Source organism: Salarias fasciatus, chromosome 2 (genome assembly GCF_902148845.1).
Source record: "Salarias fasciatus chromosome 2, fSalaFa1.1, whole genome shotgun sequence".
Lineage (NCBI taxonomy): Eukaryota > Metazoa > Chordata > Actinopteri > Blenniiformes > Blenniidae > Salarias > Salarias fasciatus.
This window is the reverse complement of record NC_043746.1, coordinates 24,695,471-25,260,150: the sequence shown is the minus strand read 5'-3', so window position 1 is coordinate 25,260,150 and position 564,680 is coordinate 24,695,471. Positions and strand designations below refer to the sequence as shown.

At 45.4% G+C, this 564,680-nt stretch overlaps 28 protein-coding genes across 42 annotated transcripts; 15 read left to right on the top strand and 13 right to left on the bottom strand.

The window, feature by feature from the left end:
• Nucleotides 1-5,142: 5,142 nt before the first annotated feature.
• Nucleotides 5,143-11,547, top strand: rnf4 (ring finger protein 4). Of its 2 annotated transcripts, none has more exons than XM_030105006.1 (8): nucleotides 5,143-5,287; nucleotides 5,865-5,886; nucleotides 7,190-7,370; nucleotides 7,523-7,602; nucleotides 10,789-10,801; nucleotides 10,886-11,000; nucleotides 11,111-11,204; nucleotides 11,330-11,547. In XM_030105006.1, exons 2-8 carry the CDS (start codon nucleotides 5,875-5,877, stop codon nucleotides 11,477-11,479), a joined length of 645 nt encoding a protein of 214 aa, XP_029960866.1. In that variant the 5' UTR covers nucleotides 5,143-5,287; nucleotides 5,865-5,874; the 3' UTR covers nucleotides 11,480-11,547. The 2 variants fall into 2 exon arrangements, with proteins under 2 accessions (XP_029960866.1, XP_029960873.1); XM_030105013.1 differs by having other exon boundaries at nucleotides 5,144-5,287; nucleotides 11,153-11,204.
• Nucleotides 11,548-12,405: 858 nt separating this feature from the next.
• On the top strand, nucleotides 12,406-15,759 carry sqstm1 (sequestosome 1). 2 transcript variants are annotated; one of them, XM_030104960.1, is made up of 8 exons: nucleotides 12,406-12,788; nucleotides 13,009-13,104; nucleotides 13,195-13,493; nucleotides 13,582-13,720; nucleotides 13,797-13,865; nucleotides 13,946-14,049; nucleotides 14,160-14,478; nucleotides 15,421-15,759. In XM_030104960.1, the coding sequence occupies exons 1-8, from the start codon at nucleotides 12,620-12,622 to the stop codon at nucleotides 15,579-15,581; spliced, it is 1,356 nt and encodes a 451-aa protein (XP_029960820.1). In that variant the 5' UTR covers nucleotides 12,406-12,619; the 3' UTR covers nucleotides 15,582-15,759. The 2 variants fall into 2 exon arrangements, with proteins under 2 accessions (XP_029960820.1, XP_029960813.1); XM_030104953.1 differs by having other exon boundaries at nucleotides 12,407-12,788; nucleotides 13,946-14,067.
• A 3,122-nt stretch (nucleotides 15,760-18,881) lies between these two features.
• On the bottom strand, nucleotides 18,882-20,780 carry selenot2 (selenoprotein T, 2). Its single transcript, XM_030104994.1, has 6 exons — nucleotides 20,548-20,780; nucleotides 20,271-20,381; nucleotides 20,036-20,162; nucleotides 19,840-19,927; nucleotides 19,615-19,748; nucleotides 18,882-19,233 (listed from the first exon to the last, which is right to left on the bottom strand). The coding sequence occupies exons 1-5, from the start codon at nucleotides 20,739-20,741 to the stop codon at nucleotides 19,627-19,629; spliced, it is 642 nt and encodes a 213-aa protein (XP_029960854.1). The 5' UTR covers nucleotides 20,742-20,780; the 3' UTR covers nucleotides 18,882-19,233; nucleotides 19,615-19,626.
• A 532-nt stretch (nucleotides 20,781-21,312) lies between these two features.
• On the top strand, nucleotides 21,313-24,336 carry cox18 (cytochrome c oxidase assembly factor COX18). The gene is made up of 6 exons (XM_030104972.1): nucleotides 21,313-21,965; nucleotides 22,217-22,317; nucleotides 22,739-22,893; nucleotides 22,974-23,089; nucleotides 23,166-23,273; nucleotides 23,568-24,336. Exons 1-6 carry the CDS (start codon nucleotides 21,606-21,608, stop codon nucleotides 23,727-23,729), a joined length of 1,002 nt encoding a protein of 333 aa, XP_029960832.1. The 5' UTR covers nucleotides 21,313-21,605; the 3' UTR covers nucleotides 23,730-24,336.
• Nucleotides 24,322-26,799, top strand: igfbp7 (insulin-like growth factor binding protein 7). Its single transcript, XM_030104983.1, has 5 exons — nucleotides 24,322-24,788; nucleotides 25,296-25,405; nucleotides 25,970-26,077; nucleotides 26,169-26,295; nucleotides 26,404-26,799. The coding sequence occupies exons 1-5, from the start codon at nucleotides 24,368-24,370 to the stop codon at nucleotides 26,424-26,426; spliced, it is 789 nt and encodes a 262-aa protein (XP_029960843.1). The 5' UTR covers nucleotides 24,322-24,367; the 3' UTR covers nucleotides 26,427-26,799.
• Nucleotides 26,800-27,145: 346 nt separating this feature from the next.
• polr2b (RNA polymerase II subunit B) lies at nucleotides 27,146-33,985 on the bottom strand. Its single transcript, XM_030107959.1, has 24 exons — nucleotides 33,881-33,985; nucleotides 33,289-33,361; nucleotides 33,056-33,206; nucleotides 32,830-32,942; nucleotides 32,530-32,749; nucleotides 32,286-32,444; nucleotides 32,048-32,212; nucleotides 31,760-31,956; nucleotides 31,370-31,489; nucleotides 31,091-31,277; nucleotides 30,854-30,997; nucleotides 30,631-30,770; nucleotides 30,442-30,553; nucleotides 30,193-30,347; nucleotides 29,924-30,122; nucleotides 29,683-29,851; nucleotides 29,507-29,603; nucleotides 29,343-29,437; nucleotides 28,945-29,195; nucleotides 28,668-28,865; nucleotides 28,342-28,455; nucleotides 27,686-27,846; nucleotides 27,406-27,601; nucleotides 27,146-27,317 (listed from the first exon to the last, which is right to left on the bottom strand). Exons 1-24 carry the CDS (start codon nucleotides 33,897-33,899, stop codon nucleotides 27,228-27,230), a joined length of 3,525 nt encoding a protein of 1,174 aa, XP_029963819.1. The 5' UTR covers nucleotides 33,900-33,985; the 3' UTR covers nucleotides 27,146-27,227.
• Nucleotides 33,986-35,707: 1,722 nt separating this feature from the next.
• On the top strand, nucleotides 35,708-36,994 carry LOC115402012 (probable pancreatic secretory proteinase inhibitor). The gene is made up of 4 exons (XM_030110430.1): nucleotides 35,708-35,843; nucleotides 36,034-36,065; nucleotides 36,575-36,687; nucleotides 36,797-36,994. Exons 1-4 carry the CDS (start codon nucleotides 35,792-35,794, stop codon nucleotides 36,846-36,848), a joined length of 249 nt encoding a protein of 82 aa, XP_029966290.1. The 5' UTR covers nucleotides 35,708-35,791; the 3' UTR covers nucleotides 36,849-36,994.
• A 765-nt stretch (nucleotides 36,995-37,759) lies between these two features.
• arap3 (ArfGAP with RhoGAP domain, ankyrin repeat and PH domain 3) lies at nucleotides 37,760-66,134 on the bottom strand. Of its 2 annotated transcripts, XM_030102204.1 has the most exons (36): nucleotides 66,124-66,134; nucleotides 53,264-53,275; nucleotides 48,199-48,352; nucleotides 47,175-48,053; nucleotides 47,050-47,090; nucleotides 46,793-46,875; nucleotides 46,626-46,693; nucleotides 46,304-46,543; nucleotides 45,890-45,959; nucleotides 45,685-45,805; nucleotides 45,407-45,591; nucleotides 45,036-45,142; nucleotides 44,742-44,941; nucleotides 44,518-44,603; nucleotides 44,250-44,432; nucleotides 44,025-44,169; nucleotides 43,827-43,931; nucleotides 43,223-43,379; nucleotides 43,035-43,137; nucleotides 42,741-42,939; nucleotides 42,526-42,589; nucleotides 42,275-42,438; nucleotides 41,958-42,170; nucleotides 41,613-41,718; nucleotides 41,375-41,522; nucleotides 41,233-41,301; nucleotides 40,944-41,018; nucleotides 40,694-40,811; nucleotides 40,452-40,580; nucleotides 40,179-40,315; nucleotides 39,955-40,037; nucleotides 39,509-39,544; nucleotides 39,366-39,429; nucleotides 39,146-39,283; nucleotides 39,031-39,069; nucleotides 37,760-38,963 (listed from the first exon to the last, which is right to left on the bottom strand). In XM_030102204.1, the coding sequence occupies exons 3-36, from the start codon at nucleotides 48,270-48,272 to the stop codon at nucleotides 38,481-38,483; spliced, it is 5,112 nt and encodes a 1,703-aa protein (XP_029958064.1). In that variant the 5' UTR covers nucleotides 48,273-48,352; nucleotides 53,264-53,275; nucleotides 66,124-66,134; the 3' UTR covers nucleotides 37,760-38,480. The 2 variants fall into 2 exon arrangements, with proteins under 2 accessions (XP_029958064.1, XP_029958053.1); XM_030102193.1 differs by lacking the exon at nucleotides 66,124-66,134 and having other exon boundaries at nucleotides 53,264-53,385.
• On the bottom strand, nucleotides 54,881-60,460 carry LOC115396380 (protein NipSnap homolog 3A-like). Its single transcript, XM_030102251.1, has 6 exons — nucleotides 60,310-60,460; nucleotides 56,028-56,265; nucleotides 55,767-55,928; nucleotides 55,476-55,625; nucleotides 55,309-55,395; nucleotides 54,881-55,212 (listed from the first exon to the last, which is right to left on the bottom strand). Exons 1-6 carry the CDS (start codon nucleotides 60,376-60,378, stop codon nucleotides 55,136-55,138), a joined length of 783 nt encoding a protein of 260 aa, XP_029958111.1. The 5' UTR covers nucleotides 60,379-60,460; the 3' UTR covers nucleotides 54,881-55,135.
• Nucleotides 66,135-69,127: 2,993 nt separating the features above from the next.
• On the bottom strand, nucleotides 69,128-75,215 carry nipsnap3a (nipsnap homolog 3A (C. elegans)). Its single transcript, XM_030102238.1, has 6 exons — nucleotides 75,081-75,215; nucleotides 70,260-70,497; nucleotides 69,986-70,147; nucleotides 69,735-69,884; nucleotides 69,566-69,652; nucleotides 69,128-69,469 (listed from the first exon to the last, which is right to left on the bottom strand). Exons 1-6 carry the CDS (start codon nucleotides 75,147-75,149, stop codon nucleotides 69,393-69,395), a joined length of 783 nt encoding a protein of 260 aa, XP_029958098.1. The 5' UTR covers nucleotides 75,150-75,215; the 3' UTR covers nucleotides 69,128-69,392.
• A 1,553-nt stretch (nucleotides 75,216-76,768) lies between these two features.
• Nucleotides 76,769-80,847, top strand: noa1 (nitric oxide associated 1). Its single transcript, XM_030102225.1, has 9 exons — nucleotides 76,769-77,019; nucleotides 77,238-78,209; nucleotides 78,303-78,452; nucleotides 78,522-78,635; nucleotides 79,143-79,231; nucleotides 79,476-79,607; nucleotides 79,671-79,787; nucleotides 79,870-79,987; nucleotides 80,075-80,847. Exons 1-9 carry the CDS (start codon nucleotides 76,830-76,832, stop codon nucleotides 80,290-80,292), a joined length of 2,100 nt encoding a protein of 699 aa, XP_029958085.1. The 5' UTR covers nucleotides 76,769-76,829; the 3' UTR covers nucleotides 80,293-80,847.
• On the bottom strand, nucleotides 80,590-88,845 carry rest (RE1-silencing transcription factor). Its single transcript, XM_030102215.1, has 6 exons — nucleotides 88,723-88,845; nucleotides 85,631-85,892; nucleotides 85,018-85,545; nucleotides 84,668-84,828; nucleotides 84,378-84,461; nucleotides 80,590-83,444 (listed from the first exon to the last, which is right to left on the bottom strand). The coding sequence occupies exons 2-6, from the start codon at nucleotides 85,864-85,866 to the stop codon at nucleotides 81,634-81,636; spliced, it is 2,820 nt and encodes a 939-aa protein (XP_029958075.1). The 5' UTR covers nucleotides 85,867-85,892; nucleotides 88,723-88,845; the 3' UTR covers nucleotides 80,590-81,633.
• A 3,455-nt stretch (nucleotides 88,846-92,300) lies between these two features.
• Nucleotides 92,301-99,452, top strand: b4galt1l (DP-Gal:betaGlcNAc beta 1,4- galactosyltransferase, polypeptide 1, like). Its single transcript, XM_030105851.1, has 6 exons — nucleotides 92,301-93,014; nucleotides 93,763-93,998; nucleotides 97,530-97,717; nucleotides 98,209-98,331; nucleotides 98,409-98,513; nucleotides 98,641-99,452. The coding sequence occupies exons 1-6, from the start codon at nucleotides 92,729-92,731 to the stop codon at nucleotides 98,768-98,770; spliced, it is 1,068 nt and encodes a 355-aa protein (XP_029961711.1). The 5' UTR covers nucleotides 92,301-92,728; the 3' UTR covers nucleotides 98,771-99,452.
• Nucleotides 99,453-99,626: 174 nt separating this feature from the next.
• exosc3 (exosome component 3) lies at nucleotides 99,627-101,370 on the bottom strand. Its single transcript, XM_030105862.1, has 4 exons — nucleotides 101,117-101,370; nucleotides 100,887-101,036; nucleotides 100,106-100,257; nucleotides 99,627-100,006 (listed from the first exon to the last, which is right to left on the bottom strand). Exons 1-4 carry the CDS (start codon nucleotides 101,342-101,344, stop codon nucleotides 99,799-99,801), a joined length of 738 nt encoding a protein of 245 aa, XP_029961722.1. The 5' UTR covers nucleotides 101,345-101,370; the 3' UTR covers nucleotides 99,627-99,798.
• Nucleotides 101,371-103,977: 2,607 nt separating this feature from the next.
• On the bottom strand, nucleotides 103,978-119,084 carry tgfbi (transforming growth factor, beta-induced). The gene is made up of 17 exons (XM_030105839.1): nucleotides 118,885-119,084; nucleotides 117,452-117,550; nucleotides 109,771-109,835; nucleotides 109,493-109,650; nucleotides 109,248-109,412; nucleotides 108,876-109,022; nucleotides 108,649-108,790; nucleotides 108,351-108,563; nucleotides 108,107-108,244; nucleotides 107,878-108,020; nucleotides 106,563-106,699; nucleotides 106,234-106,358; nucleotides 105,850-105,974; nucleotides 104,782-104,884; nucleotides 104,629-104,696; nucleotides 104,423-104,447; nucleotides 103,978-104,273 (listed from the first exon to the last, which is right to left on the bottom strand). The coding sequence occupies exons 1-17, from the start codon at nucleotides 119,022-119,024 to the stop codon at nucleotides 104,218-104,220; spliced, it is 2,049 nt and encodes a 682-aa protein (XP_029961699.1). The 5' UTR covers nucleotides 119,025-119,084; the 3' UTR covers nucleotides 103,978-104,217.
• Nucleotides 119,085-126,367: 7,283 nt separating this feature from the next.
• stard15 (StAR-related lipid transfer (START) domain containing 15) lies at nucleotides 126,368-130,395 on the top strand. Of its 2 annotated transcripts, none has more exons than XM_030101340.1 (6): nucleotides 126,368-126,612; nucleotides 128,751-128,898; nucleotides 129,089-129,192; nucleotides 129,310-129,427; nucleotides 129,509-129,561; nucleotides 129,646-130,395. In XM_030101340.1, the coding sequence occupies exons 1-6, from the start codon at nucleotides 126,466-126,468 to the stop codon at nucleotides 129,862-129,864; spliced, it is 789 nt and encodes a 262-aa protein (XP_029957200.1). In that variant the 5' UTR covers nucleotides 126,368-126,465; the 3' UTR covers nucleotides 129,865-130,395. The 2 variants fall into 2 exon arrangements, with proteins under 2 accessions (XP_029957200.1, XP_029957207.1); XM_030101347.1 differs by having other exon boundaries at nucleotides 129,310-129,430; nucleotides 129,512-129,561.
• A 316-nt stretch (nucleotides 130,396-130,711) lies between these two features.
• abca1b (ATP-binding cassette, sub-family A (ABC1), member 1B) lies at nucleotides 130,712-160,319 on the bottom strand. 3 transcript variants are annotated; one of them, XM_030101298.1, is made up of 49 exons: nucleotides 160,166-160,319; nucleotides 157,153-157,248; nucleotides 156,562-156,655; nucleotides 150,645-150,786; nucleotides 150,406-150,524; nucleotides 147,545-147,663; nucleotides 147,196-147,399; nucleotides 145,612-145,701; nucleotides 144,430-144,670; nucleotides 144,155-144,294; nucleotides 143,850-143,966; nucleotides 143,573-143,767; nucleotides 143,158-143,363; nucleotides 142,765-142,941; nucleotides 142,193-142,415; nucleotides 141,027-141,248; nucleotides 140,738-140,942; nucleotides 140,130-140,243; nucleotides 139,863-140,037; nucleotides 139,585-139,716; nucleotides 139,218-139,495; nucleotides 138,918-139,138; nucleotides 138,611-138,698; nucleotides 138,284-138,534; nucleotides 138,149-138,200; nucleotides 137,868-137,990; nucleotides 137,452-137,600; nucleotides 137,225-137,349; nucleotides 136,968-137,066; nucleotides 136,685-136,874; nucleotides 136,439-136,533; nucleotides 136,319-136,351; nucleotides 136,125-136,230; nucleotides 135,488-135,562; nucleotides 135,174-135,343; nucleotides 134,672-134,849; nucleotides 134,474-134,589; nucleotides 134,180-134,324; nucleotides 133,967-134,090; nucleotides 133,735-133,864; nucleotides 133,464-133,590; nucleotides 133,269-133,331; nucleotides 132,967-133,073; nucleotides 132,649-132,790; nucleotides 132,421-132,555; nucleotides 131,866-131,969; nucleotides 131,593-131,685; nucleotides 131,242-131,485; nucleotides 130,712-131,151 (listed from the first exon to the last, which is right to left on the bottom strand). In XM_030101298.1, exons 2-49 carry the CDS (start codon nucleotides 157,216-157,218, stop codon nucleotides 130,999-131,001), a joined length of 6,897 nt encoding a protein of 2,298 aa, XP_029957158.1. In that variant the 5' UTR covers nucleotides 157,219-157,248; nucleotides 160,166-160,319; the 3' UTR covers nucleotides 130,712-130,998. The 3 variants fall into 3 exon arrangements, with proteins under 3 accessions (XP_029957158.1, XP_029957173.1, XP_029957165.1); XM_030101313.1 differs by lacking the exon at nucleotides 160,166-160,319 and having other exon boundaries at nucleotides 138,629-138,698; nucleotides 157,153-157,218; XM_030101305.1 differs by lacking the exon at nucleotides 160,166-160,319 and having other exon boundaries at nucleotides 138,611-138,695; nucleotides 157,153-157,218.
• Nucleotides 160,320-163,813: 3,494 nt separating this feature from the next.
• slc44a1b (solute carrier family 44 member 1b) lies at nucleotides 163,814-177,678 on the top strand. 2 transcript variants are annotated; one of them, XM_030101323.1, is made up of 16 exons: nucleotides 163,814-163,867; nucleotides 166,080-166,169; nucleotides 167,708-167,850; nucleotides 168,991-169,127; nucleotides 169,911-170,004; nucleotides 170,120-170,289; nucleotides 170,368-170,457; nucleotides 170,571-170,728; nucleotides 172,116-172,302; nucleotides 172,792-172,960; nucleotides 173,045-173,201; nucleotides 173,338-173,421; nucleotides 173,505-173,642; nucleotides 173,730-173,966; nucleotides 175,131-175,229; nucleotides 177,294-177,678. In XM_030101323.1, the coding sequence occupies exons 1-16, from the start codon at nucleotides 163,814-163,816 to the stop codon at nucleotides 177,315-177,317; spliced, it is 2,031 nt and encodes a 676-aa protein (XP_029957183.1). In that variant the 3' UTR covers nucleotides 177,318-177,678. The 2 variants fall into 2 exon arrangements, with proteins under 2 accessions (XP_029957183.1, XP_029957190.1); XM_030101330.1 differs by lacking the exon at nucleotides 163,814-163,867 and adding an exon at nucleotides 165,274-165,628 and having other exon boundaries at nucleotides 177,294-177,317.
• Nucleotides 177,679-183,224: 5,546 nt separating this feature from the next.
• tbc1d2 (TBC1 domain family, member 2) lies at nucleotides 183,225-194,804 on the bottom strand. Its single transcript, XM_030112223.1, has 17 exons — nucleotides 194,630-194,804; nucleotides 191,087-193,343; nucleotides 190,750-190,879; nucleotides 188,244-188,373; nucleotides 188,032-188,147; nucleotides 187,675-187,919; nucleotides 187,330-187,599; nucleotides 187,122-187,253; nucleotides 186,342-186,452; nucleotides 185,965-186,137; nucleotides 185,649-185,760; nucleotides 185,290-185,490; nucleotides 184,965-185,149; nucleotides 184,760-184,880; nucleotides 184,489-184,674; nucleotides 184,151-184,272; nucleotides 183,225-183,892 (listed from the first exon to the last, which is right to left on the bottom strand). The coding sequence occupies exons 1-17, from the start codon at nucleotides 194,770-194,772 to the stop codon at nucleotides 183,691-183,693; spliced, it is 4,836 nt and encodes a 1,611-aa protein (XP_029968083.1). The 5' UTR covers nucleotides 194,773-194,804; the 3' UTR covers nucleotides 183,225-183,690.
• Nucleotides 194,805-196,744: 1,940 nt separating this feature from the next.
• LOC115400504 (NLR family CARD domain-containing protein 3-like) lies at nucleotides 196,745-208,837 on the top strand. Of its 2 annotated transcripts, XM_030108434.1 has the most exons (12): nucleotides 196,745-196,932; nucleotides 200,743-200,852; nucleotides 200,944-201,093; nucleotides 201,234-201,318; nucleotides 201,413-201,611; nucleotides 201,732-203,523; nucleotides 203,648-203,821; nucleotides 204,201-204,374; nucleotides 204,934-205,107; nucleotides 205,645-205,818; nucleotides 206,629-206,675; nucleotides 206,755-208,837. In XM_030108434.1, the coding sequence occupies exons 1-12, from the start codon at nucleotides 196,900-196,902 to the stop codon at nucleotides 207,375-207,377; spliced, it is 3,735 nt and encodes a 1,244-aa protein (XP_029964294.1). In that variant the 5' UTR covers nucleotides 196,745-196,899; the 3' UTR covers nucleotides 207,378-208,837. The 2 variants fall into 2 exon arrangements, with proteins under 2 accessions (XP_029964294.1, XP_029964301.1); XM_030108441.1 differs by lacking the exons at nucleotides 204,201-204,374; nucleotides 204,934-205,107.
• A 17,435-nt stretch (nucleotides 208,838-226,272) lies between these two features.
• On the top strand, nucleotides 226,273-286,165 carry fat2 (FAT atypical cadherin 2). Its single transcript, XM_030101883.1, has 30 exons — nucleotides 226,273-226,584; nucleotides 235,423-237,728; nucleotides 238,181-239,131; nucleotides 241,671-241,982; nucleotides 246,830-246,888; nucleotides 247,254-247,568; nucleotides 247,694-247,901; nucleotides 250,977-251,116; nucleotides 251,301-251,363; nucleotides 251,480-251,692; nucleotides 252,698-252,908; nucleotides 253,488-257,155; nucleotides 257,563-257,956; nucleotides 259,426-259,625; nucleotides 259,703-259,853; nucleotides 260,393-260,626; nucleotides 263,433-263,828; nucleotides 268,530-268,741; nucleotides 269,616-269,753; nucleotides 269,832-269,975; nucleotides 271,688-271,885; nucleotides 271,998-272,598; nucleotides 272,677-272,877; nucleotides 275,389-275,546; nucleotides 278,464-278,899; nucleotides 280,878-281,031; nucleotides 282,746-282,845; nucleotides 282,965-283,113; nucleotides 283,384-283,655; nucleotides 285,072-286,165. Exons 2-30 carry the CDS (start codon nucleotides 235,442-235,444, stop codon nucleotides 285,572-285,574), a joined length of 13,068 nt encoding a protein of 4,355 aa, XP_029957743.1. The 5' UTR covers nucleotides 226,273-226,584; nucleotides 235,423-235,441; the 3' UTR covers nucleotides 285,575-286,165.
• Nucleotides 286,166-294,356: 8,191 nt separating this feature from the next.
• mtnr1al (melatonin receptor type 1A like) lies at nucleotides 294,357-304,112 on the top strand. The gene is made up of 2 exons (XM_030102001.1): nucleotides 294,357-294,654; nucleotides 303,339-304,112. The coding sequence occupies exons 1-2, from the start codon at nucleotides 294,357-294,359 to the stop codon at nucleotides 304,106-304,108; spliced, it is 1,068 nt and encodes a 355-aa protein (XP_029957861.1). The 3' UTR covers nucleotides 304,109-304,112.
• Nucleotides 304,113-322,975: 18,863 nt separating this feature from the next.
• LOC115396693 (proton-coupled amino acid transporter 1-like) lies at nucleotides 322,976-333,493 on the bottom strand. Its single transcript, XM_030102681.1, has 7 exons — nucleotides 333,482-333,493; nucleotides 332,497-332,559; nucleotides 329,766-329,993; nucleotides 328,988-329,086; nucleotides 328,530-328,696; nucleotides 328,240-328,409; nucleotides 322,976-323,250 (listed from the first exon to the last, which is right to left on the bottom strand). Exons 1-7 carry the CDS (start codon nucleotides 333,491-333,493, stop codon nucleotides 322,976-322,978), a joined length of 1,014 nt encoding a protein of 337 aa, XP_029958541.1.
• Nucleotides 333,494-338,367: 4,874 nt separating this feature from the next.
• sparc (secreted protein, acidic, cysteine-rich (osteonectin)) lies at nucleotides 338,368-352,895 on the top strand. The gene is made up of 10 exons (XM_030102038.1): nucleotides 338,368-338,518; nucleotides 346,706-346,771; nucleotides 347,441-347,542; nucleotides 349,158-349,245; nucleotides 350,204-350,325; nucleotides 350,404-350,524; nucleotides 351,541-351,674; nucleotides 351,777-351,925; nucleotides 352,037-352,185; nucleotides 352,333-352,895. The coding sequence occupies exons 2-10, from the start codon at nucleotides 346,715-346,717 to the stop codon at nucleotides 352,359-352,361; spliced, it is 951 nt and encodes a 316-aa protein (XP_029957898.1). The 5' UTR covers nucleotides 338,368-338,518; nucleotides 346,706-346,714; the 3' UTR covers nucleotides 352,362-352,895.
• Nucleotides 352,896-356,788: 3,893 nt separating this feature from the next.
• Nucleotides 356,789-376,602, bottom strand: LOC115396211 (proton-coupled amino acid transporter 1-like). The gene is made up of 12 exons (XM_030101943.1): nucleotides 376,123-376,602; nucleotides 371,998-372,126; nucleotides 369,088-369,202; nucleotides 368,872-368,962; nucleotides 368,163-368,251; nucleotides 365,794-365,883; nucleotides 365,571-365,655; nucleotides 364,479-364,706; nucleotides 363,815-363,913; nucleotides 360,650-360,816; nucleotides 360,360-360,529; nucleotides 356,789-358,765 (listed from the first exon to the last, which is right to left on the bottom strand). The coding sequence occupies exons 2-12, from the start codon at nucleotides 372,029-372,031 to the stop codon at nucleotides 358,491-358,493; spliced, it is 1,443 nt and encodes a 480-aa protein (XP_029957803.1). The 5' UTR covers nucleotides 372,032-372,126; nucleotides 376,123-376,602; the 3' UTR covers nucleotides 356,789-358,490.
• A 426-nt stretch (nucleotides 376,603-377,028) lies between these two features.
• Nucleotides 377,029-382,245, top strand: atox1 (antioxidant 1 copper chaperone). 2 transcript variants are annotated; one of them, XM_030102083.1, is made up of 4 exons: nucleotides 377,029-377,196; nucleotides 377,888-377,963; nucleotides 381,376-381,505; nucleotides 381,749-382,245. In XM_030102083.1, exons 1-3 carry the CDS (start codon nucleotides 377,191-377,193, stop codon nucleotides 381,498-381,500), a joined length of 207 nt encoding a protein of 68 aa, XP_029957943.1. In that variant the 5' UTR covers nucleotides 377,029-377,190; the 3' UTR covers nucleotides 381,501-381,505; nucleotides 381,749-382,245. The 2 variants fall into 2 exon arrangements, with proteins under 2 accessions (XP_029957943.1, XP_029957952.1); XM_030102092.1 differs by having other exon boundaries at nucleotides 381,376-381,510.
• A 4,535-nt stretch (nucleotides 382,246-386,780) lies between these two features.
• Nucleotides 386,781-393,983, top strand: g3bp1 (GTPase activating protein (SH3 domain) binding protein 1). 2 transcript variants are annotated; one of them, XM_030101930.1, is made up of 12 exons: nucleotides 386,781-386,893; nucleotides 390,625-390,741; nucleotides 390,845-390,926; nucleotides 391,128-391,301; nucleotides 391,401-391,491; nucleotides 391,592-391,685; nucleotides 391,770-392,007; nucleotides 392,085-392,189; nucleotides 392,286-392,403; nucleotides 392,503-392,628; nucleotides 392,720-392,829; nucleotides 392,955-393,937. In XM_030101930.1, the coding sequence occupies exons 2-12, from the start codon at nucleotides 390,647-390,649 to the stop codon at nucleotides 393,204-393,206; spliced, it is 1,485 nt and encodes a 494-aa protein (XP_029957790.1). In that variant the 5' UTR covers nucleotides 386,781-386,893; nucleotides 390,625-390,646; the 3' UTR covers nucleotides 393,207-393,937. The 2 variants fall into 2 exon arrangements, with proteins under 2 accessions (XP_029957790.1, XP_029957784.1); XM_030101924.1 differs by having other exon boundaries at nucleotides 392,286-392,628; nucleotides 392,955-393,983.
• A 5,567-nt stretch (nucleotides 393,984-399,550) lies between these two features.
• Nucleotides 399,551-495,864, bottom strand: glra1 (glycine receptor, alpha 1). Of its 5 annotated transcripts, none has more exons than XM_030101954.1 (11): nucleotides 495,617-495,864; nucleotides 470,704-470,828; nucleotides 470,420-470,431; nucleotides 453,452-453,490; nucleotides 430,151-430,218; nucleotides 423,326-423,549; nucleotides 420,659-420,741; nucleotides 420,038-420,175; nucleotides 416,670-416,884; nucleotides 413,621-413,767; nucleotides 399,551-399,924 (listed from the first exon to the last, which is right to left on the bottom strand). In XM_030101954.1, exons 1-11 carry the CDS (start codon nucleotides 495,685-495,687, stop codon nucleotides 399,616-399,618), a joined length of 1,431 nt encoding a protein of 476 aa, XP_029957814.1. In that variant the 5' UTR covers nucleotides 495,688-495,864; the 3' UTR covers nucleotides 399,551-399,615. The 5 variants fall into 5 exon arrangements, with proteins under 5 accessions (XP_029957814.1, XP_029957820.1, XP_029957830.1 ...); XM_030101960.1 differs by having other exon boundaries at nucleotides 399,551-399,900; nucleotides 495,617-495,862; XM_030101970.1 differs by lacking the exons at nucleotides 453,452-453,490; nucleotides 470,420-470,431.
• Nucleotides 495,865-564,680: the final 68,816 nt, after the last annotated feature.

Here is a 564,680-nt window from a genome sequence, read left to right as displayed (position 1 = left end):
AAGAAATTGCTGTACAAATATTAAAAAAATACACAAAACTTTGCAGCATATAGAAGAAATCATTTGGAATAAAAATGCCCATGTCAAAAAGCTCTTCAACCCTCTGCATTGTCTGAGCAGACCTGGCACTGCCGCTCCACCTCTTTCCTGTATTTGCCACACGTGTATCTGAAGCAGACCACAGAGCGCACAGTGGCGCGCTTATTCACCTGGCACATTGCCCTTTGACCCTGGCCAGGTGTGGGAGGTTGTTGTCGAAGACGTTTGTCCTTCATGGTTCCATAATGTGACTGAAAAAGCTCGAATGACGCCCCACCAGGAAGTCCAGCTGTCTCTCCTGCAGCCCAGTGCAGGCCTGATAAAGCACTTGACACCGCTCTGCTGACCAAAGCCGTTGGCTCTCCATTTGCGGCGTAGGGTTGTGGTGTGCTGTGAAGGAGATGCCTCCTGACCTCCTGACCTGTTCTTCACACCGCACTCTGCCATCTTCTGCCTTCTCCCTCGGCCCAGCGTTTATCCAGATGACTTCTCTTTTTTGCGGGGATGAAGTCTTCTCATCTGGAGGGTGGACGTATTTTGAGATGTGAGCCACGAGACTTCCAAATCCATTTTAATTATATCATCAAAACAACACCTTGTCTGTATTTATTTAGGATTAATCTGTTATTCGGGTTTTATTTTTTCTTAAAACATAACTGCCATAATAAGCAAAACAACAGGATGTTTGGGAACTCTTACCAGAAGAAACTTCAGAGTCTGAATCCGGCTGAAGGTCTCTGTCTTCTCCATCTGAGTCTCAGGATTAACTTGGTTCAGGATCAGGTCCAAAGCTGCTGAGTGCTGGAGATTCTCTGCATTTTAGCTTAGTTGACAATCGTACAACTTGAAATTCTTGAAGTCAGTGACTTTTATAAGCCGTGAGCTATTTATGCACTTTGGTTCCCTACTTTATTCATTGTTCATGTTCACATCCACCCATTCACCACACCACGCCACACCACACCCAGTAGGCCTGCTTTTACATTTTCCATCTATTGATATATCTAGTCTTTTTTAAAATATTTCTTTTCTCGTTTTCATCGGGATTTCTGTGTTTCTCAGCAATAAAAGCAAAAGCTGTGTGGATGAATGTTAACTTTATTGAGGCTGCTCAGTGCTCAGATCAGCCTGGGTCAACTGGCACACTGGAGATGTTCTGCTCAGCTCTCTGACATTCAGACCTTCAGAGGGTCAAACTCTGTAAGGTAAATAACAACACTGGACTTTTGTCATGTCATACAAACATGACTTTGTAAGACATGACAAGGTTCAGTTGTTAGGCTACAGGAATGCGACTGTGCACACTTGCACTATGTGAACTAACATCTATGAAAGCAGATGTATTGATTAAAAAAAAAAAATCATCCATGCAAACAGCTGGTCTGATGATAACTTGTGACAGAGGAAGTCAGTTCAGGTTTGTTTTGCACACTTACAACATCCACAGTGGTACAAAGTATCGCATGGTTATTTAAAAAAATGCATGTGCATATTACAGCCCCATACAACATGTGTACACACAAACATAGAAGCATCAAGAAGCATATGAAATGAGTACGGGATAAAACACTCAGTAATGAACATAAATCATATTTAAAAGCAAATAAAACACTTTCAAATAAAACCTTTAAATTCAATGGCAGTTTTGCATCAGGGCCTTTGACTGTGTAGAAATAGGATTTCTGATAGGTTCACAGATATTTGCTGTTGCAGTTGCCCTGCAGTACATGAGTGCCCCTAAGAGTTAAACATGAACCACTCAGCAAGAAGGTCTGGCTTCATTTACAAATGAAAAGGAGATGATAGTCGGCTGCTGAGTTACAAATTTAAAATCAGGTATATTCTGGCCGTGGATGGGGGTAAGAAAATCCCGGGCTTTTTCGTGTTAATGTCTTACTGTTACACTTTGTTCAAACTTGTGTTTGCAGCAATTTGTCACTTTATCTTCTGTCTTTGAGCAAAAATAAATACAATTTTGTATGAGAAGCTAATATCAGGTCAAATTAATTCAGTTTGTGAACAGTGAATTCACACAGTGTGTGTTTGCGTGTCTTCCCATCAAGTTTGATGTATCAAACTTCTAATCCTCTTTGCATTTTGAGACATTTTTATTCTTGAGTGAATCACCTGATGTCCAGGAGCAGACTGTCCAGCAGCTGGCGGGCCGGGCTCTGGGTCTCTGCGCAGACGGCTGGCTCAGAGCAGGCATGTCTCATGTTTGGGGTCAAAGGTCGGACCATCTGCTGGTTTTCAACAGCCTGTTTTAAAACAACAGTTATCTTCATCTTGCTGATAACAGTAAATCCAAACATGCTGGGTCTGCCGGTGTCTTGGCACTGAACGTCTCTGAGTGTGTCACGTTGTGTCTGATTGTTTCTCCTTGTGTCTGAAAGTTTCTGATTATGTCTCATTGTGTGTTTGGTCATGTGTGGCTGTGTCTCCATGAACGTATGCGTGTGTGGTGTCCTCAGTTTGTGTCCTCGGGCTCTTCAGCACACAGAGGAGCCCGTCTGAAGACAGAAACCCAACCTGGGGCACATTTTCACTGACAGAGACCACGTGTATATACACACACACACACACACACACACACACATGTAACTCCATCTGTTCTCTCTTAACAAAGTCCAGCAGCAGTTCACCCAGGAAATACAATAGAGTTCATTTAAAAGGATCTCACAAAAACGCACGTGGACCAAACAGGTGTCTATACTAATATGACCACAACAGCTCAGGTAAGAACTGTGAGTTTACAGAAACTACAGAACATGACAATCTATATCAGAACTCTTCTAGCATGTCTGAAATTTTGTATATAACTATTACTCATTAGTTTGAGTGACGCATCCTTTTAATTTTTACTTGTACAGGAGAATGGGGGGGGGGGGGTATTCTCTGTTTCTTTGAACTTTTTCTTACATTGATAAATTTGGAAACAAATAAAACATTCTTTAAAAATTGTGATCCAGCCACAATAAGTCATGTCTCTCCCTTTAAGAAATTATTTATTTAATTAAAGTTAAACCAGTTCATTTTTTTTCTTTTATCCTTGAAACTGCAGCAATTGGAATGCAAATTCATTTACGCAGCACCATTCAGACACACAAGGAAATAAATAAATACATTAAACATCTGAACCATAAATGATAAAGATTATGAAATTCAATCAATCAAAGCAATTAAGTAAGACAGAAAATGAAGAATAAATATAAAGAAAACTTTGGTAAGATAAAGACAATAAAATAAGCTAAATCTGTTGTTTAATAGACAACATGAACAAAAAAATACTGTTGTACGAAGTGATTGTTTTAAAGAAGCCTTCAGGTGCCCAAAAGTAATACTGCAACCAAATTTCACCTTCGTTGCAGCATTATTTACTGCCACTTCTACTACTGATAATAAAAATGCATATATTACCTTCTTTGGTTTGTTGAGCCATCTCCTGACTTTATCCATCTGTTCTGATCATCTGCTTGTTACCTCTGTGACTGTCTGAGGGTTTACCTGAACAGGTAGGCTCTGGGAGGGCAGGGCTTTGCTCACTTTCTTTGTATTCATGTTATGATGCCTGAGACATCGTTTTCCTTTCTACATTTCCTTCAAATACTCATACAACTGCTACAACAAGTTCACAAATAATATAAACAATTTTAATTTAAACTGAATGGTAAAAGAAATGATTAACTTTATAGGAATAATGGAATAGTGTATTTGTTTACATTTGGGGTGTAATTCTGGTACTTGATTATAGGTGTGTGCCGAAGACAGTAACTGAGAATTTATTTTTGGGTGGTGAATTTAGTAATTTTTTTTTTTTTTTTGGGTAGATTGGCAAAGCTGGTTGTAAACTTAAAAAACTGTATGACCTTGAAAAAGAACATCTTTTATGTGGTATACCTGTAAAAGAAAAATATACATTACATATAATATACATACTGAAAATTTTCTTCAACTGAACAGCAATAAAACCATAGCCATCCTGGTTGGTATACCACCAAACTCAGTCCCTCACCCTCAGCAGTCTTCTCATTTTTGGCCATAACATCTCCCTGTCATCCTCTGTTAAAAAACTTGGAGTCATTTTTAACCCTCAGCTCATGTTTCAAACCCACATTCGCCACCTCTGTAAAATCTCTTTCTTCCACCTCAAAAACATCGCCAAACTCCGCCCCTCCCTCTCCCAACCAGATGCTGAGAGGCTGATCCATGCCTTCATCTCCTCCAGGTTGGATTACTGCAATGCCCTCCTCGTCGGGATCCCTGGCAAGAGTCTGCAAAAGCTGCAGCACATTCAGAACTGTGCTGCCCGGATCCTGACAAGGAGGCGCTAATTTGATCATATTCATACTCAAAACTCTCCACTGGCTGCCAATCCAATACAGGATCCACTACAAAGTCTGCCTCCTCACTCACCAATGCCTACATGGAACCGCCCCTGCCTATCTCCGCGAACTACTGACCCTCCACACCGCCACACGAAGTCTCCGCTCCTCCTCCTCCTCCACCTACTGCCTCCATCAATCCTGGACTAAACTCTCCACCATGGGGGACAGGGCCTTCCAGGCAGTGCCCCCTCGGCTGTGGAATACCCTCACCGAGACCCTGAGGGCCCCACTAATGTGGATACCTTCAAAAAAGGCCTCAAGACATTTTTTATTTAAAAAGGCCTACTAGATTCATTATGTTTCTATTATAGTGACTTTGAAGTTTTAAAATGTTATTTTTGTTCTGTTTTGTCTTGTATTTTTGCCTTTGACAATTGTTTTTAATCTTGCTCTGTGGCGCTTTGAGATTTCTTTTGAAATGTAAAGCGCATGACAAATAAAATTTATTATTATTATTATTATTATTATTATTATTATTATTATTATTATTATTGTTATTATTATTATTATTATTTGGCCATTGACGTAATTTTAATTACAGGAGAACTGTTTCTACACAATAATAGATACCGGTATATTTTTTTTTTTTTTGTTTTAATCAAACGCTTTTCATGAGGAGCTGTTGTAGTTAGCGCAGTGGTGCTGCAGGGGGCGCTCACCAACTTAAACTTCGTTCACCACTTCCGTCAGCAAAGAAGAGGAAGAAAGAAATCTGTGGCTGTGCACTTTTTCCGCACTCCCGTTCACACCGACGGCGCACACAACTGACTTCGAAACGGTTAGTTACACTCCGTGTTGTTTAGCGCCGCGCTGACATGGTTAAAGTGGTGAACGGTTAATAAAACCAGGAGGAGACGCTGACGGTGAGTGGAGAAGCTAGCGGAGCTGTTAGCTCGTTTTGTTTGTTTATGTCCTGAACTTTTTAACCTGAACTCGCTGCATTTGAAACGGGTGCGTACCCCTGAAACGCTTTTACCTGAGTCCCTGTATACCCACGAAACGCTCGCTCTTTCACACAGCACATTGTTGAACATAAGGTATGTCGCGAGCTAACGAGCTTGCAGCTAACTGGATACTGTCGGGACGAGCTTACGTTAAAATGCGCGTGATGACGCCAAAGGTCGGTTGAATAGGTGCACTTATTAAACCTAGTGTTAATTAAGTCAGCCGCTCGGTATCGAACATGTGGCCCAGAGAATAGGCTGCTCTGAACTACCAACACTTCTAATTAAAACAGCATAATGATTAACTTTCTTTGTTTAGCACTTTTCTAAAACTAAATTACCCAGGAGCCCTTGTTGCAAAAGCTCGATACCTTTTGTCACTATGCGAGCTCTGTGTGTGCAGATCCCAGTGGACTGCAGGGATTAGATCTGAAACGTGAGGGGGAGCTGAGGCTGTGAAGTGTAAACTGACTGTGACTTGTTTGTGTCTCCTCAGATCATCTGATATGAACACTTCTGTAAGTAACGGAGTGAGTGTGAGAGTGCCTTCTCAAAGTCACGTGGAATGAACATTTGTTTAAGTTTCTGATTGTACGAGTGAGCGAGACTGCTTTCCAAAGTTATGTGATATTAACATTTCTGGAAGTTACTGTGCATGTGTGTGATCTCAGAGTTCTGTGATAGGAACACTTCTGCAGGTTTGATCATATCTGCATTACTGTGTATGTACTTCTCCATGCTAGTGTGTTTTTACTCGTTTCAGTGTGTGTGTTGTGATACTGCATGCTGCTGCCCGTGTTAATGATTCGCATGCAGGTCAGTCATTAACATGCCCTGAGGTGGTCTTCTTTGCAGTGTTATTTGAACCATAAGGATGAATTACTGCATCAGTCTGCGCAAAGCAGGACTTATGAGAGGACCTGGGAATGCTTAGCTAACCGACTCAGGGTGTGAATACAGAGCAGTTGCACTGAAACAGAATTAGGTGTTTAAATTCTGACTCGGGGGGTGTCACAGCATCAGACTAGCCACAGTGATGGAAATGGAGACAACTTCCTGCTGTCCATGGTCTGTGAAGTCCTAAGTTAATGAGAAACCAAATTCATCTGAAAGTGCAAAGCACTATCCTTATGCAGGTTAACTACAGTATATCTGAATTTCCATACATGCATGTTTGCAGGACAGTGACAACAGCTCCATTAGATACTCAGGTGAATGTACTGGGTGGACAACAAAGCTTAAGCTCCTGTTGTGTCCCCTCATGGATTCAAACATCTGTCTCCTATGATCAGTTTGTAGCTCCTCTGCTGCATGCAGTTCCTCCTCCACTCTGAGGTTTTAGTTGATGATTGTGGGCCTGAAGCTGATTTTTCTCAGATCAGCGTTTTGTCTGAAAGCTGCACCTAATGTGTGAGATGTCTGATGTCTTGACCTTAAAACAAGCAGCTTTTTTTTTTTTTTAATCTCCAAAAGTCCTCTTAAGCAGCCCACTGGTAGACTGACATTCAGCCCATGTGATTTTATTCCTTTTTGGTGAATTGTTCCTCATCTTTGTGCTTTTGTTATTTTACATTTGTCTTGTTCATCATCCCATATTTTGGTTTCTATACTTGTATTTGTTTTTCACCTAGTGGCCTTGAACATATGATCTGCCCTGTGAGGCAAAAAATAGCACAATCCATCTGAAATAATTTGAAGCTGAAGCGATACGAAGGTTCAATCTGAGTTCCCACGCACAGACTTAAACTTGGTCTTGTTTGTGTCTTCTGTTCTGAGATCAGGGCTGTGTGTTTGAGTGAACGTGTTATGATGTGTTTAAAGGCCCAAAGGAAGAGGAGGGCCAGACCAGCTGTACTTCCCAGACCAGCACCCAAAACCAGAAGAACGACAGCCAGGGCAGGGAGCAGGAGGGGGGGCAGAATAGCGAGGAGGAGATCCCCCATTGAGGAGGATCCCTCTAATACTGCGGAGACCATTGATGTGATGGACAGCACCGAGGACGGTCAGTACATCTGATCATTGATTCACATACTGGAGAACAAATCCAGATTCCAACAGAGAGGCTTCACAGCAAACATCTGCATGTCAGTGTGAGAGTTTGTGTGCGTGTTGGAGACATGAAGAGTTGACTCGATGATCTCTTTGGATGTGCAGGTGAGGAGGAGGTCGTGGATCTCACTTGCGAGTCTGCAGAAACGTCCGTGGTTGACTTGACGAGCAGTGACTCAGTGCTGGTAAGTACACACAGTAGTACATGCAGTTTTAGGTCCCGTTTCCACAACGTTTCAAGTGAAAACACATTTTGGTGTTTCCGCATCAGACATTTTCTGCATTTACATGGCAGCATTTTGAAAGTGGTGTGACTTGACATGAAAATGGAAGAGAAGCTGGAGTTACCATGTATGGCCAATAGTGGGTGATGTTTGTTGTTTTTGTTAATGAAACCACATGCATGTGCCGAACAGTACCCTGTACACCAGCGTTCCAACCCCATGTGGAGTCACCTGAAATGTCTAGTGATTAATAAAAAAAAATATACAGTATATTACAGATAAAAAAAAAAACAAAATTTTGACTAATAAATATAATTTAGGGCCCTTAGGCAAGGCCCTTTGCACTGAACCTCAACAATGAGCGTTACACAGACCGATAGAGTCATACTGGCTCAAGTTACCCGGGTTAACAATATTTGTGTCAGGTGTTGTGGAACCAGGGCACCCTGGTGAAAAGATGGCTACTGGAACAAAAAGAGATGTTGGACAGACAGAATCTGGAATGCTGGCCTTGTGGGGGTTGTGTCTCGTGAAGAGTCTGTCGACATCCTCCTGGATGGAGAGAGAGGTGTTGCAATTGACCCAGTTTACATAGGTGTTTTTCCAATCCGATTGAAAATTGTGTTAAATGCATGTATATACATGGACGGCAGACAAAGCGATCCACGATGAATCCTTGTTTACAAGGGCCCTGGGTGAAGCACATTATGCAGCGTTCTGTGACATGCGCACAAAGTCTCTCGCGGAACTTTCAGGTCTGTAGCTCTGCAGCAGCAGTCCTCAGCGCCTAGCAATGTGTTTTTATCTGCTGGAGATCTGCTCAAAAATGTTCTAACATCTCCATGATACGCTGCTCAAGGAGCGAGTGCCCTCCTGCCCGTAGTTCTGCCGCACAGCACGTCTGTGTCTCGGGGCTCCGCTCCGCCTGCGGATGTTTCAAATTAACTGGTGGCCATGTTAACTTGTTACCAACAGATGTTGAAATACCAACTGAAACTTGTAGTCATTCTAACAAATGTTGGATATTTACAGTTACAGTACATTTGTAAGTTTAGAGTCTTTTGTGAGTCTTACTTGAACATCTGCTGTTACCAGCATGTGTTTACACAGAAATATGTCACTCATTAACAAGGGAACCAGTTAATCCATAACACCGGCTGGGCAGTCCACTCGTGGTCTGCTACGAAGCTCTTTGAAGAAGTCGCTGTGGCCTGATTTGCGGCCATCTTGCCTCTCCAGTGTTTGTTCTGTGGGGATTTTTTTTTTTTAAAAGTGTTTCTCAACCATCTTCATGTTCTTTGGCTTGTTTTTTGCTTTCCTGCTTCCGTTTTGCTGCGCACGTCATCACGTTACTACATACGAGGGAACGCATGCGCGGAACAAATAATCCCCCGTTTATTCCGCTTCGCTGTCAGGCGGCGTTTGAGACACGGAGCGGATTATCGATCAGCGTGGACTACCTCGTACAATCGGATCCGAAATATAATCTGCTTCAAGTGAAGCGGATCCACTCAGGTGTTTATATCGCCTTACAATTCGATTATACGGGGCCCATGTGAGCGTGGCTGTTGATATGAACTGCTGTGGTGACGCTCCTGCTGTAATGGCGGAGAGGCAGACGGAGGGTTGTGGCTGGTCAGAGGAGTGGTGGGGGATGGAGTCAGGACTGTCCTTCTGTCTTTCAAATCTACAGTGAAACTTGTTCAGGCTGCTGAAGAAGAAGTCCAGCTCACTTGATTGTTGTGGACTGAAACCGGAAGTCCCACCCCAGCAGCCAGTGAACTGCTAACCACAAACGATCATGATTTATAGCCCTTTACCCATCTATCAATAAGCGCCTGCACTTCCTCACCACTCCATGTCTGCCCACAGAGCAGTTTGTAACTCTTTCTATGTGCGTCTGCCTCTTTTGACTTGCGCCGTTGGTTTTGTTTGTTCTGCTATTCAAATACATTGAGCTCCACATGACGTCGTCTTACTCCAGGGGTTGGATAGTAGGTCCGGATGGAGACATACCAGTCCCGGGGCTCCAGGGTTCGTCTTCCCGGAGAGCTCCATGCAGTGATCCTCTCTGAAGAGTTGGAATCCTGCCAGCTGCAGCGCAGAGTCCAGTGTCGTTGTGCATAGCCACGTCTCCATAAAGCACAAAACACAAGACGAACAGAATTCTGTTCTTCACCATCAATAGCTCATGTTCGTCCATTTAGTTTCCTAGAGAGTACATATTGGAGAGGAATATTCCAGGTCAAGGTGTGTGCCTTGCCCGCCTCCAAAGGCGCACCAATGCGCCGGTCCGTTTCCTTCTCCTCCGGCGCTTCAGAGCCAGAGCAACCGCACCTTTGGCTATAATGACCAATAAATCCACTAAAGATGCGATGATTGTGGGAAAAAGATTGTCAGGGATCGTGACTCTGATGTTCATGAGTGTGGTGTAAGAGGTGCCAGAATGCAAGCTGAAAACTGAATTAACAAAGAAAATAAGAGAAAAGCATGCACACCAGCACACCGAGGCAGCCACCCACACCGCCATCTTGGATCTCAAGTCAGAGTTAAAATGAGTTTTAAAATTATCTCAAAAGTAGAGCTCTGTGGAATCCCATAAGAGAGAGAAAGGTGAGGAAGACTCTGAGTGAGCAAGGCTCCACTGATGGGAGCTGTTTTAAAAAAAAAAAGTTGCATTTTCAGTGGCTCTGAGCTCTGTTGTCATGTAAACAGACACCCAAGACACAATGAGTTTTGCATTTTCACTCTAAATTGTCGCGTGAACGGGGCCTTGCACATGCAGTATTATTCACAAATGGTGACAGTCGCATGCGTGCTGTAGTCTTAACCTCATACATGCAGTGATACGAAGTTTTAATTTACTCTGTTGTACACACACGCAATGCTAGACAGTAATACTTATGCACATAGTTTTACACACATGTATGCAGTATTATACACTTCAATTACTACACACTAATACTGTACTAATAGTACAATAACAGTTCAGAACTACTGTGCTTGAAAAACCAATGTTATAGATGTTGATATTGATGTTCCCAAGGTTGCTCATGTTGATATTCACATTTTTAATGATATTCTTCTCATTTTTAATCATGTTGTTGTTCTGATTCTTATTTTCATGCCCATGCTGCTGTGGTCCAGGTGGTGGAAGAAGGTAAAACTTTTGGTTTCACTGTCAGATTTTTCTTCAGTTCCATTAAAGGGGCAGTCTTTCATTTCTGTGGTTGTCCTCCATCAGGTCCTCAGAGCAGGAGAGGCCCGCCAGCTCACAGCTATGTGGTCAGCAGCGATGAAGAAGAGGACACACCTCCCGTCCTGACGGCCACCACTGACACCCATGCACACACTTCCACGTAAGCATAAGTACCATGTGTCAGTCTGACCCCAGAATACAGTAAACATCCTGCTCCTGGTGTGTGTGACACCCAGATAATACTGTGACCCCGTTGTACATTACTTTCAGGTTGTTGTCTGACCCATGCAGTAATACTGGGGTGTGTTTCAGGAGACGTCCGGATACAATTAGCTGTCCCATCTGTCTAGACGTGCACTCGGAGGTGAGCCTCTTGTTGCCGATTTCTCTCAATCGGTGTAAAGATGTTTTGTGTTCTCAGCTCTGATTGTTTGGTTGGAACCCCTCACGGAACTCCTGAAGTCTGATTGGTTGTCGTTTTGTCTACAGATTCTGGAGAGCGGCAGATTGATTGTTTCAACACAGTGCGGCCACGTGTTCTGCAGCCAATGTCTGAGAGACTCTCTGAAAGCAGCACATACCTGTCCCACCTGTAGGAAGAGACTCACCCACCGCCAGTACCACCCCCTCTACATATGATGCCACTGTGACATCAGCAATGATGTTCTATTTTCATTGAATAATAAATGATGTGAATTTTTTTTTTTATCATATTTGATTTTCTTTTGTGTGTAAAATAAATAAGTTCTTGGTTCTGCAAATTTGCTGTTTTAGCTTTTTCTACTTCAATGAAAGAAAGAAGGCATACTTCATTGATTCATTCATTGGGGACAATACTTTAACACATATCAGGCTGTATGTTTATATTGTAATTGTGTGACTTTTCAAATGTATAGACAATTTCATATCTTAAAGGTTTTCGTGGCACTATTTTACCGGTCCAGCTCACAAGATGACATTACTCTGGATGTGACCCCTGAACTAAAATGAGTTTGATACCCCAGCTGTACACCGAATACCAGTTAAAAGGGAAAACACACAGTCATTCATCTGTTTTAAGTGAAAGTTCTAGAAGATAATACCCTTTTGTGATGGAATAGGGTCAGTGGTGAGATGATCACAAGGGTGCTGTCTTAATCTCATGACTGTGAGTCAGTCTTATATGATGATGACTCACTGTCACCTGAACAAAACATGGCTGGAAAAGGAATGTTCCAGAAACAAAAGACGGGAACATTTATTCTTGTGTAAGGTTAGTTTTATCCACCAAAATGAAAAAAAAAAAAACGAGCACTGACGGTATGCAGTTTGTAAGGAAATTATAAATTAAGTTGTTTTAATTTCTCACAAGTAGAAAATGCGTTCTGGAACTAATCACTGTGACTCGGCGATATTGTGGCTGAGAACAGGTTGAACCTGGTTGGTCAGTTGAGTCTGGGGAAAGTCCCTTCATTGGAGAAGTGCTTAGTCATCCTCGTTCAATAGGAGATCGAGTGGGCGGGACTCTCCGGGCGAACGGACCAAACAGAGGCCGAGTCTGTGTTTACGATGACGTTCACCGCGGAAGTAAACATTAAAACATTTAACGCTGCGTCACAAAGTTTGAGTTAGTTCCTGATATAAGAGCCAAGAGTCTGGATCATTCAGCGCGATCACCGTGAAGATTTTACACGGAGTCTGGTTCCCTCGGAGCGGTCTGCAGCGAAGATTTTTTTTCCCCGGAGTCTGGTTCACTGAAAGCAGTCGGCAGCGACAGTTTTACCCGGAGTCTGGTTCAGCATGTCGGTGACCATCAAGGCCTACCTGCTGGGGAAGGATGAGTCGGTGAAGGAGATCCGCAGGTTCACGGTGGACCAGGACGTCTCCAGCAGCTTCGAGTACCTGATCAAGAAAACCACTTCGGTGTTCAGCAACCTGAACAACTCCAACTTCTCCCTCTTCTACCGAGGTAAAAAAAAAAACAACAAAAACATACATATACATGACACATTTTGATCATGATAACTGACATATCAATGAACACTGACATCATTACGTAAACAAACAATGACATTATACAAGCAATCGAACATGAACATGCTTATCGGAGAATATCAAACTGGTGCAGGAACACATCAGAGCGGCTGTTCATGTTGTGAGCTGACATTGTACTGGGGATGATGTTTCAGATGAAGATGGGGACCTGGTGGCCTTCTCTTCGGATGATGAGCTGATGATGGGCCTGGCCTGCATGAAGGATGCCACGTTTCGTCTCTTCATAAAAGGTATGACTCCACTTGTTGCCCTCACTATGCCCCCCGGATGTGCCTCTATTGCCCCCCTGTGTGCTGAGAATGTTTTTCTTAACCTTTCAGAGAAGAAGGAGCATCGTCGGGACTTCCCCCTTCATGCCTTCCCCCCCTTCTCCTTCTGCCCTCCTCCACCTCCCCCTGGAGCTCACCACCCTCCTCCTGGAGCTCCTCATGCCCCGCCTCCTCACCTGACCCCGCCCCCGGCCATGCATCCTAATGTCACCTGCGATGGCTGCGAGGGTCCGGTTGTGGGGACTCGCTTCAAGTGCTCGGTGTGTCCCAACTTCGACCTGTGCTCTGCTTGTCAGGCTCGCGGGATGCACACTGAGCACGTTCTGCTCCCCATCTGGCACCCACTGCAGGTTTGATTCCCACTTTGCCCATGAGTTTGTGCCTAATATTCAGTTATTACAGAAAGACCCGATTCTTAAACTGTTTCTATGGCTGCAGTGGGCTCCTCGGGGAAAGTGGATGAAGAGGATGAGACACTGCATGTGGAACCAGGCCAGGAACCTGGCCCAGATGCAGGAAGAGAACCAGGAGCAGGCCGAGCCCTCCAGCTCTGCGGCCGATGGCGGCGCCCCCTCTGGTCAGTGCCGTGCACATCGATGTGTTTTATCTGATGAATGGCAAAACTCTTACTGACCTTTGACCTCTGTTTGTAGCCTCTCAGGCCAACGTGGACTTCCTGAAGAACATCGGAGAGGGTGTGGCAGCCATGTTGAGCCCACTGGGTGAGTGATGTCACTCTTCACTAAATACAGCACACTCTGATTGGCTGCTGAGACTGAGCGATGATGTCATTCGTGTTCAGGTATCGATGTGGATATCGATGTGGAGCACCAGGGTCAAAGGACCAAAGTGACCTCACCCACCCAGGGGGATGTAGAGATGGATGCCGCCAGTAATGATGGCGAGGTGAGCCAGGGGCCCAAGGTCAGTTTGTTACCTAAGTATAAAAACAGCCTTTAAATAGAAACCAGGCGAACCAGCATGAACCAGACTAACGAGTTCTCCTGGTTGTGCAGGCGGGTGGAGAATGTGATGAGGAGTGGACTCACCTGAGCTCCAAGGAGGTGGACCCCTCCACTGGTGAGCTGCAGTCCCTGCAGCCGGAGAACCAAGACCAGGGTCCATCAGGGGCCCAGCAGGGTCCATCAGGGGCCCAGCAGGGTCCATCGGGGGCCCAGCAGGGTCCTTCAGGGCCTCAGCAGAGTCCTCCAGGGGCAAAGCTGGGTTCTCTGGGGAGTCAGCAGGGTCCTCCGGGGCCACAGCCGAGTCCTTCAGGCACTCAGATGGGGTCCACAGGTCTGAGGGAGGCGGCTCTTTACCCCCACCTGCCTCAAGGTAAGCCACACTTGCCCTTGTGAGTCAGCATAAGTAGCTGCGCTGTTAGCTAAACTGGTGATATGTAGTTTTTCTAGATGACCCAAATGCTCCTTTAAGTTCAATTAAAGATCCCTGATAGCTTCTACACATTTAAAGTATCCCACCTCTGCATTTATGGAAAATTAATTTATAACCACAGATGTTTTAATGTAAGCTAAATTGTTAAGTCTTCCACAGTCAAACATGTTCTTGCAAATTTTACTTAACAGATAAATATTTGGAATTTGTGTTAGTGTTTTTTTTTTCTTGAATTGTATTTGTTTATCACAGCAGACTCATGGATTTTTAATTATTTCACTTTAAAGGTGCTGTAGGCAGGATTCAGCATCTCCGCCATCTTGCTTAGATGGCGATTTGACCCATCTAAGATGGCGATTTGAAACCCAGCACAGCCAATCCTGTCCTGTTTTCTCTGACATCACGCCCTTACGCAAGTTAAGCCCCTCCCACAAGAACGTGTGACGAATGCCCCTCGACCAATCATGGTTAGAGCCTCGGGCTCTTCTGATTGGTCAAAGATACCTGGAGCTGTCAAGATTCCTTTTCAGCTCAGAACAGAGACAGATAGAAACGCTGCGCCCTCGCGGTAGTGCAATTATGCTACACTCCTAAAGGATCATCAATGGATACTCTAACATTTAATCCAAAGAAAACACAGAAAAATTAGCATTGACGAGCAAAATCCTGCCTACAGCACCTTTAAGAGCAACTTCAGATGTAACTTGACACCAGAACATAGATATTTAATGGAAATCCCAGTTTTAGGAAATATAATGGTGAAAAGTAGCATTTGCTTCAGAGGATTCTTGGTTGCCATGGAGACGCATGACATAGTGTGACGTGCACAAACTTCTTGTAGTAGTGCTTAAGGTGATAATGACCTCTGACCTCTGCCCTCAGAGGCCGACCCCCGCCTGGTGGAGTCGCTGGCTCTCATGCTGTCGATGGGTTTCACCGATGAAGGCGGCTGGCTCACTCGACTCCTTCAGGCCAAGAACTTCGACATCGGAGCCGCTCTGGACGCCATCCAGTACGCCAAGCAGCCCCGCCCCCAAGCCTGATTACATCATCCTCATCCTCTACATTAAAGCTGGAGATGGTTTCTGATCTTTATTCCTGTATTCTTTTCACTGTTGATCAACACTGACATGTAACGTCACCTTTCTACTGTTTTCTCAACTTTATTAATCACTGGCATGTTTCATGTAATTGGAACAATAAATACAATTTAAAAAGAAATCGCGGAGTCCAAACAGTTATTGTTTACAAACAAAACAAACAAACATCATCTGCACAGGTAAACTCAATGCATCTAAGCCTTTGGATTGGTCAGGAAATCCTCATCGAAATTAAAATCTTCACCACAGTCAAACATAGAGTGGGCAGGAAGCAGGGGGCGGGGTCTGGAGGAGATGTCAGGACAGGTCGTAGCGCCTCCTGCAGGGTGACCCCACTCCTGCACTTGACGGTCAGTTTTGACAAAACAAGCCCACTTGGAAGCTGAGGCTCCGCCCACACGTGGAGGACTGCAGGTTCTGGTGGAGCTTGAAGGTCGCTGGGGCTTTAGACAAGGAGAGGGGTCAAAGGTCAGCACAAGTTCTGCAATGTGGACCCTAAAATCACCTACTTGAACTTTTTACAGCTTAAAGTTCAAAATTATGCATAAAAATGTCTACATATTTCTTACGACTTTTTTCATGAAGTCTCGGTATCTCTATATTGATCGTTTACAGATTTAATATTGGAAAATGAAGATAACTCTTTTGTCACCTCAAATCAGAAAGGAAATCAAAGCTGAATTATTGCTCTGGATGCCAAACTGCTTTGTCATGACCTGCCTGTGCAATGAACAGCTAATAATAGCAACACTACAATGGTAGTCACCCAGACCTGATGATCAGGTTGTGTGAAAAGGTGTGTAGAGAATGTGAAGACACCATTAGATAAAAACAAGGCTTACAGCTTTCATAATTAATGCAGTCTGCAGTCTGTTACCTGTTTGGGTGTGTCTTCCTCCTGTCTGTCAGGCTCCTCCTGTGATCTCCTCCTCTTCCTCACAGCAGGCGGTCACATGTTAATGTAATGGAGGTGGGCGTTGCTTCAGACATAAACATGCTCCGAGTCTGACATTACCTGTGAAATATGTTGTTGCTGCGGCGCTGCTGCCTTTCTGTCACAACATTTTCTTGCAGGTCCTCCTCTTCTGGCTCAGCATCCTCGGGTGTGTCCAGGTATTTGCTCCAGCGACTCTCATGAGCAGGTCTCACCTGGTCGTCTCTTTGCCCCTCCTCCTCCTCCTCCTCCTCCTCCTCCTCCTCCTCCTCCTCCTCCTTCCTGTAAACAACAAACATTGAAAACACCTGGATCAGTGGGTGGGACTGCAGATGCCGTATTGCATTCTGGGGCGGAATTTACCACAGTGACATGGCAGTATGCTCCTGCTCCTCCATCATGGATCCTCTCATGGCATTCAGCTTCTGAACATGACGGCGGCAGTCAGCCCCCGAGCCCCGGCCAAACTCCTGTGGAGCAACCAACCAGGTGGAGAGTCAGTGCATGGATGAGACCATTTAAATCAATCGAGATAACACTTTGGTGCGTGACCTTCAGCAGCGACTGTTTCTCTCCACATAGTTTACAGGTCCACCGAGTGGCCTTCTTCACCTGCAGGGTCAGAGGTTATCATTCAAATGTAAAAAAAAAACCCCAAACAAACAGCATGATGGATTACAATCTGTATCATACACACAAGAAACACTAAAAAAAACCAGAAAATGTGTTGGTATACTTATGTTATACTGATTCAGTCTGATTGACAGTTTGTTGACTTGTTGATTATCAGTCACAATGTCACCACAACAACCACACACATCCATCATACAGTGTAATCCATGGACTGTACTCTGGGGTGTCACCATGACGACGTGACAGTAGCTTTGTTAGCTTCCGTGTTAGCATTTTTTTTTCAAATGAACTTTATTGAACAACGACAAGCACACAACATACAAACAGATGAAGCGTGAGCACTGGTGGGAACATAACATTTAAATTTCAAGGGCCGTTACATATAAAACTATACAATAACATGGTCAGAGATTGTCATATCTTAATTATTTTTGAGATTCTGATAGTTTTTTGGCTTCATCTTTAACATCTTACTGGAAGATTTACAGCCGTGAGCTCCCGCGCTAGCTTGCTAGCCCTCATCTTAACCTGTTCTAACCCGCCCGTCATTCCCCGTGTCGGCTCCACGGTGTCATGAAGCTCACCTGTTGAACCTGGAAGCTCTCACAGGAGAAACACCTGACGACGTGAAACTCCTGAACCATGACTGGCAGAAAACTGACACAGTCACAGCCACAGACACTGCCGCTGCTGCCTGGCGGTGTTTCGCGGGTGTGTTTTGAAGCTTCCGTAAAACGTGATGACGTCAGTGCGCAGGAAAAACGATATTCAAATTCACAGTGTTTAGTGGTTTATGATCTAACATCTATATCTATGGATAAGAAAAAAGACCTACAAAAGTAGCTGTATTTTATATATTTAAACCCATACATACTTACAGGATAGCAGGTATCAAACCATGGTAGGAAGCCGAAATATCGCCAAACTGGTTTCATAAACATGACAATAAATTCACGGCAGTCCAGTCGCCTCCACATTCAACACCATGGATGTAGCACTGACACATCCATCTACAGCAGCTGTGTGATGCTGTCCAGTCAATATGGACCAATAATTGTGTATTTACTGGTTACATTGAAACAATATAGCTCACATAATATAGTACATCATACTGATAATTGTATTATTAAATCTTAATTATAGATTTTTTCCTATTTCTCCACAAAAAACAATGTTTGGAGCTAAAACCCCTTGAAAAACAATTGTGTAGTACAGCTTAAAGTAATTTAGGATGAAAGGCCATATTTTAGTAGCACAAAAGCATCCTGGATCATGAGTGCCACTTGTGAGAAACCAGGCTGCATGACAATCAGTTCAGAGGATTATGATTTTTCTTACATCCATGAGTGTGCGCATGGATACAATCCAATGTAATAGCAGTCACAAGGTGTCTACCTTTGGATTTATAGCATACCTTAAATCTGGCTCCAGATGTTGGTGTTAGAGAGAGAGATCAACTGAACTTCAGCACGTTAGATAGGTAGCAATGAGAACACAGACAGCACGAGATTTAGCACAGAAGAAAGGGTAGAAAATACACACAAAGTTTATGACATGGACAGTAAGACACTAAGAACACAGTCCAGTCTGTTGTGAAAGTTTCATAAAATAGAAATCTTAATTCTGACCTATAACCTTGTCGATCAGTGTAAATAAACAGAAATTAAGTAGAGTGATGACATGTTGTAATTACTTTAATGTTTCAGGTTCTGTTTGACATTAAAACAGTTTCACGACTTTCATCTTTTTGTAGCAGAAACTTTAATTAAATAAAACCAAAGGGTTCCAATCAGGGGTACTGAGCTTCACACCAGGCAGCCCCCGCTCCCCCCTCGTCAGCAGGGCACAGGTGCGTCGTAGGTATAGTGGTGCTGATGTGCTGATATCTGTGAGCCGGTGCAGAAGGAGCACTCGTTTCCTGGCGGGAAACATCCAGCCGGGCCCAGCAGAGTCTGCTTTGAGGCCGGACCTTCATGAACGCCAGTGGCTGAATGTCCCACTGAGCCGGGACACTTGAATGCAGCACAGCTAAGAAAAAGAGACAGACAAGTGGGATGCAGACAACCGCACTGTACCTGTATACAAACTGTGTGTACATTAGAGCTGGGTGATTTGGGAAAAATATCAATTCTGATTCTTCTCACCTAATGCAATTTAATAATTATATAAAACAAAAAAACTTTACAGATCAGATTTATATCTTTTCACCTTTATGCAATGTTGTTAAACAGTAATCATTCATGTGTTCAGTGAGCATTTATGTGTGTTGTCTCAGGTTAAACTAGTGTTCCTTTGAAATTGCCGACTTTGTGATCAACAAATCACAATTTCACTCTATATTCGACTGACTGTCCAGCCCTAGTGCACGGGGTATGGGTGCACTTGAGTGTATCTGGCATGTAAATATACCTGAGTGCAACTCTAAGGGGGCGAGAAGTTCATGTGGTCCACCTGGTTCATCTTAAGGTGGTTGTTGAGGATTTGAAACATCTCTTGGATATTTGGGACGTAGCCAGACTGCAACTTGGACCACACAGGAACATCTGAAAGAGAAGAAGCACAGCATTACATCTCCTCCAGTCGCAATGAACCTTGGGAGCGATGTCTTGACAGCTTGACTTGATCAACACTGACCATTAAGAGTAACCTCGAAGGCGCCTGTAGACAGGAAGTGAGTCTCCATCATGTTACAGAGGAAGAAGGCCATCAAACAGGAGAAGATCTACAAACAGGAAACACAGGGTTCAGACTGATGCCACAGCAACAAGAGCCAACTCTGATGTCACCGCAGCAACAACAACAGAATCTGTTACTGCAGGAACAGTGGTACCTTGTTGTCCTGACTCCAGGTCCAGGCTCGTGGAGTTTCCAGGCCGAGGAGGAGGAAGGGGTTCTGACCACTGATGATCAGCAGGATAGAGAGCAGCTTCAGGTATGAGATGAGATTACCAAGACACCTGAGGAGGCAGAGCTACACGTCAACTGCAGCAACAACAACAAATCACACCTGATCGCTGTCACCTGAACGCACATGGCTCAAGTCTGACAGGAATTCTGTTTCGCACCTGTTGAAGGCGGTGGGAGGATAGTTTCCCCCCTCGATGCGGATGTCCGGGTACACCTGGCTTATAGCCTGAGAGTAGTCCTGGAACACCTTGCTGTAGCCTCAGGAGATACTGAAACACAAGCAACAGGTAAACAAACCAGAAGAACTCAGGCACGTGAGCAAACTGGCTTTAATGCGCCTGTCATTTTCTAACAGATCACCTCTGAATCAAACGCATCAAACACACTGAACGCCGCGTTTGGCTGTTAGCTTCGTTAGCCTCGACGCTAACTCACCAGTACTGGAACCGGAGCACGGGTCCGCTGTACGTCGAGGCCTTGGCGGCTCTGGCGGGCTCCGGGTCCGGCGAGCTGCTCGGAGATAGGCCCGGCCGCTGCGAACTCGACCGGCCGAGGTAGACGTCCCGAACCGTGAGGGCAGTGAAGAGGAGCAGAGCCGCCAGGAGCCCGGCCTGGCTGTACTCCGCCATGTTTCCATCCACCGGACACGGCGACCGGTCCGGAAGTAGAATATAAGCTGCACTACTGTCCTTCACAATAAAATACCTACCGTCACAATTTGAAGAATCATCGTTCATCCATAATCCAACCCGAGTCACCGATTATTATTCTTACCCAACCCAAGTCAGCCAGCCTTCCTTTATGCAACCTGAGATTCATCATTCATTCAACCTAATGGTGATTTATTCCTCCACCCTCCTTTCTTCACCACATGGAGCAAATTGTTGTCAACAATTAACCTCACATGCACGTTTCTGAACATGGGAGGAAACTGGAGTACCTAGAGAAAACCACATGTGGAGAACATGCAAACTCTATGCAAAGGACCAGTATTTGACCTTCTAGCTGTGAGTCAAGACTACTAACCACTGCCCCACCGTTTTTGTTCAACCTGATTCATTCATCCATTCAGAAAAATCTCTGTCATCTTTCTTTATTCAACCCTGATTCATCCAGTCTCCCTCTTCATTGTTTGAGAATGCCTTTGTTGTTGAGGTTTTGTTTTATTGTGAAGAAGCACACTCATGAGGTCATTTCCGGTAGTTCTGAAAGTTGTTGTGAAACTCGAGGTGTTTTTAATTTATTCTCACTATACATGTTTATCGTTTGTCTGTTTATACACACGTGATTCGTTATCATCTGACTTCGCGGAGTATTATTTGTATTATTAGGTGGATGCGTCGCCATAAATACCGTGACGTCAAAACCGCGCGACATCGGACTGAGTGAAGATGAATGGATGAAGGTGAAGGAATGGGGATAGACACTGCGGGATTGTATTCTAGTTTCTACTCCTTACCCCGGTAACCCGCAGGTCCGCTCCTCGTGCCACCATGCTGAGAGTCACGCGCTCCGCCAGCCGCCACTTGCTGCAGCTTCCAGCGCGTGCACCTTGTTCAGCGGTGATTCACCGGGACTCACCTGCACCGGGGCTCACGTGCCGCTCCCCGCAGCCCGCCGCCGTCCGGTACCGGGCGGGTGTCCGGACGGTGTCCGGTGGTCCGGCGGCTGCGGGCGGATGGTACGGCGGGCTCGCGGACTCCGCGCCGGTTCACCTGTGTGAGCAGGTGCTGGTGAGTGTGCACGAGATGAGCGCGTGCCCGTGGTGGCTGAGCATCGCTGTGGCCACGCTGTCGGTCAGGACTGTGATCACTCTGCCGCTGGCAGCCTATCAGCTCATCATCATCTCCAAGGTCAGAGACGCCTGGTCGTTTACATCCACATTAATACACCTCTTTATCCAGATTAGGTTGTTATTGTTTATGTTTTTATTTACTGACGTGTTGACTTCTTAACAGGCTCACTTGTGCAAGCCTGACACCAGTTTGTCATCTTTATAGGCTCTTCTAAACTTTCATATATATTTTTAAAAACTGCTCAGACACAGTAACCCTTGCAGCTCCCACTGTAGCGGTCACCATGGTAACCTGTAGGATGTTTGCAGGTGGAGGCTCTGCAGGCGGAGATCTCCGAGCTGGCCAAGAGGCTCCGGTATGAAGTGTCAGTTCGAGCGAGCGAGAAAGGCTGGACGGAGAAACAGTGCAGGTAACGAGACAAACAAGACAACAGCACAAGCAAGAACAGCAGCAAACCCAGTGGCAACAGAGACCGTAATATCAGTGCAAGAGGCAATAACACCAGTGCAACGCTACAAGCCATAATAAACAAAAGCACAGACAAAACAAACAGCAGCATAAACACAAACAACACCAACAACGCAGACAAGACTGACAAAAACTCAGATCACAAACAATGCAAAAAAAACTATCACAACAATGTCAACAAGACAAACGATACAAATGAAAACATTTACAGCTGATAGTGTAAAGTGCTTTGAGAATGCTTAAGTGGTGAGAATGTGCTTTACGAGTGAAGTCGACCCAAAATCTAGAGAAAACAACACAAAAACATAAAAAAAAAAGACCAACAACCAGTCCTGGTGGAGTCGGGTCTCGTTCTGTTTCAGGTTCCAGTTCAAGAAGAATCTGCGTCGTCTCATCTCGGAGCTCTACATCAGGGACAACTGCCACCCCTTCAAGGCCAGTCTTCTGGTCTGGGTCCAGCTGCCGCTCTGGATCAGTTTCTCTCTGGCCCTCCGAAACCTGAGTCTGGATCCGTCTGGTGAGCGCACCTCCACCTCCGTCAGTGAGGCGGCTCTGCTTCGGTCCTGGCCCAGAGCTCTGACCTGTGTGTTCCTCCAGCGGTGCAGGACCAGCTTGCAGCAGGGGGCGCTCTGTGGTTCTCTGACCTCACCTTGCCCGACTCCACCTGGATCCTCCCGGTCTGCCTGGGACTCACCAACCTGATGGTGGTGGAGGTCAGTGAGTTCAGTGCGTCTGTGGCGCCGTCAGCCGGCACTGCCAGTGACCCATGGTGCTGCTGTCCCCCTGCAGGTGTTTTCTCTCCAAAGGGTCACGACATCCCGGTTCCAGCGGGTGGTCCTGAACGCCATCAGAGTCTTCTCGGTGGTCATGATCCCCATCGCCGCCTCCGTCCCCTCGGTGAGTCCCGTCCCGCCCCTGGGGAGGACACGCCACACAGCTGATCTCCTCGTGGGGTTGCCAGCAGCTTCGTGTTCGGATCTGTCGAGCTGATGGATGTCTGAGCGTGTCAAGTCGAGTCGCACATTCCTGTCAGATTATCTGATGGAACGGTTCCACCTGAGATGTGAACTATAACCTGATTCAGGGCATAAACCCAGAAAGACTTTGATTCAGTGGACACAGAACGGTCTGAATGTGATTTGTTTTGGAGATAAGCTATGTTGTGTTAATGTTGACTCTTGTCTCCCGCAGTCCATGGCTCTGTACTGGTTCACCTCCTCTCTGGTGGGATTCGGTCACAACATGCTCCTCCGCTCTCCCCGGATACACAGACTCCTCGGCGTGAGGACCGGAGGCTCCCAGACTCCGTACCGAGACCTGCTGTCAGCCTTCAAGTCTAAATACTGGAAATGAGCGCTGCCTCCATGCTGCATGAACACGCTCGGCTCATTCTTTGATTGCGGCGTGGCTGCATCCTGTTTTTGGAATGGGACAATAACAGGAAGGAGACTCGCGACCTCTGACTCCAATGTTTCCACAGCCATGGTCTCCCCAGAGGAGTGAGGAGAAACGGTCCGAGGAGCAGACTGCTCACATTACAGCCACCAGGGTCTACTGTAAGGAAACATAAGAACCAGGTTTAATAAGGGAGGGGCTGCATGGTGGGGGATTTATTAGTTTCAAAAGCTGAAGGTTTTCTTTGTGGAGTTTGCATGATCTCCCTGTGTTTGAGGTGTGAATGTGAGTGTGTGGTTTGTGTCTGTGTTTGCTTGTACCGGCTCCGGCGCCCGCTGACCCCTGAAAACAAGATAATATGGATGAGTCCCCAGGTTTAAAAAGCTTTACTTGATCGAGTTTTTCTGTATGAATTTTAAAAAAAAAAAAAAAATCACATTTTTTGTAAACAATAAAAAGTTGTAGAAGTTTTTATTGGTGAGTTTGTTTCCCCTCGGGCGCTGTTCTTTACTGTATGAGGCGGAGCCAGCCGCTCCACATCCTCGGCGCTCCCCGCGCTCCTCCATCACTGCTCCTCCTCAGCTCCACCAGGCACCATGCAGCCGCTCCTCCCGCTCCTCTGGGCCGTGGCGGTGCTCTCCGTCCGGGTGTCCTCCGCCCCGGGCTGCGGGCCGTGCGACGCCGCTCAGTGCGCCCCCCTCCCGGCGGACGGCTGCCCCGCCGGCTCCATGCCGGACGCCTGCGGCTGCTGCACGGTGTGCGCCGCCGCGGGGGGCGAGCTGTGCGGCGGGCGCCGGGCGGCCGCGCGCCGCTGCGGCGCCGGGCTGGAGTGCGTGAAGGGCGACGATGAAAAGAAGAGCAAGATGGGGATCTGCGTGTGCAAGAGCAACTACGAGGTGTGCGGCTCCGACGGGGTGACCTACCGCAACGGATGCGCGCTGAAGAGCGCCGGACTGGCAGCCGAGGCGCAGGGCAAAGAGCCCGTCACCCTGCTGAACAAGGGCCGCTGCGCGTCAGGTGAGGAGACGCACACCTGGGAACACCTGCACTGCCCGATCTGATGGAATAACACTGGCAAAATCGAAGGGAAAAACTGTGTCAACATTAGTGTTTCATCAATATTTCCGTGTTTACAGTGATTTTTCATAGATGATGGTTTTCTAAAGAGCATGAGTGGGTTTCTGGAAGTTTTTATTTAAATACAGCCTTCATTTCCACACAGTTGGCCCTGCCTGTCTGCACTGGCAGTACTGTGTTTTGTGGTGTCTGGCTTCAGGAGTTAAGCAGTCTGACAGTAACTCACTCTGACTGATGTTGAGGCTGATAATCCTCCTCCATCCCTCTGAAAACATGACATTCCTCTCTGCATGAAAACCCCCCCCTGAGTGCGCTCCGAGCAAATTGAATTCCTCTGAGATCAGCCGGGCTTTTATTTTTCCTCTGGGATTCCTCGACCTGTCTCGTCCTGTTTCATCCCTAAAGTTCAGCGTGTTCGGCTGATATGAACTTGAACTCCGTCTGCAGCTCCCATCATCGTCACGGCTCCGGGCCAGGTGTACAACGTGAGCGGCTCTCAGGTGTACCTGAGCTGCGAGGCGGTCGGGGTGCCCACGCCTGTCCTCACCTGGAAGAAGGTGAGTTTGATGAAGGGTCAAGGGTCAAAACATTGAAGCTGTCACACATCAGGACCGATCGGAGCACGGCAGCTCCTCCAGATGCCAATCGGATCAGTTCACCTGAAGGCAGGGGGAAAAAAAAAACAGACCTACATACAGTCTCAAGGTCGTCCAAAGGTACACACACCTCAGCTGTCTTCACTGTGCTCACGGTGATTTTCCAACCACAAGCTGCAGCCTGTTTGAAGAACACACACGGACATGTTGCTGCAGTGCGGGACCAGCCGCCCTGCAAGGTGCTCCGTCACGGTGCAGACAAACATTTAGAGTGTCTTGTTTCAGGACACTTTGATATGTGGGATTGCAAATTAAATCAAACTGTATGGTGCAAGGAACATGGTGTGCAGGGCCTTTCTGTCTGGCAGCTGGAAATGCATCACAGATGACAGGTTCCATAGAAATGGACGGAAATAAGCTGAGTGCACCAAGGAATCTTGAAATGCAAAGATGGTCCCAGTCTGGACTGGAAGAATTATCAATCAGGAAATCTAAAGTCTGATGATGATGATGATGATGTTTCAGGTCCTCAATGGGAAGAAGAGAATGGAGCTTCTTCCAGGAGATCGAGACAACCTGGCCATCCAGACCAGAGGAGGACCAGAGAAACATGAAGTGACCGGCTGGGTGCTGGTCTGTATTCACACACACACACAGACATACACAGATGAGTGATGGCGGTTGTGTGTCGGACCGATCACACAGCAGCTCGCGCTGCTTTCAGATCTCCCCTCTGACCAGCGAGGAAGCCGGGTCGTACGAGTGTCACGCCTCCAACTCTAAAGGAGAGGCTTCGGCTGTGGGCCAGATCCACCTGGTGGAGTCCATCCAGGACGTCAACGTCAAGACAGGTGAGAGAGAGAGGAGCATTCTGTACCCCGAGCGCGGTCTGCCAGGAGCTACCAAGCCATGCAAAAACATGAACCACACTAAATGTGATCCTGTCATTTTTCTTCCAGTGACCAAGGAGGGTGAGCTGTGATTGGCTGTCAGTGGACAGGACCACACACAAGATTTTTAAACCTTTTTTTTTTGGTGAACATCTGAAACATTTAACCTCATTTAGTTATTAGGATGACAATTTTAACCTCATTATACATGTTACAATGGCAGTAAAAGAGTTTAAACATCGGAATTCTTTCCTTTTAAGCATTTTACACTGTTTGTATTGTCATTTATTCTTTCATCTTCATTTATTAACTGAGTGAAAGTAGGGTTTTTATTATTATGGAGTCGCAGCTCGTCTCTTGTGGTTTGATGGTTTTCTTAGATGTATACAATTTTCTTTTTGACTGATCCTTTCAAAATTTATGACTGATTTTAAAAGTCAAAATAAAGTTTTTTTTTTTCCTGTTTCTGAGTCAAAGTGATCCCTAAAACTGATAACTTCCGACCTTGACCTTTTTGTGATTTCTAAAATCATTCACATGAACACTGTTTACAGAAAAGTTGGAATTCCTAAAAAGGAAAAGACGATGTGGCTCCCTGAAGGTCTCTGAGCCACATACTACACATTACTGAATCCTCCCTGGGAATAGAGCGTGTTTGGACTCTTGACGAGTGCCTGCTTGTTTCCCATCATGCCCTGGGACAGAGCGGTGGCTGACACGGGGAGGTTTTCTATTTTTAATGGTTTCTAATGAGGACTGACAATCAAAGCGACTCAACTTTAAGAAGAAAAAATATGTTTATTAAGACATAAAAAAAAAAAAAAAACTACAAACATCCAACCAAACGTCTACTTCCTGCTCCTCTGGGAGGCATCCGATTGGCCCGGGCCACTTCATGACGTCATCATTCGGGGAGCGATGCTCATCGACATCAACTCCTGGAACAGCAGCTTGCAGGCGTACGGCATCCGGACCAGAGAGATCTGCAGAGACGGGGAGGAGAGAAGAGCCACGTGGTGAAAACCAAAGAATAAACTCCTCGCTGTTGTTTGCCTGCGCGTCGCCGCCTACCTGCGTCTTGTTGCGGCAGCCGCGGCACTCGTACGTGTGCGTCCGCGTGTTGGCGATGGCCATCAGTCCGCACAGGTTGCAGACGTGCACCTGGTAGGGGTCGGACGCCTCGAACAGACGCTCTCTGAGGAACTGAGCCGCCCCGTGGGCGATCTGACAGTCACGCTCCATCTCGCCGAAACGCAGGCCGCCGTCTCTGCGGGGACGGGACACACACACACAGGTGAGACGCGCGGCTGAGTCACACGTGAATGGGCGAGACGGCGGGGGAGACACCCACCGGGAGCGACCCTCCATGGGCTGCCTGTTGAGGATCTGGACGGGGCCCCGGGCCCGCGAGTGGATCTTGTCGTCCACCATGTGCTTCAGACGCTGGTAGTAGGTCGGCCCGATGAAGATCTGAGACGTCAGCTTCCTCCCGGTGAAACCGTTATAAAGAACCTGAGCAGACACACACACACACACACGTTCAACTGCAGTCCAACATGAATCCTATCCCAGCATGCAATGGGAACAGGCAGAGCTTGCTTTGGAGTTGGTACTTCTATTGCGATTTCTTCAATCTCTGTGTCTGAAACGATACTTTCAAGTGAAAACCGAAAACTTTTGTTGCGTTTTGTGCGTCCGTTTACAAACACATTGCTCGGAGCAACTGAAAATGCAACTTTTTGAAAAACATGTTACCTGGTTGTTGAGGGGATGCCTTTTCCCAGCAGAATTTTTTTAATTTTAGATAATTTTTTCAAGGGTTAAACTATAATTTATGTAACTGAAATACACACAGTCATCACTAAATCTGTTAAAGTGTAACGGAGGGGAAAAAAACAATTGTTCCAGACTATACAGACCTAAGCATCAATCTCATCTCACTTTGAAAACCCCTGCATTAAATAGTGTGTGTTTGTTACACAGGTAATAATCCCTGTGACCTCTGACCTCATTGCCTCTCAGGTGGTATCCGTATTCCGACAGCAGGTTCGACACTTTCTGCACGTTGACGGCGTCATTGAACGGCGTGGCGTCGCCAATCTCACCTTTGTTCGCAGAGACCTGAAAGAAAAAAACAAACAAATAAAACACACCCCAGAATGTAAAGTCAGCCTGCAGTCAAAGCTCAGGGCAAAGATAAGTTATCACCACTGACTCTTGACTGCAGCTTTATTGAAGGATTAGATGATCTATTATTGGTTTTGGGCAGCGTTTGCTCGCTGACAGTGTTTCTGTCGTCGCTGTGAGGTGTGATGCATGCCGGGGACTCGAACCTTTCCCTGCAGACACTCGATCAAGTGACCGACTGTCATTCTGGACGGGATGGCGTGGGGGTTGATGATGATGTCCGGCGTGATTCCCTCGCAGGTGAAGGGCATGTCCTCCTGTCGGTACTGGATCCCGCAGGTTCCCTTCTGTCCGTGCCGGCTGGCGAATTTGTCTCCGATCTGAGGGATCCGGACCGAGCGAACCTGCGGGAGCACAGAGGCGGGTCAGTTCTGCCGGCCCGGGGCTTCGGGTCTCCCGTCGGCTGTGGTGCGGCGCTCTCACCCTGATCTTGCAGAACTTGTAGCCCTCCTGGTTCAGGGTGACCATGACCTGGTCCACGATGCCGGTCTCGCTGGTCCTCAGGAAGGTGCTGCAGTCTCTTTTGGTGTAGCGCCGGTTGGTGCTGTCCAGCTCGTCGTCGTTCTCCGGCAGCGTCACCGTCTTCCCGATGATCACGTCCTCGCCGGACACGCGGACGCCGGGCGCGATCAGCCCGTCGTCGTCCAGCTTGTCGTAGATGGCGTGTCTCATGCCTGAGAGAGATCACATTTTCCCCACATCGGTAATGAGGCTAGCCCCGCCTACCACGACACCTGAGACACTATTGTCACACCTGTCGGGCGTGCATGGCGTTCGAAACCCTGAGAAGTGTGCGAACGTGTGCTGCGTGTGATTCTCACCCTGACAGGTTTCACGTGTCGGCTTCTCGAAGATCTCCTCCTGGTCGAAGCCTTTCTTGGACTCCTGTTCTTTGTAGGACCGATAGAACACTGACCTGCGGGGCCAACACACACATTCAGACACTCGGCTCACTTCAGTGACTCACACAGAACACACAACTCACCTGAAGAACCCTCGATCCACCGCTGATCTGTTCATGATGACGGAGTCCTCCTGGTTGTATCCCGTGTACGACGCGATCGCCACGATGGAGTTGATTCCTGCAGGAGATCGGTTTCTGTTGAGCTCTCCGTCTCACTTCACCTGCTACTCCGCGACCCAAAAGCCCGGCGTGTTTACCTGCGGGCAGCTCTCTGAAGCGCAGGTACTCCATGGAGCGGGTGGTGACCAGCGGCTTCTGGGGGTAGTACAGGACGTGGGCCAGCGTGTCCATCCGAACGTGGAAGTTGGTGATGTAGACGCCCATGGCTTGTTTCCCCATAGCGGACTGGTACGTGTTCCTGGGAGACTGAAGGACAAGCAAGCATGATGTGTGTGCATCAAAGGACAGAGCTCTGTGTGCGAGTGTGTGTGTGTGTACCTGGTTGTGATCGGGGAAGGGGATGATGGAAGCGCAGACTCCCAGGATCATGGACGGGTGGATTTCACAGTGCGTGTAGGTGGAGCAGTAGGCCACGCCCTTCTCCTGCAGGTCGTCGGGGGTCATGGCGAGCATGACGGTCTCCTCCTCCAGAGTGTCGATGTACTCCACCACGCCGCTCGCCACCAGGTCCTGCCAGCTGGGGAGCAGCGCCACCGCGTCAGCACACCGCTCAGCCGTCCCCGTCTCCCCCCTGGCTCCGCCCTCACCTGTAGTTGTTGTACTCTCTCTCCTTCAGCTGGTCGATGTGTCGTCTCTTCAGCAGGAGCTTCTGTTTCTCCACGATGAGCAGCGGTCTGCAGATACGTCCGGCGTCTGTGTAGATCCTGATCTCACGTTCCCGGATGTCTCTGATCATCGACACCTGAAGTCATGAGAGACGTGGAAATTCAACATCCTCCACGCCCGTCTGCCTGTCGTTACCGGCTCAGCGGACCGAGCTGTGAAGCAGCCGTCACCTCAGACACGATGATGTCCATCTGTCGGCGCAGCTTTCTCAGCGTGTTCATCAGCTGCTCCGGGTCTTTGTGAATTCCCACCCAGCAGCCGTTCACAAAGATCTTGGTGGCGCTGAAACGGCGAACAGACTCACATCAGCCACAGAACCACCGGGTGGAACCCGCCGGCCGGTGCCTGCTGGGACTCACTCGGCGATGGCGGCAGGCGAGATCTCCTCCAGGTTCTCCATGCTCCACTCCTCAAGAAACTCCAGGATGGGCGACGGCTGCGACCCCACCGAGATGTAGGCCATCAGGGCCAAGTTCTTCACCAAACCCACAGCGTGACCCTGAAAACACAAACAAGGCCTCCATCTCAGCTGTGGATCACCTGAACTGACAGAACTTCCTCATTTCGGGGCTGCCGTCTCACCTCGGGCGTCTCGGCCGGACACACCATCCCCCACAGCGTGTTGTGCAGCTGTCTGGGTTTGGCCAGCTTGCCGTCTCTCCCGATGGGGGAGTTAACTCTCCGGAGGTGGGACAGAGTGGACGCGAAGGTCAGACGGTTCAACACCTGAAAGAGACGGTCCGGTGCCGACTGTGACTTCGCTGAGACGAAGAGTGAAGCTCCTGCTTTTCAGCAGCTGGACGGTCCGGAGGCTCTCACCTGCGACACCCCGGCTCGGGCCTGGTGAGCCTTCTTCACGTCGCCCCAGTTCCCCGTAGCCAGAGAGTACTTCAGCCCGTCCGAGATGATCCGAGTTTTGATGGCCAGCTCCAAGTTGAAGTCTTTTCCTCTGTCAATGAACTTCTGAGCGTAAATCCTGATCTCTTTCAGCAGGTTCTTAAACATTCTAAACAAAGAGAAAAAACAAGCTTCTCAACACTTTTTCCACAGAAAGACCTGCATGATTAGCTGGATGCATGTAGGGGAGTTAATCCCTACCCTCTGAACAGGAAGGCCAGCAGGGGGCCAGCGAGGTCCAGCCTCTTGTTGCCGTAGTGATCTCTGTCGTCCAGCTCCCGTCTGCCGAGAGCAGCGAGCAGCAACCTGTGAACCATGTACCTGAAACACACAGACACACACAGAATACTGGGACAACTGTAGCTAAAGAGTAGATCTGAGTGTATGTCAGATATAAGCACAGTTTTTGAACAGGTTTATAACAGGTATGAAGCAGATGTACTGCAGGTGTAGTTTAAAGTATGGAGTGTTTGTAGTCAAGATAAAAAGCAGGTGAAGTCTTCGAGCAGTTTAGGTGTAGCTGAGGAACAGTTTCAGGCATAAAGGAGGTGCAGTTTGGATGCCGTTCGGTGCGGCTCTGGTGAAACTCACCCTAAGAAATAAGCCTTCTTGGTCTCACAGAAGTCGCTGACTCCGACGTGAGGCAGCATCTCTTTCTGCAGAACTTCTTTGGCATACTTGATTCTTCGCTCCTTGGTCACGCCAGGTTTCGCTCCTCTGGAGCCGATGAAGTTCAGGGCCACATTCTGCTCCTGGATCACGAAGGCTTCATCCAGAGACGGCTTCACCTGCAGCGGCAGCGCCATCACAGTCTCGTGGGTGAAGCTCAGAAACACGGGCTGCGGATTTTCCCCAGCACAGACACTTCAGACGACTCACCATCTCCATCATTTCAGGGTCATCAAAGTCGTATATGATGTGCTCCAGGATGTCTCGGTCGGACACAAAGCCTAAAGCTCGGAACACGATGATGATGGGAACCTCCTGCCGAATGTACGGCAGCGTGGAAACGATCCTCTGACCAATCGCACTCTTTTTAACCCCCTGAAAGACAAACAGGCTGTCAGACTTGCCACCGAGACGCCTCGCCAGCCCTTCCATCTTCGCCTGGACTCACCTGTCCTCCTCGGGCCATCATGCTGACCCAGATGGTGCTGGTGGGGCGGGACGAGTTCTCCAGACACGAACGACACTCTGCTGTGTAGGCGTACTTTGAGTCCTTCTTGGCAAAAACGTACACGGTGTTTGTGGCCATCTTCTCCTGAGCGATCAATACCTGAAAGCACCACAATCTCAGAATCAGGGATTGATCCCGAACATATCACAGCATCAAAGCCAACATCTGGGATGCTGCAGGATACCTTCTCAGAGCCATTGATGATAAAATAGCCCCCAGGGTCGAGCGGACACTCGTTAAGCTCACACAGATCTCTGTCTGTCAGCCCGCTCAGCAGGCAGTAGGTGGAGCGAAGCATGATGGGAATTTTCCCTATGAAGGTTTTCTGGTGTTGTGTTTGCAGCTGGTCCTCGCCCTCCTTAATGATGGTCTTTGTGATGTCAACATACAAGGGAGCAGAATACCTGCAAAAGTGTTCAAAACTCGATGAAGACTAGTTGAAACAAAACGTTGAAAAGAAGAGGTGAAACCAGGTAAGACCTACGTGAGGTTACGCAGTCGTGCTTCGTTGGGCATCATGGGAGAAGGTGCACCATCTCTCTCCCAGTGGGTGGGCTTGGACAGGTAGATCTGCTCAAACTTCAGCAGGTAACGAGGCTGAAGAAGAGAAGAGATGAAGTCACAGAGAGCTTAGAGAAAAATGGAACGGGTCCATAAACTCCAAATGCTCCAAACAATTAACTCAACGTTTAGGGGTCCAGTTTGCTTACCGGCTCCTCCACCTCTCCAGATGTGTGTTGAGCTTCAGCCTGCAGGTCGATGGGCGGAGCATCTTCCACAATCCTCTGCACTGACATCTGGATGAACTCATCGAAAGAATCCAGCTGCTGTCGCACCAGACCCTTCTCATCAAAGTAAGAACTGGGAAAGAAGAACATGGCTCGTCACAATGAGAGCAAAGAGACAAAACCTGCAGATGAGAAGATAACTGCAGCAAGGTTACCTGATGACGATCCAGCAGGCTTCCTGCCACAGGTCTGGAGTGATCTCATCATCATCTTCATCATACTGGTTATCTGTCAGAAACAATGGCTGTCAGTCACACTCCCCTCTTCATTCTACATCTACTTCTCAACTGCATTACAATCAACTGATGGAATAATGGGCATAAAATACTATTGACTGCCACCGCGGTGTGCATATGCCAGCATTACATGTTTAATAAAGCTTATTTTAATGTTCAGATGGGGGAGTATAGATTACATTTCTGTCTGGAAGCCAACTAAAGTGCTGGCGAGAACAAATCTGTTAGCATAACATGTTAGCATGGCCGCGAATAAGGGCTGCTAGCCAAACAATCAAGCTACACAGGTCCATTTGTTGTTTTGACGCGTTCCAGATGTGAGCTCGTGTGTTATCAAACGCGCTCACGAGCCCCAGATGTGATTTTATTCGACCCCTCGTTGACACTTTCGGGACTTTCAGATCGGTGGTTAGCATTAGCAGCTGTGTCTGATGCAGTTGAATGAACCGAGGCGGACTGAGTGTGAACAGCCCGCACGGCCGCGATGGAGAGTGTTCAGCCTGCAGCTCACCTTCGTCCTGGTCGTACATCTTAAACGTGAACGTTTGAATAAACAAAAAGAAACGAACAAAACACGACGTGAAGACCGAGTGCGCGCCCCGGAAACCTGACGTCGTTTTCTTCTTCTGTCTTCGGCTGTTTGGGACGTTTTGTGTGGAAGAGATTCAGTGCTGCCACCACGTGTCAGAGTACGGAACTGCAGCAGCTCGACTGTAGGGTGACTGAAATAAACAAAGTATTGATACAGTCACTGTTCTGTTTTATGGTTTTCTCCACCTGGACGAAAACCTCTGAACTCTACTCTCACGTTTTAAGAGTTTCAGATCAGCAACATGGTTTCTTACAGTAAAGAAAAATAAACACCTCTGATGAACATAAATAATAGTGTGTTTACTATTACATTAAACTGTATGGTCTGTATTGTTACACAGTATTCTCTGCTCCTACTGTTACATGACTAAATTAACTACATTGCTACATGAGTGTCTATACTTCCACTTTTACAATATATTAAAGTATTATTGTAAGAGCCAGTGTACTAATTTTCCTTAGTATTTCCTCTTACATGCACACCTGTACTTTTGTTGTTGAGTTACACCAATTTTTTAACAAGATTTTATTATTCCTGTACTTTAATAACAGACTATGACAACTTGAATATTTTTCTAAAAGAAAAAAAAATGCAATGATGTGTCCTGACATTTTTACCCCAAACTGAAGAATCAGAAGTCCACCTCCTGCCTGTACTTTGTGCAAAGGGGAAAGACCCCAGAATGACAAGTACTGAGAGATTGAGGACTATTATGCGGTGTGTTCCACTATTCTTATTGTTCCATGAGTATTTGTTCTTCTACAGTCGAATAAGAATATCTACTTCTACTGTTACATGAGCATGTGCATGCATCTCAGTAGTTAAAAGAGTACAGAGCTTCTGCTATTATTAGTGTGCTAATCCTGTTGTCATCTGAGTATCTGTCTTTTTCTGTCACATGTGTGCATGCCTTCTACTGTTACATGGGCGCCTGTTGTGCTGCTACAGCACTCCTTTTATGATTTGTTTATGTATTCTCGTCTATTATTCCATGTGCATCAGTCCTTCTGGTAATACATGAGAACAGAACAGCACAATAGTCTAAAACAGTTGCTGAAAGTTTCAGCAGAGCAAAACAAACCATTTTTAGAGGGTAAAGACTCAAAATACATTTTCTCGGCTTGTTGTCATTGTGAGCAGTATTAAGATAATTAAAGGAAACCTGATAAGCCAGCCAAACAAGATCTTTAAAAAAATCACTGAAAGGCAGTTCCTGCTTTGTGAACACTTGTACAAGTGTGTGTGTGTCTTGTTGATCATCCCCTGCTGGCTGCGCAGTCTGACACATTCTGCTGTGTGGTGATCCTGAAATCAAACTGCAAAGAAAAACTTTTACAACGATTTGAACTGACTGAATCACTTGCTCTGTTGAAAGCTGTCGAGGTTTCTCTTACTGAGTGATATAACAGTTAAAGCTTCACCTGGGAGAGCTCATCAGACTTGTGTTGTTGTGCTGCTGTGTGTGTGTGTGTGAATGCCATGTTTGTGCAGACATATACTGGTCTTTGTGCTGCAGTTGATGTGTGTGAATGTGCTCCCGTGCTGACTCGTGACAGGCCGCCCTTGTTTTCACGCTGTGCAGCTCACTGGGTGTCATGGCGTTTTCGCCCCGTCAGACAGAACGTTAATCCTCAGATTAAAGTGTGGGGAAAACAAAGCTGCGGCCGTCACAACAACGCAAGTTCACATTGTTTCAGGCAACAACACCGCGGCGGCCCACTATATGACAACAGCACGCCGAGGAGGGCCATCACAAACACACTGCCGCTGCACGGAGACACACCAGGAGCCAATCAGACAGACTTACCTGACGCCAAGATCTCATTCTCAATGTTTGCGAGGAAGCTGATGCTCATGGGCGTGCTGGCTCTGTGCTGCACAGGTAGGTCCTGACCTCCAGGTGTGTGACCTTCGAGTATGTAGTCTTCTCACCAGTAACTGGCTGAGTCGACATATTAGAAAAATAGTTTAAAAGCTTGTATAAGATCTGAATCGCCGGAGTTGATTGATAACTAGTTGATTTGCATGAAAGGCCGGTGACACTGAGTTTGTAAGTTACTTTGGTTTTTCAGATGCTGAGGACAAGTCTGGACTCTACAGGAGGGTAAGAAACAACAACAACACACACACACACACACACACACACACACACACACACACACACACACACACACACACACACACACACACACACACGCGAGATGAGGGAACAGTCTTCAGGAGAGTCTGAGCTGAGCGTCCCTGATTGTGCGAGTCAGGATTTAAACACGTTGGTGTCTGTTGTGATGTGATGTGTCCAGATGTGATCAGTCATGTCCAGGTTTTTCCCAGGTGTGTTCAGAAGTGTCTCACTTGCGTCCGTTGTGTGTTCAAATGCGTCCTGGTGTGTGTGGCTTTCCTGTAGGTGTGCTCAGTTGTCTCCACTCTTGTTGTTCAGATGTATCAACATTTGTTTGGATTTCTCTTCGAGCATTTCTGTGAATGTCCCGGTGTGCTGATTTCTTTTACCGTTCTGCCAGGTGTCTTCTGGTGTGTCTTAAACATACACGTGCACACACACACACACACAGTTCTCACGTGTGCCTGGGTGTGTTTCCCGTCTCTCTGCCGCAGCCCTCCTGTGTGGGGATGAGTTTGACTCAGGCTTGTCCTCTGAATTACTCCCCGGTGTGCGGCAGCAACGGCGTCACCTACCCCAACGAGTGCTCCCTGTGCGTCTACAGACTGTGAGTAACGGGGCCGTGAGCCGGAGCTCCGTCCCTCAGCTGCTGCTAGAGTGAAGGACCAAAGTCCCTCGTGAAGGTCTAACGTCGATTTCTGGTGGTTCCTCTTCAGAGAGACGAGCGCGGACGTCCTGATCGTGAAGGATGGACCCTGCTCCGGATGACACCGTCAAGACGGACTGATGACCTCTGACCCCTCATGTCATCACATGCATCACATGACTGCTTTTTGAATGTAGCTTCCAGATGTGAACGTCTGTGCTGAGATTGCATTTATATTTTCATATTTCTGTCACATTTTTCAACAATAAAGAGCTAGTTTTTTCTGAGGAGGTGTTCTTGTGGCGTGTTTACTGGCCTCCTCTCGCTGAGACCGCTGCACAAGCCCAGACGGAAAAGATTTGTACCCTCCTGTTGGCATTGGAAGTGAAAATCATGATAATGAGAAGTGGTGGGAAATACTTTTTAAGGTTACATCATAATGGGCCTCACACGGTCGTGCCAATTAAAACCACAGCAAAAAGTCCTCAAAGTTAAAATCACACACACCGATTCCTCTGTGGGCCCGGTTCCTGTCAGCTATCAGTTCACAGAAATCTGAAGGAGACAACAAAAACAGCTGCGGTCACTTCCTTTCACTCAGAAAAGGCCCGGCTTTCTTTCCATGAAGCACATGAATGCACACTTCCTCAGCCACTGGAGGCTGAGCCCTGAATGGAGCCACCGAACACAGCCAGGATGTACACACACACACACACACACACAGCACTATTATAGTGTTTAATTCTAACTTCTGACTGGTTTTAACTCTTCCCAGGCCTGTTTATAGATCAATCAAAGACCAACGGACCTGTTAAAAACACTCAGACTGGAATTCTATTCTATTCCCATTGATTTTAAAAGGTCTTTGGATTATTTTAACTGCTTTACAAGGACTTTCTCATGGTTTTAACTAGTTATGAGCAGCCCTGACTGATTTGAAGTCGTTTCTGTTTTGAGTCTCTGAAAGGACTGGTTCTTGGTTCCTGATGGTCAGGTGTGGTATACGTATTGAAACAGCAGAAAAGCAGACTGTAAATAGCTTTTTAATGAGCTTGTTTAGTACATGGAGGAGAGTATGAGGTTACTGCACACCATCAAAAAATGTTTCAAACACAGAAACAGGATCCTGCAGTACAAAACCGATCCTCAAGCCCGACATGTGAAACACAGATGTGACTCCTGCCCACCCAGCGTTGGGGCTGATTCAGGGTGATTTTTGCACTGATGTAGGACTGATGTTTGGACTGATGTTTGGACTGGTTCTGGATCTGCGTTAAACTGATCTTTAGACTAGTTTTATAATAATGTTGGATTGATTTCAGGATGAGAATGACTTCATGTTCTTTGTGTTGTTTTTATTGGAGCGTGGCTGACGCCTTTCTGCAGTCTCACACAAATACAGTGAAGTTTATCAGCAGATCTGAGACATTTCTATACATAAACAGGATTTTATACTGATTCATCGCTCTCAGCCAATCACGTGACAGCACGTCTCTGAAAGCCAGTGTTTCTGATGAGATGGACGCCCGGTCTCCGTCCACTCGTTCACCTGCTCCATCCCTCCTACCAGCCGTCTGTGGAGGCGATGCTGCACACAGGATGGACGAACAGGTCACACGAAAAAACAGCAGAATGCTGAAGGTGAGTGAAACCCTCTCCTCAGTCACATATCCTCTCCTCCTCCAGCTCCTGCCCCGCTGCGCCGACGCCCTGCGGCTGCTGCCTTCTCCTCACGGCCGTAGAATCTACAGGGTTCAAGTCTCCTCCTCCTCCTCCTCCTGCTGCTCCTCTTCACCCTCCTCCTCCTCCTCTTCTTCCTCCTCGTCCTTTTTGGTGAAGGCTGATGACAGCTCCTGCAGAAGGAGCTCTTGCGACGGCGTGCAGACTCCCTGCATCTGTTGTCTCCTCCTCCTCACAACCTTCGAGTCTGCAGAGCTGCATGGATCTCCCCCTCCTCCTCCTCCTCCTCCTCCTGCCGCTGCTCCGCTGCTGGCCTGCTTCACTGTTTCCACGGAGACGTCCTCTGCGGTGGCGATGTGCTCCTGAGCTCCGGGTTCCAGGGGGATCCGGATGTGCTCCTGGACCTCCTGGGTCTCCGCGGCGCTGCTGGACAGGAAGCTGGTCTCCAGGGATTTGAGAACCTGCAGGCCGAAGTCTCCCACCTCCTCGTAGAGCGGCTCGGGGAGGTCCGGAGACTCCGAGCGCTCCTCGCACGAGTCCTGCTGGACCTTCATGGGCTGAAGAAACATGGAGAAGTGAGTCCTGCGTCGGTCCCACGGCGCTCTGAATCCTTCAGATACTCACAAAGTACATGGAGAGCGTCCTCCGGTCGTGGAGTTTCCTCTGCAAAGAAGGAGGACCGCAGTCAGAAAACACACTTCATCTCATTACACATCCAGGTAACCTCTGAGACCCGTACCAGCGTCTGATTGGCTGACAGCATGCTGCTGTTGCTCTCGTCTCCTCTGATGGGGACCAGCGGCATGGTCCCGAACTTCTGCTTGGAGATGTCGGACGAAGAGTGCCGTCTGAGCAGCGGGGGGGCGGGGTCGTCGTTCTGAAAGAGGAGAGGCGGCGGCGTTGCCGTGAGCCGGCGGCCGGATCGAACCGGTGGCCGGCCGGCCGGAGGGCAGACTGACCTGAGCCTTGAGGAAGCTGGTGATCCAGTCCCACAGTTCAGACTCACAGCTGCAGCACAGGAATCTGCAGGGGAAACACACACTATCAACCTGCTGGGCCCCACTGTCACGGCATCTCACACACACACGATGACAATACTTACAGCTGGTGTTTCTCTGACATGACGGTGAAGCCCCACCTGAAACACGACACAGAAGGGAAGTGAGCGTTCCTCACGTCGTCGTTCGCGGGTTTGATACTATTGTCTTGAGACGTTCAGTGAAAGCTCGCACCTCCTGGGTTTTGATTCTGACCCAAGATATTGACAGTAGGTTCTAAAGCAGGAAGCACCCAGACAGGAAGCTCTCAAACAGGAAGCTCCCAAACGGGAAGCTCTAAAAGAGGGAGTTCTCAGACAGGAAGTTGTGAATCTGAAGCAGATCAGATGTTTTACTACTTTACAAGCGGATGTTCCTTCGTGAATCTAAACAAAAATTCTCTGATGAGAACAAATCACTTGATTTCCTAACTTTCTGTCATTCGGTTACTGAACGACAGTGGCGAAGAAAAACTTTTGCGTGGAAGCAGGAGACGTTCAGGGACCTTTACCTGCTCGGAGCTTTCAGCTTCCTTCGGATACCGATGTAGATCTTCATGGACTTCAGGGACCATTCCTTCTCTGGGCGGATGCTCTGCGCACAAACACACACACACACACACACACACACACACACACACACACACACACACACACACACACACACACACACACACACAGGAGTCAGAACGGCCGTCGGGTCAGATCAGCTCCACCACGCAGGATCCGCCCCCACCTTCTTATCTTTGAGCAGCAGCAGCTTGTGATCCCGGATCTGGAACGTTCTCTCCTGGAATCTGGTCCCCTGCAGGAGCTTGGGAGGCTCCTCACGGCATCGCAGCAAGCCCACCTTCATGATCTCACTCCTGTAGGCTGGGAGAGGAGACGGGAGGACAGAGGAGGAAGAAGAGGAGGAGGAGGAGGAGGAGGAGGAGGAGGAGAGGTGGACGTCAGCACGGCGCCTCCTCCCAGGGTCTCTGGGTGGTCTTCTCAGCCGGTGTGGACTTACAGGTGAGGATGGTGAGACCCTCCCCTTTAGGAACTCTCTTCACCACCAGGTAGGCGGAACTGGGGTCGGCCATCTTGCACCACTGCAGTGCCTGCTCCAGGACTTTCTCTTTGGGATGTAACGGACGCTCTGAGACAACAACAGGCTGTCAGAGGGAGGCTGAGAGTGTGTGTGTGTGTGTGTGTGTGTGTGTGTGTGTGTGTGTGTGTGTGTGTGTGTGTGTGTGTGTGTTGCTCGCTCACCCAGCTGACCCTCCTCAATGGCCTCAAACGTCATCCACACCTCTCTGTCTGACGCAGGAACGTTCCTCATGTACAGAACCTGATTGGTCAGCTCCTCGGCGCACATGGTGGGAGACACCTGCAGGGGTCACAGGTCACGCTGGCGTCAAGCCCGCTGCCTCGGCAGACCAGCTGGACTCCACTTCCTCATTTGCAGGACAGTGGTTTAGCTTTAGAGGTGAGTCTGCCTCATCAAGACGGTCGGACCTACTTTGAGAGTGATGCAGCAGTCGGGAATCTTCATCTCCAGATAGACTTCAATGATCAGATCTCCGGCCTGAGAAAGCTACATAAACACACACACACACACACACACACACACACACACACACACACACACACACACACACACACACACACACACACACACACACACACACACACACACACACACACACACACACACACACACACACACACACACACACACACACTGGTTAATCATGCTAACTACACTGGAGCCATGCAGTTCTGCGGCGGGGGAGGGGAGGATGTTGTACCTGAGTGTCCTTCCAGGAGGTGATGAGGCTGATCTCCAGCTCGATCTGAGTCTGATGCTCCTCGTCGATCTGAAACGGCAACACAGCTCAGCTGCGCCGCGTGAGGGACGCGCAGAAGAAGACCCCCTGTGGAGTTACTCACGTCAAACACCTGCAGGTAGTTATCGATCAGATCCTCCACGATCTTCACCTCGTGCTCTCCCTTCCCGTCGGTCTGAAACAAGCTGGGAGCGAAGAGCAGCGAAAGGTTCTTGGTGCACATCTGGTTCAGGTCGGCACACTTCTGGACCCTGAGGGAGAGAGGAGGAGACCCCAGTGAAGAGGAGGAGGAGGAGATGAAGACTGATGCTGGTGGTGTTTGTGATGGGGAGTGAGTTCACCTGTACAGGTGGCTGATGAGAGCAGCCAGTGTGGTCCGGTTCACTCGTGGAAGGCTGCGGATGATTTCTTTGTAACGCTCCAGCCTCGAGTGCTTCGGGGAGATTTCTGAAGCCATGAAAAGAACAGAATGAGGACGCGGACATGGACTCATCCTCTTCATTACAAGTGTTACAGACCAGGTCTACCCGGTCTGTCACTGGACTGCTGATGTTATAATGAGCTGCTTCAGTACGTTTGAAGAAACAGATCTTAAGAGAATGAATACCTACACCTGAACCAAAAAATACAGACTGAAGACCTGAACCTGACCGTGGAGACGGCGGTCTGAACTGAAGTGGACTCACTCGCTGCCTCCTGCCACAATGGGTGGAGGTCTGCCATGAAAATGGGGTCTTCGATCTCTCTGAAGAACCTCTTGAGGACGTCGGTCACATCTTCAATGAAGTGATCACCGATCCGCAGTTTGACGTTTCGGGCGTCTTTTCGAAACTCCTCCATGAGCAGTTTGATCCTGGACTTGGCTCCGTTCTTCCTGTAGATGCCCTCATGACCCAGACCTGCAGGGACCAGAGGAAGCGTCAGCCAGCCGCCTGTCCGACTGGAAGCTGCTGTACGAGGACGTGAGGACTCCTGTGTCGGACACCGTCCTCTTCCTCCTCACCATACTGGGTGATGAAGGCGATGCAGCTGTCCACGATGATGGGGATGTCGTTCCTGCTCAGCTGCTGCTCTCTCAGCGTGTTGCCTTTCCCGCCGGCCGCCCGCTGGATGTCTGCGAGCCACAGAGAGAAGTCCGTCCGACAGACACCCTGCAGGTGCAGAGTCCTGAAAGACCAATCTACGATCAGAACCACAACCACAACCAGATCCAGAACCAGAACGGGGCGGTTCCCCCGGGACCTCTCCTCTTACCTTCCTTTCTCCACCAGAACCAGGACGTCCTTCTTATCCTGGTTCTCGGTTTCCGAGACGACACCTTCAACACAAACACAGACTTGTCAGCTGACGCAACCCACAGTCCCGCTGCATCAGTAGACCAGGCCTTGGACCTGGACTTGGAACCAGAACCAGGACCTGGAGCTAGACCTGGAACATAGAAGCAGGAACAGGAGCGTGGAGACACTGACTGAGCTCCTGCAGGCGGTTGAGGTTGATGATGTCCTCGGCCGCTCCCTCGTTGTGCGGGCAGATGAAGAGGTTGGATTTCTGCAGGACGAAGTGCGCCTCTTTCCACTGCTGAGGGTCCAGCATGGCCCGGTACCGCAGGAGGCCCACGCGCTCGAACTGACGCGTCAGCAGGCAGTGGCAGCTGAGCGGGGTGGCGGCCTGGAGAAGAGCCACAGAGATGAGCGAAGAGCTCGCCGCACGGGATCCGGATCGAAATACAACGTAGAACCAGAGCTGAGACTGAAGCGTCGGACCTTCCCGATGGCTCTGCTCCAGCTGTGCAGGTCGTCGGCTGTTTCCAAACCAAACTGATACACTTTATCTGACCTCAAGTACAACTCGAAAGTGTAACGAAACCTGCAACGGAAAAGAAACGCATCAGTTAGACGGAGAGATAATGAAAGACTCTTCAGGGTCCAAACATGGCTGAGCCGAGGAGAACCTGTCAATGAATCCGTGGTTGGAGGGAGAGGAGTCGGGTCTGTTGACACCCAAACACACAATATCTTTAACACTGATCTGCAGGTAGGGGTCAGACGACCGATCGGACTCGTAGAGGAGGAGGGACTGATCCACTGTACACCAGAACTTCTGGAAGTCTGCAACAACAGAGCATTATTGAAGTTTAACATGTGGCCCAAACTATGAACAGACAGTCATGCTGGATGGTTTCTGGTGTTAAAAGAATGGTCAGAGTGTTTTCTCTAAAGAGTACTCATCCTTTGACTAATCTATAGTCTGCAGGATGTCTTTCTTTCATCTGTGAGATCTTACTAACATGAGAAAGAACCATGTTGATTCAGAGATCAAAAACTGGACTAAAACCCTCTGTATCATGAGAGCGTTCACGTAACTGTGTCAACAGTCTGCACTGAGTCCTGATGACGTGTTACGAAGCTGAGAGCAACGTGTGGTTTTCAGGCTGCTGCCCCTTGGAGATTTCTGGAATTTCAACCAGTGTAATAATAGATGTTTCATCTATCCAGCTCCTCTCCTGTTTTACTCTCTCATCTCCACTCAATCAGGACTGAGCGGCCTCCTCCTACCTTCCCGGGTTCTTCTGGACAGCGTCCCTCTGCTGACCGAGCTGGATTTGTAGAGAAAGCCAGAGTGAAGAACCGGCTGCATGATCTCATCGTAAACACTGGGATCTGAGGACGGCAAAGCGACGTCACCCATTGTGGTTGTGGAGATGTCAGGTTACAGGTAGTTACTGCGGTGTACAGTAGATTTCAGTAAATTACCTGACATGTCGTGGAAATCCAGCTGGTGGCCCTGCTGCTGCTGGGAGCCGTTTGATTCGTCGGCGAGCCGCGCGGACTCGGCTTCCGAGAAAATCTGAGTCACGGTTTTCAGAAGGGTTTGCTCGGAGACCGCCGAACACAAGACCTGACAAGAGACGCCAACCAGCAACACGTGAAGCGCGGCGCGGCAAAAACTCGACGACATGTGAGGAGACGTTCTCGCACCTTGAGCAGCTCCTCCTGGCTGCCGAACATCGGGTGAGGGAGGCGGAATCGACCCTCCTTGTACTTCTGGGTGATGAAGTCTCTCCGCTGCTCGGGCGAGGCGTCGCAGTCCAGCTCGTCTGCCGGAGACACGCGAGCGGCCCAGAAGTCATTGGCCCGATCGTTTCCCACCATGATGAAGAGCTGAGCGGCGGACAGACAAGCATCAGTGGAGTCTGCGGGTGAGCTGAAGCTCGACACGATGGAGACGGGAAGCTCCTCAACTCACCTGGACGATCTCGTTACTCCAGACACTCGTGTCAAGTTTCAAACTCTGAACTTTGGAAACCATGGAGCCCAAACCTCTGTGCTGCCCTAAACACGCACACACACACCAAGAGTTACGCTGACCTGTTTTTAGAGATGCTGGCGTCTGGCGGCTAATATGTGGTTCATATCTGTTTGTTTCAGGTATCTGGTGTGAGATGAGCCTGTGCTTGGTTCTGGTTGTACCTGCACAGTTCTTGCAGAGGACCACACACAGGTTGATGGAGGCCCAGTCTGGGTTCGGGGCCTTGCAGTCGGCACACGTCCGGTTTGATCGGTTCGACCAGATTTTCTCCGCCACCTCGTAATCCGACAGCGTCTCCGCGATGGCCTCCTGCAGCGCTTCCATCCAGTCCCGCTTCTCACGGTCCGATTCTGCCGTGAAGCTGAAGAGGCAGGAGAACAGCGAGGTGGAAAACACAAAGTGAAGGAAGCTGAACGGGAACTGGCTGCAGAGTTGAGCAGCGTCCTTCTACCAACCTGAAGCTCTTGTACGGCGTGATGAGGTCAAAGCTGCGGTGCTTTCCGTCTCGAATCGTTGCTCCTCGCGCTTCAATCACCGTGATTCCGATTCCATTGCGGAAACACTGCGGACACACATAGATGTGATCATTTCCAACTCAAATCTAACCTGCTCTGCTGTTTTCAGGTTTTCTAGGCTGTTCCTACTTCTTTTCACCTGTTGTAGTTACACCCTGTTTTTTCACCAGGTCTCACCTGTTTCCACCTGTTCTCAGCTCTTCTGTTCCAAAGTATTTAGCTGTTCCCTTCTCAGTTTTTCCCAGCTCTTCCCACCTGTTCTATTTTACGCTGTTCCCCTCAGTTCTGCTTTTGTTCTCACCTCTTCTCACCTGTTCGTTCTTGTGCAGCCAGATCTGGTCGGTGTTGATCGCCGCGTACACTTTGGATTTGACTCCTTTCATTTCCAGGGATCCGTGCTTCTGGCAGTGCGATCCCGGTCCGAAACGCCGGCGTCCGAACACCAGCTGCTCCCTGACGTGCTCCTGCAGTATGGACACCCAGCGCCGCCGCAGCACTGCCACACGGGACACACACGACACCAGTACCGTCAGCATCCCTACGCTATGTCGTCATCGGCGTGTGCGAAACGATCTAACAGCCCAAATACCTTCATTATCCGTTCTGAACACAAAGATCCGCTGACAAGTCACCAGTTCGAACTTGTTGTCCTTAGCTGGACGAGCCATCTGGATCGCAGCCAATGGGACGACTCCTTTAGGGTAGACATCCTGGAACGCAGCAGACACAGGTGAGAGTGTGTAGCTCAGCATAGAGTAATGGCGGTGATGGTGACGGTGGTGGAGGCTGCCTACCTTCTCACTGCCGAAATACATCAGGTTCTTCCCATCAAACTTCACAAAACGCTTTTGGAAAACATAGTTCCTGAAAAATACAACCGCAGGATTAACATGACCACAGAGGACACGGCGGGTCGGTGAACACAGACAGACTGAGCTCAGACGCAGAGAGTTTGAAGAGCAGCCGTGAGAGGAAAACAGAAACACACCGAGAGAAAGAGGAGGAGTAGGAGGAGGAGAGGACGGTGATGAGGCAGCTCCTCAGGAGGGAAGAGATACAGGGAGGAGCAGAGAGGACGAGACGCAGCAGAGCAGCGTGCCCTGACCTCTGACCCCTGGCCAACACACAAGCACACATTAAACCTGTGGAAGTTAAACTGATCCAGGAGCTCCTGGCCAGGCCCCAGCAGGTCTATGAATCAAACGCACCCCTGCGGAGACAGCTTGTCCAGCCAGCCGCTGATGATCGGGGGGGCTCTCTCTGTCAGGGAGGTGTAGCTGGCGTACGGGGAAATGGTCAGGTCCTCCTCGGCCTCGGAGGAGGAGACGTGATGCGGCAGAAGGTGACTGCGGAGAGGGGGCGGAGCCTCCCCCAGCGTGCTGTAACCCAGAGAATCTCCGGAGAGCAGAGCATGGGACAGACGCTTTGTCCAGGACTGCTTCTGAGACCTGAAGGTCAACAACAGACCGGATCAGCCCCCCATGAGCACAACACCAGCTCTCAGGATTACCACTCAGTGTATTTATTTACCCATGATCCTCAGCGTGTTTGTCCTCGCACCCCCTCAGGTCCTGCCCATCTGATCTGAATCTCTCCGTCTGCAGATAAAGGATGTTGTTTGCGGTCTTGTGTTGAAGGATGAGCGGGGAGGAAGGAGTGTAGAGTGAAGAAAAGCGGCGGCAGGTTTTCACCCTCACCTCGTTGACATCCAGCTGTCGTCGGTTCTGAAAAACCGTTTCACAGTATGGACTGATCTCCTCCTCTGGATCCTCCGTCGACTCTGTTTAGCAGAATAAACCCACACTAAGACCGAGCCTCTTCATTCAGATGAAAACCATTTGAGGAAACTTGAGCTTTTAAACTAGCAGATCACAATTCTGTTGAATTTTTATTTGAAAAACAAAACCAAAAAACTTCACTATATCCTCAGATACGTCAGGGAGATTGGACTCACCTCTGGCTGATCCTGAAGAGGTGTTACTTAAAGTGCTGCCACTGAAAACACACACAGTGATCAGTAACGAACAGAGAGATAAGGTGGTGCTCTCTCATAGACCTTCGATGAAACAGCTGACCAACCTGTTTCTTTCAGGGTTCCGGTCCGGGGTCTGCCTCGGAGGAGTCGGAGGTGCTGATTTCTGACTGCAGTAGTTCCTATGAGCACTGGGGCCAGCGGCGGTGGGTAAGGTACCCCAGTAGATGTCGTTGGAGACCATCTCCATTGCCCCCGGCCCGGGGGAGTTGCCAGAGGAAGCAGGATGGGAGGCCAGGGGGGAAACAGCCGGGCTCTGCTCGGTGCGTACAGGTGGAGAAGAGGGCGGGGATCCCTGTGGCGCCGCCATCGCCCTGCTCCTCAGGCGCGGGGGAACGGGCGGTAACGACTCTCCGGCGTCATCCAGAGACGAGCTGCACACGGTCCTCGTCCTTCCGGCCTGACCTGGTGGTCTAGAGCCAGATAACTCGTCAGACCCGGACGCAGACATCTTCCCGGAGGTCAGGTCCTCCAGCACGGTGAAACAGATGGATTCCTGGGACAGTCTCCGGAGCGGGAGCGGGGCCGGCTCCGGCGTGGGGCAGAAGTGGACCGGCGCGGTCCGGCGGCGGTTGAAGACAGTTCTGGGTTTGGGGACGGGTTTCACCGGCGGCCGACTGGCGTCGGAGTTCGTCAGCATGGTGGCGAGGTTTGGCACCGAACTGTTCCTGAACGCCTCAAAGTCCACCGGTCCCGTTTGGACGCGCCCTTGATCCGAGGAACAGACCGACTGACAGCGGCCGCGGGGGCGATCTCCTTTCTGATTGGCCCGCTGACCGTCTGTCCTCTGGAGATGGCTGACCAGTCGTAGGATCCTCTTTCGATGTCCGGTGGCGGTTATTCCCAAACTGACCAAGGCGTCATGATCCAAGTGAGTGAAGTCTCGAGCCAAAACCAGACTGGCTCGACGGAACGTGTCACAGTACCTGCCGGGAACAGACGGGACACGTTGTCATTATGATGGCCTTACAAAGCGATGATCTAATAACTCAAAAGACATTCATCAGGTCTTCATGTCTTCGGCCTGATTGGTCCGGCTGTGGAAACTGAGAGTATTGATGCGAGTTTCACCTCTCCAGATGGATTGCTGCCAGAAACGTCTCAACCGGCGTGCTTCCATCCAGCGAGGCCATGACAACCAACATGGAGTCCGGTTCGGGATTCACTGCCTGTGGACACGTCGGCCATCACTGACCTAGAGCGGGGACGGAGGACAGACGTCCATCTGCCGGACAGAGAGGCAAACATGACGGTTACTGACCGACTGAGATGAAATCTCCATAAACGTTTGTAAAGCAGACTCCTGATTAGTCGTTTTATTTCAGCTGGACCTTTCATACTTATTCTGAATGACCAAAATAACACACAACAACCCAGAATACAACTGTATTAAACGTTACTGCACCACCGCACTGCTGCATCACACCACATACCTAAAACACACCACACGTCTCTCTCTCAGGTTTGGGTGTGTGCTAATTGCTGTCCAGCCGTGGTATTCAGACAGGCCATCACCACTGGCTGTCTCAGCCCGAAGCCAGTCCGTCAGCTTTTAGCTCCCTGAACAAAAGAGCGCTCCAGAAGTCCTGTTCTTTCGCTGTCTCGTGTTTCTTGGTTTTTGTGTATTAAAGAAAAGGCTTTTAGTAGGAGGTTTGCGGATTGTCTACATTTTGCATCCATGTAGGTTCCTGCCTGTCAGAAACACTGGGTTATTGGTTGGTGTTGTATTTTAGGAGTTTTTCGTAGATCTAAAGCTTCGTCATTTTGTACTTCTCAACAAGCGATGGTGACAATTACTATGACGCAATCCACAACTGTGGCACAGTGCACAAATATAACACACTTGTCAACAGCAACCCACTAAATCCACTTTAGCACACTCACTGCTGTGCTTTCCGTGCATCATTAAGACCCTTTTGTCCCGTTCAGCACTGCAGGAGGTTGCAGGAGTCGATCCCTGTTAACTGTGGGTGTGACGGTACACCCTGGACATCCTGCCGGTTCATCACAGGACAAACACAGGCAGACAAACAACCACACGCACTCGCATCCTCACTTAAGGGCCATTTTGGGTCAACAATTAATCTCACATGCATGTTTCTGTGACCTTCTCCTGACGAGGCAAAGAGCAGTAACCACAACATGTAATCTGTGCAATGATAAGACTTTATAGCTGTTAAAAACACTGAGTAACAAAAACACACTGCACTACTTTAATACACAAGACGTTGGACTATTTTAAAACACTGTCACTGACACTAAACCTGACAACATAAGATGTGCCACAGTAACAATGGGGCTCACACAGTGCAGTGCAGGCAGACACACGGTCACACACACTCGCACAGCGCAGTTACAGACACACAGTCACACACTCTCACACAGCGAAGTGCACACAGACACTCACACACACTGCAGCAGGAAAACAAAGCCTGAGGATGTGAGTCACAGCAGCTTCCTCCTCCACACAGAAACATCTGATTCCAGAGGAGCAGGAAGAACTTCTGCAACAGACGCTCCTAAAACTAACACTCTGCTGACTTTTCACAGAGCTCCCAGGATCACGGCACGGCAGAATGTGTGTGTGTTTGCATGAACACATGCACTGACACACACTTCTAAATGTAAAGCACTCCGAATCAAAACCTCTCAGGTCAAATTTAAACTCTTAATTAAAAAACAAGTAAAACAATAATAATAATGATGAGATTCCTTAATGAGAACTCAACACATGGAGGAGGAGGAGGAGGAGGAGGAGGAGGAGGAGGAGGAGGAGGAGGAGGAGGAGGAGGAGGTTCAGGGGAGGCAGGATGTGGGTGGAGGTGGAGCTGAGGAAGCAACTCCTCCCATCTGACTTCCACTAATAAACATCCAGAGACGATTCAGAAAAACACCTGACACACACTCACACACACACAACTGGTCATTATAAGTTTATTTTCATGAATTATTATTATTATTATTATTATTATTATTACTACAGTTCTTCATTAACCAAACATCTGCAGTGTGGATTAGATTATAATGGAGCTGCTTATCAGCTGGATAACCATCAAGGTCACAGTGTTGAGATAATTCATCATTTCAAGCGCAGAACATTTCATGAAGCACAGCTACAGAGCCACAGTCGGATTTTCAAGTCTGAAAGGAACAGAAGACGGTAGGAATACGACATGGAGAGTGGAGGCTCTGGCAGACAAGCTGCAGCTGAAGTGAAAAACATCTCGACCTCTAACAGAGCATGAATCTGTTATTGATTCTCTCAAATGAGCTTAAATCCTTTTCCCTGAACGCCAAACACACCCTTTCCTCTCCTTCCTCCCCCGTCTCCTCCCAGAGTCTCACATTCCTTCCATCCCGCCTTAATCCTCTTTCTTCTTCTTCTTCTTCTTCTTCTCCCAACACCGTCACATCCACCTGTTGGAGTCTCAGACAGATCATAGACACCCCCGACACAAAGCTGCACCTTCACCACCGTGGCTCACATCTAGAAGCCCCCCACAGTCTGAATGCTCACACCAGAGCGCAGATTTGACCCACATTCTGTAGACCCCCCCCCCACGGTGCAGACCAGCTCACACTGCAGACCCCCCACCCCCCCCGGTGGTCTTTGCCCTATGGGGGAGTCTCCAGGATGCAGGGGGAGGTCCTGGCCATCGTGGCTTTTGTGCAGTTCAACATGGAGACCTCCACCTTCCTTCACACAGCGTACACTCCCAATCTCTGTTAGCACACACACACACGAATATACACCCCGCTATACACACACACACACACACGCATGCACACACACAAAGAAAGGGGGTAGGGGGTGTCGAGGGGGGGGACACAGGACAACAACAGAGACGCTTTATGGAGGCATACAGAAGGCCGATTGTTCCTGTTCTGAGACTGTAACTGCAGAGAGGAGGAGAGAGGAGGAGAGAGGAGAGAGGAGGAGAGAGGAGGAGAGAGGAGAGACAAGAGAGGAGGAGAGAGGAGAAAGGAGGAGAAATTAGGTTTTCAAAATCTCTTTTTGATCCAAAAAAAATGGTTGAATGAATGAAAAAACTTTCACTCCATAGTCAAACTCAAAAAACTAAACTTCCCTAACTAAAACTTTAACACCAGACAACCTCCTCCTCCACAGAACACACTTCCCCAACAGCCCGGGTTTTTTTTTTTTTTTTTTTCTTGGCGGGGGCATGACGCTCCATCCTGAACTCAGCCTTCAAAGGTCCACTCGGTACAGACCCCACCTCCACACCTCCACACATCCAGAACTCCGACTCCTCTTCCAGCCTGTCAGCTGCAGATGAAAGAGCTCCCACTTTATTGTCCCCTTGAGGAAACGGTTCCTCCTCATGCAGGCCGCCCTGTTCATAGTCAGCCTACACACATAGGAGCCGCGGGCGGCCACAGGGCAGCGGCCATGGAGCTACTGGGGGGGGGGTCAAAGGTCTTGTTCAGGGATCCACTTTCAAAGAAATTCTTTCTTTGCACAATATTCTGGGTTAAATATAAACAAATTGGAAGATAACTCCTCCGAAAAGGCCCCAAACCACAACTTGTAAGACAAAACATGCAGCCAGTTGAGGATATTGAATAAACATGCGGACATGAGGAAGTGTGCCTTGAGTGGCCACTGCTCCGTGTATTATCCCTCACTGGAGGTCTGCTGTGTGCTTTTCCTGTGCAGCTTGCGTAAGGCCCGTGAGCATCCCTGCAGGGAAGCATCTTGCTCTCGGATAAACAATTCGCCCCACCTCAACACTTTTCACCCCACCCGGGAGCAAAAGTTCACAACCTCCATGCGACCTCGATGAAATGGTTTGTCTCAGGATGCGTTTTGGAATCCAGCCGAGGCCACAAACACCGAACGCTCGATGAACCCCTCCGTGTGGGCAGATACAGGGCAGCCAAATGGACCTAGGACTGATCAAACCACAAGACGTCAAGGATGACCCTCTGCATTCCTTGGGCCAGGCCCCTTGGTGGTGTGAGTCTGTGCCAAAGGCAGAGACGCTCCCAGAACCCATTCCCTATAGGACGGCTGGGGCAGCAACTACTTCCACCCTGACAGTGGAGTGCAAACTTCCTCCCTTGCCACAGAAAGAGGTGAACAGTAGAAAGAATGGGGACGTCTTTTTTCGGTTATTAAAAACCCTTTATTGCACCACAGCCAACAGAACCAGACACATTTTATCGTCTCAGAATCTTAAAAACACCTCTTCACCCCCCCCAACACACACATACAGACAAAGACCCATATCTCTAAAATGGTCAACCAATTCAGTGAGATCTTATGAATATGCATGTCTCTTTACAGCCCTGACCACTTCCACTCTGCTGTGTTCATGTCAGTCTGCCAGCATGTGAACCAAAAGGGCAGCTTGCAAAACAGACGGTTTCAAACTGTCTTTTTCACACGGAAAATAGGAAAATTGCCAAATAGCACGCAGACTCTCTTCAACACTGAACATCAGACTCATTTGCTGAGGAAGAACATGCAGCTTTGACTGTGGTGCTGAAATAGAGTTTGGCTCAGCATCATTAATAAAGAAAAAAGAAAAGAAAAAAAAAAAAGAAAAGCCCTGAGACGGGACTTCCTTTTCTCTGCTGCTCGCCGAGGTTACTGAGAAACTGACTCAGGGACATCTGTAAATATCTGCAATCCTGTAACTGAATCATCTGTAGCTCACTGTAACTGTCTGTGTACCAGTTTAACCGTGGAGAAGTGGCGCGCGCGCGCGCGCGCTCAGTCAGTCAGACTAATTCAAGTTTATAAAATAAAAATATAAAAGTTTAACAAACTCCCCCATCAACCGGCCGATGGGGGGAGCTGATCCGGACCGAGACTACAGCCCGGACCCGAATCGGGATCCGAGACCTCAGACCAGGACAGGAGAGGAGGGGAGAGGAGGGGTCCCTCTGAGGACTCCTGTCACTGACAGTCTCATTCAGCGGACACTTCGAACCCAACAACCGTCAGATCAAGATCCAAATCCAGATCCAGATCCAGATCCAGATCCCGGTCACGATCCCGGTCCGAGTTCGGACCCCCGGTGAGAGCCCGGCACGGAGACCCCAGACCGGGGACTCCCTGTCGGACTCCTGAACTCTCTCCAGCTCAGACAAACAGATGAACAAACCTCACCTCTGATCTCAACTGTCTGCTGGTCCTGGTCCTGATCCCGGTCCTGGTTCCGGTTCTGGTCCTGGTCCTACTCCAGGTAGAACTCCTGGTCCTGGTCTGCCCCGGTGTGAGGTCCTCGGCGCGGTGCGGACTGAGAGGACCGGGACTCTGGGAGGAGAAACTCAGACACTGAAGTCAAACAGGAGCCGAGCGGCCGCAGCTTCCGGGCTCTTTCACAATAAACCACAACAGAGAGGAAGCTGCTCATGTTTCGGGTTCGATTCCCTGCAGGATCCCACTTGACTCACGTGATTACAGTACTTTAACTAATTCGAAGAAAAAAAAGGTGGGTTTGAATATTTATTTATTTATTCATTCTATTTCATGCAAAGCACTTTTGGGTGATCTACTGACTGGACTGTGCAAAAAATGGATGCATTATTTTTTGCAAAGATCCATCGATAATTGATTTTATTAAAACAAATTTGCATGCTATGGTGGCATTTATTTATTTATTTATTTGGTATGATTGAACCAACAAGCTTTATTTGTCCATCATCCCCAAAGCACAGGACATATACACAAGAAGTCAAGATGTTTCTTTCTACTCTATGCGTGCATGACTGTCCCTGTGTGTAGAGTTTCTATCAGGTCTCTGTTCCCTGTAGGGAATTCGATGGCTGCTGATGAAGATGGTGAAAACTGTGATGAAGATGAAAGTGATGATTGATTTCCCTTTATGTCACAGTGGAGAAATTCATTGTTAGCAGCAGTGCTCACACATACACACAAAAATAAATTTACATATTTAAAATAAAACCCTGCAAAGAAGATTAAAATAAAAAGAATAATAAAATAAAATGCACATGAAAAACAGAGCAAGTCCAGACGTAAAAATAATGACGGCGATGATGAAGTTTGTGGTGATGAAGAGGGGAATGATGATGGCAATGGTGTTGAAAATTGTGATGAAGCTGCAGGTGGTGATGATGATGATGGACAATGACTGGGGTGGTGCTGCTGCTGATGATGATGATGATGAAGATGACAGTGATGATAATGGAGACTGTGGTAAAGATAAAGGTGGTGATGAAGATTGTGTGCTGATATTCCTGCTGCCAGAGTGATTGTCTCTCAGTCTGATGATTTCGGTTCGATTCCAGTTCCCCCGCTCTTCTGAAGTGTCTCTGAGCAAGACATTGAACCCTGAACCCTGACAGAGTGCTTTGCATGGCAGCCGTGACGTGTGTGAACAGCATTCCACCGCTAATGTGAGTAACAGTGAAAACGGTGAGAGCTGCAGGTCACGAGGACTGTCCCGCCGATGATAATGAAGATGGGGGGGTGATGAAGATGCTGTTCCTCTTCCTCTCCTCCCGTTGGGTGTTGGGCCGCTCAGGAGGACGTCCTGTAAGAAGCTGCAGTTTCCTTCTTCACAATAAGAGCGGAAACAGGAAGTCCCTGAAACAATAAGAGGCCAGAAGACCCGGAGAGGCAACGCATTCCTCACCCGCCCAATACGTCCACACACACACACACACACACACACACACACACACACACACACACACACACACACACACACACACACACACACACAGAGGTAAAACAACAGATTACACGTGAGCGGTGTTCAGAGTTACTGAGTTTATTCATTAGTTTGACATCATGAATGAATCGATCAGAAAAGCCCCGCCCACCCTGATATTGACGCCAGATGATTGAAAGCTGCTGTTGTCAATCAAAAAAATGGTTTGTTTGATTTTTCATTAAGTATAAAACCTACAACCTGAGCTTTGAGTGGTCTCGTCAGCAAAGTGGGCGGAGCCCTCAGATTTCAACTACAGAACCGTTTTGTGTGCCGTCATGGAAACAGGCGTGAGGACGGCGGGCTCACTTCATCGGGGAAAAGGGACATGCGTACATGAGGCGAGCCGTCTGCGAGTCCAGGTGGGCCACGCTCTCCCTCACTGGCACAGAAGGACAGAAACTGATATTTAGAGACACACGTTTAAACAGAAAATAAATTTAAAAAATCCTGTGCAGCTGTGTGAAGTCTGCCTCACCTGCAGCCACCACCCTGGCGTCGTTGTGAGCTTTCTGCCGGAGTTCGGCCCGCTTGTCGGCGTTCTCGAACCACCAGAGGGCGTGAACTGAAACACAGGAAGTGACATCGTCTGACGTGCAGTGACGTCATCTAAAGCCATGTAAAGGGGGGGGGCGTCATTCCTACCAGTGTTCAGCTGTCCGTACTCGTTGTGGAAAGCTCCCAGCAGCTTGCCGTACCCCGATGCATCATGGGAGGTGAGGGCGGCCTGGAACGAGTGGCCCCACACAGCCGGGCCTCCTGGGCGCATCCGGAAGGAGACGAGCTCAAAGACACCTGAAAAACACGCGCGCGCGCGCGCACACACACACACACACACACACACACACACACACACACACACACACACACACACACACACCTGAGGTCAGGGCCTGCTGATTTCACCGGGGCTGTCACCGTGGGGGCGGGGCTTACCGCCCTCCTGTGGCGGCCTCCTCAGAGTGCACCAGGGCACCAGGTACGCCACGGCGTTGTCCTGAGACGTCAGCATGGGGATCGCCTTGGAGAGGAAATCTGACACCCAGGACGGATCCTGAGCCACAGCAGCACGCACCCCCGCCCGCTGGGAGTAGCTGTCTGTGAGTGCGAGTGTGTTGGGGGTGGAGGGTTAAATGTTAATTCCAATAGCATGAAGAAGAAATGTCTCACTGTAGCACAGTAGAAGAAGCTCCTCACCGTACTTCCAGATGTGGAACACCTGGTTCATAGCGCCGTACTCCACGTTCCAAAAGCCCAGCAGCTCGGAGTGGGCGGTGCGCAGGTGGATCTTCTCATTGGTCAGTTTGAGGAAGGCGGCGGTCTGGTCTGGCCGGATGTTGTAGGTGCGGAGCTCGTAGAAAGTGGACTGTTTCTGCTGGGGCCCGATGGCCAGGCCTGCACAGGGCTGCAGCCCGGAGGACGGGAGGGCACCGCTCTGACCAGGAAATTCACAACAATGGGATGAGAAGAGTGAGCCATTGGTATCACACCCACTGATACTTCACACAGGGATTCCTGGATACTCCCTTGCATCTCATTTGTAAATTTCAGTGGTGGCCAGGAAGTTAGAGAAGCTGACTCGGGATCTGATATTGGCAGATGTGAATCCTCCCTGATGTAGAGTCTTGACCCCCAGAATCTCTCTACCCTCTATAAGATCGATCAATGAAGTGTACAAAATAGCTGCTGACTGGGGGAAATTAGAAAGCTGGGAGGAGAACAGCTCACTGCAGTTTACTAGAGAGTGAAGCAACAATATGAGCAACTTTTTGGCCATATGTTGAGCGGGAAAGTGGTTCTCTAAGGGCCTCCACACACTACAGGATAATCGGGCCGAATTTTGCCCCGATCCTCTCCTCCCGATCGAGGCCGACAGGGTCCGATTGTCGGGAGTATGCAAATGAGTTCGGGTCCGATCTTCGTGTAGTGTGCGGTGTGTTCCGAGAGATTTTTTCCGGTCGGAGCCTCTCGGGAGGCGTCGGAAGGGGAGATCGGAGATAATGAACATGTTCAATATTTCCGATCGCAAATCTTGTAGTGTGTGGTGCGCTCCGAGAGGCGCCGATCAGCTCTGAGTAGAGCTGTCCACACCCTCGAAATAAAGCTCTCTGATTGGATGAACAGCTCCGTCTCACCAAGGTGCCGCTGATTAAAAACATCCACTCACAGCTGTCAGAGCTGGATGATGAATATATGTCTGTGAAATATATTCACTATATGACAGTGAAACAGAAAAGCCAGAGCTCTAAACTCAGCCGTGCAGAAAGTGATGGTTAATCCTATCGCTCCTGGATGAACTGGATCCTCCATTCAGACCCAAACTCCGATCTAATATCTGCATCTCCGCCAGTCCTGCAATAATCCCAATGTTTTAATTAATCTCCGTTATTAACCATCACGGAAGAATGGGGAAGAAAAAAATAATAATAAAAGAAAAAAAAACTTTCCACTGATTCCGTGCCCTCAGAGACAGAGCGGACTATAATGAAACTTTCCTAATCAACGTATTTTTACTCTGATTTAAACTATCAAATCTGTGGACATAAAGAATGATTTAAGATATTTGATGATTTAAAAAAGATTTAAAAAAGTAGCTTTTATTTGACACGGTCTGCTAATAACTTTATTCTACTGCTGCACTCGGGACTCAAAAGTAAAAAAAAAACAAAACAAAAAAACACACAAACAGATTAGCTAATAAGCTGAATTATTATTAAATGTAAATTATAATAAAATGATCTGAAACTATGTTTCCCTCTTCTGTACTGGAACATTTAAATTTTCTAACAAGGTGCTGACAGTCCGTGCTCCGTGCGCACGGCGGGTGGGGGTCTGCACTGAAGGAGCGATACCGATGTGAATGAATGAACTGAGGGAACGAATGAGTTCTCCACTTATTATTGAAAGTGGAGATGAATGTAAAACAGCAATGAAGGGAAACAGCACAAAGTCACGTCGGACGACGTGAGATTTGGAGGAGTGAGGAGCCGATTCTCGGCTGAAGAATCTGCTAGTGTGTGGTCTGCTCCGGAGTGACACCACATACTAGACGATCAGGAGAGGAAGATTGGTTACGATCTGTCCTCTGCTGTCTTGTAGTGTGTGGTGTCTGAATCGGGGAAGATTGAAAAAATCCTGTAGTGTGTGGCCGGCTTAACGACAGGGGTCTGCAGCCTGCCGATGAGCCTCAACATTACCACAAAACATTCCAGAAATAAACATTTCATCTTATTTTTGTTTTGCGCACACATCAAGTCATTTTCAAAACAACTTTTAACTCTTCACTGCAGTGGCGGCGCCAGGATATTTTTTTGCAGGTGCTACAAGGTGCTGACCCAACTGCTGATGGTGCTTTTAAATTCACGATGAAATGCCATTAAATACAACATCAACAACCATGACGCACACAAATAAGTTTACAAACATATTCAACACCCATTCAGCACGATTTAAAGGTGATAAATTAAAATGCTTAATTCATCTAATCTTACCTTAATACAACACTGAAGAAATAAGCAACAGCCTGCAGCAGCGCCACCAAAGCGCTGCATTTTACGCATGCGCACTACAGCTTTGGGTACAAAATCCACCAAATTCTAAATAACATGCAGCTTAGAAATCAACAGACCTTCTCATATCACATCCAGAATACATAGCCCAGGTATAAACAAGAACTCAAAATAAATGCAACATCTTCATAATATATTTAATCAACACTACCGCCACAAAAACGCATTCTTACCTGTTGATGTCTTCATAACAAAACAACGATCCTGTTGTGGTTTAGGGCAAAGGCATCTATGATCTTTTCATGGTCCAAGGCTCGGGTTCTGTCTGAGTTTATTGCCAGCAGTGCCGGTTTGCTGCAGGGCAGCTGCCCCTCCTCATCTCTTTGGTCCTGCTCTGGTCCTGGCATCTCTAGATTATCATCAACAGAGCAAGCCTGACTTCTTTTCCCACCGTCAGAAGTTTTTTTGACCATCCGTGGACATTTTTAAAAAACAAAGCCATCCATCTCTGCACCGTTCATCTCGCAAACTACCAAGTTAACAAAACATGCCTCACTAGCCAAAACCGGAGGAGTTGGGTCAAAGGTTATGTGCGTAATCTCGTAAATATTTCGGCTTTTTTTTTAATTGGTAGTTTTTATATTTTCTTATTCAAAATTAATTTGAATGCGTATTGCACAGCTGCAAATAAAATTACATAAAACATTTAAATCATTGAAATTTTTTGGGGGTGCTACGGGGGTGCTTTGAAAATCCCAGGGGTAGCTGAAGCACCCCCAAGCCCCTCCCTGGCGCCGCCGATGCTTCACTAAAAAGGGATTGAAAAAAAAAAAGAAAGAAAATGTCAAAAATAGGAAAATAGCTAAAAGCTGCTAACAGGTTAAAAACCTAAAATGACAAGAATTTCTTTAAATACACAGTAAATATTGTATAAACACAAGCTGAAATTGGTTAGAAAAGATTGTTGACTACACTAAATTGTAAATGAAACTTCATAAATGCAAAATATGGGGAAATTTATACAAGTCAAAACTGTGCATGAAACTTTATGAGCTGCGTAAACCTCATTTGAAAGGTTAAACCACTGACTGTATATAAAATGTGAATAAAACATGCTTTGCAGCTCTAGTTAAATTTCATTTAATTTATGCGAATAAAGTGCTGTTAACAGTTCCACCTGGAGGTCAAACATGAACAAAACAGACAAGCTTCACTTTGCCCAATAATCAAACAAAGACACTGTAATTTACAGGATACAGCTGTAACACAGGAGTTTCCCCACATTTAACCTCAACTATTTCATCTAGACAAAGTTATATCCTCCGCTGCAGTTCTAAAACTAAGCAAAACAACTGCAAATAACTTTACATATGTCATGATAATATCATGATATACTCTCCACATGCACCCCTTCCTGAAAACTAAAGTCTGAGCTCAAAAATCATGAGGGAAACACTCAATATTTCACAAATCTGTGACATGTCTACTGTAGAGGCACACTGACAGTCCTCTGCTGCCCCCTGCTGGATCCTTCAAACAGCTACAGTTCTCTCTGGGTTCTGGAAGTGACAGAAAGGTTAAATGAGGACAGGACCTGTGGAGAGGAAGCTGGAGGTCTCAGGGAGAGAGTGAAGGCATGAAGTGCGTTCATGGTGAGTTCACGGTCCTCTCTTTGGGGCCCCTGGGCGCGTTAATGTTAAAATCGAAGTTCCAACCATTAACTGGAACCAGTCCAAAGATCAGAGACATATACACGTGACACAAGGACGACCCCACAATCAGAACCACATTCAGAACCAGAACCAGAACCTGGTGAGGATGAATGAGTGAATCAGAGAACGAGCTGCAGCCCTGGAGTTAGTGGCTGCAGCGTCAGGAGGCTGCAGGTCAACCCGGGGGGTTCTGGGAGTTCAGGCTCAGCCCAGTCCTGATCCGGTTCAGATCTGGGTCTGGTTCCGGTGTGGACTCACCTGAGCAGCAGCAGCAGCGGGAGCGCGCAGGAGCGCGGCGGATCTCAGTGCACAGCGCAAATTCAGCATGCTGCCCAGCGAGAAGCAACAACCTCAGAGCTGCAGAGAAGCACAGAAAAAACAGCTCGTGATGGGTGGCTCACTTCTCTGGGACAGGACGTCCCACTCCGCACAGGAAAAGACCTGCACAACCAAGCACCTGTTCTCACTGCGGCCCTGTTTGACTTCCCCCCATACCCTCCTCCCCCGGATCAAGACAAGCCAAGTCATCTTTCTTAATATAGCACGTTAAAAAACAACCAAGGCTGCCCGAAGTGCTTCACACGTAACAGTTCAACATAACCTGTGAATAAATACTGAAAGTTTGAAAACTGTTTTTTTGTTTTTTGTTTTTTGTTTTTACATTGGTATTTTATTAAATGGTCTACATGGCACTCTATCTGGAAAGTAAATCTAACAAGATCAAAAAGGAAATACTTCCTCTGTGTTTGATTTCCAGTCAAGAAACTCTGGTAACAAATCAGTCACTGCTGAAAGTTGCAACGTTAAAACTTCAACAATTACTTTCAACTTTATAGTTCACTGTTCAGACTGATGAATAATTTACATTATGGACTGAAAAAAATGCAACTCAAAGCATGATTAACGATGGACAGGCCAGCTCTGGTCCTCTACCAGAGGCCTGGGAGCTTCAGGGTTCTGCAGGATCTTAGCTGTTCCCAGCACTGCGCTCTTCTGGACAGAGAGCTTAGATGTTGTTTTTGGTATTTCCTGGAGCCATGCATCCAGCTTGGGGGTTACTGCCCCTCGTGCCCCATCTGGCACCACTGTTGCCTTCACATCCCACATCTTCTCCAGCTGCTCTTTCAGCCTTTGGCATTTCTCCAGCTGTTCCTGGTCCTTCTTTCTGATGTTCTGTCACTGGGGATTGCTACATCCATTCCTTGTCATGTTTATCCACCACCACTATGTCTGGCCAATTGCCTGTCACCAGTTTGTCAGTCTGAATCTGGAAGTCTTGGCTTGATTGTTCTCCACCACTTTCGGAGGTGTGCTCCATCTAGACTCTGGAGTCTTCAGCTGATACTCGAAACAGATATTTCTGTATACTATGCCTGATGTGGAATAATGCTTTGTTTTCAAAGTTCTCGGGAACACAGTGTGAAGGCCGCTCTGTTTTGTCTGAAGTCACTTGGAAACAGCGTCTGCTAGTCTCGTGAGATCTAGCTATATGAGTTGGCATGGCCGGAAGTGATGCCAGAGTCGGGTTGGATTCTCCCCTGAGCAACAGCCTTGCTCTCAATCAGCTGATTTGTGTGTGCTTCCTCTGCAATCCTCAATAAATCCTCCTTGTGCAGCGTCAACACCTTGACTCGTCATCTTTGGCTCTGATTCACCAAAAATTCCACAACAGTTTGGGGGCTCGTCCGGGATCTAAATACAACATAAACGAGGTGAGTGCAAATGTTTCCTCTGTTAAATATTTAACTCAGGAAGTAATGCCTTACCTGTGGGGATGTTTGACTAGATAAAAGAACTATTTCATAGTTGATTGGAATTGTAAAAGCAAATTTCTAAACATAAAGAGCCAAAGATGTCCCTAAATTTTTGATTGATTCTTATCAATCAATTGCTAATGATTAGTAACAATTGGGTTGTAATAATAATTTAATTCTAACTTGGAACTGTGGCTGAGAGAGCTTAGGAAGAGTTTCTAGACTTGGAGTCTGGACGGCCATGGGGGCCACTGGCGTGGAAGGGCTGAGTCCCTGAAGCGACTTTGTTTTCACTCGGATTGGATCCGATCCGAGATTGACGCACCGCAGAGCTTGGGGGGTATCTTAATATAGCCTCTTCACCAGGGCGGGCCTGGTGCATGTAACAGAAGGGTTGATGATTTCCCTAACGGGCTGACCTGCACTGTTGCAACTGTGGGTGGCGTCGCGTGTGGAAGTTTCTACTGGTGAAACTTTTTGAAAACTGGGTGAGTGTGATTCTGCAGGTCACCTCACGACTCTGACTCTCTCTTTCACGTTAAAAGAAAAGGGGGTAAATAAAGAAGAAGGTCATGATGCTGGGAGGTTGTTTAGGTTTGTAGAGGACATGTGTTGCTGTTTGTGTTTCTGTTTTGTGTGCAGTTATTGTTTGTGCTAACCGTTTGGTAAACACCAAAGTGTTAAACATAGGAACAGAAGAGACAGGGAGTAGAACAGCACAGCGTGGTCTGATCCCGTTGAAAGTTTTCAGCAACTATTCGATAAGTTCACACTGGTCGGGGTGGTCAGCAGGATCAAGATATTGGAATGTTTAGAAGAGTCACAATCTACGGCCCGAGCCATGATTTCTGGCTGGTTACGCAGACAACCGAGTGATCTGAGAACACCGAGAGAGTTAAAGTTTACTTTAATGCATGGTGGTTTTGATTTGCTGGTTCTGTTTAAAACACGGATTACGACTCCTCACTCGTGCCACAAAACCGGTTGTAGAAGAGAGAGAGAAAGAGAGAGACAGAACAGAGAGAGAGAGAGACAGAACAGAGAGAGAGAGAGAGCAGGGAGACAGAGAGAGAGAGACAGAAGAGAGAGAGAGAGAGAGAGAGACGGAACAGAGAGAGAGAGAGAGACAGACAGAAGAGAGAGAGTGAGAGAGAGACAGAGAGATAGAGAGAGCAGGGAGACAGAGAGAGAGAGAGAGACAGAGAGAGAGAGACAGAACAGAGAGAGAGAGACAGAAGAGAGAGAGAGAGAGAGACGGAACAGAGAGAGAGAGAGACAGACAGAAGAGAGAGAGTGAGAGAGAGACAGAGAGATAGAGAGAGCAGGGAGACAGAGAGAGAGAGAGAGAGCAGGGAGAGAGAGACAGAACAGAGAGAGAGAGACAGAGAGAGAGACAGAGAGAGAGAGAGAGAGAGAGAGGCGGAGTGAAGAGATGAAGGGTTTGATGAACAGGGAGGAAGAACAGGAAGTTAAGAAAAATAAGCAGGGATTTAACCAAAGGGAAGGTTTTCAACCTGTTTGTTTTGTTTCCTGTTTTTTACATGTTTAAAATAAGGAATCCATCAATGAGTCAACAAATTTGTTTGTTGAACATGTAATCTACTCCACTATTTTTAACCTCAAGTCTACTGAGGACACCCAAGATTTGAATTTATATTCAAATTTTTCAATCTAATAGCCTGTCTGATCACGACGGGGTTGATTAATCTATGATGTGATTGATGATTGGTTCTCTGAGAGAGATTCACTCTGCAATCTTAAAAATTGATTTATCTAAAAATCGAATTCAACTGCAGATTAAACCAAAATAAAGGAAAAACAGTAACCTTTTCCTAAAGAGAGGGAATACAATAGAAATAGATTCCTGCTTATATCTACATTTGGTCACAAGACAAGCTGTCTTGGCATAGTTTTTCATTATTCCTCTGAGGAACAAACTTTGAATGCAGCATTTTATCAGATGAATCAAATAGAATGTCTGCTACTGACAACACAAAACATCCACTGGTTAAAAGTAACAATACTTTGAGCAGTTTGTCTAGAGACATGCTTTGCACTCATAAGTATTTTCTGACACTGGTACTTTTACGGGTCATTGAGCATTAATCAGTGTAGCAGTATTTGTACTTCAGTACTAAATTTTCAGAAACCTCTGCCTCTGGAAATTTGTCAAAATGAATTTCTTTTTTTCCATCTTCAGTAGGTGGGCAGAGGCCAGGAGAGCCACCTGTGAACCGTTTCCTGGATAATGCTGTAAAGCAGTGATTCAGGCCTGCTCGAGAGAAAACTGATTTCTCCAAGACTGCCAGCTGCATGCAGGGTCAGAGGTCGCTGCTTGAGTCATTGACAGGTTTGAGGATGGTTCCCTGAGGACAAACTCTCAGGATGATTATTCATGATTTTCTATTGAATTCACTATTTTAAACCCTCCAAAGTGAACTGCAGAAAGCAGTTCTTTCAGTGGTTCCTCCTTATCAGACTGCTGAGGAGCCGAGGACCCTGAACAGAAAACAATCCAGAGAAAATATCAGCACTAGTGAGAGAATGGAGACGAAGGTCCACCAGTCACACTGTTTGATAGACAAATATGATAATATACTAATATGTTTTTCTCTCTTGAGTGTTTGTTTTGTTATAAAGTCCTGTACAGGCACTCGCCGCTCCGATCCACAGCCCCGATCCTCACGGCCAGCTGCACTGCACCAGCCAACCGGGAGGGAGAAGCTCTGTCAGTGGCGGGAAGTACAGACATACACACGCACACACACAGGAGTGATGAAACTCAGATTTTAGCGAGAAAATTGGTTTTTCTATGATGATGACATGTGTGGTGATTCTCTGTTCTTCTGTTCTGCTGAGACTTTCCATACAGGAGGGGAGATGTTGTGACTGCGAAAGCAGTGGACACATTCTTGGAGACGGCTGCTCCTGGTGGCTGGGTGGCTGGCTGGGAGGAGGCTGTGGAGGCGGTGGGTTTGATTACGATGTGAAAACATCGGACGTGATAACGGCGTCCCGCAACGTGATGAAAAATATGAGGCAGCATGACCGCGACAAGGTCAGGCCATGAACACACACACTGGGGGGAAGAGAGATTAGACTTTAAAGAGTTTTAAATTCCTTACTTTTTTAGCTTTTGAATGAATTATGTGTTTTGTTTGTTTTATAAGTCACTAGGAAGATATCAGTGGGTCGACGGGCTGAACCGTCCTGATCAGACTGAACCAGAGGCAGCAGGAAGCCTCCATGATGGTCACTTCTCCCCCACATTACTGTAACCTGAACACAGGGTGTGGGGCTTTAGTGAAATGGTTTTAATTATCGACCAATTGCTCAGATGGGTGAAGAATTAAAGTGAATTAATTAAATGAATTTGTTTCAATACAGTTTCAATGAAATAACTTGGAGGTCACATTCCGGGTTTTCAAACTGAGGGAAGGGGGAGACAGAAGCAACAGGTTTATCTCGACCTTCCCCTTCGACATAACAAAACTAGCATGACAATGTTTTTACATGACTGTGCTACAAGAATTTGTTACTGTCTATGAATCTACATTCCTAACTTTGAAATCTACTGAAATGAATTACATTTGCACCTTTATTTGATTTAGTTGGAGAATTTGTGGACTAACTATAAAGAGATTACTCAGATTTAGCATCGACTAAACCTCACAGAATCACACGGGAGCTAAATGTCTAACTGATACAGATAGACAATAGAATGTTTGTCCAGAAGTCATGGGAGGTATTGAATGTTTTATGAAGTCATTGAATGATTCAGTGATGTTTAGTACCGAGTCTTTTTACACCAAGATGAAGAGGACCTGATGGGTGGACATTTTTCCAAGATTTTATAGAAATCAACTGAACTGTACTATTTGCTACTTCAAAATCTACTGATTTTAAAATCATTTTGTCTTTTGGACCTCTGACTCATGCTACTATCCAGTCGTTGACCTGTCTGACCTGTCTGCTGCATTATTTTCACTCAGATTGGATCCTGAAAGGCAATATTTGCCTGCATTCACCTAAAAAGGTAAATAATGCTTCACATTTGGCCCAGGACTTTGTCTCTAGTCTGGGAGTTCGTGCATCGGCAGTGAGGGGATCTGGATCTGGACCTGTCAGGTGGAACTCTGATACAGTATGAGGTTGATGTTTTCGCACCAAAAGGTTGAAGGAAGCTTGAAGAGCCTGACACTGTTCTACTCCTGAACCGTCTTCCTGAGGGAGGCCACCGAGCATCCTGAGCCCAGCTGCAGCTGAAAGTGACGTTCCTTGGACACGTTCTGGAGGAGAGGATCTGGAGGGGAAGAACAGGTCCTGGTCTTCGGGAAGACCTGAACTGTGGTCTAATCTGCCGCTACAGACTAAAGGAAGAGACGTTGTCTTTTCTAGGTCTGGCAGAATGCTGTCGTCACTGGATTTTTGGCTTGCAGCTGTAGACTCTGTGTTTGAAACAACCACACAAGGATGTTTCTGCAGGACTGGAGTGAACAGAGACAATGTCACGTGAGGGTTAACATCTGGAAGAAGACTAAACATCAGCCTCTGGTCTGGGATTACCTGGCTACGGACCGCCCTGTCATCTCTATTCCAAGAGAAGGGACGGTTCTCTACAGGTATTCCGGTTCGGACACATGGATCACGGTTTCACCCTGATGCTAATTTCTCTTGCAGACTCCTGACTGTGATCCTGGGCTCCTAAATAGTCTGTGAGCAGCTGATGCTCCAGCAGAGATTATCACTGCAGCAGGTTTTGGTTCGGGGCGATGGATGCGTAGTACATGCGTCACATTCTGCTGCTGGTGAATAAAGCACAGAGTGCCTGTCAGCAGGGGGGTCGGGGTGTGAAGCCATGTTCTGTGGTTTTAATTTTACCTTGGAAATATCTGCTCAATTGAATATGTGTGAATGTGACTATGACTGTGTTACGGCTGACAAACTAACTTACTAACATACTAACATTGACATTGATGACTGACTTTGAGAACGACCAGATGTTCAGTGTTTTATTGTTGTTCAATGTGTTTGCTGATTTTAAGGGTTTTTCTTTCTTTTCTTAGTGTAGCTTGATTGGACACATCGCGGCCACTGATTGTCTTTTGCCTTCCTGGTTGATTGGCCTGGACCAGAATTGATTGTTTGGCATGAAGGTATTTGCAGCTGTCACTGTCCCATGGGTTGCTGGTTTGTTTAAATTGTGCATCCATGACTGAGAGCTGCTTGGTGTTTTTGTGACAGTGGATCAGTTGGAAATGGTCGTTGAAACATAGGTAACTTAGGACATATAAAATAAAAATGACAATGCACTTGGAGGAGCTGATCTTATTGATGTTTATGGAGAACATTAATATTGACATGTGATGCAAATGAAAAGTGGTTTTACTTTGTCTGGCTTTACTGTTTCCGATAGTGAGTTAGATTATTGTTAAAATTCGAATTTATTTTGTGTCTGGTTTTGTTTAAATTGAAATTTAACAACAGGAGGGATTGATGTGGAATAATGCTTTGTTTTCAAAGTTCTCGGGAACACAGTGTGAAGGCCGCTCTGTTTTGTCTGAAGTCACTTGGAAACAGCGTCTGCTAGTCTCGTGAGATCTAGCTATATGAGTTGGCATGGCCGGAAGTCATGCCAGAGTCGGGTTGGATTCTCCCCTGAGCAACAGCCTTGCTCTCAATCAGCTGATTTGTGTGTGCTTCCTCTGCAATCCTCAATAAATCCTCCTTGTGCAGCGTCAACACCTTGACTCGTCATCTTTGGCTCTGATTCACCAAAAATTCCACAACAATGCCCACAACCTGGTTATGGCGTTCCATGTCTGCCTTTCCTGCCAACATCCTGCACCCTGCTGTGATGAGCTGGACGGTTTCAGGGGCTTCCTTGCACAATATATTTTTTTTCTGTATAAATGTATAACAATGCAAGTTAGACTGCACTTCTGGGTGGAAAGCCCTAATAACTTCTCAGTACTCTGTGCTTGTACATGTGTAATGACAATAAATATGAATCCTAATCCTCCTGATTACTAAAGTCTCAATATTAGAAACATTTTATCTTTGGTGGAAAATACAGTGAGAAGTCCGCGGCTTTGAGGCTGCTTCATCTTTCACTGACATCTGTTGTGTTGTGTCCATTAATCTTAAGTAATTTGCTTCTCTGAGAACTTTAAAACTTGCTTGGTGGTTTGGCGGGCCTATTTGGAGCCTCTTGGGTGCCTGTTCTGGGCCACTGGCCCTCTGTTTGACGCCCCTGCTCTATTCTAGTCTTAGTTTTTTCGCTGCATTTCACGCGGAGTGAGACCTCCTGTCAGCCGTGAACTGTGACGTCACTATATCAAACCTCTTCGTGTCTGAGCGGATCAATATTTAACTGATCATTATTATTCACTGCCATGTTATCAGAAACCTCCGATGTGGTCATGCGCTGTAAGGTGGAGTTCTCTTAAAAATATATATTTAAGAAAAACTTTACCGGAAACGGAATAGAGTTACGAATGTATCGTCATATCCGGTGTCGAAGTTGTGATTTGAGAAGCGTGCGGGGCAGCTCGGGGTGGCTGGGGGTCACGTGCAGCGGTCATCATGTTGCAGGTGGTCCAGAAGTGTTTCCGCCGCCAGCTGTGCCGGAGCGTCGCCTCTGCCGCGGCTGGCGGCGCGGCGGCGGCTCGCGGCTTGACCCGCGGGGGAACCGGGAGCTGCACCGTGGACCCGAACCTGGAGGAGCAGTTCGTGTTCCTGGACTGTGTTGGTGAGCGGTACGGGTGGACAGGTCGATCTGTTGTGAATACAGCATACAAAGACACGTGACAGCCTTACTGTAGGTTACTTTGTATTAGTGGGTAGAACAAAGATTTCAGAATAAAGTTATTCAGCAACATATAAATAACATTGGACTACAGCCCGGACCGGGTCCAGGACCTGGGACCAGGAGGGGAGGGGTGAGGAGGGGTCCCTCTGAAGACTCCTGAGAGTCTCATTCAGCGCCGACGTCCAACCCAACAACCGTCAGATCCAGATCCAGATCCAGATCCCGCTCATGATCCCGGTCCCAGTTCGGATCCCCGGCGAGAGCCCGGCTCAGAGATCCCAGACCGGGGACTCCCTGTTGGACTCTCTCTGTCTCTGTGTGTAGAGTTTCTGTCAGGTCTCTGTTCCCTGTAGGGAATTCGATGGCTGCTGATGAAGATGGTTAAAACTGTGATGAAGATGAAAGTGATGATTGATTTCCCTTTATGTCACAGTGGAAATTCAGTGTTAGCGGCAGCACTCACACACACACACACACTCACAGTGAGGTAAAACAATAGATTACACGTGAGCGGTGTTCAGAGTTACTGAGTTTATTCATTAGTTTGACATCATGAATGAATCGATCAGAGAAGCCCCGCCCACCCTGATATTGACGGCAGATGATTGAAAGCTGCTGCTGTCAATCAAAAAAAGGTCTGTTTGATTTTTCGTAAAGTATAAAACCTACAACCTGAGCTTTGAGTGGTCTCGTCAGAAAAGTGGGCAGAGCCCTCAGATTCCAACTACAGAACCGTTTTGTGTGCCGTCATGGAAACAGGCGTGAGGACGGCGGGCTCACTTCATCGGGGAAAAGGGACATGCGTACATGAGGCGAGCCGTCTGCAAGTCCAGGTGGGCCACGCTCTCCCTCACTGGCACAGAAGGACAGAAACTGATATTTAGAGACAGACGTTTAAACAGAAAATAATAAAAAAAAATCCTGTGCAGCTGTGTGAAGTCTGCCTCACCTGCAGCCACCACCCTGGCGTCGTTGTGAGCTTTCTGCCGGAGTTCGGCCCGCTTGTCGGCGTTCTCGAACCACCAGAGGGCGTGAACTGAAACACAGGAAGTGACATTGTTTGACGTGCAGTGACGTCATCTCAAGCCATGTAAAGGTGGGGGGGGCGTCATTCCTACCAGTGTTCATCTGTCCGTACTCATTGTGGAAAGCTCCCAGCAGCTTGCCGTACCCCGATGCATCATGGGAGGTGAGGGCGGCCTGGAACGAGTGGCCCCACACAGCCGGGCCTCCTGGGCGCATCCGGAAGGAGACAAGCTCAAAGACACCTGAAACACACACACACACACACACACACACACACACACACACACCTGATGTCAGGGCCTGCTGATGTCACCAGGGCTGTCACTGTGGGGGCGGGGCTTACCGCCCTCCTGTGGCGGCCTCCTCAGAGTGCACCAGGGCACCAGGTACGCCACGGCGTTGTCCTGAGACGTCAGCATGGGGATCGCCTTGGAGAGGTAATCTGAGACCCAGGACGGATCCTGGGCCAAAGCAGCACGCACCCCCGCCCGCTGGGAGTAGCTGTCTGTGTGTGTGTGTGTGTGTGTGTGTGTGTTGGGGGTGGAGGGCTAAATGTTAATTCTGATAACATAAAGAAGAAATGTCTCAACTGTAGCACAGTAGAAGCAGCTCCTCACCGTACTTCCAGATGTGGAACACCTGGTTCAGGGCACCGTACTCCACGTTCCAATAGCCCAGCAGCTCGGAGTGGGCGGTGCGCAGGTGGATCTTCTCATTGGTCAGTTTGAGGAAGGCGGTGGTCTGGTCTGGCCTGATGTTGTAGGTGCGGAGCTCATAGAAGGTGGACTGTTTCTGCTGGGGCCCGGTGGCCAGGCCTGCATGGCGCTGCAGCCCGGAGGACGGGAGGGCACCGCTCTGACCAGGAAATTCACAACAACGGGATGAGAAGAGTGAGCCATTGGTATCACACCCACTGATACTTCACATCCCTTAGCACTGATTCCTGGATACTCTCTTGCATCTCATTTGTAAATTTCAGTGGTGGCCTAGAAGTCTGAGAAGTTGAATTCTCCCTGATAGACTCTTGACCCCCAGAATCTCTCTGTATTGTATTGGTTAAATGTGGGAAAATAATTCCCCTAAGATCGATCAATGAAGTGTACAAAATAGCCACTGACTGGAGGAAATTGGCAGCCAGCTGGGAGAACAGCTCACTGTAGTTTACTAGAGAGTGAAAATATTGAAATTAGGCACAAAAATTGTTGACCTCACTAAACTGTAAATGAAACTTCATAAATGCAAAATATTAAGTTTTTTACTAGTCAAAACTGTGCACGAAACTTTATTATCTGTATAAGCCTCATTTTAAAGGTTAAAACACTGTATATAAAATGTGAATAAAACATGATTTGCAGCTCCAGTTAAATTTAATTTAAAGCTAGGGTAGACGATGTTGAAGAGCCTGCAAGATTTGAAAGTCACACCTCAAGCCATCCCCCAAAGCTCCTCCTACTCCAATCAGTGTGTGGCCCAACGCCACACCCTCACGAACGTGACCGCGCATCTCAACGAACAGGTGCATTCGACGTAAGAAAGCCAGAGGCAGACTTTTAAGACTTTTGAGCCACCCCGCCCAGATTTGGCCCGGCGTCACTGATACGTAGGACCTACGTTGGGCATCGAAAACTCGTGAGACCCAAACGAGATCGGTCACAGAGGCAGCCGCTGTGAGCTGCTCGAGAGCAACTCACCGCGGCTACCTGGCCCACCTGGCCTACCTGGCAGGGGATTGGACCCGAGCCCACTCGTCATCAATGATAACACGCTTCATTTGCATAAATAAACACCCCCCACGGTGGGAGTCATGAGAAACACAAACATGGAGAATTAGTTACTGGATGTAACTCCAGTTCTACGAGTAAGTGTGTGCCCGCCCACGGGCTTTGCTAGTGGCACACCTCCAATCTCTGTCCAATCCACTGAGACTATACAAAGCTCGACGCACCAATCCCCCCCACGCGATGGCGCAGCGCCACGCCCCACACCGAGGGTACATAACCTCGGATGGCGCTAAAGCAAACCCTTCTTCTGACGTCAGCAAAAACAAGGGAAGCAGACAGCTGGGCCAGCAGGTAGGTGGGCACGCACTTACTCGTAGAACTGGAGTTACATCCAGTAACTACTAATTCTACTTTGTAAGTGCTTAGCCCGCCTACGGGCTTCGCTAGTGTTACTCACCAAGGCGAAGGCCGTAGGTCGATGAATGTACTCCCAGCTGGCCTGCTGATGGGATTGGTGCATAAGACGGAAGTAAACAAACCATACGTCCAGAACGGCCGTAGAACTCCCGAAGGACGAGGTGGGCACCTAGCAACGAAGCGCGGCCCACGATGTACAAAAGCATCGCCACAGCGACACACCCACACGCCGGCTGGGAAACCACAGCGGCAGGAGGTGAAGGGGGGACCCCTGGTCCGCGATCCACACACAGGGAGCGGCAGCGAACCCAAAAACGGTAAGCGGCAGAACTCCTGTTCCCGCAACACCATAAACAACATCCACAGACCGCGGCAGAGCCGAGCGGCAGGCGGGGAATCCCTGGTTCGCAACCCCACCCGGGACTCGGCAGCCGGGCAAGAAGACCATGCATGTTTGCTGGCAGGTGCGGGTTGAGCGGATGGGGCGATCCGTGTCTCGGGAGCGCGGGACCATCTGGGCTGATCGGCACCCAAGGAGGATCGGCGGGAAGACGGTCCGGTCTGTCCAGGTGCCGGGTGCTCCAGGGGGCTGGACGCCACTGGTCTGCGGAGCGGCGGCGGCGGGGCTGGAGGTGCGGGGTGAGCTGCTGCGAGCCTCGTGCTGCTGCCTCCAGGCGCTCGATGATCACCTGTATATTGGGCCCAAAAAGAGAAGAGTTGGACAGGGGGAGTCCCAGGACGCCCCGCTGGTCCCGCCCAGACAAGGAAGACAGACCAAGCCACAGGTGCCTCATGGCGAGCTGTGCGTTGGCCATGATGCGGCCTCCACTGACGGCGATGGCTCTGCACATGCGCATCAGGACTTTGGCCGCATTTTGGACTTCCACGATGTCTTTGGGGGAAAGCTGGGACTTCTCATGGCAGATCTTGACCACAGAGCGCAGGAGGAAGGTCATGTTAATGGCTAGGGCGAACGTCAGGTTGCTGCTCGCGTAGCCACGATCCAGGAAGCTCGCCATGCACCTGTCCCTTTCCGACGGCAGCATGTGCTTTCCGCCGGGCCAGGCGGAGGATCGGGGGAGGAGGCACAGCCGAACGGAGTCCTCAATGGCAGGCACTCCGGAGACCGGCGGCCAGCCCTCCACACAGGAATACTCTCGGTGGCGGCAAGTGGCGTACACAAGTCCCGCTGCACGTGAGCTTTAAACGACGGCACGGCGGGACATAGCACCGCAGTCTGGGACCGAGCCCGTGACTGGGTTGCCAGCCCGAGTGCAAAATCACTCTGCACCGGCTCTGGAGGCTGCGGCGGCAGCGCGAGGCCGGTGTGCTCGGCGGCTGAAGCGAAGAGCCCCGCGAGGTGCTCCACACGCTCGCGGGGGAGACGGGAGGCGGTGCAGGCGGAGTCGAACTCCGTGACACCGACACGCTGCTGCGACTGCTGCTGCTGCTGACGCTGCCGCTGCTGACGCTGCCGTGGATCTCGGCCCAGTTGTAGGTGGCGGCAGCGGGGGCAGCGGTCTCCTCGGCGTCGTCCTCACCAGCAGGAACCAGGGAGGTTGCGCCCATGAAGGCTGCTCGCCGCTGGCTCTCTTCGAGCGGCAGTGCGAGGCAGGCCGGGCAGGAGGTCCGCTGGCGGTGATGCTGCCAGCCAAGGCAGAGGAAGCAGAGCTCCTGGCAGTCCTGCACGATGAGCAGGATGCCGCAGGAGTGGCAGGAGAATGGCCCGACACCCGATGGGGACTAGTCCCGGGCCGGCGAATCCATTCTTAGTCGAATCTTGATCCGTAAAGAAGAGGCTTCTAAGTCTCATGGAGATGCTGAGAAAGAAGAAGGGTTTGCTTTAGCGCCATCCGAGGTTATGTACAGTCGGTTTGGGGCGTGGCGCTGCGCCATTGCGTACGGGGGATGGGTGCGTCGAGCTTTGTATAGTCTCAGTGGATTGGACAGAGATTGGAGGTGTGCCACTAGCGAAGCCCGTAGGCGGGCTAAGCACTTACGAAGTAGAACCATAGGGTTGTCCGAGTTGGAGGCAGACTTATGACTCCGCCCCACGGCTGCGCCGTCTACTTCGTCTAGCTCCGTCTACCTCTGGCTTTGCCATCGTGAACGCACCTAATGTTTTCAAGTGGGACCCCGCTCCAAGCCTAGGGTGACCATACATCCTCTTTTACCCGGAAGCTTTGCACACAATACTATGATACTTTGTTGCACGACATAATTACCAAGAGGCGGTCACACACACACACAGACGGAGCGGAGCAGACGGGGCTGTTCAGACAGCGGAGCACGGCATCTGATTGGTTCGTTACGATTGGTTGGAGTTTTTACTGTCCTTTGGCCGCTACAGTTGTCAGATTTTTTCTGCACCTTTTTCCGTCCACATAATGTATTGACTTCTCCCATGGGGAAAGGAGCATTTCACTCAGTATGACAAAAAGTGCTTTTGGACAACATCGCCTACCCTAGCTTTAAGTGAATAAAGTGCTGTTAACAATTTCAAGTGGAGGTCAAATATGAACAAAATGTACAAGCTTCACTTTGCCCAATAATCAAATTAAGACACTACCATTTACACAATACAATTGTAGCACAGAAGTTTCCCCACATTTAACCTAAACTATTTCATCTACACAAAGTTATTTTCCCACACTGTAGTTATAAAAGCAAGCAAAACAACTGCAAATAACTTTACATATCTCACAATATCATGCTCCCACATGCAGGGAGCATGCACCCATTCATGAAAACTAAAGTCTGAGTTCAAAAATCATGAGGGAAACATGTTTCTCAAATATGTGACATGTCTATTGTAGAGGCACACTGTCAGTCCTCTGCTGCCCCCTGCTGGATCCTTCCAACAGCTACAGTTCTCTCTGGGTTCTGGAAGTGACAGAAAGGTTAAATGAGGACAGGACCTGTGGAGAGGAAGCTGGAGTTCTCGGGGAGAGAGTGAAGGCTTGAAGTATACATGGTGCGTTCATGGTGAGTTCACGGTCCTCTCTTTGGGGCCCCTGGGCGGGTTAATGTTAAACTCGCGGTTCCAACCATTAACTGGAACCAGTCCAAAGATCAGAGACATATACACGTGACACAAGGACGACCCCACAATCAGAACCACATTCAGAACCAGAACCAGAACCAGAACCAGAACCTGGTGAGGGTGAATGAGTGAATCAGAGAACGAGCTGCAGCCCTGGAGTTAGTTGGCTGCAGGTCAACCCGGGGGGTTCTGGGAGTTTAGACTGAGCCCAGTCCTGATCCGGTTCAGATCTGGGTCTGGTTCCGGTGTGGACTCACCTGAGCAGCAGCAGCAGCGGGAGCGCGCAGGAGCGCGGCGGATCTCAGTGCACAGCGCAAATTCAGCATGCTGCCCAGCGAGAAGCAACAACCTCAGAGCTGCAGAGAAGCACAGAAAAAACAGCTCGTGATGGGTGGCTCACTTCTCTGGGACAGGACATCTCACTCCGCACAGGAAAAGACCTGCACAACCAGGCACCTGTTCTCTCTGCGGCCCTGTTTGACTCCCCCCATACCCTCCTCCCCCGGATCAAGACAAGCCAAGTCATCTTTCTTAATATAGCACGTTTAAAAACAACCAAGGCTGCCCGAAGTGGTTCACACTTAGCAGTTCAACATAACCCGTGAATAATCGTAAATATAGAAAGTTTGAAAACTGTTTTTTTTTTTTAACATTGATTTCAACTTTATAGTTGATTGTTTAGACTGATGACTACTTTACATTATACACTGAAAACTTCCTTGAAACAGAGTTTTTAAAAAAAGAGTTTAAAAAATGCAACTCAAAGCACGATTAACTATGGAAAGGTCAGCTTGGGTCCTCTGCCAGAGGCCTGGAACCCAGCACTGCACTCTTCTGGACAGAGGTCCCAGATGTTCTCGGTATTTCCTGGAGCCATGCATCCAGCTTGGGGGCTACTGCCCCTACTGCCCCTTCACTACTGGCACCACTGTTGCCTTCACACCCCACATCCTTTCTCCAGCTTTTCGTGTTCCTTCTTCCTGATGTTACTGTCACTAGGGATTGCTACATCGATCACTACTACTCTCCTCCGATGTTTAGCCACCACCTCTATGTCAGGTCGATTGCCCATCAACAGATTGTCAGTCTGAATCTTGATGTCCCATGAGATCTTGGCTTGGTCGTTCTCCACCACTTTCGGAGGTGTGCTCCATCTAGACTCTGGAGTCTCCAGCTGATACTCGAAACAGATATTTCTGTATACTATGCCCACAACCTGGTTATTGCGTTCCATGTCTGCCTTTCCTGCCAACATCCTGCACCCTGCTGTGATGAGCTGGACTGTTTCAGGGGCTTCCTTGCACAATTTTTTTTTCTGTAAAAATGTATAACAATGCGAGTTAGACTGCACTTCTGGGTGGAAAGCCCTAATAACTTTTCAGTACTCTGTGCTTGTACATGTGTAATGACAATAAATATGAATCCTAATCCTCCTGATTACTACAGTCTCAATATTAGAAACATTTTAACTTTGGTGGAAAATACAGTGAGAAGTCCGTGGCTTTGAGGCTGCTTTGAAACAGTTATTTTTCACTGACATCTGTTGTATTGTGTCCATTAATCTTAAGTACTTTGCTTCTCTGAGAACTTTAAAACTTGTTTGGTGGTTTTGCGGGCCTATTTGGAGCCTCTTGGGTGCCTGTTCTGGGCCACTGGCCCTCTGTTTGACGCCCCTGCTCTATTCTTGTCTTAGTTTTTTCGCTGCATTTCACGCGGAGTGAGACCTCCTGTCAGTCGTGAACTGTGACGTCACTATATTAAAGCCTCTTCGTGTCTGAGCGGATCAATATTTAACTGATCATTATTATTCACCGTCATGTTATATGAAACCTCCGATGTGGTCATGCGCTATAAGGTGGAGTTCTCTTAAAAATATATATTTAAGAAAAACTTTACCGGAAACGGAACAGAGTGAGGAATATGTCGTCACATCCGGTGTTGAAGTTGTGATTTGAGAAGCGTGCGGGGCAGCTCGGGGTGGCTGGGGGTCACGTGCAGCGGTCATCATGTTGCAGGTGGTCCAGATGTGTTTCCGCCGCCAGCTGTGCCGGAGCGTCGCCTCTGCCGCGGCCGGCGGCGCGGCGCCGACCCGCCGCTCCCGCGTGGCGGCGGCTCGCGGCTTGACCCGCGGAGGAGCCAGGAGCTGCACCGTGGACCCGAACCTGGAGGAGCAGTTCGTGTTCCTGGACTGTGTTGGTGAGCGGTACGGGTGGACAGGTCGATCTGTTGTGAATATAGCATACAAAGACACGTGACAGCCTTACATTAGGTTACTTTGTATTAGTGGGTAGAACAAAGATTTCAGAATAAAGTTATTCAGCAACATATAAATAACACAGGGTGTCCTGACGTTTATGGTTCTAGAGTTAAAGACAGAAATATACTGTAAATAACACCAGATGATCTTCTCTCAGATCTGGAGGAGCCCAACCGGGAGGAGAAAGACCTGGTCAATCACCTGAAGGCCGCCTGTGTTCCTGATCCTGGTCCTGATCCTGGTCTTGGTCTTGGTATTGGTTTTGGTCTGGCCCCCCCTCAGAATCATCCGAGGTCTTTGGAGCGTCAGTTGCAGGCGTTGAAGGTCGAAAATGTGCAGGAGGAGAAGCTGGACTCTCTGATCCAGTTCCATGATGCGGACTTCCCGCTGGATGAGAGCCTGGTGGCCTCAAAGAAGAAGAAAAAGAAGAAGAAGGGGAAAGGTGAGCACCGGGTCTTTGGCACTCCGGATGTGGACGAGCCGGTCAGCGACACGTGCTGCTCCGGCTGCGGCGCCATGTTGCACTGCACCTCCGTCAGCGTTCCCGGGTACCTGCCCAGCGAGAAGTACAAGAAGCTGCTTGCGGAGGACGGTCTGGGCGCCGCCACCTGCCAGCGCTGCCACCTGCTGACCCACCACCACCAGGCGCTGAGCCTGCAGGTGACCCGGGACCAGTACCGGGACGTGGTGCGGCGCATCCGGCCGCTCCGCGCTCTGGTGCTGCTCGTGGTGGACCTGGTGGACCTGCCGGACTCCATCGTCCCCGACCTCCCCGAGCTAGTGGGCGCCAACAAACACATCGTTGTCCTCGGCAACAAGGTGGACATGCTGCCCGCCGACGCCCCCAACTACCTGCAGCGCGTCAAGCGGCAGCTCACTCAGTACTGTCAGGACGCCGGCTTCGGCGAACAGGTGACCGACGTCCACCTGATCAGCGCCAAGACCGGCTACGGAGTGGAGAACCTGATCTCCAGGCTGCAGCGGTCCTGGAAGTACAGCGGAGACGTGTACCTGGTGGGCAGCGCCAACGCCGGGAAGTCCACGCTCTTCAACACGCTGCTGGAGTCCGACTACTGCAAGTCCCGAGCCTCCGACGTCATCCACAAGGCCACCATCAGCCCGTGGCCCGGTAAGCCCCGCCCCCAGAGCACGATGGGAGGCAGCGTTCGTCTCCCGCCTCCGCTGGTGGTCATGTGACCGTCTCCCGTCGTGTCGCGTTCAGGGACCACTCTGAACCTGCTGAAGTTCCCCATCATCAACCCCACGCCGCACAGGATGTTCCGGCGCCAGGAGCGGCTGCAGGCGGAGAGCGAGCCGTCGCAGGAGGAGCGGCGCCGACTGAAGCGCTTCAGTCAGCAGGGCTACCTCGTGGGTGAGTAGAGGGGGGGCGGGGCGTGTGGGGCTCGTCAAAGCCCATCTGACCTCTTCTTGGCCTGCTCAGGTCGAGTGGGCAGAACGTTCCGGCCGAGCGTACGCAGAAGCAGTGAGATCGAGTTCGATCCAGACAGCTTGGCGTTTGGAGAAGACGACGATGGAGACATGATTAAACCGACAGGTGATTGAACCGACTCCCGCAGCCACAGTACGTCACGTTTAGCATACGAGAACATGCAAACTCCACACTTGTCACTGTGAGGCAAGAGCACAAACCACTACACCACCGTGTGACCAGAAATCGTGACTGAACCAACTGAAGAGTCATAATGAGGATAACATTCATTTAATCTGAGCCTTGAAGCTGTGAGTCCATGAGGTTGGAGTGTAGTTCATCTCTATTCCTCCTACTGAACATCCGGCCTTTGATGATGTGTTTAATGCCATGTTTTTCACATTTTTCATGAGTTTTCTTCGCTTATTAATTCCACAGAATGGTCAAATCTTATTGTCATTGATTTCAAGAACACAGAAAACAGCGGGCGGTGAAGACTGCTCAGAAAAGAGCAGAGCTGTTGACACAAGATGTTTAATCACATCACAGCTCCGTGTGTTTCTGTTACTTTTTGTTGAGTGTGTTTGTGTACTTGGAGCTATCTCTGACCTGTGTGACCTTTGACCCCCACAGACAACAGCTGCAAGGAGGAGCTCAGCCATAATGAACTCAAAGACGCTCGCTGGCTGTACGACACCCCGGGAATCCTGAAGGAGCTCGATGTAGGACACACACACACACACACACACACACACACACACACACACACACACACACACACACACACACACTCACACACTTCAGTCGTTCTCATTTGTGAACCACAACTTGAAACACAATCGACACATTTCTTCTTCTTCTTCTCCGTGATCTGTTTCATCTGTCAGTAAAATTACAGAAAACCCAGTAAGACAATAGAATGTTGGGTTTGGTTTTGAGTCCTGTCTCCTCGTGTCTCCCTCCCAGGTGTTGAATGTGCTGAGCGATCAGGAGGTCCGGCTGGTGGTCCCGTCTGTGGCTCTCATCCCTCGGACGTTTGTGCTGAAGCCCAACATGAGCCTGTTTGTCGGAGCCCTGTTCAGGATCGACTTCCTCCAGGTGAGCGCGTGCGCAGCAGGGGGCGCTCCGGCAGGCCGGTTCTGACTCCGTGCGTCTCTCCAGGGAAACGCATCCTGCTGGTTTTCAGTTCTGACCTCTTCCCGGATCCCCATCCACGTCACAAGTGTGGAAAAAGCTGACGAGGTCTACGAGAAACACGCCGGGAACACGCTGCTGGGGGTGAGCCGCAGAGGCCACGCTCGCACCGAGGACGCAGTCCGTTGGGGTGTCTGTGGGTTTGACTCCTTTCTGTCGGTTTCAGGTTCCACTGGGAGGCCGGGATCGGATGAAGGAATTTCCTGCGCTGGTTCCTCAGGAGTTCAGGCTGGAGGGCCGAGGTTACCTGGAGGCAGCTGCTGATATCACGCTGTCGTCTGCAGGTACGCCAACCGGACGTCTAACAGGCTGCTCTGTTCCTGCTCTGCCGGCTTGTTTGACCATTTTTCCGGTTTCACCCCCCCCCCCAGGCTGGGTGGCGGTGACGGCGGTGGAGGGCGATCAGCTCCTCCTGAAGGTTCACGGCCCGCTGGCGGCAGGTTCACGGCTGAGGACGCCGCCGCTGCTTCCCCGCATCGTGTCTCTGAAAGGAGAGCGGATCCGAAAGACGCCCGCGTACAAACAACTCAAATGGCAACCGGACAAGCGACTGCTGGGTGGTGGGACAGCCACCAGCAAGAAGAAATGAACTGATCCGTTTCCCAGTGCAGTGTCTCTCACTTTGCAGTTTGGGCGGAGTCGTTTGTGGACCATCAGCTGGACCGACGTCACTACGGAGCAACCAGTTTCCATGGAGATGAGACTTTCAAGATCACCAGGATCAATTATTATGGATTGTTTTTCTATCAAGTATTCTGTTTCCCAGATCAGTTTATGGTTCATGTTACTTTATCCCTCATTATTTGTTTTGTTTTATATGGAGTTAAATCATTTGTGTGAGTGTGTGTGAATGCCTCAAACACCAGCTGAACGACACACATGGTTACACACTGACGGGTTTTATTTAAAAAAGAGCAGAATAAAGTGAAGCAGATTAAAGCTGGTGTTAGTACAATACAGTACCCCTCCACACACACATACACACACACACACAAAACAGTTCAGACAAACAGTCATTTGATCTAGGCCTCATCAACTGTTCATTACATCACCGTTAAACTGATCCATCAACAACCGATGCACAGAGCTCTGACCTGCCCATAGCATGAAACTCAGACTTGATAATGTCCTACAAGAAGATTAAAAGAAGCGTGAATTTGTCTGCAGAAGCTAAGTGGCGATGTGTTTACAGAATGACCAAGGAGGATGGCAATGTCAGTTTCACATTTGCGTGATTTGCTGTTTACATTTGTCTGCCGCTCCATCGCCATCCAGCCTGACACACATCGGCACAGAGAAGAGGTCCGCTGATTGTCGGGGCCACCGAGCGTGATGAAGAACTCCCAGGTCCGTGTCGTCAACTCGCTTGACGTCGTCTTGCCATCAAGGTCAGCCTGTTCAGGGTCTGAGCCTTTCTGGTTGCTCAACAGGCCTCAATTCGGCACGCTATCAGTTGATGTGTGAAATCAATCGGGCTCAAACACATAAAAACAGAATCTGATAGAGACGTTAGATAATCACAGTTAACAAAGATGGGTTCAAGGCTGGTTTCAGATCAGTCCTTTTCATCAAACCTTGATCACTTTCTCGTATTTCGTCAAAGGTTTTAGTTACAGAGGTGAAAGAAGCTGGAAGCTGATTGGTTCTGACAGTACAGTCATGTCATTACTTGCTAGTCTACCGTTAGCTTTTTGTTGCGTATAGGTTTATTCAGTTTCAGAATTCAAAGGCAGTGGTGTTCGGCTGTCTGGAACCTGGAGGATCACGAACCAGAGAGGATGTCTGGCTGGCTCTTGGAACCCGCAGGATGATGCATTCAGGGTAGCTTCCCAGCATTAAAGGCAACTGGACGTAAAACCGTAAAATTTGAACAGTTCAGATGTACAAACATGCAAATACAGCTGACGATGAAACGTGCGGACAGTGTTCCTCACTCTGAAGCCTTTGTGGCGTCCATGTAGTAGACATTGACGAGGTGGCGGTTCAGGTGGCGGCGGTACTCCACCTCCAGTGGGAATGTGCGGTCGCAGAAGATGCACATGTGGCTCTTGAGCTCTGTTGGCGTGGGGATCTCGTCGGTGGGCGTTTCGGGGTCGTTCGGCATCTTACCCGAGGAAGCGTCGTTGCTGTGGAGGCCAGAGTCGTCGCTGCCCTCGGAGGCGCTGTCGCTGATGTCGCTGCCGCCCTCGTGGCTGCTGTGGATCCCCTCGTCGTCCTCGTGAACCGCGGGTTTGTTCCGTATCACCAGAGGAGGCGGAGACGTGGGTTTCAGGAAGACCGGCACAGGGGGAGTGAGCTCGCCGGAGCTGCTGCTTGAAGAAACCTCCTCTTCCTGTGAGCGTTTCTTGCCAGACTTCTGAAACCCTGTGGGGGGAATTTCTTTTGTCTCTGCATTTGACACAGCAGGACTGGCTGCTGCCTTTCCAGGCCCGCTTCCAGCTGCGTTGGATCTGGTCCCTGTTGGGTTGGAATGGGTTTCCGCCATCTTGGGTCCTGCTCCAGTCTTGTCTGAGCAGGTTTCTGCAGAATAACTTTCTGGAGCTTCAGTGGACGGACTAATGGCCTTGTCTAGGGCTGCATCCACAGTTTGCAGAGGGCTGGCAGATTTCTTTGTTCTGGGCTTCTTCTGGTTTCCTGAGCCGGCCCCTGTGGATTTGCGCACCGCAGTGTTGAGCTCAGTCTTGACGGTGTCTTCTGGAGCAGGTTTGGCTTTCAGCTTTCTGGTCTTAGTGGGAGTACCAGACTTCTTTGACAGATCTAAAGCCTCTCCAGCCTTCCTCTTTTCAGCTTTTACCTTGAACCTCTGTTCTTTCGGAGTCTTATCAGGACCGTCAGGTTTCACAGCATCTTCTGCATGTTCTGTGTTTTTGTCAGACTTCTTGGATCCAGACTTTTGGGGTTTGTTCAGGTTTTTGTTCTCCTTCTGGTTAACCTTCTGATGCTCTTTCTTCGTCTTCTGTTTCCCTGACCTTGCTTCCTCTGACCTTTGCTGGTTATAATTCTCTGTCTCCGTTTGGTCTGCGAGGACTAGGGATCCTTCTTGTTGGTCCTGAACCGTTGCTTTCTCAGCTGAAACCTTCTTGATTCGTCTCTTGACCTTGTCGGAGTTCTCAACCGCTGCTTGAGTTTCTTTGACAGCTGTGCTATCCGCAGGACTCACAGGGACCTTCTCCACCTTCTTCTGCCTTTTGGCGACTTTTCTCTCTGGTTCCGGCTTCTCTTTTACCTTCACCACCTTCTCCTTCTCGGGGTTGATGGCAGGTTTCACTAGAGACCTGCTCTGCACCGTTTGAGTGGCCTGACTGCTCTTTCCGATAGACAGGTTGATGGGGCTCGAGTCCTCGTCTGCGTCGTCCACATCGAAGTCGTCCTCGACGCTGTAGGACGTTTCCGCCTTCTTGGCCTCTGGACTCTCCTCTGCTCCGTCCGCGGTGGGTTTCTTTTTCAGCTTGACCTTGGAAATGTCCACGGACACGTTGCAGCCAGAATGGCGGGACTTGATGTGGTACTGCAGGTTGCACTTCTTGGAGGCGGCGTACTTGCAGAGCGGGCAGAGGAACTGGCGAGGGTGAATGTGCAGCTCTACGTGCTTCTTGAAGTTGCTGCGGTCAGCTGTCTTGTACTCGCAGTACGGGCAGGACAGGGGCTTGGGACCGTTGTGGACCTGCCTGGCGTGCCGGGTCACCTCGTGCTGATTGGCTGCCAGGTAGCTGCAGCTCTCACACTTGAAAGGGCGCTCGCCTGTACACCAAGAGAAGACATGGAGTTATTACACTGGGGGGGGTGTCAGGTGACGAGTGGGCAAGCTGGAAACAGCCATGCAGCAGGTGAGTTTAACCATACTACAACTGTTACTAATTACGTCTCTAAGACGAATATTTTCAGATACTGACTTCAGAAGCGACAAGTTGATTCAACGTTGAAGTCATTACCGTCGTGTTTAACGTCAAACACAAATATTTCTGATGTTTCATGTCCTCATTAGACATTAAACCTTCACAGATGCAGGAAACTGGAAGTGAGCAGTTAGCCTGGTGATCAATCAGATTTTTCTCTTTGCCGTTGGTAACTTTTCCCTCGCTCTGCTCATTTCATAGTTTCCCACAGCTCTGAAGGTTTATTGATTCACAAAGAAATTCAGTTCAAGAACGGTTTGTGTTCTTCAGGTCAAAGTTCAACAGACTGTGCTGAGTTTTCACATCGATCTCTCCAGCAAATTCCACACAACACAACAACAACAACCACAAGGGGGTAGGGGTGTGGGGGTGGGTGTGGGGGTGGGGTTGGGGTTAGCGTTACCGTCGTCATCCAACATCGAAAGCTTCCGTGAGAGCAACACAAACAGAAATGTCCATAGTGAGTCAGGGCAACAAAAACAACAGACTGCTACAAAACAAACATCACAAAGCTATTAAAATCACTGCAGTTACTAAAACTACTGCTGGGTAACTCATACCTGACTGGTGTGCCACTCAGTTCTGACTGAGGTCTACAAAAACCAGGGGTGTTTTGTGCACTTCAATGAAGCCACTCATCGGTGGTTCTCGCTAACAAATTAGAGACTGAGTGTTTGTTGAGTCAGAAGTGAGACGTGTGCAGATCGAAAGTGGTGGATGTAGCTCAGGCTGGAGCTAAATCCTCTGCTGCTGTTTTCAGCTCTGTGGGGTCGCTGACCTGAATGCGTTCGCATGTGTCGGGTCAGGTGGGTCTTCTGGGAGCTGGAGTAGTCGCAGAACAGACACTGGAAAGGACGCACACCTGTGTGACACACAGACAACACCTGCTGATCTGCACCCATTAACCTCCATCCACCACACAAACGCACACAAAGCATGTAGTTCATCACCTGTGGGTGAGCTGACATGTTAATTGTATTTGTAATCATTTGGGTTTTGACGTAGCTTCTGTCACACACACACACACACGCTGTCAACTGCGTAAATGTGTGGGTTGTAGTGTCTCACCTGTGTGTGTTCTGATGTGCTGGATGTAGTTGCTCTTGCGGTCAGAGAAGTACGAACACTGGCTGCAGGTGTGCAGCTTGCTGGGGAAATGATTCCTCAGGTGTTTTCTCCAGTGGTACTGGCTGACCGTGGTGTATGGACACAGGGTGCACTTAAAAACCCTGGAGGGGGGAAAAAAACAAGAAAACACACACCAAGTGTCATCTAAGAAAATACAAAAAGAGGTTCAAATAATAAGACTTTCACATAAACGGTGGCGCGATAACTTTGAGAGCTAGGTGTAGATTGATGGGGACTCAAGGTATAAAAATCTGTTGCTGTCGATCTGACAGCAGCTGCTCGGGTGTTACCTGTGATCGTCGCCCTCTTTGCTGTGGTGCTTCAGGTGTGCGATGTAGTGGTCGTATCGGTTGGTGTTGTAGCCACAGCGCTCGCACCGGATCAGCCCTTTGCTGTCGCCCCCGTTGGCCTCCCCGCCATTCTCCGCCTGCTCGCTGGTGGCAGCCGGCGCGGCGTCGGCCTCCTTGGTCCTGGTCTTGCTGCGGCCCTCCACTTTGTTCACCACCATCATCTTGCTGACGCTGTGGCTGCTCAGGTGCTCCACGAACTGCTGCTCGTTCTGGGCCTGGAAGTGACACGGCTTGCAGTGGAATGGCTTCTTCTTCTTGGCGCTGTCCGGGGTGACGGCAGGGGCCTCTTTGCGTTTGGGGCCTTGCTGTGGCGTTTCGTCCGCGGCGGGGGGGGCGGGTGTTTGTGGCTGAGACAGGTCCTCGGCCTTGTCCCCCTCGTCCTCCTCCACAGGCATCGCGTTGGGCGCAGGAGAGTCGGGATATTCCACGATACACACCTCCAAGTGGTTCTGGTTGTCGTAGCTGTATCTGCTCTCACACAAACAAGAGTCGAGTCAGCAGATGTTCCTGTGGTGAAGCGTTTGTGTGAAGAAATGATGTTCTTTCCCCTCACCTGATGATGCCCTCATCCTCGCTGTCTGAGTAACTACACCCCACCGTCTTCAGCTCCATCATTTCTTTCTCATCCGCGGCGCTGCCGCCATCGCCACTGCCCTCCGCGGCCGTCACTGCCGCCACGTTGGCCAGCATGACGAGCTGCGGGGCGGGCAGCGTGTTCCTTGAAAGATCCTCCATGACCGGCACACCCACCGGAAACATCTCCACGGCGTACACGGCCTGGGTTGACATGTTGCCAGTCCTCCACACACCAACAGCTACACACAGGACAATGAACTGAAGGTTAGACAGAACAATCACAAGTTCCATTCCTGAAACCTGGTGTCCCTCTGAGATGCTGGGAACCACAGTATGTCACCTACACTCACAGCTTAAACCCAGAGTCAGATTTTTAACCTCAGAAGACCTCTTTTAACCTTCACCAGTACCCATCCAACCAAGTTATTGATCCAGTCTGGTGTTAGTATTGTCACATCATTCAACTGGTATCACCTGGTATCACCAACATCTCTTCATCAGCTAATTAGGAACTCAAATGGCTGCCGACGCTGCTGGACTTGATGACCAGAAAGTAAGAATATTAGTATACAACACTATCTACAGTAAAGGTCCACTGATGCTCCGGTTATGGATATGCCATTGTGTGTTTCCAATATTACCGTCATCCCTTATGTTGATGCGGTTGTTAAACAATGCACCTACTAAAGTGTAATACTGAATAATAACAGTGGGAGGAAGCAAGTCTTTATCCAGATAATTGGGGTAATGTTGGAAATATACTTCTATCAAAAGAGACCCAACGTTGCTGTTGTCTTCCAGGTCACGTTGCCTTCTTTTTTTCCTTTTGCTAGTTGCACATGAGCTACTCTGCACAGTGCTGCCCCCACAGGACATCAGTGACACAACTCTGTTGAATCTCCCTGGAAATGTAACAAATTAGTCACATTATGAAGTTAGGAGATGGACAGAAAGCCAAGTCCGTATCTGCATGTTTAGAGTTGAGCGCAAATGAAACACATGGAGCAAAACAGGGCAAAAACACAAGACAACTCTGAAAGAAATCAGAGAGTTCAATGCCAGTTGTGCTAGCTGATTCAGTCCTGATGATATTGAAAGTTTCCAAAATGTCACAGAGGAAACGTTAAGAGTGAAAGCACAGAGCTCTCTGGAAATATATGGATGGAATTAAAGACGAACTTCCAAACTTCTGAATGTTCCATAGAGCATTCTTTAGCGCATGCCTCCACGTTTTGGAGTGAAGTTGACAGCAGTGACACTTGGAGGTGGGAGTGTCACTGTGGAGCTATTTTTCAGCATGTGGCACTGATTAACTTCTGAAGGAACATTAATTTATGTTGGACGGTTCAATATCACACGCAGAATGAAAATAAAGTGACAGAATGAAAATAAAGCCACAACAGATGAAAATCTCTGGGAAGAACGAAAGATCAGCATGCAGCAGGTCACTTCAGACAGGTTGTATTATCATCAAAATTTTTCTTAATGTTGCTCTGCTAACTATCAAATACATTTAACTGTGTTCATTTTCTCCATGTTTCACTTCATGTTATCACAGCAGTTTATACACCTTTAGAAATACAGTCATATGCTCAAGTCTCAATTTTAATTGCTGCATTGTGCAGCCATATTTGAAACAATCTAACACTCAAACAATATTACACTATAAAACAACTACAAATGCTGTGATACTTTGCTACATTATGGGTATCTGTTGATAGAAATTTGTTCTCTCACATAATATTTTGTTATGGAAGTGTAACCACATTCAATGTTGTTCTGGAATTTACATTGTGTCTGCAGGGCTGAAAGATCATAACAGAAAGATTCCTGCCAGCTCATCAGACTGCAGCTTCATTAGCAATGACCGAGTCATTCTGAGCCACGAGGAGCTACAAAGTTGAGAAGCAAAAGGTGGAGCGGCACAAAATCAAATCCAGAAGAACGAGAGAAAAAAAAACACCCACAAAATGACACAGGCACACAATGATAACCACACACACAGTTACACAATGACACACGTATCACACGCAAAGCCTCTGTCACTCATGTACATACACACTCACACTCAGGATAAGTTAAAAGTGGCGTTACAGGACAATTAGAGTATGCAAATTTCCACAGAAACTTTAGGGAACAAGATATAAAATTGTGTTTGTTTTTTTTCCCAGATGTTTCACGAGCAGCAGCTGTGCTCGCGTTCCATCACAAAACAAGGAGGAGTCCCTCCTCCAGCTTTCAACACGGCGAGATCGCACTAAAAGTAGAAAAACAGGCTGAAGGAAGATGTTTAAAAACTACAAGTACCACCTGGCCGCGGAGTGAAACTCCTCAGAGAGAGAATAAAGAAGGTGAGGAGGTCTGTCGGCCATTTTGAAACAGCACCACGGTTCAGTCGACAGCGACAGAGAAACACGTTCAGACGTTCCTTCACAAACCGCTCCATTTAAGAGCCAGTCAGAGGAGACGCGAACCCCGCAATTAAAGGCTGGAACGGCAAGCTAATGTTTATATAACTCAGCCGAACTTTTATAAAAGGGCACATAAAAAGACCACAAACGCCTCGGACCCGTCTCAGAAACCTAAATCGAGTGTTGAAGACTTGTGAATCTGAAGTGAACAGAGGGAGGAAAAGTTGTTTCAAAACATCCGGAACAAAACAAAATAGTTTAGTTTCGAAACAAACTGGCGAAAGAAGTAAATATCGCATGGTTAGAAGGACGATTTGTATTATTTGACCTCGATCAACCAACTTTTTTGTTTAGAAAAAGAAAAACTTTTCTACTTAAAATGCCACTTTTTAACATTTTACATTATATTGCCTCACTTTAAACTGCAACTGTTTACGTCTGCGGGGTAAAAGACTGTGTTCGTTTGGAGCAGTGTTGATGGAGGAGGCCGCGAACAGAGTGTTAGCCATGGTCCTGATCAGCCCCGGACAGCGCCTTCTCCTCCGCCCAACTGCCTCCATTTTACCCCGATCGCCAACGGCCCCGCGTACCACAGACTGGCCCGGCTGCCCCAGCCGCGCGCCCCGGCAAACGCAGTCCCGTCGCCACGCACACTCACCGATTCCGCAGCGCCAAACTTTGCGCCACTTTCCGCAAGTTTTCACCGAGTTTTCGCCTCTTTGCAAGTTTCTGTCCGACACACGGAAAAGTTTCCGCACATTCCTCCACAGCCACGCACGGCCGTGACGTCAGCACGTAGCTGCTGATGTTGGAGGGAGTCAATAAAGTTTTTGCAAATCTGCCAAGTTTCAGGACAATAACATAGATTGTGCAAATCTGATTTTTTTTTTATAACAATGACAGTGTGTTTTTAGGAATCAGTAAACATCAAATAGCGGTTGATAAAGTTTCTTAGAAATATGTAAAGTTTTTTTTATATTTTAAAATGTTATGTTATTTTAGTTAAACATTGAGATAAACTAATAAATTACTAATAGTGTTTCTCAGTTATTTTTTTGAGTTCTTGAATTCAATTCAATTCAATTCAATTCAATTCAATTCAATTCAATTCAGTTCAGTTCAGTTCAATTCAATTCAATTTGATTTGATTAAATTCAGCTTTATTTATAAAGTGCCAATTACAATATAGTCATTTCTAGACCCTTTTACAGAGAAAACCCAACAGATCCACATGAGCAAGCATAAGCCACTGTGTAAAGAAAAAAACTCCTATTTAAAATTAAAGACACCTTTGCAGAACCAGGCTCAGAGGTGGCGGCTTTCTGCCATTCTGGTTGGAGTGAGGGGACAGAAGGAGAAAGAAATAGGACAGACACAGGTACATTCTTTATTTTTTGTATCAACATACATTGCATGTATAAACAGAGAGTACATAGACTACCAGAGAAACAATGGTCAATGACATATAGTTATGAAAAATTAGAGAAGTGAAGCAGAACTGGGAGCCGGCGGTTCCACATGGTAGGAGGCCGGGGTTAAGTAAACTGCCTACACCCAAACTGGGTCTGTCCTGTCTAATTCAATCAATGGATCAGCTGTTTTGATTGTTGCCCAGTTAGAAACTGTTTGCACCCACTGAGTCCAGGTTTTCTCATTAGATCAATGGATCAGCGGTGATTGATGTTCTGTTAGAGACCCTTCAATCACGGCTCGAGTCCTACCTAATGTTCTGCTTTTACAGAACCCAGATAACCTCCAGCAGACCATTTCTCTGAGAACAAAGCAGTTCTCCTGGGACAGTATGGGACTAACAGCTCTTTAAGATATGATGGGGCCTGGTTGTTCAGAGAGCTTTATAGGTTGAGAGAAGGATTTTATATTGTATTCTAGATTTAAAAGGAAGAAAAGCTAATATTGGGCTGATGTGATCTCTTCGGCTGGTTCTTGCCAGAACTCTTGCTGCAGCATTTTGAACCAGTGAAGACTTTTTAAGAATTTAATCTCTCAGGACCTGGAAGTTTGTGATCTGAGTCTTCTGCCCCACGAAATCTGCAGCGAGTGAATTTATGTCTCTTTGCTTGTTACTCTCTTTTTCTGTCCTCTCCCTTTCTCTCTTTCAGTCTGTCAGACACGCTTGAATTGATTCTAAACTGTATTTCAAAATAGCAAAGAAAGAAAACCAAAATTAAGGTCCAAAAGAATAGCGGAAAAAACTGAGAGTCGCTGGAAAGTTAAAAAACTGTAGAATACAGACAGCCGTGGGAGTGTTATAGAGATAAAACACAGACAGAAGACGGCCAATATGTTCCAATAGCCGCCAGGCAAAGACAGTCACACTCAGACACAGGTGGAAGACGTCGGGGTGGGGTTGGGGAGACTGAAACCAGAGACGTGTCAGAATTTCAAAAAGAAAGCGAGACGAAATATCAACCATCACAAAAGACAACCCTGTTTAAAAAGACGAGTTACAGTCTCTTCATCATGCCTTGAAACACCTCAGCATCATCTGTCACGGTGGTTTGACTTTCAGACCCCATATTAAAAACTATTCCAAAAAATAAACAAAAATGAGATTAGGCTTTGATTTTAATAATAAATCCTGTTTTTTGTTTGTTTCTGAGAAAAAAGACACTTGTTGCTGCTATAATTCCATTAGTGTCTTTGTCCACTCGCAGGCCTCTCCATTGGTACTCCTTTATTTATCAAGTAATTATTAGACTGCTCCCCTTATCATTCACTTTAAAATCAAATCCAGCATAAAGTTTGTGCTCTTTGGACTTCCTGTTTATGTCTGTTCCCAGAACACATATTGAGTTTAAGAAAAGAAGATTTATGTACTGTGTTCCTGCTGTCTGAAACACTCGTCAAAAGTCACTGAAATTACAGGAATTGATCAACATTAATTGTTTCAAAAATCATGTTACAGACCTTTTCTTACTGCTATTGTTTACTTCCTGCCTTTGCACGAGGCAGAGAACTTTTAAACATTTCTAGACAGAATCAATCTACCATATTGTGTATGATCTTGTTGGGTTTTGAAGTTGCTGTTTTGTTTTTATGTTGTTGTGTTTAATGCTCTTGTGTTGCTCTGTTTGTGTGCTTGAAATGGGGTCTGTGAGAAAGAGGGAAAATAAATTTCAGCATCCACACACTCCCCACTGGCTGCTCATTGTAGCTGTGACATCAGAACCGGAAACTGCTTTACTCACTTCCGTTCTGAGAGCTGAATCAGCTTGGGCAATACCCCTTCAAAACAAAAGTTTTTAGGTTAAAAAAAAACTAATGACGCGAAGGAAGGATGTGTGCTGAAAGTGTGTGAAAGGTTGTTTTCAGACAGCAGAAGAATAACAAGTTTTATATTATCTACGATGAAGCTTTCAAATCTTTGAAAAATATGTAATATTTTTATTTTCTGACTGAATATATATTCTGACAAATGAAAAAAAGGTGTTCCCATCACACATACACACACACAAACACACTTTAGTTAAACTGTCTTTTCATACATTTGCAAAGTAATGTCAGAAGGGAAGAAAATTTAAAACTTTACAGGAAACTCCACAGTCTCGCCCACAGTGAGAAAATCTTAGGCTCAAATACCAGCCAGACCTTTATGTGGATCTTGAAAGTTCTCTCTCTCTGTGTGTGTGTGTGTGTGTGTGTGTGTGTGTGTGTGTGTGTGTGTGTGTGTGTGTGTGTGTGTGTGTGTGTGTGTGTGTTACATGTTCTCACACTGGCCAAAAATATGCATGCAACGTTAGTTGGTAAACCCTGAGTTTTCCCCTAGGTGTGAATGTAAGTGTTGTCTCTGTGGATCGGGCAACCTGTCCTCATTAATAGTAAGCTCTTCTGTCATCTGTAACTTGAGTGGGATGAAACAGTAAATAAAAATTAAAAATTAAAAATTAAAAAAATTTAAAAATGCATGGATGGATCTAGAACAAAATTTCATTTATCCTTTATGGCAAATTGCTTTGTGTCAGCACCCTAACATCAATAACAAATAAAATATAATAAATATACACGCTCTAGCATAATGACAAAAACGAATATTTCTTACAGTGGGCAATATTCAAGGAAGGCTATCGCTTTTCTGGTCATTTATATGTGATTGTCAGTTGCAATAAATTAAACTGTGTGATGATAGGGGACTTTCTTTCTCTGTGTGAAATTTAAGGATCCCGGCGATCTTTCTGTTTCCGGTGTCTTATTGTGAAGGCGGTTCTCGGGGATGTAACGGATCGTTTGGTCTCCTTGACAGATTGGTGTCTCCGTGTTGGGTAGAAACTTTTATGGCTCTCCGCTCCGACCCCGGGGCGTCTCGTTTCAGCCGTTAGAAGCGAGCCGCTGGCCGGCGCGGGCCATCCCCTCCGAGCCGCGGGAAGCCTGCCGCCTTTTGGCCTGTTTTCTAGCCCAGTTAGCGGGCGGAGACACGGCGTTCCCGAGCCTCAGCTAAAGACGTAGCCATTAGCTTTCCCTTACTTTGAAGAGCCAGCAGCCGGAGCGGGGCGGAGCTCAGACCTCCGCGGACTCCTGGCCCGGTTTCTTGCACCGAGAAAGTTTTGGGAAGTTTCCAGCCGCAGATGGAGCCCAGCTAACGGTCCGTCCGCGGGGGAGAACTGTCACGAACCGCTCTGCTTTGGCGTCCCGCTGAGTCGGTCACCATGCCCGGGGAGACCGCCTTGAACTTCAACCTCCTGCACCGGACCTGTAAGCTGGTGGTGCTGCTGTGCTTCCTCCACATCTCTGTCACGGTCGTCTTCTACGTCCGCTCCCTGGACCTCCGCTTCGCTTTTGTCCAGAACCAGCAGTCGTCCCACAGCAACAGGAGCGCCTCCACAACCGCAAACAAGGACGCGAAGTCCGGCGAAGGCTCCCCGGAACGCAAAACCCCCGAGGTGAAGGCGGCGCCGGAGTTGAAGAAATGCCCCGAGACGTCCCCCCTGCTGGGTAAGACCCCGAGCCGAGCCGAGCCGGGCCAGACCCGAACCAGGACTGTATCAAATCCACGATCTGAACTGTAGTAAGACATAAACCAAGGCTTTGCTAAAACCTGAACCAGGAACGCATCAGGACAAAACCATGGCCTGAACAGGGGCTCAGAAATCACACTGTTCAGTCTTTAGGGGACGTTTAAGGAAACAACAAGAAACATTTTCAGTTTCAGTGAACCGATTTTTTCGCATTAGCACTACTCACAGTTTTGAGTTTCTGAGGGAATCTGCGCACTTTTCTTACTTTGCAGTCACTCTGTTGGGTGACGTGTTTGTACTTTGTCCTGCACGAGTTCGTTTTGTTTGTTTATTTTCTGCATTTTGTTTGTTTTACTATCCTCACACACACCCACCCACCCTGCTAGGTGGGTCTGACCTGTTCCTCCTGTCTATTCAGCTGCTTGGGTTACTGTGTTATCTAGCATTTTTTTCCCCACTCAGGGGCCAGAGGTTAGAATAACGAGCTGTAATCTATCACTACACAAAAGTAGAATATGTACACATAAAACCAGTGTGTGCAAATATCTCTGCCTTTTTATCTCCCTGCATCCAGTATGGTGGAATGACCTTTTGGCATGCAGCCCACCTTAAGTAGTGTTCTATCTATTTAACATTGCCCCCCCCCCCCCCCCCCCCCCCCCCCCCCCCCCCCCCCCCCCCCCCCCCCCCCACCCTTCTACACCCCTGCTGCCGTTTGTCCTCAGTTGGTCCTCTGCGGGTCGAGTTCAACATGCCCGTCAGTCTGGACAAGGTGAAGAAGGATAACCCGCGGGTGGAGGTGGGCGGGCGCTCCAGGCCGTCGGACTGCGTGGCGCTGCAGAAGGTCGCCATCATCATCCCGTTCAGGAAGAGAGAAGAGCACCTGAAGTACTGGCTGTACTACCTGCACCCCATCCTGCAGCGGCAGCAGCTGGATTACGGGGTCTACGTCATCAACCAGGTAGGCTGGGTTGGGGGTGGGAGGTGGTGCAGGAAGGCAGGCAGCTGATATGGCCTGCAGCAACAGGCTGCTCCCTCTGCAGACAGACTGATGAGATTAAACACACACAGTGTCCTCTGCAATTTGTGGCCATTGTCACATTTGTGATGGAACTCGTGACGGGATGGACGTTGATGTGGACAGGTGTTGGATCAATTACAGTTTCCCAGTGGATGTGTCATGGTCCCTTTATGTGTGCGTTCATGTGTTGGAAGTGATATAGTTTTATGGGTTGGGCATAATAAATCATTGTCATGGCAGTGACTGGAAACTGGTACCTGAGTCAACAAAGGTATGCGTGTCTCTTTTCAACACTGACATTGAAACATAGCATTTCCTTCCTTAGAAAAACGGTAACAGGAGACCTGCCCTAATCATACCTACAGATAGAATCAACAAGCAGACTTTCCTTGAGGAAAAGAATAGGCTAGAAGAAATGGACATCTTTATGAATAAACAACCTGCCAAGAACAATAAACATTGCCGGACAAGCTTATTTTCCTATAATAACACCTGTCATTACTACAATAGTGAACAATATAACAGCAAGGTTAAGTCAGAGAATTGATTATATTTATTGCTTTGTCTGAAACTTGGCTTCACTCAAAGACGGAAACAGACTTTCAGGTAAATGGTTAAACAGACAGACAAAGTAAAGAGGTGGATTAAACTGAAGCATAAAGCTCTGGAGGGTCCATCACCATGGTCCTGCCAGAGTTTACCAAGTAAAGCACATCTTGATTTAATTAAAAACACAAGTTTTATAGTTTAGTCTAGATCTAGAGCAACAACATGAATGGATTATGTAGGTTAATTACCAGCACCGTAGTATGAATGATAGAACAAATACAATAGGTGGTTTTATCAAGTAGTTGAGCTCTTTGGACCGTGACACTTTATTGAGACAAATAGAGTGAGTGATAAGCTGCACAATAAAGAAAGTGACCGCAGTTTCCAAAAACAGACACCTTTTTTCTTTCTTTTAATGTCTTATCTGAAATGTTTCCTTGGTGACGACACCAATGTTTTCTGCTTGGGAGAAAAATGTGACGCAACTTTGGGTTGACGTCATTATCGTTTTAATGATTAAAATCAGGTGTTTCTGAGTGAAAGCTGATGAACACAGAATGGGAAAATTATTTGTAGGATCTGTTACTGAAGTATTTGAATGATTTCCACCTTTTACAAGATCTTTCCAGCACCGGTTAAAGAGATCCTGAGGCCTTTGTTTCAACTTACGCATCATGCAAATGGAGATGCCAGTTTCAGATCCTGTGCGTCTGCACCAACCCGTAAGAGGGTGATCAGATCCGTCTGTGCGGCTTCTCCTCTCCTCTGCTCTGGTTACTTAAAACCTGCATGGACGTGGCAGCTGCTGTTCCCACTTCCTGATCTGAACTCTCAGATTCAGGATGAAGCAAATGAAGCCCTTCAGTAAAAACCACTCCGACTTGCGCGCACTAATCCCAACAAAGAGACATTTTCAAACAACAGATCTTTTTCGCACTTATCTGAGGACAAACTCATCCAGGTCAAAGTTATTTTGATTTTGTAGTAAAAAAAGAAAAACACAAACAGACACAAAAAGAACATGAAACAAAGGATATCATTCCCACAATAGTTTATCAAGCTCAGTAGCTGTAAAATAGGCTATAAGAGATGACTGAACTACATTAAAAACACCCAATTTAAGGCTTACTTGAAATTAATATCTTCTAGTTTCGGGTGTCTCATCGTATGCTGTATCGAAACTGAGTAAGTGACCGGTGCCATTTCTGTGCCAAGTTATCCTTCATGCCAACAGCGTCACAAATCATAACATGCTGGGTGTCTGGTAGTTCCTCAATCCAAATAAAGCAAGAAATACTTGTCAAACATGTCCAGCAGCTTCCTCAGTACAAAAAAAAGAAAAATGTCAAACAAATATACAAAAAACTGCAGCAGCACACACAGAAGACAATCCCCATAAAGGAAAACACAGGGACTTAATCAAACCAGCAAAGCAAGTGATATATAAATGCTGTACATAGTGTAGAGCATTATAGGTGCAGAGAAGCTTCAGTGTGGACCAGAGAAAAAAACTATTAAACCACTCTCAACCCCAACCAAGCCTGCAAAGAAAAGTAAAAGCTAAAATAGGGATTTGTCAACCCTGAGGTCACAAAAAATGAACAAACCATCACAAAACAAATGGCTGCCCACCTCTACAGCTCCTACTTAAGCTAAATGACAAGTTCTTTAAAAAAAAAAGATCTACTTCCACAATACTCAGCAAACTAAAAATCACCAGGAACAGGAACTGTGTGATGATAAGAGAGCAGATTGCTCTTACCCAATCACAAACTGATCAACTCACAACGAAATCTGATTTTAGCCACGGAGCAGGAGCCGAGTCGGGCTGAATGCAACCGCCGAAGTGATCGTAAAAATAAAAACAGTGGATGCCACAGGGTAAATGCACCTTGAATGATGCAGCAGACGGATCTGCCCAGATGAGGGACAGGGGTGTGTGCGTGCTCGGTGCATGCAGATAGATCCAGACAGACTGGTGATATGATCAGTGATGAAGAAAAGACAGTTCACTATGATAGAAAAGAAGTTATTTCTGTTTTAAATTTAACCAAGCTGAACTACGTTGGTTTGCTGTGGTTGACATAATGTGCCGGCGGTATGAACATGTTATTGTCACGTGTTTGATATGTTGCCGCCATGTGATCGATGGTGATGTTGTGGTCCTATAACTGTCCTGATGATTTGTTGGACATGTTGTTGTCCTTCAGTGACCATGTGAAGGACATATTGACGTCATGTGATGGTCAGGTTATGTGTGTTGTGTGAGTGTGTAGTATAACTGCATGCAGTGGTTTAACAAACTGAACTCTGTTTCTCACTTTTCTGCTCTTTGTTTACTCACAGCTGTTGTTCTTTCTCTTTGTCCGTATCATTTTCCTCCTCCTCTTCCTCCTCCTTCACTTCAGCGCCGCCTCTCTCTCTGCCTCCCTCCTCCTCCTCCTGCATGTCAGGCATTTCTGACCAATGGCTGTGGTCGCCGGAGACTAGGAGACCCGCCTCCTTCCAGATGTTGGCCAGTGGCAGCTGGTTCTGGCGGGTCACTCTGGTAATACGGGCTTCTTCTTTATCTTCTTCTCTTGTATCTGTCTGCTTCCTCTTTTCTTCCTCTGTGTAGAAAGTGCATCTGCATCATGTGGACTTTTTCTCTTTGTGCTAACTTTGTGCACATTAACCCTTTAAGATGTTTACAACTTAACTTACACTTATTTTTTTTTAATGAACCTGGTTTAGGCAGTCTGTGAAAAGAGTGTAATAGTACATACATGAGTCCAAAGAGTTTGGGACTGAGTGCAGTGCGAATTGAACTGGGAGGTGTTGTTGCAGAGCTAGCAGATCTCAGCGGAGCGGAGAATCCACCCCACAGCAGGAGGTCTGGCCGTGAGCGGCGGCTCAGTGGGTGAAACCGTGTCTGTGTTTCAGGACGGAGACGAGATATTTAACCGGGCGAAGCTGCTGAACGTGGGCTACACCGAGGCGCTGAAGGAGTACGACTACAACTGCTTCGTCTTCAGCGACGTGGACCTCATCCCCATGGACGACCGCAACACCTACCGCTGCTTCAACCAGCCCCGGCACCTGTCGGTGTCCATGGACAAGTTTGGCTTCAGGTCAGACGCCAGGGAGGGGCGGGCTTCTGCTGGAGAGAATAAACGTGAATAATCGGCGTGTAATGGAGGTGTCCCAAGAGATGAGCCGGAGCAGAGAGCAAACACACACATGCTGCAGGAGGAGATTCTTGCACGGAGATGTGATGAAATCTGCAGCTGCAGACACACACACGCTTCCTGCCTGTCCTCAAAGTGCTCACGCTGTCAGTTTTCTAGCCCTGAGTCCCAACAGGAAAAACCTGCAGCTGAACTACAAGGTTCCGAATCGCTGGAACTGCCACATGTCCACTTCCTGTTTCTGTGGAAACGTCCCACTCTGCCACAGGAGACCAGTTTATACACAGACACAGTTCGCTGTGAACTGGCTAACATGACAACTTACTACTTTGTGCAAATTGTCTTATGTTTGAGCATTGTGGCCTCCTGATATTTACTCTGTTATCTCAGAAGTAAAGCAACAAATGAGTTATGTTTGTTTGTGTGGCCTGCAGGTTACCGTATAACCAGTACTTTGGAGGGGTCTCATCAATGAGCAAAGAGCAGTACCTGAAGATTAATGGGTTTCCTAATAATTACTGGGGCTGGGGAGGAGAGGACGACGACATATACAACAGGTAACCCAGTGACACCCCCGTCAGTCAGACTGCCAGCCTCACAAACACACCTGACCGACGGACTCTTGTGTTTTCAGACTTGCATCGAAAGGAATGTCCATCTCCAGAGCCACTGGAGACATTGGGAAATGCAGAATGATCCGCCATAGCAGAGACAAGCAAAACGAACCCAACCCACAGAGGTAAGACACTGAGGTTAAAGCTGTGTTTTCTAATAGAACACAGACCTCCCAATATTTTAATCCGAGCTGAAGAAAGTGATCGATTCTGAAAGATTCTCAAATGGGTCTGCTGTGGTTCTGGCTCCAGGTTCGACCGGATAGCTCACACCAGAGAGACAATGATGAGAGACGGGATCAACTCTCTGTCGTATAAAGTGATAGAGAAGGAGAAACTGGACCTGTACACGATGATCACCGTGGATGTGGGGAAGCCCTGAGGGGGCGGAGCCACGCTCAGACCACACCTTCAACACTTGAAGCTTTAAGACGCTGTCCTGGACCTCTCTGCTGTTTCCTCTTCTTTCCTTGTTTTGCACACTCTTGGACTGACGACGGTCTGTTTTTATTTGTGGCCTTCGGGACTTGTCTCTGATTGGTCGGCTGGAACCAATCAGCTGCTCGACGATGCTGTTGAACAAGCTTTTTTTATTTTTTAAATCAGACAATCAGAGCTGAATGAGGGGGGGAGGAGGGGGCTGTGTTTCAGAGGCTGGGCCACAGACCTGGTCCTGGTTCTGACACTTTTAGTCAATCAGGTCATTTTATTCAAGAGTCTGTGGAGGAACCAGAACCAGATCTGACCTGAACCGGTTCGGGTGAGTTTGTGAATGTGAGAGATGTTTCTGATTGGTGTTTTGACTGCAGCTGTACGCCGTCTCTGATTGGCCGGGGAGTCTCAGTCAGAGCTGCTGGTACCAAAGATGTTTTTGATCCTGTGAATCAGCCAAGACCACATATAGAGTGAGTGTGTGTTAAGACTGTGTGTGAGTGTGTGTGTCTGCAGACCAAATCTCTCTTGCTCTGTGAAACAGTCACCAGTAATGTGCCTTCTATAAAGTCAACCAGTAAAACTGGTCAATGTGCTCTTAATGTGATTATCAATAAAAGAGCTCAAATATTTTAATTCAGCCTTGACTCAGAAGTTGTTGTTCATTCTCCAACCCCGACAAACTAAACTGACATTGTCATTGAGGCAATTAGAGTAATTATAACACGTTCCTCCTCACACACAAAGAGACGGTGAATTACCCATTAGTGTCAAACCTGTTAGACAACCAAAAACAAGACAGCTAGTCAAACAAACTGCTAATTTTATTTAAAAACAATATTTCATTAGTTCCAATGTCTCTGAAACCACAAACACATTGTGTTTGCCTCCAGTCATCATGGATCAGTGGCGTTTCTCTGGTAAACGTGGTGAAGTGTGTGTGTGTGTGTGTGTGTGTCACGCTTCACATCCTGAGCTCTACAGCGCCCCCTGCTGCACCTTCCTGAACAGCTCCTTCCTCTGCGGCGCCGTCATGGAGTCGCTGCTCTGCAGCAGGTTGGCGACGATGAGCGTCTGCTGCACGCTGCAGGACCGAACCCACAGCCGGCCGTTCATCCCCACCACCAGCTCGCAGGGGAAGAGCTGCTCCAGGTCGGACCGCAGCTCGCTGAGGGGGGACAGCAGCCTGCCGGGGGCGGGGGGACAGAGCAGATGCATTTCAGAAAACAATTTCAGTACACGGGACAAGACTACGGTGAAAACTCGGTGAGGAGAGGGTCAGTACCTCCTGACCAGGCCCAGAGACACGGTGAACAGCAGACCTCCTGATCCAAACACCCCCATCCCGTTAGCCCGGCCAGAACTGTCCATACACACCAGCTCCGGCTCCATGTCCTTATTGGCTACTACGAACTGAGCAAAGACCAGGTCCCCCACCTGAAACACACACACACACACAGTGAAGGTAGAACACCTGCAACACACACACACACACACAGAGGGTGGAACATCTGGAACACACACACTCATACAGAATGTGGAACAACTGAAATACACACACACACAGAGAAGGTGGAACATACACACACAGAAGGTAGAACACCTGGAACACACACATCCACACACACAAGAGGGAGGACATCTGGAACACACACACACACACACACACACACACACACACACACACACACAAAAAAGGCAGAACATCTGAACACACACACTGAAGGTGGAATATCTGAAACAGACACAGAAGGTGGAACATCTGGAACACACACAGAAGGTGGAACACACACATCCACACACACAAAAAGGAAAACATCTGGAACACACACATACAGAATGTGGAACAACTGAAATACACACACACACACACACACACACACACACACACACACACACACACACACACACACACACACACACAAGGCAGAACATCTGAACACACACACTGGAGGTGGAATATCTGGAACGTACACGCACATACAGAAGCTGGAACAACGTGGAACACGTGCACATTCCTCGGGCAACTCTCTCTCTCACACACTCCCGCCCCCTCCGGGTCTCACCTGGACGTTGGGCCGGTTCCTCTTGGTCGCCCCCTCGAAGGCCAGGTAGGACAGGGACGCCTGCTCGCTCCCTCCAACGTCCACCTTGAAGATGTCTCCGGCTTTCGCCGTCACGATACCGATGACCGTCTCTCCCTTGGCGGGGACGTACTGAGGACAGAGGGGACACGCGTCGCTCATCCTGGACGCACCGCAGAGACTCGAGGACCTGGCAAGGCAGACTGACTCACCCTCTTCTGCTGGGAATCGATCCAGAAGACGTTGGGCGCCTTGTGCCGCAGCACGCCGCTCTTACACACCAGCAGCCGGGCTCCGCTGCGCCTCAGGCCCGGGCCGCACACCGCGCGGCTCGGCCGGCTCACCTCCGTCAGAGAGATGTTGTCCTCCTGGTCCAGGCGGAACTCATCTCCCGGTAGCAGGACCTGACCGACCCGCTGCAGCAGCTCGGGAACCTGCATCCCGCTTGCCTCCGTGCTGTCACGTGTCGCCGTACACCCGGTAGAAAGCCACGTGACACGCAGGGAACGCCCACAGCGCCACCCGACGGACCGGAGGTATTACTGCCTCCACACGTGCACTTGTATTTACTGTACAGCAAATCTGTTATTGTTCAAACATGTTTGTATGAACAATTATGCTTTAATTTAGTCAGTTTACACAGAGATGTCTTGGACTGATTTTTGCATGAGTTCTGATTTTGATTTAATTTGTAATCTGTCAGTAAAAAGAGGATAATAATTGGAATGGTGCTTTAGGCACTGTGAAAGATTGCTCAATTACCGCTAGACTTCAACTTATCCAATTTAAAGTTATTCTCCACTTCTCTAAGACTAAGCTAAATAGCATATTTCCCACCGTATCTCCGACCTGTGATAGGTGCAAGTCTGCCGATGGGACGCTTGGTCATCTTTTCTGGGCCTGCCCTGCGCTTAGGATTTTTTGGGATAGTGTTTTCAATTTCTACAGTAATGTATTCAACAGAAAACTGCTCCCTGATGGTTTACTGGTGATTCTCGGTCATTCTAAGCATACCCTGTCTTTTCCAAGAGCATCACAAATGGCCCTTGCATTTGGTCTGGTTATTGCAAAACGTGTCATATTGCGAGAGTGGAAGTCGCCCTCACCCCCTTGTTTCAAAACGTGGTTAAATGATATGGTTTCCTGTATCTATCTTGAGGAAGTACGCTACTGTTGAGCTGGAGCCCAACCTGTGTTTTATAAGATCTGGGGTCCTTTCATTGCACAAATCAGAAATTGATTATCTTGTTTTGATTCTATGGTTTCGATTCTCCCACGCCGATCTTGCTCCTATAGTCACAGGGGTCTCCTGGTCTCCTGGTGTAGACTTCTGCTCTCTCTGAATATGGCTTGAACTGACTGGCTTTGGTATCTATTTTTTAATTTTCCACGTGTGGATATCTACATTTGCTCATGTGAATGTGTATGTATGTATGTATATGTGCGTATATGTGTATATATGTATACTATATGCATGTTTGTATGTATGCATGTATGTATGTCTATATATATGCGCGTGTATGTGTGTGTGTATGTATGTATGTATGTATGTGTATATATATATATATATAATTTATTTACTTGCTATCATTATCATTATTATTATTATTACTGTTATTGCTTTTTTCGTTTTTGTTTTGTTGAACTGGCATCTCATGTGTGTTCTGTTTGTGTGTGTTGTTTTGTGTGTATCTAAAATTGAAAAAGCTATAAATAAAATATTAAAAAAAATAATTGGAATCACAATCAGAATCAGCTATGGCCAAGTTTGTGTATGACAAGCAAGGAATGTGACTCCGACTTTTTTCACTCTCTATGTAAAGACAAAGAAAATAGAACAAACAACAACAGGATAGGAGAGAGAAGTAATGGAAATTATATCACAGAATGGTGAAATAAAAGAAAAGAAGGAAGTCACAATATTATGTAATGGTCTAAATATAACAGATCAGAAAAAAACCAGGTTGATAAAAAAAAAAATCCTTTTTAATTTGGGCATAGCTACATCATTTCGTCCCAATTATTGTGCAGTGGCAGAAACACTTACTTGTACTTTCTTAATCACTCAAGTTTAGGTTTAGATAACATTCTGGACTAACCAAAAGGACAACTTTAGTGGAAGTTGTTGTTTAGTGTAAATGTCTAGTTGGTTATACAGCTGTTAAATACAGCAATATGTCTTAAATGGTTGAACACAACCCAGATGGTTTAGTTATGTTTTGAACTAACAGGTCATTTTCTCATCTGTCACTTTCCCTCCAGGATGTGTCCTCTCTGCTCTTTTAATCATTTTAGGTACCCATTCTGCCTAATCTAACACAGTTTTGTCTTTTAAAGTTAGGTTAAGACGTTTCTCTTTAATAAAGATTACAGTTAAGGCTTGTTCAGGCCATCCTGGAGCATTTTCTCGTTAAGCTGCTTTAGGTTCAGACTCCTGGGAGCTGCCCTGAGCTTCTTACATGATTCTCTCCCTCCTGTCTTCTCTGTCTGTCTTTACCTTCCTGGAGTGCTGTAACAGTGGTACTAAAAGGTCATGGTCTGAGTCTCCTGCCCCCAAGACGACCGCAGTGACTTATGACTTTATTGACGATCTGTTTGTTGCTGTTTCCTTGTGCCCGCCACTACCCAAACATGGAGTTATATCTCTTGACAATGTGCGCTAGTCTCCTCCTCTGGTTCCACAGGTTTCCTCATCTTAAAAATGGAGTTCTTCCTCTCTAACGTCCCCTCTGCTTGCTTATGTGGAATTGTTGGGTTTGTGTTGCATTTGATCAAAATAAAATTTAACTGAAAATTGAATGGCATCTGCTTTCATTGGCAACCCTGTTATTACAGCCATAGACTGCAATAACCAGAGCTCCTTCCTCTGTGGACTCTCTGCTTCTCGGACTTTACTGCTACTTCATAAACTTCAGGGAAAAAAAAAAAACTTTGTAGAGTTTGATGATGCTGAACCTCATTTGGTGGCAGTAACTGTGGATAGAGGTCACGTGTACACACACAGAGGTCACATGCACAGAAGTGAGGTGTGCCTGTGTGGTGCATTCAGAGGCGACTCAGGTATTTTGTCACTTTCAGCTTTATTTTACAAACACAGGCTGAATGTTGCAGCTCGAGACGGGGCGAGGTCGCCCCCTGCTGGCTTTAAAAAACACTGCAGCAACTCCAAACTACGAGTTTTCTTCATTTTTTTTACAAAAAGTTTAAGTTTAAAAAACATTTTCTCCTTCTTCTGACATTTTGAGCTGACACTGAATGCATCATGTCACCTCCGTGACCCTCTTTCTTCTCCGCTGGTTCCTCCTCTGCAGGCTCACTGCTGCATCGTCCTGCTGGAGCGACTTCGGACCACCTGCCTGAACAGATTCTCTGGACACACAAACACAACAGCACAGACCGGGATCAGGAACAGATCACGACCAGATCAGGAGAGGGATCCAGACGAGGCGCTGCACCAGCCTGGAGCAGAGGCATGCCTCCTCAGCCCTGGGTCAGGCGTCAGCGGAAAATCGACTCACCATTCCTGAAGCTCTTGGCATCAGCCTGCAGGACAGAGAGGAGACGGATTGTGAGAGAACATCGCTACTCTGATGGACTGCTCAGCGAAAAAGGACAATGAACAGCCAGAGAACTGGTGTAGTGACGCCAGTCAGTCAGATAATTGGTCATTGGTTGGTTCAGTGTACTCCCACAAAATGTCCACAAGGTGTCGCTGAGTTCTCACCCGGAAAGAAGCGGCGGCTCTTAGCGGTGCCGCGGGGGCATCCGACTGCTCACGATCTACCTTCGGAGCTAAACAACAACAATGAAACAGCATAAACAAGATAGAAAAACAAGAACGCGACAGTGACGACAACATCGAGACCAGTGGACTCACGCAGAGGTTTGATGATGCTGTTGACGGCGTGCACGACGCCGTTGGTGGCCATGAGGTCGGCGTCTGCCACGGGGATCTTGTTGACATAGACAGTGTAGTTACGCTGAAACACAAATACAAACGGAGACTGGTTAACCATACCTGATCAGAAACGAGTTCATTCAGCATCGGTGTTCAACACATTTAGTTGAGGGGATTTCATACTGAGTGGGCTGGACAATGCCATAATAACCTTTAATTTAAACTTTAAAGTGGTGTAGTGTATGCGCAAGAAAACGTCTTTTTTTTTTGAAAAACCAAACAATTACGACAGAAAATTTCAACAATTTCAACAAAAAGCCAATTTTAATGAAAGCTTCTGGTGCAAAATGCAGTAAATGAAAAAGTTTCTCCCACAGCTGCTGCATTATGGATGTTTTTACAAACTCACCCTGACAGCATGGTTCTGAAGCCAGTTTGATAGCAATGGCATAGCTTTGGCAATGGCAGAACTTTCATTCACTGATAACTGATAACTCAGCTCGGATCTCAGTGTTGTGTTGTGTCTGCTACGCTTCAGAAATTTGTTTAAAAAATATTTGGTAACACTTACTTGAAGCCCCCCTGTATAACACATTATAAGTACATTCATAAATCATTATAATGCCATTATAACACGTGTAGCTATAGTTATAAACATTCATAGACGATCACAATGCCAGGACCTAACCCTAACCCTAATCCTATGCTGTATAGTGAGTTATAAAGCATTGTGATCATGTATGAGTGTTTATAACTACTTATAATGTGTTATACAGGGGGGCTTCAAGTAAAGTGTTACCAAATATTTTCTCTGAAAATTTAAAAATTTTCTTGGTGGTTTGGTGCCCATATTGGAGCCTCTTGGAGGCTGGTTTTGGCCCACCGGCCTTATGTTTGACACCCCTGCATTAGACTGTCTGTGAATCAATCGGTTTGGTTAACTGGGTCTTGTCACGTTGAGTCAGATCGTTACGTTTATGTATTATAATAAAATCTGTTGGAATGTATTTTGTTCACATGGGAATGCCAATTAAAGTTGGGACTGACCACGCCCATCTCCAGCTTGTCTCCCTGCAGAGGGGTGACACGGGTGTGGGAGCTGACTCCCCCGCTGACCAGCAGACCCTCTCCGAGGTGATACCTCAGCACCCCCGCCAGCGCCGCCGGATCACCTGACACACACAGAGACAGTTCCATCTGAGTGAACACGAGGAGCGGCGGCATGTTGTTATGAGGAGGCGACGGACGGGGAGCAGGCCGGCGGATGTCCGAGACGCCGAGACGTGTAAACAGGAGCTGGAGGCTTCCTGACGTTCAGACCAAAGAAGGAGCTGCAGGCTGCCGTGAGATCCTCCAGAAGCTCCTCTCCTGACTGCACGTCTGTCTGATTAATGACACCCGCTGCACCGCCTCACATGTTTCTGTACTCACTGAGCAGCCTGTTGAGGTCGGCGTGCGCGCTGAAGGCTTCGTTGGTGGGGGCGAAGAAGGTGAGCGCCCCCTCCTGGTTCAACAGCTCCGTCATGCCTGCTGTCTGGATGGCTCCAACCAGGGTACTGAGAACAGAGTCAGACCAGAGCGGCGATCGTGTGACAACAGTGATTAAATGGGTGATTAAAGGGTGACTGTAGAGTCAAGAAAGAGTGATAGCTGTGATAATAATAGGTAATAACAGGCAAAATGATTACACAGGTGTTTTAAGTTGTATTTGGAGATTTATCAATAAAACTGAATTGATACAACAGATTGGTCTTTGTCACCTGAAGCGGTCATCAGACTTCAGGATGTCCATCAGAGTCCCCATGGGGGGGGTCAGGACTTTGTCCACGGTGAACATGGTGCCGAAGCGTCCCGTCTTATCGTGGGCAGCAATGCAGGCATTCTCTATGCACAAGTTCTGTAACGGCACCGCGCACGGATGAAATATTATACACACCACGCAAACACACATATGCGTCACACATGTACCACACACACACACACACACACACACACACACACACACACACACACACACACACACACACATTACAGAAGAAGATTAAATATCAACCAGACACACATTTCAACCAACATTTATCTCACAAACAGTCAGTCATCTGATACAGTAAATGCACATACACACACGCACACACACAGTCTGGAAAGACTTAGATGTGGTGGGAGGCAGGAAGCTGGTTGTGGTCTGCAGAGTTCATTAGTGAGCAGAATGTGAACCACCCACGGGTCCGAGACCTGGAACATTTGGGGACCAGTAGAAACATCAGAAGGACACCGCCTCTCCTCTGATCAGATGAATAATGGGGTTCTGAAGGGTCCGGCCGGGTTCTCTCTGTCCCCGAAGGATTTTTAAGGGATTTCACAGGGTCTTGCCGGGTTCTAAAGGGTCCTTTAAGGACCTCATAGATTTGAAACGATTCCACGGGGTCCTACTGGTCTGTAAGTGGTCTCACAGGGTCACACAGGGTCTTATATAACCCTGAAGAATTTTACAGAGTTCTACATGGTCACGAGGAGTTCTACAGGGTTCAAAATAAACAGGAAACCTTTGTATAAGTTAAGGACGTATGCTCACATTAAAACCAGATGTGGCCTTCACGTCCACCGATCAGTACCGTCTCTCAACATCCGTGGGTTCATCATCAGATAGAACAGCTGTTTGTGTGGAGGGAGTCTCACAGTGGATGATGCTTGCTGCCGTTACGTTGTTTTATTTTTTAAATTAAGTGTGACTTGATGTATGTTGACAGAGAGGCTACATGTAAGTGACTGCAAAAGACCGTCCTGTGTGCAGACTCTGATGTTTTTTTTCCATCTCCACAGCAAAGAGGTCTGGACCGCCCGCGGTGCGGTAATGAGGTGCTGACGCGCACTTCCGTCTCCTCCATTAAAGAGCTTTTTAAACCGAGCATGAGTCACCTGGTCTATCCCAACGTCTGAATCCCAGGAGCAGACGATGGAAACCCACATTTCATGTCATTACATCTCATTAACTTGAAAAACCGATTGAAGGAATTACAGAATAAGTGAATAAATAAGGGAACGAATGACTAAATGAACAGACGCTGTTCTCACATTTCTGTAGACGAAGACGCGCAGTCGCAGGCCTCCGAGTGTCTCCAGCTCCTGGCCGTGGTACAGCGCTTTGGAGGACAGCTGCTCCTTCAGGATGTGATTGGTCATCAGCTTCCTGATTTCCGGAGTCATGGTCACGGTGCCTGCGGGCGTACCGGGACACGTCAAACACACACGGTCACGCTCTGAGCGCATATGCTGCACACAGCTGGCGAACGCCACGCGTTACCTTTGAAAGCATCGTTGAGAGGAGCCATCAGGGTGAGGGCCTCCGAGCCCGTCAGGTGGGAGCTGAGCCCCGCCTCCACAAACAACTTGGTCGCCGTGGAAATAGATGAACCGTCAGCCAACTCCAACAGAGTCTTTGCTGCAAGAGGTTTCAGTTATTGACAGTACTGGTACTGAAATACTGGGAACAGTAGTGACACAACAATTCGCAGTATCAGCAGGGAAAGTAGTGGTAGTACAGTCACCTGAGTCGGGGATGAGCAGCTCATTAATGTAGTGGATGACCCCGTTCGTGCCCAGCTGGTCCTTCTTGGTGACGATGGCCTTCCCGTTGAGCGTCATTGAGTCTCCGTCACAGCCGACCTCCAGCGTCGTGCCCTGCAGTGTCTCCATTGGCGTCCCTGCCACCACCGACTCGGCGCACTGCATGTGCTTCAGGATGTGGTAGTTCAGCATGTCTGAGACGATACGCAGTGGAGGATCGGGTTACGCCCGGTCCCGGTCAGTCAGCCGCAGCACAGACACTGAGACCCCTGTGCTTACCCGTCAGAGCCACGGGGTCTTTCAGGATCCGGTTCAGGGTGTCGGGGGGAATCTTCTCGAAGGCCTCGTTGGTGGGAGCAAAGATGGTGTACTGGCCCTCGTCCTCCAGGATGTTGGTCAGTCCGGCGGTAACGAAGGCCGCCTGGAACGCGGAGAGTGAAACGTCAGACCGCTCTGGGACTGATCTCTGGTTGGCTGATCGAGGAGTCACGAATGGCTGCACTGACCTGCAGCGTCTCCAGGTCGCCGTCCACGTCCATGATGGTCTGCATGCTGTTGCTGACAGCGGTGATGACGCGGTCTACCACGTGCACAATGCCGTTTGTGGCATGCTGGTCGGGCTTGATCAGGCGGGCACAGTTCACCGTCACCACCTGCAGGGGCGCCACATAAAGTTTATATTTGTGTGTGTGTGTGTGTGTGTCACAGTGGCTTCTATATTGTATGTTAGAGTGTGATGCTGGTTGTACTTAAGCGTAGCTGTGTGTTATAGCTTGTAGCTGAGCTACAGTTTGTGTAGCTATCGTGTGTTTATGTGTGTGTGGTTACGCACAGATGTGTTCCACCATGCATCGCTGTGTGGGAGTGTGTGCACTCACCCCGTTGCTGTAGTGATGGATGTGAACCTTGAAGTCCTGGTACATGGAGGAGAAGGAGGAGCCGTGCCTCAGGTCCTCCGAGGTCAGTCTGCGGTTCACCATGTGGTAATGGAGAGCGTTCAACAACTCGATGTTCACGTTGCTCACCAGAGCATCCAGGATTTCCTACAAAGCAAACACTCATCTTCATCATCATAACCACCATCATCATCATCATCATCATCATCACCACCACCAGTACTGACAGCAGGCAGAGCAGCCCAGGCATCGTTGCTTGGAGCAAAGAAGGTGAAGCTTCCTGGACCTTCCACCTCCTCCCTCAGCTGGGCTCGTTCTGTGTACATCTTTGTGGTTGTAGCTCCAACTACACCCAGAGTGTTGTAGATGTTCACGAGAGGAAGAGCTGCAAACACACACACGGTGTCAGAGTGTGTTCTCAGGCTCTAACAGGCATTATGACTCTTTGACATCATGACCGTTCATTTTCTGAGTGTGTGTTTATGCTGAGGTTCCAGATTGTTACCTGCAGGACAGCCTTTCTCTCCAGGGATCCTCTCGTAGCCCGGACAGCACTCATAGGTGATCACCCTGCAGACACAACACAACACATCTGAGGGAGAGGTACCTGAGTCTGAGCCAAGACCTGGTCCTGGACCTGGTCTGATGCAGGTCTTGATTTTGGGCATCAGCATAATCATTGGAAAAGGTCCTCTCAGTGGCCACTGAGGCAAATTCCTGTCAAATTTAGCATGTGGCTCCCTGACATCCATCGTGCATGGATCTCATTTGGACATGTCCACTTGGGCAGGGATTTGTTTTTTTTGGTGGCAAAAAGACACAATCAGGGAAAATGTGCTGTAAATGAGGAACTGAAAGGAAATTTATCAGATGCATGACCTGCATGCATGTTCTTTGTTGATTTCCATGTTTGAATCTCTTTAATGTGTTATTGTCCCAGCGACTAATCCAGAGATCCAGAGACTCATCTCCTCTGATCATATCCACAACAGACCTGTAGAGGTCTTTGAAGACCAGGTGGGTTCATGTTAAGGTGTCAGACTCATCCATGGTCCATTAGGTTCCAGGATTTATATTCCTGGTTCACTACAGGATGGGGATCAGCAGCATCCTCAGCACTGACTCAGCAGGTTGACTCTGAGAACGGAAGCCTCGGGAACCGGACAGAGTCCACACCAGTCCAACAAACCAAGTCCAAAACAGTGAATCACGTCATATTAAAACCAATGAAATTTGATCATGACAGCGCACCACACACAGTGTGTGTGTGTGTGAGTGTAGAAGTGCTGGTGGAGCTCAGCCGCCTGGCTTCTGTTCTGCTTGCATTTCGTCTTCGTTCAGACTGTCCCCACAAAGCTGAGGGGGGCGTTTGATTCATCCAGCAGGACGTCTGTTTCTACATGTGGACGGCCCACGGTGAGCGGGGACGTGAGCGGCCTCGGAGGAGCTGCTGTGGAGCAGATTTACACCACATGTGCGTGGCGGCGAAGCGGTAATGACGCGTGCAGGCTGGGAACAGGAGCCGCACAGATTTCCACCATAAAGCTGACTCCGCCGTCTAGCCTCGTAAAGCTCATTTCCTCTGAGAGAAGAAGAATCTGCAGCTGATGCCAGGAAAAACACTGCAGCGCCATCGTGCAGGGGCGGGGCGCACGGCTCCATCCCGAGCCCCACCGTGGCTGGAGGCTCCCTGCAGAAGCCGAGGTTCCAGAGGCAGAGTGAGACGTCTTGTTTCCCCCACTCTGACCTGACTCAGCTGTGCTGGTGTGAAAACTGAACGCAAGACTTAAGAGTCCTTTTTCTGACTCGTGACTCATGATTCATTGCCGTTATAAACTCGTTTAATGACTCTGCCCTGCTCCGGCTGCAGCGACCAGATCCCATTACTAACGTGGTGCATAGCTAATCAATCTATCTGCTGCCTGTTAATGCAAAACATTCCTACACCTTCTTTTAACAATGAACAAACACAAAAAAGTTAAATTTAATGAAGTAATTTAAATTTGTCTACACAACTGATTCCACCGAAAGAACACAAACTTGTCACGATATAAACAGAAAGAACAAACAGAAGCTTGAGGATGCCACAAAGACAAACTTTGAAGCAAAATAGTGTCACGTACCCAGTAAACCTTTTCAGCTGTGTTTGTCACCACAGATGCTTTCAGTTCACCTTGATGAGCCGTAAGAACTGCCAATGGCGTTGAAATTTATCATCACGAAAGGCTGCTTTCAACTTACATCAGAAGCTCTGCTTGAGTCTTCACATCTGTTTAGCCGCAAGAAATCCTTTTTACAATTCCCGCGTCAGGAAAAAGTGATTGGCGGGAGCTTACTCCCAGCGCCTGCCGACTTATTTCGACTCAGACTGTCGCACGGTGCAGTGAATGCTGCTGTTAACTGGTCTGTCTGGCATGTCTGGCAGTCGTCTTTGGGCCTCAGTTAGAAACACATCCACAGATTGACTTTTCTGTTCGAAAAATTAAAAAAATAATAATAATAATGTGAGGATCGCTTTTCACTGACCTCACCTTGTTGTAGCTTCATTATCTTTGAGGCAGATTGTTCTTGACAGGTGGCACAGCTCTGCAACGGCAGCGTCTCTGCTTTCTTTGCAGCCATCAGATGACAGCAAAATAATAGACAAAGCACCTCACCGGGAATTTCTTAATCTGAGTGTAAAAGCGAGGTGCTGTTTTATTGTGTGTGACACTGGGACAGGAGTGAAAAATGCAGTTCCACCAAAAAAAAAAAAAAAAATCAATGAATATCTGCAAAAATGAGGCCAGATCCCATTTCACTGATGTGGAAATAAATGGTTTCTTAATCTAAATGGGTTAATAAACTTAACCCTGTGAGAAAAGCAACAGCCTTGGCTTTCCTGTTGCTGATTGCAGAAGTTAGCGTTTTGAAAAAATGTATTTATTTTCATAGAGATAACTTGCTAATCATCCGGCAAAACAGAGTTTTGCAACATGATGAAAAAGTGTTCGTGGTTAAAAAAAAAAAAAAAAACTTGGTTTATCTTTTCTTCTGCCCATACTCTTTAAATTCAGGGTATTTATGTTTAAACTTCATGTTTGATGGATGGGATGAACTGATGTTCCGCTGTCTGTTAGTTTAAGCACTAAACAAAACTAAAATGCTCTCTGCGACATTAGGAGAGCGACTCACATCTAAGTTTTTATACTCATGTAGGTTTCATGTATATTATAAACAGTTTCTTTGAATGGATTTTACACTGTCACTTTGAACTTTGGCATTTTTCTGTGTACTTTTCTTGCATGTAAATTCAGTAATGTGTCATTTGAGGTGGAAAATAGTTGGTTTTTCTTTAAAAGAGGTTTCACTGATGAGAAATGGAGATGTGGGAGGAGTGGGTGGAGGTATTTCTGCAGTCCAGGGTGATTAGTTACTCACATGCACATACTTCAGAGACATTAGGATGAGAAGTTTTCTGCTGGTTAGGATGAACACACACATACAAACACACACCATAGGTAACTTCTGAAGCCAGCAGCTTGAGGTCCGGTATCTCCGTGAAGGGTTCTTCAATACATGGGTGAGACGGAGGACCGAGTCCACAACAGCCGCACATAATCAGGCAATATTATAGATCATGAATCATAAAACAGACCATCGAGCGCAGAGCATAGATCATGAGTGTACCCTTAGTGGTTCCTTCTCTGTCTGACAGACGTTCTGTGAACTCTGTGCGTATGTGTGTGTGTGTGTTTGAGCTGTTTGCACAGCTGCCTGCAGCTGGTCTTCGGTCCCAGCAGAGAACACAGCTCAGATTCAGTGAGCCGCTCCTCCTCGGCCTGCTTTGTTTCCTCTGCGACGCCCGGCAGGAGCCCCGCTGACGGCTGCAAGTCTCAACACGTGTACCAGCGCGCACCGAAGTCCGTTCCCCGAGTCCTCGGCGAGGAAATGTGTTTCTGACATGGAGGCGAACGGAGCTTTTCCTGCTGCCGTTTGGTACTGAGGATCCCCCTCCCTGTGGGGCTGCAGAGAGTTTCCACCATGACGTAGGTGTTACTGGTGTCTGTGGCGGTGGTGATGGTGGTGTTCCTGGATTTCCTGGAGTTCCTGGACACACAAAACGCCGCTCAGCTTGGGAGGAGGGAGGGAGGGAGGGCGGGTGGGGGGTTGTGAGTTATGAGTCTTCCTTCTGCTGACCTCCGACCTCATGAGCCTCCTCCACACAAACATAGAGACAAAGACGAGACTGTGTGCCCGAAAAACACCCCCAAAAGGTCTGCAGAGCCAATCAGGATCAGGAACCGTGTGTGTGTGTGTGTGTGTGTGTGTGTGTGTGTGTGTGTGTGTGTGTGTGTGTGTGTGTGTGTGTGTGCATTATCAGATTACAGACTAGTTTTTATGATAAACGTTGGTGGAATTTGTTGATCTGTGTGTGAGAGAGTTTCACTTCCTGATAAAGCTTTCAGTTCCTTTTTGTTTCCTGCCAGGCCAGAGTGTTTTCCTGGCGAGCTGGAGATCAGAGAGGTTCTCCTTTTGCTCCTCTTCAGCTTCTCCTTTACCTCCTCCTGCTGCACCTCCTCCACTCTTCTTCAGCTGCACCTACAGGTCCTCCTCCGCTTGCCTGCAGCTCGTCTTCAGCTCCTGTTCTCATGATAACAGACAGTCGGCGCCTCTTGTCAACTCAGGGTCCACCACATGACACCCCCATCCAGAACTTCAAAAGTTGTCATCCAGTTCCCCGGGGACTTTCACTGAGGAGCGAGCTTCTTGAAAGGTGGAGGAACATCCACACCAAAGATTGCATTTTAAATGTAAAGAAGCGACTGATGGAGATGTTGAATTTCTCCAGTGGTTTTCTATTGTGAGGGGCTCAGGGAGAACATGCAAACTACACCCATTCAGGTTATCACTGCAGCATTCGCACTCACGGTTATCGTCCATCCATGCATACGAACATACATCGATCATCATTCTATTATAGTCCAACTGTCCCCTGTCCGGCGTCATTCCATCATCTTTCAATTCATCCTCACCACTTCATTCCTCCATCCACCGTCAAGACATTCCGTCATCCCTGGATCCATCGAGGGATGACGGACTTTATTCCGGAACTTATTCTGCAATTCCCCTTGGTCTTTCAATACCGCCCACCATTATTCCACCCTTTGTTCCCTGTTGGTGGTAAAGCTTTCTGTCATGAAATTCACCAGAACACAACAGTAAAAATTCTTTGTAACTAATGTCATTACTGAAACCACACAGTTTCACTAGAAGAGTCCAAAACACACGGCGACAGCAAACACCAAACACAAGAACCAAGCAACCCATCAAGAGGTACTAGCAACACCAACCAACTCTCAAATCACTGGCCAAGAAGTAACCACTGTCACCATCCAACCACCCAAAGACCAACATCAACTAACCACCCAAAGACCAACACCATCCAGACACCAAAAACAACTTTCTACATCAACCAACCACCACCACCAACAACCAACAACCAACCACAGACCACCCCCGAACATGGTGTCCTGTCAGCAGAGATTTCCCACAGGTTCATTCTGTGTCATATTAATAATCACATGGCTCTGGTTCCCTCAGCTCGCGTGTGTGTGTGTGTGTGTGTGTGTGTGTGTGTGTGTGTGTGTGTCTGTGTGTGTGTGTGTCTGTGTGGCTCTCAGTGTGCAACCTGAGACCTGCGGCTGTGTAGGAGTCTGCGTGTGTGCGGCTTCATGAACTGTGCGGACTCTGAGTCTGGTAAAAGCCTCGATGATTCCAGCCTTCAGATCATTGCGCTCATCATCCCGCTGCGGTTTTGTTGTGGAGACGTGGGAAAACAGTCCGAGCTGCTGTCTTTCCTCCACCTCCAACCATCAACAATGACCTCATACCCTCAGTCTGGCAGCACTTTTCAATCCAAACACCAAACTTTCCACTGAACTTTACGCAGCGTTCCAGGCCCAGCGTGCGGCTGCGGCTTCGTGCCGGAGGAATGAAAATCTGCAGGATTTCAGGTGATTATCAGGTTTACTGGAGCTGCCTTTTCCTGCTGACTCACTGTTTTATAATGAGGAAGCTGAGGAGCAGCAGAGGAGCTGCTCTGTAGGATCACAGCAGCACATAAAGGAACCCTGTGTCTGTGAGGACACGACCACAGGGGACACACTGAGGACATGCAGAAGACACCCAAAAGAAATGCTGGAGACAAGTCAAGGGTTGCTGGATCATCACATCCAGAGGAGATGCCGAGGACAGAATGAGGATACCTCCCAGACACGATGGAAAGACTGAAGATACAATCATGTGAGATATGTTTCTTGGATGATGTTACATCAATACAAGAAGAAAATGCAGCTTTCCTGAAGTACAGTAACAGCACACAGTGCAGCGGCCATGTTGGAGTCAAGGACCGAGAAGCTGCATGAAAGGGGGGGAGCCCATGTCAGTTAGGTCCACCTCAGACCTCTTGGCACCACTTCTACCTAAAACATGAAGGCACCAGGTTCATCTCAGACATTCAGGCACAAGGTCCACCTCAGATCTGCAGGAAATAGTTTCAGCCAAAATATGAAGGCACTGGGTCCACCTCAAATTTGGAGGTACCAGGTCCGTCACACCAGGTTAGGGGTGGGCGCTATAAACCGTATGTGATATAAATTTGGCCAACGGTAGGGATTTTGGTCATACCGCCCAACCACGATAGCACATTACGTCCTCTGGGTGGCAGTAACGCAACTTTTTAGATGCCCGGTTCCCTGAAGAAGAAGTACACAACAACAGCGATGGCTGCTTCACTCAGGCAGTAGCACCGTTCATTAACCTGTCAGCATCCAGCTCCTCCTGAACCGCCTTCATTACCTGTGAAACACCTGAAAACCTCCGCGTCAGTGAACAACCTGAGCTGTGCAGCTCCTGCTTTGCCTCATAAACCAGACCCGCCCACTCCCCATCCGCGTTTGGATTTTGGAGTTGTGCTCAGTCTGGGTAGGAGCCCATAGAAGGGGATTTCACTTGGTCTGAAACGGCCGAGCCAATCAGTGCTGCCGCTTTTTGTTTTCAAATTTTTTTGGCGAATTCCGGTGGCTAAACCGGAAGTGACGCTTCGCTGCACATAGCGGAGACGACGGACTTTAACTTTAACCATCGTCTGAAAGCTGCAATCAGTAAAGTTACAGCCAAAATACCAAGATTTACAACAATCAAGCAAGAGCAAGAGTCTGCGCCTGGTGAGTTTCTAACAGGAAAAAACGTTTTCGCGTGTCTTTACGTGTAAGGAAGCTAGAGCTAATGAGCTAATGCTAACCCTTAGAGAAGCGAACGCATTTTGATGACGTATTGTTTTGAAGCGCTGATTGGCTGAAGTCTGCTGTCAGTCAAAGGAGTAACCGACGCCCCCTGCAAGACGTTTCCATGGGCTCCTATCCAGACTAAGCCCAAATCCAAATCCAAATGTGGATGAGGAGTGGGCGGGTCTGGTTTACGAGGCTAGCTCCTGCTGCCTTCAGGGACACTTCGTAAAAGTAGCTGCTGATAGCGGTGCCTCAGTCAGCTGTTAGCTTAGCTGTTAGCCACCGACGAACGGGGATCAGCAAAAACATTGGCACAACAGCAAATCAAGTTGCCGACCCCTGATCTGTAATCTGGACTTGGTTTGGATTCAAAGTAACTTGACTTCTGTTATTTAATAGTTTAAAAACTACTTCCTGCTTCCATGCTTTCACCATGGGCTATGGTAACCATTACAAGACTGTTATGCTGAAATTTATATATCAAATTATACTGTGACATATACCGTCTACAGTGTAAGTTTCAAATTATACCGTGATACAAATGTTAGGCCATATCGCCCACCCCTACACCAGGTCCACCTCAGACATGCAGGAATGAGGTCCACTTCATATATTAAGGCTCGAGGTGCCCCTCGGACCCATTACCAGGTAAAACCACAGACTGGCAGAAACCAGATTCTCCTCAAACACGCAGACACAAAGTGAGTTTCAGACCCGCAGGCCTAAAGTCCATGTCGGAGATTCAGGAGAGTCTTACAGAGACCAAGAAAGGGTCTTCGGGGTAGAAAAATTGTCAAGAAAGCAAGCAAACACATTTTTTAAAAAACACCAAAGTAAATACAAACCTTGTGATACAACCATTGTGTGTGTGTGTGTGTGTGTGTGTGTGTGTGTGTGTGTGTGTGTAGGACTCACGTGGGCTTGCCGCAGACCTTACGGTGATACCATTGCTTGCAGTTGGTGAAATATTTCTTGTCAGTTCCTTTGACCTGCTGCATGGCACAAACATTTGGTCTGAGGAAGAGGAGGAAAGATGAAGAGTGGACAGTCAGACTGACAGAGACAGTGAACGCATCGCGGCTCATCCTCCTCTGCACAGTGAAAATCCAGACTGACAGAGACAGTGAACGCATCGCGGCTCATCCTCCTCTGCACAGTGAAAATCCTGATTTCACCCTGTCAATTTGCTGTCATCCTACTTGCTAACCCTGCCACCTGTATGCACTCAGCACAGCACTCAAATATCCTGCAGACTCTGAATGCACCAATCCTCTCATCCTTTCAGTTCAGCTGGAAACCATGAGACACATCTGAGAACGATTCAGAAAAGGTGAGACAGCAGGATGGAACAATCCCCTTCTTAACCTGAGGCTTGTTCATGTTTGTTCAGTCATTCACCTTCTTTAACCCTTCAATTAACCTTGATGAACTTTTACTCACTTTCATTAAGCCATTCATTAACCATCAATAAACCAATTATTAGCATTTCCTCACAGTTCATTTATTAACCTGCTCACCAAAATCTGTAAATGTTAATCATTCATTACCCAAGCATTAACCTCCATTAATATTTAATAATCAAATTATTAACATTAATTCACCAGCTCATCATAACCCTCATAGGTTCAGAAATCAACCCATTACCCAGTTCATTCATTCACCTTCCTTAAACTGTTCATCAGCTTCCATTGTCTTTATTTAACCCAATCACTGATCTTCATTAACCATCCACAATTAATTAAGCAGCTCATTAATTTTCAATAGACTCCACTGACCCACGAGATAACCTTGTTTTTAATTTAGCTTTATTAAGGTTCATTAACCCCAATTAACCACAAATAACCTGCTCATCAACCCTCATTAGTGGCTGAAGTGCTATAAAAACTCATTCCTGCCAACATCCATCAAACTGCAGAACAACCAACAATAACAGTCAGTGTCATGGTGCAAAAAAAATCCCTATTTGTGAATTAAAATCCCTGCATTACTGTGTGTGTTTTATATATGCATATATTTTATGTGGAATAAAGTGTTGCTGTACTGTCCTGTTTGGTTATTTTTCCTGTTCTAGTTCATGCCTTTGTAAACTGAAGCTCAAAGCATGGCGACAATAAAGGTTTATCTTATTATCTATTAAGATGAACGGTAATTAGCCTTATCAATTAACCTTAATTAACCCTTTCATTAACGCACTCATTCCTCTACAGGTGGTTAAGCTGGAATAATGACTGAGTAAAATTAAACAAACAAAGCAGCTGTAGTCCTCAAACAAATAAAAGAAGCAGTCTGCATTGACTGCAGTCCTGGTACCGGACCGGACCGGACCGGACTGGACCGGGAGAACTCACCCCTGCAGGCGGCCTCGGATCCGGCTGTGCTGCAGGACCGCCTGGTAAGGAGAGCGGGCCACGCACGCGCTCAGGAACAGGGTCAGAACCGGGACCAGGACCAGCAGCAGGCCCGGGACGCGCGCGCACACCGTCATCATCTCTGTGTGATGGAAACGCCGACTTCTCCTCTTGCTCCACTTCCCTGCAGGGACCCCGGACCGGACCTCCGCTCTTTATCCCGGAGGGGAGGAGGGAGAGGAGGGGCCAGCGGAGGGGGGAGGCCGCCTCCCGCTCCGTGCTGCTGTAAAACGGCTTTAACTACCATGTCAAATGTCAGAGCATCACCTCAAGGTCCAGAAAGTCCTCAGAATTCTGGGAGATGTTATGATGGAAGAAGGCTTCACACCGCAGTACCAGGAAAGTTGAGAAACACCTGATCACGTGCACGTTTGAATCACTTCCAGTATAATTTTTTTTTTTTTATTATTAAAGCACAGAGAAAACAGATCTGACAAAGAAAAAGATCACTAATTGTTTATTTAAAAGTCTCAGAAAAGTTAGGACAGATTGACCATGATGGTCCATAATCTCATTCAACAATGCAGAAAAGATTCAAAGATTCAAAATGCTGAAAGCAGAAAGGCTCCACCCCTGAACCTGGTTCTGCAGAAAGGCTCCTCCTCCAGGCCTGGTTCTGCAGGTTTCTTCTTGTTAAAAAAGATATGGTTTTCTCAGTAGAAGTGCATCAGCATCACTGCGTTGCATTTGACACAACTGAAGTGAAACCACCGCACGGACGCTTCTGAAAAACATCTGCAAACACCTCTAAAAAACACTGTCCAAAAATATTCTTTACAGGCCATAAATATTCTGATAAATGTTGTCTCCAAACTCTCTTAAAACCATCACCTGTGAACACTTTCCTGGCAGAAGTCCATCGTCAGTGAGCGTTAAAGCTTGTGTGGCACTTTAGGCTCCTGTCGGGATGCGGCATCCCCATCATAACTCTCTAATCTCTGCATAACAACGAGCAGCTCACCATCAAACCCATTGTCCGTGGACACAATGAAAAACGTCTGCAAATCCAACCATTGTCAGTGAGCGCAGTGAGAGGAGATGCCGGGGCTGGTCCCAGCTCCGGTCAGGCCTGTTGTCTCACCGCGCCTTGACTCCATGAGAAACCCTCAGATCTTTGCATAATGGACCAGCGGCTCGCACACACAAACGTCTGGGTTACCATGGCGACGTCTGCGAGTAAACTGTCTCCAGCTCCAAACAATCGGAGGAGGACCACCAGTGTGAGAAAGTCCTGAGAACTCCAGCAAACTCCAGCAGGAACCCGGCGGCAGGTTCTGACTCGACCGCAGCCGAGAAGCTTTGGAGACAAAGTCTGACTTTAATTCACAAATAGCGTCTCGCTGAGCCGTAAGACAAAACAGCCATTCACTCATTCATCGCGCCTCATTCATTCATTCATTCATTCATCCAGCATCACTCATTCATCCGGGTTTCAGGTCTGGCGACACAGACGACACTTAACGTCACACACTGATCTTTTTGTTTGTTTGTTTCATTCAGTTCCTGGGAAGTAAAAACAGCTGAGTTTTTGTTGTTATTGTTGTTCTTCAGGGGCATTTTCAGACCGTCTGGGGGCCCAGGGCAGGAGGCAACACACACACACACACACACACACACACACACACACACACACACACACACACACACACACACACACACAGAGTCACGCATGCATGTGCATGAACACTCACACAAACATGCATTTTAGCTTAAAATAAATAAATAATAACACAAATGTAACATGCTTACTTTCCAAAATAAGAAGTGGGAACTTTGATTTAGGCTCTTTTTTTTATCATCTGGCTTGAATAAATTCCACAACTGCTTTTCAGACCCTTTACAAAATTGAAAACAAATGGATTTCTAATGCTCTTCTTGCAGGAGGTAACAAGTAATAGAACAGAACAGAATTAGTTAAATCGTTCCACAGGGAAATTCTTGAAAAAGATGAGTCAGATGCATAGATTAAATAGACACACACACTCTCTCTCTCTCTCGCTCTCTCTCTCTCTCTCTCTCTCTCTCTCTCTCTCTCTCTCTCTCTCTCTCTCTCTCTCGAGGAGTTGCAGCTGTCAATCGTGGAAAACTTTGGCCGAAACACCTGCTCAGGACTTATGTACGCCAACTGCGCACCGCTCTGTGACCTCCTGAGACCCGTGAAACTCGTAAAAGGTTTAAAAGGAGGGAAATATTTCAGAGATCGCAGCCAGCTGGGGAAAAAACCCGGAAATTAATGAGATGCTGGTCGGTTTGACATGTTGCTCAGTGAACGATCACAGAACCGTGAACTTTGCTGAGTAAATACATAAATGAAATTAATGAGCGGATGTGTAAAAGCTTTTTACAACTTAACTCATAAAAATAAAGGTTTTTGGCCTCAAAGAAGAAAGATTAAAAGTCTGACCTTGACTCCATGTCACTCAAGACAGAAAATCAAGGGTCCAATTATGGACTCAGACCTGAAATTCAGCAAGCACATAAAGACAATAGCAAAATCAGCTTAGTGCCATCTGGAAAATATTGTAAGAGTTGAAGGATTTAACAGGATTTAGAGAAACTTGTTCATGCATTTCTTCCGTAGGGTGGATTACTGTAACGGTGTGTTTGCAGGACTCAGTAAAAAAGGAGTTCGACAGCTGCAGCTCATCCAGAGTCCTGACCTGACGGAGAGGGTGGAGCACATCACACCTGGGCTTCAGTCCCTGGATGAGCTGCCTGTGTGTGAAGGGATTCACTCTAAAATCTTAATTCTTCTTTGTAAAGCTTTGAGTGATCTCAGATTTTCTTGTGCAATATGAAACCTGCACATGCAGAAGGTCCTCAGACAGAGTTCCCAGAGTCAGAAGCAAACAAGGTGAAGGAGCTTTTAGTTCCTAACTATTAATAGTTAACAGTTTCTTCGACTAGGAGAGCGAGAAATGCTCAAATGCTAAATGTATCAAAGACCAGAGCTCATCATGGCCAGAATTCCTTTCAATGTGTTTAGCTTTTATGTCTCAGTTCAGTCATTTGATCTCCATATTTATGGTGGCAAGCATGGGCCCGCTTGGTTAGAGCGCTCCTCCTTTTGCTGCACAGATCTACTAAATCTGTTGCACAGTTTTCTGCGCTGTTGGCAGAGAGATTAGACAGTCATCCACATACAAACTGTTTCTGTTGGCATCAGTGAGCTGTGGTCTGATGTGGAGGTTTGTCTTTGGCAGTCCTGCTCAGGCATAACCAACACATCATGGGAAGGATTCAGCTCCACACAAGTGTACCAGCATGTGACGACCTGACAGGGACTTGGTGAGATCAGGGAGTTCAGAGACGATGCCTGAAAGACTGTTCCACAGTCAAACACCACGACAAGAGAGGCGTTTTGGAGGGTGTTAAACAGCGTGTTGTGGGAGGAACCAGGTTTGTGCATCACTTTATTTCTCCTCTTCCAGAGTAACCGCCTCATCCTAAACATTAACAATGACACTGAGAAAGTCAATGTACTCATTTCGTAAGGCTTTTCTTTACGCACAAGCAGTGTTGCATGGATGTGTGGTGTTTCTTGTGGTTCTTGGGCAGTTTGCATGTCGTCATTCACATGGGACACAGATCATTGGTGTGAAGTTTCACTGTTACTTGATGACTTTGAGAACCATTTGTCCTTGATTGATATGCTCTTTCCCTCTGATCCATTCTACTGGCAAATCTAAAGATGTTCCAGTTTTGTTTCAGGAATTATGTTTACAGAGACAAACTGGGTTTCATCAGCTCTTACGCTTGTAAGTACGAGTGTCAGTTCCCCAGTCTTGCTATCTGTCTCTGGTACATCACCCTGCAGCAGGTACGATCATTTCATGAAGTCCTGATTTGTGACTATGTGTCCTTCTCCTTTCAGATGAGAACTTCTGGTAACTCAAAAAAAAAAAACACATGTTGGCACAGCTCACCGGTGATTTACTGCTTGCTGTGAGACGTGTGTTCTTCTGGTTCGGTTGGTCAACTGCCACATGAGGCGTTTAGCTGCGCTGCCTCGGTCAATGAAAACGTACTGTACATCTTTACGACCCTTGACCTTCGGAGGCATCGCTGAGAGGAATTTACAGGCCCCAGCTTGGGGATGCATCCCCTTCTGTACATCCTGTGCCTGAAACCAATCATTCAATATTGAGGACAGTGGGGCGTGGTGAAGAACACACTGTTCAGGGAGCCGGTGGCTGCAGCACAGCTCCTTCGAGTCGTCTGCTTTCACTGAAGACCATGACAATGCTTTCTTTGTGTACAATGAACACATTTCTTCAGTTTCCTGCATCAACGCATAGCGTTGAAGGAATACATCGCTTGCTTTCAAACAACCCATCCATGCGCCCTTCAGTACATATATATACAAATCTGTTTTAGTTTTGCTGTTGTTGTTCAGTTCGCTGAAGGAGCCTTTGCTGTTTTACAAACGTCTCTTTTCTGAACATCTTTTTATTCCAGGATCCAAATTACATACAACTTTTTCTATACATGGAAGCATTACGTTTTCAACATGTTTGACCTTTCCATGCAAAGTTGAGGAATTATTTGGAATATAACTGCAACAACTACAACAGCAACAAAAAATTACCGTTTAACATAGTTCAACATTTATCACTTAAACTAGATTGTGGCATCATCCACTCTCACAAATACAGGAGGCATTAAAGTAGTACGCCAGCGGGTTGCCGCTATTACAAATTGCAAACAGAAGTTGTGAAATACACCCTACACACTGCAATATTTATTTTTACACAGATTAAAACAATGAAAAAAAAAATCCTCCAACTTTCATCATGTCGATTTGAAATAATGAATGACGGGAGTCCACAAAGCCCTGAACACTCCCATTCTTAACTGAAGTTTTGCTGTTTTATTTTATTTTTTTTCCGTCAGACTTTCCTTAACCTTTCTCTCCAGTGGGGGAGGGTGGGAGGTAGGAAACAGTGATCGATTTCTTTGTCACTAATAGAAAGAACAAATGTCCTTGTTTTTTTGTCCAGCCCATTTATATCAGTGAACCCAGTTACATAATGCTGTGGATCAAGTGGTGAATCAACCCTTAGAACTGGTCTTATTTCTGCTCGACTCCCTGTTTTTAGCTTTGGACAATCCCATAACATGAGTGCGTGTACTCCAGTTTTGCCACCGTTCCTTCAACATATCTTCATACGTTGACACCACAGAAGGCATTTTAAAGTATCTTATTTTCAAATTTCAAATAAATTCCTTTCAGTTTGTGCTGCTTGTTCCTTTATGTCCTGCTTTGCACACCTCCCACCAGTCCTCGTCATCAATTTATTCGCAAGTTTGCCACTGACAAAACAGGAACAAGAGGAGTTATGAGGATATGAACTCAGACACCGTGTCGTCATGCTGTGGTCTCGCTCTCCAGGTCGAATCACTGACCTTTCTCCACTTCCAGGCACACACAGCTCCATACACCAGAACTGTTGATTCACTTCAGTGATTCATACCATTTATGTGACTGATTTAAACAAAGAATCACTAAAAGGTATGTCCTGACAGGCATGTTGAGGCTTTTTTACAACTGGAAAATGGAATCAAAATCTGGTGGATGGTTGCATAGACTTGATGGACCACCACTAAGAGATGCCATGGCTCCCCAGACCATCGCTGACTGGAAACCTTTCACTGGACCTCACAGGGATTCTCCAGTCTTCCTCCAGATGCTGGGACCTTGATGCCCTGGGACCTTGATCCTGGTTCATGATTGGCTCAAGACAAGGAGTGCTGCTTGAAAGGCCTTTCTTCACAGTCATCTGAAGGTTGCGGCCATCCCATCTGCTTGTGCTCATTTTTTGACCACACTTTTTCCTTCCTCTTAACTTTCCATTGATATGCTTGGAAACGGCACTCCGTGAACCACCAGCTTCTTTTGCAATAAAGTTTTGTGGCTTACCCTCCTAGTGGAGGGTGTCAGTGATGGTCTTCTGGACAACTGTTAAGTCAGCAGTCTTCCCCATAACCAGACAGAGAGAGCATTTAAACTCCTCCGTGCAGCTTTGCAGGTGTAGAGTCTACAACACTGGACTATTAAACCAACTTTCTGAGATACTGAATGTGGGATTTCCATCAGCTGTAAGCAATAATAGACAAGTTTAAAAATGATAATTTGATGATATTAAATAAATGCTTAAAATTCATCAGCCTGTGGAATGAACCTATTTGATGTATAAAGTTATATCACTGAAATAAATCAACCTTTCAGTGGTTTTCTAATCTCTTGTGAGGCACCTGGACATGAGCTGGTTCAAAAACTGTAAAATAATAATTCATCTCTGACAACATGATCAGTTTATGATATGAACACACAAATGCATGAAAAACAAAATTCTAAACGCTATGTATAAAGAAAAAAACACAGTCTGTGGTATTTAAGTGCCACTCTGCTTCCACAGACTTACAGGATGGAAAATAAAAGCTGTGGATGCCTGACCGGTTTGACGTCACCGTCGTGGCTCCACCCACAGCTCCACCTGTGTAACAGGTGTTAGTCCCTGGTGCATTTAAGTGCTGTGGTAAATCAAACAACAACATATTCACTTCAGACAATGGGAATCAGTTGCAGCTTTAAGGACAACATTGGTTGACATTGAAACAATCAATAAATCATTAGGAAGAAAAACAGCAGGAGACATTTTTGAACGGACTTTTAACTTTTGATATTGTGCATGATGCAATTCATTTTGTCTACAAGTTAAAATATGTTTATTCACAACAAAGGCAGTATCTGATATTAACTCTATTTTTTTTAAAAAAAAAAGATGCTGAAGTAACACAAACACAAAGTTTTCGTTCATAGCCTGATTTGTTTTCATTTGTTAACAGGACCCTGTAGGAAGACATTCATATTTACAGGAGTACATGAAGGCAGCACCAAAGATGCTCTCTGTGTCAAGATGAACGTTTAGTAGCAGAAAGTCATTATCATGAGTCACAGCTCGGACAAAACAGACAAACAAGAAAGTTTCAAGTTGTTCATCGTCCTGCGTGGGTACATAAACTTTTCCTGCTCTTACAGGTCAGGGAAAATTGAAGAACAGAATTCAAGGTGTGTATGTGCAAAAAAAGTGACAGATTTTATTTTTTTTTTCTTTAGTTACTTTTGATTTGTTTTTCGGTAAGTTCGCGGCTTATAGTAGTTCATTTATGAGTTTTTTTTTTGTAGTAGTTTTGTGTATGTGGCACATCAATCTATTTTTTTTATATATACTCGTATATTTTTTCTCAGACTGCGCCCTCTGACGGTCCTCTCCGCGCTGAGGCTCATGGGTAATGTAGTGCAGAGGCGTGTCAGAAAGGTGCGCTCACACCTGTCTGGTTCCTGAAAGCAGCAGCGGAGTGAGAGCTCTCTCCTCCGCCTTCTGTCTCTGCTCAGACGTGATAAAAGCTGCGGGGCCAGCTGGACCTGCGCACACCGTAGACCCGCCTCCGGTCCCGGACTCACCTGTCCTCACTCCGTGCAGTCCGGATGTGACGGCCTGACCCCGCATTGGAAGGATGCCGGTGCAGATCCCGGACGACTCGGACTTCGCTTCCTTCAAGGAGCAGTGTCTGAGCGAGGAGGGATGGACGGTCCGCTACAACAAGGGCAGCGTGACGGTGTGGTGCCGCGACGAGGAGAGCAGCACCGTGCAGAAGCTCAAGGTACGAGTCCGGACCGGTACAGGTCCAGAGGAGCTGGACCGGGACAGATCCAGAGGAGCTGGGCCTAGAGAGATGAGAGCATTTCAGTTCAGATCCAAAGTGCTCATCAGGCCAAACCACACAGAAGTTTGAACCAGTAAAAGAATCAGAATTCAAAGCTTCTCGAGGTGTGTTAGTACATCTTCTTGGTCGGTCCTTCAGGATCCGTCTGGACTCGGGCGGTTCTTTCCATCAATGAGCCGTAGAGTCGAGTCAGGAGTACAAATATTGACCCGGCTCTTCCTGAACCTGCTCAGCCTGTTTCAGCGCTGAAGGTCAATATTTGTGCAGTTTCCCTAAGTCTGCGGTCCACGTGTCAATCCAGCATTTATTGTCTCTCAGTTTATACTGTTAAAACAAAGGCCGGGTCATTGTGTGAATGATTCAGGTGTGAAAGCGGATTAAAGTGGTCAGAAGGGGGAGGTCAGCTGACTCCTGCTGCTCTCATGTTGCTATCTGTAATGCTAATTTCACATCCTGTTGGGTTGATGCATTCTGGGCATTGTGACTGGTTTAGACGCCAGTCAGTGAGAGAAAGACAAGACGTTTGACCTGGAACCAGATCCTGAGCGGTCTGGCTCAAGAAACAAGCCGATCGTCTTAACCACAGAATCCGTCCGTAGAGTCCAGGACCCTCAAAACCAAAACCAGACATCCTTCAAAGTCCAGGAACTCACTGGAACTAGTGGATCAGTGTCCAGATGTGAATATGTGATTTCTGGACAGAGAGGTATGAACCGGTTGATCTCATGACGTGAGGGGCATTTGGTCTGTTGATGGTCTGACTCCTCCGAGCTCTGGGGGGGCGTTCGATTCGTGTGGCAGGACATCTGTCTGGATCAGAATCCAAACGCCAAAACCACATAGATTGAGGAACTCGGGTCAACCCCTTTTGATCTTTACATGTTATAAAGGTCCTGCCTCAGCCGCAGGTCAAAGGTCAGGAAGCGATCCAGTTGCTTCAGGTGTCATTCGGAGCTGATCTTTGCTCTGGACGGTAACCTGGTCACTCTCGGACTACTTTACACGTGTCTCTCGGTGCGTTGTCGTGGAGCTGACCTCTGACCTCTGAGCTCCATCCTGTCTTTGTGGGATGGGATGAGTTGGTTTACGGGTGATTAATGTGAGACAGCGCCACCAGGAGGAGAGAAGAGGAACACTGCTGTTCTTCAGCCTGAAGCAGAGACGATGCGTTTACTGACAGACCATGACTCCATGCTGCATCCCAGAACGTACTTCACTTTTAGTGTTTTTGTTAATTTGTTGCAGTCTTGGCAGTGTTCAGGAATAATGCAGTCATAATTCAGAGTTGTTGTGTGTGCAGAGAGAAAACTGAAGCTCTGTGAGCATCACAGGTGAAGGGGGAATCAGGCGTGAGGGTGTGATGCCTCAGCCTTCATCAGGTGGGAAAGCGATCTCTCTAAAGCAGTGATTTCCAACCAGGCTAAAGAGGAAGATGAATTTATCAAAAAGAAAAGAGTGTAAGTTTCCAATAGTAAAAACGTGGTTCCCTGTGGAAAGATGTTGGGAAGCGCTGCTGTGGAGGGCGCCTGACGCTGGAGCCCAGAAGTTTTGAGCCTTTTATGGCTTGCTGGAGGCTGAGTGACGGGCGGACAAAGAGACGGAGCGGGAGCCTTCATGAATGATTCAGGCACGGCGGCGTGCTGCTGATTGAGTTACATGGAGCGTTTTCCAGCTCTGACCCTCGCCGGTATCTGATGACTGCGGCTCGGCCGAGCCCAACGCTCCTGTAAGATGACAGCAGTGGAAAAAAGTGACGTCCTACAGTACGAGGCCGGGCAGCGCTGAGAGGGAGGCGGAGGACAAAGACTGGTCTCATTTCCTCTCCGCTTTATTCTGCGGGGATGTAAAGACGCCCCTGGGAGCTGGTTACTGTTTCCAAACTCCAAAACATCTGAAAACATGAAGGGGAAAACTTTCCTGTAAGCCTCGAAGCAAGGCACCTGATCAGGAGTCATGACTCTCAGTTGAGACTGAGTCACGTCACTGCTGACACCTGGTGGACAGACCTGGAACTGGAATGGGTAAAGCCTGCACAGCATCACCGTTGTGTGTGTGTGTGTGTGTGTGTGTGTTAGATGAGGATCGTGTGTAAAGACGTGAAGGCGGAGACGCTTTACGACGTCCTCCATGACACCAGCTACCGCAAGAAGTGGGACACCAACATGATTGACACGTACGACATTGGCCGACTCACCGTCAACGCAGACGTGGGTTATTACTCCTGTGAGTGCACGCACACACACACACACACACACACACACACACACACACACACACACACACACACACACACACACACACACACACACACACACACACACACACTCACACAGGTGTTACTGCACACATACCTGACTCCACTACCTGTGTGTGTGTGTGTGTGTGTGTGTGTGTGTGTCTGTGTGTGTCGTAGGGAAGTGTCCGACTCCTCTGAAGAACAGGGATTTCGTTACCATGAGGTCATGGCTGCCGCTGGGTAACGACTTCCTCATCATCAACTACTCCGTCAAACACCCGGTCAGTGTCAGTGGCCTCAGAATCTGCCTGTTGGAGGTGAAACTGTCACATTTGCCTGTCGGGTTCCGTTTCCCCGAGATCGCCGGTCATGTCCCTCCGCCTTCTGTGTCTCCGTAGCAACATCCTCCGAAGAAGGACTATGTCAGGGCGGTGTCACTGCTGACCGGGTACCTGATCCAGTCCAATGGCGCCTCCAGCTCCACCCTCTACTACTTGACCCAGGTGGACCCCCGAGGTGAGGCACCCACCTTCACCCTTGCTGTGTGAGCTTGTGTGACCTCTGACCTTCACATCCGTCTGTGACCTTTGTCCACAGGCTCGTTACCGAAATGGGTGGTGAACAGAGTGTCTCAGTTTGTGGCTCCAAAGGTGAAAACGACAGCCCGTCCCCACCTGTCTACCTCCACCCCCACCTCCGTCTCACAGGCCTTCTGTTCGTCTCTGTCCTCTCAGGCCATGAAGAAGATCTACAAGGCGTCCCTCAAGTATCCGGAGTGGAAGCGGAAACACGAGCCGAGCCTGAAGCCGTGGATGTTCCCGGAGCAGAACACGCTGCCGTGCATCAGCGTGTCCGAGCTCGTGCTGCAGCGCGCCGACTCGCTGGAGAACATTGACGAGAGCACTGTGAAGGAGGAGAAGACGGCGCAGAACAGTGACGATGATGAGAACTGAACACACACACGCACACACTCTGGTTCTGACTCACTGTTTGTTGGTTGGTTTGATGAACTGAAACATGTGGGACTCACTCAACCTGAAGGACCTCAGCAGCTCCGTCTCGCCTCCTGATCAGGTTACAGCGACTGAAACTATACTTCCCTCAACTTTAATGACCAGAGTATTTTTTGCCTTCTCTTAGATGTTTTTCTTTCAGCAGTTTAAGATAATACAGCGTGACGACATGTAATTAAAAATAACTAAAAACCTTCCAAATTTCACTCTGTCTTCAGTGAAACTTTAACTTTGATGCGGTTTCAGGCTTGAACAGGTGATACAGGTGATGGGAGACACCTGAGGGGGGGCGGGGCTTGATGGTGAGAGAATCCCGCTGGAAGAGTGTTATTAGATGAACGTTCTTCCTCTCCGACCATCTTGATCCTCACTCTGCTTTGAGTTGACTCTTGTTGTTAATCTGTCTGTCGAACAATAAAGAGTCTGTTCAGGTCCTGTTCCCAGACCCTCAGATCCACCAGGTCCTGCTCTCAAATGGTAAATTCTTCATAAGCAACTGTGTTTTTGTGTGTGTTTATCAGAAAGAATCAGAAGAGTCAGGTCTCTGGTTTCCTGCTTTATTGTTCCTCAGTGAAACGATCAGAGGGAATCGAACCTGATTACAGTGCAAACACAAACCTGCCGATCAGCAGCTGAGGAGCTTTTTCACTCATTCACCAAAACTCGCATATAATTTTTTTTTCTTTATAAAACACTATAAAAACTATGTCCTCTTTGTATTGAACGTTCTGATTGGCTGTGAAACACTACAGCAAGGACCGCACCAACAATAAAACGACGAAATTACAGCTTCCTGTTCCAACTACATGTATAAATAAAAGTGGGACAGTAAAAAGGAATCAGGATTTTTTTTTTTTTTTTTTTAAGAATAATTCTTCATCGTTCTACAAACAGATGCATCAATCAGGAAGATGAGAGGAGGTCAGAAGTTCAAGTCTTTTTGGTGGCTTTGCCCCCACAGGAAGACCCTTGCATTGACTGGCATAAGGCAGCAGGTGACCCGGCCCACCGCGTGAGACGTCACGGTAGACCGGGTCGAGTCTGGGTGTGCGTCACAGGACGTGATGGGGTCGGTCACATGACACTCTCCCTCGGCCTGCCTCCCTCTCTGGCGGCGCCGTGGGCAGAGTTGAGCGTCGACAAGTCGATGGCGACGTCTTTTCGCCGCACCGAGTTGTCTTTGGAGTGATAGTCGTCGCTCTGGTCCTTGGCAAAGTTAACGAAAACCTGAAATGCAAATCAGTCAGCGTTAGCCGAACTAGCTGACCCATCACCCCCCCACCACCAGACCTTCTGGACTGGTGGTTGTGTGTGTACCTGGTCCAGGGTGGTCTGGGTGACGGAGTAATCTTCGATCCTCAGCATGTCCTTGTTCTTGGCGAGGATGGAGAAGATGTGGGCGAGCGAGGTGAGGGAAGACGGCAGCTGGTACTGCAGCATGTTGCGGTGCTTCTCTTTCAGCGTGCTGCCGCTCAGCTCGCTCTCAATGAACTTCATGACGGGCAGCAGGTCGGGGTCGGGTCCCGCTACCCGCAGGATGATGGTGTACCCGTCACCAAACCTGACACACAACATCAACAGTGAGAGGCCTGTCCAGTGGTGTCCTGTGTGTGTGTGTGTGTGTGTGTGTGTGTGTGTGTGTGTGTGTGTGTGTGTGTGTTTACGCACCTGTTCTTCAGATGCTGGACACTGCCGAGACATCTGAACCTGCCGTTGACCATGATGGCCATCCTAGTACACAGAGCCTCACACTCCTCCATACTGTAACACACAGAGCACACACACACTGTCTGTGAATACACAAATATCAACACACAAACAACTGGCAGCAAGTTGTTCTTTTAACCAGAAATATGAAGGCAGGTGGAGACCAGGATTTGAACCCCCAACGTCTATGGAGTCCCACCAGAGTGACCTGAAGAAAGATGGCGTGTGTGTCACCTGTGTGAGGTGAGGACGACGGAGCGCCCCTCCTTGATGACGCTGTGGATGCAGTTCCAGAGGGCGCGGCGGGCCTTGGGGTCCATGCCAGTGGTGGGTTCGTCCTGTAACGAGGAGCACGGCCAGGTTCAGGTTGGCCCACAGGTGCAGCAGGAAGCAGAGCGTGAAGGTGAGGAGCAGCGGGAGGAGCGGCATTGTCCCGACGCCTCCTCTTCTTCTGTGGTTCTGACCTGTCTGCCTCTCTTCTGTGCTCAGTTAGCAGCGGCAGCTCCTGCTAATCCCCTCATTACACAATATACCTCCATCCGCCCACCCACCCACCAAATCCTGCTTCATAACAACTCTTCTGCTCTCTGATTGGCTACTGCTCCTGTTGCGTAACTCACAGCTGTTACAAACTTTCACTCAAATCCTGCATTCAGTGCTCGGCTGCATCATGGACGCATGGCGGGGGATAAACTATCTCCATGGCAACAAAACCTGTGTGATATAATCCAGGTGTGTTGGGGTATGTCATGGTCACCCAATCAGACATAGAGAGAAGGTGTGATTTACCAGAAAGACGACAGGGGGCGCTCCGATCAGCGCCATGGCAGTGGAAAGTTTCCTCATGTTTCCTCCGCTGTAGCTCCCTGCTGCTTTATCAGCATACTTCAGCAGACTGAGTTTCCTGATGCCCCACTCTGCAACCTGCACCACAAAAGCACCGTCATCAAACACACTGCACTGGATCTTTTCACTGCTTGCTTTTGTGTCTTTCCGTGTGTGTGTGTGGACACTGACGTCGCAGACTTCTTTCTCGGGGACTCCTCTGAGGACGGCGTACAGCTCCAGATGCTCTCGTCCCGTCAGCAGCTCGTTGATGGCGTCAAACTGAGGACAGTATCCCATTCGCTTATGCACCTCATCGATCTCCCTCAGGATGCTGCACACAAACCAACACATTCAGACCACCTCCAATCACCTGGAGGCCAACGCAACAACGGCTGTTTCTCCTTTAGAAGGCTCACTGAAGAAGACCAGCACTCTCAAACCACAACAAAAGAATCCCATCCTGGTCTCATGGCCCAATCCTGAACTCAGCCTGACCTTTGACCTCACCTCTTCCCAGCCAGGAACGCCTCCCCGCTGGTTACCAAGGTGTCTCCAGTCAGCATCTTGAAGGTGGTGGTCTTACCGGCCCCGTTCACACCGAGCAGCCCGAAACACTGCACACCCACACACACACACACACACACACACACACACACACACACACACACACACACACACACACACACACACACACACACACACACACACACACACACACACACACACACACACACAAACACACAGAGGTTGTGGGTCACTGGGTTTCTTTCGTGCTCTGAAATGAGGGTATGACGCTGCACGACTCTCACCTCTCCAGGAGGAATCCCCACACAGAGGCGGTCCACTGCAGGCTTCTGCTTTCTCTTAAACACCTGCACGACCACACGCCAGAAATGATTAAAGAGTTGCAGTCCCTCTTTTGAAAAAGGGACAATAAGCCACAAGTTTAAAAGGAAATTAAAAACTACTTTGGCTGTGATGTTTAGTCTTCGGTGGGATCTTACCTTGGTGAGCTGCCGGAGCTCCAGGATGTCTCCCTGTCCGAGGCCGTGGACGATTCGTTGTCTCTCTCGGGCGACGTCCTCGTCCTCTTCACCCAGGGGGCCGAGTTTGGTGAGTTTACTGACCGGCCTGCACACACACACACACACACACACACACACACACACACACACACACACACACACACACACACAGGTTCACCCATGATGCTGAGTGATCAGTGTTTGACTGTGGCCAGCAGGTGAGCTGTGATTGGCTGTTTTCAGTTCTCACGTGGGTTTGATGCAGAATCTGTACTGGATGAGGACGGTGATGAAGAAGAAGACCACGCCCTCCACCGCCATGGCGAACAGGTTCTTACCCACCATGTCCCACTCCAGAGGAGAGCGGAACCGGTTCTCACCTGTAAGATCATCATCATCGTCATCGTCATCATCATCATCATCATCATCATCATCATCAATATTATCATCATCATGTTAGAATGAGGTTTTATGGGTGTTACCAAATCTCTCGAGGGCGTCAGCCATCGCCTGGTTCTTCACCATGTCAATGAGTCCTCGTCCGAGGCAGAAATGTGGGAATATGAGCAGCACGTTCTTCAGGATGTCGTTAATCCCTCCGATCTCCTGGGGAACAAAGACACATGCGGTCCAAGGTGAAGTCAGCTGATCGTTCTTGTCTGAGAGAACAGCGGGGAGCAGGAGGGGCGGCTCACGTTGTTTCCAAACAGCTCCATAACAAAAGTGGAGATGCTGCCGTTGATGCCGATGAGGATGTTGACGCTGGTGAGGACGACGTACGCCGTGCTCGGGATGGTGAAGAAGAAGGACGCTGGGTACATGAGAGGCGTGATCGACCAGCTGTGTTGTCACCCAGACACCAGAACACATAGTAGCTCAGTCAGAAGGCAGCGCAGAGCAGCACAGTGTAGAATTGTACAACAGTTTGGTACAGAGATGACACAGTGTACTGTAGTTTAGATAATGAGGACCATAAACTAGTGTAGTACCCGTAGAGTAGCAGCAGCAGAGCGAGAGCCGGCAGGTTGGTGGAAGACACGTAAGCGTTTTGTTGGAAACACACGAAGATGAGGATGACCAGCGTTGCCGGGACGATGTAGTTACACTGTGGAGACGCAGAAGCATTAACGTCTCCCATCACACACCGTGTGGCAGACGGAGAGTGGGTGCTGGTTTTTGCGTCTCACCATGTCCCAGATGAAGTTGGCAACCCAGTAGAGGAGCGGATGCACGCCGCTGATGAACTGCATGTGCTTGGCTTTGCTGACTCGCTCCTGGATGAGGAAGACCACAAAGCTGGCCGGGACGAAGGACATGGCGAAGATGACGCAGATGGACACCAGCACATCCACGGACGTCGTTACCCTGCAGATGAACAGGTGGAGGAGGAAGAGGAGGAGGGAGGGATGAACATTTTGATTTGTTGGTGAGGTCTGGACCAACATCTGTTTCGAGCAGCTTGTGTGGGACAAGTGTGTACAAGAATCTGTTGTGTATAAATGGTATAGATGGTGTGTGTGTGTACAGCACAAGTGTCGATACAGGTGCTTCTTCAGGTTAACACACATGCACAACAATATCCAGGTGTGTGTTCAAATGTTTGTATGATGTATCAATATGTGTAAATACTATGCAGAAGTGTGAGTACATGTGGTGTGTGTACAGGTGTGGTCCGTGTGGAGCACTCACAGGGCGACCTGGGACAGCTGTTCCTTGGTCAGGTTGAGAGGGTGGTTGAAGGCGCTGATGCCGTACTTGCTGGGGTCGCTGCCCGGGGGCAGGTTGGCTCTCAGGATGCCGTTATTCATCACATTGATGAAGGCTCCGATGCTGTGCCAGCCTTTGTTGTTAAACCAGATCTGTTTCGGAGACCAATCAGAGCACAGAGCAGGTGTGTTCTCATTTCATTCTTACCGCCTCAAAGAGATTTGGGGGTGCGTCACTGCTGTAGAGGTGTGAGAAAGCGTGCGACGTCTCGTTTGTTGTTGTGCATTGTTGCTCACCTTCACATTGTTCTTTGTGTCCAGCCCATTGATGAAACCGGATAGAGAGGCGAGGAATCGATCGGCAGCAGCTCCCTGCAAAAACATTTGACTTTTAACCTCTGACACTGTGCAGACAAAGAGCGCCCCCTACTGCCGATCCAGAGAAAATTCTCTCCTAAAATGCATCACTTGGAGCATTCTGCCACTGCTTCTTATGCTACCATATAAACAACGGAGATATCTGATACTGTTTCTGAGTTCCCCAAGTGACTGTTGGGTATTCTGGCTCATCCACTTACAAGAAAATGTTTTCACTTCTTCTCTATTTTCAATTTTTTTTTTTTATGTTTTCGATCATCTAAAAGGAAGTGCAGGAAGTATAATAAATACAGGAACTATGGGGAATCACTAATGGTAAGCAGTTGTTTATTCAAGCTCTGCTTAAGGACATGTTGGTTATTGAGATATTGGTTGATAAGGTGCTGGTTACCGAAGAGTGTTGGCTAGCAATCCTTTGATTAGCAGAGTATTTCTTAATGAGGTTTTGATTAACTAGAAGGTTAATAAGTACAAGCCATGTCACAGACTCCAGCATTTGAAGTCTTCTGACCATTTTAAGTGACTGTACTTTGAACTCCTACTTCCTCTGACTCACTTTCTGTAACTCAAAAATCTTGCGGACTCTCTCGATGGCGTCATCAACCTCATCGGCTGGTGGGAGAACCTGAGTGCTCCTGGCGCCCAATGAGAAGCCTCCGTACCTTCAAACAGGAGCAAAGAGAAGAGGTGACTATCTGAAGCAATCACAGACACAGAGCTTGTGATTTGGAAATAAAAGCAAACACTAACCTGAATTCATTCACCCAGACTTTGTTCTTCAGGCTGAGAAAACGTAAAATAGAAACTACATCACACATGTTGTAAACAAACAGACAGGCAGGCAGGCGGACAGAAAGGTGTGTGTCTCACCTCTTGCCTATGATCTGTGCATAGGTTTTCACCAAGTAGTCAGAGATGTTCCTTCCAGTCAGGTTTTGCAGGGTGTCGTTGGCGCTGAGGTTCATCTATATAACACAAACAGGTTTTGAGGTATTAGCTCCAGACCCAGGTCACAGATGGACCAGCTGGTGGTTCATTTTGTATCTTCGACCGCTGCATGGTCTGTTTCCCCGTGGTGGGTTTTAAGATCTCCCTCTTTCCTGGCTGCAGACTCACCTCGGGGGGCGGCAGACCTCCAGCCCCCGCTGGACAATCTGGCAGCATCTTCTTCTTGCCGTCACAGCTACAGAAACAGGCAGGGGACGGATCGTCCATTGTCCAGTTCCTGGAATTGAAGAGCTCGTAGACGCTCTCGGGAACCTCAGGGGTACTCCAGTCCTCGTCACCCATGGTACACGGAGCCTCACTGACCAAGAGGACGGCGAGTCACAAAGACATACAGTTGAGACCGAGACTGAGGACTTCTTTCAAACATCTGTGAAAAGGTGGCACTACTTACGGGATTGGGTGTCCATCCATACAGCGTGTCCCGAAGCCTGGAGGGTCCAGCAGAGCGTTCAACAGCTGCTGCATGGTGTGGTCTGCTGGTTCGTCGTTACTGTAAGCAGGAACAGAGTAAGAACCAGGACTACATTTAAACCAATGTAGAATGAGGACTGGGGCCACACCAAGGCTTAGCTGACAACAGGACTGCACCAAATCCAGGACTACATCAAAATCCTGAATACACTGAGATCAGGACAGGCAGTTGCATACCTGATAAAGGTGACCTGGTCCTCATACATCCAAGGCTGTAGCTCCAGACTGGGGTACTTTCCAAACGGGGGCACAATCAGACTGAAGACTAATGCTATGCAGACGAAGAGAGCGGGCAGGACGATCTGAAACATACACCAGAAATGTTTTCCAGACCAACTGAACAACGTCAGACGCGATGATAAACGTATAAGGTGACACGGGCGTCGGTCAGAAGAGGGGCATACCTGAGCGAAGAAACCCTTCCGGGATCGTCGTGCATACAGGAATCGCTTCCACATGAGAGCCACAAACTGCTGCCGCCTCAGACTCCAGCCGCTCACCTGAGAGGATCCTTTGCCATCCGTACAGTTCAGATAGTCTGTCTCTTTGCTCTCTGATTGGAAACACAATTCACACAATGACCCAAAGGTAGACAACTCATGTTCATACACACACCGCTGGAGAATTAAAGGTTGCTAGAAAACTGATCCAACTATTGAACATCCAGACTCTTTTCACAGTTTTACTCTATGCACACAGCCATCTAATCACGTCTGACCTTGCCTGTGGCACCATAGAGAAATGTTGCACATGACTGCATTTTGTTGTGTATTGGGTGTAGTGCACATTGTTGTTCTGTGTATTATTTTACATTGTGTACCTGGGTCTCCTTCAGAGTCATTGCAATCGTTATCATCCTCTGTTAAAGGTCTCAGGCAGCTCTGATGGTCTCCTCCACCGAAGGCGTGGGTCCTCCTCCTCCTTCTGACGGGCAGAGTGCCATCTGGCATGCACACAGGTATGCAGGCAGGTCAAACACACATCCATGCATTCACATAGGACACACACGCACACACACAAATATAGACAAACATGCACACACATAGTAAGCGGCTGATTTCAGAAAATAATTTTGAAGGTCAGGATTCAGAGTTAATTCACCTGAGGGTACTTCAGTGTCAACTCCATTATCTTCAGCCACTTTGAGGAAAATCTGAAAACAGAAACATTTGAACATTTCAGTCAAAGATTCTAATATTATGGTTGATTTAAATAAAGTCTCCAGTGCTGTCCCACCTCCTCCAGCGTGGTGTCAGACACCCCATAGCTGGAGATGCCGAGGTCGGTTAGCTTAAGGTCCAGGTCTTTGAAGAGCTCCACAAAGGCCCCATCCTTAGCAGCGCTGTAAGGCAAGACGTAGGTCAGCTCGTGCCCCAGATCTTCCACCAGACGGGCAGCTGGCACATGGCGCAGGATCAGGCTTGAGACGAGGGACACGTCCGGCGGGACGAAAGGAACCGTGCAGATGGAGGCAGCTGGGCCATTTTCTGAGGACGGACACAGACGGGTCAGAGCCACCCGAAGGTGTACGAATCAAGCGCTCTGCTAAAATAGAGAGCTCACCGATGGTGGTGGCCTCACTTTCATGTTCGCTGCCGAGTCCCGCATCACTGCTGCTGACGGAACCACACTCCTCCTCCTCCTCCTCCTCCTGAAACATACCAGAATACCGTCATCTGGGGCTACTGCTACTACACAGAGAACTGCACATGATACTGCAGCAACAACTTGTCAGAGCCTTTCAGAGTCCGTCAGAGTCTGTTAGAGTCCAACAAGGTTGTTCAGAAACCCAGAGTCCATTAAAGTCTCTCAGAATCTGTCGGACTTTGAAGACCTGACAGTATCAACAGCAGATTCGAGCATCTCAGACCTTCTTGGTGAAGGACACGGTGCTGGAGGAGTTCCTACAGGAACTGAGCGATGGTTCTGGGTCTTTCTTGACCAGTGTCAGGTAGTAGCCTGTTCCGAGTTGGTTCTTCAGATACAACGATGAGCCGACACAGCACAGCTTTCCGTGGGAGATGATGGCTATGCGGTCACCCAGGATGTCCGCCTCGTCCATGTGGTGTGTGGACAGGATGATCGTCCGACCTGAAGAGAAACCGAAATGTCAAAGTCTAACATCACAGAAATAAGACATCAATGATCTGTCTCACATAGCCAGTCCTACCCTGTCGGTATTTCAGCAGCAGGTCCCAGATTCCACGACGGGCGAAGGGGTCGACGCCCGCTGTAGGCTCATCCAGGATCACAACTTTTGACCCTCCGACGAAGGCCAGGGCCACAGACAGCTTCCTCTGCATACCTCCTGACAAAGTGCTGGTCCTGGACGTGCGCTTATGGGGCAACCCCGTGTCATGCAGGATCTGCTCAATTTCATTTTTCACCTGCTCCTCCGACAAGCCTTTTAGCCGCGCATAGAACCAGATGTGTTCCTCCACCGTCAGCCTGAAGGGGGCACCGTCACACAAACACTATCACAATTCAAACCTGTGGTGCAGCAGCAGAGATCTGAGACAGTGTGTGGGAATACTCACATGCTGAAGAGGACATTGTGCTGCGGACAGACTCCCAGACTCTGACGGATGGCGCTCAGCTCTGTCCGTATGTCTTTGCCCAGGATGTAGGCGGTGCCAGAGGTAGGTGGGAAGAGGCCGGTCAGGATGGACCTACAGACAGAAGATGGAACCAAGACTGTCAGATAGCTGAAACTTCTGTCATTCTGTACCAAGAGTAGGACCAGGATCCCAGCTTGTGCCAAAACTAGGATGTGGATTCATCTGCACAAGGACCAAGACCACAGTCAAGGACTCACATGGTGGTGGTTTTTCCAGCTCCGTTGTGTCCAAGGAAGGAGGTGATCTGTCCCTCATAGAAGCCGAGCGTCAGGCCATCTACTGCCAGCTTCTTACCATGTCGATAAACCTTCACCAGGTTCTGTATGTAAACTCCAGGCTCCAGATGGGCCGGCTCTTCTTCAATGCAAACAGCTGAAAGCAAAGACACACTCATCAGTCTGGATTAAAAGGCATCTGACTGGAATTCCATGTTGTGGCTCTGTGACCAGACGTAGCACTCTCACCTCCAGGGTTTCCTTTGCGGTTCAGAGGGATTTTGCTGGACGTTCCATCTTTTTTTCCAAACCAGTAAGACTTGGTGAAAGGGAAGTACCAGGGCCGTGGGATCCCATACTGACCTGGGGATGCAAACAGAAAACATCTGCCTTCAATCTTCTACTGCTGAATGAGAAAGGAAGTCTGCTGCCATTGGGTGTTCCACAGGAGGAACTGCTGCTCTGAGTGTTCTCGGCATGTTTAATTTTATTTACTTCACTTTACTTTAGATTAGATTGGCTTGTTCAGTAGTGGGTTGATTTAGCTTGGTCTGTCCAGCCTGTCCATCTCTCTCTACCAAGTGTCACTGAAAAATATAATGTCATGAAATCATCTCACTGACTCTTTGAGTGTGTCTGACTGAACATTACTGTTCACTGTCCTCAACTACTGTCAACTGGGACTAAAACCATTTCTCTAAGACCCTGAGACAGATGAGGAGGTGTAGAAGATAGATGAATGATTGTCATTACAGTACAATTATTTGTTTGAAGGAAAAATAAATACATCATGTGTATTGTTTGATAAAAGCCTAAAGATCTCTGCAGCTGCTCAGGGTTCTAAGAGCAGCTCTCACCTGGAAACACAGCCTCGAGGTACCAGGTAAGGACTCCGTACAGGAAAGAGTCAAAGTACATGAGGAGGATGGCGGTTCGGAGACTGAAGTCATCTTCCTCAAGAGGACTTGACACCAGGTTCTTCCACTGGATCCCGACTCCCTGCTCCTCAAACAGTGCGAAGTATTCACAGCCGAACCCGAATGCCACTGGGGATAGAAGGCTCTGTGGGGAGGGAGGACACCTAAGTGGCTTCATCCAATCAGCACAGCTTCACCACTATCAACAACAAAACATCAGCAAGCTTACCGCAAACACTTTGGCCCCGAAGCCGATATAGTCCTGCCAGGCCACACAGAGCACGTAGGGCAGGTAGAGCGTGAAGTAAATGATCCCCCCGCAGGCGGCTGCCAGGTTGGCCCGGGCAAATGCTGTGCTGATGAGGAAGCACTGCATGATGGTCACCACGGCAAAGGAGCCCAGGAACAGGAACACCACGCCAGGGTCACTGTACGGTAGCAGGTTCCCTTTCTGCTCAAAACAAGACGAGGACCATCAGAGAGTCTAGGACGGTAGGACCATCAGCCTCACAGACTTTTCAAGACCAGGACAGTGTGTCAGTGACTCTACAAGACCAGGACCATCAGAGAATCTGTTAGATCAGAAGCTTAAAGACTTTACAGAAGTAGGATCATCTGAGACAGGACAAGACTAGAACTATGAGTGTCAGACTCTACAAAAGGCCATTACAGATTCTACAAAACAAGCAACATCAGACACAATATAAGTCCAGGACCATCAATCAGCCAGAGGCTCTGCAAGACCAGGATCATCAAAGACCAGAATAATCAGAAGAGAAGAATCATTAGAATGTTCATAAGCAGGAACCTCACAGATTCCTGAAGACTGTGACTATCAGAGATTTTATGAAACCATGACAATCAGGCAGTGAGATTCTCTTCAAGACCAGGACCATCAAAGACTGAACAAGACCATGACCATCAGAGATTGGATAGAACCAAGACCATATTTCTGTCAGAGAGTAACAAACCAAGACCATAAGACATGTATCGGACCATCACTCTTTCAAGATCTCGCAGACCAGGACCAACAATCCAACAGAGACTCATCGTAATGAACCAATAAGCTGCTGGCCTCACTTAATTTTTCCACTGAATTCTTTTTTCTGAATGTGATCTGGAAAATACTACAAAGTGACATATCTACACATTAAAAAAAAAAAAAGTAACACGACCAGACTGGAAAGGAGGCCTGCTCTGAGAGCAGTCCAAAACCTGTCAAAAACAATTTCAGCACCGAGATATTCACCACAATAACCTGTTTTGATCTTGGAAATGTGAATCCACATATTAACCAAAAACATGCAAACCACAGGAGAAATGGATGCCTTAATCCTGATTTGAGGTGTCTTCTGTGGGACTGTGTGATGTGGTCTTAGGCCTGACGGTAGTCACCTTGAGTAGAAGTACCAGCAGTCCAGCACTGATCAACAGAGGAATCAAGCTACTGATGAACCAGCTGAACCACAAGATGCCATTATCCAGTCCCATGATCCTCATGGTCTCCTTCAGACGCGCCTCCTTTTCATACACCACACTCTTCAGGATGATGGCCACCGAATACATCCAAGCCAGAGTCATGAAGAGCGGCATGGAGCGGCTCATCACACGCAGGAATCTGAAACAGAAACACAGAATGTGTTAGACCAAATGACAAAACACGATCGGACAAAAGTCAGGAAGGAGCCACACAGAAGTACAGGAAGAAGTCATACCCAAGGAAAAGAAAGGTTCAGACTGGAGAACAGAGCAGACCAGAGGGTGAAATTGGGTCAGACTAAAGGGCAGAGAGATATGATGGGGTCAGACCTGAGGACAAAATAGGGCCAGACATGAGGACAGGAAAGGAAAGGATCAGGTAAGGTGACAGACGACAAGAAAAGGTCAGACAGGAGGACACTCGGACAGAATGGCGTGAGACCAACTGACAGGAAGAGAGAACAGGGTCAGACTGGAGGTTCTCTCACATATCATCCACATAGCAAGGGTACGGCATCTGCTGGATGTACACTCCAGTCTTCTCTTTGGTTCCTGTCACCGCTCTGACTATGGCATGCTCGATGACGTCCTGAAGGTACGAAAAGCCACCCCAGATGTAACGCATGTCCTCAAAGGGGTCAGCACGAGGACCTGGATCCCAGTACCTTGGGGGAAGAAGAATAGGAGGATCAGGGGGTGGTATGAAATAGATCAACTAAAAACTGTGAAATAAAAATCAGAAGGATATCTCTTCATTAACTGTAGGGAACTCATATTATATGCTAATTCTTCTGATCATACAGTATGCCATTTCTCGGAGGGTGGAGTTAGCTGTTCAGCGAATTGTCTTCCTCTAGTGTGTGTGTTCTTTGTATCCTCACGCGTCTTTGATCTTGTTGGTCCGCTCCACGTTGTCAATGTCCATGCGGATCTTGTAGTTGAGTTTGGGCGGCAGCTCGGTGGCGTTTGGCGGCACATCGGGGAACACAATGCCGGCCCAGAACTTTCTCTCCTCGAGCAGCCCCATGGACTCGTTCACCATGTGCTCCTCAGTCAACACCGGATGAAGTTTGTCCAGATTCACACACTAATGCAGAAAGAGTGCTGATTATTGCTCATTCAACAACTAACTGGCACATATATGACCAATCACTGAGATTTACAAGACTAGTCCCTAAAAGACACTTGAGTGGAATTTATCAGTTGACCATTTATCAGTTGATTTATCAGTTATCAGTAACACAAACTCTAGTTCTGAATTATCATTATCATCTGACAGCTGAGTGAAACACTCACCTCCATGAAGCGAGAGATGCTCATGATGGCCTCGTCGGTCTCATTGAACACTTCCCTCCAGGTGACGGGGCTGTCTTGGTGATGCCGATCAACTGGCTGCTTGGATAAAAACCTGGATATGTCTGCGACGGTCCAGCCGGTGCTGGATAGCTTAGCGTGGAAGAACCTAGCTGTGACGTTGTTTCTCAGCAGACTCTTCAGGGCGCATAGAGAGAACAGCACAGTTAGCACACTGTTTAAAATTCAGCAAACACCAGAGACCGTGGAGATTCCACACCCTGATCAGATCCATCTGTTCGCTGTTCTCAATGAAGTTCCACACTTTGGGCCTCATCTCTTCCCACATCCCGCCCAGGTCTCTGAACACACCGAGCTCCTGGAAGGTCCGGTTTACCTGGACACAGCACAGACACGGGCAGAGGAGACTATTGGATCTCTCTATTGCTGCAGTCATGTGTTACAGCTGTTTTGCAAATGAATCAAAGTCGGTCATCCTCAGTTCAGTTTGTTTGTGTCTCTGTCTGGCAAAGTATAAAACAAATGGAAATGGTGACTGAGAGGAAAGTAGATGTGTGGCTATACCTCGTGGATGACCCTCTGGGTGGCCGGTGTGTGTGGCGTGTAAAGGATCTTTCCCATGAGAAGAGGCTTCACTGCCTGCCAGATCATCCTTGACATTGGGTTTGAGTCCATGTTCCGGACCAGGCTGTTACAGTATGGAGCTACACACACCCACACAAACACACACATACACACTCACAGGTTATCCATGTTGATCTGTGGTGAATTGTGGTGATTTGTGGAGTTCTGTGGTCATTCATTTTTCGGTGAAGATTTGGTGGTGGTGCAGGACTCACTGGTGGAGTTGTCATACAGCGACATGGGCTCGTCCTCGCTGCTGTTGTGGTTCCCGAACAGAGCCTTGTAGTTGCTATCTTCGTACCAGTTGAGGGACTTTATTTGCAAGCCTCCGCCTTCGGGGTGACCGCACACGATCCTGGAGATGGCTTGGTACATGGCGCTGGGCGAGGAGGTGGCATTGTGTGTCAGGAAGACGATCTCATTCCTCAGGTTGATCCAGCTCTTCATACTGGCCAGCTGGGAGCGAAAAGACAAAGGCCAGAGGACAGAGGTCAGGGGACAGACAGTCAAGAGGGCAGAGGTTGGAGTGCAACAGTACTCTGTGCTCTCGCTTCTGTAGGTGGTGCTCTCTCCTGTTTTGTATGCAGCAGAAAACCTCCACCTCTGAGTCATGTCCTGTAGTTTTTTTTTCACTGTTTTGACTCTCTCCTGTCTTCTGCTGCTCAAGTGGAATTGTTGGATGTTTTTCTCTGTGAGAGTGCTATCACATGGGTGTGTTGTAATTGGCACTCTTTAAATGAAACTGACATTATAAAACCACAGAATACCCCCACTGCCACAGCTATTTTTAAAATTCAAACTGTTATTTTTCTTTAAGGCTTTACTTTTTTTCATGTGAACTCAAAATGGCTGAGTCAGCACGTTGTGTGTATGTGTGTGTGTGTGCTAAGTGGCTGCATTCGGAGTGGCCTCAGTGCCGCTGGGACTCTCTGTGACAGCTGCAGCTTCTCAGCCTCTCCGCGGCTCTGTGGGATGCAGATAAATGCAGACCGACGCAGATTGTTTGTTGTTGTTCGACTCAGTATTTTGTGTGAAGTGAAGTCCTGCTAAGATGTTCAGTCTTTGTACAGCTGGAGCTCACAGAGACTCTGACAAACGTCTGCCAAGTAAACCCCACGACCCCACAGTCGCCCACAGGGCTACGGCACAGGGGACACAATGCAAGGATACGACGCCGGGAACATGAGTCGGCACAGGCACACAGTTGTCTGGTATTGGCAGACTCTCTATGACTGGGTCTGATTTGAGGACAGGTGTCTGGCTGATGCTGACTGGAAGACAAATCTCACACTGACTGACAGGAAAACAGGTCTGTATTTGACTGCAGAGTACGTTTCTGAATGGAGAGCGTATGATGGATTGTGTTTGGGGACAAGATGTTCGGCTGTATCTCTTACCTCAACTGCCAGTGAACCCAAACTGTTCAGCAGGTTGTTGGTTGCCTTGGCGACGTGTTGGACGGCTTCGGGGTCTGCCCTGACGTCTCGCTGAGCCACAAAGACACAAGATTCACATTTCAGCATCAGAGGCACTTCACTTCTTTCTGTCAGTCTGTCTTTCAGTGCTACAACCACACCATCACATTATAGGATTCCGCAAAAACACGCAACTGAGGTTAATTGGTAATCCTAAATTGCCCCTTGGTGTGAATGTGAGTGTTTGTGGTTGTCTGTTTCTCTGTGTTTGACGTGTGATGGACTGGGGACTTGTCCAGGTGTCCCCTGCCCAAAACCTGTAGTCATCCAGGCTCAGCTCCAAGATGAAGGGGTGTAGAAGATGAACGAGTTGATTATTCCTGATGTTTTGTGTCATGAGTCTGAAGCTGCAGTACCGTCAGATTCTGACAGGGGATGCTGTCTGTTATCCCAGGTCTGATTTTGTGTGTTTGTGTATATGTGTGTGTTTTGTGTGCACATGTGGCCAAGTCACGGTTCTTCTCCCTCTTCTCTCAGATTTATTTACTCCACTAAATCTGCGAACTCAGTCACAAACAGAACTGTGTGTGTGAATTGTCTCTCAGACTGTGAACTGGACTCAGTTCTTCTCAGTGGTTTTCAGCCAGAGAGAAAGTAAAAATGAAGTCATGAAAGAAGAAATGTGTCTGCTGTTACGTTTTCATGCTTTCATGTCACCTGTGGTTTGTTCAGTTTGTGTTTTCTTGTTTTTAAACCCTCCGACAGATCAGATCGGAGACTCTCGGGGCAGATTTGCGACACTTGTGCGCTTCTGCACACAAAAGAGGCCCAGGCCCTAAAAACTGGTCTCCAGGCTACGAAAACTGAGACTGTAGAGAGTGCAGACAGGCCGAGACACGCCTCCTCCCACACACTCTTTCTCTCTGTCTCTCACACACGCATACACACACACAAACACACACCTTCAGAACGTCACCTGAGCTCAGCGATGAGGAAACACCCTCCGAACTCTGCACAGCAAATCTCATTGCAGCCTCAAATAAATCAACCCACAAATAGCAAGAAAGAGCCTGCCGGAAGAACTCGGGGCTAAACGGAGACTGAACTTCAACTTCAGACACAACTAAAGGCTGTATTTCTCCATCAAGCTTCACCTTTCAGACATGACTGAGGGATGAACTTCACCTTCCAGACAGAAATGAGAGCCGAACTTCACCTCGAACAAAAAAATGTGTGCTGGTTTTCCCTGTTCAGACTGAAATGAGGGATGAACTTCACCTTATATACATAATTGAGGGTTTGACCTCACATTTCAAAGAGACATAAGAACTGAACTTTAACCTACACACAGGATCAAGAGTTTAATTTTACCAAGTAAGTTCACCTTTCAAATACAAATGAGGGCTGATTTTCACAAGTCCACCGGGCTTAAATGCTAAACTTCAAATTTCAGACGAAAATGTATCTCATATTTAAAAGTGCTTCAAGACTTTATGCAGAACCAGAGCCTATCAGGACCAGCAGCATGACTAGTACCTGCTGAGGTCCCAGTTGGGGTTGTCCTACCTGGATGGGTTTCAGGAAGTCCAGGTTGTTCAAAAAGTGCTCTTCGGCGTGGTTCAGCCAGCTGACCGGCGCCTGACAGATGAATTCCTGCACCTGCAGCGACACCTGGGGGTCCGAGATGCTCACGAAGTCGTTCGGACTCCGGATGCCTCCCTTTCTGGGACACATATCCCTGAGGTGTACCCCAAACCCCTGCAGCAGGACCTGGGTTAGAGACAAAGAGAGACACTTCCTGTTATTTATCTGTTCTGTCACAGCTGGAGTCCATCTGAAATTCTCTCTGTTTTCCTCAAATTAACACAACAACACTTCCTCTTCCAGTGTCACACTGAGCATGTGCAGAGCTCACCTTCTCCAGGTTGACGTCCGCCTCTATGATGAGCTTGACGCTATTTTCAGGGAACGAAGCGTTTCTCAGGAAACTGGACAGAGTCTCATCGTCTCGCAGGAAATGTTTCAGCTTAAAGCCTGCAGACAAAAAACAGACAAGGTCACAATCCTTCTGCTCCTTTTTTGGTTTCTCCTTCAGCTCCTCCTCATTGTGCTTCTTTTCCTGCTCCTCCTCATCCTCATCCTCTTCCTCATTCATCACAACCTCATGAGATGTTTACATGCTCACTTGTTTACTCTACTTTTGATTGTAAACACGAACCTGTCCCATCAGCAGAGACCAGATGCTGACTATATTTGGTTGTTTGGGGCCATATCAGCGTACTGGAGAAGACGCTTTGTGCTGCAGTCTGTCCTGCATGTGGTTACATGCCAGCATGGTCACGGCAACCGTTTGCCCTGAATGACAGGTGAGGCCCCGCCCCCTTTGTTTTTCTTCTGCAGGTTCAAACAGGCCAAAGCCACTGTTTCCCTGACCTCCATAGAATTTTTGCTCTTTAGGTCTCAAGGCGGTGCAGCATCTAAGTCTGCACGCTCCCTCCCGACGCTCAACATGCCTGCAGACTCTCACTCCCTCATTCCTGATGGGAGGGCTCCTCATTAGTAAGTGGAGGGCTCAGGGGTCATCTGGGGTCACAGAGGCAGGGCAGGGACAAACAGTGGCAGCTCGCACTGATGTAATTGGTCAAATGAGCGTCCAATAACCTCCTGCAGAGAGACGTCTGTTCCAATGAGCACGCCGCAAAATGATAACTCTAAATGGATTTCGCTTATACAGTGTAGCAGTTTTCCTCCGCTTGACCAGTCCCCAAAGTGTTTTACACTGTTAACCGCATTCACCCAACAACAGAGGCCGCTGCCATGAACGGAGCTCAGTCCATCCACTGGGAACACTTTAGGGTTCAAGGACACTTCGACGTGTGGAGATGAGGAAGCAAACCTCCGACTGAGAGACAACCACTCTATCTGCCTGACACAACATCTACACAAGCAACATCTGCAAACATCTACCGTCTTAAAAATCAGAAACAATCTAACCACACACACACACACACACACACACATACACACACACACACACACACACACACACAGAAGCCTGTGTAGTTCAGTACAATGCTGAACAGTGAAGCGCTGATGAATTGGTTCTGACTGTGTCCTGGTTCAGGTCCAGATGTTATTCCTGGACAAGAACCAGATGTAGATCCTGATCCAGATTCAGGTCCTGGTCATGATCCAGATCCTGATCCGGATCCAGGTGCTGGGCCTGTTCCATGTCCCTGTCCTGGTTCTGTTCAGATATGAACTCGGCGGTTTGAAGCGTTTGTTCAGCTGCAGTTCGCCTGAACCCTCTGACGCTCAGCGTGGCTCCACATTAACTGCCATCTGCAGAGGCGGAGCCACTGGAGCGGCCAATCACAGTCCACCACCACAAGCCCCCCTCCCATGAATTAGTACATCCACCCCTCTCACCCCCTCAATGCCCCCCGACCCTCTGAAATACCCTCCAATACTCCTCTGAACCCCAGCTGAGTCACAAGTTGACAGAGACCTCAGTTCCTATACAGTATTACAATGACACACTACAAATACACCAGAGACACACAAATACACTTGAGAGGCACACAAATATATTCCAGGGGCACAAAAACACACAAAACAACCCAAAATAATCTCTAGATGTTATGGTTTAATTCAGAACTCAAAGAGTCCTGGTTTTATATGGTAGATTAGATTCCATAGGGTCCTGGATTGATGTGGATTATGTGGGGTCTTGGCTTGATTTGAACTCCACACTTTCCTGGTTTGATGTAGACTCTGACTCTATTGGGTCCTGGTATGATGTCGACTACATAGGGTCCTGGTTTGAACTGGACTATGTAGGATCCTAGTTTGATTTGGACTTCACAGAGTCTTGGTTCTATGTGGTAGACTTCATACTGTCCTAGGTTTAAGTGGACTATGTAGGGTCCTAGTTTGATTTGAACTCCATCGGGTCCTGGTTTGATGTGGACTCTGTGGGGTCCTGGTTTTGGGTCTGGAACAGCTCCATTGCAGTCTAATCCAGGATCATGTTAACCTGCCGCAGCTCGCCTCACGCCCCCTCATCATACCAGCTGCTTCAGACCAATCGGAGCGCTCGATGAAGAACACAGGCATATAGAGGCCAGCAGGTTGGTGCAGGTAGAGAAAAGAAACGCCCCCCCCCACAGAGATTAAAGTGCACATTAACACACAAAAGGAGCTAAATTCTCTGTGTTTAATGAGCCTGAAAGCCATCAGAGGAAGAACCCTGAAAACCTCCTAGGTCCTGAAACCCTTCAGAGATGGAGCTCTAAAAATCCTCTGAAGAGTGACCAGGAAAAGCTGGTGGACTGTATTGGTATTTTCAGGTGTAAGGCACTAAGCTGATCTCAGATCAGGGACAATCAATGATTCATCACTAAATCTCCAACTGATAAACCAGAAGAAGGCTCCGGGACAAAGTATCTCCACATTCACCTGGACTGACCTCGTCTGATCTGGACTCATATGGTTTTACCCGGGTTTGTTCAGTGTGTCTCACCTGGTCTGATCTGCACGCACCTGTTCTGACATAGTCTCATCTCACCTGGACTGACCTGGTCTCACCTTTTCTGACCTGTGTTCACCTGCTTTGACCTGCCCTGACCTGGTCTGCCTGTACTCACGCTGTCTGGACTCAACTGAACTCACCTGGTCTGACCTGGTCTTCATGTATTCTTATTTTGTAAGGATGCATAATTTGTTGCTGCGCACGTGCACACACACACACACACACATACACAATCACACACACACCTGAGCGGGACGCCTGCAGGCCCCTCAGAGCTTCGGCCAGGTCCTTGAACCCTTCCAGGTTTTTATCATTTTGACTGTAGAGAAGAATCTTCTTCACATCAGAAAACAGGTGAGAAATTCTGTGAAAACACAAAGAGGGAATCAGAGAGTGGTCTCATGCACACGTGCGCACGCACACACACACACACACACACACACACACACACACACACACACACACAAACAAACACAGGTCTCACATGGAGTCGTTGAAGTTGCCCACCACGCCTGGGGACTCGCCCGGCGTTGGGTTACGGAAGCAGGGGTTGTTGGCATTACACAGAATTCCCTGAATCCACGGCAGTGTGCCAGCTGATGGCATCGCCTTGTTGGGAAAATGACCTGTGAGAGGCGGAGGGAACAGGAAGTGACATGTCAGCACCCATCAGCAGAGCATTAACACCACCTCCCTCACACTGACTGCTTATACTACTATAGACGCTGACACGTCCTCCACATGCTGCATGGGATGCAGAACTAGGTGGAGTTGGTTGTTGTGTTTCTCAGATGTTCTCCTGCTGTTCATTAGAAGCCTTGATCCTGCTAGAAGAGTCCATCAAAGCCTCTTCATGCTCTCTAACAATGTTGATTGACGACCAGACTCCTGGGTGTTGTCCCAGGAGTACCAGCCTCTTTGGAAGAGGGTCACGGGGTCAGACTGGGCGTTTCTGTGTAAATCCTGCATGTTGTGACTGTGTATGCAGGCTCTTTCCACTCACAGTAAGTGAACTAATGACTTTAAATTAACTCATCTCAGTCTCTGTTTGTCCTGTAACCTGACTTCTCTCTAGGTCTTCATATATAGTCTGTATCTGTTGTGGCGCTTATGGTTTCTCCTTTTCTAAACTCTCTGGTGCCCCCCAGTGGAGCCCTGGGCCACACTTTGAGACCCACTAAACATTTTTATTTTAAATTATTCCCTTTAAAATAAATCTGATTAAATAAGGCATGCAGGGATTAGAAACAACACCCAGAACACACCTTCGCCTGCAGGGCAGTAGATAACCTGTGATTGGTCGGTTATCGCGCAGCTTCAGCCTATGGAGACCTTTAAACTCTCTGCAGCTCAACGTGGAGCAAAGACGCTACTATCAGAAACCTTTAAGACTCACAACACACTCCTAATCCCAATACAGATTAGATAAAAGCAGCATACCCAGGTCACCCTGGCTCCAACACACAACTATGCTTGCAAAACACAAATAACAGGACCGGCCCCTGAGGGTCCACACCTGACTGTGAACCCCCACCCCCTCTGACCCCTGCAGGAGAGCGAACCATGCAGAGGCACTCAGCTCTGATGCACACTGAGAGGTTACAGCTACACTTCCACCAGGGGCCACCGCAGGGACCATTCATGTCAAAGGGGAAAAAAAGCTGTTCTCCATGTTTGTAGTCCATTGTCTTCCATGAAAGTGGTTGTCTACGCAGAAATATGAGTCACTTTACACCAAACATCACAAGTAGCATCCATCAGATGTGCATCAGAGAAACCCTGCTTTCTTCAATATACAGGATATTTTGAAAAGCATGAAGCATGGTCTAACAGCATGAGTAAAATCAAGCATCCAGTAACTATCTGATCCCACTTCACTGGTGTGAATCTAGCAATGTTCATACCATGCTACACTTTGTCTTATATGTTAGGCTTGCTAGCTGCATTTGTCGAACCAGCTGCTCAGTTTTATCAGTGAATGTTGAGGAAAGGAGGCGGCGCATCCACACAGTAATAATACATACCAGTGTAAACGACTGTTATGTGGAAGTTTTGAAGTTTTCAAATATGTTGAAAAGAGATCTTTAACTTATCTGAAACTATCTACAGCCCCCCTAAAATACCAATTCCAACCTCTTTTTGATAAAATGTTGCCTGTTGTATATTGATTATTACTCTGTAGATATGTTGACAGATTTTAATTTTCCTTGAGAAAATCCAGGAGGGAACTTTTGAAAACCCCGGGATTGTTTGGGCCAAACAGGTAACAAATTCCTCACATAACAAGGGGCCTATTTTCGACACATTTACAGAGATCTAAACCTTTTGGAGCTTTACAGCGACCGACGTTTCCCTTTCTGATCAGAACTGTGTTTCATTCAAAGTCTCAATCTCAGCAGAACTAAAGCAGACTTGAAGTGAAAAAAAAGATGAAAACACATACATTCTTTGCCCAGATGTTCACTCACACGCTAGCTCTCAATAATCTTATTGATCATTTCAGCTCTAAAGTGATAACCATCACTGGTGCCTCAGCCACAGTCAGGGCCAAAGTTGCCGTGGTTGCAGAAAAATTCAATAGAGGAATACTACAGTGGCGAATATAGAGTGGAAATAGGCGCACACAGGTAGCAAAAAGCCAAGCTCCAAGGTCATTTTGACAATGATAAAGAAAAACTTTGAAAAAATATGTTTTTCTTTCTCTGATATTATCACCAAACACAGCAACAATGTGCGCTGACTAAATGTTTAAACATCAATCCCTCCTGAACTGTAACCATAAAACCATTACATTATGTTATATCCTATTTAACTGCAATAATAGAGAGTAGAGATGAGAGTGACATGATGAATCTACATCACATATCGTGACTGTAACACCTGTGATTCCACGCAAAAATATTTTTGGCTAATTGGGAACGTTTTCGCCTTTTACACTAGAAGCTATTAGATATTGTCCGCTCCCTGTAGGCCTCGACACTCCGTCCACAACCTGATGTAAATAATGTTTTTAACTGTGTCGCTCCAGATGTAATACAGACAGTCAAAGGCCGAGTTCAGATAGGCACCTTTCCAAAGGTTCTGAGAACAGCAGCAATTAAAAAAAGAGTAACCTGATTACGTCAGTAATTAACAATCACAGGCTCATATAACACCTGCCTTTCAGATTATTAAAAAAGGCAGGTTTTTGATACAACTTAATACTTGCTGCAAAACAATAACTTCATTGTCTTTGAGTCTGGATTTAGGTTACAACCACAAAACTGAGACTGCAACTTATTAAAGTGCTGAATGGCCTTTATGTGAGCAGTGTCACGTCTATAACTTCCGTTTCAGTGTGACTGGATCTGAGTGCCGCTTTCGACACAGTTGACCACAACATATATTTGACAGACTTGAAGAAAGATTGGAAATTTCCAGCACTGCATTAAATTGGTTTGAATGTTAATTGAAAAAAGGAACTATCCTTTGTTAATTGGTAATTATGTACGATGCGCATGAAAATCACTTGTGGGGTTCCTCAAGGCTCCATTCTTGGGTCTCTTTTATTGAACATCTGCATGTTCCCTCTGACTCAGACCATGGAGCATTACAACATCTCCTGTCATAATTATACAGATAACGCACAGCTCTAAACATCGGTGCCAGTGAATGATCACCGAAGAAATCAAATTAATCAGTAGATGCCTCAACACATCTCTGATACTTCCTACATTCCAGTGGAGCAAAATTCCTGAAGACCTGAAGACTGCTCACACACTCAGTTGTTATTTGCAGACTTTCCAAACGATAATAACGTTTTTAGCCATTTTTATGCATTTCTCCTTTGTATTGTTATAATGCATTTCTGTTCTTCACATTTTTCAATCATGCTTTGTAAATTGCCTATTTTCTGGGATGGTGCCATGTAAATAAACTTTCCTTGCTTTCCTCTACACTGTAAAAAAACGTCTGTAAAAAATACAGTAAAAACTGTCAAACAGCAACAGCAAAGCACCGTCAATTCAAAAATTGTGTGTCACCGTATTAAATAAACTGAATTTCTGTAAATCAAGAAACAGTGCACAACTATAATTTTACGGGTGCAATATGTTAAAAAAACACACAATTTTACTGTGATTTCTTCAAACAATTGTAAAATTTATGAGAAAATACCATAAAGACAAAAGTGGATTATAAGCCTAAAATCTGCAGTATTATTCAGTATAAATCACAGATTCCACTGATGTGTACAGGAGAAAACCATTAATCATTCCGCATGATATACACTGTCATTTCTACAGAAAAAACATGTTCAAAATATGGTCCACATATCGCTGATCTAAAGAAAACTGATATTTCACAATGACATAATATCAGTCATTGTTATTTAATGTTATCGATTGACTGTTTGGAGTGCAAGGGGAGCGTGTACAATGCATGAGCGTATCCTAAAACAGCTAGCTAAAATTGTGACAGGCCACACGGCAGCGCAGTGGTTAGCGCTCTTGCCTCACAGCAAGAAGATCCCAGGTTCAAATACTGGTTGGGGCTCGTGGCCTTCCTGTGTGGAGTTTGTATGATCTCCCTCTCCCTGTTGTGTGTGCCGGACATCTGGCTCCCATATCCAGAAACATTCATGCCAGGTTAATTGGTAATCCTAAATTGCCTCCAGTGAATGTCTGTCCCTATGTGTCAGCCTGCCTGAAGCTGGGATTGGCTTGTCCTGTGACCCTAAAAAGTGGCTTGGGAAATGAATAAATATTCATTCTCTAATTTTACTGTTGTGTTTATTACTGAGATAGACTGTAATTTTGACAGGAGATTATTATAAATTTTATAAACAGGTTTATATTTTCACTGATAATTTTACAGCAAACTACTGTAAACAAATAATAGTTCTGTACTGCAAAATTAACAGTTTTTTAATGTTAATTCAGCTGTGATTTCATTCCCTGTAAATCAATTTACATATTTTGTCTGTAAAGTTATCTACTGTGCTGCTGTATATTTTACAGGAATTCTCTGGTAACCACAGCTGCCAGCGTTTTCCTGTAAAAACAAAAGGTTTTTTTTTTACAGTGTACGTTTGTAGTGCTCCTTCCCAGCATTCCTATGAACCCAGCATTAACATGCCCCGAGGCTTCAAACTTCACTAAACGTGTGTTTAGATCTCTCTCTATGACAGTTTGGATGAAGTCCCAGTTTAAGTGGATGAAGTCTTTTTCTCTTTGTTTTGGGTGTGTTGAACTGAATGTTCCTGTTAAACTGATGTCACACTCAAATTTGGGATTCTCCAAAAAGTCTCAACAGGAAAAAAGCTTTCAATCAAGGCTTCAATTGTACCTCCAGAACCATAAAGTGTCCTTCCAAATGTGGACATTTGTCTCCTCTTTCCTCCAGTTTGAAAAACCCTGATGACTGTAGAGTGAGATCACCAAACCACGTCTGTTCACTCGGAGGTTTGAACCGAGGATTTATGCCCCACACGTCTGACTTTAAAGTTCTTGGATACAGTGTTTGTCTTTAGCTTGACACTTCCTGATTCATTTAATAAAAACACGAAATTACATCAGTGTTCAGGAAAAAAGGAATGGTCTCATATTATGAAATCATTTCCCACATCAGACTTGAATTCAGTCTGTTACTCTTCCTCCTCTTCTCTCAATGCAACCATCGTAAACAGCTCCTCATTTTCTAGTTACGTCTCTTAACATCATTAATCTTCAAGTTGTTTTGTAGCACGTCTGGAGGCTGTCATGAATTAAGCTTTTATTACCAATTATATTTCAATTTTCCCTAATTCTGCATGGTTGCAGGTCATTTTGTAATCTAAATTCTTTTCTTATGCGGGATTGAAAATGTAAAAACAGATAATTTAATAAAATGACAGGTCTCTGTTTGTGATGCAGTTCATTCCAGTGTGTTGTGCCTACATGACGAACGTGAGTTACATTCTCCTGAAGGCTTGGCTAATCCCGTTCCAACCTGAATGAACTTTAATTTACAACACTGCTTTCTAAAGCGGCGGATAAAAGCAGCATGGCGACTCCACCAGGATATGGAGGATCCTTTGTGGAAGCTGCAGCGGAGCGACGAGTCCCAACACGCCGCCGCTCACATGCTGCGTGAATCAGTGCAGAAAAATGAAGTGAAAACAGCTCCGTGTGACAGTTTCTGCTTTCTGACAGGAACTCCAAACCAGGAAGCTTCCTGAGAGAGGACCTGACTGAACCCCATCAGAGAGGCAGACACCCGGCCTGCAGGATCCAGGACCACATCCAGCTCCAGCAAGGCAGACACCGTGACCTGATGTTGCTTTGTGGTTTGTGAGCCGGAACCAAACCTCCACCTCACCTCCTCCACACACTCTGTTTAAATGAATGTTCCATATTCATACTGTAAATGAGGTTCACACTCACACTCATGCTGTTCGTATGGAGGGTAGTTGAGCCGCACAGCGATGAGGATGAAGAAGATGAAGAGTGGCCAGACGATTTCCACCAGGAGCTGCAACTAAGACACACAACATACGGAGAGTCACCGGCTGTAAACTCACTCACAAAAACAAACAGGAAACTTAAGAAGTGTGTGAGAGGAGTGATATGTTGAGGAGTGACGCAGTGAGAGGTGAAAAACTGAGATGATGAGGATGGAGAAGATGAAGCCTGATGTGTGATTAACAGTGAGAGGGTGAGGTATTATGGGGGTAAGATGTAAGCAAAGTGTTGGGGGCAGGAAGGAGGTAGTGCGGGGTGAAAAGAGTGAGATAGATGAGTGATGTGAGAAATCGAAGAGAGGGTGAGAAGTGAGAGGAGTGAACAACATGAGTGAGAAGGAACACAGACAACAGATAAAAGGTGAAAAGTTTAAAGACAGGATGTGGTGTCTGTCTACCGAGGTAAGGTTGGTGTGTGCGTGCGTGCGTGCGTGTGTGTGTGTGTGTGTGTGTGTGTGTGTGTGTGTGTGTGTGTGTGTGTGTGTGTGTGTGTGTGTGTGCGTGTGTCACTGACTGTTTGTCTTCTTCTGTAGGTGAAGTTTTTCCATAGCAGCAGACCCAGCTGAGTACAGACCGACATGTTGCAGTCTGTCACTCTGCCTCAGTAATTCTGTGGAGGACAAAACACACACACACATGCACACACACACACGCACGCGCGCGCGCACACACACACACGCAAAGTCAAAGGTGAGATCAGATATTCTAAGAACTGGACTGATAGTAAAGCTGCTGATCAGACTGACAGTTATCAGCTGGGACGTGTCAGCAGCGGGCCTTAGCAGTCCTCGCCTCTGTAACACGCACACGCACACACACACACACACACACACACACACACACAGACACACACACACACACACACACACACACACACACACACACACACACACACACACACACACACACACACACCTTAATCAAATTAATCCACACAGCTGAGGAAAATCCTTAGAACTTGAAAGTGTTGTTGAATCTCCTCAGAGAAACATCCTCATCACCGTCACGAGAGAGAACTGACAGAACAGTGTGTTAACCTGTTAACCTCTCAGGGTTTATTTTCAATATCTAAAAAAAAAAAGGTCAAAATATGTGAAAACAGTAATACTTTCAAGTTTAGAGCATTCGATAACTGAACCTTGGGTTCTTGCACCCTCCTCACACTCCTAAGTAGGAAAAATAAATTGGTGTTTTTCAAATAGTTTTAAACTATCTGAGCAGTAAATGTGCAGATGGGGCGTAATTTCTTTACAAGACAAAGTCATTTCACAGCGTGGGACAAACTTACACTTTGGTAAACAGGCCAACACAAAGGACTTTATGACACTCATTTATTTGCAGATGGCATCATTCCTTAAAACATCCTCGTCTCTGAAAGCGGGGATGTTACAAGCTTAAAACTTTAGACACCAGTTGTTGGATATTTTGACATTACTTCTAAATGAGCTGAACAGTTTACACACTGGTTAAGTGATTATGTTAACATCATTCATGAAAATATGTCTACGTCAAGATGTTTTGTTGAGAAATTGGGATAAAAAAATGTCCATTTCTCTAACATTTGAAAAAGCCATACAGCTGCGAGGACCATGTCTCACAGTATGGAACAATCGCTAACGTCAACATTTCAGCAGGAAGGAGTTTGAACACAGTGATCTCCTGTCCTGGTCCTGGAGGCCCAATGTGGCGCAGGCTTTAGATTTCACCACATTTCAACAAAACTGACTCTAAATACTGTCATTACCAAGTTCCAACAAGCTCCAGGACCAGGACTGAAGACCCCTGCTCCTCATGGTTTACAGGATTTGAAGCTTCAGATCTGAGAAACTCGAGCAAACTCAACGTGTCTCACTCTGACTGATGGAAACATCCAGAAAAAAACCTGCGTCAGCAATTCAAACCCTCACTGCTGAAACATTAACGACGGAGATGATAAAGCTGAGCCCACCGGGGTTCAGACTACAGGAAGGGCATCAACGCACGATTAGTCCGCGACAAAACTGAAGATGTGCCTGATTGTCTCCCACGTGTTGCCCGCGGTTCGCTCCACCGACCCAAGGCCCGGGTTTCAGATTGTTCACTTTATCTGAGGTGTGAAGTCACAAAGTGCGAGTCCACCGTTATTATGAGAACGAGTCTTATCAGCCGGGACGGTATCAGGACCGGAATCAGCCCGATAACCGCTGGACTCTCCAACAGGTCGCCATTAACTGTGTGATTACACACACTTAATCTCACACACACAAGCTGAAAAACCTTTAGGAAAACTCTCACTTTTACAAACAAAAAAACACTTGGTTTACTTGGAAAGCTGAACTTAGTATTTCTTAACAGAATTAGGGGAAGTCTCTGTCCAGTCATATTTCCTATATATTACATAGTAACGATGTACGCAGACATAACGTCAAGATTTCCAGCAACTTCTTCTCCAACACTTGTGATTTTTAGTAATCTGCATCCGTCTGCCTCATCCGGGTACTTTCTGACCAACGGGAGGGTTTTGGTTTTTGAACTCAACTACAGATATCTGTGACTTTCTCTCGTTTTTGAGTTTTCACCTCGTTTCAAACTCTTTCTGTGAGTCTGCCAGGTTTTCAGCCAGCACTCTCTCAGTCTGATATGAAACATGATCTTTATTGAAATTCTTTCATTTTTGACTGAAGCATCTCAGCAGTGCTGAGTCAGCTGTTTGCTGACCAGGCGCTTTTCTTTAAGTTTCCGCCGGTTTATCTCCACATTGAGGGGATTCAATCACAGACAATCCCCATCCAGAGCCCTGACGTGTCTCCACAACCCCACCACCTACACACACTCTGCACGCTCTCACTGTTAATGTTTCTCAGCCTGGATCAATCAGAAGACGTGACCTCTGACACGTCTGACCACTCAACGCACAACTTTAAATGTTCCTGTGTGTCTTTTGTTGTTTTGTCTTCTTGTTGTTGTCAAAGTCTACACAGAGTCTGACTGATAAATCAATGTTTATGATTTCCCTTTAAGAGTGACAAAACGTATATGATTCAAGAATGAGAAATGATGAGATTAATCTGCCTGGGTGTCTTTTTTTTCTGTCCACACTGCTAAAATCAAAGATTTAGATGTAGAGAAAGAAAATTCCAAGTGAAGAGGAACAAATGAAAGAGTGTTTTGAAAGAAGCGAGATTAAAGAGCACTTTAAATCACATTAAATCACAAATGAGTGGGAGCTCTCGGTGAGGCGCCCCCCAGCGGCCAAGACGCGCACTGCACATCTCTCTTCACAAACTCGCTCTAAATCCGTTTTTTTTCCTTTCATTTAACTTGGCTAAAGTGAGACAAATCCGCACAAACTCTCTTTGTAAAGGCGTGCGACGGTTCGGACCGAACTTTCAGCACTTGTAGAAACAAACCGGTGCAGGTTTCCTCCGTTTCTCCGGTGAAGATTCAGCCTGATTCCAGTATTTTTTTTTTGTGTCTGACTTTTTAAAGAAAACTTTCTTTGAAAAAAAAAATCATGTCGAGCATTCGAAGTGAAGTAAAGTGTTTACCTGTGCGTGTTGCGGTGAGGACACCGGGTCCGGGCTGTCCCCTCGGGGACCGGGATCAGGACGGGTCAGATGAGCAGGACCGGGCGGGAGCGCGCAGGAGGAGCGAAGCGGAGAGTGTGCACGAGACCGCAGCGCTCCCACAAATAAAGGTGGACTCTCACCGGAGAGGAGGCCGTGGCTCCGTGCGGGACTCCTCCTCCTCCTCCTCCTCATGCTTCATCCCAGAGCATCTGCTGCCTCCAACCCGGTACTCACCGGATAGAAACCCGCACAAAGAGCTCCGGTATACCGGGGAACAACTCCTCGGAAGCTACACACATTAACAATCCATCCTCCATATAATCTCAGTTACTTTCCGGAGCTGTTAATGTTACTTATTTATTAGTTTTAATTAGCTGATGAAAATGGAAGTATCAGACGATGTGTAAAACTAAACTTTTCACACCAGATGATGTGTAGTTTATGTCCCTGCAGCGCCCCCCTCCGTCTGTCTGGACAAACCTTTTCAACGACACCCGTTTGAGCCTCTTTTCCGCCACTTTGCTGCAAACTAGAGCAATTTTAATTAGACCAAATCTTAATTTGCATATCCACTCACTGAAATGCTTGTCTGGAGGTCACCGGAAGTCTGACCTTTATTAGTTTAATTGTGCTGAACAGTTAAAAAAAACTCCTTCCTCCTCCTCCTCCTCCTCTCAGCTGACAAACTGCTGACCTGTCTTTTATTTTCTTTAAGGACGGAGTTACTATCGGTCATCGCGCAGCTGGCTGCAGTTTTACAATAATAATAATAAAAAAACCCTTCCTCAGTGCTTCACATGGGAACATTTAAACTGAGACACGCGGAGGTTGTAAAAACGAAAAAAAAAAAGCTGTTTGTTGATGAGCGTGAGATAAACAAACGGTTCACAGAGGATGTGGCTGCTTGAAGTGGATGAAGGGATGAATAACTACAGGTTTCAGACTCTCTCTCTCTCCCCCTGTATGTGTGTGTGTGTGTGTGTGTGTGTGTGTGTGTGTGTGTGTGTGTGTGTGTGTGTGTGTGTCTGTGTCTGTGTCTGATCTTTGATGGCCGATCACATTTTCCCAGTATTTTGATGACTTGTGTCCTCCTTTTTGGAGAAATGCTGACTGCTGCTTTGCAGTAGCACTCTGTGATACCGGTGTGTGTGTGTGTGTGTGTGTGTGTGTGTGTGTGTGTGTGTGTGTGTGTGTGTGTGTGTGCGCGCGCGTGTGCGTTCTTGTATTTCTATCCTTGTCGGGGCCAAATGTCCCCACAAGGATAGCAAAACGTGGAACGACGTGCCTTGTGGGGACCTTTTTCCGGTCCTAAGTAGGAGAAACAGTGTTTTCTTGACCATGTTGTTGTTACTGAAAAAAGTAAAAGTGCAGAAACATTTCTTTAGGGTTAGGCTTTGTTGTGGTGTGGGTTAGGGTTAGGGTAAGGGTCAGGGTTAGGGGCTAGACATGAATGGGAGTCAATGGACGGTCCCCACAAGGATAGAAATACAAGACTGGGCGTGTGTGTGTGTGTGTGTGTGTGTGTGTGTGTATGTGTGCGTGCGTGCGTGTGTGTGTGTGTTTTATACTGTCACATGTCTGACAGGATGTTTTGAAACTATTGTTCTGTCTCTCAATGTGGCTGCTATGCTAGAGGACCGAGTGAGGAGCTCTGAGGGACTCCTGCTGCCCTGATAGAGGACTCAAAGACACTGATTAGATCACCAGCAATCACGGGAGAGGAAACCACCTCAGACTGTACCTGAAGACATAATTTTAATTAAATATACAACAGAGGGGCTCACCATCACAATAACGTCAAATAAAAAAGGACAAATAAAGAAAATAAAAACATGCTGGGCTACTAATAAAGATGAAATCAAATCAAAGATACTGAAGTGGGAGAAGAGTCTCAAAGTTTTGAAGGCTTTTTTGTTGTAAGCAGCAGATATCGAAATGAACAAAACTCTCAGTATGTGACACACATTCGAGAGCTTACATTAACTTTACAAAGACAGATTTGTCAGGGTAGCGTTGATAAATAACTCTAAATTGGTGTTTTTTTCACCTTGTTCACAATAAAACATTACTGGAAGAGAACCCAAGTTTTGTCCATCCTCCATTAACACAAATGTTCCAGTGAGATGTTCTGGGTGAAAGAGAAACAAACACAGACATGGCGAGGAGCTGTTTGTGAGTCACTTCTCATTTGCCTCAGTTTTTAAATCCGACAACAGGAAGTGATGAAACTTCATGAGGTCACCTTGCTCTCTCTTTCTCTCACTTCTGCTTCTCGTCGTCCTCGGTCGCTCTCTGTCCACTTCTTATTTCCTCTTGTTCCCTGTCTACTTCCTTCCTGTTTCCTCTCTTTTTCCTGCCTGTTTCCTTCAGTTTTATGTCCAATCCTTTGTCATTGTGTTTTCTACCAGTATTTCCCGACTGTCTCGTATATTTCTCTATTGATTTTGTGTTTTCTGTTTTCATGATTTCTGTTTTTCGCCTGTTGTTTTGTGATTGCTTGTTGTAGATCCTGTCAGTTCCCGCTTTATTTCCTCTGTTTCCTCATTGTCTTGTCTGAGGTTCTTCAGTTTCCTGCCTTATTTTCTTCTTCATGTTTTAGTATCAGTTTGAGACTTGTTTCCTGTATTTTTACTGCCCACCGCGTAGCGATTGTCCTCCTGTCATTTTTTTCTCCATGTTTTTTGCTTGTTCCTTGTCTTTTTTCTGTGGTTCCTATTGCTTTCCACTCCTTTGCTCTGCTCCATGTCTCCCTTTGTTAGGACCTAGACATGTTCACACGATGCATACTCTGAAAGCAATCAGTAAATAATCAAATAACTTCTATTGTTATACAGATGATACACACATTTATTCATCAGTGAAACCAGATGATATTGATCAACGTGTCAAACCAACATTTTTCCTTTTTCTGCTTGTTTCTTGTACTTATCTCCTGTTTTTTGTCACTGTCTTCTATTTTATTCTGCCCCCTTTTCCTTCTGATTTCTGTCTTTTCCTGCCTACTTCCTTCATCCCTTTTGAACTTTTTTCCTGTGCTCAGGGTGAGCATTTTGAACTGATATTATACATGTGAGCAGCGCCCCCTGCTGCCCAAATAAGGACCTCACAGAGGCTGGCTAAATAGAGTGAGGAGGTCACGTGACTGCTGCACTCAGCATCCATTCAGCAGCCTCCTCTTGTTAATGAACGCTCTCATACGACTCGACTCGTGCAATGTTATGGAAGTGAAGGGCAGCTGGCGTTAGAGCGCCACCTGAAGGTCTCCCACACACACACACACACACACACACACACACACACACACACACACACACACACACACACACACACAGTGTGTCAGCCTGGTACTACAGTAAACAATAAAACAAAAGCTCTCTGTCCTCTGCAGCCTGGTGAGACCCAGCAGCACCACGGCTACCAAGACCCGGTCAGACTGGAGTGGACACTGCAGGGCTCTGCAGGACTCTGTCTTTATGTGGAAGACCCAGCAGAAGTCCTGCTGAACTTTGATGAACTCTTTGGACTTTGTCAGATTCTGTCAGACTCTGACTGAGTGTAAAGGACTGTGCAGGACTCACCAGGCCTCTGTTGGACCCTCTGCAGGACTATCGAGGACTCTCCAGGAACATGGAGCAGAAGCGTCTGTCCTCAGGCTCCCAGTACCTCCGGTACAGGATCAAGGTGATTCCTATTTCTACTCCTTTAGTCTGAAGCTTTCACTCTTCGAAAAAACTTCAGTCTTTTCTCTCAATTTGTGTACTTTTAACATAATTTATGACATTTGTGTCTCAAGACAAGTTTAAAGTCTTTATTGCAGTGAGTTCACACAGAACATTGTGTACATTAGTGCATATTTCAGCGGATAGTCCAGTGTGTGGTTTGTTGTGTATTTCATTGTTTCTTTCAGAGTGTATACTTCAGTAATGTACTTTGGAACTTTTGTCTAAAGCTACATTCAGATGCTGTTTTACTTTGGTACATTGCCATTTACTGATATTTTCACTATTTTTAATTAAAAATTCAAATAACATTCCTGTTTACTTCCTAAATTTATCATCCACTTACATATTGTAATAACAACAATTCAAGTCTAAATATGGACTAAGCATGTGTTCATTACAAGTGTTTTATCACTGTACGGCTGTTGGTGATTGGTGTTGACTGTAAACAGAGAACTCTGTGTTCATGAAGAAGTGAAACAAAGACGTCACTTCTTTAAACGATGCAGCAAGTCTATGGAGGCCATAGGTCATTTCACAGGCCAAAATGCACTAAGATGTGAAAGTTCAACTTTCTGGTTTCACAAAATTTTGTTTTCAACATACAGTCCATAGCACTATACTGACAGGTTTCAATTGTTTGACAGTTTGAATTTTTAGATGATGTTTTTCACAGTTTGCTGTCTCTCAAAGTCTGATGTGCCCTTTCAGTGTTTGATTTCAAATGTTCTGTTTTTATGTATTGCTTCATAAAGTTTGCAATTTAGTGTTTGTAAACATTTTCACATCTTAGATGTCTCTCTTTATAATCACATTTCACAGTCAAGATGTAATGTTTCAATTTGACTGTAATTCTTCAGTTTGAATGTAGTTTTTCATTGCCCGAATGATATTTTTGACACTTTGGTGCATTTTGGCAGTTTACATGTCAGTTTTCCCAGTTTAAATGTGGTTTTTCATTGATGAAAGATATTTCTCACAGCTTCAGTATATTTCTCAGCAGTTCAAATGCAACTTTTCAAGGTTTGTATGTGATATTTTAAAGTTTGATGTGGTCGATCATTGTAATTTTTCAGGTTACATGTGATTTTTCATTGTTTTGATGTAAATATGCACAGTTCTGGTGAGAATGTGCACATTGTTGAAGGATGTCAGGAGTGTCAGGAGTGCCAGTGACTTGTCAGGGGGTCATTTTTGTCTGCGTTGTGTTGTTTTATGTCAGTATTCAGTATTGTTACAAGCTGACTCGCGCTCTACTCATACTCCGTGTTTTATGAAAGGACCGGTGTAAATGTGGAAACAGCGTCGTCCCACGTCGACTTCCATTCAGTGGTCAGAGCGGGTACTGCATGCTCCGGTTTGTTGTTCTGCTCGGCTCGGCGCGAGAGCCAATTGCGCATGCGCAATGAGATGAATGGCCGCTGCACCTGACGGCCCACCAGGAAGTGTGGCGGACAAATCCTCGCCCGTTAATCCGCGCTCGCTAACGGTAACCGGTGGAGGTCTGGTCAGTAGCATGCTCAGCTGGCCGGAGCGCTCAGCCTGACCGTCAGGACCGTCTGCGCTCCGGTCTCCGGGCCCGTCCATCTCCTCCCCCCGCCTGTCGGGCTGCAGACCACCGCTGCCGCTGAAGCTCCGTGAAGCTCCGTGAGGCTCCGTGAAGCTCCGTGAAGCTCCGGGCACGTCCACCCTGACTGCAATGGGATGCTGCGGTAGCACGGAGGTAAGCCCGGTCCGGTCCGGCCCGGCCCGGTACCCTCTCCGCTCCTCCGGGTGTCCTTCATCGGAGCACCGGTCTCTGTTGATTCCTTCACCGTGAAAGGGAAACCGGTCCCGGGGAGCACAGAGGGCCGAGCTCGGATTAGAGCCAGCAGCACCCATAATCCAATTAGCTCCTGCTGGGAGCAGGCTGGGTACTGGGCCTGCTGGTGGTAAACACCCGGTCCTCCACCTGCCGGCTGCCCGGCTTCGCTCTGGAGGCCGGGATGGAGGCTGTGTCCGCCGGCTCAGCCCGGCCCGGCCTGACCGAGTCCCGTCGCGAAGGCCGGGATGGAGGTGGAGTGTCCCGCCCCGGCTCGGCTCTGCTCGGTCCGGTCCCGGAGGCCGGGACAGAACCTGTGTGTGACCGTGTGTGTATGTATGACCATGTGTGCGCGCGTGTGTGTGTGTTGCAGAGGACAAAGAGAGAATGGAGACCACTGGAGGAACGGAGCTGCACCGACCTGCCCTGGTTCCTGCTCTTCACAGTCTTCTGCGTCGGCATGGTAACCACATCCAATAATACAGTAACACTGTAATAACACAGTGACAATACAATGATACAACAATACAGTCATGTGACAATAGCACCACAGTGATACAGCACTGTGATACTACTGCATTAATGCAATAACAGCAGAGATATTACAGTAAAACTACAATGATGTAACAACAATAACAAAATAACTACAGTAATAGTGTGATGTTTGAGTTCTGATACACTCAAAGCCCTGCATTACCTACATTGGCACTGCTACAGTACATCAACAGTACAGTAGTTCAATAACAACAGAAAATACCACAGACACTCTTCATCAACACCACCTTGGACTTCAGTAATATTACAATAATCCCAAATTATACTGCATCAACGCAATGAGAGGAACACACTGACAGCATAGCTACAGTTACTTCAGTAATACCACAAACTCAAAGTTACACAGTGCACAATGCGCAGAAACTGCTGACATTACTAAAAGATTGCCACAGTACTGCTGCCATCATTGCACATTAATGCTATAAGAATATTATAACTGAATACGGTGGCGGTGCTTAAGCAACACCTTTGTGTGTGTGTGACATGTTGATCACCCAACAGGAATTCGACAGTGAGAGAAATGCTGTACTGTGTGTGTGCTGTTTATATTCGTTGTCTGTGTATTTCAGCAAAAACAGAAGTAGATGTGACACAGAGTATTGCAAAGTAAATACTCCATATTTCAGGAGATAGCAGAAGATCTGTGACACTCCGTCAGATCCACAGATCAGCTCCACATCGACACACAGTGTGGAAAATGTAGAGTCAGGCGTTTCACTCAGTCACATTCAAACATGCTGATTTGACTAGAAGGTTTGTGAACACATCGTCCAACCCCCTCAAATCACTGAAAGTATATATCAGATGATCATGACAGGAGACATTTTAAAGGATCTATCTCAGTATGATATTTAAAGTCAACATCACGTGTGAATATTGTGACATGATACTGTTCGATGATTTATGGATGGCTGAACACTATTTCCTGGCTACCCCATCCACATATATTCATTTTAGGTTTAAAACTCAGAGATGAAACATTCAGGTGGCCTGATTTCCCGCAGACAGTGAACACAACAGAGGAGCAGGCCGCTGGTTGGCTGTGAGTCTCCAAACAGTGATGTGATTGGTCGGGAGCAGTTTAATTTTGCATTTGAGGACCAAAATAGAAACATGAAAGTTTAATAGAGAGTGAAAAGAAACCTGAAGAAACACGTTTAAATGTTTTTAGCAGAATGTTAGGCCTTGTCACGCTCCCTTTCTGCTGAGAGCAAGACTAATACTGATACCACCAATCTCAGTAGCAGTAATAACCACTCTACCGCTGATCCCAGTGTTGTTGCTATTTGTGCTAATGATAATGTTGTATCCCAGTACCAGCATTACATCTACTAACTGTTCTGTTTTATGAAGTCCAGTAGAGTTTAGTAAAGATGAGTAGATTGGAATAGACGCCAGTAGATCACAGCCTGCCCTCTGACAATGCCTTCGCTTCCCGTCCTGCAGGGCAGCATCTGCAGCTTCACCATCGTCACCGGCGGCGCAGCTCGCCTCGTCTTTGGCTACGACAGCTACGGGAACACTTGCGGCCGCCGCAACGAGCAGATCGAGGGCGTGCGGCTGAGCGGGCTCGACCACACAGACCGCAGGTACCACCGCCTTCGAACAGCTGCACCAATACACCGTAACACCAATGATATAACAAAACTGACCTCAAACAAACCATTCTATTCCACTAATAATCCAGAAATATACCATGACATACCAATGATCTAAACGAAATGACCAATAACAGACCAATAATGCACAATTTTTTGTGAAGGTTTCAGGTTTCATTGTGGATTGAAGGTTTTTACTCTGAAGCTTCTTTGTTTTTCAAGTCTGATTTGTTTCATGTAGGATCTTTGTTACATTCAGAGTAAAACACTCTTTATATTTAATGCATCAACCCTGTAGTATCGGTTTAGTGCTACCGTCGTATTATTGTCGTGTTGGTGTACTTTTACTGTGACATAACTGTGCTGCTGTCAGGTTGTGGTGTTATAAGTGTCGGCTTTTAGCTGACACCTGATCGAAGAAACTAGGTCACCTGAGTTCAGCGGACCTCAGGTGACCTCAGGTGACCTCTCCTGTGGGCTTCTCAGTGGAGATCTGTTGCTGTTCTCTAGTTGTTTCTTTGTCTTCTGCTTTGGCTGTAATCCTCCTTCATTTGCGCTCCGCTGCTGCTATCTTTACTCAAACTGTTGCCGGTGAGGATTAAAGGATGATGATGTGTGTGACTTCTGTCTGTGCGGGACAAACAGCTGTCACGGTGACCGTTAGCCTTTAACTCCTGATGGTGTTATCTCTGCTGTTGTTAGCGCTGACGGTGTTGACTTTGCTGTGATTAGCTCTGATGCTCACACAGGAGGCCAGCTGTCAGAGAAATGTTGGAGATTGAATCTTCACACAGGACCGACACATCTGATGGCAGAAATCACTTGTAAATAAAGTTCACAACATTCTGGAAGGTCCTTATCTCCTTTCATTTTCACAAGTTGACATTTTCACCCTTCTCTTCAGCCTTTCATCGCGAGCTCAGAGCAGCACCGCTCACCGATTCGTACACACCCACAGTGGCTCTTATTTAGTTTCCACAGACAATGGTTTTGACATGTTTTTCTCAGCAGCGTTTAGTCTCATTTCTATTTCACACAACCTTCCAACACTTCTGGAGTTGCGTGGGTGGTTTGCTGGGTGAAGCTGAAAAGGCTTGGATTAGCGAATCTGAAATCTCTGTTCTCCCACAGGTTCGTCTTCTTCCTGGATCCCTGTAACATTGACATTGTTCAGAGGAAAATCAAATCCATGGCCCTGTGCGTGACTCTGTGTCCCACCGAAGAGCTGAGCACCTACCAGGACCTGAAGAGGTTCGCCATGGTCAACGGTGAGTTCGTCACTGGACTGCAGCCTCACCTGAGCAGGCCTGTTGGTGGTGGGGTGTCTGTCAGAGGAGGGATGAATAAGGTCCAACATCGTGGGCATCATCTTAAAGGTGGCAGAAAAGATGTCGTGTTCACACTGTGTTTATACGGTCACGTTTTTGTCATTTTGATTGAATTTGTTTTGATTCCGGGATCAGATTGTTCCATTTTCACGAATGAAGTAATTTGAATGTTGTGACCACCCGATGTATCAGTCTATCAATCCCATAATGCTTTGCACTGTGGCATTTGCTGTTTGTGACATGCACACTGAATCCCACCATCCAGCGTGAGTAGCAAATGTTGATGTGGAAGGTGGTGGCAGGTGTCAGGGATGGGCGGTGGGAGGACTGAAGGTCCTCGCCAACGTGGCCGCTCAGATGTTTGTTGGTTACAGAGGAAGCAGTGATGTCAGCGCTGGGTTGGTTGTTCTCTGTCGTCATGGCGATGATTGAATGTCTGCGGACACACGCAGCCTGTAGTGAGTACACGCACACACCATACTGTAACAAAGGCAGCATTAATGTGGGTGGTATCGTTGGTGCCACTCTGCTCCGTTTGTCCCTCCGTCGTCGTCGTCGTTGGTGACTCACAGTGTTGAGAGGCGAGCCGGTTGAAACGTGACGTAGATATCTGATCAGGTGACCCAACGGGAACGTAGCTCCTGATGCTAACGTTTGATGATGATGATGATGATGATGAGGAGGAGGAGGGTGTGACGGTGTGTCTTTGTGTCTCTGTTCCAGGATCTGAGTTGTGTTCGTATGAGTTAGCAGGTCATAAATATCCTGGCCTCCCTGAGAGGTTTGACAAGTGTCCCAAGCTACCTGTTCCACCCAGGTGAGACGGTCTGTCCTCTCTTCTGACCTCTGCCCTCTGAGCCTCCGGCTCGCCCTCTGACACACTGACTCTCTGTCCTTTGAGACCGTGACCTCTGTGATCTGCCCTCTCTCAGTAAGCCCCTGCCGGTCTTCAACCGCTGCACGCCGGTGGACGTGTCGTGCTATGCGCGCTTCGCGGAGGCCGTGGTGACGTTCGTGGGAGATAACAGCGTGCTGCACCGGCTGATCGCGGGCGTGGCCGCCAGTAAGGAGATCATCATTGGGCTGTGTGTGCTGGCTCTGGGTAAGACACCAGATCCCAACCCCCGCCCTTCAGACAGAGACCCCCTCCCCTCTGACTGATCCTCTGTCTGTGTTTCAGTGCTGTCCATGCTCCTGATGGTGATCATCCGCTACATCTCGGCGGTGCTGGTGTGGATCCTCACCTCCCTGGTGGTGCTCGGCTCTCTGGGTGAGCCCCCCCCCCCCCCCCCCCCCCCCCCCCCCCCCCCCCCCCCCCCCCCCCCCCCGCACCCTGGTGAGGCGTTCTGACTCCCGCTGACATGGCGTGTGTCTCTGTTCCAGCTGGGACCAGCGTGCTGTGGTGGCTCTACATCGACCACCGGCTCTCCGCCAACCACACCTCCACCAGAGTCCTGAAGGAGGCCAAGGAAGAGGCGGGGCTCGGCAAGGACAATGGGCAGGCGCTGCTCGTGTACGCCGCCGCCGCCACCGTCTTCACCGTATGTACCACACACTTTGTGTATATCCAGTATGTATTTGTGTGTGTGTGTGTGCATCTGTCTCCTACTGGGGGCAAATCTGGCATAATGAAGCAGGTGGGATTTTGGCCCTGTGGCGATGTGGCACAGCGGCAGACTCAGGCCCAGAATGTGGGCGGGAGCGCCTCGTGGAGCCGTGCTCACAGGCGGCAGTGGAATGATGGCCGTCAGTAGATGCAATCAGCACAGCACCTCCCTTGCTTTTGAAAAACACAAAAAAAGCATTGTTTAGTTCAGCATCGTTTAGTGGAAGGCGCTCACTCCTCGATTTGACCGAAACACCTGAGATTCCCAGTCTGAGACCGGGCCAAGGCGTTGCATTGACAAAGCAGCATTAAGTGACACCAGGCTGCCTGGACGAGATTTCCCTGCAGATGTCGGTGCAGGAATCATTTTCTTTTTGACAGGCGTCCCGGAAGGCCCCGTCTGCCGTCACGGGGCCGGCTTCTCTGTGAAGACCCAACTGATGCAGCACATTCCAAAGTCACCCACCGGCATAAATGAAAGACTGATTTTATGAGGCATTCCGCTCACAAAGCGCGGCTTTTGCCCCCCCCACTCATTAGTGCTTATACACCAACCCTGGATGCAAAGCACAACATCAAAGAAGACTCCTACAGAGAGATATACTCCAAGATCCTGGAAACCCACTCCACGGACACAAGCTTTTTATCTTCACAGACTTAAAGATAGAACACTCAGCATAAAACTCACATTTTCAAAAGAATTAACAACATTGGCTTCTGATGCATTAATCCATGTGACGCTCTGAGAGCAACTCTGAGCTTGGAGTACCACACAAACCTCTCTGTTGAGACGGGATGCAAGTCAGAAGCAGTCAGACAAAATAAAGACATTTTAAAACTACAGGCTTCAGTATGCACATGTCTGTGTTGTCTTGGCACAGAGTCCAGAGTTTCTGCAACATGAACTCAACACAATTTCAAAATTCACTCAGAACCAAATGCTGCCACACTGTCCTCAAGACGAACCCTTGACATCAAACCACTTGTCAGCAAAGCCTTCGCTCTCTGCCTCTGACTGCCTTTAACTCTGAGTTTTGAAAATGAAACTTTAAGATGAGCATCAAAGGTTTCTGTTTTCAGTGCAGTTTATATCTCCGCTTTGCTGTACGAGTCTGGAACGTAGACTATAGACATAGACTTAGAAACCTTCCACATCCGCTGTGTGGAGAGGATTCTTAGTGTTTCTTTGGAAGATCGAGTCCAGAATTCAGAATTCTGTCCTGTGTGCAGTTCTGCGTCTCTCTGGGGTCGCATATTACTAGTTTTGGTGGTTATGTGCAGTTTTGTTTCACTATGTGTGTGTGTATGTGTATTGTGTGTAGGTGATCCTGCTGCTGCTGATGCTCTTCATGAGGAAGAGGGTCTCTCTGACCATCGCTCTCTTCCACGTCGCCGGCAAAGTCTTCATCCACCTGCCGCTGCTCAGCCTGCAGCCCTTCATCACTTTCATCGCCCTCCTCATCTTCTGGATCTACTGGATCCTGGTGCTGCTCTTCCTGGGGACCACTGGTCAGTGCACACACACGCACACACACACACACACACACACACACACACACACACACACACACACACACACACACACACACACACACACACACACACACAGTCTTGTATTTCTATCCTTGTGGGGACCGTCCATTGACTCCCATTCATGTCTAGCCCCTAACCCTGACCCTAACCCTAACCCTAACCCACAACACAAGAAAGCCTAACCCTAAAGAAATATTTTTGCACTTTTACTTTTTTCGGTAACAACAACATGGTCAAGAAAACACTGTTTCTCCTACTTAGGACCGGAAAAAGGTCCCCACAAGGCACGTCGTTCCACGTTTTGCTATCCTTGTGGGGACATTTGGCCCCGACAAGGATAGAAATACAAGAACACACACACACACACACACACACACACACACACACACACACACACACGCACACACAGATTTCAGTGCAGAATGTAAATGTCTTTGTTTCTGATGTTCTGCTGTGGTCCCACAGGGAACCCAACACAGAATGAGGAGACGGGTCTGACGGAGTTCAGGCTGACGGGTCCTCTCCAGTACCTGACCTGGTACCACGCAGTGGGCCTGGTGTGGATCAGCGAGTTCATCCTGGCCTGCCAGCAAATGACGGTGGCCGGCGCCGTGGTCACGTACTACTTCACGAGGCGAGTCCTTGAAAATGCATGTTGGCAGCAGACTGCGTCATCAATCGAGTGTCACATGATCATAACAAAGACTTTGTGTTTCAGGGACAAGAACCGGCTACCGGTGACCCCGATCCTGTCCTCGGTCCTGAGGCTGGTCCGGTACCACCTGGGTACTGTTGCCAAGGGATCCTTCATCATCACGCTGGTCAAGATCCCCCGACTCATTCTCATGTACATCCACAACCAGCTGAAAGGAAAGGTACACGGCGCTTCATTTACAGCGGGCTAATGTAGAGTATAGTAGAAGGATCACCTTTCGTGAGAAAGATGAGTCGGACAGAGTAAACCGAAGGTGAAGTTCTGACAGAGATGAAACTCTTTCCTCTGTTCTCCAGGAGAACGCCTGCGCTCGATGTCTGCTCAAGACGTGCATCTGCTGTCTGTGGTGTTTGGAGAAGTGCCTCAACTATCTCAATCAGGTGAGGATCCGACGCCTCCCGCTCGCCGCGCATCTTGGGCCGCGTCCCGCCGCGTCTCATCTGCGCCTCCTTCTATTTCCCAGAATGCATATGCAGCCACAGCCATCAACAGCACCAGTTTCTGCACGTCAGCGCGGGACGCCTTCGTCATCCTGGTGGAAAACGCTCTGCGCGTCGCCACAATCAACGCCGTGGGAGACTTCGTGCTCTTCCTGGGAAAGGTGAGAAAGTGGACATGCGTCTCCGGCCGATCACAAATCTCCCACCGCGCCGCCGTGGTCACCGTGTGTCTCAACGTGTCTCCCCAGATCCTGATCGTCACGTCGACGGCGTTCGCCGGCGTCCTGCTGCTGAACTACCAGCGGGACTACGCCGAGTGGCTGCTGCCGCTCATCATCGTGTGTCTCTTCTCCTTCCTGGTGGCGCACTGCTTCCTGTCCGTCTTCGAGATCGTGGTGGACGTCCTCTTCCTCTGCTTCGCCATCGACACCAAGTACAACGACGGCACGCCGGGGAAGGAGTTCTTCATGGACAAGGCTCTGATGGTGAGTCAGCAACACAAAGTAATGCTGAGGGGTCAAAGGTCAGGCTGGAAGTGAGAGACCCGCAGCAGCAAACTGATCCCAGCACTGACTTCAGAATGAACACACCTGTACAGAGATATTCTAAACATAGCTGGTTCAGCTACAACATTTTTCCATGTTTTCCTTCATTCACAAGTTTGAACTGTAGTTCGGTCACTTTCACTTTACTGTTAATCACGATTATTTCATGGAGGGCTGTCACTGATTATTTTTTTTAACTCACAGAATTAGGGTTAGCAATTGGCTCAGAGAAAACTAGAAATTGGCACTCAGAGAGCGCAGACCTCCGCCACAGCTCAAATCAGTCACCAACAACAATAAGAACACCATATATAATAAATCAACATTGTGATCGTGATCGGAGCGGAGCGCTACGGCGTGCGGTGCCTCTCTCTCTCGCCCTCTCGCCCTGTGTGTGTTCATCTGAAAAGGAAAACCGAAAAGCAACAATTTATGTTATTTTACTTCATTTTAATTTGAAAATTGAACGGATTGTCTCGTATTTTCCATTCCCGACTTCCTGTCTGGTGCGATCTACTCTGTCCAGCTTTACAACTGGCGGTCCACAGCGCGAGCCGCTACGCACGAGGCGGTCCCCCGCGTGTCCTGTATGAACCGTCAGATAGATTAACAGGGGCGCCGATCTGACAGTCGGTGCGCGGCGCTTCCCACTTCCGCGTCGGAAGGGACGTGTCCTGTGTGAACCAGGCGTTTGTTCCCCCCTGTCGGTGGGCCTGCCCAACCATGTGAAAGACTCCCTATCTGTCAATGATAAAGAATCCTTTAAAAAATTCCTGGATCCAGACAGTGATCCGGATCATCACCAAAATTTAATCAATTCTAAGTTAGCCCAAGACCCACCTTTCCACAAAGTTTCATTGCAATCCGTCAATTACTTTTTCCGGGATCTTGCTAACAAACCAACCAACCAACAAACCAACAAACCAACCAACAAACTGACATGATGACATTACCTCCTGGCGGAGGTAATGATAGTGGAAATATTAATGTATCCAAGATCTTAAGTTTATAACTTTACAGGGTCTTCCGGTGACATTCTAACCCTGGTTGCTCTTTGTCCCTGCTCTTGGCCCCGCCCACCACCACTTGCCCCGCCCCCTGCAGGAATTCGTGGAGAGCAGCCGCCGGTTAGAGCGTGCAGTGGAGCGCGGGCGGAGCCGAGTAAAGGAGGTAACGTCGGAGGGGGCGGAGATGAAGCCCATGGTGAGTGACAGCGGAGGGGGCGTGGCCGGGCAGGAGAGCTCACCGGAGGCGGTGGGGGTGGGCCTGGACGGCGGCGGCGGCGAGTGGGACGACCTCCAGGAGTTTCAGGTGTACTACCTGCTGGTGGGGGTGCTGGTGGACTGGGTGCTGACGGAGCAGAGCGACTTGGTGCTCTGCTTCAGCGAGGACGTCGTCCTCTTCCTCTGCGTCTACCTGCCCACCTCCACCCTCTTCCTCTTCGTCAGCCTGCTGCAGACACCAAGCCCCGCCCCCTCGGACAAACCAGCCGCCGTCACCGCCGTGTGCTAACACAAGCTAACGGATGCATGCTAACAGACACCTGATGAACACTGATGCATGCTCTGACCCTTCCCCTTCATCATCATCATCATCATCATCATCATCATCATCATCATCCTCAGGACTGAACTCACTCTTTATTTATTTTATTTTATACTTTTGTATCTTTTGTATGAAACTATTTTTGTATGTTTGGAGTTTTTATTGTGCGTCGGCCTTTTTGTTCTCACCGTTGTGCTTTGACCAAACAAAGGGTCGCAGTGTTTCACTCTGAAGCTGCTTTTCTGTCATACAGAAAACAAATCTGAGCTGGTTCAGCTGCTTCCTTTCACAAATGAAGTTTAATTCAACTCATCTCAGGTTTGTGTCGACTCATTGTGAGCTGACGGACCGGTGAAGCTCTCAGTCGCTTCAGGGTTCGACCCCTGGAGTGAGCCAGTGCGTTCAGGCAGCTCTTCACTGTGGGAATTGCCACATTAAGGAAGTAGAATCATTCATTTAGTTTGATGTAGAGCTGTGAGCAGTAGGGGCTCATCACTACATCTGCAGTGGTGACTTTCCAGCGGGTGGTGTTTCTGTGTTACTGTCATCCATTTCCACTGGATAGCATTGTAGTGCGAACTGACTGCCATCATGTATTTTCACATTTTAATGTTACACCTGCTAAATCTGGATTAACTCAGCTAACAAAGTTAATAATAATGCTTTCTTGTGTTTTGAGCAGTAAGCATCACATACCATCACACAGCTGCTGTTTGTTACTGTTACACAAAGACAGAAAAGTGTTCATTGCCAAAAAGCAAGTACAAAGAAACACAATACACACAGAAGGGCACACAACAAACACACGGTGTAGTTTTGTGTGTCTCTTTGTGTCTGTACCAAATAAAAGTGAAATGTGATCTTCCTTCAGCGACTTGTTTGAATTCATCTCATCCTCCCATGATGCTTTGCGCTTAGCCCCATCCATCCATTGTACTCATCTAAAATGGTGTGTTCTGTATTATGATGAATATTTTTGTATGCATGAATTTGTATATATATTGTATGTGTGTGGAAATTGAATATTCAATCTTTTATTCATATAGTGCAATATGATAGAAAATAGCGAAGATTTAGAGGCGGAGACTCTCTCACTCTCTCGCTGTTCTGGTTGGGGATAGAGGATAGAAAGACACATTTTTCTGGATGCCCCCGATAATAGGAAATTGAAAGAGTCTAGAAGTAAATCACACAGTCAGACCGTCACTCTGAATCAACATATTAACAATGAGTCCTGGTCAAAAGTAATTCCCAGGTTCATTCACAGTGATACGGAGGTTAAAGTAATAACATCCACTGTTGATGCCTCTCAGATGTTTTGCAACAAATATAATAACTCTTGTTTCATCTATTTCTTCAAGGCAAGCTTATAGTTTGACAAGTTGATCAGAATCTTCTGGTTTCACAAATGAATAGATTTGTGTATCATCTGCATATCAATGAAGTTAAAAGAGCGTTTCCTACTAGGAAGCATGTAACGTGAAAAGCAAGGTTCCTAACACGGAACCCTGTGGAACTCCGTTGTAGCCTGAGCTGATGAGTCTTCATTGACATGAACCAGTTTAGTGCAGTAATGATGGAATGATCATCTGTTCCAGTCTCTGTAGTCAAATGTTCTGATGAATGGTATCAAATGTAGCACTGAGATCTAACAAGACCCGAGCAGAGACGAGTCCCCGTGTATGTGTGTTACTGAGTGTGTGTGTTTGTGTGTGTTTTCAGGCTCCTGGGACGAGTTCAGCCTGATCTGGAGGATCTGCTGGGACGTGTTGATGTTGTTGAGACATTCCAGAGGTTTTACTTTCAGGTGTAACATGTTTACTGAGCTTCACTCCAGGAGAAGTTTTACTAAGAGCCTGCAGAGCTAACAATGTAACCCAGCACTTTATATGGATGCGCTGTTTCTAACCACCTGCGGACCACCTGCCCGGACTCAGCAGGGAGCGGGGCGTGGACCCATTTGTCAGGGGTCAGACTGCAGCCACCACTGTGGGCGGAGCCGACGTGCGATTGGCAGAAACCTCCACAGCATCCGCCCACGCTCTCCACTCAGAGCCAGAGGAGAAGAAGGAGTAGGTGCGGCGTGTGGGCGGGGCTTCCTGTCAGCTGATTTCAGCAATAAAAACTGCGTCATGTGACCACATCAGGAGAACACGTCTTCCTGTTTCGGTTCGGTCCTAAAGTCCACACACTCACACACCCAGCCGGGCAGAGTGAGACAGCTCCAGTCGGAAGTCAGATCCTCAACGGGACCGACCAGGAAACTGCTTCCTGTTTCACGTTTCCCTGCCGGTCGACATGTGTCTGAACCTGAGCGTCGTCCTCCAGGCTGAAACGCCGAGCCACCACGTGAGCTGTCCAATCACAGTGACGTTAAATCTGTACTAAGTTTATACAACTCAGATTAAAAAAAAAACCACAAAGGAAAAAAAAAAGTTTATCCTGCTGAAATTTTTCTAAAAATTATTTTTATTCCAAAATCATCCCATTGTGAAAATCTAACAAATACCAGAACAAATGTTGAGTAAATAACGAGTCTCCACAGCAGGACTTTCTTCTGACCTGCTGCACTTTGAACTTTAAGTTTCCTTCATGGTTTGTTCCTGTGGTAACCCGTTCTTCACCACGGCGTTCATTAAGCACAGCGCAAGAAGTTATTACACTGGTTAACTAGCTGAATGGTAAAAAAGGAAATTAACTATTTAACTGTCTGAAGAACAAAGTAGGGACTTGTCCTACATATTGGCTGGTTAGCCAGACGGTCAGTTAGCTGATAGCTTCACCAGTAAGTTAGCTGAATAATTCACTTCTTAACTGGGTTTTTTTTTAGGCGTGTAATTAGTTAGTTAATTAACTGGTTGGCTAGCTGAATAACTAGCTAGTTTTGAAAATAAATAATTAGCCGGTTGATTACCTGAATAACTCGCTGGTCATTTCGTTGACTAGCCAGTTGTTTAGCAGGTCACTTTGGGCCCTTTTGCACAACAACATTTCAAGTGAAAATGTATAATTTTTGTGTTTTTGTTTCCAAAAAAGTTTCAGGAGGACAAAACAGTGTTTAGAAAAAAATATGTCCATTTAGAAGAAATGCTGAAAGCAACATAGTTTTCCTGTATGGCTACTGGCCATGGCCCACACACACACACACACACACACACACACACACACACACACAAAGAAACTGTTAACATTATCAATGGCGAGTATACATGTATTTGTATTGATAGCTGTCGAAGTTAAATTATTACGGGTGACTCAACTCTAAAACTACCAAGTCCAGGAGAATCTGGACTGGGAGTCGTGACACTCCGGAGGCTGTCGTTGTAGTTTTTGTCCTTCCACTGACACATGTGCAGAGGAGCTATTTACTTCTGCTGTGGTGCGACTGCAGAGCAGACGCGTTTTGTAAAAGTTGTGTTTTCTCCATGAAACAGCTTTAGAGTTTTTGAAAAAGTTCTGTTTTAGAAATTTTCGGTTTCTGCGCACCTTTGTAAACGAACACCCAAAATACAACAAAAGTTTTCCGTTTTCATTTGAAAACGTCTCGTAAACGGGCCTCAGATGAAGAATTAACCGGCTAATTAGTTGGTAATTTTACTGAATAACCAGTTGTTGAATTTGCTGGACCAAGTTGATTAATAGACTATTATCTCAGCTAAAAAACTAGCTGGTTCTTTAGCTTGTTCAGTTAGCTTTATGTCAGTTGGTATTTTGGATAAAAAGCCTTAAAACTCATGAAGAGACATGAAGGTGCTGCAGGTTCCTGCTGTAGAAATGTCAGCGTCTTTATCGCAGCCGGGAGCTGGTCGCTTCGGTCTGGAGGTTCGACGACCTTCTCGGGTTCGATTAGTTCAGACCTGCCGACACCTTTCAGGCTGTGACTGCTCCCATCATGCACCTGTCCTCCACCCACTACACGTGCTCGGAACGTTTTGAACCACACAAGGTCGATCCCAAAGCTTCTGACGCAGACGCCGACAGAGACTGGGGCTCACGCCAAGGTTCAACTCCCCGCCGCAGCGTGTTCGCCATCACACAATCATCACGCCGAAAATCCCTGTTGCCATGTATTTGTCATCAACCTGTCGTCATGCCTTAGTTTAGCTGTTAGAGCGTTGCGACGCAGCAAGTTGAAGGAGTCGAGACTCCGAACACTTTGACTAACCGATTAAATTTCATTTAGTTTAACAGAACTGTAAGAAATACGTTGGAGGACAGCATTAGCAGCTGCCGTAGTATCAGATATAGCCACACACAAACATGCACAGCACACACGGACGCATATACACAAATACATACCGCAAACTCACCAAGATACAGAAACAGATCCACGCAGACATTCATATTCAGACGTCCTGAAAAGAATCAAATTCTTTTGGACCAATCAGAACTTAAGAGTTTCCTACATGTATAGTTTGGATTATGTGACCATGGTCACCGGGCAGATTAAGCTGAAAGCCTAATAGTGTTTTTTTAACCATCTGAAGTCAAACTGTTAAAAAAAAAAAAAAAAAAAAAAAAATCAGATGAAAAATCACAGGGTGATGCAGGACGTCAAGGGTTGGCTCAAAGTGAAGTAAAATGGTGCAGAAACAAGCTCATGTCTTTATCTGACTGTTAATGCTCTATCATGATGACCTGTGTGTGTGTGTGTGTGTGTGTGTTGGTTTGTATGTGTGTGTGCGTCTGCGAGGTGTCTCGCTGTGATGTCACAGACTATCAGTTTCAGTTTTATCACAATATGACACTGCAAAACTCTTTTTTAACCCCTTTGAGAGGAAGTGAAGGAAACCTTCAGCTTCTCTCAGATCCACTCAGCGGGCAGGGACGGCCTCTGCCTGCTGTGTGTGTGTGTGTGTGTGTGTGTGTGTGTGTGTGTGTGTGTGTGTGTGTGTGTGTGTGTGTGTGTGTGTGTGTGACCCACAGACGCTCCGATCAGAACGATCCCTCACAGAAAGGATCTGACCTGGAAGTGACATCGCAGCCAAAGTGACGCCTGTTTGTGCCGGGTTGTTTCTGCCATTAGTCCCGCAGACATGAGTTTCAGTCGGCAAGGTCGATGTTATTCTGATTGATTTGTCAGAAATCTGTTTGTGTACGACATTTCCACACATGCACAGACTCTTTGCTGATAGTTGAATTTACTCACGTCAAAGCATAACAACAAAAACAACAACAACAAAAATCTTGTGAAAATGGTTGATACCTTCAGAAAACAAGTAATGATCTCAATTCTGTGTCACTGAGATTCCAGAGAAAACACCTCTACAGATGGTGGATATGTTGAACGTTCACGTCTTTAAAGCCAAAACGAGTCTTATTACCAAGGTCACTGTCGTCACTGTAACAGTCCAGCTGGTCCCACATTGGATTCGGTTAAAACATCAGTGTGAACTTCCTTGTGCTTCCTGACATCTGAGCATCAGTGTGATGGGCCGTGTTCGGTCTGATGTTTCCTGACTGTCCATCTGCTCGGGGTCATTCTGGTGGGAGCGCCGCGGCCTTGCCGTGTGTTCATGCTAACATTACTCTGAGGTTTGAGAGGAGGCGTGAGGCCTGATCGGCGCCTATGAAGGCCGACGACGCGAAAGGAACTGCTCCAGAAAACAAGTTGCATGTGGGTGTTTTGCAGCTCTGAGAAAAATCTGCTGTTAGATTCACTTGACTCAAATCTCCGATAGACGTCTGCGTTGGTGTCTTCGCCGCCGGCGGTTACTTAGCAACAGGCCGACACCTGCGTTTAGGTGCCGCTGTAACACTAGTGTTTAGGTTTCCTCTGCAGTGAGAAGTGATTTGTAACATTCAAGAGCTTTCTCTTCTGTTCTGGGTTCAGTTTTTTATATTTATCATTTCTTATGTATATTTGTTTTTTAAGAAAAATAATAAAAAGGAAAATCTGACTCTGTGCTCGTCTTCTTTGCTCTGTTTCATGGAGGAAAAGCAGCTTTTTATTCATTTTTTTCCTCCACAACTCTTGGATTCTGTTGAATTCAAGTGCGCCTACTGGATAGTGGTTCAGGTATCTGTCTCCCTCTAGTGGTGGTTAGAATGATGACAGTAATGTAGGAAGACAGGAGACTTGTTCGATTCCCAAGTGAAACCAGGAGGAAAAGCAGCAAAAAACTCTAAACTAGACAAGCAAACAAACCATGTTTATTCTAACGATAACCAGGTTTTCCAAATAAGTTTAAATTAAAAAGTTTATCATTGGATATAAATAAGAAAATCTGAAATTTCTGTCAAAATGTTTGACATTTAAGTTTGAAGATGAAACTAAATCTTAATCACCATCACACATACCAACAACAACCGAGACTTTTTATTTTATACGAATGAAATGACGTCAGGCCGATAAAAACTGCTGAATGTTTGACACCACATCTCCTTTCTACTGAACACAGTTCCTCATTCAAACATGAACAGATTATTTGTTTTTATTCAAGCTCTGAAAAAGCAAATTGTGTCTTATTTTAGTTGTATCTGATGAAAAACAAATCAAATCTCAGAAAACTCATTTTACAGAAATATTTCTTCAATAAAACCTTCGTGCTTTCTTAACTTATATTGATGATCGGTCATACAAAAGTAGAATTTATTAGCAGACTGGAAGAATTCCAAACAAAATAAATGAGATATTTAACTCTCATTGACTTATTCCTTGTTAAAAGCTGACATTTACAATTACAAGCACAAGAATATTTGCCTTTTTTAAAGGTGCATTAAAGAGTTTTAAACTTTAAAAATGCTTATTTTTCACCATCAATATGTTACATACATTTAATGATGTGTAGAATGTACCCTGACATAGTCATTGCAAGTACCGCTAACAGCGGTAACTTGTCACTTGAAAGTTGCAGTGCCGGTCCTGCAATTTTTATTTCTTGGAGACAATTTGAGAGGATGTGACATAATGCATGCTCTGGCTGACCTGATTTGCTTAGCTTTCATTTTGTCCGCCATTACTCCGCCAGATTCTTAGCGAGCAACAACTGAGCAGTACTGAGGATGGATCTTCCAGAAAGTAAGAAAAGACCGGCTACTGTCACAACTCCAGCACAGACCCCACCCGGCAAAAGAAACTTAAAATTTACTGGAGCACTACTGAAAGAGCGAGGAAGGAGTTCCTCTCTTCCGTGCACGTTCATGGACGCAAGCCACAGCCACAAGCGTTTCACTAAGCTGCAGTTACGCCCAAGGCCTGCAGGGGCCGTTGTTTCGCATTAAACGTGCAAACTCCTCAATGCACCTTTAAAGTAACTACAGTGACTGTCCAGTAGATATCTGAATGTCTGCTCTAAGTTACTGGACTTTCTGTTTTTGGTTTAGTTCATGTTTTTTTGTTCTTTGGTGTGTTTTCCACTGGTTTATGTACCTGTGTGTGTTTTTTGTGTCCGCCTTTTCATTTTTGTGTGTTGGCTGTTGAACATGAAGCTGTTATAGTTTCAAGTGTATTTATTGTAGTGTTGAGTTTATTTATTTGTCCAGCAGGTTTCAAAAACATTCAAATAAAACATGACCGGACAAAAAAAGAACATTAAAAAAATAGAAATAAAATAAAAACAACAAAAAAAAAAAACAATCACCACAATATCCAAAGTTTAACATTATTTACATGTGAAAAACATCGATAACCTCTGAAGAACCTCGTCAAACTCCGTCGCCCAGAATGCACTTTGAGATTGAAATCAAGCCTGTTGTGCGAAACAGTCTGAGAAATTAACTCAAGCATGTCCATTTTTTTTTTTCCAGTTTCCACTAAGCTCTTGCTGCGTTCCATGAAACTCACCACTCTTCCTCTTCCTCAGAAGTGCCCGTAAAATTCACCGCTCTCCATGAAGCGACCCGCCGCTCTCGTCTCCAGCTCCCTCCCACAAAGATGTTCCAGATGTTTTGTGCTTTAACTGACCTCTTTTCTCCAACAGTGAGAGCCCAATGCATCATGGTCCACAGCCACAGTGACCCGACTTTAGATTTTCCAAACATAAAGTGACTTAGGTTTACAATTTATGAGTGTTCAAACAACTAACTCAGTTAGAGGTTGGAGGTCATGGCTTAGGGTCATGAGTCGGAAATGTAGTGTGGAGTTACAGTTGTTGGTGAAAAGTCAAGGTTTTGGGGGTCAGAGGTCGTCATCGTCCTCGCTGGCTGCCATGTCGACGTCCTTGTCTTTGTGCTCTGCGCTTTCTGTGAGGAAGGCCTTCTGCTGCTCCTCCAGCTCGTGCAGCTCCCCCTGCAGGCGGTCCAGGTGAAGCGCCCGGCGGTTCCTGAGCAGGCGCAGGGGGAACGGGTTCATGTCGTTGAAGGCGATGTTGGTCAGCTTCCTGTGGAGACAGATGGTGACAGGAGAAAAGCTGAGTCAGTGGAATTCATCTTCCTTCTTACAGATGAATCTCCACTCCCCATGATGGACTTTAAAAAAGAATGATGTTCACCAACATCTGCACAATGGAGGAGTTTGGCTGTTTACATGGATTCATTTAAAAAACTATCAAAAAAAAAACAAACAAACCCAAAAACTGTTACTTTAGTCATTTTAATGTGATTACTGTGATTGCTACTACCATCCGGTGGGTGTGTACCTGCTGTCGGAGATGGTCTTGGTGAAGAAGCGCAGATACTGATAGATCTCCACACTCTCACTGATCTTCAAGATGTCCTCCTCTTTGTATTTGAACAGAGCCAGAGCATACCTGAACATCACCTATGGGACACACGTGCGCACACACACACACACACACACACACACACACACACACACACACACACACACACACACACACACACACACACACACACACACACACACACACACACACACACACCCGTGATGCATTCAGGATGTTTCAGCAATGTTTCTCTGTAGTGTCTTTGAACATTGACTGTAATTCATGCCACGGTGCATTCAGGTGCGTGTTACCTTGGTGCCCTCGTACAGGAAGGCGTCCCACAGTGGCAGCAGGATATCACTGGGTAGACTCTCCACGAAAACCACCAGGAACCAGTTGAAGGTGACCAGTGAGACGTCAATGTTCTTCTCCTCAAAGTGAGCCGCCAGGCGGGGGAGTTTCTCTATCATGAAGTCCTTCAGAACCCTCTGGTCCGCCTGTGCACAGACACATGGATCAGAGACCAGAATAGGACACCAAGATCATTTAAGTGTCCAGGTCATACCGCGTGAGTCCACGCACCTGAGAGGCCACTAAGCTCTTGGTGTAGTAGTCCAGGGGCATGATGGACTCGACAACAGCCACAAGACACCAGAAGGCATCCTCTTCATTCTGGAGGACCAACAGAGCCATGGCCGCCAGTCTGAGACAAACACAACATGTCAACATGTCTGAAACCCACATGGGTCATGCTAGTCCATAAAAAGAGGATCAAGATGTGAAGAACCTGTTGAGTCCTTGACAGTAACCGATGGCTGGGTTGTGCCAGGAGAAGGCCAGTAAGATACGTCGGAGCTGCTGGAGGGCGGGGCTGGAAGGGGAGAAGTTCTGATTGGTTGTCAGTGTGCGGTGGAGGTCCAGCTGAATCTGCCTGGAGGCTGGATGGGGAGAAGTCCGACTCTTCTCGCACAGCTGGAAACACAGCAGCTGGATTACTCAGCATTCTCAAACGTGTATTAACAGAGCGTGACGAACCAGTGTGAACAGGTTTGGATTGAGTGTAGATCAGATGTGAATCAGGTCTGGATCAGTACGATTCGGTCTGCTCCTACCTGCTGGTAGTGCTGTGGATGGTGGTCTTGAATGGTTTTGGTTCTGGCTTGGACAATCCAGCGCCACACTCTGGGTCGGTACTCAGGGGGGATGCCCCCACGCACCAGAACTTTGAGCTCCAGGGAGGGACAGAGGTCCTGGTCCGACCTGCCGGCAAGATACTGAGCCCAGCGGCTCAACAGGGGTCGCTCCACAGCCTCCTGCAGGAGCACAGAGATCATCAGAGACCTTCAGAGACTGACAGGGACCAACAGACCAGATTCTACTGTCTGTGTGGAAACTACAACGTCAAATCTCTTCCGGATTGGTTAACTTTCATTTTCTTTGGTTTTTAGTGCCTCTACTTGAGGACTCAGACCTGGTGCAGCAGGTTGTGGGACCGGATCTCCAGTGCCTGGATCTTTGCCAGTAGCTTCATGTCCTCCACCTCATAGTCCGGGACAATCTTGAAGCCGTACTCATCGTAGTCCCTGAAGGACAACAACTCATAGTTTACATTCCCCACTCAACCAGGCCACAGGTTCAGAGAGTGAAACTACATCTGTTTTCCTCAAACAACTGCAGAGAAAACGGCGTCTGAAGCAGATCCGGGTGAATTTCATCCTGGCACCAGATTCAGTCTAGCTTCATGCTGAGCTAGTTTTCCAGCTGAGGTCATTGTCAGGTAAGCGCACCTGTTCGGGTTGAGTTTCAAGACGCTCGTCATTTGGCTTTTTAGAGCGTCCTCGATCATCTTCTGGACGGCCTCCCGCTGGACCGGATCCAGAGATTTGGTTTCCTGCAGTTGGCGCAGAACGCCCAGGTAACGGCTCTCCACCTGACAGTTTATCGCTTCCAGGTGGGCACACTGCAGCCAATCAGGGGCATGAGACAAAAATGAAAGACTGTCAATCAGATGGCAGGACAGAAAGAGCCCATCGGTAAAGAACCTACTTCTTTTTTTTTCTTCAGAAAAACAAATAACTGCATGATAGTGGCAGTAGACAGCATTCAGACTGAGACCAGACATTTCTGGACAACATACAGTGTTGAGATGGGGCCTGAGGCGTACCTTCACCATCAGGTTCTTCTCCTGCTGTGAGCTGGTCCTCCACAGTTTGGTCAACTGGTAGATCTCTGAGTTCAAGAACTTATTCTGGATCTTGTATGCTTCAATATCATCCTGAAGAAGACACACAAAGAGCTCAGTGGGTCAAGATCTGATGTTGACCTGATTGTGACCTGATCTACACCTGATACTTGAATCAAACCTGATTTAGACCCGGTTTAAACCTGATGACTTCAGAACCACATACTGGAAACTCTCACATGGACAATCAGCAGCTAAAGGCCCGGTCACACCTCCCGAACTTTGCTGGAGCGTTCCTTGAACGGTAGGGAGGGGGGCCGGACGCTCATCACCGCGCACAAAATGGGAAAAAAATCGAAAACACGGGCGTTGGCTTAGTGGTGCACCGCTGAAGCCTGCGTTGCTTTAGCATTGGTTTAGCGGTAGCTGGCCCCTTTAACAGGGGCCAACTTCTGTTAAACGGTGGTGAACGGTTACGAGCAGTGATTAATTTTTTTCACCGCTCCAGGAACGCTCCAGCAAAGTTGTGACCGGGCCTTAATGATGACCTGACAGAAACTCACTCAGATGAACATCAACTAACTATGTGTGATCAGTTCAAGTTTCAAGTTTCAAGACTGAAGTCAGGTGCATGTGGGAAGTCAAGTTGTGCTTGTAGAGATCTGTCATTTAGGTAAGCTTCAACGTCACGTCTGTAACCTCACTTCTTGAAAGGTTTCAGAATCAGAGGGAACATTAGATCTATGTTTGCAGTATCTCCACCTTGAGGTTCTCCACCTCCTGCTGCAGCTGTTTGAGGGGTACAGATTCCTGAGCGTCCCTGCAGCTGGGTGAGCAGGACCTCTGCGGCTTGGACAGGTAGGAGGTCATCTGGTCAGACAGCTTGATGATGACCTGATGGGATACGGTTACACGATGAAAAACGCTTCGTTCCTGTGTGGCGGTCTACATGTCGAGGCTCCGCCCTCACCTCCTGCTTGGCATTGTTCTTCTCTGTCAGCATCCGGATGTTCTTTTGCAGCTCCGACACCTGTGCTTCCCGACTCACTGCACTCTTCTTTGCCGCCTCTACCGTGGCCTCCGCCTCCTCCAGTTTGCCCCGCAGGTCAGCGGCCTGACGCTCGCGGTGACGGAGCAGCTCCAGACGCTCCTGCTCCCCGTCCACCGACAAGAACTCTGCACAGGTCCGCTTCTCCAGCTGAGACGCCTCCAGCGCCTTGTGGAGGATCCACACCAGCTCCTACAGGACAGAAAACAAGGTTTAGTTTCAAAGACGGCCGAATTCCGAGCTATATGTGTGCATGAGATGGATGACCTTCTGAGCTTTGACCTCCTCCATCAGCATCTGGTTTTCTTGCAGCAGACGAGTCGTGCGTTCCGAGTCTTTGCGTCGCATCGACATGGTGGGCATACTTGAAGTCTTCATCTTCCTGCGGTAGCTGTCGAAGAGCGATGATGACTCCCTGCCTTCAAGTGGAGATAACTGACCTGCCGGATCAGCTAGCGGAGCCACAGAGGTCGGAGTTGGAGGCTCTGAGGGGGCACTGGGCAGTGATGGCACTAAGATTTGATGAAAGAAATTAAACACTAAGCTCAAAGACATATTCAAGAACTTAGTATTGCTTTTAATTCCATGTGGTATTGTGTAGCACTGTAAAGTCATGAGCAGTACCAGCAGCATTGGCGGCCTCGGTGGTGCCCGGTTCGACTCTGGGTGGAGCATCGACATAAAACATGCTCTGACTTAACTCCTGAGATGACCTCTTCCTCAGAGAGTGCACTGAATTTCTGTTCAGAGAACCACAATCTGAAGATCAGCAACAGCAATGCCACTGGCAACAACAAGACTCCTGGTGTTTGAGAAGCTCACAGTCAGATTCTTACTGTAGCTCGATGAGCGGATGCTTGATGGACACGTTGGTGAGTGGCGTCCGCAGTGTGAGAGTGTTAGCCGCCTCCTCTCCGACCAAACCTATTGGGCTCTTCAACGCAGGCAGGAAGTCGTCTGCGCACACTGCGAAGGATATATGACTCAGGTTTAGGCTCAGCTGGACCACTTCATCTGTCTATTAACTCTGAGACCCCTGCTCCCTGTCTGATTACCCAGATGTTAATCCAACAATGCTTCTGATTGTAGATGGATGTTGCAGATGTAACAAATCCAGATCAAAAACTCTGAAATTAATAGGATTCTCTCTGTAATACGCAATCTGTGTGAAAATTCAAATTTTTCTCTGTTTTAAAGAACGCTGAAAACAAAAAAATCAGCGGTGTGATCACCTGTGTAGCAGATAGAGGGAGACAGAGTCCTGTTAGAGTTATTAATGGAAACAGATTTCAAAGATTTGCACAAGCTTGCTTGCTCTCTCTCTCTCACTCGCTCACTCGCTCACTCACACACACACACGCACACACGCACACACGCACACACGCACACACGCACACACACACACACACACACACACACACACACACACACACACACACACACACACACATTATATTTCTAAGCCTTAAAGTATCTCTCTCTCCCTCTCTGCCTTGGATGTGGACAATCCTGTATCAGTTCATTTCAATCTGAACACCAGTCACCCATCATTGCTGGGTGAACCTATGTGAGTCACCTGAAACCACCAGAGAATCTGAGCTCTATACTGAGCACAGTATGACAAAATCATATTACTGACTCATATGCCAATCTCTCTGACAGACACACCCTGGAGGATTATTCTGAAAGTAAAACCTCAGGTCAAACCAATTTGAAATATAATTTAAAAACCAACATTGACAAAAAATATTGGAGATTTGCAGTGGTGTGTTCAAAGATTTTAGCAGGAAATGCCTTCGTGTCAGTGATCAATCCCTCTGTTTCATATGGTTGTTCTTTCTGTTCAGTGAGAAAAAACAAAAGTTTTTCACTGCTTTGCCTACTGCTCCAGATTAACTCCACTATTCAGCATTTCACTGAAAAAATGTTCATTTTTGTTTTTTCCTATAGGAACAAGAGAAAGGGGAGGTTGCTGAATTTTACTTTTGGACAGGCAAAGATGGCAATGTGCCTGAGCAGGAAGGAAAAGATTAATCGAAGAGGAAGATGTTATGATTTTCTGTTGTTTAAGACTCTTGTGAGAGCTCACATACTCTCACAAGAGTACAGGTACAACACTAAAATGGAGGACTTGGACCCTTTAAAAAATGGATGGGATTATGATTGGGTTTTTTTTTTATTTGTTTTTCAGAGAGAACACAATCATTTTTGCAGATGTGTTGATGTAATTTATGGTTGAGGATGGTTGAATATCAATTTTATATTGTATATTATATTTTATTTATGTATTTAATCATTTTGATGTTGTGTTTTTCCCTGTGTGATAGCGATTATATGCATTCTTACCTTGTTTAAATAAATGAGTGTTGAAAAGTCAAAAGGTTTCTCTCTCTCCCTCTCTCTCCCTCTCTCTCTCTCTCTCTCTCTCTCTCTCTCTCTCTCTCTCTCTCACACACACACACACACACACACACACGGATGTGTTTGAACCAACAACAGGAAATTATGTCAGCCTCAAAGAGTGCCTGACTTCCTGTGGTCATTAAAGCAGCCTTCCTTACATTTGCACTGTGGTATCTTCATAACTAGTGTAAACAGTTATACCATGTGTTTATGAGTTCATGTGAACACTGAGGAAAGATGAACACAACTAAAAACGTCACAAGTAGAACTTTATTTTTTCAGACAAAAATTCCCTGGGGTGATTTCTCCTCAATCAAACATAGAAAATAATTTTTGTGTTCCCTCGGTGTTACAGAGGCAGTCAGTCCGGTTAGAACAGACATTGAAGCTCTGACTGTCAGATCATAACAGCTCACACCCACACCGCTGTCTTGGGAACAGTGTAATCAGCTCCAACCTGCTGTCACAAGCTCGGTTCAACTTTGTTTTCCTCTGACTTTAAGTCACGCTTCATCCCACATCCTCAACTCACCTACAGGACAAGCCACAAACACTTCTCACAGCTACAGAAAACAGAATGACCTGGACAGAACCATACTGCCACTAGAACCGGCTCTATCTACCATCAAGACCAGTAAGACCCGCATCAGAACCAGTTAGAATAACCTCAGACACAGATCCTCTATCAATACCAGTTAGACCCACGTTCAGAGTCAGTGAGATCGCCATCAGTCAGTTTGAATACAGTCAGTGAAAATCACAATCAGATCCATTGACACTACCCCAGGAACCAGGTAGACCACTATCAGCACCATGTAGGTCTCTATCAGAACCAACTAGATCCACCTTGGGAACCTGCTGGATCCACAGAAGAACCAGCTGGCACTCAATCAGAACCAGCTAGTTGTTGGTGTTATTTATGTTGTTTGTGCCTCTTACCAGCAGTGCTGTTGTTGTTTGTGCTGCTGCTGTTGCTCGTCGGGTCTGTGCAGGACTGGTTCTGTCTGTGATGCCACCGCTTGATCTGCAGCTGCTGCAGCCAGTAGAGCATCAGCTCCTGGCTCATGGCCTGTGAGAGAGCGAGGAAGAGGAGCAAGAGGTGGAGAAGGGGATGTAGGAGGACAGGGAAAAAGATGGAAGAGAAAGAGGAGATGGTGAAAGAAATGGAAAAAGTGGGGTAGGAGAAGATGGAGGAGGTGGAGAACATGTAATAGACAAAAATTAGTGACTATCATCACATACCTCCTCCAGCAGGGTTTTCTGAGTGGCCTCCTACCTTTAGTATGAAGGTGCGTTCAGGTGTCTTGATGTGAAAGGTGCCTTTCTCGGCTTTCAGGGGGTACGTGAAGGTGGCACCTTTGAGCTCCACCTGGCCTAGCGGCATCACATCCTGTGGTGTTCGGTAGTAGAACAACTGGTTCTTCTTCTCCTCATAGGTGAACCAGCGCTGCTTCCAGGCCTTCAGCGGTCCCCCCTGCTTCTGCAGGAAGCCACACAGTTTGGGCTCACTTGGTGAAGAAACTGCAGGGTGAGGCTCGACCTGGTCCCTGAAGAGCTCAATGTTGAGGGCTAGAGCTGGAACCACGTCTGAGTCCTTGGTTGGAGGAGCCAGGTTGCTCTGCTGGACTTTATCAGGAAGAGTCTGCTCAGTGTTCAAGTCAGGAAGAGGCGACTTCTCAACACTTTGTTCTTTGATTGGAGGTTTCTTTTGGTTTTGAATCTGAGAAAGTTCTGTTTGCTCTTCTGCTTGGTATTCTAGTTCTTCATGTGATTGCTGATCAAGCGTTTGGTCTGATTTTTTCCGTTCTAGTTCTGGTTTTGTGTCTGGATCTATTCCTTGTCCTGGTTGCTGACCTGGTTCCTGTTTTGGTTGATGAAATGCTTCGCGTTTGTTCAGGTCTGTAGAAAGAAGACTAGGTGTAAGTAGATTTGGTTGCCCTTTGGGTTGAGGTGTTTTGGTGGGAGAAGAACTTTCCAGTTTCTGTTGCTGTGAAGGACAAGGATCTAGTGGTGTTTTCTCTAGTTTAAATGGAGGGGGATCTTCTGGTCCTGGTTGTTCAGCTTTTGAGCAAGTCGAATCTTCTGTTAAAGCATTCTGGTACTTTCTATGTTCAGAAATACTTTGGCCATCCAGCTCGTTTTTCATCAGTCGAGTCTCTGCTGCACTTTGGTCCTTTTGGTCCTCTGTTGGTGACTGATGTTTGTAGTCCTTCTCTTCTGGGGTTTGGTGTTTGTGGTGCTTCTCAAATGAGTCATTAATTTCTTCTTCTGAATTCTTATCTTGTTCTGATGGTTTTTGCTGTTTCTCCACTGGTCTCTGGTCTTTCGTTGCTGGGCTGCGGTTCTTTTCTGATGGACTCCGGTCGTTCTCTGCTTGTTTATGATCTTTCTTAGCTGGATGGTGGTCTTTCACTTCGTTCTTAGCTGGACTGTGATATTTCGCTTCTTTCTCTGTTACACTGTGGTCTTTATCTGATGGATTATGGTCTTTCTCTTTTGGACTTCGGTCTTTCTTGTCTTTCTGTGGTGAACTGTGGTCATCCACTGGTGGACTGTGATGTTTGTCTTGTGGAGTGTAGTCTTTCTTGCCTTCGTCTGGTGGACTATAGTCTTTCTTGTCCTTCTCTGATGGACTGTGATCCTCGTCTGGTGGACTGTGATCTTTCTCTGGTGGACTGTGATCTTTGTCTTGTGGAGTGTAGTCTTTCTTGTCCTCTGGTGGACTGTGGTCTTTGTCTGGTGCACTGTGATCTTTCTCTGGTGGACTGTGATCTTTGTCTTGTGGAGTGTAGTCTTTCTTGCCTCCGTTGGGTGGACTGTGATCTTTCTCTGGTGGACTGTGGTCTTTCTTGTCCTTCACTGGTGGACTGTGGTCTTTCTTGTCCTTCTCTGGTGGACTGTGGTCTTCGTCTGGTGCACTGTGATCTTTCTCTTGCGGACTGTGGTCTTTCTTGTCTTTCTCTATTGTCTGATTCTTTTTCAGTGGGCTGTCGTCCACCTTTGCTGGAACCTGCTTTTTCTTGACTGGAATCTGGTCTTTTTTTGCTGGTCTCTGGTCTTTTTTTGTCTGGTCCGTTTCAGATGATCTGTGGTGTTTTTTCACTGATCTCTGGTCATTGTCTGCTGAACCTTGGTCTTTTCGTTGCTTTTTTGTTGGTTTCTGGTCTTTCCTTAATGGTCTGTGGTCCTTCTTTGCTGTAGTCTGGTCTTCAATTGATGTCCTTTGGTCCTTCTCTGCTAGATTCTGATTTTTCTGGTCTTTTCCCAATGGTATTCTGTCTTCTGCCGGACTTTGATCCTCCTCCAATGGTCTTTGGTCTTTTCCTGCTGGCCTCTGACCTTTTTGGTCCTTTTCTGCTGATCTCTGGTGAGTACAGAACTTGGACAGATGGACGTCCTGACTGCTCTGTTGGTCCACACTCTCAGACTGTGATATCTGGCCGACTGGTTGTGGCCTCTGTTGGTCAGGGCGGGCAGGATGTGACTGAGACAAAGCAGCGTTGGGATTTCCTGCTGGGCCTCTTCCATCTATCCTAAAAAAAGAGCAGAAAGGCAGAGAGAAGTTTAATAGATCTGTGAGGAGATGGTTCAGATTGTGGCTCCTCAGTCAGTCCCCGCTGAAAGAGATCTGGGACAGTTCTCATCTGAACTGATTTGGTCTTAATTCATGGAAATGACAGCACGAAACATTTTTAAAGGACAACTAAAATTAGTAATGGACTGAAGACACAAAGGGGGTTTACAGTTTACAGTTGCACCATTTTTGTCTTCACATTTTTCTTTTCCATGATAACTGAATTTGAGGAAAAGAAACTAACGCAACAGTGAAGAGGTGGTTAGTTCCGTTTGGCCTCAGGACATTTTTCTTTTCATGCTGTATAAAGGTTCTCATGAGGGAAATTTCTGAATGGTCAGGTGCAAACGTCCTCCTTAGGGAAATTACTGAATGGTCAGGTGCAAACAATATTTCCAGCTACAGACTGACGTTAGTAACTCGTAGGTATAGTGGAGGAAAGAGTGAGTCTGCAGAAAATTAATGAGTCAATTTTACAGCGAAATATGGAATTGAGACATTGCGTGTATATGTGTCTGTGTGGGTGTGTTGGGTGGGTGTGCGCACATTTCTATTTGTCTGTGGTCTTGTAAATGAGTAATGCTGCTTTCCGGCAAAAATGAATTGCAACATTCCAGCTCATCACAAGATTAAAGGCAATCAGTATGGCTACCACTTTCTGAATGGCTGAACATTTTCTGAGCATCAGTCCTGAATGTTTACCTGTCCAGGTGTATGCTTATAGAAAAAAAGGCTTTGCCTTGTGTGAGAGGTGGGAGACTCTGCCTTGGATGTGGACAGTCCTGTATCAGTTCACTTCAATCCAAACACCAGTCACCTATCACAGCTGGGTGAACCTGTGTGACTCACCTGAAACCACCAGAGAATCTGAGCTCTAGGGTGAAAGAGCAAGTAACCAAATACTGCAAATAATTTACAGTATGAGAAAATCATCAAGCTGACACATGCCAATCTCTCTCTCTCTCTCTCTCTCTCTCACACACACACACACACACACACACACACACACACACACACACTTATTAAAACACAATAAAGAAAACATGTAATTAAGAGTGAATGCCTGTAAGGTTCTTGAAGTAGTTTGGTAGTTTGACCATGTGATCAAACTAAAGTAATCCCATGAGGCTGACAGACCTTTCCTTCCCAACACCCTGACAGCAGTACCTTTAGCGTTTCCAAAGTACTTTTATTTAAAGTAAAAACACTCTCCGGTCTCCTAATGCAGCGCGGGCGCGCGGTTACCTGGAGGGGGCGTGGCCCGGTGGCACTCGGACGGGCGTGACGGGGTTTGACTGACAGCTGTCCAATTCTACAAATACAAAAGAAACTTCCCTCTTGTCCAACTTTTTATTTTCTTGTGGTGATAACTTCTGCTTTTCCTCCATCTTCTCCTTCTCTGTCGGTGCGTCCGCCCCCTCCCTCCTCTTCCTGATCCCTCCTTCAGCCGCTCGCATTCCTCCCTGCGGGACACACCGCAACAACAACACGCAACTTCCGCACCTGCCTTTCAAAATGAAACACACGCTCGATCGAAACTCTTCAAACCATCCAATTCACGAGAGAGGGAGACAGGGACAACACAATAAAGCAATTATTGAAATGCTTCTTCATCCATGAAAATGAAGTCTCTGTTTTTCTCTGTAAAGTTTTGTAAATAAAAGTTTATGAATAGAGTTTAGATCAGGGTGGGTAACATTTTGGAGGCAAAAGCTGCTTAACTTCATTTCTTCTGACTCTGGGAACACTCAGTCAACTTTTTCCTGAACGCTTCATATTCCAGAAGTAAAGCTGAGATGTATACCCAACACCTCTCAAAGTTTTGTAGAGCAGAGATTTTGAAGAGGATGCTTGCAGGACTCTGGAAGACCTCCAGCTGCCAAACAGATCAGTTACTGAGATCTGTACACATATAATAATGTGTCTCACTGGAAACAAATAAAGAATTGTACTCCATACATGGCAATAAGTCATTTAATCTGACTGATATATTGAACCCAATTAAAAAATAAGAAGACATGGAGGCAACAGTACCTCTGTCTCACTGTAGAAGGCAGTACTGAGCTAAAAAGTTTAAAGAATTTTCAAATAAAGATAACAGTATGTGCCCCCTCAAGTTGGTTCTAGTCTGTGCTGAGTAGGACAAGACAGGGGCCCCATGTAAAGCTTCAGTCGTGTCTCGGTTGTATTGTATAACGTTCAGACACTTGATGATTTCAGCCTTCTCATTATGCACGCGTCACGAGTGTTGCAACAACCATCTGTTGCATAAATGTTTCTCGGATTTCTTCAGCGGCTGACTCAATGCTCCAGCTCGAAGCAGAAATATACACTTCAAGACAGAACATGTTGGTGCAACTTTAGAGGGCAAAACCAGTCGTGCACGTCTGTCTCACTCGGTTCATTACCTTAACTGATTTACAGTAAAGACCAACAGTACTGCAGTTCTGTCATTGGGTTTAGGATGTTAGTAGAACACACTTAAAACTATTCAGTTGTCTTATCTGTGGACATTTCTGAGGATGATGTTGAAAAACTGTGACCGAAACTGACCGGATCTCATGTGAACTGACTTTGTAAGACAGCTCATCATTTGATGTATTTCCTGTGAAAGTATTGTGGTTTTCACATAGATTCCACTGTAATGAGGACTTTTGCACCTGTTTGCTGGATCAGAGTTTAATCTGGCTGGATTAATGACTGTTGGTACATTGCGAAACAATGCAGAAAGCTTGTCGATACAGTGCCTGACCACCTCATCAAATCAGCTGCTTCTGGGTATAGATACCTGTCGACGCTGCTCATGCAAGACTATAGAGAACAAAAAAAAAAAAAAACTCATTTGTCAAGGTCAATATCAGCTGGAGCTTTATTGTCATTTCTGCTGTACATACATGACACACAATAGAATCAACATTTCATCTCGCTTTCCCTCCTACAGTGTAAACATGTCACCCAAAATGAAAACAAAGGAGAATGTAAGCAAGAAAAACTGTGAAAAAAGCTTTAAAAGCAAAAATGCATATTCACCCTCGAAATGTCCAATCTGCAGTACAATATACCCAGAAATGTGCAACACACCCCGAAAACGTGCAATATGTTTCCCTGAAATATGGATTACATCCCCAAAATGTGCAGGAAATATATAATGTCCGATGATCAGTGGGACTGGAAGCAGTGTCAAGGTCTTTTAGGGTGTCAGTGTGGTGGGGAGAACTCTGTGCTCCCCCCGGGACTCGTCACTTATCTCGAAGCCGCTCAAAGAGTTACTTTATTTGCTGTCTCGTGTGTCGCCGTCTCGCGTGAGGACATACTTTGCACGCTAAGAGTCACACCCACCCACACTGTCACATGCTCTGCTTTCACTTCCACGCTGCAGCTTCAAGACGCAGCTGATCGGCGTCCTGCACACTGTAAAACATCTGCGCCACACGTGGAAAGTTACCGGTAACCGCAGCCGATCGGTCCCGTTAACGGATTCCCAGCAGGAGGAGGTCAGGAGAGGAGAGGAGGAGATGCCCCCGGACGACTCTCTGCCTCCGGCTCAGGTAAAAAAACACACGAAAACATTCATTTGACAAGTTCGGGTCAAGATAAATGTTTTTTTTTTCGTCTGTTGGTAAATGAAGATAAAACCTAATTTTACAGTTTGGAGAGGAAAAAAAACCTTTCTGTGAAAAAGACAAAACAAAACAAAAAGTTTGTTATTAATTTGCTGTGAGTTGCGTCATTGACCATATAAGTGGGGCGGGACCTCCACCCTGTTCTGGCTTCTGATTGGCTGATATACATGTTCCGTTTTCTTTTCTTTTCTTTTTAAATAGCTTTATTATCAAAATACAACATACAGAGTTAGTGCGATGGACAGTAGAAAGAGTACATTAACAACTGAAAGACAAATGGAGGAAACAGAACATAAGCACATAAATAATTAAAAAAAGAAAGAAAATAGATAATAACAATATTTGATAAAGTATGCCAGGGGAAGCAAAGATGTTGGATTAAAGATATTGAAGTGGGAGTACAGATCCATAGTTTTGATAGCTTTTATGTTCTGTTTTCAGTGGAAGCTCAACAACAGGAAAAACTACTTTTTACTACCTGCATAAAAACATACAGAATCAGGGACTAAACATTTCACCTTCCTCCTGATAAGATCTGCAAACTAAGATGAGCCTGAAATATGTTCAAACATATTCTGTTTCACTGTGTAAAGCAGTGTGCCTGTTAGTCATTGTTGTAAATGAATTTGTTAATTGATGGTACAACTTATGTAAATAAGGATTAATTACAGTTTTTGTTCATTTTTATTTCAAGTAAACAATACTTCTTTAGCAGTTTTCCTTCATTGAATACCAAAAAGGAAACCAGTTATAAAGCCTTTATTGTGCCACAGGGAGACTGTTATTATCCCATAATTGATTCATTATATATTCATTATATATTCATTATATATACTCGTATCAGTGTCAAACATAAGGTGTGTTAAAATCAGCCAGCAAGAGGCTCCGATCCGGCCCGCCAAACCACTGAGAAAACTGCAAAACATTTCAGAAGAAAACATTGATTTTTAAACAAATTTTTGATTTACAAATGGATTTAAAGATTATTATGGCATTATTTTTACCAGTGCAGCCCACTCTTGACACCTCTGATACAAACAGGATAACAGTCAAACCGGTTCATGGTGGGGTGATGACTGAAGGAATGGAACTCCTGCTGAGACAAACCCGCTTATACCTCAAAATGATTCCCCGGAAGGCAGCGGGACAACGTGTTGGTTGAAGCGTGTAATCGAAGTTGACATGTATTGTCTGTGCAAGGTGTGCATTTGAGTTTTCCGAGAGGTCTTCATCGGTGTGTTGTGTGAGTTGTGGACGAGGTGCGTTCAGTGATGAATTAATGTTCTACAGCTCCCCGGTCAACAACATTCAGTGGTCCAACCAGTGTCAGAACTGGTGACTCATCATCAGTTCATGCACATGACATTCCTGACATGTCAGGTTCCTGCATGCCTCAGGACACTTTAGTGGTGAAAAATCCAAAATAATGTCAAATCATCTTCACACATATGAACAAAGCTTTGCACAGTGAGGTGTATTTATCCACAAAGTGACCGTCACAACAGAGATCTTTAAAAGATTAAAGTGTGAACGTATTGGATAATAAACATATAATAATCACATAAGATGCAGGTTGTTATTGAGTATTTGTGAATTAAAAGCATCCAAATTTAAGTTAGAAAAAACCTTGTTACAGTTTCTTAACTCAACATAAACCTCATTTATACAGTACTTGATCTCTTGCTTTGAATTTATATTAACGATTGCACAAAATTTTGTGACTTACTACCTTTTTTGATGGAAGAACAACACAAACCACTCTTTCTTAGTACCTCTTTTTCCAGTGGATTGCTCAGCTCAGTGGCCTTCATATTTCTATAAATACAGGAAGTCAGTGCAGTGGGGTGGTTTTGATTTATGATAACTGAGTCATCATAATACGAGTTGTGTTTAGATGCGGAGGTATATGTATGTTGTATCTGTCTGTTGGAGTTGCTGTAGAAGGTGTGGAGGATAGGGACCAGTTTCCTGCTGCACAACTTAAAGGTGCTGTAGGCAGGATTTTGCTAGTCAATGCTAATTTTTCTGTGTTTACTTTGGATTAAATGTTAGAGTATCCATTGATAATCCTTTAGGAGTGTAGCATAATTGCACTACCGCAAGGACGCAGCGTTTCCATCTGTCTCTGTTCTGAGCTGAAAAGGAATCTCCACAGCTCCAGGTATCTTTGACCAATCAGGAGAGCCCATGAGGCTCTAACTGTGATTGGTCGAGGGGCGTTCGTCGCACGTTCTTGTGGGAGGGGCTTAACTTGCGTAAGGGAAAACAGGACAGAATTGGCTGTGCTGGGTTTCAAATCGCTATCTTAGATGGGTCAAATCGCCATCTTGCTTAGGTAAACCCAAGCAAGATGGCGGAGATGCGGAATCCTGCCTGCAGCACCTTTAAGCACTCTGGCATGAAAAGGCATGAAAGCTATCATTCCCAGCTACACCACCAGCTCTGCTCCTCGTCAGTGAATGGAGGTTGTGCTGGTTTATCTGGTGGGTGGGTGGGTGGTTATAAGACCTTAAAGCACTTAGGACTTTTTTTTTTTTGCACAACAGTGATACTTGTCTTTTTGAGTATAAAGCAGTTATAGAAAAACACTTCCCTCTATCTTTATGCAGTTGATCTGGGGGATTTTTGAATGTGTTATGGAAACAAAGTTTCCCAAAAAGGGGGGGGGGGGACTGGTGTCTCACCGCAAGGCTACTGAACGGAAGTAAGTGTAATCATGATAGCGATCTTCTCCGCGCCCCTCATCAGCCTCTTCCTGTCAGAGGCGCCAGGCTCGAGCTGGTGATCATGTGCCTCTGTTGAAGCGGAGGATGGCTTTAGAGCTCCCATGTCATAGTACCAGGTCAAAGCTATCTGTACCACACTGTTTGCTTTTCTGTAATATACTTTTGTGATTGAACACGACCTGTTGGCAAAACCAAATAAAAAAAGTAAAAAAAAAAAAAAAGTCATCTTTGCCCCAGAAATAAAAAACTTGGTTCTTCTGACTCTCCACTGCTGACTCGCTGCTCAGCAGTGGAGCATGACTGGGTCTCTTCCTACCTGATGTTTTTTTTCTTCTTGTTTTACCTTAGAGCATTTGCACAAAACCAAATAACTGCTCCTATAAATTACAACATATCAACATAAAGACGATTTTAATGAAACCTTCTGGTGCTTAAGAAAGTGAAATGACAAAAAAAAAAAAAAAACCTTCTGCTTGAAAAAGTGTAAAGTTAAAATGGCAGTCTTTTACAGATGACTTTGACACACTGAAGGCAGTTGGAGTGACGAGTCATGTGACTGATGCTGTAGTAGTTGCTTTGGAGCGGTTAACAGTACTGTGGTGCTTGTAGCCTCCAGTTGCTCGTCGCTCATCCAGTCGGCTGCAGACTGAACAGGAAACTCGGCTGAACACTACAGGAAGAGCATTACTGACATTTTAAGCAGCACACTGTATCTTTGATAAGTCTGAATCAGTCTGTTCTGCTTTCTGGCTGAAACATCTGATGTTATCTCTTAGTTACACAAGTTACACATCTTATATCTTGGTTTCCTTTTATTGATTATCATGTTTTCATATTTGATATGTTTTTGTTTCCACGCTTTATGAAAGGACAGGAGTGGAACAGAGTGCCAGAGGTTTATTTCCTATCTCTGCTCTTTATTTTACATTTTTTCTGAATAACCAAAGTGCACCGAGCAGAAGCAATGTACATACCGTTCCTGGCTCATGTGTGTGTTTTTCCCCTGCAGGACGAGGCGGTGAGTCAGAGCGCGGGTCAGTATAAGGACACGGAGGACAGAGCCGCTCCTTCTAAACCTGCTCAGAGTGGAGAAACTGAGAACCAGGAAGGACTCCCAAGGTCAGACCCTGATCTCTGGTTAACCAGAACCCACAGCGTCTCACACACACACACACTTACAGGTCCGCATGTGTGTCTGTGTGTGTTACAGCTCGAAGGAGCAGCAAACCCCGGACTCCGCTGGTTGTGGACCTGAACTCGTCCGTGACCGTGGATCTGTTCCTGCCCCCAGCATCATGTCACTAAAGAGCAGCTGGTCGATGGCGTCTCCGCTTCACTTCGGTGGATCTGCTGATGAAATGTAAACAAACCTGCAGACATTTTTTTCTTCAACGTGTTTCTAACTAGCCACAACATTATAACCACTGCCCCACCCATCTGAATGTACCTTGCTTGTTGTTTGTGAAAGAATCTGATCATCTCCTGACATTTCCCCCACAGACCCAAAATAGAAGAGCAGAGCTCCGAGGTCCCACACAGTCAGCCTGATCCAGACTACCAGACTCCTTCTGACATCTTGTATACGGTTTGTACAAATCAGTCTGATACTTTAATTGCATGCTGTGCTCAGAGGTCTACAGTGGGTCTGATATTTGGCTCCACAACTGTTTTTGTTCCAGCTGCTGGAGCAGAGCATCTTCACTTTCATGAAGAGTGAACTGAAGAAGCTCCTGAATCCAGATTACCCAGGATGCTCTGAGAATGAGGTGGAGGATGAGGATGAAGACCAGAGGAGCTGCAGAGACGCATTTCAGAAGATATTACTGCACTTCCTGAGGGGGATGAAGTGGAACGACCTTGCTAAACGCCTGCAGAGCAGTAAGCGGCCGGATTAACGAGACATCCGCTGACGTCTCCACAGACACTAACCTGCTCACACAGTCTCTCTGCGGAGAAACAGTGATTTATTTAATCGTCTTTTCCTTTTCCTTTTTTCAGGATCTTCAATTCCCCGCAAGCTGAAATCCACCCTGAAGAAGAGGTTCCAGTATGTGCTTGAGGGCATCTCTGAAGCTGGAAACTCGACGCTCCTGAATCAGATCTACACGGAGCTCCACGTCACAGAGGGAGGGACTGCAGAGGTCAGAGAGGAGCATGAGGTCCTGCAGATTGAAACAGCATCCAGGAGAGCAGACAGGGCAGAAACCAGCATCAGGCCTGAAGACATCTTCAAAGTCTCACCTGGAAGGTCTCAGCCGGCACGAACGGTGCTGACAAAGGGAGTGGCTGGCATCGGGAAGACGGTCCTCACACAGAAGTTCACTCTGGACTGGGCTGAAGACAAAGCCAACCCGGACATCCACTTCACATTTCCGTTCACCTTCAGAGAGCTGAATGTGCTGAAAGAGAAGAAGTTCAGCTTGCTGGGACTTGTTCATCACTTCTTTCCCGAAACCAGAGAGGCAGAAATCTGCAGCTTTGAAGATTCCCGGGTGGTCTTCATCTTTGACGGCCTGGACGAGTGTCGACTCCCTCTGGACTTCACCAACACCGAGATCCTGACTGATGTTACCGAGTCCGCCTCAGTGGGTGTGCTGCTGACGAACCTCATCAGGGGAGAGCTGCTTCCCTCTGCTCGCCTCTGGATCACCACCCGACCCGCAGCAGCCAATCAGATCCCTGCCGACCGTGTGGACATGGTGACAGAGGTCCGAGGGTTCACCGACCCGCAGAAGGAGGAGTACTTCAAGAGGAGGTGCAGGGAGGAGGAGCAGGCCAGGAGGATTGTCTCCCACGTCAAGACCTCGCGGAGCCTCCACATCATGTGCCACATCCCCGTCTTCTGCTGGATCACCGCTACGGTTCTGGAGGAGGTGCTGAGGAGCTCAGAGGGAGGAGAGCTGCCCAAGACCCTGACTCAGATGTACATCCACCACCTGACTGTCCAGGCCAGAGTCCAGAAGGTCAAGTATGCTGGAGGAGCCGTCGGAGATCCACTCTGGAGTCCAGAGAGCAGGCAGATGATCAGCTCTCTGGGGAAACTGGCCTTCGATCAGATGCAGAAAGGAAACCTGATCTTCTATGAATCTGACTTGACAGAATGTGGCGTCGATGTCCCAGCAGCCTCCATGTGCTCAGGACTCTTCACACAGATCTTTAGAGAGGAGAAAGGCCTGCACCAGGGCAGGGTGTTCTGCTTCATCCATCTCAGCCTTCAGGAGTTTCTGGCTGCTCTTCGTGTCCATCAGACCTTCATCGAGTCTGGAGTCAACCTGCTGGACGATCGCAAAACAAATTTCCGGTCAAAAATCTTCAAGATGAAACCCAAGCTCCACCTCCTCCATCAGAGAGCAGTGGACGAGGCCTTGAAGAGTTCCAGTGGACACCTGGACTTGTTCCTCCGCTTCCTCCTGGGCCTCTCACTCCCGGCCAATCAGGAGCTCTTGCGAGGTTTGCTGCTGCAGACAGGAAGTAGCCCACAGGCCAATCAGAAGACAGCCCAGTACATCAAGGAGAAGCTGAGCGAGAGTCTGTCTGCAGAGAGAAGCATCAACCTGTTCCACTGTCTGAATGAGCTGAACGACGGCTCTCTGGTGGAGGAGATCCAGCAGTCCCTCAGCTCAGGACGCCTCTCCAAGGAGAAAATGTCTCCCGCCCAGTGGTCGGCGCTGGTTTTCTGTTTACTGTCCTCTGAAGAGGAGCTGGAGGTCTTTGACCTGGAGAAATACGATGCTTCAGAGGAGGCTCTTCTGAAGCTGCTGCCTGTGGTCAAGGCTTCCAACAAAGCTCAGTAAGGCTTCACACACACACACATGCACACTACACACACACCACACATAGCTGCCTGGATTGTCTTCTGTATGTTGTTTGCGATAGTCTGACTGCACAGAATGTTTCTCCCTGTATTTCTCCAGGCTGGGTGGTTGTAACCTGTCAGAGAGAAGCTGTGCAGCTCTGTCCTCAGTCCTCAGCTCTCAGTCCTCCAGGCTGAAGCATCTGGACCTGAGTAACAACAGCCTGCTGGATTCAGGAGTGACGCTGCTGTCGGACGGACTGCAGAGTCCAAACTGTAAACTGGAAGCTCTCATGTAAGATGGTTTTATATGTTGCTTTAAATTAAACATGTCTGTGTTTTGTCTTCCATTCTGAGCTCTGGACTGTGAAGCAGAACTGACCCAGCATGACTTTGAACTGTCCTCAGTGAGCGTCATACAACAGAGCTGTCCTCTGACCTTAAGTCTGTCCTCTTGGCTTTTGGATTCTGAGTTTCGTTCCTGGTTTTTGTTGTTCCTCAAATCAGTTTTGACTTTGGTTTAGTTGAATCACCATGAAAAGGTTTTTTATTTGTATTTTATGACTGTTTTATCATTAACTGTGGCTTTTTGTTGTGAGTGCTGACGCTTGCTGTTGGAGAAAGCAGTGGCCTCAGACTGTTAACGTTTCGCTCCTCTGTGCTTGTTGTTTCAGACTGAGCGGCTGTAAGGTGTCAGAGGGAAGCTGTGCGGCTCTGTCCTCAGTCCTCAACTCTCAGTCCTCCAGTCTGAAACATCTGGACCTGAGTAACAACAACCTGCAGGATTCAGGAGTGACTCTGCTGTCCAACGGACTGCAGAGTCCAAACTGTAAACTGGAAGCTCTCAGGTCAGACCACAGTATTCCTGCTGTTTTTCACTGGTGCCTAAAACAAACCCTTTACCCGAGGCTGGATTCAGATCATTTACTTCTGAAGCACACATCATCAGACTGATGATTCAAATCAGACCTTTTCTTTTTGGAGCTCGTAAAACATTGTCATGCAAACAGGATCTGAGGTTGCCCTGATCCCAGGCTGCTCTCTATACCAACCAGTTTCCAGCATGTTCCTGCAGAAAACCCCTCAGACTGCCTTGAAAATAGCCCATGGACTCCCTTCCTTTGTATCGATTGGTGAAAACATTACAGTGAAGCCTTACGAGTGATTTAAAGTCCTATTTTACCAGCAGTGGAGTTCACACTTTAAAAGGTTCCTCAAATATTTGATTAAAAAAAACTAAAAAAGTGAAAAACAGTTTCAACACGTGATGTTGACACCATGTAAAGAAAGTGGCCATAGTTACTGCTGGGCAATCTGTTTGCAGTATTTACACAGCTTAATCAAATTTACTCACTGAACAATCGATTTAACTGCATCTGGCTGTGTTTTTGTACATTGTCTCCTCAGACTGAGCACCTGCAACCTGTCAGAGAGAAGCTGTGCAGCTCTGTCCTCACTCCTCAGCTCCCAGTCCTCCAGTCTGAAACTTCTGGACCTGAGTAACAACAGCCTGCAGGATTCAGGCGTGACGCTGCTGTCGGACGGACTGCAGAGTCCAAACTGTAAACTGGATAATCTGAGGTTAGAATATAATACCATCTTCACCTGGTAGACATTTAAAGGCATGTAGGAGTCGAAAGCAAATGAATCATTTTTGAGGAATGTTGCAGAAAAGCTAAAAACTAACAGCCTCGTAAGTTCTTTGATACCACTCTGGACTAGCAGAGAAGAAGAAGCAAGTTCTGAGCTGAAACCACTAAAGTTGTCAGCGACTCAGTGCTGCCACCTAGTGTCAGAAGTATTATTGGAACATTACATACAGCACATGTTTTTATAGAAATGAATTTCAGGAAACTCGTTCTGATTCTAAATCCTCCTCTTTGTATCTTGTTCCGTGTCTCTGTTTTCCTTACTATATATCTGTATCTCTATATATTTACCTTTTTTTTTTCAGAATTTCTTTCTTAGCACCTTTATGTTTCTGGATTAAAGCAAATGTACATTCAGCAAGATGAAAAAAAGGAATGAAAATCATGTTAAATGTCAGGTGTTCCCTGTCTGTGAGTGTATTAACCTGGTCAGATCATGCAGTGTGTGTGTTGTGCTTCATGTGTGCAGCCTGTCAGGGTGTCTGGTCTCCGAGGAGGGATGCGACTCTCTGGTCTCAGCTTTGACCTCCAGCGCCTCCCGTCTGACCGAGCTGGACCTGACTTACAACCATCCGGGAGATTCAGGACTGAAGCAGCTGCATGCTGCTGTGGAGGACCCGCACTGCGGACTGAACACTCTCAGGTATCTGCTGTCCTCTGCTGTTTCCACCTCTCTGCTTCATGAAACTCACCCACTGATACACTTCCATCGCCACTGAAATCAATCTACATGTAGTGAGATCAAAGATGAGCCTGTTTAAAGCAGATCTCATCAGTTTAAATTACTTTAAACAGACACAAGGTGGTCACAGCTAAAGCCTGTCCATCCTTTTGGTCTCATCATAACAGTTTCCTGCTGCAAATGGCTGGAATCATCTTTAAAATCATCTTTATCAGACTTTAAAACGTTCAACATTTGCATGAAGTTTCAGTGCACTTGAATGTTTGATTGTATTAATTTGTTTGTTCCTATGCTTCACTTTGAAAAACGAGTTAAGTGGAGCATCTGAAAACCTGTCAGAAATGAGTTAAAGCCAGTGAAAACCAGCTTCACCCAGTCAGAGACCAGTTCAACCAATAGAAATTAGTCAAAAATGAGCATTTAACAAGGAAGTGGACATTTTTTTTAACATCTAGTCAGATGATGAATGTGGATCTGATGGATGCATTTAGCGCGAAAATACAATAAAAGGTAGAAAATATGCAGCCAATTTTTCTAAAGTTCTTCTTCTAAAGTTCTCTTTCGGGTTATTCAGTTCTGTGATAGTGTTGCAAACCTTTCCCACAAATCCAGTAAGAAACTTTCACCCAGCTTTATTTTACATAGATAGGATTTATGATCATTTATTCAGAGCACAGTTGTGACCTTAAAGAGGTGTGTTGTTGTGCTGTGTGAAAGCGGTGTAACGTCTCTGTTGGTGCTGTTGCTGATCCGACCCCCTCCTGCTTTCAGGGTGCAGCCGGCTGGAGTTCAGTGGCTGAGAGCAGACCTCAGGAAGTGTGAGTTTTTATTCGCCTGCTTCATGGACAGAGAGCAGTGTCTGTTCTGTGTTGCATCTGTGTTTGTCGTCCCTTTCAGATTCCTGTGAGCTGACTGTGGACAGGGACACGGTCCACCGAGAAATCACGCTGTCGGAGAACGGCAGGAGGCTGCGGCAGGTGCAGGAGCCACAGGACTATCCCGATCACCCACACAGGTTCGAGGCCTCGCACCAGTTTCTGTGTGAAAATCCTCTGACTGGTCGCTGCTACTGGGAGGTGGAGTGGAGCGGAGGAGTCCACATCTCCGTCGCTCACAGCAGAGTCAGCAGGAAAGGGAAGTCCGACCAGTGCTGGTTCGGAGGAAACGACCACTCCTGGAGTCTGTTCTCCTCCGATGGAGGGTACTCTGTGTGGCACAACAAGAGGGGCACGTCCATCCCCTCCTCCTCCTCCTCCTCCTCCTCCTCCTCCTCGTCTTCCTCCTCCTCCTCCTCGTCTTCCTCCTCCTCCTCCTCTGGTAGAGTCGGAGTGTATGTGGACCATCCTGCTGGCACCCTGTCCTTCTACAGAGTCTCAGACTCTCTGATCCACCTCCACACCTTCAGGGCCACGTTCACTGAAGCTCTGTACGCCGGCTTTGGCTTCTGGTCCTGGTCTGTGGTGGCTCCGCCCTCCTCCGTGTTCCTGTGTCCTCTGGAGAGGGATGATCGCCGGCTCTAGACCCCCCCCCCCTATGTGTGGTTAACTTTAACTGATGATCAACAAAGTAGGCTTTCTTTGAAACAAGCCATTTAAATAGAAAGGTTTAAAAATAGTTAGAAGCTAGCTAGTTTTCAGTATTTACTCTCAAACTCAAAACGTCTAATGAGCGGATATAGTTTGCTCGTTTTTTAAGTTATGTGTAATATTGTTGGTCAGTAAGAGACTGTATATCTTGGCATTAATGTACTGTAAAGGCATTTTAAGGGTGGCTTAATGAGAAACGTTTCTACAACACAAACAAAATCTGACATATAGTATGTGATGTTGCTCTGTATTTGGTCACTTCAGGGTATTTGGCAGTATAATTACCACGTACTGGTGATTTATTGTGACTTCAACAAGATCTCGTTGTTACATTTTTCTATTTCCACGTTCCTTGTTAAAAGTCCAGCTGGGTTTTAAAGGGAACCACATTCAAGTCACTCAAACGGCTGTCCAAGCATAGCAGGGTATTTATTTCACCTTTATTTTACTGGGCACTTCAATTGCGAACTATAAATGTATAACTTATTTCTGGTTTAAGCTGGCATTTGACCACCTTTGATTGGGTTCAAACAGTGGATTTCAATGCTTTTACATCCTCTTAGCGAATTACTTATTTATGTATTTATTTTATTTTGTTATATTTCAGCTTTACTTTATCAGGAAGGTCAGTTGAGAAACAGTTCTCATTTTCAATGACTTGCTGGCCAAGAGGAGTTTATATTATAGACGTACATGAAATGATATAATCTCCCACAATCTTGAAAAAAGAAAGTAGCATTTACAGTGTTTACAGTGATCGATATGAAGAAACAAACGGATACCAGCGAAAAACAACTGCAGTGAACCTTCATCCCTGGTACTTATGGAATAAATATAGAAAATTTTAAGGTCTGTTGCAGATGATTCCAGTTATTTGCTGCAGAATATTGAAATGAGGAGCAACCAAATGACGTACAGGCTTTAAGTATGATGACTAACTGACCAGGGTACGACCAATCAGTCGTCTACAAAAATAGCCTGAATGTCTAGAAGGGAGTGTAGAGACAAACAGGAAAGAAATGTTACTATTTTACAAATAAATAAACTAATATTTCAGTTAAGAAAACCAGAAGTCCATCTGAATCATCATAGGATATGATGTTTTTTTTTTGTTTACCTTTTTTTAAAATGATTATCATAATTCACATTTGAAAAATAGTAATACATTTTTATGGTCACAAATTTGTCACTGGCCTTCTTGTTTGGTATTTAGATGCACTCAAATACTTTTACCTTGCACAATTCAAATGCACAATAATAAAAATGAATGAGATTAAAGATGGCAGAGAGAGAGGCGGGACGGAGTGTAGCTGGAGCTTCCTCCTAATAAGAACGGAATTCAGAGTACAGAAATTACATCAAGTGAAACTCGAGAGAGTAAAGTACTGCGGAGTCCAGAAGAAAAGATGAAAGAACAACAAACACATTTTCTCTGATAGTACCTTTTTAATGTTAATGTGACGATGACATTCCCTTCCTCTTGTCATCAGTCTGAACCGGAGCCCTCAACTGTAACGCTGTTATTATCATGTTCTATTAGAGCCTTTCCCCCTCTCTTTGTTTTGTCATTTTGGGATTTATATTGTAATTTGCACATATTCTAGATTTATATTCATGTGGAGTGTTACTCTGATCGTTACCTATAGGAAGTATTTTTATCCGTTTGCTTTATGCTGATGATTTCTGACTGAAATGTTTTGTTCTGAATCTTCTGTGGTTATTTTCAGCGGGTTTCTTGTCTCAGGGGTCATGTTGTACGAACTTTAAGCATCAATGAAATATTTTTTTGTCATGTTGGCTATATGCTCAGAAGATGGTCCTTTATCAATAAATCACTTTCTGTCTCCAAATACATTCTCTGCATTATTCATAAACTACACAAAATAAATTATGCTCACTATACACACTGCAATATTTAAAATATGTCTAAATGACACACTATACACCATACATTAAAAACTCAATTCTGTACACTAGATATCAAATGATTTTAGTGTGAGTGTAAGTACATTTCAACAATAACCACGTTAATAATGATAACCATGATCTGAGGTTCTCTTTCCCATCATGCTTTAACATATGTAGTGGAGTGACCTCTCTCTTGCTGCAAGGACATGTATCTTTTGGAGATCAAATTTCTGATGCCATTACCTTTTTGTGCCTTCATAAATATTTTAATCAGATTAAATCCTCTCTCTGTTGCCCATTTAATGTTTTTGTCGTGTCTCAGTAGAAGAGATCTGAAGAGATCATGAGTCCCGACATTAAAGGTGCTTTTAATTTGTCGGAAGGTCAGTGGCTACCCCTGTACTGTTTTCTCCAACACACCTGATTCAAATAATCAGCTCATCATGAAGGCCCTGAAGAAGCCTGTTTATGGCTTTATTGTGTTTTTTTGGGGGTTCACTAACAGTACTCAAGACGGACTCAGGCCACATTATTCAAGCAGTGATGTTTGCACCAAGTTTGCTAGCAGAGGTGGCTCGGGCACCTCTTTAGGATGCCTCCTGGACGCCTCCCAGGGGAGGTGTTCAGGACATGTCCCACCGGAAGGAGTCCCCGGGGAAGACCTAGGACACGCTGGAGAGACTATGTCTCTCGGCTGACCTGGGAATGCCTTGGGATCCTCTTGAAAGAGCTGGAGGAAGAGTCTGGGGACAGGGAAGTCTGGGCATCAGTGGTTAGCCTGCTACCCCCGCGACCCGGTCCCGGATAAGCGGTAGAAGATGGATGTCCGGGTACTCTGCACTGCAGTTGCCCGTAAGCTGAGACAACAGTGAGGCACCCATCCCTGACCCGAAGGCGCAGAGATGCAATCCTCTTGTTCACTGGGGTGAACTCCAACACATGGCGGCTGAGCTGTGGGGCTATAAGCAGACCCACACCAGCCCCCCGGCTCCCAATCCACACTGCACCCGGCCCCTAGGGTTCCCTCAGTGGGTGGTGAGCCCACCGGAGGTCAGGTCCACGTCGTCCCTTCGGGCTAAGCCTGGCCCGGCCACCAGCTGCTCTCGTGGCCAAACCCCTGGCCTGGCTCCAGGGTGGGGCCTCGGCTGCACCACACTTGGCAACGTATCGGCCTTTGATTCTGTATCTGTTATAGGGGGATTTTGACCTGCTCTCAGTCTGGCCCGTCATCCAGGACCTGTTTGCCATGGGAGAGCCTACCAGGGGCATAAAGCCCCCTACAACATAGCTCCTGGGATCTTGTAGGCACTCAATCTCCCCACCATGGCACTTCAGGGGGAGGGTCTTCTTTCTTCATCGTATTCAATTTCATTTCAGGCTTTTTATCTATGTAGCATGTGTGCCCTGATGTGGGTTTTTATGCCCGTAAAAGATCATATGTCAGCAATATATTCCATCAGGAGAGGCCTTTTACAGCCATTTTTTATTTTGAACATGAACAAAACGAGTGAAAAGGTTAACAGCAGTAAACCAAAAGCTATCCCACCAAACAAAATGTGAATAAATAACAGCAGAACTACTAAATCTGGCTGAATGTTTTAAATAGAGTGAGAAGAAGTAGAAATTATCAAATACCACCAACTCTCCATGGATAATTGGATGTCTGTTTTTTTTCCTAATGGATAAAAGTGGGTGATATCTACAGTATCTCAAAAATGTGATGACACTTCTCACATTTCTCTTGATACCAGCTGTTTAGACTTTAATAGCTGTTTTTTTTTTTTTTTTTGGGTTGAGTTATTTTGAGGGAACAGTAAATTTACATTGTCGTCCAAGCTGTCCACAGACGACTGTGCATTGCACCTCGCTTCTTCACTTCAGTTTTGTTTCTTCTGGATTTTGCATTTTCACAATCCCTGATATTTTTTATTTATTAACAATTTCGTCACAAATTGTCCACATGTCTGTGACACAGAAAAGATGCACTTGAATCTCTCTCTGACTCATCCAGAGCTCAGCAACAGTTCTGCAGAGCAGGCTCGGCCTGTTCTTCCTCTCCCATGTCCAGGACTGGGTAGCTCAACTCTTCCAGCCAAGAGCTGCTTGTTTGCCTGAACCCATTCTGCTGCATGTCTGCAGTCAGGAACAATTCAGGATTCAGTTGTGTCCTGTGGAAAGCACAGACAATTTTTCTTTTTAATACCATTTGGTAGAGACATCCAGTCTGAACGAAACGTTATTTTTCTGCTTCTTACTTAAAATGTACACACAGTACATACATAAATAAAATGAGCGATTTCAGTATTTAAACACAAACAAGATACCATCAGGGCCCAGTCTACACTGGCATCATGTAAGTCAGCTCAAGAAGACACTGTACAAACAAACCCCGTACACTGTACACTACTCTACAGACTATAAACTACACATTTTGCATTATACTCCGCACGCTAAAACCGATCCAGTAAGTGATAAAACACAGAAAGTTGACAGAAAAACAAACTGAGATCTGACACATAAGTGCACACACACAAAGTGAGTTGCTGACTGTTGTTTAGCACTAGATGGCGAAGTTACATCAGTTTTTGTCTTTTGTAAGCCAGTGTCCTCTGTGTGTGTGTGTCTGTGTGTGCATGTGCGTGCGTGTGTGCGTTCTCGTATTTCTATCCTTGTCGGGGCCAAATGTCCCCAGAAGGATAGCAAAACGTGGAACGACGTGCCTTGTGGGGACCTTTTTCCGGTCCTAAGTAGGAGAAACAGTGTTTTCTTGACCATGTTGTTGTTACTGAAAAAAGTAAAAGTGCAAAAACATTTCTTTAGGGTTAGGCTTTGTTGTGGTGTGGGTTAGGGTTAGGGTAAGGGTCAGGGTTAGGGGCTAGACATGAATGGGAGTCAATGGACGGTCCCCACAAGGATAGAAATACAAGACTGAGCGCGCGTGTGTGTGTGCGTGTGTGTGTGTGTGTGTGTGTGTGTGTGTGTGTGTGTGTGTGTGAAAAGACTGTTCACAATCCTGTGGCAGTTTCTTCTTTTGTTTTTTACCAGCACTGTCGAGGACGGTGACGAAACATATCAGATGTGAAGAGGCTCTCCAGGGAGATTTATTAATTGACAACAATTTGAAACAGCTCCTTAATAAACTTTCCTGGGAGGCTTGTGATGGCATTATCAATAAATGTAAGTAATCTGAAGCTTGAAGATCCCTAAATCATTCAGGACAGGGGTCCTTCAGGACCTGACTTGGACGCACTCTCACATTATTCAGCCATGTGCTTCATCCTGAGAGAATGAGCAGATTTAACAAAAAGTTCTACGATTTGTATAATAAGGACTGTTTAATCTGTGATTTCTGTAACTCTGCAGGTTGAATACATTATAGTTGTAGAACAGACATACAAAGTGATCAGTTCTGGTATGTAGGTGTTGAGTTTGGACTTTTTTCATGGTCTAAATTCAGTTAGTATGAATTAATAAGGATTAATAAGGATTCGCTTGATTTGATTCATCCAGCTTCTATAACTCAGGTTCTGGCAGGAGCTTGTGTCGCGTCGGCTGGCATTCCTGCAGCTGATGGTGTCCTTGGGTTTTCCTTGGGAGCTTATTGTGACTTCAGCCTCCTGGACCTTGAGGTTGAGTTCTGAATTTCCCACTCATGAGCACCAGAGGGCGACACACCTGAAGCTGTGTGTGTGAGCCAGAGGCAGAGATTAAGTCAGAATCAGATGGTTTATGGTTTTGACCTTTCAGCCCCTGAAAGGAAAATGGCTTTGTGTGCGGTATCTTTAAGAAGATGAAGTCGGAAACGAGATGAAACGTGTGCAGACGTGATGAGGTTTGTGTTTCCAGCAGCTGCCAATGGGGTCTCTCTGGTGAAGAAGCTGGAAGCTGCTGTCAGACAGAGCTGGAAGCTACCATGTGGCCCCTGGTTTGTAGTCAGAGGAGGATTCCTATGGAGTCTGATGCCGCTCCTGATAATGGCGCAAAAGCTTTTTTTGATGCTTTTGTTCAATTCCTACTGGATTTGTCATTGGACATTGACTCTCTCGTTGCTTTTTGTACTAAGACTGGTAATGTCTCAAAGAGAGAGAGAGAGAGAGACAGAGAGAGAGAGAGAGAGAGAGAGAGAGAGAGAGAGAGAGAGAGAGAGAGACCCATGAGGGAATCATAATTCCTGAAAGCAGGAATCATTCGCCGGCCATCCTTTCGTGCAAGTTTCTTCTTCCTGGTCTTTGTGACCCAGCATCAACTACCATGGACTTAAAGGAATACTCTGAAGATTTTGGACCCACGCCCTTTCCCTATCATTGACAAAGTTAGACAAGCTCATAAATACCTTTTTTGTGTCTCAGCATCCAGTGGCTTATTCCCAGCTGTTAGCATCGTAGTTAGCTTAGCTCAGTTGCTGGAGGTGAATAGGAGACAGAGCCGGACTGACGAAAGTGGACAAAATACTCCTTCCAGTGGTCCAGGGGACGGCGTATTAGCACGTGAAGTAAACCCGATTGGTTATAAAACATTTTAAAAAATGTTTTCTTTTCAATCCGTTAAAATAACGTTTTGATATACACAGACCTGCGCATGCGCAGTGCTTCGCGGAAGGATATACCGGAGCACAGCAGTAGAAGCCGTAAACTCAGCTGCTGTGCGTTGATATATCCTTCCGCGGAGCACTATGTTTGTGCAGATCCGTGTGTATCAAAACATTATTTTAACGGATTGAAAAGAAAACACGTCTTTTAAAATGTTTTATAACATTCGGATTTACATCACGTACTAACACGCCATCCCCTGGACCACTGGAAGGAGTATTTTGTCCACTTTTGTCAAAAGGTATTTATGAGCTCATCTCGCTTTTTCAATGATAGGGAAAGGGCGTGAGTTCAAAATCTTCGGAGTCTTCCTTTAACAATATGACCAAGAACAGATAAACCCCCACCACACGCCCATGTTCATGAAGTCAGGATAAGGAAAGAGGGGCTGAAATAGCTCTGGACACACTGACTGGACATTTGAGAACTTGGCATTTTTGGACTGTCAGATATTTCCTTCTGATTTCAAGTTTACTTTCAGCAAGTTCACCAGACTGATTCAACCCAGGCTCTGGAAGCTCAAATATGTCAAAGCCATTAACCCTCAATTTTATTTCCTTCGCTTTGTCTTCTCCAAGACCTTTTCCCAAGCTGTAGCTTCGTGGCCCGTTCTGTCTGATATAAAGCATCTACAGCGGTTTCCAGGAAACAGCAGATATGTCTGATGTTTTCTTTGAAATTACAGAAAGTTCACAGATCCTCTTCTCAAGCTGAAGTTCCCAAGGACCGAGCATTCAGGGAGAGAACCTTGATGGTCAGTGCATGGTGAAAAGGTTTGGAACTGAAGATGTGAAGAATATCCAGGGGTCAGTGCAGATGAGGCTCAAAAGATGAAAAGTATCAGTCAATGATGATATTTTTGCTGCAGTTACTAAATGATGCTCATGATTTTTACATCCAAATGCCATTTGGTGGATGAATGAATCCATGAAAACTCATGCAAGGCTGTGAAAGGAACTTCCTTTGGTGGACTGAGAAATGCTCAGTGTGGTAATGTAAAGATGAAATATCTTATTCTCCTGTCAATAATGTGGCAAATTAACTGAATAAAGGCCGTGTCATCATAATTACACATTTTTACAAAGCAGATCTTTGAGGTTTAATGGCTTCCTGACTGTTTGAAAATGAAGACAAACGCTGTTTGTTGGTGTGACCAAAATGCGTCAGCGTGCCGGAGAATAAGGTGAAACACTTCATGAGTGATTCTGAAGCCAGGATGTGTGAAGGTTGACTGACTATTCAGCCTCTGTCGCATGTGGAGGCTGAAGTGTTTGCTGACCCGTGGGGAGGCGCGGAGGAAGAGGAGCAGGGGAAGGAGGTGTTGGTGTGGAAAACAAAGGAGCGTCCTTCAGTGAACGGCGGAACAGAGCCTTCGCGGCAGTGTGAGAGTCGTGCTGATGACGCAAAGCCAAGCTTTCATACTTTACAGGAACCTGTGACCTGGTTACTGCAGACGGCTTCGATGTGAAGGCAGCTTAAGATTTCACTTGCTTCTTTCACGGTCTCATCTTATACTCACAAACACGCTTCAGATGATGGCAACTAAAACAACACACAGAGCTTAAATAAACTCTGATAACGCCAGTATTCTCCTGACTGCAGAATACAGAAGCCAGTTCCATTCATCATTGTGTACCACAGAGGCTGTAAAACTGTTTTCATGGTTTTTCCATAGCAGTTAGCATGAAGCTAGTGGTTTTTTTTAATTTCATAATGTGTTTTATTTACTGTGTTTTAATGTGTCATGTCTGTGCAGAAAGCATAATTCAGCCTTTACATGATTAATCTGTCAGTCACAAAACCACAAAGACACTCCACAATATCATTTGCAGATAAAAAAAAAAATCTTTTCAGAATTCATTTTCAAATCGTTTTCAGATCAATCAGGTTAATTTGGAAAAATTTCCACGGCACACACCTGACGATCTCTCACGGCACCCGACTGTGCCGCGACACTGTGGTTGAAAAACACTTATCTCTCTTTACATTCTCTAACCTCCGACCAGAACGGCAGAAACTTTCCACCACTGTGTCTGGTTCAGCTGCTTTATTCCTTCTGAAGGCATTTCCAGTTGTCACCACCTCCTTTGCTTGCTCACATGAGGTTGTTGAGTTTTTCTTTGTAAAACTGCCATGTCATACCAATGATATGTTCTAATTGGCACTTTATAAAGAAGTCTAAATTGATTTGAAGGCAGTTGTTGTTAAGACAGTGGATAAAAGCACTCAGTGATCAATGCTGAGGACATAAACATCGAAACACTGCCTGGACATTTCGCAGCTGTGATGCTATGAAAGGACCGTTTAAAAGTCAGATCTGTGAGTCTGTTATCAGTTGAGACAGAGAACATAACAGATTTATATGTCCGAGCCTTCTCACTGCATCGGCGAGGAGGATTTATCAGCTGAGGGTCAGTTTAACATCATGGAGGAGCATAATATGTGTGAGGGGTGATGGGGGGCGATGGGGGTCGCTCGTATATCAGGAAGGCAGATGGTGCTGAAGCAGGAGGTACAAGACTGCCCACAGTGTGTGTGTGTGTGTGTGTGTGTGTGTGTGTGTGTGTGTGCATGCGTGCATATGTGTGTAATAACACTGATATTTTCTTTCCAGTCACCTCAAAGCACAAAAACATGAAAATCTGCATAAAAAATAACATGAATTATGCTGTATGCACTGTCTGTAACCATGATTTTGTGTGTGTGTGTGTGTGTGTGTGTGTGTGTGTGTGTGTGTGTTCTCGTATTTCTATCCTTGTTGGGGCCAAATGTCCCCACAAGGATAGCAAAACGTGGAACGATGTGCCTTGTGGGGACCTTTTTCCGGTCCTAAGTAGGAGAAACAGTGTTTTCTTGACCATGTTGTTGTTACTGAAAAAAGTAAAAGTGCAAAAACATTTCTTTAGGGTTAGGCTTTGTTTTAGTGTGGGTTAGGGTTAGGGTAAGGGTCAGGGTTAGGGGCTAGACATGAATGGGAGTCAATGGACGGTCCCCACGAGGATAGAAATACGAAACTGTGTGTGTGTGTGTGTGTGTGTGTGTGTGTGTGTGTGTGTGTGTGTGTGTGTGTGTGTGTGTGTGTAAACCCAGCAGGTGTGATGAAAACAGGAGCTCCCTCTCAGCAGGCTTGTTGGTTCGTACTCAGTTTGTCTTCACTGGATTCATTCGTCCATCTGTTGTGTTTTTTTCTTCTCTCTCTGCACATTCAGCCTGAGTCTTCCTGTCAGATTAAACCTGCAGCTGGTCTCAGCTCTGAGTGTTGGAATAGATGTATCTCCTGCGTTGTACTGTACGTGTAACATGTAACAGGTTGGAGACGTGTTGCTGTGTGACTCCATCCACTCATTGAGGGACATACTTTCATGCTTCATTTGTACTTTTCTGACAATCATCAAGAATTATCTGAAGCAGTTCATTGGCTATGTAATGTGGCTGAGTCGGAAATCGAAGGGAGTTAGCCGTAAACTCACATTTCCTGCTTCATTCTGCAGAATGTGTTCGGAAGACAGAAGTTGGCCTCTTTTACACGACAACAAATTCAACTGAAAACACAAAACTTTGGGTGTAAATTTAAATGACAGTGGCACTTGGAGCCACTGAAAACACAACTTTATGAAAACTCCCAAGGTGAAACTTTTTGAAAATGCTCCGACTCCATCGCCGTGTGAATGAGTGAAAACAACACTTTATGGAGACAGTGGACAGTCGCTCTGCTGCACATGTGTGAACAGATCAGACAATGGCGGCCGCCAGAGTGGCATATAGTTGAGGGTCACTTGTAATAGTGATCCAGCTTGGTCGCAGCATGTCCACGTCATTGTTAATAATAACAGCATATTGTTCTTTGAGCTCCTGTGTGGTTTTATTACAAAAACAGTCAACAAGCCTTCCACAAGTAGCTAATCATGAAAATGGCATCATTTTCAGTGTTGCTGCCGTTTCTGTAAAGACAAGACATTGTTTTCACAATGTTGACATGTAAACGTGAAACTTTTCTGAAATGAAAACGTGAAAACGATGTGTTCTCACTTGAAACATCCATCCATCCATTTTCTACCGCTTATCTGGGGCCGGGGGCAGCAGTCTCAGCAGGGAACTTGAAACACTGCTGTGTAAACGGGGCCTTTGTCTTTCTCTGAATTAATGCAAATTAATTTTTAATTTTTTTTTTTTTTTGCAGTCAAGAACCAAAACAGAGCGCTCATTAACTTATGTACAGCAGTATTTATTTCCTCCTAATGAAGCAGAAAGCTCCTTCAACATGACTACAAGAGTTCCTGAATGAGTTCCTCTTTGTTTTTCTATGAGTAGAATACCGAGCTGAAATCTGACTCTGTGAGCTTTTAAAATGTCCCAGATGACAAAATTGATTAAAAATAACATATCTCACTCATTTGTAATGAGATATTTCAGAATAAGACACTTCACCCACCTTGCCTAGTATGAAAGTTGTGAGAGTGAATGGTTGGTGGTGGTCGGAGGGGCCGATGGCACAGATTGGCAGCCTCGCTTCCATCAGTCTGCCCCAGGGCAGCTGTGGCTACAGTAGTAGCTTACCACCACCCAGTATGGTGTGAATGAATAATGCAATGTAAAGCGTCTTTGAGTGTCCTGAAAAGCGCTATATAAAACCAATACATTATTATTATTATTATTATTATTATTATTATTATAAGCCTGACGGCCATTTTCACAGTTTGAAATAATCAGTTAAAAGTCACGTTTCTGCCTTTGTTTGTTGTAAAAGGTGAAGTGAAGACGGCGCACTCAGGTGTCTGAGGCGTGGGCCGCGGAGAAGACAAAGCCGTGTTTGTTGTGATGTGGAGGAGCTCCAAGGCCTCGATAAAACTGACAGAGCCTCTTTGTGTGAGGATGCTGTGGAGCCCCGACGGCCTTGAACACAGCACACGACAATGAGCTCTCAGACAGTTTGTGCTGTTCTGGTCTCAAACGCACTCCGATCGCTCCTCTTCATCCCTCCGTGCTCCTCTTCTTTGTTCCTCTGCGCTGTCAATTATCAGCAGAAACTCCGTGAGGCAGTGTGGGCAGTAATTTTCCACTGGAAGGTTTTCCTGAGTTCACTCGAGGTTTGAGACTTTGAGACTCTGAGCTGAAGTGAGGCTTCACGAGCGGCCGCTGGCTTCATGTTTCAGGGAGCTTCCTCTTCATGTTGGAGGAAAGACGAACATCTCATCCTGCTGCAGCCTGTCTGATCCTTATCAGCGCAGGCGTCAGGCGGGGGTGAGAGGGCTGTAAATCGGAGCTGGTGGGGGTTTGACTGACTGGGCCTCTGTGGTTATGGAGGTGTGAGGGGGACTCTCTCTGTGGAGGGTTTTAAATAAACACAGTGTGAGACGCAGTGGGCAGGATTTTATCTGAGTTTATGTGCAGGAGTGAACTCCTGTCGGGCATAAAGAGACGCTGATATGCTGCAGGAATCTGATGTTATCACAGCAGGTCACAGCTGAACTGTCACAGGAACTTAAATACAGTTAGAGAGGGTCCATCAACTGGAGCCCGGCTTCAGGGTTTCAGTCTGAGAGCATCAATACAGACACATTACAGAGGAAGCGCTTTATAATCACACAGTCAGAAATCACATGACTCGGCCAAAAATTTTATTACTGAATCACATCACTGTGCAGAAAAAAACAAGACTCAGCAGTAAACTGTTCCACTTGGCAGACATAAACTTATAAATGTGCTGTAAATCACTACTTAGTAGAAACATTTCATGACTGAGTTGAAAAATCAACTGACTCAGCACTAAACTGAACAACTGTACAGAAACAGTCATGTGAGTCAGCATTAAATCATATGACTCAGCAGAAAAATTACTAGACTTAGCAGTAAACTGCAACACTTGGCAGAAATGATCACATGACTGTGCTGTAAATCACATGACTCAGCAGAAACATTTGATGACTCAGCAGAAAAATCCTGACTCGGCAGTAAATTGAATGACTCAGCAGAAAATGCTTTGACTCACCGTTAAATCACCCAACAGGAAATCCCTGGTCACTTGACTCAACTGAAACATTTAATAACTCAACAGGAAATCACATGACCAGGCAGAAAAATGTCATGACTCAGCAAAGATTTCCAACGCAGCAATTTACTGAGACTCTATGTGTCGAACTCTCCTGAGTGATGCATTTGGTCCACTGTAACGCACATTCATAACTTGTGCCATGTGTGAACCTTTATTTACTAAGTACTGTTAACCAGGTCAAACTAAAGCTTTAAAAAGATTTGGCTTTGCCAACGTTTCATCTCCAGGTATTGATTAGGCTCCTGTCCATACAGAGACAGTTGTATCTTCAAGTTTTGATAAATTAGTTTTTCTACATGCGGCCAGTGTTTTAATTTTTCGAAACCTGCTTCCAGATTGGGTAAATCTGAAAGAGCTTGTTCAGTGTCTGAACCGCCGCCGTCATGGCCCCCACCTCTCACTTAACCTCGCTAACCAAACACAGTAGAGGCAGATTACAGCTTTGTGTTTGTGCTACAGAGGCTTTGACCTTGTTCTAGCTTTAAAACTACATTTCCTGTTCCTCCTGGATCATTGTGAGCGACGGGAGGAAATTGAGGACGGCAGACGCCGTATGCTCCGGGATCCACCGCGGAGAACGCCTTCTGGTTGTTCTCTGTTGTGGAGAACGCCATGTGTTCTGTGCTTCATGTTAGCTTCACGTCCTTTTCTCTGTTGCTGTATTTCTATGGAGGCGTTACAGCATCACCATAGGCTTCTCTACAGGTTCAGACAGAAATACAAAATAAAGCTAACTTGTATAGATATGCTCCCAAAAAATGATTTGATGCTTGTATAAATCTATAACCGTTGTACAAATGTGCTGCAAGTGAACCGTTTCTAAACATTTTTTTTTTTCTTTTAGGTGTCATGCCTGGTTTGGAAGAACAAAAAAATTGCACACGATGTTCCCCTATAGCCCGTAGTAATTCAATCCCATCGCAGTACTTCCATCAGTACATTCACAAACATTTAATTTGGGACTCATCCTTCTTCACCAGCCGGGGTACGGCACACCGTTCCGGCTTTAGCTTAAGAAAAACACCAGAAAAAAATCAAAACGTTCGCCGGAATGTCAGTGCACATGGTTTATCTAGGATATTCAAGAAACACAACGGGCTGCCTAAACAAGAACTCCAAATATTGCTGACTCCATGAAAAGTGAACATTTCTTAGAAGATCAGATCCTTGCTGAGAATGATCTGAAAAGCCCGAAGACGAAAGAAAAAACCTGTCTGTTGGTGCCAGATGGGCTGGTCTGACTATTTCAGAAACTGCTACTCTGGTCGTCTCTTGGGTTTCCAGACAATGGGAAATAAACATTTGACACCAGATGTCAGCGGAAAAACGGCCAGACTGATTTGAGATGATAAAAAGGCAACTGTACCCCGAGCACTTGTTGCAACCGAAATATGCAGAAGACCGTCTTTCTCTGCACACGGCGAGAAACCTTGAAGCAGCAGAAGAGCTCAGTGGGAAACTGAGGCCGAGTTCAAACACGCTCACCAAGTGGATTAGAAACAACATTGGCTGCTCTGATGAGTCTTGATTGGAGAAGCCACTACAGCCTGAGGCATCTCCAGCATTTTGCGAGGACAAACACACTTGTTGATGCAGAAAACTGTGCACTCAAGTATTCAAGTGAAAATTGCATTTTCACTTGAATATGTGAAATATATCATTACCAGGCTCTGGATTCTTTAAGCAGCAGCAAATTGGTATTCTTTTGCCGCCTGGTCTGCTTTGATTTCCAGATTTGAAGACATAATATGCAATATGAACGCCTCCTCGTCTCATCCTGACCTCGTCCTGAACTCCTCCTGCTGTCACGCCGTGAGGAATCCTGGTCGTCAGCCTGCTGACAGACACACTGACATCTTTTTAAAGGTCAGCCGAGGGCTCCTGCTAACCCCGAAGCCTCGCTCCAACACGGCTAAATAGTTTTTTTTATATGCTGTTCTGATGGCTTCGAACTGTATTTGTAGTGAGGGTGGTGTATCAGCACTGCAGCCTCACGGGCTGTAGTGCTGATACACCACCCTCACTACAAATACTGTGTTTCCGCTCTGTGTGTGCGTTCCCTTCTCTGACAGCTGACCCGTTCGGGGCTGTTTTGTGGTTTTGGTGTTTCTTTGAGCCCTCCGGGCCTCCATACCTTCCTGTATGGGTATGTGAGGACAGGCTCAGTGTGCTGTGGATTACGCGGTGTGGGAGTTGCAGGAGGAGGAGGGTCTGAGCCTCTCTGCTCACGTTCACCTGCTGCCCTCGGCTTGGTGCCCACCTTCTGTTGGGGTTTATTTCTGGATCGGCCCTCCTTCCTGCTTCTCTCCTCTTCATCCTTCTGTCCTACCCCGCCGGCTCTCAGGGAAAGCACATGATGGCTGCAGGTCAGAGTTTCACATGTCTGTCTATATTACCCGAGCAATAATATAGGAGCAACAGCAAAATGCGCCTCCGCTATTGAAGATCACTGCCGGGTCATGACCTCCTCTCATTATACTATCATTCTACGAAATTGAACAACAACTGGTCAATGCTGAGGGCGAGTGTGATTGGTAATAAGGTGAAAAGAAGGTCAATTGGATATGAAATTAATGCAGTGTTTTTCGCCTCTATGTGGCATAACGATTTCTTTTAGGCTGAGCCACGGTGGCTATGCCTTATCATTTTGTAGTGCAAGCACAAATGAATGTTGTGTGACGTAAGCATTAAAAAGTACATAGTATTGTGGTAATTTTGTGTTTTTATTACACCAGACGTATCGGAGGTCGTTGCTATGGAAACCATGCTAGCATGAGCACGCAGCCTCACAGTATACCCGGGAATGAGGACAGAAACTTAATTGAAATTGTCTTCAAAACAGATCAGTTTTATACAGGTTTATATACGTTTTCCAGACAGATGCGGAAGCCCGGATAATCTGGTACCTACACCTGCCATGCAGATGTGCATCTGAGCCGGTTAGTGTGCATGGGTCATGTTTTTTTGACTACAGTTCCCATAAAGCTTTCTGACTTCATCATATGAGCAAACAACCTCTGCTTGCTTGTAGCTAAGCTAGCCAGTTCAAACCAAGCGCCAACCTCCGCTCATAAAACATGAAAATAATGCGGAAGGAAAAAAAGCTGTAATTCTGGGGAAATTCCAGCAGGGGGCGATGATGCTGATTTCAAAAAGAGCCCAGGTCTCATTGGAACCCATTCCCAATCCGGAACCCGGCTTCAGAACTTTTTCTGGTCTCTGTCTCTAGTTTCTACAACATAGAGACAATAATATATGCATCTTTTACAGGGGAGTGGCCATATAGAATAAAATAGACTTTATTAATCTCACAGTGGAGAAATTTACAGGTACAAGAGGCTCATGGGGGGGGGGGGGGGGGGGGGGGGGGGGGCAAAATGTAATGGAAGGTGCAAATAAAGAACAATAGTGCAAATCGTAGTAAGGATGGTAATAGAAAAACTGAAACAAGGAAGATCTAACTGTATGTACAACAGAAATTTTTAAATATTACAGGAACTATAATATGTACAAATATGTAATATATTTTTAGTGCAGCAGAATGAATGGTTTATAAAGTCTCACTGATGTCTTATGGAGGTTAAAAGTGACCACAGCTGCGGGATAATATAATGTCCAGGGTTATTGCACAACAAAATTCTATACAGTGGAGTTGTAAGTGAGATGATTCCCATTGAAATGTAATAGTTTAAAAAAATGCAGTTTGACACACGAAAAAAGTGTGCAATATGTATTCCTGGACATGATTCGATAGATTATTTTACGTGAGTCATATCACAAATTCCCGTGAGACCGGGTTGTAAAACATTCTTCTCATCTTTCATCCAGTCTGACTCAGTGTGATAGGACGCAGTGTTGGCAAACCCTATCTTACACCATGTCGGGGGCCAGATTGGAACTTTTCCAAGACTGAAAAGCAAAATGAAACCAGGAAGAAAAAAAGTTTAAAAGCATGCTGTAAAGAAAATGGTCTTTACTTTTTATCCAAAACCTGTCTCAACCTTCCAGACATGGTTTGTGGTGAAATTTCCTCTGAGTTAATGGTGTTTCCACCAAAACAGCAAGCCTCAGGTCTCTTTAAGCTGCTACAGGACGGGAATAAGTAAATTCCTCTTTCGTGGCTGGTGTAGCGGAGATTAGACGTCCCCCCTCCTCCCTGGCCTCGCTGCCCTCGCTGCCCTCGCTGCCCTCTATCCTCACCTCTGTGGCCTGCAGGCTGTCGCACAGCTGTACACAGCGACTTTATTTACAGTGTTTACACAACATTAAAACAATGAGACTCCGCCGCAGCTAACGGCACGTCTGGATCAGGCGGAGACGACTTTCACAGGCAGTCCCTGCCGAAGTCCTCCGACAGGTGGCTCAGCTGCTGTCCTGAACAATGCTTCGTTATATTTATTGACCCTGGAGGGAACTCAAATGAACAACTCCGCTTACAGAATAGCAGACTGGAATCTAACACTGACTGATAAATAATAAACGGAGAAAAGCACAGATAAGGTGAACCCTCCCATTGCTCTCCTGATGCCGCTGGTTACATTCACTGAAACTCACAGACTGCTCCTCGTGTCTATATGACTCAAAATCATCAGAAAGCACAGAAATCGAGATCTGTATTCATACGAGTCATTGGAGTGACCCCCAGGTCTGCAGAAGCATTCTGCAAACACACATCAATATTAAAGAGCCGACCGATCTTTAACATTTAATTTATCCTAGGAAAATTAGCAGAACTGTCTGTCATTGTACATTTTTTTTCACTATTCTACAGACGTAAAATATAAATAAATGCAGATGGTGAGAATATAATTAGAGCCATGAGAGGGTTGAATATTCTGTTAAAGTCAGATATGCTAAGAGTGACTGGCAGATGTATACATTTTGCAAATGTTACAAAAGAAAACAAGGCTAAAAACTGATGGTGAGTGGGCCAAATCAACGATGAAAGATAGTTTAAGAGGCTTCAAATACTGTTATCTGTGTGCGTATTCTTATTATATAAAAACAGCAGCTACTAGTGGCTTTACAGGAAGACTACATCGTTTTCAGTGTTTCATGATTTGGTGTAAACAGACATCGTTTTCAAAATGTTTCCAATGAAACGTAAAAATTTTCTGAAACATATGCAGAAACAATGTGTTTTCTCTTGAAATGTCATTTAAACGGAGCATTTGAATGAAAATGGAGAAAGATCAGACACTGAGAAAAACTACCTTGAGAACACAGGACTTTCTAAAGAAAATTCTCATTAAAATTAAATAACATTAAAGTAAACAGCTTCCAAATGTAGTTCTTGGATCATTTTTACCTTCATTACATCCCTGCTCATGAGATTACAAACGTTCGGAACCTCATCTTGACTGGGTGACAGTTCACCATATCGGATTTCAACTCAACGTTTTTTTTTTTTTGCTGTTTTGGATTTGTCTTGCTACGAAGACTTGTCTCTATTCCAATGTTTTGCCCTTAAACCTGTTTACAATAAAGACCCATCAAAAAGCTCCTTTGTGTTTACTGTCCCAGAAGGTGCTGGCGCTGTGTGACTTTGGGCTTCTTTTCTAAAAGCTTCTCGATGCATTTGATTGAAATGCGACTCATTCGATGTCCTCTTAAACTTGTGAAATAGCTGTCTCATAGTTGATTTCTAACGGTGTTGTCAGAAAGAGTTGAATTAACACAATTAAAGCTCATCCACAGAGTTCTGATCGAAACTGTGTTAAAAACAGCATTTTTACAATATGACACATGGTTAGCTACTGTATGCTGTTACAAAGAACGGAGGAAAGTTTCACGTTCTCTGAGGATAGTTTCCACCTGTACAACACATTTAACAAACATCAAACAAACAGAATTCCATTTAGACTTTTTTTTCTTCAGACTTCAGTAGAAAACTGTTGAAGCTCAGTCTGACCTTAAAAACACGTCTTCACTGAAACGTTTATTTTCTCTTGAGTATCTGTTTTGGGTATAAATTGGATGAAGTCCCCATAATAACACATGTCCATAGTGACACACACACAAACACACACACACACACACACACGCACGAAACAGTCCTGGCCGAGGCCCAAAGGCTTGAGCCCGCAGGCAAGAAAAGGTGGGGGGCATGCTACAATCTGGTGTGCGTGTGTGTGTGTGTGTGTGTGTGTGTGTGTGTGTGTGTGTGTGTGTGTGTGTGTGTGTGTGTGTGTGTGAGTTGTGTTGTGTAGAAAGTGGGAGGAGATGGACTCTTGAGGGAGTGTTTGAGGTGTCTGAACAGCACTTTGCTTCAGACTGTTTGAAGCCACTCAGGTTGAAGTTAGCAGCAGCAGAGACACGTTGCTTCATCACGACATCGAACTGCTCATCACACGGGACGACATATTAATGCACCCTGCTCCTCAGCACTCCTCACACACCGTGTCACAGTCTGGTGTGTGTGTCCGCTTGCGCATTTTGGAGGATTTTCCCGTTTTTTCCTGCTGGATGTTGGAGCAGCGCAACATGGGAAGTGACTGGTCGTGGCCGTGCGGTCTGAGGACGCTCAGAGCCGCAGACGAGTGAGAGGAGGTCAAACGCAGAGACGGCGGAAGAGCTGCTGACAGGACGTCAGGTAGGTTCTCCCACCTGAGCTGCCGTCACCGCTGTTTACCGTGCAGAGCCACTGTTTGCCCTCAAAGCACCAACACACAGGAACTACAACCGCTTAGGAGGTGACTCACAGGAACCGACAGACAAGAATCTACTCTTAGGAACAGGAATCATCACACAGGAACAGTCAGAATGGAACCATGATAAAAGAAACATAAAGTGGTAAACATAATACAAGAATTATTTCAAAATAACTGTCACTTAAGAGCCAACACACAGCCGTCAACATCACACAGGAACCACCAGAGAAGGACCACAGCATGGGAAGCATTGCAAATGAACCATCACACTGAAGCCAACACAAGAGCAGTGACATGGGAACCATCGGCCAGGAACCGCCAGCATTGGCACCATTAGTCACCAGTCATCACAGAGGAACCATCGCATTAAAATGATCACAGGAACTGTCACCTGGTTCCACTAACCAGGGAACCAGACTGATGCCATGGATGATTTGGTTGAGCTGCTAATTGTTGCTTCATAATTCTTTCTTTTGTTTTATGAAGATAACTTTGAGAAAAAAAATTGAGAAATTGGCATTTTTTCCTGCTGTGTGACAGTTGCAGCTCAGAGCGCTTGGAAAGGGGAGGTGGAGGTGGAGGTGGGGGTGGAGGAGGGTGTCGAGGTGCATGTCGATGCTTGCAGCTCCTGACGTTCATGCAAACACTCCCTCCTTCCTCCTGGAGCCGATCCTAGAGTCAGTCACACTCCTGTCTTTGGACTTTCTTTACTCTGCTGCACGTGTGCAGATGTTCAGAACGGAGCGCTTTCAGGGCCGGAGCTGCTTTTTCTCTGGGTTTCTGGTGCTGAAAGCCAGTGTGGGCTCAGCGGACGGCGTCTGTGATGGACACATTCTGAGATGACTTCTGAGGAGGAACACGCTGCCCTCTTTACAACGTGAGTCCTGGGAGCAGAGGCTGAGCCGAAGGGGGCTGTTATGTAAACGGACTCCTCTGCGCCCCTCAAGCGGCTCTGACCCGAGAGCTGCCACCGCTCAGGTCAGACGGCCATGTCAGGAAGGCCAAGTCATTTGTTAAACAGGGATTCAGTCATTCGGCGGTTGAGGTGTGTGGCAGAGCGCGGTGTCCAGTCCGCCCTGATGCTCTTTTAAGATAAGACAGCGCTGTCAGTGCTCGCTGTGCAGCTCTCCGTTCAACTGGAAGCATCAGAAAGCCATGAACGTCTTAAGCAAATATAAACACCAAAACTGACTTTGTGCAGCATATTCAGCGGTGTTTGAGAAAAGTTGCGTTTCCCCCCATTTCCATGTTGGAGCATTTTCAAATTGTATGTGCAAACGGACACCTGAAACTCTGACATTTTTCTGTTTTTGCCTGAAAACATTTGTCAACAGAGTCCAAAGTCAAGTAACTTGTCAGCTGAGCTGTTAGGGAAAATAAAAAAAACAAACAAAAACACAGTTCCTACCATCTCCACACTGAAACTGAGCCATTAAGTTGATTTTTACAGTTGCAGTCTGATATTTGATAAGCTTCTCTTTAACCAGTGACAGATTGCAAAAGTTTCCTGGCCAGCGTTTAAACTGTCCTCAGAAGCCAGTGCTGGTCTATTTCCTCCTTGTTTGTGGTAGAAAGTTAATATCTGGGTGAGTAAAGATGCCTCGAAAAGACAAAAATGCTTCTTTAATGCTGTTAAAGCTTTTTTTTTTTTTTCATCAAACAAGTGAATGTTGTTTCATCGACTCTCTTTTCGTTACTGTAGATGAAAAGTAACTGCTCACTTTGTGATTTAGCTGCGTCTGTGTTGTGCTTGGCCTGAACGTGAATCTGTGAATCACCGTGTGGTTTAATGCAGGTGAGCTGAGGTTATGTTACCCAGTAAGAGGAAGTTGCTCTGTAATCTTTCAGCTATTTTTTTTTTCATTGAAGAGTCATATCGAATGTGGAGATCAGATCTTGAGACCTTCTGACCTCAGACTGGACCAACAGACCTCCCCAAAGTTTAACTGTTTGCCCCCTCCCACAAACTCACCTAAACAGGGCTTCAGGGTCACACCCTGTAATTACTGCATTAACTGTGAGAGTGGAGTGACCCAGCGGGCGGGAGTGCGAGTGTGTGTGTGTGTGTGTGTGTGTGTATGGCTGTTTAACATCAAGTGACCCCCCCAACACCCCTCCACCTTTCACATGACATGGGTGAACCCTGCAGAGCTGAGAAACCCCATGACAGCTGCTCACTGGCTGCTTCTGTTCAGCCCCTGCTCCCAGACAGGCATGGCGGCGGTGGAGGGGTTACAATGAGGTTCACACATGTCAGAAAAATCTAGAATAAGGTGCTTTTCAGAATCAAGAGCACAGCTTAGAATCTCCCCGATGCTTTTCGTGATAGTGGGCGTGTCCACCAGTGTTTGGCTTCACTGGAATATTTCAGAAAACCTGAACTCCCCAGGAGAGCCTTTATTAGGTTGCAAAAGGCAAAACGTGATCAGAAAAGTTCATTTTGACACCGACCACCTCATTCTGCTTCTCCGCCTACGTCAGGAGGCCGCTCTGTCCACCGACCCTCCCACGGTGAGTTTGATGCTCTGTTCCAGTTTCAGCTGTTCTGCAGCTCGTCCTGTTTGTGTTTGCAGGTTCAGTTAGAGTGCTCAGTCGTCCTGATGGCCATAAACATCCCTGCGACAGAGCGGCCATTACCTCTGCCCTGTTAAAAAGGGCAAGGGGGGGTCAGTGTTTGATGCTGTGGCCTCTGCACTCAGCAGTCAGCAGTTTTCCCGCTCTACCCAGAGACAGAGTCGGAGCGTCATGAAAAAGTTCCATTTTTCATGGCTTCAAACTGAATTTTCATGTATACAGACAGACCCCAAAACCAGCAGAAGAAAAGAAGTCTGGCTGGGATGGTTTACATGTTCTCCCTGAGCCAGTCTGGACTGAATTGTGAAACATTTCTGATGAAGAAGCAGCTTTAAGATATGCATGGTGAGAAACAGTGGTGTGGATCTTCTGCAGACACATGATGAAGATGATGGAGAAGATGAAGGGAGTCTCATGATGCTGTTGCCATGGTGACCAGTCAGACTGCGATTAAACTTTGTGGGCAAAGTTTCCTGTTTGAGTCCGTCCAGACCTCACAGCATGGTGCGTCCCTTAATGATGACATCACAGTCATGCCCGCAGAGAACAGGTCAAAGGTTACTGATAACAACCACTCAGGAAGAAGGCAGTAAAATGAGAGTCGAGCCTGAGAGGCACTTTCCATAAATCTGAAGTAGTCTGAGGACACAGATCCCCCCGGCCCACCTTTAATAGGCAAGCTGACAGCGGGAGGAACAATCGGGGGAGTGAAGCGCTCCGACTGAGATGGATATCAGATATCATCTGTGTGTGTGTGTGTGTGTGTGTGTGTGTGTGTGTGTGTGTGTGTGTGTGTGTGTGCGTGTGTGTGCGTGTGTGTGTGCGGCTCCAGCAGAGCTGCTCTCTGATGAACGGTGATGCTCGCAGAGCCTCCGGGACGAGACGGAGACGTGTGATTGGCTGATGAGCTGCAGGTGAACGAGGAATTTAGAAACAAGACGGCAGAGGGAAATTCTTCACAGTTAGAGCTGAATGTGGAGAAGTGAAAGCTGCTCATTTCACACCACGTTTCAAGTGAAAAAACACTTTCAGTGTTTTGTTTCAGAAAAAATATAACAAGTAGAAAATCCTGAAAATATTGAAATCAGAATGCCAGGCCACGAGCTGGCGCTGTTGGGGTTTCTGTAATAAAAGTTCCCCCTTAACGCTTTTTACAAAAATGTATCTTTCCTGTGGCTCCAAACACCATTGCTGGTTACACATTGTAACCAGTGTTTTTCCAGTCCAGTGCCTCAGGTTCCCTTGAACAACATGTTTTAGATGTTTCACTCATTCAGCAGAAGCTGGGTGTCCATTTTCCTATTCTTATTCGAATTTTCCAAAATAGGGAAAATCAACATAAATGGAAACGCTAGAAATTTGACAAAAGGCAAAAAATTCGCAAAAAAGTTTTTATGCTTGGAGGAGGTGGAGTTGTTCGTGCCTCGATAAAAGAAAATGTGAATTTTCACTATAGAAGTAGGTTATTTAAATGATGAGTGGACCGGACATCACACAGCAATTCCACCAATCACTGATTCACAATATAAATGAGCCACAGTGAAGGTCACCGGTAGAGGAACGCCAAAGAGCCATAACAATAAAATTGTGGAGGAATGCTTATTTTTCCTCACCATTACTTTTTAAAACCTTTTTACAACCCATTAGCAGGAAGTAATGAACTAAGTTCAAAAAGTGTTTAAACAGGCAACAGTGTGTGTGTGTGTGTGTGTGTGTGTGTGTGTGTGTGTGTGTGTGTGTGTGTGTGTGTGTGTGTGTGTGTGTGTGCATGTGTGTGTGTGTGTGAGAGAGAGAGAGAGAGAGAGAGGGACATGAGCAGTGCTCTGCTGAGATGGTTGAGTTGGAGGCAGTGACTCGGCCTCCTGTGAAGCAGATAGACGAGCAGCAGGCCAGAGAGCTGTAAGCGGTCTGCATTCAAGTGAGCAGCTCTCTGAGGACCACTGAAGCGGGGGGGGGGGGGGGGGGGGGGGGGGGGGGGCTCAGGGTTCTGCTGGCTTGATCTGTGCTGGGATCCCAGTTTGACCACAGTCTGACTCAGGAGAATATTTAAGCCACTGAGATCTTCACAGAGTGACTCAAAAGTATCTCAAACCCACCAAGATCCTCTTGGAGTGACTTGGCAGAATCTTTGACCTACTAAAATCTTCCGACAGTGACTCAGCACTAGTCTCTTTGAGATCAGTGTATCGTGTGTACGTGTGTGTGTGTGTGTGTTTGTGTGTGAGAGGGTTAAAGTCAGTTTCCATGTCGGTGGTTATTTCTCCTCTTTGATAAAAAGTGGGCTGTTGTTGAAGTGACGGCAGATGAAGCCTCCCCATTCATCACACAGTGAAACCACAGCAGACTCATTACAGAGAGTCTGTAAACACTAAATTACTAAAAACAGCACACACGCAACACACAATGACACAACACAAAAACACAGATTTAGGTCAGCACATCATTCTGAAAACAGGATGGATCCAATTATCCTGGGATGAAAATGTTTTGGCTCCATTATTCATGTTGATCTTCATTGTAGAATAGTTTTGTACCAATTTTAAAACAATCTTCAGTCTGGGGCTCTACACCACTTTCAGATGTTTGATACAATTATTGGTCTGTTTTTTAAACTTCAGTTTTGGGTTTGTTCAAAGCTGTTCCACATTATTCTAAGAAGTTCTGCAACAGTTCCGAACATGACTACTGCGTTACTCTTAACCCAGTTATAGACTATTTCTATATCCATATGAGTTTCAGACAGTTTTTACTTGCTCTACAGCTGAGTTTCAAATTGATCAAAGACTTAAATCAAGGACTTTTGGTGCAGTTTCTGTGTGATTGATTTTGAGCCTGTTTTAAACTTTGGTTTTGGATGACGTTAAATTAATGGTGAACAAGGTTGAAAGAGTGTGAAATAGTTCTCACCAGTTTGAGATGTGACACTGATCAGCTGTGATTTCATTGAAAAAGGCAAAAAGTACCAGAGATCATTCTACAGTGAGGGTCGAAGGCGGTGGTTGCTTCGTTCTGTCTCGTTACTGTAAATATTGACATATTACCATTATGCTTATTCACTGTTTTTACTTTTACCGACAAATGTAACATCTTGAAGCCCTCTGAGGCAACTGTTGTTGTGATACTGGGCTATACAAAAATAAATTGATTGATTGATTGATACAGTCTACTGCTGAGCTGGACGTCCGTGGGAGGTGATGTGAGGACTGTGTACTGGTGTACAGTGTACAGCCTGGGACGGAGTGTGTCTGAGATTGTGTGTGATGGATAAATGGTGTCATGTTTTATGTGTGGTTCTTTTGAAGCTGCCTGATGTGATTTGTGAATGGTCGGGTTTCAGGTAAACCTTTCAGGTAAAGGGGGCTAATCGCCCAACAAAACGCAGGAAACACAGGGTGTTGATGAATGCGAGTGCAGAGGCAGCTGGGTCGGGACGTTTCAAACAAAAGAAAAACTTTGCAGCCTTTTCACTGCGTCATCGCAGCCCTCCGGATCTCTCCGCTCTTCACCCCCAGCAGCTTTTGTCCAAACAGATGGAGATAATTAGCCACCACAGGCCCCGCCCACTCTTTACAAACCACTCCTGCCTTTCAGCTCCGCAGCTGCAGGATCCAACATGTCTGCCAAAAGGCATCAAGCAGAAGGTTCTAAAACACGCCTGACATTATTTAACAATACAGGCCAAGGAGCAATTCAGGAATCCAACCAGCAACTAACCATCCACACCTACAACTAACTAACAACATACTAGCAAGATCTGAAACTAATCAGCAACCAACAAGCAACACCTGAAGCTAGTCAGCAACCAACAACCAACCAGAACTTGGAATCATCCTGCAACCAACCAGAAACACCTACGACTAGCCATCAACCAACCAGCAACATCTCAAACTATCAGCAACCAAACAGCAACACTTACAATCAGCCTGCAACCAGCAGCGCTTAAACCAAGTTGCATCTGACATCCACAAATGCAACTGACCACCAGCTAACCAGTTTGTTCACTGGGAACCCCTCCAATGCACACACACACACAATTTTCTTGTCAAATGTGATCCGCCTACATGTGGTTGCAGGTTGGAACACACTGTGTGTGGGAGGAGAGGAGAGTGATTTTAGGTTTGAAGGGTTTGACTCTGCTGCATTTTTTGAACAAAAAGACACGTCGAAACTGTTTTGCATTTCTTCTAATCTGTTTCAGTCAGTTTTAGGACTCATGTTGTGCCTGGGGCTGTGTTTGGTGTCACAATATTCTGGTTCTGTGCTTAAACATGTACAGTATGTCTTTGATACCACTCAACATCCTGTTTGAGCCTTAAAAAAAAAGAAGAAATACCCTCACCGCTGCACACTGAACTGAAACAGATTAGTTGTGTCCACAAAGAAAAGCTGGTTATGATGAATAAAATCTACCTTAAAGGTAAAGTAACTCCAGAGGGGATTGCTTCATTCATCATCGTGACAATTTTGTGCATCAGACAGAGCCATCAGAGTGACTCTGGTGACTCAGCAGCTTTTATAAAACAGGATTCTGAGTGTAAATGTTGAGGGAGCGGCCAAATATTCAATATATTGCAGATAAGAATCCCTCATAAAACCCAGCCGAGAACTCCTGATGATGTGATGGTGAAAAAAATGACTCCGCACATATCTGAAGTCTGAGGAAACCCAAACAGGAGCCTGACACTGAAATCTGATCTTCTGTCACCTAACAAGAGGAGATAAAATCCCCACATACCCCCCAACCCCCTCCCCCTCCACTTGACCCACACACTCCCCTGCTGAGACCAGCAGCACCAGCAGACCTGCACACACTTAAAAGCCTGCGCACAGTCAGGCTGGAGCTAACACATGAATTCAAAGACAGCAGCTTTACAAAAATGCTCCAACTCTGTCTGTTCGGAAAGTGGGGAAATGCAACTTTTTGAAAATAGGACAGGTCTAACTGGAGTTGTGAACAAAACAAAATTTTCAATCAAGTATGTAAGTTAAAAACAAAACAACGCATTTATTTAAAAGCAGGAGACAGAACACCGGTGTCACATATCCTGAATGAGCTCCCAGTTGTTTTCTACAGGATTCCTCATGTGATGCCTAGAAAGAGTCCACGAATAATCAGACACTATCTTCAGAGCTTGGGGTGAAATGGTTTGCATTTGCGCCTCACAGTGAGAATATCAAGAATATGCAAGTTTGGACCGGTGTTACGAGCCCTGCCGTCCCTCGCTGATAGCCAGGATTGGCCCTGAGTTTGATAAAGTAGCGTAGAAGATGGACTGATGGATGTTTGTTTTCACGTTTGGCTTCACTCTCCTGCTCCTCTTTTCTATCACTGTGAGGCCGACAAACAGCCAGAGACACTGACTGTGATAACATCGACTCTGCCATTACAGCTTCAACCTGAAGCATGAAGACGAGACAGATACGGATCAGCTTCAAACGGCCGAGGGGGGAAAAAACTGCGGAAAGTGAAATCGCAACAGCTGCACGCTGGAGAAGTGGTTCACGCATTTGTCTCACAGTCTGATCAAATGTAATTGGTTTTAATGAGAAAATCTGACCCACACAGTGCAGACAGCTCAGCGAACGTGTCAAAGCGAGACCATGATAATACAACTATGTGTTTATAATTGAGGCAGGAGCCTTACCAGGTATCTTCTTACTTTTTATCTACAGTAAACCTTTTGTGGCACATCTAAAATAAATCTTGTTGTACTTGAAGCAGACATACACACACACACGCACACACATACACACAGAGCTGTAGTGTGAGGTGAGATCAGCACTGAACCACCCACCATTGTCTGCATAATGCAAACCATCATACGACAAATCCTCCTCATAGCTGCACGCTGACAAAGGCTCAGCAGTGATAATTTGGATAATACTCGTTGCGGAGATAATGAGGGGGATGCCACCTGTCTGGGAAGGCTTCAGGCAGTTCTCTGCCTCTGAAACAATGCGGAGTCCTAATTTTTTTCTTTACGGACGAGTCGGGACAGGCCTGGCTTCGGGCCTCTGACTCTGCTGTATGTTCACTTTGTTCTTTTTGGCAGAGTTATGTGGGAAGTGTTCACAGTATTTACACAACAGCCTGAATACCACTGCTATTAGTCTTTTTCTGAACATGTATTAGCTGAGTCACATTTCATGTGCTCCTGGTTCACTGCATGTCACGTTAATTGTCTCTGTTTGTGTCTTTTTCGCAGTTCTGTGGAATAACGGAAGATGGCTGCCTCAGGGAGGACGCTCCTTGCTCTAGCTGCAGTCCTCTTGCAAGTGCGAAGGTGTGATGGCATCATAGGAAAACCAAAGGGCAGCTCTCCACTGCGGTTCACACACCACCTGTACAATGCCACCATCAACGAGAACTCGGCCCCACGAGTGTACGTGGAGACACCAGTGAAGATGGGCATCCAGATGATCGACCCGTTCTGGAACATCAAGTATGAAGTAGTGTCTGGTGATGCTGACGGCCTCTTCCAGGCAGAGGCACTCAGTGTCGGAGACTTTTGCTTCCTGAGGATCAAAACTCGTAGCAGCAACTCTGCACACCTCAACAGGGAGGTGACAGACTCATACACTCTGACGGTGGAGGCCATCGAGAGCACCTTCAACTTCCAGGCAAAGGCCAAAGTCATCATCCAGGTGCTTGACACCAATGACCTGAAGCCCCTCTTCTACCCCGCCTCCTACAACGTGGCCATCAGGGAGGATACTCCACTCAAGTCCAGTGTGACTCGAGTCAGCGCCACAGACGCAGACGTCGGCAGCAATGCCGAGTTTTACTACTCCTTTACCAGCAGAGCTCATCCATTCATCGTGGATCCATTCACAGGCACAGTCAACCTCGCTAAGAAGCTCAATCACAGCCGCACGAACAGATACGACCTCACTGTGTTAGCAGAAGACCGCACCAAGAAGATCTCAGGAGTCCAGAAGTTTGGAAACGTAGCCAAAGTCACAGTTAATGTCCAGAAGATGCACATGAAGGCTCCAGTGATCAACCCGCCTTCTAAACCCATCTTCTCCTCAGATGGAGGAGTGACCATTAATGTCCATGTCGAGGCCGGAGTCAGGCCTGTGGAGTCCCTGCTGATCGTCGGAGGCGATCCCCACAAGTATTTTGAAGTCATCCCTTCTGGTGTACAGGGCTCTGACTTCCAAGTGATCTCAACAAAGAAGATTAACTGGGCTCTCGCTCCTCTGGGGATGAATCTGTCCCTCCAGGCTAAAGACTGGAGCGTTCCCAGTTTACTCTCTCCAGTTACAAAACTCTACATTCCTGCGTATCATTACAGCCCACTGGCCTTCATGGAGGACACCTATATTGTTACCCTGAGTGAGTTTTCACCTCCTCAAACGTTCGTGGTTAGAGTTTCCCTCACATCAAGTGGTCAGAATGTCACCTTTAGCATTAAGAACAATCCAGATACCTCAAAGTTCAAGATGAACCCACGGACAGGGATCATCGTAACTACAGAGAGGTTTGACTATGAAACTAAAGATCGGTATGAATTTGATGTGGTGGCCAATCATGGTGAAGCTGAGACTCATATTGTAGTTGAGATCACAGACGAAAATGACAACAGTCCTCAGTTCACCCGCTCGTCCTTCGAGGCCTCACTGGACGAAAACTCACCAATTGGAAGCAGCGTTTTGAAAGTTTCGGCTTCAGATAAAGACAACGGCAAAAATGGCCTTGTGACCTATGCCATTGCAAACTCAGGCCAGTCCCCTTTTACCATCGACCCCTTCACAGGAGTCATCTCCACCTCTGAACACTTAGACTACGAGCTGATGAAGCGCAGGTACCACCTGAGAATCTGGGCTTTGGACAGTGGTGCCCCCTTCAGTCAGGTCACTGAGTGTCCCGTCACCATAACGTTGAACAATATCAACGATAACGTGCCTCTGTTTGAGAGGGTGAACTGTAACCTCACTGTGCCCCCTGACCTGATGGTGGGGCATGCGGTGGTCCAGCTTTCTGCCATTGACTTGGATGAGCTGCAGCAGCTTCAGTACTTCATCGAGTCCGGGAACGAGATCCAGGCGTTCGCCATCAACTCTTCTTCAGGGGCCGTCACCCTCCAGAGGCCGATCCCCCCAAATCAGGGTTCATTCACACTTAGGGTCGTCGCTTCAGATGGGAAGCATCGGTCCGAGGCGTCGGTGGTGAGAATAACGGTCACAAACCGAGGAGACGAGTCAGTGACCCAGTGCAGAGAGACGGGAATCGTCAAACAGCTGACGGACAAACTCATCGAGACAATCAAACCTGATTTATTGAGTGTGGAGGAGGACACCTTCTCCGACATTCATATCACCAACCGACATTCTCCAAAGTTTGACCAGGGCGTTCCCAGCTCCATCGACCTCTCCGAAGATCACCCATTAAACTCCACCATCATCCAGGTCAAAGCCACAGACTTAGACTCAGGATTCAACAGTCAACTCGTCTACACCATATCGGGAGGGAACGAGGACAGCTGCTTCTCCATCCACACCTTCACAGGTGAGCTATACAGTGCAGGTTAACGAAAATCTCTGAAATGACTGCACTAGTTACTGCAGATACAATGGAATGAGTTGCTTGTTAAGCTTTTGTGTTTGCCTGTGTGCACATAGCTTTATTATTGTAGAGTTGTGGGACATTAGTTGAATTGTTAGCACGTCGGTCTAAGGACTGATTTGCTTATTGAGTTCAGCTATAGCTACAGGACTAAGTCGGAGGAAAAATGCTCTACACTCTGGATGTTAGCACATGCAGATACACAGACAGGGACACTATATTTAGTAGGGGTGTAACAAAATGCTAAACTCACAAAATGATACGAAATACGATACAGGGTTCACAATACGAAATACTCATGATACAAAATAGAAATAGAAGAATATCACCTGATGAAGATAATGAATTTCATGAAAATCAATTTGACAGCTCTATAAATTATTTTTCAACATCAGGTGACCTGCAGCTGGTTTGTCCTCTGGACCGGGAGGCGAAGGAGTTCTACATTTTGAACGTCACTGTGTTCGATCTGGGGTTCCCTCAAATGTCTGCGTGGAAACTGGTGGCCGTCAACGTGCTGGACGTTAACGACAGTCCTCCAGTATTTGAACAGCAGAGATACGTCATCCATGTTTCTGAGAACACGGAACCAGACTCGGTGGTGTTCACAGCCCGGACCGTGGACCCAGACGCCGACCTGAGTGGGAGCGTGGCGTACTCGCTGCTGACCCCCACCGATGCGTTCAGGCTGGACGAGGTGAGCGGAGAGCTCACCCTGACGGCTCAGCTGGACCGAGAGAACTCGCCCAGACATGACCTTTGGATTGAGGCACGAGACCAAGCTAAACTGGGCTCCCAGCTCTTCTCCGTCACCAGCCTGGTGCTGGTGGTTCAGGACGTCAATGACAACCCACCAAAGTTTCTACCCAAAGTCTACAAGGTCAAAATCCCAGAGGACGTCCCCGTGGGCACACTGCTGGTCTGGATGGAGAGCATGGACCCGGACCTGGGCAGCGGAGGCCTGGTCACCTACAACCTGAAGACCACAATGGGTGGGACCTTCCAGCTGGACCCCTCCACCGGCGCCCTGACCCTGGAGCGAGAGCTGGACTTTGAGAGGCGGCCGTCGTACAACCTGACGGTGCGAGCGGTGGACCACGGCCTGCCGCGCTCCCTCTCGTCCTCCTGCATCGTGGAGATCCAGGTCCTGGACGTCAACGAGAACCTTCACCGGCCCGTGTTCTCTGAGTTTGTGTACGAGGCGGCGGTCATGGAGGACGCGGCGGTGGGGACGTCCGTGGTCACGCTAACGGCCTCAGACAAGGACCTGGGCAGAGACGGGGTGGTCAGGTACTTCATCCAGGATGGGTCCGGACTCGGGGTGTTTGCCATCGACCAGGAAACAGGTAACACACACTTCAGCTGTCACTCTCAAAATGAAACCCTCCAACTCAAATCTGTTTGTTCAGTACAAGCAGAGATACGTTGTGATGTTAAGAGGAGTCAGGTAGGTGGAGGAGGGAAGATGTAAATCAAAATTTATAGCCAACAGTAAATCACACCGTGCGTGTCGCTTAGTCTGTTTGTGATGTGTTTTTCCTGTGTTATCATCAGTTTCACTTAAATATAAAGTCTCCAGTGCATAGAGATAACACTGCTGAGGTTCACTGAGCTCCGATCAGCCTGGGGGAGTTTACAGGAGCTGACAACGGTTTGGGTTAGATTCATACTTTACATAAATGATGTGGAAGTATCTAATCTCTGAACCCCAAACACGTTTAACAACTTATAAACAGGCTGAAACTTGTAGGAAAAGAATAAAAAAGAAGCCACCTGCTATTCTCTTTTGGAGCCGTGAATCATGGGAGTGATCAGAAATCAGACATACGGCCTGCGGCGCAAACCCCGCAGGCAAGACGCTCCAATTTGGCCCGTGTGTGAAATTTACAATAAAGGCATTAACTGCAATTTTTCAACCACATGACAGCTGATAGCAGCAAGATAAAGCATTGAAAAAAAATATACCCTTTATGCTGGGAAAGCTATGTCAGCCCAGCTCATGAACTGAAGGTGAGTTGATAAAACCTGCAGAAATATCAGTGTGTGTGTGTGTGTTTGTGTGTGTGTGTGTGTGTGTGTGGGGGGGGGCAGGGCTGGAGCTGGACTGGTGCCAGACAGGCTGACCAGTATGAAAACCAGCCAGTGCAGTGTAATGACTCATGGTAGCGACCTCTGCATCAGAAACATATTTTTAACTCGCTTTAAATCGCTTTATCGGTCCGACACAACTTGCTGCCCTGAATCAAACAGAGTTTGACCTCCTGCAGATGTGTATTGAATGCATATAATGATATATAATAATCAATACACAGACAGTCTGTACAGACTTTCAAGTGAAATGTCATAATCATTCATATTATTCTTCATTTTAGAAAACAAATATACCAAAAATGGCAAAATTCCCGCTTACATGCACACTGATAATCCATTCACGATCAGATAATCAGGTAACCTGCTCATGCATCAATCATGACTTTCAGCTTTGTTTGGTTGTAAATTAAACTTGTTTGCCTGAAGCAGCAGGAAATGGAAAAACTCTGGAAAAACTTCTTTCTGACGTTTAAAAAATGAATCATTTGGAGTTCAAAAGTCAGTCTCAGGCTCACTGAAGTAATAACAAAGGAACTCTTTTCATTTCCTGAACTTTTGTTTGTCTGTTTTCTCCTTAAGGTTTATTCTAACTGTGACGATGAGATCAGTTCAGCTGTTCAGCAGAAAAAAAACATAAAAAACACTTAGATATAAGTTAACAACAGTGAAACTTAGCTAGTTCACATCCAGAAATTGTGGTAATTTAAAGTTCATGTATTGGATTTATCTGTTAACATGATCTCAAATTAAAAATCTCAAACTATCCCAAATTCTCTAAATAAGACTTTGCTGCTTTAATCCAGATCTAGACTCCGGAGAGTCCGCTTTTTAATTAAAGTGGAATCAGATCAATCAATGCAGATTAATTAACTTTAATGTAACCACTTCAAGTGCCTTACTCAGCTTCATGAGAGAAGAATTGTGCTGAAGTGCAAACAGTCAATCGGTTTCTAATCAAATATTAATGCGTTAACACTTTAAACTGTTAAAGCTGGCTGCAGGTTTCAAAATTGAGGAGACAGGATTAGCAGAAATCAGTCCACCAGACTTTTGTAACTCATCCACATAACCTCCGGATGTGAACTCCTGCCCTGCACCTCAATCCCCCCCCCCGGATCAGATCCGGTCCACCTAAAGCTTGACAGGACCAGAGTGAGCGTTCCAGCGCTGTTTCACTTATATGTTCAGCTCATCGTGTCAGATCCTCCATCAGAACGGGGGCTCCTCTCCTCCCGGGGGGAATTTGGGTGAGTTTCCATCAGAGGGTGGGGATGATCGGGGGGATAGGGGGTCAGGTAAAGGCCTGCTGTCAGAGCTCAGATACAATCAGGAGGTCCTACCTCAGCTGCTCTCTGCCTGCTTCTTCCATCACCACGCAGTGTTTTGGCAACACAGACCTGTCAACGCAGATTTGAGGATCCAGGCGGGTCACATAAGTGACCCTCTAGGCTTCAGCCTAAAAACCGGCCGGCAGCAGGAAAGACGGAGACACTGATTAATCCTGCAGACTGTATGAGCAGATACCAGAGAGGAGGAATGCTCTGTACTTTTTTCTTGTTTTTTTCCTCTGTTTTCTGTTTTTTCCTGTTTCTCTTTGCAGTCTTTGTGTGAGATGTGTTTCTTTGATGTTTCCTATCTGCTCCTCAGTTGCAGATTATGTGTTTCTGTATGATGATTTCATCTTTTTCCCTCATAGTCCTTTACATTTTTACCGTTCTTTACATTTTTCTGCTGTCTGTTTTGTTAAAACGATGGATTCTGACCCTTGAACCCTTGCCCCCCCCCCCTTCTCAGGTGTGATCCAGACGAAGGAGAAGCTGGACCGGGAGCTGAAGCCTCATTACTGGCTCTCCGTCTCTGCCAGTGATCTGGGGACCGAACCTCTGGTCTCGTGGACTCACGTCTTCCTCGAGGTCTTGGACGTCAACGACAACGCTCCCGAACTCTCGCGCCCGGTGTATTTCGCCGCCGTGATGGAGAACGAGGGGAACGTCTCCTCCGTCATCAAGGTGTCGGCCTCCGACATGGACTCGTCCTCCGAGGGGAAACTCTCCTTCAGCATGCTGGAATCCCAACGGACGTTCTTCAGCGTGGATCCAAAGACAGGTCAGTACCACCGCCGCACTGCAGGGGGCGCTGTCCTCAACACACAGCACTACACAAGTTATTGCACAAAGCACAACTAAAAACTCTAAATGTGAGAGATTTCATGACTCAGACTGTGTTTACCTGACAACATTTCCAGTGAAAACGGAAAACTTCTGTTGTGTTTTGAGGGTTCGTTTACACATCGACGGTGCCTGGAGCCGCGGAAAACTCTACTTTTTGAAAACGGCTACCAATGGTAAACTTTTCGAAAGCATCTCTGACTCCGTCTCTGTGTAAACAGCTCAGTAGATCGACCAACAATATTTTCCTCCAGAGCACCACGACTCCCAGTCCATGGTTTCCGGGTCGAAATGCAAAGATGAAGAGTTTACACTTGAAACATTGTGTTGTTAACGTTGACGAAGCACTGATGTGTGACTTTCACAGTGTTTGAGTCCATTTTCGGTTTAAAAAGTCTTGACTTATCCTGTTATGGCATAATTTGTGTGGTTTCGTTCAAGCCTGCCTTGCATTTCCTCAAAGCTTTCAGGTGCGCTGACATGTCAGTGAGTTATGAAGGAGAATTTTACAGCCATAACCCATTCACGAACTCACACACCGACGGTGACAGCTGGCGTACAAGGTGCTCAATCATCCGTTTGGGAGCCATTTGGGGTTCAATGAATTTCTTAAGGGCACTTTGACGTTAGAATGGAGGCCGATGGGAATCAAACCTGCAACATTGTGATTGAAAGACGACCACCTGATCCACAGCCACCCAGCTCGTGTGTTTGCACTTTCTGCATGATACTGAAGGTCTTTGTTTAAAGTAAATGGCGCAACATAAATCAAAACCGAACAGTAAAAACTGTCCTGATGGAAACAGTTTTATTGCAGGCTGCAGGGGTGTTCCGACACGGCAGTGCAGCTTGTTTATTTAAAGCTCCCAGTTTGGACTGAAGTTTAATCAAAACCCGTGTGGTTACAAAGCTTACAAAGGTGTCGATGAGCCTTGTAAAAGTCCCTCAGATAAAACAGGAGCAGACAGTAGAAGAGGAAGTGCAGCTCTGTGAATGAATCAGTTTAGAGGGAAGCAGCAGCTCTCTGGTGACAGATGGTTTCACCATGAACTCTTCAGAGTGGCTTCACACCTCCGAATCCCATTTTTATGGAGTGTTTCAGCAGCAGTTTGAGCAGAAATACAGTCTTTGCGCTCCTTCCTGATTGATTTAGTTCTCCAGAGAGGCTTTATGAGACACGTGGAGGCAATAAACTGTTTCCACACATCCGCGCTGATGTCCCTGTGGCACATTTACCCGTGCAGCCCTGTGTGTTCCTGCTGCTGAAGGAGCTAACAGCATGTTATTTCCCTTAAGGACGAGCAGGAGGAGCAGGAGGAGGATATGTCTGACTGCAGCGCTGCAGGTCTGAGCAGAGCTGCAGAATGTGGGTGTGTGTGTGTGTGTGAGGGCGCTAAAAACCACAGATGAGAAAGTGGTTCAAAGGTCGCTGACAGAAACATTAAGCTGTGATCAGAGGACAGAGTTAAAGTGTGCGGAAGAACCCCTGTGTGTGTGTGTATGTGTGTGTGTGCATGCATTCATGTTTGTGTGTGTTTGTGCATGGTTGTGTGTGCATGCATCTATGTGAATGAGCATGTGTTTGCGCATGCATCAGTGAGTGTGTGTGTGTGTGTGTGTGTGTGTGTGGGTGCACGGTGTGTGCACATGCCTGTGTCAGTGAGTGTGTTCAGGGTTGACAGTTTTAACTGACTCACTTGAAGGAAACTTTGAAGTTACAGAAACGGAGTGCTGATGCTGCGAGTCTCTGCAGGTCCTCAGATCCACCGGTGTTTGTCCTCAGCCTGAAGCCACGACAGTTACACATTTGTCTGTACTCCGTGTGTGTGTGTGAGCGCAGCTGTATTATATATCCATTTACTTGTGTACACACTCCAGTGCTGATGTGCTTGACTGAAAATGTTTCTGAGTTTGTTTGTTTTTTTCTTCTACCCAGAGTATTTCTTCGGTCAGGGAATGTCAGTCATTGTCACACCTTCATTTGGTTTGCTTCACTTTTGATATTTCTCTAAATCGCTGCACAAAGGTCAGCAGATGCGGTTTTTGGGGCCTCTTGCCCCAAACAAACCAAAGCAGCTGAAGGAAAGAGAAAATCCAGCTTGTTGATTGACCAAGACAGAAAACAGAAATCCATCCTGTTCAGCCTGCTTCTCAAGGTGTGAAAAAAGACGTAATTGTTCTTGTGGTTGACCAGAAACAACCACAATCTACAGTCATGTGACCATGTGTGGGTTAATGCCTGCGAGTCATCATCCCTCCACGCCTGAGACGAGACATTTTTCTCACTTTTTCTTTGTTTTCCTCAAACGAGCACTGCTGAGGTTTGTTTCCATTCAAAATACAAATCAACATATAGTTCAGTTCTGATGTGGTCCATCATATGCTGTTACAGTCAGGTATATGAGGCTGAAACTAAATTTTTTAAGGAGTGAGGCGAGTAAAGACAGGGATTTATAAACATGCCACAACAAGATGGAACAAATAATGACTCAGCCCTTCAATTATAACTCATCCTCAGGACCTTTCAGGAGCTGCCACTGAAACTGTTAGCAGAGATACGAACAGCAGATTATGCAAGTGCGGCCCTCTCGAACCGCATCCTGATCCCTGGAGGAGCTGATGCTAATGTTGTTCAGAAAATGGTTTTGTACGAACAGGATGGAGGTGACTCACAGCTGCTCGATGGTTTCTTTTCATATAGCTTTGTTTTTTTTTTTGGACTTGCTGTATGTGACGGCTTTGTGTGATCAGATCAGGAACTCATCCAACATGCTTCAGGAAAAGAAAAATCTTTTAGCATGAACATAAATCATGTATACTGTTTGACTGCGTGTGTGTGTGTGTTCGTGAACAAGGCCGTACCTGTCAGGAATGCTCTGTTTGATTTCCATTTGAATGGCTACTCCTGATTACCACACAGCCTTTAACACACTGAGTTGATTACACAGGTGGTTTCAACCTTGACTCGTCACGTAGAGCCATATCTCAGTTTGACCAAAAGGGAACAAATGAACAAAACTCTTTGAACTGAGGCCTCATTTATGTCCACGACACCGTTTCAGGTGAAAACGCATCCTTTTTTGCGTTTACATGACAATGTTTTAAAAACAATGTCGTAGTTTAAAAACAGAGATGTAGTTTTAGTGTTGGGCCACTAGAGGGTGCTGTTTGTTCTGTTTGTAATGAAACTACACACAAATGACTTCAAATGCTAATGGTGTGAACTTTTGTGTGGATTGTGCTTACAGGCGACTGTCAACTGTAAAGCTTGCTGCATTTTAGAAAAGTTGCATTTTGCCCCGTTTAGGCGGAGACAGAGTACTTTCAAAAAGTCTCACCGTGGGAGCCATTTTCAAAAAGTTGTGCTTTCAATGACTGAAGTTCGATACATCTGTTGGGATTTTGTCCACTTGACACCGACTGGCTGAGGCCACCTCCAAGCTAAAGTGGGTTGTTGCTGATCTGTAGAGGTCAGAATCTATCAACGGTGGTCCCGTGAGGAGACGTTGAGCCTGTGGCAGGGTCGTGGACGTATTCAGTAACGTAGGCGCTCCCATGGACGCCACACCTCAGTATATCTGTGAATCCTGAGAGCAAACAGGAGGAAGTCTGAGCTCCATTTACCTCCTGACAGCCACAGCTGTGCTGAGTGAAAGCAGAATTCACCTCCGATTCTCAGCTCTGCGGCTAATGACACCGGCGTACTTTCTGACGTCCTCGTCACGTCTTCATTGGGTCCTTCCAGCCGAGTCTGTTTGCTCCGCGCTGAATAGAGGAAGTGACCCTGAGCGGCTCTTTCTCTCCCAGTTTGCCCTCTTTTCAGCGTGCAGACAGAAGCTGCCTCTGAGAGAATGGCTGAGATGTTCAGGCTGCGCTGCGTAAACACACTATTCAAATAAAACAGCTCTTACTTATGATTCAGTCGCTCTTGTTCGATGGTCGACAATCCTCCAGACACACGTTGACCGACATCACACACACACACACACACACACACACACACACACACAAACACACACAAACACACACACAAACCTTGTGTGTGCATGAAAAAGAAGTGAGTCTTCAGTTGGTAATTAATAATTAGTCAAGGCTCAATCCTGACATAGTATAGGAAAGAAAAACTATCTGTCAGGATAAAGTGTATAAAATGTAGATAATGTCAGAATATGAGTAAGGTTATTCGATTACCAAAATATGGACTTAATTACTGCACATTAGAAAAGGTGAAGCTGCAGAGAAATGAGAAGCAGCTTTAAAGACGTGAAGAAAAATCGTCGGTGATCTTTCATTACAGTCGAGGAGTTCTGCACGTCTTCATCGGCTTTGTTTTAAGACGGGTTTGCAAATATCAACGTGAGTCAGAATCGCGAGTTATAGTAAATGAATCATAGGTTAATCCATAAATATACCCTCAGTGTACCTTTGTTCGATTTGTTATTTCTGCACAGATTTTGCTCCAAGTGCAGGTTTCTATGACTCATTCAACACGAGCAGTTTCCAAATCCGGATACAGCACTACACACACACACACACACACACACACACACACACACACACACACACTAATAAATACAAGTCAACAGGTGGCAAAACGTCGAGAACCCACTTTGTATTTGTTCAGATGTCAGTTTTGTTACTACTGCTGCTGCAGCTGACGCACACACACATGCACACACACTCTTCAACAGCTGCACTTCAGTTTTTGTTTTCATCTTCTCTTCGGGTGCAACTAACACTTTCCCTTCTCACACTAAAAACCGTGTGTGTGTGTGTGTGTTACAGGTGTCATCAGCACTCTCTCTGCTCTGGACCGGGAGGATAAACCGGAGCACAGCATCGAGGTGAGCCTGAGAATCAGAGTCAGTAAACACACCACAGAGTCTGCTCCATCCATCTTCTGCCCCAGCTCAGGGCAGCAGGGGTCACCAGGGGTCACCGGGCTCAAACAGGGTAAACACACAGACAGATTCACTCACTCGTTACGCCCTCCGGGCAATTTCGGCTTCATCAATTAACCTCGCATGCATGTTTTTGAGGAACCCAGGGAGAACAAGCCCCTGCAGATCCACATCCAGGAGCCAGATTCAAACCCTTGAGGGGGGAAACACCAACCACTACACCATATAACCATCACACCTCCACAGAAATTATATATCCAGCTAGATTCACCTCCCACCTGTGCTCAGTCACGCTCTTGTCTCATCAGGTCATCGTGTCCGACAACGGTTCGCCGCCTCTTCGCTCCACCGCCACCGTCGTCGTGCGAGTCCTGGACGCCAACGACAACAAGCCCAAGTTCACCGACAAGCTCTTCCACATCCGGCTGCCGGAGCAGCGGCGCTCCCGAGGCGTGCTGGAGGTGTTCAGGATGGTGGCGCGGGACGACGACGAGGGCCCCAACGCCGTGGTGACCTACAAGCTCCACGACAGCGGCGGCGACGAGCGCTTCCACGTGGACCCGGCGAGCGGCGTGGTCACGGCGCACGGCGACTTCTGGCCCGGAAACTACAGCATCCTGTCGGTGAGTCGGAGTTTTACGTAAACACATGATGATCCGCCTCAAACGGCTCTGGACAGCTTGAAGTTTTATTTCACGGTGTGTTTATTTTCGGTGGAATCCTCTGAGTGTGTTCCTGCTGTTTCCAGATCAGAGCTTCGGATCAGGGCGGCAGGCCGCTCTCCTCCATGGCTCGCCTGGACATCGAGTGGATCGCCCTCCCGCCTCCCTCACCAGAGCCAATCACCTTCGAGGAGCCTCACTTCCCCTTTGCCGTCATGGAAACGGAGCCCGTCACTCACATGGTGGGGATCATCACGACGGGGACGTCGCGGCAGAAGTGGTTCGATATCATCGGTGAGTCCGTATCGGTGGTGATGGAGGGAATGGGAGGTTGGTGGTTTGATGTTGGAGGCGAACGGCTGGAACGCCACAAATTCATGTTGTAATATGATAAAGTCTGAAAATATTAAGCCAAAACGTGACTGGGAGGTCATACGTTTACAGGTCAGTAAGAATTTAAACTTTTATGATCAAAAGAAACAGGATTTAAGAGAATGAGAAGGATGAACAGTGGGTTCAGAAGCTGCCGGTTTTCCGTTTATGGGACTGACTTTGTTGTTGAAGCCACAGAAGACACACAGTCTGCAGCCGGTAAAAATAATTAAAAAGCGTCTGTCAAAGTTCCTCTGGGCCTGTGAGGGTCGGGGCGAGGTGGGATTATCTGCGTCACCTGTGCAGGTCGTAAAGATTGGTGATGAAACTGTAAATGTTGAGTCAGAGAAGATTTCCTGTGACCGCCGTGGAGAAAGAGAAGAGGGAAAAGGTCTCGGCGCCGGCGGGAGGCTCCTCTCGGAGATCGAACAGCAGCGCGAATCCTCTCATCTGCTGCCATCTCACTGAAGGAGGGACAGCTGTCCTCCCCTCACCTCCTCCTGCTCGCTGTTCCTCCTGACGGAGGGTTTCAGTGAGACATATTGAATGGAGGCGGAGCGCAGCCGCGTGACGGTGGTGCAGTGTTTGGGCCTGGCAGGCTGACTCGGTGTGCAGGTGGGAGCTCAGGGAGGACCGGTTCTCCTCCTGGTGGCTCCTCTGTGGTGAACTGGCCGCATGCCGGCATTACAACGGCCCTCACACCCAGACCGCACGGTAACACGGAAAATACACACAACACACACACTCAATACTTTCTCCACTTTTGGACGAAATAACGCACAATTTGATCCTTTCGTTTTTTTCTAAACTTTGTATTTTTATTTGTAATTAATGAATTGGAATCAACATGTTGGTTCCAGAGTTTTTCTCCTCATCGTTATGGTTTCCTGAACACATTGTCTTGCGTCACAGTGCTGATCTAGTGGGTGGATGGAGTAGATCAGATCTCATTTTGTTGTTTTGCTCTGCCTCCTCTCCGTACGTCGGTCTTGGCTCTCCGTTGGAACTACTCTCTATCCCTCAGAGTGAGTGAAACGGCCGCTGCGACTCCTCCTAAAACGCCGGTGTCGGAGCAAAAGCCATCAGAGAGCAGGCCAGGACGCCGGCTCGGCTGTTTATGGACGTACGCAGCATCCACACAGCTCATCTCCGCCCTGCGGGAGTCCAGGCTGGGCTTGATGAGGTCTCTCACCTGCAGGTCTGAGGCCACCGCCCCCTGCTGGGGAGGTCTGGCCCCTCTGCTCTGACTGGACGAGTTCTGAAGAAACCTCCAGAGAAAGCCTTGCTCTCGCTGTAAAGGGTTCTGGACATTCACAGACGAAGTAGCAGTGAATGAGCGTGACCTGTCAACGCCGGCTGATGGGATTAAAAAGCTCTGAAAGTTTCAGTCTCCCTCGGAAATGTTCTCGTTTTCCACTCAGTAAGAGACTCTCCACTGAGCCGATCAGCTGACACCAGAGTCGAGCGCAGGAAAACGAGTGTGTGTGAAACAGGCTGTTGATGTAAAAAAGAAACACTTTCCTCAGTGAACGACACAAATAACAACAGATTTCACTTTTTGTCACCTGAAAATAATCCAGTTCTTCTCAGAAACACGAGTCCAGATCAGGACCGTCAAACATGACGTCTTCTGATAAACCGAGACACAAAGTCATACATGTAAAGATGATTTTCACTGATGCGGCTCTGAAGAAAGCTTAACATTGAAGGCTGCTGTAACGCACGCACGTGCGTGTGTGTGTGTGTGTGTGTGTGTGTGTGTGTGTGTGTGTGTGTGTGTGTGTGTGTGTGTGTGTGTTCTCGTATTTCTATCCTTGTTGGGGCCAAATGTCCCCACAAGGATAGCAAAACGTGGAACGACGTGCCTTGTGGGGACCTTTTTCCGGTCCTAAGTAGGAGAAACAGTGTTTTCTTGACCATGTTGTTGTTACTGAAAAAAGTAAAAGTGCAAAAACATTTCTTTCGGGTTAGGCTTTGTTGTGGTGTGGGTTAGGGTTAGGGTAAGGGTCAGGGTTAGGGGCTACACATGAATGGGAGTCAATGGACGGTCGCCACAAGGATAGAAATACGAGACTGAGCGTGTGTGTGTGTGTGTGTGTGTGTGTGTGTGTGTGAGGTGGATGTCTTCATAAACACCATCTGGCTGAGCCAACATGGGTTTTACCTCCGTCACGTCCGAACATGAAGCCTGCTGAGAGAGAACGAGAGAGATGATAAGATGATAAAGACGAGAGGAAAAGGAGGACAGGTAGAAAGGAGGAGTGGAGGATAAATAAATGAAAGAGGACAGATGGTCGGACTGAAGTGACGTAAATCATTTTCTAACACACAATGTTTCATTTCATAAGATGCTTTACAGCTTTCTTAATTTCTGACCTGTGGATGTTTTATGGGGAGATAACATGCGGTTTCTCCTGCGGTGGATTTTTTTAACATGTACGGTAATCAGGAGACACATGATCAGTAACTCTTGTTTATTGTATTGTAATAAACTCATGTCACATTTGTCACCGTTGAATTTCCTCGAGCGATTTTCCCCATTTGGGAGGAGTTGTTGAGACATTAGCAGGCTGACTTTTCTTCCTCAGCTGTATATTTAACCTTCAGAGGAGAGGAAGTTGGAGAGTTTTTGTGGTCTTTTTGGACGTCTCAGCTGGTTTCGCTGCTTCGCCTGTAAACACGAAGCCGTCAGACTGTCCTGCAGTGATGGATGGTCTCAGATCTGCTTCTCTTCATCCTGCTGGTTTTTCCTCCAGCGTGCTGATGAGCATCACAATCGCCACGTTTCACCAGACTGAGTTCACAAACCTTACCGAAGTCCATCTTTATCCCAGAAACTTTTCCTTCTGTTAGACTGAACCTGGATCAGTTTGAACTCCTTAATGACGGGCGTCCATTACAGACACATGACCTTTAAGCCGTGTTTTGACCAGCGGAGACGACGCTGAGCGTACGCTGCCCATTCACCTCCTCCCTGCTCTATCTCGTCATCCTCAGGCGGCGATGAGGAGAAGGACTTCTACATCCATAGGACCTCGGGAACCATCTCCATCGCCCGCAAGCTGGACGCCGCCCGACGCTCCAACTACAGCCTGACAGTGCGAGTCAGCGACGGACACCACAACGCCACCACGCAGGTCAGAGACTGTCTGAAGCACAGACATGGCATTCGAATGATATCCTAGAAGCAAGATGAGCAACCGAACAAGAGACTCTTGAAAGAAAACAGAATATGTGGAAATAAATTACAGTCAAGCTTTGCTGAACCACATGAGGCTTTGCTGGGTCATGCTGGATATTTTGTCTCTTCCTCCTCTGCAGGCCTACATCAAAGTGTTGGACATGAATGAGCATCGCCCCGTCTTCCAGAAGCCGCTGTACAAGGTGATGTCAGGGTTTTTACCTGGTTCAAAGGCATGTCAAAGATGTAATATTCATGTTCTCTTGACCTTCAACTATTTCATATCCTGTCCTCTGTCCTGCTTCCTCTCTGTGCTCAGGTGAGGGTTCCTGAGGACACGGCGCCGTGGAAAGACATCCTGCAGATCAGTGCTCAGGACGCCGACGCCAACAGCCGGCTAGTGTACTCCATTCACAGCAGCCTTCACCCGGACAGCGCCAAGCTCTTCCACCTGGACCCCAAGAGCGGCGTGCTAGTGATGACCGAGGAGCTGGACTATGAAACCATGTCCAAGCACATGCTCGTCGTCATGGTAACTACTCACCAATCAGCATCCACCACTCACAGGCTTGATGTGGTTCACTTTAAAGGATTTGAGCTCCTCCAGGAGGAAAAAATAAGATTTTTTATACAGTTTCCAGCAGTAAGCACTCTGCTAATGTAACAATCGATCATTTATAGGCCTTGGTGTGTCAAGTCTCAATTTCCAGGATTCCAGGATTATGTTATATGTGGTTATTTTGGTAAATTCAATAAACAATTTCATCTGCATAAAGTGATTCATGTTTATCAGACATTACTCCCCTAAGTACTTTAAGCAGTCAGAACTTGGTAGATGTCCATATGTCTGGAATAAGCATGGAAATAATGTGCTCAGTTCAAAAGAATGAAAGTCAATGAAGCTTCAATGAAAAGAAATGCCTTCAGAAAAGAGAGGGAAAGTAAAGAAACATCAAAAGACAGAAGAAGCATATTTTCCATTTATTTCATTTTATTTATTGACTTTTGTTCACCTGTCATTATCTATAATTTCATGAAACTAAAAAAGATAAAAGGAAGTCAAATATTTACCTTCCTGCAGAGAGAGGAAGAAGCCCCTAATTGTTCTCACTCATTTATTTTATTTTATCCTTCTTTGTGCTCACTATGGCTGAGTCACAATGTGTAATTACCCGTTGTAAAACTCTTTCACTTTATATTCTACAGTCGTACTGAAGACTCTGAGTCTGATGATTTTACACACCAGAGCCAAATACGTGAAGAAGATAACAGCTTACTGTCAGAGAGATGAGCAGAACCAGAAAAAAACCTCATGTTAATCCCAGAACTGGATGCTGGACAGTCACTGAATCAACATCATCAACCATCAAATGTAAAATCGACACCAATATTTAACCATGATTAACAATGATAAGATATGAGATGAAACAGGGTTAATGATCCCCTCATTATACTTTTGGCCAGGGCTTTCTTGGAAATGAGACTTTCAACAATCCTTCCTGTAGATTCTCTGACTGGTGTCGTCTCTGCCGCTCAGGTGCGTGACCAGGAGATTCCCGTGAAGAGAAACTTTGCTAAGGTGGAGATTCAAGTGGAGGACTGTAACGACCACTCGCCCGCCTTTCTCAGCCCCCGTTACGAGGCCAGCATCTCCAATCGGGCCCCTGCAGGGTCCCTGGTGCTCCGAGTCACGGCTCTGGACAAGGACACGGGAAGTAATGCTGACATTGGCTACTCTCTGCTCTCAGGTGAGCCCATGACCTCCTCCCCATCTCCACTTCACCAACTTCAGTCAACTCTCACTACAAGAAAAGAACGATGCTCTCTTTGGACTAGTTTAAGATGAATTTCAATCAGTTTGTAGTGGTTTTTCTCTGGTTAGGTCAGTTTTAAACTGGTTTAAAATTAAAGACATTTCCATGTCAGTTTTAACCTTTTTTTTTTTGCCAGTTTTGCATAATTTTCAGACAATTTATATTCTGGTTTCAAAGTAATTTTCATTCCCATCCATTTTTAAATTAGTTATTTTCTGGTCTATGACTGCATTTAAGCTGGTTTATAGTTTGATATTAGATTGAATTTATTCTGGTCTCAGTTTTTTATTGTGTGATTCTTTTTTGCACAAAATGAATGGTTTGTTGGCTTAACTTCATGCATAGTACTACAGCATTAAAGTTCACTGACTTTCAATAGTGATAGACCTGTTAAGTAGAATAACACTCAGCCAAAACATTTTAGTCCTCAGATTTTGTTCATGATTGTGAAACCTGAATGGAGAAAGATAAAACCCTTCATATTGCAACCCCTCTTCTTTACTTCTCTTTCAGGTAACACCGACAGTGTCTTCTCCATAGACCCTGAGCTGGGCTCCATCACTGTCTCTAAACCTCTGGACCTTCAGCCTCAGGATCAGTTCCACCTGACCGTGAAGGCCACCGACCAGGGTTTCCCTCAGCGCAGCGACCTCTGCTCTGTCCAGATCCACATTCACGTCTCCGACCTCACCCCCCCGTCGTTCCCTCCTGATGAATACCTAACAGAGGTCAGCGAGTCCAGTGCCCCGGGTTCCCCGGTGGTCACAGTGTCGGCCTCCAGCCCAACTGCACTTCATTATGAAATAGAGGACGGAAACCCGGATGGCATATTTTCAATCAACCCCACAACCGGACTGATTTCCACCCTGAAGCACTTGGACTTTGAAGAGCGCGACTCCTACAAGCTGAAAGTCACAGCTTCCACTGCGAGCGGTGCCTCGTCCACGACACTCGTCTACATCTACGTGACAGACGAGAATGACAATGCTCCAGTGTTCCAGCAGAAGGCGTACGTGGGCCGGATCAGTGAGTCGGCTCCCGTTAACAGTATGGTGATGGGTGAGAGGAGTAGTCCTTTAGTCATTCAGGCCTCAGACGCAGATCGGGACTCAAACTCTCTGCTGGTGTATCAGATCCTCGAGGCAGACGCCCTCAAAGTCTTTAAGATCGACTCCAGTACAGGAACCATCTCTCTAATATCACCAGTGGACTTTGAAACCAGACCTCGGTATCACTTCTCAGTGCAGGTGAAGGACTCTGGAGAACCAGCGCTGTTTGCTGCAGAACCGGCTAAAGTCACCGTTCAGATACTAGACCAGAATGACTGCTCACCGAAGTTCACCGAGCCCCAGTACGAGCTCTTGGTCCTGCTCCCGGCTGTCAGACATGCAGAGGTGGGGCAAGTTGTGGCACATGACGCAGACTCAGCAGTGTTGTACAGCATTGCTGAGGGAAACCTTCACAACGCCTTCTCCATTCATCCGGACACCGGAGTCCTCACCGTCAGCAATGTGTCTGAATTCAGCCCATCCTACCAGCTGGTGGTCAAAGCTTCTGATGGCCTTTTTAAAGACTCAGCTACAGTCAGAATAAATACAACAAACCTAACGACAACCGATCTCAGGTTTGAGCAGCAGGTGTACTCAACTAGCATCCATGAAAATCTGAGAACAGTGAAAACCTTGTTAGCTCTCAGAGTCATTGGCAGCTTTTTAAATGAACCTGTTTTGTATTCAGTAATGAACCCAGTGGGCAAGTTTACAATCTCACAGACTTCAGGCGTTCTTGAAAATACTGGTATTCCTTTTGACCGAGAAGAACAGGACGCTTACGAAATTCTGGTGAAGGCGGAGGACATGAGGACTCCTCCCAGAACGGCTACAGCCCAAGTCAAAGTTTTCATCGACGATGTCAATGATAACCCTCCACAGTTTCTGAACTTACCTTTTTCGATGGTGATCTCTGAAGACACAGAACCGGGAGATGTTTTGTACCAGGCAACCGCCATCGATCAGGATATGGGAGAGAATGGATCTGTCATGTACGCACTGGAGGATGACTACAACCTCTTCAGGATCGATCCTGCTGTGGGTGATGTGTCTCTTCAAAGACCACTTGATTTTGAAGCGCTGAATAAATACGTGTTGACAGTCATAGCTGCAGATGAGGGTGAACCCAGTCTGAGCAACACTGCTCAGCTCAGCATCCAAGTGAGGAATCGAACCAACCCGGTTTTTCAGACTCTTCTTTACCCACTGAAAGTCCCTGAAAACGTGCCTCCATTCACCACAATCCTTCATGTCCAGGCTAGGAACCCTGAGGGCTATCGACTCATCTACAACCTGGAGGAGGAAAATGCTTCCAAGCACTTTCATGTTGATTTTAAAACAGGCGTATTGATTGTCACCAACCCACTGGACTATGAGACTGAGACAATGCATGTGCTAACGGTCCGAGCCAGTGACTCTGTGACTGGAGCATTCTCAGAGGCATCTATTGAAGTTGAAGTTGAGGATGTGAATGACAATGAACCAGTTTTCTCAAAGCCAACGTATAGCATGAACATTGCTGAGGGACTCCCGATCGGCACTTCTGTAATTCAAGTTTCTGCTTCTGACAGAGACTCTGGTAGAAACAAAGACTTGACCTTCCAGATCATTAAAGCAGAGGAGGATGAGACAGATTTCTTTGATATTGACCCAAAGACTGGATGGATTACAACCAAGCAAGTGCTGGATTATGAAAGCAGAAAGCAATTTATCTTGAAAGTCAAAGTGGTGGACAATGGGACCATACCTCTCAGTAGTGAGGCCTCTGTTTTTCTGAATGTGAGTGACGTCAATGACAACCCTCCGGACTTTGTGAGCTCCCAGTATGAAGCTACTGTTGATGAAATGGCAAAATGTGGTCACATCGTGATCAAAATCCAGGCGTCAGACCCAGACACCACTGACGTGAACAACCTCAAGTACAAAATTCTGTCAGGGAACGAAGGCCGTTACTTCAACATCAATGAATCCTCTGGGATCATTTCCTTCTCCAACGTCTGCAGGAGGAACTTAGACCCCCAGTACAACCTGACTGTGGCTGTGTCTGACGGGGTGTTTCAGAAAACTGCCCCCGTCAGCATAGACATGGTTCACAGCAACAGGCACAGTCCCTATTTCAAACAGAGTGTCTACGAGGCTGAACTGGCCGAGAACGCACAGGCAGGAACTCGTGTGATCCGACTGGCGGCCATTGACCCAGATGACGGGCCGTATGGTACCGTGGACTACACCATCATCAACAAGCTCGCCGATGACAAGTTTTCTATCCACAGAGATGGACAGATCGTTACCACTCAGCCGCTTGACAGAGAAAACCCCACGCAGAGAGTCATTGCAATCAAAGTGATGGCCAAGGACGGAGGCGGGAGAGTGGCCTTCTGCACAGTGAAGATCATCCTTACAGATCAGAACGACAATATGCCTCAGTTCAAAGCCTCAGAGTACCAGGTCTCCATCCAGTCCACTGTGAACAAAGGCTCACCTGTCATTCAGATCATGGCTTATGATGCTGACGATGGCAAAAACGCAGACGTCACTTACACGGTGGATGAAGCCGAGGAAGTCATAGAAGATGTCATCGAGATTAACCCTTTCACCGGAGTGGTCAGTGTCAAAGAGAGTCTGCTCGGCATGGAGAACAAGATCTTCAATTTTAAAGTGAAGGCTCGAGACGGCAGCCTCCCCTTTCATAACTCCACCGTCCCCGTTCAGCTCAAAGTGGTTCCCCCTGATGTTCCTCTCCCTAAGTTCTCCGAGCCACTCTACACCTTCTCAGCTGCAGAAGACATCCCCATGGGGTCCGAGATTGGCTCGGTGAGGGCGGACTCGGACATGCCGCTCATCTACAGCTTAGTCAACGGAAACACGGTGGAGAGCAACAAAGACAAAGTGTTTAGTCTGGACAAAGAAAGCGGGACTCTGCTACTGCAGAAAACCATTGACCACGAGAAGACCAAGTGGTACCAGATAGACGTGATTGCCCAGGGGAACCACAACGGGACGGACGTGGCCTCACTGGTGTCTGTCAGCATCCAGGTCCAGGATGTGAACGACAACCAGCCGATATTCGACGCCAGCCCGTACAGGGCTTTCCTGGCTGAAAACCTGCCTGCTGGAACCACGGTGATCCAGGTGAGAACCGTCAGCTTCTTTAGTGTTCGTTTTAGCCACTGAGGGGTACAGAGAGACTGACCCAGATGGCAGCTACAAGGCTTCTTATATAACAATTCGACTTTAATTTGCCCTAACATTCCTCTTGTACTAAAATTACACATTTGATCTCTAGGTGGTGCCATAACAGTACATGATGAAGTTGTCTACTGTTGTGTGTTTGTGAGAGTGGGTGTATCCATCTGTGTTTGTGTTCATTGTAATGTTCAAGCTAAAGTCAACGATCACAGAGGGGCTAAACAGTGTTTTTGAAAGGATATCGGTTCGACTCCAAGGAAAGCATAAACATGGAAAGCATTCAAATCGTTCTTATTGTAATGTGCGTGAGCTTTGTAAAACCCAGTGACCAATCAGGTGTCCACTGTCAGGTAACCGCCAATGACCCGGACACAGACACCAACGGACTGGTCACCTACAGCCTCCAGTCTCTTCCCGACGACTCCCTGGACATCAATGAGGTGTTCACCATCGATGGGGATAGTGGTTGGATCACCACGGTGAGAGAGACAGACTGCGAGGTGACCAGGCTCTACCGCTTCCACGTGCTCGCCACCGACCACGGCGGCGACGTACGGCTGTCGTCCAGCGTGCTGGTGGAGGTGATGGTGACGGACGAGAATGACAATGCACCCCGATTTTCGGAGGAGGTGTACCACGGCTCGGTGGAGGAGAACCACATGCCGTTCCAGCCCATCCTCACCATGACAACCACCGACGCCGACGTGTCTCTGGAGAACCGGCTGGTCACATGTTACATCACAGGTCTGTTTGTGTGTGTGGCTCAGTGGGTGTGCGTGTGTGTGTGTGTGGATTGCTGAGGTTTTACACGTTGGGCAGACTCGAGTTCAGACTTGCTGCTCTCTTGCTAACAGTTTACATGAAGCCTCAGATTAGCGCTGTGAAGGACTCGCTGTCACAACAGTGTGGCTGCACTCTTTATATTCCAATAATTCATTACAGACTCATATTTCTACACATTCGAAATGTGAATGTTTATGTTATACAATGCAGGTTTGATTGACAGGTCAGTACACTAGAAGACAGACATCTCCAAGGCTCTTTAAATGGAAATACTATCTGCATTCATTAACAGTGTAGACTTATGTAACTACTCACAATTTCACTGCTTCTTTTCATTTGATTTAACTTTCTTTGAAAACCGAAGACGTGTAGCAGAGTTTAACAAGCGGTCTAGAACAATCCTTGAGAGTTTATATGAACTAGCAGTTCAACAGGAAAGTTGAATTAAAATTTGAGGTTTTCAGAGTTTCAGATCTGAGAAACTCGCCTCACACTGATCGATAGAAACCTTGAATGGATTTGAATTAAAACATAAATCTAGAGTCAGTGTTTGATATCTATAATAATAATCACTTTATTGAAAGGGGAAGTGGGGTCATTGTCTGCAGTGATACCTGACACCACTTCCTTTAAATAAGCTTCTGTTAAGTTCCAAGTATCTCTGCCTTCTCTTCCTCATCATCTTCAAGCAGCTGAATGTGCTTCGGTCTTTTTTTTTCTGTTTTGTCTGAGCCAATGAAAAGCAGCCATTGGCTTAATTCACATGACCAGCACACTGCGTGCGTTCAGTAAGTCTGATGTAACCGACAGAAACACACAGCGAAAGACAAACACATGAAGGTGACTCCGTTATTCAGAGCAACATTTCTGTCAGCAGCCATGATCAAAGCAGCTGCTCCATCCAATCAGAAAGCAGGAGTCCAACGGAGGACACACACACTGTTAACCAAACCACGACACAAGATGAGACAAATGCACTACAATACACAACACAAAAACCCAACAAAAGAAATGTTACAGTCTGTAGAGAAAAGAACACAAACTAAATGCAACAATACAACACAACACTAGAAAACACCATCAACAAAAGACAATAAGGAGTGAGATCAAGGACGCACACACTCTTACACAAGACAACACAAACGGCAAGAAAGAAAGTCAGTTCACACAAACTACTGTGGAGGACCCTCAACGTTGCACAACAAATAGCACAAGCACAAACACGCAAACAAACCAAAAGGAAACTACTGAGAAAACCGAAGACACAAACACCACAGGGGAGAGTCCAAAAAAAGAAAAGTCTGTTTCTTCACAGTGCTTCAGAGGAAACGTACACATGCACACCCATAAGACCCTGTCGTCCATGATGTGGTCTTGGTAATGCCACTGAAGAGCAATGCGGCTGACTCTGGTCTGTGTTGCCCCTGCAGACGGAGACCCTCTGGGCCAGTTCGCCATCGTGCAGATGGACGAAGGGGAGTGGGGTTTGATCCTGAAGGAGACTTTGGACCGGGAGCTCAAAGACAGATACACTCTGAAAGTACGAGCCACCGACGGCAAGTTTGAGGCTCCCATCACCGTGGACGTCCACGTGTTGGACATCAACGACAACAGTCCTCAGTGTGAGCAGGTGAGAGACGGCCCGGAACGATTCACTCAGTCATTATTGAAGACAACAAGTCCGATACGTTGATGCATCTGTTGCAGGTGCTGTACACCGAGACCCTGATGGAGAACTCGCCTCCCGGCATGTTCGTCCTGAAGGTGTCGGCGTGGGATCCGGATGTAGGCGCCAACGGGCAGATCTCCTACACGCTGCACGGCCCGCACGCAGAGCGCCTTCACTTGGGGCACTCGGGTAAGCCACCGTCTCTTCCATTGAGGATCTGATACCGTCAGCTGCTCCGAGGGGCCCTGAAAGCACCGCAGACATAAACAGACCCATTGTTTCCTCTATCCTGACACATCCATCACACTTCACCTCTGTTAAAACAGCTGCATCGGGATGGCGTGCTGACATATTGATGATAATCAGCAAGAGGACTTAATTAACCACAGACTTGTAGTGTACCACCAACAGAGAATTAAATACAAGACTGTGATCAAAGCCCAGCCCAGAAATCCACTTCCAACTGTTAGAAAAACCAGCTTTAGTAAATAACCCAACCACAAAGTCCAAAACTGATTCAAAGCAACACAAAAGTATAAAAAACAGTTTCTAACCAGCAAACCAAACCTAAATGGTTTTAATCTGGTCTATAACCAGCGGCAGGTCAATGTTTCATGTTTGAAATGAAAACGCTTCGTGAATTCTGTATTTAAAGAAACCTTGATGGAACAAAGTGTCTGTAAACAGCAGTCAGTGCTTCTGTAAGCTGTTTCCTGCCGTGTCTGCAGGCGAGCTCTTCACTCTGGCCGTGTTGGACCGTGAGAAGGAGATGGAGCTCAGCCTGGTGGTGAAGGCGACGGACGGCGGCGGGCGGTCCTGCCAGGCCGACGTGCAGCTGCTCGTCCAGGACATGAACGACAACCCGCCCCTCTTCTCCTCCAGCCACTACCAGGTCACCGTGTTCGATAACACCACCGCACGCACGCCGGTCGCTGTCGTCTACGCCAGCGACCCCGACGCGGGTAAGGCGACTGCGTTTTGGGTTCACCCTTGAATTAAACAGCTTTTCTATAAAAAAAAAGTGTACAGTCACTAGATCATCATCTGGATTACATGTGGAGACATTTTTTTTCTTTCAAATAATTAGAACTGAGTGGACCAAAACAACAGAGAAATTCAGTTTACCAGAGCTTCAATGTTTACAGCGCATTGTTCTCTGCGTGCATACATGCATGGTTTTATTGCATAAAAACAGCACCCCTAATGGACAAACAGGAAAAACTATATCATTTTCAGTGTTTTTGCAGTTTCTGTATAAGCAGACATTATTTCCAAAATTTTTCTGAAACAAAAAAAAAGTAAAGCAATGAATTTTAGCTTTAGTGTTGTGTAATTGTAACAGAGCTGCTCAGAGAGAGACAGCAGCTCTACAAATGTTCCCAAGTGTAGAAACTTTACTGAAATGAGTAATTCAGTGAATCAATTTACAACATGTCAGCGCAGTAAGTGGTGGCATCACGTTAACATGTTACTGAATCAACTGTTCGCAGCTGTGGACCTCACAGTGAGTGCATTCAGATTTTAACCACACGGACCTGACAGCACTCTGGTTGATTTCTGCTGTCCTTCACACGGTCTGCTGTGTGTGTGTACGTGTGTGTGTGTGTGTGTGTGTGTGTGTGTGTGTGTGTGTGTGTGTGTGTGTGTGTGTGTGTTCTTGTATTTCTATCCTTGTCAGGGCCAAATGTCCCCACAAGGATAGCAAAACGTGGAACGACGTGCCTTGTGGGGACCTTTTTCCGGTCCTAAGTAGGAGAAACAGTGTTTTCTTGACCATGTTGTTGTTACTGAAAAAAGTAAAAGTGCAAAAACATTTCTTTAGGGTTAGGCTTTGTTGTGGTGTGGGTTAGGGTTAGGGTAAGGGTCAGGGTTAGGGGCTAGACATGAATGGGAGTCAATGGACGGTCCCCACAAGGATAGAAATACAAGACTGGGCGTGTGTGTGTGTGTGTGTGTGTGTGTGTGTGTGTGTGTGTGTGTGTGTGTGTGTGTGTGTGTGTGTGTGTGTGTGTGTGTGTCTGCTCTGCAGTTTCCACCATACACACGTTCACATGCATGTGTTCGTAATCTCAGATTGAACTCGGGGCCGAGTCTTCTCAGTGTGGAGCTCGTGTCCTCTGCAGCCTGTGAATAATTCATCCTTCTGTTGGCTTTGATAGCCGCTCACTTCTCAGGTGTGAATCAGATAAAAGTCAAACTCTTACATCATGTGAGCGTGGAGCTGAGAATTAATGTGAGACATGACTTTTGAGAGGAACGTCACCATGGCAGCTTAAGGAATGGTGACTTCAGCTCCTGTTAGATATGATATTAGGATATTCAACACAATATATTTTAGCTTTTGTTGCTTGAAGTTGAAGCGCCAACATGAGCCGCAACAGTCGCAGTCTGTGTGTGTGTGTTGAAACAGTCAGGAGCTGTCAGCACGAGGACGGACAGATTCAGACAGATCCGACACTCCTTCACATGTGCAGCAGCTTGTCGACTTTCTCACAGACAACAGTGACTCACGGCATTTCTCTTTAATCTGCAGGCTTTAGTTTGTCAAAATGAAAAACAAAACAGAAAAAGATTAAACTGTACAAAGTGAAGCCAGCAGAGTCAAAAACGTTTTAGAAAGTCTGTGTCTGTGCATGTATTCTGAAGGCGTAAGTTCTGTAAGTTGAGTGTAGCCGTGTCCACCAGTGTCCAGCTTTACTGGAATATTCTGGTGAATTAAAGAGTTTCCACTGATCTTGTTCTCACCATGTTTCTGACCTCAGGCTAAAAGAGTGAAGACTGGATGAAGATTCCCTTTTGTTTCTCTCAGTACTTCAGACAAAAACACCTGCAGTTCTGCTTCAAACGGACAAAAAACCCTCAATCTTGTTTGTGGCCGAGCTTTGGAAAAGCCTGGTTTTCAAAGTGCATGTTTAAGTTGTAAAAGTAACAGGCTCTAATGATCAGGTGTAATATCAGTGTTGTCGGAGTTCACTGCGGGACAGAAACAAGGAGAAGCCTTTGAAGATGTTCAGTGAAATGTGTGCATGTACAGAAACTTTCACTTCACTCACACTGTTTTGATGTTTTTGGTCACTTTTGCTCGATTATTTACCAGAAATCAGTTTTGTGTAATTCCACATGAGGTTTTTATTCTCAGGTATTAGCAGCTCATTTTACTGAAGCCAGAACATTCCTTGAAACCTGGACAACACTCAAACTGATGAAAAAAAAAAGGTCTGAAACCAGGACCAGACTGGATTGGCTTCTGTCTAATGGGCTTGTTTTGAATATGTGCTGTTAAAAAAAAAGAAGAAGAAAATGATCCGAATTCCAACATTAGGAACAACTTTTTTTCTTTCTTTTTTGTTTTATGGAAAATATTATTAACAAAACAACAGTTTTGACAAAACTTCTCTCTGTCATTACTGGTTGATTTATGTTAAAATGAGAGAATTTGCTCAACTTAATGCAATCAGTGAAAGTCATGGGTCAGTTAAGTGCTTAGTTACAGTGCTGAATTGTAGTCCATCTGTCGTCAGTTGATAAATCAGCGCTGTGTGTGAGGGAACGAGGCCATCACTAAGCTGGATAACCGTTACTGTCAGCCGCTTTGATCCTTTCACTGGAACTCTGAATCGTCCTCCTCGAGGTTAGAACAAGGAATCCCTTTGAAGATTGGAAAGAGAAGAAAGTACAAAGATTTGCCTTCACATGAATCCAGGGAAAAGGAAAACTACTCAAACATAAGAAAGGTTGACATGACTTCCTGTTTCCTGTCGGCTGCAGGTATAAACTCAGAGGTGAGGTACTCTCTGCTGTCGGGTGACGGCGGCTTCTTCTCTCTGGACGAGTTCTCGGGGATCCTGCGACTGGAGCAACCTCTGACCTCCGACGGCCCGTCCGCCTTCGAGCTGAAGGTGAAGGCCACCGACCGCGGCCTGCCGCGACAGCTCTACTCCGTCGCCACGGTAACGGTGGACGTCGTCTCCCTGGACGACTACCAGCCGGTCTTCTTGCGCTCGGAGTACACGGCCCAGCTCCCAGAGTCCTCGGCCGTGGGCTCGGAGGTGCTGAGCGTGTCGGCGCTGAGCGGAGACGGCGGCGGCGGCGGGTCGGACCCCATCACATACCGCATCATGGCCGGGAACGAAGACCGCCGCTTTCGGCTGGACCCTCAGACAGGTCGGTCCAAACTCACGCCTGATTAACAACTCAGTTCTTATTCAACGCCACTGATTGGAAAGCCTCCGTCTGAATGTCGGGTCTTCATTTTGAAGGTTTCCTTCTCGCCTTTGGCTCATGTCAGAGAGCAAACTTTCTTATTCTCCTTGAGACAGAAGCAAAAGTATAAAGGGGCTTTTCTAAAGTGTGCGCTGGTGCCGTTAATGAGGATGTCGGCCCTCTTCTGATTTTATTCCAATCGATGGAGAATGAGAGATGAAGCCGTGTGACTCGACTCGGGAAGTAAAGCGAAGAAAACGCAGCGGACAAACAGGACGTGCAGACTGAGGGTCTGTTAAACATCTGTGGCTGCGAGGACGCCCCCCGCTGTGCGAGTGTGATGGAGATCATGGAGACTGATGAAGAGTTCTCTTCTTTGATGTTTTCTCTTCTGAATCTCTGCTGGAAGATTTGAGGTTCTTTGTGAATCGCTGTATTGATTTTTGGTGGTTTGTTGAGTTTGTTAAGTTGTCTTTGACCTTGGTTTGAGACTGTATCAGTGAAACAGACTGATGTATGAGAGCAGAGCGGGGAGCGAGAGGCGTCAGGGGGTGGTTATGGATGTGAGGCGGTGAGCGGACAGGACGTAACCTCTGTGAGTTTTACTTCCGTCCTTCACCTCGGAGCCAGCGGGGAGTCCGACTCTCTTCAGACGATCCCTCTGCAAACAGGCAGCTGCTCCTGTTTGTGTTTAGAAAGTCTTTAAATTACTCTCCGATGTCTCCGTCCGCCGTCTGATGGATGGAGAGCGACTCTCTGAGACCACCAGGGATCATTTACAGTGTTTACCGTCTGAGGTCCAGTCAGTGATTCACAGGAAAATAAACCATGTTCACTCTGAGTCACCGCCGAAGATCTCCCATGATGCTCAGCTGTAAATAGTAAATCTCCTCTTTCAGCAGCACTTCTTCTTCTCATACTGTAACTCTCAGAAAGTCTCTGGATCCATCTGCCACAGCAGGACAAACTAACCTCTCAAACTAACCCATCTTACTATCCAGTTTAACTTGGGTATTGTGTTAACCAACCCATCAAATTAACCCGCTGAGCAAGTTCTAACATGTTAAAATGATCCCATCTTACTAATACACTCAGTACATTAACTAACTCATCTAATTAACCAACTAGTCCAGTGTGAGCAACCCATCTCATGGGTACAACCAACCAAGCAAGTCTGTCTACCACATATGATTCACCCATGGAATGTGTCTAACTAACCCATATTATGTCAACTAACAAATGTGTTCAGTTAAATTAGAAAACTAAAACGTCAAATACTTATAATCCATCTAACTAACCTGTTAAACTTGTTGAACTGACCCATTTGAAGAATTTTTCTTATGCATGTAACTAAACCAACTAACCAGCAAATACATCTGGCCCATCTCATTTACCCATTTTTAGAGTTGAACATGTCTTACTAACCCATTTATCCCATCTGAGGAACGTCTGTTGGTTAGTTGGTTGCTAGTTCAGAAGACAGTTATGCAGGTAGGAAGGTAGGTAGGTTAGGCAAATCCAGGGAAATAGTTGTGTGTCTTCCTGTGTGGGTTGGTAAACCAAGTTTACCTCTGAAAGCAAAAATAAAAGTTCATGAAGTGGACCAAGCGGTGAACAGTCAACAGCGGAACACGTGACTCTCCAAATATTTAATCTGAAAAGGTTAAACTTCACAAAGCCAGCGAATTAAACGATCGACTGGAGCCACACCTTCCATTTCCTGAGTAAATGACAGGTTTCATACCTGCAGTCAACACGAGAAGCTTCAGATCAAAGCTCAAACATGCTGAGATCAGAGTTTCGTAGAAGCAGTTTCACAGTAGTTACTTTGAAGTTTAAAGACTAAGGTTGGGGAAAATTAAGCCACTTATTTCAAATAATTAGCTTGTTGGGATCATAAAAAGATTCCACAACCACAATGATGTTTGGATTTATAAACTTTTCGTTTACCTTTTAAAAACAATTGCATTATGCACTCATTTCAGATTTTTTTTTAAAGAACAGATCTTGTCATGACCCACATCCTCTTCTTGTGTTTATTTATGTTTTCTTTTATGTCACGTTCTTTAATGTGTGTCTCCGTACGAGTGTGTTTTTTTTCCCCTTATCGGTTGAAATCAGAGCTGTTGTAACACTGTGTGCTTCCACGGCAATGACGTAAAATACCTGCTGTAACACACACACACACACACACACACACACACACACACACACACACACACACACACACACACACACACACACACACACACACACACACACACACACACACACAGATAGCTGAAGCAGAACAAATGGAGATCAGCCAACTTCCTGACAGCAGAAGCCTAAAGAGGTGATAACTTTTGAGCCTGACACCTGCAGGAGGTGAGGGAGGGAGTTGTTGGATCCTGTAGTTTTAATGAGGAGTGCTCCACAGACTGGCTGGCAGCCCAGGAGACGCTGACACACACTCATACGGCATCTAAAAGAAAAAAATTATTTCTGGTTAAAAAGGAAAAAAAAAATCCCATCTCATTTACATAGTCCAAGTTTGGTTCACAGATTCTGGATCAGTGTGAAGTAAAATAAAAAGATCAGACTAGGCCAGGGTTAGATTTTGCAACTCTTAGTGAGATTTAAAGAGTCTAGACCTGTTTTAAACGCTCCATTTGGTTTAAACAAATGGGGCGTTTGTTGAAGAGGCTACGTGTGGTTTCAAGTTTCCAGAGAGAGTGTGAGGAGCCCAGGTTTAATCTCAGGGATTTAGGTGTAGTTTGTGTCTAACATAAAGGTTCTGGGTGTTATATAAAGAGACAGGGTCATGTTTAAAGACTCTGTGCTTTTTTGTCTTGGTCAAGGACAAAGGGTTTGGTTTTGTTTTAATTGATCTGGGTCTTGATAACACTGATCTCGTTGAGAAAAGCTGAACAGAGGAACAGTTGTCTTCACTGACTTCTACCTGTGAGAATTAACGGGTTACATTCTGACGGTCAGTTGGTAAACTGACTGGGACTATTTTCAGAGGTGGAAGATTACAGATGGGATGTCTCGCTGCATCTCAGAGTAGCGGAGGAACTAACTTCACTTTATATCTGTGTTCATCTATGATGCACACAGAGTAGCAGACATCAGCCTCATCTGTGGAAGTGCTTCAGGATCGACGCTGGCCGCTCCAGTGTTGGGAAAGCAATAGATTAGATGCACTGGTCAGTGTCGCTCGACCACTGACTGCAACATATTACTTTCCCAACACTGGACCTTGATCTAATGGATCGCTTGTGAGTTTGAAGTGACTGGTCTCAGTTGGAAATGCCCACAGTTTAGCTCCTTATTCAAGCTGTCCCTTATTGAATGCAGTCAGCTTGAAGGTGACAGCCTGTGTGCCATTTATCACGGTCAGCGGCTGAGGTCTGAAGATTTTACAGAGCTGTCACACTGGAACGGCGTGTAAGTTGTCCTTGAACTGTCACTTCTCTCCACCTCGGTGCTGAGCTCACTGTGACATGAGAAAACGCTGTCAGACTGCGGAGTTACAGGAACAACCCACTTCCGTACAACTGCTGGTCTGGAGAATGTCAGTATGCGGGACATGATCCACACTGGGTCAAATATGTGTTGTAAACAGTGTTTACGGCGTGGCTCCGGTCTGTAAATATGAGACCTGTAGGGACTCCATGCTTCGTAACGCCGCCGAGTATCATCCAGAGATTACTTGGTGTGGCGTGATAAAATAAAGAGGAGCGAGAGCAGATGTAACCCTGTGAAAGTCGCCGTTAAACTTTATGATGTGTTCCTGTGAACTGTAAATTTCTTTTTTACGATACTATCAAATAAAGAAGAAAAAACACACACACTTCACATTTACACATAAAACAAGAATCATGTGGGTCATATCTTATGCAATGAGGGATCCATTAGACACTAAACCTTTAGGTGGTACTTGATTAAAGTTGAATTGATTAGGGGCTTTGTAATCAGTTAATTGTAATTATTCATATTTTGACAATTTGATGCAAAAAGAAAGATTTTCTCATGCAAATGAAGAAGTTTCTAAATAAATGAAAATATAAATAGTCTCACATATAACTGTAGGAAGAACTTTAATGTTTCTGTGCCCTCGGATACAAGCTTAACATCCACATGATACCAAACTCTTGAATCGCTTCGGTATGATATAAATTGTTTGTTGCATGGTTTCCACACAGCCGTGCTCTTATCCACGTCGCTGCATTGGTATGATCAGCTGAGAAATACACAGAACTGCTAATTCCTTATTTCTATATTTCTACACTGTTTACTCTGGAGAGTAAAGATAAAGGACCATGAAATGCCTCTGTCTTTTTAATACATGACATAAGGTTACTTAAAAAAGAATGTGCGCGTGTGTGTGTGTGTGTGTGTTATCAAGGCACTCAGGCGACTGCTCGCTGTGTGATCCTGTTCATCTCAGATGATGAATCAGTGATGAGTACAGCGATCAATACTTAAAATCTTTGGCTCGATGCAGGAGAGTGCTGCATGTTTCTGTGCTGCTCTGAGCTGCAACTGTTAAACTGCTGCCACAGGATCATCACAGGCGGTGTGTTGTTGAACAGCTTTGTTTGTTCTCGCACTGAAGCGGCGTGCGTGAGTGAGGCTATTCTGTATGTTTATTCTCTGGCTCCTCGTGGTTCTTCTCAGGTCTGCTGACCCTCATCAGCCCTCTGGACTACGAGGTCTCCCACCACTACTTCCTGTCTGTGGAGGGCAGCCGCGGGAGGACGTCCGTCACCGACGTCACCACGGTGATGATCAACGTGACCGACGTCAACGACAACACGCCCACGTTCGGCCGCGGCGACTACAGCGCCCAGATCCCCGAAGACCTGACGCCCGGCAGCCTGGTGCTGAAGGTATATCCCCCCCCCACCCCACCCCACCCAGTCAGTCTGACTCCTGAATGCTTCTCTGACTAAAATCACATGTGGTGTTGTTTCTGACTGAAGCTCTCAGACTCTGAAGGGATCATTCACAGCTGCTCCAATCAGCTTGTCCAGCTCCACACACACACACACACACACACACACACACACACACACACACACACACACACACACACACAGTTCTGAAAGTCAAGGTTGCAGTAATTAGATTACTTTGTGATAAATACCTGAGTACAGACATACGGACACATTCATATATCACAGACAGTAAAACACAAGGAATCTGTTCAAGTCTAAATTAAATGTATTTTCAAGGAGGAATTTTAATGAAGGGCAAACCGCTGCGTTACTGTTACATACAGGATACACACACACACACACACACACACACACACACACACACAGCCTGTCAGCAGAGATAAGTCAGCAGTGTTCCAGCCCAGCAGCTCCATGATGAGTCTCTAATCTAGCAGGTTCATATCTGACATTTTTCTCTGTAATCTGCTTGGTTTCCGTGTCTTCATCCTGTGAACTGAGACGTGATGCTGTTAAACTGTCTTTAAATGAGATGAGCCGTGTTTGTGTCAGCACATGAAATTGAAGACGGTGCCGTTATAGATGAAAGACTGTTTCCAGTAGTTAGAATAGGAAAAAGAATAAATACTTTGAATAATTGATTAAATTAAAATTATTGCTTCCTATTGTTTTATTGTATTGAAATATTATAAACACAGCTCCTCTCCTGGTTCATGATCTCCAGCAGTGGATGAGAAGCTGTCACCTTCTGTGTATTGGCTGGATTGATTCGTCACACGGTCTGATCATGACCTCTGACCTCCTCCAGGTAACGGCCACCGATCAGGACGGCCCGGTGAACAACCTGCTGCGGTACTCCATCGCGAGCGGAGACCTCCAGCAGCAGTTCTCCATCCACCCTCGCAGCGGCGAGATCAGCGTCCGCACCAGCCTGGACAGAGAGGAAGTCAGTCTTCTGCTCAGACGACCTCTGACCCGACCTCAGACCGACCCCGAAGCTAACGTGAGCCTCCCTCCTCTGCAGGTCCCTCACTACTCTCTGACGGTGCAGGCGGCCGACGAAGGCGACCCCCCTCTGTCCTCTGCGGTCCTCGTCACCATCACCGTCGCCGACGTCAACGACAACCCGCCCATCTTCTCCCAGGTGGACCACAGCCTGCTGCTGCAGGTGAGTCCAGACGCCGGAGCAGAACACAGGAACATTCATATTTACTCACTTTTACTTCAGGAGGATTTAAAACTTACTCTGTTCAAAGGAGAAATCGAGTGTGTTGGAGCGTCTCCTGTAGGAAACTTGTGTTTGACCTGTGAGAGAGTGACTGCTCGCTCTGCGCTCACTGTGCAGAGATGAAATGAATGGTCTATAAATGTGCATTATTCAACAGGAACCAGGCAGTTTCTCACTATAAAGGTCTTAATGTGCGCTGAATATGAATTGTTAGGCCCTCCCGAGGCGAAGACACAGTGCGCTAACAGCTTCTGGACGCTCAGTGTGTTTATCTCTGTCACTCACAGCCTCACTCTCTGGAGCTGGCTGCAGGAATCTGAACGTGTTTCACGTGATGCGCATTGAAGTCACACACAGGTGGTGTGTTGTGTGTGTCGCCTGAGCGGCTTTTCAAATTAAAAACCACACGGTGTTTCATCCGTGATGCAAAATGAAACACACACACACGCACACACGCACACACACGTGTGCCTGTTGGCCTGTGTTCGAGGAACATCCTCTTTAAAAGCACCGCATCAACAAAAGGGGCCTGGAGGAGCCGGAGAGAAACGGCCTGCTCATCATAAATCAGCCAAGACGGGTCCTGAGAGGACACACTGTGAGGAAATTAATGCCAGAAATGTTTTAAAATACTCAGCTGAGGATTTCAGTGAAGAGTGCAGAGCATGCAGTCTTCACAGGCAATCTGAAATAAGATCTGAATTGTGTGTACATGAGAAACATGGTTTCTCCTGAAAAAAAAAAAGCACCTAGTTATTTGGTAAAGTTTCTGTAATGTGCAGATAGCTGTGTTATCGTAGAGTTGCTGAGATGCTATAGCTGAGCTGTCTGCATGCTTCAAACTGATGACGGATTTACTCATTAAGTTCAGCTGAAGATACATCAGTCAGTGGGAGGAAGATGCTCTATAATCCAGACATATTTCATGTTGCTTTCAGGAGGACTGAATTAGTTTGTGATTGATGAATCTCTCATTTAGGAGTTTCGTCAAACGGAACGCAACAGCTCTGGATAATGTTAATGCTGAAGCTACCTATGCAGAGAGGAAGACTGAGAGACAGCACCTCTACAGCGATTTCCACCTGTGATAAAAGAATATCTGTGTTCAGTTTTTGCAGTTTGTTCTTCTCCTGCATTAGTTTCACGCCTCAGTTTGACTTACTGTCTCTCCGTTCTCCGTCCATAAAAACACCGTTTTTATGAAGAGAACATCTGCTGTGGAGACAAATCAGCTTCTTGTTCGGCAGTGGTGAATCAGAGCGCGATGAACAGAGGCAGAGGAAGGAGACTTATTGTGTTTGTGAAAGAAAAGCTGTCATGAATCATTCTGCTAAAGTGCTGATGGCCTTTCTGAGATGACAGAAGTGTATGATGGGTACATATAAACATGCCCGCAACACCTTCCTGGCAACTTCAAAATGTTTCCCTTCCTTCAGGATGATAAGGAGATCAGGACCTGAGCAGAGAGATGAGCTGCAGGCAGAGCTCCACAGTGGGTCCTTAAGCAGCATGACTCCGCAGTGGTGTGCCACAGAGTTCTGTACTGGGGCCCCTCTAGCTCTGAGTTGAATTCTTTCTGTGTAAAGACAGTTTGTTGGGATTCATGCGATCGTTCACATTGAATCTGGGTAACTCCTGCCTGTCTCCCGCAGGAGGGCGAGGCGGTGGGCAGCGGCGTGCTGCAGCTGGTGGTGACGGACAGGGACACGCCCGCCAACGGCCCGCCCTTCTCCTTCTTCATCGTCAGCGGCAACGAGGACCGCCGCTTCCACGTGGATCAGGGAGGTCTGCTCTCTCTGTCTGCGCCTCTCCGGAGGAAGGTCAGGCCGCAGCATCGGCTCAAGATACAGGTGGGGGGGGCGCCACAGCGCACACACACACACACACACAAACACACACTGCACCTGCTGTTTTCTGTGGATTTCTCTGGATTTCATGTGCAATTTGTGCGTCTTTACTCAGGTGACGGACAGCGGACACCCTCCCCTCTCCTCCATCTGTGTGGTGAGCATCAACGTCACCGAGCAGAGCCGCTACCCGCCGTCTGTGGTGCCCCTGGAAGTCTTCATCACCACCTCCGGGGGGCTGTTTTCCCACCGGGTGGTGGGCCGGCTGCACGCCTCAGACCAGGACCTGCACGACGTGCTGAGCTACCAGCTGCTGTCGGAGAGCCCCGCGGGGAGGAGGTTCTCCGTCGACCCGGCGGACGGGAGGATCTGGGCCAACGACAACCTGCAGGAGGGCTTCTACTCGCTCAACGTCAGCGTGAGCGACGGCAAGTTCAGCGTGTCTACGGGGGTCAGGGTTCACGTGTGGGCGGCCGAGCAGCGGGTGCTGGACTCGGGGCTGACGCTGCAGCTGGCCGGCCTGTCCGCGGAGGAGTTCCTGGGCGATCACTGGAGGGGCCTGCAGCGCAGCCTGGGTCAGGCTCTGGGGGTCCCGCGCCAGGAGCTGCACCTGGCCGGGCTGCAGCAGCACCCCGACACCTCCGCCCTGGACGCCCTGCTGGTGTGGAGACCTGGGAGTGGAGCCATCCAATCACTGCCCACTCAGCGGATTGCAGGTGAGCTGTGCCACATGTCTCAGTGTTGCCGGTGTGTCCGATTATCGGTCCTTGACAGCTGATTTCTGTGTGTTACAGGCGTCATATCAGATCTGGAGGACTCTCTAGGCCTCAGTATCCTCAGGGTGAACCACAACGGCTGCCTGGGGAGCGGCTGTCCTCCACGCAGATGCAGGAACGCCGTGCGACTGTCGGGAGACAGTCTGAATCATTTCACCACAGCCAGAGCGGGTTACATCACACCGCTGCACACCTGGGAGAGCGTCTGCCCCTGTAATGGTAGGAGGACCTGTCAGCCGGCAGCGTGTGCGTTTTATCAGATTCGTCCGTCTTATTGGAGTAAAACGAGGGTGAAATAGTGTGTGAGCCATCAGAGAGCTGCTCTGATACCATTCAGTTTTATCTCCTCTCACTTCACACCAGCTTTTCTCTGACCTTCACTTCGTAACTTCATTGTTTGTTCACAGCTGCTCTGCAGATTTCAGGAGCTGAAAACAGGAAGTTAGTAACTTGACTCCCACGTTGTGTGCTATGCTAGACATAGCTCGCGCTCTCTTGTCTACCTGTAGGCGACGTTGACGGCGCTCAACCAGTATCCTCTCGATATTGTCTCAACTATTAACTGTAATGTAAAGCAACAAAGTAACAAGTCACATTTCCACCTCTTGTAAAGAGATTGTCTGTAAATCTCCGACATTTCTTCTGGCTGTGAACCCATCAGGACTGAATCTGCCCTCATTTAGCATCTGCAGCCTGCAGGACGTCTGAGCTGCTGGGCGAGGGCGCCTGTTTGGTCTGTGCGACGGCTGTTATCATTCCTGTGAGGATTAGTTCTGAGTCTGTGAAGGTCTGTGTGGGACAGACTCTTCTCTACCCGTTTGGAGTGTTTTCCACCATCACAGAGACCCAAAGCCCGAGGGTTAGACTTTTATCACACTCGTCTGTCTGATGCTCAGAGGTCAGCAGCCACGGAATAATCCTTACGAACAGAAGTATCTAAAACAACAGAAGAGACGAACAGTTTGTTCCCAGATCTGCAGATTTCTCTCATCCTCGATTCAAATCTTAAAGATCATCATTTCAAACATCCACGCATTTCTCTGCAGCACACTTCAAACTGGGTAAAGACAAAGACAATTACCAACGGGATTACCATTGATTTTATCTTTGACATCACACAAACACTAGAAAAGATAATTTATCACAATGTTCACAAACATTTCTCACTTTATAGGTCATAAAAAGATGAAAGATGCATTTCTAACAGGTTTATAACAATAAATGCCCTAAAGATTGTCTTATTTACTTTACTTGTTGTGGCAAAGTTTTCTTGCAAATGGATACAATCGGAATACAGTCCAAATAAAGATGAGACAAGACAAAGTCCAAAGTTTATTGAAAAACACTCCCAATGACTGTAGTTTTTCACCAGTGTCATCGTCTGAACAATCTGCACAGCACCTGCTTTTACCCAAAAATCATTCTGACGAGAGCTGCTACTGAAATGAGCACACACACACACACACACACACACACACACACACACACACACACACACACACACACACACACACACACACACACACACACACACACGGTTTAATTAGTCCACGTTCTCCAGATCTTTATTTAAACTAACAAACAGCAAGAGCGTCTCCTCTGAGAAGCGCTGACTCAGCAGCTTGTTTTCATGTCCGAATTTGCAGATTGGAAAATCGTCGATGCAGCCCACAGCAGTGATTACAGTTACAGCATGTTAGTTTCTAAGCTGAATTATTTATTCCTCCTGCGTAAACAGTCTCTGTATTATCAGGAAAGCAGGAGCAAGAGGCTGAAATTTACTTCTGAAGAAAGCAGGGGAAGTTCCCTCATGAATTACTGCAGTTTAAAGTAACTAGTTACATTTTAAAGGAGGCATTCCTCTGTAAAGTTCAGTCTTAATAATATTCACATGGCTGTATGGTCCACAGAGAGACAGCAGCTGTGCAGCTTGTCCTACAACTTTCAGGTTGTTTCTACAGTGATTTTTTTTTTGTTTTTTTTGTTTTTTGTTTCTATCAGTGAGAAAGATCAAACAAATGTGTTTTTTTTCTGCTCTTTGGTCCGATGTGAGATCAGACATTGCGTCTAGTTTATGGTGTGTTTCATCTCCACGGGAGCTGTCACTACAGCTTCCACGCACAGGTGGAAAATCGGAGCGGATCAAATAAAAAGTGCATCTGTAACCCAGCCGAGTGACGCCAGTGTGAATGAAACGCTCTTTTATCCACACATGGTTGGACACGGTTTGCCAAGTACTGACCTAAACGTGCCTCCATGTAGCCTGTGCAGGTGAATACAGAGTGAATCCTCTGTTCAGGCATGTCCTGTGAAGTCTGAAGCTCTATTATTTTTATACCAAACCATCAATGCGGACAAATCCATGTTTTTCTGTGGTAATTAGCTGCACAGTTCAAAAAGGGCATCTTAGTTTCTCCCATTTTCCTTTAATTTCTTCTCACTTCTGACCTCAAGTGACTGAAAACTCGAACTTTACTGTTTCAGAGAAGTTTGCGTTCAGTCTGCAACATTTTGAGAATGATTGTTGTACGCAGACAAATGCAAGAAATGCTGAAATCTCTGTAGTTTGCAGGTCAGGCCACTAGTTGGTGCTGTTTTATGCATTACAAGCAGTCATACAGAGACATCTCCGCATATGCAGATGATGGTGTAGTAACACAGTGAGACGGTCATGAGTTGGAAGGATGCTGTTCCATAACGGTGCCTCTCTTCCTGCTGTCTGTGTTTCAGAGTCGGCCATCAGGTTGGAGGCCTCATCGTACCTCAGGTATCTTCACGGGATGGATGAGGACACCCAGAGCTTCAACCTCTCCCTGAGCTTCAAGACCTTCCAGCAGAACGGCCTCATCGTGTCCACCAACAGCAGCAAAGACTGGGGAGCCTTACAGGTACTCAAAAGTCCCAGCTGACCTCCAACGCAGCGTGTTTCTGACCGGGTCGGAGGTCAGAGTGGGATTCATCACTGCCATCACCGCCCGTCTGATCCTCTTACTGTCGTTTCACACACGTTTGGCAGCCGACTGATACAATCTGAGAACAGCTAATTCAATCGAACCGTGTCGTGGAGATAACGCCGACAGGCAGAGATGAGTCTCATCCCAAACACCGCGCCGACGGAAATGTCAGCGTTTCCTCGTGCGGTGTCATCAGAGCGGCTGTCAGGTTTCTGTCTGACAGCCTGTGTGTGCTGACACACATTCACACACTTTGTGAGTTCACGCCGCCCCTCCAGCCGCCGTCGAGCATTTCCTTTCTCTGGTAGGAATGGAATCTAAACACACAATTTTAGAAAGGAATTCTTTTGAGTTGTGATGGCAGATTGTTTCTGCTTTATTTTAAACAGCTCAGGGTCTTGGATCTCATTTACACAACTTTTCAAGTCAAAGCATCCTTTTAGCATTGTTGTTTCAGGAAATTTTCATTTCCTGAACATTTTGAAACGGTGTCCGTTTATGGTAACCACAGAAAAGACGATTTTAGATCACAAGTGGCTCTGTTTGTGTTTGTCATTAAAAAACACACAACAATAAGCTATACATAAGCAATGTTGTAGCAATGTCTACTGATCATGTAAAGAAGAACTGTTGACTACATTTGCAGTAGCAGCATTTCAGAAATGTGTTTACATGGAAACGGAGTCAGGGCGTTTTAAAAAACCTGCACTTTGGGAGTTGTCAAAAAAATTGCGTTTTTCAGTTCCAGTTGCGCCAAAAATTTTCACTTAAATGCCACTGCGGCATCTGATCCCTGAATCTTTCACTTTAAACTCTTTATCTCAATAAATAATATCAGTTTATTGATTGATGTAGACATGAGATCAGTAGATGGGAGTATTTCTCCTCAGCCTCTGATCTGATTAGCTCCTACTCATCACAGTTTGGTTCAGATTCCCAGACATTCCCGGTCAGCTCGTGGATGACCTTTCACCCCAGCACGTGCGTCGCACGTACGGGCCTTTTCCCACCGCGGCGCCGTCTGCAGGCTTTACTGACAGGTTTGTATCGGCAGGTTCCTGTAGGACCGTCGAGGGAGCCGCAGCCTCTTCTGTTCCACATTACTGAAAGAGAATAATGAATCGAAGTGACATGAATAATTCTAGGAACACGAAATGGAAAAAAAAAAAAAAAGAAGAAAATCGTCTTGATATGGACGTGAGCGGCTCCCCTCGCGGGCTCGTCTCGTTTGTGTGACACCCGAGCGTTCTCGGGCTGAATATACAATCAGAAGTGGCGTTCAAGTCTCTCGTCAGGCTTCCTCGCAGATCTGGGCTCGCGTCCCCACCTCGTTCATCGCGAGCTGAAGCTGCTTCAAAAGGAATTTCTGAACGTGGTCATCTGAGAGGACTTTCTGATGACTGCGGAGAAACTTCCCGGAGAGACATGGCGCCGTTTGTACGCTCCGTTCCCCCCCCCCCGAGACGCCTGTGGATTCCTGTAGCCGTCAAAGCTCATCAGCGTGTGGCGAACAGAGAAAACGGCCAGAGAAACGCCGGCTGAGATGGAGCAGAGGGTAAATCCGAACCCTGCAGCCACATGTTGTCCCGCTCCAACTCTCTGTCACACATCCACAGTTTATCAGTCTAAACCTAAACTTGCTTTTCCCACATGCAGCCGTTTCAATCAATTTTTTCTGCCTCTTTCTAAACTTTTTCACATCGTTTGCCAGCTTTGAGACGTCTCAGTCTTTTTTTCTTTTTCTTTTTCACAGTTCCAGGAAGTTTTGGACTTTACAACTTTTATAATTTTTTTTAAAGTTTTAATGTGTTCCCGACCGTTTTGGGCTGTTTCTAAACGTTTCCGGCCCGCTTCCCTCCTGCCCCGCAGCCTCTTTGTGTAGCTGCTGTGTGATTTATGGAGGCGGAGATGCCGTGCAGCGTCGGTCTCGGGGGGATTTGAACTCTGCTCGCGCTGCAGCGGCTCTGCTGATCCTGTAAAATCTTCAGAGCGCGTTTCATCTCTTCAAATATCCGACATTCATCATGCACAAGTCCCCCAGATTACAAAAAAACACAAGCTGCACCATCACTTCTGCTTCCTCCGCCGCCGTCGGCTGTATTTCTGTGAAGGTTTTTCGTGAACACAGGAATAAACAGGAGTCGATCGGAGCAGCCTGTTGTCAGCATTTACACATGAGTTAATCTGAAGGTGCCTTGCTGTTAGTGCAGCAACTCAGTGACTGAAAAATCTATCAGAGGAGGAAGAGGAAATATGAGGAGCGGTGAGGAGCTCTCACACACTATTAAAGTCCAAACAAAGAGAAAGTGACGGCTGAGCAGCGATTAAAGAAACACAAACACGTACCTCTCAATAATTCATGGAGGGGTCCAGCGCTCGGGAGTTTGTTTATCTCGCTTTTTATCAAACGAGGGAATAAAACACGGAGAAAACATGAAGTGGGCAAAGCTGCCGCCTCCTGAGAACGCTGAGCCAGCGCAACATAATCAGAGGTTCAGCAACGCGGCAACGCCGCGCTCAGTGACAACTACAGCAACTTCTGCAAAGCTGCAACATGTGTAACAGCAGCACGAACTCTGGGAGGCTCAGCAGCATCACAGGCAACACAGCAACAACACAGCATGGCAACAAGGGTGACATGGCATCCCGAGCAACACACAAATTCAGCAACAATGCAAAACCAGCACCATCTATAACAACGCTGTTTAGCAATATGGCAACACAACAACAACTCAGCATGGGAACAACAGCACCAGTTTTGTTGTTTTGTGTTTCTGTCTTGTGAAGCTTTTTGTTCCTGAGCTCCTGATTGGTCGGTTTGATCATGACTGGGCGTGTCTTCTTTCCTCAGCTGACCAATGGAGCGCTGAGCTTCTCCTTCACCTGCGGGGGCGGAGCCCCGGGCTCGCTGCTCGTCCCCTCCGCCCACCTGTCGGACGGCCGCTGGCACCGCGTCCTGCTGGAGGTCGGTGCCTCGTCACTCCGGCTGACGGCGGACGGCCTGCCTGCCGCCGCCGCCGCCCTCGCCGTGCCCTGCCGCATGCTGCGCTCCCATGGTGCTCTGCTGTTCGCCTCCCCCGACTCCGCCCACCATCCACACGGGTTCACCGGCTGTCTGGAGCACCTGGAGCTCAATGGGAGGCCAATCGCCGTGGGAGACAGCTCAGAGTGGGCGGGGCCAGGAAGCAGGAGGGTGTTCGGGGTGTACCAGTGCTGCGGAGGGGGCGGAGCCTGTGACAGCGCCCCCTGTCTGAATGGAGGGACCTGCGAGGAGGATGCAGCCGGAGGTGAGCCACTGGAAATCTATTTATTTATTGTTTTAAACAAATTCTAAAACAAAGAATTACTTTTGAATGAAATTAGCAAAATAAAAGTCCATGTTAATTTCGCTGTAAATGTAAAGTCAGAATTTAGAGAATGACCTTTGAGAATAAAGTTAGTAATTGTGGATTAAAGGTGCTGTAGGCAGGATTCCGCATCTCTGCCATCTTGCTTAGGGTTACCTAAGCAAGATGGCGATTTGAAACCCAGCACAGCCAATCCTGTCCTGTTTTCTCTGACATCATGCCCTTACGCAAGTTAAGCCCCTCCCACAAGAACGTGCGACGACTGCCCCTCGACCAATCACGGTTAGAGCCTCATGGGCTCTTCTGATTGGTCAAAGATACCTGGAGCTGTCGAGATTCCTTTTCAGCTCAGAACAGAGACAGATGGAAACACTGCGCCCTCGCAGTAGTGCAATTATGCTACACTTGTAAAGGATTATCAATGGATACTCTAACATTTAATCCAAAGAAAACACAGAAAAAATAGCAATGACTAGCAAAATCCTGCCAACAGCACCTTTAAATTTGAGATATTGACTGTAGTGGATGTACACAAATGTATCCATTCAGCTTCGACACTCCTCCATTCAGCTTTCTGATTTTAGAGCAGGTGATGGCAGGTCACTTGTCCTTTACAGATTATACATGAAAAATGTAGTTTTTGTATAATCTGAAGGGCAGGACACCCGCCTGGACGCGAGCGCCTGTCGCTCTCAGGCCGCTGCTTTCTGAACTCGTCCTCATGCTGTGGCCATGCCGACGAGCTTCAGGTTATCGGCCATGTGACGGACGTGCACGAGCGGACGGCAGATAACAGAGCGATGCTCCCGTTTCAGCTTTGTGTGGCGGTGTGACTCGTTTTCAACAGGCGATAAGCACGACTGCATGCACACCGATAACAGTGTGTGTGTGTGTGTGTGTGTGTGTGTGTGTGTGTGTGTGTGTGTGTGTGTGTGTGAGTGAGTTATCATAAATATTTCTTTTCCACCACTTATATTCATCGTGCTGTGCAAACATTTCACTGAAGTTGCAGAAAGCTGCAACAAACGTTATATTTTCCCTCAGATTAGAATAAATACTAAATGTTTACTGTGTCTGTTTCCGAGGAAAAACTGTACAACGGAATACAGAGGGACCAGAAAACAGACATGGAACAGTGGGGAAATTCAAAAATGGATGTCTTTATCTAAACATTGAAACGTTTTACTGTTTGTAGGGAGAAATCTGTTACCAAAGACACATTATATGGATGTTCTCAACACTGGAAAAAAATATGGGCTCAAGTGGGATAATAGCCGCTTTTCAATTAACTGTACACAACAATGGCATTTGGAGAAGCTGAAAACATTTTGACATAACAAGACTCCCAAGATGGAACTTTTTGAAAACAGTGTGTCTCCGTCTCTGTGCAAACTGGGAAAGAAATGTAATTTTTTAAAAACCCTGCCACATCGCGGCAACAATAATGATTTGTGTTAAGTTTTCATTTTTAGCCTTTTTTTAAAATGATTAAAATGATGAAATGATATCACTGATGGCTTTAGTTGGGGTTGGGGTTGGTGTGTACTTGATATCATTACTGCACATTTCCTCATTGAAGAGGAAGGAGGATCCCTCATGTGATCTCTGGCGACCTCGGAGGAGGTCCTGGACCTTAGGTTGGGAGCCCTAGGCCTGAACAAACAGAACATTGTGATTTCTTTTTGCGTTTCCGTGGACACTGTTGGTCCCTGGTGCTGTGATGATATCTGCTGGACACAGAGCTTCTGCTCACACTGTGACCGTCTGATAGCTGCAGGCCGCTGCCCTCTGCGGAATCAGACCGGTGTTCAGGAGAAGCTGCTGGCCGGGTCACCGTCCGTGTCGAACCCTCGCCGATTATCCCCCGCCCGCTGGGGAACCGGCTCTAATCTCTGGGTGTGTTTGTTTTACTGTGCAGTGCCGCACTGCAGCTGTGTGGGACTCCATCACGGCGCCCGCTGCGAACTCACCGACAACCCCTGCGCCTCCCAGCCCTGCCCTGACCACAGGGTGTGTGTCCCCAAAGCCCAGGGCTACCAGTGCAACTGCACCGAGGACCGGGCTGACGCAAGGTACACACACACACTCACACACACACATACACACACACACACACACTGCAAGTTCAGCTGCTCACACGTCACTTTCACTTTTTAGTTCATTCACACAAACATTTCAACAAATGAGCACAAACATGAGCAGATGTCACAAGTGCCGCAGTCAGACTGACTGATGAGTCTCTCGCTCACACACACACACACTGCCTTGTGTTTTTCATACTGCACTGACGGCCTTCAAACTAATCTACATTACACATGAGGTCCTCCCGGACTGTGACGAACGGCTCCCTGTCCGTTTCGGGCCCGCACTGAGAAATGAGTGCGTGGTAATAGTGCGGGTTCGCACACTGACTTGTAAAACATGCAGGCGTCTTGTAATCAGCACAGCGGACAGCTCCGCCTCGCAGCAGCAGCGTTTATAAGCCCTCCCGTCCACACGCCGCCGAATATAAATGATGGGTCCGGACTCCCGGCGTGTGTTAATGAAGGACTTCCTCCCTGCGTATGGCAGCGCGGGACTCGAACACTGGAGGAGTGAGTGGCTGAGCGGCATCGAGCCGTTCAGCTAAATGAGAGGCTTTTATCAGCGGGAGCGCTGCGCCAGCCAGTCCTCAGGGCTCCGTCTGGTGTCTGCGTCTGAGAGACGGAGGACCGCTGTCAAGCTTTTAGTGTGAACAGCCAAACGTAAACATCAGTCCCAGCCAACACACACACACACACACACACACACACACACACACACACACACACACACACACACACACGCACGCACGCACGCACGCACACACTTTAAACTTAAGTCTGCAGACAAACCAAGGTTTACGGCGTGGAAGCTGATGCTCACAATCTTGTCAATTTATTTATTGCAGTATGATGTGTATTGATGCTGCATGTGCAGCACAAATATCATGCAATGCGATCCACACAACATGCAGATCAATAAAATACAGTACTGGATGAGGTGATAATGTACAATACATGCAATATGATGTGTCTGATACATGTGATACATACAGCATGTTCTGCGGTGGTGCTGTAGCAGCATTCTGCTGCCATACAGTGACATCTAGTGGTGTCAGACGGTACACATTGTTTATTTACATTTTTGTGCTTGATCAGTGCCCAAATATGGTAAAAAAAAAAACAACTTATTGTCCAGAAAACATGATAATTTAACACATTCCAATGTGATAACCTGAAAGTAAACTTTCCATTCATGTGCTACGCAGTGTAATTCACTGCGGTGTAATTCAGTCTCATCCAATTCTTAAGCAGTGTTTTGTTGCGTATTAATGTGAAGCATTGCAAAGTCCAACGAAACACGGTTCAACAGAATCAAACCGTCACACAGAACAACACAAAGGTCTGTCAGGAAACAGTGATTCCAGACTGGTCTAGCGGTTGTTTGTTTGTGAGTGAGCCCGCTGTGTGTTCCATCGTCAGCTTGCTGATTTCGCCTCGCTCGTGCTCACGGCATCATAATAAGGCCATAAACGCAGAATCCCACACGTCTGCTGTTTTTAATGCGTGTCAGCGGCCGTGGGCGGCGGAGCATTAGCCGATTAGCATTAGTATTCTCTCTGAAACCCAGCGGAGGCTCGGAGCAGCGGAACTCCAAAAACAAACCAAGCGAAGCCGGAACAAATGAGGATTTACACACATACAAACACACAAACGACAAACAGCTGGAACGTGTCTGACTGACTGAACCTCTTTACTCTTTCAGCTGCCACAATGAGATCGAGCCGTGTTCCCCCGGCACGTGCCCCGCGGGGTTCAACTGTCGCGCCGCTGACGGCTCCATCCACTGCGACCCGCTGCCTCAGGTCAGTCCCACATGTGGAGCTTCCTGTCCTCACAGGAAGTCAAAACCCTTTGAACGTGAGTATGGTCAGTAATCACATTACTCACTCAAACCGTACCGTCGCGTGACGATGCGTTTCAGGTGTCTCAGACTTTCGGCCACGTGGAGGTGATGGAGATCGGCGCCGGCGTGCTCGGCCTGCTCTTCCTGGTTGGAATGTTTGTTTGCGTGAGGAAACGATATGTCCAGCAGAAGAAGAAGAAGCCCATCTGCGTCCAGGACTCCAACGGGTACGAGCCTCAGACGCGCCCGTGTTTTGTTTTTTTTTTCGTGTGTGTGTGTGTGTGTGTGCGTGTGAGGAAATGACACACTTTAATCTGCTGAACTGACTAATGTTAAACAAAGTGAGTCATGCTGTAAGAGTTGAGCGTTGCAGCGAGCCGTCAGGATCAGGGTGTGAAGACCTCCATGTTCTTCTCTTCCTCTTAAAGGACATTTCCAGACTTGAGGCTGTGGCGTGTGAGTAATCAGATTACTCTGACCCCGCTCTGCTCTCTCAGGTATTTCCCTCCCAGCCTGACGAAGAGCATGAAGGACGGCTCTCTGGAGGGAAGCCCCATCGAGATGAGCTCCCTGGCGGGCGTCAACGACCTGGACCACACCCCCTTCCGGTCGCTGCGGCCCCGGAGCTACGTGGGCTCCCCGGGGGGCCGCAGCCCCAAGACGCAGGGGCCCGTGGTGTGCAGCGTGGCCCCCAACCTCCCCGCCAGGCCGCCGTCCAGCTCAGACAACGACTCCATCAGGAAGGGCCACTGGGACAGGGAGTACGAAGGTGAGTGGAGCTGCGGTTCGATTCCCACAGAAACTTCCAGGAATCTGCTTTAATCTTTTAGAATAAAAGGTCGACTGGGTTTCCCAGCTGTGCAGAAAGTGTTGAAGTATCATTACAAAACACTGTGATATCTCATTTCTTATCCGAAAACATGAAGTGAGGTGAGGACGAAGCCTCCTCCCCCTCAGGTTCAGCACCTCTAAAGCTCCGTCATGCGGTGGGTTGATGAATGATGAGCAGCAGTTCACCCTGAAGGTCGTCTCTGCTCCGCCTCCGAACGCAGACGGAGCGGGATCAGCGCTTCAGTCGACGCTGAGCTCCCTCCTCAAACCCACACAGGCTTTACCTGAACACAGCTCCTCCGACTCCAAAACACACTTCAAAACAGCCCGTACACACACAAACACACACACACACACACACACACACACACACACACACACACACACACACACCCCGAGCCTTTAATCTGCCACACTGTACCCTCACTGAAACACACAGCGGGGAGATGATGCTCTGTCAGTCCAAATGAAACGTTCCTCCTTCAGTTCGTGGAGGAAATATCCAGAAGATACAGTCTCACGCACACGAAGAGGAGAGTGTGTTACCTCTGTTCTGTGTCAGTGGAACAATGTTCTGTACCGTTTATGACCAAAACAGACATTTTCATGATTTACCACCAGTCAGATTTGTCTGGAACAGAATATGTTAATCATCTGGAACAAAGAAGACGACATCTTATTATCCACAGAAACTGAGGCTAAAGTATCAGGCTACAGTTCAGATATTGACACTTTCAGCTTCTGTAGTATTTTTTATTATTATTATTCTTTTTGAGATTTTTCCTGTTCTTTTCATGAATATTCCAGCTTTGGATGTTTTTTACATCTGGGCTTTTTTTTAAGCCAGTATTTATATATTTCTATCAGCCGTGCTGCTAATGGAGCAGCAGTTTGAACTGTATTAGCAAAAGGAAAAAGAAAAAAAAGAGGCAGTTTTTCGTCTTTCCTATTTTTTTGTATATTTTCCTTCATTTCCTTTATGACTTTTTCTTGTTTTCTCCCCTTTTCCGCTTTTATGATTTTTCTCTTTTTTCTTCTTAGTTTTTTCTGTCATTTCATTTCCTTTTTTCTTCTTTTCCACCTTTTTCTTCGTATTTCTGGAGCAATTTTGACTATTTTTTCTTTTGTATTTTGTTTCTTTTAACTCTGGCAGTTTGAGATTGATTTTCTTTCTGACAGCCTTGTGGAGCTGCAGGTTCAAGACTCCTGAACTGAACCAAGTCCTTTACTTATCGCTAAGTTCGGATGCTAATGAGGGTTAGCCTCCGAGCTGGCAGAGTTTCCTGTTGCGTTTGCTAGCCGTTGCTAGCTGGTCTGGGTAACGGTGTGCGATGTGTGTGTTCTGTGTGTCCAGTCTACCCCGCCGATCCAGATTACTACGGCCGCCCCAGCGCGCAGGAGTTCCCTCAGTTCGACATCGTGGAGGACACCTACTCCACCGCCACCGTGGACTCCAGGAGGAGCTCCCGCTTCGGCGGCTTCCCCTTCCCGCTGGAGCGCTGCGACCGCCGCGCGCCGCTGCCGCCCTGCTACAGCAACCAGAACCTGGACGACTTCCTGGGCCCGGACGGGCTGCCCCTCCCCCGCTCGCAGTGCCCCAACGAGTACACGGCCATCAGCTACTACCCCAGCCAGCACGCCCGCAGCCTGGACAACGTGTCGGCCGGCTACAAGCGCCTCAGCATGCGCCTGAGCGTCGCCATGCCGTCCTACGCCGAGCAGGCGGAGCCGCGCCCGCCGCCGTCCGGCAACGTGGCGCAGCCGCAGACCCGCCCCGCCGGGCCCAACGCCCGCGGCTACGACGGCTCCAGCATGGTGGAGAGCGACTACGGCAGCTGCGAGGAGGTCATGTTCTGAACCGGGAGACCCGCCTCCTCCACGGCGCTCGCCGTTACGTCTTAATGGACCAATCGGACGCCGTCTGTCTGGACGGGCGACGCCCACCTGACGGAAAGATGGCTTCACCTGAAGGTATTAGAGTGACACGGATGGGTGGAGACGGAGTCGGACACTCACTGATACACATATTCACACTTCCAGGCCTCATCAGGACTGATGCGATGCGTTCAGGGACTGAAGGGAACCCGTGTTTCACTCAGTTTCAGACGACGCTCCTCCGATCTTTACGTCCAGTTTTCAGTCCGATTTCACTCCACTTGTTTTGCACTTGATTCTTTCTCTTTGTGGACATTTCAGAACTGATTTTTTTTTTTTTAAATTACTTTTGCACTAATTTCAAAGTCATTTTATCGCTTCACACCACTTTTGACTAGTTTCAGAGTGGAGTTGTTCTTTTTTTCACAGACTTTAGACCTGTTTGAGCCCTATTTTGTTTGGACTTTTTACGTCAGTCAGACCGTCTTTGACCTGTTTGGGACTGGTTTTAATTCATCCACAGCAAACAGGTTTAACAAGCTGCAGCTCTTTCATCAGAAAAACAGGACTGTTGTGTGTTTTTTTTTTTTTTTTTTTTTTTTTTTGTTTTTTTCTGACAGGCCCCGTTTACACGTTTTCAAGTTAAAACACAAAACTCGTAAACAAAAGTTTACATGAAAACAATGTTCGGAGCCACTGAAAGCTCAAGTTTTTGAAAAATGCTCCATTATTTTCAGCCTTTCTCCCGTTTCCATAAACGGACGTCATCTTCAAAATCTTGCAAGTGTGAAACTTTTCTGAAATAAAAACACAAAAATGACGCATCTCCATGTAAACGTCATGTAAACGGGGCCTAAAACAAGCCTGACTGAAGCCGGAGCTCCCGAACCGAGCGAATTCGAGAAAATCAGCTTTCAGCTCCTCGTGAAACTCAACGGTTCGGCCTTTGCGTCTGTAGATTTGATGACTATTTAATGTGTTGATTTGTGATAAATGTGGTTCATTGTCCGCAGCGTGTTGTAGATTGTTTTTTTTTCTCTCTAAAGAAATTAGCTTAAAAAAAAATTCTGTCATCATTTGAGAGCTCAGCTCTTGTTCCTCCTGTAAATGATGCCATCATTTCATTCATAAGAACGGAGCTTTTTACAGGTTACAAACCTGAAGATGACTGGTTAAAGGAAATCATTGATTTCCACAGTTTGAAGCGTTTATCAGCCAAATGACGGGATGTGAAAACTTCCTGTCACATACAGTGATGTTAATATGATATTATAATAGTTCTAAATACAAAAATGGAACTTTATATTGTATGAAAAAAATTGTTGAATAAATAAAAATAATTTTACATTTTTAAAGAATTTGGTTATGATTTTAAAATTTAACATTTGAGAATCTGTTTAAATAAATCATGACTAGGTTCAAAACTGTTAAAAACCCTGATTTCTTGTAAATAAAAACGAAATTAAATAAAAATGTTTAATAAGATCTAGAATTCCTGAGAAAATTCATAAATCTCAGCAGATTTTATTCAAACTCCCTGACGAGTTGTGACTGGGTTTGTTGTGTTCGTGCGCCCGTGTTGTGTTGTGTTGTGTTGTGTTGTGTTGTGTTGTGTTGTACATACGGATTGTGTCGATCCTGAGCGTGTTTATGTGGATAAAGTTTATTTTTGTACCGTGTGGCTCCGTGTTGTGTCTCGGCGAGAGACGTGACGACTGTGTTTCCTCTGAGAAGTTGAATAAAGGTCGGATCTGACGGCTGCGGCTCCTTCTTTTGGTGGTGGGGAAGTGGGGGGGTTGAAACTCCTCGGCGGGAGACGAGGATCAGTGGAACCATCGGAGCGTGCTCAGACTGTCACTGTCAGGCTGATTCCAGGGAATTTCTGCCGTCCAGCTGTGAGAAACAGATTACAGGAGACGCTCCGAGTATCATTTGCAGATTCAGACGGGATCATCATTTGGCTGTTTTTCCTCACAGATTCCTCGGATTAGACTCTAATAGTCACATTAAAGCCTCGCTGCTCACTAAAACAGACAGAATATTAGAGTTTTATCTCTGGACACAGCTATCAGCCAGTGCTCAAAGCGTGATAGTTGGACGTTCTTCCATGTTCAGAGAATCAAACACGATGAGAGAGAAATATTACTTTTGACTTCACAGTCTGGCGAGTTTTAACATGACGTGCAGAGTCTTGCTGGAGCATTTAGAGCACTGAGTCACCTTTAGCAGCAAGGATCGAGAGCAGTCGTCATCTGCCCAAATGAGTAGTTTTAGTTTAAAATGTCGAGAGATTAAAAAAATGTGAGGTAAGGACCTTAAACAGTATTGATCCTGTGGAGTTCTTCACAGGAGTGAGCAGACTGATGGGAGAAACTTTGATTTCTTTAATAAAAAAAAAAAAAAAAAAAAAAAAAAAGGAAAAGAAAAACACGCCGGGTGTGTGGGGCGTCTGCTGGAGAGCCTCTTCACCGCCACAGGCTTTTCGCCCTGCAGACAGCAGACGGGCAGACGGCTCCCGGCATCGGGGGGATGAGCCGCTTTACACCAGAGGAGGACAGTTATCCTCTCACTCCCAAAATAAGAAGATCTGCTAGAAATGAAGAAGTTCTTACTCTACAAGGTCATGTTGTAAATCCTTCACCAACATACGGAGCAGGGGTTTCCAGATGAAGCGTCTGTCGTTCATCAGACGTTGAACCTGGTTAGAATCAAGCCTTCAGGTTGATGTTGGGGATTCTACTTCAACGTAAATAAAATCTCGCTGTGGGATTGTTGGTTAATATAAGTACTGAATGAACAGAGGGATAAACAATCAGCAGATCTCCATCCTCCCCGGGGATCGTCTGCGTCTTCCCCGCACGATCAGCGTCTCCGCCGTCATTAACAGTAAACAAACAGACACACAGAGCGCGGCTTTCCTCACAGAGGCCACATGTGTGCCGTCGCGCTCGGTTTGCTGGAATCAGCTGTAACACGCTGAGTCATTCACGCCTCACAGCCTGAGACGGCGGCGAGAGAAGAAAAGGCAGAGTGATGCCAGAAAAGCCGGGACACCACGTCATGTAAATAAAACCAGAGAAGGAAGCGTCCACTGAGCTCAGCCTGCTCTAGATTTCCCCTCATACTGAAACCTCCTGTTGGAAACACATGACTTTACCTCCACATGGTTCATTTTCAGTCATGAGGAAACAAACAGAGCAGCAGCAGAACAGAGCGGGTTATTAGAGAACTTGGCTCCTGTGGTGTGTGTGTGTGTGTTTGTTTAAATGTGTGTACGACGGTGAGACAGAGACTGTTGGAATCATCTCAGACTTTAACGAACCACGCCTGAACCACCGAACTGCAGACTGGAGTACAAACTCAGGCCGGCAGCGGCGAGTCGGAGCCCTGCAGAGACTCTCTGACACCTTTATGCACTGAATGAATGGAGGTTTTCTCTAGTGAAAGACACACACACACACACACACACACACACACACACACACACACACACACACACACACGAGCTGTGCAGACAGAGGTCAGAGCTGATTCCTGCTCCGGGCTTGAGGCAGATTAATTTGTCCCTGCTGACAGCAGTGACGAACAGTGACAATACAAAGGAAATGAGTCACTGCTGTAATGATGTGGCCTCTCAGCATGTATGGATTGGGATGTGGTGTGTCCCCCCCCCCCCCCCGCCCCCCCCCCCCCCCCCCCCCCCCCCCCCCCCCCGCCCCGCCCCCACTCCTCCCAGGAACCATTAAATCATCACCGTACTTCACACGCTGGCATTTAAACCCTGACGGAGCTCTTTGAGGCAGCAGACATGAGGCTTGTCTGCTCGTCCATCAGTCTGTCCAGCATTCATCTGAATGTGAGCAGACGTTCTTCAAAACACGACTCCTCTTCCTCACAAAACCACCGGCTGGCGGCGGCCCGTGCATTCCACACCTTCAGTGGTCTCCTGCCAGTATTTATCAACCTCTTAATGCCGCCATTATGATGCCGCGGCTACAGAAACCACCAGGAACACAGGGAGACGTGGCATAATGCGGCGCTGCATTAGAGACACGTATGGAGAATGAATGCTCTGCTAAAGCAGGAAGGGATGTTAATGCATAGAAATAATTTTAAAAACATGATTAAAATACATTTTAATCATCAAATAGTTTTGATTATATTATCCAGCCTCCTGTCTTTTCTCATGGAAACTTGAGGACTTTTTCACACAGGTTATCAATGTGTTTACTTCTGCACCGAGGTGTCAGAGTTCACCTTTAGTCTTCTTCTATGTTTTATGTTTGGACCATCTGATGATGGTCAGTCTTCTTCTATGTTTTACGTTTGGACCATCTGATGAGTAGAGGGGACAGGAGCGTCATCCCCACGTAAAGTTACTGTAGTGTGCAGAAAAACAGAAACAGTGGAAACTGGGACAGTCACCACTTCATACAGCTGGATCATGCTTTCTGTTGATAGGTGAGCGTTCACTGGTTGATGAGGAAAGGGGGCGTTGCCCTTTCCCCGCCAGCACCATGTGTGTATTCAGCAACAAAATGACAAGAACACATCAGCCAAGTTCTTCGTTGTTTATTCACAGACAGAAAATGCAGTTCATCAAGGGAGAAACGCGGCAGAGTTGGCAGAGTTCCACCGCCGACATGTTCAATTAAATAAATGTATCATCGTTATGTTAAAAGTCGTTATTTCTGCTTCGCTCGGCCAGCTGAGGTCGTTTTAACAATAAACTCTCACAAATGGTCGTCTCGGACCCCCCGAGCAACGGCAGGGACACACACACACACACACACACACAGTGGGTTCTAAGTGGATAATGAGGACGACACCCGAGGTGATGAAATAATTGAAGCTGTTTGATGTCCCGTCAGATATTATTCACACACCTTTGACACACACTCACACACGTTAACCTTTCTCCAATTCTAAGATGAACACACAGACAAACACACACACACACACACACACACACACACACGCTCAGTCTTGTATTTCTATCCTTGTGGGGACCGTCCATTGACTCCCATTCATGTCTAGCCCCTAACCCTGACCCTTACCCTAACCCTAACCCACACCACAACACAGCCTAACCCTAGAGAAATGTTTTTGCACTTTTACTTTTTTCAGTAACAACAACATGGTCAAGAAAACACTGTTTCTCCTACTTAGGACCGGAAAAAGGTCCCCACAAGGCACGTCGTTCCACGTTTTGCTATCCTTGTGGGGACATTTGGGCCCGACAAGGATAGAAATACAAGAACACACACACACACACACACACACACACACACACACACACACACACACACACAAACTAAAGTGTGTGTAATAGATGTGAGGCTCTGGATGCTTTTCAGAGAAATCTAGAAGATGACTTTCTAATGAGGCCTGACAGGTGTGTGTGTGTGTTGGGGGGGGGGGGGGGGGGGGGGGGGGGGGGGCTCTTTGTAAAGAACAAAGTGGACGTTCTGCCTCTTTGTGCTGCTGGATTGATCACAGAGGCTTTCTGGCTTCTCGTCCCTCCACTGTGGAACTTTTTAAGTTCAAAATTCCAACAATTAATGAAAAACCTGCTCTGGATGCTTCACATCCAGGCAGACTTTGGCCCAATCCCATTTCTCTTTCTAGCCCTCCTCCTTAGCATTACCCCTTGCCCCTACCCCTTTGAAACAGAGTGCTAAGGGGTAGGGCCGAAAGTAAACCCCTCCGAATTGAGACACCCCTTCGACAATCGTGTACATCATCAGTAGTCGCCGCTGCCGATGACGTAGTCAGATGCAACAATTGTTTGCAGAAGAAGAATGTTTTTCTTACATTTTGAAACTTTACTCATTGAGAAAATACGTACATTTATGAACTTCTTTCGTTGCGGACGCCGCCATCTTGCCGATCTTGCAAGGCTTTCTGGGAAATCTGTCATGGTGGCGAGGGGCGGCGGCGGGAGCACTTGTTTTGTTCGCCTACACCGCGAGTGGCGGGCGGGGTTAGTTCACTTTCGTGCTTGTTTCCACACCGCATTCCAGGCGCATTCCAAACACAAGAGATAGACGATTATTTTCAATAAACTGGTTTCTTCAACACCGCCCGCCTGGAATGTGCGGGTGTGGAAACGGGCGCTCCCGCCAATGCGGAAGTGAACTAACCCCGCCCGCCACTCGCGGTGTAGGCGGACAAAACAAGCGCTCCCGCTGCCCCTACCCCTCCACGTGAGGGAGGGGGGCACTCCTACCACTCCACGTGAACGCGCAAAACAGAGGGGTAGGGCCAAGGGGGGGGGGGGGGGGGGGGGTGAAATGGGATTCAGCCTTTGTCATTGGTGGCATAAGCCCCGCCCCTTCCCCCCCTCACAATAACCAAAGCAGCCATCTCTCAGGTGGAATCGTGATTGACAGGCTGCACCTGCTCATTTACAGAAGTGGGAGAAACAGGAAGCGCCGGCATCACGTGGAGCATCACGAAAGCGTTTCTGAGAGAGAGATCAGCGAGTCGTCACCGGATCACCTTGAAGAAGTACATTTCATCTTGTATTGTTGTATTTTTGAACAAGTTTCTCGACTCCCTCTGACTCACCTGCTTCCCTCCGATTCCTGGAAATCAGTCAAATCGAACACGTGACGCTCCATGTGACGCCCGGAGCATTAATGCAGTCTGCAGTGGCTGCAGCAGCTGCACGTGTGTGTGTGTGTGTGTGTGTGTGTGTGTGTGTGTGTGTGTGTGTGTGTGTGTGTGTGTGTGTGTGTGTGTGCGCGTGTATTCATGAGGGGTCGGAGGTGGGAGCAGAGCCGTCTGGTGTTTTATTATCATACCGAGTGGAGACGAGCAGCGGTTTACTGCGGAGTCAGTCAGGAACCAGCTGAATTCACTGTCATCTGCTGTTTCCTCTTTCCTCCCATTTCTGACAATCATTCCTCCATTTGTTTTTCTGAGACTGCTGCTCTGAAACCCTCTGTTCATGCTCCCTCTAACAGCTTTGTGTTGCTCTTGTCACAACTTCTTTCAGATCAACTACTGTCACAAAAAAAAATAAAGAAAAAGTACATTTTGTCATTTAACATTTACAGTGTCACCATCTTTTATCTGCATTATTGTACCAATGTTTTCAAAAAGCTGCAGTTTTCCATGAGAACAAACATGAAAAGGCGAACAGTTCGATCAGTGACACCAAGAAAGAAAGAAAAAGTGAAGAGATTCTCAGTGAATCACTTGACTTCTTCAGACTGAAGCTTGTTTTGTTCTCAAAGAGAGAAAAGTTTGGAGGTTGATTAGAGTTCAGAGCGACTCTCCAGACTGACGGCGGTTTGAACGTGGCTGATGAGTGAAGATGGGCTGATTTCAGCCTCACTGTGTGTCCAGGAGAAAGACAGAGACGGAAATGTGTTTACAGACGGTGGCGGAGACAAAAACACTCACTTCACTCAGAAGAACTCTGGAAAGCAGCTTCTGTCTGTTTAGTGGACGTTCACACCTCGTCTGTGTGCAGCGAACGCCTCGGACCGACGACGAAGACAAAGCCTCTGATGGAGCCATTTGAGCTGGAGATATGTGACACACAGAGATCGAGAAATTCAGTAAAGTTATTGATTAGTTTCATCTCTGCAGTACAGTAGAACGTCATTCTACTGTCAAACAGAAGAAAGACGAACAATCTTACAGCTGAAGACAAAATGAGAAGCATCAGAGGTAAAACATCCTTGATCTTAGTCCTGTTGTTAGTTTCAATAATTTCTTTGTTTTCTAAGACAGAGACAGTCTGAAGGATAGAGCTCTGCCGTCCGTCTGCAGTCCTGCTGCTGTCGCTGCTTCAGGTTCACAGGTTCACTCTTCGTACTATTAAATATGTCTGGATCTCTTCTCCGGTTTGGATGAACTCCCAGTTTGAGTGCATGAAAGTTTTGGAGTAAGGAGTGTGTTGAACTGAATGTTCCTGATGCTACATGCTGACCTTGGACTAATTTCAGACCAGGACCTCACACACCGGCTTGATAAAGATTTCCTGCTCCAGGTCGGTGTCAGAAAACATGAGGCTGGAATCAAAAGGCTGGCCGTCAGCATCCTGTCGCGTCCTGAAGGGAGGCTGGGTTCAGCAGGTTTCTTCACCTTCTCATTGCTCATTAAGTCGTTCTGGAAAAAAACAGTTAGAGCGACTTTAACATAAGAGTCTGCCAATCTGCCATTAACTGCTGGATCCCATCCAGCTCACACACACACACACACACACCTAAACACAAACTGTATATAACTACCTGCGCACGCAGCACCCGCGCACATACGCACACACCTGCTCTTCTGTGTGATGACATGAACATCTGTGAGAGAGAGAGAGAGAGAGAGAGAGAGAGAGAGAGAGAGAGAGAGAGAGAGAGAGAGAGAGAGAGAGAGAGAGAGAGAGAGAGAGAGAGAGAGGCGGGGGGGGGGGGGGGGGGGGGGGGGACTATAAGCTGCTCCACGCGGACCCGCCGCTCACAGCTGAAGCCGGTTTTTCTCTGCACGTGAATCTGAATGAAGCGCGAGTTCAATCTCGGAGCGGATTTATGAATGAAGCGCCGCGCGTGAAAAGGCTCACCCGCGCGGCGCCCTCTCTCCCTTCTCCCGGTGTACTCCCGGTAACCCCCCCCCCCCCACTCTCTCTCTGACACGGAACCGTCCCGCAGCCATGCCGCCTCCGGGGAGCCGCGTGCGTAAAGGACGCATCGCTCCGGTGCCGCCGAGCGCAGCCGTGCGTCCTCGCGCCTAAAGTCCTTCTCTGCCTCTCCACGTGAGCGTGATGCTGCATGGAGCGACCCTCCGCCGCCACGACCCCATGCGCCTGGTCCTGCCGAGGCACCTCCCGCAACTGATGTCCCTGGAGGACCATGAGCCCGCCGCGCTGGAAGGGACACTGGGACCCCGCAACTCCACGGCGGCGGGGGAGCCGGACGGGCCCGCGGGCCCGCAGCAGCACTCCTTCCCCTGGGCGGTGACCCTGCTGGCCGGCGTGCTCATCACCACCATCGTGGTGGACGTGATCGGGAACCTGCTGGTCATCGTGTCCGTGTTCAGGAACCGCAAACTCAGGAAAGCAGGTGGGATCCGCGCGCGCTTCCAGCAGTGGTTTACAGCTTTAATCCATCCTGCCTCTAGAACACATTTATAGATCTTTATCACTGATAAATAACGAACTATTTATAAACAATATCGATAAAATACAGAATTGTTAGACTTTAATATCAAACTAAGCTATGCATTTATTCAGAACTATTTTCTTTAGGGAGCATGGAGGAAATTGAGACTAAAAAAAGAAGCTGCTTTTAGAAATAAGTTGTGGATTGACTCGGGAATCTAATTTTGTTCAGTTTGACTAAAAACATACAGAAAAAGTCTTAAATCTTAGTTGGAAGATGTTAGAAGACGTGTCTTTGTGTGAGATCCAGTCAGTGGTGGAATGTTTCCATACATTGACACTGCAGCAATCTAGAGAGGAAAAAAGAACAATCAGATTATTCATAGGGAAAGAAGCAGTTTTAATTAGATATTTTTTTTATCTAGTTTGCAGGTTTCTGCCACTTTTGTTGAAATTTGGCTTGTATATTGGAGTTAGTTTTAACTCATCAAATGTTGATCAAAGTTCATCTTCATTCTCAGCTGCTCTCAAGGCGACTTTCTTTTGTTCATTATAATCATTATTCTTGTCATAAAGTCACGGTTTCCCTTGTTTGTCAGAGCTTTGATGGTTTGTCTCATGAAAATAATTGCAGTTCATTGTTTAGTTACATTTTCTGTTTGCTTCCTCTTGGTCGATTCAGACTGTCACCACTCAGCTGGTATAAAGAGGATGTCAGTGCTGCAGGACGTCCTGTAAATTTCACCAGCTGGGATGGAAAGCAGGAGGTGCAGAAACTGTAAAACCCACCAACAGATCAGAACCCAGATCAAACCTGCACATGTTTAAAGGACATGCGATCTGCACCATGTTCTGCTTTTCGATGTTGTTCTCCTCCAGGGAGACGCGTCGTGTTGGGGTGTTCAGTCTTTGGTTCCTTCAGGTTGCTCAGTCTTTGTGGTTCTATAGCTGTGAAAGGTGCTGAGGGAGTGTGGATTTCCAGATGTGGGGGTCGGATCTGATACTCTGAATGTTGTCAGCTGTATGTTCATAGAGTTGTCTCCTGCTGATTTTACTGAGCTGACAGTGGAGAAGTTTTTTTAGTGACATGTTAAAGATGAATAAATAAATAATTAAATGAAGCTCAGGTATTCAGACTGAAAAGCAGAGAAGGAACAAAAGGAGTAATGTTATTGGGGCATGCAGGGGAGACAATGAGCGAGTTTTATAAGAAACAGAAATCAGATGAAGAAATCTACCAATCAATCCTTTGAGGAGGAAATCCAGGAAGATCTTTAATATTCTTTGAACTATAATATGTTTAAGATTTGATAACCGGAGGAATTTTATTCAATGTTCTTTTTTTTCATGATTTTTTAGCTGTTTAATGCACTTTGATTATCCTAATGGTTCAGTTTTAGTTATATTGGCAATTTGAACTGTTTGGGTTATTTTCAGTGATTCTCTCAGGGTTTTTTTTTTTGTTTTTTTGAGTACTTTTAACTATTTTAGCCGTTTTTCGCAGTTCTGACTGTTTTAGCTGGTTTGGGCCTGAAGATTGGGTGATTGGTATAAATGGTATGCACAAAAATGAAAAATTAAAGCCAAATGCTTATTTTCGTTGAATTTTCTGGAAGTTTCTGGGAGCAGCTACAGAGGGTTTTAAGAGCCACGTCGTCTCAACCTTCAGCTCTGTTCACAAATACAAGCTTCCTGTGTCTGTCGGTGATTGGGAGGATTGAAGTTCAGACATTCCGTCGAACTTTGTCCCTCGAGGACCATGAACCGCTGGACCTTCAGACTGGGCCTTCATACTGACTGATCTGGATCTCACAGCCTGCAGCGGAGGAGCTGAGGCTGTCTGAAGGCACGTGGCAAGATGACCTCTGTCTTCATGGGGGTGTCGGCCTCCGGTCGGCCCGTTGCTCACGGTGACACATTAACATCGGTCAGGAGCCACTAATCATCCTCGGCTCATCGTCCCCAGCGACCGCTCCCGAGTCTGTGATCGCAGGCTGAGCGGTAATCAAACCGCTGCAGATGGACACCTGGATGAAGTGTTCTCCTCCTCCATTAATTCCTCCTGCAGCCCCCCCCCCCCCCCCAACACCACCACTCACCTCTGCTCTCAATTCATCTGCTGCTTCTTTAATCTGACCTCTCTTCTCTTTGAGAGAAAGCCTCTCCCCTCTCCTCTGTGTCCTCTCCTTTGCATTACTCTCCCCCTCTCCTGCCCCATCAGACCTCTCATCACTCACCTCTCCTCTCCTCTTCGCTCGTCCCCTCTGCTCCTGTCTTCCCGGTGAGTTATTCTCCATTTTTCTGGCTGTCTTCCCCGGGCATCCATCTCCTCTCTCCATCTGTCGTGTCACACACACATTATGTGATGATCAGTGGTACTGGTCATCCATAATCTGCTGTCCGCTGTAAATACATACCTGCTGGTGTGTTTTGACACCTGAAAGCCTTCAGACTCTGATCCACTCAGATTGATCTGTGTTATAATTCTTCCTCCGCTGATCCAGGAGCACAAAAGCAGATCAGCAATAAACTAAACAAACAAACCAACAGCAGATTTAAACCATCAGAAACCAACTGAAGCGAGTCCCAACCAGTTCAAATGCATCCGGAGTGAGGTCAAATTGGTCAGAAATAAATTAAAATCTGTTCAAATCATTCTGAAATAAGCTTAAACCAACACAAAACCAGTTAAAACCTGTCAAAAAAAAACAATAAAAAAAAGCAGTTCATACCTGCATAAAACCATCCTGATACCAGTTTAAACTAGTCAGAAATCAGTTTCAACATTCAAAAAACCAGGACCTGCCAGAACCCAGTTTGAACTACCACTAAACCAAGTTAAACCTTCACTGACAAGTTATTACATCTGTTTGAACCTGCTGGAAACAAGTATAAACCATCTAGAAACCAGACGAGAACGTTCAGAAAACCCCGGCCAGGTAAAACCAGTTTAAACCAGAGAAACTGAATTTTAACTAGTCCGAACCTGTTTATGGAAACCTGACCAAATCCAGTTTAAACGAGCCGTAATCCATTTAAAACCAGCCAGAAACCAGTTTAGATCAGTGCAGCCGATCAGAAAATAGTTCAAACCCATTTGAATTTTGAGGATTTGGTTCTCTTCTCCTCACAGTGACATTTCCAGCTTGGGCTTTACTGCAGGTGGAGACTCGCCGGTGTCGCAGCAACACAGCTGGTTGTTTTCACATCAGTCACACACAGGAGGAAATCTCAAATTTTAGCAGCAGCTGGCAGGAAACACAAACTTGGCTGTTGGACACCAAGTCATGGCCTGGGTTTTGTGACCAGGTCGCCCTGATCGACCCCTCCTGCACCTGCTCAGGGCTCAGATGCTCCGGTGGCGTCCGGATTCACTCTCATGCTCCGTCTGTCTGGGCTGGTTTGGTGTGTGCTGGAGCTGCTGGAGGCCATTCAACACTCTACTAACATGTATAATTCAGTATTTCAACTCACACAATCATTGTGTCTAAAAGTCTAAAGTTCTTCCAGACTGTTGAAGTGATAAAAATGCACGATCTAAGTAGACTAAGTGCATCATTTGCATATATTTGGGCCGTGGGAGGAAAGCAGGACCTCCTTCTTGATGCCCAGCTGTGGTTTCATTTCATGCACGAATTGGATTATGATCACTAGCAGTTTTCTGTGTGTGTTTGTGTGTGTGTGTCTCCATATTTTCACCTCTCAGCTGTGGGAAAACTGTTTATATTTGCATTTGTTGGTGCAACAGCGTCATTCATTGTTCACACTTGAACACACACCTGCAGCCGTCAGGATCTGGGTCTGACAGTACCGATCGCCAGCCTTTTGGCGCCGCAGCGTGCCGTTACGCCGCACCTCAGCGCTGCATACATTTGCATCTAAAGTCAGAGAAAGAAACCTGGAAGTCTTTGAAACTGCTCGGACTTCAGGAGACAGAGCTGATAGTGATCTTTGCTAATTAAGTCGCCATTTGTCTCCACGAACAGGCTCATTAGCACATTAGCATAGTGAGCTGTTTCATTTATCATCAGGGAGCGAAAGTGAACCTCGCAGCTCTGCGATAAGGAGCGTCTCTATCTGATAGAACCACTGAAGCGGCATTGAGGAGGAAAACTGAAACAACCCCGTCCGAGGATCAGTTTCTAACCTCTCACAGCGTGAGGCAGCTGTTCCTGATCGGTTCTGTAAACTGACACTCAGTGCAGCTGAACTATTAGGTTGATTCAATTATGTCAGGCGGATCCCTCTGTGGGAGAGGTTCATCCGAGCCAGCAACAAAGAAAAGAACCCAGATCTCCTCATTCAACCCAGAACCAGTCCAACAAAACCAGTAACACACTAGTTAGTCTATCACGAAATGTAATGCTAACTTCTGTCATGATTGAGTCCAGAAGCAGTTTACTGGATCAATGAAATGATCTGAACCCACCCCAGGAAGCAGAGCCTCTCCAAGCAGATTAAACCTTAAACCAGCTCAGACTGAGTTCAATTAGCTGCACTCAGGAGGAGGACAGTGAGCTCTGTACTCGCTGTGCTACATGTGGCTATAGGAGGTTTAGTTGGGAGCTGTGAGGATTGAGTCTGACGGGCCAGATCAAATCGCCTAACGCCCGTCTCACATGACAACCTTCCAAATAAAATCACAGCCTTTTTGTGCTTTCTTTTCAGAAGGGTTTCACATTTACACTGTAATATTTTGAAAATGATGTCTGTTCACACGGAAACAGCATAAATCCTAAAAACAATGTAGTTACTATGTTGGGCCACTAGTGGGTGCTGATGGTTGTTTTTTTGAGAAGAGTAGAATTCGCTATAAGCATTGTATAGGAAACAGTACATTTTTTACACACAAACCAACTCATTCACACTGATCCAGGATTTTAAGTCCCCGTTTACATGTGAAGACGATAAACTTCTGTTGCGTTTTGGGTGTCTGTTTACACCACTCTGGTGCTCAGATCCACTGGAAATGCAGCTTTTTGAAATGGAAAAAACACAACATTTCTGTAAGTTTTACAGTTGTTGTGAATAGTTCTTCTGCACATGCATGAGTAGATGGACAATAACGACATTTGCCTCGAGAGTGTCTTGACTCCCAGTCTTTATTCTGCTGGGACTTGGTATTATGACAGCTGAGAGTCACCTATAAAGCAATACGACTTAGTCGTCTGTCCATCCGAATGTCTGCAGACTCATCATTTTCTGTTTATAGTGTATTGTTCTCTGCGTGCATGTTTATGTTGTTTCATCAAAAAAACAACCAACAGTGTCGACTCGTTTCCCAGCATACTAGCTGCTTCATTTTCAGAGTTTCTGCCGTTTTCGTGTAAACTGACATTGTTTTCAAAATGTTGATGTGTAAACCACTGACAGTATATAAAAGATGGGCGGAGCTAACGTCACGCAGCCCACAGTGTAAATGTGATTGGTTCAGCCTGTCACATGACCGCATCACATGGACAGAGGAGGCACTGTGATAGCGGGATTTATGCAAAACTTTAACTCATAATATAAAATCAACAGATGATTTGCATGAAAATCATAGTCTGGTGAATCCAACATGATTTTAGAAACTAGCGATGGAGATCAAAACATATATTGAAACCAGGCGCTTGATATGTTTATTCGCACTCTGAAATTCTAATTTTTGAATGGCTACCAATGGGACTCCAGCTCTTTTCTTTTTGAAAGCAACATTATTGCCCCCTGCTGGAATTACTCCAAAATTACATTTTTTCTGCACTTTTGCATTGGCTTCATTTTTCACCACCAGAGGTTTCCACCTCATGTACAGCTGAAACATTTCTGTAACAAAAATGCAAAAACAATGTGTTTTCAATTTAAACACTGTCATATAAGTAGTACCTTAGTTAATCAGATGCTATGAGATGAGAAAGTGTGTCAAAAAGCGTCCCAGCAAGTTCTGTGAACGTTGTGCTAACTGTTAGCATGTCAGTGGGGTTTCCCATAGAAGTTAGCATTAAGCTAATGAGTTTTAAGGCGTGACGTCCGTGTGGGTAGCATAATTCAGCCTTTACATGATTAATCTGCCAGTCACAAGAGGGCATAGACACTCCACTATATCATTTGCACATAAAAATCAATTCATTTTCAAAAAATGTTTCAAGATCAATCCGGTGAAATTGGATGATTTCCCATGGCACACCTGACAATCTCTCACGGCACACTAGAGAGCTGCGGCACAGCGGTTGAAAAACACTGGTGTAGAAGATGTATGGAGGGTTAAACGTGGGCCCACCCTCTCAGGTTATTGAGATGAAGACGGACTCTCCTCAAACGAGGAGTTGAACCGCTCCCCTCTGCGGTGTCTTTCTGCCTCCGGCTGAGAGCAGAGGGGTGGGTGGGGGTGGCTGGGGGTGCAGTTGCAAAGAACACGTGCAGTAATGAAGACATAGGCTGGGACTAACGCTCGCTGACTGGTGGTTAACAAGTGTCCTGCCTGTGTGCGGAGAGCCGCTCGCTGACGGCCCCTCAGTGACGCGCCGCGCTGATGAAGACAGAGTGCGGCGCTGATCGAGACTGAGGGGCCGTTACAGCTGCCACAGGTGACGGCCTCACACACGCTCCCGCACACACACTCTGATCAAAACCTGTCCATCACAGTCCAGACACACACACACACACACACACGCATAGCCATGAGGTTCACCTTCAGACTCGCTGCAGCCGCTCGCTCCTCATTTCAAATCCGTGAGAGCACTCAAAGGAAACATGGTGAAGGCAGTGAAGGTCAGACATGGCATCATCCAACACGATAACCAGACTTTATACAGCACCGCATTTGTGCAGTCAGAAGAAGAACATCCATAAGCGCTCACTACACCTGATTTATCCATGTTAAGGTGAGCCAACACACTGTGACTGCAAGAGGAAGGGAGGTTACACCTGCACTGTGACATACACACACACACACACACACACACACACACACACACTGAAAACCTTATATATGTAGGCACACATATACACAGAATATCTGCCTACAGACACGCACACACACACAAAATCAAACTTTGTCAAGAAAAAACAAGAGATCAGATCAATGACAACAGTCGATTGTTCAAGGACGTAAAAACACAATGATGATGTGAAACAGAAGGGTATGTGTGTGTGTGTGTGTAATAACAGTATTTATTTCTCTTCATGTTTCCAGTTTCCAGCGTGATCACAGGTCATAACGCCCCTGACAGATATTTGATTGTTCCTTGCAGACTTGGGTTAATTCATGTGGAGAAGTTTGTAGTCCTGCAAACACACACACACACACACACACACACACACACACACACACACACACACACACACACACACACGCAGTCTTGTATTTCTATCCTTGTGGGGACCGTCCATTGACTCCCATTCATGTCTAGCCCCTAACCCTGACCCTTACCCTAACCCTAACCCACACCACAACAAAGCCTAACCCTAAAGAAATGTTTTTGCACTTTTACTTTTTTCAGTAACAACAACATGGTCAAGAAAACACTGTTTCTCCTACTTAGGACCGGAAAAAGGTCCCCACAAGGCACGTCGTTCCACGTTTTGCTATCCTTGTGGGGACATTTGGCCCCGACAAGGATAGAAATACAAGAACGCACACACACACACACACACACACACACACACACACACACACACACACACACACACACACACGAGCCCAGTGATGAGAGGCTGCACGTAGATGTGAAACTCCTGAATCTGACTTCATTTCCTCATGCAGACTGAGACCTTTACATCAAATCCAGAGAACGCGGACCGACACACTGAGTGAAACAGAAAACTGAGTGCAAAGAAGCGAGAAATGGCAGTGAAATTGAATCTGTGAGTAAACTGTGTTATTGAGCTGATGTGTGAGCGGGTCACAGCTGGATGGAGCCCGGCAACAGCCGTAAACAACTGTATTTATCAGCCTGTGGTGATGTGAGGGTGTTAAAGATGTGTGTGCGCCTTCAGAGAGGTGCGTGTGTAGAGTCACGTGTGTGTGTGTGTGTGTGTGTGTGTAGCGAGAGAGAATTATGTGTGTATGTTGTGGTGCAGCAGCAGTACAAATATGAGGGTCATGAAGAGGACTTCTCCAAGCAAAATTTGCATTTATTTATTTATTTATTTTTTAAAGAATAATTAATAAAAAAGAATCAGGTGAACAATTTTGTAGGCTTGAAATTTTTGTGCAAACCAACCGACCAACCAGCTGAATGAACAAACAGTACACCCAGTCAACTAACCAAAAAGCAAACAAACCAAGCAATCAACCAAACAACCAAAAAAAAAAAACCAACCAAGCGAATAAATTAAACAAATAAAGAAACAAACAAACAGACAAATAACAAAAATCAACCAACTAACCAAACCAAAAAACAATCAGCTATAACCAACAATACCTCAACCAATCAACCAACCAAACAAACAAACAATAAGAACAACCAATTAAAACCTAATCAACTAACCAAAAAAAAAAAACAACCAACAAAACAAATGACAAACAAGAGGAGTCAAAGTTTTGTCTGAATTACAAAATATGTTATTCTGGTGGCTGTTGCCTAAACTGGGCTGAAGTTAAATGACAGTTATTCTCACAGCGGCTCTGAATCGAACTCTGTTTTTTCTCCCCTCGGATTTCAGGAAACGCCTTCGTGGTGAGCCTGGCCCTCGCCGACCTGGTGGTGGCCATCTATCCGTACCCGCTGGTGCTGACCGCCATCTTCCACGACGGCTGGATCGCCGGATACATCCACTGTCAGATCAGTGGCTTCCTCATGGGCCTCAGCGTGATCGGCTCCATCTTCAACATCACCGGCATCGCCATCAACCGCTACTGCTACATCTGCCACAGCCTCAAGTACGACAAGCTGTTCTCCAGCAGCAACACGCTGTGCTACGTGCTGCTGGTGTGGGCGCTCACCATCCTCGCCATCGTGCCCAACTGGTTCGTGGAGTCGCTGCAGTACGACCCTCGCGTCTACTCCTGCACCTTCGCCCAGTCGGTGAGCTCGCTCTACACCATCACGGTGGTGGTGGTGCACTTCATCCTGCCCATCGCCATCGTCACCTACTGCTACCTGCGCATCTGGATCCTGGTCATCCGGGTGAGGCGCCGGGTCAAGCCGGACTCGCGACCCAAGATCAAACCGCACGACCTCCGGAACTTCCTCACCATGTTCGTGGTGTTTGTGCTCTTCGCCGTGTGCTGGGCGCCGCTCAACCTGATCGGCCTGGCGGTGGCGCTGGACTCCAGGCTGAGCAGGGCCATCCCCGAGTGGCTCTTCACCGCCAGCTACTTCATGGCGTACTTCAACAGCTGCCTCAACGCCGTCGTCTACGGCGTCCTGAACCACAACTTCAGGAAGGAGTACAAGAGGATCGTCCTCATCATCTTCAAGTTCCACTGCTGAGACCACAACCAACAGAGGAAACAAGGGGCCGTTTGAGGAGTAGTGATCCAGGAGTTGGGGGCGTGGGGGGGGGGGGGGGGGGGGGGGGGGGGCTCTGGGGATCGGAGTTTGACGTCCTACTGACAGGTGCCTGTGATGCCTTCAGGCACCCTGAGGACCTTTTAAAAAAAACTGAAGGATTCAGAAACCAGGATGAAGCGCTTCTTAAGACCCAGATCACGTTCAGACACCACAGGGGCCAGGGCTCTGGAGAAAGGACGGGGAACCCTCATCATAAAGATTCTCATTATTCCCACAGATACAACCTCAGTTTACTTCACTATAATGCATTTATTTCTTTTGTAACATCACAGAAATTTATAACTAAAATGTACAAAAAAATGATCTTATTTTGATAATAATATACATATTTTATGTTATCATTGACCTTAATTAAGTTCTGTGGGAGTCGATTACCACTATCTGCAGAGGAGGCTCAACATGTGGGGCAGGTCTCCTCCGGTGGGCGCCAGAGAGCTCCAGCAGGAAACATCTTGGCATCAGGATCGATGCCTTTTCCCAGCATGCTTTTCCCCCTGTAGTCTATTAGAAACAAAAAAATTGAAGGGTACAAAACATTTTTATGACGGAGTTGACTGTGAGCGTCATTCAGAGGAATTAAAATGTATGAATAATCTTTACTGTAAAAAGAAAAAAAAGTGCGGCTGTTGTCATGGTTACAGACTATGTAAAAATATCTTCATATTTAAAAAAAAAGCATCGAACCACAAGTGCATATCTAAAACTGAAAATCAGAATGTCATTATGCGTGTTCATATATTTTATAATTATTTTTCCACTCAAAACCTCACAAAATAGATAATTTACACATTTTTATAAGAACTTTAAATTTTTTTTGGAGATACTTTATTTTAGATTTTCATGCCTTAAAAAGTTGTGAAATAATTCAGTTTATGGGTAAAATATCAGAAATACATCAGTTTCATGGCTTGAATTGATTTTTAAACCTTGTAGTAACATGAATTCATCGGCTTGAGCTCACTGACCTCAAAGACCTGAGTACCACCTGCAGTCCGTTCATGCACATGTGGGATTTTTTTAAGCTTCAATTTGATGTAAAAACTGTGTGAACCGAATCATTGTGATGATTCACTGTGAACTCGCCTCAAACAGAGAAAGTCTCAGTAACTGTGATTTTTGTTTAATAGAAGACTGAAATAACTAACTGGTGCTTTGAGATGAACCAAGAGACGATTTAGTTGAGTTTTACAGCTGAGGTTTTTTGATTTTACTTCTGTTTGGTTACAAGAAGTTATTTAGACAATTTGTATACAGTTAATGTGGGAAGAAGCCAAATTCTTACACTGGACTGGGAGGACTTTAGACTCGAAACGACTCGATAACATTCCAGAACCCAAAGATTTGAAAAAGCTCACAGAGTAATGATCCAAGAAGTTTCTGAACAGTTTAATACCTCTTCACCATCTCATGTTCAGTCCACAGGGTGGCGCTGTGAAGCAGCTCCAGAGCTAATCAAAGCTCTGCGCTCATCAAAAATACTTAAGCATCATGTTAAAAACTAAGGTTTGGTCAGAAAATCGGACAAATTAGGGCACCTTTGATATGTGCACGTATTTATCAGAGTTGTTTTTCTTATAATGGCGATCCTCTTCATATCAGTAGATTATTGAGTAAGTCACTCCACCTCTGTTCCTGCATTCAGTCCAACAGCGGGCGAAGTAGCAGATTCTGACATGAGAAATTCTGACAACCAGCAAGAAACTGCTGAAAGTTTGAGGAAAAGTCACTCATGTCTCGTTAAAGCTTCTGTGCACCTCATTGCTAAAGTCTTGAATTTCAAAACTTAACATTTTACATCCTCCTTGTATGTCAAATCAATAATGTCAACAGATTTGTGAACAAGTTTCTGAAATCGCACTTCAGCATCCTGAGAAATGGAGGCTTTTTTACATCTGCAAAATAAAATCCATGAAAATGTGAAATGTCAAAGTTGTGAGAACTGAACATGTCGTATTAACCGCATATCTTATTCAAATGATGTCAACATGTCTACCAATGAGAGTGCAGTGTTTAAATTGTTTTATTCTTCAGATTCTGAGATATGGAGACTGTAAAAGGTGGTGTCATCTGCAAAGAAAAGTGTGCTGCTGAAGGCCTGCAGTCCTTCAGAAATCTGTCCTATTGAAATGTTTGTTTACTGGAGTCACTTTTCAGGGATAACTTGTAAACTAGTTCAGTTCAATTCAATTCAATTCAATTCAATTCAATTCAATTCAGCTTTATTTATGAAGTGCCAATTACAATATGGTTGTTTCTAGACACTTTTGCAGAGAAAACCCAACAGATCCACATGAGCAAGCATAAGCGACTGTGGAAAGGAAAAACTCCCTTTTAACAGGAAGAAACCTTTGCAGAACCAGGCTCAGAGGTGGCGGCTTTCTGCTATTCCGGTTGGGGTGTGGGGACAGAAAGAGAAGGAGATAGGACAGACAGTTTCTTGTACCTACATACAGTTCATATATAAACACAGGGTACATAGGCTACAATGGCATGTAGCAATACAATGAAATTACAGTATTACAATGAAATTACATTGGAAGGAGAGAAAGGAGCAGAACTGGGAGCCGGTTCGACATGGTAGGAGCCCAGGGTTAAGTAAACTCTTACACCCACTGGGTCCGGGTTCCTCGATTAATCAGTGGAGCAGCTGTTTTGATTGATGCCCAATTAGAATTGCACCCATTGAATCCAGGCTGTCTCAATGGATCAGCCGTGATTGATGTTCTGTCTGTGATCCCTCAATCACAGCTGGAGTCCAGCTAAGAGACAGCCTCTTCGTCCAGGGTTTTGGTGTTCTGACTTTTTAGTCTCCCATAGTGGAAAAAGAGCGAGAGGGGGGGAAATCATTTTATTTCCATTGAAGTAGACACAGGTTCACAGATTTATACAATAAATCCACGACTCATTTTCCCAACATCACCTTACAGAACAGTTACATAATAGTTGAGAGAGAGAGAGAGAGAGAGAGAGAGAGAGAGAGAGAGAGAGAGAGAGAGAGAGAGAGAGAGAGCAGGCGTGACCCCTAACTGTAAGCTTGATTGAATAGAAAGGTCTTAAGCCTCGTCTTAAAAACCGAGGCTGTGTCAGCCTCCCTTACAGACACTGGGAGCTGGTTCCACATAACAGGAGCCTGATAGCTAAAGGCTCTACCTCCTGTTCTACTTTTAGAGAACCTAGGAACCTCCAGCAGACCAACACTCTGAGAACGAAGCGTTCTCCTGGAACAGTATGGGGCTAATAGCTGTTTAAGATATGATGGGGCCTGGTTGTTCAGGGCTTATAGGTTAAGAGGAGGATTTTGAATTCTGTTCTAGATTTAACAGGAAGCCAGTGAAGGGAAGCTAATATTGGGGTGATATGGTCTCTCCTACTGGTTCTTGTGAGAACTGTTGCTGCAGCATTCTGAAGGAGTTGGAGACTTTTTAGGCAAGTATTGGGGCCCCCTGATAACAAGAAATTCCAGTAGTCTACTCTGGAGGGAACAAATGCATGGATTAATTTCTCAGCATCACTTTGAGTCAGCATGTTCCTGATTTTAGAAATATTACGCAGGTGAAAGAAGGAGGTCCTACAGACCGGTTTAATGTGGGAGTTAAAGGATAAGTCTTGGTCAAAGGTCACTCCCAGGTTCCTCACAGTGTTACTGGGAGTTAAAGCAACACCATCTAGGGTCAGTATTTGATTAGATAATTTTTCTCTCAGGTGTTTTGGGCCAAATAAAATAAATTCTGTTTTAACTGAATTTAGGAGGAGAAAATTATGGCTCATTCAGGTTTTTATGTCATTAAGACAAGCTTCTAATTTAACAAGTTAATCTGTGTCAACTGGTTTCAGGGATAGGTAGACCTGTGTATCATCTGCATAACAGTGGAAGTTAATGGAGTGTTTCCTGATGATGTTCCCTACAGGAAGCATGTATAATGTGAAGTTCGCCAACAGCAGTAGTATTACCAGGTTTGATACGTGATGAAGGAACATATATGCAGATATTTCTCAACTAACCGACATTGGATTATCTTTACATTTTAACTAATTTAACATTTGCAACAACTACTCTGTGAAATTCTATTCTTGTAGTTTATGTGGTTTCTGGTTTTCTGAGGTATGGACATTTGAAAGAATGCGGCGTCATCTGCAAAGAAACGAGATCTGGGGGAAAGAATAAGAAAATTTTTAAAGTTCTAGCTTTTGGACTATTAACATTAGAAGGTTTCAAATTAAAACGAATTGTTGCATACTGCTGTGAACAGTCATGTTAGTTGGTATTATCGATATGAAATCAGAGATGAGTGCTGGTGTCCTGCACTCGGTGACTGATGAACTCTGAATGCGTCTTTCTAACTGAATATATCTCACATCCAGCTGAGTCTCTGTTGTCTCATCTGTATTATGACTGATGTAAAATATGTCAACACACTGAACCTCCCGTCAGACTGCCTGCAGCCACTCACTGTGAAACGCTTGGTGCATTCAGGGACTCTCCCCGGTTAAGACTTGACTTGTGTGACAGAAGAACTGAAATATCTGTCCGACTTCTGCAGCGCCTGATGTTCCGCTCCTCTGTGCTCCCGGACGTTTCCACCTCGTGGTGTCAGAGTCTCCTGGCTGGAGCGGGGAAGGAGTGGGGTCAAAGTGTTGTTGGACCGTTGGTTTTTCACACTCGCGAACCAGATGAGTGTAACAGCCTCAAAATGGACAAAAGGAAAGAGCGATCGGAACTTAAGAACTCGATGTCTCTGCCATTCAGAAGCAATACGGTGTCCACCCCCAAGTCTGAAACACAGGAATGTGCTCCTTTGCTCACACGACTGCATCCCAGTAGTGAATCTGTGGGCGGAAACATCCTGACAGAGAAGAAGGAGAAGAAGAAGAGAAGGTGACAGTGAACCAGGAAGGTTTCTGACCTCATCACTGTGTCTCATACCTGAAGGTGGAAAATGAATGTTGCATCTGTCAAAATCTACTTGTGATTCAGCCATTGTAATGAGCTCCCTCTGTGTGTTTGTGTGTGAGTGTGTGTGTCCTCGCTCTGCACTGATCTGTCAGAACATTATAACCACCGACTCTCTGTGTTTTGGCTCCTGTTTTGTACTCAAAGTTGACATTGGAAGCAGAAATACTGACAACTGTGAAGAATTTAACCGATGGAAGGGTGGCTGCAATGTCATGAACAAAAAGCTACGTCTGTATTGCACAAGTCACGCCCGCATTGCTCTGACGTTGTGCCTGCGTTGCACAATAATAGCACCAACATGTTCTAATTCATCCTGAAAACCTGCATGTAAACCAGTTCGGTGGCAAAAAGGCCAAAAATGGAAGTTATATAGTCAGCTGTTCCTGTTAAAGAGAAATGTGGGCTGTTGACATGTCAACAACAGAGGGAATTCACTCATTTACTTCAGTCTAAACACACACACACACACACACACACACACACACACACACGCACACACACACACACACACACACACACACGCGTGCGCGCGCGCGGTTGGTCTGAATTAAATGAGACTGCAGCAGCAGGCCCACCAGGATTTGAATCTCTTAACGTTCAATAGAAAATATGGGGACAGTTTTTTTTTTTTTCTTTTTAAAGGCTGAAAAGTATTAAATGAAGGTATACAGAGACAAAGAAAGCAAAGCTCTCCTCTTGGTGCACTCAGATATGGATTTACATGTTGTCCGTAAAAAAAAAAAAAAAAGCAAAAGGAGTCGATCAGGACAGGACAGAAATAATTGGTCCACTGAGGACTGATAGGAGATCAGATTCACCTGCAGCAAACCAACTTCCCTGTTTTTGTTTCTGAGGATCATCGCAATGAACTGAGTGTGTGTGTGTGTGTGTGTGTGTGTGCGCGCGCGCGCGTGCGTGTCAGCTGTCAGTAAAGCAGATTGTATTTGTTTTTCTCGCCGTTTTGCACATCGCCGTGGAGAATGTTTCCCGTGAATGTCGGCTTTGTTGATGAGACAGAAGTAAAGCTGCAGTTTCCTGGACAAATGTCTTAATAAAGGAACTTTCACTGTGAGAAGCAGACCTGCTCGTTTCACACCACAACAAACATGATCAGACACCGAGGGATCATCCCCTCTGACACCACAAGCACCTTCCTGCTCAATCCTAAATCACGCAATATTTCTCACACCATCCCGGAAAACCTTAAAGGTTTAAGAAGGTCAGAACACATATGAACACATTTTTTTTAAAGGCCAAAGCGGGGTCAGAAAAGCAGTCCAAGAAAATCACCAAATATCAAATATCCCACACAGACATTTTAACCAAGAAATGATGAAACCACTCAGTTCGACCTAACCGCTCTATTGCAACAACAGCTGAAACTTAAATTATGAGTTAATGGACAGCAGGTGAGACAGAGGTGAGAGGTCAGCCACTTTCTTCTGCACATGACCTGAAGGATAAGAGGATCTGCAATCTGAGTTTTCATGTATTTATCTATTTTTTTGCTAGATGGAATTTAACTGGGTTGATTTGTAATTTAATCTTAACCTGATTTTTGTTGACAGGCCGTCAACTTGTAATTTACTGTTTTCTCTGCAATCCAGCCGTTTCATTGCAGGAAACATGTCCTCCATCGTTCACAGGGGCCACTTCAGCATAGACTGATATAGCTTCAAAAAACTAAAATAAATTGTGAATAAAAACAAGTCACCAGTTTTGTTCTTGGTTAAAAGTGCCTTAAGGAGTTTGCACGTTTTATGCGAAACAGCGCCCCCTGCAGGCCTTGGACGTAATGCAGCTTAGTGAAAAACTCGTCCCTGTGGCTCGCTTGCATGGAAGAGGGGGACTCCGTCTTCGCTCGTTTAGAAGCGCTCAAGTAAGATTTAAGTTTCTTTTACCTGGTGGAGTCTGTGCTGGAGCTGTGGCAGTGCTAGAAGCCAGTCTTTTCTTACTTTCTGGAAGCTCCTGCTCAGTTGTTGCTCACTAAGCATCTGGCGGAGTAATGGCGGACAAAGCGAAACTGAACAAGCCTGAGCGTGCATTACGTCATTCCTTTCAAATTCTCCCCAAAAAAATGCTGGTGCCGGACCGGCACTGCAACTTTCAAGTGACAATTTAGCGCTGTTAGAGGTACTTGCAATGAATATGTCAGGGCACATTGTAAACATCATTAAAAATGTGTAACATATTTATGGTGGAAAATAAGTATTTTTAAGGTTGTAAAACTCCTTAATGCACCTTTAAAAGACAAGGAGCAAGCAAACAGTGAAGGTGTTTGTGTAATGTGCAGAGGTAAGAGGGTCTGAGCTCCTTTGCTTGACCTCCAGGAACGTCTGACCCGAAGTTGAAGATTGAAGCCACTCAGAGAGGTAAGACCACGAAAACAGTTGAAGACAGTTGAACTTTAAAGTGCACAGCCAGGAATTGGATGAAGCCTGGACCGAGCCTGGGGTGCTCCAGTTAAAAGACTGCCAAAAGAAAGTGTTTATATACAGCGACGAAGGGAACAGACTGACTCCATCCAATTTAAAGTCACTGTCCATCTTCAAACCAGAGTTTAAGAGAGTTGACTTCACATACAGTGCTGAAGGTCAAAAGGTCAAAGGTCAAATTTATTTATATAGCAAATTTAAAACACAGTAGCCACTGCTCAAAGTGTTGCACACATTTTAAACAAGCATTAAAATATAACATACAAGAAAGAAAGAAAGAAAAAGAAAACTATTTAAAAAAATATAAGGCACACTGTCTGGTTCAGGTTGTGTTGAAGGCCAATGTGAAAAGATGGGTTTTTAGCTGTGATTTAAAAATTTCAGTCGAGGAAGCAGATCTGATGTTCAGAGGGAGACAGTTCCAAAGCTGTGGTCCCACAACTGCAAAGGCTCTGTCGCCTCTGCTCTTACACCTGAAGGGGACAATTCATCTGATTGGGGATTTCACAAGAGCCTTTGGCATCAAACGCCATGATCAATTTGACTGAAAGCAGCAGTCTGATAGAGAAAGCATCTTTCTTTTTCAGTGGGATGTAAATCAAAGTCAGCATAACAATAACAGCAAATACCACACTTTCTAAAAATGGAAGCTAAAAGTAAATGTAGATCAAAAGCAGGGCCTGAAGATAAAGCCGTGTGGAACTCCAGGTGTCAGGAGTGGAGCTGGCAGACAGTGAATTCTTCCAGACAGCACCTGAAACACTCTTTAACGCTGCCATGATACTGCACTCCACTGTGCATTATGGCAGAACTGCTTTGCATGAAAAATACCTGCAATCAGACTGTGGAAACATCATTACACAAGCATCCATCACTGTAACACAGGAGTCCGTCAAGGCTGAGATGTACGGACGGATGCATTTTTCATGAACGCCTCCACACATCACTTATCCATTTTACAGCTGTCCGTCATCCATCAATATTCCACCTATCCATCCAGACTACAAGCAAAAACTGAAAAAAGCCCCGTCCAGTCAGAAAGAACGAACCAGAAAAATGTCAGCAAAACTGCCAGAAACCAATGAACCAAGAATGAACAAATAAAAAACAAAAACTAGAAAAAAATAACTGAGGACTGCAAATGATGACTTAACAAGGTTAAAAAAAAACAAACAGTCGGCCAGAAACCACACAAAATAAAAATCACTGCAAAAATAAATAAATAAATAAGTTTATTTAAAACATCAGGTTTCTACTAAAAACTCCATCATCACCAAACCTGAGCAGAAGAGGCGGTCGCCACGGTAACGGGAGGCTTGTGACAGGTGTCCTGTCTGTTCAGAGGTGTTGTCGCCGGGGGCAACACTACCAGTCAAAAAAGGAGATGTAGGGGAGTGATACGGGTGGGGGGGGGGGGGGGGGGGGGGGGGGGTGGGGGGGGGGTGACGGGTGAGGAGGAGATCAGTGAGGGGAGATTAAAGTGTCTCCACAGATCAGGAAAAAACACCTCGTGGGAAAGAAGTGAGAGAAGCTGCAGCCCGAAGGTTTCAGGGTGCACACACACGTGATGTGGTCTGAGTTTAACAGCACACACACACACATACAAGCGCACACACACACACACACATAGAGCAGATTAAAGTGTCTCCACAGATCAGGTAAAAACACTCTGTGAAGAAGAAGAAGTGAGAGCAGGAGCCGATGGAAGATTTCAGGTTCACGGGCCTCATCTGTCTGTGAGCAACACACACCACACCACACACAACACAACACACTGCAATATAACACAGGGGAGATTAAACTGCCTCCATGGATCAGGTAAACACACCTCGTGGGAACGAAGTGAGAGAAACTGCAAGTCTGAAGCTCCCAGATTTACACATGTGGTCTGTTTCAGGAGAACACAACAGAAGAGACACTGAACTCAACACTTGAAGGTTTTTGGTTACTGTGTGGTTCTGATGGTTGAATTTTCTGAGGTTTCAGTTCTGATCTGTCCTTCAGTGGCTGTAGACAACTCACAAGCACATACAAGAGCGATAGGTAGTTTCCTGGAAAACGAGAGTGACTTCTCAGGTCGTGTCTGTGCGACGACTCGTTCATAATAAACGTATGTTAAGTCTCTGAACACAAACCATTTTTAAGCCATCCAATGAAGGTTTGCTGGACCGGAAACAAAAGCTGACAAATGATGAGGTTCTGTGGACATTGTCGAGGCAGAGGGAGGAAAGGTAGGAAGAAATTGAGTCCATAAGTGGAGGAATGATCTAATAAATATGCAGGAGTGTATTTATGGATTCATCTGGAGATTGGAACCATCTCATCTTCCTCCAGCTCCTCTTTAATCTCCTGCTCCTCCTCCTCCTCCTCCGAGCTGTGTTTAAGGAGGCGTTTTCACCAAAGCACCTGAGGACATTAATACTGCGACCTTCACTCAGGAACCAGCAGCTCATTAACACACCGCAGAGGCTCTGGCTGCCCAGGGAGTGCCTGAAGGACCCCAGTATGTCTCCAACCAGCACTGAGCAGAGCGAGACGTCCTCACGTATCCAAGACATTCAGCTAGTCTGGATCAAAGTCAACGGGTCCATTCAGTTCTGATGCTTTACACAAAGAAACCGTTCAGACTTCCCCTGGAGGGCTTCCAAACACTGTGACAAACCAGTTTGAACTGGCCCAAACCAGTCCAAACATGTTAATTATGCCAAGACCAATCCAAGCCATGAACAAAACCAGTCTAAAGTGGCCCAAAGAAGTCTCTACCAGTTAACGATACTGCACAAACCACTCTGAATTCAGCTCAAATAGTAAAAAAAACATGCCTGCCCAAACCAGTCTCAATCAGTCCAAACTATGTAAACCCATCTAACCAAGCTTAGTAATGTTTAGACCAGTCCAACTCGGTCTAAAACCTGCCAAAATCACTTTGATTCTGTTGAAAAAAACTGCCTAAACTAGTCCAGAGGAGTATAAACCAATCCAAAACCAGTTAAACTCATCCTAAAACCATGGGAACCCCCGTAACAAACCTGACCATGCAAAGCCTAGAACAATTCTGATCCAGTGGAAACCAGTCCGAAACAGTCCAAAACCAGCTAATAACAGTCTAAACAGGTCCAAACAAGACCAAACTAGTCTCTATCAAATATTTACCGGTATAAACCACTCCAAATATAGTGCAAATAATAAAAAAAGTTTCCCTGTCCAAACCGGTCCAAACCAGTTGAAAACCATTAGGCCCATCAAGTTTGGTCACGTGTCAACCAATCTAACACAGTCCAGACCAGTTAAAACTGGTCCAAACCAGTCTAAAACTGTTTATTCCAATTAAGCAAGTCTGATCATTCAAAGATGAATCCAAACTCAGTCTAAACTTGGTCTAGTTTCTGAAAAAAGGAGTGTAAATTAGCAAAATGATCAAAAATTAGCAAGACAAAACCCGAAACCAGTCCAGTGTGTGTGTGTGTGTGTGTGTGTGTGTGTGTGTGTGTGTGTGAAGACTTCGGTGTGCTGCTCATGTGCTCAAACAGAAGTGAAGACAGAGACTCTGGCTTATTGTGACCTCTGGTTCAGAACTGACTGCTGTCAGGGACGTTTCTCCCTCCGAGGAGACGTCGATGAGGCGGATTATCTGCGTCCCCCGCGGGCCGTCACGTGCTCGTGGTTCAGATCTGATGCAGGAGAGGGTTTTACAGAGCAAAGCTGCCTTCTGTGCATCGGCGTCTGATCGCACTGTGACACGAGCGGGGCTGTTAGCCGGCCGTGAGCTGTGAGAACGGACGCAGTGAAACTGATTTCACTCCAACAGCAGGCAGCAGGGAAGTGTGTCGGAAAGGAAAGTCGATATTTAGCGTCAAGCTGTGATCTGCTACAAAAAGACAATCTCATAATCTCACATTCGTCTTCAATACTGTCTGTACAGCCGCTGACAAGCGTGAAAAAAGCCGAACCTTAACATTAAACTATACTGAAACTATCACAATACTAATCCAAAACAAGAAAAAAAAATAGTGAAAAACTAGATCAAACTACCATGAAACAAGTGGTTTATAGAACCAAACTTACAAAATCTTTTCTGATAACATCCAGAAACTTCCAGAAAAAGGAATAAAGAAAAACGCTAACTCAAACTCAGCCAAAACCTAACAAAAAACTAACCTGAAATCAGCTCAAAACCAGCACTGAACTGGAGCCAGTACTACTAAGGACTAGTCTGATACCAGCCCAAAACTAGCAAGGAACTGTTGATACCAGCCACAAAATAGCGTACAACTAGAATGACAACAGCCCAAAATGAACTGAATACAGTAAAACTGTCCGGATCCCATTCCAAAACCAAAAAATCTCATTTTAAATGAGCCCAAAAGTGTTTAAACTAAACTGAAAGCAACACCGACATAACGTAGAGACGATCTCACAAAAAAACCCAATCAATCCAAAGCTAACAAAACTGAACCAACAAGAAACTAACCCACAACTGGCAACGACCTCCCCATATTGAAGTCAGTCAAGTTTGAGTGTTCATGTGTTTCATTCTTTCAAAAATCTGCAGCTAATCTGAAGTTAAGCGTGGGCAGCCGCTCAGTATTCAGCAGCTGGTCTCCCAGAAGCCGTGTTGGACTGCGAATGCATCTCTGTGCATTAAAGGAACTCCCCCGCTCCCTTTCGGGTTAATGAAATTCCAACCGCATGTGCAAAATGAAGCCCAGCGGGCCTTTTTCTCTCCTTCCCGGTCCGATCGGCATCCCTCTCATTTGTATCAATTAGGCCGAGCGGAGGATTAGAGCCTGAGCCGTGTGCACTTCAGGGACGGGCAGCGGCGGCGGCGTGTGAAGCACAAAGGCAGCAGAAATGTCCTCCATCAGCTCCTCCGCCGGCCTGCCTGCATGCACACAGTGAGAAGCAGCAGCTGACCACAGGCGTCCTCCTGAAGCCCCCCGCAGCGTCTGCGACCGCCGAGTCTCGGCTGAGTACAGGTTCGAGAAAACCTGAAGGACTCGCTACGTCAAGGTCTGAGTGGAAATGTTACTTTATAGCGTTGCGTCAGTACTGGAGAGGCTGCAGACAGCTGGAGCAGAACAGGCATTATGTGTGTAGTTTGTGTGGGGTAACATACAGTTGGTGCAGAAAGTTAAATTTTATTAATCTATAGCTTGAGTTTAAAGTAGACGTAGCCACGATTTCCTGTCCAGGTTTATACTCAAGTCTTTCTCCCATTAAAGTCTGGATTTGGCCACATTGGGCCTCAGAGTTGATAGAAGAGCTCTATAGACCTTGGAGATAGTTGTAAGCAATGGCTGGGTACTAAGGCATGACAGGCAAATCCCTCTGACATTTCTGCCTATTTCTGATGAAATCTCCCAGTCGGACATAACGGAAGAAATCTTTATTCGTCAAACTGTATTTCTGTTTCAGTTGTTCGAGAGGCATAAATATTACTACCTTGTTATTGCAGTACTCCAATCGGTACCTTTCTCTGACCATGGCTTGTAGTTACTATTCTGAAAAAAGCAATGGTAGCAGTCTATTTTTCCATGAAGGAGTTTTGGGGGAGAGAAATCCATCCTGTCTGAACAACTGACAGAGTTTGTTCCAGACCTGGACTGAATGGATGATTAGGGGATTGTCTGTTGTAGTTGTAATAGTTTATTTATCCCATTTATACGGTAAATCTGTTGATGACACATCATTTATCTCCATCTTTTCAATGTTAAGCCATGAAGGGGGACGGTCATCATCAAACATCCGCGCCAGGAATCTGGACTGAGCAGCATAATAATACATTTTAAAGTTTGGAAGTTTCAGTCCTCCTTCATCATAGTTTGGGGTTAACCACAAATAAACTGTCAAATAAACACACACACACACACACAGACACACTCCTATTTTGTTTTGCAAAAAAGAGGAGACATGGCATGTCACTGAGCGTCATGGGAAACAACACCAGTGGAGCCGCCCACACCAGGAGAAGTCAAAGTTCATTGATAATGGGCCCCCAGCGCCCGACCCTCAACCCCGTCAGACCAAGGGAACCCGCACACCAAAGTGTGGAGCCCCCCGGGCCGGCCTGGACCACAGGACCCGAGCACAGTAACCTCCGCAGTGGACCAGACCACAAACATGAGGTTAGAGCTACATGACTACAAATACGGAGGATAACAATGGGTAAATGTTTTGACTAGTCTGATAATATTCCATTCATTGGAACCAGAAAGCTCAATTCAAATGAAACATTTTTGCAGGTTTTGTTAAAACTGTGAGATCAAAGATGAAAAGAAAACGAAAATATTCAAACTTTGTGTATAATCGTCATAGAAGCTAACACAGAGAGGAGAACGTGGTGTCTGTCATGAGTGCAGGATGGAAGGACCTACACGCAGCCAGCCAGGCGGAGTTCAAAACTCATTTATTGCGGGTAACAGGAACGCAGGGATACAGGAACACAGGATTCAGGAAGGCTGAGCTGAGCCGACATGCAGGCAGGGACACAAAAGCACGCAGACCCGCAAGGAACCAACAAGACACACCAGGAAAGCAGGGCTTATAAAGAGGGAGGGCAGGTGCAACCCATTAGAGTGGTAAAGAGGGAGGCAGGAGAACATGAGGGCAGACGAACACAAAACAGGGCCCGAGCGCCCCCACATGGCCACAGGGGCACAGGGCGTGACAGTGTCGTCCACATAAAACCACAGTCACACTCATGATGCTGCTTTCAAAAGTATTTTATTGTGAAACAGGAAGAAGGAAGTGAATGAGTGTTCAAGTCAAGATGGGACTGAAGTCATTTCAGATCTACAGAAGCATGGGGGGGGGGGGGGGGGGGGGGGGCATGAGGCGGGCGGGGGGGGGGGGGGGGGGGGGGGGGGTTTCAGTGTGAGGAGCTGGAAGGTTCTTAAACTCATCGTCACTTTCCAGATGGAGCAAACAGGAACATGTGGGTTTACTTACAAGTGACGGCCGGGATTCTCCTGAGAGACCAGACTCACGGACACAGAGAAACACTGTTAAGATTTAACCACACATTACAAGACTGTACACACCGAAGGTCTGGAGAATCAAGTCAAAGCTTCAATAGCCAGTTAAAAAAAAACAAAAACTTGTCAGATTAAGAACTGAATAGAATCAGAATCTACACTAACATTCACAGCCATCAGCAGGATCTTAGCTAAAATACTTTGTTTCAATTGGGTGCAACTACATTATATGAAATGTGATTTGTGCTGGTATGGATTCTAGAGTTAATGTGCCACCACCACCAAAGGAACTTGTCAAAGCTGGGATGCTTCAATCAGCAATTAGCAACATGCATACCTGCAGAGGTGTCAAGAAAGTACTTTCCCATGCCATGTTTTTGTTGTGCCCAGTCAGTTAACAAAGGGCTGGGCTGATTTGAATCACCTGCAACAAACAGTTCTGGGCCCAGGTGATCACAATCAGCCCAGCTCTTCGAGAACTGACTGGGTACATGGAAAACATGGCATGGGAAAGTACTTTCTTGACACCTCTGCAATACCTGCAACAAAATAAATAAAAATCATTTTATAAATTTGCAACTTAGGGTGGGCCATATAGCATAAGAAGATATACCATCTCAGACACAGTGCAGCAAATAGATATAAACAGAACTAAACAAGCACAACAAAATACAACAGTTTAATTAAAAAATTATTGTTGGATCCTGTTTTTGGTCAGCATTTTACAAAATTGAAAATTAAGGACCTGTTAAAACTTGTGAGGACCTGTTAAAATTTTCTGAGGACCTGCTGAAAAAATTTGGAGGGCCTGTTAAAATTTTGACGAATTTCATGCCCTGTGTAAGAAAATATAAATAAAGGGAAAAAAAGTTAAGTGAACAATCGAAGAAGGAAAAACAAATCACAATTTCATAGCCAATATGAAAAACGAAGAAAACTCATCACCATGTGTGCCTGCATCATTTTTACCTGCACGAAAAGGAGCAGGAAGGAGAAAAGCGTATTTAATCCTCCCCCTTCACATAACTGTCATTATCTTCATGTAGACACTAAATCTCTGTGATTATTATCACTTTCAATGCCTAGAATACTGCAGAATGCTCTAATGCAGGGGTCAGCAAGTTGATCTGGCCTCGGGCCAATTTGTGTTTGCCACTTGAATAGCAAACAATAGCAGCCTGGAGTTACTGTTTATGCTGTCTTCAATCACTAACTTGTTAAAGAAACTGTCTTTTAAGACAAGAATGTAGGAAGAAATGTGGAAAGTACATTATAATAATTCTGTATTGTCAACAATTTAGCACCATTTCATTGTTGTGAATGATTGCTTTGATCAATGATTGATCAAACCATAATTTATTTTTTTCTGCTCTGAGATGATTAATTCCAAAAATTACTGAACATCCTCACCAGTTCCTAAAATAATTGTGTCATCAGCAAATAATCAGCAAATCCCATTCTCCAAATAGCTTCTTGTTCAGTTCAATACCACTCCACTGACTCCATGTTTCTCCAGTTTATTGATTAATATGTCATGGTTTATCATGTCAAATGTGTTTTTTTTAAATCAATGAAAACTCCAGCTGTGAGTTTTTTATTGTCTACAGAATTTGTCGTTTCATCGATAACTTCAGTTAGAGCTAGTGAAGTTCACCAGTTAGTTCTGAAACCATATTGACTTTCTGAGAGTAGGTTGAATTTCTCAATACATTTATCTAATCTGCTATTAAATATTTTCTGGAGGACGTGGGCGTCTGCCTGGGGGGGCGGCTTGGATCCGGGCTCTGTGATGACCGCCGGCTGTCTGGGCTCTGAGGGCCTCTCTGGCCTGCTTCTGGCCTTCTCAGAGGTCAGAGGTCATATATGCATGATCACTATCACCATCATATTCACATGATCACGTTGATCTTTAATCACACTTCACATACTCGGTTACCTTGTCTTCTTGTGGTGGTTAGACTAATGGTGATCTGTAGTAGACCTCTCTTGATGCACGCCCCTAGTTTACTACTAGTTACGACTAGCTATATTCAAAAAAAAAAAAAAAGGGTTTGTGGTGTCCTTGCATTTCCTTCCTCCCCTACACCTTTTATTTTTGTGGCCTGGTCTGTTCACTAATATGGTTCGAAAAAAAAAAAAAATGTATGTATGGTTCTGTAATTTTCTGTGTTGGTTGTCGGCTCTGTTTTGGTGTTGTCTAGATTGGGGGTTTGGGATTGTTTTTGGTTGCGTGTGGTGCGTCGACAACACTGTTTTGTATTGTGACTTTGTACATAGGTTGTGCACCCCCCCCCCCCAGCTGCCGAACAGGACAAGGGGAAAAAAAAAAAAAAAATTCTGGAGGACTTTGAAGAGTTGTAGGAGAAAAGAAACAGGTCTGTAGTTTGTCTGTCGCTGTTCTTGTAGAACTTCTTGAGAAGAAGTTATTATCGGGATCAATATCATTTCCTCTGGTATGTGAATGGTGTTCAGAGTACTGAAATGTTTGAAGCTGCAGATCATTATGTCTTGTAAGGTTTTGTGCAGGATTACTTTGTCCAGTACTTGTAGCTATTGTCTCAGATGCCACTCGAGGTGGAGAGTGTTTTCATACCTGGTAGAGCTGTATGTATTATTTTGCCGTGCTGCTGTGAGGATGGATAATGAGCTTATCATGTCTGAGGCATGCAATGTCACCCTCTGCTCTGGTAGCTCTTTGTTCAGGCATCAGTTCTTTCCTCCTCCTCCTCACTGCATCCGTGAAATCCTCATTTATGAAGATTTTAGAGCCTTTTAGTTTTCTGGGGTTTTGTGCTTATATCTAAAGTATTTTTGCCACAGTGGGTCTGGGTCTGTTGCTCACAGTTTCCATGTGCAGTTCTCTCTTTCCTTCTCAATATCATGCTGTAGCTGAAGGTTTTCACATAAAACCTTTTTATTTTTTCTGCTGACTCTCTCCCCTGTAGTCACCATTATCCCATCAAATACCAGGTTGTTTCTTCTGGACTGTCCCTCCAGATAGTCCATTTTATTGGTTTGGGCCATTCGACTGTCGCAGACGATGCTAAAGTCTGATTGTACCGAGCTGTGTCGTTCAGAGTGTTCTGATTGATCTGACTTGAGCTCATCCTCTTTTGAGTAAACTCCAGGCTTGTTTTCAGTTCCTGTACATCTTTTGCGAGCCCCTCCAGTCTGCTGTAAGAGGAGTCCATGATCATTCTCACAAATTCCTTCAAGTTTTCTTGTGCGGTACACATCTCTTTTCGTTGCTGTAGTAATTCAGATGTCTGTGACAGTGACACATACTCCTCGTCGTTCTGAGCTTCTGCTTTAGATTTGGGAAGAATGTGGGCCTTGTACCCGACACGAGTGAACAAAGCACCTTTTAAACTTGTCTTACTGGTAGGGAACTTCAGCGTGGAGCGTAGCCTGCTGCGTGCTAGCTTCCGGCTAACTGTCTGCAGTCCTCGCTGTGGAGTGAAGTCGCTCCTGTCATTGGCAGTTGGTGCATTAGTTTGTTTGCTAGGCTAGCGGCGGCTCCAGGGGGGGCCAAGTGGCTCCTCTTGCTGATGGTATAAGGGTTGCTGCTGTCGTTGGCCCGCGCGTTAGCGGCTAGCCAGCGGAGGCTCTTCCGGCACATCCTCCACTGCCAGTTTAACCTGGAGCAACAACATGCATCAGCAGCATTCTACCCCACAATCGGCTCGCCAACTTCAGCTGCACGTGTTCAACTCACGATTATCCCGGCCGGGAGACAAACCACCAACCCAGGCTGGAGTACGGTGGCCAAAAGGTGAAGGCAGTTGGTCCTCAGGCTTCGGCTCCGCTCTCCAGTTTCTCCATTTTCAAAATCCTGGGCTGTATTTTATCTGATGGGTTGTTGCACAATTCATCAACAGGAGTGGATGTGTTGCTTCAAACTGATTAACTTCAGCCACTAATTACTTCCTTTTTTTTAGTAGAAGTAACACGTTACATTCAGTAACGGCTTCATCTCCAGAGCTTTTTCCAGATAAAAAGTAAAATCCTGCTGAGCGACAGTCGTCCGGTTTCTGATTGTTGTTCTGACTCCTCAGCCGTTTCCACGGTAACCTGAAATCTTTGAATAGGTCATGTGATGAGCTAGAAATGAGAACGAGATGCAGAAGAAATGCGTCGTCCTCAGGAACTTTGTGACGTTTGGAGGCAGATTTGCAAAGTGTGTTTTTGTGTGTGAATCAGAATAAGGCAAAAATTAAAGTGCAAAAATGAGGTTAGCTTGGAGGAGTCAGAGACGCGCCGATCTACTCAGAATGCGGTGACGATAAAACATGGCTTCAGCCAGACTCACTGAAGCGACATAAAACGGGACGCCACCAGTCCCACCGATCAGCGCCGTGAAGACGGCGTCCGACAGCGGCGAGGAACAGGAGGAAATAAAACCACATGTGCCCTAAAAACGGCATCACTGCACCATGAACGGCGAGAGCGTCTCTTCGTGTTTGAGGGCGTTCCGGGCTATGATCTGCTCGATGGCGATGTACGTCCCCGCCAGGAAGCCCACCAGCCCCACCACGCTGATGATGGCGTTCTTGACAGTGACCAGCGGCGACAGGTCCTCCGTGTGGAAGGTCAGGATCTGCAGCAGCGGCGGGAAGATGAGCGCCAGGAAACTGCTGCTGACCGAGCCCACCAGGGAGATGACCAGGTCCAGCTCCGGGATGAGGACGGCCAGGGCGCCTGCACGTGAGGAGAGAGGGGGGAGGAGGGAGCGTCAGAGAGTGTGTACTCGACAACACACTCCCACAGTGTGTGTGTGTGTGTGTGTGTTTCAGTCTCTGAATGAAGCTGGCTCTCATTAGCAGATCAAACAGTGTTTGAACATCAGCTGCGCTCTGCGCTGCGTTCATCACGTTAACCTGCCGACGAGGACGAGCCGCTTGCGCTCCGCCGGGGAATAAAGCCTCACTTACAAGGAGAGGACGATGAAGGGCGCGCTTTAAACCACATCTGAAGGCAGGAGGAGGAGGAGGAGGAGGAGGAGGAGGAGGAGGAGCAGGTCTGAATATTCATTGAACACAGAACTTTCAAAATCTGAGGAATGTGCTCCTAAAAGCAGCGGAAATGACAGAATGTCCACCGACAGACATCCTTCAACTGACGCTGCCAGCTGGTCAGACTCATCGCTTTTTTTTAACCCAGCAGAGTACGGACCAGGAGTCCTGTTCATCCACTTGTACAATGTTCGGTTGCATCGTTCAGAAAAAAGTTGCGTTTTCAGGGTCTTCGAGCGCCTCTGTCATGTAAACAGGGCTGGACTGGGGTTCGAACCGCTCTGACACACGTCCACTGATCCACAGGAGGGAACGCGGCGGAGGGTGTTCGAGGCCGGTGCGTCTGGGCGCCGCTCTCCAGCCTCTCTGCGTTGATCAGCAGTTATTGTGTGAAATGATTGCGGTAAACGGTCCGGCGGTGAGCGAGAGGAGGATAAACACACACCTCGGCCGCCTGTTCTTATGAATAAATGCATATCAATCCCTCGTTAAGCCATCATTTGAAATAAGGGACGGGCGTCTCCAACAGAACGGAAACCCGACACGCAGCCCGCAATCTGTTGTTCTCAGAGAGAAATGAGGCGGCCGCCTGAATACAAACAACTTATATTCATGAGTACCGGACATGAAAACATCCACGTTCACATCCACGAACACAAACGCAGCCCAAAGAGAACAATTTCACCCAAAATCCAGAAAAAAAAAAAAAAATTGAAATATCTGAATTTTCTTTACTGAAACACATCAAGTCCCTAAATTCTAATTAAATCTTACGATTAACATCAAACATTTGATGAAAAAAGAAAAAAAGTTTTTCTTTTACATACAATATAAAAAAAGAAATCATTTAAAGAAAATCTGAAATGATAAATTAAATGAAACAAGAAAAAAGTAACAAAATAATCATACTACATTAGGAAGTTGAATTAAACTAGTAAATTGAACATTTTTAATTACAATAATTATGATTGAAAAAAAATCTGAATGATATAAATAAATAATTCAATTTAATATATAATTTAAAAAAGCAAAGCAAAGAAGAAACAAATACGGAAGTGAAGAAAACTTGACGAGTGGAAATTTAAATGTTGATTTTCAAAATAATACATTTTATTAATTCTTTTTTTTAATTCTGCCTTTGCAATATAAAGTATCCAGCTCCCTACACTTGGAACAAGTTGCAAAACGACTATAAATGGAGTGAACTCATTCCCTTGAGCTCTTTTAAAACAAGGCTGAGAGCATTCGAGACAGCACCTTTTACATGTCATTGTTATTGATTTCAACTGTAATTTATTGAACTGTGCATTGTAACTTATTACTTTGTGACCCCCAGGACTCCCTTGAAAAAGAGGTTTTTAATCTCAATGGGACCTACCTGGTTAAATAAAGGTTAAAAATAAAAAAAAAAACAATTTCCCTGTGAGTATTGGAACAGTAAAGTATCAGGATCAACACTCAAAACTGAGAATCTGGGAGCAGAAAGTGAGATCGGGACATCCCTCATTGCTACACCCAAGTTGGCTGTAAACTCCAGCCAATTTTATTTCCTCATTTTAATATTTCCTGCAGTTTTAAAGGAATACTCCACCCAAAAAACGATTTGGCCTCATTTTCTACTCACCCTCATGCTGAGAAACACTCTGGAGCACTTTTTTGCTGTTTCAAATGCAGTTGGAGATGTTTGGGGATTTTCGTTGTCAACAAACAGGGACCGACAGAGCCCGACAGAAAAAATGGTCCATAAAATCCACAAAACGTTCCCATTTTCCTTCATACTGCTCGTCTGCTGTAATCCAAGTGTCCTGAGCGCGTAACGTCCATAATTAATTCTTAACGAGGTCATTTAGTACATTTTAAGAGCCCAAACAGGGCACTCTCATACAGCTCCATTGCATGTCTGCGCGCGCACCCTGAACTACGGAAGCCGCGGCAGACCAAGCAACACGCTTGTGCCCTTTCAGCAGGACACCGAATTCAAAGCTTTAAAACAGTAGCCAATCACTTTTGTGATTGGCCACAGCTCGGTCACTCACAGCAGAATATAAACAGCGGAACTTCTTCTTCTACGCTTGCAATTTAGAAAAGTAGTCGCTGAAAGCGCGCAAGCATCTGGCTTGGTCTGCCGCGGCTTCCGTAGTTCAGGGTGCGCGCGCAGACATGCAATGGAGCTGTGTGAGAGCGCCCTGTTTGGGCTCTTAAAATGTACTAAATGACCTCGTTAAGAATTAATTATGGACGTTACGCGCTCAGGACACTTGGATTACAGCGGACGAGCAGTATGAAGGAAAATGGGAACGTTTTGTGGATTTTATGGACCATTTTTTCTGTCGGGCTCTGTCGGTCCCTGTTTGTTGACAACGAAAATCCCCAAACATCTCCAACTGCATTTGAAACGTCAAAAAAGTGCTCCAGAGTGTTTCTCAGCATGAGGGTGAGTAGAAAATGAGGCCAAATCGTTTTTTTGGGTGGAGTATTCCTTTAAAGCTCTGTGGTCAAGAAAAATAGTGACAAAACAGAAACAACAAATAAAATCCAGCCCAAACGATAACGCTTGAGATCTGACAGAATGACAGGCATCACACAGGAAGTGGCCTTTCAGCAGAAAAGGCTGTGAGTGACTGTCGGGTAAAAAGGGCAGGAAAGCAGTGGAACATGGCGGCGAGACGCAGGGAGAAATGACAGCGTGATGAGCTGCCACTCGCCTCTCCGACGCCCATTGTGCTGCCACAAAATGCCAGGCGGGGACCTTTGGAGCTCGCCAGGAGCAAACAAACAAGGAGAGGAAGAGTCAGAGGAGGAGCAGCCTGACGGATTCACCCAGAACCCCCAGGAAGAAAAAAAAAAAAAAAACCAAACTTCATGGAGACTCTGGGTGGCGCTAACAGCTTTTTAGCAGTCACTTTCAAGACTGGCTGCAGATTTTCACTCACTGATTCTGAGCTTGTTGAGCACAAACCAGGTCAGAGCGGCGGCGTCTTGAACCGCCTGCTGGCCGTCTGTCCTCAAGTCAGGGTGAGAGTCCGGCTCCTCCGGGTGAGGCCGCTCCAGAGGTGTGTTTGGGATGTATGAAGTGATCGAACAGCAGTCCAAACACATTACGTCCGAGTGCTCTGTCTCGTGACACGCACACGGAGAGGAAATGTCGGCAGCCATGTCTGATCGCTGCTGCTGCCACTCACCGGCTCATCTCCCCGAACGGAGGAAATACAGTCAAACAGTTTGTAACTGGAGAGTTTCAGCCGCAGTAACAGCCAGCGTCACTCACAATTAAAGCGACAAACCGTCCTATGTTTTCTTGCCTGAGCACTGAGCTCAAGTTAGCCACAAGGCTAGTTTTAGCTAGCTAGCGTCTGTACTCTTACAGGCCACTTTAGTCTGCGCTGACGCTGCAATACGATCAATACGGCGGATATGTGGTCTATTTTGAAGAAAATGTTTGATCACTGGAAGTGAAATTCAAATAAGAAACTCAAGCAATGTTGTTTTCAACAAAACATGAGCTCCGGTAATATATTGCAATGAACTCAGACAAAATCCCTTCAAACTGAAGTGTGTTTTACACAGCATTTGCCTTAAAAGATATTTAAAAGAAACTTAAAAGAAATTAATTCTTTAAATGATTAAAAAAAAATCATTAATGTATGCTTGATTGCTTGATCCAGCAAATGTGGTGTGTGTGTGTGTGTGTGTGTGTGTGTGTGTGTGTGTGTGTGTGTGTGTGTGTGTGTGTGTGTGTGTAGTGTTTATTATTCCGTGCCGGTTCGGCCCTCACTGGGTGTTTCACTGAAGTATTACTGTGTGAGAGTGTGACTGCCTGCAGCTCCAATCCAAGCTCATGTGGAAACAATGAAAAGAGACGAAAGGAGACCAGAGACAGAACAAAGAGTTCTCCCCGCAGGAGGAAACACACACACTCACACACTCCGTCAGTGGAGCGTGTGGCAGCAGCAGCGGCGAGTTCCCGCAGGAAACACGTCTCATCTCGCCGGCGCGTGGTGAGAGCGAGCGGCGGCTGGAAGGTAACCTGAAGACATGAAGAGGCTCATGGACGCATTCATCCACTTTATGAGCTCATCAGCAAGCCTCCGCGTGCACACACACACACACCAATTGACAGAAACATACAGATGCAGAAAGTGAAACACACAAAATGACAAGTAAAGTCGCAATCCTATACACACAAACAGAAAAGTACACTGAAGTTTTTTGCAAACAAACACACACACACTTTCATTTAAGGCCCCAGACTGTCCCTGCCACTCATGTCATTCACATCAATAATGACTCAGATCTCTGAAACCGCTGTAAAGATGAAGGGTTTCATGGCGTTTCTGCTTCCATGTGTTGGAAAGTGTGCAGTTGTCTTGGGACTGTAGGAGTGAAGCAGCAGCAGGTTTCATGTCAGAGCTCCTCGGCTCACGCAGCAGAGCAGCAAACACGTATGTTCAGAGTGAAGTCAATGAAGAGGGCGGCAGCCTCCTTCCTCCTCGTTAGCTGCAGATTAACCATCGATCGGCAGCGGTTAACTCCTCTTCCAATGGAGGAAGCTGCTGTGATGGTTTCAGACGGTTTGGCGCTCACGCAGCTTTATCTGGATTTCATTTGGAGTTTTTATCGTTTCTCCTGTTTTTCACGTTTGATTCTGAAGTGTGAGCGGACGGTTGAGACTCACATGTGAAGATGACCAGCACGGTGCGCAGCGTCAGGTCCACGGCGGTCTCCCAGCGCGGCGGCACGCGGGCCACCGCGGGGGGGATGAGGATCTCTGCCGGCACGTAGAACTGCAGGGCGAAGGTGATGAAGATCCCGAAGCAGTAGAGGAGCTTCACGGTCTGGTAGGTCCTGCACAAAGAGAGGGGGGAGTGAAACTCACCATAACACCCTGCTGGTGGGCTGCATGGGTCTGTTTGCTAATAGCAGAGGAGTGTGTGTGTGTGTGTGTGTGTGTGAGTGTGTCCTCACCAGCAGTTGGGCAGGTTGAGTGTGATGCTTCCTCCGATGTCGTCTCCAAAGCACATGTATTCGATGGTGCCGAGGCTGATGTAGAGGAAGGTGACGATGCCCATGCCCAGGTACAGCACCAAGGTGAAGGTGTGAGGCCTCTGCATCTTGTTCTCCAGAGGAAGGACCTGCACAAACACACACACACACACATTTAATGTGGCCATTTCGCTTATGTGATGCTCTGCTCTGGGACGTCGCGTGAGGAGGATGTTGAAGACCACGGAGCAGAGCATGAGACATGTCACGAGGCGGAGCAGATCATGGAAAAACTGATAATGTGAGGAGTGAATGCAAAGAGCTGTGATCTGAAGTCCTAATCCAGAGAATCAATGCAGGCGCACACTTCCTGTTCACACAAGGTATCAAAAGGCTTCGGGCGCCGTCTGTACCGGGCGTGGTTCAAGCTGCTCACGTACCACTCCGATGCCTTCGAAGGCAAAGATGGCCGTCCCGAAGAAGAGTGGGTAGTCTTTGGCTCGGCCCACTTTGGGGAGGTTGATGGGATACGTGATGTTCTGCAGACAGAGATGAAGCATGGTGAGTTATTCTGGAATTGGATGGATTTACACCTGCAGGATCCACTGTGGGCCAGCAGGGGGCGCTCCACCACTGTTGTTCTGTGCGATTGGTTTCCTTTGAGTTTTTCATCACATTTTGCTGATTTTAGTTTTCCTCTCATATTTTAAGAGCCTTAATTAAGCCGTGTTTATTCAAAATTGTTGTTTTAATGTGCTTCATTTGTTATTTCATTGGTTTAATCTGTTTTTTAAATAATTTCAAGCAATTTTAATATCTTCTCAGTATTTTATATGCTTAAAACTAATCACTTTGTAATTATTATGATCAATACATTGGAAATTTGCATTCTAATACGATTCATTATTACATAATATGAATATAATAAAGTATATTATCCTAATATGTCATTATTTTATAGAACTTTATTCACTTTTAACAATTTTTAAACAATTTATTGAGATATTTTAACCTTTTCTGTCTCTCAGTGTTATTAATCAGTTTACTTCTTCATGTACATTCTTCTCTTGTATTTCCTGTTTTATTCTGTCTCTGTAATCACTGCATTTAATGTAATTGTCCCCTCCTGCAGGGGGAGAGCTTCATGACTGAGGTCTGAATCCCCGACTCTCTGACTCTGAGAGTCTATTGTGAAAGATGGAGGAGTCGGAGTCTCACGGTCAGAGAGTAGAAGTAGATCAGGACCAGGCTGGCCGTCATCATCAGGTTGGCCACCAGTGACAGCGGAGCCAGGAACTTCAGGTTGGGCGTGAAGACCAGCAGGATGAAGGCGGGCAGGAAGCAGAGCATGTAGAGGCGCGAGTCGAAGCTGGGCACCAGCACCTGGGTCTGGTTGGTGTAGTTGATGTGGCAGTTGAAGGTGGTGGCGTTGGCAGCTTCCACCACCTGCAGACGGGACGGAGAGAGAGAGAGAGAGAGAGAGAGAGAGAGAGAGAGAGAGAGAGAGAGAGAGAGAGAGAGAGAGAGAGAGAGAGAAGAGAGAGAGAGTAGAGAGGAGAGCCGAGAGAGAGAGAGACAGGAGAGAGAGACAGAGAGAGAGAGAGAGGAGAGGAGAGAGAGAGAGATGGAGAGAGAGAGGAGAGCGTCTTAACATCTGGACTCTGATTAAGATCAGGTTAAAGTCCATTCTGCTGAGAAATGTTCTCTCGTTCTGAAGCGAAAACAACTCATACTGAGAGCTGATAGTAAAACTGGTGTGATGTCTCCATCTGGTGGTCAAAAGCTGTATTACAGAACAAAATGACTTCGACAACTAACGGTGAATGGAGGAATTGTAGGAACAAGAGAACCAAGAGAAAATTCAGGAAACTCGGAGAAGTAAAACTTTGATGACAAACACTGAACCATCTATTACATTTGCCCAAGAGGCTAAATATTTCTCAGGAGACACTTCCAACTATAATATATCATTCTATATTTCAAAAACAACACACATGTCAAACATGAAATTACTGTCAAACAAATAATCAGAAAGTTAATGGAGAGAAATGAACAGATAAAGTTTTAGAAATGATGAACTGAATTTCCATGTTGTGATGATGCATCAGATCACTTTCTGTTACAACTTTGATGGAGGCCAACTAGAAACAAGTGTGTGTGCAGGATGAGTCAAACTTTATTTTTCAATTTAAATCCTGAAAAAACATTGAAATATTAAAAACAAAACCTGAGGGAGCAACATGAGCTGGTTGTGTGTGTGGGTGTGTTCTGGTACATACTCAATTGTGAGGACCAGAATGAGTTTTTAACCAACAGAGCAAGGACATTTTTGCAAAGTGAGGACAATTTTGGACAGACCTTTTGAAAGTTAAGACTTGAGTTTTGGGTTAGGTTTAGGGTGAGGGTTAGGGGCTAGACATGAATGGGAGTCAATGGACGGTCCCCACAAGAATAGAAATACAAGACTGTGTGTGTGTGTGTGTGTGTGTGTGTGTGTGTGTGTGTGTGTCTGTGTGTGTGTGTGTGTGTGTGAGAGAGAGAGAGAGAGAGAGAGAGAGAGAGAGAGAGAGAGAGAGAGAGAGAGAGAGAGAGAGAGAGAGAGAGTTCCTGGAGTGGATGTGTGACCAGCAGGAGGAGCTGTGCTGGTTCACTGAGTGTCAGAGAGACTTCTACTGTCAGTTTGGAGACTGGAGCTGCTTCAGCAGTGTGATGGGAGGGGAGTGTTCAGCTGTCAGTGATGAAGGAGAAACACTCTGTGACCATGAGACGTCTGAAACACACACTCCACATGTCTGCTGATGGACGGATGTCTTATTGTCACATGTATTCAGATGCTTCAGTAAAACTTAATTCCTCCCAACAGAAATGAGACACTTTGTGTGGTTTCCAGAGCTGCAGAAGCATTTTATAATGCAAAAAAAAAAAAAAGTCAACAAACACTGAAGATGGTCAACTCATGTTAAAGATCTTACACGTGTACACACGTACGCTGAAGATCCATTTAAGACGATAGTACAACATGTGTTCACTCCACGTGGCCTCGGCTAACCTCTGATAGGTGAGGACTCTGTGTGTGTGTGTGTGTGTGTGTGTGTGTGTGTGTGTGTGTGTGTGTGTGTGTGGCTCCTGCTAGAGGGGCCACAGCACATGGGGCCCTCAGCAGCAGGAGGTCACAGCCGGTGGTGAAAAGTGGAGACTCTCTGAGGAGAGCAAACACTCGCCGCCCTGCAGCTCCTCGTCTCTCCAGGAGACTCAGGCTTCGTCCGTCTGGAACCTTCTATGGAGAACGTGTTTCTAGTGAAAGTGCTTTGGGGGTAATTTACGTGACAGCAGCGCTCGGAGAAACTGAAAATGCATCATTTTGAAGCGCCGTGTGAATGGAGCTTCTATAACATCAACATCTCACCGGTTTGTGGCTCACACTGAAGGAAGTTTTCTATTTTACGTCATGAACCTGTTACACATTCTATGTCTGCTCCTCTGGGATCACCATATCAACCAGGATCTGCAGCTCATTGGTTGATTGGAGAGTTTAACGTCTGTCTGTGGGAACTCCTTGTCTGATTTCATCTTGGTGTGAAACACATCATATTCTCTGAGAGAGTAATCTGTACTCTGAGGTACAAGCAGCTCCTCTTCTTATTGCTGATATTAAACAAAATTACTGCTGCTTTTTAAGTTTGACATGATCTTGAGAGTTTTTTCCCTAGCCGGTGTCTGTCTGCCCGACTTTGACCTTATCTCCATCTGCTCCCTTTACCTGTACCTGCAGGAACATGTTCAGAAACAACAGCGACTCCGAGCCGAGCGCCGCTTGTTGCTTCTTTCATCGGACTGGTCCAAGCACGCCGCAGACTGAAAGCTGAAAGCTCCCCGATTTAATCTCAGACTGAAAGAGTCGACGGCTGTGGATCAGATGTCTGCAAATGAAAGTCAGAACTTATCTCACCTTCCTGCCGCTCGTCCCCTGTAGATGAAGCAGGCGGGCGGCGACGGAGCTGCAGATAACAGCCTGCGGGAACACAATCACAGAAGAGAGGGACGAGAGTTCTCACCAAAACATTCACATCGCGCTCTGATCCGGCTCATTTCCACTGGAAATGCTGCAGTTTTCTAAGCTACTTGAACAAACCAGACATCAGACTGTTTTCGGTATCGATGGGTCTGAAAGTCTCTTTGGACTCCTTCATTCTGACCACACAACCAAAGCTGTGGGGTAAACTCTACTTGCGGTGTTTGTGCTGCCTCTCGAGGTTTTTGACACCACAGCAGGAAAATAAAAGGATGTTTCTTCCTCTCAGGAGTCTGACTGAGCTTCATGATATCTGACTGACTGATGTACACTGAGAAGTCTGCCACGAGACACTGTCAGGAGAAGGTGCTTGGTCAGGGTCATAGCTCTGAAAAGTAGTGATGGAGAGATGAAGCTTCATGAACCACTGTCTTTGTTTTCTGAAGCCTCTAGATGACACTCTTGGTTGTAAGATTGAGGCTGAAGTACTGGCAATGAAGTGAGCTTTCAAACATTTCTTGAACAGATAGCACCATCTAGTGGCTTCAGAAAAAAAGACAGTGGTTAATGAAGCTTTATGAAGCTTCGTCTCTCCATCACTACTAAAAAGCTAATCTGCGGCCCCCTGCTGGTCATCACAGGTATTGCAAGTGGGCCATGGAGGTCATTTACATCTGGACAAAAACTTTTCAGTTTTGTCATTGAATTTGGTGTTTATACAAATATATATATAAAAAATACATATTTCTATCAAAACTTATAAAAAGTGATAACAGAGTGATTGAATTATATGATTCTTCATTCATGGGCTCAATATTGACAGGTTTTTTTCTTAAAGTTGGTTTGCCATCATTTTTCAAAACATTTTTTTTATTTATTTAATTTTTACGATCTCGAATGAACAACAACCACTAATGGTTACCATGGAAACCATTAGAGCAGAAACACCCGCCACAACATTATGACTCTGCACAACAAACTAATTAAAGATGCAGTCGACAACACTTTTACTACTTCTCATCACTGCTGGTTTTAATTCAAAACTGCCCATTGGTGTTTCTGAGAGGAAACCTGTGATTCAGCTACACTGGCTACTTTTACATGATTTAATTCCCCTTTAATTCAGAATAAAAATCAAATCTGTTTTAAAAAGATTAAAAATAATGTTTAAAACACCTAATTCCAAAAATGACCATTCCAAATTAAACTTAATTCTGAATAAAGTGACTGGTTCTGATTTTAAAGAGAAAAATTGTATAATTCATGTATGCGTTCATTTAGCTTTAAATTGATTCCATTTATTCCCTTGTCCTGTTACCCGTACAGAGAACATTACACTAGAAACCTTAACAGTGGCGAGTACACCGACATTCGTATCATCAGTAGCAGTGTTTCAGAAAAGTTGCGTTTTCACCCGTTTCCATGGAGACTGAACCAGAATATTTCCAAAAAATTGCATTTTCAGTGGCTCCAAGCATAACTGTCATGAAAACAAACACTCACAACTTGAAAATGTTGACGATTAAAAGTTTTAATGACTTGAGCGTCTCTGGGCCCGTGGAGGATCCGGTCCGGCCCCGACCGGACAAGCTGTCATCTGACTGGAACGAGTCATTCCTCATGGTTCAGGCCTCCTCGGAGGTTTGTGAACAGTCTGTTCTTCACAGATCTGTGAGAGACAGAAGCCTGCGGGTGTAATTACAGGTTGAGAACCTCTGTTCAGAGATTCAGAGCTGCCTGCAGGATCCACAAAATCACAGAGTTCCCTCGAACACACCGTCACTCTGAAACATTCAGATGGAGGAACAGTAAACAGCTCAGGTGGAAGAAACCACAGAGGATCACCAGCAGGACTCAGCTATCATCTTCATGATCAGTGTTCGTCTTTTTCCACGAAATCGCAGTTTCCTTAAATGCACTGTCAGTCGCCCACATTTCATTATCTCCTTCCTCATGTGTGGAGCAGCTTTAAATTAAAAACATTTTGAGCAAATTCCAGCTTTTAAAAAGTTATATAGATGTTTTGGTGTTTGGTTTAATTCTTGAGGTCTCTGTGAAGTTTCTATTTCTAATTCTAAGTTCTATAGTTCAGTTTTTAAGTGAGACAAACATGTGATTTACACTTCTAACTATGTGCCACTGTGCAGAAAAGCAAAAAAAAAAAAAAAAAAGATTAGGGCCAACAAATTCTGCTCTGAGTGCATTTATATTGAGTTTCTGCTGTTATGCATGAAGCAGAGGAGGAGGAGGAGGAGGAAAAGGAGGACGAGGAGGAGGAGCAGTCGGTCTGAAGCCAAAACATCCATCACAGTAAATGGTCCTCCTGTGTGCCGCCGAGCTGCCGGCTTCATTTTAAGAGCCGCTGCGACTTTATGGAGGAAACGCTGGTTAAAACTCAGCTTTGATGTTCAGATTTTCAGGTTCCTCCTCCCTCCATCCTGCAGCTGCTTGCTTCCAGGCTGTCTGGGAGTGTATTACACAACGTTTGCAGGTAAACAGGAAGTCTAAGAAGGTCTGCATTAAACCCGAACACAGCTTTAAAGCTAGCACGGTGCCTACAAAAGTTTGAAATAAATTATTTCAAGTCCCTATATATGAGAAATTGTTGATATCACTTAAAAGTATGAAGCCCATTCAAGATTTGTTGTACAGGATTGTAAATCCAAACAGCAACTTACAGCAGTGTGTCATCTGCATAAAGCTGTTCCTCAATTGTTCAGTGAGTTCATGTATTTTTTTTATTTTTTTATTTTTATTTTTTTATGGTGGAGAAATTCCAGAGTTTTCAGGCCATCACATTAAATTGCGGCTCTTAAGTAATCTGCAAATACAATACAGCTGTGGAAAACTATTTGAAAAATTGTTTAATCAGAGCTGTTTCCGGCCTCCTTATCTCAGGACGTGAGAAAGGCACATGCTTAAAACGTTGCACATTATTTGAGGGAAATGTTGACACTTTTAATCTAAAATATGAAGCTGAACCAAGATGTACAGTTTGATCATTTCAAGGAAGTCTGCAGGTCAAAAAGTAAAATGTAACTCAGGATTTACTGTGGTTTGTAGTGCTGACACACCACACATTTCCACATTTTGTCGTCTTACATCCACAAATGTAAATGTGTTTTATTTGGCTTTTGTGTGAAAGACCAACTTGTGTCACATAGTTGTGAATTTGGAGGAAAATGATACATAGATTTCTTTGTTTTTTAGTTTGCATATAAAAATGGAAAAATGTGGAATAAACCATATATTTATGGTTTATGTGTCAAAATGTAGAAAACATCAAGACGTATGGACACTTTTGCATGCAATTTTATATAAGTTCATGAGAGAAACTCTTCAGTTGCAGCTTGGAAACAATATAAGTCTGCCCCGAGTTTAAAAAGTAGTGCCGTACAAGTGAAATCCCTTCATTAAGTTTTTTTTTGTTTGTTTTTTTTTTGTTTTCTGTTGAAGTTCCAAAGTAATTTTAAAGCCAAACAGCAACACATGGCACTGTGTTTTCTTCATGAGAGTGTGCTTACATAACTTTATCAGTGGAACACATCAGCTGTAACTTGGCAGCAATACAACGGCGAGTCAATAATTATAGAAATAAAACCCATCAGTGCAATTTCTGAAAAAGTGTACCGGCGAATCAGAACGATTAAAGTTGACTTTGCTTTATTCTCAGATCTTTGCAGCTGCAGATTTGTTTTTTCCTTTTTCTGGTGGCTGTTTAAACTCAGATCCCTAGAAAATGCAAACTGAAGGCTTTTTGCACTCGGGTTCTTACATAACCCAAAACACATAAATGCAGCTCTTTAGGCGTTCCTTTAAACCTGCACACCTCAGCTGGGAGAGGTTTTGTAAATATGACGTTTTTTTTTTTTTTCCTGTATGTGGTAATCTTTGATCTGTGTGCAGTTTATACATACAGAAGCTGAAACATCAGCCGAAACACACAGGAAACAGTTTCATCAGCCTCAGACGTGTGTGTGTGTGTGTGTGTGTGTGTGTGTGTGTGTGTGTGTGTGTGTGTGTGTGTGTGTGTGTGTGTGTGCGCGTGTGTGTAAAACGTGGCACAGGCGTGTAGAAACATCACGGTCATCAGACCTGCAGCTTCATGTAACTGTACCAGAGAATAATTACAGCTCTGCAGCTCAAATCCACAGAGACCACTGCCACGTCTGCAGAGAGGGGGGAGAAATGGGGGAGGAAAACACAGGGGGGAGGGTGCGAGTGCAAAGAGAGCGAGGGGGGAGAAAAGGGCAAATAAAAGAAGAAAATGTCTGCAAAGTGAGGAGTGAAGGAGAGAATAAGTGACGTGGGAGGAGAGAGTCACGTTAATACAACACCTCCCCCTCTTCCCTCCCCCCGCTGTGTCTCTCCATCCTCGGCCTACGGTCAGAACGGAAAACGCCACGTAGCATGGCGGCGTCCCCTCCCTCCCCCCTCATCCAGCTGTTCTTCACATCAGCTCAGGTCTGCTCTGTGGGAACAGACTGCAGCCAGCCGCCCTCCACCCCCCCCCTTCCTCATTCCTCCTTCCCCTGAAAGCAGAGTGAGAGAGGGATAAGCAGTCGACTGCTTCTGCCTGTCGGCGGCCGGCAGGTGTCTGACCTCTGACTCACGGCAGGAGCAGAAAGTTTTATAGCGGGCTGAAGAGCAGAATCTCCACAGGAAGCCTCATGAGTCACATCAGCTACAGGAAAACTGACACGTGTGAAACAACATACCTCCACGCACCAACGTATGTGAATCAGGCAGAAAACCGAAGTCATCCGAAAGAGATTTGAAAACAACATACAGCAGTGGAATCAAATAAAGGCCCTGGAGGCACCATGAAGCTCAGGATGGGCTCCTCTATACTGTCTCGAATGCATGATAATCTTTTAGTCTCTGGGACTGCTTTCAACTTTGCTGTCTCCTTGTTTCTGGTGCTGAATTGTACATTTTGCAATCAAATTTTTATTAAAGTTGAACAAAAATTCAATTTCTGCAGAAGATATGCAGAGGAGTCTACACTGTGGTTTCTTAAAGGGGATCCAATTATATTGCCTCTGGGAGTAGATTCATATTTTTTGGATCTGGATTTGCACAGCGGCTCAATGATTAGCACTCTTGTCTTACAGCAAACAGGTCCTGGGTTCAAGTACCAGCTGGGACTTGGACCTTTCTGTGTGGAGTTTGCATGTTCTCCCCATGTGCGTGGGTTCCCTCCGGGTGCTCCAGCTTCCTCCCACGGTCCAAAACCAAGCGTATCAGGTTAATTGGTGACGCTAAATTGGCCTTAGGTGTGAATGTCAGTGATTGTCTGTCTTTATGTGACAGACTGGTGAACTGTCCAGGGTGGACCCCGCCCTCGCTCACAGCAGCTGGGATTGGCTCCAGCCCCAAGGGACCCAGAAGAGGATGGATGGATGCAGCTGGAGTCTACCATGTGACCTCTGGTAATGGATGCTAATTTGCTGCCTATGGTAATGGTTCTGTACTTCACCCCCTGTGGCTTTAGATTACTTTGTGTTCTCTGGTACTGGAGTTTGTTCTCTGGTAAAGGTTTTCTACTTTTTTGCTGGCCCTGTGTGAATGTTACCTTATTCATTACAGTGCATTCTTTTTTGTGCTGCTATTTCCACTTTCTCTATTTTGTTATATAAAAAGTGGTTTGGTGAAAGGACAAATAAGTGGAGGTTTGAGAACATTCTCCTCTTTTCTCTGCACACGTCAAGCCGCTGGCAAAAAACTTCCAGAAAGTTTCCTCTCCGGCTTTGGACCGAGACGTCTGTGGGAGTGCAGATTTCTCCTGAAGCCACACCCTGCAGGGCAGCAGAAGGAGGAGGAGGGGGCCGAGTCTGAGTCCTTACTGGGACGTCCCACTGGAGATGTGCTGCGTGTGAAGTGGAGAAGCTGTCAGATCGTCTCGGGCCGTGAACACAGCTGACTTCTCTCTGGGTGTCTCTGCTCTGAAAGGCTGAAGGTAAGCCGGAGCTCCGTCGACTGACCGGTCCGCTCATGAGACTCTGAGAGGCGTCCAGGAACAAACACTGCATCCCACACCAAGGCTCTGGGAGGGTTTAGTCAGTCTTCTGGTTTTCAAGTCGGAACTTTAAAGTGAAGGGGACCGTTTGAAAACTTCACCTGCAGAAAGTTTTGTTTTTAAAGATGTGAAATCAGTTTATTACTTGCTGGAAAATGTTCCACTTCAAATCAGACAGAAGTGAAGTTTTTAAATGCAGGTTTTCACCAGCTGTCCGTCTTCTGTAACTTTATGTAAAACTGAGTGTGAGACATCAAAGAGGCAGAGTGTGCGTGCTTGTTGTGTGTGTGCATGTGTGCGTGTGTGTACACGTACGTGCATGTGTGCGTGCGTGCATGTGTGCGTGCGTACAGTCAGTAAATCACAGCCTGCGGACAGGCAATCTCCAATAATGAGAGTTCATTGTGTGCCACATCGGCACTGGATGAAGAGGAGGAGGAGGAGGAGGAGGAGGAGGAGGAGGAGGAGGAGGAGCGATGCAGAATTGTACCCGTGCTTTATTTAAATTTTTAGAATGTTTACCTGTATAAATTTGCTTAGTCTAGCTTTTTGGTTGATTTTCACATCTGTTTGTGAAAGTTTCCCAAACAGAGAAAAGTAAAGAAAAAGAGGAAGAGGAGGAGGAGTAAGAGGAAGAGGAAGAGGAGGCATATAATTTAGTCTTTCAATGTTTATTTGACTTCATCTTTCCAATAATCATAATTTATTGAAGTCTTTTTTTGTTTGAGTGAAGTTTCCAAACTGAGAGAAAGAAGGGAGGAAAGAGGAGAAGAAGCAGAAGGAGGAGGAGGCGGAGGAGATTTGAACAAAGCCTGACAGAGTAATGGGAGCTTCCCCCTCCACCACCCCTCCCCTCTGCGACTCCCCCTCTCTCATTACTCCCATGTAAAGGAATGTGGGTTGCCATGGTGACCGGTTACCAGCTGTTTGTGCGAGTTTGATTTTTCACGACTGTCAGAGAGTAATCAGATTCCTGTTCCTTTATTCTGACAGTAACCAGATTCCTCCAGTTTTGACCACAGATGACGTTCAGGAGAAAAGCAGCGCTCACAGTTTGGTGTGAAGCGGCTGAGTCCAGACTAGTTCGACTGATTCTTTACCTCTTGAGTTGAGAAAAAAAGTATTTGAACTGTGTAAAAGGTTCAGAATTTACAATATTTGGCAACAAGTTCAAGTATTTGAGTGTTCACAGCTTTTCTGGAGGTATGTAGAGGAGAATGAGCGTGGCTCCGGTCTTGGGTGCACCTGAGTCAGTCTCACAAAGCTCAACCTGTAGAGTCCTGCAAAATGGAAAAAAAGTTCAATTTAAGTCCAAATGTTGAGATAAAATTTACATTTTCCAACTTTTTTTAAAAAATAGCAAATGAGACTGGTGTCAAATTACGTGCCCTACTTAATACTGTATCAGTACTTTCCCACTAATTAAGCAATACTGATTGATTAAAATGTGAATATCCTAATTAAATTGTTCAACTTGGACATACCATTCAGCCTGTAAATCTATGATGCTGGTGTCAAACTACAGTAGGCAACAGTTTAGAGATGTATGTGTTGAGAGGCGTTCTGCTGGAAGCAGAGGAAAGGAGGGAGGGGGACGTGGCTCCTGTGCTGTCAGGCTGATCATCCATGTGGATGAGAGGCTGTTGGGTCGTATAGAGAGCATCCAGGGATCAGTGCACCAAGGTGTGCTGGAAGAGATGTAGAGACTCAGTAAATGCTCACTTTTAACTTCAGTTCCTTGGAAATAAATACCGCAGCGACTCAGGTGAGGCGTCTCCAGACTGAAACAGGAACATTTTGCAAAAAGAAAGGTGTTTGATGAGTTATCTTTGAGGCTAACTGCCTTAGCTTGCTTTAACAGCTAAAAGAGCTAACTGTTAAGATATTTTACCCCCTCACGACACAAAGAAACGTTTTCAGCTGCAGTCACCTGCATCACCAAGCACAAAGAGGAAGAGGAGGGTGAGGAGGAAGAGTCAGGAGCTGTGTAATCTGAGTATCTGGCCTCTCAGTGGCTCCCTTCATGGGAATAAATCCCTCCGTGGTTGCGTCCTGTTTTTGCTGGATTCAGTCTGAGAAACACCGCGGAGGGTTTTTGTCTCTCTCTGGTACAACGCGGCTTTGTTCACAGACTGAAGAGTCACCCTCCCTCCGTCGCTTTCATCCAGTGGCGAGTGCACTTTGCCTTTATTGGCCTCTCTCTTCTTTATAAGAGTTTTCATGTGATGTTTTTTTAATGCCAACTTCACAGAGCTGTTTGTTCATGTTAATGCCGCTTTCATCTCCTCTGTTTGTTTGTTACCCGTCATGAGAGATTACTTTTGTCGTTTCCTTTGACCCGTCCCTCTTGTACACTTTCAGACTTCAGAAGGAAGAGACCTGTGCTACAATGTAACTGTGTGAAACGTTACATTGTCACCAGGTGAAAGCATGTTATATTGTAACAACAGTCACCTAATTAGTATGAAGATAATTTATCCGGACTGCAGTTCAAAGCAGTGAAAATGTTAAAAGGAAAAAACATGATGGGCAACTCCTCAGCTTTTACTTCATGAAACATGTCCCAAAAGCAAATTAGACGCTCTTTGAAAAAGCTGAAGAGCTTTTGACACCAGAGACGCTGCAGAAAGTCCTGGCAACTGGTGTCTGAAAGGCTCCGCACCCAATCTGCTGACCAACAAAGCCACGAAAACCCTAAAAATGACTTTCTACAAAGCCAGTCCCTGACGTAACCTCCTCGATTCTGCTCCTGATATCTGTAGAAGAGCTGTGAACAGCTCAGCGTAACACTGGAGCCACGTTTCTCCACGACCAGCTAGCCAGTAACTTAGCAGCGATGTTCCCACTTTGAGGAACCGCAAACAGCTGATCTCAGCACCTGTTTGACCTTTGACCCCCAGCAGCACACGGCCAGGAGCTTCCTCTGCTTCGGGGCAGCAGCTGATATCTCAGTTCAGACTCGGCGTCTTTTCGGCGCTGCGGATGCGAGGCGTGTCCGCCGGTGCGGGGATCAGGTGTGTCCATGTGTCCGAGGCTCGGAGCAGGTTCCACACAGAGGAAGTCACTGTTCATTCTCCCACTTTTCCCCCCAAATCTTGGCCTGTTTACCTGCCGCCTGTTTGTGCAGCCGATCGTTATGTCACCCAGGAGAAGGGGGAGGAATGTCTCTAAATCTGTCGCCCCCCCCCCCCCCCCCCCGTCTGAGCGGAAAAAGAGACAGAAAAAGAGAGAAAGTGAGGCGGGCCTCTGTGTTCCTGACAGTTTGGGTCCAGGTTGTTTTCCTCCGTCCCGAGTTTGCACTTGCTTACCTAACAAACCTCCCAAACGAAGCGGCACTGCGGGGGAAGAAGGGCGCCTTCATGAGCCTGAAGTGTTCCCTCTCTGCCCTGTTTGACCACGAGAGCCACTTTCCAAAAGAAATAGTTTGTTTTGCTGTGACGCGAGCGCGTGCGGCCGAATGGGACGTACGACGGGAACGCAGCGTCCCCTCCAAATCAAACAGCGGCCCGCCCCCCCCAGCCCCGGCTCTATTCTCCTCTTTTTACAATGTCGGACTCCTGTTTGCTCCCTCGCACTCTGCAATCAGAGTCGGAGGCGCTTGCAGGAAATTTCCCGTCAGCCCAGCTTTTTTTTCTTCATCGTTAAAGAGACGTTTCTCTGTCTGCAGAATGTGTGCAGACGTCACCGTCTCCACCTGCTGACCGGGTAGTTTTCCACCGCGAAAAGATGACAAACAGCGCAGACAGGGTGCAGTAGTGGAAACTCTCACTTGTCGTGGAGCACAGTCTCTTCGTTCTAATAGCAGCCCGAAACATGTTTTTTAAATACTTCTCTTTCAAAACAAGGACACGAAAACAATCAGTTTTCAAGGCAGGTAGCAAATAAAACCACCAACTGTGATTTTTCTAATGAAAGCAGATCTTTTTGGTAAATGTATGTAATTTCAAAGGTGCATCATGTTATATATTCACAATAAATAGATAAATGGCTGTTTATCATTCCTAGCTGCAGCTAGATGAGAGCTACAATACCACTCTGTGCCACTAGATGGTACACTGAGTAATAATAACGATAATAATAATGTAAAACATGAAAAAATACTGGAATTTTTCTTAAAATATGGGAAAATGTTTGCATCATATTGTCATTTTCTCAAACATACCAGTGATTTCATCATGTCTGAGCTTGTTAAAAGCCACTAGAGATGAAGTTTGAGTTTTCTTGGTGTTTCTGTGTTTGAATAACAAACTCCTGTCCGAGAGTCGTCACTTTTCCGTCGCTTTGACGGAAAGTTGAGGGATCGTCAGCGAAGCAGGTCGGCTGCAGGTGCAGTTTGAAGGTCAGCACTGAGATGTGAAGCGGCTGAAACCTGTGGGAACGTGTTTCCATTCGCGGGGGCTCATTAAAGACAAACAGCGACGTGTCTGAGGAGGAGAAACACGCAGCTCCTTTCACTCCGCGGGACTCAAGCATTCAGTCCTGACCCCGGGCTTTTTCCGGGCTGCATGCAAACTTCACCTCCTGGCTGCGTCTCGACACGCCGGCCGGCTCAGGCGGGACGAGCCGGGCCCACGTTGGGGGAAGTTTGATTGGTGTGTTGTTGGTTTGAACTGACTGAACACAGGAATCCAGAGTATGCGTGGCTCTGTTTGGTAAATCTGATTATCCCCGCTGATCTCTCAAAAACTGTGTCGACATCCCACCACGGCGGAAGAAAGTCACATGCAGTCGCTTTAATTCAGCAATGTGAAAGCAGATGGAAATGGAACCAGGAAAAGGTTTCATCTGTTTGACTGAAATAAACTGGTGTAACACATTTGTTGACCTTGATATGCTCTGATAATCCCACTCAGGAGCTAAACAAAGGGGCTTACGGCAGGAACTTGGCTCCAGTGCTGTGCGCATTAGCTTAACTGTGTCGCATCAGTGAGAGAACAAAGCAACGTTTACACAACATTTTGGAAACAATCTCTATTTCCATGAAAATAGCAGAAATTCTGAAAACGGTGCAGTTTTCATGTTGGGCCAATAGTGGATGTTGTTGTTTGTTTTTGCAATGAAACCACACACACACGTGGATAGATGGTGAAGCTGGATTGCTATTTTGGTGACTTTCAACCGTAAAACTACGAGAATCTGGGCAGACGTTGTCACTGTCCATGTACTCATGCATGTGCAGAAGAACCGCAGTGTGCATGCACGGTAGTAGCATTTCAGAAAAGTTGTGTTTTCCACTGTCAGAATGTTTTTGAAAAAGTTCACTTTGGGGGTCTTTTCAATGGCTCCGCTTATCGTTGTTGTGTAAACGGAAACTCAAACTCAACAAGTTTTGCGTTTTCACTTGAAAGCCTTGGGTAAATGGGGCCTCTGAAATCAGACTGAACAGAAAAAGAAAAACGTCTCTCCTAAAATTACTTTCATTAAACTTTTCTGAAACAAAAACATAAAAGCTGTGTTTTCACTTGAAGCGGCGTCACATGACGGGGGCCCCAGTCTCAGATGAGCTCACTGTGCCGATCTCTGATCCGAAGCTCTCCGTGCGCACCAGACATCCTGATGCCGATAAGATATTTCCTCGCTGACTAGAACTGCGAGGACTCAAAGAGGGAAACAGATAAGTGTTGGAGAAAAAGAGCAGCAGACCAAACAGTGCAAGCGCTCCATTTCCAAACAAAGCGGTCCTTATTGCATGGCTGAGAGGAAAGAGACAGAGACGCTGGGAGGGAGAGAGAAGTCTGCTCTCATATATCACAGGAAATGAAGTCTGCATCAGAAATATTTCAGGTTTTCCACCAAAGTGCTTCATGCAGCAGACTGCAGGATTTAGCAGGACCAGTGTTTACCTCTTTGATCAAACCCTTTCTACCATCTATGTGTACACCTGTAACCCGCTCCACCACCGCACCGCAGACCACACAGGCTGGAAAAAGCAACAGTTTAGAAAATTATTATGTTTTATGACCATTAGCACTGACTTTAATGATGACATACGGGTTGGTTTTTCCAGCTAACAGCGCTGTGATTATGTGTTAGCAGTTAATGGCATTAACACAGCAGCACAACCTGGTGGAACGTACGTCACATTCTAACACGCTGCGCCTCGTCCAGCACTGATCTCTGGATACTCTCCATCCATGCTACTTCAGACGCCCGCTCTGTTCTGCTTTTGATATCTGTAGAACAGCTGTGAGCACATTAACGTCTGATCGTGTTGCTTTACGACTGAAAAGCTCAGCTCAACAGTGTTAATCTCTCACAGCCTCACTCAGAAAAACATCTGAGCTCAGCTGAGTAACACAAAACAACCACAAACAGTCCAAACTGAGGCTGAAAATAAACAATAATCCTCTCAAAATTGCACCAAAGTCACATTAAAGCATCAAACTGAACATAAAGTGAACGTGAAACAGTCAAAAATGAGAATAAATTGACACAAAACTCTCTAAACCCCAGTTACTGTGCTTTATTCTTGCTATAAGTGCAAACAGATTCAGAGTGAAGCGCCTTGAATCGTTGTGACTGGATTTACTTTACTTCCTGTAAAACAGGGAATGTTTACATGTGTATGTAGTTCTGTCGACCATTACAAACCTGTCTGGAGTTTTCCAGGTGTGTGTGTGTGTTCCTCCATCCATCATGGTGTCACTGGTGTAAATATGAGCTCAGTGGAGCCCTGTGGACACTCCTTTCTATTTTCCATCCCTGGAGGAGTGAGAAAATGTGGCTTTAGGCTGGAAAAATGTTTAAACACACACAAACACACCACACACACACACACACGCACACAGCTGCTGGTCCTCGGCTGTGATTCTCGCTCCCGAAGGAGCCGCTGAGATCCCGTTCCCACAGAGGCTCGCCAACTAAACACCGCAGACGCAGCTTCATCGGCAGGTGTCAGTAAACACGACGTGGACGGAACACTTTTCCCCGAATGTGGAGACTTTCCATCACGTCTGTTTTCACTCTCACACTACCGAGCAGAGCTGAGAATAAAGGAAAGTTCTCACACGTTACATGGATTCATCCTACATTTCACAACGGTCACTGATATCAGTGTGAAATTACTTCTTTAGTTACAGTAACTGAAGCATGGGTGATGTGTTACTTTGCTGTGGGTGAAGAAAATCTACTAATGTGCTTACTGAGCCCACAGTTAGCATTAGCATTAGCCAATGCTGTTCAACAAAGATCACAGATAATACTGTTACTCAGTGAGTTTGACACTCGTTGCATTTGTTTTGTGATGATCTGCCTTCACTGAGTAATAGTTGTCTTCATGATAAATGATTAACTGCACTTTAGCGAAGTGTTTTAGAAATGCTAACGCAGCTGTTCAGTGAGTTTGCTTTTTGTTGTACTACATACTTTGATCATTTGTTCTCTCTGCGTGACGAATCACTTTAGCTTTGGTTGCTCTTTACTGAGGAGTTTCTAGATTTGCTCAGTGAAAATATTCCTATTGTAGCTAAAAACAGTTGAAGAGGCGTAAATCTGCAGCCTCTCTTCAGTCTACTCATCATCTTTACCCACTATATCATTCAGTTATCAGGAGTCCCATCATGTGGACTCCTTTTATTTTTCACAATTTCAGTAGCCCTCCCATTTTAGTTTCTACTTGTTCAGCTGTGAATTCAAGTCACTTCTTAAGTTGTAAATCTTGAATTTAACTTCCTGATGGCTACGGAATGGAAAGAGCTTCCCCTTGATACAATCTAGAGGTTCTCCTCTTCATATCTCTCAAACAACTGTGAACAGTAACTCTGTGACTTTGCGTTTATTTGCATTTTATTTTGGACTTTTTGCTCACCTTTTGTCACGTTCAGCTTTATTCTTTGCTCAACTCTGCCTTTTAGCGTCTCATTTTTTTCATCCAAAGTACGAAGTAATGTTTTCACTGTAATTTCATCTGGAGATTCGCTGCCCTCCAACAGCAGATATTTTATTCTGGGGTTTGTTTACAGACGACTCTCTGAGAAAACTCACCTCCTCCGGTTCCTGTTGTTTTTCTTCCATGTTAATCTTCCTCAGGGGAAAAATGTGGCCTTTTGAAATGAACCCAGCTGTGGCGTTTGGCTCACTTTTCAAGAGGAATAAAAGCCTTGTGTGTGCGTGTGTGTGTCTCCACAGACTTTGAAGATGAGGGTGTGGATCGTCTTCCTCCTGTGCCTGGCCGGCCACGCCATGGCAGCTCCTGTAAGTCACACCGCAGGGTTTATTTACTCCCTTATAAACCTGTTCCTTCCTTTGTGGGACACACTGTTCACACTGTTTCCATGTGTGTCACATAATCCGCAACCCGCTGCTTTGTGCACAGCTCCACAGCTCACAGATATTCAGGAATATAATATCCAGCACAAAGATGTGGCAGTAGTATACTTTAGTACTATAGACATTTTCTGTTTATTAGATATATATCTTTGTTGGACTTGTTTCTCGTGTGTAATTTTACAAATTAAGAGCTATTTATTTAAAGCTGAATATGTGTTTTACATGTATTTATTGTTTTAGTAGGGCATGAAATGTATTCTTTTCATCCTTAAAAAGTTCTTTTTAGATCTGGGGTGTCAAACACATTGAAGTCCAAAGCCCAATCTCATTTTAGTATCCCAGACTGGTAAAATAGTGCTGTAATAACCTTTAAATTAAAATTTTTCTTTGTTGTGGCGCAGAGTATAAGTGATAAAAATCTCTATAATTATTGCAAAACCAAACAGTTACTGCTGAAAATGACCACAATCTCGACATAAATCCAATTTTAATAGTACAAAATATAGTGAAATGTCCAAAAAACACAAGCCAAAGTCCAAAAATCAACGTTTTCTTTGAAATTTTGACGACTGGCTTGGTGGTTGTGTGTGACAGACTGAGGAGGAGGCCATTGTGGAGGATCCCATCGTGGAGGAGCCTGTGGTGGAGGAGGAGCTGGTGGCTGAGGAGACCTTTGAGGAGGAGCCAGTTGTTGAGGTCAGTCCAGATGTTCTGAAGTCGGCTCTGCTCCTCTTTCCTTTTCCATCAGGTTTTAGCTCCTCACTGAAATGTGTCCAACACATTTTTCCCCCCTGTTATTCACTTCAGTGAGCCTGTAAATGAGGTGAAAGTCGCTCTTTCTCGCATTCCATCGTATTTACATGTTTCAAATTACAGTTGCACCAGAAGCTTTTTGGGAGTCTATGAAAATAAAAAAAACATATTTCACAATAAGAGCTGCAGGGACTAATTCGGCGTGGACTCGGCAGATGTTCTCAATCTGAGCCAAAACCCTGCTATGTGGCCAACTTTCAGGAGCAGAACCTTCCTTGTGGCTACAGCTGTTGATTCGGTTGATACTTCTCTTCACAGCACAGATTTATAAACACAAAATGATCACTTAGATTCCCTTTACTAGTTACTGAAGATAAAAAGTAACTCCAAAAAAAAAAACAAAAAAAAAAAAAACCAATCTGATTTCCTGTGGCAGCTAAAACAAAAGAGTTTAAACATTAGTCTTTTTGGATTTCTAAAAGAAGTCTTTTTTTCGGTTACAAAATTACTGATTGTTTAGATTTAATCAGAGTGAAGGAAAGCAGGAAATCAGTTGATCTTTTTAGAGGCTGAAACGGTGACGTCCTCCCAGATGCTTCCCTCATCGTCAGGAGCAGCGATCCCACCGCCGCTAACTTTAGCCTCTCAGGAAGTGGTTTGGGTTTTTCTGCGTGAAGCCACATGTGCACCCAGATGTTTGGTATTGTAGGATATTCTGGTCCCAGACTCTGCCTGGGCCTTCAGGGAGGATCCCTGGAGATGTTTGGGCTAGAAGAGAGCGCCAATCTGACTATTAGACACCATCAAAGTCTGTAAAGACACCAACAGCGCCAGCTTGGGGCCTGGCATGGCAACTACATGGCCCTCAGTGTTTCTGCCATTTCCATGTTAATGGACGTCGTTTTCAACAACAATCTGAAATCTCGTCCAATAAACTGCTGCAAAGGCTTTTAAAAAAAGGAAAAAGAAAAAGTAATCAACTCTTTTAAAAAACAGTTTGGAACTTCTGGGGAAAAATAATTAAAAAACCTTTGGAAACCAGAAAGAAAGTTGTTTAAAATGATTGAAGCATCAGTTAGAAATTAGTTTTCAGTGAGTTAGAAAAAAAATTCTACTGTTATGAGCCACTTTGAAAAGCAGATAGAAATCAGTTTAAAAACTGTCTTCGAAGCAGTTGAAAACTCAGAAAAAAAATGCAACATTTGGAGGAAATCAGTTTTCAAACCAGTCAAAAACCAATTTGAATATAACTTAAACCAAAGACTTAAACAGTTTTATGAACTAGTTAAAAAAAACAACAACAACCTAGTGAAAAAAGGTCTTAAACTCACATCAGAAACATATTTAATAACCAGTTTAATCCAGTTTGAGGGCCAGCTGCTAACCAGCTAACCAGTTTATTCACCAGGTAGAAACCAGTTGACTAACCAGTTTATACTCACACTTCCATCTGTGGGTTTAAAAACTGATTCCACTTTGAAAACATTCAACCTGTACAGTTGAACAGTTTCGTCTTCGCCTCCACATGCTGACCTTTGACCTCTGACCTCGTCCACAGGAGCCTGAGGTGGGGGCCAACCCGGTGCAGGTGGAGATCGGAGAGTTTGACGAAGCCATCGAGGTCGTTGAGGATGTTGTTGCCGAGAGTGAGTGTTCCTCTGCACACACACACACACACACACACACACACACACACACACACACACACACACACACACACACACACACACACACAAACGTGCAGTCTTGTATTTCTATCCTTGTGGGGACCGTCCATTGACTCCCATTCATGTCTAGCCCCTAACCCTGACCCTTACCCTAACCCTAACCCACACCACAACAAAGCCTAACCCTAAAGAAATGTTTTTGCACTTTTACTTTTTTCAGTAACAACAACATGGTCAAGAAAACACTGTTTCTCCTACTTAGGACCGGAAAAAGGTCCCCACAAGGCACGTCGATCCACGTTTTGCTATCCTTGTGGGGACATTTGGCCCCAACAAGGATAGAAATACAAGAACACACACACACACACACACACACACACACACACACACAGCTCGGCGTCCGGCCTGCGGTTCTGCCATCCTACAGCTGCAGAGACGTCCGGCTTCACCCAAACCTCACGCTTCTAAATCAAACACCCATAATGACAGAGTGAGAGTCGGTAATGACGGGCTGTGAGCGCGCTGAGTCTTTACAGCGGGCGCATGCAGGAATGCACGGTCCAGTAGTTCACCATGTTCTACCTGAGCAGGAAACGCAGCCGATAAAGTAACCAAAAATTACACTGCAGGCAACAAAACTGGAGATGAGCATTTAGAATTAGTTACTTTTCACTCTGTATTCGATCAGAGATCAGAGGCTTTGTTCTGATGAATATGATGATGAATTCAAACATCAAACAGTGTTTCTGTTAAATGCTTGAAAGATACTTGTTTGCCTTTAACCCGTCAACATTTCCTTTTCACTGAAGAGTTAGCAGGCAATTAAACTCCAGACAGGGAGCGGTTTTCTCTCCATGACGCATCGTTTCATCCACCCTGTAATCCGCTCCTCCACCTGCCAGCAGCTCCAGACGGGCCTCGTGTTCTCTCCCCGCAGATCCCTGCCTGAACCACCACTGCAAGAAGGGCAAAGTGTGCGAGGTGGACGACAGCAACACCCCCATGTGTGTGTGCCAGGACCCCACCACCTGCCCCGCCGCCGACGGCGAGTTCGAGCACGTGAGTACCGGTCCGGCCCGGGGAGTCGCTGTGACTGAGCCCCACAGTTCAGACTGAGCCCGGCGGTCTTGCTTCCAGGTCTGCGGCACAGACAACAAGACCTACGACACCTCCTGCCACTTCTTTGCCACCAAGTGCACCTTGGAGGGAACCAAGAAGGGACACAAGCTGCACCTGGACTACATCGGACCCTGCAAATGTGAGCCACCCCTCCACGCTTGACCAGTCCACTGTCGTCAGTCATTTTCATTTCATTTTCTCTGGTTTATTGTACTGTGGGCCGCACGGCGGTGCAGCGGTTCACACTCCTGCACAGCATCATCCATACCCTCAGTTTGATGGCGCGTCTGATGCTTCTCTAAATGAGATGTCGGCTCCTCTGTGGTTCCTGGACTGTGTAATCACAGGGTGTGTAGGCCTGATTCCTGAGTGAGCAGCTGAGGATCCGTCGGGACTCGTCTTCTTTCTTGTCCTCAGACTGGAGTCACTCACAGTGTGAGGCGGGACTCTCAGGCTCAGATGGAGATTGGGTCAGGACTCAGGACTGTGGAGATTCCAGTATGAATGAGCTTCAACATCTGGATGATGACTATTGCATGTTTGTTGATGAAACAGCTGAAAGTTTATCTCCCGTTTTCGGTGCCATTTCAGCATGTTTGCCAGAGGAGGTCTGAACTGTGGTGAACACCATAATTCAATTACACCGTCACGGTGCTGCGATACAGCCTCCGCATGAGCATACATGTAGGAGGAATTATGAAATCAGCTTTTGGATTTAGAAGGTTGTGTTTATGACTTTCATCAGACAGCGATGGAACTGGGGCGTGATGAAGTCTGGGCTCGTGTCCAGGGAACATCAGTCTGCCCACAGATTTCCTCCCCTGCTCCACTGCTCCTGCTCCTCAGGGGTCTCTGCCGTGATTATTGACCCCTTGTTTCCTGTTTTTGTCAGAATATTGTGATTAAAGGAACCCCACAGAAGGGTGGTGCTGCTCTGGATAATCTCAAAGTGTCACTCTACGTTGATGACATGTTGTTGTGTTTGTGTATCAATATGTTTTCCGTCAGTATTTCAGTCAGCTCAGAAACTTCTCCAGTTTGAAATGAAGCCTCTCAGTAGTGATATGATACAACAGAAGAATGAGGAATCATGATGTGCTTAAGTTTTTGTGCAGTCACAGTTCAGTCTGGTTATACACCGAGTGTTTCTTTCAGACATCGAGCCCTGCATGGACAGCGAGCTGAACGAGTTCCCTCTGCGCATGAGGGACTGGCTGAAGAACGTCCTGGTCACCCTGTACGAGCGCGACGAGGAGAACAACCTGCTGACCGAGAAGCAGAAGCTCAGGGTGAGAAAAATAACTCCTAGACATCCAGGCAAGCTACTCTACTGCAAATGACTCCTTCAGACCACATGTTGCTGAGTGTTTCTCCCGATGTGTCACTTTCAGGTGAAGAAGATCTACGAGAACGAGAAGAGGCTGCAGGCTGGGGAACACTCTCTGGACCTGCTGGCTCACGACTTCCAGAAGAACTACAACATGTACATCTTCCCCGTGCACTGGCAGTTCGGCCAGCTGGACCAGCACCCCGTGGACGGGTACGGAGGGCGTAGAAGAATCTGCATTTACTGGCAACCCAAAGCTGATATCTACCAATTACTCAGATAGTGACGGCGCCGACGCTAACCCGCGGTGTCTCTGCGTTTCAGATATCTGACCCACACTGAGCTGGCCCCCCTGCGTGCCCCCCTCATCCCCATGGAGCACTGCACCACCCGCTTCTTCGAGGAGTGCGACTCCGACAGCGATAAGTACATCGCTCTGGAGGAGTGGGCCGCCTGTTTCGGCATCAAAGAGCGTGAGTATCTCAGAGGTTACTGCTTCACCATTCAGAAAATCCCAGATTGACCCTGAAGTTTCCTCGATAAGACAAAATCCCACTCCAACCTCAGCTTTGTTGTGTTGTTGTGTAACGATGTGTTGTTGCGTTGCTTTGTGTTTACAGAGGACATTGACAAAGACCTGGTGGTCTGAGCGGCTGCGGTCGGACCCCTGCCGGGACTCGCTGCTGCCCCCCACAGTTAAAAACAGAGAATTACAGTAAATTGGTGCTAAAGGCTAATTATTTTTGTTTGTTTGTTTTTTTTTAATTAAGACCTTTGCTTCTTATACCACTATGAAAGGATTCCAACCGAGACGTGCACAGTCTGTACTAACAAGATGGAGTAAAGAAACGCCGCGCGCTCTGATGTAAATGTTTTCTGGGTTCTGATTGGCCAACCATCTAAGGAGACACAAAGTGTAAAGTGAAAAAATAAAGTGTGGAAATAAACGCTCCCTCTGCTTGCTTCCTGCCCGTCAAACCTTTAGTCTTTGCGCTCCTTCAGTGGTGTGTGTATGTAAGTATGTGTGTGGGTGTCTGTTCTTAATACAAGCAAACGGGTAGAAAGCAGAAATGTTGGGACGTCGAAACGTTTTGGGGAAAATCTCGCAGGCTGAGAGTTTGTTACCATGTTTCTACTGAGAGATCGACTCGTCTGTCTCCTGAATAAAAGACTCTGAAAAGAAGCGAGTGTGTTTCATCAGCTCCACACAGGAGGTCTGTCTGCTGGGTTTACAATAAAGTCCCTTTTTAAAGTTCCAATAATGAGCTCAAATTCCCCCAAATATTTAACAAGCTCCCGTTTTAACCCCTGATCCTACTTTTGAATACTTGATTTGAAACAAGCTTAAAAAATGAATGCTCAGTTTTCAACAAAATGTGTCTGACTTTTTTTTCTGGGTCATAGATCAAGTTCCTTTGTTTCTCATTGTGTTTTTCCATTCATGGATTTTAAAGAATTTATGGTTTTAAACGGAACAGATAACAGTATGAGAGCAACATTTTTCTCAAAATGCAGATTTTTATATAAGGAATCACACCTTTAAAATAGGAACCTCTTCAAAAGCTTCATTAGAAGAGGTGCAACCATTACAAGCTATATATAGATGCTGGAGATGGTTCAAAAGATGTCTTTGTGATAAATTTTTGGTATTTGATGCAAGAAACGACAGTTTCAAATTCAGATTTACTTTCGTAGTGGAATCAATAAATAAATCTTTGCATTTTCATTCGACAAAATTGTGCTATTTGAATGGAGCAAATTGTAACGTTGGCTTGTGCTCGCGGCTACATGTTTAGCGTTGTGGAGGTAGGTGACGGTTCTCAAACACTTCATGAGGATCAGAGAGAACAGAGTTTGTCGACCGGCGGTTCTTCTGTCTGTTCCACCAGATTTGGTGACGTGAGGGTGGAAACATTTCTGCTTTCACACCAGCTGTTGCTCACGGTCTGATACACTCCTCCTCCTCTGGACTTAACGGATTTGTTTCTGAGATGAAGTGAGAAGTCTTCGTGGGAATCAGCCATGTCTCTGTGGAAGACGGCATCACGTGTCTCCTTCTAAAGCTGTCCTGGACCTGAGGTCATCCGGATTATTTTCCACCAGCTGGACATCGGCCAACAGGAAGCAGAACATGGTGGATCTATTTATTTTCTCTCGATCCTCGGATCAGGTTTTATGATGTATTGTGGCTCCTTCTCCATTTTTATGAGCTTTTCTCTATTGTATGTTGTGCGGTTATTTCCAGGTCAGAAAGCTGAAAAGAAAAAAAGAAGCCAAACTGAAAATTATGACTTTTAAACAGTACCATCACACTTTGTAGGGCTAGGGCTAGGGTTAGGGTTAGGATTAGCTAGGTTCCTCTACGCCCCCTGGTGTTATGGCGGTGAACTACTTCACGGCTCACACAACCTCAACGTCGAACTCTCTCAAGTGAATGGACTGCGGAGAGGCTACGCAATGCCTGATGGGTATTGTAGAAGCAGACGTAGATCTCCCTGTCACATGACCGAGTATGGCGCCGGATGAACACTTCTTTATTGCAGCACATGTGTAAATATGAAGTATAATATTTAATTGTATCTTCGAGTACTGTCACTATTGTCAAATGTGACATTTTTCAAATATATTGTATTTTTATTATGTATTTTGAACATTTACAGGTTTCTTTTATGATTATCATTTGGTTCTAGTAGGAAAAAACATAGAAAATGCAATGGTGTAATGGAAAAAACCTTCAGGAGACCAAGGCTTTATCTCTTTTTTTTAAAAAAAATCTATCATTAACAGTTATACATCCCAGCATTTAGCTCTGTTTAAGATATGTACTTTAAAACAATGAATAAAATGTAAAACTGCTTCAAACATGTTGAAAACAGTTTTCAGTGTGAAGGCCGCAGTGTGGACACGACACACAGTTTCCAGCAATGAAGAGATGAGACTGAGGAACAACATGTTCACGGTCTGAGGGCCCCCGGGACGCCGCAGAGAGCCAGAGAGGGCTGCGGCGCCCGGTTACCATCCACACCGGCTCCTCCAGAGTCAGGAATGTGGAACACAAAGCCTGTGAGAGCAGCTCCTCCCTCACTGTCTGACACCGTCCGTCCTCCACGCCGAGCTTTGTCCCAAACTGAGGAGCAGAAGGACTTTTTAAGACCGTTCACATCATCACCGGGACTTTTTCCACCTGGAAAGACTTGATAAAAGTTGTTAGAGGAAGAGTGTCAAGGCAAAACAAAGATGTTGTGAAGGAAAAAGTCAAAAACAAGACAAGAGAAAAGTTTCTCTTCCACCATTGTGGCTCCACTGCTGACTTATTTTCTGCAGAAAAGGATTTCTGCTATTTCTTGCAAACTTTGGTAAAAAAACAACTTAAAAATGTCACATTTGGTGGACATATTAGTTAAAAGTCCTGTAGGCAAATTCAAAAATATTATTGTTTTTTACTGTCAGAAGATTTAATAAAAGAACAGCTACACTTTATTCCTCATATATTTAACAATTGTAAAGCAAAATTCTCTGACCTTTACAAACTTTGAGGTCCTTTTTGTTTTTGAAGCAGTGAATTCATGTTCGATTCTTCACAGAGTTCATCGACCATTTAATTTGCAGTTCAATGCTTTATTTAGAGCTATGTGTTCTTGTTCAATTTTCCACGTTTGAAGGTTTGGCTGATTCAGATAGTCTGACTTTTCCTTAAAGAGTGTCGATCTCTTGAAATGATCCAGATGTGGGTTGATGATCCAGTTTAAACTGTCTGGGTCTGGCTAAAAGACTATAGCAGGCTAATTATACAGCACAGATTTTGAAAAAGTGTATATCCAAGACGTAAATACAGCTGATGAAACACTCATGGACATATTAATAAATCTGTATGGAAAAAACAAACAAACTGTAAATTGAAGAACGTTTGCTTGATATTAGCCTACCGTAGCAGTGTCCATGTTGGTACATTTTCACCTCATATCGGGTCTGTCTCGACAGGAATCTTACCTGTTGACATCATGTTAAATATAGACAGCCAACAGTCATTTGCTTCAGTGGATGAGTATGTGTCCAAGCTGAGGGACACGTTGTCCACTGTGACACTGTGATGGAGCCAGTTAAAAGACAGCAAGACAGGGTGTCAGAGCGACGAAGAACCTACGCCGTCTACGCAGCGCCCTACGTTGGCCCTACGCTAGGGCTTGACGCGCCCCTCCCAAAAATCCTAACCACGCGTTGTGGCGACGCGTGGTGACGTGGACGTCGAGGGCTGTGATTGGTCCGCTTTCGCGTTGTTTATAGAATGAAGCAGAACAATATACTCACCCCGAATGCTTTTCTGATCTGAACAGTGCTTCGGGAGAAATTTAGATCCAAAATCGAGCGGCGGACATCTCTATACTGTTAGCAGACGGGGCATCGGTAACGCCGCTCCTGAAACGGCTTTAATCGTCCAAGAACTCATTAGTTCCACCAATATTTCATCACGGTCCGCTCACACCACTCCTTCACGACAGCCCGGTGTCACGAGATATGTCATAAATGTTGAAATATGTTCGGTAAGTGCACACGTGTCTAGATATCTATGTCTATAGATCTATGTCTAGGTAAGCCGGAGCTAAGGAAGCCGAACACAGCCTCGCAACTTGGCGGTGAAATTGCGGAGGAGGGTGTTCCCTTGACGCAGAAGCAAGATATGTTCAGTGACGGCGTAGGGTTGCTGGTGTAGGTTCTACGTCGCTGCGACGGAGAGGCATACAAAGGCATTTAGCGGTATAGAACATGGAGAATGGATTGGTTCAAGGACACGGAGCACAGCATTCCGCTACTGACCTACAAACATGAGGCTCGAACAAAGCTACAGGACAACAAATACGGAGGATAACACACAATGTGTAAATGTTTCGACCATTCTGATTTTAACCGCTCATTGGAACAGAAATCTCGATTTATGTGAAACAGTTGTCAAGCTGTGAGATTAAAGATGAATAGAAAATAAAAAAGTTCAGACTTTTAGAAGTAGTCGTCATAGAAACCAGCACACAGAGAAGGTGGTGTCATCCACAAAACCACGCAGTCACGTTCTTGTTGCTGCTTTCAAAAAAGTATTTTATTGTGAAACAGGAAGAAGGAAGTGAAGGAGTGTTCAAGTCAAAATGGGACTGAAGTCATTTCAAATCCACAGAAGCATGAAGGAGGGGGTTCAGTGTGAGGAGCTGGAAGGTTCTTCACCTCATCGTCGCCTTCCAGAGGAAGCAAACATGAACATGTGTGTTTATTTACAAGTGATAGTTGGGATTCTCCTGAGAGACCAGACTCAGGGACACAGAGAAACACTTAAGATTTAACCACACGTTACAAGACTGTACACACCGAACGTCTGGAGAATGACGTCAAACTTTTGTTAGCCAGTTAAAAAAAAAAAAAAAAGTTCGGTCCTTCAAAGTAAAAACATTTCAACATAAAAGCACATGAAAAAATAAAAGTGATTTTAAAAAATAAACATTTTCTGAGACTAAAGCTAAGGTGTGTGTGTGTGTGTGTGTGTGTGTAGATTAGTGGTTGCAGATCAGTCAACAACGTCACAGCGAGAATTAAGAAATTCTGTGATTATTTTGAATCAAAATCATTTTTCAATTTCTGATTATTCTGGTTATGAAGTTTTACACAATAACTTCATACCTGATGAGAATTAAATGTTTTCAGAGAAATCCAGACCGGCAAGATTGAGTTTCAAGGCTTAAAAACTTCACAACTTTTAATGTTTAAAGCTCAAAAAGGTGCTAATGAAAAAAAACCAACCTGTTTAATTTTTTTCATTAGTTAAATTTTACCATCCAAAAAGTTAATGAATTAACTTTTGAAGTCATAAATTTACACGTAGCAAATGTACTTTTAGCATTTAAAAATGAAACGTGGGATAATAATGCATGATGAAACGTTAATAAGTGTTCGCTGGTGCAATATTAAAAAAGTTGAAATGTAAGTTTTTAACGCTAAAAACTGAAACATTGCCCTTTAGATTTTATTACGTTTTAATGTTAATTTACCAACTTTTTCCAACAGGAATCTTAGAAATTTTAATATTAAACATCATTAGCATTGTGAAGTTTTAGCTTTTAAGTAAAAATATCAGAGACTTGTGACGGTGAAAAAGCTAATCAAACTAAAGTTTCTAATTTCAAGTAAAAGCTGAAACTTAACATTTTTTGATATTTCTTTTCAGCTACAAACTAGCTTCTCTAAATTTTGGTTTCCTGAAAAGGTTTGAAAGTAAAATGTGAAGTCAGCATTTTGTTTGATGTTTGTCTGATTCACACACACATACACACATTAAGGTCGTAAAATCACATAAAAAGTAAAATCCTGCTGAGTGACAGTCGTCGGGTTTCTGATTGTTGTTCTGACTCCTCTTATCTGTTTCCATGGTAACCTGAAATCTTTAAACAAGTTGTGTGACGAGTTAGAAATGAGAACGAGATGCAGAAGAAATGCGTCGTCCTCAGGAACTTTGTGACGTTTGGAGGCAGATTTGCAAAGTGTGTTTTTGTGTGTGAATCAGAATAAGGCAAAAATTAAAGTGCAAAAATGAGGTTAGCTTGGAGGAGTCAGAGACGCGCCGATCTACTCAGAATGTGGTGACGATAAAAAGTGACTTCAGCCAGACTCACTGAAGCGACATAAAACGGGACGCCACGAGTCCCACCAATCAGCGCCGTGAGACGGCGTCCGACAGCGGCGAGGAACAGGGGGAAATAAAACCACATGTGCCCTAAAAACGGCGGCGGTGGCCGCGTCACTGCACCATGAACGGCGAGAGCGTCTCTTCGTGTTTGAGGGCGTTCCGAGCTATGATCTGCTCGATGGCGATGTACGTCCCCGCCAGGAAGCCCACCAGCCCCACCACGCTGATGACGGCGTTCTTGACGGTGACCAGCGGCGACAGGTCCTCCGTGTGGAAGGTCAGGATCTGCAGCAGCGGCGGGAAGATGAGCGCCAGGAAACTGCTGCTGACCGAGCCCACCAGGGAGATGACCAGGTCCAGCTCCGGGATGAGGATGGCCAGGGCGCCTGCACGTGGGGAGAGAGGGGGGAGGGGGGAGCATCAGGGAGTGTGGTTAGAGTGGCGATGTTTTTAATCGCAGTCTGTCGTCAGTCAGGGTGAGTCAGGCTCCTCCGGGTGAGGCCGCTCCAGAAGAGGCCGCTGCGTGTTTGAGACGTATGAAGGGATCGAACAGCAGTCCAAATACACTGCCTCCGAGGGCTCTCCGTCTCAACGTGCGGCTTCACGCCGTCGTGACACGCACACGGAGAGGAAGTGTCGGCAGCCATGTCTGATCGCTGCTGCTGCCACTCACCGGCTCATCTCCCCGAACGGACGAAATACAGTCAAACAGTTTGTATCTGGAGAGTTCCAGCTGCAGTAACAGCCAGCGTCACTCACTATTAAAGCTAGCCACAAGTTAGCCACGAGGCTAGTTTTAGCTAGATAGCTCGCTTCTGTATTTCAAACAGAAATTGTACGATTAATTTAATTCTGACAGACTGACAACTTCGCTGCTGATTCTTTTAACTGGTGAAAACATTCATTACAGTATGACTGATCCAGCAACTATGGAGTGTGTGTGTGTGTGTGTGTGTATGTGTGTGTGTGTGTGTGTGTGTGTGTGTGTGTGTGTGTGTGTGTGTGTGTGTGTGTGTGTGTGTGTGTGTGTGTGTGTCTAGTGTTTATTATTCCGTGCCGGTTCGGCCCTCACTGGGTGTTTCACTGAAGTATTACTGTGTGAGAGTGTGACTGCCTGCAGCTCCAATCCAAGCTCATGTGGAAACAATGAAAAGAGACGAAAGGAGACCAGAGACAGAACAAAGAGTTCTCCCCGCAGGAGGAAACACACACACTCACACACTCCGTCAGTGGAGCGTGTGGCAGCAGCAGCGGCGAGTTCCCGCAGGAAACACGTCTCTTCTCGCCGCCGCGTGGTGAGAGCGAGCGGCGGCTGGAAGGTAACCTGAAGACATGAAGAGGCTCATGGACGCATTCATCCACTTTATGAGCTCATCAGCAAGCCTCTGCACACACACACACACACACACACACCAATTGACAGAAACATACAGATGCAGAAAGTGAAACACACAAAATGACAAGTAAAGTCGCAATCCTATACACACAAACAGAAAAGTACACTGAAGTTTTTTGCAAACAAACACACACACACTTTCATTTAAGGCCCCAGACTGTCCCTGCCACTCATGTCATTCACATCAATAATGACTCAGATCTCTGAAACCGCTGTAAAGATGAAGGTTTTCATGGCGTTTCTGCTTCCATGTGTTGGAAAGTGTGCAGTTGTCTTGGGACTGTAGGAGTGAAGCAGCAGCAGGTTTCATGTCAGAGCTCCTCGGCTCACGCAGCAGAGCAGCAAACACGTATGTTCAGAGTGAAGTCAATGAAGAGGGCGGCAGCCTCCTTCCTCCTCGTTAGCTGCAGATTAACCATCGATCGGCGGCGGTTAACTCCTCTTCCGATGGAGGAAGCTGCTGTGATGGTTTCAGACGGTTTGGCGCTCACGCAGCTTTATCTGGATTTCATTTGGAGTTTTTATCGTTTCTCCTGTTTTTCACACGTTTGATTCTAAAGTGTGAGCGGACGGTTGAGACTCACATGTGAAGATGACCAGCACGGTGCGCAGCGACAGGTCCACGGCGGTCTCCCAGCGCGGCGGCACGCGGGCCACCGCGGGGGGGATGAGGATCTCTGCCGGCACGTAGAACTGCAGGGCGAAGGTGATGAAGATCCCGAAGCAGTAGAGGAGCTTCACGGTCTGGTAGGTCCTGCACAAAGAGAGGGGGGAGTGAAACTCACTGTAACACCCTGCTAGTGGGCTGCATGGGTCTGTCTGCTAATAGCAGAGGAGAGTGTGTGTGTGTGTGTGTGTGTGTGTGTGTCCTCACCAGCAGTTGGGCAGGTTGAGTGTGATGCTTCCTCCGATGTCGTCTCCAAAGCACATGTATCCGATGGTGCCGAGGCTGATGTAGAGGAAGGTGACGATGCCCATGCCCAGGTACAGCACCAAGGTGAAGGTGTGAGGCCTCTGCATCTTGTTCTCCAGAGGAAGGACCTGCACAAACACACACACACACACATATATATATTTAAATATGTAAAAAAATAGTCTTTTTGGGCAGTATCTCCTTCAAGCTCTGGTCCTCTGTCAGAGGCCTGAGAGCTTCAGGGTTCTGCAGGATCTTAGCTGTTTCTAGCAGAGATCTCAGATGTTGTTTTTGGTATTTCCTGGAGCCATGCATCCAGCTTGGGGGTTACTGCCCCTCGTGCCCTTATTACTACTGGCACCACTGTTGCCTTCTCCTTCTCTCTGCTCTTTCAGCCCTTGGCATTTCTTCAGCTTCTCGTGTTCCTTCTTTCTGATGTTCTGTCACTGGGGATCGCTACATCCATCACTACTGCTCTCTTCTGATGTTTATCCATCCCCTCTATGTCAGGTTGATTGGCCATCACCAGTTTGTCAGTCTGAATCTTGAAGTCCCACAGAATCTTGGTTTGTTCTCAGGGTTCTGCAGGATCTTAGTCGTTTCTAGCAGAGATCTCAGATGTTGTTTTTGGGGGCAACAGTAGCTCAGTTGGTAGAGCGGGTCGTCTTATAACCGGAAGCTTGGCGGTTCGAGCCCCGCTCCCGCAGGCGTAAAACTGTCGTCGTGTCCTGGGGCAAGACACTTCACCCACCTTGCCTAAGTATGAAAGTTGTGAGAGTGAATGGTTGGTGGTGGTCAGAGGGGCCGATGGCGCAGATTGGCAGCCTCGCTTCCGTCAGTCTGCCCCAGGGCAGCTGTGGCTACAGCAGTAGCTTACCACCACCCAGTATGGTGTGAAAGGGTTGATGTGATATTGCAGTGTGAAGCGCTTTGGGCTCTGTCATGCAGGGTAAAAAGCGCTATACAAGTGTAGTCCATTTACCATTTACCATCACTTTCGGGTGCTCCATCTACATTATGCCCGCAACCTTGTTATGGCGTTCCATCAATGCCTTTCCTGCCAGCATCTTTCCCCCTGCTGTGATGTGCTGGATTGTTTCAGGGGCTTCTTTGCACAGTCTGCACCTGGGGTCTTATTTGATGTGGTAGATCCCGGGATCTACTGATCTTGTGTTTAGGGCCTGTTCTTGTGCAGCCATGATCAGAGCCTCTGTGCTGTCTTTCAGCCCTGCCTTTTCCAGTCACTGGCATGTTCTCTCTCTGTCAGCTACTTCTTCAATTTGTCGGTGGTACACGCCGTGTAGAGGTTTGCATTTCCATGATCCCACCTCTGGCTCTTTCACTTGTCTGAGGCACTTACTGAGCAGGTTGTCATTGGGGAAATTTTCTGGATGTATTCTTGGAGGGATGGTGGCTTTGACACTCACCAGTCCTCAGCCTTCCTCACTTCACTTCTTGTACAGCTTCAGGGCGATGGACTTCGGGTGGAACCCTTCGTGCATTGTGAGGAGTTTCCTTGTCTTGATATCGGTACCTTGCATCTCTTCCAGTGGCCAGGATATTATACCAGCTGGGCATCTCATTATTGGATTTTATTCTTCCCATTCAGCTGACTGTTCAGGTCTCACTGTCTCACCCTCTGGAGGTGTTACGCTGTGGCCGACCTCCGGGCTGCTTCATTGTGGTTGCCATTTGCTTGTGGTATCCCCAGGTATTTGTAGCCGTCTTCCACATCTCTAATGTTGCCTTCATGTAGTTCAACCTCTTCAGTAGTGACCATCTTCCCTCTCCTGACACCATCCGCCAACATTTATCTAGTCTGAACGACATCCCAATGTCATTGCTGTATATCCCGATGAGGTGAATCAGAAGTCAATGCTCCGCTCACTCTTGACATACAGCTTGATGTCGTCCATGTCTAGGAGGTGGCTGACGATTGTTCCACTGCTGAATCGGCACCCGTATCCACTCCTGGTGTTGATCTGGCTGAGGAGGTTCAGGCCTATGCAGAACAGCAGGGGGACAGAGAGTCTCCTTTGTATATGCCACATTTGATGTTCACCTCAGCCACTGACTGTGGGTTACCCTCCAGAGTTGTCTTCCATCGCCTCATTGAGTTTCCCAGGAAGGTTCTCAGTTCGCTGTTGATCCTGTACAGTTTCAAGCACTCCAGTATCCACATGTGTGGCACTGAGTCATAGGCTTTCTTGTAATCAGTCCAGGCAGTGCACAGGTTGGCGTTTCTGGTCTTACAGCAATTGGCTTGTCGACCAGCAACTGCTCCTTGGCTCCTCTGCTATTATTGCCAATTCCCCTCTGGGCTCTGCTCATCTACTGCTCCATGTGACTGTTCATCTTAAGTCGCTATGATGCCAGACAGGAGCTTCCATGTGGTGCTGAGGCAGGTTATAGGCCAGTAGTTGGATGGTAATGTTCCCTTTAGGGTCCTTTATGATGAGGACTGATCGACCTTGGGTCAACCACTGTGGTGGTTCCCTTCTCTTAGCAGCTGGGTCATCGCTATCAGGTGTTCACGGAGTGTCGTTAGCTTCTTCAGCCAGTAGGTGTGAATCCCGTCAGGACCTGGAGCTGTCCAGTTCTTCATTTTTGCTGCTCTTTTCTGGATGTCTGCTGTTGTGACGACTACTGGGTCTTGTTCTGGGAGGCTGCAATACACACAGTCTTGAAGAAGATATTGCCCAGGAAGGGCGAGAACACAATTTTTTATACATATAAGAAATGCAGCAGCTTTCCCTCTGCTCTGCTCCCTCTGTCTATAGAACAGCTGTAAGTAGCTCAGCTGTAGCCTCTGAAGTGGAAAAGCCATACAACTCCACCTGCAGTTGAAACTGATGATCAAACCAAAGCTGCCATTTCGCTCATGTGATGCTCTGCTCTGGGATGTCATGTGAGGAGGATGTTGAAGACCACGGAGCAGAGCATGAGACATGTCACGAGGCAGAGCGGATCATGAAAAAACTGATAATGTGAGGAGTGAATGCAAAGAGCTGTGATCTGAAGTCCTAATCCAGAGAATCAATGCAGATGCACACTTCCTGTTCACACCGGGTATCAAAAGGCTTCGGGCGCCGTCTGTACCGGGCGTGGTTCAAGCTGCTCACGTACCACTCCGATGCCTTCGAAGGCAAAGATGGCCGTCCCGAAGAAGAGTGGGTAGTCTTTGGCTCGGCCCACTTTGGGGAGGTTGATGGGATACGTGATGTTCTGCAGACACAGAGACGAAGCATGATGAGTTATTCTGGAACTGGATGGATTTACACCTGCAGGACCCACTGTGGACCAGCAGCCTGTCATCTCACAGAATAAATCACTTGACGTGATCATTTTAACATTATATCTCATTCATTATTTTTACAACTTACTTCTTATTTAATCTTCTTTTTCAACATATATTGTCTCACTATTTCAGATGCTTTGAATTAATCATTATTATCAACTGATCGGTAATTTATTCTATTATGATCAATTATTACTTTATATGAATATAATGAAGTATATGATACCAATATAATAACACTTCATTATTTTATGACTTCAACCACTTTTAAACAGTTTATTTTTCAGTTGTATTGATCAGTTTACTTCTACGTGTACTTTTCAACATTCTTCTCTTGTATTTCCTGTTTTATTCTGCCTCTGAAATCTCTGCATTTTAATAAAGAAATCTAATTGTCCCCTCCTGCAGGAGGAGAGCTTCATGACTGAGGTCTGAATCCCCGACTCTCTGACTCTGAGTCTATTGTGAAAGATGGAGGAGTCGGAGTCTCACGGTCAGAGAGTAGAAGTAGATCAGGACCAGGCTGGCCGTCATCATCAGGTTGGCCACCAGTGACAGCGGAGCCAGGAACTTCAGGTTGGGCGTGAAGACCAGCAGGATGAAGGCGGGCAGGAAGCAGAGCATGTAGAGGCGCGAGTCGAAGCTGGGCACCAGCACCTGGGTCTGGTTGGTGTAGTTGATGTGGCAGTTGAAGGTGGTGGCGTTGGCAGCTTCCACCACCTGCAGACAGGATAGAGAGAGAGAGAGAGAGAGAGAGAGAGAGAGAGAGAGAGAGAGAGAGAGAGAGAGAGAGAGAGAGAGAGAGAGAGAGGAGAGAGAGAGAGAGAGAGAGAGAGAGAGAGAGAGAGAGAGAGAGAGAGAGAGAGAGAGAGAGAGAGAGAGAGAGAGAGAGAGAGAGAGAGAGAGAGAGAGAGAGAGAGAGCGTCTTAACATCTGGACTGATTCAGATCAGTTAAAGTCCATTCTGCTGAGAAATGTTTCTCTCATTCTGAAGCGAAAACAACTCATACTGAGAGCTGATAGTAAAACTGGTGTGATGTCTCCATCTGGTGGTCAAAAGCTCTATTACAGAACAAAATGACTTCGACAACCAACGGTGAATGGAGGAATTGTAGGAACAAGAGAACCAAGAGAAAATTCAGGAAACATGTAGAAGTTAAAGTTTGATGACAAACTGTCAAACATCTATGATATTTGTCAAGAGGCAAAATATTTCTCAGGAGACACTGAGTGTCAACTGTAATATATTATCCTATATTTTAAAAGCAACACACATGTCAAACATGAAATTACTCTCAAACAAATAATCAAAAGCTGACGTAGAGAAATGAACAGATAAACTTTTAGAAATGAACTGAATTTCCATGTTGTGATGATGCATCAGATCACTTTCTGTTCCAACTTTGATGGAGTCCAACTAGAAACAAGTGTGTGTGCAGGATGAGTAAAACTTTTCAATTTGAATCCTGAAAAAAATAAACAATGGAAATCCGCATAAAAAGATTAAAAACAAAACCTGAAGAGAGCAACGTGAGCTGGCTGTGTGTGTGTGTGTGTGTGTGTGTGTGCGTGTGTGTGTCTGACCTGCTTGATGTTGTCACTCAGAAAGACGAAGTAAACGCAGCAGAATCCGAGCTGAGTGATGATGAGGAACAAGTTCACCGTTCGCCTGAGACAGCAGAAGAGGACAAAGATCAGACACACGCACACACAGAGTCATCAAATCTCCCAGTGACACCTGAATGCAGCATTTTAACATGACTGATCTTCTGTGTGTGAAGCCGACTGTCAGCGCCGTGAGACTCACTTTCCCCACTGAGAGTGTCTGCGCAGCCACGTCACGTTCTCCATCCCGTACTGCACGGCCTCGCCGTACGTCAGAGACTGCCGGGACATCCTGCACACACACACACCTATCACTCAGACACATTCATTTTGTGTGACCATCAGGACAAACAGGTTCTGAATTTTTTTTTTTTATTAAAGTTTAATGCAGACCATCACCGTTGACAAAGCCAATCCAGCAAGTCATGAGCACTGCATTAAAACACTTCTCACTGAATAGATGGAGGTATAGTTGTTGCTTTAGGAGGAGCTCACTCTAAAGCCTTACAACACAGTGACCCGGAAGGGCAGGCGCATCAAACAAGAGGCATTAAGCTCAAATGGGCATGACACTGGACATGCAAATCCAAGAAAATGTAAAAATTCCATTTATGTTATCGATATTAGGCCAGTGAAAAAGCAACCCCAAGTCCCGTTTCCATAATAATAAAACCAACTTCATCATCTGTACTGACAAATGTCGGCGTTCTCGTTAATGTCTATTTTATTGCATATTATTCTCAGTGTGCCTGGTTGCACTGCGAAAACAAACAGCACCTACTAGTGGCTCAAGAGAAAAACTGCATTGTTTTCAGCATTTCTGCATTTACATGAAAACGTATGAAATGTAATGAGGGCCGTAAAAGACACGTCAGCGTGATCATGACTTCACTTGTGGTCAGATGCAGACACACGGCTCTAGAAGTGCTCGTTAGTGGTTAAAAGACGGCCGGCGGGTAAAATTAGCCGTGCTGGCGGTGACGGTGTGACAGACGTCACGTCGTCTGTGTTTGTGTGAGCAGGATCTATTTCTGACTGCGTCCTGTTTGAGAGACTCTCCATTCATGCTCCTCAACTCATCTAATCCTCTTTGGCGTGGAGTGGGCGGGGCCTGTGCAGATCCCTGTGTGAACTGGGCAAAGGGCGGAGGGGGCAGGTCGGCCAATTGATGACCCGCTGATACACACCTCACACACACAAACACACACACACACAGTCACACACACAGTGCTGTAATACTCTGGATCATACCACGGTTTATGGTTCAGTACACACACACGCACACACACGCACACACACATACAGCAGACCGAGGGTAAAAACCGAGGCTGACGAGGCAGAACAGTCAGAACATAAAACTCCGACAGATCAGCAACTAATGTGACGAAACTGACATAACAAGTGCACTTGAGCAAGACACTGAACTCCAAACTGCTCCCAGCGCATGGGTTGCATGGCAGACGCCTCCACTGCTGTGTGAATGTGTGTGAATGGGTGAATGTGATAAACAGTGTGAGGCGCTTTATCAGTGGAGTTCATTTCACTTTTCTTTAAACAACTGTCTTTAGTATCAGATCGATATTAAATATGAAGACACATTAAAGTTAGTCCAAATGTTAGATTCTGTTAAACTCTCAATAAATGCAGTTAATTTCTCCACCAAAATCTGCCTGAATTTAAAAGTATTCTTTAATTTATCAAATACTTAAATTTAATTACAGTGATTCATTAACTATAAAGCTTCCAATTCATTTGATTAACTTTAACACAATTTCAATATAAATTGAAATAAATAAATGTATTAAAAAGTCAAGGGTCATCCCACATTCAGGTATGAGGTTATTATAGAAGCTTCATATTGCACAAAAAAAAACATGAAAATAAAGATGAATACTAAAATATGATGAATACTAAAATGAAAATGTAAACATTAGGTACAATTTGCAATAAGCCTTATTAATAAGTATTCTATTGAAATGTATAGTTTCTTGGCAGCAGGCATGAACGACCTCTAAAAGGCACAACGGGTTAAAGAGGAAGAGGAGATCGAAAGCAAATCTGCATCTGGGATTAATGCGGCTCTCTGAGCTGAGACAAAGCGACTGATCTGCAGACGGTGTGTGTGGACTAAGAAGTGGGCGCGGTCTGTTTGGAGACGTGTTCATGAAGGACATCCTGTGTTTACTCTGAAAGCCTGTTGGGTTATTTACCTACTGCAATATTTATTTTATGTTTTGAACAACATGAACAATGTGTTCAGAAATAAAGAGAAATGTGTCAAATTTCTACAACCAGGATCTTTGAAAACTGTCCGTCAACAGAAAAACACCATGATTCGCGATAATAACGCTTTTTGATCTTCTCAACTGTTCTTTGTTCAAACTCTTCAACGTTTGTCGTTTTTTTTTTTTTTTTCCCAGCAGCAGCGTTTCAGGAGAAGTTGCACTTTCCCCGTTTCCACAGCGACGGAGCATTTTAGAAAGGTTTCAGTCATTTTCAGTCCGTTTCCATGGTGAAAGTTAGTGAACCTGATATGTGTAAGTGTGTGTGTGAGGGTGTGTGTGTGTTTACTTTGCACTGAGGTGGTGTGAACACTGGACCAGCAGCCTCATGCAGTGCACCGCGATGATCCCCATAACGAGGAGACTGATGGGACCCAGCTGCAGGGAAAACAGGGTCAAAGGTCAGAAAAAGCAGACAGATCATTACATAAAATCTCTTGATTGATTCGATTCTGAACATTTACAAAAAAAAAAATCTGATAAAAAAGGTTCAGAGTCGAGGAATTTAGATAACAAACGAAACACACAGCATTTATTTAACAAAAAAATCCATTAAAAATTAAAGGATCTAAATTAGAAACAATGAATAAAAGGAAAATAGTCATTAAATATTCTAACAAGAAACAAAACGTACAAATAAGCAAATATATAATTTTTTTTAAATGTCCTAAAAAATACAAAAAAAAAAAAAATTTAAAAATCCAAGTGTCAGTTCTACACAGGATATTTGCAATCTATAAACAAACAAACAAATTCAATAATTTAACAAAACCAAACACAGCCACTGAAAACTGTTTATTCACCCTAAAAAATAAAATGACCAAGGACAAATTTACAAATAACAGATTGAAAAAATATGATGAAATAAACAATAACAAGTAGAAAATTGTGAATCAACAATGCATTAAATTTAGTTTAATGAGATCAGCGCCGGACTCTCCCTGTGGAAATGTGTGTGTGCTGCAGTCACCAGATAAAGAAAGTGTGTGTTTGCTCACCACCAGGCCGGCGTTTTTCACAGCCAGAGGCAAACCGAGCAGCCCGGTGCCGATGTTCCCCTTCAACAGGTGGATCAGAGTCTGAAAGAACCTGCACAGGGGAACACACACACCCACACACACACACACACACACACACACACACACACACTCACTCATGAACATGAGGATTCATGTTACAGCTTCTATGTCTGCTGAATAATTGAAGTCGCTCACGAGGTTCCCGTCTGCCCTCCGATCCTCTCGTAGTTGCGTTGCGGCCTGGAAGGTCCTGGAGGAGACGGACACAGAGCGTCCATCTCTGAGGGGTTCTGGTCCGATAACAAAGGGCCTGGAGACACAGAGAGGCAGGGAGAGAGAGAGAGAGTGAGAGAGAGATCCGCCAGCCGGCAGGCAAATATCCGAGTGAGCACAGAGCACACAGCACAGGGTAATAACAGTCTGATTTCATTACGGCCCGCCCACTAAATCTAATGAGTCTGAAGCCACAAACCATATTTACCCAAACGCAAACAACACACAGCAAATGATTCAGCTATGCTGAAATCTTATCGAGTCTTTTCTGATTTATTTATAGTTCACTTACAAGGCTTGATCCTGAAAGCCTAATCATTTGTTTCTTGCACAAATGTTTAAATAAATGTTTAATTTAAGAAAATGCACCTCTGATTCTGCCACTCTGGAGGCGGCCATTGTTGTTAGTGTCCTTCTAGTGAGCATGTGCAGCAGATCTACTGACTGTAGCCGTAGTACATATGAGCGGTAGCAGTTTCTCCGCCTTTCACATGGACATGGAGTACGATCACTTTTAAAACATTGCGTTTTTCATTGTTTCCATGAAGACTGGGTTTGGGTGTATTTAAAAAGTTGCATTTTCAGGGGCTACGAGCACCGCCGTCATGTAAACTCAAGCCCTAAACACAACAAAAGTCCTGCATTTTCAACTAGCAAACATTGAGTAAATGTGCTGTGAAACACTTTCAGGGTGAGAGAAGGTGGAGGTGTAAAAGTGTGTAAATAAACTGTAATGTCTATGTGAGACAGTAATCCAAGTGTCAGTTCTGCACAGGATATTTGCACATTTCATTACTTCGAAATTCTGATTAAGAACACACAAAACAAATGCATGAGACTCAGAAGCCATTCTGCTCCAGACACCTGATGAAAAGCTGTGAACAGCTCAGTGTAGCACTGTACCCTGCTGCATTTTCTCAACTATTAACCAGTAAGTAAAAGAAAGGAACACAAGTGAGCGATATCTTAAAAACGACTTATTTGAACAGAGTTCTCAACTTTAACCTGCACTGATTTTAACTGTGACTACACAACAGCCTGCCTCAGTGAAAAGTGACATTTAGAGTTTTTCTCACCATAAGCAGCAGATTTCAGCCCTCTTTTATTGCTTGTGTCGGTGAAAATAGACAGTGAGTAGTTATCCCACATGGCAGAGGAGAAAGTAAGCTGGTTTTTCCACATCGGTGGGGAAACTGCAAAACTGCAGGCGGCTTTTTAAAGTCGCAGCGACCTTTCATGTGATCTCTCTGAGGCAGAGGTTGCTCTGAGTCCGGTTTGGGTTGTTTCCCTCTGTTTTTTCTTTGGTTTGTGTGGCTTCGATCAGCTTTGCTCGTGAGACAGGAGGAGATAAAGTCAGCTCTCGGCTCTCAGATCTGAAGTTATCTGAGAGGAAGACACAGATATTGTTCCCTCCGAGGGTGAAATGTCTGTCATGAGTGTGAAAAAGACGCCGCAGCTCCTTGTGTTTGATTTAGAGACGGTCAATATTGACATGGGTCATGTGTTTGAGGTTTAATGACCTTCAGTGAGTCAAACATTAAAATCTCCACAGCTTGATATCAGCTTAAAGAGGAACGGAGCTGTGACATAACCTGGCTGCACAGAAATTACATGATTTTCATGAAAACAGGAAATATATGAAGGCACTGAACTGAAATTTACAATGCAATAATACTCCTATTAGTCCACATAGTGATCAGTTTAAGTAAGACTTGGTGTGATTATGTGTTGCTGTATTCTTTTTGAGTTGTAGATTCAGGGTTTGTCTGATTGGGCATCTGATGAATAAGGTTCATTACAAATATATCATAACATGGGAGATCTTTTTCCACAGACTAAATCCAAATAAATGCTCAAAAAGTCTTAAAAAGACAAATTAGAGAAATTTTATTCCTGTGTGTGACACTCAGACTGAAGCATGTTGAAGCCTGATGGCCACAGGCAGGAATGACTTGACACTTTGTGGCAGCAGTTTCAGACAGGAAGTTGGCGTACAGACTCCGGCTCCACCCTCACTACATCACCCGCCCCTGAACTCCACTCATAACCTCAGAATAACGTCTTCATCACGGTCTGACTGACGTTAGACGAAAAGAGGAAGGTAGCGAGGACAGTTCCCTGTGGGACGTCACTGTTCATTCAGTGATCAATGTTTCACACAGTGTCATACACTGACTGAACTTCCTGAAAAGCTTCTCCTCTTTACTCACTTTCTATTTGTTGAATCCCTTTTGGATTTTTAAAGCTTTCTGAAACAGTTTAATAACTTTATCATAACTGTTTTAAATTATTAGTTTGAATGTATATTATTTTCATCTAATTTTTTTTATTGCATATTTAATTCTTAGATTTATTTAGCTTCTTTTTTGGATTTCTTACTAACATCAGGTCTAAAAAAGAAGTCTTCAACCTGACTTCATGTTCATGGAGGTGTATGCATATTTTTTGCCTGTAATTAATGAGCATTTACAGTGTTCTTTTTAAATAAAGGTTGTTCATGTGTAACTTCCTGTTCTCTGTGTTTTACTGATCCTAACATACATTAATTCCTCAGATTATTTTTTTGTTATTTCATTCAACTATGAATAGTTTAATATATTTTTTAGTTTCATATTTAAGTGTTTTTACTCCTAATTTTTTAATTGATTCACTCAAAGGGTGTACTTTGTTTAATTATCCTTCAACATGTAGAATTGCTGCAGCTCGTACTGTTTCCTGAGCCAGTGTTTTGTTTCCAGTTGAAGGCTGCGGCTGGTCGGAGCTGCTGGGAGCTGAATGGCTTAATCCGGTCTAGATTAGCTGTAATCTCTCTCCAGAATTCAAACGTCTCACCTTCACCCCTGTCCACGTCGCTGGACGCCATCATGGCGTCGGTGGTGCAGTGGACGGCTGGGCGCGGCCCGGCCCGGCCTCACAGGTTCTGGTGCGGAGAGCCGGGGGAGTCCGGCATGGACCACGTCACTGTAGAGACAAAGAAACCAGAATGAACCTCATGGAGGGAAACCAGTCCTGCTAGTGGATGAAGTGGAATGAAGGACTAGAAAGAAGATGTTACATTATACTGGAAACTCCAAAAAGCTCTGAATTCAAATCCATCAAATATACAGTAGATCAGATGAAAACAGCTCCTAATCTTAAATGAGAATATTTGAATCAATACAGGGATTTCAGTCAGTCCAAACATTCACATTAAAAACTCTTCAGAAATTATTTGCAATTTTCTTTCCACAGATCAAACTTTACTCCCATCGGGTCACGTGCTTTTAAACAATCGACCAGTTTGAAACAACATCTAAATGATAAGAATAAGTTGAACAAGAAGAAGAGTGTTTACGCTGCTGATTCACGTTGACTTGAAGCCCGGCTGTGAAATATCTCCCTTATATTTCACACACAGTTCATACATGTGGACACTGGCTGCTGCTCAGAATATGAACCGGCAGGAAGGTGACAGACTCCAGTTCCACCATCAGCGCTTCAGCAGAGTCCGTGTGCTTCACATGATCAGTCACACACTCCAACGCTGAAACGCCCTGCAGGGGTCTAGTAAAGAGTCCCTCCTTTCAGTTGGGTGTGCTGGAGCCGGTGCACATCAAAACATTCTGGACGACATGGTCGGTTTCACCCTGGCAGTGCCCGCGCTACCCACTCAAGCTGATGTGGCATCATCCCATCCTATTCTATTAGATTTCATTGTGTTTTTACTGGAACACACACTGCACGATTCCTCCTCTGATCACGAGATGTTTCAATCTGCAGACGTCATCAAACCAAAACCAGCAGTTTCCCCATCCAAGAGTCACCAAGGAGGGAGGAAACAGAAGAGAGCCAGCATTCGCTGCTGTTTACCGAAAAGCTTCACCACATCATTAAAGTTCTCTAAGAGAAACACTGACCAAGGTTTTTTTTTTTTAAAGTGGTTTAGAGAAAGACTAGCAGAAGCTACAAGAGAGAAGTAACAATTACTTAATCCAGAGGTGAACAATTTAGCCTTGAACTGGAGCAAAACCAAGCCAAGACTTTTATAAATAGACTCTTAAAGCTGCAGCTGGAGACTGAACATCTGTGAACCACAGAGTCTTGAAAGCAGAGAAGCTGAGGCTCCATTTACATGACAACATTCTGAAAACTGAAAGCTTTCGTTGCATTCTGGGTGTCAGTTTACACGACAATGGAGCTCAGGGCCAGTGACAACAAAACACTCCGATTCAGTCTCCATGGAAACGGGGGGGTGAGCACAACTTTTCTGAAACACTGCTACTGCACATGCACACCATGGCTTCTTCTGCACATTATCAGTACATGGACAGTAACAGCAATGGCGGCCTCCAGAGAGTCCTGACTCCCTGTGGGTCTCCTGGGACCTGGGAGTCTTACAGCAGAGAGTCACCGAAACAGCAATCCAACTTCATCATCTGTCAATGTTAATGTTAATGTTAATGTTTATAGTGCGCTGTTCGCATGAGTTTGTGGTTTCATGACAAAATAACCAACAGCGCACAATAGCGGGTTAACATCAAAACTACATTCAGTCTTTCTTCCCCTATTGCGTAAAAGGACATTTTCAAAGCACCGTGTCAATGCAAAAATGCAACCACGACTTGGTTCACTTGAAACATCAGTATATAAACAGGGCGTCAGATTCATTAAATACTATTCGAGACAGATCTGGACTATCAATATAAACCTCTTCTTTCTTTCTGCTGTATGTATCTCCACATGCAGTCCAGTTGGTGGTAAATGTGCATTCTGTTGAAGAAGTTACATAAATTTCAATAGCAGCACCTGGATTCCTCTCATTTTCCAAATCAGAAATATTCATTATGACCATGTGAACATGTGCATTTCTGCATCCTTCCAAATAGCTTTCCCTGCTTACACGGAGGCTGAAAGCCATTTCTCAAGTATTGAATCTGTAAAACAAAAACACAAACAAAAAAAACCTGGAATTACAGTCTCAAAATAATTGGTGACACCACCAAACCACGAACTGGTTGAACAACATTTCGCATCTTTAACTGATCTGACAGGAAGAGATGTGGAAGCCACCAAGCCTGCCATTATCATCTTTCCGGATCTTGATTTAAATGCAACATAAGGCAGTGTTTGATGTTTAAAGCAGAGGTGTTAAACACGGTCATCACTCAAACCACAGATTTCGTCCCCAATCTCAGCATTTCAAACGGATCATCTTGTTACCTTGGTAAAATAATGACGCTCGTGTTCAGTGAAGGACTCACATTTAGGGCCCTGTTTACAGGGAAATGTTTCTACACAAACCACATCATTGGTGACATTTACAACAGATTTTAAAACAATGTCCGTTTACACAGAAACTACGACGTCCCAGGAGAATACAGACTGGGAGTCATGACACTCTGGACACAAACATCAATCTATTAGCATGTGCAGTAGAACTATTCACAGCAGGTGTGGTGCATAGCAGTAGTATTTCAGAAAAGTGGAAGAGTTGAAAAGTTCCACCACTGTGGAAGCAGTTTTCAAAAAGCTCTGTTCTCACTGGCTCTGAGCGTCGTCGTCGTGTAAACGGACACCTAAGATGCAAAAGAAGTTTTATGCTTTCACTTGTAAACGTGACCTCAGTGCGGGAACAGGAGCCCTCTTTGCAAAACACAATAAAGAGCGGAAAACTTGTCACGCTGGTCAGAGTGGGGTGTGAAACATGAAGCCCGCAGGCTGAAAGTGGCCCATAAAGAAGGTTCAATCAGGCCAGTGGGCTGACACTGAGCAGAATACAAATACCCAAAGTTATGTCAGGGGATTTTTTGAAGATGAATAAATATGATTGTGGTTCTGTTGGAGATTATTGCACTATTTCAGTCAGAGAGGCGGAAACAAAAATAAACAGATTAGCATGGCTCTCGCAGCTGAGAGGGAAGCCCGCCGTCTTCGTATTATTATATTATTATTACTGTCATTATCAATGCAATATGATTCAGGTGAGCGTGTGAAAAAGGGACTTTGGTCCAGGTACTCTAGTTTCCTCCCACAGGCCAAAAACAGGCTTTTGAGGTCAATTAGTGACTATAAATGTCACCAAGCTGTGAAGGTAACCCTGAACTGTATGGACGACATACTTACAGCAAAGAGCATTGTGAACATTGTACTTTGTACTGTTAAAGCTGTTGGAATTTAAAGGTTATCGCGTTGTCCTTTTACTGGTTCAGCCCAAGCGAGACTGAGACTTAGAACATGAATGTGTCTCTATTACACTTGGAAAAAAAATCAGTGACGATTCTTCATGCTTTAATAGAATGATACACTCCACTGAAAGACACACAAGGCAGAAATAGGGGAGAAATTAGCTCCTCTGCTCAGGAGTGTGTGTGTGTGTGTGAGAGAGAGAGAGAGAGAGAGAGAGAGAAAAAGAGAGAGAGAGACACAGAGACAGAAAGTCAAGTGCGAATGATTCCTGTAAAAAGTCCAGACAGCTGTAATTTATCTCATTTAAAACAGCTGTGCAGATATCACTCTTTATGTTTACATGATTTGTTATTTTCTGATGATTTAATTTACGTGTGTAGCGGTAACTGCATGATCTGTGTGAGTTTGACTGTTGGTACAATACTACACACAGACACAGACAGACACAAACACAGACAGAGAGCTCTCCAGTCCATCATTTTCCGTCCTCCCAGTCCTTATATCGGCTCCCTCTCCAGCACACACACCAGAGCTTTGACCACCTGAAGTGACCCTTAAAATGAGCTTATGATTAATCGTGCCGTGCAGAATTAAAGCGAGTTAAAACGACGGTGAGACGAACAGGTGAGCCACTGTTTGTCTCACACAGCCGGGACTGAAATAGCAGGAAGAGCTGAGCCGGTAGCCGGGGGCTGTGAGCACCGAAACGAGCCCGGTTCACCACGTTCCACCCAATGAAATCCGTGTCAAAGTGATGTTAAAATGAGTTAACTCGGTTCAGCGGCAGCCTACCTCTGGTACTCCGAGCGGCCGCTCTCCTCCTCCGGCCAGCTTCCAGCTGGAGCCGCGGTGCTAGCGCCTGTCCAGGCTCCCTGTTAGCGGCTCTCTCTCGGGTCGGAGCCGCTCAAGTCTCCGCCTGTGAGCTTCGTGTCAGCGGGTGTCCTCTGCGGGCGATAGCCGCTTTCTCCTCCTGGCTGTAGTTTGCTGTTAGCACCTCCTCTTCTCTGGCTTAAGGCGCACGGTTAGCCGTTAGCTGCTCTTCTCGCCCCTGCTGAATGCTCACTGTTAGCGGCTCTCCTCTCACAGCCGTAGCCGCTCTGTCCCCCTCTGTAGGCGCCGTGTTCGGGGCTTTTCCCCTGCCTGTAGGCGCCCTGTCCTCGCCTGTAGGTCCGCTGTTCTCTCCACAGACCTCTATTATTTTGCTATCGGTGCGCGCGGTCACGCGTCACAGATTGAACACCAAACAGGACTGGAGCTCGGGCACGCGCTGCGTCACAGTGAAAATCAGGGGTGATGTCACGTGACATGACACACACCCGGAAGAGACGAGCTGTGCTATTGTCATGGTAACAAATTTAGCGTCCACCTTGTTGAATTGCACATATATGTCAATATATTAATCTGTATTAGTGTCTGGGCATATTATTTGTATGATTATGATTATTGTTGTTTCGATTATGATTTTATCCACTCATGGTATTTGTAATGCCAAACTCATAAGGCTTATGATACAATCTGATTAAACTCAAGGTAGAAATGTAATATGTTATGACCTTCTCAAGTATAGCAATAATTATTATTTTTTTCCACCGCAGTTTGTCTTTAACAACATGCTTAACGTGCATGATTTTGACTAAATTAAATATCTGAGATCTCCTTTAAAAAAAAAAGCTCGTCATCACTTCCGGTTGGGACTTCCGGTGCTGTGTAGCTAATGAGTGCTAGCTTGTCGTTTAGCCGCTCGGCGGGTTTCCGAGCGTTTCTGTGGCTTTTCACGGGACTTTAGAGCATCAGAAACAGGTCAGAGGTGAAAGTCCACCGCAGCTCTGAGTCCCAGCCTGAAAACACGCCACTGAAGTCATGACCGTGAGTCTCTATTTCGCTAATTTAGGCTTAAATGTTGCAGTTTAGCGCCTGACGTCCTGGCTAGCTTGCTGGATGGGAGTAGTTTCTCCACTTTTCAGAAAAATAACTTCTAATTTGTGTATATTCATGAACATTCAGATGCCACAGATACCACAGATTGTGTGAATGCGGCACTGGCAAGAGAAATGAGTTCAAAAAGTGGAAAATGTGTTGCAAGAGCAACATTACCCATCTTCAGTGCGTCATCGTAATAGCTCGTTTTAATCTTTTCTGAGGAAATCTGGTGCCTTCACATTCTGCTCATTTTAATCAATACCAATCTGCTCCCTGAAAGTTTACTGGTCTGTCGAATGTGGATATTTTGCGTTTCCTGCAGATGAACTGTGAACTAACAACTCCACTCACTGAAGTTGTATTAAACATTCATAAAATGGATCTAACAGGTCGTCTTAAATTTATTCAAGCCCATAAACACTTGCTACAGTACTGTAATTAAAATATATGAATAAAATATCGAGTTTATATTGCATTTTGAACATAAATAAATCGAGATATGAATTTTGGGCCGCGTTTTCCAGCCCTGTTTTCAGTGGTGCACTGTTTTACTTGCTGTCTATTCTGAACATAATAGATGATCGGTCTGTATCAGTTGGAAGCTCCACTCCTCATCATTTTCTCCTCTCTGTGACAGAAACACGAGTTTGAGGTGGAGATGACCTGTGAGGGATGTTCTGGAGCTGTAACCAGAGTCCTCAATAAACTGGGAGGTGAGAACATGGCTCCATCTCCTCCTCGTCTTCCTCATGATCGTGTGGAAGGATTTCAGACAGAACAGGGACGTTCCTACTGATGATGATTCGAAACACTGACCATGTCATGCCTGAATCAGTTACTGGTTTTGTACAAACTATCTTTCTCCTCCTCATGATATTTTGGCAGAACATAATTCATGGTCTCTCTTGCTTTGTCATCAGCATGAAAGAATCTCTAAACTCTGGCATCAGACTTGGTACCTGATACTGATTACATTGTTATTATTGACAGTTAAATAGAGTCATTATGAGATTCATTCAAACCTTAAACAGTCCACAACTATCAAATGTTAAATACCATTAATGATCACCACAATATCGCTATAGAGAGCTTGTAACTAGAAACATTTCCAACACACCTTAAAACTTGCAAAGAAATCTCAATATTTACTTTAATTACCCTGAAACCAAACGTCACAACATAATGTGGAAAAGTTGTGAAAGGAAGCTCAGTTTGTTCAGTGATGGACTCAGAATGGTCGTCTGCTTCCAAGAATGTTTGCAATTTAGTGCAGCGACTTTTCAGGAATCTTTTACTCATTTTTATAATAAAGCATTCTTGTTGACAACTGACCTCGACGTCCAAGTCTTAAAAGAAAACCTGACAGCTGCAGAGGCCACCAAATTAAGGCAGGATGGTCGTCTTTGTGCTGAAAAAAAATAAATAAAAAAAGAGTTACAGTGCGCTACAGCAGAAATCAAGAAAAGTATTTACACGCAATGATTTGTGTCTCATCTGTCAGCAGAAACACGGTTTAAAGCACAGTTTGAGTTTGTGTAATTTATTCACATCAACTGGAAAAACGAGCTGTGCAACTGACCGTAAAAATCCAGAGGAACTGATTCAAGTTTATGTTGTACGTTTGTATAAGAGCCTGAACGTGCCCCCTACAGGCCATCAGTGGGATTACTCTGCTTGCTCTGCATCGGTGAGCTTCCTGGAAATGAACGATTTGTCCGCGTATTTAACATTGGGAATATTTATTTGATTGTGCTTTCAGGGCTTGAGGTTATACATACAGTAATACAGAGAGAGAGAGAGAGAGAGTATTGTTCTTTGTGTATATGTGTGTGTGGTTCCATTTCAAAAACAACCATGGGTCTGAGTGTTGAGTCGGGCAGCGTCTCCTCAAGGTGAGAGGTTGTAGTTCCCGGATCGGCCGGGTGGCGTTTGATGCCAGTCCGTCTGGAGTCGCGGAGTGTGGCTGATCCAAACCGTCCACCGCTGCTGTGCTCCACTCTGGAAGGAATCTGTCTTTCTGCGTCTCACACACATGGTGCAGAATGCAACGAGCTGCTACAACATCTGGCATGACGGTGGCTTCCATGTCGTTCCGCCTCATCAGTCAGGTCCAGCGTCCTTCGCTAACTCCCGCGCTGAGCTCAGGCTGTGGCTGAAGCCGGCTCGCTCCAGTGATGGCGCCTCCTGCTTACTGTACGCTTCCATGAGCCACTTCCTCAGTGAGTCGGCAGTGTCTCCAATACACATGTACCTCTCTGGAGGACAGGAAGCCATCTGGGTGCACCTCTGCTGTTATGAACAGGTCGGAGTTTCAGAAAACTTAAACTTAAACTTAATCCACGTATCCTTCTTCAGGGTCGCAGGATGCTGGAGTCAATCCCAGCTTCTTATGGCCGAGTTGTTTTTTTTTTTAAACATATGTATTGAAATGGCAGATATTTTGCGAAAATAAAGACTAACTATAGAAAATGACTACAATTTCAACATAAAATCAATTTTAATGAAAACCTCAGGTGCAAATTAGATTAGATTAGAGCTTCCAATGGGCCAGTTTTGGCCCATGCGCCTTATGTTTGACACCCCTGGTTAAACGCATTGATTTTAAAACTCTGCTTTGAATACCGCCAGTGGTATGATGAGGAAAGTTGAAGTTTTCGGTTAAATAATATCAGACTTTAAATGCAACGACTTGAAATGTGCATAAATTGTGAGTATGTGAAGAGTATCTGATGAAAGTTATTTTTCATGCATTTCTGAAGGATAAAGACGTGAAGTGCAGCTTGTTAGCTGTAGTTAAGTGTTATAAAGCCACTGAAGCTCTTCTTATCAGGAGGAAACACAACTCCTTCATTATCAGGAAAACCTCCAGCTATATGCTCCTGGCAGTTATAGTGGTGTTCAGTAAAAGGGTTTGAGAACCTCAGCTTGAAATCCTTCTGATCTGAGTGGTCCCCTCTGTCCAGCAGGCAGTGTGAGATATGTTTATGTCCTGAAGCCTTCAAAAATGTGAGGAACTCAATAAGTTTATGGTTGTGATTTCACAGACGATTCTTGTATCCCGAACTAATAATGTCATCCCGTAGTTACATGAACTTAACACTATTGACACAGTTCTGTTTCTTCAAGTCAGGCCTGGAAATGCTCATTTCTCAACATTAATGCAGCGTCATATGAGGATGGCAATTTTGAGGCCATGTTAACACAACTTTGAAGTGAAAGCTCATGGTTTTTATTTTTCAATTTCAGAAAAGTTTGGAGATGGAGCTGGAGTTTTTTCAAAATGTTGGATTTTCCCCTGTTTTCAGGGCGTTTGAAAATTCCCACCTCCCCCAGTGGAGGATACGATAGGACAGAGATCACCATGACAACGTCATAAAGGCGTGACGTGTTCAGGAGACTCAGACCATGAAGTCAACTTTCAGTTTCGAGAGAATAGTGAAACCTTGAGCAGCTTCATATCCCACCAAAATTGTCAACCCACGCTTAAGTAACGTTCATATTTGTCCAAAGAAAAAAAGAAGTATTTGCACTAAAAAGGAAACTAACCACTGTTTACTCACATTAATGCTATTTACAGTGGGAACTCTGTCATGCTGGTGTCAGGAGAACAGCGTTAGTTCAATACTAATGAGGTGCGCCTTCTTATTCAGTAAACAGGAGTTTGTGTTATAGTGATTGTTATAGTGATTGCTTGGGCAGCGAAGTTACAGTTAGCCTGGAGAGACAGCAGCTGTGCATTTTTTTGTTTTTTTTTTTGTATAAAAACATTATGAGCTGCTTTGTTCAGAGTATTCAGTTACGATTGTTAAAACTAGCAGAGTTACTGTAACTTTCCTGCTTCCTGATGCTGGTTAATAGAACATGCTTCTTCTATGTATTCTGTCCATTTTCACATCAACTGCTGTTTTCAGTTCCTCCCAGACTCCCACAGATCTGCAGTTTGTGGTCCAAAACTCTTCGTACTTCCTCCAGACCTACTTCCTAAACCGTGTGTGTGTGTGTGTGTGTGTGTGTGTGTGTGTGTGTGTGTGTGTGTGTGTTGTGTGTTGTGTGTTGTGTGTTGTGTGTTGTGTGTTGTGTGTGTGTGTGTGTGTGTGTGTGTGTGTGTGTGGTTTTTGTGATCAGATGTGAAGTTTGAAATCGACCTGCCGAAGAAGCTGGTGTGGATCGAGTCGGACCGAGACGTTGACGTCCTCCTGGAGACGCTGAAGAAATGTGGGAAGGAGGTGAAATACAACGGCACCAAGTGAAGGAGGTCAGGTGACGATTTCGCAAACTCCTGTTTGCTTCTCTCGCTCACCTTTATTCACCTCAATCGCACAGAGACTAACCGGTGTCAAACATGTGGCATGCAGGCCCTAACTGGGCCACAGGATGACCTTAAAGACTGGAAACGCAGTTAATAACTTTTTCTGTGATTTTTTTTTTTGTGTGTTTTTTTTTATTGTTGATAAATTTCGGCAGAAATGTAACACAATATTGAACTTGTGTGTTTCAGATGGAGATTTTTCCTGGATTCTGTCCGAGCGGTACGGAGCAGCCCGACCGAGGTCACGTTAACAGAAAACCACCTCAACATGTTTTTATATGATGAAATGACACATAAACTAACTGGAAGTGAAATCAGAGGTGATCAGGTGTTTGTCTTTCTTTTCTCGTTCGACCCTGCGTCAGTATTACTTTCTGTAATGGTTGATTTCATGAAGCTGGAAAAGCAAAAGTAAAACTTCTCATACTTCAGACACAGAAACTCCTTCAAGTTTCAGTTTTGTTACGAGAATCAGAATCACACTGTAGAGATAGAAATGATCTTGATAGAATGTGAGAAGTACTTGAAATCTGCTCATCTCTATATTTCATCTTCAAACTTCACGAGACACTAAAAATCATTAAATTTCTTACTTTAAAGAATTTCACTCTTTTTTTATTTGTGTTGTAAACAGTCTTAGCGCTTAGTGAACATGCACCCAAAAATAAAGAGATCAATAAAGAACATCCCAGTGTTGTGTTTTTTCTTTGTTGTCATTTGTATGAGAACAGACAGGATGCACAATTCAAATGATCAGTTTATACAAGAAGAAAAAAACACCAATGGAAATATGTTTTAATGATAAATACATTTTTTAATATTGGAATTCCCTGCAAGCTTCTATTAAGGCTGGATTGTTCTGACATTGTTATTGACTGTACTACATTTTTGTTTGTTACAGATCTTCAGATGAAGTCTGATCCTATATTGATCACATGTTGTTGTAAACATTCAGCAAGAAATCAAAGTGAAAGTCAGAATGAAGGCAAAGGTCAGACTGGATGTCTGTGTGACAAAGAGAAACATATGGACAGTTTTTCTTAATTTCCTTTACAGAAAGCAACTAAATATTAATATTTACAAGAAGTTAGAAACATCACCAGTTTGTCGTCCATTTACGTGTAGTTTTAAAAGTGAAACCTGTGCTTTTTACTGAAATGAAAGCACAGAATGATGATTGATCGGTTCTCCTAGCAGCCGATCGGTGACTGATTACTCTCGTGATTCAGTTCAGTTCAGACAACTTTATTGATCCCACAGTGGTGAATTCATCTGTAGCTTCCCAGTCTACATTTACATTCATGTATGCATTCAGTAAATAACATAATGAATAAACAAATGATCCGTCTGTCAAGGAAATAATTTCACCATCGGACAGAGGGAGACGTCAGAGCAGATAAATAAATCCAGATAAGATAGGGATAAAGCACATAAGATAAACCCAAGGCAGCATAAAATAAACAGTATTATAAACAATAAATAGACAAGCAAAGTGATTCAAGTCATTTTAATAGGTGTGGTCTGTGTTTAGGAGCTGAACAGCAGAAGGAATGAAGGACTTTGAGCAACAACATTCCAAGATGTCGTTTCCACACACAAATGAGCAAAACACACACTAAAGAAGTCAAACAGGCCCTGGGGGCCTCAGCTCCATCCCACCGGAGCCTTTCAAACAATGTTACAACCAACAGGATCCCTGCAGTGAACTGGATAATGGAAGCATATTGAATTCACATGAGAAAAAAGAAGTTTGCTTTTCTGAATCAACTAGATATCTATTCCATAACATCAACATCTCACCGGTTTGTGGCTCACACTGAAGGAAGTTCTCTTTTTTACATCATGAACCTGTTTCTGTCTGCTCCTCTGGAATCACCATAGCAACCAGGATCTGCAGCTCATTGGTTGATTGGAGAGTTTAGTCTGTCTATGGGAACACTGTGATTGGTTGATTGGTTCCAGTTTACCCTCTGATTTCATCTTGGTGTGAAACACATCATCTTCTCTGAGAGACTAATCTGTACTCTGAGGTACAAGCAGCTCCTCTTCTTATTGCTGATATTAAACAAACTTACCGCTGCTTTTTAAGTAGTTTGATATGATCTTGAGAGTTTTTTCCCGCGCCGGTGTCTGTCTGCCCGACTTTGACCTTATCTCCATCTGCTCCCCTTACCTGTACCTGCAGGAACATGTTCAGAAACAACAGCGACTCCGAGCCGAGCGCCGCTTGTTGCTTCGTTCATCGGACTGGTTCAAGCACGCCGCAGACTGAAAGCTGAAAGCTCCCCGATTTGATCTCAGACTGAAAGAGTCGACGGCTGTGGATCAGATGTCTGCAAATGAAAGTCAGAACTTATCTCACCTTCCTGCCGCTCGTCCCCTGTAGATGAAGCAGGTGGTCGGCGACGGAGCTGCAGATAACGGCCTGCTGGAACACAACCACAGAAGAGAGGGACGAGAGTTCTCACCAAAACATTCACATCGCGCTCTGATCCGGCTCATTTACCTGTGATAAGAGGAATTGGCTCCTGTTTCCACTGGAAACGCTGCATTTTTCTAAGCCACTGAACAAACGGTATGGTGTAAACACAGCAGATCGTTTTCTGTGTCAATGGTTTTGTATGTTAAACTGTTTGGACTCCTCCATTCTAAACACAGCCAAAACACAACCAAAGCTGTGTTGTAAACGCTACTCGACCCACATTGCCAGCAAGCACCGGGTTAACGGGACTAGTTTTATGGTTGACCTTGGCTAAACGGAGTCCGCTAAGGTATCTAACGGGAGCTTCAACTCCAACAGAAAAAAACCTGAACTTTAAGCTGGTAAGCTAACTGGATGTCCATGAAACTCTCCACAGTGCCTGAATCAATCAAAGCGGAGACTGGACAAGACTGAGTACCGAAACAAAGAGTGCTGGTTTCCTTGAAGCTTTGAGGGGAGAAGGCGATGTCCCTCATCTACTGGGAGCCTGCTCTTTTGCTGACCGCTGGGAAAAGTTGGTGCTGTAAAGCCCCACACCACCGCAGTACAGGTAAGAGTTGGTAGCTTCTCTCCTGCGGGGCCAGTTGGGCCAAACCAATCTGCATGGGAACTGGGTCCAGGAGTGAAGACAGAGACTCTGCACCATGCAGCCAGCTATGGGTGAGGGCCCGAGTGAAGCCCAGTGGAGGGATTGCTCCTGCAGGTGCTCTCTGATTCAGTTGTCAATGCTACTGCTATGAGAGATGAGTGGTGCAGATCTGGTGGGCGCTCATGTTTCGCCAGCTCATCCTTCACATGGTCCTGGAGTCCTCGGTAGAAAACATTCTGTAGGCAGCTGTCGTTCCAACCACTTCCCACAGCCACTCCACGGCAAACTCGGCCACACTGCGACTCCCCCGGTGATTGATTGTGAGCTGATCTCCAGCGTCCCTGCCTCTCACTGGATGATCAACGTTCCTCTTCATGTCTTCAGTGACGGCTTGATAGGACTGGCAAACCGGCGACTGACTCTCTCACATAGCCATTCCTCAAGCCTTCTGCGGTCCACAAAGAAGCCCATTAAGGTTAAGATATCTGGGACCGATAGCTGACAGGGAGTCAGGAAGGCCTGGCAGGAACCTATTGGTCCCCAGCATATCACTCCAGTGTAGGTGCAGAAGGCTACCGGGGGCAAACCAGGTTATGGGGAATTGGGTTCATAGCAGCAGAGACAGAATCAGAACATCCAGGAGGGTGGGTTGGCAGGGCGGACATGTTGGAAATCTGTGCTGAGAGACGAGCAATCTGAAATATCAAAGTCTGTAGGACAGAATCATGCTGATCTCGCCTAGCTGCCAGTGAAGTGAAGAGTCTGGTTCCGCTCTGTGGTTGTGATCTGCTGAACTCATCCTGGCTGGATCGTACTGTTTACGTGGTAACAATGCAGAAGGAAGATGGAGACAAAAGTGTGTGTTTGAAACTCAGATTTATTGAAGACCACAGTCCTGAGTTGGGTGCCAGTGAATACAATTCCTTTAGGAAGGCAGAAAAAATCCTGGCAGAGCTGGGGCAAGTTCCAAGAGCCAAACATGCACGTTCAGAAAGATCCAAAAAAGCAGGCGGAGCAGGTTAGTGGCTGAGGCTGGCAGGTCGAGCAGGAAGGTTTGGTGACTGGGTTGACTCCAGATCCAGTGCTAGAGTGGAGTCGGTCTGCTGAAATAGACGCCCTCTTCATCAGGAAACTGATTTTCACTCCCAGTCGCACCTGAACACAACTGCAGTGACAGCCAGATCCAAAATTAAATACAGCCTCAGTGCCACCCACCTGAGTAGAGGAGAGAGACAAAAAACAAAAACCAGCAGCCCCTATGTGGCCGCAGCAGTGCAGTGTGCAACAAATCAATCACACTTCAGAGCTTATTTCCACCGTTCTTTGTTCATTCTTCACACTTTGACAGGATTTTCCATCTTTGTAAAACTGCTTCTGGTGCTGGGGGCTGGTCCTAGTCCTGATGCTGGTTCAGGTCCTGGTCCTGGTCCTTGTTCTGGTGCTGCCCCATTCTGCTGCACATGCAGACAGACCATTTTCTGTGGTGGGACTTGACAAGACCAGGATCAGCTTGGCCCTGGATGAAATCCTGTCATCAGTAATAACAATAAAGATGTCCGGTCTGGAGCTCTGCTTAATACTGATCTTCCCCATGCAGCAATCCTCAAGGCCTCACAGAAGGACTCAAAAGCAGGACAATAAGGCACACAGGTCTTGAACACTTTGACCAGAGCATCCTTGTCCTGAAACTGTTTTTTTTTTTTTTTTTTTTTTTTTTTTTTTGGGGGGGGGGAGTGAACGGGACAGAAGTAATGCTGTTTACATTTGTTTAAAATGATTATTTTTTTATTTAAATATTTTTTGCACTTTCGTTGCGTCCAGATGAGGCATTAGATCTTAATCTCATCAATTGGTTGGATTTGTAACTAAATTCCATCAGGAGTAAAACGACAGATCCGTGTGAAATGAATGGACTTTCCCTTGGATGCATTCCATTTTTAAACTGCACGATCCGGCGAGTTTTGGCGCCGCCAAGAGGGGGAAAGCCTTCAGTGCATTACGAGTGAACTATACACCGGCAGACGCCCGCTCTTGAAACCATCGCACCGCCAACAGTCACCGCGTCTTGATTGGCTGGCGCGACAAACTCGAGCAGTGATTGGCGGTTGAGTTACAAGGACTGACTCTGATTGGCTGGTGGTATTTGAGGGCGGGACGTGGCGCTCGGTACCGGAGCAGTACTCGTGCACGTTGTGGCGGAGCCGCTGATTCAAGGAGAAGAAACCGTCGTTTGTACCGCGTGTCTCTAACACCAGCTCCTCCGGTAAGTCCTGCTCCGGTCCCACCGATATGCTCAAAACCCCGAGCCGGTTAGCGAGCTCCTCCCGCCGCAGCTGTCCAGTAAATCAGGGCGCCGCTCCGGGATCCGTCTACTCCCCGGAGTGAAGCGCTTAGCTGCCGGGATCCGTCTACTCTCCGGATGGGCGATATTAGCGGTCGGTTGCTGTTACTAGCCCTCCCCAAAGTAGTGCATTTGATCCCATTTCAGTGGATATTTGGGATATCGTCGTTTGAAATATTCTTTCTGGCTTCAGTGGTTGATTTCTGCATTAAATAAAGCAGGTTTCAACGTAACCGTGTTCGTGTAGTTTCACTTTGGCTGGCCGGGAGTTAGACGCCTCCCGTGTGTAGCCTACTTTTAGCCCATTCAGTCGTGACCGGACGGATCTTGCGTTCCATTATTTAAGCATTCTCCACATTTCCCCACCCTTCTCGTAACTTTTCTCGTCGTGTGACTGGCGATCTGTTCTGATTCAAACCGCGGACCGGGTCTTTCTCGGCCGAGGAGAGCGGGCATCGTGGCCGGGGATCGGTCCGGGACACGTGCTGCAGGGCTGCCCCAGGGCCGGGAGCCGCTCCAGCTGACGCGGGGTTGTGTCCCCGCGGCCGGCGTGGCGTTTGGGCCCGGTTCCGATCTGGATGCAGATGTGAAGTTACAGCGGTGGTGCGGGTTGGTAGCGGCCGCCTTTCAGTGCGTGCAGGCCGGCCGGAGCCGCTGCTGCGGGCCCGGCCCCGGCTCCGGCCCGGCGTGGCCTTTTGTCTGAACGGTGTGTCCTCACCGTCACGTTATCCCGTTAGAACCGGACAGGGAAGCTGCTGGGCCTTTAGACGACCCGATAAACATACATTCAGCCTATATAGTGAGTTTTAGGACCAAATCTGACTAGTTTTAAATTAATTTGATGTCTCTGATGAATCAGGTTTCATATTTCTTTCTATCGGTGTCTGAAGCTCTTGTTCAAAGCTGGAAGAACTCATTTGAAATGATCGAATGCTCATGCTGTAACTAAAATTTATACAAGTGATGTTTGGATAGATCTTGATTGAGGTATTCTTTAATCATTGTGGGTTATTAAGTCGAACATGATGTGGAAACTAACCTAATCATCCTTTATGACATCCCTTAGGGGAATTCCTATTTCCACATTTACCCATCCTATTTCTAGGATCTAGTCGGCAGCCACACAAGGGTCCTCTGGGGAGGTGATGGAGGTCAAGGGTCATTTGCAGGGAGCCACAGTTGTGACCTGCCCACTGTGGCAATTGAACCTGCGATTTTCAATCCCCTGTCCCCTTCTGTAGCCTCCAGGCCTCAAAGGTCATTAACTCTGTGTCACAATACCAAAAAAGTAAAGAAAATCATGGCATTATAATTGGTATTAGCGTCAAAGACCTGTCTGTCACACCTCACAAGCTTTTATTAAAGCCATTAAGGTCATGTGTAATAAACTAAGTTAATCACAGTGCGATAACACTTTGAATGATGGCTGTGTAATCTGAAACAACACAGCAAAAGGCTGATATGGTGTTTTATAGTGTTGAAGTTTATTAAATAATAACATAGTGAGGTGTGAAACCTCTCAATATTAGTGTGAAAGCACAAAGCAGACTATCAATTGGGGAAAAATAGATTTTAAGTTTTTTAAACTGGTGACATGGTTGTCTGCAGCTTCCGTGATAAATAGAATATCTCCTGGTGTAGTAGCATGTGGTGTGAAATTCCTCTATCACAGCTTTCAGGTTGATTGACTGGTTGGTAGAAATAGTTTTGTGTTATTTCTGTGTGATAAAGCTGTTATGCAACCGTGTGTCTACTTGAAGCTACAGCTATTTCAGGTGAAAAACCACTATCCATACAGCAAATGAGCAATGGATAATCAGTTTTAACTCAAGCAGCCTGCATCCAGCTGCCTTTCAACTTTTTTCAGGCTATAGTGGGACAGTTGTTTCACAGATGATGTGTTCATATCACGAATCGGTACAGGACTCGAGGTTTTGTCTTATTTGTGTTGTGCTGACTCGACTTGAGTGTCCTCATCAGGCTGTGTGTGTGTGTGTGTGTGCCAGGACAGCAGATGGTGGGGGTTTGTGTGGACAGGTGTTTGAGACAGTCCGTTTAAGACGCGTCTTTATTTAACCTCGTCTTTGTCGCCTTTTTTTTTCTGCAGCTCTGTTAATCATGACGGAGGTTGTTACTTCAACCAGCCTCATGAGTTCACCTGAAACTAGCAGGGAGCAGATTCAAACGGTTCCCTCAGTGGTTCTAAATCAGACTGCTGGAAAGATGGTGGACTGTGGAAATGAGTTCAGTCTTCTACAGCGTGTTGGTAAAGTTAGCTCTCGATCAGGTGTTACAAGATATAAGTACGAAAATCAGATCATAAATCAGATTTCTCCAGTGGTTTGTCCGTTGGCTCAGTCGTGGTCACATAAGGTAGTTCTTCACAGAATGTATGGAACCTTGTTTCTGGGACTGCAGCCTCGAGGCGAAAGATTTCTATTTGGAATTCCCTTTTTTCAAGCTTTCAGGTTTTTCTTCATTTGTGTACTGGAACGTTCTTCTAACTGATCTGTTGAGCTCGTCGAACTCGACCGATCACCGCTGTCATGTTTTCGGTGCCGACGGCTCACACTCTGAAGAACTCCAAAAAATCAAACAGTAAAACCTAAGACATGCTTCAACAGACTCTCGCCCTTCTCTTCACCGTCAGCCCTGATGGGAGGCTGCCTGGGGGCAAAATGCTTCCAAATGCAGTCAAACATTTGAATATTTAGTAAAAGGATTCCTTGAAGGGTGTCCCAGGTTTTACTGGGCAGAGTAAGTCTTTAAAATTCTTTGTTAGACACCGTTCCTCAGATCAGACTCGTACCTCTCAGTGCAGGATTCCTCATATTTCAAGTCAGAAAACAAGTAAAGCTGTTCTGGTTCTCACGTGTTTTCAGATTTCCAATGTTATGTGACCCAGTGAACCTCCTGAATGTGTGTTGGGAATAGATGTGGCTTTAAATCAGGGATACCCAGACCCGATCCTGGAGGGTCACTGTCCTGCAGGTTGTAGATGCCTCCTGCTGGAAAGTGGAAACCTGTCATTGCATGTTGGGTAGGGATGGATGTCATTAAGAATTCATCAGGACAACTATTCATATCGATAGTATTATCAGTGTTACTGTTTTTCTTTCTTATTTAATAAAAATAAAACATATAAAGGAAAATTAATCATTGTTTTGAGTAAATCACCTTTGTGCAGCAACAACTATTTGTGAGCAGTACGAGGGGAGGCTTTTGGGTATTTAACTTTTTTTTCTGTCCAGATTTTTAAAAGATGTTGGTCCTCTGCAGTAATTCAAAAGGAGCATTTGTTTGTTGGTGGATGAACTGTGTGGAAGTCCAACATGTCGATCAATGCATCCAGTGAAAAGAGCTGGATGATGGAAATGCTGTGCTGTGCTTCAAAATGGCTTAATTCTCATTCATGAGCGCGCTGTGCTGAACAGACGAGTCAGCGCTTTTATGTACTCATTGATCTCTATTGGGGGTGAAATATCAGTTTCCTGTGACTGATTAGAACATTTAAAAGAAATCTGTCCAGCAGATGAATCCACTCGTCATTCATCCATTCGGTATTGATCGGCTGTTTTGAAGCCTCGCTGCAGGGCTTTCCGTCTTTTATATCCTCACTGAGCGTTTCGTCTTCCTACTCGTTGCTCCTACAGAGATTTCCAGGTGACCAAAGAAATGGTGATGGAGAAGCCAAGTGCCCAGCTGGTCGGGCGAGAGTTTGTCCGACAGTACTACACACTCCTGAACCAGGCTCCTGACTACCTGCACAGGTACGACTCTGTGACTGGCCGGTGCCCTCCTGCTGCTCACAAACACGACGTCTTGTCACCATACCTCTAGAGGAGCTGTGAACGCTGTTTTCTGCCTGCTCAGGTTCTACGGGAAGAACTCGTCCTACGTGCACGGAGGTCTGGATGGCAACGGCAAACCGGTGGAGGCTGTTTATGGACAGTCGGTGAGTCACGGTTCAAGGGGAGACATTGTTGAGCGGTACCTGGAACCCAGGAGACGAGTTCTCGTAGCGAGATTGAGCCTAAACAGTAGAAATGTTGAAGGAAACGGTGATGAAGTCAAATATGAGTCCACAAAGACTGAATCCAGTGGGGATCCTCCGACGGGCCCGTCTCTTTATTGATCCGCCTGTGTGTGTTTGCAGGAGATCCACAAGCGTGTGATGGCCCTGAGCTTCAGAGACTGTCACACCAAGATCCGACACGTGGACGCTCACGCCACGCTGAACGAGGGCGTGGTGGTGCAGGTGATGGGCGAGCTGTCCAACAACATGCAGCCCATGAGGAAGTTCATGCAGACCTTCGTGCTGGCGCCTGAGGTGGGTCCGCCATGGCGGTTCGGAGGGGTGGGGGTCTCTGGGGGTCTTTGTGTCTCCAGCAGCTCAGACTTTAACCCGCTTTGTTTCTTGTGCCTTCAGGGAACGGTCGCCAACAAGTTCTACGTCCACAACGACGTGTTTCGCTACCAGGACGAGGTGTTCGGGGACTCCGACTCCGAACCCCCCGAAGGTAAGGCGCGCGCTCGTTCAGTGTCTTCAGCGCCTTTCAGTTCCCAAGACTAAAACAAAAAAGGATAGAGTCTAAACTAGGCGGGTGTGTGTTGTTGTAGAGTCTGAGGATGAGGTGGAGGAGCTGGAGGACAGGGTCCCGTCTCCCGACGCCGCTGCAGAGGACTCGGCTCCTTTCTACGAGCCCGCAGCCAGGTGAGAGCGACACACACACGTGCACTCTCACACTCATGCACACACACTCGGCCCGTCTCACGCTCCTCCCCCCTCGTGCTGCAGCTCGGAGCCGGCGGTTCCCGGGGACGAGGAGGAGGTGGCGGTGAGCCCTGAGCCGGAGCCGGAGGCGGAGAAGGACGGCGAGGCGTCCGCCGAGCTGAAAGCAGAGGCCGTGGTGGACGCGCCCGCCGACACACAGACCGCCGAGGACCAGACAGAGAAAAGCCCCGCCTCCTCTGCAGCCCCGCCCACCACAGAGGCCACACCCACACCCTCCGAGCCCGCCCAGGAGGAGAACAGGGTGAGAGTGTGTCTGTGTGTAGAGGGGGAGGGGTTTAAACAGGAAGTGGGCTCTGACCGCTCCCTCCGTCCCTGCAGCCGTTCTCCTGGGCGTCGGTCACCTCCAAGAACCTCCCCCCCAGCGGCCCCGCCCCCGTCTCAGGACTCTCCCCACACGTCGTCAAAGCCACGCCCACGGCGCCGGTACGTCGCTTCCCGCTTCCTTCACTTGTTAAAGTCTGAGTGGGAGACGGCGCCGCCTGCTGGAGAGTCTGACAGCCTGTTGTGTTTCCTGGTCAGCCCCGGGTGGAGGTGAAGTCCGAGTCCCAGACGGCAGCGCAGAGGCCACAGAGAGACCCGAGACCCAGAGAACAGAGGCCAGGAGGCCCGCCGCTGGTGCACAGAGGACCCAGACCAGGTACACACACACACACACACACACACACACGCACACACACACACACCCCTGCAGGTCAGAGCTGTGTGTGTGTGCTCACTGCTTCGTTGCTGCCTCCAGGCCGGGAGGGCGAGCCGGGCGAGTCGGAGGGCCGCAGGGTGGTCCGCTACCCCGACGCCCACCAGCTGTTCGTGGGAAACGTCCCGCACGACGTGGACAAGAGCGAGCTGAAGGAGTTCTTTGAGCGTGAGTGGCCCTCGCCCAGCCGCAGCCCGAGTCCACATGTCGGCGTGCTCGGTGTCTGACCCCTGACCTCTGACCTCTGACCCTCCCTCAGAGTACGGCACCGTGCTGGAGCTCCGGATCAACAGCGGAGGGAAGCTGCCCAACTTCGGCTTCGTGGTGTTTGACGACTCGGAGCCCGTCCAGAAGATCCTCAGCAACAGGGTAGGAAGCTCTGCGGAGTGTCGGTGGGGGTGGGGGTCTCTGGGGGTCTCGGATCAGGTTCTATTCACCGTTCCATCGTCAATTTCACCGTTTCATTTGACGTCACTGCTCCTCTCTCCTTACAGCCAATCAAGTTCCGAGGCGACGTCCGCCTGAACGTGGAGGAGAAGAAGACCCGGTCGGCCCGCGAGGGCGACAGGCGGGACCCGAGGCCCCGCGGCGGCCCCAGCGGCCCCGGCGGACCCCGGGAGCGAGGGGTGGGCGGCGGCGGGCCCCGCGGTCCCCCCACCCGCGGAGGCATGGCACAGAAACCCAGCTTCGGATCCGGGCGGGGCGCCGGGCCCAACGAGGGCCGCTACTCGGCGCCGCGCCAGTGAGGGCCCGGGGGGCCCCGAAGCCCAAGTCGGTGCCCGTGTGAGCCGCAGCAGCTGATTGGACGAGGGTCGGCGAGGAGGAAGAGCCGGCGGGACGTCCGGGCGCCACCCCCAAACGATAAAGTCATAGTTAATATTAATGGTTTAACGACCCGCCTCCTCCTCCCGACCGTCTCCCAGCCGTTTCCATGGCAACTGTCCCAGGTTACAGCCGCTCCTCTTCGTCCTCTCCATCCTCCTCCTCTGTCACAGGTTTTATCTGGACTTTTGTCTTCTTTTTGTCGTTTTTCATGCCGAACTTGAATTTACTAGGAAAACGAGTGGAAACACGCCGACACAGCAGAGAAAAAGGGTGAAAACTACTTGAATCGGGGCTGAACACCCACCGTTGAGGTTGTTTCTTTTTTTTTTTTTTTTTTTTCTGTTTTTTTTTTTTTCGCGTTCTCTCTCCCTGTTTCTTAAAGGAACGTGTACTTTACTGCTTGGGCAATCCTGTGTATTGCTGCGCTCGATCAGTCTTCTGGTTTTTATGGGATCCGGTCCGGAGCCGAGCCGTAGTGGTTTTATTTGTGTGAATGGAGCATGTTTCCACAGCGTGTCTCAGACCTGACGAGTCATCATGTTTCAAAGTGAGAGAACTAAATTAAAGTGATTTACTGTTTTAACCCCTGTCTGCTTCCTTCCTCCGGAGCTGTTGTCATTTGTTTTTGAACAAATCTTGGAAAAAATACTCAACACTCAAAAACTGAAACACATTTGAAGTCTAATAAAACTAAACTACGAGATACAATTCAGAATACAAACCATAGTTTAAGATCATATTTAAATTTGACTGTACATCTGTAAATTTGCATTACAAGTGGATTTACTTATGTTTACTGTGTTCAATATAAATTTACTTATTCTATAAGGACAGCTTTTTTACTGCAAGTCTTTGTTTTTTTTTTTTTATCAAAAGAAATGTGTGTTAAAGAATATCTCATTCTAAGGTGTCAAATTTGTTGAAAATTAAAAAAAATAAGTAAATCAGATACTGAGACATTTTCTTTGCTGAAGTAAAATAAAAAGGTGAATGAATTAAGCTGTTATAATAAAACTAATCTGTTTGAAACAATAAAATTATGTAACAGATTTTGGATATGTACTTCATCATCAAATTGTATAAATACGGTAATTGCAGAGTAATTCAGTAATTTTCTAAAACTTGGTACTTCATGGAATTAAAGGAATAAATTAAGTGTTTGGAATCTGGTCAAAACTTTAAAAAAAAAATTGAATAATGGAGTAAAAAAAAAAATTCAATACTAACAGATATTTTAACTGGAGAAAAAAACTCACCTTGTTAATCCAGAATTTAAAAAAATGTGATGATTAACTCAGGAAGGAGGAAAACTTTCTCACACTCTCGCGCGCACACACACACACACACACAGCGTCAGTGAGGAGTGCCAGCTGCTGCTCTTTGCTCTTTTTAATGGTTTTTGGATGGTTACACAGAGTCGAGTGAGAAGATCGGACCGCCACCTCGACACAGTTCAAAAACAGGTAAAGAGAGTTTGTTCAGAAAAGCTTTCCTCGTTAATAGAATTAGTAGTAGACATATTTCAATAAATATTTCGATATATACAGATACAGCAGAAACGGTACATTCTTTTTTTTTTTAATAATTTCTCTTCAAATTGCTTCACTTTTTTTTGTACAAGCCAAAATATCTGCCATTTATTAATCTTCATGCAAAATATTGTTTCTCAGATTACTGAAAAATAAAAAGGATCTGCTGAACTTTTTTTTTTTTTTTTTTTTTGCCTTTTTCTGAGTTTTTTTTTTAAATGGTCCTGCTCTCTCGGGTCAAAGTGCCGCCAACCACACGGACGCACGAGAGAAGCAAGTAAAGCAAAAAGTAAGGCCATTCCACCGTGTGCAAAGGAAAGAAGGACAGAAACAGGAGGAAGAGGAGGAGCAGGACGGTCACCCCCCCCGCCTCCTCCCCCTCCCCCTCTTCCTCGGAGCATCGGCTTGTACAATACAGACAATAAAATACAAGAGAATCAAAGAAAACCCCCCACAGTCCAGCCAGTTTCAGCCTGGGACCCACACAGGATTAATACCATGAGTATGATACACAGCAGGGGGGGGGGGGGGGGGGGGGGGGGGGGCAGGAAGGCGGAGTCCAATGGGTGCATGATATGCTCACAGATGCTTTTTTTAAACCTCTTTTTTTTTGTTGCATATTCGACGTTATGGCACAAACTAGAATACAAACTTCCTGTTTCCTTTTTTTTTTTTTTTTTTACATTTGGCACTGATCGTTTCTTCCCGCTGAGAGCTGCAGTTCCGCAGGCCGCCTGCAGGAGTCGCCAACGTTTCAGTCTGCAGCGCAAACCCCTCGAAATAATAATAAGACGTGAGGATCTGCCGGGAAACATCCAGTTTAAAAAGACACACGTTTTTTTTTTTTTTTTTTTTTTTTTTACACAGCAAAATGAACACACACAAAAAAAACCCCCATCAAATCTTTTTCAACAGATCAAACCCGTTCTTCAGTCTGTTGGTTCAGATTTTAAACTCAGCTGCTCGCAGGTTTTAACCTGAACTCTGAACTCCAGAGTTTTAGTTACTGTGGGAAGATTCACTTCAAAATGTTTATACCAAGAAGTGAGAAGTGTTGGACGTTGTGTTGGTTTCCTGACTGACGGGGAGAGTTTCAAGAGGGGGGATGTGTAACAACCAGCCAGGAAAATAAAGAAAGAAATGAACGAATTTGATTCTAATTGTAGAATTTGAAATGAACTTCTTGAGCTGGTGATTTGAAATAAAATGTATAGACCCCCCCCCCACCCCCCACCCCTCACCCCTCACTTGACTTGAGGACAAAGACATTTCTTTAAAGTCTTCATCACTTTAACTAATTTAGAAAGTTTTCAATCATTTTGACACTTCAGAAAAAATATATTTTCTCACACTTTAAAGTGTTTAAAGAATAAGTTTGGGCGTGTTTTCATGTACATGCATGCATGTGTGTGCATCTCAGCAGTGTGTGTGTGTGTGTGTGTGTGTTTCTCTGTCTGCATTTCAGCACTGTGTGTGTGTGTTGATGTATGTGTGTTTATTTGTACGTACATACATTTTTGTGTGTGTGCAATGTATATGCTGTGTGTGTGTGCGTGTGTGTGTGTGCACACGTGCATGATGCATGCATGTTTATGTTTTTCTGTGTATACGTCGGTGCACGTGTGTGTGCTTGTGGGTGTTTGTGTGTATGTTTGTATATTTGCAGTGGCTCAGCCATTTGATCAGGAAGTCGTGAAGAAGACTTAAATGCGCGAGACGTTGACGTCGGTGGAATCTCCGGGGCTCAGGAATCGATCCTCTGACATCCTGATTCCTGCTACTTCTACAATCGGCACCTGGTCTCCCAGCGAGCTGAGAGCGTCTGGATTTCATCACATTTCCAGGGAAAACTCAAAAGTGCAGATTCTGTACTGTGGGAGCAAAACAGGAAGACTACAGTTACAGAGCCGCTCCTCGAAAAATAAAGACGTATTCACATCAGTCCTGCTGCTTCCTGCCAAAGCAGCACATAGAGTTTATATTTAAATAGAACGAGAATAAAATCTGTTTAAATTATTGTTCTAAAGAACACTCATATACAATCTGGGAGCATAAAATATGAGATATCTCGAATTCTTTCGTCGCATTTCTCAGTCCTGTGAACAGAACCGGGTGGACGCGGCGGCGTGAGCGCCGAGCTGAAGCTTCGGGTTTCAGACCCGAAAACGTGTGAGGAGGTGAAGGAGACGACGGCGCCCCGAAGCACAAACTGAAAATCTTCTTTGGCTTCACTCCCAGTTCGACTGCAGAACAACAAGCAAAAAAGCAACAACAAAAAAAACCCTGCAAAGTTGAACAAAATGCTACTTTTTGTTTTGTCTGTGACGTTTGGAGGCGACGAGGAGAAGATCCGGCCAATTAGACGATGGCGCTCCAATCATCAGTGTTGTGCAAGTTACTTGAGAACTTCAGTTCCTAAGTCATTTTCTTGTTTAAACACTAAATAATGTCCACGTAGATGTGTGATTACACAACAGCTGAGCTTTGAGCTCTCTGTGTGGAGGAAGATGTTCTAAAACAGGGGTGTCAAACTCATTTTGGTTCAGGTGAGTTGGAACGAATTGGTTAAAGTGTATTAAAATAACTTAATTTACCTCCAAAGTTTGTGGTTACTTATTAATTTTATTGAAACTTTCTGGTGCAAAATGCAATAAAATGTGAAAAAAAAAACCCCTCAAATTTTATATCAATGTTTTTACAAGCTCACAATGACGTGGCTTTGAGGCTAATGCTAATACGCTAGCCTGTATGGGAGCTTCTCATCTCTGGTCTCTGTGCTCGACACCCCTGCTCTAAAACCTAAAAGCCAGTTACTGTTTCACTTCAGTAAGTAACAGAGTAACTCGTTTTACTAACTGTTCACTACCAGAAGTGGGGGTAAAGATTAATGAGTTGTGAACAACACTGATGATCATGATCGCCACGTCGTCAAGAAATGATCGGTTCAGAGTTTTCTGGATCCTCTCATGAGCTGTAATCAGGAAACAAACAACCATTTAACCTCGTGAGTTTCATCAGAGCCAGTAAAGAAGTGAAAACTACAGATATGTGTGTGTGTGACACACTGACGATGTGTGTGTGTGTGTGACACACTGACGGTCCCTCATTCACACTCTGCTACGTCTCGTGTCCGATAAAGAAGCACTTTGGGAGTGAAGAACAGAACCGAGGGGGAAACGGGAGACGGTGGTGGGGAGTTCCTCCTCTGTCCGACTCCCCGTGGCTCAGTTTGTCTCCTCGCTCGGTGATCTGCATGCGTGAAGTGTGTGGCGCCCCCCCGTGGCTCGGTTTGGGAACAGCGGGATGAAGCAGCTGAGAGGAGACAGAAATCATAGTTGCATATACGGATCGTTGCATAGAGAAGCTCGGAGCAAAGAAGGAGAACGCAAAGGTTTGAACCACTGGAGCTGCAGCGGGGGGGTGGCGGAGAGGCAGGGCACGAGCAGGATCTACAGCCCCCCTGCCCTCGGGGCGGGAGGCGGGACGGGCCAGGAAGCACTGTGAGATGTAAACAAATCGGAGTCCAGGCGAGGAGCTGCGGCGTCGCTTCGTCTCGGAGCCGACGGAGGGGAACGAACCGTAAACGGTGGAGCCGCTGACATCAGACCGACCTTCATCCTCCGGTTCCTCCAGTTTCACACTGTCACTAGATGAGGGCCCCTCTGTGAGGGCCCCTCTGTGAGTCCAGGAGGAGGAGCTGAGCGTGAGGGCGGCTCGGGAGAGGATGGAGGAGGTCGGGCCCAGACCGGTGGCTGAAGCTACGAGCGCCGCCGCCTCCAGGGGGCTCCACGTGGCTCCTGTGCTGACCGACCGCTGGTGCCTGTGGCGGGAGATCGGTGCACCAATCCAGCACCAGGAGGAAGGTTGGCACGCTGCCCCCTCCGGGGGGCGCCACAGAGCTCCTGGCTGGTCGACTCCGGTCGAGGTGCACCGGTCCGACCCCCTCCCTGTGGGAGGCGGGGTCTCCACCATTCAGAGTCCCTTCAGTTCCTCTGGACCAGCGGATCGAGCCACACGAGGACCAGGTTCCTCCACTTCGAGTAGGAAGACAGAACCGAGAAAAGTAACCAAAGCAACACGAACTGAGAGGAACACGGTGACACACACACACGAGACCGTCTGTCCCACCGTCCTCGGCAACGAGGGGGTGTCTTTAGTCCGGTGGCATGAGATCGGCGGCGGCGGCGGCGAGTCCCGCGCGTCTCGGCGGGCTGGAGGAGAAGCTGAAATACACATCAGAAGCAAATGGAGGTAAATATAAGTCCTTTTGCATCGCTTTGTTCAGTGGAAGCACCGATCGTCCAGTTCACATTTTCTCCAGTTAAGATAAATATATGAATATATTACACCCCTTTATTTCCCCGCCCACCCCCACCCTGCCCCCACAGCACTGTCTCTTATAGCTCTACGTCTGTCCGCACACAAAAATAAACCCGAGCGAGGCGCCTTCGCCGGACGCCCGCCGCTGTCCGTCAGGCTCTTGTGCAGCTTCTCTTCGATATATTGCCACATTCATGTTTCATGCATTTGACTGCATTGCTATTGCACTGGTCCGGGTTACTGAGGAGGGGTGGGGGTGGGGGGCTCGGGGGCGGGACGGAGGAACAAAGCAAGAAAAACAGCGTCCGATCACATCGATTGAGGCTCAGGTTGGGTGTGACGGGGGGGGGCGTCGGCCTCCTGGAGCTCCTCCCCCTCCTCCACCTGAAGGAGCCGGAGCGATGGAGGAGGAGGCGGAGGCGGAGGAGGAGGTGATGACGTCTCCCTCCTGCTCCCCCCTGGTCCTCCCTGCTCCTCAGGACTACTGCTTGTGGATGTCCTCGCTGCGGATGATCTTGTAAATGATCCAGTAGAAAATGTTAAAAATGAGGAAGACGAGGGGGAAGGCCACGCGGGACACCGTGTCGATGCGCTTGGCGCGGCTGATGAACAGCTTCTTCATCTCCTCGATGCTCTTCTCGGGCGCCGCCGAGGCCGGGGCGTTGTTGTTGTTGCCTTTGATGGCCATGCCGTCCTTGGCCTGCAGGCAGGCGGGGCCCATGCCGTAACCCGGGAAGCTGAAGCGGCCCTCGCCCGTCTCATCCTCCTGCAACACAGGCCAAGACTCAGGCTGTTAGGAACCAGAGAGACCAGAGAGCAGTTACTGAGGGGGAGGAAGGGAGGGAGGGGGGCTGGGCAGGTGACATGAAGAGGAAATGGAGAAATAAACAGACGTGGATCATTTCACAGCATGCTGGTTCTTCTTCACATAACAGGATCAAACCAGTTTCAAACTGGACTGAACCAATACCTAGTCTCAAACTGTTTGGATCCATTTAAAAACCAGTGGTCTGAAGAAGATAATCTCAAATGAGTCTCAACTAGTCAGAACTCATTCAGAATCAAGTCAAAATTTAGACTGAAACTGGTCTGACACTGCTTTGAAACAAGTCACGAAGACTAGTGAACTGGTGTGTGTGTGTGTGTGTGTGTGTGTGCGTGCATTTCTGCCCCACTGCAGCATGAAGACAGGAGAAAACACAGTGAGAAATAAAAGGAGTGTGACTCCGGATTCAATCTGGCTGTTTATGAGTGGTAGCGTCCAGACAGTTAGAAGGTCCCATGAGACACATATTAGGACTTCCCACTTCCCATAACTACAGATGCACCATGTCCACAGTGAGGCATGGAGGTGGCAGCATCATGCTGTGAAGCTGCAACAGCATGTCCTGGAAAACTTGAGAATTCAACCATTTAACACCATATATTTTTTAATAAGCTTTAATAAATGTTGATATGAAACATGTTTTTTGAGGTTGCTTGTGCTTGCATGCGTGTGTCCAAGTTAAAAGTCGTATTCTTCTCCTCCCACTATGAGAGGATTCAACGTTTTTAGGGAGAATCCTCATCCACGGATGAAGAGCAGAGGACTCCCATCAGCAGAGCAGCAGGGTGGAGAGAGTGTGTGAAGCGTGCAGCCCGACTGAGGAGAAACTGCCGGCGGCAGCAGAACTGAAGGTGACGTCAAACCTCTGCAGCAGCAACAAATCAGCTGTCAGAGCGGCCGCAGGAAAAAAAAAAAATCTCTCACAGTTTGTCTCAGAGCTCTGAAATCTGTCAATGCAAACCGACCTCAGCACGAGTCTGCGTCTGCTGGCCACCGAAAACAAACTGCTCACACACACCTGCCAGGCGGTATCTGCTCGAACTCGTCCTCTCACACACGTCAGACCTGCAGGTGGCGCCATAACGGCACAGGCTGCAACGTTCCGCTGATCTGTCCGCAGCTGTTCCACAGATATCAGGAGCGGAACAGAGGAACTGACTGCAGGAGTTAGTGAGATTAGGGAACTCTGTAGTGAGTATTTCCAGTTGCTTTGTGTCACTTCATTGTCTGTTTTTGCCCATGTCAGATTGATTATCGTCACTTTTTGTGATTTTTGTGTTCATTTCCTGCTTATTTCCATTTTTGGTTTGGGTTAATTCAGTGTTGATTCTCTCAGAATCATCCACGTTTGTGTTCGTTTGGTGACTCTGAGAAGATTTATAGACTTATGAATCTTTGTGTTGATAAATTAGTCTGGTGATTGAGTGAAACTCAGGGATGCTGTGTGTGTTGTAGCATAGAGAGCATCGAGGGATCAGCGCAGATGAAAGTGTGCCATAAGAGATGTAAAGTGTCAGCTGTTCGGTTCAGCTGCAGTCACTGGAAAATAAATTCTGAAAAGCTTCAACTGAGTTCAGCTTCTACAAGGTAAATACTGTTTGAAGCAAACATGAGCTTCAGACCTGCTGACTCAGATAAAGTCTCCCCTCTTTTTTTTGTGGCTTTGTTAAAGATCCTTGTGAACTTCTTCTCCAGTAAGCTGCAGCTTACTCATCACTGCATGTTTCTGCCCTCTGCTGGACACAAACGAGAATACAAACAACAGCTGAACAAACTGAAAGAGCTGAAAGACTGTGGAGCAAAGATCAGGTCTAAACATAACACATGTTTATCGTGTAACAAAATGAATCGACGTGAAACTGAGTTTACTGACTGTAAACAGATTTGGTGGCACAATATGATGGACAGATAAATGATAAATGTACTGGACTGACTTCTTTGTTTTGTAAAATCTGTTAACCTGCAGGAATCACATCAGAAGTCACATGTTTGTGTTTTCGATCTGAACTCTTAACGATTCATTAAAACTTTACTTTAGCTGCAGAGTTCTGTTAATGTAAAGTGAGGAGATTTCATAATTTCAGTTTCATTTGAGGTTTGTGCTACAGATTCAGATTTATTTTTATCATTTAGTTTAAACTGAAATTTTACTTTAAAGGTTGTTTCTTTTCAATTTATCATTTTTTGTAGGAATTTATTGAAGGAAAAACTGCTGCATGAGGGAAAGTTCTCTCTCTCTCTCTCTCTCTCTCTCTCTGTGTGTGTGTGTGTGTGTGTGTGTGTGTGTGTGTGTGTGTGTGTGTGTGTGTGTGTGTGTGTGTGTGTATTGGACCACCAGGTAGCACTCCATTTTTAGCACCCCGTGTCCCCGTTCTGTCCTTGCATCCACACCAAGTCATCTATTATTGTTAATACATGTGCAGAAACACACACACACACACACACACACACACACACACACACACACACACCACACACACACACACACACACACACACACAGCACTCGACCTCTGGCTGTCCTTCAGTGACGCTGCTAAACTATTACAGATGCTCTCCTTTATTCTCCCTGCCATGTGATTAATGTGGAGGGTGGAGGGACGTGAGGAGGAGGTGCAATGAGGAGGAGCAGGAGGAGGAGGAGGAGGAGGAGGAAGAGCAAGAGGAGAATTAAGGAGAACAGTGAGGAAGGAGGGAGGAACCGTGCAGCCTGCAAACTGAGGACAAAGTGACACCAAAGTCCCGTAGGAGCGAAGGTGCCACCTAAAGCAATCCATTACAGACAGAAGCAAGGGGGAGGGACGGGGGTTGATGGGAGTGGGAGGAAGATGCTCTATGCATCTTAAAAGAAACAGATTTTTTAACTGATGATGAGAAACAGCAGCAACACAGTTGAGATAAATGACCAACATAGAATGTTTTCAGATTAATAAGGCAACCCTCCTCCAGTAAACAGGAGTTCAGTGAAACAGTGACTGTTAATACAATAGCATAATGCTAATGCTAAAGCTGAGGCCAATGAGCAGGATGGTTTTCAGCAGAAGTAACAGGTGCACCGAGATTTCAGGAGTAACTGGAGAGGAAACCAGGGGGGTGGGCTCCTCTGGGAAACAGGCTGGAAACCAATGAGTTCGATGTTTTCAAACCTTTCATCTTGTTATTGCGGATGAACAGAATCGAGGGGTCCCTTTCCAATGTTATATCTCCTGTTTACAATACAGAGTCACTAAATCATGTCAGAATCTTCATATCGCCACAGCACTCTTTCCCCAGTCTGCGTCAATCTGACTGAAGAGCGTCGCTCTCAGTCCAATATCCATTTATAGCGACAGGCGTCTCTACATTCCTGTTGAGGTTTGAATGATGCCGAAGAGAAGAAATCGAATTTTCTCGACAGGATGGAAACGCGAGGAATGAAGGACAAGACTTATGCAGAAGAGAAATGGAGGATATCCAGGCTGCAGGAGGGAGGAGGGTGCAGGACGGAGGAGAAGGAGGAGGACCTCCGAGCCGTCTCATCCATCATTCTTTCATCCGACCACAGAAGTATTTCTGACTCTGTCTGCGTTCGTGTGATTAATCCCGCTGATTAGCGGGAAGCAGGAAGCGGAGCGTGTCTCCTCTGTAAATATTACCCTTCGGATAGGAGTTTTAGAGCCCCGCATTTCCATAAAACACCATCTGAGAAGGTGTCAGCTCCAACTACAACCTGCATCCGTCTCTCCTGCAGCAGGAATTCCTCCTTCTGCTTCATGACTTCCTCCCAAAACTAATTCCAGCAGAGCTCCCGGGGAGGGAAGTATACGAGAAATCTGCCTTCGCTGATTCATTTTGCGGAAGATTCATTTTAAAACCCCATCTTCTCCCTTCACAACCTCCAGCCTCTCCCCTCACCGACCCCCATCCTTCAGTCACCCTTTTATTCCTACCCTGGCGCCGCTAAGAGGATTCAATATGCTTTTTCTCCGAACCAGAGGGGCTGTGATATCTACAGCATTCAAAAAACGAGCAGGAATCAAAGAAATGGAGCTTTGTGTCCACATCAGAGTCATTACTGTGGCCCGCAGGACTTCTGCAGCACAATCCGCCAAACACAGACACGATTCAGCAGTGGGTCTCAGGACATTTATGATGTGCAAAAGTACACATTATCTTTGAGGAAGGAGCAGAAGCTCTCCCAGAGAAGTATGAAACATTTTTGTCAATAATGTGAAAAAGGAAGCAGTAGAATGTAAGTAAATAAGCTAGCCAGCTAGCCTACCTAGCCTGATCAGTGCTGTAATACCACTTTGTACCAGCAGATGGAGCAGTCACACGCGCTACATCCTGTCATGCACTTAGTTAAAAAACAGAGTAAGAAATGAAAATGTTATATCTTAAGTCTTCATTGTTCATTATGACTTTACTTGTTGTGTTTCTGACGATTTAAAGCCATTTTTTGCAACCAATTCAAAACTGGAAAATGTATGGGTTTCCATTTACAGAAACCATCCTAAAATCCTCAAAAACAGGCCCAGGGTTGTAGACGCACTTCTTGAAAAGGTAAAATTGCATTAATAATATCAGGTACTACTGACTTGGTTTGTAAAATACCAACCTCTACCGAAGCTGGGAATGTTTCCAGTTGGGAAATTTCCATTTGTATGTTGTGTGTGTTCACCTGGCAAAAACAGCCAAAAATATATGATAAAAAAGTCTGAATGATGATCATTCACCGAGTGAGACAACATCTACATTTTCTTTACTCCCACACGTATCAAATAACACATGCTACACTACAAAGCCAAGGCTGCAAATAGGGTGGAATTTAAAGTTTAAATCTAAAAGTGGAGAGACGTTACTTTTTTTTCTTCTAAGCCTCAGAAATGTAGAGTTTTCACATTTCCCAGTTTTCACTGAATGCACCACGAAGTTACTTCGGCACACCTGTAGTTAATCAGCTTGAGTACACCTTCACAGCTACAGGCGGAAGAAGAAGTAGTTCCATCAAGCAAACGCAGAAAAAACTCTGGTAAGTTATGTAGTAAGTTTCTTTTTTAATAGAAAAAGAAAATAGAAAAATAGAAAAAGCACACCTCTTCAAAAACATTTATCTTGCCTGTAAACCTTGATTAAATCAGGAGAATTGATCCGATAACATTAGCGTTGGACTAGTTTCTTCGGATCAATCCGCACACGTCTCCAGCAACATAAACAAATATTACAGTGAAGAAGTGAAGAGCTTGATTGTGTGTTAAAATACATTATTCTGGAAGACTGTAACATTCATCAGATGTGATTGCTGTTTAAAGGGGACTTGATGTCTTGAACAGGTTTCTTGAACTATCAGGTGAGCTGATTGAAAAACGTGGAGAAAAATGCTGAAAATGTCACCAAAAGACAAATCTTTTACATTATTGTTCGATATATTCCACTAATGGCATCATTAATGCTGGTAGAGTGCAATATATTTGTCAGTTAAAGGTGCTGTCGGCAGGATTCGGCATCTCCGCCATCTTGCTTAGGTTTACCCCGCAAGTTAAGCCCCTCCCACAAGAACGTGCGACGAACGCCCCTCGACCAATCACGGTTAGAGCGTCAGGGGCTCTTCTGATTGGTCAAAGATACCTGGAGCTGTCGAGATTCCTTTTCAGCTCAGAACAGAGACAGATGGAAACGCTGCGCCTTCGCGGTAGTGCAATTATGCTACACTCCTAAAGGATTATCAATAGATACTCTAACATTTAATCCAAAGAAAACACAGAAAAATTAGCATTGACTAGCAAAATCCTGCCTACAGCACCTTTAAGTTTCCAATTTGGAGCATTAATTTGCCTCTTCTTATGCTCAAGGACTGGATCAGAGAACACTTTGGAGTCAGAAGGAGGAGAATTGGAAAGATGAAATATTCTGGAGATCTGCTTGGAAACATGAGTCCTGAGAACCTTTGGACAGCTGGAACACAAAGGACCAGCAAGAAACTCAGAGTTGCATTATGGCGTCAAAAAGTAGGACCCGCTATTTTATTCTTCTCATGTTTGGTTGCGTTAATGCACCCAGCCTTGAGGTGAATTTTATTTATTTATTTCTGCTGGTATTCTATAATGTCAGCACATACAAAGTGTAAGTGATTTCACACACGAGTGTGCACATCTTGGGTTTTCTATTTGGTGTTGAACCAGCAAGAAAGTAGCTCAGTGCTGCTGTGCGACTCCAAAAGGGAGGACTTTATTACTTTATTCCTCTCATGTTTGGTTGTGTTAATGCGACCAGCCTTGAGGTGCAGGTATTTTTGTTTCCCTATAATGTTTACATACAATTGTGCATACAATAGTATGTGCAAGTGATTTCATGCATGAGTGTGCACACCCCGGGTTATCTGAGTGATGTTGGAGAGAAATCTTTTGTCATCAGACTTGGGAAATATCTGTGGTCAAGCTGCTGTGGTTATGATAATTTACCAGTGTGAGAGGCTGCGCTGCAAGAATATGAATATGGGTAGATAATTACAATTTTTCAGCAAATTTAAAAAATGCTTGATATTGGTATTTCTTTTCTATATATATATATATATATATATATATATATATATATATATATATATATATACATACATACACACACACACACACACACACACACACACACATACACACATATATATATATATCTTCCTGTTGGATTATTTGTGATGGCTGTTGATGCATGTTTCTGTTATGTTCCATTTCTTGGATTAGCCATCACATATATCTTGGGATTCTGTAGCTGCATCTGTGTACGTGCTTGATACATTGTTGCATTCAAGGTTTGTAATTATGAGTTTCTGGCATGTAAAAAAAAAAAAAAAAAAAAAAGTTTATATTACCATTTTAGCCAAAAATATACTGAGATGAAGAGGGGCCGTATCATCCAGCCCAAGCTGTGAAGTCAGAACCTTGTCATTGAAGTTCGATTGTTGTGAATGATGTTCGAATGACTGTCAAAAACGATGGAATGTTGTGATGAACGTCACTGAGATAGAGATGTGAATGAAGACCCAAAAACCACAGTCACTACAATCAGAATGAAATCAGGACGTTGTGACTGAAGACATGCTGTAAATAAATTCATGTCACTCATCAAGTTGGGGGAGGGGTTTGATGGCGTTTGACGTCAGTTTGAGTAAATTTCAGCTTGACTTATAACTGCAGAGAGGAAAAAACACCCGACAGATTACTCGAATGGAAGGAAAAATGCTAATCAGTCTTAATGTCATGAGTGATTTTTGGCAGCAGAGCAACCTCCACCTTTTCTGATCAAGATCCTCAAACCCAGCAGCAGCCTGCGATCAGCCCGGAACTCTGTGTTCTGACCCTGTTTCCTCCCACGCGCTCCGCTGTGCGTACAGCGATCCATAGCGTCCGTCCCAGCTTTTCCCGCTCTCTGCCGCGTTTCCAGCGGAATCCCCGCTCGCTGTAGAGGGTGCCGCGTTCAAGTCTCTCGCTCATTAATCTGCTGACCTGGAATGATTATCCACATGATGTGCTGCTCTGCTCTTCCTCCCTGCACTCGCCCTGCTTCCTGCTCCACGGCATGAAGCCTCCACGCGCCGGGAACCTGACATTTAAACTTTAATGCCGGTCGGGGTTAAATTTGGCCTTCGGTGCAGGCCAGACATGTGCGAAGCGTGGACCGCCTAATGTGACACGGCGTCGGGACCGAAGCACAAAGGTACGAGTCCTCGTCGTCACTCCAGTTATCAGCGTCTGTCCCACAGGTCACCGCAGGACGGTGGTGTAGTTTGAAAAGTGGATTTTATATATTCTTGTCTGTGTCCAGCAGGAAGTCTTGTCCCAATAAAGCATCATTGTAAACGGGACAATCATCATGAATAATTATGTCACACTACACCACAGGGTGGCGCTGCAGCAAGCATCAATATTCAATAAAGCTGTATTTATTAACAGGAAGGTGATACTTGCTTCCCCGGTTCTAGATGTACTACGAGGTCTGAAACTGGGGCTGAAACCAGGTTTGAACTGTTGTCTGAACCCAGATCTCACACCAAGCCTGAAACTTAAAGTTTGAAACCCGGAGTTTAACCTCCAGTCCAGACTGTCTCTGTGTGTCCCAACAGAATCGGGGCGTCTCAACACTTCACAGAAGCTGTAAATAATTCAGCTGCGTCAAACTGCAGATGTGTGTGAGTCTGTCAGAGTGAATCAGAGCAGCACAGACGCGTCGGTGTCGCCTGTCGGCTGCTGGATCCTTCCAGAAGGATCGCAGTGGACACAGTTCAGGGGTGAGAAATAATCTCATTAATCCTCCTTTATTTGCTCGTCGGCCGGAGACCTGCAGGTGAAGAGCAGCCGAGGAGGATCCAGGTCGACCTTTGAGGCTGTTAAAGATCAGTGTTTTCACTAATCCAGCAGCTTCCCACGCTGCAACGGGAGCGGGAGGTCAGAGCGTCCATGCAGCCGACAGGGAGCCGCATAAATATGCATGTTGGCTTCAGATGTGAGCGCTAATGTGCTAATTTGTCTCCTGTGTGTTTGAATTAAAGAGAGGAGAGTCCTCCGTCTGAAAGCGGAGAGGTCGTTTGAATAAGAGCGGAGTCGCACCAGGACACGGCGAGAGGCCCTCGGATAAATCCCTGTCACTCCCCCCCCCCCCCTTAATGAAGTCCCCCATCGCCTCCTAATCGCCCTCCCATTCATTCATCTGCCCTCAGTCTGAGAGCTGATCCAGATCAAGGCTTTCAACAGGTAGGTACGCCACGGCTCCACAAAACATGACACCAGTCACGGCCCAGCAGCTGATTCCAGCTGATCGATCAGGGAATCCAGTCTTCCAGTCCAGAGGTTTCTGCAAAACATCTGGACTTCCCATAAAATATGAAGCTCAGTTCTTGTCCTGCCAGGTTGCTCGCATTCACACCCCATTTCTCTAACAACCTTTCAAGTGGAAACACATTGCGTTTGTCTTTTGGCTTCAAGCTTAAACAACAACGCGTTGAAAACGACGTCTGTTTACGCAGAAATGGAAAAAAAATGCTCAAAACAATGGAGTCAGCATGTCGGGCCACTAGTGGGCGCTGTTTTGACGTCAAAAATCACCAGAGAACAGCAGGCTGGAAACGTGGAAGCTTCTTTAAACTGCAGTTCTTCGTTGTTTTGGTCAGCTCGGTGTCTGGATGTCTCCACACATGATCCAGATCAGTGAATTCACACTTGGTGTGTAAACGTCACAGTCGTTATGGAGGAGTCCTCCTCATGATTTACTTCCACTGCAGTTCACATGTGCAGCATTAATGTTCAGTTTTCCCCAAGATGGAGTCGTAGTGTTTTCAAAAGTTCCAAATTGGAAGCTTCTTAAAAAAAAAAAAAAAAACTCCGACAACCTTTTTTTTGGGAGTGTGTGTGTGTGTGTGTGTGTGTGTGTGTGTGTGTGTGTGTGTGTGTGTGTGTGTGTGTGTGTGTGTGTGTGTGTGTCTCTCGGTGGGGTGAGGCTGGGTGAAGAACTCAATCCTTCAGGACACGTCTTTAAAAGTCCCTGTGTTTTCCCAAAAGGCCGAGCGAGGTGTGAGCAGCTGCGTCGCAGTGAAGGATCATGGGACTTTCTGCACGTTACCTCCACACACCTGAGAGGCGCTTCGCTTTCTGTGTTATTCACCTTCATACACTTTTACTTCACATTTTTTGTTTTGTCTGCAGAAGAGGTGGAATGAAAGCTTCTGCCCCGTTTTCCAGTCTAACTTTTAATATCTGTCAAGTTCTCACCAGATGATTTACTTGTGACTCATATATGCACAGAAAGCTCGATGCGTTTTCTGCTTCTTATTGGTTTTCTGAGATATAAAGACAGTTATAGTAAGACGTAAGCAAAGAAAAGAATAAAAGAAGTTGAAATCAGCCTGTAAAATAAGAAACATATTCAGGAAAAAAAGTCCCAATAGGTTTAACCATTAATTTAATATTTTAATTAAAATTTATGACATTAATACAATTAAAGTTTATTTAATGAATAATTCTACTTAAACTGAATTACTGGTACAAACTTAAAAAAAAAAAGAAATTACTTTGATAATAATGATAATAATGATAATAATTAATGGGGATATTTGGTGCTGCTGCAGTGGCGCAGTGCAGCCAGCAGGGGGAGATGCCTCTCTGTGCATTTTTACACCCAAAAAGCAGTTTCCTGGGGGTAATGGGGGCAAAGCCCCATATATCCCTCCTGTATCCACTGAGAAGGACACTCTCCCCATCCACTCTAAACTTGCACTGCATACCATTAAATGTAATCAGATTACAATAACATGCCAGGGTGACGAGATTACAAACAGGTTCACTTTGATTGAAGTCAGTTCTTTAAACCCATTGAGTGGATTCGGGAAACTGGATCAGTTTACAGTAAATGTTGAGAGGACTTTGGCGTCGGCATGAGCTTTTTTAAACGTTTCATTTTCTCCACCTGATGCTGACGTTTCCAGTCTCTCAGCAGGTTGTCAACCGTTCTGCTGTAAAACGTGGGCGCTGTGAAACGGTTAGCAGTGGAATTAGCATGTTTTTTCACGGTTAGCGGCTATGGGCCTGCGGTCTCCGAGCCGCGATGGAGGCCGGCGGCCCACGTTAGATGCTGGTTAGACGCGGCGGTCAGGGAGGTTAATTAAAGACGGGCTCTCCGCCTCTCAGACTTCACAGCAGAGCGGTCGGCTTTAATGGAGATCCTCTGCTTCTGCTAATGACTCATTACCCTCAGGCTGCTTTTTTTTTTTTTTTCCAACTATTGTACTGGAAATAAAAGGTAAAGACCCTAAGAGCTGAATTCTACTCTTTTCACCGACTCCGCCAAATTACGTGCTTGTAATGCAAATACCTGAAGTGGCGACCGCAGTCCTGGAGTGGAGAGCTCTCCTAATCTGGCTCGGAGCTCCACATCGACGCTGCAGCGCGCCACTCAGCCTGGCTCTCAGAGAAGTTCAACACGTGCTCCGTCTCATCCACATCCAGCGAGCAGGAAATGCAGATTAGAGCAAGTTCTGCTGAAATCTGCTTTTTGGCGACAAAGTCTGAGAGGAGTTTAACCACGACTAGAAGGAAAGACCAAGATACGATGGATTCATACCTGCGCAACGACGCCACCAAAAAGTCAAAACGTCGCTACGTGATTTACTCTCCACTGCTTCAAATAAAAAAATGAACCCAACATTAAATATTATAGAATGCAATATTTCCTTAAGTCATTTTTGTGAATGAAAACTGCAAGAGATTTTATTGTAGCATTTGTTTTGGGGAGTTTTTTTTTTGTTTGGGCGCAGTGTTTCATGATGTAGTCCGCTGTCTCGCTCAGTCCAACCCATTTCATCAATGAGATTAACACTAAGTACATGACACTGCTCTAGATGACTCTGGCGTAGTCTTTATCGCACTACACCACGAGTCAGCAGCAACATGTGGCGCTTTAGCTCCTCTATCGGCTCTCTAGAGCTTCCTGAAAACATTATGCAGAAACATTTTCATCCTGTTATAACCTTTGTTTTTAAATTTCATTTGCATACCAGCTGTATTTTCAAAAGGTTTCTCGAGACTAAATTAAATAAAATAGTGGAATAATAAAAAAAGAATGGAGCAAAAACAGATCAAATGTTCAAAATGGCTGAAACAACCATGCTAGCTGAATCAGCTGAAGTAGGACGAAAAGGCTAAAACCGCATAAAATGGCAACAGGAGCTGAAACAGCAAAACTAATTCTAAATCATAGTCCTGAAATCTCATGAATGTACAAAAAAGGCTTTTTAAACCGTGTGATCTTCTAAGATTAAACGTGTTTTGGAGGACAGTGACAAAAATGTCTTTAGATGGAGAAAAGGTTGCAGAACTTCTGCACCACAGTGAATTCAGCTCTCAGATGACAGACGGAGAATTCTGTGCTTTGATTGACATGACTGAGCTGAGCAGCTCCGTCATCCTCAGGATCCTACCGTGCGCGCGCAGACACACACACACACACACACACACACACACACACACACACACACACACACACAGATGTTTGTGTGGCGCCAGATGTGGGTCAGACCAGAGCCCGCGGTGCTCTAACCCCTGATGTGGGGGAGAAAGAAACCAGAGAGAGAGAGAGATGAGGTGAGGGGAGTTTGTGTCTGGTTGGACTGAAAGTGAACCTGCAGCCTCAGTTTTAATCCACCTTTCAACCTGCTGCAGGATTACAGCACCGAGATTATTTGGTTATTTATTCCAGAGGTTCCTTCACTGCTCTGTCTCTCTGGTTAAAGTGGAACAACATAATAAGCACAAACCAACATGTGATGTGATTAAACCGACTTCTGTTCTTCTAAATGTGAAACCACCTCCTCTGCGATCAGGAAGGCTGGAAAACTACTCAAAATCCACTGCTGTCTAATTATTAGATTTCAGAGGAAATGTCAGAATTCAGATTTTTTTTTTAAATTTACAAATCAGTGGAAGCACATCTGAATTCAGTGAAAAAACTGAGAATTCTGAAGTGTACAAGTCATAATTCACAAAAAATATATCAGAATTCAACAAAAAATGTCTGAATTTAAAGAAAAAAAAGTCAGATTACAATGTCAGAATGTGCTCTTGTTGTTTCAGAGAATTAAAAACATTTCCGTAGCTAATTGTACACCCTTTGAACTCAATTCCCTTCTTTCGATTGGCAATATCCAGTCAGCTCTGCAATCCTGCACAACGCCACCGTGCACTGAACATGGAAATGTTTTCATTTCTAACTGTGCCTCAGTTCACAGAAATACATTCAAATTAAATGTAGTCACCCTAAAAAAAACATGAGACGGACGAAACACACCGAGATCTGACTCATCAGGGAAGGAAAGAGCCTGCGATATGTCAAAGCCATCCTCTGAGGGAAAACTCAATCTGTCACTTTCACTAAACCCACTCAAAACAGAGAAATTAGATCCGTCAGCACTTTTTGGACGCGACGTCTTCAGGCCGTCGGCAGCAGACAGAAAACCGGCGCCGGGTGCATGGATGGGACTGACTAACGTGTCGGTAAATGTTCAGTTTCAGCTGCAGTTTGGAATCGTTCTCAAAGGGAGAGAATATCCTTTTCCACACGCTGCATGACTCAGTCACGCATACACACACACACCTTCACACACCGTCTCTGCTCCTTCTTTAATGATGAATATCCACAGGGAAACTTTAAGGAGAGGGGAGAAAGTTTCCGCTCTTGTTTGTTTTCTTCTCCGTGCTCCTCCGACACCGTGAATCCATTACGAGCCTTGTCTCTGTTTGCCCGCCGGCTCTGCCTTTAATCACGCTCAGCGCTACACCCATCAAACTTTGATACCTGCTGTTTGTGCCCGGCGATACAGAGCAACACACACCGCTAACATCACACGCAGATAACATCAAACACACAGCTAATATTTTGCTTGTCTCGTCTCATTTAGACAGACCTTCTACACTGTTTCTCCCAGTGTGTGTCTGTGTGTAGATATGCGAGTGTGTGTGTTTTTGTGTGTAAGACGTGATATTCTCTCAACGGGCAGATATGAACAGTTGAGGATCTGGTTGTCATTCGGACTTGTTTCACAGTGTATTGATCACTGAGCTCAGGCGGCAGACTTGATGGAGAAACAGGAAGTGAAACACGTGGATGAGTGTGATGCTGGTCGGTGTCGGGTGATGTCTGACCTTCATGTGTCGTCGCCTCCGTCTGAAGCGCAGCAGCTCCTTGTGCTGGCGGGCAATGAAGTTGACGGCAGCGTACTCCAGCAGGGCCGAGAAGACGAACAGCAGACACACGGCCATCCAGATATCGATAGCTTTTACGTAGGACACCTGCGGGGCGGCGATAGAGAGCAGGAAGGCATCAGATCACTGCTTACTGAAGACCAATCAGAATGTCAGTCTGGATCAAACCCCTTTCACACTGGCCAAAAAACCCGTTTAAACCCGATAATAATCGGCTCCTCATGGCAGTGTGAAAGGGTTCACTCGGCATTAGACCCGGGGTTTTTCAACCCTGCAATCGACGCGAGTTTTTAGTGGGTCGGCTACTATCGCCTTTTAGTGGGAGGGGCGAAAGGGAGTGTGAAAGGCAGACGCGAGTCGACGCGGTAATTTACGTGATGACGTCGACGCAGCGCGGCTACGTTAGCGCGCTAGTTGTTGTTTCTGGACACATCGTGACATTTCCTTCGTCAAGATGACCCAGCATTGGCAAGACAGCGAGACCAGAGAGCTCCTCTGGATCCGCGGGGAAGAGGAGATTCGTCTACAGGTAACAGAGACTGTGTTCCGCTGCATTGTTTACTTTCGCTTTGCTCCGTCGCGCTGATGATGTCATCAACGTGGGACACTATCAGCGCGGGAAAACGCAGCGACACGGCTCACCAGCAGGTGGTTTAGACTCGGGTCTGCAGACAGTGTGAAAGGACACAAAAGGCGATTATTAGCGGGTCGAAAACACGGGTCAATCCGTTAGTTGCAGTGTGAAAGGGGTATCAGAAACTTAATGTATGACCAGTCCTGTTAGACCACTGTCTTCCAGCAGGTGGTACAGTGAGTAACTTTGCCTTTTTACCAGCATTCAATTCAAGAGCAAAAGAAGATTCTGACACCATGGCGAAGCAGGAATTAAATCACTGTGACTCACTGCTGCCACCTTTCACATGATTGCAATCAAATTCACCACCTTCACTAAAGTTTTACTATTTGTTTAAGTTACCTGCTCAACACCAAACCCTTTTAGCCTGGAGCTGCAAATGGTGCTGAAACTAAATGTAAAAACAGCAGGTTCAGTTGGGCAAGTTGGTAAATGAGTCGGTCGGTTTGCTGGTTCAGTTAGATCAGTGTGTTTTGTGGGTTGATGGGTTAATTGGTTTGTTGGTTCAGTTGTTTTAGTTGGTTTGATGGGTCAGTTTGGTCAGTTGGTTTGATGGTTCAGTTGGTTTGGTGGTCATTCAGGCAGACAGAGGAACATGGACATGATTCTCCCATTTGAAGCCATCATTTGAAGAACCACTGGAGGAGAACAACCTTCCGCTGACCCTTTCAGGAATGACAGTAACGTCTCTTCACTGGAGAGAAAAAAACTCAGAAAACAGACAAACTGGGGACTGTAAAGGACGGAAATGCCAGAAAGTTTGATTTAAGCTAATTTAAAAAAAAAGAACAATAATTTATTGTCATGTTTGTGTTGATGATGAATAAAGAGACAAACTGATCTGCGTGTGAGCAGAACAGTGACTGGTAATTAACTTACCTGATACATCAAAGCAAAGAACTAAAATAAATGTTCAGTGTTGTGGTTGATTCCATTTGAATTCTACTGAATCACATCTGTCACAGTCAAATAAAACGGATCTCAATCCTGACTTCACATGACAGAGAGCAGCAGGGTGAGCATGTGAAGGTGTGTGTGTTATGTCACACACAGACACACACAGGTGTGTGTGTGCGCATGTGTCTAAGCTCAGCTGTACTGTGTGATCATCATAGTGACAGCTGAACTGCAGAGGAGTCACGGTTCACTTGTTCAATTTTTAGAGCGCATGAAGAACCTAGTGTGTGCGTGTGTGTGTGTGTGTGTGTGTGTGTGTGTGTGTGTGTGTGTGTGTGTGTGTGTTGGGGATTACAGCTTCCATGAACATGTTTATAAAATCCTTCCTGCTCACGCAAATGCAACCTTTTTTTCTTTGACTCTAATCTGAAAATCCAAACCAGGAAAATTTCCTTCTTAGAATGTAAAACTTGTTCTTTCACTTCTCCCGTCTCTTCTTGGTTAAAACCTCTCATCATCTTCAGTTTTTATAGAAAATTACATTTTCCATCACTTACTTTATCTGCTGTTTATCCTCATTCATTCCTCCTAATTAATCTGCAGGTTTTTAAGTGTAAAACAAAGTGACAGGAGGTCATTAGTTGTCGTCAGACTTCTCGTGTTCTTTCTCTCTTCGTGTTCGACCTCGCTGATTTCCTATGGGTGGCTAAACATGAGGCTCACTGGCCAAGAAAAGGCCTGCAAGAAGATTGCATTTAGTCTGCAGTAGCCTACGATGAGAAAAAAAATGTTTAAAAACGGCATTCATGCAGTTTCCATAAAATTGCAGTACATAAGGAAATGCTGAGACCTCAAACTAAATGTCAGATTGGAAAAAGATGCATTAGCATCAACGTCAAAACATGAAAAAAGTTGAGAACCGAAAGGGTTTGATCAATATTAACCTGAAAAGAAACATCCAACATTGTTGAAATGATCTGGCTGTTATTATTTTTCTTAACAAGTTTTTGTAAAACTACAGTAAACGTGATTAATTTTTGTTTTTCATTTTTTTAAATATATTTTTTGCATTGCAACAATAACTTTGAGTTGTTGGTTAAACCAGTCTTAAACCAATTGTAGTTTAATATTAAAAGGTCATTATTGAGAGTTAATCCCAACTCTTAACCATACTTTAACTTGCCCTATACAAGACTTTAAACCCATTTTAAACCAGAAAAACACCAGTGTTAATTCAGACAAAATCCGTTTTTGAACGATCTTCAAAAACTCTCTAATTAGCTGGAATCTGACGGTAACCCGTTAAACTGGTCACTGACCTTAAATTTCACGTTTGTTTTTGTATTAATAGAAATAAAAACAACTTCAAACAGGTTATTTGTTCGACGACACACATATTGTCGACACTTTGCTGGCCACAGAGGGCGCCGCTGAGCGGAGCGTCTGATTGGTCCTCACCTTGGGCAGTGAGGCTCTGGACCCGGAGCTCTGGGTGGTCATGGTGAGCACGGTGGTGATCCCCAGGCCCACGCGGGCGGGCGCGGCGTCCATGTTGATCCAGAAGGAGACCCAGGACAGGATGACGATGAGCAGCGAGGGGATGTACATCTGGATCAGGTAGTAGCCCATCTGGCGCTCCAGGTGGAAGCGGGCCTCGATGCAGGTGAATTTACCTGCGGGGGGCAGCAGAGAGTCACTTACAGAGAGGGGGGAGGGTTATGCTGTGCAGTGGACAAGTTACACTGCAGTGCAGCGGATGTTTATGTTGCATTGGCAGTGCAGTTGAGCTGTGTTTGTGTTGGTGTGCGGTGGATGTGCTCATGTTGCAGTGCTGTGTGTTAATGTCACAGAGCAGCGGACAGGTTCCCATTGCAGTGCAGTGGATGTGTTTGTTTGTGTGCTTTGAATCCATTTTTGTTGCAAAGTTGTTGACTTATTTACATTGTAGTGGGGTGGATGTGTTAGGTTTTCATGCAGTGGACATGGCTGCATTGCTACGCTGTGTTTGTGTTGCAGTGCAGTGGTTGTGTTCGGTTGCACGCTGAAGTGGATGTGTTTCCATTGCAGTGCGGTGGACTTGTTCAAGGAGCAGTGTCATAGAGTTGTTTACGTCACGGCGCTGTGCAGTGAACATGCTAATGTTGCAGCGCAGTGGATGCATTTGTGTTGCAGTGCAGTGGCAACAGGAAGAAAACTGTCCCTCCTTCTCCGTAATGTAATGAGAGCGCACACTGGGACTCATAATAAAGCAGCAGCGAGGAGGAGAGCACCAGGGACGTCCATTTAATCAGAGACGATCAATGCAGGGCAGCCTCATCAATTACAGCTAACCCGGACAGACTGGGGGGGGGAGAGGACAGGAGGAGGAGAGGTGGGGGGGGTGAGGTTGAACTTGATTTATCGCTGTGATACAGTTCAGAGCCTTTCCGTGCTGTCCGTATTTTCCATCTGATAAGAAGATTGAAATTATTTGGCCAGGATCACATCTCAGCGTGTGTGTTGGTGTTCCGCAGTCACACAGCTGGAAAGATGTACATTTACCATATGTTTTCACACAAAGTGCCGCTCATCAGTGTGCATGCATCTCACGTTCCTCATGTCTCCGGGTGTGTTGTGTGTTTCTGTGCAGGTTTTAGAATGTGATGTTTCAGGAGTTTTCTGCAGCGTTGCCTGTTAACTCCTCTGTGAGCTCCTTGACAAATAAGATAAGAATCACACAGTGCTGCAGAGCTGGGGGGTTTGAGGTCGACCCCGCAGCATCAAATGATGGTTTAAACCCTTAAATGTATTATTTCAAATGTGTTTTTATCAGATCCATTCATTCTCCTGTTTCAATTATCCTTTTTCTCTTGTTTTTGTTTTTTTGATTCCCTTTTTTGTTTCTATAGATGATGATTTTACCACGTGATCATACGATTTTACCAGCTGGTAAATTAAATCCAATAAAGAAGATAAAATGAGAGCTACAAATTTGAGAGCTGTTTGTGACAGAGTGTTGTAAAGCTGAACTGAGAAATTAAAAATGTAGCCATGGTTGAGTTTTTCAGACTTTCAGGAGAGATTTCTTTTACAGTTTGAACCAAACGGAATAATAACGACATTGAGTTAAACGGGGGAATAATTTTAAAGTGGATTACTGTCAGTCTGGCATGGAGGCACTGCTGCATGTTGGCACCCAGGTGTTTATTTGGGTCCAGGTGAGGGGGGGGCGGAGTTAGCACGATACCGTAAGTGTCTGTGTGTGTGTCTCTGTGTGTGTTGACTCATACATGCTCTGAACGTATCATCTGGATAACAGAAGCTCCTGCAATGCAGTAGAAACCGTGATTAGTATTGCAAACCAGGCAGTTTCCGTGCGCGCGCGCGCGTGTGTGTGTGTGTGTACGTGTGTGAGAGAGAGAATGGGGGGGGGGGGTGAAAAGAAAACAGTGACATTCAGGGTGATGGAGACAAAGCTGCCTCTCTCGGAGTCACAAAGGACCGCAGCTAATAAATCTGATGAAAGACGACACCTTAATCCACTGCTAATGCAGCCAGGCGTGCGCACGCCAACACACACGCTGGCACACACAACCCTGAGCCGTGTGCATGTTGTCACACACACACACGTGTGGCACAGAGGAGCAGCAGGGCAGGAAGAGGCAGAACATGGAGAATGATAATGAGTAGGGGGGCGTCGACCTTGATCCAAAGGAAAGACGAAGGTTCGGATCGCCGAGGTCAAAGGTTACTAACTTTTCACCACCGGAATGAATAAAAGATTGTATTTGAATGACTCAGTGACAAATAATGTATTTTTTCTGATTTTATGTGACAGCTGACTCCGTACTTTGAGTTTGAATTCAACAGGAAACTGACAGTGAAAAGAATTTAGCTGGAGGTGAATAAAGCAAACGGAGTGTCTGATGTTTCTCCGTCACTCAGAAACGTTTCATTTATTAAAGACTTTGACCGAGTCGCCGATCCGCCGTTTAAATCAGTGAAAAATGTGAAAAAGGTTTTAACTGTGTGTCACAATTCAACAAAGTTTTTTCATTTTTCAGACGGGAACGATATGAAGTTTGTGTGTGTGTGTGCATTTCCGTGTGTGTGTGTGTGGCAGAATTGTATATTTGTGTGTGGTTTGTGTGTTTGTGTGTGTCAAGGCTCTTCCTCTGGTGGATCGTTTGTCTCTCTGATGGTGACAGCAGATGTCGGGTTCAATGTGAGTGATGTCTCTGAGACGCGCGCGCGCACACACACACACACACACACACACACACACACACACACACACACACACACACACACACACACACACACACACACACACACACACACACACCACACTAATCTCTATTTTTTTAATTGTGCTTTGTTTATTCAGCTCTGCATGCTTCATCTTTATAATTTCTTTGTTGTTCATCTGTTAGCAGGCGACTAATGCAGCAGGGAAAAAGTTTAATTCATCTCCTGAAAGCTACAACTTTCTCTTCACTCAAACACGGGAAGAAAATGAAATGTGGGTTTACACACCGGCTGCAGATTTCCATATTTCGTGGAAGAAGTGAGTCAAACATTTTCCCGCCTCCTCCTCTCCAGTCTGAATTTAGATCCTCTCCCTCGCTTGTTTCAGAGATCTCTTCCTCCCACCTCACGCTCTCCCTCTCAAACCTCCAAAAACTTTTGAAAGTGGACAAAATCCTAAAACTGGGGAGCAACATTACTGACAGCTACTCAAACTTAGTAGTAAATTACTTGATGATGACGATGATGATGATGATGGTCGTGGAGATGACGGTGATGATGAAGATGGGGGTGGTGATGATGGTGATGAAGAGGTCCACCTGTGTTGTAGTGCTTGGTGCAGTAGCGCAGGTCCTTCTCCTCTTTGAGGATGAACTGAGGTAACGTCAGGCCGTCGGCCACCTGCACGGCTCCTTTCTCGTCCCACTCGAAGATCAGGTCGTTCATGGTGTATCCGACTGGAGAAGGGGGGGGGCAGGAGGAGAGCCATGTCATCACACTCACTCTTTGGTGTGACCTCTCACCCCCTGGTGGAATCTCTCATACACTGATTCAACGTCCGAACTTTGGCTCCTTGATTTGACTTCGGACTGCTGATGTGACCTTTGACCCCTCTACTCTGAACCTGATGTAACCTCTGAAGTCCTTGACATGTCTTCTGAACTCCACAGTGTCATCTCTGACCCCAAAACATCATGCTTGACATATTTCCTTCATGTGACCTCTGACCCCCCTGCTTTGACCTCTACCCTCTGAGCTGTCTGGGACTTCTGACCCCTCGCTTCGAATTCTAACCTTTGTCCTCTCAGTAGGACATTTAACCCTCTGACCTCTGAACGTGAACTCTGACCCATTGATGGAAACTCTGAAGTAACCACTAACTCTTCGCCCTGGGTGCGACCTCCGCCCTTTAACCCCCCCGCAGCGTGTGAGTGACTCACAGCTCTCCAGCTGCATGATGCAGGTCTGCACGTCCATCGGGAAGTTCTTCAGATCCATCGGACAAGCCAGGACGAGAGTGATTCTACACACACACACACACACACACACACACACACACACACACACACACACACACACAGATTAGATTTCTCGGCAGGTTTGCTGGCTGTGAAGCAGATGTGATGATCGGTGAGGTAAAACACCGCGTCTCATCGTGTTCTCCGGCTTTACGAAGCGCCGCTGCCGCTCTGCAGACGGCGAGCTGTCACCGCCGCCTCCTCCGCCAGGACGCCCGCTGCGGCCGGCCTGATGTAGCAGATAAACTGTGCTGCGTCGGCTCGCCGTCACGGAGCTCTGACAGGATGCTGAATGCGGATTACAGCCGCAGATGTCCCGCTCTCGCGGAGGAGAGTCTGACACCTCAAACGCTGACTGACTTCGGTGCGCGCAGCTTTTCCGTCTCGCGCACAAAACTCAACGTTTCAAACCGTGAGCGTGTGAGAGAGTCCGTCTGGATCCACTCAGAAATCCATTTATTTTAAATCCAGCTTCATGAAATCTCATTTAAAGCGGGATTTCAGTTTGTGTTGGGTCTATTTTCATGCATTATTACCAGTGTTTGGCATCCCTGATCCGAGAGGAGGAAGTAGAGATTTCTGCTTTTTCCCAGCATCCTGTTTATGGATACTTCAAGCTTCTGTAGTTCCTTAAAACCATTTTCTGCATGTGAAGCAAGAGTCCTGCTTTTTATTGATTTAACAGCTGCTTTCTAAGAAGTCTAGTCTGTTCCTTGTTGTGTTTCGGGATATTTAGTCTGTTAAGACCTCTTTTCAGGAGCACCAAGAGAACGTGGAAGAAATTCAAAGAGTGGCCGGTTTGATAGTAAAAACTGCTTTTACGATCTTTTTAAACACGTTCGAATACTTTTTCAAGAAGCTTTACTGGATTTGCCTTCATTTTTAGTTTCAGAAGGTTTGTAGACTCATCACTGGATGAAGCTGGATTGAAACCAGCTTAAACTGGATTAAAACTGTTTTTACAAACATGTGCATGCTGGATTTAACTGGGTTTAAAGTTAATCCTGCAAACAACTGCTGCGTTCACGCTGCTGTCTGCTTCCAGGTGTCCACGCAGTTAGTTTGAAGCAGACTGAGAGCTGCTTCCACACCTTCACTGACGGAGTCCGTGACACGGCACTCACAGCAGGGGGCAGTTTATTAAAAACACGCCTGACAAGAGCGGAACAAAGATCGCCATCTGAAATCCACTCTGGATGTTTTCCTGACTGACTTTTGCCTCCTCGGTGTGGAAGAGTGCAGAGTCATCATGTGTGGCAGGTGGAGGAGGTGTGCAGCAGCGGATCACAGGGCTTTTGAAAGTGGGAAATGATTTTCCATCCGTGTGGAGCAGAGCTGATTTGTCATGGAAAAAAAAAAAGTGCCGTTTCTGCAGAAGTCATGCTGGAGGCGTGCGGCTGACGGACGAGCCACTGAGGTCTGTGAGAGCTAAAGATCCATGGGATTTTCTCCCAGAATCTTTGTTACTGGTTTACAGCTTGGATAGATTGTGAAGATAGCACAGATAGCACGGAGAACATCAGAAGCATAAATTGCACAGAGGGCATAGATAATAGAAACCACATAATTGGCACAGATAGCACAGACAGTGTGTATGGTGCAGATACTGGAGATACCAAAAGAGCATAGCCAACACAGATCAGGTCTGATTATCAAGAAAAAAAAAAAAAAAAAAAAAACTCTACAAACATCATTTACCTGCAGAATGTGGAGAAATGGAACCTGCGCTACTTTTCAAGCTTTAAAGAAATCACCCAGTGGGCTGAATGGAAAAGCGACGGTATGCACATCTGACCACTCCCGTAAACACGACCGTGGGCTATTTATATACATGGAGAAAGTGTCACAGTGCTGATATAATCTGAGAAATACTGAGCTTCTCTCGCAGCACCCTCTTTTTGCTTGTGATCATTTCCCCTCTGTAATCTGTTCAAATAACAGAAAGAGGTGAGTTTTCTTCTAGAAAGCCTTCTTGTGTTTCCTAACCCTCCTCTCCCCTCCTCCTCCTTCTGGATGGTTTAATTTCCTGAAATGGAGTTGGTCGTCTGGGTGTCGTCGAGGTAAAAAATGAAAGCAGTGCAGGTTCATCCCCTCTCTGACCATATTTATCCTTCTCCACCTCTTCCTCCTCCTCCTCCTCCTCCTCCTCCTCCTATACACCAAGGTGAGAGCTGAGCTTGATAAGAGATCAGAGGCTGTGCAGGAATACGAACACTGAGAGTGGATTTCCATGGAGTCTTTTTCATCAGCCCCTGAGCCCAGGCAATAAAGGCGAGCGCGAGGAGGAAGAGGGCGAGGACGAGGAGGAGCCTCAAATAGCATGTGTACCCGACACAAAGGATGGAGAAAGGCGAAGAAGTGGAGAAAATAAAAACCTTCAGCTTAGATAGAATCACTTAACCGGCAGCGGTGGAGGATCTGTTTGTCCTCCATCAGCATCGCCGTCCAAACCTCCTGCTCCATCCTCTGATGCTGAACTTTAACACCATCACAGGGAAGACCTGTCTCCTGGTTTGGGCAGTTTAACAAATGAACCCCTACAGCTCCACACCATGAGATTCAACGATGAACCCGAACAGCTCCACCCACCGTATGCTGTAGAGCACGTTGCCGTTCTTGGAGATGCGCAGCAGCTTGTTGTCGGTGGTCACCTCGTGGAAGTTGGCGCCCTTCTCGTTGGCGAAGAACAAGTCAGGCTTCCAGATGGAGTCCAACATAGACGGGTCCAGATCCAAAGAGTCGTCGGGATACTCGCTGTAGGCCAACCGGGGGTCGTTCCACTGCTGCCTCAGGAAGATGTTCACTCTGTAGTCCTGCAGGATGAAGAGGAAGAGGAGGAAGAGTCAGACCAATGCCTTCAGGAAGGTTCCACAGTGTGTTACCACCAGGATTGGGATTCGTATCAAAATAGTCTGACACCAGTTTGGAGCTAGTTTTTAGGAATATTCAGTTTTAGACAACTTTTAGACCCACTGTGCCAGCTTTGGATTACTTTAAGACAGGTATTGTTGACTAGTGTGGGATTTGTTTTGGACTAGTTTTAGAACAGTATGAGACTAGTCTGAGACTAGTTTGAGTTGAGTTTTCAGATCAGTTGTGTGGGTTTTGGGTTAGTTTCATACTAGTTCTAGACCAATATGATAGTAGTTTGTGTGGGTCTCGACTGGTTTTACACCTGTTTAGGACAATTTTTAGAGCAATGTGGAACAAGTTTTAGACTGAACTTTGACCAGTATGGGACTAGATATGGACTACACCTCGAGAACTGTGTTTGAGTGACACGAGTCAGACCAGTTGGATCAGTTTGGGACTAGTTTCAGAGCCATCTGGGGTTATTTTTGGACTACTCTTAGACCAGTATTGAACTCATTGTGTTCTTGTAGTTCAGTTAATCTGAATCGTTGACTTAATTTTCATGTTCAAACAGGAGTGAGAAGTCTTGTGTGTTCAATGTGGTCCTGCTGCTGTTGATGTTGCAAGACTAACAAAATAAGACCTTACTGCAGGATGCAAATAGTAGCCCGAGTCTCTCTCTGTGCTGATTTCATCCCTTGCAGGCCATCACAATATTATCTGTGTATTTAGTGCTCCAAATAACTGTCTGTTGTCTCAAACCAGTATTGACTATTTGGGAAAAAAAAAAAAGACGGTGTGCAAAACATTTCCTGTTTGTTTCTTCCTCTTGTTTTTTGTTGGGAGTAGTGTGTGAGTGTGTGTGTGTGCGTGCGCTCATAGCTTCATGCCCACCATTAGATTACAGGCAGACTCTAAACTGCTTTGTGTGTATTTGATGTCTGTACCACAGTACATTCGTATTTCCTCTAATGTTATTTTCACAAGTCGTAGCCACTTCCTTCCTCCGTCTCGCCCTCATACATCTCTGTAAAAGCTCTCTGTGCCGTCCGATCGATGCCGGCTGATATTAACTGCAGCCTCTCGCAGCTTCCTGTTCCCCCTCCGCCACAGGAGGAGTCTTTATCCAGCGTGCGGTGACATTTCACTCCACCCTCCATCTCCCTAATTGTCAATTATCCTCGGAGTGGTGAGCTGTGTTTCTGCGGCCGTCATTAGGCAGTGGCGTGCGGCGGCAGCGTGTCTCGGCAGGTGGCATTTAAATAGGCGATCGGCCACGTTGGCGCACGTGCGTGCTGTGTCCGGCCGTCCAGCCGGCCGCCGTTTATCACGGTTTATCTTCGCAAATATCTCGCGGGAAACAAACAAAGCTGACCTTTCTCCTCTTGGGCTTTGCATCGTGACGGAGGAGCCGACAGCGGCTCACGCTGACATCATCAGTCAGGGACACGCCTGCGGTTTGATGCCGGCGGCACAGACCGAGCAGGAGATCCAGTCAGAACAAACACTGCTTCATTAGTGCTCCAGAGAGAGCTGCTCTCGCTGCTCTTCATCTTCGACCGGCGCAGGTCGTCGTTCATCTTTAAAGCTCCCAAGCAGGAGTTCTTATGAAATTTTCCCACTGAACTGAGCAGAGAATGACTTTCTGATTTAAATTCAATATACAATGTCAGCGAAAATTGCTTGAAATGCTTCAAGTGAATGAAGAAACATTTCTTAGAGGTAAAAACTCCTCCGTGTTTGTATTTCTGTTGCTCCGTGTTGCATTCAGGGTCTCCCATGATTCTTACTGTATACTCATAGTTTTGCATTAAAAATGTATGTGCTCAATATTTGGCAAAGTTGCTGGTCGTTTTTCATTCTGTCTTTTTGTCCCATTTCTGTCCTTCAGTCGACTTTGTGTTTGGTTTTTGTTTTGCATTGTTTTGCAGAAGTCTAAAAAAATCCAACTTCCTTCATTTTCTGCTCAAATACAACTTATAGAAACAATGGAGGAATAAATACAAGAGTGAGGGTAGAAAAAACATTCTGCAGAAATAAACTGGAACTGATCTCAATATGTGAGCTGTTCTTTTTGTTTTTAGCTGTGAATCTTTGACAGACCAGTATGGGACCAAGTGTAGACCAAATGAGGACACATTTTTTGATCAGATGTTTTAGTTTTCCACCAGTTTCATATTAGTTGAAGGCCAGCGTGGGAGTGGCTTTGGGCCAGTTTGTGACTTGTTCTGGACCAGTTTACACCTGTATGGAAATAGTTTGGGTGTGGGGCTCGTTTTGGATTAAACAGTATTGAACACAAGTAAGATGAGATTCAGACCATATTGGTACTAGTTTCATACCTGGATGGAATGACTTTTGCTTTATTGGCAAGATTTTGACCGCTATGGTACTAGTTTAGGACTGGATGTATTCTCCATTAGTGAGACCAGTATCAGTCCAGTTTGAACTTTATTACTATAGAATAGAAAATACGTTTTTAGTCCCAGAGGGACTAACAACTCACCGTGCAACTATTTCCACACATTTAATAATTTGTAACATGAAAACATGCATTATGACTTTTGATCTGTTAGATGGTATTTGAAACCAAAATATTAAGAAATCACATAACTTACCAACATAGATGATATAAGCTTTGAATATTGAAAGCACACTGACTACACCTCATTTCTGTCTGAACTTCCAAATAAGGTGTTTGTCTTTAAGTTGTTGTATTTCCTGCTAGACTCAGAGTAGAAACATGAAATCACATCAGTGTTTCAGAATAAGATTTTGTCATTTCATGAAAGAATATATAGAATATCCCTTCAACTTTTTGTTCACTCGCCACATTTTCCAGCTTCTTTTTGTCGTCTGTGTATGCCTGCGTGACTCTGCTGCCCCGCCTCCTCTTTGGAATCACCATAGCAACCAGTATCAGCAGCTGATTGGCTGATTGGATCAGTCCAATAACCCTTCATGCAGATGTTTCTGATTGACAGTGTTGGTGAAACCTGAGACTCTGCGTTTCCTGGTGGAGTTCAAGTCTCCTGTTGCGGCTCTATATTAAACTCTCCTCTCCCCACAATGGAGTGAGCAGGCAGCGTCTCCGAGCCGATATATGAAACCATTAGCAGGGGAGCCGCTGTACTTACACAACACGGCACTCATTTCGGCTTGTGTTAAACTCAGGCGGTAAACCACGCATGAAGGAGCGCGCCGCTCCTCCTCGCCCTCCCCTCCCTCCATCTACAGCAGCCATATTCTAATTCCAGGCCTGTCTCAACATCCGGCCGGCTGCCGGGACGCCGCTCAGGTAGGAGGAGGAGGAGGTTACGTTGGAGGCCCGGACGCCGCGGTGACACATGTGCTCACACAAATATACAGATGTTGCTTATACTCCTGAGGTTTAAAAACGAAAAATATTGCACGTCAACGCAGGTAGCTCTGCAGGATGTCCAGTCAATTCATGAAGAATCCACCAATCAGATGTGCCCTTGGATCAGAAAGATTTATTTATAAAGATTGTTTATATACTGAACTTTATCTTGAAGAAATGTTCTCAATAAGTGCTGAAACAGATTTAGATGGTTTTGCTGTAAATTAAATGACGCAGCTAAAACAAATATAGACAGCAAAGAACATTATTCTCTTCATATCTCTAGAACAGCTGTGAACATGGATCAGAACTCAGTCGACGTCCAGTTCAAAAACCATTTCAAAACCAGTCAAAAGCTCATCCTAAAATGGTTCAATAATCAGTCTAGAACTTGTTCAGAAAACCAGTTTTAAAACTAGCAAGAAGCCAGTGGAAAACCAGTCGTATATTAGTCCTAAACTCAGTGAAAAATCAATTAGAAATCAGGTCAGAATTTGTTCAGAAACCAGTCCAAAAGTATCCAATCAGTCAGAAACTGACCAACACCAAGTCCAGAGCTCAGACCAGCTTCTGTCTTGAACCAGTGAAGCTGTTTAGATTTCAGGTTTAAACTAGTTAAATGAGTCTGAACTCAGTAGTAAATCCGGTCGGAGACCTCTGGCATGTCTTAGACTCACTGTTGTATCTTCACCTACAATCAGACATGTATTAAACATACAGACTATTTTAGAGATTCAATGTGTTTTTGTATTATTTAAAAACTGAAAACCCGATTCTAACTAGTTATATTGCACTCCGGTGAGTATGAATCTTTTCGTACTTTCATCTTTGGATTTTTATTTCCTTTCTTTTGTGGTGTAATGATTTAAAAGAACATTTAACAGAGAACATTTGTCACCACTGTTCGTGATGTGATTCATCATCTAAAGACTCGTCTTAAACAAAAGAGGCTGAGCGTTCGATTCAGAGAGGACTGATCGATGTGTGTGTGTGTGTGTGTGTGTGTGTGTGTGTGTGTGTGTGTGTGTGTGCGCGTGTGCGTGTGTGTAGAGGAGAACACAGTGATGGAGCGAGAACTGAAAGAGGGATAAAGCCGTGCACCACAGGGACTTCAACAAGCACTGCGCCATTCCACCGACTCCATCTATCACTGAGGTGTGTGTGTGTGTGCGTGTATGAGCGTGCGTGTGTGTGTGTGTGTGTGACCCTCTTTGTAGGGTGGGGAGATGTGGGAACTGACTTCACGATTAGCCTTTTTGTTGGTTACGGGTAAACAATAGAAAATGCTAATTCTCACAAGTGTGTGTGTGTGTGTGTGTGTGTGTGTGTGTGTGTGTGTGTGTGTGTGTGTGTGTGTGTGTGTGTGTGTGTGTGTGTGTGGCTCACTGTGGTCCTCTGACTGTTTTTCTTATCCGGAGCTCTCAGATTTATTTTCTCTGATAGCATCTAATTAATCAAATTATTTCTGCATTTGGTTTTTTTTTTGTTTCATCTCCCTGCATGAACATCAGAATGTTACCATAAACAATATTCCTCCAAATACTACCAATCATGTCAAAGTGCTGCAAAAAAAAAAAAATAAAATAAATTGTAAATGCTTGCAAGATCCTCTGAAATGACTCGAATCCTTCCAATATACTGAAAATGAGCAATATTCACAAAATGTCCGCAGCAGAAACAATACTCACAGCTAAAATACTCAATTACTCAGTTAGTGTAAAATGGTGAGAATTAGTCAAAAACACTGAACGTTTATCCAAAATGTCCCAAACATGCTCAGAAAGAGGTCCACAGGGTAGACCTTAAGAAAAAAAAAGGTAATGACAATGTAATGAACTGATGCTGTTGGTTATAGTTTATTCCCATATTTCTTTTCACTGTGTTCTTCAGGCTCTGCCTCACATTTTGTCGCCGTTTACCCCACATTGTCACTTCCTGCTCTTTTCTTTTCCCCCCTCCTTCCCTCCATCTGCCCTTGCCTGGGACACAAACTGATTCAGCAGGTGGGAAATATTTATGGAACACCGAAGCTTCTCGTGATGAAGAATCGGTAAAAAAGTTGAGTTTAAAACCAACTACGCTACAATAATCTAACTTTTGGGTGTGGAGGTGTGTGTCAGTTAAAGTAACACTCAGCAAGATTTATGTTTGGTTTTGTTCAACACGGCTTTTTGGGAATTAGGGGTTTTTCAGTATTTCTAACTTTTAAAAATACCTGTTGAAAAAGTATAAATATGTATCAAAGGATACCTGTTTGCTAACTGTACTTAAATTCTCCAAGTTCACTTCAGTTGCTGCAAGCTGACTGGTCCTGTAATACCACTCTACACCACTAGATGGTGCGGTGAGTCACTCTGCAGCTGCTTCTGTATTCAGTCCAATAACAAAAGAGGAAGTAGTATGGAGTCGGACCCCCGATAAGAACCATACATTGACCACGGTGGCTCCCTGCTGCCCCTAGTGTCCAGACGTTTTACTTAATAAAACCGACACGCTGCATCTTTAAAGGAGCCGTGAGACTTGGCTGTCAGTTCGGAGCATTTTGTGTGTTTTAGTTTTTGTAAACTCACATTGACATTAAAGCTCAAACTGCTGACTTCCATGTCCTCTGCGGTGCCCGAGGCCCTCGGAGGCCCCCGCTGTGGCCCTGCAGAGGCTTCATGCTACTGACAGAAGCTCATATCTCATTGGTAGATGACACACACACACACACACACACACACACACGCACGCACACACTTGGAGTCCTGCTGCTGTGTGAAGGTTGGTGCTTCTGTTGTACTTCCTTTAATGGATTTTCTCTGTAATGAATGAGCGTGAATTTTCAGCCGTGTTGTTATGTAAATGTGGGCGACAGTGATGCGCTCCTTCAGATGAAGTGTTGCGAATGGGAACGAGCTCAATGAGGCGGAGAGATTTCCACACACTCACAGGCCAGAAGGCTTTTTAATTCGCAAAAAAAAAAAAAAAAAGCAAATAACATTCAAACTGAAGACGGACGGAATAGAAACGCAGCCGTCGCCTCCGTTAATTGCATTTTTTTTTTTTTAAAGAGAAAACTACGTGAGCTGAAAGACGTGACAGTTTCCATTAGTTGCTTAACCACCTGAGTCCACGCCGAGACGAGACGAGACGCCAGAGACAAGATCAGAAACGTTCATGAGAGCGACCGCGAGATGCGAAGGAAAGAGGAAGCTCACCATCGTCGTTTCAGCGATGGACCCAAAACTGTTGATGAAAATGTTGCAGGTTACGTTTACTGGCGGCCCTGCAGACAGGAAACAGGAGACGGAGAGGAAACGGAGAGGAAACAGGCAAGACGCAGACAGGAAATAGATAGAAAGCAGACAAGAAACCGACAGGAAACAGTCATGAGACAGGAAATGGACAGGGAACGGAAAGGAAGCCGATAAGAAACGGTCAAAAGCAGACACGAAACACAATGGAAACAGGCGACCGGCGTGGAAACGGGGACAAAACACAGAGGACACAAAGGAAGAAACAAACAAAAGAAAGGAAAAAGGAGAGAAAACATATAGCAAACGGGAGAAATGGATAGGAATTGGAAGAGAGAATCAGGCAGGAAAGAAAAGTACAGGAAAAAAACAGGATACAGACGGGAAGACGCACAAACGAGTTGGAAAGGAGAGACAGGAAATACACAAGAAATAAAAATTTACACAAAACAGACACCAAACATAAAGGGAAATAGAGAGAAGACATAAAAGGAGGAAGGTAATAGGGAGGATGTGAGGAAGGAAACGGATCAAACGCATAGGAAACAGAAGGAATAGAGGATATAGTATAGAGACAAAGAGAAAATAGACACCAAATATCAAGGACATAGACAAGAAACGGACAAAGGAGAAACAGGAAATGGAGGAAACGGGAGAAACAGGAAATGGGGAAGGTGTGGGGAGGAAACAGAGGAAACAAAGAGGGAAAAGGGAGAAAGCAAAGAGGAGAGGTTAGAGTTTGTCTCACAAGATTTACACAAAGAGAACAGAGCAGACAGTAAAAGTCGGTTTCAAAGAGCAGGCAGAACAAATCCTGTGAAAAACCAAACAGTGAGTTGAATGACAAGCAGTAAAGTCTAGTGTTCTGCCATCACAGCCACCAATGTTTCCATATATTTCTTTCACACCAGGCTTTAAAGACATCACACGTTAAGAGAAGTGAGTGCAGCTTTAAAGTTGTTTTCATAAACAGTGTATTTGTGTCTTCCTCGCTCTGACACGGTGAGACTTCGTTAAATCCATAAAAACCTGATTGATTCTCCAGTTCCTCAGATTGGACAACAAAAACTTGTTAATGAGAAAAAAGCTCCAGAGGAACAACGTCTGAATAGTTGATGTGATTGATTCAGAAGTCGTATTGATGTCTTCAAATCCCTCCTGGTCACAGAATCACGTCTCTTCAAATGACTTGAAAACTTTTTGTAATCTAAAACCACTTTGTTTTATTCCCCCCCCCCGTTAAGCATTAAAGCCCCGAGCTTCCTTTTGTCTTTTGAGTTCTAACAGAGTCAGACATGGTCACCAGTGCTGCGCAACTCATTCATTCTTTATATATCTACAGTTCCTTTTCCCAGTTATATCGATAAAAAGTTCCTTGTGATGTTCTTAGAGTGTGTCCTGTTTTAATAGTGTGCATAAATCTGAACTATTGTCAGATTTTTTTATTGTTGCTCAGTTGATGGGGAGTAGGAGGAAGATGCTCTAAAAATCAATTTTTAATGTAGTAAAAATGAAAGGAAGCACATCATATAAACTACCAACCGGTAGAGAGACAAAGAGAATTTAACTGCTGTTCGAACACACTAATGCTAACGCTAACATCAGCTCTGTGAAGACAAGTCATTGCTGATGGCAACTGTAGGCTCGATGCGCAGGACCGAGAGTTACAGCAGTGTTTGGGCCCACCATTAGCATTAGCATTACCAGAGAGAGAGAGAGAGAGACAGCAGCTCTGCAGCGGTTTTCACGTTATAATGAATCCATTCATGTCCTTTAGGGAGTCATTTTTAAAAAAGTCTTATGGAGAAGTCATTGTTTTTTTATGCTGTGAGCTGAAGTAACTTTTCAGGATATGAGTCGATGCGTTTGTGTGTGCCGATGTGTGCGCAGACGCCACAGAGATTAAAGCCGAGTGGAGGTGATGAGCGTAGCAGGAAGTAAACAAAGAGAGAGCGGGTGTCCGGTGGACTGAAGGAGGATCTAAACAGCAAGCTGGTAAATACTCAGACTGCCAGGAAGTTTAGTGCAGAGTCACCGGGAGGAGGTGAAAGCGCCTCATTACGACTTCAGAAAACTACAAACGGAAAAATCGATGTCCACGACCCTCCGAGGGCTGAAAAGCTCCGTCGATCAAACTCGAACAGCATCAATAAACCTGTGGAGTCATTTCTAAGGAGGACATGATGACCGCAGCTGTCCGCCTTCGCGAAGCGTTCAAGGGTGCTTTCAGACCGGTCAGTGAAGGTGAGAGTAAACAGCTCTCAGCCTGCCATTGATTCGCTGTATTATGAGGTAGTACAAACACAAATGTGATTAGACGGCGGCGGCGGCAGCAGCGGCGGCGGCGGGCAGCCCAGCCAAGCAGAGAGTCTGACTCTCATCTGTTTAAGGAGCAGAGGACACTGAGTTTTTCTTCCAGAGCCAAACCTCCCGGTTTCATCCTCCAGCTGCTCACCCAGCCTTTTATTCCTTCAAGTCAAACAACACAATGCTAATTTTAGACGTTACGCTACAAAGTGCTGTACAACCTTCAAGAAGATCTGAAACCGGCTGATAATATTGATATTTTTAGGCTTGTAACACGTCTTTCATCTGACTTTTATCTCATTTTATGGATTTATGTTTGCATCCTATCCCCTGCTATTAGTGTCTAATTCCCATTTTAGCTCTATTTCATTTTTATTCATTTTTATCCACAAGGTTATGAAAGGTGGCGTATAAAAAGTTTGATTGATTTTCACTGCAGTAAAACTACAAGCCTGTAAAACGGAAAGTGTCTGAAATCACACAGAAAGCGTTCTGGGTAATTGATCTTCCTCACAGTGTCCATCCAATCAGAAATGTTGCCGCAGACGGACATGAGACTGAGACGGAGGCCCTCCGATCAGCCAATCAGCCGCTGACTCTGGTTGCCATGGTGATTCCAGACGACAAACGTGAAGGACAGCACACAACTGTTGGACTACAAACATGGAGGATGGCACATAGCTACAAAAATGAAAACAGAAACTTTGAATTTATATGAGATGAAGAATCGGTGCAGAAAATAAAAAAGACAAGTAGACAAATATTGACCTCAGTGTTGTGTGGCTGTGACTGAATCAGACATTTCTTATTTCAGTCGTTCCAAAAGGTTGCAAACCACTGAATTCTTTCTCCTTTGTGAGGTAAAGAAGCTCAGACTCTTCAGGTGTCTGAGCCTCTTCATTTGCATTCAGTATTCAGCCTTTTCTCTTCGAGCTGCAGTGGAACAAACTCATTTCACCATCACTCAGCTTCATCTGTGCTCGCTTCTATCTCAAACTTTTATCCCCCCCTCCACATTTTAACATCCTCGTTCCCTCGTGTGGTTTCCTGTGAGTAATCTGTTGTTTGTTCTAATTAGATCCTCCACATGTACGTCACGTAGGATCCATCGCCTCCGGCTGGTTTTAATGATTCTTCCTCCCTCTTTACCCAACATCTATAACTCTATGATTCCACTGTGTGTGTGTGTGTGTGAGATGATATTCTCCCCAGTGGCCTCCAGCAGTCCTTAGACTGTGACAAGGAGAGTAATTGGCCATCAAAATAATCCAGACCCCTTCCTTCATTCCCAGCTCGCCTCGGGCAACTGGAATTAGATGTCCGTTTTAGCCGGGGACATTAAACACAAACCCTGTGTGCATGTTACATGTATATGTGTGTGTGTGTGATAGAGTGCATTCATCCTTGTCTGTGCATGCATAAGTGTGTGTGAGTATGGTTTCAACATGTGATTGAAATGCAGCTGTAATTGAGCTGTTTTAGCCTTTTTAAAATATGTTGTTTTAATCCCGTGCTGTTAAATAAACCCCCCTCCACCACAAACAGTGAACAGTTTAAATGTAATCTGATTACAGAGGAGGGAAATGGTCTGTTTCCACATGCAGCAGAGTCACAGTACAAGGGATGACAGTGCTTTGAGATTTATTAAGAGATGTTTCTTTTGAGTGTCAGCTTCAGAGTTAGTTGCATTCACAAATGAAGGCCAGCTCTGATTTGTCACACATGGACGAGGGACGGTAAATGGGTTTTGAAATGTTGATTTATTTTTCTGCCTCTCAGACCGTCATGTCCACAATAACGTTTTAATTAATTTTAACTTGACTGTCAAACATGAATAATTCAAAGAACTTCTGCGACAGTTTCCAGCCATCGGAAGTCTGGAAATGTGTAGCTGTAAAAGCAGCTATTTTACAAGCTGAAGACATCTGATGGTGTGGAACAATCTCTGAAATGATACGCCTCAATGTCTTGACATTTTTCAGGAACACATTTTTTTTTTTTTTTAAACATCCCATATCTGAGGAACCAAAGAAGACAGAGACCTACATTTTACACAGGAGCTGGCAGTTATGCTGGGGGTGGTGATAGAGGCTTTTTTAAGTCAACACTGATATACAACAGTGTTTCCATAACTTTAAACAGAGTATTTATCACCTACAACTTGGATATAAGAATATTACTTAAATAAATAATCTCTGAAAGTTTCAAAAACGTTTAAATTAAAGGACTTCAAAGCATGTTTTTTTCAGCAGCTTCTTCTTTCTGCAGATGACACCACTTTCTCTCTTTGTATCGGAATCATTTTCAGTTTTTCACTTTAAAAGTCACATACAGACCATTGAGTATATTGATATTAACCCAATGAAATAAGAGGCAAATCTCGGCTTTATAACGGTTCCCTAGATCAAATAAAGATATAAAGGTTTGAGTTTGCAGGTTCAATACTACACCTGCCCATATATACATGAGGAAGTGTCCATGACCAAGACACTGAACCCCAAATTGCTCCGGATGGACTGAATGCCTTGCATGGCAGCCGCCTCAATGTGTGTGTGAGTGTGTGAATGGGTTCATGTGAAGTGCTCTGGAGTGCTCAGGTGGTGGAAAGGCGCTATATAAGTGAAATCCAAATCCATCATGTCTCACAACTTTGAGAATATAGGAAAGTGGGTACTGTCTATTGGGAATATATGTTGGAGTTTCTGTTTTTTGTCTCCTTGTATTTTTCAGAAAATAATCCAATAATGTTTTCAATATCACATAGAAATGACTGAAATCTGTATTCGGTTGCATCTGTGTTGACTCTAGAGACCCGATCAGCTTTTGGAGAGTTAAGTGTTGTCATATTTTATTCATAATCATGAATTTTTGATTGCTGCGTGAAATGTGCCATGTCGAACCTCGTCGCTCCTCCGATGTGCTCAGACATCTGTTGTTTTATCAGATTCCGAGAAATGACTGAAACTAAGTTAAGGTGTTCTTACAATAAACCCCACCTCTGCAGTATGTCTCAAACTTCTTACAAGGTTCTGCCCACTGAAAATATATTGAGCCCTCCAATTTTAAACAATGCGATCAAACTGAACATACTGACAGTAGCTGAGTGGATTAGCTGTGGATGCTTGGAAAGGCAACATGTTTACTCCTGATCCCAGTGTCCAACTGTCGAACATCATAACAAACAGGTGCTACACCTCTTAACAACTCATAAATACAACAAGCCAGAGCGTAGCAGATGTTTTTTTAAATCAAACAAAGGTATCACAACAACATAATCCTGATATTAAATGAAACTTAATCGTAGATTGTAACAATTCTGCTGCTAAATGCAAAAACAATAAACCTTCAACTACCTCATGGATGTTTTGTTTGTACATATGTTCACTATTAGTATTTGTCAAGGTTATTTCAGACGTTCTATGGTCTGAACTACAACTGCTCCACTAAACTCTCTCCATCTTGCTACAGCCACTGCTAATTCTCTCCAGCTCTCAAGGCTCGCTTATCAATACGGGCTAAGTGGATCATTCTGTTCTGTTTAGAAGCTCGTGCACACCTGTTCACCGCCGTGTGATGGTGCAGAGCGCAACAGTGTTGCCTTCACCTTCAGACTTAACACAACCCTATTATAACGCAAAGTTTCACTGACAAAGCAGCTCACACGTGGAAAAAATATGAGTTTGATACATCATGAGTTTGATCCACACGCCTCTAAATGGAGCTCACGCACTGTTTCACTGCTGGAAATGACTGAGAAAAAAAAGTTAACTGGTTTTCACAGTAAACAGCTGTCATCTTCTGAAATACATATCAAATCATTTATCTGAGCGCACGAGCATTTACAGACTATGAATGGAGATAGTCTGACTTTGAGATAAATAGACTCCTAGTAAATAATCACGTCTTGTGGACAAACCGACCCTCTGAGTCTGATGTGTACAGACCGGGGTCTGCCGGCTCCAGCAGCTCTGACACGTCTGAGTGCATCACAGGGTTTATCCCTAAACCGGCTGGTATTACATTATCACCGTGTTTTCTCTCCGAGAGGCTTTTCAGGCCTAACCGGAGTCCTCTGACACGTTTCCTCTGCATCCCGGCTTTGTTCCAAATCCCTCCTTCAAAGAACTGCTGCCTCTCTGCACAGCGGCGCCGGGGCAGAGAGCCGGGGTATCGCAGTTTCTTTACCCGACGTCCCTCACAGCACAGGAGGCAGAAACGCACAGACACTCCGTAACCCTTCCTCCTCCTCCTCCTCCTCGGCAACAGTCCGGGGCAGCGCAGAGGCAGAAAGACACTTTGTTTTATGGCTTTCCAGTAAAGATGGAAGACGAGCACGCAGCAGAAACAGGCAGAGGAGAGGAAGAAGCAGCAGCTCATTAAGTGTCAGGGCGGACGGGACGAGGGTGAGTCACAGGCTGCTCGTCTACCCCGCCCTCCTCCCTCCTCCCTCCGCCTCGACATGGACGATCTCTCCAGTTTATGAGAGGATCCTTCATTACGTAACGCAGCGCTCAGTATCCTGATGAATGGAACCAAGATTTCTCCATTAAGGCCTTTTGTTGTGAGTCTCCGAGGGACGTTATCTCCGTCTGAAGCTGCTGGACGGCCATCATCACACACCCCAGCAACACTACAGCCATCAGGACATAATGAGTCCCTGATTTCAGATAAAAGCTTCTGCCTCCGATTCCGCTCAATTATAGTTTAACTACAGCGTGAACAATAACCCTATACCCTTAAGGTAGAAAAATACCACAGAAATGAGGTAAACAAGCCTCCTATGTGTCCGGTGTGTCAGTTATATCGTGTCACAGTCTTCATCTTCATGTCTGGCTTTTCATTTAATTCTTATAAAGTTTTCATTCGTGAAAAAGATTTGTTGACTGATATTTTTTTTCAGTAGTCTTCATCAACAAAATTACCAATGGAGTGATAGGCAGAGAATGGATTCGATCACGGAGCGCTCTTGGATGATGGGAGTGTATCCTGACTGTGTTGTGAAATAACAGATCCTAATAAGAGAACGTATTAAGATTAGGTTAAGGGACCACTATATGCGAATTTGCATTGAATAAATGTCGATGGATCGTTGTGCAAATCCATCATTTGTGCAAAGCAATCATGAGCCTTTTTAAACTACTACAGATTACATTTCATGAAAGTGAACTGCCTCCTTGGCTGAAACATTAGTGAAGCCAGACACTTCTGGAAACTTTTGCCAAAAGCAGGGACCTACAGAAAAAGAAAACATACAAGTCTGTGCTCTATATCTGTGTCTTATTTCATTGTTCAGAATAATAGAGCATGGATGAAAGCATTTCTAGCAGAATCGGAACAGTGAGTTCTTGATTCGGAATCGTCTCATTTGTTGAAGTTCAGCCTTTCAGACCGATATCAAGACGAAACATAATCTGTAGACAGGTTGAACTAGCCTAAATCCAGTCCACCACCCTATGGAGAAAATTCAATTTGCCCGCTTGTATCTGCAGCCTCGTTCTTTCAGTCATGATCATGGCCGGAGGTGGGGGTGGTGAGGAGGACCGACCGGTAAACAGAGAGCTCTGCTCCTCTTCACCTCCACAGTGCAGCGCAGCGACTGCATTACTGCAGCCGCCTGTCCCAATCTGTGGAGCGTCTCACCGTCCCTCCCCCCATCGCTCCTCATCCCAAGATACTGAAACAGCAGTTCTGTGGACTGGATTTATTGTGAGCGGCGCTTTGTTAAAGACAGTATTTCAGACAAAGAAACTGGAGACCTGAAATGTTACAGACCGGGCTGTCGGTACTTTGACATAATTAAAACCTTCAAACGGGATCCGCGGCTCCGAACAGGAGCTCTTTGGACAGTTTTCAGTTAAAATATCACAATGATGGCTCTGCAGAGAGCCTGTGTTGCCTTTAAAAACTCCGACACCTGCTGTGCGGAGCTTGTTTTCGGGCTGCTGAGTGTTGTGTTTGCCGCCGATGATCATGTTCTCATTTTTCACGGCCGAGTCGAGCTGACAGAGAGAGGAGAGCGCGGGCTGGTTATCCAGGAAGTGGATGGCTCTAAATAGAGATGCTATGAAGATGACAGGCTGATAAACCTGCCAGCAGAGTGCCTGTAATTGGTTTTTTAATGATTAATAGTCGGGCCTGTTTTCTTCTGGGAGCTTTAGTCCAGACTCATTGCAACATTTCATCTTTGAAAGTGAAAATACGATGTGTGGACTCTGAACGTGACCCCGTGGGACGCTTTCGCTGTCATCTCTGACTGAGGAACACAGTTACTGAACACATGGAAGGAACTTTGTCTCTTTAGTGTCACCAAAGGCAGAAAAATAAAGCAATTTCTGCTGCAAAAGAAGTCCAGAATATAGAGGCTTGCCTGCACTCCCATAAACATGGTGTAAAATAACTGAAAGAAAGTCATTTACTTCGTCCTACATCAGGTTTAATGACTGGTTTAATAACAGTTTATGCTGGTTCTTGACTTGGTTTTCACTGGGGTTGAGACGGGTTAGGACTCTATCTCGAAAGGTAGACTGGCTGAACTCCTTTTGGGCCAAAAAGGATAAAACAAGCATAAAATATTGACTTGTATATGAACTGGAGCCAGACAGTCTAGATTGTGGATTGGATTTAGACTAGATCTTCATCTTGGTTCAGAATAGTTTTGGGACTGCTTTAAGACTCAGTATTGGTCTGCATCTCGCCCTGTGTTAAGACTGATTTTCAGTGTGGATTTTCAAAAGATTTCTAAGCAGCTTTAGACTGGCTTAGTCCTGGTTTTCGATTTTATATGAAAACTGGTTTTAATTCTAAATCTAACACTGAAATGTAAGATGTTTTAAAGACTCGGTTGAAAACATGGCAGCTCATCACGTTTCTGTATCTGACCTTCCCACAATCCTTTGCAGCCCTGACTCCGGACTCTTGGAAGCAAGCGTCCACACACAGCAGGTCGGCGCATGTGCACTGAAGGCCATATGCTGGGGTGGCAGAGCAGGTGCAGGCGGACTGCAGGGAGCTCCGAGTGGCGACTCCTCGACGCAACGACACTGAAACCTGCAGCCTGAAGGATCTCTGAGCGGCTCCGATACCACTCCACATTTATTCAGAGTTCTGTGAGTGTACAAGAGGGGGAGATACTGCCTTCCTGCCTTCATCCCTGCAAACATTCAGTCACTCGCAGACTGGATTTGATGTTTGAATAAATCCTTTTCCTGACAAAGTGAACTTCCAACAATACAGTTTTTACACTATTGTGAGCTTAAAAACAAAACCTAAAACTGTAACCATCGTCTGAGTTTCCACTCAGATCCACCCTGACGAGCATGAAGCTCCCCCTGCTGCTTTCTGAATGGTTTTCACAGTGCCACAACAGGCCAAACCACTGCACGCCTTCAGCCACGGACATCTGTTGTTTGAATCCCATCTGCCAACACTGACTCACACAGAGAGGAAGAAACCCCAGTGTGACCCACAGTGCAGAGCTGAAGGCAGTAACACACTGATTCAGGCCGAGGACAAGCCGAGCCAAGCCAGACCGAGCCGAGTGAAGTGGAGTTGAGTCGAGACAAACCGAGCAGAGATGAATCCAGTCCAGGCAAACAAAGCTCTAACTAAACTGAGCCCGACTAAATGGAGCAAATCCCAGCTGAAAAGTTGAGCAAAGCCAAGCTGAACCAGAACAAGACAAGTCGAGGTGACCTTGAGATAAGATCAGAGCAAAACCCCACCGAGACGAGCAGTCGAGACAGACTGACCTGAGCTGAGCTGAGCCAGACAAAGCACTGTCAAGACAAAGTGAACCAGGCCAAATGAGCCAAACTGAGCCAAATGAACTCGGCGATCCTTCGGCCAAGTTGGGCTGAACAGAGCTGAAAACATCTGACTCAGAAACAATCGAGCCAAACTGAGCTGAGACCAGCTGCGTCGAGTAGAACAAAGTCAAACTGAGCTGAGTAAAGCCCTGCAAAGAGGAACCGATTCCAGCTGAGAGGTCTGTGAGAAGGACAGATGCAAGTAGAATTCTAAAATCTTTTCGTAAAACAAAGAAATGATTGTGTACTAGTTTATTTTCTGATGTCTTCGGATCAGAATTGAACACAAATACAGTGTACAGTTGGATTAGAGGCATTTTTCATCACATTTGTTTTAAAATTGACTAAACACAACCCGGACTGTTGGGATTACCAGCTCATAAACACATTTTCTTTTAGAAACAGTGTAAGACTGCTGTTTTTAGTGAAAATCTGCCAGTAGTGTTTGGTCACTGTCACGTAGTTCTGGTATAATTTATTGGTGAGCTGTATTTACCTCGTCACGAGCCGCTGGCCATGGCTTCATTACCCAAGGGGAAAACAATAGTCGATCTGGCTGGTAGATAGAGCTGAGTGGTGCATTTGGAGCAATGCTGACTGAATAATAATTGGGTAAATACCGTGTACCCACGTATACCCTGAATTGCACCAATGTATGGAACAATACTGACACCAAATTGGTTTTGTCTGATTGGTTGATGAAAGTTTCTCTGTCTAATATGAATCTAATATGTGAAGAGCGAGAATTGCTTCAAGCTATTAATGGGTGAAGGCAGTCAATTATCACACAGAAATCAGAACAGACAGTCACACGTGATTAATAACTGGGCCTCAAACACCAAAACGAAATAGTCCCAAAAAACACCCAAGCACTCAGGAACATCCTGGTTGTGGCGACAGAGCTGCCTGACCGAAAGGACAACCAATGAGACGCTGACAGCTGCACTCAAACAGGAGACGGAGCCTCTGAGTTGATTTGATAACTTCAGTAATAAACGTCTGATTCGTCCAGGTGGGAGGCTTCTCCGTCGAATCAGTATTAAATGCTTTTCTCCAGCCCTGCATGTTGGATGTATTCACAGTTCATCACATCTGAATTAGCCTCAGTGACTCAGATGACAGCTTCATCAAAACCAGCCCACCTTTCCTCATTAAAGATGATCTACTTCCCATCTAATCTGATTCAAAACACCTTGAATAAAGTCAGTAAATTAAGCGGTGAGTGGCAGATGAGAGCTTGTGGTTGAACTAAAGGCAGACAATAGAATTAAAGGGAAACGGCTCGTCCGTTTCTGCCTCTGCAGCCTCTCAGAGTAAAGTCATCCAAATCTTCATCATCATCATTATAGGAACCAATCAGTGGGTCCAAACCCATCAGTTCTCCTCGCTGACATCTCCGCATTTAAGCACCTCCCCACTGCGGCATCGCTGCACCCACTGCTGGGACTAATGAAGCCACATAAATCAAACGCACCCCGTGTTTCTACAAGCAGGAGGCAGTGTAGGTGGTGCGGCGGGGTGCGCTCCATTGTTGGACCTTCAGAGGGAGGTGAGCAGCAGCTTTCTGCTCTCCTGAGCTTCAATTAGCTCTCTCCTGTCTGGGTTTTCTGTCTGCTGTCCTGCGGCCGGCGCCTCCCCTGTCAGCAGGGGGGCTCATACCCATCGAGGGAAGGCGGAGGAGGAGCAGGAGGACAAACGCTGTACAGCTTTATCCAATATAGTACAATTTCATGGCTTCTTACGTCACGTGTCAAACTCCAGTCTTCGGGTGCCGGCACCCTGCATTTTTTAGGGCTCTCTAAATTGCAACACAGAACTTTTTTTTTCTTTTTTTTTTTTAAAACAAGCTTTAGGATGACAACATGAGATTCAAGTGTGCTGAAGCAGAGAAACATGCCGGATGCCGGCCCTTTGGGATTCAGTTTGACACTCCTGTACAGCATAGTGCTGTTTTTATCTTACTGTTGCATTATGGAATTATTAGGAAAATAGGTTGAGGTTGTTTCAGCTTACGTCTCTTTTAAAAACATGTAATTATGTTTTAATAACATGACAATTATTTATTCATTGTTGCATTTCATTTAATTCATTTGGTGTATAACCAACAAAACATTGCAACAATTTAATTTCATAATGATTTCAATTGAATTAATTTATTTAGCAAATTAATTGTTTGTTCTGTATATTTATTTATTTATTTTTTTTTCTTTATTTATTTGGTATGCATTTAGCCAACTTTTTTCTACAATTTTAACTATTTTTAACAAATGTTTCATGTTTTCGTAACATTTTTTAAATGATCTTTTCCTTTCGTTTTGTTTATTTCTTCTTTTTGTCATTATTATCCATTCATTCTTCCCTCCTTCCTTCATCCATGTGGTCAAGGTTTTAATCACTAAGTGTATCTGTTAACACACACACACACACACACACACACACACACACACACACACACACACACACACAGTCATTATACACTGTTTATATTTCATGGAAACAGACTCTGTTTCACTTTTACTCAAAAATAAAGTAAAGAAATAAAGAATTACCGAGAATCTCGGTTCCTTTGTAACTGTGCTGCTTTCAGATTAAAAAAGAAAAACACTGCAGATCATTAAATATGTAGTAATGGTCGTCCGGGAAAGCAGTTCCACTTTTATATTAAACTCGTATATATTCTCCACACATGCAGCAGGAAGCTGGGCAGAACGGAGGGACAGGCTGTTTTTCTTTCCTGATCCCTGTTTTCAGCCGAGGAGGCGATCACTTACTTCTTCTCCACCGTACATAAACATCGGAGCTGAGGAGGCGGCGTGAGCAGGAAACAGCGGGAACTTTAAAGCGTCATAAATCCCCCCGACTCCTCGCTGGAATAATGAACATTTCATCAAACACTGAGAGCTTTATATTCCTGGAAGTTCCTCCACTCCGCTATCGAGAAAGTTTGTGGAAAGTCGTAAAAATGTCGTTGCAGGAAAGAAAAAAAAAAACCCTCAAACGCAGAAGATACCCGAAGAAGGTGAACGCTGCAGTGGCGTTTCATTTATTTCTCACTGTCGGAGCATGTGGACGCTAAATAAATCTGCATGTGAAAGTTTAACAGGTCTGGACAACCTCCACCAGTTTATATCTGAACAGAAAGAGGCTACAGTGTCAGACTGAGCGGTTCACAGCTCTTCTAGAGATAGCAGGAGCAGAACGGAGAGGTTACTATGGCAACGTATGGCGAGTTGCCGTAATTCTGCTTCATAGCAGCAGATGTTGCGGCGAGTCACTCTCTTAAGAGGAAGCAGCAGATTCTGACACTTGAAACATCAGACATGAAGTTTTTATAAGAAACTGCGGAAACTCGCAGGAACTGGAAGGACTCGGCGCTGCCACGGAGGTGGCTGCACTTAAACCGCAGCTACAGTATCTCTGAAGACTTTCACACCTGGAGGCTCTTTACTGCGTTTTGTTTGAAAGTCGGAATGATGGAGTCTGAGCACAGCGGCTAATTAGGAGGAGTTGAAACGAGCTCCGTCTCCACACGGCGACACGAGGAGGCCGGAGGGGAGACGCCCAGGGAGAACACACAGACATGAAGGAGGCGTCCGTCTCCTCCGCCACCCACCGCCTACATCTTCTCCTCCTCCACAGCTTCAAGCCTCCCCCTCTCCCGGTTCCGCCTCCACCCGGATTCCCATGCAGACGCCTCTTCATCACTCTTCATCCTCACCGACAGCTTTCATCGCTCTCCGCAGCGACGCGGCGTACCTGCTCTCTACGCTCCGTGTGAAAGAGTCAACAGAGAAAATCTCATCCTGCCGGCTTTTAATTGGAGACCTGAGATGAGGAACGATGTCACATTCAGGCATCCATCATCAGCTCCTCCTCCTCCTCCTCCTCCTCCTCCTCCTCCTCCTCCTCCTCTTCTTCCTCTTCCTCTGAGAGAACTTCAGGAGAAACTTCATCCTCTCCCACCCCAACACTGTCATATTAGCGTACATAAAACTATTCTCTACTCTTCTTCCTCCTTTCCTTTCCCCAGTCTCATGTCACTCCTTTTCTTCCTCCTCCTCCTCCTCCTCCTTCTCCTCCGCCTCCTCCTCCTCTCATTCGTATTCTGTCTTTCAGCTGCAGGCCTTTTGAGTTTCATTATGAGATGAAATGTATTCAAAGTGGGAGGCAGAATGGATAGATGGCCAAAAAACACCTGAGGGTGTGTGTGTGTGTGTGTGTGTGTGTGTGTGTGTGTGTGTTTGTGTGTGTGTGGTGTGTGGTGTGTGGTGTGTGGTGTGTGTGTGTGTGTGTGTGTGTGTGTGTGTGTGTGTGTGTGTGTGCGCGCGCAAAATTGGCCTGGGTGCCTGCAAGCGTTTCCAGGTTCTAAGTGTGTGTGTTTGCAATGTCAGGATGTGTGTATGCGCGAGTGTGTGTTTGCACTGTGAGGATTTGTGTGTTTGCCAGCAGCATGTGTTTGCATGCGAGCGCCCGTCTCTCCCATCTTCTATCCGATTCCCCCTGTTTATACATATTATCCTCACACACACTCAAACACACACACACACACACACACACACACACACACACACACACACACACACACACACACACACACACACACACACACACACTTATGTAGGTATTACGGGCCACAGCATGAGGGCACATCTGTGTTTTCTGTGACTGATCTTTAGGAAAAGCTGCTCTTGTTTAAAGCTACTGCATCATCGTGTTTATGCTAACTTTACATGAAATCAGAAATGGTTCAGGCGGGTTTTATTCCAGATTTGGACCAGCTTTGAGCCAGTTTCACATTCATGTGATGCAAATTTTGGTCATTTTGAGTGTTTTGAGGTTAGTTTTATGCTATTTTTTGCTTACAGGCTACTGTTGTTCTCTTGCTTAGTTTCAAGTGGAATTTGGACTGTTTAGGGCTACGTTAAATGACTGGCTTGATGCTCACTTAATGTTGCATTGCAGCTTGTTTCGGGCTATGGTGGGGTTTTTTTTAGACTGGTTTGAAGCCATTTTCCATCGGTTGTGATGCTACTGAGTTAAGAGGTATAAAGGGAAGGACACGCTACAAACTGAGTAAACAGGAACATGACGGACGGTTTCTTGTGAGTATTCAGCGATGCTGAACGTCTCCATCATCCTGATGAAGAGCATTCACACAGGAAAAAGAAAAGCAGAGGACTGTTGCTTGAGGGATTAAAACCAGATCATTAGTCAGGATTTTAAGGTTCTCTGAGCAGAAACGGATTCATCCTTCAGCTCGGCGACGCTCAGATCCTTAAAGTCTCGCTCGCTGCAGCAGCTTCCTTCACACTGATCAGCCTCATTGGAATCGAGCATAAAGTCACTCGCACTCGTCGGCAGACAAGACGAGGCTTCAGGTTTCTGCAGCCCTCTTTCATGCTTATATTAAAAACTGATCGTATTAACACAACTCCATCGATTGAAGATATTTGTACTTTATTGCTTTTCCTCTGCTGAGCAGGAAGTGAACTCGTTCTGAGCCTCCGGGGCTTTTCTGAGCCCTGCTCTGACTGACAGGTGGACATGACAGGCTGATCACTGAATGCACAGAGACAGGAATCAATAACACCGTGTGTGTGTGTGTGTGTGTGTGTGTGTGTGTGTGTGTGTGTGTGTGTGTGTGTGTGTGAGACTGTCGGAGCGTCTGTGTGCGCGTGTTTGTTTGAATGTGTGTGAACACTACTGCCTGGGTTTGTCTGATCCTTCCTGTTTGCACGTTTTTTGTCTTGACGGTATGTTCGTGCAGATTGTGGACTGTTCACTGTCAACATGTTTGTACGTGGGTGTGTGTGTGTGTGTGTGTGTGTGTGTGTGTGTGTGTATTGGTCATCTCCTCCATAAATCAGTGTGTGATTCACGATGTGTCGTGACTTGCTGCCGTTAGCTCGATGCTTTTAATCATCTTGAGAGGAAGGTAGATAGTCATTCCAGATTACACACACACACACACACACACACACACACACTTACAGACATAGATATAAAAAAAGTTGCCTCTATACTATAAATTCACTTTTTCCTATTTTATCGAAGCCACTCTGAAAAACAACCTGTCCACGGACCTGTTTCCTTTTAATCTAAACTTCACATTTTTGTTTTGATAAATCACACATGATCAGTCCGTGTCGTGGTGAGAGGGCTTGTGAAATGTTTCTTTGCTGTTTTACTCCGCGGTTCATGGGTCTGTTCTACAGATATTGGAGCAGATTAGTGGAAGCCATGAGTTACACAATAATGCAAAAAAGATTCACAGGTTTTCTAGAGATATGAAGAGGAGAACCGATTTCTACCAGTATTTAGAGCAGAAGTAGCAGCTTAAAGTGGTATTAGTAGTAGTAAACACTGCTGTGGAAGTAGATTTAGTTGCAGTAAGAGTCAGAGAAGTAACACTACTAGTAGTCGCAGCACTAGTGACAATAGTAGCAGTTACAGTAGAGGTACTAGCAGTAGTAGCAATAGTGGTAACAATAGTAGTACTACACATACTAGTAGTCGTAAAGTTACCACTAGTACTAGTTTCAATGTACTGCCAGTAATAGTAGTACTAGTAGCTATATTACCAGTAGTACTGGAAGTACTACTGCTGATACTAATAATAGTACTTCTACTACTATTCCCACTATTACTACTACTACTTCTGCCAGTAGCAGTAGTAGAACTACTACTATTACTAGTAGTGGTAGTTTCAGTTATAGTATTAGAAGTACTACTAATAGTAAAATAATAATTCTCAAAGGAGAAGTACGAGCACATTTGACAGTAATGTGTGAGCAACATATTACTTGTAAAGAACTGGCTACGTTCAGGTTACAGTAACTGAAGTCCTTGTGGACTTGTCACTTTATTTTAGGTGAAAACAGTTGTAAGACGATCAGAGAGAGTTTCTCAAGTTATTAGCTACTCAGAAGTTACTTCATCCAACATGGAGCTTTGTTCTGCTCCAGCTATCTGGAGAAAAGCTGCGAGCAGCTCAGCATAGCCGTTACAGTAACACTTTATATATACGTGGTTACAAAGCACTGGTTGGATTTCTGCCCTGCAATTCTTCAGCTGAGCTTCATCCTGAGGAGGAAAAGCCCCACGGTCACATGACACAGTCCTCCGTCAGCCGTGTGCAGCCATATTCTTCTCTTTAAAATAGGCCAGTGGGCTGAGCATTAACGTGTGCAGGATACGGGGCTTTGCATTGAGTGGAAGCACTGCAGCCAGCAGGAGTCATTCTGCAGCGTTGGCTTTCTGCAGCACGCTGCAATTACATTAGGAAGGTGTTCTCCATGACACACGCCAAGTGGATAAGCATAAATCTGAATGGAAGCATTTTTTTTTTTTAGCTCTCAATAAAAGCGGTGAAATAGCTGCAATATGCTCCGACCTGCAGGTCACAATAAAGTGTCTCCTCGCTCCACAGCAGCATGCAATCACATTACAGAGCGTAAATCCTGCGGCCTCTCCGGGTGACGTCTGCGTCACGCTGTACAGCCCTGGGCTGTGGCACGGAAACTGCCATCAGCCAGAACATTAAGACCACCTCCTCTCAGGATCAGAACGTCCCGCACATGCTCCACTTCATGGATATGTTTGAGAGTTTACAATACACACAACGCTGGTCTCAAATATGCCAGGAAATAGTGAAAAGCGGATAAATAAAGTAAAAATTGATTTTGGGGAAGTTCGAGTGGTGTGACATATGTGCAAAATTTGTGTGTAATAAGTAGAAAATTATTCCAGAACTAGTCTAAAATATCAAAAAACTAGCATTCCCTCGATTCCCATCTAGTTTGATCTATTTCATGTTTTGATTTTAACTTCATTTCATTCATATCATGCTGTCTCATTTTGAATCATCTCATTCCATTCCTTTTTAATCTAATTTGTTCTTCATTCATCTTTATTCATCTTGCTTCAAACCGTCACATCTCATCTCATGTAATTACTTTATTTTCTCTTATACTGTGTTTCATTATTTCACTTCCCATTATATCTCATTGAATATCAAACCTTTATCTCATTCAATATCATGCCATCTCATTGAAAAAAAATTCATTTCACATCACCCTATCTCATCCCTGCTATCATCTCTCAGTTTATCTCACTTCAAGTCATGTCAGATCTCATGTTATTCCTATCGACTTCGCACTGCCTGTCATATATCATCATCTTGATTCACTTGAATATTGATAATGATGTTCACTTGATGGTTTTACTAAATTTCAAATTTAATCATATTTTATCAATTTTTTCTCTCATTCAACGTCATTCTCTCCAATCTCACATCTGTCCATCTCATTCCTTCTACTTTCATCTCGTTTGATCTGTTCATCACATTTCGAGTCCATTTTTAGTCATTTAATGTCATCTCATCTCATCTTCTATTATCATTTCATCCCATTCATGTAATTTCACCCCATTCCATCTCATCTCTTGTTGGATCTCATCCTATTTAATCTCATCTCGGCTCATGTATTGAAAGTCGCTGGAAGAGCTGAAGGCTTCGATCAACGGACTGGATTGTGCTGAGTCTCCCTCCCGTCCTCGTCTCCTCGTCTCCTCCTCCGTGTGGAGCTCAGCTGCAGCTCTCGGGCTGTTTTCTTTTTCCTCAGCCTTTCTTTTTTGTTTAGACTCATCCTTTCATCCCTTCAGCTTGTAAGCTGCACTTCTTTGTCCTTCCACTCCTTTTTCCTCCTTTCTTTGTGTCTGTTTACATTTTGCTGTTTTCTCCTCAGTGGCCTTTAATTTTGTCCTTTCTTTATTATTCTGCTTCATGGTTTTTAATGGCATCCTTTCTTCTCTTTGCTTTGTTATTTTTCTATTGTTTCCAACCCGGTGACCTTTAATTTAGTTTGTCCCTTCTCATTATTTTATTATGCTGCTGCTTCCCGTTTTTCTCCTTTTTAATGTATAATGCTATTTCTTTCAATTTCTTATTCAACACGTTGCGCCAGTCTTCTTTTTCCTGTACCATCACTCCTTCATTAGTCCTTCGTTTCGCTCCCATTTTGAATTCATTTCCCTGCGTTGCTCCTCAGCTTTTACCCTTTTCTCTTCGAAAATGATCATTTCCACCGAAATGACTTCAATTCGGCCAGCAAAATGAAGTGTGAAAACAGAGATGATACGAGGAAACTCATCAATAAACACCATCGGAGAATAAACACATCACCGTGCCATGTTCAGTGAGCAATCAGCAGACTTTAACCCTTCTATGACAGTAATTGCACTCACGTTGCTTCTGGTACGCCGGTATTTCTTTCTACACCACTCGGCTAAGTGACTGACGTGAAAATCTTCCACAAGTCAATATTTATGAAGAATGCAAGAGGAAAAACTGAAAATAATTCCATAGAAATCCTGCTATCCTCCATGTTTGTGTTAGTGCTTTGTGCTACACCTCCAGTTTTCCCATGATTCCGGCTCAATGTGTCAGTCTAAGTAATATGACCCACGTGCACATGCACGCGCGACCGACATTTCACTCGCATGTGCACGGCCAACTGCGTGGTCATAAAATACGGAACGCCTTGCTGCTTGTTCGGCAACCTCAGGAACTCACATATGATTGGCTGTGGAACCCGGAAGTGTGACCTCTAGCCCCGCCCACCGAAGTGATTCCGTTCCATAACAACTAACTTTGACAGAAAAAAAACTTAATATAAAGACATTGTTGATTGAGAAGACAGACAGGTTGTTTAAAGGGAGTGTTTCTGTAATACCAGGTGGAAGATGAGAATGATTTTAATGATTTTTTGAGTCAATTTGTTACTCGCACCTTCGTGAGACAGATGAAAAATTAAAACCTACATGTTTGAAGTCCTTTTCCTTAATACTGTGATTCCCAGTGTAAACGGGTAATTAAACACTAAACGTGTTTGGATCGCCTCTGTGCAGAGTGAGCCCGTCAAACCAATAAGATGTCATTTCACTCCACTGAGGAATGAGTGTGTTCAACAGAAATGGAAAATGGAGGACTTCTCTCTCATCACTGACATGATAGATACACTAAACGACATCAGGGCCTCACACACTAGCTTGTGTCGTTCGTCGTTCACACTGAAGGAAGTTTTTCTTTTACGGCATCTTTTCTTTCTCTGCGACTGTCTACCTTGCTCCAGAATCACCATAGCAACCGGTGCCAGCGGCTGATTGGGGAATCTCTTTCTCAGTTTAACATGTGCCATTTCTAATTGGCTGATGGTGTTATGGGGACCAATCAGAAACCAGTAGGACCTGTTGCGTTGAAATCTCAGTGTTTTTGAGGGAAAATTCTTTGCAAAAATTCATATAGCGAAATATTAACTTTTTCACTGAGTCCACATTTTTGGATCAGACCTTAATGCACGAACCGTTTTGTAGGGGGAAAAAAAAAAAAAGAAAAAAATTAACATCAGCTCGGATAAGTAACAAGCAGATGTTCAAGCCGATGTGTAAAATTTATAGACATAGAATTATGTTGAAGGTTCTGATCCCAGCTTGAGGAAACAACTACTTTTTTTTTTTGAGTGAAATGTAAAGTCTTTAAGGTGTGATTGTACAGTATCTGTGGACTAAACCAGACAGAGCAACACAGTGAAATATGAGTGAAGTCCTGATCAAACATCACGTGTGATTAAGGTGACAGAATCTGATGCCACTGTGTGATTTGTGACTTTGTCCTGAGTAACACTCTCGGCGGTAATAGAGGATCATGTATCTGAGGATGAACGACTGAGCTAAAGAGGAACTCATCTCGCCAACGTTAACATTTACACTGTCAGGGACTGATTGACAACCCCGTCCTCTCTCACATATCTCTAAAGCTCTGAAGCCACAACTCTCCGCCTGCTATTTGAACAGTAAAATGAGAAATTATTTCCTATTAGCGCTGCAGTGTCTTTTTTCCTGGCGGGTGGGTGGCTAGCTAAGTTATGCATGGCAGCAGCCCGGAGGCAGACAGACTGCTGCCTGCTAATATAAAACCTCGTCTCCTCAAAATGAGCTCCCGAGGTAATCGAGGTCTCCGGTCTGCAAACTGTCTCTCTCCATCGCGTCATTCACCCAAACTCATCAGACACAAAGGGATCCGATCTGCAGCGCTGCGGGCCAACACACCGGGGATGTGCAGACACCTTTATCTCGTGGCCTTCGATCCATCCCAGCACCTCCACCCACTGTTCAGCTAATAGGGTGGAGGGGTTGTTACTACAGGAGAGGATATTTTGGCGAAAGGGTTTGTTTTGTAAACCTGCTGTTCGCTCAGTCACAAGCTGCGTCGGTCCTGCAGTGAGGCAGCGCACGCTAGCGCGGCGTTGAGCTCGTTAACCAGGTACTGACTGCATAGGCAAAATATCGAACCTGATGGCTGAGTGTGTGTGGAGCTCGTTAGCCGGCTAGCAGAGTTTGGGGCACACTATCAAAATATTTAGCCTGACAGCTGAGTGTGACGAGTGTAACGGGGAGCCTGTTAGCTGAGTTTTAAGTACACTAGCGGACTACGATGAGATAAAAATGTTAAGCCTGCTGATTGTGTGGCACGTGGATGGAGTGTAAATATAGGTAGCCCAGTCTGAAACACATTACTAAAGTGTGGAGTGTGTTTGTATATTGTTGAATCTGTTAGCTGAGTGTAGCTTGGAAAACTTCCAAAGACTGTGGAACATATTAAACAAATGTGGAGTGAGTTATTAATATGTTAAGCCAATTACTCGACATTATGTTAATACTCTCCACAGTCTATGGAGGTCGTCCAAACCACTGTTCACTGTGGAGGATTTAAGTTGAATCTGGAGCTAACAACTTGATTGACCAAGTGTAGCTTGGAGCCAGTTAGTCGATCATTGTACACATGAGTGGAGTTTAGAGAAAGTTGCATTGAGTGTAGAAGCAAAGTGAGAAGTGTTAATGGAACATTAAGGTTGTGGAACACTGGAGCAAAATGTAAAATTTGTTAGTTTTCAGAGTATGGCGCGAGGTAGCAAAGTGTCAAGCCTCTTGGCCAAACTCTGGTGTTAGCTTAGTGTGAGCACATCATCTTAGTGCAGAGGACATTACAGTTGAAGTGAATGCTGAGCATGTCAGAGGAAGTGCTGGCAAAGTGTAGAGCTCGTAAGTGGTGTGTGGAGTGTATTGATGCTTCAATCACCTTAGCATAGAGTGAAGCATGTCAGCTTGGATTTGAGCCCGACTGTCAGCATGCTAGCAATGTATTGGGCATTAATAGAGTGACTTGCACATTAGCAACAAGTTGTTGGTCGGTATTTCTGTTGTTATTTTGTTACGAAGCATAACCATGTAATATAAGTACAGGAAAAAACAGTGCTGTTAACAGTAAGACTGAAATCTGAGTTTTTTCACTGTCCTGAATGAGGAGAAACTGTTAGCCTTAGCAACACATTACCAATCTACCATTATGACAGATTCAGAATGGAGTGACTGTTATGTGTTTGAAACAGACATTAAGTGAATCTGTGTGAGAATTCTGCCTCATATTTAGATTGATATCTAAAAAAACTGAGAATCCAACAATCCTTAAGCACATTTATCACATTTTCCTAAATTTGTTGTGCGTTTTCTTTAGGTAACTAAGATAAACCTCCCTGTCTGAATGTGCTTCAGCTTTAAGCGACAGTATTCCGTGGGAAATGTCAGCATTAACACATATTGTGGCACAGAAACACTGAGGAGTACTGGGATATTATTTATGGGTCTTAGCATCCACCCCCACCTACTGGCATAGTGTCTTCATGAGGAGACTAAAAAAACCGTGGATGTGGTATTTGGGCAGGATCAGCTGGGTGTTTTCTTAGTGAGGCCGACCATGGGATGATGAATGTGCGCTGCTCTGCCTGTCGTCGTGCTGAGCTCTCCTCTCTCCGTGTTCCCCTCTAATGAAACTCAATGTGCGGCTTTTATGGAGGAGAAGCTTCACATCCTGCTGATCTCTGCACATTTCACCTGATACAACACCGGGCAGTCTCACTCTATAGAGGAATGCATGTGGACAAATATATGAAGATAAGAGAACCAGAACAGGCATTTCCCCAGTGTTGGGAAATGAGGCATCATTGTGAGACACAGAGATGGTGAGGGAGGAACAGAAGAAGAAAGATAGATAGATAGACAGATAGAAGGGAGGGAAACAAAGAAAAAAGGAAAGTACCTTTCTTGTGAGTAGCTTCATTTTTGGAGCCTTTGGGGTCTAATAAAAAAAAGATCAGAATTAAACACAGCATATACTAACAACACGTTAGCAACTACACGTTGTTTGTCCTCGTTAAGGAAAACAACCGCTTCGTCTATCAAGGAGCGGACAAGACAGCAAGGCTCGGTTATCTAAGGTGTCGCACTGCTGCCAACACTCAGCCGGGGTGAGTGTGTGGCAGCGGGTGGGGGGTGGGGGAGAGGGGGGAGCGGGAGGGGAAGGGGGGCAACATACTGAGAGATAGAGGCAATAGCAGGAAGGAAGAAGGAGGGGGGGGGGGGGATGCACGAGTCTTGTGAGAAAAAAACAGTGCACTGCCATACTGCAGCGGGCAGGAGAGGAGAGGCGATGCACTGAGATGGAGAGGAGGAGGGTTGCAATGCACATCTGTCAGGAGGAGCTGAGTACGGCTAGCAAAATGCACTACAGGAGATGCAAGAGGCCAGAGAGAGAGAGGAGGAAGAGGAGGAGGGCGGGGAGAGTGCAAAAGACTACATGTCAAACTGGCTTCGTTTTGTTTCTTTGAGGCCTCGTTGGGCCTGAGATGACTTTACTCAGTTTGATTTTTGGGCAACAGGTTGGAGGTAAACTGCAAAATCCAACAACAGCTGAAATGATCAGAGTTGATTTGGTCTCGTTTGATAACATCGGGGGCCGAAGAGACCAGTCGGACGTTCTCCGAAAGACAAAGACCTGAATCAGCTGATTTCAGCCTGCAATCATCCATATATGAAACAGTACTCAGAACGACCTCAGTGGAGCCGGTCTATCATCGGATGCGAGCTCGATACTTCGTGCACACACACGTGGAAGCAGATCTGCTACGAAATGCACAGTAACACACAGAATCTGTTTAGCAAGTTTGTCTCCACTTGGTTATTGTTGCATAATCTTTTTTTATTTTGTTGTTGTTTCTGCCAAATTCTGTTTTTAATGTTTGCTACATCTTGACGAACACATCCAACCTCACAGTACCATATTTCATTTTGTGCTTGTGGGGCCTGAGTGCTCCACCCAATGGAGTCAAACAAACATGGAAACAAAACCATTTTATCAGATTGTTCTTGTTTAAACTGGAGCTAAAGCAAATTTAAAAAAAAACCCTCCTGTTTTCACATGCTGTCACTCATGGTTTTACTGTTATTACTGTTATCCAACACAGACCCTGAAATTTTACACTGTTTGTGCAGGTTCGGGGTATTTGTGTCAAGATAGTTATAAAGCACAAATTACAACATAACTTTATAATTAAATAAAATGCAAATCCACCCAAGCAGCAGGACACAGAAACTCAACCTCTCACTGGGGTCTAATAAGATCACTCTCCACAACATCCAGCAAGGGCCTTAAAGCACTGAGGAGTGTCCGAAGGAGGATTCTCCAGTCTTCTTTGGATGACCCCATACATTTAATTAAATTATGCTCAAGAAATACTTGAAACACATTTAGATTCGAAATTTTAATTAGAAATGAAAGGACCGGAACTGAGAAACACTGGTTGAAACCATTGTGAGACAGTTTCATGTTACGTTGCTGATCATGTGTTGTTGCAATAGTGCACTATGTGGAGTTCCACGAGGATCAATCCTGGTACCCTGTGAGTTTCTTTCATCGTGATAATAGATGCTCCAGATTCTACAAACTATTTTAAGGCTTCATTATGCTTCACAGAATGGAACCATTTGTTCCTTATGCCTGTATTTCTGTCTGTCTCCTGGAAAATTTCAATTGCGAACCACACTTTGCAGTGGACGAACAAGTCGTGAAGCGTGACTGTGCGACACTTCAGATTTATAATGGCCTCATAGTCCAGCACTCTCTCCAACAGTGCCTCCGATTGGGTCTCCTTCGTTAGTGCTACCTCCTACAGTGTCACCATGTTGGCTGTCATTAACTCATCTTCTTTGCAATGAAGCCATGGATTTATAAAGACTCTTTAAAGGAATACTCCAAAGATTTTTGACCCGCACCCTATCCCTGTCATTGACAAAGTTAGAAAAGCTCATAAACACCTTTTTTGTGTCTCTGTGTCCAGTGGCTGGTTCCCAGCTGTTAGCATCGTAGTTAGCTTAGCTCAATTGCTGGAAGTCAATAGGGAACAGAGCCGGACTGACAAAAGTGGTCAAAATACTCCTTCCAGTGGTCCAGGGGATGGCGTATTAGCACGTGAAGTAAATCCGAATGGTTATAAAACATTTTAAAAGATGTGTTTTCTTTTCAGTCCGTTAAAATAACGTTTTGATACACACAGACCTGCACATGTGCAGTGCTCCGCGGAAGGATATACCGGAGCACAGCAGTAGAAGCCATAGACTCAGCCGCTGTGCGACGGTATATCCTTCCGTGGTGCACTATGCTTGAGCAGATCTGTGTGTATCAAAACGTTATTTTAATGGATTTAAAAGATAACACGTCTTTTAAAATGTTTAATAACCATTCGGATTTACTTCACGTGCTAATACGCCATCCCCTGGAACACTGGAAGGAGTATTTTGTCCACTTTCGTCAGTCCGGCTCTGATTCCTATTGACTTCCAGCAATTGAGCTAAGCTAACTACGATGCTAACAGCTGGGAACCAGCCACTGGATGCAAATACACAAAAAAGGTATTTATGAGCTTGTCTAACTTTGTCAATGATAGGGATAGGGTGTGGGTCAAAAATCTTCACAGTATTCCTTTAAGGGCACATAACTGCATTTGTGTGTACATAGTGTAAATGAGTATTTTTCTGGTATCTTTGAAATATTTTAATCTAATTTTGCCCCCACAGCCCTTCTCGGTGGCATTTACAACTCGACTTCAGGAGAAGAAACTGATTATTTCTGAACCCAATTCCTCCCAGAAATAGGCACATAAACTGATTTCTTTAAAACTGCACTCATCAGACTGACAGAAGCTTCCACCTCTACCCTGAAAAATGTGACTGTCCCAGCTCTTTCAGATGAAGCACATAATTTCATCCTCCGAGATGCTTCCGGTCTCCAGCGACGCTGATTTACCACAGAGAAACACCCACATGCTGATGTCAGGCAGCAGGAAGTGAAGGTCGAATCTTTCATTGTTCCCGGCGGCTGGGTTGTCACCGGCGGCTGATTGGATTCACAAGGTTCAGATCATGACAAGAAGATAAAACTTTGACCTATATTCACTTCATTTGATTAACTGACACTGAATAAGACGAGCCGACCTGGCAGTGACGAGGAACAGAGCGTTTTAGAGTAAAAGAGGGCCAACTGAACCGTTTGTCGGTCAGATTTGGTCATAAATGTTTGAGTAAAGGAAATACAGCATAAACTGCAAAAATATTTGCTCTTATTCCCAGTTAGTACACCAGATTCAGGCCTTTGTCAGAAATAAAATGAAGAACAATAACTGCATAAAACAAACAATATGTCCAATAAGCCATATTGAGAGTAATACTTAAAGGTGCATTAAGGAGTTTCTCATCTTAAAAATACTTATGTTCCACCATGAATATGTTCCAAATGTTCAATGGTGTGTACAATGTACCCTGACATATTCACTGTAAGTACCGCTAACAGCGTTAAATTGTCACTTGAAAGTTGCAGTGCCGGTCCGGCACCAGAATTTTTTTGCTGAGAATTTGAGACGATGTGACGTAATGCGCGCTCCCGCTGGCCTGATATCCTTAAAGCTAGGGTTGGCGATCTTGGGAAACTAGCATGTAGCACAAATCTAGCATCTCCCCAAGGCTCCGCCTAGCTCCCACCCCATTGGAGGAGCTAGCGCACTGGACGCGGAAGCGCCGCACGTGTAAGCACCACGAGCACGGAGTTTGTGATCGCCTCCAATGTTATTAACCTTTCTGACTGCCCGCACACAACGCGCATAGGAGCGCAGCGCGCCCGCTCCGCTTCCTTCTATTTTTCACGCGAGCGAGCGCCGAGAGCGCCTTGGCAACGCGCGCGCGCTCTGAACCAGGGCCAGCGCACGCCATTGAAATGTACACGCAGGGGGCTGGTAGAACGGCGAAGGGATTTGATTGGTTTCTGAAGAGCGGTCCGCGCCTTCCGATTGGTCAGAGTTTTTACAGTCCTTTGGCTGCTACAGTGGTCAGATTTTTTCTGCACCTTTTTCCGTCCACATAATGTATTGACTTCTCCCAGGGGGCAAGGAGCATTTCACTCAGTATGACAAAAAGTGCTTTTGGACAACATCATCTACCCTAGCTTTAAGTTTCGTTTTGTCCGCCATTACTCCGCCAGATGCTTAACGAGCAGTATTGAGGATGGAGTTTCCAGAAATTAAGAAAGGACCGGCTTCTGGCACTGCCACAACTCCAGCACAGACCCCACCAGGCAAAAGAAACTTAAATTTTACTCGAATTCTACTGAAAGAGCGAGGAAGGAGTTCCCCTCTTCCTGGACGCAAGCCACAGGCACGAGTGTTTCATTAAGCTGCAGTTGCGCCCAAGACCTGCAGGGGGCGCTGTTTCGCATAAAACTTGCAAACTCCTTAATACACCTTTAAAAAAGAAAATGCTGGACTCAATGAGATATCTGAAATCTTTAAGGAACTAAACCATTTGAAAGTCACTGTAATATCGATAGCTTTTAAAAACATTTTTTAAAGAATATGATTGTACTAATTAATGTAATGTAATGGGTGATGTTTATTCTGATTTTAATGTCTGGAAGTCTAAAATTATTCTTTAGCAACACTTTGGGTTTCAAATGTTCCATTTAAAATTAAGGGTTAAATATAGTGTTTTAATTTCTTCATATTTTAATGCAGGGAAAATATAATATTTTGTCACACTTATTGAAAATAATATTTATTACCTTATCTGCAAAGAAGCTTATTTGTTTTTTTAACTCCTAAATGTGTTCAGCACTGCCCCCTACAGTGAGGTAGAGGTCTTTTCAGTTTACTGTGCAGAAAGTAAATTCAGTACAATTCAGTACAATTCGATACCATTGAAATCCAGTAACCTCTGAAGCTTATAGAGTAGCAGACATGCATTCAAAAAGCCACATAAAGCAGGAGCATCCTACCCTGTTGAATCAAATCAGCTACCTGATTCCTACTCACCAGTAGGACTGCAGGTTAATCAGTGAAAGAGTCTACAAACAACATAGTGGTGATGTTAAAAAAAACAAAACTAAAGCTAAAGACATACAGTTCAGTGGATTTGAGATCAATCTGAAGGCAGGCACAGCTCAGAGTAGCCTTACTTGTCATGTCTTCCTGTTTGCTCAGGAAATATTCAATCTTAAAGATTTTGATGTTGAAATCATGTTAAATTGTAAGTCTTGACCTTGAGTATTAGAAATCTGGGATAAAATCCCGGCTGAGACAAGAAGGGCATCTAAAACTGTCTACAGTGTGAGATTTTATTGACTTACAATCTCTGTTTTTAAAAAAAAAGGGAACCACCAAATATATAATTAATATCTTTATTTTGTTTTCTGCTTTCAGTGATTATCTGACCATACATCCCTACTGTCTGCCGGAAACAGACTATCAAAAATAAACTGCACAACACTGCAGAATCAGAATCATGAAGTGTCAAAAAAAAAAATCAGTGTTGTTTGAACTTAAAGAAATGAATTTGAGCTTAAAGAAAAATAAACGCCAAATACATGGCCAGCAATCATGAGGACCTGATTTCCATGAAACCCCCTCAATATTACAGTGAAGTCAAACAATGGTGGACACAATTACTTAGTTCTACACACAACAAAAGTCGAAGAAAAGTGTCTGAGTCTTGTATTCGTTGACATGTGTGAAATGACTTTAGATGATTACATCCTTTTGAATGAGTCATTTGTGTCAAAAATATTTCACTTTAACATTAATCACAAACAGCATCATGTTAATTATGTATTCTGTCAAAAAAAAAAACCCCAAAAACTAAAAAATTCTTCAGAATTAGAGCTGAGTTTAACACGTTTGAATCACTGACCAATATGCCAATTATTTTCTAGAAAATTTGTTTTTTAATCAGAAAATTGGGAATAATGTGAACTCAGTGTATCTCTGGTTTTATTATCAAATATCTTCACTCCATAGAGGATTTGTTCATTTAAAAAAAGAAAAAAAAACTGGCAAAAAGCGAATAAACAAAATTATTTAACTATGCAACACTCATTAGTTAATATGCTTTTAGCTGTTAGTGCAGTTATGCCACATTTGGCATTCCACAGGGATCAAGCCCGGGACCGTTTCTGTTCTTTATTTACATTGATTAATTATGCTGCAGACTAGAAAGTGCTTTAGAAATGCATTGTAATACAATCCTTTATTAGTCTCTTGAAAGTTCTGGAGCACACTTTGCAGGCTTACTCCGAGTCGTGAGCTGCTGCGATTAAAAACGTTCAGATCCTCAGACACCCTGTAAAACCAGGCGTCGGCCTTGAACAAGCTCAGCACAGTAAGAGTAACAAAAGGAATAGGTTTTTTTTTTGTTAATGTTTCACAGTGTACTCACAGAATATCACATATTCTCATTGTGTTCCTGCACACACACATTGTATAACATTTCCATCTGCGATCTGCAAGTGAATGTGGTAAGTAGAGCATATTTATCCTTGATATTTACTCCATCACTGCATTTCAGTCTTTTTGCACATATGTGCATTTGCTCTTTTTCATTTGATGTGTCAGGGTGAAGGAATGAACTCGCCATCAACTGTAGGTACTTTAAATATCTGTAAATGAAGCTTTTGTGCACAGCTCTTGAAAGTTCTTCCAAGTTCCCTCAAACAGGGTGATTTGACAGGAAATAGTTTGTAATGCCTTGTTATGAAGATTGCTTGTAAGAATTTTGCAACATTTATGAAAAAAAATGTCAAAAAAATTGCATTAGAAGTTACTGAGAACCCCCATCGAGCTCTGACTGACACAGAACTCTTTAAAACTCCAGATCTTAGTCATGCAGTCCAGGACAAACATCACTTGGAGTTCGAATTGATCACGACAGCTGCAAACGCATTAATTTAAATCAGTCTATTAAAGTCGCTGATGTTTTGACCAAAATCACAACATTTACGTTTATAATGGATGTTTTACACTCAAACTTCGTGACAACTTCAGGCTCAGTTGCAGGCCACGGATATTAATGCACAGCATGTAGGGTTAAAAATGAAGGTATTTCTGTCCTCTTTCAGCCAGTGTGACTCTCGTGTGGGTGGGATGAACGTCCTCCTCTCAAATGAGCTCTGAATGCAGCCCATGAACTCATGAAATCCAGCGTGTCGTTCTCAACTCATTGCTTCAAAATAAAACATCAAGAAGACGTGAAAACATATCAGAACCATGAGAACATGTGACCGAGTCAGTTCCGTTTCCATTTTAGTCTGTTGATTTTCGATCTTCCATAGCAGTTTGGGCTCTTCAGTCAAGACTCTGTGGACACTTCTGCCCCTCCCGAGTATTTTATCTTTCCATGGCAACGGGACCACACACCTGCAGGTCATGTTATCTCCATGGCAACCCGACAGCACACCTGCAGCCTTCCAACAGTGACTCAGCACTTTTTCCTCCTCGGGAGCTCTGGATCTGACTGCCGTGGTCGTGAGCGGATTTATTAGAACCGAGCAGAATTCTCTGTCCGCCACTCCTGGAGACAAACATGATGTCTGCTATCGTTGGAGGGAAGGATCAGCCTCTGCAGCCGCGCTGGAACATTAAATATTTCTTCAGAAATGTTGTACTTGTCTGGCTTGCTGGCGTGGGTTGTACCGATTGTTTCTCAGAGAAACTTTGATCATTGTGAAGCCTGTAAAAATTGATCCATACTGCCAGAGGATCAAATGGTGAGCAAGTTCATGGATTTATGGAAATTGGAGGAGCTGCTTTATTTAAAAGGACTTTTTTAAAAAAATTGTCAGGGTTAACCTGAACCCTAACCTCTATTGTTAGTTTTTATTTTAAAACATGATTTTCTCTTTTTATATACATTAATTTCAAACCCTGACTCCATAATCCCAGCAGTTAACTTTAACTCTACCCCCTACATCCCAAACCCTAATCCTACCCCTAACCCCTTCCCGTAGGTTCTGGGAAAAGGGCCTGCCTTTGCTCATATCTGCTAAATGCTTTTCAACCAGTGTTGAATTAGGTATTGACAAGTCAAATGAAATCTGAGTTGGAAATGTATCAAAAGTCCACCTTGAGTCTCGGCTACAGTCAGAGATCTAAAAATGGACCCCTGTGGGGGAGCTTTTCTTCCTTCTCAGCTCAGATTTGCTGATTGATGTCCTATTTTGCCTCCGGACTTCAGTGAACTGAAGAAACTGGGCCCGACCTGCTTTGCTGTACTTGACAGGTGTCAGCGTGAGGGATGGCGAGCACGCCGAGTGGAAGTCTGGGAGCCATATTGTAATCTGTCATTGTCAGACTGGAGGGAGGGGAAAAAAAACGGAGGGCTGCAGAGATAGATGGAGGGAGCACGACGTGACCATGAACTGTTGTAGACGGCTGACTTAAACTCTATAATCTGCCTGAATCCACCAAAGGCAGCTTCTGCTGCGTGGTCAGTGCTCTGGTGTGTGTGTGTGTGTGTGTATGTGTGTGTGTGTGTGTGTGTGTGTGTGTGTGTGTGTGTGTGTGTGTGTGTGTGTGTGTGTGTATGTGAGTCAGGGTTAAGCCCGGGCTTAGAGGAGCCTGTCCAACATCTGAGATCCTGATCCCACATTCACAGCACAGGTCTCCACTCTGCACGAGCATCCAGTAAGAACTGGATCGGCTCAAGACCGGCGAGCGACTGATAATTACCGCAGGATTACTTTTACTAGCCGCTCGTTCAAAAAGCAGAGCTTACAAAGGCTCCGTTTGTCATACGTAAATTTTCTGAAACACTGCTGCTGTGCACCATGGCTCTCCTGCACAATAACGGACTCCCGGTCCAGATTCTGCTGGACTCGGTAGGTTTAGACTTGAGTCACCCTTAATAACAGTCCAACTTTGACGAATGTCCGTTCACTCTCCATTGGTAATGTTTAGAGCGTATTGTGTTCTTCCCGCACCCATGTGTTGCTTCATGACAAAAAACAACCAAACGTTGCCAAGTGAAAGCAAAAACTTTTCTGAAACGAAAATGCTAAAATGATACATTTTCACTTGAAACATCGTCTTGTAAACGGGGCCTCAGTAATTTCTGAGGATAAAAAGCCAGTAGTTAGTGTGAAATCCCTTGTGATGCCCTGTCTGAATGATGGATGTGTCCATACATAACTGTAAATGTTACGAAGTTTCTCGTACCGACAATCAGCAAGTTTGGCAAAAGTTGCAAAAAAGTCTCAGAAACTGAATCTGAGTAACTTGTAATCAGTTACGAGTGTGTTACTGCAAAAAGTGGAAGAGTTACTGCATCGTTTCTTTGCAATCTGTTATTTCCAACACCAGTGATTGCAGTGATTTGAACGGTTCCTCCTTTGTTTTTTCTCCTGTGCAGGAGAAAACATCCTCCCTCCTTTAACTCCACGCCTCCTCCTCCTCCTCCTCCTCCTCCTCCTCCACCTCCTGCAGCCAGGCGTTGAGGTGCGATCAATATTTTTGTCATAACTCAGGGGAGAGTCACCTCTGCGGCGACATTAACATTCCTGCCTGAGAAAGGATGGGGCTATTACCTGGAATACTAAAAGAGCTGTGAGACCCTCCTGTGGGCTGCGGAGACCTGCACACTCCTCTGTCTGCATGCCCACTCACTCGGAGGAGGAGGAGCAGGAGGAGGAGGTGCTCCAGGAGGGAGGAGGAGGAGGAGGAGGAGGTGTGAGTGCTTATTCATGCTGCTGCTGCATGTGTTAGACAGAGCCGAGCAGCTCTCAGCTCCTCAGGGACCGCCGTTAGAAGCGTACTCCGTGTTTGCTGCACTTTTCGCCATCTGCACCTCCTCGCCGTCTCCTGTCGTAAGCAAAGTCTCCCCCGCTATTTGTAACGTCTCCCCCCCTCCCCCTCCTCTCCTCCTCCTCCTCCTCCTCCTCCTCCTTCCCGCTCCACTCCTCCATCCCACGCTCATTACCTTACGCCCATTAATCCCATTAAGTAGCCATTAAACAAGTGCTGATAACACCAAATGAACGTCAGGCTCCAGCAGCTAATAACTACAGGCCCAACTCCTCCACACACTCCACCAGGAGGAGGAGCAGCAGGGAGGAGCAGGGAGGAGCGCTGGACTTTACAGTGATGCTGAAAGGAGGAGGGGGAGGGAGGAGGGAGGAGGAGCAGGTGGGAAGAAAAACTGTCAACTTTCTGTAGTGGGAAGAAGTGGAAATAACGAAATTACAAACCCTCACATTACATGTGTGCAACATGTAAAGTACAATTAGAAATATGTACTCGACTTTATAAATGAAATGACACCCAATACTGTAATCAAGTAGTACTTCTGGTGTACTTTAACTGGAAGTAACTACTGAGGATGTCCATGACTGGATTCTAATCTGTGTATTTGTTAAAAGTAACGGAAAATGACTGTCCTGTGACTTATTTATTGCACCACAAACTTCATAACGTGCTGATTTTTAACACACACTCCGACCAGCATGTGGTTAAAAAGTAACTGATACACTGAAACATTTTGGGAGAAGTACTTGAACAACAAAATGTTTTCAACTGTAGAATTCAATTTGAGAAATCGAGGAGAATTTGTCCTTGGAATACTAATGTTCAGAAGTGGTTCTACCTCCAGTGAAGAGAGGGAGGTGAAGAAAGGGGGAGAAGGAGTGTTTATTTGCTCGCAGGCTCAGAAATGACTCAGCAGTTTTCCTCCTTTATTTTGTTCTTTCTGATTTTTTTGAATGATTGAGAAAGTTTTGCTCACACACACACACACACGTGCACACGAGTGGGATATACAGCTCATCTCGAGGGGATTTGCATATGAAGAGGTCATCGTTATGTTACTGACCTTCTCTTACACAACAGGAAATAAGTGGGAGGGAAAGATACAAAAGAAACCACAAGGACACAAACTGAGTGAGAAGAGAATGAATAAAGATGTAGATTAATGGGAAAGAAAAACTGGAACTAAATAAGAAGAATTGGGTGGTAAAACAAAAGGTGAAGGTAAAGTTTGAGAGAGGAAGAGATGGCGCTCTGAGAGGGTCAGTGAGGGAGTGAAGAAGAGAGGATGAAAGGATAAAAGAAGAGGAACAACACGAGAGCAGGAAGAGAAAGAGAAAAAGGATAAACTCATGGATTATAGATGTCTTGTCCTGAATGTGTCAGCTGTGTTAGCTCGCCACTCCGCCAAGGACAGACCAGCTAAATCACATCGGAAGCTTCTGCCCACTCAGTGGACGCCGCCTCGCCGCCCTCAGCTTCTCTCACACCACACAGTCTGGAAGCTCCGGGCAGATCTCGTCTCCTCTCCGCTCCGCTCGCACGCTTCCTCCGGCTGCTGGGCCACATTAGCCACGCCGCTAATCTGACGGCTGTGACTGCGTAAATGGAGGAGATGCAGAAAACTCCGGATGATGCTTCCACGACCTTCGTCAGGAACGTCCTGCACTCTGCAGAAAGTTCTCCAAGAGTTCCACACAGCAGGAACTCCAGTCCCTGAACGCATCGCTCTGCTGGCTCCAGCAGCCAAGCAGAAGTTCAACTAATGCTAAGCTGACAATGAATTTACCAGCAATCAGCTTTTCTCTCTTAATTTACATTAGTAAGTCTTTGTTCTGATGGTGAGCCTGAAAATACCAGGAAGTGATCCACCTACAAGGTCTGAAGGGAAGAAACAGAACCACCACTGAAGAACTCTCTGAATCGAGGTCTGAAACATCCAAACACTCGAAAAAAGTGATCAAATATATTCCAAAACAGACTTAAAGTAAATCCAAAAATGATCCCAAGAAGTCCAAATCAACACCAGAATGCCGTTCAAACCAGAAAAAAGTCAGATAGTTGGTCCAAGATTTAGTCAGAAACGGATGGAACCAGTTGAAAACCAGTTTTAGATCAGTCCACCAGTCAAAACACTTGTCAAATACAGTCTAAAACTAGTTTAAGACAGGTTAAATAAAATAGATTAAAAAAAGCTCAAAGCTAACAAAATAAAAGTTCAAATCAATTTGAAAGGTCGGTTCATAATCTTAAAACCATCAGTAGTTGGTGCAAGATTCAGTCCAAAATGGGCAAAAACTAGCCGTACATAATCCCAAGCCAGTTTAAAACAGGTGCAAAAATCTACTGAAAAAGTCCGAATTGATTCTGAAAGTCAGGTCAAAATTAGTCTGAAAAAAAGTCAGGCACTAGTTCAAAATTCAGTTTGAAACCAAAACAATTTAAAAATGAGTTGAAAATTTGGACTGACTTCAAGTGATTTCTATCGGTTTCTACAGTTGAGAAGCTACTTAATGTCACATAAAGAATGGTCACAACTACAAGCACAACCCACAGACCTGGAAAGGTGTTTTATCAAGGTTATGAAAGAAAGGAAAAGTGATAAGATTGTATCATATCTTTATAAGTGTTTACAATCTACTATTTCGGGGAGCGCTCTGGAGGCAAAAGAAAAGTGGGAATTAGAGATGAACGTTTTGATTGATGATCAAAATTGGGAACAAGTCTGGGAAATTGGTCACAAACTAACCAACAGTCCATCTTGGAAAGAGTTTTATTGGAAAGTGAACGTGAGATACTTTAAAACGCCTTTTTTAATTTCTAAATTTGACAAGACAAAAACAAATTTGTGCTGGAGGCAATGTGGACATATTGGGGATCATACACACATTTTTTGGGACTGTCCAAAACTGAAAACATTTTGGGAGGGAATCAGGGGGGAAATTTCAAAATTATTTCAAATTTATATCGAGTTCGACCCGCTGATCTTTGTGTTTGGAGTACTCCCTGTAAAGGTGTTAAATAAGGATGAAAACTACCTTCTAAATGTAATGGTTTTGGTGGCAAAAAAAAATGATAACAGTTTTGTGGTGCAAACCATCTCCCCCTACAGTGAATCAATGGAAAGAGAGGATTACAAAGGTATATTTGATGGAAAAAATTACTGCACAGTTGAATTTGAACATTGAATTATTCAAAAAGAGATGGAATCCACTGATAAAACACTTAAATTTAGGATGAGGGTTATAAGTTCTAGTAAGGAGAATTTAGGTTGAACTGGGTATCATATGTGTATTACTTTATCAAAGTGCTATTTGTGAACACATTTTCATGACTATTTTGCCGAACTGTTCATTTTTGGTTACATTTGTTTTTATTTTACTATTTGCACTATATTGAAGCTGTTCTTGAAGCTTTTTCTTTTACACTGAAACAGAATGTGTATGAGTGAAGATTGTGAAGCTTGAAATATCAATAAACTTTGTTCCAAAAAAAAAAAAAAAATGAGTTGAAAAGTGGTATAACTATTAGCTAGCTATTATCCACTCCTCCACCAGTCCAAAAAACATTCTGAAATCTGTCCAGTAACTGTGGACAAACCCCTTCAATAACCAGTCCAAAATTAGTGCAAAACCACTTTCAAACCAATTACAAAACCAGCAGAATAACTAGTTATAAACTACCTAATGACAGTTCAATGATCAACTCTGTAATTAATCAATAAATCTCAATTCAGTCATGTCGATGTGATCAAATACGATCCAGGATTAATACGATCAGATTAAATGTGTGGAACTGATTAGATGATTACAGTCTGGTGCAAATCTAGTCAGACTGCAAGAAAGTGAAAATGTAATTAGATTACTGTGGTCTAAATATAACCAGATTACATACGGACATGTATTGTGACCTACAGTCACTTAGAAATGGAATCAGATTACATGAAGACATTAGGACCAGTAAACAGGAGTTTAGAGGAGCAGTAACCAATCACACACATACACACACACACACGAGCTGTGAGCTCTAACGGAGTGTGTCGGGTGGATGACAGCAGACAGACTGGTCCTCCATCACAGACTTTCATTAGTGCACAGTGAGCCAGAAACACGGCCAACACACACTTTCACACACACTTGGAGTCCGCCTGACGTCGGCCGCAGCCGTTGTTATTCCCCGCGCGTCGCCGCTCTCATCTGCATCTCGCTCTTTTATTGCATCACATCAGCGGAGTGAAGGAAACATTAGAGCTATAAATCTCAATAAGAGCCACGTCGGCCCGCCTGAATGCAGATTTTTAAAGGTCACGGCGGCTCCGGTCTCCTGGCATCACGGCGGATTGGAGCTGAGCCGCAACAAATCTCTTTGAAACAGACTCTAATGGCAATAAAAAAAAAAAAAGAAAGAAGGAACTTAATTGATTTTGGTGATGCTTGTTGCACGTCTCTCTATCCTTCAGGCTTCATGTACATCCACCGACACCATCAGCTCAGCAATAATGAAGGACGAGAACAGAGTTTTCCGAAAGATATCCTTCAGTGCAAACCAAGGAACATGGAAGAGAATGAATCGAGTTTACTGTGGACAACCTGCTGTGTGTGTGTGTGTGTGTGTGTGTGTGTGTGTGTGTGTGTGTGTGTGTGTGTGTGTTCTAGTGCACATCAGTTGATCCTCAATCAGTATATATGTATATGTTTGTGTGTATTTATACTTGTATGTGAACATTTAATGTTAGTTTCTTTATTTAAAAAATGTGAGTTTTGATCATGATTAACATGTATGGGCACAAGGCGGTCCAGGCATAAGGAAAAATAAGTCTGATTATATGAAACTTTTTTTCTTCTTTTCGAAGTTCTGTTCATGGAAAAAAAAAAAAAAAAAAAGATCTCAAACATAAAATAGAAGAGAGGAAAAAGGAAGCGGACTGCAGACGAAGAGCTGAAGGCTTCCTCTGTGCAGGCTTGAGGACACACATTCGGTCACAGTGAGGGAACAATCAAACCTCCCTCGGCTCAGTGTGCTCGTGTACGAGCTGAGATCCCCCGCCGAGGCGACACATATCACCGGATTTATGAGCTCGGCAGGACAGAGACGCTCGGAGACTGCTTAAAAAAAAATAAAATAAAAAAACGACAACTAGACGCGGACACGGCGGCAGTCTGAAGACACCTGTTCAATTCATCCTGCAGAACCAATCAGAGGGAAGATGCAGCCGCCCATCAGTCGTCCCGCCACTGGGCAAATGCTTTCAATGCAGCTAAAAGATACATGTTGATTTTTTTCATCTTTTATCAGTGGAAAAACGACGTCCGCGTCAATCCATCAACAACAACATCAAATTCAGTTATTCAGCTTTGGACTTAAAATAAGAAAAGTAGAAAGAAGTTAAGTCTTCATTAGCCACCAAAAAGACTTTATTTCCCTTCATTTTGATTATAGTATTTCAATTTTTAAACATAATTTGACTGGTAAAACTCTTACCATTTATTCACATGTTAAGCTTTAATGAAGTTTTGATTTAATTAAATAACAGAAATGAAATGAATACAGGATGATCAAATCTAAGAAGAGGCCGTCAGACCTTTCGTTTTGCTTTAATGGAATTATAAATCGTAATAATTGCAATGAACGCTTTAAAGCAGGGGTGTCAAACATTAGGTCCATGGTCCAAAATGAGCCCGCAAGAAGTTCCAGTCTGGGACGCCTTAATGGCTTATTAAATAAACTGCAAAAAAGAAACATTGATTTTTATGGGCTCAACAAAACACTGAGACCTGAGTTGAGATATCGGTGATGCTTCCATGAAAGCTTTCAAAACAGCTTTAAAGCCATGTTGTCAGGGTGAGTTTGTAAAAACACCCACAATGCAACAGGTATAGTAAGTGTCTTTATGTGGAGATTATTTTTATACAGCGATTGTTTGGTTTTGCGAAAATGTAGATATTTCCACCACGTATGCTCTGCACCACCACATAGTTTTAAAGTTTAAATTTAAGGGTTAATGTGGGACTATTTCACTGGTCCGGTTCAGTCCAGATCAAATTGGGCTGTTTGTGGCCCCTGAACAAAAAATGTATTTGACACCCCTGATCTAAAACATTTTAATATTTTTAAAATATATGTATTGAGTGTACAAATAGATATTGCTTTTCCTTGAGAAATACATGTATGTAGTGTGTCCCTGTGATAATTTTGTGTCACAGTAAAGCCAAGTTCCTGTTTTTTTTTTTTTTTGTTTCTTTTAGTACATTGAAAGTTCATCCAGTAAAAAATCTGTTTTAATAACTCAATTAGAAGTTTTACTCATTTCCTATTCACATCAAGGATTATTTTCAATAATTAAATGGAAAAGAAAATCATTCTCCACCACACACACACACACACACACACACACACACACACACACACACACACACACACACACACACACGCGCACCGTGACAAACTGAACACACTGAGATACGAAGGACTCACATCCACTCCGGAAACCTCATTTATGGCCAATTTCCACATACTAAAAGCCTCAGATTTAACATTTAGTGCAAATAATTCATAATTTGTAGGTAGGAAAGCACAAAGTGAACCCGATCACAGTTTTGCTTGTGGGTGCACTCAGAGTTCTGTCAGATTCGATTAACTTTAAGATGCTGTTGAATTTTTTTGGGAACTTGTTGTATAATTCATGCACTTTGATGAATATGGAGGGTTGCCCCAGTTTTTTCCTAATGTAGTCCAAACTTCTTAATGTCCGGGAGACAGTTTAATCCAGAAACCTCTGACATGTGTCTTTGTGGGGGCTTCCATTCAGGGAGAGGTCACTGAGTCTCATACTATCATCGCCATCATGGAGGCATGTTGAGCAGCACGCTGGCGGGAGAGAGGCACATTACCTTGACCACCAAAACAAGCACTCAGGATACTGCGTGGATACCAAGGAATGTAGCCAACTAGCATCATGGCAGCTAAAGAGCCTAACGCATCGCTTTGCCATCTGATTGGGGCTAGAAGTGCAGGGACGGGGTTATGTTAAGAAAATAAAAAGGGGGGGTTCGGGGTGGGGGATGGCTAACGTGGAATAAGCTACATCTGTAACTAAGCTGAGTGATAGGCAGAATTACCTTTGTTGTACACTGCAAAGGACAAACGAGAGAGATCGAGAGATTGAGAACAACCAAAAAACATGAAGATAAATAATCACAGACCATCAAGATTTTACCAACATTATTATAGAATCTTCTTTTTTTTTTTCGTTGTTGAGTAAAATGAATGAATACAAACCTTTTTAGAGGTAATCTCAGCTAAACCTGGACTAAAAAGGCACTTGGAGAAGGTGATCAAAAGCAGAAACATGGTTTGGCTACATTCCTGTCTTATCCCACTGAGTCTTGGTGGCAGCTCCTACCTTTAAAGTTCGGTCGGATCCTGGCGTCGTAGCCGGACACTTTGCCCATGAGTTTGTCCAGAAACTCTGACGGCGGCATCGGGGAGGCAGCTTTCCTCGCCGCGGCTTCTTTCGACGCCGCCAAGCTGGAAGACAGAAAACAGGGAGTTCGGTTGAGAATCAGTGTCCGCTCAGGTCCACGTTTCTGTTTGGATTATTATTTCTCTCAGAGCCAAACATCTGGGATTAGCTTCATACTGCTAATGCTTCTTTCTTCTTCAGTTTTTACGATATCGAGGATTCTAAAACTCGTATCATCTGCATAGAAACCAACTTAGAAACTTTCACAAGATCTTCCCCATCAACTTTTCATGTTAGGTAACAGAAATTTTCACTGATTGTTCTACACCGTTAGAAGTATTGACATTTTAGATATTTGGTCCCCAGTAGCATATTTATAGAATTCTGATGGCTTAACGTCGGTCAAAGTAGCAAGTTCTTCATGGGGTGAGTTTCTGTAAAATGAAAAATAACTGCAGAGAAAAATGTACCATTTTTTTTCCCTCATAATGAATTAATTTAAATAGATTAGAGTGGTTTAAATACACCTGTAGGAATTGTATCTTCGGGAATGAAGAATAAATGGTACATTTGCATTTTCAAAAGTCATTCTGTCATTTAATCATACATTCATTCATAGTTGTTAATTGTTTATTCTAAAGGGGTTCCCAGAAGGAGGTGAGACCTGTCTGCACGCTCCACTCATTTCATTTATTTTTATCCCATTTAATTAAAAGTGAACTTTTATAGTGCTCCACTCCAATGCATTAGAGGTTATTACACACACTTTTCAAACTAATGCCGTAATTCACTTATCCACCTCCCAGTCCCGCTAAGTCCAACATCGATTTTACAATCAGGCCGCCGTATTCACACACTCCACTTCTTTACCTTATTAAAGCCCATCGGGCTCATCAGAACCTGAGGTCGGAGCCTCTGTACACACACACACACACACACACACACACACACACACACACACACACACACACACACTCCTGTTAGATCTCATATATTAAGATCTCACACAGCTTTTTTTTGTCACCCACACTGAAGGACATTTTTTGGACATCATCAGACTGTTTTTAACTCTTTTCCAAGTCTGAGTGTGTGTGTTTCATGATCTGGAATCACCATAGCAACCACTGTTAACTTGTTTTCTCACTGGAGAGCCTCGCTCTGTCGACCATCATTGATGGGAAGATTTCTAGTTGATTTAGTTTTTCAGATAAACACGAGAAATCAAAATTACAGTCGCTGCCCCAGTGTGCCACCATACACCATCTTGTATTGGGAACCAGTGAGTCTCTTGCAGTTTCACGACAGTCCCTTCAAAAACTCAGTGTCCCCTCATGAACTTTAACGCATCATTTTTACATTTCCACAATGTGGCCGACAGTGGATCTGCTCCGGTATGAGCACGGACTGCAACAATAGTCCAATTAACCTTTCATGAGTCACTCAGGAAACTGCTTGGAAATGGACATTTCGTTCCCAGAGTGTTATTAAAGGATATTTTTAAGACTTTGAAACCAGTTTGAAGCAACATGCTTCCATCTCAGAGCAGCTGATTCAGCTCAAATACGCTTGATTAATTTCAGCCCTTCCAAGAGATTCAATCTCTTCGAGACTTATTGACCAAGAACACATGAAGTCAGACAATTCTAGCTTTCAGAATTATAGAAAATACATACAGTAGAAGAGTAACTATAGACAGTTAACTGCCAATAATCTATTAGACAATGTATTCTGTAATTTACCAGAAGCACAAACACGACCATTTGTCTCATTTCAACCCTTTATGTCATCGGTCATTATTTTTGCAGTATTTTTCATTCCAAAGTAATGCCGCACAAAGTTTTTCATGTAGTAAAAACAACCGTAGTATGAACTTAATTTAAAATGAGGAGTGAGAAAAGCATTGGGAGGCAGATCAGCTTTGTTGTATAGATGTATGGGAGTCAGAGTGAAGCACTTAACAGACAAAAATAAGGATTGAATTAAAGACAACTAAAAATAGAGGTTAAAAAGACCTTAAATGATTTTTTTTCAAAGAGAGATGAAATCATTTAACATGACGGCAGAATAATAAACATGTATACAATTGGGAGTCAGATAAATAGTTGAATTCATGTGTTAAAAAAAAAAAGGTATTTTCAAGTGAAGCTTTAGAAAATAAAGCTTATTTTACAAAAGTCATGCTTTGATTGGACATTATCAAGTGTGATCACCTGGCACATAAAGGGAGAATAAGCTTTGAAGTAAGAGAAAATGTAGTGAGTGCCATCAGACATCCAGGCATGGTTTCCCCTCTAAGTTTCCTCGTTGAGCGTTTTGCTTCAGCGCTCAATCAGAGATTCAGGTGGAAAAGCTGATGATCGGCCCTCGTGTCCACGCTGTGTGTGTGTGTGTGTGTGTGTGTGGAAGCATTTGGAGGAGTGTGTGGATGTTGGACGGAGCTGATCTGGGGCTGGATGGGAGATGAAGTGACAGTGAGCTGGGGCGAGGACTGAGCTGACCCGTGGCCCCTCGCTGAGCGGGCGCTGCATTAGCGGTCACTGGTGGTGCGCTTTGTGTTTGGCTGCATCGTTTGTCGCTGCGCCTGGAGAAACTGTGCGATCTGGGCTATAAATAAGCTGCTGGACTGACCCACTTCATTTCACTTCACTGGGAGCTTTGTTCACCACAAATGCACCAGAACGACCACAAACGTCCACGGCCCCTGAGTTCATGAGCTCCGAGTGGAGGCAATTTACCAGAAAGGCCACATAAAAGAGCAGGTCTCGCAACCAGGGATCTAAACCGTGACCTCCGTCATCAACCACACGATGAGTAAAACGTCACAGAACAGGATGTCAGCGGCTCGCCACAGCTACATGGTTTTTTTTTAATTTTGGAATTAATTAAATAATTCAGAATTAAAGTATTGTTTGCATTTACATTGAAATAGTAATTCCAAATTAAGGTTTTCATGGAAAATATTATTAATCACCTTTAATTCTGCTTAAGATCTGAAGATTTTAAAGGGTTCTGATTGGACACGGGGTGGAATTGATGTGTTTGTCTTCAGATGTAAACAAACTTCAGTTCCAGCTTCTTTTCTTTCTTTCTTTCTAGGTTAACTTTGACACTACAGCTTTAAAACGATCCACATTTTCATGCTTCCATCCATCCACTCTTAATTACATCCATTTCTTCTAAAGCTCTCGTTAATTAAATCGTCTCCATTCAAGTCAGACACTTGCTTTGGGCGGCCATCTTGGAATAATGCTTTGGTTTTATAAAGCGCTTTTCTTTACACTTAAGATGCTTCACAATTGGATTGTTCATTCAGACCAAACCTGGCGGTGGTGAGCTGTGTGTGTAGACTGACAGTGAGCCAACTGGAATGACGTTTCAAGGTGCTGCGTTCAGAGCAGAGGCTCGACTATGACCAGACGACTCAAATCCGGACTTCACAACTGCCCTGATCGAGATGTCACGCTTAAGATGTGCATCCGTCCTGATCTGGCCTCTGCACCGTGGTACGAAGCTTAAAGAGGTACGGCTGTGTGAACCAGGATCATTCAGTAGGTGCTGAGGAGTGTTTGTTGCATTAATCTCTCCCAGATTAAAAAGACAGATGATCCGGTCCACCGCGCTGAAATGTTCACCTTCCAAATGTAAATGCGCTAACCGTGACTCCCCGTATGCTAGCGCCTGTCGCTGGCCGTGATGAATGGCAGCATTAGCAATTCATAAACACGTAATGCGGCTGCAGCCGCCGCCGCGCCGCTGATCGCAATCACCGCCAACACGGGGACCGGGGAGCGGCGTGACCGGGAAGCAAGAGTGCAAACAAAGAGGACAAATGGTCCGTTTACTTCCTGTTTGTCGGCATCAGGAGCACACACACACAAAAAAAAAACAACACACAAACATGCAGACGACCTTCCTGCTGCCCGACCTCATCAATGACAACATCTGAAAACAAATCATACTGGACACCGAGGACACAGGGGGCGCTGTGTGTGTGTGTGTGTGTGTGCGTGCGTAAACGTCTGTGTCTTCTTCTCTTCTCTCTCACTCTCACACACACACACACACACACACACACACACACACACAGTGTGGTATTAACAGTGATGAAGGCTGACAGAGTTATTAACAGTCATAAATCAGGAGCACGATAACGACTTTATAATGATCAGAAGTGAGAATATTAACGAGCGCCGAGGACACGAGTCGACACTGATTCTGTCTGACAACGGCGGCGGCGAGGATGAAGGTGAAGAGGATGGCCAAGATGATATTCATATTAATATGATGCAAACTCAACTTTAATTCTGGCTGTGATTGAATATTTCACATCACAGTGTTTGTAGCTGTTGAACTCCTAAATAAAGCCCGGCCAGTAGGCGGCGCTGCTGCGTGACGCCTGTCAGCGTCTTTCTCCTCCAGGCTTCGACTCTCTGAAGTTCACTGTGCAGCTGATCCTCGGTAAACATTACTGCATTACCGCCTTTAATATACAACTTATTTCCACATCACATTTTTACATGATTCTGCCACATAGTTGCCACTGTTGAGCATTGTTGTGTTCTTATAATCTAATTATCAAGCAGACTCATTTCTATATTATTGTATTACGTGATTGCCAGAGTTTTCATGCCCGTTTTCAACCTTACCATCTTTTTACACTATTTCTACATCACTGCCTTCATACTTTTCCGTCGTTTTACACAATATCAGTTACTTTATTCTACACTGCTGTATTTCTTCATGATTGTACTCGACAGTTAAGAGAGCTCGTACATGACTTTATTTTGACATTACTATCTTTATTATATAACTTTATTCCTGCATTACTCTGTATGATGCCATCAACACATTTGCACATTGCTGTTTTTCCATTGCTGTCCTTTTGCATTTGCTTCTTTACTGTTTGTCTACAAGATTCTACCTTCACAACCTTGTATTTCCACAGCATCAAATATTTGACAGCTTTTTTTCACCATACTATATATTTTTTTAAAATAGTCATTTTACATGGCTGTTTTTCAAATTACCTTTTTTCATAACCAAATTCTTCATTACTGTATTTAAGATGAACATTTTTTCATGATCGTATTTTAAAGTGACTGTATATTTACACTACCCTACATCTGATGCGTTTCAACTTTACGATATTCTTGTTTGGACTGAACATTGAGATAAAACTGTCATTACAAACGTCCCTCAGACAGCGGTGAGTGTTGGTGCTTGGTGGAGACTGGACTCGAGCCCTGTGACCTGCAGGTCAGCGTGTGGGACCAGATGCCGACCGGAGGCTCGCTGCAGGCTGATCAGGAACCAGATCCATTTTTGGCCTTTCAAAGGCTGAAACTCTGACCTTTAGTTGCAGACCTTCAAATTGGCCAAGCCGGCGATTTTTTAAATGCCAGCGCACCGAGGCAGTGTGTGTCACACCTCGCAGGTTTATCGGCGGCCAAGAGAACGTCCGAGAAAAAACAAGATCTTACAAAGACTCAGATCTGAGAGAGCCCGGTGCATGAAGTGACTCCGAAGAAGACTCCGCAAGAGGAACCCGAAAATAAACAAGCTCAAAGGGCAAAGGTCACAACAGTTAAAACTCAGTGTTTGTTTTTCTGTGTGATTGGAGCTGTTGGTGTGTGAAGAGTGTGTCAGCAGGCAGTCAGGCAGGTTCGGCCTCATTAAGTGTCTGTAGACCGTTTCCCATCAGCCTTTGGTCGGGCCGATGTAAGGAAGCCAACAGTCTCCAGTTTGTCTGTGTTTGAATTAGCAGAGGGGTTATTGATTTATTTTTCCATGTGTGAGTAAAATGCATTTCTTTTTAAAGTTTTGAAACCGTTTTCTTGATAACAAATTAAAACTCTGGGCGCCGTGTTTTCATCTCTGCACACATTTGTTTGGATCAATTTTGCGCGAGTGGAGATTAAATAGAAGGCAGCGAAGAAAATGACATTGCGGCGTTTAAAAAGAGGACAACAAAGAAACACTGTGGTAATGGAACAAGGGTTCGGTGTTTGCATCGGCGTGTAAACCCATGAATTAATCATTTATATCCAGGAACGTTCAATTTCAACCAGAACTGTCAGAAGGATCCAAGCAGACGCTTCGTCTAAAGGTTTAAAACTGGACCCAAAAAAAGGGAAACACAGTGCTATCCTGTATTTTGAGGGTCCACAGCAGATTTGCCGGAGCGTCGGCATACGTCCCCCTGGTCGACCTTGCTGTCCTGACAGAAGGTCGCGTGTCTGCAGGCCGCCGCTGCACACAGAAGCCGGCAGCTGGTGTTGTTATTGTGGCCGACATACGGCACGCTCTGATCTGCGAGACGCTCTCCTGACAGAAAGGTCAAAACTGCTCTGTTCTCCAACACGAGGCCAATTAGAGCTCATCTCGCACAGACGTGAAGCACCAAGGACCTGTGAACGGCGGCGTCCATGTTTTACACTCGGCGCCGTCAGCATGGACAACAGCAGACCGCCGATGGGGGATTTTCCCAGCATGCTGTTTTCCTCGCTGTAATTTTAAATTCCAGAGGAGAAACGATAATACCGCAGGAACACGTGACGATCAGAAGGATGTATAAGAGGAAAAATATGTCTGAACTGAATTTTAAGCTTAAACTAAGTTTGTCCAAGTCAAATACACGTCACATAAACACATTGTTTTTTTCCCCTTGTATTTTTGAGGGACTGTTTTAACATTTAGTCTGTTTTATGAGGTTTTTTTTTTTAAGTTTTTATTTAACTTCAAATCTTACCAAACACGTATTTCTCAGAGTGCTGCCCCCTGGAGGCTCCTGGAGTTTCTACGCATAGAAGGGAGGCAGAGCTTCAGTTTCAGGTGGATAGTTTTAGTTCAGAAAGTTACAACAGATTCTACTTTAAAGTAAATCTTTAAACAGTCGTTAATAAAGACTTTTAGTTCAGGCTGGGCTGTCTTCTGTGTATTGCTGCGATTAGTTTGGACAACTTATGCTAAAACGTGACAACATATCAAAATATACTAGTATGTACCATCTGGGGCCACTAGATGTCACTGTATGACAGCAGAATGCTGCTCCACAAAACTGAAAGTGCAGTAGAAAGAGTTTAGAGGGTGCTTGAAATTGTGATGAACAAGAAGAAGAAAAAAAGAGGTTAATCGTGGGTTGAAAGCACGATGGCCAGAGCTGAGGAAGAGATTCAGAGAAGGTTCTAGAAACTGGATGAAGATCATCATCGTTATATCTGGACATCGACAACTCAACCAATATTTGCTGGATTTGAACCTGCTAGCTTCAGTACCTGCAGTCATTTCTCCATCTTCTAGGCCCACCGCCACCTGAAAAGACTGACCGCTGACAGCACAGTCAACCTCACTGGTTTTTAAGCACTGTGTCAATAATTTGGACCTCAATCAGCTCAACTAAAATTGGACCTCAAACATTTTACTTCCTCTTCATGAGTCTGAACTATTTCCAGAATATGTCCAAGAACCAATCTGAATCCCATCTGAAGGCCCCCTCAGCGCAAAACCTTGTGAAATAAACCAGCCTGAATCTAGTCAAAATAGTAAAATTCAAAACCCAAAACGGTGGAAACTAGTGGAGAATCGTCAGGGAGCGCTTGTTGTGAGGTTTTTTTTTGTTCGCAGCAGAAAACCTGGCGATCGGACCGGCGGCTTCTCCTCAAACACTCGGAGAGCAGGTGTCGATCAATAAGGAGCCGTCGGAGTTCTGAGTCCTGTCACATCTCCAGTTCTTCCCGCTGCAGCGGTAAATTAGGAGGATTCAGAGATTATCTCACTGCCAACATGACGAATCCACTTTAATCCTCTTTCAGCCCGCAGTGAGTGTGTGATAGGATCATGCTCTCATAGAAAAACAACACCCATACGCGCGCACACACAGTTTGCGTTGTGTGCCGCGGCTCTCGTTGCACAGACGATACATGAGGAGTAATCCCCGTGTGAAATGGCTTTCAAATTAGCATTGAGCTAACACGGCGCCGGACGAGACAGAGTAATCTGATTAGTCACAGATTGGGATTACAGCAGAGTTTCACACCCCCCCCCCGGACGTGACGCTCGGACGCTTTCAGGCGGATTCACAGTGTGTGTGAAGTGTGTGAGGTTTGCCTCTGACGCTGTTAGAAAGAGTTAAACACTGATCTCTGCAACATTAAATCCACAAATTTAGAGGTATTTTTTTAATTTAATTGTTGCTGAAGTTCATGTAAATAGAAAGAAATGTGTATTTTATCGTCTTGTTTCCCCTTAAAGTTTCAAACTACACAAAGCGTCTCTCCCTTCATTCAAGCCCTTTTGTCAGTGACTTCCACTATAACTATATATTCTAATTCTCTGCAAATACAACTTGTGTCAGTATCTATGATTTGTTGTTCTTCTTTCTTCAAAACCTTGTGAGAGGTTTATGATGACGACTTCTCTGAAACTGAGACATTTCCAGCAGGATGGAATTGTTGTGTTGGCTTTGTTTTTTTCCAAAATGATTTTGATATACAGACAGTTTTTGCATTATTTATACAAACTTTCTTCTTACTATATTTACTATTACTATTAGTACTGAGTAGAACAGAAAGATGCAGAAGGTGAGCACATCATCTGCATACAGAGTGATTTATCACTGTTACACATACAAATGTTCATTTATACAAACACACTGCAGCTAAAATATCTGAGAAAAACCTAATTTACTGCAATTAAAATAGTAAAAAGAAACTTTTAAACTCTTTGGTTTAAAAATGAACGACAAAACGACTACTGTTCTTACTTTAACTGTGAAATGTTACAAAACGCTGCAATAATAAAATCCGCAGCGGCTTTGTTTTTTGCTAAATGCTGATCAGACGATTCAGACACGTTATTCTGCTGTGAAACATTAATAAGTAGGATGTTTATTTAACGGGTGTATTAAAAAGATCATTTGTCCTCTGATGATGTATTTTATTGGTTTAATCAGCATAAAATATTCCTCCTCTCTGTGCGAGCTGCAGCCCCGCAGCACTGAAACTCTGCTGTCCAGGGACTTTAAACATCAACATAAAGATTACCCTCAAACATTTAATTTAATTATAGGAGCTTTAATATCACATGAAGCCCCAAGGACATGAGGCAAATATTGACTCTGTGAGAAAGTCTGCTTCTTGTTGGCACTTAAAACACAAAGAACTCAAAAGTAACAAAGACACGATTAATTTATTAATGTCTTTAAACCTTTTTTTTGTTATTGGTTTTATTAATATGTTAAAGGTGCATTAAGGAGTTTTATAACCTTAAAAATATTTATTTTCCACCATAAATATGTTACACATTTTTAATGATGTGTACAATGTGCCCTGACATATTCATTACAAGTACCTCTAACAGCGCTAAATTGTCACTTGAAAGTTGCAGTGCCGGTCCGGCACCAGCATTTTTTTGGGGAGAATTTGAAAGGAATGACGTAATGCGCGCTCCGGCTCCTTGAGTTTCGATTTGTCCGCCATTACTCCGCCAGATGCTTAGTGAGCAACAACTGAGCAGGATCTTCCAGAAAGTAAGAAAAGACTGGCTTCTAGCACTGCCACAGCTCCAGCACAGACTCCACCAGGTAAAAGAAACTTAAATCTTACTTGAGCGCTTCTAAACGAGCGAAGACGGAGTTCCACTCTTCCGTGCACGCGAGCCACAAGGACGAGTTTTTCACTAAGCTGCATTACGCCCAAGGCCTGCAGGGGGCGCTGTTTCGCATAAAACGTGCAAACTCCTTAAGGCACCTTTAAGTCAGTCTCTCAATGCTGTTTTAAACCGGAACAAATCAGATTGAAATAGGTCCAAAATAAGTATATATTTGCTCAAAATAGCTTTAAGATACATTCATATATATCAAAACCAGTACGAATCTGGTTTAAAAAACAACTTTGACTTTAACCTAGTCTAAACTACATCTCTAAACAGTATAAGAGGGTCCTCAAATGTAACTGTGGAGTTGTCCAATCTATGGTCTGCGGATCAACCGCAGCACGATGTTCTTTTTATTTTGCGTGACTTTAGGGCTGCAGAGTAATATAACGTTATTTGACTACCAACTCCATGGTTGATAAGAGTTGATTGCAAAATAGGATTTAAAGCTCGTATTCCAGAACCTGTTGAGTCAGCTCTGTGTGAGCTGCTTCACTAAAACTCCGCTGCAGAACAGAAGTGGCAGGAATAAGGAAACCTCAGAGTTTCAGAGATCTATTTCACCTCTGCTGATTGACCTGAAGTTCATGCAGTATCTGTATGTGTCCGTCAGTGACAAACCATTTGCTGCTTGAACTAGTTCACCAACAAAATTCTCTAACTGAATTCACTACAGAAGTAGTTCAAGATGAATCTAAAAAATAGTCTTAAGCAGTCCAGATCTCTTCTGAAATACACCAACAATTAAGGTTACACACATTCAAAGGCATTAGTCTGAAGAACATCCACAAGGTCTCTTCGAGCGTCTCAATGAAAGAATGCAGGAACGTTTCATGTCTCAATCTTTTCATGAATCCCAGATGAGGAAATTCCTTCACGCCGTTTCTGTTTCTTCCACTTTGAGTGTGAGCATCTCAGGTGTGACTTCCAGGACCCTCTCAGCTGTTTCCTCAGTGTACTGCAGTCGCAGGCCTTTCCCTCTGCTTTGGTTTTTTTAACCCCCCCCCCCTCCGAGCCCCGCCGCCTCCTCCCCGGGTCTCCATGATCAAAGTTGGGATTAGCTTTAATTATTAGAGATCGATGGCTGCAGAGGTCTGTGGCCAGCGCTGAGGCAGCAGAGGAGAAAACAGCTGAGTCGTGGCGTGCCAGCGGAGAGATGAGCCGAGGTGTGGTCTGATGCCGAGCCCCCATCATTAGCTCTAAGTGTTCCTCATTATGTTCCTCTGAAGGCCCCGAGCTCTGATCCGCTGCTCACTAACAGCCGCGAACACACCGACTGTCGGCCTCAGCCCCAAAACCACCGAGTCATCAAAGACAGACCCAGCTGAGGGCTCAGACCAAGAAGATCAAGCCAGAGTCCTGTCAATAATCACAGACACTACTGGCAATAAATAAATCCACAGCACTGTTATTACTATAAGATTATAATCACATTAAAGGTTAGAGTACTGACAATAGCAACATATAGTTCCAGTTTTAGAAAATGTACTTGTTACTGTCAATTAAAATCTAGTCGACTTCATTATAACAAACTGACTAAACTATACCAAACATACTGAAAGAACATAAAACAACCCAAACTATATCAAAACAATACATTAGGCTAAAATAATCCAAGCTTATTCAACCTAAACTGGTTAGAATAAACTTTGTCAAAGTAAACTGAACAATCCATCTTTTAAATCTTTGTTTAGCTCAGGGTTGCTGAACCAGATCCCAGCTAACTAATGGAAGTCCAGGTGAGTAGTGGACAGGTCAAACTAAACTGAACTCAGCTAAACTGAGAATGACTCAATTAAACCAAAATGGACTCAAATATATTTGTTCAACCAAATCAAGTCAAACTAATTGGACTAAATTAAACCAAACTAAAACCAAAGCAGTTGAACTAAACTGAGCCAAACTAATCTGATGTAACCTCATTAAATTATGCTAAACCAAAAAGAAGTGAACTGCGTGAACCAAAGTAGACTTTAACTTAACCAATTAAAAAAGTGAATTAGTTAAATTCAACCAAAGTGATTTCAAGTAAACTTATTAAACCAAACTGAGCCAATCCAAACTAAACAACACAAATCAAACTATACTAAACCAAACAAAAAACAGCCTAAAAATCATTCCAAACCAAGTCAACCAAATCAAACTAAACTAAGATGAGCTAAATTGAAAACAAACTATGCTACACTAAAACAAACCAAATTATAGTAAATAAATGAAAGTGAGTGAAGTCAGGCGGAAGTAAACTAATTTTAACCAAATTAAACCAAACTGGACTGAGCTAAACTAGTTAAACTACTTATGCCAAACTAAACTAGTCTAAGTTCAACCAAACTAATGAATAAAATGGAAGCAAACTAAACCACACTACTATAAACTACTTCAGTTAAACTACTCATTTTAAACAAATGACCACAAACGTAACCGAACTAAAGTTGTCAAAGTCAAAACAAACTCCACCAAAATAATGTGAAGTAATTGAGCTAAAGTGAACTAATCTATCCAAACTAGACCAACTAATCAGAACTAGCCCGATTAAAAGTTCACTTTTGTCCCGTGTATTGATATCATGGCTGCTCTGCTGATTCAGGACACAGTCCGTCCTGATATTAATGCTGCTGATCCGGCTGTGCCTGCTAATCAATAATCTATCACCATAGATCAGCTTTTGGAAATGAACCTGCCCACAAGTTAATGACGGCGGAGACGGAGGAGCGCAAAACCCAAGAGGTCGATTGTTTTTCATTACAGGAGCACCGGGAGAATATAGACAAATATAATGTGTGTGTGTGTGTGTGTGTGTGTGTGTGTGTGTGTGTGTGTGTGTGTGTGTGTGTACAAGTCAGTGATGAATATCAGCGTTGAATCTGATGGAGGTTCAACACTGTTTTTTTACATGTTCGAAATAAAGCTTCTTTGAAACAAAGGAGCCTCAGGGCAGCTTCAGAAATACTCCAGCTGTAATGTGTCCTTCCTCTCAGAGGGGGCACCAGCTCCACGCCCTCCTGTAGTGTCTTTGAGCAACATCAATAATCCCCAACTTATTCACAGTGTCCCTACAACACATTTCTCACTAGCAACACCGAGATGTGGACACTTTTTTTTTTCTAATCAAATACTTAGATTTATGAAAGTTGACAAAAATTAACTGATTCATCACACAATTTTTGAACTTGGAATTCACACACAACATCTCCAATTTGCTGAGCAGACACAATGTTTATTCTGTCTGAAATGGAGAGTGACACAGCTCTCTGAAAATGTTGGAGCCCCCCTGTATCCCCTTCATTCATTAATATAGAGTTACTTTATGTGTATATAGTTGAATAAGTCTTTAAAAATAGCACGTCACTTTTTAGTCATCATCACATCTGATGATGGCATGTTCACAAGCGATGATGCCACATCGTGTGATGATGTAATCAGAACAATATCATCACATCCTATGGTGGCAGGTTCAGAAGTGATGATGTCACCACATCCGGTGATGATGCAACTATGTACGGTGACACCATTACATCAGCTGATGATGTCGGCCCACACAATGTCACTGCATGTGATAGTTTTAATAGTTTTGACAGTCATAACAATTGTGACTGATATTTTAATCTGAATTTAAATCATGGGTCTTTATTTTTCTAAATAAAACATTTAGTGTTATCTTCTTGCCTCTTCATTAGTTTTTGGGAGTGTCCCTTTAAATGATTTAAAAGTTTTGTTGAACTGCGTCACTAAAGTTTTGCACACATGCTCATTCCTCCGCGATGTCGCTCGCTGCATTAAACATTCATTTTAATGATGCCCAATGTAATTTTTTTGCACACTCTGCATCTCAGAATAACAACAGCACCTCGGTATTGATTTGTCCTCATCGTCGCCTCTGCAGCAAAACTACAAAGATCGATTCCTTCTCAGAAAAAAACAGCCAGTGGGGTTCAGATATGGAGGAATTGTTGGAGTAAATACACAACACACACTCCGTCACACCTGGCTGGTCACTGGTTACTTTATTTCTTGTTGTTCGTGGCTCAGCAGCTCTTTCTGTATAAGTTATTCAGACCCGTTCACAGGGCTCTAAAATTTACATTATATTTTCTGCATCTGCAAAATGAGGATAATACAGCCCATAAAGTGTTATATTACATTTTGCTACAGCCACAAAACCTCATCTTGGATTGCTTTTATCAGGTTTCATTACTCAAATTTAAAACAATACATTTTATCAATTAAACTTTTAGCTTTAAAGTAGTTTCGAAGTATTTTAATAGTTTTGATAGTTTTACTTTTTTTTAGTTTTTCAATTGGTTCCAGCTATTTCAGCAATGTTACCACTTGTGTATCTACTTCAGCCATTTTTAGTGATATTAGCCATTTCAGCTGTTTTAATTCGTTAAGCCATCCAGCCACATTTGAGCTATTTTAATGCTATTAAATATTTTGTGTAGATGCTATTTTTAGTTGCTTTAGCTATCTTCTATTTTGGCCATTCTGTTCATTTCCTTTTTCTTTTTTAATAGGCTTTCGAGATCTTCTTTATTTTAAACATTTTAGCAACATTAGCACTATTAGCTGGTTTCGCTGTGCATCTTTTGCCACCTCTTCTTTCTGGTTTAGTTTGAGCTACTTGAACTCTGTAAGCCTTTTTCAATTTTAGCTTTAGAACTTTATTATTTTAATTCACCAATTAGCTTTAGCAATATTGGCTCTTTTAGTTGTTTATATGTTCCCGCGCTCAGAGTGGACAGTCTGTCCAGGCTCACGTCTTGGCTGAAAGGTTAACCTTTTTTTAACCATCTTCTCTGTTTGATATATCTAGTTATTTTAATTTGAGCTGTATTAGCTCTGGAAATCATTTGTTCGTTATTTAAAGTGGTTTGGGGCAGTGGTGGCCTCGAGGCTCGAGAAACAGACTGGGGATTAGGAGTTTGCAGGTTAAAATCCCACAGCTGATGGGTGTGAGTCCTGGAGTCCTTTTCTTCAGTGATTTTAGTTTCCCCTTTTAGCCATTTTAGCAGCACCTTCCTTGAGCTATTTCTGTGGTTTCGGTTGTTTTATAGCTTTCAGACTTAACTTCCCACCAGAAGTAAAAGAAACCATGTAGGTGACTTTAAGGAATGTGGCACAGATTTTTCTTGCCTGCTGTGCAAATGAAAGTTATTTATTCAGATATAAATTTATAAGAAGCTGAGGGAGTCTCCAGTATATTTAAAGTTCACTCATTTTAACTTTGCAGTGCACGACTGGATAATTCATCAGGTTTCAGTCGCTCTGCTGAGAAATGTATACTGCACAGGTTTGTATGTTCTATTATGCTATCTTTGGGCTAAAGGTGTTTTTATTCCATCTGCGCTGAATTGTTTCTCATGCCGACCTCTTCAGGTATCTGAGGAATTTGTGTGTCAATGTTCCCACTTGGAAGCTGTGAGTATCACAGTGTCAAAGTCTCAGGTCGACGTCTCTCGTGGGAATCTGGGCACAGAGGAAATCTGCAGCGAGCAGCTTTGATTCCTCATGAAAAGCAGCAAAAGTGTTGCGCTGTTTTTCCCTCGAATACACATTATACGAAGAAAAATACTATTTCCACTTCAACTCCACCTCAAACTTAAAAAAGACAAATTACAGGAAAGCACAGGAGGTGACTGTAAAACAGACTGAGACGCTGATACAGATACTCGAGATAATCAAGATCTGAAATCATGAATGAAAAAACAAAAATGAAGGAAGTAGACTTCCTCCTGTAGCTGCATGCTAATTTCCATGTTTGTCATCATGTAAATATGTGCTATCCTCCATATTTGTAGTTCTGTAGCGACACGCTATCCTCTGTTTGTAATCCTGGAACTAGAAAGCTAAAAATGTCATTGTAGTGGACGTCTTGCCGAAGCTTGCAGCTGATTGGAGAGCATCTTTATCGATCTATCTGTCCATGAGGTCGTTTCTAATTGGCTAACAGTGTTCAGACGACCAGTCAGATGGAAAACTACATCTCTGTGTTTCGTCAAATTGATTTCATTCCCCACATGAAAACTCCAAAAACAACTCCCCATTTCTTTCATGTTCCTACTTCTTGGTAATTATTTCAATATTCAAGACACTAAACTGAGAAGAACCTTTTATTTTCATCTTGTTAACACGTGGACGAGCAGGAGCATCAGTCTGAGCCAGATGATGCCATCGTGACCAATGAAATGCACCGTGATCTGCAGAAAATACCCATGGGAGAGTTTCACAAATGCTCCATACAATCGGAAATAGATGTCATGTTAGCCTCGGGTCTCAGAGGGTTCAGTAGCCTGGAAGAAAACAGCATCTGAAGCTCCCGCTCTGCCACAGGATTCACACTGACCACACTCCACTGCAGACGCACCGTTCCTCCAAGAAACCCAAGCACCCACTTTGTTACAGTCTCAACCTCAAAGCAAGCAGAAATTACACTGATTTATTCATTTAGTTTAATATCCAGTCCCAACGATGTTTAGCATTCTGTGTGTCTTTACTCGGTTAGATCTAAACTGTGATGAATGTGTGTTTGCGTTACAGCAGAGAAAATTGAGTTTCCAGCCACTCAGCTGAAGGATGATTAATGTCCCTTCAGACGTGAGACAAATGTAATGTTTCTCTGTCTAACTGCTGGGTAAGCTAATTGGAGTTAGCCCCAACATTAGCATCAGCTAGCTCACTTCTCTGTCTGTGTGTAGCACATAGCATTATAGCTGCTAACGCACTAATCACCTAATATTAAAGTGATTTAGCAGCTGTATAAGTTAGTTAACTGAAATGTTAACAAATACAATTGATTTAATAGCAGTACTGCTAACATATTGAAATGAGTCAGCAGCTTTCATGCTAAAATGTACCGAGTAATGATCAAAATATGCTAGCATCTCCAGTGCTAATGTAGTAAATGGGGAATTTAACAGTGATTTAGAAGCTGAAATGCTTATTTAATATCGGTTTATAACAACATAACTGTGCTGCCATGAAGTCCTAACAAAGAGAAGTGAGTTAATAGCTGCATTGTTAACATATCGGGGTGAATTAGCAGCTATAATGCTCACACATCAGCTCCAGTTACTGTAGTCAATGGGAAAATAGTGATTTTTGGGATCATATGATTTTCCCCCATTTTTTTTTCTGCATGCTTATGTCCACACCCCTTGAACGGGTTAATTCAGTGAAAAAAAAGAAAGAAAAGATGAAATATCAAATGAATCTATCCAAAGGTTGGATAATGTAACTTGGCCTGTGATTGGCTGCAGGCTGCCCAGAATGAATGCAGCGTACTAACACAATTGCCCCCCCCCCCTTCTTATCGTTTTGTAAAGGTTCTGAGTCTCGTCACACAGGAGTAGCCTGCTGCATCAGAGCAATTTGAAGTCAGTTTCCATCCCGCGCCTCCTTCCTTGGATCCAGATAGATCCTGCGCCGTTCCAAGGACTTCAATTTGTCTCCTGACCTGCTGGAGATGGATTGGCTTCACCCTGAGACGTGCGGCGCTTCCTGCATGCAGCTGCTTCGCCAAGGCCAGCCGAAGGTTACCTGGCAGCCAAACGGCCGGAGGCACAGCCGAGCCTTCAGCAGCGATGCATCACCGTGTCCTCCACATCCTGCAAACATTTTCCCTCTCATCAGTCAGCGGATCGCTGAGAGCTCGTATTTCACCGCCGAGGTGAGCTCCTCAGACTGCTCCTACAAACCGCTCACTGATTCCACTCGAGGGGATGAAGCGTTTTTATTGAACGTAGGGATCTATGGAGGGAAAGGTCGCAGCGCTCTGCACATTGTACTCGGGCTGAAGATGAATCGTCTGCATACCGAGGGAGCCGCCGCGCGCCCGTGTGCATAGTAACGATCTGTGCAAGCATCCGGAAACGAGCGGGCCGATCAATCAGCGTTATCACAGAGAGGCGGACGTGAAGCGACTGAAGCTCCTGATCAGAGGAGCACAGGAGCCACCTCCGATTCTCAGAACTGCAGAGGCTTTACTGGAAGCACGGCGACAAAACGAGAACCTCAAGCGTCCTCGACAGCAAATCCCCAGAATCACCCATAGCAGAAACAAACATTTCCCAGACGCCTGTCGACTCTGGTTTTGAGGACTTTTAATGGTTCACATCTTTCAAAAGTTTAGACTAGGTTATAGAACCCCTCCAACAATAATGAAACTACTGTTCAGCATCTTTGAAGAAACATTACTCCAGTTTTCAGCTTCTCCAGCTAAGATCCCGCCCCCTTTCCCCTAATCAACCAATCAAAGCAAAGTACAGCTGGAAACACTTCAGGGAAAAAAGTGATTGACAGGTTTTAGTTGTAGCTTTACCACACTGCAGCTCTGTTTATTTAGCATCATTTAGACTGATACAGCACACTGGAAAGTGAATGTAAGAGGGAGCATGAGTAATATTTAGGAAAAGATTTGAACATAATAGATTTGAATATGATAAACAATAAAACAAATAAGGTGGAATATTTCAGTTTGTGTGGAACAAATCTGAAATGAAATAAAGATCTTTTCTGACATAATTGGGATTCAAACCTGGGTCCCTCACAATCAAGGTCAAGATTTCACCCAACTTTCTAGCGCATTCTCATTTATTGTTTTTTTGATGTATGTTCTGATGAGACGGATGCCATTCCTTCTGCTTTATTGTGATTTATTGTTAAAACTCAAAGCTAAGAAGAAGAAATCACGTCCGATTACCCTCCCGTCTCTTTGAGAAAATGTCGCCCGATGCCAACCAAGGTTGTCCTGCAGTAGGCGCCACTGCTGATTTGTGTTTTCCACCTCGTCCACACAGCAGGACAATGATGCATTCAGCCTGTAACTGTCTTCATATGAGTGAATGCTAATTTCCCCTGAGAGGCCTTCACTGTCCGCACGCTGCAGTTTGTCGGTGTAACCCTCCTCCTCCTCCTCCTCCTCCTCCTCCTCCTCCTCCTCCTCCTCCTCCGGTCTGAGCCCGGCGGACGTCCGCTCAGAGGCCTGTCCGTCACGCTGAGTGACGGCTGGCTCGTCCCGGCCTCTCTGCGATGGCGTGTTGGCATTCAAGTGAACTGACCGCTCTGATTAATCATTCCTGCCCGGGCGGGTCGATAGACACAGACGCTGCTCGGCCGGGCCGAGGGAGCGCGTCCGCCCTGCTGCTGCACTTTAAGTCGATTGCTGGCTCAGATATGGACTGTAAAAATGGCACAAAGCATTATGGGTAATATGCACGAACACCAGGCTTGTTTCTACATTTGATGAATGTTGTTGTTTTTAGAACCGTGATATGATCTGAATATAAACACATTCGCAGATGATGTTCATGTGTTTAGTTTTTGCGATTGGTTGTCTTAAAAACAGTGCTCTTTCTCTTGCCCCTGCTTTACCCCAGTTGTGACAATGCTGTGATTTTGTTTTGGTAGATTTTGTTGGGGGGTGTAAGTTAAGGAGGGCAACAAAACGCATTGCTTCTTTTAAGGAAACTCGTAAAATACAGTGTAGTCTCACTCATTTGACAGATAATCCTCAATTTAAAAAAAAAAAAAAACTTACTGTAAAGTCCAGCGACTGCCTGCATGTGTTCCTACAATGCTTTCTTTTAGATTTAGAAGATTTGCATTAAATCTGGTGAATGGGTTTTATAATCCACTGGACAAACTCAAAAGGTTTTATGCTGACAGTCTGAAGTCTATTTGAGTGTATTAGTGCACGAATCTGTGCACATGGTTCATGGTTCTCTTATTTATCCACAGGGGTGTTTTGGGGGGAAATCAGGTCAAACCTACCAAATTAAAAAAAAAAAAACAAAACCTCACATCCTCCCATTCCAAAAAAAAAAAAAAAACCTCATGAGGCACAAAGAAAGCAGCCAGGGGCCGCATGAGGTCCACGGGCCACGGGTTAGCTATGGCTGCTCTAAATCATCAATAACTAATACTTAGTCCCACTTATTAACTGCTGCACTTTACTAACTTGCAGTAATTTGGACTTGAGAGCATAAAACTGGTTCCTCAGCTTCTTCACATTGTTTGAATAATGAAACTCTTTGGGAAAGAGGCAGAACTGTGTCAGTGAGCAGGGACATTATTTCACCTGTCGTGACGGAAATTGCAAATACTCGTTCAAATATGGGAGTGAATGATGAAAATCTACGGTCTCTGCTCTCCTGCTGATGAATAACAAGAGCTCCCGCAGACAGAGAGAGGAAGATATGTGTGACCATTAAATGTGTATTCATCAGGTTGGCCCCGGCCATTGACAGGCTAATCAATGTTTAGTAATAAGGCTGGATGTGGAATGAGGTGAGGGGGGTCCGGGTCGGGATGGAGGGGAAAGAGATATCAATTAGCAAGAACTGCAGAGTCCGGAGCCCGGGAGCTGAGACGGCAATATTCGGACTGCGCTTCATTAACTAAACACTATGTGCAGAATGCAAAACTCCTGCAGACCCCTCCCACCCCCTCTTCATCCCAAACCCGCCGCCGCCGCCGCCCGGCCCCGCTGTGCACGGCTGCCTCATTCAATGGAAATGAGGGCGTCTCTGCAGCAGGTAGCAAACGGCCTCTGATGGCTCTCATAATGAAACAATACGCACACGTGATGCAACGGGAGGAAATATGCGAGGCTCCTGCAGGGAGGAGACAAAAAGCAGGACCCACGCTCGTTTCAACATCACATGGATTTGCATACAATAAGTATTCAGTGGAAAATGGGATAAACAGGCTCATTCAGTCAACAGTTTGTTTCCAAGAAGGCCGAAAAATCAGTGTAACAGCCCTCTGTGTGTGTGTCGGCTCTTCTTTCAACAGGCAGATAGATGGACACAAAACACAGGAAAAGAAAGGACATTGTGATGATTTTCACTTAGGTTCACTCTGATTTGGTACTTTGCATGAATCTCGTGTTCATATTTTTGGTCAAACTCTTACAAAGTTCACCTGCGTGTCACTGGGTATTTAAATACTTGAATATCTGATAAAGATTGGCAGGACACCCATTTGACATTTACATGACATTTGCACGACATTCGTTTAACATTCACGCCACAGTCGTATGGTTCGCTCAACTATATCTGGACATTTAACAAGAGGGTCACTCACAAACATCCCAGCGTCAGAGGAACATTGACAGGACACTGGCGTATCGCTGGCCTGACATTTGCATGGCAGTCCTGTGACATTAGGATGTAACTCGCTCAACCGTATCACAAAAATCGCGTGACATTCGTGTGACACTCGCTTGACTATGTCCCGGCATTCGTACGGCACTAAAGTGACACTTGCTCGACACTGACCTGACATTCACATGACATCCGCACGATGCTCGCTCATCACTCAGATGACACCTGCTGGTTAAAATCTCTGTAGTTGGACGGCATTTGCTCAACAGCATCTTGACATTTTCAAGACATCAGCCTGGCATTGGCAAGACATTCGTCTCACACGTGTTCAGCACAAAACAACATGTACTCAAGATGTTAGGCAAAGAAACTCACTTGATATTGTTACGACATTCAGTCAACGATGTCTCAATGTCAGAACAACACTGGATCAGCTTTCATTAGTTTGTTCAGAGTTCAGTCGAGATTTTCTAGATGAAATTATCGCAAAACAACAACGAGACGCAGTTGAGAAACATTAAAAATAGAAAGCACTAACTTTCTCTGTCTTGAGTTCATGAATCTTTTGGTTATTAAACATGACTAGAAGATGAAGAGCAGACCAACCCGTTGAAAGCTTGTTTCTCAGTCTCTTTATTTCAAAAGAAAATAAACCGAGAAGCAAAAAAAAAAAAAAAAAAAAAAAAAAAAACAGCGAATTTTTGAACATTCAAAATTACAGTGACACATTGGTGAGACCTTGTTGTAGTTTTTTGGGGAGAAAACTGAATCCTAATGTACTAATAAGAGTATTTAGGTGATTTTATGAGGAAAAAAAGAAGTAATTTATCCTGAACAACATCAAATTATGTCTCTTTGAATTTATGATACTAATGAACTGTTTTCAGCCATAGAGAAGAAACTTATTTATCATTCAGGTGGTTAAAAACCTTCCTCTTTGTAGAACAAGCATCATATAGAGCCCCAAAACACAGTTTTTGTTTGGAAGTGAAGTAGAAATGGGGGTCATCTGTTGATCAGTCTGATTAATTAGTCCTCATTATGTAGCAAAGACAAACATCAGTGTGCCACGTCTGGCGGTCACGTGTATTTAACGTGACTTCAAGATGTATGCAGTGAATGCGTCGCCTCCTGCCTAAAACATACTGTTTCTGTCTTTATGAGACCGACTCCACTTCGTGGGTCCTCTAGATCTGTCAGTCCTCATTATGTAGCAAGTATCAGAATGGGTGTGAGTGCATTCAGTTAAAATTCTTATTCTTTCTGTTGATCACTCGTGAGGCACATTTCCATCGAACACTTAAAAAAAATAAAATATTTCATTGTGTGAGAACGAGAGTGTATTTTGTGGGTAAATCAAAGATGAGAAAACAATGAATATGCTGCGTCAGTATTTACACCAGTATAAACAGAGATGTGGGGCTGAGCTCTCCTGCGGTGCAGCTGATCACTGTACGTCTAGCAGACTTAAATTTCATTTATCACCTCTGAAACTACACCTGTACCCTCACTTCAGGGGAATAACGTCCCTTTGGTTCAGTACGTGCTAACGATCACTGCGGCATTTGACTGCGGAGAGAACTTGAATGCAGCGTTTGGCTGAGGAGAGACCCTCAACATGGCGGGGAGGAAGGCCACGAGTGCATTGTTTGGCTATCTAGAGACCCTGAAGGCATCATTTGAGTGTGTAGGGACCTTGCCTGGCTGCAGAGAGACCCTGAAAGCAGTGTGGAAAAAAAGCCTGAACGCAGAATTTCACTGTGTGGGCATCCTGAAAGCAGCAATTGGTTGTAGCCAGACCCTGAACGCAGCATGAAAAAGGACCCTTCATGCAGTGTTCGGCTAGAGAGAGGCCCCTGAAGGCAGCAAGGAAAAGAACCCTGAACACAGCGTAGAACAGGAGCCTGAATGCAACATTTGCCTGCAGTGGAGCCCTGAACACACTGTGGAACAGGTCCCTAAACGCATCGCGATGAGGAGGCAGTGGTAGCGGCAGCGAGGACGAGTAACCGTAGCCTCCAGAGGGGAGAGGAGCCGCGAACGACCTCAAAATCAACATGAGAGCACGAGGATGCAAAAAACATGGCGGCATGTGGCTGCTAGAAGAACACTCAGAGCGGACTGGGTGGTAAACATGGGGACTGTTTCAGAGGGAAACCTGCTGAGAGTCCATTCATGTTGCAATGTAAGAGGAAATAAAACCTGGAAGGACCCGGTAACAGGTAACCCTGACCAATCAACATTCAGAGGGAAGAATTTCTATAGAAATAACTGCAATCTACTACTTATTTCAGTTACATGTAAAGTTACTCCACTAATACAGTAAATAAACCACGAACTTTAAGTATAACCTGATAGTATTATTCATTAACTGCCTATTGGAGCAAGCTCTAATAGTAAATGTAAGTAATCAAGTACTAACTTCAAGTTACTAGCTAACAAACTGTACTTTGGAATTGACAACAACTAGTTTACATTTGTTAAAGAAGGAATTACAATACTTAAAGTACAAACTAAGAACTGTAACTCGACAATGGTACACAGTTTTAGTAGCGACTAAAACACTAATTAAAACAATAACTTGTAACTATAATCAAGTGCTCACATAGAAATACAACGGAAGTTAACTCCACTAATATAGCACTTAAAGTAGTAACTCATAACTAATAAACGAGTTGTTCAGTTACTAGTACAGTAACTTCACAATTACAGTACATTTAACCAGTAACTAGTTACTTTAATTGCAATGAAGTACTAACTTGTAAAGTAACTCAAATCATTTTTCAAGCACTAATTACTGTAATCGACTATTCTTTGTCAGTCAAAGTACCGACACTAATATATGAATCGTAATTAGTAATTTTAAACGAATTAGATGCTAATTTCCAGTTCCATGCACAATAAATCCTACCAAACTTAAATACTTATAAAGTAACTACACCGTTATTTGAAACAGCAATAAGTAACATTTAAAGTAATGAAGTAGTTAGTTTCAGCTACCTGCTGACAAAGAAAAGTAACTGCACCACTTCAAGCAGCAACAAGTTATGTTTAAAATAATTGACTTGCTTTTGAAGACTACTTAAGTAACTACCCTACTCGCTGAATCAGTACTACTTAACTTTTATCGTAATTAAGTACACACTTTTGGGAGCAACTATTAAATTAGCTACAGTGCTACATCCCGTTGAACAAAGTAACTTTAAATCAGCTCATTTTGCTAACTGCTAGTTAAGTAACTACACTACTATTTAAAACAGTAACCAGTCCCCTTTATTACACCCAAATACTCATTTTTATATTATGCTAATACTAAAGTGACTTTACAACTTTTTGAAGCAGCAACATATAAAATTTACAGTAGTCAAGTACGTACTTTTCAGATGGCTATTAAAGCAACTAGTATTTGCAGCAGCTGAGCAAACTTTATAAGTTAAATCAGGGTAACTGAAGCAACATGTAGCTTTTACTGTAATCAAGTACCTTATTCAGGTATTCAACTGCAGATTTATTTGAATCAGAAACAACAGGTACTCGTTTTCAGGAAGCCACCGATAAAGTAACTAAACGTGAAAAGTACTTGCTTTGTTAGTTAGAAGAGTAGACTTTACTGAAAGCTAATTGAACCAGTTTCTCGTGATTCAGTTTACGTCACATGAAGCTGAAACACCAGCTAAAAAAACAGAATCGAGTAAAAACCCCTGTAAGCACCAACCCACTCCACTGCACCCCCCAACACACACGCGCCTGTTGGCGCTTCTGTGCGCTCCGGCCGCGAGAGGGCGCAGCTCTCCGCGTGCTCAGCGCTCTATGGACCCCAGAGACTTTAATTGAGCTGAGCAGGACGCGCAGCCTGAGTGCTCATGAGCAAACACACACACACACACACACACACACACACACACACACACACACACACACACACACACACACACACACAGACACACACACACAGCTCAGAGGAAACTTCCCTAACTCCCCCCTCCTCTCCCTCCTCCGCTGTCAGACTTCGTCCCAAACGGCCGCAAAGCAATAAAAATGCAAATGTGCGCACGTTGATCGCGCCGCAGAGCGCCGGGACGCGTCGTGCACGCGCTTACCTGAAGAACACCACCGTTTCCCACAGGTAGATCCCGAGCGCGTTCAGGCGGCACATCTTGGCCAGTCTCATGTTGCTCGCAGGGGGGGTGAGGGCGCTGCGCTCCGGAGGGGGTGACAGAGAAAATATCCTTCAGTGGAGGAGGATGAGGAGGAGGAGGAGGAAGAGGAGGTCGAGGAGGGGCGGGGGGGCTCGTGGTTACGGCTGATGACCTCCAAGGTGAGCCCCCAAAATTACAAAAAAAAAAACAAAAAAAAAAAGAAGAAAAAAAAATGTTCCGCTTCTTCTCTCCGCGTGCGCGCGTTCAGATCCGGAGCCGCCGGGCGCTCATGACCTCACTCCACCGTGAAATCACGCTCATGTCTCCCCCCCCCATTCCACGTCTCTCACCCCTCCAGCGCCGTGACCGAGGAAATCCAACAGATCCAGCCCGAACCTGCGCTCAGCGGCGCGGACGCGGGCGAGGCGGAGGCACCGGCGGGGCTGCGGGAGGACGCGCGTCCAGGTTACTGGTTTTTTGGAGGAAGGGTGGGTGGGTGGGGGGGCAGAGAGGGATGGATGGAGGGAGGAAGGAGGGAGAGAGGACGGAGGAGCTCAGCCGCTCACGGGCTGCCGTTAATTGACACACTATTACACCCAGTTACTGTGGAGTCCGTCCGCCGCGGCCACGGGCGCAACGCAACATATTCCATCCGGGTGCGCAGGGAGGACGCCGGGTTGTGCGTGTGTGTGTATGTGTGTGTGCATGTATGTGTGCGTGCGTGTGAGTGTGTGTGTGTGTGTGTGTGTGTGTGTGTGTGTGTGTATGTGTGTGTGCGCGGGGGGACCTCCCGTCTCCGGAGGACCCAGGAACCACAGTGCGGTGCGTGCTGTATTCCCCAGATCCACGGACGGGATGCTCTCGGACGTGCGGCTCCTCTCCGGCGGCGCGCGTCCCGGAGGCGTCGCTGTGGATCCGTGCGGGAGTCCCGCTTCAGACGCGGAGGTGCGCAGGTACGACGAGTCTGCCTCCTCCTCCTCCTCCTCCTCCTCCCTCTCCTCCTCTCCCGCTGCTCTCCTCCCTCACCTCCTCCTCCTCGGAGTTGTCTCCCCGGGGCGAGCAGTAGTAGTAGTAGTACTTGGCGCTGCAGCAGCACGGCTCAGATGCTCCCATTGTCTGCAGGCGCTCAACTTGGAAGACGCGCCGGCGGCCGCCGCCGCCGCTGCTCGTGCTCCCGGTCAGCCGGCTCGCGGCTCCGGTGAGCGGCTCCTCTCCACGCGCGCGCTGCTCGGACGCAGGGGTTAGAGCGGGGCGCGGAGCTGCGTGTCGGACTGATGTGGACCCTCTTCCATGGCCCCGGCCGGGCGCGTGCGCACACTCACACACTCGCAGCCACGTGCACGCTTGCGCGCACGCACGCACACAGGTAGAGCGGGGACGGCAGCGGCAGCTCGGTGCGCTCCCACACTCTGTTTTCTTGCTGCAGTCATTTACCAAACTCCAAAAAACGCACCTCGCTGCGGACGGACACGCCCCCCGCCTGCTGCGATTGGCCGGCGCCGCTCGAGCTCGCCTCTGATTGGACAGTGGAGGTGTCACTACCTGGACCCGAGCTCTGCCTCCAACAGCCCCCCCCCCCAAAGAAACAGAAGGAACTTAGTGAGGAATTGTGTGCGTGCCCGCGCTTTCGCGCGTGCGACAGGTGTGCGTGTTGCCTGTGCGTGTGTTTGTGTTTTGTTTGTATGTGTCTGCGTTAGTGTGTTAAGTGTCTGTATGTGCACCTCTATATTATTTGTGTGTGCTTATTTTTAATGTGTGTGTGTGTGTGTGTGTGTGTGTGTGTGTGTGTGTGTGTGTGTGTGTGTGTGTGTCCATGTGTGTAAATGTGTGTGTTTACAGAGTGTATTTGTGTGTGTGTGTCGGGTGTTTGTTTATATGCATATCTGTGTCTGCATGTTTACATATGTGGATGAGTGTGTGTTCATGTAGAAAAAATGTGTTTCTGTGTGCCTATGCATGTTTTAATATATCTCCATGTTACTGTGTGTATGTGTGTGTGTGTGTGTGTGTGTTTAATTGCATGTGTGTTTTAAGTGTGTACAAGTTTATTTGTGGGTCCATGTGTGAATGTGTGCATGTATCTTTCTTTTCATGCATCTGTGTTAGCGTGTGTGTCTGGTTTGACGTGTGTGTGTGTGTGTGTGTGTGTGTGTGTGTGTGTGTGTGTGTGTGTGTGTGTGTGTGTGTGTGTGTGTGTGTGTCGGTATCATAGCCTTGTGATTCCTTCAGCGTCTGCCGGCGTTAAAATCAGAGTCACGTTCCAAGGGACGCTTTGGACGCAATCGTCTCGGGGACGTGTGTGTTTGTGTGTGTGTGTGTGTGTGTGTGTGTGAAAGAAATTCAACTGTAATAACTGTATTACAGAAAGCACTATTTATCTTTTCTACTGTACCATGTTATCAAATATGATTCAATGTGTGAGCCTCACTGAGGTACACACACACACACACACACACACACATAAAAAATCTCTGGTTTTCATCTAAACAGCAGAGAAAAGAGAAAACAACTTGACAAAAATGAAGAATAAAAATGCAGGAAGTAGAGTTTTGTGGTGGCTTTGGATGGACTCGCTCCCTCTCTGGTCGTCGTGTTCCCCACAGAGAAAGATTACAGTCACTCCTCTCCAACAGATAAAACACACCCTTCTTAATATCAGAATAAAACAAGAAGAATGTGTTTAACGCTGGACTCCTTGTGAAACTTCACATTTAAAGATTTTCCTGTTGGGGTACAGAAGCAAGAAAAGCATTCGCTTTTGAAAAGGCTTTTAAAAGCTATTATATACAGTGGTACATAATTAAATTTTCATGGGAGGAATATTCATTGCACAATATTCAACCCCACTTATTTCTTTGTTGAATGCTTGTAAATATCACTAATGTCATTTAAAATACACATGTTTTTGTTTTCTCTCCTTCTTAAATGCTAACTTTACATTTTCCCGACGCCTCTCAAGACCGACTCCTTGTTTATAATTCAGAGGGAGGCGGCGAGCGAAAAGTGGAATGCAAAAGCAGTGAGATGAATATTTAAACCATTACAGGGCCATTATAGCTCTTTATGTAAATGCAGAGCACAGCGCTGTGATGGTTATTTATAGGCTCGGTGGGATGTAATTGGCTTCACTGGCTGTTTGGAGAGGACGGTCCAGACCGGATGACCCTCCGTCTCAGGGGGAGGGACGGTGCCGGGGTCGCGGGTTTAAATCCCAGACGGAGCGAAGGAAGACCTAATGAAGAGCTGTCACGGAAATATCAGAGTCTGATCACAGTTTTCACAGGTTCAGGCTAATTTTACAGGGTGTCAGTGCTAACCTCGGGTAGACTGAAGCAGGAGTGTAAACGTCAGATGGTGAATTAAACTGCTGCTTATGCAGAACATGTTGAGGTCAAGGTTTTCAAGCAGGTGTAAATTATAGTCTAAGAAATACAGCAGTCGCTTTCAGCCAGGTATGGGACTTTAGACAGCAGACTACCCAGACTACAAGTCCCACTTTTCCAGTTGTTGGTCGTTGAGTATTCGAGAAATTAGTGGGATTTTTTTATTTTTTTATTATTTTTTTTAAATCTCTCTACATTTTTAGTTTTTTAAAATCCGGTGATTTATAGTCCAGAGATTACCGTCAGGGGACACGTGAGGAGTCAAAACTAAAGTTGGACCATTTGTTTTACTCGACTGTACTCAAAACAAATATATTCTAATAAAAGCTAGTAAGCTACACTTTACTATCTCAGTCTCTTCTTCTGAATTTGTGAATATTTTCTATTTCTCAAAATGTTTTTGCCTGATAATTCAAATTCTAACCTCCCAACACAATTAAGATGGGGAACAGTAAGTCCTTCCAAATATAACAGCACAGCTGTTGCCATGCATACATTGATTTCCAGTGGTTTCTGTTCTCTGTCAGGATCTGGAAGGATGGTCAGAGGTGGCCAAACAGCCACATGATGCCCTCAGGCTGTGTGATGCCTCGGGCTCATGTATGGACTAAAGCTGTTTCACTGTTTTTTGTTTTTTGCCCCTACAGTGGAGCAACATACAGCTTGAGGGCCACACGCGACCTTTTGACTGTCCCTGACCGGCCGACGGAGCGTCAGTGAGATATCAGGAAAATGAATCCATGTAACACAATGGGGTGGAGTACGTTATGTGACGTAATATTACTGCTAAACCAAAAATAAATGCTCACATTTACTTTAAAACCTGAAAAAAAAAATTGTTATAGTTAAGCTAACTGGCCCGGACATTCCCACTTTCTACCAGCAGGTGGTGCAGAATGGGAATCAGTGAAAAGACAGTCAAAAGCTAAAGGAGCTTTACCACTGATGCTAAATGAGTCAGCCTTGAAGTTAGAAGGGCGAACCTTGAAGTTAATAGTCTGTGGCACTAGCAGTGGGGGGGTGGGGGGGGGGGGTGGGGGGGGGGTGCTGCTGGGGCTGCAGGCTGTAGCACCTTACATTTAGTAATGACTGTAAACAAAAAAGTTCAATTAAAAAAATATAAAAAGCATTTTTAGGAGGGGTTTAAAAAAATAGAGTGGTGGGGATATGTGGAAAAAAAAATTTTTTTTAAACAGGTAAGATGCCTCTTCACGTTTAAAAAAAATTGCAAAAGACAACAGTCAGAAGAGAGCATTGGATGTTTTCATAAGTAATGCTTCTAAAAAAGCAAAAACCATTGTTACTGAGGATGGGAAAGGTGAAAAAAATAACACTGCACCTGCTGAAATCAAAGTACACACTCCTTGAGTGTGTGTGAGGCTATAAGTAAAATTTCATAACTTCAAGGATGGTCGGTCAAAATATTTACTTTTTGTTACATGGTGTTTCTCTTCTCTGAGGTACTTGATAAGAGGAAACAATATAATTTGCTTAGGAAAAAAGGCAACATAAAACAATCTTTGCCTCCTTTAATTGAGCTGCATTACAGCAGTGACAGAAGCTGCAGTAGCAGCAGCAGCGTTAGTTGCTAACAGCTGTCTGTGTTCTTATCTCAGTTTGAAAAGTTTTCTGGCCATGGTGGTCACCTTGCGCTGTTGGTTTGTGGGACTTATGTTTTTCTGCTGAAGTTTTTTTGATCGATCTTCAGTACCTGTCGTGTCAGAGGCCGTGAGCTTTGGGGTAGAAACTCATCTGATTGTTTTTTCAGCACCATGGACAGCGCTTAAACCCATTCAGTGCCGTTAAAGTGGTTTTGCTCTCGTCTGCTGCTGTCATGTGGTGAATTGCCGTCGGCCTCTTTATGGACAAAGAAATGCAATAAAATTTGAATTTGTTAGAACTTTTATTTGTGTGTAGCTTTTGGCAGCCTGTCAGCAACCTGGTGTGTGGCGTTGTGCAATACTGAAGGAGAAACAAAACACAGTAATGTCTCTCATTCATTCATTCATTCATTTGGCAGTCCCCCCTCTACTTTAAACACCTTCCTGGCTTCCTTGTCTATAGTAGTATAGAGCATATCCAAGAATAGTTTTTCACTCCTTCATAGTCTTTTTTTTTTGTATTGTTGTAATCTTTTTGACTTTTTCTCACTTGTGTAACATCTGATGAGAGTTTCAGAACTTCTTGGAGATTTGTTGTTATCTCTTACAGTTCAAAGAAAGTTTTGGATGAGTTGACATCAGCAGACTCCAGGAATCATCCCTCTTCACTGTGATGGATGAGTTCGACAGCAGCAGTCCAAAAACATCCACACAGCGGGCAAGGTGGAGCTGATTCACGGCCGACTCGGAGCTCTGAGCTTTGAGCGTGTTCGAGCCCGCAGTACCGATCGATGGCTCCGGTTTCCTCCTGAAAGAGATGCCCGCATCACATTTATCTGTTGGTAAAGGTCAGCGCGTCCACTCTGAGGCTCGTCAGAGGAGGAAAAGGCAGCAGAGAGGTTTGGACCGGGACATTTTTCATATCGGGGCAGATAATCGATGGCAGACTCACAGGCAGATCTATCTGAAATGGATCAGACTCGGTGAGACTGAGTGGCTACAGGTAACACATCTCCATGTTCACAGTAACTGCAGTAACTTCACTTCCTTTGACAGTAACACACACGTCGAAGTTCGGACTCTCGTTGCTTTGTAAGCACAAAACTGAACGTATCTTAAGACATAATTCAGACTGAGACCTACAAGAACTTCACCCCGAAGAAGGTTGGCTGTCGTGTGAGTGAGCTCTCTTTTAAAGCAGTGTCCACTTTCAAGGAGGGAAGACACGTGTTGTTGGCTCTGGCCGTCAGAGGCTACAATGTGGAAAAGAACAAAGCTCTAAAGCAAGACCACATCAAGAGCCTGGTGGCTAAAGGGACTCTGATCCAGACCGAGGGGACCGGGGTCTCCGGTCCTTTCAAGATGAGCAAGCAGGCTAAGAAGTCCATAACAAACAACAACAACAAAAACAAAAAAGTGCCTTTGAAAGCCAAGAACCCCACTGCCTCCAAGAAACCTGCAGTGGATGAAAAGCCTAAGGCACCAGTGAAGCCTCACCCTGACCCAACATTAATGGCCACAGAAGCCAGCTGAGGACTGAATCCCACAGTGGACATGTCTCCACTCTGGATCCCTGAACCTTGACTTCCACCAGCTCCCCACCACGTCCTAGAAATAGGATGAGTGATTCTACAACCATACTGATTATATTTATCCTTGAAAATAAACTGAAAATAAACTGATTCCAAAAATTTTTCTTTTTCTTAACATATATACGTAAAAGACAAATCCAGATGTTCATATTGGAAGAATTTAGTATAAAATTGAAAGGTTAACAATTTAAACATCCTATTTTCTGTGGTAAATGATGTTATTTTCCCTGTCATTGCATGTGCAGTACATATTTTACCGAGCTCTCACAGGTTGCAGACTTGCCGTCAGTCATTTGTGATGACAGTGTGATCTCCTGTGCTGCAGGTTGACTCTGCACTCTGTCTGCAGCTTCACAGGGAGGCTTCAGTCCTTCGCACAGCCGAGTACAGTCTTGCATCATGACCGATGGAGCTGCCTCCTCCTGCTTCTCCCTGGTGGATCCCATCCTTCACTCTTCTTCTGGGTTCAGGCAGCAGCCTCACCTTCATGTTTCCTCAGCTGCTGGCTTGGTTTTCTCTGCTCTCCTCAGCTCAGCGTCGTTAAATCCAAACACTTTTTTAAAGAGGCCAACTGCTGAGAACCAATACAGCTAGAGTGCCTGTGTGGAGCATTGACAAAGGTTTAGAAAATGTTCACGCTGGAAGGAGTTCAGCAGCCTGGCTGACGTCAGCAGCTCTTCTCCAGATAGCAGAACGGAGGGGGCTACGAGAGGAACTTGGCTCAATTGCTGTGTTTATTTGTTTAACCGTCTAGTGTAGAGAGTATTTAGGGATCAGTGTAGAAAAGAGGGGGTTTTGAGAAATGTAAATGTTGAATTGATTCACTAAGTCTTCACTGTGGAAAGTTAAGGAGTTAGCTTCAAAGCTAATACCAGACCAGTAGAGGAAGCTAAAGTCTCAGTTCATAAGAAGGTTTCATTCAACCTCAAATACTTTGGCGTTTATCCTGTTCCAGACTGCAAACGGTAGTCAGAAGACAAAGGCACACTTCAGTTTCCTCTGTAGGCATAATGCTAATGTTAGCATTGGGGCAATGGAGTTGTTATGTTGGGCTACGGGGTGCTGTCTTTATGTAACAAACCACCAACATATACAGAGAACAGTAAACATTGAAGCTCCTTTTAAATGTGTGTCTTCGTTGTTTTGGTCCTCTCAGTATCTGTTGTTTGGAAGAAAGAAATGTCTCCAGATGTGATCCAGATGATGGTGCATCACTACACACTTTATTGAAGAATTTCTGTTAAATTCAAGGGTGAAAATCACACACTAACTTTCATTGTTGTGGATGAATCATTCTCTCACATGTTCAGAACCAGAGTGAGCATGTTCACTGTTCAGATAAGTTACGTTGTCTCTGTTTACACGTCTGAGTATGTTAGAAAACTTCCGTTCTCTGTGGCTCTGAGCACCGTTTTTGTGGAAATGGATGCCCGAAACACCAGGGAAGCTTTCTGCTTTCACTTCAATACAGCATGAAAATGGGGCCTGAAGCTCTTGCTCATGCAGAGTCGCTGTCCCGATAATGAATCCATAGCTGACCTGAAAGTACTGGTCAAGTCACGCTAACACTCTGTTCTCATCAGCATATGTCTCGAACATCTGCGAACTAGTACGTCTTTGAGCTTGTTGCCTTTTGATTAAAATACAGCCAAAAGCAGAACGTCGGCCCGAGCTCCTGCTCTCCTCTGGATGTTCGCCTGGCATCATCACATTGTAAATGTCCTCGTATAATCCCCCCCCCCCCCCCCCCCCCCCCGCCTCGCATCACCCAACCTCAACCTTGAGTTATGGCGTGGCCGCCACTGGCAATCACATTAAGAGGTACATTTCTTGGTATCCACACAGGGGACCACATTTAGCAATCTGCTTAATTTAGCCAGACTGATGAATTGTACCTTCCTCCTCTCTGAGGCCCACCTCTCTCTCTCTCTCTCTCTCTCTCTCTCTCTCTCTCTCTCTCTCTCTCTCTCTCTCTCTCTCTCTCTCTCTCCCCTTCACCTCCTTCTCGCGCCTCCTGTCCTCCCGCCTTTGTCTTTTTTGTCTGCGGGCATTTTGCTCCTCTTGCCTGCTGTCCTTCAGACGGCCGGCTGCTCGCCTCCATGCTCCCATGAAATGTCAAACAGGCAGAACAACCTGCAGCTACCTGTTCGCCCACCAGGAGCCTCTTCAGGCGTGAAGCTCCCGATGAGGCAACGAGCCAACTCGCAGTTCAGCTGCTCAAATTCTGTACCACACGCCAGACGGGACAATGCAATAAAAAGTGGAAGAAACACAGGTACATTCACATTTCTATAGAGTCAAATATAAACATCCAAAAAGTCTGTGGAAAATGTGTTTTTGGTTCAACTTTGTTGGTTCTGGTACTGGATTCTCCATTGTTGCCACTGTTTCTGTTTTTTATGTGTCCTGTCTCTGGTGCTGGATTTGTCTTCCCTGTTGTTGGTACCAGAACTAACCAGACCAAACTCTGGTTTGTTGTTTCAGGTGCTGGTTTCCAATTTGATGACTTTGTGATATGATTTTATTTTTCTTTCTCTGGTACTGGATTCTACTTTGTCTGTGGTACTGATTTGTTGGCTGTCACCTCTGATGCTGGATTTCGAAACAACAAATCACGTGTTAAAAGTCTGAATAGGATTTAATTTCAATGTGCTGAATGACAGATTCCAGAGTGGATGATACTGTAGAGCTGACGGCACTCATCGCATCTGGATCTCTCTTTATCGGCTTATTCTGATTTATTACTAATGAATAATGTCAAATAAGTCTCAGACTTCAAATTTGGTCTTAAGAAGTAGACAATATTCTTTAAAGGATAAGTTCGGTTTAAACAGTTTTCACGTTGTGTATGGAATGAAGTACAATAATATACTCACCCAGAAGGCTTTTCTGATCCAAACAGTGCTTCGGGAGAAAGTTAGATCTAAAATCGAGCGGCGCACATCCATATACTGTTAGCCAATTGGGCATGTATATAGCAGCTCCTAAAACGGCTTTAATCATCCGAAAACTCATTAATTTCACCAATATTTCATCACGGTCCGCTCACGCCTCTCCTCCACGACAGCCCAGTGTCGCGAGATATGTCATGTATGCAGATATATGTTCGATTTGAATGTACTACCTGGCATCCACACGTATCTAGACACCTACATCTAGATATCTATGTCCATTAATTAGCATTTAGCATCAGCAGTCAAAAAAACACACACACAACACTGCGGCTTCCGTAGCTCTCCTCACTCTACCGCCTAGACATATAGACATAGATATCTGGATGTAGGTGTCTAGATACATGTGGACGCCAGGTAGTACATTCAAATCGAACTTATATCTGCATATATGACATATCTGGCGACACCGGGCTGTCGTGGAGGAGAGGCATGAGCGGACCGTGATGAAATATTGGTGAAAACAATGAGTTTTTGGATGATTAAAGCCGTTTTAGGAGCTGCTATATACATGCCCAATTGGCTAACAGTATATGGATGTGCGCCGCTCGATTTTAGGTCTAATTTTCTCCCGAAGCACTTTATGGATCAGAAAAGCCTTCTGGGTGAGTATATTATTGTGCTTCATTCCATAAACAACGTGAAAACTGTTTAAACCGAACTTATCCTTTAAAGTACCCAAAGTGTTGAAAACTAGACTTGGTACGGTTGAAAACAACTGAATTGATCGAGCTGCCCCTGGATTTTGAGGACAGACCCTTTAAATTCAACTATTTATGTTAAAATGATGCTAGAAAAGGAGGAAAACCAGCAACAAAACTCGGCTCAGTGCCTGAACAGCACGCTAACGCTAATTCACCTGAGCGTGGAATGTAAAACTGTGTAATCACATTGTTCCCGCATCTGTTTGGGTAATAAGTCCAGAACCGAAGAGAGCTGCCCTCCACGGAGCGCCGTCATCCCGGGAGCCGGTGTCATTGAGATGCTGAGTGTGTCCTCTTTCAGGAAAGACAAGTTCGCCACAGCAGCACAAGAACAGCCACAAACAAAAGAGGCCTCTGGAGAGGCTGCGAACAATGGGACAGCTCACACACCGACAGGACAGGACAGGGCGGCCGGGATGTTCCAAAGAAACACCAGCAACTCCAACTGCAACTTTAACAACATGATTTCAAATGAATAATCATAATAAAAACAGTTTTCAATAATAAAGTGAATAAATTAACGTGGTTTTTACCACCATCGGTTTGGAGTGAATGTGACTAATTAATTAGAAATTCTCTGATTAATTAAATAATCTCTCAAATTGTCTGTTCACGGTGGGAGTCACACTTTGAACAAAAACCAGGAACACACTCTACATCTGGAGAAAACACCTCCAACCACGGCTCAGTAATCATCCAAAGTCTCATTTCCATTTGCAGAGCAGACACAATGTGATTCTCTCCTGTGAAGAATCATTAACCCTTTCAAACCAGTTTTTGTTTTGGGCTTCTGCTGAATTATTTAATGTTCTCATATTGGCACGATCTGTGGGATCACAAGTGAAACAACACATCTCGTTATAGCTGTGGATGGAAGTTGTAATCTCAGTGTATACATTCTACCAGCTTAATATGAAAAATGATTATATTTGACATGATTGTTGTGTTCTATGCTTTTTGTGGATGAACTTCATCGTTAGCGTAAAATGCTTCCAATTGTTTGAAAGAAGATTCTAACTCAATATATCTAGACAGACCATAAATATCCCTGAACTGACCTCTGTCTCTGGGTTCTAGCTTTCAATCTGCAATTTATGTAAGTGGAAAGCGAATATTCTTATGAAACCAGTTATGTATTAATTGGATATGGGTGAAGTGTCAGTTTTCTCTGTGGAAGCTGCTGCTGGTGTTTGATTGGTCCCCCTGAATTCTATTAGCCAATCATAAAAGTCCTGATAGACGGATGTAAACACCATGAAACAGGCTCTGAAATCAGTCAAGTCAGACTCCAGAGCTTCCATCCACTGAAACTGGGGATTTATCCAAAATCACAAACACACATTCACACAAATAAAGTCTGAAACATCACAAGATGTTTACAGTGGGAGTCATAGGAACACTGGAAAGCTATAGGACTACAAACATAGAAGATGACATCGAGCTACATATGTACAAATATGGAGAATAATATGTTTCACAAAACTACAAACATAGAGGAGAGCACACAGATACAGGACTACAGACGGGGAAATTTGAACTTTTTGCCATAACTGATTTCTGAATTACTTTCTATGCACACTTTGGAATTTGCTTTCAACTTTTAAACTACAAAACTACCCTCACAAACCATCAGAACTGAAACAGAACAATCTTGAAAAAGAGACATATGATACACATTGTGACACTTACCATTTACTCAGCTGCAACAAACTCCTGCAGTCTGTGCAAAGCACCAGTCTTTTCAAATTAATGCATGATTGCATTCGTTTGAAAACAAAGAAAAAATGTACACTAGCCTTAAAGCTCGTGTCCGGAGTTTTGAAAGAGAGATACTGCTTTTAATCCAACGTCTCAGGTTCCGCCCTCCCTCTGCTTTCATGAGCGACCAAGCCACGCCCCTTTAATTGTGCACGCACATTATCCGTCGGGTGAAAATGAGAGCCTCTGAGTCCTACAGCATCCTCCATGTTTAGCTGTTTACGGTGGATGTTCAGCAGACAGTGGATATATCCGAGGTAAGCGCGGCGGCTGCTGCGGAGCTAACTCACCTCTGCCTGGGCGAGTGTGCGTGCTCTCTGGCTGCGTGCACAAGTTGATTGACAGCACTACAAGGCGGAAGCTCGAAATCTATTGGCTGACGCTGACCGGCGCTTTTTCGGATAACATGGGGATCTATGAGACAAAAGCGGGGCTCATAAATACATTTTTATATTGCTTTATGCTAATATTATATTATAGTATCGAACCAGACTGACACATTGACGCTCTGTTAAAAAATGATGCATACATTGGAAACGAATGGAAACTCCGGACACGAGCTTTAAAGGGGCTGTATCATGCAAAATTCACTTTTTGTATGTTTTAACCTTGTTATATAGTTATGTACTCACCAAAAACACCCCCAAAGCGTTTTTTTCCTTCATGCCTGCATGTTTGAGCTTTCCTCCTTGTTGTGCTGCTCAGAGAGGCAGCCCCTCCCGCACCGTGAAAACGCTCTGTTTTCCCACGTTGACGTCACACGGTGAAGATGGCTCCCCTGAGCCCCCCTCCCGCAGGCCCTCGGCAATCAGCTTTGCCGCTTTTTTCTAACTCTGATTACGGAGATAAACTTTAGAGGCGGGATTTTCAGGGAAACAGAGCGTTTTCTCTTCCGGGTTTCAGAATTAGCCCCAGAAAATCTTTTATTTCACACAAAATTACTTTTCCTTTGCACCAAAAATAAACTATTACCATGTTAATGCCATTTCTAGGGTTTGGACTAGCTAAAAAAGCATGATACAGCCCCTTTAATGCTAACAGTAACAGTCTGCTCTGTTTGACTGCAGCCTGAACATAAAGCAGCACTGAGCTTGACTGTGATGAGGTTTTAGTCTAAAACAACCGAGTTGCTCCTGCATGAATTTATGAGCGCTCTTGTCTTGCCGTCTGCTCCACCTTCGGTTTTGTTGTTTCCTCACGCAGGAAGCGTCAGTCTGAGTGCTCCACAGCGAGCGGTGTAACTGTACGTCTCGGTGTCTGCGCTGACAAGTGAAGGCACCGCGGGGAGGTTGTAGCTCTGCAGGACGCTCCCATCAAACACCTGTATGCTCGTCCTGCAGCCGCTCCGCCGCAGCAGAGCCTCCTCATGCAGCCAGCTCTCCACTTTAAGTCCTGCTCCATCAATTATTCACACGGTGCAAGTCTTCAAACCAAACCAAAACATGTGTAGTAGTCAGGAAGTGCAGCATGCCGCTCCACTCAGCCACTCAAGTACGACCGCTACACCGCTGCACGGCGGTCCGGCTCCTCCACTGTACCACTACGAGGCTTCACTCCTGCACAGCTGTGGTGCTTCAACACTTTTTGCACAACTGCGGGAAAGGTTTCATTCTGCAGAATTAAGACATGCTGTCGAGCACTGTTCCACCTTCGCATGCTCATGTTCATCTTGAATCATGTACGCAGGCCCCCTCCCCCCTCCTCCCCGTGTGCAGCGTGATGTCAGGCCCTCCTGCTGCTCGTCCATCATGATTCCGCCGCTAAAGCTCTCGATAACTCAGCGGGCCCTCATGCACCATGAGAGCACAATTAGGTCGGCTGACAACTGCATCTTTCTCCTCGGGAATAAAGTGTCCCGGCCGCGTGTATTAATCTCAATGGATGCTGTGACTGATGTAATGAAAGGATGGTTTCCTGCAGCGGCACCGCGGCCTGCTTCCCTTTAAACCAACACCGGTGAGCAGGAGACGCGGCTTTATTTATGTCTGTAACAGAGAAAAATGGTGCGTGTGGCTCAGTTGCACTTAAAGGTTGTTACACACTGAAGGAAAGGTTACTCTGTCTTTTTGAAATGTCCCCACAGATGAAAAATGCGGCTGCAGCAGGCGGCGCCTCGCCCTGTGTGATATTTACCTCCACCTGGATGAGCTTTAAACTCTGCAGACGTGCTTCAGCCTCCACTTTATTGACTTCCCTGTTTGTTCTCGGCTTCACCTCTGAGTTTCACGGTTTACTGTTCTGGCTGCTGAATATTTATCGGACATGTTTCCAACTTTAGCTCCTCTAATAGAACCAAGAACTTTTTTAAATCACTTTTAAAGATTCATTCTTATTTAAAAAATAACATTTTTTTTATTTGATTAGCTTGTGATCCAACCAAGTTTCCTGCCATGTTGTGGACTTTTAAGTTCAACTAGTTCTGTTTTAATATTGTTCATTACTTTTTGATTGGGAATTTTCAGATTTCGCAGACTTCTGCTTTAATTTAAACTTTGTAACATGGGTTTAGATAATTGCTCTTTAAATAACATTATTACAATGTGGAATTGAACTTTAAGCACACTGAAGAGGATGCGCTTGTTAAAGAAATTAGAACTTGATTACAGAAGCGAGTTTCTTCTTCAAAAAGAAATTAAGTTAGTTAATAGATACTAATCATGAAAAATTCCAGATCTGACCAGAAGAAGAAGGTTCTTTATCCTTAACATGGTAAAGTTAGCGGAATGTACCAAGTGTGGCAGAGATGGGAGGGAACTGTAAAATGGTGATGAGAAGCTGCCGAGAGTGGATTCGAGGGGATGGAGCTCCTCAGATGAAGGTATAATGATTCTGTTGCTGGGAGGGGCCACAGGTGTGTAATACTGCAGTAGAAGCTCCTTGAGAGTTGATGGCGGTGCCGCGTGTCTCAGGAGAGTTCATACAGATGAGTTTTTCCCAGGAGCCAGGACTTGGCTTTAGTTCCCGGTGCCTGAGCTCCCTTTAGAACTTTTTCAGTAGTTCTCATTGGCTATTTTCTTCCTCGTTACCATGATTTTTTTCCCCCCCTTCATGTTGTACAGCCTGAATTTTTTTTGTGACCTCTGGGGAGCGCTGTAAATTAAAACACCTAAAAACTCTGGTTCAACGGTGCTTCCTCCACTCGGACAACCATCACACGTGCATTCATACACATGCGTACCAAACAAGAAGTTGATAAATGACAAATGCAAACTTCACACAGAGATTTGAGTCTGGACTCGAACCAAAGTATTGTTGTCGTCAGGCAGCACTGCTAACCAATCCCGAGTCTTCAATCAGTCAGACTGATGGATCTCCTCAGAGCCGTACTGTATATATCTGTTCCTTCACTCTGCACTGTTTAATTTTTCATCACTATGCAGGCTGTTGTTCTCTCTTTATATTCATACAAACTCCACACAGAAAGATGGTGTTATGAGAGTGAATTGATAGGCGCTATCCTCTAGCGCCCTCTTGTGGTTCTAGGGGGGCAAGGTGATGTTCAGAGAAATAAATGGCTGCCAGTACGTTACGAGTCGACGAGTCTCCTTCATTCCGCCGTCCCTCCAGCCAACACCCACCAAGACATGGTGTCAGAAGTCGTCCGGGACAGCGGGTAAAGTAATGAAGAACCTTCTGCTGTTATCCGGAGGGAACTCGCGCGGTAAGGCACAAGGGAATCGGGTGCTAACGAGGAGAGCTAACCTGTTAGCATTGGCCGCTAACTAGCATGGCGGAAGACGGCGCCGTAGCAGCAGCAGTCCCAATGGCCTTTCAAGTCCCGCCGCCACCAAAGTTTGACTTTAAAAAGCCAGAGGAGTGGCCAAAGTGGATTAAACGGTTCGAAAGATTCAGGATAGCTTCTGGACTCGAGCAACAGCCGGAGGAAAGCCAAGTGAACACGTTAATCTACACGATGGGAGAAGAGGCAGAGGATGTGATTACATCATTGAACCTTACAGATGCAGAACAGAGCGACTACAAAACAATGGTGGACAAGCTGGAGAAACACTTTGTCGTAAGAAGAAATGTTATTTTTGAACGTGCAAAGTTTAACCAAAGGCAACAGGAGTTAGGAGAGACCTCTGATAGCTTCATAACGTCACTGTACACCCTGGCAGAGCACTGTGGCTATGGTGCACTGCACAGTGAAATGATCAGGGATAGACTCGTGGTTGGGATACGTGACAAGCGGCTCTCTGAGTCCCTGCAGATGGACTCAGAGCTCACACTGGAAAAAGCAGTCTTGAAAATCCGCCAGAGTGAGCTGGTGAAGAAACAGCAGGATCTTTTGAAGAACAACTTCAAACAAGAAAACCCTTGCAACGTGGACAGCATCAAGGTTAAAACAAAACCGTCTACAAAAACTTTTAACAAACCAGTGAAGACAACAAACCAAACCCAGGAGAGAAATACTAAACGTGACACTCAACAGTGCAACAGATGTGGAAAAACACCCTACCACAGCAAACACATTTGCCCAGCCAGAGAGGTATTCTGCAATCAATGCAAGAAAAAAGGACACTACGCACGAGTGTGTAGGTCAGGAGGGGTAAGAGAAGTTCAGGCTACAGGTAATGATGACAGTGACTGTGAAGTGGCATTTTTAGGCTCTATAGCTTCAGATAAGTCAGATGATGCATGGTTGACTACAGTAAAGGTTAACAACTTGGATTGTGTGCTCAAAATAGACACTGGTGCGGACGTAACAGTACTTCCAGAAAGTGTGTACAAAACTTTAGCAGAGAAACCACAACTACAGTCAACAAAACTGAAACTGTATGGAGCAGGCATGTCACCTCTTTCAGTCAAAGGGAAGTTTACAGCTAACCTAAGCACATCTAAAAAGTCTACAGTACAAGCGGTGTATGTCGTTACAGATTTGGTGCAAGGGTTACTCAGTCGCCCAGCGAGTGTAGCTCTTGGGTTGGTGGCTAGAGTCGAGGCAGTGTCACTCACATCTGTGGAGGTGGTGAAACAGCATTTTCCAAAATTATTCAGTGGTTTAGGCAAAATGGAGGGGGAATACAAAATCGAGCTGAAAGATGATGCTAGGCCATTTGCTCTCACAACCCCACGACGTGTCCCACTACCGCTGTTACCCAAAGTCAAAAAGGAACTAGCCCGCATGGAGGAGCTTGGGGTAATCTCAAGAGTGGAACAGCCCACAGACTGGTGTGCTGGGATGGTCCCGGTCCCAAAGAAAATGGAGGACGAGGTACGTGTGTGTGTCGACCTTACACAACTGAATAACTCTGTGAAACGAGAACGACACATGCTCCCGTCAGTTGAACACACCCTTGGACAGCTCCAGAACGCCAAAATATTCTCAAAACTTGATGCAAACTCCGGATTTTGGCAAATTCCGTTGTCCAGGGAATCAGCACTGCTAACTACGTTTATCACACCATTTGGGAGATTCTGTTTCAACAGACTGTGTTTTGGTATTTCTTCTGCCCCTGAACATTTTCAGAAACGGATGTCACAGCTCCTGGAAGGGCTTGATGGTGTGGTCTGCCAGATGGACGACATACTGGTGTACGCAGAAACGCAGGCTCAACACGACACACGACTGGAAGCAGTTCTGCAACGTCTCGAAAGGGCAGGAGTCACACTGAAAAGTGAGAAATGTGAGTTTTCTAAGACGTCTATTAAATTCTTGGGACAGATAATAGACAGTGCGGGAGTGAAAGCAGACCCAGATAAAGTGAAAGCAGTCAGCAATATGGAGGCTCCTACAGATGTCAGTGGCGTGAGGCGGTTCTTGGGGATGGTTAATCATTTGGGAAAATACCTTCCTCACCTTGCTGAGAAGACACAGCCACTGAGAGACCTTCTAAGCAGTAAGAACATGTGGTGCTGGGGTGAAATGCAACAGAAAGCGTTTGACACAATCAAGTCCGAACTGAGCAGTTCCCCAAACTTAACTCTATACGACCCCAGAGCTCTGACTACCATTTCTGCTGATGCATCTTCATTCGGACTCGGAGCGGTGCTACTACAAAAACAAGAAGATGGTGCGATCAAACCTGTTGCATTTGCTTCAAGAGCACTCAGCCCAACAGAACAAAGGTACGCTCAGATTGAGAAGGAGGCCCTTGCCATAACGTGGGCATGTGAGCGGTTCTCAGACTTCCTGATTGGCATTGAGTTCCACATTGAAACTGATCATAAGCCCTTAGTACCACTTTTGGGCTCAAAGAATCTTGATGAGCTACCACCACGCGTACAAAGACTCAGGATGAGATTGATGAGGTATTCTTTTTCCATCTCACATGTACCGGGTAAAAGCATAGCGACAGCAGATGTGCTGTCCAGAGCACCTGACAAGACTTTGTGTGACGAAACACTTCGAGACGAAATTGATTTGTATGCCCATCAAATCATCACAACTCTTCCTGCTACAGAGAAAAGATTAGAACAAATACGGGAACACCAAGATAAAGACGACGTTGTAAAACAAGTGAAACACTACTGCGGGAATGGATGGCCAGACAAACACAGAATACCAGGACCATGCTTCCCCTTTCACCAACACGCTGGCGACCTCACTATTGAAGATGGCCTACTGTTAAAGGGGACACGCATAGTCATTCCCAAGTCACTACAAAAAGACATTTTGGAACGTTTACACACAGGTCACCAAGGCATCGCAAAGTCCAGAGAGCGAGCAAAGCAATCAGTATGGTGGCCAGGACTCAGCGCACAACTACAGAAGCTTGTATCTGAATGTGACACATGTGCAAAGGAGAGACCACTCCACAGAGAAACCCTGCTGCCCACAGAGTTCCCAACACATCCGTGGCAGTTGGTTGGTGTTGATCTCTTTGATTGGAATAACAGTCAGTACTTGCTCTTAGTGGACTATTTCAGCAGATTCATAGAAGTGGCTAAGTTAACACATACTACTTCTACTGCTGTGATTGAAAACATGAAGTCCATATTTGCAAGACATGGCATCCCAATGGAGGTTCGGAGTGACAATGGCCCACAGTTTTCGTCTGATACTTTCCAACAATTTGCTTCAGAGTGGGGCTTTGCTCACACCACCTCGAGTCCAAGATTTCCACAAAGCAATGGCGAAGCTGAAAGAGCTGTGAGAACGGTGAAAAACCTTCTGAAAAAAGAGAGTGACCCCTATCTCGCGCTCATGGCATATCGGGCCGCTCCACTCTCAAATGGCCACAGCCCCGCAGAACTTCTGATGGGAAGAAAACTCCGTACTACAGTGCCCATCCTTCCAGCCTGTCTCGTTCCTGGGTGGACAGACATCTCTGCTCTGAGAGAGAGGGAAAGGACAGAGAGAAACAAGCAGCGAAAATGGTTCAACAACAGACACAGAGCACAGGATCTGTCAGAACTACATCCAGGAGATCAGGTTTGGATTACGGACATAAAAGAAAATGGGACAGTCTCAAGCAAAGCGGCCACGCCACGGTCGTACCTGGTCCAGTCCCCCAGAGGACTACTGCGACGCAACCGGAGTCATCTCATCACACTCACAGGGACTAAAACTGAACCTGAGGACTTTTCCAATCCTGTTGTGCCGGAGCATAACAACTCAACCCTGCAGACATTGGATGTTCCACGACGCCTTACTTCAAATGACAACGCAGGCGAAAGGCGCTATCCTACCAGAGAGAGAAATCCTCCGAGGTACCTTAAGGACTTTGACCTAGGTAGAAGGTACTCTCGAACACCTGAGTGACCGGCCCGGGGCAGAATAATCCCCTCACTCAGTTGAAGGCATGGGAAGTCTACCCCACCTTCATAGTTAGTTCATGGCTTCAGAAAATGTAAATATTATTTGTTGACACCGGAGTTACATTGCAAACATTAAAAGAATGTAATTATTTTCCAGTTAACACAAAGTTACAGTAAGGCAAGAATGTTCAGAAATACTTTGAATGAGACAGAATGTGTTTTGATGTGACATTATTGCACATACTGTACTCAGAAAGGGGGATGTTATGAGAGTGAATTGATAGGCGCTATCCTCTAGCGCCCTCTTGTGGTTCTAGGGGGGCAAGGTGATGTTCAGAGAAATAAATGGCTGCCAGTACGTTACGAGTCGACGAGTCTCCTTCATTCCGCCGTCCCTCCAGCCAACACCCACCAAGACAGATGGGATCAAACCAGGAATGTTTTCCCTGTGAGGCAGCAGGTCTAACCACTACACTGCGGCCCTCGCTGTCTGTTGGGACTAATTGGATTAATTAAAAAAAAAAAAAAACTATTTCATCATAATAACTCTGTTCATTTCACCTCAAAAGGAGCTTACAGCTGACCTTCCTGCTAGTGTTTGTGTGTGTGTGAGCGTGCATGTGCACGTGGACTCAGCAGACAGATTAGAGGCGACACGCTGACACGAGGCTCTGAACTCTGCTCAGGTCGCTCAGACTCCACTTCCAGTCGCAAATACCATCAAAGTTTGATGCAGTACAGCCAGAAAGAGGTGTAATCCCACAGGGAGGTAGCTGCCATGCACACACACGCACACACACACACACACACACACACACACGCTCACACACGCTCACGCACACACACACACACACACACACACACACACACACACACACACACACACACACACACACACACACACATTTATACACACAAAGAAGTAAAGAACTGTAAATCTCTAAGCACAGACAGTATATATACACACACACATCTGCGCGCCCACACACACACACACACACACACACACACACACACACACACACACTATTGTATAACTGTAATACCTCATGGGACAAAGCAACTCTATACACATCCACACCTATACAAAGACATTATACACACATACATAAACACACACAACTCTTCTTAGAAAGGTAAACAGAGGTCTGGTGTTAGCTACTCTACACACACACACACACACACACACACACACACACACACACACACACACACACACAGATGCAGGTTTCACTTGTTTTGTTGTGTATGTGCGGTGTGAAGTTAATTAAAAGCGATTTTAAGATTTTATTGTGACCTTTGTGGCTCGAAGCACGCGCGCGCGCGTGTGTGTATGTGTGTGTGTGTGTGTGTGTGTGTGTGTGTGTGTGTGTGTGTGTGTGATTAAGGTATGTTTGGCCTTTAGGCTATGAGAACTTACTTTAGTAACTGTGTGTTCACAAGTTAATGAGTCCTGACGCCACTGCTGCTATAATCAACAGAGTTTCTCTGGTTCTTCACAGTTCATCACATCATTTGTCCCAGAAATTTCAATCTGCAAAGTTTAGAATTTACACCTAAACTTGATATAAACCATTGTTTATGTAGTTTTCGTTCCTCTTTATTAATCACAACACAGCTTATTTTGTTAGTCACGAGCTGTTGTCACTTTATCACTAAACTCTTGTTTACTGGAGGACTGAAAGACGTGAAGCTGTAATCAGCATTAGCATTAACTTGCATTTTTGCATTAATTTGCATTTTCTATCATTATGAAATGCTTAAATAACTGCATGTTGGTAGTTTATCTGAACTGTTTTGTCGATGCTTCGTATTCTTTGTTTGATTTTGGAGCATCTTGTTGAGACACTGGAATCATGTGGCTTCAAGATGAAGGATGAAGAAGTAATAGTTTTCTGTCATCTGATAATATTAATGAGCTTGTTGTTCGCTGTGCCCTTTAACAGGCTGTTACCATTATAATCCGCCCGAGGAGCTGGCGTGAACCTGATTGTACTTTGAGGCAGGAAAATAATGACTGAGTGATGTGAGGCGACCTTTGACCTCGCGGTTCTGCGAGCGGCTCACGAACCCTCAGCCCCGGGGCTGCACGCAAAACCTGCCGCTGACGGCAAACATGGAGGGGGCCGATGCTATTCTCACTCACAGGAGCTCAGGGAGGGGGGAAAAAAAAAACAACGGCGCCGGCAACGTGGCTCATAAAAATACACCAGATTGCGCTGCTCTGACGATCCCGGACAGCGCTGACGCTAATAACATGTGACACGAGAGCAGGAAATCAGTGTTTATTATCTCCCGACGTCCATCTGAAGGAAAATAAATCCCCCGTCGTCAGGAGAAGCAGTCTGAAATAACTTCATTCATACTGGAGCCTCCTCCTCATTTGATACTCAGCTCAGGTTTTCTTCCTTCAGGCGTGTTGGAAACGACTCGTCGAGGAGTTACATCACATCCTGAACCCTCGGCAGCCGAAAACACAAGGAACACACCGTGTTTCTCTTAGCGAGGAGGGGGAACATAGTGTCTGTGAAGATCTGATCTGTACTCGTGTCAAACAGCCGTAACAATTTGAGCAGTGACTGACAGGCGAAGTGATGAAGACGTCTGTCTGCGAGACGGAAAGTGAAGTTTCACCAAAGCTCCGGCTACATGACAGCGTTTTCAAGAGAAATCGCAAAATCTTTGTTGGCTTTTTGAGGGTCTGTTTACATGACGACGGTGGGATCATGCAGGAAAATGTGGACTTTATAAAGTAGCAGAATGCGCCAGAGACACATGGAGAAACTAAGGTTCTTCTATACCAACAAGGAGGAAGGTTCTTGATGAGACACAAGGGAAAAACACCTAGATGAAGAGCCGACCACCGTCCAGCAGGGTGGACTGAGGCTTGGTGGTGGCTGTCTCATTGACTGGGAGCCGGCTGGAGGCTAACAGGCCTGGAGCGAGCAGGGAGGAAGGCTCCGGCCGCCCTCAGCCATGAAGACACAGCGAAGCTCATTTGCTTGATGAAGTCCAGCCGACTTGGGTCCAAGGCGTCCTTTTGCTCATCCTGCAAGCATGCTGTTTGATTGTCCATCTACTCTCACAGCTACAACAACTTTACTGCGGCTGTGGTGCGAGCATCGCAGTAGCATGATTTCAGAAAAGTTGTGTTTTCCTGCATTTCCTTGGAGATGGAATTAGAGCATTTTGAAAAAGTTCCTCCTTGCCAGCTGTTTCCAAAAAGTTGTGTTCTTCAGTGGCATAGAGCACCGTTGTTGAGTGAATGGATCCCCAAAACACAATGAAAGTTTTCCATTTCAACTCGACCACGTCATGTAGATGAGACCTAGTGTTTGTATACAAACCTGGAGGAAGGGATTGACGAGACAGAGGTAATACTCATAGACGGAGCATGACCTGAAACAGCAGATCCTCACAGATCATAGTATTTCATGGAATGAGTTCCTAACAAACACATATAAATCAACAAATGGTCCCCGTGGTTTTAGTCCAGCCAACATGACATGTGGAGTTCCACAGGGATCACTCCCAGAACCCCCATTGTTTTTTTTTCCGATAATGACTTTGGGATCTAGAAAGTGTCTCATTCTGATTTTCATTTATGAATCTGAACAACCTGAGAAACAGACAGAGGCTCAGACCCTTCTTGGTCTCTGTTTAAAGCTCGTGTCCGGAGTTTTGAAAGAGAGAGATTTTTTTAATCCAGCGTCTTGAGGTTCCGCCCTCCCTCTGCTTTCATGAGCGACCAAGCCACGCCTGTTTAATTGTGCACGTGCATTATCTGTCGGGTGAAAATGAGAGCCTCCGAGTCCTACAGCATCCTACATGTTTAGCTGTTTACGGTGGATGTTCAGCAGACAGTGGATATATCCGAGGTAAGCGCGGCGGCTGCTGCGGAGCTAACTCTCCTCTGCCTGGGCGAGTGCGCGTGCTCTCTGGCTGCGTGCACAAGTTGATTGACAGCACTACAAGGCGGAAGCTCGAACTCTATTGGCTGACGCTGACCGGCGCTTTTTCGGATAACATGGGGGTCTATGAGACGAAGGCGTGGCTCATAAATACATTTTTATATTGCTTTATGCTAATATTATATTGTAGTATCGAACCAGACTGACACATTGACGCTCTGTTAAAAAATGATACATACATTGGAAACAAACGGAAACTCTGGACACGAGCTTTAAGGGGACTCCAAGCCCCAAATGTGCTCTGAACTTCATTTTCATTTTCTGTTCAGAATTGATTCAATTCCACATCCGGAAACAGACTCTGTTCAAGGTTTTTTTTTTTTTTTTTTAGGGAAAAGCTATTTGTAGACCTGGCTGTGTCGGAGCAATCCACTGCTGCAACGCGCCGCACAGATGTGACCGGACATTTGTATAATCCTGCTTTGCGTGGTTATAATAGTCTGATTACTTCTGCCTCTCTGGGTCCAACCTGTTTTTTTTTCTCTCTTCTTTTTCTTTTTTTCCCCCCATCCTTCAGTCTCTTGGTTAAAATAACAGCGGTGAATGAAGTTTATGTGAGCAAACATCTGCAGCTGCAGCACAGCAGCATCAGACCGCCGACTGTGTGTCAGACATGTGAGGGTTATCAAAGCAGAAGTGATCGTCTCTCTCTCTCTCTCTCTCTCTCTCTCTCTCTCTCTCTCTCCCTCTCTCTCTCCCTGTATTGTCCTGTGAAGGCCGAAGCCCAGCTGTGTTACCCCGGGGCAGAACGAGCAGATGCAGAGGAGGAGGAGGAGGAGGTAGAAGCCGGCTCCTTCTGACTCTCAAATATTACAAATAAGACCAAAAAAAAAGAGAAGAAAGCGAACAGTGTGCATCATGAGTCACAGGATGTCCTCCTCTTCCTCCTCTTCATGCTTCATGGGACATTTCTGTGTGTCTGCGTTTAGTTTCACGTTATCGGTCGGCTCCTGTCGACAGAACGGTTCAGGAGATCCTTCATCTCCACAGCAGTAAGGCTGTTCAACACCGCCCGAATTCATTCACACACACGTCACATATCTGCTCTGCCACACTGGGACGGGCAATTTAATCTTATTTTTTTCAATCGAAATCTTAACTGGAATCTTTCATCTGCACTTATTTTCTATCTATATTTCTATCCACCCATCCATCTGAGCTTTTGTCCCCCTGCAGACACTGCTTGAACAGAAATGTGCAGATTTTACTTTTAAATTGTTTGCGTTTTTTTCAGAGCTGCTTTTTTCTTTAGTTATGGAAGAAGTGTTGTTCATCATAGATTCACCTGCTTCACTTGGAGACAGGCAAAAAGATAAATGTCCTTCAGGATGTGTGATGGAAGGAGCCTGATTTTAAATTACATCGTGTGCTGTGTTGACTGGCTTCTTGTCAGGTGTGTGAAAATATCCTCTCAGGCTCTGTTGAAGTGATTTTTTTTCAGGTGAAAATGCAACACGCTCATTGCGATTTGGGTGCTCAGAGGCACTGAAAAGGCCATCTTTTTGAAAACAGCTCACAAGGTGGAACTTTTTGAAAGTGCTCCATCTCCTTGGAAACGGAGGAAAATGCAACTTTTCTGAACCACATTATGTGAATCTTACGCTGCCATCAGTTCTTCTTCTGACCAGAGGCAGTAAACAGGAGCAGATCATGACACTGCTCATCTTTTTTTAATATGTAACCAAGTTAGTAATGCCATAAATGATCAATAATTCAATATTCGAGGCAGCCTCAAACCAAGATTTCAACCATTTATTCCACTTTTATTTTACCATGCAGTTGCTTGAGATCATATGATCTCTTTTACAAGTCTTGACCATTGATTAAGAAGGTTGCTATATTATTAAAAAGGAATTAAAAAATCCTTTGAAAATGTCATAGCTGCACTCGATCACGTCCTAATTTATAAATGATATTGCATTTATCTGGGAATTAAATGTCTTTTTTGCATTTTGCTCATCAAAAAGATGCCATAGTCATCACATTCATTGATGATAAACTGCATAACTCTCTATTGGGAGGCTGTTATTGGCTCCATTATATTCAAAATGATTGCTTTTGGTGCCTCTGTGAACTGACTGTTTGTTCGAGGGCTTTGGTCCACATACGAAAAATAAATAAAAAATTGTTCCACTATGTTATCTGGCCGATCCTCTAAACCCAGATGAGTCCACTCCTACTTTACACTCTCAAAGCGTCTCTTGCTTTTAGACGTGCTAAAGGTCAGGAAGCAGACGGCAGGTCGGCGTCTGTCTACCTGTAGATATCAGACCCGTTCTGTGAAGCTTTTTCGAGCCAAACTGAGGATTTACCATCTGTGAATGAAATCCTGTTCAGACTGGAAATGTTTCATTTTAACAGGCTTACTGGAAGACTTTGATTTGACAGAGTCCATTCAGAAAGAAATATCCGCCCTCGCTGGGGTCAAGGTATCGGGACTGTGCTTGTCTGGAATGTGAAGTTCACAAAAGTAGCTTAGAGAAAAATGGCTTCTGATAATCTTGATTGTCTTTTTCTGAGAATTATTTTTTTTTGGTTTGTCAGTTTTAGATGAAACTCAACAAGCTTGATTACTTTAGTCAACAACTCATCTTCATCTTATGTTACCAACAGCCACAGAGCAAAGCATTATGGGGTTGATCTGGTGAGATAAATGGGTGCTGCCTCTGCTTCATATTAACCAATCTGATCAGAGTTCATGTAAACAGGTCAATCTGATCTCAGTTGGAAACAGTTCGGTCAGATTGTGATTTCTTCTTTGATCCTTAGGCTGTTTGCTATTTTATTTTATGTAACTGATCTTTGTGAATCCAACTGACCACAATGCAGTGGCGGACCGTGCATTTCACACTAAGGCCTTCAGAACAGATCCGCCTGAACCAATCCACCTCTCAATAACTATTTTGTCTACAAAAAAAAAAAATCTTATTATGCAGATATGCACATAAAGAGTTGTTGCACAGCAGATAGATACTTGTGCAGCCAGAATAAATGCCTTTGCTGAAGTGCACTAGTCTCCTACTACATCTGTGCACATACAATGAGCATCAACAACTTAATAAAACAGCAATATTATTTAGGAAAAGAGGAACATTTTACTCACCAAAATCCCGATTATTTGAAAACAAAATACATCCTCCTTTCCGTCCTCAAAAAGAGTTCAACTGCTCTGTCATATAGATTATCTGTGCGTTTCAGTTCCATAAAGCCAGGGCTGAAAGTCCAGCTTGCCCTGTGGTATTTCTGGCGAAGTTTTATTTCTCTTCAGGTCTTCTTCTTCTTCTTTGGAATAATTGCGGTAGGCGACCAACAACTTAGCTTAGGTGCATACCGCCCCCTACTGTATCTCTTGGTGAATGTAAATCAGAGGGCCTGGATACGCTGTTGTTAGAAGCTAGAAGGCGCTGAGTCGCCAACTCGAAATCTGATTGGTTGAAGCAACTGTCTGATTGGTTGAAGCAACTGTCTGATTGGTTGAAGCAACTGTCTGTTTGACGCTTCACTTTACTTCACTGCGCCATCGGGAACGGATAGCGAAGGCCTCGGGCAGATTTCTTTGACCCTAGCAACAGATGATGCCTGAAATCTGATTGGTTAAATGATTTAATATGAAAAAAACATGTCTGGAAGCAGTGCAACCACGGGAAAACTATGAAAGGAACTGGAACATACCGTTTGGAATCATTTATTAATTATTTATGGACAAAATATAATTTATATCAGTCTGTAATTCAGATAATTTTTAGGCCAGCAGAGAAGGCTTTGCAGGCCCTGACGGCCCACCACTGCCACAATGTGAGTTGTCTCTTATTCAGAAGTTTGCAGGTTTGATTCCCCACCTAACCAAGACTCTGAAACTCTGTTTCAACCTCAGTGAAAACTTTGTGACGTGTGTTAAACTTGAAAATGGAAAATTCATTTTTTTTCTGGCTCCTTGTGAAAATTGCACAAGTGGAAAATCTTAAACAGGAATTGAGGATTTCCCAAGAGTCAACATTTCCCCATGACATTCATTCGATGTTGTCTTGAAAATGTTTCAAATGCAGCACGCTGATGGAAGCCCCCTGAACGTCACTGTTGAGTTTTCATCCTGAGCAGCGTCTCAGGCCTCCATGAGGATCAGAATGCTGGACAGCAGGATGATTTCATTGAAATCCAGCTCGGTTCTTACTGCTGTCTCCTTATAGCGTACATTGGCGCCACGTGGACGATACGAGCGTCTACATTTATTAAGGCTCCTTCACTGACTAGTGTTTGGTGTCGGGAGGCGAGGGACGTATTTACCTTTATATACTGTAATTCAAGGAGAAAAATGTGACAGCTTCATGGATGACTGGATATTTTTATCTTTGGCTAGCTTCTTTATTAGCCTGTGCCACATTTCCTTCTTGTTCTTCTCATGTTGCTCAAACAAAGGACGAGTGGAAGTTCTTTGAAGAAACTTTCAAAGCGTTGTTTGACAGATGTGGATGTGAGCTGCATACCTTGCATCGCATTTCCTCAGAGAGCTTCTCATTAACTTCAAGCCGTGTGTGTGTGAGTTTCCTCGGTGGGACGATGTGGAGGTGGGTGGTCCAATCGCAGACAGAGTGAAAAAAATAAGCGTACAGTGGAGCAGAAGAGAACCCAGTGATGATCTGGAGTGAGGTGAAATGTTTCTCCTTTACTACTCGACAGAAAAAAAAAAAAAAATCTGCAAATTGGCATCAATTTCCACTTGTAATCACACTAAACTGGTGGTTTGGGCACGCTGTATGAATGTTGCACAAACTCGGTGAGGAGCATGGGTCAAAGTTCACCTGCAGTTTGCATGCATGTTGAATGATATTTGCATGAATTTCCCCGGATTAAATTACAAGTCTCTCCACAGTCCCATTAATCATTCAGTCAGCAGACGACTTGAAGGAGCCGAGAAGCTGCAGGTTGAAGAGCGAAGCGACCTGCCGGAGGAGGAACACCAAGCAAACCAGCAGCGAAGACATCAGTGAACAGTACAACACACACACCCCACACACACACACAGGGGAGACAGGTGTGATCTGAGGAGGGCAGTCATGCATGGGTATATATGTGCAAGGTGTGTATACACTTATGTGCACTGTGTGTGTTTGTGTGTCTAATTATAGTGAGTGCTTTGTGGTGAGTGTCAGTGCGATTGGTCCTCACTGAGGCTGACATTCACATCAATAGAGACCTGACGGTGATGGATTCCCCCTCGCCGCAATGCCAGACACACACACACACACACACACACACACACACACACACACACACACACACACACACACACACACACACACACACACACACACACACACACACACGAAAGATAGAGTTACATACAACATACACAAAAAACACAAAATATGTGCACATACTGCACATTTACAAACACACACACACACACACACGGGCATCACCTTAATTACAATTGGGTGCTGTTGTCGCAGAGGACGGATGGTGACTGCTGAGTGGTTGGGGAAGTAAAAAAAAAGCAAAACAGGACACACACACACACACACACACACACACGCAGTAAAAGTGTGCAGTAAGCCTCTGGCAGGCTAAAGATAGCCGTGCTGAGTTGCTGCTGTGGGTCTGAGTTTGTTTTCAGGTGCAGGTCAGCTGCTCCTCTCGTCTCTGACGGATCTGAATCGCCCTAAAACTCAACGATCAATCAGAAATCAATAAAACACAACGTTTTAACACTTCACACACCGTCCAGAGCGTAGAGGTCGGCCAACGAGCTGCTCTTAGACGTCCAAAGATCCAATTTAAAAAAAGGGAACGGTGGCCATTGAGCTCTCTGAGTTTCTGCCCCGAGGCTTTGGAATAACATCCATGATCAGATGGAGCTGACCACAGATCAGCTTAAAAAGGCACGAAGAGGTTTCTCTGTCAACTTCCCTTCAGACCAGGCTGACTTAGATTTAATAGTTTTTCACATTTCTCCACACAGCAAGTTGAATCCTGTTTTATTATTTTTGACTTTTTGGGATTTTATATTGATATTTTTGGAGATTTAAACATTGTTACACTTGTTTTACTAATTTGTCTTGATGAGTTTATTGTATTCTAACCTGTAAAGCACTGTGGTGAATTCGATTTACTTTTTTTCAAAAGAAAAATAGATGAATGAATATTATTTTTTTTTAATATTCCTAATGTTGTAAACCAACCAACTAAACACTGTTTCCAGCCCAAACACAACGTGAAACCCGTCCAACTCAATAAAAACCAGCCAAAATCTCTGTAGAAACTCATGTTAAAACCGTAAAATTCCTGTTTGCATAATGAAGAAGATGTCATAAACACAAAGCTGCACTGAAGAAAGACAAAAAGCAGCACGAACAGAGCAATCAGTCAACAGAGACTGCCCTCTCAACCACTGGGTCAACGCAGCTGCAAGAAAGTTATTCAATGCTAACATGAAACATGAGCAACCAAACGCCTAAATCCAACTTACTGCAGTTATTTTAATAATTAAAGAATATGCAGGCTGCCTGGCAAGAACTTTTCGCCCTTACTGACAGACGCACGCCCACACACACACACAACACACACATTACCCGTCAAATCAACGAATGTAGTGAATTCTCGCCAATCAGAGGCAGAGTGGGGAGGGACATGGCGTTAGCATGAGGACAGAGCAACAAGCAAACAGACATAAATCCAGAGAGAGAGAGAGAGAGACACAGAGACAGAGAGAGAGAGAGAGAGAGAGACATGTGAGAGTGAAACATCACTCTGGATGGAGACTGACTGGTCTACAGCGTCTACACCAACCTGCAGCAGCTTCCTGAGGAAAGGCTTTCAGAAACAGCACTAGAATCAGCAGGATTCTGTTTTATTTCCACACTGACAGGAAGCATGAGTTGTCTTCCTGCTCACGTGCACGCCGCTCACGTGCACAGTCAGTGGCCTCTGTCCTGCTGGAAGGTAACGCTGAGCTGAAGTGAGTGACATGAAGACATTAGAGTGTTGTCATGGAAATGAGAGGGGATTTAAAAAAAAAAAAAAAGGTTGTTTCATGAGAGCCGGCAGGCTCAACGTGTTGCTCAAGGGCACCTGGGCAGCAGCATCTAATGAGAGGAACCATCATCTGTCGCGTGGCATCACCGTCACAGAGCGGGAGCACCTACACACACACACACACACACACACACACACACACACACACACACACACACACACACACACACACACACACCCTGAGTAACATACGGCTGTTAGTCCAAACCTTCCTCTGACTGAACTAAACAGACAGCGAGAATTACATAACAGGTTTACTCACCGAGCCCTTTATTCCATCTTATATCCTGAAAGCTGCACACACACACACACACACACACACACACACACACACACACACACACACACACACACACACACGGATACACGTATAACAGCTTTTTTCAGTTAAAGGAAGTAGTTTTGTATTTTAGCTCAGGTTCATCCAACACGTCCCTCAAAATTCTTCTTTCATTCATACAGTTAATCTGGCTCACAGCTTCATTTCTTTTCTTTTTTTTCTCTTCCTTCATCTGCTTCCAGAGGGGCTTCATCTTCACTAATACCCCAGAGTGGGATAAACCTCCTCCCTAGTGTATATATATCCTCAAGACTGGCAGAAATCTTTCCCCATAAGAAATCAAAAAAACGCCTTTAAAATGTGATTAAATCAGAGCTGCCATGTCTTTCTGCTTTCAATCACACCTGTTAACTCTCTACTTCAAGTACAAAACCCCAAAACTAAATTATACTCATTAATCTTTACAGTCAATTTTTAGTCCATATTTGATACTCGATAAACAAAAAAACATTTTCTAGTTCAACCTGACTTTAGTAGATTAAAAAATCTTCCATGTGTTAATGTAACCGCAGCACCTGGTCCCCTCTGCGCCTCCCCCAGGACCCTGCGTCATGTTTCCTTTCGTCGAGAGAGGATTTGGGAATTTAGTTGAGACCTTGAGTGCAGTTTATTTCTGTCCCCTCATCATAATCACATAACTCAAACTAGAAGGTACTCAGAGAGTTCTTGCCGCCACCTGGCACGGCAATTTCCCCCTCCCCATTATTACCCTGAATATTATCAGGATCGCTCTCCAAATGTAATTATTTCCTCTTTTGCACATAATTAATTGGTCTACTACATTTCATTAAAATTCATTCATAGCTTCCCTATAATTTAAGTCTTAATTTTTCTTCTGGATTCAGAATAGGATTCCGGATTGCACTATGGGAAACTTGGAAAATCACTTCTTCTTTTTGTGATGATAAGGTTAGGGTTAGGTGGGTTAGAGTTAACCCTAACCCTGTTAATCTGACCCACCGGCACTACTGAGAGGGACAGTTCACAACCCTGAAACAGTGCTTTAATTTAGAATTTTTAGCCTTCTCCATGTGCGATATTCTGTAGGGGAGTGAAGAGAGGATCCATCGTTCTGCAGCCAGGATGAAACATGTCGAACCTCCTGAGGTTCGATTGTTTCCTTCCCAGTACTCCTGCATCGATTTTCCCCGGGAGACTGAGATTTTGTGATACTCCAACAGTTTGCACACACTCCCCAGTAGGGGTGGGAAATTTTTTGTTTGATTGTTTTTTGATTTTTAAATATTAAAAGCTGAGTTGCACAAAAGTTCCTGCTGCCCTCCAGCAGAGGGCAAAACGTTTTTCCTTGACAACTGAGTGATGAAGGAGGCAGGAAATGGTGCACAACTTGCAAAAATTTTTTTTTTTTTTTTTTTTTTTTAATGAAAAGTTTAGACACGTTTTGTATGTTAGAGCTGGACATGTGGAACATCATTTATAACCTCTTAGAAAAGAGGATTGAAGTTCTGTGAAGTTATGTGTTCATTTAAAGGGTCCTGTCCGTATTGTGTGCAGATAAAGGCAGCGGTTTGCTTTAAAATGTCTATATTTTAAGTTCATTCTGGTAGAAAGGTTTCATGTGTGAAAAGACCTTCAGAAAGCTGTTTTCTTCCCTATTATTTTTGCTAATTTTTATATGTAGTCCAGGGAAATAAAAGAAAAAGTATAAATTCTAGAAACGGACTCAGATGTGGTGTTCATATCTTTTTTGGGGTGAAATTTGGCTCTGAACAGTTCTGTAGACATAATCATTCAGTTTGTTCTTATGGTCTGGTGTTCAAAACAACAAAAAAACAAAAAATCAGTAGATTTAAAGAATTGCAATGTAACCGGTGTCAGCATTTCAAAAACTTCGAAGAAAACACACACTAAATGGATATTTTGCACGTCTGTCTCATCCTGTTACTGGATCAGCTTTTATATGTTCAAACCTTCAGTAGATCCGACCGTCTGGACGCTGCCTTCCTGTCCTGATGACCGACCAGCCTCTGTGAACACCACCTACCACACACACATCCTCAGATTTCCCCTCCTTCCTCCGGTTTGCCCCGTCTCTCTCTCTCTCTCTCTCTCTCTCTCTCTCTCTCTCGCTCTCTCTCTGCTGGCTTCAGAGACTAACAGCATGTCAGGGTGTTTGGATGCAGACAGCTGCTGCTACAGTGTACAATTTTCCAGCAGGCAGGTTGCAGGCGGAGCGGAGGCTAACAGGCTAACAGGGGGCACACTTGGCAGAGCTGATTGCAGTGTAATTCACTGTAAGAGTGTATTGATAAGAAGGAGAGCCAGGCAATCTGCTCGGTGAATTCACATCCCTCTGTCCTCTGAGCCACAGCCTCTCGACTGTCCTCCACCTCCACTCCAGCTCCAAACACACACATCCACTCAGCCCTGTTTACTCTCTTCTCACATTACGGTGTCACACTCGGCTGCCGCCGGCTGTAATTTCCAGTCAGGAGTAGACAAGCTCGGAGATTAAAGTGTTCGCTGCTGTTCTAGAGATGTCAGGAGCGGATCGGAGGGGGTAAATAGAGAAACTTGGCTCCGGTGGTGTGTGTGTGTGTGTGTGTGTGTGTGTGTGTGTGTGTGTGTGTGTGTGTGTGTGTGCGCGTCTCTTTAAACGTGCAGGATTTAACAGATGCAGTGGGATAGGAAGTACCAGAGGATGGTTTGTTGGGGTTTTTTGGTGTCCATTTGCTGTTAATTTGGTTTCTTTTCTTGTCTCCACTTTTGAATTTAGCAGCTTCTCCGATAAAGTTCACGTTTACTCCACCGTCATCCAGTCCGGCGGTCCTCAAACCTTCCATGGAGCAGCAGGACGGTATACAAAAACACCAGACTTAATGATGCATGAAAAGCTGGGTTTAGTGAAGGAAAGAAGCTGGCACGAAAAGGTTTTTCAAAATAAATCCAAATGTACACTTTCAAAGTAAAACTTTGTACCCTGTCATTGCGGCCTGGTACCAAAGGATCCACGGCCTGGTGGTGGGGGACCCCTGACCGAGAGCAGACCAATCACAGCCCTGGCAGACGTGGTTTTTACTGCTAGAGATGTAAATATTCAATCTCAGCTGCAGTTAAACAGAAATACATGCTGGAAAGTCACAAACCAGGAAAACCTGCTTTCAGAATACTACAGCAGAGCGAGTTCCAGTGGTGTGTGTGTGTGTGTGTGTGTGTGTGTGTGTGTGTGTGTGTGTGTGTGTGTGTGTGTGTGTGTGTTTTACAGTGAGTCTGAGGTGAACCCAGGCTTCTCATTGGTTCTCAGTGGACGCGTGGCGGGAACACGGCGGCATCTGCCGCGCTGTGAAACGCCTTAATGGAGCAAATAAAGACAGGAAGAGACTGAAAACACGAAAGGAGCCAGAGACGGGAGCGCCTCGGATGTTTTCTATAAAATCCTCATGAATGATAAACGTCTGGAGGGATTTCACTGTCTCCCTCTAAACTGTTTCTGCTGACACATTCAGAACGGCAGCTGCTATAATCGCTCTGATATTCTTCTTTATTACTGTTTATCCTGCGGTTTCTCCACTCTGACGGTTTCAGATCATGACAAAAAAGACATTTATTTATTTGTCAGTTTTCAAACTTTAATAAACTGAATGATCCTTTTTTTAATTTGAACATTTTTTTCCTTGTTTTCAATCCAACATTGATTCATGTTTCATCTTTCATTCTTTCATATTTTTAAATATACATAAAACTACATATTTTAGTGACAGTTTTCCTAATATTATCATTATGATTTTTGAAATAAGTTCTGAATAATTAAAAAGAATTTATTTTCAACTTTTTTCACCAAAAACTGTTGGACACTGTGCTGTATGAGGGTTTTTATGTTTGGAATTTTTATGATACTAGAAATATGGAAAACTGAACGATGATATAAAAATATTCTTTCACTTTTTATTTTTAGTTTGTTTTGCAAACTGTTCATAAATCCCTTTTATTTTGGGGCATTCATGCAGTGAAATGATCGTTTCGGAGCTTTAATTTCCCCCTTCTTTCTCTCTTTCGAACATAAACTCTCTTCTGCTGCTTCGGTAATAACGCTAATTAAGAACAGAAGCATTTGTTGCCGTGGCAACTCCGCAGTTTGGCTCCCGTCCGCAGTGGCATTGGTGGGTCGTTTCTACTTCCGACAGTTTGGTCCTTTGGTTCTGGTTTTATGTCCATCTGTCCTCCAGAGACGGCACCCGGAGTTTAACGCATAAAGACAACAAAAGACAATAAAAACAATAAAACCCACCACATCATGAGTTTGCAAATAAAGTGATCGGTTGCCCCGAGGACTGGTGCTGATCGTAAAAGGCTTCACAGACCCGCACGGAGAGAGGGAAACACTCGGTTTCATCAAAGACGGACGACGAAAACGTTCGATCTGAAACAAACAAACTCATTCGTCAGTTCGGACCTCGGGGCGACTTCATGCTGAAGATTCATGAGCCACTTTACTCCACACACAAACTTAGACCCACGGAGGTCTCCTCATCTGTCTTTAACTTCTGCTGCCTTCCAAACCCAAGGTCAAGGAAAGGTCCAGACCCTGGTAGTCTGATTACTCAGCCTGAGGAGGTTACATGTTTTAAAACCTGCCTTTTGTTTATTCAAAAGTATTTTTCTTTCTTCTCTTCCAGCAAATAGGTTTTTGCAAAATGCAGTATCTTTGACTTGTTTCAATGGCGTTTTCCTGTCAGAACACAAGAAAACATTAAAGAAACCGCTGCGGATCCAGGCCAAACACCTCTGAAAACAGTGTAAATCCAGAAGAAATCCTCCTATTCTCAATCAGACAACAAATCCACTTCAATCCAGTCCTTTAAATCGATCTAAAGTGAGGCTATTAGAATAAGCATTCAGGCCTCAAACTGCTCTAAACTATAGTTGGATCCAGAGTCTGGTCTGGTGAGCCTCACCCTAACTCACTCCAAAACCAGTACTTAATTCAGCCTAAACTGGCATGAAAAGTAAGTCTGAACACAACCTGATAACCTCTTTAAATCTCAGATAAAAATCAGTCTAAAACAAGCTGCAGAAAGTTGGACAAAGTCCAATCTAATACTGGTTGAAATCCAGGACTGAGTCCAGGTCCAGGCGAGAAGCCAGACGTCGTCCCGGAGGAAAAACCTCCCCGCCAGAATAAAGTACGTGAGAAATCAGCTCAAAGAAACCAGGTAACAAGCTCTTCATGCAAATAGAAGTTAAAAATCTGATTTAATTCAGGCTAAAGCCCCAATAAACCAGTGTATATCCAGGATAAAACCCAGGCTAAACATTTTTGTAAGTCCAAAACAGTCTGAAACAGAGTCTCACCCCAAACATAAAACCCTCCTCTCAACACCGAAAGCTCTGACTTTATCTCATCCACTAATTATTCCAGGTTTAATGAGAGAAATGTGTGAGGAATGCTGAATCTCCTTCATCACCGCACTTAATGAACTAAGTGTCTCCAATATTTCACGAGGCTGTGTATCATCTTTAGCATCACAGTATTTTATATTAAGCCCTTCACATTTTATAAGGTTGCAGATTTATTGAAGGAATCAATAAAACGAAGGTGTTTTTTTAATGTGGATTCACCTCATCAGTGTCACGGTTCACACAGGAAAACATGCTGCAAACTAATCGAACTGTCGTCTACTGAGGCTCTGAGGCAGACGCCTCGTCGGTCGAGAGTCTCACAGCTGGAAATGTCTTTGTGAGCGTGTCACGACTGAAATGTCAGCCAGACGGTCTGAAATGTCTGATGGCTGAAACCTTGTCTGTCAGACAGTCTGAAATCTTTTCTGTTGAAAGGTTTAATGGCTGACACCTCATGTTGTTCGGTTTATGTGAGGTTCTGATGATTGAAAACGTGTTGGTGAGAAGGTCCGATGCCGTCAGGCGTCCCCATCAACCAATACCTTCACTGTTTGGAGGTTCGCTGGCTGAAACCTCATCAGCTGGAGGGTCTGATGACTGAAAGGGATTGAATCTGAGGGCTGAAACTTAGTCTGATGGTTAATCTTGGCTGAAACTTCATCGGATAGAGAGTTCAGTGGTTGTAACTGAGTAATCTGGAGGGTCTAAAAGTGTAAACCTTTGTGGTAGAGAACCTGTTATCTGAAACCTCAGCTGTTGCAGGACTTGATGGCTGAAACCTCCTGTGTTGCAGGGTCTGACGGCTCTGGAGCGAGGTGCGTCTGAAAGTGTTAATGTGACCTGGTACATGGCGATAGTGGGCTGATTATTTGGCGTCCTGCTGCTTCAGGCCTGCAGGGACACCAGCAGAAAGCACAGATTAAGATGGTGCTTTTGGCTGCTGACCAGTTCCCTCACACACACACACACACACACACACACACACACACACACACACACACACACACACACACACACACCATAGGTGGCTCTTAATCATATTATCCCTGTGAAAGGGGTGAGCAGCATGAAGTCTTAAGTACATTTCAGTGAAGTGTGTTGGTTATAATTATACACACAGTGTGTTTGGACACACGAGCACGTGCACACCTTCACACCTGACAGGCTCAGCACACAAAACAGTCCCAATAAACAGTCCCAGTAAACAGTGACTAATAAAAACACACTTTATCTTAATCCAGATTTAAAAAAACAAGTCTAAAATTGGACTTAATCCACCTTTAAAAGCTGTCTAAATCCTGACTAAAAAGTAGTTTCTGTTATATTAGTTTGATAATTCAAAAGCAGTCCAACCCAGCTAAAAAATGGCTATATAGAAATAATTCATATTGATGCTGAGGAAGTTCTCTGGCCAGGTTAGAAACAATATCAGATCCAGATTAATAATCAGTCTAGACGACTGTAAAGAATACTAAGATTTAGGCCAAAAACCATCCTAAAGCCAGACTAGGAAAAATCTGTTTGAAGGCAGGCTGAAAATTGCCCAAAGTTAAATAACTGCTTTACAATCACACAGTGAAGCTTTTTAATGTGTTTCTGTGTTCTACTGTTCATAGGAACCTGGACAAACCGAAGCCAAAAGTAGCATAATGTCAGACTACAAACTGGTCAAATTCAGGTTGAAAACCAGTTGACATCAAACTCAAGCAGGTTAAATCCATCCTGAAATCTACAGAGACCCTTCAGGCTAAACACAAGTCTGAATCCAAACTACAAGATGCCTCATCTCATGTCAACCTGCAAGTCTACACTGAAGTTGAAAGAACACAGAGGCACACAAAAAGATGTTAATTACAAATGTGTGATTTCACACACGCAGACACAGGTTTCACTTTAGACCGACAGGGATTTTCTCTGTTCGCCCACAGATTGAATCACGCGTACAAACGACCTCGGTGTTAAATAACACGCCGCGGTGCCAGCAGGCAGCTGCTAACAGGTGGAGGACAAACAGCAGGAATCCGATCATTTCTTCACTCTGGAAACTCAATAGTCAATTCAGCAACTGGGTGTACTACATCACCATTCCTCCACCCGCCTGCCACCCCCCCCACTCTGCTCTCCCCCACCCCATCCCCCGAAACAGATCAATATGTAATTTATCGGCAATAAAGCTGAGCACAGCTTCAGGATGATTATTGCGCGCGCATGTGTGTGAGTGTGTGTGTGTGTGTGTGTGTGTGTGTGTGTGTGTGTGTGTGTGTGCTGTGACCTGGTTAGCGGCGTGATGCTCTGGGATCGTGGTCAGCTGAACTGAGGTCAGATGAACAGACTCTGATCAGAGGAGAGAACAGCTCGTTCAGTCTTTGTAGTTTCCACATTACAACATCAGAGGGATTCATTTTGGGCATTAAAGCTGATTGTTACTGTTCATCATGTTTATGCTGCTCGTGCTCAGCTGCTTTAGCCCTGCTGCTGATGTGAGACAGAAAATGCACACTTTACAAAGCACCAGGAACTACACATTAAAATTAACTACCGACTTGACGAAGTTCCTCGTAACGTCGTGTCTCGATAATGTTCCCGCCTGCACTGCTGAAACGCTGCACAGACAGTCGGTGAGCGAGTGTTTAAGTCGACTGAGAGAGGATCGGTCGTCAGGTGCAGGTGTGGCGAGTGTGAAAACAGGAAGTGGAGCATGAGGCCATGAGTGATCAGAGTGAGATCAAAGCAGGTCACTGTCAGGCGGACAGATTTCGATTAGAAAGGGGAAGCCACTGTTTAAAAGGGGCTTCAATGATTAACATGGAAACTGTATTGTTTTCAGCATTTCTGACGTTTCCCTGTAAACAGCAAAGCAGCCAAACTATTTCCTGGTTTGCCTGTTTGGTTTGACTCTAATTGACATTGTGGTGTTTAATATATGTGTTGCTATTTATCTCCACAGTGTGACTACGTTTAAATGTGTAATTGAGTAATCGACTGACTGGGGTTTTTTTCTCACCAAGAAGGTGATCGTTTCAAATCTTCTTTTCTTCCTGAAAAATGAGGTGTTGTCAAAAGAGCCGGCCTGACACAGACAATTAATGTCGCCGATCAAACAGATCTCCCTCAGGTGCAAGTCTCCACGTCTCAAACGTGTTGCATCCTTCAGACAAGTGTTTATGATCCTGAAAAATAACAATGAGACGCTGGAATTAGCCTTAGGTATTGGTATTGATGTATTTGACTACACTGGGTGAGTTCATTACACAGATTGAGTGAGGGACCAGCAGGTTGCTGCTGCCTCGACAGGAAAACCTGTTGGAATGCACAGAACACAGAGAGTGACACAGAGAAAACCGTGGAGCAAACATAAGGAGAACATGCAGATTAGCCCTGAGACGGTTTGATCAGTCTGACGTGAGTCAGCAAGACGAAATGAAAGAAGAAGAACCAGAGTGACGTTCATGGGGAGAATTGAATCAATTGTGCTTTTTTCAAGTTCTACTTTAAAGGAAAACAGATCAGAAACTAAATCTCAAAGGGTTTCAGTATATGAACTCCTGAATCTGAGTGCAGCCTTTGATACAATGGATGTAGTTCAGTTCCTCTCTCACACGTCGGGGATTTATGGCATTAAGAATGGGCACTTTCTCCTCAGGAAGCCATGGAATGAAATGCGGTGTGCCTCAAGGCTCACTTTTAGGACCCCTGCTTTTCATTCTCGACATGGTGCCATTTGATGTGTCATCAGGAGAGATTTTATCAGGTTTCCCTGCAATTTCCATGTCTGTCGAGGACCTAAGACCAATAGATGCTCTTTGTAATTCCTTAAAGACATTCTTTCAAAATGTTTGATAGTAGAAATATTGTTGAGTGTGTGTTGGAGTGCACAGTGTGCAGTGAGCAGCGATGAAACTAAGATTAAATGTGTTCAATCTTTCCTCTAGGAACCAAATGGTGTGAATGTGAGAAAGCCCTGAAAGTACTGGAGTTCTTCCCATAGCAGTAACTCTTTCATAAATCACTCAGGTTATTCATTAAAAATGCTGGGAAACCTCTACAGCACCAGTTTGCTTCTCTTCAGAACTGGCTCTTATCGAACAAATGATTGTTGAACAAAAAGAAATCCTGCTGTATGTTGTTTGCTACCAGAAGAGCAGTCAGAGACTCTTCTGTCCAAACGCTTTCATTCAGTGATTGATCACTTCAGGCTTCGAGTTCCTCCACATATCTCGACCTTTGGATTGATCACATTCTTTCTTTCAGCGGCTGCAATATCTAAGAACTGAAGTAACAAGCTTGAAATGATGTATCATTCCATGACCTGCTTTGCTCCTCGGATGAGGAAAAAAGAGTTCAAACACAACAGTTATTGCCGGGACTACACTGATATTCATCAATGCTATTTGTTATAGTGTCTAGATTTAATTAAAGATGTCCTGATCAAACCCACCATTATGTCCTTGATGAAAGTCTGGTCCAGCTCTCCCTCTGTGTTTAGCATCATGATCATTGGCTCCAGTTGGCTCCTCTTGAAGGACCCTCTCTTCCCTATAGCAATATCTTGTATCTTACATGTCTTATTTCCTCTGACATTCTCAGCTGCCCATTTTCTTCATCCCCAAAACTAATAAAGTCATGATCAGACTTAGTATTGCTTCCCGACATGTATTCAAGGACTCATTACTGACCTTTACAAAGCCATGCAACTGCTTCCAATGTCCTTAACGCCATGGGACTTTCACCACATCGTTGTAGTTTGATACTCTGACTTTGCAGTGAATGCCTGCAGGTCCACCTTTCCTGATAAACTCCTCCAGCTCTTCCAGGAGGATCTGAAGTTGCTTCCTCACCAAACCAGAGATAGAATCTCTCCGGCAGGTCCTGGGCCGACCGCAGAGCCTCCTTTCAGACGAAGAAGGCACACCGTCCTTTTTCCACGAGAGTACCATGGATTCAGATTCGCTGGTGCTGATTTGCATCCCTTGGCAGTGAACTGTTCCAGTAAAGCTGGAGGGCCTCGTGCGACAGTGCCAGGAAGACAAGATCGAACACCTTGGCAGAGCATGCAGAAACAGCTTTCACTCTGGAAGTAGAAAGACCGGACAGCCCAAAGCAGCAAATCTGTGACACAAATCTGCTCTGAGCTCCCCCGACAAGAGTATTCATCAAAATCAACAAAACACATGTAAACTGCATTGTCGAGCTCTCATAAATTATCTGTGAGAGAGTGAAAAACTATGTCCATGGAACAGTGGAGTTGTTATATAATTTATCTGATATATGTAGATGTAGTTGTCTTGTGTGACAATCGTTGTTGTGCTTCTTATTTTTTTTTTGTGTCAGACAGCCTTGAAAATGAGATGTTTCATTTGAAGCCATGAACAAGATTGCACTCATACCTTTAGGACACCCTTTGTTCACTGAAGCAGAAACTTTCTGGCTGATGAAACTGAAAGTTCCAGTACAGTTATCTCATGATGGGTAAGTATATTTTGTGTTTGTTCAGTTGTAGCCTTAATGCTGTTACCTGTGATATAAAGTAAAACTCTTAAAGCGCCAGTGGTGCTTGAGAAGATGCTAAAAGATGCTTTGTTTACTCTGATCAAAAATTAAAAAAAAGTTTAATGGTATTTTCCTCCAGGAGGCCTACATTAGCTCAGATAATGAATCTGACTGAAAGAGGAAGTGGTCCAGGGAGGCGTTCATCAGACAACAGGGCAGTAACAGTGGAAGAGATTCTCTTCTCAGGAGGTTTTTTTACCTTGATCTGTGTCTGTTTATGAAATCATTCCAGGTCGGTTGTTAAAACTGACTGCTAGATGAGAAAATGAAAACAGGGTGCAGAGAGGCTGTTTGTTTTAGTTGGGAAACGCAGCAGAGTGAGTATTTGTTTCTGAGTGGTAATTTTTTTGTCTGCCTTAAAAATTCTGTCTTGGACAGGATCTGCTGGATGCTTCAGGGTCTGATCAGACTTACAGAAGCTTTGCACTTTTATGATTTCTGGAGACATTTTCATTAAAATCAAAGACAAATCGTTTGAAGGAGAGCGTTGGCAGGATTTGATAAAGTGTATTGTTTTAAAACATCAAATCAATGTAGTGAGAAATTAACTTTGTTTGATGTTTGTGAAAAATGTGAAATTTAAATGTGCTTACTGGTATTTTAATATTGTGTTTTTGACAGGAGATGCGTACTGATACAGACTTGTATGAGGGGCCATACAAGACATAATTCAGTCTGGCCCTCTCACACACATATATTCTCCCTTCACATACATGTATTCTCATGCTTACACAGACATATATTCTCCTTGGACACACATATATTGTCACTCTTACACACTCACATCCTTGCGAACAGTGATAAGAATCTGATAATTCTGGATGAATTTGTGATTTGCGTTTTGAGCCTCTTGGGCTTACGTAGACACTTGCTGTGTGTTATGTGATTTTTTTTTTATTGTCCATAATTTTCAGATTGAGGAATATATATTCCAGTCATTGAAATAGTTAGTTTGTGCTTTGTATTAATTAAGTGAAATGTTCAGTTTAATTTGTTCCAGTAAGTTCTGTGACTGTTATGCTAACTATAAGCATGGCCATTCTATTTTCCATAGATGTTAGCATTAAGCTAGTGGAGTTTTTTTTCCATAATATATGTTTATTTACTGTGTCTTAAGGCGTCATATCCGTATGGAAAGCATTATTCACCCTTTACACGATGGCACAGGGGTTGAAAAACACTGCCCTAATCCTCCAGTTGGGCCATGTGTAGTGTTTGCGTTCGCTGCTTGTCCTGCTGAAGCCACTTGGACGTTGGCAGGTTTGAAGAGTTTCTCACTTTCCACCATGCTGAGAGTCCAGTCTGGAGCAGATGAACCTGTCACCTGCTGCTCATGCCATGACGATAAGGATCTGGCCATTTCTGGGGATGATAAAATATTTCCCAATACCCCAGTTGCTTGTTGCAGCGCTGAGACTCCACTACACCTTCAGTGTTCACTGATCTGAACAAGACCCGCCTGCTTGAGCTTCTCAGCCAATCACAGCGCACTTCCTTTTCCACTATACTCACTTCCTTTTCCACCATACTCACTTCCTTTTCCACTATACTCACTTCCTTTTCCACCATACTTACTCACACACACACATATATTCTTCTCTTACATACATATATTTTCTTTGTACACATGCATATATGCCTACTTATTTAGGAGAATGTACGCATGTGAAAGGAGAATATGTGTGTGTGTGGAAGCTTGACAATACATGTATGTGCAAGGAGAATATATGTGTGTATAAGCATGAGTATATATGTATGTGAGAGGGCCAGAATGAATTACGTTTTGTACGGCCCCTCATAGACTTGGTCCATGTGCAGTTCTGTGAAGAAGTGGTGAGACGCGGCCGTGCGCGCTCTGCTGAGAGAACTGTTGGAGCTGTAGCATTTAGCAGACTGCACACAACATGTTAAAATCTGCTCACGTTGTTCTGTCAGATCATAGTGTCAGTACGATACTAAAATGGATGTTACTCATATTTTCTTCGATCTTGAGCATAAGTAGTGGTCGAACTGAATCCTTATCTTCAGTTTGACACTGGACAGCAGTTACAGAGTGCTGATTACTTCCTCAGGTCTTTGAGGCTAATGCAGAGCTGGAGGCTCAGATCTCTGCTCCGACCTTCTGCCCTCTAATTGGAAATGGGCTTTGTGTTGTAAGAGATTGGTGAATTGGGGCAAAAGTGAAGTGTTAGAGGTATGTGATCCACTGTGCAGGATCTAATCTGGAGGTTTAATGTTGAAAGTCTGCAAGATTAAATGTCTTGAGTCCACCTTAGAGCTGAAACATCTGGGATAACACTCTTGAACAGGTTGAAGTGCATTCAGGGGATTTCCTGGGGAAATGGCTTTTGCTACAAGTGTCTTTAAAAGTAGAAAATACTTTGGTGTGTTTCATGATGTGCCACCAGCTGGCACATTCAGACAACCCTTTGGAGCCAGAATTGTTTGTACCGGGTCTCTAAAGCAGTTCCTGTCTGCGTCGATGGAGGACATGGTCTGAGCCGCTTGACAAGCTGATTTCTGACCGGTACTTTTGACTGAGGCAGGAATCCTCTACACTAGAATGATGTGGTGGGCTGATTCGGACTGAATCTATGAATGGATTTATCATTATCCACACTGTCACCCAAAGTTTGAAGTGTGGGAACTCTTCTATGAGGAAAGACCGAATTTCACGTTTTAATGCAGAACACATGATTTGGCATTGTATTGTTTTTCTGAGTAATGGAAACTGTTTTTCAAGTGTGGAAGATTTTTCTCTGTTTCAAATGTTGGACAGGAGTTTTTCTGTGCTTTCTGTGAAGGCTTTTTTTTTCTTCTTTCTGGCATTGATTATTCAATTTGTCCAGTGAATATGGCATGAAACAAAAATCAAACTCCCAAATTTTTAGATTTGGTGCTCGGCCAATGTAAAATGACCATCTACCTTATGAGGAAAAACAAGGCAAAAGGCATTTTAGGTATTGAAATGGAAAAGTACTGGTTGAGAATAGACTTTAATTTGTACGGTATGACAAATTATCTGGAAGACTTAAATTACTTTTACGCTTTGTGAGGAATGAGCAGTTTTTGGGTCACTTTCTGAGCTAAACATGGATTTCTTCGGTCCAATTATTTGTCTGTTTTGTTGTGTTTTTTTCCCATAATTAGCTGAGCTAATAAAAATAGCTTCAAAACATCATAAAGATCTTTCTTTCCCTGTTTGTGGTGCCTTGTGGAGGAAGTGGGTGCCATGGCGACCCGCCGGGCGCCAGCTGATTGATGGCGGCGGTGCGAGGAGGATTACGACGCCATGATGCAGAGGCTAATTAATCATCGTGACAGTGTGGCTGACATGTAATTTCTCGGCTGTGTGTTGGCAGAGTCGAACCTCTAGCAGGTGGAAACGCCGCCATGCGAGCGGTGTTTACTGGGAGGAGGCGGCGTCGTACTCGCACCTCACTTATTTACACACAGCATTCACATTTAAATCAGCTTCTTTGTAAAGGGAGACGGATTTCTCCATGTGTAGCATTTACTTTTCACACCTGCCATAAGAAAAGAAATGTTTCTTTTTGGGCTCTGGGCTGATTTATTCAGAGTTCTCCACAGCAGATGATGCGCCTCTTTTACTGATTCACCAAACATCTCCATTGTAAAATAAACTGCACACCCGAGTTGATGAAAAGTGGGACGGTATAGACTGCAGCCTGTGATGCTATATGGTTGGTTGACTTCTTTTTATCCTCATATTGAAAGCATCTACATAAGTATTCCTCATCACATGATGGCAAATACGTGATTGGCTGCACTCCAGATGACGTGTCTGGGATTTAATTGTCTCGTTTGTTTCTTTGGCGAGCCATGTCGTACTGAGAGGCTCGTCTCTTCAACATGTAAAAACAGGTTCAAACATGATGGACATGCACACTGAAGTTCATCTACTAATTAAATGTATTGAGGATTTTATCTGACATCTTCGTGGAAAGTTCAGTATTATGCAATTTACATCTTAAAACATTTGCTTTGTTTAGGATTCCATCTGTTGGAAACATATTTGACTAAGATGCTGCTGCAGTTGAAGTGAGAGGCATTTCTTCAGCTGGCCCACCATGGCTTTTATTAGTGTTCTTTCAAATAAGATATTTTCTGTCTACCACCTAATCTTATTGTTTACCATTTTCATTTTGTGAAATACCATGTTTCGTATCACAATGGCCTTTTTTTGTTGCGCTGTTTGCAGTCACACTTTGACGTGAACGATGGATTTCACTTTCATTTCCGTGCCACTTTTCTCCCACTTCAGCAGTCCTGATAGCTCTTTATGCTGTTAATTACATTCACCCATTCACACTCCGATGGAGGCTGCTGCCATGCAAGGTGTTCGATTCATCCATTCAAAGTAGTTTGGGGTTCAGCATCATGCTCACCAACACTTCTACACATGAAAGGGCAACCTCTCTACCTCCTGAACCACAGTCAGGTATGATAACTTCCTTTACCAACATGGTATCACATTTGATTTTGGACTTGTGGCGGTCCTGTGCTCCATCCAATCGCTCCATCGTTAATGTCGGCAACGATGCAGGAAACTCCCTCATTTCAATACTTAGTGGCTGCTCATTCTGTTCGTTTCCTCTGGTTCCAAAACAGGAAGAAAGCAGAGTTAGAGTGTAAACTTGGTGAACTTCTCTTCAGATAATCTTGTTTTCCATGCACGTTTGTGAGTCATGCTTAAAAGACAAGACAGCAGCACTTTGCCTGAACAAAGGCTCAGATGCTTTGAGGCACTCCTGACTGCGATCTGTCGCTCTGTCAGAATCCTGAACCGAGACTGAGAGCTGGTTCCACAAAAGAGTCTGATTGCTGAAAGCCTTTCTTCCCATTCTATGTGCACAAGATTTCTTCAGAGACAAGTTCCAAAAAAAAAAAAGAAAGGAAAATTGAAATTGTGCACAACCGAAAGTAATTTAAATCATTGTGGTGATGAGGGGAGCGATGTTCACCGGGATTACTTAGTCTCAGGGTAAACAATGTAACAACTGTAATACTTTGAGTTTTTAAAAATATAACCCTTCACATCACACGCAACAAAATACTGTATTGATTTGACAAAGAGGTTCTTGTCAATTCTGCTGGTAGAACAGAAAGGCGAAATGTCTGCTTGATTTTGATTTTCAGCGTGAATACTGTGAAAGTGAGGCCGCACGATCCCGGTGGCTTTTTGGACTTTAAGCAGGAGGTTTGCGAAAATTTACCTCGTGGATCAGGGAATTTTTTTTTTTTTTTTTTTTTTTTTAGCTCTTCCTGTTCTATTTCACAATAAAATAGAAATCAATCAGCTTTGTTTTGTTCACCTACTAAGGCCCCGTCTACACAATGTTTCAAATGAATATGCTTTGTTTTTACTTTTTTCATTTCAAAAAAGTTTCACATTTACATGCCAAGAGTTTGAAAACAATATCCGTTGTCAGTCAGACTGTCAATCAAGAAACCACGCCCCCGACTATGCAAAAGTTTTTTTTTCTTCTTTTATATTTCAAGCGTACCAATCTCCTTATTTATGGAGATGATTTTAACAGTGTCTAACAGTGCTTGAGCAGAGCCCGAAGCGCGTTATGCTGTCGCTCACATTCACCCATTCAGACAACGGTGGAGGCGTCCGCCATGCAAGGCGCTCAATCCGTCCACTGGGAGCAGTTTAGGGTTCAGTTCTTGCCCAAGATGGAAATCGAACCAACAACCTCCCTTTTGTCACACAACCATTCTGCACAAAAAAAAACTGAAAAAACCAAAAACAATCTAAGGAATCTAAGGAACTAAAACCTTTTTAGAGCCAGCCTCTGGTGGATGCTGTGATATTACAAATTTTTTAACACTTTTTGATAGGGTTCATTTTTTGGAGCCGGGCACTGTGGCCGTCTTTATTGTACAGTCTATGTAGGGAGCATGAGCTGCATGGGTCCAGACTGTGGGGAGGGAAGTTATTTAGCAGGATTATCGCAACAACACACCATCAGCAGTGTAGTGGCAAAGAATTATTTTTTAAAAAAAAAGGACATTAAGGACAGTCTGGACACGTCTGGGTCAAAAAGCAGTTTTACTCACCCTGAGTGTGACCAGCTAGCAAAGCTAGCCGCTGCAGGTAAATATCCAAACGTTTCAGCTGAATGTGGCTGTGCATTGATCCGGCAGACCGATTTCATTTCATTTTTCCTGACACAGCCTACATGCTGCCTCATTTTCATTCCCTCAATAAAAGTTCCGACAAACCGTGCTGGTTTAATACCGCAGTCTGCTCAAGCAGGGTCCGATGAGGACGATATTTAGGGTTTGAAATGCAGGACCCTGTGAAGGTTAGAAGACATTTTTATTATCAATGAAATATGCTGGTGCGCGGTTAAAAGGGGAAAATCTCCTGCCGGAAGGCAGCGCAGCCTCTGTAGGGTCATTTCAGGACACCCACTCTCATTTTAAAGCAGTCGGGACCGTTACAGTCAAACACTTACTCCACGTTGATCAGAAATGAAGTGAAGAAAGGAGGAGGAGGGAGAGAAAGTCTGTGTGGGAGCTGCTGATGGATGCTGGCAGGCCCAGAGGGTTTTTTTTTTCACCCAATCAGATGGAATCTTATCTTTTGTCCATCATATGCTGCACAGCAACACTTTCAGTCTCCTCTCATGTACTCTCAATGATACTGATGAATTGTTGTCTTCTGCATGATTGATCTGATCATTTTAGACCCTCAAACACAAACAAACGGCGTCATCTTTTAACATGGGTGAGAACCAGAATGATTAAATACCATCTGAAGATCTGGGAAAACACACATTTGGAGAAGCCCATACACTTCAACAGCGTGAATTAATCTTATTTTAATCTCAATCCAACGCCATGAGAGGAATCACACACACAAAAAAAAAATCTACATAAACTGCATGTGTGCACATCGGAATGCCAGAAAGGATGATATAATCACACACCTCATTATCCCGCTCCCCCTGAGTTGGACGTGATCCCGTTCCACTGTGGGTGAAGGCAGATTACAGCTGGACAGGTGAGCCGTACGTCTGACTCAAACACATGTTTCTATGGACTGCGGAGGGAAACCACAAAGGGAAACTGCACCTGTCCCAAAGATCCTGGTTTGAGTCCGGCCCTGTGTCTGGCTGTAACCTGCCTTCATACACTGTTAGAAGAGAGCCTGAGTTGAGTAAAGAGGTGTAGAGAATGGTTTCCAGATGGGAATATTTCTTTGTTGTCTGTGTTTCCCTTTGTTCCTGGCGTCCTTGTGGTTTTTACCTCATGTTTTATTGTTGGTGTTGTTCTGCCCCGCTGTGTGAATTCCCTCATTTTTTCATTGAAACCCGTGTCACCTTGTCAAGTCTGGATTGACTTTCCGTTCATTGTCTTTTGATGAGTTTTGTTTTTGTCTCTGTCATCAGTTTCGGGTGACGCTGCTGGATTTCAATGAACTCAGGTGAGTTTCAGAACAGAGAGGTGTAGCTGTGAACATCAGAGTCACTGAGACGAGAGAGATGGCCTCTGTGTGAGTGTAGTCAGAAAACAAAAACCCCGCCACGCTCCAACTGCCTCACATGCTCACAAGTTTGAGCTAGAAATGTTAAAGGAGTCTGATAAGCAAAGCATTGTGGGCAGTTCTTATCACAAGACCAAAAATCCAAACCTTGAGCCAAAATCAGACTCATTTCAAGTTTGATTCTCCATCTTCATAAACACACAACTACCAGCAGCTCGTAAGGACACTGATATTTTTACTGTGGTCAGTAAACGGTGCTTACGATCGTATTTGAACCCAGCATCCTTTTACAGTGAGGCAACCACTGCACCAGTGGTTTTGCCAGGGTAACAAATACATTTCACTCCTGGTTCATCCTATTCTTTCTTGACTTCTTGGAGGAATTATATTTTTTTCCATTAAACATACACTTAAAATCAATAAAAGCAAAAAAATGACAAAGACAATTTCAACAGGAATATGTACATGTAGTTACTCTGCCCACTGCACTTCTTCTCCTCCTTCTTCATCTAGGATTCCAGGCCCACTGTACTGTTCTGAAACATTGCCTATCCTTTCCAGAGAATTTATTTTACATGGTAGACAACCATTATTGTTATTGTTATTATTATGACCACCAAGATTTTTGTGTATGGTCATAGTAGTCACATACAGCATGCTTACGTATATAGTACCACTTTAAAAGGTAAAGAATGCATTTCATGTACATAAGATGTGTGATTATGAATAATAGTAATGAGATTACTCCATAATATACTCCCTTTAAAAAAAAAACATTGAAAAAAAAAACAAGCCTCTAACACAAAATGGGTTACTCTATAAAAAACAATCCAAAAATGACGCATAACCTTGAAAACCCACAAACTGGGTTTAAATATTAACTCTATAACCTAGCAAGTCGGTAACCTTTTAATAAAAAAAACCCGCAAACACTTAACCCAACACTAGCAACTTGTATACTGGGTTACCACAATAACCCAAACTAGCCCAGCATTTTTTAGTGTGTGAATTTCAGCTCCTCTGTTGGGTTTTATATGTGCAAATGTGAATTCATAACTGATGGATGACAATGACAGCAGTGTGACACAGTGAGTTTAGGTACCAGAGTTTCTTCTACAGCCTGACACAACCCAGAAATATCCTGTGAATGAGGAGGGAATTGAACCTGTGACCCCCTGATCTTCATGTTCAGGCCATCCATCACAGAAGTCCCTTCGGCGTGAGTCAGACGTTTACCAGTAAGAAGAAGAAAAGCACTTGAGCAGAGGAGTAAGCTTGTCCGTCCAGCCTCTCTGACACACTTTCACTGGCCTGTCACACACTTACTGAGACACCCCAAACGGGCCAAAGGCCTCATTCAGACCAATCACAACCCATCCCGCCTGCTGTCTGTTAGCAGGGAGACGGCCTGTGTCAGATACCGCTGCTGTTTTTGGTGCAGCTGGTCTCTCCTCTGCAGAAACCTGGTCATTGTCACCCTTGTTTGTTCGCCCGCAGCTTTCCGCTGCGCTTGTTCTTTGTTCAGTCTTGTGGAGGGAGGAGGGCTGATCCGCACAGACAGGCCGAGGCGTGCGGGAGTGGGGAAAGAAAAGGTAGCGCGACGTGCAGAGGTGGGATATTTCAGCAGGTTTCAGGAGCCGGAGGAGAGGAAACGCTGTGTGAACCTGCAGGTGACCTGAGAACTTAACCCACCCTGACATGTTGGTCACAGGAGCTGAAAGCCTCTGAGCTTCAAGAGAAACTAGAACACTGGAAACTTCTCACCAGTAATTCACTCAAAACACTGAAACTTCCCCATGTGACTGAGGCCACACCAGCCTGCACGTGTTGTGTGAGTGTTATCTGAAGCCAGATCTCTCCTTCTTAGCTAGTAGTTAGTATTTCATTCGCCCCATTCAGTCAACAGTGAGAGCAGTCTCTGACCCATCAGCAGTTTGGAGTTGTCTCAATCCTGTCACCTTTAGAAATTTTGCCGACAAAACAGCGTTTTTAAAAGATCTTTATCCAAACTGTGTTCTTCAATTTTTCTCTTTCCAGTCAACGGTCTCACATTGGTCTCCAATGAATCCCTGATCTCACAATTGTCTTCATCCAGTCAGTTCCTTCTGAACTCTCTCTGTCTAAACAACAGTCTTGGAACTGTGTCCATCAGCCTTCAATTTTGTGTTCCAATTAGCTCTTCAAGAATGTTTAAATCCAATCAGCTCTAATGGAAGCTTTCATCCAATCAGGAACTACAAATTGTATCTGTCCAATCATTGACTGGAATTGACTCAGTGTAATCAACAGTAACAGAAACTACTCAGTACTAATAAATTATCCTCTGTTCAGTCAAAGATCACGGCGGATTCAATCCCATCAGTGTTTTCTTTCAACTAAACAGAGCACGTGAAACGTCTCCATCCATACGGTGCACTTGGAATTGCCCCTGTTACATTAATGACCTCAAAACAGTTCCCGATGAACCAGTGTTCTCTGCCTTTTCTCCACCCAATCAACACAGACAAGTTGCTTCTGTCCCTTCAACAATCAACAATTTTCTTGTCCACTTAGCTCTCGCTGAATGTCTTCATCCAATCAAAACTGATCAAAGCGTCCAGTCAGGACTACCAAACTGTCTGTCCGATCAATGCTCTTGGATATATCTTTCAATCAACAGCCTCTGTGTCTCATTATCTTATCTACAGTAACAGAAGCTTTGGCTGAATCAGTTCTTATAAATTTTCCTGTTTTCAAGTTAGCGGTCTCAGAGGTGTCTTAGAATTGTCTCCATCCCACAGACAGCAGTGAAATGTCTTTAACCAATATTTGTTAAATGTCCTTATTCAAGAAATGTTTTTGGAGTTCTCTGTCCAGCCTCTGTCCAATAGACAATCTGTCGTAGATATACTTCATATTTTTTTGTCCCGTTAGCTCTCATCCAATGCCTTCGTCCAGTCATCAATACACTGTCTTCCAATCAGTATTCAAAGATTGTCCTCTGTCCAATCAGCATTCTTCTGAGTTGTTTCTGTCCATTCAGCTTACTTGGACTTTGTCACTGTCCAATCAGTGCTCAGAGAATGTCTCTACACCGTTGTCCCCTGTAAATCCACAGCAGAGGTTAATTGGAGAAACTAATCAACCTGCCGTCAGCGATCTAACCATCCGATCAGCTGAACAGGCACCAGACCAATCAGGCCGCCTCAACCGACTGACACACGGGTAAGCTAACCTGCTGTTAACCAGTCGATAACATCGCCAATAAACACGCCAGTCAGGAAGTGCTCTGCGGAATGAACCTGATTGGCCCGTCAGCAAACTGGAAGCAGCCGAGCGTCCCACTGCTGATGTACACACAAGTTTCAGCGCAAAGTTTTCCTCAGAGAACAGCAGGAACATGAGTGTGTTTTTTAAAAGAAATCCTTTAATAGTCTCACTTTCATTCCACTTTACGTTCCATTTTTCTCGGCTGTCAGCTCAGACTGAGAGCGGCTGTAAAGCGCGCTTCGTTCTGCCGCACTGGATTGAAACGCTGAGGGAAAATTTATCAGGCAGCTTTACTGGTGGGCTTTTTATGATCACCAGAAATGTCACAGTGTATATCAAACTGTACAAACGCGTTCTTACCAGAGAAAAACAGCGAGTGGGTGGGAGATAAAGAGAGAAGAAAGAGGAGACGACAGAAGAAGGAGAATAGGAGTAGGAGGTGGGCTGGAAGTGCAGTGGATCTGACAGTCTGTCTGAAACCACCCTGATCCTCCCTCCGGCTCACACAAACCTGCGCGCTCAGACTTACTCAGATTTCACTTTTTTCTCTCGTGTAAAGTCTGATATGTAAACACAGTGGAGACTCTTCGACACCGACATCCTGTGGTGTATTTTTTTTTCTCGTCCCCTGATTTCTTTCAGGGTTCAAAGTGTAGACCGGAACCTCTCCTGGATGTGACCCTGCTGTATTTGGCTGCTGTTGATGTGATCGTGAGGTCTGGGCATATCTTCAGCCGCATTTTTTTTTTTTTTTAAAGCGCTGCATCCGACTCCGACCTTATTTTTGGGAGGTCGTCATCTCTCGGCCAGTTGCTGCCTCTAGCCCCGGGATGTTTTGTGAATCTGGCCTCAGGTTTAAACACAAACTCTCACAAAAAAGGAAGAGGAGGCAGTCGGACGTTTGGAAACCGGGACAGACTCCGGCCGAGAGGCAGCAGACACAGATCGACCGTGTCCGACAGGCAGGAAGAAGCTTTGGAGGAGAGAAACGGGGTCAATACCAGCAGAGAAACCTGTGTCCAAAGTCCTGGGAACCGTACAGAAACATCTCTTGGACAAAAACCCATGAATCCCAACTGAGCAAAAGGAAAAACTCCTGCAACATGTTAGGTGATTGTTAACTTTAGCATTAAGAAATACTGTTTCCTTAAACATGAGTATTTATATGAAGTTGTTTTTTTAAAGGAGTGCCACATTCCTCATCATTACAGTAACATCTGGTAACTCCTCAGTTACATCCTACTGTAAATAGCATTAGCATTAGCTGTGATCATGATTTACATCCGTAAACAAAAGCTTTCATTTTTGTCTCCAGTAGAGTCAGGAATCAAAAAGTATCTGTATTTTTTACGTCCTGCTCACCGTTAGCAGCACATGATCATAATTTATTAATCCTGGACTAACTTGGTAATGTGAAACTTTGTAGCATTAGCATTAGCCTCTAAACACATGTACTGCGTTTAGCATTAGTTTAGTCAATAGCAAGTTTAGTTAGTTCCAACGACATGCTTATATTCCATCTCGGCTGGTTCTGATGCTGCTTCTTTTCATTGCCACGAGCTCATGAATCAGTTTCTGTAAGATCTTCCTCTCATTAACTGTTTTAACTTTATCTGCTCTCAATCAGTCATTAAACTGACCCACACAGCGTTAACAGCTCAGCTAATGCTAATATTACCATGATACAGCTATGTAAAAACTATGGAGACAGGAAAATACAAGTAGTTACTTCACCACCTCCTGAAAATAGAGAGGAACTGCTTTCAAAAACACCAAATATTAATTGTGATCAAGTACAGTGGAATGAGCGAGTAATTAAATGAATGAATGTGTGTCTCATGCGATGACTGAAAGTGTCTGAGTGAGTGAACTGAGGTTTGAAATGATCCGGAGGGCGTATTAAACACGGAACAATTCAGTAAATGAAGGATTTATTCCCACGATGTGTCTGTGGGAGTGAAAGACTGCATGTGACCCAATGATCGTGTTAGTCAACAGCTCATTAAATTGATGAATGAGTTAATGGGAGTGTGAATGAATGAGGATGCAAATAAAGAGACGAGCCGCAGCCAGCTGCCACCACGATCATCAGTAGCTCAGCAAACTACAGATCTGTAAATTGTTTAATCAGTTCACGTATGCACAGCCAACAGTGGAGAAAGAATGTTGTCCATCCGTATGAATTAATTTACAGAATGTACACAGAAATAAAAGATGAATATGTTACTGAAAGCCAACAGAAACATTCCCTAAATCTGGTACAGGGCAAAGTCAAAACCAGTAACTAGATTCAAACAACATGAAGGAACCTAAATTTAGTGAAAATCCAAAACAAAAATAAGTCTCCATTTAATTTTTGCATTTATTTGTAAATATTTTAGAATCCTGTTCTGAGTTGTCCTTAAAGATAATGTGGTCACACTGTTTATGATATATTAGTGTTATAAGTATTTACTTTTGTCAAGGCAACCCCATCAGCAAGGGCTTAATGTGGTCTGTACTGAAAGTTACATAACTCCCCGAGTGAGGTAGTTCCCGGTAAAGGTAACGCAGCATTTCACCCTCCTCGGCCGTGAACATACGGCGCAGTCTGAGTGCAGCTGGACGTCTGTGGAGCTGAAAGCACAGCGGAGGTGTGTGCGTCCGTCGTCGGAGAGGCCAGACGATGCTTTGTGGCATCGGGCAGCTCTGTGGGGGAAGGCGATATGAGACGGTTAAACGTTTCTTTTTTTCCCGTTTAACCTGTAATTAATTCTCCGCAGCGAGCTCGTCTGTCTGTACGGGGACCCTGGGCCTCATCTGCAGCCGGCCTGGGGCCTCTGCTGTGGCTCCCGACATGGATATACGTCAGCACTTTGCAGTGCGTGCGTGCCCTCCAGGACGTGGCCCGGTTACACACTTCATTCATCACGGACGCCCGAGGTCGGAGCATGTAAACGGAGAAATTATGTTTGTGTTTGCAGGCTGAAATGTTCCACAGGAAGTGTTTACTCAGCTACAGTCTATTAGTTTGATGCAGAGAAGCAGAAATGACAAACAAGGAAACTTAAAACTTGCGCTGAACAGCTTTATTAGATGCAAGTATGTATATCAAGAGAATCAGAATAAGGGGGTGGAGAAAAACATTTCTAGAAGTTTAAAACCAGACGAAAACTCCTCATCAACTTTTTTTAATTTCCAGCTTTTCAGGTCACTAAATAGTGGACTCTGAATTCTTGTTATCACTTCTGAAATAGTGTTGCTTTCGTCAACAAACCTTTATCACCTGGTGAAAACAACGTAACACACACACACACACACTTGAACTTGAAAAAACGAGCATGGACGTGACTAAAACTAGTAAAAACTGAAATGACAGTTTGACACAGAGGCGAGACTAAAATTGAATTCAAAACAGGCCGCTAGAAACAACGCTACCCTGAAACCCCCCACTGTGGAAACTAAAGCCGTGCAGCCACCTCCATGACCTGAATTAACCAGACTAACCATGACTCAGCTGGAATCTGACAGGTTTTTGTTGTTGAGGCTCTTGGAGGAGACAAGTGTTTGTTATTCAGATCATCTGCAGCCGCTGATTGTTTTTTATCGCGTCCTGAGAGGACGACAGAATCTCAAACAACCTGCAGACTTCAAGGAGAACGAAAAGTCTCTGCGAGGAAAGATGATTGGATTTCCAAGCTGGGAAGAGCTGCATGCATTTAGGGCATGATCGGACCTCGCCCATATCAGAACACATGAAAACCAGACCACCATTCAGAATCTGCACATGCCAGATCCCTGCTCAGAACCCCCAGACTACGTCCAGACAAGACCACCTCTCCCAATCCAGTCAGGCCAGACCTCTACTAGAGCCCCCCAATCAGAGTTGACTCCCAAACCAACCCTCAATCAGACCCACGAATCATAACTCTACGTAGAGTCCTATTCAGCCCCCCAAGTCAGGCACCTGCTCCCATTCAGTTCTGCCCAACACGAATCAGAAAATACAGTCAGTCTCGACACCCCAATAAGACCTCCCTCACACTGGACCTACACTCAGACTCCCAAACTACACCTCCCTCAGACCCCACCCCATTGAGACCTCTCAATCAGACTCTACTCTCACCTAATCCGGACTCAAAGCCCCACCCAGGCCAGACCCCTACTCAGAATCTCCCAATCAATGGTGACTCCCAATCAGATTGACTGATCGTAACCCTGTTTAGAGTCTCACTCAGACCCTTGATATCAGACTCCACTAAGACCAGACTACCACTCAGTCCCCCACCCCAGAGCATCCTTAGCTCGGACACTCCTCCAACCACTCTCCCACTCAGACCTCTCAATCCGGCTCTGTTTGGGCCACAATTCAACTCAGACCCTAATCAGATCTGAGCTTAATCAGGACCCTGATTTAAACTCTGCTCAGACCAGACCCGGCCAATCCATTACAGAACAGACCCAGCTTAGAAACAAAACCCCAACCAGACCAAATCCCATATCAGAGGCTGGTTCAGAGCTCCACCGTGACCCCAGCTCATTCCAGACCCCTAATCTGACCTCCCCGGTAAGATCACAGCTCTGATGAGTTCCTCAGGTTACCCCCCCGTTCAGAGTCAGTTTTTATCCACACTCCCTCAGCTGCTCCGGTCAGATGTTCAATCAGACCCCCGTCCGGATCCGGTGCAGGTTTGTTGTCTTAATGAGGCCCCCGGTGAGAAACAAAACAGGAAACAGATTTTAATGGCTGGACTGAATTATGACCTCACAGAATAAAATGTAATTACTTATTGATGTGCATGTGTGTGTTTGCCTTCTGTGAGCTACTACTCCTGACTAAATTAACCTTTTTTTTTCCCCATGCATGCATGCGGGTGCATATTTATGCGTTGCTCATGTCTGCAGGCCTGCATGGAAATGTGCAGATGAATGAGCAGCGAGAGTGAGATTTGAATAAAAAAAGAAAGAAGTACTGCAGGAGGATGCTAATGGGCCGCTGTGTTTATGAAGGAAATATGTATTCAGTGAGAGCAGAAAGGACTCTCTGCATCTATAAATTACTTTGGGGCCTCTGGTGCCTCTCGGAGACGCCGATATATCACAGATAGAGGAGCTGCAGGAGAGAGGCTGTGTGGTGAAACTCTTTGGAGATAAAAGTGAAAATAAGAAAAACAAACCAGGAGGAAAAGCTCCTCACAAAGGAATCTAAATAATAGCTGATATGTTTTATTCTATGTGTGTGCCTGTTCATCGACCACGTCCTTCAACAAGCTGCCAAGTCACAAAGTGAGTGCAGCTGCTGTTCATTAGGAGAAAAATAGAAGTCAGTAGTTACTGCTTCCCTGTGGAACTCAGCAACACTGTACGGTAGTTACAGTTTGTTAACAGTGACATGATTTTGAGATGATAACAAATATACAAAAGCATTGTGCAAGTCACTGAACGTAAGCAAATAGCTGCTGGCTACTTATTCATGACGAGGTAAGACTCAGACAAGTGCAATTTTAAAGAAAGAGTTGCAGTTGCAAGTTACTTCTAAGTTTACGTTTCCCTTCTGGTGTCCGGTGAAGCGCTGTGCTGCCGACGCTGACCTGTTGGGCGGAAATGGTTTCAGGCCACAAAATGAAGCCATACAGCTGAGTGGAGACCACGCTGCTCTGGCACTGTAGTCAGCTGACTTCCTGTCTGTAGTCTGAAGGCGTTTCTGGCCTTGTTGAGGTGATTCTTGCTCCACCATCATGTCTGACAGTGCTGCCAAGGTGAGTGAGCTCCTCAGGCACTGGATGGTCTTCAGTTGGACTGGCGTTGGGTTTTGAGTATTCAGTGTTGTGCAAAAGCACCGAAAAAAGAAGTTGTCTTTTGTTTTTACTGATGGTCGATGGACGGAATCAGTGATAAAACGTTGTTGGTCCTTTGTTGTTCATGGCATCACCTGCTTGATGTGGATGTTGAAGAGCAGCGCTGACGTTGGACAGCCTTGTGAGGCGCTCATTGTCCCGTTAATCCTTTTACTCCCCGTTTCACTGAGCTCCTTCAAATCTGTGATTCAGTTTCCGTCTTCACACTCTGAGACAGTGGCGCAGGCTGCAGAGAAAAGCTCCATCAGTTACAATGAATCCATGTGCACTAATAAATCTGCGTGTGCATGCGTGCGTGTGCACGTACGTCCGTGCGTGCACAGCAACAGCTTGGCTCTCCTCTGGTCCACGATGAACCGATGGAGAAAATGGAGCGAGCGAAGACTCGTTTCTGGAAGTTTGCACAGACAGACTGAATTATTCCACCATCCGGAGACTTCATGGAGCCGAGCGGAGAACCTGCCAGGCGCCTCCGACGCCACGGAGTGTACGCGCCTTCGTCACCACCTCGGTCACAGAGTGACGCCCTGTTTAAAAGCAACGTGGGAAAAGCCAACCCCTGACGTACTGTATTTTACTGTTTTCCTATTTAACCTGAGCTCAGTCACACTGAAGGATACAAACGTGGAGCCATGAAATTCAAATTAACCAACTACCAACTATCTTTTGAACTCACTGCATCCTGCTCTTTGTTTTTATCTGCTGCTCTTACAGTTTTTACTGTATAATACCTGAAATACCTGAGCAGCACACACACCATTTTCTAGTGAAAATAGAAAACAGTCGTTGCGTTTCGAGTGTCTGTTTACGTTGGTTGGAGCCACTGAAAATACAACTTTTTGAAAATGTTCCGACTTCATGTAGATGGGGAAACACGACTTTTCTTAAGCACTGCTACGATGCACCACGGCTGTAGTAAATAGTTCTTCTGCACATGCTCAGTAGATCAGTAATGATTTGGGCTATTTCCTGTTTGGTTGACAGTAGAAAAATGAAATCACATCAGAGTGTTCAGGGGAAGGTCTTACCTCGCATCATGACACAGAGTATAAACAGGATGTGGATTTTTGGCGTACTGGTCAAGTATTCCCGCCTCTTTTTCTAGCCTGTGTCTTTCTGCATCGCTCTGAAATCACCATGGCAACCAGTGTCAGCAGCTGATTGGCTGATTGGACAGCCTCTGTCAGTCTCATAGATAAATCCCTATAGACATAGATGTCTATAGGGATATTTCTGATTGGATGATGTCGATAGGAGGACCAATCACAGGCCAGCTGCAAAAAAAAAAAAAAATCTTTTTTTTCTGCCTTCAGCTGTTTTTTATTTTTTTTGTTTCTCCTTCCTCTCTTATTCCTCCTCATTTTGTTTGTCTTGGTCTGAGTTATTTCTCCTCCATTACGTGTCCCGAATCGCTATTCTCTTTCATCATTCCTCCTCTGCTCACCCTTGTCTTATCTCTGTGTCCACCGCATTCATTTCTCCTCCGTTTCCTCTCTTTCCCCCGCTCACGTTGTGTTCGTCTTGACCTCCTCTCACTCCCTCCTGTTTTCCATCTCTCCGGTTGACATCTCCTCCTGCCCTCCCCTCGCTCCTTCCATGTCTTCCTCTGCTCAATGACAGACCATCTGGCCTCAGCCAGGCATTTTTAATGGCTTCATCACGGGCCGCGGGATGCTGCCCGAGCTCACAGCCCTGATTGGCTGAGCGGCTCCCCCCTCCCCGACACGCTGCCATCCCATCCGCTCTGGGAGCCGCCATCCAAGATGTAGATCCACGAAAACAGTCATTGTTTGCTGCTTTCTCCTCGGCTGACTGGGATACGAGGTGTTTTTCTGTCTTCAAATTGAACCTAAAGTTGTCATTTTCAGTTTTAATGATCACGACTGACGAGGTCTCACTTTCAGTCTGTAGGTTGAATCCCTGCAATGAGCCCGATTCGCACAGGATTAGTATTACCTCAGGACCGGTGGTGATTTGTAATAATTACGGAGGATGTCTGCGATCTTAATGCGCCGCGTCTGTAATTTGTAAAAATTCAACTGCAAATTACCAACCATGTTTCACCAAACACCGACGTCCTGTGATAAACCGTGGAATAACGGAGGCTCCAGTATAAATTATTTCAGAGGATATTGAGATGGATGACGTGTGCAGCAGCATGCAGTAAAAAACTCTTTTCAACAGGTTTAAAGCGCCCTGACACCCCGGTGTCCCGCGAGCGCTGCTCACTCTTCTTAAGTCACGTTGCTGCTTTGACGTGTTGCCATGACAACTTCATACCACTAATAGTGATCATTTTAACCCGAACCACATGCTTTCGATAAGCCGCCTTTTTTTTTTCTTTCTAGAGCACACGTATATGTGACCAGCAGCGTATGTTGGAACATTCCCACTCTTCACATTATATCTGCTTGTAATGTCAGTAAACTGTAAAATACAGACTTTGCTTATCCCGTGCAAATGCACTGCAGGAAACACAGATGTGCTGAGTAATTCACAAATCGCCAGAGATCCACAGGTAAAACTAATCCTGTGCGAGGAGTTCAGTTCTCAGTGAAACAGCTGACTGCACTAGTGTATTCCAGTCACAGGATGATGAAAGGGCTCTTTTGTGTTTTTTTTCAGAACTTCTCAAACATGACATTTTCAACAGGTGACAAACCTTTGAAATCTGTGCAGTATTTGAACTGGAAGGGACCCAGGATAGACCCCTGCGGAACACTAGCTTGTAAAACACTGCATTTTGAAGTCTAAAGTCTTTGTAAAAACTATTTTTTTTATATATATTTGGAAGTTTTATCACTATTTACCACTTTTTATTCACAAAATCTTTTCTTTCTCTAAGAGAAATGCCAGTTTGAAAGCCGTGTAACAAAGTTGTAACCTTTTCTGGACTCTGCCACAATTGCCACAATTTCTAACATTTGAAATGATGAATTACTAATCTATTTAGGAAATTTTTAAGTGAAAATTCCACAAGACTGCACTCATGCAATCATGAGAGGTAAAAACAAAGTACAATTAATCAAGTAGTATTTTATTAGATTTTTTTTTAGCATATAACTTCACTGTCACTTGAGCAAAGTGAAAACTGCAGTTCAATCTAGATGGGATTCACAAAGTTTGTAATACTTGAAAGTTATCTATACAGTGTACTCCACTGTTTAACATGCTGGGTAACTACTACCTACTGTATGTTCCCAGTGTTACGGAATATTAGAAAGGAAAAGAAAAAAACTTTTGTTTGTGGCCAAGAAGGTGAAATGTTGCTTTGTGTTGATCGTCGTTTTCCATTATCAAACTTTTAGCTGCTTGGTTCACAGCAGAAACTTTGAAAAATGAAGCTCCTGAAGTTTGTCTGAGAAGAAAGATTCTAAATTTCACTGTGAGTTTCTCACAACAGCATTGATGCTGATATTCATGTTCAGTTCGTCTCCACCTCAGCGGTAATGTAAAGACAGAAGAGCACAAAGACTTCGACCTTCCAACATAAGACCTCTTCAGTCTTTGAGTGAAACTTTCCATCAGTGCCATCTATGAACAAACCCCCTGGAGGTTTCCGCAGACATCCTGTTAACAAGAATGTGACAGGATGGAAGGACCTGTAAACAAAAATCCCCGGGGCGTGCAGCCGTCTGCACGCTGAGGCTCTGAAATACATCCTGGTTGATAGAAAGTCAGGTCCAAGCCGAGCGCCGAGTCCTGCACGCAGTTTGGAGCTCGTTCAGATTCAATCGCAGCAGCAGACAACGTCAGCCTGAGCTTCAATCGGCCACAATAACTGCAAACGCCTGTCAGACTGAGCCCACTTTATTAGGGTCAGTTGAAGCTGGAAGCGTTCTGTCGGTGGATTCTGATAATAGTTTGTTGGAATCCTCTGTACTAAAGAAGAAATTTTAAAAATTCAGGGCTTTTTTTCAACCATCTTCACGTTTTGAAAAAAACTAAAATCTTTCCTTCGGTAAAAATCAATTCCTTCATTCAGATTTGCTTAATTGAATTCCAATTAATGTTCGTCCCAGAATAGATCTCATGTGGAATGTCTCACAGATTATTTATAATTGGACCAAAACATTTACTTTCACAAGTTTTATCTGAACTACTAATTTTACTTCAATTAGTTCTCTTTATTAATCCATTTTTTGTTGTTTCAGTTTGAGAATGACATTTTTTTTCTTGATTCTTCCTGTTTTTCAACCATTTCTCAAAGTTTGGAAGCGAAATTTGAAATCATATATTTGAGAAAACTTTTCCATTCAGAAAATAACCAGTTGCTTAATATTCCACATACCAATAAATAATAAAAAGTCATCAAGACGTTTGACTTTTTTTCTGAAACAGACCCACAATAAATCCCTGTGGAACGCCACATAATAGATTTCACTTTAAGCAGAAGATGTTGGCACATTTTTAGTGATTTTACTGGCTTGACAGAAGAACCTGAAGCATCAAAATGGATTCTAATCTGGGGGAGCTGATTGTCAGAGACAGCTATCAAGTTTTCAGTTTTGCGTGAATTAATCTGCAGGTGGTTTGAAGAGAGCCAGTCTTTGATGCACGATACACATTTCAAGAAAAGAGGTAAAAACTGAAACTCTGAATCATTAAAAGCACGACACGGCTGAATGTCGTCAGCGTACAATTGATGATGCACATTTTTAAAGCCATGAATCAGTTGACCAAGAGGCATCAAGTACAGTAAAAATAGAAGAGGGCCTAAAACAGAACCTTGAGCGACTTCACACGTCAGATTTGATATCTCAAATATCACATTGTTAATCACCACTTTGACAGTTCTTCCTTATATATATGATCAGAACCACTGGAGGACTGACGCTGAAATGCTTTTCTCAGATTCAATCCATTCAAACACAGAGTGATCTTCAGTGTCAATTGCAGAGGGTCAGTCCAGTAAGACTGGGACTGTGTGGCGACCAGAGTCTGCAGCCATCAAAACGTCACTGGAAACTCTCAAAGCACAGTGTCATTGGAGAGAATTTTTAAAAACCTGACTAATATTTATTCTGTAGATTGTGCTGTTCCAAAAAATTAAGTTAGCTTGTTAGCTACCACTTTTTCCAGGATTTCTAATATAAATGGAAATTTTGAAATGGGCCTGTAGTTTTTAGACTCTCCAGGATCAGAGTTTGGCTTCTTGAGAATCGGGTTGACCACAGCGTGTTTGAAGTAGCTGAGGCCCAGGCCAGATTTTAATAAAAATGTATCAGTTTCACAATCTAAGGAGCAACAGTGTCAAAAGCATTTATTTAAAGTGGAGAAGGCACAGTGTCAGCAGGGTCTGATATTAGTCCTGATTTCATGCACTTTCTTCAAAAAGACGTTCAGGAAGTTATTCCACTTCTTTTGTGTGAACTCAGGCACATGAGGAGCTGAAGGTACTACAAGACTCTCAGTGGTGTTAAACAGGACTTTTGGGTTTTTCTTATTGCAAGATTTGTAAATTGAGAAGCTCCGGCCTGCTTTATCATTTCATTTAACTCCATGATCATTTCTTTAAGTTTTTTAGTAGGTGCCACAGTGTTCAAAACAGTCAAACAATGGCTATTGAAACTCGTCATAAATGATTCAACACCATCACAGTTGTCAAAATCAGTGGGGTCAAATAAGGCAGAGAAGCTCTGACTGTTGAATGATTCACAATATGGCTCTGCACAGTGAGTGGAGGGTACCAACATGAAAGGCAGGTTAAATAAAATACAACACTGGCCACGTATTTGAAGGTCATCCACACTTAATTCATCAATACTCATCTGAAGCTCAAAGGAGTTGAACGTGTCCATCACTCAGCAGCAGCAGGAGTCCCAGTAGGCGAGCGCCAGACCACCTCCTCGGCGCGCCTGGCGAGGTAATCCAGATACGCAGCAGTCCGGGGTCACGGCTCCTGAAGGTAGATGAACTCATTCTCCCACTGCCAAGCCTCTTTGAGGCGCATAAAACCCCATTTCTGCTTTGTGAAGAGGTCGTTCAGGATGAAGGCCTTGTTCCAGATGGATCACGCATTTAAAAGGGTGTCGGTCCTGGTCGGGTGTGCACGGACAGTGTGTTGATCTGGCTCCTCGTACGACGACTGGACGGCAAGATCCACCTGTCAGGTAACCAAGAGCACATCCACAGGGAGGAGGAATGCAGCTGGAAAAGTCCGGTCGGAGATGTTCCACCGAGAAGAAGACACACAGGCCACGCCCCGATCTGACTCGCAGACTGGAGCCAGCCTCGAGTACCGCTCCTTCACTGGATCTCCAAACCCGCTGGACCAGGATGAACGTCCACAGGATCGCCACTTTTCCTCCCGACCTGAAGACCGGCTCTGGGTCCTCAACCTCTTCTCCTTCAGGATCGCCGGTGGTGACGTGGAGCAGTCCAGTTTTGGAGGGAACAACCCTACGTACCTGTTTCAGGGAACACAGACGCTTTCCATCTGTCCCTTAATGTGGAACAATGCGTCCCGATCATATTTAATAGCCGCTGCGGTAATGCCACGACTTAGGAAGGCTGCACCAGGGACACAGCCGAACACCTGCGCCATCTTGTTCAGACTCCGAATTAGCCGTTTAGCCAAATGTCTGTGTTCATTTGTCTTTAGTTGTTGCTCATAATGTAAAACCTAAATGAGGACATTGAAGGCCTCTCTCACAGGAGGAGATGATATTGACCTTCTTCGTCTGACGGTGTGGTTGAATCCTGGGACTCAGCAGGGACTCGTCATCGCCTCAGCGTACGCCGAGTCTCTGAGTCCCAGTCATTCCTGCCCGCGTCGGTATTTTCATACTAAAAGACTCTGGAGATGTCTTCATATTAGTGACTGTTTGAGGGAGACGGAGCTTCACGCTGCGCACTAACACAACATTGCAGGCACACAGCGGTTTGCCAATACATCCCATTAGCTACCTGAGGCGCTCCTGCCACCTACAAATGTGCATGTGAGCTAAGAGCTCTTTTTCTCTCTCCTCCACACATGGAGCCGAAAGTGACCTGCAGCCTCTGTGTGAAGCAGACGAGCTGCTAATGATGAAGGGCAGAACCAAGGAGATAAGCACACTTCTAATTAAGGACAATGGCCCTCTGGAGATGGGCGCTGATATCTCACACTGTACTTTGTTCTCCAGCTTGTACTGAATCAGGGACACAAATTAGCAGCTTCTGCAGGCAGAAATCTCCCTCAGAGTTCATGAGATGTGTGCAAAATTAAAAACTAAATATTTCAGCAGTGAAGCTGATAACAAATAGGTTTTTTTGTTTTTGTTTTAGAGGGGAAGAGCTCAAACAAAGATGGGTCGATGGAATCCACTGTGAGGCTGAAAACATTTACAGCCTAATGTGAATCTACACACATTCAAACTGTCGACTGGTTGGTTGAAGATTATAAATGCAACCAGTATGACAGCTGCAAGCACCACGTAGGAACCTAAAACCTGTTGATTGATGCACATCAGGAAGCTGTGAAAAACGATAGATTTTACTCTATAAGTGTGTCCTACTTGTTCTCGCTCGACCTGGTGTTGTCTCAGACTAATGTTTGGAGAGTGAAGGCTTTGGCCTTCCAGACAAACATGTTCACTTTTTTGGTTAATTGGTTGTAAAAAAAAAAAACAAAAAAAACAAAAACATATTGTCATCATTTTTACATCCTTTGAGCTCCTCGATTCCTTCATGGAGCATTGAATGGGGCGTACCAAGTACAGAGGTGGGGTGTAATCGCTGTAATCTCTCTGGTTTTTCTGGATTTCCATTATTTGAAGATTTGTGGGAATCTGTGAGATGGTGATCTGTAGCTGCTGTTGTTGGTGTATTTCTCTGAAGAATTGCACCTCAAAGTGAAGTGCCTTAATTCTGCTGGTGGTTTGGTTACAGGCTACAGGTACTGATGTGAGAGTGCTGTCGGTCTGAGGAGGGTTGATGATGTTGAGCTCTGGAACTGACCTCAGTTACTTCCTGCCGTTGGGGGCTAAGTTCATTTTTGTCCTTTTCTTTTAAACAGTAGTTTCAATTTTTTTGCATTCTTCAAAACACCTGGGAAAGAACATCCCTGCCTCTCGCTGCCTGCTTCCTAAACCACCAGCTGAGTTCTTCAACGACACATTCCTTTTGTTTTTATATAGCTGCAGATTCTCTGTGAGGTGAACTCACTTCCATGAAACGATCGTCTTTTATCGTACATGAAATTACATTACAAGACACATTAAATTATGATTTAATTGTTAAAATTGAATATTTCACTCACTTCATTACTCTCAGTCTGCTATATCTGGTAAAATTTCCTTTGATCACCTGACCTTGATTGTGTTTCATCTTTACACAAACGCTCTTGAATCAATCATTGTATTGTGAAGATTCAGTATTTTTTCCAGGATTAAATTCTCCACAGGATTCCTGTTTTTGCTCTCGTATTTTATCTCTGCAACTCCGAATAACTTCCTCTGACTGTGTGATGATAATTAGACCGGAATATCACACCCTGAGTTCACTGTCGTGTGAAAAATAAATCAGGCTGGAAGATTCACAAAGCAGCGTTTTGGTTTGTTTTCAGTTCCGCAGGTCAGAGATGAGGCCAGGAACATCCAGGTCTGCAGCGCTGGCTAGAAAAGGAAACAGCACAGAGCTGAAGTTTCTCTCCCTGGCTCACAGCTCAGTGGGTAAAAAGAGAAATAATATGGATTAAATCAGAGAAATAAAAGTAAGCAGAGGAAGGAAATTGCAAAAAACGATTCAGTAATTGAATCACCCCTGCGTTTATTAGTGCAATATGCTGGTATTGACTATAACCATGACAGAAACAGACATAATTATCAGATTGCGATAAAATAATGCTGCTCTGGTACCGCTTCAACCTGATTCATTAAGATCCCGCATAAAAGTAATAAACTGCATGCTCAAATGAAGAGATTACACTTTCAGTTTGTGTGCATTTTGCAGGTGATCATTTGAGAAGAACAGAGTGAAATCCTAATCTGGACGACTTGAATTCGAATCACTGGTGAGGAGAGAGAAACCTGCTGGTGACTCCGTCACCACTGTGAATGAAGGTGACATCCCAGGAATCATGTCTCTGTCTTACTACTTTAATTCCACCGTGACTATGCCAAATCATAGTCCTGCTTCTTAGGACACCTTACTGATCCAGCTACCAGCTGGTCTGCACCCACAGTTCTTTTCATATGTTTTTCTCGACGTCTTAATGCTGTTACCTTCAGAATGTGGTGGAAGCAGATCTGCCTTACATCCAAATCTTTTGCTGCATATGTTGAATTTTGAAATACTGATAATTACTCTGTTTAATTACCTCAGATTAACATGATTAATTTGAAACCATTTTCCCAGCCCTCAGCTCATCTTTTGGTGTGTTTATCTGCACTACGGAGCGTCGAGGTGACGATAAATCATCCTCCACCGTCCGAGTTTTGGTTCCGTTGTTTCTCTCCTCCATGGTGATGAATCGCTCTCCTTCAAGAAAAGAACATATAAAAACAAGAAAATGAAAGTAATAAAATAAAAAAGAATGAAACAGAAGGCCATTCCACACACACACACATACACACTCTTTTTCTAATTCCAAAACGGAGTGGCGGAGGGCCTGGACGGCAGACTGTCTGAGGGATGATGGGATGGAAGGAGGTTTTCTCTTCTTTCTCAGAGTTTATGAGCCGTGCAGAGTTTGCAGGGAAGCAGTCGTTCATCACACACTCCCAAGGATCCTCTGCCTTCTTTCTTCCATTTTTATCTCTTCTCTTTCTCTCTCTCTCCTCCCCGACTTGAGGCTCCAGATCAACACGTCTGCACTTCTCCTCTGGTCGCTGGATGTTCTCCTTCGGCGTCCTCTGTGCCCTTTGAATTCACGAGGCTGCGACTTTTACTGCACAACTCTTCAAACAGGAGTCAATCACGCCATTAAATGTACCTCATCCTCGTGTTCTTTCACTTTCACTAATAAAAATCCAACCGTTGCGCTTTTATAGTGTCATTTTTAATGTAGCCATGGTGGAAGCCTCTCACACCTGGATGCGTCAGGAGGCTTGTTTTATTTGGAGCTCTGAAGATTAGCTTTAAGAAAGCGGTTTATTCTTCTCAGAGCTGACTGTATTGGTCTGAACTTTGCAAAAAAACAAAACAAAAAACCAATACATGATATATATTTTTTTCTGGTTGATTCTTCAAAACATTGTTTCAGTACTTGAACATTTACCTGAATTTTACTGATACTGCCAACTTCACAGATTCGAAAATGAAGAAGTTTATTACTTCTTCATATTCAGCGTTTACATGGGGTTCAGTGTACAAAATCACCATACAAGCAATATTAACACTGGATATCGGCAACCGTCAAAATGTTCAAATCGATGCATCCTCAGAGCAAATTGTATCAGGAGAAAAGTTTTATTTTTATGCGAAGATATATTCATCTCGAGCACTTCTGTTCATTATTTTCTGGATAAATACTGTTTTCTTCTTTAAAAAGCC

Coding starts and splice junctions, on each gene's coding strand:
- sparc (XM_030102038.1), top strand. CDS start 346,715: ATGAGGGTGTGGATCGTCTTCCTCCTGTGCCTGGCCGGCCACGCCATG. Junction 349,246..350,203: donor TGAGGATGTTGTTGCCGAGA/GTGAGTGTTCCT, acceptor CTCTCCCCGCAG/ATCCCTGCCTGAACCACCAC. Junction 350,326..350,403: donor CCGACGGCGAGTTCGAGCAC/GTGAGTACCGGT, acceptor TCTTGCTTCCAG/GTCTGCGGCACAGACAACAA.
- fat2 (XM_030101883.1), top strand. CDS start 235,442: ATGGCTGCCTCAGGGAGGACGCTCCTTGCTCTAGCTGCAGTCCTCTTG. Junction 239,132..241,670: donor TGCCATCGACCAGGAAACAG/GTAACACACACT, acceptor CCCCCTTCTCAG/GTGTGATCCAGACGAAGGAG. Junction 257,156..257,562: donor CTGGAACCACGGTGATCCAG/GTGAGAACCGTC, acceptor GTCCACTGTCAG/GTAACCGCCAATGACCCGGA.
- nipsnap3a (XM_030102238.1), bottom strand. CDS start 75,149: ATGCTGAATTTGCGCTGTGCACTGAGATCCGCCGCGCTCCTGCGCGCT. Junction 70,498..75,080: donor CCGCTGCTGCTGCTGCTCAG/GTGAGTCCACAC, acceptor TTTCCTGGTCAG/AGCGGTGCCCTCCCGTCCTC. Junction 69,653..69,734: donor GTACGGACAGATGAACACTG/GTAGGAATGACG, acceptor CCTGTGTTTCAG/TTCACGCCCTCTGGTGGTTC.
- igfbp7 (XM_030104983.1), top strand. CDS start 24,368: ATGCAGCCGCTCCTCCCGCTCCTCTGGGCCGTGGCGGTGCTCTCCGTC. Junction 26,078..26,168: donor AAGTGACCGGCTGGGTGCTG/GTCTGTATTCAC, acceptor CGCTGCTTTCAG/ATCTCCCCTCTGACCAGCGA. Junction 26,296..26,403: donor GGACGTCAACGTCAAGACAG/GTGAGAGAGAGA, acceptor TTTTTCTTCCAG/TGACCAAGGAGGGTGAGCTG.
- tbc1d2 (XM_030112223.1), bottom strand. CDS start 194,772: ATGGAGGAAAAGCAGAAGTTATCACCACAAGAAAATAAAAAGTTGGAC. Junction 184,675..184,759: donor AGAGCTTAGTGGCCTCTCAG/GTGCGTGGACTC, acceptor GTCTGTGCACAG/GCGGACCAGAGGGTTCTGAA. Junction 184,273..184,488: donor TCCTGTACGAGGGCACCAAG/GTAACACGCACC, acceptor TGTGTCCCATAG/GTGATGTTCAGGTATGCTCT.
- sqstm1 (XM_030104953.1), top strand. CDS start 12,620: ATGTCGGTGACCATCAAGGCCTACCTGCTGGGGAAGGATGAGTCGGTG. Junction 13,105..13,194: donor GTTTCGTCTCTTCATAAAAG/GTATGACTCCAC, acceptor TTAACCTTTCAG/AGAAGAAGGAGCATCGTCGG. Junction 14,068..14,159: donor AGGTGAGCCAGGGGCCCAAG/GTCAGTTTGTTA, acceptor CTGGTTGTGCAG/GCGGGTGGAGAATGTGATGA.
- LOC115396380 (XM_030102251.1), bottom strand. CDS start 60,378: ATGCTGAATTTGCGCTGTGCACTGAGATCCGCCGCGCTCCTGCGCGCT. Junction 55,626..55,766: donor GAGGCCGCCACAGGAGGGCG/GTAAGCCCCGCC, acceptor CGTGTTTTTCAG/GTGTCTTTGAGCTCGTCTCC. Junction 55,213..55,308: donor CGCCAGGGTGGTGGCTGCAG/GTGAGGCAGACT, acceptor CTTCTGTGCCAG/TGAGGGAGAGCGTGGCCCAC.
- abca1b (XM_030101298.1), bottom strand. CDS start 157,218: ATGTCGGTCTGTACTCAGCTGGGTCTGCTGCTATGGAAAAACTTCACC. Junction 139,496..139,584: donor CACAATGTCCTCTTCAGCAT/GTGAGTATTCCC, acceptor TGCCCCCTTCAG/GCTGACGGTGGAGGAACACA. Junction 137,601..137,867: donor TGACTCTGAAGGAGACCCAG/GTACACAATGTA, acceptor GTTTCCAATCAG/AGAGCAAAGAGACAGACTAT.
- rest (XM_030102215.1), bottom strand. CDS start 85,866: ATGTCAACCCAGGCCGTGTACGCCGTGGAGATGTTTCCGGTGGGTGTG. Junction 84,462..84,667: donor GCACATCAGAACACACACAG/GTGAGACACTAC, acceptor TGTGTCACACAG/GTGTGCGTCCTTTCCAGTGT. Junction 83,445..84,377: donor ACACATGCGAACGCATTCAG/GTCAGCGACCCC, acceptor CTTGGTGTACAG/GCGAGCGCCCTTTCAAGTGT.
- LOC115400504 (XM_030108434.1), top strand. CDS start 196,900: ATGCCCCCGGACGACTCTCTGCCTCCGGCTCAG. Junction 200,853..200,943: donor AACCAGGAAGGACTCCCAAG/GTCAGACCCTGA, acceptor TGTGTGTTACAG/CTCGAAGGAGCAGCAAACCC. Junction 204,375..204,933: donor TGTAAACTGGAAGCTCTCAG/GTCAGACCACAG, acceptor TTGTCTCCTCAG/ACTGAGCACCTGCAACCTGT.
- tgfbi (XM_030105839.1), bottom strand. CDS start 119,024: ATGATGACGGTGTGCGCGCGCGTCCCGGGCCTGCTGCTGGTCCTGGTC. Junction 109,836..117,451: donor AAGGTCTGCGGCAAGCCCAC/GTGAGTCCTACA, acceptor TTGTGTCTGCAG/GGTGATCACCTATGAGTGCT. Junction 108,245..108,350: donor GCTGCTCATCCCCGACTCAG/GTGACTGTACTA, acceptor AACCTCTTGCAG/CAAAGACTCTGTTGGAGTTG.
- atox1 (XM_030102083.1), top strand. Junction 377,964..381,375: donor AGTCCTCAATAAACTGGGAG/GTGAGAACATGG, acceptor TTTTGTGATCAG/ATGTGAAGTTTGAAATCGAC.
- rnf4 (XM_030105006.1), top strand. Junction 11,001..11,110: donor ACCCATGCACACACTTCCAC/GTAAGCATAAGT, acceptor CATTACTTTCAG/GTTGTTGTCTGACCCATGCA. Junction 11,205..11,329: donor GTCTAGACGTGCACTCGGAG/GTGAGCCTCTTG, acceptor TTTTGTCTACAG/ATTCTGGAGAGCGGCAGATT.
- mtnr1al (XM_030102001.1), top strand. CDS start 294,357: ATGCTGCATGGAGCGACCCTCCGCCGCCACGACCCCATGCGCCTGGTC. Junction 294,655..303,338: donor CCGCAAACTCAGGAAAGCAG/GTGGGATCCGCG, acceptor CTCGGATTTCAG/GAAACGCCTTCGTGGTGAGC.
- exosc3 (XM_030105862.1), bottom strand. CDS start 101,344: ATGCAGGTTCCCGAGCTGCTGCAGCGGGTCGGTCAGGTCCTGCTACCG. Junction 101,037..101,116: donor TCGATTCCCAGCAGAAGAGG/GTGAGTCAGTCT, acceptor CTCTGTCCTCAG/TACGTCCCCGCCAAGGGAGA. Junction 100,007..100,105: donor TCTCTGGGCCTGGTCAGGAG/GTACTGACCCTC, acceptor CGCCCCCGGCAG/GCTGCTGTCCCCCCTCAGCG.
- b4galt1l (XM_030105851.1), top strand. CDS start 92,729: ATGCCCGGGGAGACCGCCTTGAACTTCAACCTCCTGCACCGGACCTGT. Junction 93,015..93,762: donor CGAGACGTCCCCCCTGCTGG/GTAAGACCCCGA, acceptor GTTTGTCCTCAG/TTGGTCCTCTGCGGGTCGAG. Junction 93,999..97,529: donor GGGTCTACGTCATCAACCAG/GTAGGCTGGGTT, acceptor TCTGTGTTTCAG/GACGGAGACGAGATATTTAA.
- LOC115402012 (XM_030110430.1), top strand. CDS start 35,792: ATGTTTGCGAGGAAGCTGATGCTCATGGGCGTGCTGGCTCTGTGCTGC. Junction 36,066..36,574: donor AGTCTGGACTCTACAGGAGG/GTAAGAAACAAC, acceptor TCTCTGCCGCAG/CCCTCCTGTGTGGGGATGAG. Junction 36,688..36,796: donor TCCCTGTGCGTCTACAGACT/GTGAGTAACGGG, acceptor GTTCCTCTTCAG/AGAGACGAGCGCGGACGTCC.
- noa1 (XM_030102225.1), top strand. CDS start 76,830: ATGTTGCAGGTGGTCCAGATGTGTTTCCGCCGCCAGCTGTGCCGGAGC. Junction 78,210..78,302: donor CACCATCAGCCCGTGGCCCG/GTAAGCCCCGCC, acceptor TGTCGCGTTCAG/GGACCACTCTGAACCTGCTG. Junction 79,608..79,670: donor TCAGGATCGACTTCCTCCAG/GTGAGCGCGTGC, acceptor GCGTCTCTCCAG/GGAAACGCATCCTGCTGGTT.
- polr2b (XM_030107959.1), bottom strand. Junction 30,554..30,630: donor TCGCCTGCCGCCATCGCCGA/GTGAGTCCCAGC, acceptor TCGCCGTTTCAG/CGCCACCAAGATCTTTGTGA. Junction 28,866..28,944: donor ACAAGTTCTGCAAGATCAGG/GTGAGAGCGCCG, acceptor GTGCTCCCGCAG/GTTCGCTCGGTCCGGATCCC.
- slc44a1b (XM_030101323.1), top strand. CDS start 163,814: ATGGAGCAGAAGCGTCTGTCCTCAGGCTCCCAGTACCTCCGGTACAGG. Junction 163,868..166,079: donor ACCTCCGGTACAGGATCAAG/GTGATTCCTATT, acceptor TGTGTGTTGCAG/AGGACAAAGAGAGAATGGAG. Junction 175,230..177,293: donor GGGCGGAGATGAAGCCCATG/GTGAGTGACAGC, acceptor GTGTGTTTTCAG/GCTCCTGGGACGAGTTCAGC.
- cox18 (XM_030104972.1), top strand. CDS start 21,606: ATGCTGAGAGTCACGCGCTCCGCCAGCCGCCACTTGCTGCAGCTTCCA. Junction 22,318..22,738: donor TGGACGGAGAAACAGTGCAG/GTAACGAGACAA, acceptor GTTCTGTTTCAG/GTTCCAGTTCAAGAAGAATC. Junction 23,090..23,165: donor CCAACCTGATGGTGGTGGAG/GTCAGTGAGTTC, acceptor GTCCCCCTGCAG/GTGTTTTCTCTCCAAAGGGT.
- LOC115396211 (XM_030101943.1), bottom strand. CDS start 372,031: ATGATGGCGTCCAGCGACGTGGACAGGGGTGAAG. Junction 365,884..368,162: donor TCACACCACCTCAGTGCAAA/GTAAACACACAC, acceptor GTGTGTGTGCAG/GATGTCCCGGCAGTCTCTGA. Junction 360,530..360,649: donor CTCAACCTGCCCAACTGCTG/GTGAGGACACAC, acceptor CTCTTTGTGCAG/GACCTACCAGACCGTGAAGC.
- glra1 (XM_030101954.1), bottom strand. CDS start 495,687: ATGAGACTGGCCAAGATGTGCCGCCTGAACGCGCTCGGGATCTACCTG. Junction 470,829..495,616: donor GAAACGGTGGTGTTCTTCAG/GTAAGCGCGTGC, acceptor TCTGTCTTCCAG/CTTGGCGGCGTCGAAAGAAG. Junction 423,550..430,150: donor CCATCGCTGAAACGACGATG/GTGAGCTTCCTC, acceptor TTCATCCTGCAG/GACTACAGAGTGAACATCTT.
- arap3 (XM_030102204.1), bottom strand. CDS start 48,272: ATGTTGGTTGTCATGGCCTCGCTGGATGGAAGCACGCCGGTTGAGACG. Junction 41,302..41,374: donor ACTACCTGCAGGTGTTTGAC/GTGAGTAACTCC, acceptor TTGCCGTTTCAG/ATCGACGAGGAGCATCAGAC. Junction 40,038..40,178: donor TGCTGCTCAAAGATAAGAAG/GTGGGGGCGGAT, acceptor GTTTGTGCGCAG/AGCATCCGCCCAGAGAAGGA.
- g3bp1 (XM_030101924.1), top strand. CDS start 390,647: ATGGTGATGGAGAAGCCAAGTGCCCAGCTGGTCGGGCGAGAGTTTGTC. Junction 391,686..391,769: donor TTCTACGAGCCCGCAGCCAG/GTGAGAGCGACA, acceptor CTCGTGCTGCAG/CTCGGAGCCGGCGGTTCCCG. Junction 392,190..392,285: donor AAGCCACGCCCACGGCGCCG/GTACGTCGCTTC, acceptor TTTCCTGGTCAG/CCCCGGGTGGAGGTGAAGTC.
- LOC115396693 (XM_030102681.1), bottom strand. Junction 329,087..329,765: donor TCTACTTCTACTCTCTGACC/GTGAGACTCCGA, acceptor CTCTGTCTGCAG/AACATCACGTATCCCATCAA. Junction 328,410..328,529: donor CTCAACCTGCCCAACTGCTG/GTGAGGACACAC, acceptor CTCTTTGTGCAG/GACCTACCAGACCGTGAAGC.
- stard15 (XM_030101340.1), top strand. CDS start 126,466: ATGCCGGTGCAGATCCCGGACGACTCGGACTTCGCTTCCTTCAAGGAG. Junction 128,899..129,088: donor AGACGTGGGTTATTACTCCT/GTGAGTGCACGC, acceptor TGTGTGTCGTAG/GGAAGTGTCCGACTCCTCTG. Junction 129,193..129,309: donor ACTACTCCGTCAAACACCCG/GTCAGTGTCAGT, acceptor GTGTCTCCGTAG/CAACATCCTCCGAAGAAGGA.